At 38.7% G+C, this 576,716-nt stretch overlaps 8 protein-coding genes and 3 non-coding genes across 13 annotated transcripts; 7 read left to right on the top strand and 4 right to left on the bottom strand.

The window, feature by feature from the left end:
• Window positions 1–6,182: 6,182 nt before the first annotated feature.
• On the top strand, window positions 6,183–9,615 carry si:ch1073-126c3.2 (uncharacterized protein LOC555816 homolog). The gene is made up of 6 exons (XM_059566500.1): window positions 6,183–6,543; window positions 6,653–6,738; window positions 6,885–6,999; window positions 7,769–7,881; window positions 9,022–9,136; window positions 9,311–9,615. The coding sequence occupies exons 1-6, from the start codon at window positions 6,492–6,494 to the stop codon at window positions 9,484–9,486; spliced, it is 657 nt and encodes a 218-aa protein (XP_059422483.1). The 5' UTR covers window positions 6,183–6,491; the 3' UTR covers window positions 9,487–9,615.
• A 522-nt stretch (window positions 9,616–10,137) lies between these two features.
• Window positions 10,138–16,997, bottom strand: ccdc172 (coiled-coil domain containing 172). Of its 2 annotated transcripts, none has more exons than XM_059566498.1 (8): window positions 16,785–16,997; window positions 16,529–16,614; window positions 15,275–15,391; window positions 14,839–15,004; window positions 12,898–12,999; window positions 12,690–12,810; window positions 10,809–10,896; window positions 10,138–10,592 (listed from the first exon to the last, which is right to left on the bottom strand). In XM_059566498.1, exons 1-8 carry the CDS (start codon window positions 16,861–16,863, stop codon window positions 10,563–10,565), a joined length of 789 nt encoding a protein of 262 aa, XP_059422481.1. In that variant the 5' UTR covers window positions 16,864–16,997; the 3' UTR covers window positions 10,138–10,562. The 2 variants fall into 2 exon arrangements, with proteins under 2 accessions (XP_059422481.1, XP_059422482.1); XM_059566499.1 differs by having other exon boundaries at window positions 12,690–12,792.
• Window positions 16,998–19,360: 2,363 nt separating this feature from the next.
• On the top strand, window positions 19,361–91,433 carry gfra1a (gdnf family receptor alpha 1a). 2 transcript variants are annotated; one of them, XM_059566496.1, is made up of 10 exons: window positions 19,361–19,808; window positions 20,293–20,595; window positions 21,105–21,188; window positions 32,040–32,177; window positions 74,556–74,907; window positions 77,160–77,269; window positions 78,104–78,238; window positions 87,389–87,594; window positions 90,294–90,338; window positions 91,071–91,433. In XM_059566496.1, exons 1-10 carry the CDS (start codon window positions 19,769–19,771, stop codon window positions 91,212–91,214), a joined length of 1,557 nt encoding a protein of 518 aa, XP_059422479.1. In that variant the 5' UTR covers window positions 19,361–19,768; the 3' UTR covers window positions 91,215–91,433. The 2 variants fall into 2 exon arrangements, with proteins under 2 accessions (XP_059422479.1, XP_059422480.1); XM_059566497.1 differs by lacking the exon at window positions 32,040–32,177 and having other exon boundaries at window positions 19,365–19,808; window positions 91,071–91,432.
• A 3,890-nt stretch (window positions 91,434–95,323) lies between these two features.
• On the top strand, window positions 95,324–96,555 carry apcs (amyloid P component, serum). Its single transcript, XM_059565538.1, has 2 exons — window positions 95,324–95,441; window positions 95,821–96,555. The coding sequence occupies exons 1-2, from the start codon at window positions 95,384–95,386 to the stop codon at window positions 96,489–96,491; spliced, it is 729 nt and encodes a 242-aa protein (XP_059421521.1). The 5' UTR covers window positions 95,324–95,383; the 3' UTR covers window positions 96,492–96,555.
• A 17,886-nt stretch (window positions 96,556–114,441) lies between these two features.
• atrnl1a (attractin-like 1a) lies at window positions 114,442–490,107 on the bottom strand. The gene is made up of 30 exons (XM_059566501.1): window positions 489,360–490,107; window positions 459,458–459,541; window positions 459,131–459,244; window positions 457,929–458,057; window positions 457,617–457,825; window positions 454,906–455,080; window positions 452,849–452,936; window positions 445,088–445,343; window positions 437,962–438,145; window positions 428,814–428,968; window positions 405,559–405,643; window positions 405,083–405,294; window positions 402,673–402,791; window positions 402,466–402,582; window positions 399,118–399,250; window positions 394,631–394,818; window positions 391,507–391,720; window positions 387,040–387,228; window positions 380,892–381,110; window positions 380,649–380,786; window positions 347,325–347,418; window positions 339,670–339,722; window positions 328,435–328,529; window positions 327,369–327,447; window positions 326,475–326,632; window positions 299,303–299,364; window positions 278,449–278,527; window positions 190,307–190,414; window positions 145,976–146,084; window positions 114,442–115,382 (listed from the first exon to the last, which is right to left on the bottom strand). The coding sequence occupies exons 1-30, from the start codon at window positions 489,662–489,664 to the stop codon at window positions 115,258–115,260; spliced, it is 4,275 nt and encodes a 1,424-aa protein (XP_059422484.1). The 5' UTR covers window positions 489,665–490,107; the 3' UTR covers window positions 114,442–115,257.
• trnag-gcc (transfer RNA glycine (anticodon GCC)) lies at window positions 444,106–444,176 on the top strand. Its single transcript has one exon. It is a non-coding gene; the product is annotated as a tRNA-Gly (tRNA).
• trnag-gcc (transfer RNA glycine (anticodon GCC)) lies at window positions 451,692–451,762 on the bottom strand. The gene has a single exon. It is a non-coding gene; the product is annotated as a tRNA-Gly (tRNA).
• Window positions 452,006–452,076, top strand: trnag-gcc (transfer RNA glycine (anticodon GCC)). Its single transcript has one exon. It is a non-coding gene; the product is annotated as a tRNA-Gly (tRNA).
• Window positions 490,108–493,818: 3,711 nt separating the features above from the next.
• LOC132157243 (hyaluronan-binding protein 2-like) lies at window positions 493,819–509,118 on the top strand. The gene is made up of 14 exons (XM_059566495.1): window positions 493,819–493,969; window positions 494,524–494,665; window positions 494,759–494,845; window positions 495,327–495,434; window positions 495,520–495,636; window positions 497,156–497,266; window positions 500,197–500,368; window positions 500,654–500,748; window positions 502,023–502,103; window positions 502,504–502,795; window positions 503,085–503,227; window positions 508,392–508,526; window positions 508,609–508,754; window positions 508,854–509,118. Exons 1-14 carry the CDS (start codon window positions 493,910–493,912, stop codon window positions 509,016–509,018), a joined length of 1,854 nt encoding a protein of 617 aa, XP_059422478.1. The 5' UTR covers window positions 493,819–493,909; the 3' UTR covers window positions 509,019–509,118.
• A 978-nt stretch (window positions 509,119–510,096) lies between these two features.
• Window positions 510,097–512,862, bottom strand: LOC132157596 (E3 ubiquitin-protein ligase TRIM39). Its single transcript, XM_059566953.1, has 6 exons — window positions 512,611–512,862; window positions 512,426–512,520; window positions 511,480–511,704; window positions 511,230–511,249; window positions 510,405–510,547; window positions 510,097–510,194 (listed from the first exon to the last, which is right to left on the bottom strand). The coding sequence occupies exons 2-6, from the start codon at window positions 512,516–512,518 to the stop codon at window positions 510,097–510,099; spliced, it is 579 nt and encodes a 192-aa protein (XP_059422936.1). The 5' UTR covers window positions 512,519–512,520; window positions 512,611–512,862.
• A 28,568-nt stretch (window positions 512,863–541,430) lies between these two features.
• Window positions 541,431–556,124, top strand: fam204a (family with sequence similarity 204 member A). Its single transcript, XM_059566493.1, is given in 8 exon segments — window positions 541,431–541,771; window positions 541,774–541,844; window positions 542,067–542,148; window positions 542,485–542,518; window positions 543,440–543,542; window positions 545,706–545,795; window positions 555,426–555,535; window positions 555,982–556,124. Coding segments are annotated over 8 exon segments (705 nt in total). The 5' UTR covers window positions 541,431–541,608; the 3' UTR covers window positions 556,034–556,124.
• The last annotated feature ends 20,592 nt before the right edge of the window (window positions 556,125–576,716 follow it).

Raw genomic sequence — 576,716 nt, 5'->3', positions numbered from 1 at the left:
CTCCCTGAGGGGACACACCCTTTGTCCTGGGCATAGCTTAAGGCCCTTGCTTTGGTCATAATGACCGTACTTTAGTCCAGCTCCATCTGCGGCTGCCAAGTGCTACAAGCTGCTCCCCAGTCTTATGAGGGGGCGCACAACTTGCCACACTCTCTGTTTGAACCTCCTACCCCAGAGGAGCTGGATCGAGTCTGGACTATTTATTTATTTATTTCTTGACAGCCCCAACACTTGAGCACAGTGAGTGAGAAACATATTAAAGGTCTCCTCCTGGCACTCAGACTTATTTCTTTATTTATTTTAATCAGCCTGATACGCCTGCAGAACCTATGGTGTGCAGGGCAGTACTAGTCTGACCCACAGCATGAAATGTGTTCCATCCAAGTGCAGATGCTGCTGCAGTACGTGGCTTGGCTAGGAAACAATTGCTGTCCTTTCATATATATATATATATATATATATTTTATACATATATTTTTCATCATCATCATTTTCATCATCATTTATTTATATTTTTATTTAAATGATGTTGCTCCAATAGGGGAGAGATAGCAGCTAGCGTCTCTCTCACCTTTGAAATCATAATATACAAAATCTAATTTTAAGGCTTTAATCTGGTCACTGCACGAGTCACCACCTAGTAACTCCTCATGTTCCTATAATCGCGAGAGGAGCACTAGAAGAGAGCACTCTCAATGTCCATTTCAACAGAAGCTAGAGCTACAGCAGCTTCTGCCCAATCCGAAGAAGTGCTTGGGCACGCTTCGGAGGTGGGCGCGAGAACCGTCTGATCCTCCAGATCGGAGCGCGATCTTAATGAGTGGGAAGCAGCTCGTTCCTCGTGAGAGCAAAGAGCATAGCGCAGATAGGAAGTGAACCGCGGTGCTTACAACTGCCACTCTAGAACGCAAAAGCAGCCTTTTTTTTTTTAAACAATAAACATGCGATTTCTCTTCAGAGATCGGCCATGGAGAGCGAGGCACACATCTCATATGGAATCAGCAAGAATAGTTAGAACTTTCTTTCTCCCTTTTTTTCTTTTTATAACTCTCAAAATACTTTCTTTTAAACTAATACTTTCATCAGCGTGACACACACACACAATGCGGTCTCTGAAGACAAAGAAACCTGAGGATGTTTCCGTTTCACGTCTATTTATAACCTGCAGGTGCACGTTATCAGTGACGTCACCTGCCGAGGTTATGTAAGCCAATTCTTGGCGTGTTTGACACACGTGCTTCACAACCGGTCGAACAAAGAATGTTCTCATTAGCGCTATTGAGCGCAGCATCGAGAGTAGCTTTTGAAAGGGAACACGCAGTTAATAAAAAAAATATATATTATTTAACACATTTAAATAAATACTTCTGGGCCCATATTGATAAAGAATCTTAATGCAAAAAGTAGCTCCTAGTGACAAAATTCTAAGAAAATTCTTAGAAATGTGGGCGTTTACTCTTAAAATTAAAGAAAAAATCATAGTAAAGAAAAAAGTAATTCAGAAAGCATCTTAACCCTTAAAAGAGGTCTTAAGGTCAAAGTTGTTAGGAGCACAGACGAGGACTTTTAAGAGGCTTAAGAGTTTCTTTAGCAGAGGAGAAAATGGCAGAAAGACGAAGAGACAGAAGAAATGTGTTGCAGACAATGGATGACAGTGAGTTAATAAGACGAAAGTAATAAGAATAAATTAAAGTAATCACTGCATTACGATATTTGGCAACTGGGAAAATGCAACAATGCAATATTGATGATTTGGGTCTGGTACAACCTTCTGTAAGCAGAGTGATCACACAAACAATTACAGCACTTTCAGAACATCTTATTGTGTGGCAGTTCATTTAGTTTCCACTGGACATTCCCACCTTGCATGCTCAAAAAACTGCATTTATGAATATAGCAGGCTTATAGGTGCGCACAAGCAGGGGGAATGAACCGTTAATAGCTTGTGCTATACGCTCCCATGTCTGCTTCTTGTCTCTTGCTGTGACACCCGGCCCGAATTTTCCTTTAAGAATGGCCTTGTGTTCATCCAACTGGGCTAACAGTAAATACTTTTCCTCTGTCCAGTTTGGATTTCTTGCCCTTCTTGGTTTTGATTCCATGTTTGATACATTAAAACCAACATTCAAACCGCCACTTAAACAGGACAGCAATCTATTCTAAGCCAATCAAATACCTTATAGGAAATTAAAAGCATGGTAAATAAAAAAAAGTATTTATAAACACGTATAATGTATGTGTGTGTGTGTGTGTGTGTGTGTGTGTGTGTGTGTGTGTGTGTGTGTGTGTGTGTGTGTGTGTGTGAGAGAGAACGGTCAAATAGGAAAAATTACGTATGTAAATTCAAAGTGAGAATTAGAATAGACCCTACACTTAAAGGGATACTCCACCGTGTTTTCATATTAAACTATGTTTTTCCCTTACCTAAGACGAGTTGATACATACCTCTCTCGTCTCAGTGCGTGCACTCAATCGCTTTTGCCCGCGGTGACACTTTGGAAGCACTTAGCTGAGCCCATTCATTCAATATGGGCCAAGCAGAGAAGCTACCAAACACCTCCACGTTTTCCCTATTTAAATACAGTTACTCGCGTAGTGTAACTCGACCTAGGACGGTAACACAAAACAAAACGTTGCGCTTTTCTAAGCGTGTAAAATGGATAACTATATTGTGTGGCAGAATACCATGGCAAGTGCTTGTAAGCACTTCGTCTTGGCGCAGTAATATCTTCACTAGAGGGAGCGGGGGCCGGTGAGAGGATTTTTCACGAGTGAAGATATTACTGCGCCAAGACGAAGTGCTTACAAGCACTTGCCATGGTATTCTGCCATTGCCCAGCCCACAGCTCTACAGATGTCTGTTAGCGAGGCGCCCTGTGCCAGCGCCCACGAGGAGGCTACACTCCTAGTTAAGTGAACTCTCACCCTTAGGGGGCATGGCAGTTCTTGAGCCTGATAAGCCAGGACAATAGCATCCACTATACAGTGGCATAACCTCTGCTTGGAGACAGCCTTTCCCTTTTGCTGACCTCCGTAACAAACAAAGAGCTGGTCTGAGGTCCTAAGGCACTGAGTTCCATCTACGTAGGTGCGGAGTGCATGTACTGGACAGAGCAGTGCTTGGGCTGGGTCTGCCTCCTCCAGGGGCAGCGCTTGCAAGTTCACAACCTGATCTTTAAAAGGAGTGGTGGAAACTTTGGGCACGTACCCAGGCCGGGGTCTCAAGATAACGTGAGAGTTGGCTGGCCCGAATTCCAGGCACGCTTCGTCAACTGAAAATGCCAGCACGTCCCGACCCTCTTAACTGAGCCATCAGGAGCGCAGTTTTCAATGATAAAAACTTTAGCTCTACTGAGAGCAATGGTTCAAAGGGAGCCTACTGCAGTGCTGATAGAACCACTGTGAGGTCCCAAGAGGGAACTTGCTGAGGGGCGAGGCGGATTGAGCCCCCTGGCCCCTCTCAGGAACTTGATTATCAGATCATGCTTCCCAAGTGACTTACCATCAACATGGTCATGATGAGCCGAAATGGCGGCCACATAGACCTTCAGGGTGGAAGGAGACAGCCTTCATTCCAACCCTTCCTGAAGAAAGGAAAGCACTGACCCGATCAGGCATCCGAATGGGAGAACGTTGTACTGAAATGCCTGCCCCTCGAAAGCAAACAGAAGAAACGGTCTGTGACGAGGAAGAATGGTGACATGAAATACGTGTCCTTCAGGTCGATTGCTGCAAACCAATACAATGGACGAATGCATGCGAAAATGCACTCGTCTGATCACTTCCTGGTGCACTTCCGGAAAGAAAGGAACCAGCGGGGGGTGCTGGCGATTAGCACAAACAGCTTGCGATGCAAATTCCGCAGACGAAGGTACTCTTTGGGTGAGTAAATTATGTCAGTTTGGGTGAATTATCCCTTTAAGTGAATGGTATAAATATTGGCACAGTTGGTTACTGTCAAGGCAACCTGTTGAGCGATGGAGGTGCCAAGGGGCCAAAGTCTATGTTAGGATAAAGCTTTTAAGTCCAGAACCACTCTGACCAACAGCGAGCAAGTAAATATCCTAGAGATGCAGGGGTGCAAAACACAACAAGTTGAAAAACACAACAAAAGAGTTATGAAGCATACTGTAAAATGTAACTGATGATCTTACTAATAAAATTAAGTGAAATGAACTTGTTTTGAATAAGTTTGTGGACCTTACTAAGTTTAACCAAGTAATCTCAAAGTTTTAGTACTGAAAGCTACGTATTAAGCTAAATGGATTCAAGTAAGCTGTACTTTAAATAATGAGTATTTTTTACGTTTTCGAGTGGTCATGCGCAGTTCGATCTGCAACGTAATTCTGACAGGTGAAGCACATGGAAAGGTGAGTCAGCTCATGTTGATCATATTTTTTAATTGCTCTGTTATTATACATAAATCAACCATATTAATAATTAGATTAAATATGGAAGCGATGCACAGCTACAGTACATTGGATGTGATGTTATTTAATCCGATTGTCTTGGAATGTGCTAATCGAAATCAACAGTTTTGCATCACTGATCTTTGATGGCAAGTTTTTAATCAATGAAAATTTTTATGTTTTATTTCTTTTTATTGGGACTCATTCATGAAATATGAGTTTATATGAAATATATCGTTTGTAAAGCTGTTCTGACCTAAATTTTCAGATTCATGGAAGGGTTCTCAAAATACTTGCTTTACATCTCCTCCCTAAACTTTTTTTTAATTCATTAATGAGGGAGAATTTGCTGATATATGTAATGTTATTTTGAATGTGTTGTGCAGGCACTGTTATAATCTATATATTTTAATTTAAGATTACTTAAGATTAAATGTTCGAACTCCACACATTGATTTGTAAATAAAAAGATGTATTGTAAGAATATAGTAAGAATTTAGTATGTTAATATTGTTTCCTTATTTTGTGGAAACTTTATTGTTTCCTTTATTTGAATAATTAAAGTGAAATGAGTCATGCAATGGAAATATAAATATTGGATTTTTTATTTATTTATTTTGCGAAAAGAGAGCTCTCCTTTTGAAGCATTATGAAATTCTTGAGCACGTTAAATATGTGTTAAGCTTCAATGCTTATTTCTTAAACTAAACTGTTTTACTGTCATGTTACCTAATATATTAAATACTTTGATATTTCATTCTCTGTTTTAACTTCTTTTGTTCTTCAGAGCACTGTCATTGCATTTTTAAAATACATTTATTCAGACTAATTTGACATTTCACTCTGTTTTAACTTTTCTTTCCAGAGCACAGCAGTTCTTCATGGCCTTCCTCTCAGAGAAGAAACCTTTATTCTTCAACGTTGAGTCTCCGAAACCAAAGCTACAGTCACTAAAAATCTGCTGATGATGAAAGTCAAGGCTGTTTGAGATTTAAAAATTGTTGTCATTTTGCTCACCCTCATGTCATTACAAGCCCATAAGACTTTGGTTTGGTTTGACTTTTTGGTCAACACAAATAATCTTCAATGAGAGTTTTCTGCCCTTTTGTTGACAGTCCAGGTAACATAAACTTAAAATATATTTATAAAGGCCATTAAGGTGTATTTAAACAAATCATATCCACTCAATTAAAATCTGAAGAAATTTGGTTCCCTGGATTTTCAGTGAAGGAACAGAAGTCTCTAAGGTTTCCTTAAAAGTAGTCTTTGAAAGACAAAGTTTTTTTTTTTTGGTTAGGAATGACAAAAATTTTGGGTAAAATATCCCTTTAAGCTTGTGTTAGTAAAAACATTTTTAAATTATTTTAATTGAAGTTATACATTGTTGAACCTTGGTCAAAAAGATTTTTCTACTCTTAAAACAATGTAATAATGCGAAATCTTTGTTTTTTTTTTATTGTCACTATTACATTTTCTCATAAATTTATGTTGATGGTTAGTTTCATCTCAAAGATTGACAAACAGTCAGGATCCTTTATAGAGTTTATTTTATATAGGTTGTTGCTTTTTGTCTCTACTTGATGTTTTTAGTTTAGCTTGCTTGCTAATTTTAAGGCAATTGGTTTCTTAATATTTTCCAAGTAATGTGAACACTAATAAGAACTAATTATTTTAAGTGAACAGTACTGCAGTATACTTTATTAACACATTTTCTGTACAAAATGTTTTAAGTTATGCAAACCTAACATTAACACACTACTTTACTTAGGAATTTTAAGGCAATCAGTTTCCTCACATTTTCTAAGTCAAGTCAATTTATTATATAGTGGCAATTAGTCTGTCACTGAGCAGTGAAAACATTAAGCACATTGTCAATTTCTGATTGTCATGACAGAAAATAAAATTAAAGATATGAACTAAAAAAATTCTTTCAAAACATTAGAAGTTCTGCATTTTCACTGCAGGTGTGTTGAAATTTGGTCAACATTGAATGCACATTAACCTGTGATGCAATACATTTTCCCAAACAGAAAGATTTAGAAGTAAGCATGACACAGAGTCTTTTGCAACAGAATTAACAACATGAAATGTACAACAATGAGCAGAACACAGAAGATGCTTTACTTACTCTTTGGTAAGCATTGTTTAGATAACTTCACATCATACATTCTAAATATTAAATGATTTGATTATTATATCTCTATAAAGATTTTTAGTGGAGATGTCTTTGTGATTTTCTACAGCATTTCTATTGACAACAGCTCATGGAAATAATTCTTCCTGTTCTTCCTCTGAATTTACTTATGAGCAGATTGACCAACAGCTTCAGGTATAGAATTATCTACAGCTACAGTATAATGCAGACTCAAACTATCTATTTACATACAAAATGTACTTTTAATAAAATCATTGTTGACTATTGCAGGTACGTATAAAAATAAAATGAGATTTTTATATTAAACTCTCTTTTTTTAGGATTTGAAAAATTGCCTTGAAATGCTATCTATTACATGGACAACATACCAAAACGCAAACATTTTTAACCAACTACAAACACTGAGTGATATCATCCAGAGGCAACAAAATGAAGGTAATTCAATAACCCCCTGCGAAAAAGGTTCTAAACAACATACTATCAGATTATCCTACAACGTTTTACTCAATAGCATATATGTAATGTTACTTATTAATGTTTTACTCAATAGCATATAGGCTGTTTTTTTTCCAAAACTTCAATACAGTGCAATATCATCTCATACGACGTTTTCAGTTGCAAACATAGCATGGCACGCACTGGTATCAGATATGTACCATATGTGATTGCATTTAAATATAGGGCCCTATTTGAACGATCTAAACGCAAAGTGTAAAGCGCACGGCGCAGGTGCATTGCAATCCTTTAATTTTTTTATATTTGGCATGTTTGTGTGCTGCTGTGCATCCCTGTGTTTAATAAGCAGCGTGTACGCGCGTTGTGGACCCACCTATACTAACACGCTCTTTAAATAACAAAGACAAAACATTGCGCCAGACTTTAGACCAGGTTTGAGTTGGTCTATGGCGCAGTCTATTTTCAGCTCCTTAAAATAGCATTGCACCGGCAATGCGCCTGATGAACACACTTCTTTTTTAGACCAGCACGCCTATGGATGCAGAAATGGGCACAAATGCATTTGCTAATTAAACGACGTGGCGCTGGACGGGTAAATGCGAACGGTGCCGGACTGAAACTAGCAAACACACTTGTGCTGTGCCTTGTGTCACATTGCGCCGGGTGTATTATAGGGCCCATAGTTGAAAGACAGAAAGTTAAACGGATAAAATGTCTGTAAATTAATCAACAGATCCTCTCTTCACAGAGTTAAGAAGGTTACTGCCAGCAAACTGTTCATCTCCAGCTGTGCCAGAGGATGGAGGCCTGCTGTGTATATCTGTGAAGGACAAGGCCTACTGTAAACCTATGTGCAATGCGGTACTATATTGTACATTATTTTCATTGCAATAATATAACAATTAATCTTAGCTTTTTTTTTATAAAAAGACAACATAAAAATGAAAATTTGTATACTGAGATTTATACTTGCAATTTACATTAAATTATTTTTTTTTTTTTTAGTTTAAGCATTACTTGCATCAACTTTCCACTATAAAATATAAATTACATTTCTGAGTTTAGGGTTTCTGCGAGTATTAAAAAGGTCTTAAATCAAAGCAGAAATTCTTAAATTCATAAAGTTATGTTAAATTTTGCACTCACTGCAAAAAATAAAAATAAATAAAAATAAACAATATATATATATATATATATATATATATATATATATATATATATATATATATATATATATATATATATATATATATATATATATAAAATCCTTAAATCAAATTACATTTACTGGATATTGGAAATGAAGAAGTCTTATGAAACTGAACAAAAGTATTTATGCTTGAAATGAAAATAAATATCTGCCAATGGAGTCAACAAATAATATAATTTCCCTGTTAATTAATTTATTTTTTTCTGATTACAGTAATCACAAAGTAATCACACTAATCACAAAGTCCCTTTGATAAATGTTTCAGAAAACAATACTTTTCTTTTCTTATCTTCATACGTCATTTTGCATCTGTAGTAAATGTATCTTGATTTAAGAACCTGCAAACAGTATATACACGTTTGTAAAATGTTTGCAACTGTTTTTTTTTCTTCACTTTTAAAGGGAATTACATTTGTTCAGTAGTATTTGTAACTACTGAATAACATTTTATTTGAATTTTGTTTAATGCGGAAATTAGTGAAAACCCAAATGTAAAAATAAACCTATTCAAAACGTGCTACAAACGTGTTCACTAGAACACTTAATGCAAATGACATACCCAAGCAATGAAGCACAAAAGTGTGGCTACTGTCACAGGTTGCAAGAGTGCAAGTTGCCCCCTAACGGACTTCAAAAGACAGAACTCACTGATTCATCAGCACCTCCCAGTGGACAACCCAAAATGTCGACAACAATCTTAAATAGAATCCATGTCAGTCCTATAGGGTATACACCACTATCCTAAAAACAAAACATTTATTCTTCTGTATTTAATCTTTCCATGCAAACAGGGTTATGATTTCACTTTTTTAAGAAGATCAAGGCTGTTTGAGGAATGCAGTTCTGCCACACAATACAAGTGGACAACCCAGTTTATTGGTGGCAACAGGCTGGCTATATGTGACAGTAAGTTCTGAAAACATTACACATGCACGTTTGTTTACATTTGACTATATTATGGAGAAATCTCTCAGTTTTACTGGTACCATTCTCTAATGTAAATCCTGAATACTACAGTACTGCATCCTAAGGTGTTCTGAATGAGGTGTTCTTACATCTCCCATTAACTTCTCTCTGCAGAGTCCCGCACTGCAGTGTCAGGAGCCCCTTCTGCATACTTCCCTGTGGGCCAGGACTGTCAGAAAATAAAGAGTGATGAACAACTAACGAGGAACATCACAACTATCTTTACATCAGAGTTGGTTATGGCAGGCATTACACTATCAATAGAGTCTTCCGGCCTTCTCTGTGGCTAAAACAAGAATTAAGGAGATCTAAAAATTGTTCAGAACTGACATATTCTGTGCAAAGCTCTACTAAAGATTTTGGACTTGAGTCATGTAAGTGCAAATATGTTAATAAAATGAAAACTATGGAAAATGTCACACTTAAGGAATTACCCTACATGATGTAACAACTAATGATTCTTCAAAATGACAAGGCCCAGTACAGAAATTCCCTATAAATGACAAGGGTAAAGCATAATTTAATAGTTTATTTATTTAGGCCTCTTTGTTTGTATTTTTTATTCTAAGTATTAGCAGTTCTAAATGCTGTGGGTAGATTTTAAAAATCTAAGCAATTTTACAGTATACAATTAAATATGCTCAGACAATGTGAAAATAAAGCAGCCTATTATTAATAGGGCTTCAGACGATTTAATTTACGTGGCTGGAATAATCTTCCCATTGGGGTCTTAGGAGGAGACAAGAATCAGACAGATCATCTTAATAGCAGATGTTTACCAGTCCAATTTTAACAATCATAGCCTGAGGTCAACGAATCTGTCCCTGTTCATTTTAAACATGATTGCTAGATGTGCAACATTCCACCATGCTGAGAAATCATGAGTGATTTTCTTTAGACAGCCAAAATAGTCCATTTCCATTTGTGTCCAAAATGTTTAATGACATATTTAATAACCAAGAAGCAGCCTATTTTTGGAAATTAGATGAATGCAATTTAGTATATTTGCAAGCATAGATAAAAACTAATTCAAATGTTCTCTATGGGGATGAATTGTTGCAACAGAACCACTAGATGCCAGTATTATCAACATTTTAGATAAAACTGCAGTGTGACTGCATAACACAGAATCAATGTCTTGCGTGAGATGAAGACAGGCATCTAATAAGAAGAACATTTCTACTCTAGAAAGAGCATGTTTAATTAAACTTTTTTAATAGTACAAATAAGCAATATCTAATCTATAATTGTTACAATATTGTTTAAACTCTACATGAAGTATATGACCAACTGAATAAAACAATTTATAAGCCTACAAAACACAGAGGGTGTTTGAAGAACACACTGAAGTCTCACTGAAGCACTCTCAACAAAATATGCCCTTCTGCGATAACTTCTGCAAAGAAAAAAAAAGTTTTCTTCATTGTGTGTATGATACAAAACACATTCCTATTAGCATGTGCCTAAAAAGCTCAATAGCAGTCTATTTTTCAGACTAAACTGTTTAAAATACTTCTTCAGTGCCTTAGCTTTTGGTATAAGTAGATTGTAGTAGTAGTGTCAATGAGAAAGAAAATTTTTTATTTCATTGTGTTTGAAAAAACATAGTTACCAGTTGCAGGGAGTGAATCTCAGAGCTGAGGGTCTCTCGCAGAAGCTCAAGCTCTTCTTCTTTATATAACTCCAGCTCTTTCTTGAGTCTGAATGGCACACACAGGCACATGCAAGAGAACAGGTAATGGTTAACCAATCATGAGGCTCAAAGAAAACGATACAAGCTTAAAATGACAAATGCATTCATTGTATCTTTTCAAATAGTCAAAAAAAAATCTTGATCAAATCATTCAAATTTACACTTCATAAATTTAAGAGAACTAAAAGAAGAGAAAGATTTACTTAGTGAACGATGTGAAATAAAAAATATCTATCGTTTTTGTTCATTTCTTTGATTGTGTTGCGCAGAGAACTATTACTGTAATGTGTACTTTCTGAAAGTTATTTAATACAAATTTGTTAGAAATTAGTTTCTAAATGCTTATTTGCAAGGTAATATCAGACTTAATACTAGTTGTTTATAGAAAGATAGATGGATCGATATAAATGATTCATATATTCATTCATCAATTCCAATTCAGGGAAATGATTGCAGGAAATTTGCATATATTTTCAGCAGAGCCTGAGGGGTGTCTCTGCTAAAGCGAGCACAGTAAAATCCTTAGTATACTACAAGAAAAGCAGACACTGAATAAGCACATATTCACGGAGTACAGAATATAACCACAAAAATGACATGAATGATATAGAATCTTATTTTATCAGGTTACATCTGCAACTTTAAGAGAAAAACAAGCCTTAAGGACAAAATATATCCACACACCACAGCCTAGGAAATCCACAATTTTGTCTGTACAGTTAAGAAATGACTTAAATGACTAATGAAAACTGGATATATACTGTGCTGATGCTTAACTTTTCATATAAAGACATAATTAAATGAGCAACTTTAGATTTAAAAATTGCTTTGAAAAAAAGAAAGTCACAGCGTACTGTCATTAGAACAAGAATAAGCAAATCTCTTTAAAATCAGATGGTTCTTGTTCCAGCTTAATGGGTTTCCAGGATGTAACCAATTAAAGCAAATCAACATAAAATAATGTTTTGTTTGAGTGCACATTTTAAAAGTGATTTTAGCATTTACTGATAAAGTTTGGAACAATTATGCTTTTTACATTTGCATTAACACAAAACAACTACAACAACAAAATGTTTTTATTTATTTGGTGTGACCTCCAGATAAGGAATAAGCTCACTAAATACTACTGGAAATCAACTTGGAGGTCTGGTTGTTAAATTAAAACAAATCTTATTCAGAGTCATAATACATTTAAAACCAGAAGCATCTTCACATTAGCAAAATAAATCACTAAAACCTTGCCATGTAGTAAAGTTTGGGATGTGAAGTCTCTCTCATAACTTAGACACTGTTAATTTCAACTGCCCTATGCACGATGGGGGTTATGCGTTTACGTGTGATTCATGACTACATAGGAGAGGAATGAACACATCCTGAGCTTAGCAGCGCTGTCCCAAAAGCCTCATCCTCAGCACATCCTGGGAGCTTATACAGCCTGTCCTATTAATGAGGAAGATTTGTGCTACGCTCCACACACCACCCCCACGTATGATTTACGCAACCCAGTGGAGGAACTTTCTTCCTGAGACTGGCTAGCTATCGATCCCCTTTCAATCATCTCTTCTTAGTGGGGTGCTGATCTGAAGGAGTTGTGTTTAACAGCTCTGGACCGGACATAGTAAGCAACATATCAAAGACCTAATTAATAGAATGGACCTAATGCTGTATTATTTACACATGGTGAAGTGAAAGGAGGAGGAAGATGGAGAGATGGATGAAGGGAAATTCAGCAATCTTTACTCACACTCCTTATGGATCATGCTATCACACTAACATTACGATAGGTGAGAACTCTCTTGCCTAATACAGGTGCTGTCTGTCAAGGGTTTCTGACGGACCATGAGCCTCTCTGTCTTCAAACTCTCTGTCAGAGCTACTGCTTCCTTCAGATCTCTCTCTGTATCTGCAGATGAACAGAAAACTGAAGGGATGAGAGGTTTATTTTGACACTTTAATATTTCTCAACTTTATCAGAGGAAGTTCTTAAGTGAGCAGAGCCCTGTTTTACCTGTAAGCTGTGATTGTATTTCCTGGAGCTCAGCTTCTAGTGACCTTTTCTCTTCTTTCACGGAGCTTAGCAAAGTGTTCTTTTGCTTCAGCAAGTCCATCTCTGAGGAACAGCAAAGGTGACAACTTAAGTAACCTGCTGGCAGGTGGTTAAAGCTACAACAAACAGGTCTTTGAAGAACAAGCACCACTTCGATGATAACTTTGTGGATGCCTTCTGAATACAAAGCTTTTTCACCTTCTTTATACCTTCGTATATGTTTTTATCTAAAGCTGAGAAACAACTGTGCATTTTCTGCAAGCTGAATGACACATTTCAGTATGTCAACAAAGGCTAGGTAGTTTTTCAGTGCTTGTTAATCTTGGTTCAAATAGTTTCCAAATTTTGGGGGGTAAATGATTTACATAATGATAGCTTCCATAGCAGAGTCAGAAAATATAAAAAATATATATATATTTAGTCACATTTTACTTAAACATTGACTTTATTCAGCAGTGAGAATGAATTAAATTGATTGAAAGGGAAGTAAAATCAATATTACAAAGAATGTATATTTCAAGAGTATACTGTTGACTATACTTTAGAATTTTTTTATTAATCAGAGAATTGTGAGAGAAAAAATGCATAGCAATTTTCACAGAAATATTTAGCAGGAAAACTGATTCAACATTCCAACAACTTTCTTTCTTTAGCACCAATTCAGCATATTATAATGATTTCTAAAGGATCATGTGACACTGAAAACTGGAGTGATGGCTGCTGAAAATCTAGTTTTACATTTTAAAATATTATCAAAATAGAAAACAGCTCCTAAATTGTTTTTAAAAAATGCAGGATTACTGTTTTTTTTTTTTTAGTTGGATCTTTTGATCCAAAAAAAAGTATTGAATGCTGAGACCAGTGTTTGGAATAACGGCGTTTAAAATAACGGCGTTAGGTAACGACGTTATTTTTTCAGTAACGGGGTAATCTAACTAATTACTTTTCCCGTCGTTACAACGCCGTTAACGTTACTGAACGTTAAATGCGGTGCGTTACTATGCATTGATTTAATATGCAATCCGAACGCACCCCTGGCTCATACAGCGAGTGAGCAGGAGGGTTAATAACGAGATAAGCGATTATGATTGGCTAAGGCAGAGTCATGTGTTTCATGGTAGCCAATCAGAGCCAGTGTTTTTACACACACGCACCAGCGGCACCAAACACACAGTCACACACACGCAACAGCTACACAGAGATTCGCAGCAGCAGGAGAAATGGCGAGTCAGGAGCAATCCGATGAAAAGTTGGCATTTTCAAGGTGGAGATATAAGCACTACTTTAAATTCATTGTAGTCAAAGGCAAGAACGTGCATGTAATGTGTGACACGCATCTACAAAGCTAGTGGCCAAAAACACTTTTCTTACAAAGAGTGCAGGATAAAACTCTTGATGTCTGTTGACGTGCAATAAATCTCGAAAGTTATGTACGAACACCTGTCTGTTCTACTTATTTCAACTTACTTGTGAAAACTGCTAAAAAAAAAAAATACTTTGACATATAGCAATTTTTTTTTTTACAGTAACGCAAATAGTTACTTTCCCTGAGTTACTTTTATTATAGAGTAATTCAGTTACTAACTCAGTTACTTTTTGGAACAAGTAGTGAGTAACTATAACTAATTACTTTTTTAAAAGTAACGTTCCCAACACTGGCTGAGACTTAAAAATCCTGCCAACCATACATTTTTGAACAGTACTATTCATGATGGATAATTGCCTGATAATAAAACTTATGTGCGAGCCTGTATTATGTTTTTCAGCAGTGACGGTAAACCATTAATTCCCAGCAACTACTAGATTAAATTAGGTCAGATCTGCCTTATATACAGTTGCTTGTTTGTTAAGCACTGATGTGCAGTGCCTTAAATACTTTCAAAAAAAACAAAAAACATTCACCTTTGTGTAGAGTTTGAGCTTCAAGCTCGAAGCTCTGGATTTTAGATAGGGTTTGGGTGTGAAAAACTGCATTTCTGTTGCTGATTAGGTTGAATTCATTGTTGAAAGTTATCATGTCCTTCAAGAATTTCTCTCTTTCTTCACAGGATTCTCTTTTCAGTCTGTCCTGAATTTTTAAATAATGAAAAGGCTATTATGCAGATTACAAATAGTACAAAAGCATTATTTTAACACTTCAGCATGTGCATTGTAGTGGATGATGGATAATGCTATGTCTGTAAACTTTCTTTATCAGTCCTCATTAACTATTTTCATAATTATAGTAATATTGTTTCAGATTTAACATTGTTGTGTTTTAATGAAGTGTGTAATAAAGAGACAATGGTCTTTCCAAAAAAAGAAGGAATATAACTCCATTGTGGAAGGTTGAATGTACCAGGTTTTCTTTGAGATCTCTCTGCAGTCCAAGGAGTTCCTCTTTCTGCCTTTCCAGCTGATCTTGTCGCTTTGTCATCAATACAAACTGCAGTTTGGTTTCAGCCAGGAGCTGAGACTAGGATCACAAATTAATCATGAATTTGATCAGTGTCTTGTGTCAGAGATAGTCCCCAAATGAAGCATCCCACAAAATAAACTTTGCATTCACAGCAGTGGCGTTTTCTAACTAGCTGCACAAAGACACATGCGGGAGCACAGCTTGTTGCTCATCTGCCAGATCAGTGGCTTCAGTGCTGTTGGTTAAGGTAAGCTTAATGTAATTTTGTTTGTAGGTCATTCTGTAATTGGCATGGTACTGCGCTTTGAATTCAAGTCCCTGCTTCTCTTCTTTTACTAGCTCAGTCAAGTGTGAAAGACATCAAGGATCCTTCAGGTAATTATTCTCTACCTGGCTTCAAAGAATGCAAGCAAATTATGTCTCATAATTACACGGGAAGCATTGGTCTAACCAAACATATTACGCAGAAAATTAGACATGTCTTTTGTGACATTTACTATCTCAGGTGGATCATTGAGGTCTTTCAAGGAGTCTGTACTAAATGTTTTAAACTTGCCACAATGCAAAACTTATGAATTGTGAAAATCCTAAACATACATTGCAAATATTTACCTTCACTGCATCAACTGATTATCGGTTTATGTGAATAGGACACATCTGGAAGCTTTTGCTTTCAGAAACCTATAGTATGTCTCTGTATTGACCTAAGTATTCATGCAATGACCTCTTTAATCAAATGATTTAATCGCTCATTGACTTACTACGTCTGACATTGGAATCAAACTAACTGTATACCATATGTTTGCAAGGTTAATTGTATTTTTTAAGTGTTTTCAACAATAATACTAATGTAATCTGAAAGAAACGAGATTGATTTTGCAGTGCCGCTTTGAATTGATCCACTCCATTTTAATGTATCCTGTCCATTAGATGAAGTGTTTTAATCATGAAACAGAATTCCTTTTCACAGCGCCAAAGGATATTAATACTGCATATATCAGCTTTGTGCACAGATAAACTTTAAGATGAATTACAGTGCACATCCTTTGCTGTGTGGCAATATTTCTATCTGATGAAACGTTAGGCCTATATGCTACATTCACATAACACTTAAGAAAAATGAAAAGGGAAATTAATCTTTCCTAATCTGTCATTATGTGTTTTTTTTTTTAAACACTGGGTAACCGACCATACCTTCTCATCCAGTTCACGATGTGCTTCCTCCAGTGTTTCACGTGAGGAGTTTATTTTGTCCTGTACACTCTTGATGGCAGCTTTAACTGAATGAGGAACATAACGAACATTTTCAAAAGCTTAATTTTGTACAAACGTAAGAATTATTGAAATATGTAATGTGAAATAATTATATTTAAGGTTTTGTTTTGTTTTTCACGTTTAAAAACACTCGCGAGCTCATCTCAAATTGACCGTTAACTAATCTGTTGTTTACCTTCATGAAGCTGCTTGATATTTTCTGACACCTGCTGCTCTGTCAATAAAATTTGCTCAAATAGAGTGTCTAGACTCATTATTATTATTATTATTATTACAACAATAATAATTAGGGGGAAAACTGGAAAGGTTAGTTTGTATTTGCTGTTTCGCGGGGAAAGCGTTTCAAAATAAACGTAGTAGAGGAGTGGGCTTCTCTACTCACGCGATGCGCATGCGCAGTCTTGCCACCTGTTTACTGTGCGCAAACGCATGAGCGACAACAACGATTCTCTCCTTCATTATTCACTTTAATTCATGTTAACGCAAAGAAATCCATAGCAGATGGCAAAAGAAGAGGAATCCGTTCTTGGTACCTGGAGTCACTAGTGACTTTATTCTCATTATTACTTCAGACCAGACCAAATAAGTTGCTCTGGTGTTACCCTATTGAGAGCATGAAGAGTGGATACTGACACAATGGCATTAACTTCCGGGCAGTGGCGTCTGATAAATAGCCTTGCAGTAGCCTACCCCGCGATGATCCACTGGCAGAGCACATACATAGACACACCACCTGAAAGCCCATGAGATAGCTCAGTCATTTGGCCTCCTACTTTAAAGTGCAATAAAGGTCAGTCTCCCTATTGTTTAGCGTTTGTAAGCACAGTTAGCAATCAATAACTTTAATTTTGTGCCATTTGGTGCAGCAGTATTTGTCAAGTCATTCTTTACCTTCTCCAGTTTCCCAAACACTGCTGGAAAGAATGGTCTTGATTTGGTGCCATGCAGCACATTAAAGTGTTAGTTTATATGATGGTGACTATATCATTTTGACATTCATTTGCAAAATGATTTTCGTGTTTTTCAGACTTTTTCTTAAAACAATCAAATTCTTAAATCAATACAGTTATTATTTACACATCCAAGAAACCATCCAAAACCCACCACCCCAACTGTCCGGCCCACCTTAAATCTTAGAGCTGGAGCCAGGCCTGGTACAAATCGATTTAGTTATTACAATTCAGATAATTCCCATTGAGAGAGAGAGAGCAAGAGAGAGAGAGAGAGAGAGAGAGAGAGAGAGAGAGAAAGAGCGATGAGGTGAGGTTAATATTTCAAATGATCTTGAACCCTTCTTGTCACCAGTGGTCTGTAGAAACCCAGTTCTCCACTTACGGTTATTAGAATGAAATGAACTCAGGTTAATTGAGATATGCATAAACCAGACAAGAAGCATGACTCTTGATTGAACAGATGTCAATAGATTTGGTCAGAGTAATTGATCCTTAATTAACTATATGGACATAAGGATAAACGTTAAAGGTTTCGATTTTTTTCTCATGTAAAAGTTAATCTCATTGATAAGGAGAAATTGATTTATGTTTAACCATAGTTAACTATGAATCCATTAAACTGTAAAAAGCATTAATAGGAGAGAATAAGTAGAATGTAATCCACCAGCCTGTGTCCTCAACACAAGGAAATTCTGGTTCTCAGCTGGAAAGTGATGTACTAAAAAAATTTTTAAACTAATTATATTTCAATAATAATTAAAAAATATGAAATCTGTTAACACTTAGACTCTGTTTTAGTAGAAACACTGTCACTGTGAACAGGACTCAACATGTCGGATTTCTTAATTTGGAGAAAAATCAGGAACTACACTCACCTCTGATAACCCAAACAATTTTTCAATTCAGTGTTTAACCTTGTCAAACAAACTTTCAGTTTTTTTCCCAGAATCAATTGTTGGATGTAAAATATACGTCAAAATACAGAGACAGAGTAGTAGTGTTTTACCATTTCCACAGTGACAAATTAATTTTTTTATTTATTTTTAGCATTAACTATTACATTAGTTATTATTAATAACTATCACAGTTAACAAATAAATGTTTTATTTCAGTTAGTGTTTATTTTAAGTAGGCCTAATTGTTGCTGTTATATATATATATATATATAGCAAAAATCATAGCCTTAAAGTTGCTAAGGTTGAGAACCACTGGTCTAGTCATTTCACTAGTAAGATGCGCAAACGTACCGACAGATGGCGACCTCCACCAGCAATAAACTACTATGAAAGAGATCGCACCAAAACTTTATCTGACAATGAAAGGCATAACATAGTTACTATTCAAATATTGTCATTACATTTTTTTTTTTTTTTAAGTATTTTTAAATGTTTCATGGCAAAATAAGTAGCTTATTATAACGTTCTTAAATAAAACTGCATTATTTATTTGTAGGCTATTAGGCTATTTAGTTTAGCTATTTTTATTTAATGATAAAAATGTCTTAGCTTGTTTGATAAATTACTACTGCCAAGGGACGGTTTTCATGATGATGTCACCAATATGTGATCATCGTGCATGAAACAAAACTATATTTTGACTGATATCTATGTATTTGTAGTATTCGTAGTATTTTATCGAATAAGTATTTGGATATTTAGACTTTGATACGCGGAAAAATACGTGTAAATGATTTACCCTACGAGAATTAGAAAGCAAGCAACATGCATAACCCCCATATTTAGTTACACAATAACAGAGAGCAGTAAACACTATAAGTTTTGGAGTGGCAAAGCTGGACGTCTTTGTCTTGTTGTCGTGCTGCACGTAGAAGCGCTTCGCGTGTGGTTTTTGGTTTGGGTTACAGTGCAACTGAATGCCACATTGCTGTCGCGCGCTCAGTCTCACGAGCATATTTTGAGAGCTGGAGTTTTATTCTGCTGCCTCGCGACTCATTTTCTTTTTGTTACGTTGTCTATGAGTCTTAACCCAAGAAACCATTCCATATAGGCTAGTGACAATTTTTGACCAGGTTACGGAACGTTTTTTTCTTCTTCTTCTTCTTATATAGCCTACTCTGGATGGAGTCCTAGCCTACATTGTGACCAACGATGTTTCAATGGACCTGAATGAGAAAGGATTATTCTTTTGATCGTCAAAACAATAAATTGCGTGTTTGAAAGAACTTACCCACGGATAAAAAAACGCAATGATTTTCGCCGCGATTTACATGGTTTTGCCACTGTTGGGTGAGTTTGAATGCGTTTTTTCATAGGCTATTCAGTGATTAATTTGTAAATTATACAGCAATACACAGACGCGCATTATTGTATTTAAGATTAAAACTCAGATGTCATATTGTAGTCTTGATTCTGTCCAATATATAAATATATTCTAGTCTATGTGATGTTACAGTTGTCTCGTAACTAGGGCATATTTTAGCTTTCGAGGATCAGCTGTTTTACTTTCCTCTTAAGTCAGCTTAAATCTTCTCGTGTTAATATTTTAATCTTTAAAGCACCTTAAGTTTATTAAATCCTTATCATATTGAACAATATCAACTCTAGAAATGTTTCATGTAGCCTACAAAAAAGTAGGCTATTTTAACGAATAAAATATTTATTTATTTATTTATGTATTTTGTAACAGTCTCGAGTAGCCTATTTGTTGAGGCATTTCAATAAAACTCGATCCTTTCCGTGATATGCTTATTTCTACTGTCGTCCTCCATAGATGTGCTGTTATCTGCCGAGGAGTCTTACTTTACTAGCTCAAACCGGCTGGACTGTGTGAAGGCGAACGAGCTGTGTTTGAAGGAGCCGGGATGCAGCACAAAGTATCGAACTATGAGGCAGTGCTTGGCGGGGAGGGAGACCAACTTCAGTATGGTGACTGGAGTGGAGGCGAAGGATGAATGCCGGCTTGCGTTGGACGCTCTAAAGCAGAGCCCTTTGTATAACTGCCGCTGTAAAAGAGGCATGAAGAAAGAAAAGAACTGCCTGCGCATCTACTGGGGGATCTATCAGCATTTACAGGGTGCGCGGACTTGCCTTCTTCTATAGTGCACTGTAGACATGAATCTGTGACCATATTTAGCTTCAAATTGCAGTATAAAGTTATAATGATATTTTTTTCTTGCATTGTTTATTTTTAATGCTTAGCAACCAATAATACTAAGCTAAGGAAGTTGCTTTTCTGGGTTCTGTTATCAGATAGGGTCACTGTAAAGTCTTCAAATGCCTCTCTGAAGTGTGTCCATTAAAGTTTATGGAGTGTGAGGAGGTCATCTGATGCTTTATGTTAGAGTATATGCGTGTGTGTGTGCTGGAGGGGGGCTCAACTGACCAGTATAGCTAATCAACCAGAAACTGCCTCCGGAAATGTAAATCCGTCTCATGAATCAATGACCCAAATACCAACAACTAACAGAATTATAGTTTGACCCTCATATTTAATAATTACATTTATGATGCACATAAGATTTCATAATTGATGTAGAATTTAATTATTGGTATTTAGTCACATGTTATTTGTTAATATTACAGGGAATGATTTACTTGAGGATTCTCCATATGAGCCTGTGAACAGCCGGCTTTCTGATATATTTCGACTTGCTCCCATCTATTCAGGTAGGATGTGCTTTTTTATTTGCTTAATTTGTTTTAACAACAAGTGGATCAAATAAAGACTGTTGGTTTTATTGCTATGTAGAAAAAGTCTTTGATTTGGTGTAGTTTAACCAGTGGGAATGGTATTTTCTCCCATATCCTACTTGTTTTCCTCCCTCTTTTTCCTCTATATGCCCTTGTGGATGCATGCTATCTTCTGGTCTCTGATCCTCTGGATCTTGCATGGGGAGATATAGTTCTGAATGTTCATGGTCAGTGCTCAGTGAACCATTATAAATGCTGTCCACTTCAGCCAACTCTAGGGGAAATGCAATAGTTTGGTCTGGGGATGTAGCCGATGCGAGGTGTTGCTGATGTGACAGTAGCATTTGAATGTGTTTTATTTGGGGGAGGGGCTGCAATGAAGTTACTTTTTAAATTTGGCTCAGGATACTGAGGCAAAATGTTTGTAAGGGTTGCAGGGGTTGTGTGAATCTGGCCTGAGATGCTGGATGCTGGATGCTGGCTTGGATCATCCTCTAGGTGGCAATGTTGTTCCCTACTTCAGAATGGAGAGGGCCCTAATAAAAAAAAAAGAGCGCTGTCAAAGGTGTGCAAAACAGATGGTGACAGCAAAGGTTTAACAGCACCAGATGAAGTCGAATTGAAAGTTTTCATTTTCTGCAGCAACCTATTTTCTTGACATTAAACAGATAGGGTAAAGGAAGGAGAACAACACTTAATTTAATTACCAACTTGCATATAAATATTTTTAAATGCTTCTTGAAATGCATGATTTATGACTGATTTTTGAAAAAAAAAGTATAATCAAATGTTTTATATGAATAAAAATGTACTCATAAATATTTTATTGGTAAATTAATATTTTGGCAACATTCACTTATAGATAATGGTTACTGTGTGAAAGTGTGTCAGCGACTGACTCCCAGCTGTTACAGATTCATAGTAAAAAAAAAATAAATAAAACATTTAAACTTGAGAGGAAACTTAAACCATCCAAATGCAATGTCACTGGTAAGTCATGTCAATCAAAATAATGAAAGCTAAGAACCACAAAGCCTGGGTAGAGCTTCCCTTAGGGAACCGGAATAAGGTGGTAAACACCACAGTAATTAAAATAACATGTACCTTGCTACTTTTCCCTCCTGCTCTCTCTCTCTTTGTGGCTTCGCGTGCAGAAAGTTACAGAAGAGTATTCTAAATCTGAGGGTGCTCCTTATTCCCTGTTGGAAAGCTTTTTATGTTGATTGACGGCTGAGTTCCACAGCTAAGAACAGGCCAATCGGAGAATCAGTTCCCCACCTACGTGGGGATTTATGACACAGACACTGGGAGAAAGCAGACTACAGTCTTGATGTCTGTGAGTAGTAGGTCACAGAGTTATTATCACTTCCTTCTTAACAGTTAGAAGATTAAAGATTAACTCTTGTTTTAATTAAATTTACATGTTAATTTGTTTGGGCTGATTTAGTTAAATTATGTGTTTGTTTTAATGTGGTGGAGATATGGTAACAATAAGGGAGTCTAACTGTCTCAGCAATATAGTTATGCTTATGGTCATTTTGTGCACTTATAGAACTGCATCTTTAATTTATCTGGCCAGTAATTGAACTTAGAAGACCTTTGAATATAAATTTCAATACTTAATACCCTATATATTATATATTTTACATTGATACTGTAGTTTAGAAGGAGTGAATATTAATTTGTTAGCTAAGTGTTACATAATTCATTTGTCACATTAGATAATCTTTTTAAAAGCTATACATTTTAGAAATAGAACACGTCTGCACTTTTTACCATAATTGCATTTTAAACAGCCATTTGGGACCACAAAACCATCATCTGAAAGCTGAATAAAAAAACTTTCCATTGATGTATGGTTTATTAGGATTGGACAATATTTGGCCGGGATACAACTATTTCAAAATCTGGAATCTGAGGGTGCAAAAAAAATCTAAATACTGAGAAAAAAAGCCTTTGAAGTTGTCCAGATTAATTCTTAGCAATGCATATTACTAATCAAAAATTAAGTTTTGATATATTTACGGTAGGAAATTTACAAAATATCTTCATGGAACATGATCTTTAATTAAAATCCTAATGATTTTTGGCATAAAAGAAAAATCAATAATTTTGACCCATACAAAGTTTTTTGGCTATTGCTTAAAATATAGCCCAGCAACTAAAGACTGGTTTCATGGTCCAGGGTCACATTTGTTTTTGAAATCCCACACTTTAAAGAACTAAATTATATATTGTTCATGACATCGCTGACAATATATTTTAAAATAAATTAAAATATTTTTGCCAGATGCAAAATGTTATGTTAATGTTATGGCCTCCCTTTATAAAACACAGCTGTGCTCTATTGCGGTGTTGAGCACAGTTGTGTGTTGCCTGTGAGAAACATACTGAGTCCACATGAAAACTACCTCTCCCCCAGTCTGTTTACTGCTGAGTATCCTGCTGGGTTTTACCTGTATCGATGTCTGCTCTCCACTCGATTAAATGGCTTATTGAATGCTGCAGGGCTTCCTCTCTCTTAGTACTATTGCCCCTTATTTGCCTGAAGTGCCCTCATATGCCTCAATGCCAATAACACAAATCCAAAGACAGGGTGACGCAGGGGTCAAAGTTTCTAGTTTCTATAGTAGAGCAGCTACAGATGGATTGGGTTTGCAGGTGTGTCTCCCTCTGCTCATAAATGCAGATGTCTTGCTTCTAAATGGCCTGAAATATCAACAAATAGGTGAGGAGAGGGAAATGTAAACTGTTTAGATGGGGAGTTGACTGAGAACCCGTTCACATGGCCTGAATGAAGTTTTTGAGTGTTTTACCGGTTAGACTATTTAAACGGATAGTCCACCCGAAAATGAAAATTCTGTCATCATTTACTCAGTGTTGTTCCAAATCTGTATGTGGAACACAAAGAACATTTGTTGAAATAAAATCATACAGGTTTGGAACAAAAAGGTTGAGTAAATGATGACAGAATTTTCTTATGGGTGTACTTTTAAGAAGTCTGGAGGGGGCTTTCAAAAGGCAACGTATGCTGGTCTTTTCAATAGTGGTGGAAGGTTTTAGGTGTGATTATACAAAACCTTAGAAAAAGGATATCGTAACTGGGTGGGATTTCTCTCTATAATACAAAACTGCAAGGAAATAGAGGGAATTAGTAAGTAGAGATGGTATGCTTAAAGGAGTGAGGAAAGCACCACGTTTCACAGCAAGTTTATTCACACTTATTTGGCCCTCTCTTGTCTTCTGATCTGAGTTGACTTTGCATTACCTCCACATCATTAGGCTTTATGCAGGAGGAGAACCAAGATAAACTACAGTAAGCGCCTGAACACTCGGAGCACCCTTTACTCTCCTATGCTGAAACACTTTCTTTTTGTATCTCAGCAGTATCTGTTTATACCATGTTCTGTTGCACAATATCTGAACTTGATCTCGGCAGTAGTAGTGTAATCTTGTTGCGAGGGGAAATAAAAATGCACAAGTTTGAAAACAAAAGTCATTATTGTCATGGAGATGCACAGTGTAAAATTTGGAGTTTATATGATAAAGTCCTTGGCAATATCATCCAATTGTCATTCAGTGTTCAGTGACCCTGTGAAATAAATGGGGCCGGGGCGAGGGGGTTTGGCTATTACACACAAAGTGTGATAGCCAGTCTGCTGTGCTGTTTGAGTTGGCTGGGCTGAAATTGCCTAAATGATGGGGTAGCCATGAGAAAAAGAACAGTACATCAAACAATTTCAGAAAGCACGGCTATGAATAAGGATGAGACTTTGTATAAATTTGTTGTTTCGTGGCCTCTCTGGAGTGCTTTTTGTTGTAACAACCATTTGGCTGCCATTGTGGAGATATGAAAGACATCTAGCACTCAGAATGTGTATCACACATCTATCTATCTGTCTGTCTGTTTACCAAAATTTAGTATGTTTACTTTGCAATTTTGTGGTTAGCAAGATGGTTCTAGCAGTCCCTTTCCCTTTGGTGTCAACTTTAGGCAGTGTGAGTGGTATGACCTTCTAAACTTGCCGTACAACACTTCAGAAAATCCCTATACTGACATGATGCTGTGACGCTGTCAACACCTAGCTAGTGCCGGAGCAGCGTTCAGGTTAATCAGTTCCAGACTGAGAACACACTGTTTCACAGAGTATGCTGGTCACCATAAACTCACCGTGACAGCAGAACATGGACATAATTTATGTAAGATTATAGTACAAGTATTTTGTGGCGTGGGTTTTTAATTAGCAAGTATTTAATGTTGACAAAGAAATGGCACTTCTGCACACTTGTGCTGTTTCCACACACTGCCGACCCAGCATTGCTCTCTGTTGCACAGGTGTTTGATGCCTCTCTTTCTTGGGAGCACAGCACTTGGGAAGCTCTCCTTAAACAATTCACCTTTCGAAGTCAGCCTCCATTCCCCACTATAAAAGATCTGTGCACCGCGGTGCTGTTCTGGGAAAGTCTATCACGCAATTCAAAATCCTTTCATGTTGGCAACTGTACTCTTGACTGTGTTTAAGCAGGGACTGTTAGTGTGGATCATGCAGGCCAAGAAAGGATCAGGCTATCATTTCCCAGCTTCCTTCTCTCTATTTTCTGGGTTTTGTTCTGCTAAACTCTCTTCTATCCTTCTGGAGTGAGCTGCTGCTCAGGGAGACTTCAGATATGAAAGCTAATCAATAGCGAGCCATGTTAAAATAGAAACTTGAAGCTGTGAGTACAAGAAACCATCGATTTTTTTGTTTCTCTCTTTTTCCTGTCGCCTTAGCTCTTCCGTTTAGATGGATCTGAGGAGTATCTTTCTGTTGCTAATGCTCAGGTATACAGTTGCAGTACAGTATAGGAAATGTTAAAACTCAAGTGAACTGCAAAGCAGTTCCATACAAGCAGTCTGATAAAATCTCAAATGTAGGGAGGGCCCTATGATTTCCGCGATGCATAAAATGCGGACGAAATTGCAGAATCCAGTCATAACAATGGAATTTACAGTTTAATGTGGAATTTCACGTAATTTGTTGAATTTTTAAATAAACTAATGAAAAGTAGGTCATTGCACTTACATCAAATCGCGATATGAACTAATATCTGTAAATATTAAGCTGGAAAAGTCTATTTAAATATGAATCATGCATGTTATGCGTGTCTGTGTTAATGAATGGAACAGAATCGGGGCTTCGTTTATTACACACATGAAAGTGTGCGTGACGCTTGTGGCAGTGGCGTAGGCAGAAATTATATTTTGTGCGGGCCATTAAAAAAGTGAGTGGGCCTATAGTTTTTTCCTAGAAAAAATTTGACTTAAATAATAATAAAACCTTATAGAGTGGAAAAAAGAATAGACAAACTGCAAAAACAGTTGCACCTTTATATATTTGCAATATTCTGCAAAGGCAATAACAAAACACTGTTTAATCATCATGTTCAACCAACAGCGCTCAGTAAAGGCTGGACAAACCACCAGCATAAACAATAACTTGTCTATTTTATTCAAGTTAGTCAGCAGTGCAGACAGTTCACCTGAAAATATAAGCTAAAAGTTAAAGAAAATCAAATAATGAAAACTCTCAGCAGAGCATGGTTTGAAATAAATAACAACACACTCCCTAGAGAAAATCGCGTCCTTAATTACACTGTACTTCAACCAAGAAAACTGTCCATACCACTTTGATGAGAAGCTCCTTGATTGTCCATTCTTGAAAGTGCAGGGAAATACCTTCAGATTGGGCTGTGAAGGTGGTTCATCTATTGCAGTTAGATCGGCGGGTAACACACAACATCTCTTCCATGTTTTATTTTTAATAGTAAATCCCCTTTTTTTACCCCAAAATGTCAATAATTAAAAGATAAATTAAATGAATGTTTTATGCCTTCATTTGATAAACAGAAAAATGTAAATGCACAACAGAATTTCCGAGGGGAAAAGAAAACATTTCATAAGACTATTTTAAGAAATGTTTTTTTAAATTAAGTTGTTTTTTGCATTTAAATAATTAGACATGCTATAACACAGAATTCGGTAACAATAAAACATATGGTGAAGAAAAAATAAAATATTTCATAGGGCCATAAACATGTGATTTTTGTTAAACTTTTAATAAAGTGATGTGAAAATGTATACATTTTATGATTTTAATTAATTAGACATGCTTTTTGATTAATACGATTTAATTTAACATTAAAAAGGAGTTCAATTAAATCCAGAAAAAAAACAGAATTGGGGAAAAAATAAAACGGATTTCATAGGGCCCCACAAATGACATTAGTGAAATTTTTTGTTTTAAGATTTTGCTCTTAAGAACATACTCTTACATCTGTCATTTGTACTGAAACTTGTGTACTCATATTATTGTTTTTAATCTATTCTTTACAACCTTTTATTTATTTTTTTAATATTTTTATTTTTATTTAATTTTTTTGCAATTTATAAATGAATCTACATCAATTAGAAAATATTAATTTGTTTAGAAAGGTGTTAATAGCTTGGATTTTGTCTGTACTACATGGTAATATTAATATACAAAGCAATTTATAAACGTCATTTTTGTTAAATATTTTGTGACAATTTTTTACTGTTTTGGGTCACAAGGTGATGTCCAGTGTACGGTCTGGGTAACAAAAACCGTTGATCTTGATTAACAGTGTTCCCCTTTATGAGATAAGCTCACCTGTCAACACTGAGCTTGTTATTGGCTACATGCCATTGATGAAGTGTAGAGACGTGCAGCGAACATTTAGGGCTTTGATGGAGGACTGAGGAGCTCTTGAGGGAAATGTTAACAGACTGACTGTACAGCATGATGTCAACTAGATTTTATGTTGCATAGAGCTCATCACATAACCCCATCACATCCAGTCCACCATCTGTCTTTCTGCTTTCTGGAGGTCAAACATTCTCCTGACGGTGAGAGAGATGGTAAGAGAAAAGTTGAAAGCTACAGTATAAGAAAAGTGATTGATACCCATTGACCTTGACTTCTAACCTGCAGTGCCACACAGATGAAAAGAGAGATGAAAAAGGTGATAGTATCTACTTTATGATGCAGAATGCTGCTGTAACAACTCTGCCTATGCAATTCAGTATAGTATTTTTGGCAATTAAATGCTTTCTATGTTTATTTTAGACTTTCAAAAGTTGTAGGCCTACATCACCAATATCTGATACTGCATATGTCTGTGTTTTAGCAACTGTAATAGCTGTGGCAGCATATTCAGCTGTTCTACCAAAGACTCTGGCAGTGAAAAGGTTTTTGCAGATTTGCAGTTTGTTGAAGTTTTTAGTGTTATGGCAGCCCCTGTTCACTTTCATAATTTATTCATGCTGTTGTTTTGCTCTCCTCTGAGGAACAGCATAGGGAAATCAAACACTCTCACTGATAACAGCATGAAAATCTAATTTCACTTAATTGTAAAATTGTTTTTCTTCTAATGTTATTTTAAGTTAAATATGTTTGTGCATGTCTGTACGTGTGTGTCAGTGTTATTTTAGAATTGTTTCTATTCTATTATGATACTTATTAATATTATAATAAGTTTTATTTTATCTTGTAATAATTTTATGTACTTTTGTCATTTTTATTAGTTTTTTTCTCTTTAAATTATTTTTAATTCAGTTTTAGGTTTAGTAATTTTAGTACTTGAGTTGAAACTGTTTTTCCAGGTTTTTATAATACGTTAATAAATAAAACTATAATTATGATAATTATATTTGTATAAATATTGCACGTTAATTTCAATTAAAATATTTCAATTATTTTTATTTTTAACAGCTTTGATGCATATATATGGGTGCAATGCCATAAATGTCTACTGTCCTGCAATGACAAAATGCAGTAACTACACCAACACTAAAAATAATAATAATATAATAATAACTGATTAAATTTGGATAGGATGTTTCTATTAATTTGAGCATAGCTGAGCCAAACCTATCTGTTATAGGTTATAGATCAGACTCTAAGAGACCCAGTTTAATCATAATTCAGATATGACAACATATGAAGTTACTGTGTGTGTCTTAGCATGCCATTATGAATACAAAGAGCTGCTAAAAACAGAGAGTTCTACATGTTGTGGTGGTTATGTGTCTTGCTTTGTCATTTGAGTAACGTACCACAGTTACAAGGGCAGGCTGGAAGATATAAGGCTCAGAAGCCTGCAGGCTAATAGCGTAATCTAACACAAAGTGTTGACCGGGTGCTCTGGCGTGCCGCCCCATGCTGCCCAAAAATCATTTAGTCAGAGGTGACCAGATCTAAGGCCTGCTGTGGTCTCTATGATTGGATTGAGAAGTGTGGGAGTGATTCATCATTGTTAATAGACACTGCTGACAGCTGGAATCAGTAGGGGCAATGTCTGTGCCAGCTCCAGCCTGGGCCAGTCACCACAGATGCATGCAAAATTTACAAAATTACCACAGCAAAAAGTGCCAGTAAGGGAGCAGGTAGACGGGGCAACCACTTAATTACTCTGTTTTTAAACAGGTGGGAGGGATGCACACAGGAGACAGTAATAAATTGACTTTTAGGAAGTAGTAATCCTGTAAATCACTGCACAGTGATTTATAAACAGCTGCTATACAACTACACCAACACTTAAACTAAAAGCATACTAACTAATCTCCATTTTAGGATTCTATGTTAAAAAAATAATACTAATAAATTCATGAATGATACTACTAAATTAATGAATAATACTACTAATTAATTAATGAATAAAAAATTGTCCACTAATCAACTCAATTTAACTCAAACGGTTATCCTGTCAATGCAATTTTAAATAAACTGTATTAAATGTTTTTTGTTTTTTATTGTTTTTTTTATGCAAATTAGAAGCATTTCATTAGTGGTCTCTGACTTTTGGAACCCAGTGTTGTTAGCGTTGTCCAGACAGTTGAGAAATGGCTTTGTCTGGAAATCTCTTGAAAATTTTGTCTGTCGCTCAGAGTTTAAAGCCTTTCAATATAATGAGGAGACGGCTAGCACAATCTCACCAAGACCTCTGGTTCACAGAGGATTTGGCAAGCACTTGGTGGGAAAGGAAAAGAGAGGCTGGCAGGGCATGAAAGAATGAGAAAAGTTGCAAATGAATGAAAGTTGAAAGCTATGAGGGAAAAGAAACATTAATACATGATTTTTATCTCAGCATGCCTCTGACTCTTCTAATCAAGCCTTTGCTTCATGACCTACAATTGGACCAGACCAGACGCACCGCACTTCCTCTCAGTGCATCTCTCTGTTTTATTCTCTCTGTTCGTTTAATCACAGCTGCTCTTCACAAACATCCAGGACCTACAAAAAAATTATAATAAATAATTAAAGAAAAAACAGCTGCCCTGTTATCCAGCTGTTCCTGGCTGTGTCCCAGTCTTACAAACGATTTACCCCCCTCACTCAAATCCTCTGTTGTGCTCCCATTTCACTCCTATTTATGCAACAAATATAAATTGAAGTATAAAGGCCTCCAACGATCACAACAACATCATTAATTTACCATCAATTAGTCACAATATCTCATAGAATGCAGAGTAAATATATTCTCATTGTTGTTGAATTAAAATTCCTAGAAAATCATTTTGCTATTTTCATTTTTGCAGTTCTTAAGTAACTGATTGCTATGGGTCGTTATGGAATTAAGTATCTCAACAGCACTCAAAAGTATCTTGGCCTTTCTGTATTGCACTGCATCCAACAATCTGGACATACATTGTAAAATCCTTCAGTTGTTACCTTATGTGACACTTATCATGTTATACCTTATGTGACACTGAAGACTGGAGTAATGGCTGCTGAAAATTCAGCTTTGCCATCACAGGAATAAATTACATTTTAAAATATATATATTAAAATGTAATAATATTTCAAAATGTTACTGTTTTTACTGTATTTTGATCAAATAAAGGCATCCTTGGCAAGTCTTTTTTCAAAAAACATTGTGACTGAACATGTTGATTCAGTGATTTTAAATTTTAAACTTACTACAATTTGAGTTAAATTTTTATTTTGTATGTTTTATTATTTCATTTTATTTAATGCTGGCATTGCCATAAGTCAGCCAAATCACTGTTTGCACTATTTGACTTCTCTTACTCCTCTTCTATGGCCTCATGGGAAAGCAAAGTGTACTTTTTTTTTCACATACGTTTTCATAAACACTGCAGATTTGGACATACTATTTTTGACATCCTATTTATTATTTTATTAAGGAAGTACATACATTCAAATGCTGGGTTTAGACTTCCTGTGCTTGCTTTAGTTTTGTTTAGAACTATACTCCCATAATTCTCTTTTGTCTCACCTCTGCTTTATGTTGATTCCCCGTTTTAACCTTGCCATCCCCTTTTCTTTGCCTGTGAATGCATCTTCTTCCCGTTGTTGTACACAGTCTTTGGGTCCTTTGGTCTGACTAGCTTCCGTATTCTTTTTGTTAGGTGTTCCAGGTTGTCAAGTCCTTTTGTGCTTTTTCCAGCTTTGTGTTATATGGCTTTAATCTTGTTTTTGTGTCTTCGCCTCCCCAGTGTACTGCTCTTCGTCTTTGTGTTTAGCTGAACATTGTATGTTTCAGATGTGCTGTTAATTGCTCTGCAATGTGATTGATTGACATTAAATGCAAAAATTACTTTCATTACTATGACAGCAGAAACATTCCATTAACAAGAAAATATGTATCACAGCATCTGAAGATTCTTCCTTTGTTAAATCCATTTAAAAGAAAGAAAAGAAATTGATATAGCCCACCGTATGTTCTTCCTAAACTCAGTTGGCGTCCTTTAAAATAACTTTCACTTGACTAAGTGGAAGTTACTGAGTACAGTGAGTCTCTTTGCAGAAGGAGGGACTAATGGCAGTCCCTGGAGCAATCCTGTCACCGTGGCCCCAGGGAGAGGGTCCCAGGGCAGGTCAAGACCACTTGAACCTCAAGACCCCAGTAGAAACAGAAGGGCTCACCCAAACTGGGCTATTCTGGGTAAATACGTCACTTATACACATTGTCAACAACTGGAGTAAGTGGATGACTGTGCATGCTATTAACAAAATAAAGCATTCTCCATTGTGTTCCCTGATTTTGAGGTTTGTAATGTCTGGGATTTGCAGTTAGAAGGGGTTGTGTTCTTACTTTGCTGTAGGTGGCCGAGGGAATAGAAAAAGAAGGTGAACGGATTAAAAGAAATGTGATACAGTGAGTTCTGTTGAACTGAGACAAGAATTATGAATATAAACCAATACATATTTTCAAAGACACTGTTTAAATTTAGCAAGGTCTTGAAAATAAGATGAGCAGATTCTTGCTTTTTTATACTATGAAAACATTTAGTTCCTCTTCAGGAACTCAAGCTATGTTGAATGCTTCGGGGAACGCCTTAAGCTTGAGCACCTCGACAATGGAAGGGCGTGACGTCACGGGCAAGGTGACGTAAGTGACCAGAAAGCTATAAAAGCATGTGCCGTGCAGCTGGCATTAGCTTTGTTGTCTTTCAGCAGGCGCTCTGTAGGTGCATGTTATCAGTATGTCTTGTGAGTCTTATTTGGTGTCGTCTGTCCCCATAAGCTCCACAATGTCTAATAGCAAAGCAAAGACAAAACATTTGGGCGATAGCAGATCATGCTTCAGTCTGCTTGGGATCGATGCATGCCAAATCGGCTCTCGAGGGAGCGACCTTACTGTGGGCAAGACAACCACCTCCACACCGGAGCCTACCTTTTTTCCCGATCTGCATGATGAGATCACTAGATCGTGGAATCTGCCGTTTTCAGCCTGCCTCTTCATCCCTGCTTCAGACTATTATGGCAGAGTGGCAGGGGCTAGAAGAGCGTGGTTCCAGAGTGATGCTACGGGTGGAACAGATGCTTGCAAACTATCTGTCCCTCCAGAACTGCATCATCTCTGAAAGCTCCGGTGCTGCCCTCCAAGCCACTCAGAACAACTTCAGCTTTGGTGGGCAAAGGGTATGCGGCAGCAAGTCAGGCTGGTGCGTGTCTGCTCACAATGGCTGTGTTACAGGCGTACCAAGCTGACCTACTGAAAGAGCTTGATGAGGAAGAGGAGATCAAGTCCAATAACATCACTGAGCCAAGGTGGATAGTTGATCTCTCCCACCGTGCAACCAAAGAGAATGCTCGTGCCATCGGGCGGTCAATGGCAGCTATGGTGGAGAGGCACTTATGGCTGACCCTGTCTGACATAAAAGAAAGGGACAGGGTCTGCCTCATGGAGGCCCCACTGCAGCCTTCTTGCCTGTTCAGCGACACCATCAACTCTATCGTCGTCAGGTACCAGGAGACATGTAAGCAAGTGCCGGCATTCCATAAGTTCCTCCCTCATCGCACATCGACTTCTAAGCCAAAAGCAGATATTGTCACGTTCGAATTAAGGACAGGAAGCAGTTGCAAGTAAATGATGTTTATTAGAGAAGTATTGCCAGGCTGGGTTGATGGTGGGTGACGCAGGGACCTCGATGGCAGCACAGACTGGTGAGGGGGTGATAGAGTGCGCAGGTGGGTGATGGTGAGGGATCCGTATGATGACTGGTAATTCCAATAGCGACCGAACAGGAACAAGACACAAATGTAGCTGAGCAATTGGAACACAGACAAGAATCACGGAGGACCTCAAACAACAATCTGACAAACAAGAGACGAAAGACAGGGCATTAAGTAGGCTGGTGGAATGAGCTGCAGCTGCTGATCAGATGATCAGCGGTAACACCCACATGAAACAATCAACATGACATAACATGAGACGGGCAGGAAACGGTGCATTCATGAACTGCGACAGATATTAGGGCAGTCATTGAAGCTAAGAAGTCCTCGGCCAAGAAGTTCTGACGCGAGGAGGTCAGGACTTCAGAGGGCGGCCCCTACTGGGGTAAAGATTACTCTCCATGGGAGATTCCAGTCAGGAGAGATCTACTCTCACAGGCGCAGGGTACAATAATTCACCCCCGCCCAGAGTTGTGGAAACTGTGGGTGTTGCCCCTGAGGGGACACAGCTCATAGCATCCGGTCTCTCAGCCGAGGTTGTTGAGACCATCCTCCAGTCCAGAGGTCCCTCAACGAGGAAACTGTACACTATGAGGTGGAAACTCTTCACCTCATGGTGCAGAGACCACCAGCTTGACCCAGCTAACTGCCCAGTTGGTACATTTCTGGAGTTTCTCCAAGCTAGGCTCTCTACGGGGTTAACTCACTCCACCTTAAAGGTTTATGTGGCGGCCATTGCTGCTTACCTTGTCCCTTTCAATGATCAGTCAGTGGGTAGACACCCCCTAGTTACACGTTTCCTCCACGGTGCGCTGAGGCTGAGGCCTCCAGTACAGTCCTGTGTTCCCCACTGGGACTTGTGGTGTTAGAGGCTCTCTGTAAAGCCCCATTCGAGCCAATTCGAGGAGATATCAGACCGTTATCTGACTATAAAGACTTTTGATGGCTATTACTTCTCTAAAGAGAGTTGGAGATCATCAGGCCATCTCAGTGGCCCCTTCTCGTCTTGAGTTTGCACCCAGCATGGCCAAAGCATTTCTATACGCTCGAGTGGGTTATGTTCCAAAGGTTCCCTCTGTCACACCATAACCGATAGTGCTGCAGGCCTTCTGTCCTCCTCCCTTCCGGAAGCCCGACCAGAAGAAGCTTAACTTAATGTGTCCAGTTCGAGCGCTGGACACATACATCCACAGAGCTGCCCTATGAAGAGAGACGGACCAACTGCTTGTGTGCTATGGTCCTCCCAAAAGGGTGTCTTCCTGCAACTAAGCAGACCCTTAGCAGTTGGATAGTTGAGGCTATCAGCTTGGCCTATGAGTCCTCTGATCTCCCCTTGCTGATGGGAGTCAAGGCTCACTCCACATGGGGTATGGCGGTCTCCAAGGCCTTCTTAGTAGGTGTATCGATGAGGGACATCTACAGTGCTGCGGGGTGGTCCATGCCCTCCATTTTTGTGAGTTTCTATGACCTTGATATGCGAGCCACTCCGGGCTCTTCTGTTCTCTCGCCTTAGCTGTGCTCTTCAGATTCACACTAGACAGGATGTGGAAGTCTGGCGGCATGGACACCTCGTTCCCCATAGCATTTGATGCAGCTCGAGTTCCTGAAGCGGAACGTGTCAGGTTATGCATGTAACCATGGTTCCTTGAGGGAATGAGACGCTGCGTATCGAAGCAATACTCCCAGCATCCTTGCTAGCACTTGCTTCTCTCCTCAAAGCTGATGCCAGCTGCACAACACTCGCTTTTATAGTTTCCTGATCACTTACGTCACCCCACCCGTAATGTCATGCACTTCCATTGGATAGATTGCACACGATATTCAGAGTTGCACCCATTAAAGGCATTCCCTATAGCATTCAACGCAGCATCTCATTCCCTTGAGGAACCATGGTTTACATGCATAACCTGAGACATTTCACTGACTTCACATAATTTCTACATTTTCTTGAATACTACTACTGAATATCACTAATGCACCTATTTTTAACAGATTTCAGTTCCATTACTTATTTGCAACTGCAACCCAAACATATATTTTGCAATGAACACCATTATTGATCAATGAAAATAAACATATACCAAAAAAAGGCACAATGGAGTGTCCATGAACTCATTCAGCTAAACAGCTAGTGGTGCCTACACTCCATCTGTCTGGTCACAATGTTTTCATATTTGATGCTTATGCACTTTTGTAAGTCACTCTGGATAATAATGTCTGGTTATTGCTTAAATGTAAATATGAATTCAAATACAGTAGCTACTCATTCACATTAAATCGTGTTATTTTAGTTTATAAGTCCTCTGCAAGTCACAACAAGATCACTGATTTTCAATAGAAATTTAACAAAGGTTTAAACAAAATGTATAAAAAAAAACGTTATTGGTACTGTAAACGGTATGGTAAGAGATAGTCTTGATGTGGTTTGTTCAAATTCAAGACAAAATGTATGTGTATCTTCCCTGAAACAAATCAAGTATTGCACAAACATTGACAGAAACTACATGATTATTGTTCTCTGCATGCATTTTACTTTCAATGCAAGCAGCATGAATATGGTGATGGAGATATGAGTGGTTGCTCGAATATTCTCGATCTCCACTCACACCCTTTCCATCCATCAGCACAACTTGGCAGAAATAGCATAGAAAGCTAAATGGCATGTGTTGAATCATTTACATAAGCTAAACAATGACCACAAACAGCTCATCAATTACTTTTCTGACTAAGTTGACTATTAAAAATGAGTAGTGGTGCAAGTCCTGGGTAATTCATTCATTTGGCATTCTTTGGGTCACAATTTCGCAAGAACCAAATGCGTTCGATTCTTATGCCTGTTTGCCAGGAATACGAAGCCAACTGACAGAAAATGTTGCATAGTGATATATGAAAATTATACACAACTGTTTTCTTTGTTCTCAATAGTAAGAACAAAGCTAGACCTCTATGCCTTTGGGGGAAAAAGAGCTCTTTATCTCCCTTTCGGAGTAAACAAAACTGTAAAATATAAAATGGAATATAAAGTGGAGATTAAGAGGCTGGAGTTCTGGCTCTGAGTAAGACCCTAGCGTTCCTACAGGATGAATAATTTAAGCACCTGCAATATTGTGTGTGTTGCAGAGGGGGGCAATTTCCCTCTTGTCAGAGGCGTCGTGCCCATTCGAAGTGAGGGGGCACGTGCCCCCTCAGATTTCTGAGCCAAGTGGATTTTAAATGCAGCTTCCAAACGAAAAAAAAAAATTGCAGAATAATATTTTTTATATATTTGATACAATCACAGCGGTGTGATTAGATCGTTCAGTGCACAGCATCAGCTGCTAAATTCAAATCTGCGTTCGCTGGCTGGCGCTGAGCCAGAGACAGACGCGTTCGTACAACACTTCATGATACAACACTTCATGATAACCAATCAGAAACTATTCTGTTGCGCTTATGGATGCAATGGCCAATCAGAGACGTCCAGAAGAGTCATCACTGAAATGCAGTGTTTTGTTCACTTGCTCGCTGACTGAATTATTTAGCGAATTCTCTCATCAGAAACAACAAAAAGTGCAGATGTGCGTACGAATGTAAGTAAGATATTCGTTTCATAATGTAAAGTGCTTCAGTGATTTTAATGGGAGTTTTCGAGAGTGCCTGAACTCTGGCTAGACTGAATGAAAATGTTTTTTGATAATGTAAATGTTCTTTACTCTCTGTAAAATGAAAGTGTTAAAATAAGTATCTTACAATATTGTTATTAAAATTTACATTAAATGCAAATTCAGTCGTATTAAAAATATTTTATGACATGATATGGCACTTAAGTAAAAAGTCAGGTTTTTATGTGTAGTTAATAGATTACACTACATTTCCATATATTGATCAAATAGCAATCTATAAAGGTGCAAAACACGTTTACCTACACATATTTGAGAAACGAGATATTTCCTGATATATTAAGCATGTTTGGAATTGTTTTGAATAAAAAGGAAAAAAAAAATAATAAAAAAAATAAGCCTATATCAGTTATACTGTGCTTTCGTAGAATACCTTATACCCCCGACCCCCCCACCCCAAAAAATGTGCCCCCTCAAAATCATGAATGGATGACGCCCCTGCCTCTTGTACTACTGAACAAGTGGCGCTCATTCCCTTGGCCTCAGATGCTGTTTTCTGAGTGCCACAGAGGACTGATATGGATCCTCACTGTTGTCATTTTAACAAAACAGTGACAGATAAATGTTATCTGAAGAGGCTCTGACTGCCTTTCACCTGTTGACTCAAAACTAATGGAAGACTCAGAGGCCCTTATTTAAACTTCAAAAGCTAGAAGGGTGGGGTGTTATTGGCATACTGTGAACTTAAAAGGTTATAAAAAAATATTGAAATGTAAAGTCGTAAGTTTAATATTAAACCAACAGAACAGTGAAAAGAGAGCTTGAATATGGAAGCATTATTCAGATTACGTCGGGAATAGCAATTTTCTGTACAATGAATATGAATGAAAGATTTGAATTAGTATGCTGTATGTGGCAGGGAATGCCTCAGGGAAAAATGGAAGCATACAGGAATACACACATATATCAACTTCTCCTCTCACAGAAATAGGTCAGATATTCTAAACTTTTTATATTTAATATGTAACACGGTGGTCAACTAGTTCACAAGTCATTCAACAGCAATTAGAGAGGTCATCTATTGTTTTTGTTTTTATTATTGGATAGAAATGCATGATAATTGAGTGCCTGATGTGATGTGCTTCATTTGTTTGCACGATAAAGCCCTCTCAGAATCAGCGTGCCATTAAATCCTCTTCAAAGAACCACCAATGCAGCCATATACATCAAGAAATGTCACTGGCCATTGCATCATAAATCGTTTTGCATTTTTCCAGTGTCATGTTGAAAGTAGTAGGACAGTAACTTTTTAAATGTTTTAGTAACAAATATCAGTAACATTTTAATATACAGAAGGGACCGATTCTCACTATTAACTATTTGCTTATTAGCATGCCTATTACTAACATATTGGCTTTTTATTAGTGCTTATAAAGTACACATACTGCATGACCATGTTCTACATCCCTAATTCTACCCAGTACCCAAACTTAATAAATACCTTACAAACTAGTAATAAGCAGCAAATTAGGAGTTTATTAAGGAAGAAGTCATGGTTAATGGTTTGTTAATGCTGAGAATTGGACCTTAAAATAAAGTGTGACCAAAATATCATTATAGAAATGTGCTTTTCTAAGTTTCTTTATTCAGTTAATAAAATTGTCTGATTGCATAGTGGTTACAGAGGTAAAGTTAATAACATTCGGAAGATCGTGTGATGTCAGTTTGGTTCCATGACAATTGTAATTTTTTATTAATGAGTAAAACTTTTTTAATACTTTATTTATTGGAGTTTTATTTAAAAAAGAGAAATAATAACTATATATATATATATATATATATATATATAGTTAATATTTCTCTTTTTTCAATTTTTATTGTGAGAGTAAAGAACGAGGGCCCTTTTAGGACCAATTAGTCACTTAGTAGTTTGAGTAGTTTGTTTTAATCATCCAATATAACCTGCCCTTTCCCATCTGATTTTAAAGTATATTTCCTCATAAAGCTGTATGTATGATCGTCACTGTAGTTTTTTTATGTATGTATTTATTTATTTTATTTATTTTTTATTATTTTTTTTTTTCTTTTTATGTTTGCTACAGTGTGTATCACTATTTAAATTGTAGATAAATATATTAGCATTCAGAGCCTCCAGACAGGGGCCAAGTAAACACACAGACCAGGCGGGGTAATATTAATATTTTTATTGAGAACAGTGGAATAGAAATGAAATCCAGCTCATTTGCATAACAGACAGTGCTGTTGAGGCACTGGTGAATGTGCTCAGCTCTGCGTGAACATTCCAAGCTGTTTACGACATGATAGGGAAGGGATTGTTTAGCCATGTGGCCCCTCTCCTCCATGCTCGGCACCTTTCATGTGCTGTTGATTTAGTTCCTGGCCGTTTGTGATCGGTACTTAGAGGCGGGATGAAAGTAGGAAGCAGGTCAGCGAGCCCTCTGCGAAAGAACCCGGAGGATTTGAATGGGCCAGGCTCAGTCATGCATGCATCATCATAGCCACTCGACAGGTGACTCTGGATAAAATAAATAAATAAATATAAAAAGGCCGGAAAGAGCAGGCTATTCCCGGAGACCTTGAAATTATGTTCCAGTTTTAGAATATTAACAGGATCCAAGCTGGCATGGCAGCTGGCCTACAGGGGAATAGACGAGCAGTAATGAATGTATGGCGTGCACTTTGGAGAGCCGTCTCACTGCCTCCCATTCCAAAGTGCCAGTTTTTCAGGTAAGAAATTACCAGCTTACTATAATTTTTATAAGGGAGGTGTTTACAGAATTAGTTTTCAAATTTTGCTCTTATACTCTCATTCACAATTCCCAACTAATATGGACCACTGTAAATTTGAAAGGTTGTGCAAATCTAGAGACTGAGTGCGCTGTGGACACCATCTTTTGACAAAATTGCAAAAAAATTAATTTGTCATGATGCTCGAAGTGAAAGTTAATGATTTACTCAAAAGGATTTGTCGCAGCATACCAGCAAAATAATGTAACCTGCACTGACTGCATTTCAGTTATTCTTTTTAGTAAACAGATTTAAAACATTCAACTCACTGGGATGAATCAAATATCAAACCCCTAATTCTGGTTTTGTGGCAGACCTCTAGGAAAGCCTTTAGCAGTGAAGTGCTCATGACAATCTCTCCATTGTCCTAATGTGAAATAAATCATAATGTTTGACCATTTTTTTTGTTCTCTCAGCCTGCTAACTAGTCATTTGGCAATCTACTTCACTTTCAGCACAAGAAAATGTCTGCCAATTTGTAAAACACCATTTCCCCCTAGCAGTTTCCTTCAGTGGCGTTCTGTTGCCCTTAATGGCATCATTTCTCCAAACAGGCACTAAGCAATCCGTTTCACTATTTAAATATTGTTTTTTTGACAGGCACCTTTAAACAAAACAGAGCTGTATGAAGATACCGCTGTCTGTGGGTGGATACGGCACAGCACTAGTGAATGCCGTCTGTCTGAATGCTCTAAACTTTCATTTAGTCGCTACCTGCTGCCTACAATGCTGTCCAGGTTTTCACAGCTTGTACCTTTTACATTATTTACCAGGTCTGATTCACCGAAACCTGAGAAGTCAGGCGCATGAGAGAAGTAGCGAAAGAACAAGCAAAAGTGATAGAGTGTGTATAGAGGAAGTGGGTGGTAATAGGACCTGTCTGGGATACATTTATACATGTGTTTGTGTGTGTGTGTTTCTTCACTGTAAGCATGCTATATGCTTTCTATATGAAAGCCTGTGATGTGTTAATTTATATGAGAGAAGTATATCTGAGACTCAACAGAACATGTACAGTATCTGTTAGTGCAATATATGTATATCCTTTTCATTATTAACAAACCCGACACTCGTTGAATGAATGTTTAAATAAAACGATTCTGTCATCATTTACTCAGCCTCAAGTCATTCCAAATTTGTATGACTTTCTATTGTGGAACACAAAAGATGATTTTTTGAAGAACATTTCAACTGTATTTTTCCATTCAAAGTTGGACCAAAACCACACTGGACCCCACTATATTTCCTTATACAGTATGAATCATAATGTTTGTGTTAACTGTCCCTTTAATCATCTCTTGCTGTTCCCCAATTCACATACTTACTCTGTGTATGTTTTTTTTTATGTTTTTTTTAAGCATATATATCTATATCTATCTATCTATCTATCTATCTATCTATCTATCTATATATATATATATATATATATATATATATGATTGTATAAAATCTGATATTTAAATACAATTATAGCATTTAACATCTGATTTTTTTTTTTATTAATTTTAATTTAGTTTTAGTAATTTTGTTATTAAATTTTGTCATTTGTATTAATTTTATTTATTTTAGTTTTTAGTTTTAGTCATTTTCATTTTATTAACTAAATAAATAACTTTAGTTGTTAATAATCTAAATAACTTAATGCCTTTCATGTGTTTTTGCAGTTACTTAATGGTCAAATGTATCTGTGTTGCTATTGCACTATTTATATCGTTATAAAGACCCACATGATAGAGGTTCACATGCAGATTAAATATAACACAGATAACATTAAATAAGTATTTTTAAATCAGGTTGGATAACAATTATTAGTCCACACTTTGGAAATTTCCTGGAAACAGTTGACCATCTAGTGACAATTGAGGCTATTTACACTAAGGGCAAGCTGTAGATTACATTTGTATGTTAAAATAGCAGGATATTCTGCTAATTACTTATTGCAAATAGTGACAAATATCTGCTCCTCAGCATTTTAATATGTTATAAAACAGTATGCAATGATAATTTGAGGGTAAATTTTAATTTTAATTCAAATTATTAAATGGATAATAATTTAATAATATAACACCTACTGTACCTTAACCCTACCCTGATACTTTATTTACATCTTTTTGATTATTTCTTTCATTTTTATTAAAAATAAATACTTTTTTGATGTGATGTGATTTGAAATTTGAAAAGGGGAAAAAAAATAGTTAACCAAAACGCAGATTCGAACCCTCACTTCTCGCACCTATGCCTATTATTATTCATTTATTTTTATTCCAGTGAATAGGAGTTAAAAATCCCACCCGGGTGACACTACTCCAATGATAGACCATGCAAAATACCCTTTCCCACCGAAAAATAAATAAAAATAAATGATAAAAAAATAAAAAATAATAATAACTTTGAAATATTGCCAAGTAACATTGCAAAAACAATAAAAAATTGTAAGTGACATAAGTATACATCAAGTATACAACATTTTCAACATTGCATATGATCAGATATGTTTTTTGGGCGAGCACTTTGCGGATAGCTTACCTCGCACATGAAATCAGCCACATACCAGAAAAACACTGAGAGCACATTACAACATTCCTGACGAGTCACAGCAACAGAGCGGAGATGAGAAACCTGCGGAGAAATCGCTCACTTGGAAGCTCCTGTAACTGACGTAGATTTACAGAAAATTACAGTTTTCAAATAAATGATTTTACATACTTATTCCCAATACTTTATTAAGCTTTAAGTTACATCTCAAATAACAAGGTCTCAACTTGTTTATATTAATTAGCCCATGAGCTCATTCTCTCAGACAGCCTGGGTATGCAGCACATTCACAGTTTATAAGGACAGGAATGCCACTGTATTCTATACACAGTGGGTTGTCAGACTTGGTGCTCCAGTGGTATGTTTTGGGTCCTTAAGCTGTCTGTGCATCTGTCTGCCTGTTCTATAGCCTGTAACGTAAGAGTCTCTTCGTTTCAATCATTCATGTCCACACACACACAGTACTACAGTACTGGGTTTACGACTACAAGCCAAAAGGCCTCTGCCTAAGGCAATAATTGCCCACAGCGAGCCGTTTGAAGAAAATTGCTCTGCCTGTCATTTAGTCAGAAGAGCTGCACACCAGAGAGGCAAGCACACTGTCTATTCAAGACTGGTGCCCCACACCTCCATCCACCTCTTTAGACCACCCGAAAACTCGCTGTTGACCCATCAACAGGGCTGGAGTAGAAAGTGAAGGAAAGAACAAACTTGAAAGCCTGGTTTTACTTGGGTGTCTCCTTTAATTCTCCTTCCCTTCTAGTCACGGCAGTACAGACCAAATCCCCACAGTGTGATGAGGAGGGATTTACTGGGCTGCTTATGAGAAAGATGCAGACTCTGTGCTTGAGTTTCAGATTTACATACAAAGAATGGAGTGCACGGGAAACAGCAGGTCTGAAATAGTAGTGATGACTTAGAAATTCCCCAGCAGGTTAAGTGCAACAGAGGCACAGTTTAATATTCATAAAGGGAAATGCTAGCCTGGTGGCTTAATAACTCTGTTGTTATTACAGATTTTACCCCTCGCTTCTCTTTTATGAGAACATTTCTGTGGATGTTCTATTGTATTTTGCATTGTTATTTCTTTCAAAGTTTTTTGGAAACTGGATGTATGTGTAACAGGTTAGATGTCCTAGCTTATATTATATAAAAGTTTTATAATATTATTACCCAACTTCAAACTACTTCATTTGCATGCATCTAGCCAAACAAAAATTGGTTCTGTGGCACTTTAAATGATAGTGGCACAGAAGTTACACACTTCAAATGCCCAAATAGCTGCCTAAGGTCTAATGTGACTGCACTACAGGTTACAGATCACCCATTAGAAATTACAAAATTCATACTGTAACTAAATATTCAAAATGTTTGGGGTTATACGTTTTCTTAAAGTTTTTAAAATAAGTCTGTTATGCTCTCCAATTATGTATTTATTCATTAAAAAAATATATTTAAAAAGTAATATTGTGGAATATTATTACAATTGAAAATAATTGACATTTATTTTAATGTTTATTTTAATATATTTATATTTTAATGTATCGTTAATATATATTTATTCTTGTAATGGAAAATATGAATTTTCAGCTGTCATTGCTCTAGTTATCAGTGTCACATGACATAATATTATTATATTATTATTTGAAATCTAATTATTGTCAATGTTAAAAAGTTGTGCTGATTAATATTTATTTTGTGAAAACTGTGATACTCTTTTTCAGGGTTCTTTTTCAAGAATAGACAGTTCAAAAGAACAGCATTTATTTGAAATAGAAATGTTTTGTAACATTATAAATATCCTTAATGTTACATTTGATCAATGTAATGCATTCTTTCTCAACAAATGTGTCAGTCTCTAGCATACACACAATCTTTCTAACCCTAAATGTTTGACTTACTGTGTGTGTGTGTGTGTGTGTGTGTGTGTGTGTGTGTGTGTGTGTGTGTGTGTGTGTGTGTGTGTGTGCTTTTGTTTTTGTGACATATCAGGACACAACTCTGTATAATGACATGGGTATGACACAGGTATTACAAGGAGAGGGTGACTTATGAGGACATAACCCATCTCCCCATTTTTCAAAACGCTTATAAATCATACAGAATGAGTTTTTTTTTTTGAGAAAGTAAAAATGCACAAAGTTTCCTGTGAGGCTTAGGGTTAGGTGTAGGGTTGGTGTAGGGCCATAGAATATACAGTTTGTACAGCATAAAAACCATTACGCCTGTGTGTGTGTGTGTGTGTGCGCGTGTGTGCGTGCGCGAGTGTGTGTGAGCCACACTGGGCATCAAAAGTCCATAATTCTGCATCTGTTGCTTGTGTAAAGTTCTCATTAAAGCCATACCCGCTGGGAGATCAATCTTTGTCGCCTTATTGATCAGCATCTAGACGCGAGACAACTGAAAGGCAGTTAGGGATTTCTTTGACTTACAAACCTTAGGATGTGCAAAGTGTAAGTGACTGCATGTTTGTAAAAGAGACACAGAAAAACAAAACTGCAGGGCAGAATGCAAACTGATTGGATGAATCCCCTGAAAAGATTACACACCAGCGGACTGATTCAACCGGCTAAACACCCACAGTTCAAGTCATTCTCTCAACAACTCATCTCCTTCTAATTTCAAGCAACAAACCTCTCAGCAGACTGATGGTTATCAGTCCCTGCAGACTGAATGCTCACCTCAAAACTGATTTCTCTATTCACAATCTCCCAGCTGCTAATGGGCTCTCGATGTCCATCTCACCAGCTAACGCTGCGAGGCAGAGAGACCCAAATTACATTTTTTCACCAGTTAGCCGCTGTGTTCTCGCAATAGTCCTGAATTGTTCCACCAAATCAGCAGGTGGATTATGATGTTGCTGGTGTCTCGTAAAGTGAATACTGAAGTATGTTCAAGCACAGCAAAATAGAGCAATACTGTGAAATATTTTTGCATTTATTTATTACTTTTTATATATATTTCTGTGATGGCAAAGATTAATTTTCAGTGCTTTGTTTCAGTCTTCAGTGTCGCATGATCCTTCAGAAATCATTCTAGTATGCTGATTTGACAAGATTTCTTATCATGAGTATCGAAAACTCTTCTGCTGCTTAATATTTTTGTGGAAACCATGATACTTTTTGTCAGGATTTGCTGATGAATAGAAAGTTGAAAAGAACAGAACAAAAATAGAATAGATCTTTTGTAATATTATAAATTTCTTTACTGTCACTTTTGATCAGTTTAATTCGTCCTTGCTGAACAAAAGTTTAAATTTCTTTTGAAGAAAAATCATGTATATTACTGAACCTAAACTTTTGAGCGGTAATGTATATTAATGCTGTTGTATAATAATGTCAGTTTCATGAATAATTCTTTTCATTTATTCTGTCATACATGTATAAAGCCATCAACATAAAGCCATTTTCCAGCTCATTCTGACCACCCACTCAGGGTAAGATCTGATGTGGGTTGGAGGCTGGCTTATCAGTAATAGTTGATACTGCCACAACATATGCTAGGATACGCAACAAATCAGTTATTATTATATATTGGTATCAGCGGATGTTTAATATTAATTATTCATGATCCTTTCATCCATTTTTACATACAGATTATCTTTGCCTTCATTACACGCTCACTTAAAATTAATCCTTAAAAACACTACCGAAAGAACACTGCTAATCTGCAAACCTCAAAATGCATAATAATTTTTCATACTGTATATTATACTGCACTCTGGTATGTGGGCACACTGTCTGTTGCTGAGATTAAGATTAAATGCATTCTCAATCAAATGTGAGACATGAAACTGATTTGAATATTTGTATAAAGCATTTCATTATACTATTTTGTAGTCCCGGCACAGCATTTGTAATGGTAGAGTGAGTGTTGTGCACCTGCCTGAGAGTGTTTTTGTGAGTTAAGCCAACAGCAGATGGTGAATGGACACATGACCCGCCCTCCTTATTCAACCAGCACTGGTTCAGAGGGGAGAACAGGTGCATCGTCTGATACAGTCCCCCCTGAAACTTGAACTCGTACTTTCATTCCCCCTCTCATTCACATGGCCTGTCTGCTGCTATACTTCACAGCAGACTTTTCCAATTGGTCTCACCCGTGTGACCCCGCTGGTGCCACAAGAGACGGCATATGTGCTATTGTACTTATAAAACTCAATCTGAGACACTGCTTTCAAATGCATCAAATCTTACTTGTAACAAAATAATTTAGGCCCTGAATATTTTGACATAGTAATGTGCCAATTAGTAACCAAATCCTGAAGTAAATCCTGTTAATACTCACTTCTCTAATAGCACGCACACGTGCATACACACACACACACACACAAACATAAAAAAAGAGTAATTGCATATGTTGATATTGTGGAACTGTATGTTCCCAGACAAATACTGTAGAAATATTTTAGGCTTAATCGGTGAGTGAATTTTTATACACCCGCATTGATAGAGTTATGAGTTGATTTCCATATTATTCGCAAACATTATTTGATAAAATGCCTTCTGTAGATTGTCTTGATACAGTATGTCCAGGTTATGATATATGCACCCAGCTAAACTGACTTTAAACTATCATAAGTGTTCATGTGCATCTACAACAAGTTTTTGGGGGTTGTCCATGAAAGGGCACTCTGCTAATAACCTTGTGATATCTGCCTAGCAGAGGAAAGATTAATAACATGTCATTAACCAGAAACAGAAATCTTCATAGCCACATCAATCATTTAAAGATGTTATGTTTGTAGGTCACATTAAGGCTTTTTTTTTTTAGATATATGTTGCTGGATATATTTTTGCAGTTGCAACAGTATTTTGAATGACATTTTTGTAAATAAAGACAAGATAAAAAATATATACGTATATATTGATGATATTTTTTGATATTGATGATATATTTTTTTTCAATGCTTTTGTCTTCTCTTGCAAAAGTATTGCGTTCCACTAAGAAAGTATGTGTTCACTTGCAAGAACACTGAAATATAGATTTCTCAGAGGAACACAATAATTTAGCAAGACAGTAAGCAAATGTCTTCGGATCAAAGGTAAGGTTTCTCAGGGGAACGCAAAAGTTTTGCAAGAGAACACAAAAGCATTCAAACGTTTTTTTTTTTTTTTGGATTACCATCCCACTACTTTTAAATGGAAATATATCTATCTCCAATAAGAATATCTAAATATCCTTAAAAAAAGATACATTTCTACAAAATTGCATAAGATATTAAGACTTGTTTGCTACAAATATGTTGTGAATTAAGTTTGTTGGCAAATAATTTTTCCTTGTTTTGAGCATAAATTTACAACAAAATGTATGAGCTCAAAAGAGAAAAATGCTAATATACTGAGAACAATAAACTTAATTCAGAATATATAAGTCTTTAAATCTTAAACAGATTGTTTCCCAAGCAAATTAATCGTTTAAAGGATAATAAGACATTCTTGAAGCTAAGACAAAAATACTGATTAAAAATCTTCTCCATGCTTTATACACTGGCAGCAGAAGATAGGACATAGATTTTTTTCTCCCCCTATGAGCAGCAGTATTTCAGTTGTGGGGGACATGGAGAAGAAGTTGTGCTTGAGAGAAGTTATGTATGTTATTAAGGGGATGGCTGTGCCGAGCTTCTCCTGAGAGCTGAGGGATAAAGCTCTTTTCAGCACAAGACCTGATGGAGTTAATATCACGGCAGCTGGAGATCAGCCCTGCAGGCGGTAAGCACGTACATGCATTTCTGTCTGGTAATTATAGTTGGGTGGCAGGGAGGACGGCCGGCTGGGTCTGGTAGCTCTGTCGCTGGGAGATGAGGGACCCTAAGCCTCGGAGGCGTCCATCCTCAGGATGCCTAAGCTTTAGCTCGCCGTTCAGCATTCTGCCTCCAGCGTCCTGTGTTTATATGGAAACAGGTCAGCCTTGTGCTGGGGGGTGGGTATGGGGGGTTTGGGGCTTAGTGGAGCTGACAGTCGGAGACAACACAATTACACAAGCTCATACACACAGGCTTAGCCAAAAACACATTTACCGTCACGCAAGCACACCAACAAACAAGCCCGCACTCAAAATTTGATTAAAAACACCCTCTACAGTCACATGCACACAACGTACTGTGGTGGCAATGCTATAGTACTAATATACAGTGATCCCAAAACACACTAGTACTCCTAAAATGTCACTTAAAGGCATGCAAGAAAATGTACATTATCTATTTTGTAATTGTATATTTTAGATCTTTTTTAGATGTTATATTTAAATGTTACATATTAATACTTCTATCCTAAACTGTAAATATTGGAAAGGGTACCACCCCTGTAACAGTTTTTTTTTTTTGAGAGAGAGAGAGTGTATTTACCATGCCACATATATATTACCAACTTCATATAGTACAATATATAGAGTTTTGATGACATAACCAAAAATAAAAAATATATTTTTGGTTATTTCACTTCAGTTATTCCAATGTCTTCTAGCACCTCTCATCTTGATTTAAAAAAAAGAGACCTATTTAAGACCCTCCCTGTCTGTCTTTATCATACAACCATTGTTCCTGCAGCTGATCTCTGTCCCAAATGGCATGAGCGCAGACCAGCCGCCTCACTGCCTCACACAAATCCTCCGTCGTTAATGGTGGTTTATGGTTTTTACTGCTAATGCGGGGGAATTGAAAGAAGGGCCCCCGGAGTGCATGACTGGGCCTCTGGCGATAGCAAAAGAGCAAATGTACATTTTCATAGGTTATTAGGCATTGATTTTCTGTGGATTAAGAGGTCTCGTAACATTAAGCACTATGAATTTAAAATGCACGCAACAATGCAGTTATCAGCTTAACAGAAAGACTGAGAAGCATACGTACACACTCAAACATGCATATATTACCTTCTATCTTACTTATTCACTTTTCTCATATGTTTTCATTTAATCTCCTCTGTGCACATCTAGTCCTTTCCATTTTTACTGTCTCTTCCCTTGTTCTGTGGTGTTTACTTTTCATTTTCTCATTGTTTCTATATTTTCTCTTCTCGCCTTAACTGTGTGACTATTTCAGTCGTCTGTAGATGAACTTCTCCCCCAATTAGCCTATCTATTATCCCAGGCTCTGAGGGTAAACTGAAAACGCCAAAGGCATTTGTCTTTTGTTGTTGTTGTTGTTAATATTGGCAAGTGTGGCTGAATGCTTCATTGAAGGGCATCCTACAATGTGACTGACAGAATGAGACTAGATTGGCACGTCAAGGTCAATCGACTGTTGTTTTCGTCTGTTAAATCAAACAATCTGTATTGTTCTATATACAATTCACAGTGGCATCAACCAATTTTAATTTAGAAATTCGCTCTGGTGCTGTGAGCCAAGGCTTGTTTATACTTGTGGTACACAAGGGTATTTGGTAAATAATAAACAACTGTTCTGAATCATTCTTGTTGAATGACATGTATTGTAAAGCTTGAGCATCATATGAGGGCATTTTTTTGCCTAGAGAAACAGGCAATAGAACTACAGCATGCAGTGTCTACTATGAAGGCAGGAACAAACAACCACTGCTCACATGTGCACATAATACAAATGTAAGTGCTTTTATTGTTAACAGAATAGTTCACCCAAAATTTTAAATCCTGACATAATTTACTCACTTGTTGTTTCAAACCTGATATGAAACGACATGAAGTCAGTCAGTGACTATAGAACTGGATCAGTTAATGAATCATTCTTTTGGATCGGTTCTTTTGAATATTCCATTTTATTTTGTCCCAAAAATGGCCTGAACAATTTATACACAAACGTTGGAACACTCAGAATATACTGTATGACCCCTTTTTAGTTCAATGGAAAAAATAAAGCCGTACAGGTTTAAAAACATCATGATATATATATATATATATATATATATATATATATATATATATATATATATATATATATATATATATATATATATATATATATATATAAATGTTATGTAAATGACATAAGAAGTTGGAAAGATTGAACCTACAAGAAAATTTTGAAAACTCAACATTTCAGATTAATCCATTATTCTATATCCATGTGCTTATTTATTTGGTAGCCACGTAGCACATGTCAGTGTCCTGGTCACCTTGTCTGGGTTGGTTTTAATGACTGTCTGGCTGTACATTATCTTGTACTTGAACTCTGTATGAGTGTCGGCCCTTCAGTGACTGAACAGTATCAGTGCTGGTAAATAATGAAGTCTGTTTTCTTAGAAAAGCAGCAAGTTGAAACAACAGAGGATGAATACATGAAAGAAAATCTGACATCAGGTTGAAACAGCACTGCACTAACTCTTCATTAGTTTTGTAGGGCAATGAAAGCCTCCCATTCTCTGTGGATTTTGCGTGCTTAATTAATGTGTGCCTCCTTTTAATGTTTATGCACATGAAGTCATTGTGCACATCAGGAGCAGTTAAAAGCGAATTCATTTATTGTTGCTCTCTCTCTCTCTCTGTCTATCATATTTAACAAATAATAATGACAACGAGCGCTTTGCTTTAAACAGTGCCATTGTTACAGCTTTGGCTGGACTGAGGATGATAACGAAATACAGGTTCTGGGATATTTGCTATTTTAAATCATGAAACAGAATTATTCAGATATGCATTTTATTATGATAATTACATGGATTAACATGCAACAAAAAGATGTTTTAGACTGCATGGATTTATGTAGTGAGGAAAATACTGATTATTTAAATATATAATGAACAGTGGGGAAGTTAGTCTAGAGTTTTAAATACACTGTATTGTGTACTTTGAAAGATAATGAAGAATACTTTTTCTCATTCTCTCCACCGTTCACAAATCAGTTTAATAGCATGTGCGGGTTTTAGTGAGGAATCAAATGGGTGGATATTGGGATAGGGATTTGAATAATAATGTGTGTCTATTCATGTATTTACACAAAAAAACAGGACTGGACAGACAGCTGGACAGTTTCAAATGTGCAAACCAGAAGAGATTATAATTCATCGAAGATTATATGTAAATAAATGTATTTTAAAAAACTGCAATTTACCACTGCATGTAACTTATAGATTTCCTATAGGGACTCACTGTTGATTGTCTATGACCTCTTTCCAGAAGATGCAGTATTGATGCATTGTAGATTTCCCAGCAAAGGTTTTGCTCTTAGATATTTTAATAATGTGCAGGTTGACTCATGTAATGCATTTTCAAATATGGTTTTATGAGGGGGAAAAGGAGATTAGAGTTATAATGTATTATAATCACTTGCCTTGGAGATGTTTGGTGAATTTTCAAAATGAATAGAGTATTTCAGAATACCTTTTATTGCAAGTTACTATGGCAACAAAATGCTGCACATCCTCATAAATCCTTAGACATTATGCAACTCTCCCCCAAACCCTCATCCCTGTGTTTATGGGGTGAATCATTTTGGTCTGTGCACACGCGTATATGTGTTTGTGACTTAGAAGAGAGAAATCTCCTGCATTTACTCCAGCATAGATATGTAGTGGCACGACTCACTTTTCTAAGCCCCTGCTAACAGGACGTAAATGTTCTCACAGATGCATTAACAGCAGCGGCGGAGTTCCAGCTTGTTGTCATCCAAACTCATGAGTCAGCAAATCCGTAAACAAAGTTGAACATTTATTCCACAAAGCAAAAACAAAGTAATCCAAGCGTAATAAATCTTGAGCTGTAGCCTATTGTAGCTAATATAAATTAAGTTAGGTCACGGCTTCACTTCCAGATTTTTCAATCACAAGTAACTCACAGCAGTAGCCATCAGTGGATAATAGAGCTCTTAACGTTAAAAGTATAGTTTACCCAAAATGTCAATTCTGCCATTATTTACTCTCACAGGTTCCAAACCTTTCTTTTTATTTTGGGAAAATAATTAATTTTGATAATGTACTGATTTTCTTTTTTTGATTTTTTTATGCAGTTACATGCAAAAGCAATATAAAGTGTCATAAACATCAACCAGTGTGCTTTCACGTGGTAGTGTTTTGTGTTTTAGTCAATTATTCACTGAAAATCTGAATGAAAAAGACTTTATTTAGTATTTACAAACACTTAAAAAGGAACAGTCATGAAAGTTTAGTGATCATACCCTTTGAGAGTCTATACAGTAGTACACAAATCATATGGACCATGCTTTGTTTGTATTTTGGAGCCTGAAAAGTCCCAGTCCTTATCAGTTTTTATTGTGTGTCCAGGATATTCATCAAAAATCTATTTTTGTCTTCTGCAGTAGAAAGTCAGGCAGGTTTGGAACAACATGAGGGCGAGAAAATGACAGAATGATAATTTTTGGGTGAACCATTCCTTGGAATTGGAATTGGCACTTATAGAATGAAATGAACTGCTTTACGAACAAGGTGGGCATATGAACAATAAATCTTTACAATTAAAAAAAATTCATCCATTTAGTCACTTATATAGAAGAAATATCAACATAAATCCAATTGCAAAGAAATTTACAGACATATCATCCTCTGTTAATCAATGCTGTCAAAACAATAAAGACACTTTCCTGTTGTCAGGTTCTAAAAACGTCTGAATTCATAGTTTTGTCAGAGTAGTTGAGGTGTGACTAACACACTAATACTTTTTTAGGTCTGATTTTCTTTGTAGGTGTTCATGGTATTATGGGTTCTGACTACAAACTCTGCTTTGATGCTCTGCTATCTAGATGTGCTTATACATTTTGAGAAATCTCAATTGATATCGCATATCAAGTATTCTACATGAATACAAATAACACATTTAATCTAATTTACCCTTATGTTTAGTATCCACATGATCCATGTAATCATGCACTCTCTACTTGTTTGTTTCCCATTATTCTTTGTCCTTTCCAATTCCTTTTTTTAAGTTAAAGCTGATGTGTCTGAGCTCAGATGGAACACAAACTGATTAAGAGACATTTAATTCAGTTGAGTACAGTCTCTCTTGCTCTCGTTACCTCTCCTGTGCACCTCCTCTGTTCTTTTTACTCTGTCTCCCTGGACACACAGAAGAGTAATGGGAACACTCACTCCATTTGTTTCCATTTTTGCCTCATTAAAGCTCATAGCTTTCAGCTTATCCTGATTACTCAGAACAGATATCCCACAATGCCATGTGCAGGTCATGTGTGTCCAGTCCCTCTGTAGGGATCTCTCATAACATCAAATTTGCTCCACTGTGAGAGCAAATTAACTGAGGGTGAAGGCATTTTAAAAAGGCCGCTCTTTTTCTCTGAAATGTGTCATTTCATACATAGCATCTTGAACCTCAAAACTGATGATAAATCAATGTTTTAGGCAACAAATACCTGCTAAACATAATCAGTGATTAAATGTAAATAGATCTGTGAAAATATTATATTAAATAATTAATTGTCAGTAATTTGCAAATGTTGTTCACAAATTAACAAACTTGGTACCTTTTAAAGAAAATAAAGTGTAGGTTACTAGGGTTGACGGTTAATTTGCATGACTACTATTCAAAAGTTTGGGGCCAGTAAGATTTTTAAAATATTTCTAAAAGACGTCTCTTACACTCACCAAGACTGCATTATTTGATCAAAAACACAGTAAAAACAGATATATTGTGCAATATTAATTAATATTATAATATCTATCTATCTGGTAAATTTAACACTTTTTAAACTAATGAATATGTTTGACAATGTTGTCATCTAATCTACAACACTGTGGGGAAATCCATGACTGAAATAACTCCATCTTATCAGTGTAAGGAATGTACTACATTTAGATAACACTTCATTTCCTTGCATCTGGCTTCCCTTTCCATCATCTATAGGTCAGTAGTGTCACTGGATGATTGCTTCCTTGGGTTTTCTGACCAGTTAAAACTTGCAGGTTTGCTCTTCTTTCCAAACACATGTCAGGAGAAGTGTTGTGCTGAAAGACACATTTCTTCCCGGGCCTGTAAACGCTCCATCACCATACTCCACATTTCAAACACTTTAGTCATCTGCACAGCGTCAGCAGCCATTGCTCAGCACACTGCAACAGCTAACCAAAAAGCTTTCAACAAAAGCACCATCTGATGCATTGCAGGCACGCCATCTTCAAAACAACAGAGAGGGGAAAAAGACACTGCAAAAAAAAATAAAATAATAAAGTCTATAATAAATTACCCAAATTTTGTAATCGAACCCCAAATGTTGTATATAGTAATTCTTAATATATAATCCTAACATATTGAATTCCTTAGCATCTCGAAAGAGAAATCAGAAGGGGGCTGTTCGATTCAATATGTTTTTAAAATGTCACACAGGCACAGATTGGGCTCATGGGATGTAAACGGAAGCAGGTGGTCGCTGTTTTTTCTGCGGGGTATGTACATATTGTACTCACACACCTGCCTATAAGCACTAACAAGATAAAAAAAAAAGTTTTCTCCCCAGTCGTCTGTTTCATAATAGAACCTTTAAAAACAAATCCAGATTCATGTAAAACTAAATAGTTTTTAACAAGTAGAGAGGATTGATTAAGCCTTTAGATAAATTATGGGTTTTAAAATAACCACTGCAGAGCTGCAGCCTGCCAAATGGATCTTGCAAGTGCACCAGAAGATTTCAGGTGTTAATTCTCCTAATTAAGAGTACAAAGAAAAACTGAGATTTTCTTTGACACACAGTTTACATCAGGACTGAGAGACAGAAATGTGAAGAATGAAGGGAGAGTTTGTATGATCTTTGACCTCGAATAATGGCAGAGGGCATCATTCATGAGCAAATTTAAACTCAGTACATCACACTAATGCTTACCAGGGTTTATCCTTATCATCCCACACACCAGAATAGAGCCATTAATTACAGCCACAGGGACATAAAAATAATAATAATTATAGCCTGGCACTGCTTAGCACAGACCTGGCCATGGGTTCTAGACAAACACATGCAAACACACACAGAGCAACGCTAAAACACCTGTTGTGAAGGCAGCTCCATCATCAACCTGGCACTCACTTTTCTCCCAATAATTCACTGAGCATCAGACAGCTGTTATGAGTACTTTAAACAAGTCACACACTCTTAAATCATGTCACATGTTATTTATGTTTTATTTTTCTTTCCCTGAGGTCCACTTATGATGTTAGTCTAAGTTTCTTGTAGTCACAATTATTTTTTTTGTGACGATGCACTATATATACACTTACATGTAAAAAATTCCTGTAAGGACAAAGCTGAATTTTCATCAGCCATTACTCCAGTCTTCAGCCTTCGGAAATCATTCTAATATGCTGATTTGGTGCTCAAGAAACATTTCTGATTATTATTGAAAAACAGTTGTGCTGCCTTTTATTTTAGTGGAAATTGTGATAGTTTTTTTTTTTTTTGTCTCTCCAGAATTAATTGATAGAAAGTTTAAACTAGCATTTATCTGAAATACTTTTATACCAAAGTAAATATGTTTACTGTAAAAATGTAAACAAGTTTAATTAGTGCTGTCAAATCAATTAGTTGCAATTAATCACATCCAAAATAAAATGTGTATATAAATACAAACATACATTTAAGTATATACAGTAAGTATATCCTGTTAAATGTCACTCACATTTTTGAACATAGACTTGAAAGTACATGATCCAAACCTAACTTTTTATAATTCATGACTGAATACATTTTGTAACATGACTTTGATGTACAATTTTCATGGTAATGCAGTTTGATTTTAAAATGGGTTTCAAAGAATTATTTTTGAGATTTTAAGTTTTCAAGTTATATATAATTTCTGATGATTTCTAAAGTGTGATAGAGAAAAAGGTAACAAAGAAGACTTTTTTTTTGACAAAGGTCAGAACTCCTGTTATGATGTAGGTTTTTGAGGTGCACTCTTGCCATAAATTAATCTATTACTTTTCCTACATAATTTTTAACAAAAAAGATTGCTAAAATATCTATTTATGAGTCTTAGACCTTTCCAACGATATGTAGTTTGTCATGATTAGATTAGGATTTAATTGTTATATAGTGAAGTCAACGGAGGCTTCCCATACACGGGACGGGGTGACAGTTAACAGGATATAGTAGGTATATTGTAAGTATAAACATATTAATTATATATTTAGTATACATCACTAATATTAAAGTTTGAAGATATTGTTGAATATATACACACAGAAAAAAAAATTCCTTCTAGCACTCTGGCCCCCTTTTAAAATCCCAGATCCCCTTTTGACCCCGGTTTAAGCCTAAAGACAACCTCTGTGGCCCAATTGGGGAGGACAATTTGAATTGTGAAAGTTACTGCACATCCGATGAACGTGCTCAAGTTCTGATTTTCCAAGCCAAACTGTCATTATTAATAAACCATCCCCTGTTGTTGAAAAACTTGCTAATTAGTCAAATGAGCTGTTGTAGAACACAGCTGGAACAAAAACCCATAGGACGCCAAACCCCTGAGGAGATGATATGAGCGCTCATGTTCCAAGTCATCAATGGCGCTCTGGAATCAATTATTGCTGGAAGCTCTTGTGAATGGCTCATATGGCACTGCATTGGCCTTTTCAGTCAGTTGGAAAGGGAGTTGGATGACATGTTAAGTTGTGCCTAATAATTCTGTTCTCAATCCAGAGTGGAGTTATTACATGAAGCACAAAAATGGACTTGTTCTTTGATGAACACAAATCTTTGAATGTGTGCAGTGGTATGTTCATTTAGCGGCGCACTACCAGACTATTGATCGGCATATGAGTCAATTTCTTGCATTCTGGCTCAAAGCGATTGCTGAACTAGACGTTTCTTCCATCACGCAGTCCATTAGAGCAGGTCAGGGCTCAGCAGTAATGCACAATCACCAGCGCACAGTCACACTCGACACAGAAAAAGACTCAAGCCCCCAGAATTCCCTCTTTATAAAATTTCCCCTTTCAACTGCTAAGCACTATGCTGGTCTTTAAATATACATCACAGGGTTCAGGCACTTAACTCTAAGTACAAATCAAAGTCCTGGCACTTGTCTTGTAATGCTGCAGAGTCCAGACTGTGACTTTAATCTCCTGTCATCCAATTTCCTTTAGACTGAAGTTAGGCCTGTCAGAAAAGCTCATACCAAACTCATAACCCATATTAAAATGTCTGATCTCCTCCCTCTTCACTATCAAAGGCCAAATGACAGTTCTTTTTCCTGAGGGAAAATACTGGTTTCTTTTGATTATAATGGAGCCAAACTAAAAACTGGCTACCTTGCCGATATACAGTCTAAATTGATAGGAAAGAGTGACCTGATGAGCAGTAGCACACAGAATTTGCATTTGCAAATTTCCACAGAACTGAAATGACCTTTATTCCCAGAGTTCTACCATTGTGTGTGTGTGTGTGTGTGTGTGTGTGTGTGTGTGTGTGTCTGAGATATTTTGGTTTATTTTATTATGCTTAACAAGAGCGCGGCAATCTCAGCTTCATTTAACACATTTTATTTTGTTTACATTAATTTCAACCAAATATTCAGTAGAGAAAAAGCTTTAAAATGTCTCTATATTCTGTCTGGGCTGGCTGATAAGTGATGCAGTAGCCACCGGCTCTTCAACAGAACTTTGCAGGACATTGTGTTTATTTAGTTTTCTAACTCCTTAAGGCTCCATTTAGCTGGCTCTTGAAGTAGCAGGCAAATGCAAAGGGCACCCTGACTCAATCTGAGCTATGAGCAGTGATCCCTGGCATATGTTTTCAACTTTGAGAATGACTACTACTTTTCATCCATAACCAGAGCGCTGCAGTCAATCTTGTGCTGGATAGTTGGATCTCATAGTATTCTATTGCTGTTTTGATTCTGTATGCATGGTCTCTTATAAGAGATTTATGTGGCCAGAAAAAAAATCCCCTTCTTTATTTAGTATTAGTTATTATGCTGGATACACTACTGATCCAAAATTTGTTGTCAGTACTATTTTTCTCCCTTGCCAAAAAAAAAAAAAGAGGAAATGAATTCCGTTATTTAGCAAGGATGCATTCAATTGATCAAATGTGTCAGAAAATGTTTTAATGTTGACAGAGATTTCTATTTCAACTTTTGAACTTTCTATACATCAGAAAACCTTGAAAATAGTATGACTGTTTCTCCAAAAAATTCAAGAAGCACAACTAATTTCAAGCACCAGATCAGCAAATAAGTATGATTTCTAAAGCATTATGTGAAATTTAAAGACTAGAATAATGGCTGCTCAATATTCAGATATTTAAAAATTTTCATATTATTTCACAATTGTACTGTTTTTGCTGTATCTTTGATCAACTAAATGCAGCCTTGTGAGCATAAAATACTTTTGAATGGTAATGTATGCAAAGGAATATAAAACATTTTAAAACTATGGAAATTGATAACAATGAAAGGTCATATTTCATTGATGTGATGCCTTTCCAGTGAGATTCTTTGGACAGCAAATGTTACTAGCTAATACATGATCATTACGGATGGCAAGGTGTGCATGGAGGCTCAAAAAGCTAAATCATCTATTAAAATAAATTAATTAATTAAATTAAATTAAATAAATGTTTTTGCCCTTTGGGAACATTTGTACACTAATAAATATAAACATTTAAATCTATTAATTCCAAGTGGATTTCTGCCACAGCAATTCTGTGGCAAAAATACATTTATTATGTTTTAAATAGAATTGCTGAATAATTGAGAAGGTCATGGAAAAGTCATGCAAATGTATTGGTCATAAAGTGTTAGAACCTTGTTTGGTATTTTACAGCACTTAATATTGTAAAATTGTTCATTTCCTCATCTATTAATGCATGAGTATAGGAACTACTGTGATTCAGTTTTTCCTCAAGACTGTTAATTCTTTATTTATGACTTTCTGGGTTTCATCACTAACACTCACACTGAAAGATTTCAACATCACATCTTCCCCGGCTATCGATTCTCCCCTTCGTTTATTATGAATGTCTTGTGTTTCTTTTTTTTCCTGCTCTGTCTCTTCGCCATCTCTTCATCTCTCTCTATCATAGTCCGAGCCATATGAGTGATGGATGTAGTCATTCTCACTGTGCTGTGGTTTATAGTCCTGTAGATAACCCACCAGCATGTCCTGACTGACCTCCATAGTAATGGGTATTAATTAGAGGTCATAAAGCATACCGGGCCTGACCACAGTAAAGCATGCCGCCAGAGGCCCGACAAACCCAGTCAGGCGACTGTTTCAGAGTTACATCCTCTAACTTCTCATGCAGCCCCATTAATTATGTGCCATGCGTGCACAAGTGCACAGTAGTTATTTTGGAAAGTAATCACATACAATCCCTTGTGTCGCTATAAAAAACTTAAAAAACAAAAATGGGAAACAAGGTGAATGATTTGTGTGCACAGTCCAGTTCAAATGCAATTGCTAAAGTCTTGTTGCTTCTGCAAATTTCAATCTACAATCTACTACAATCACAATCGAAAATAATATCAGCTTATGCTTGGATAATACATGTGAAAGGTTATATGCACCCTAGACTTGCATTTCTATTATTTAATATGGCAAAAAACAGCTATGGTACTGGTGCATGGTAATGGTTTCGTGGCTTAAATCATGACCATCGCTAATCCAGCAAATAAAAGAGCATTTTCAACAAACCAGCCTTGCTGTGCTCTATGAAGCCCTCAGACAATGTGATTAAAATGTTGGCTTAATGTCGAGACAGCGTACACTGGTGTTTCCAAATAATTACAGGGGAAGTTATCTGGCAGTTATTGGGTCTGGAACCCCTGTGAAGTCATTAGGTAATCTCATTAGGTAATAATGAGCTCATTGGCTGGTTCCTATACCTCCCAACTAGTGTAAGCAAGCAGTTTGGGAATAATCAAAACCAGGATGTTTATGCGTATCTGCATTGCTTTCGGTTTCCTCCCCCCATCCATGTCTGTTATACTTTTGTGGTGTTGTTTTTTTAAGTAAGATACAAAATATTCAAACTTCTGCAGCTGTGACATTGAATGAAACACCAGCAGTTTTTAGCGTTCAAAGAAGCAACAAAATACAGGAGAGGGGAACATGTTGATGTGTTTGATGTGAAAAAATATCTTTGCAGCATTGCTGTTTCTTTGAGGGCAGAGAGACAGATTCTCCAGAGACCCTACATCTCCGCCAATTAGATATGAGAGCAGTGAAGCACTTCTTTCTTTCTTTCTTTCTTTCTTTCTTTCTTTCTTTTTCTTTCTTTCTTACTTTCTTTTCTACAGGGAAAATATGATTAGCCAAAATTCTGCAATGGCAAAGCTGAATTTTAGGCAGCATATATGTTCCTTCAAAAATCATTCTTACAGTATTGTATATGCTGTTTTGCTGCTCAAGAAACATGTGAAAAACAGTTATGCTACTTAAGATTTTTGTGGAGACCATGATTACCACGATTTCAGCACTTTGAGTGTAGAATGATGGCAAAAATAATCTAAATCATCAAATAGGAAAAAAATATTCAATAGCCAATATTATATGTGACCCTGGACCACAAAACCAGTCTTAAGTGTACATTTTTCGACATTGAGATTAATACATAATCTGAATCCTTCAGAAACAAACAAAATCCACTGCGTCTTCAGCGGCACAGATGACTGGAGTAAATGGCGACTGCTATGTTCATTATTACATCCAACAACAGAACACCTCAGGGTCTTAGGAGTCATTCTTGTCTACATCTGCTCCAACGCCGAAACAATGGAGGACTGATGCCAGCTCACTCTGGGCGGGTCTGAGGTAAGACACCAGTCCAGTCTGTGCTGAAACGCCACTGTCAATCAAACCATCGTGGGAGGGGCTTGTTTTTGTGACATCACACAGACAGGCATCTGATATCTGCTTGATTTGAGAAAGGGGAAATGATTTAACGAGAAAAAAAAAACTGGGTGGATTTATTTCATTATAGGGTGGTTGTGTACACACACTGTCATCACACATTTCAGTTCAAACAACTTGTAAGAGTGCATGTAGTGCCCGATGACCCCTTAAAAAAAAAAAAAAAGACCAAAAGCTGATGAAATATATCAAAAATATTGATATACCAAAATCTCATGAATATTTATACTATTATTGTGTATCATTCTCTATCAGTCTCTCTGTTGCTCTCTGTTTCTATTTGCCCATGTCCCTGCCAAGCACAATGGTTTTTGCTGTGCGATCCTCAACTTTACCTGCCAGAATTGGGAGAGCAGTAGTCATCCATCTTCAGGGCATACTTTGGCAGAGTGTATGTTAAATTAAAAACATCTAAGAGAACTGGGTCATATGCACTTTAAGTGTTGAAGACAGCGCTTAGAAAATTAGGATCATCAATCACTGCAATGCTCTGTGAATTCAGCATCACTACAGCCCAATTATAAAGGTTGATAGACTGGAGACAATGTTTGTTTTTCAGCGAAATGTACATTTTTAAACTGTAACCAGGAACTTTGTAGATTTAACGTCTGCTATGAAGTCACATTACATTAATCACTTAATCAGTTTGTGTATATGAGTGCAGTCCTTTAGCTGTCACTTACCTGTCGTTTTCTGGGACAGTTCAGCTGAAATACCATTTTTGTCTTTCTCGTTAAAATACATTCTAGCTATTATTGTTATGTTGTTCATAGTTGTTATATGCCACCATCTTTTGTGAGATATATATATCAATCAGATGTTTTCTGCTTTGAGAGTTCTTTATTTCGGGTGTCTGAAAATCCCTTTAGATGTATAAATCCCTGTCGTAACCTCTCAAACTGAATGAAAGCTGTAGTTTTCAGCGTTTAGAACAGACTGTTCATTTCCTCTGCATGCTTCCTCTGATTGGCAGCTGACATTGAGCGATGACAAGGATGGCAGAGAGAAATATCACTGAGATAATAATAGACCACGGACTCTTAAAGCTGTGGAGAGAACAAGCGAGATTATATTCTCTGATGACTTTTGCACCGCTGAACACAGAGAACCACCAACTACTAGTGCCTTATATAGTTATTTAAAGTGTTAGGGCACTGATTTATATATAGTATGTATAAATATCATCTCATATAAAAGAGGCATTCATCATTTTTGTGCAGTAACACAAGACAGTATCTTTTTTATAATGCTTAATTTTCAAACAAGATTTTGGCAAAGAAAGTAGGGATGCATAAAACTGCATATTTTTATAATCAACTAGTCAGTGGGTTGTCTGAAAAACTAGTTGACTAGACTGTCTTAGCCCTGCATAATTGGGCTGATTTAGGGTCCACCACACAAAGCACATTCATGCGTTAAAGTTCAGCTAGATACGCATACGAATGTAACCAAATGCTTGAGGTCTAGAGATTTTTAGTTTTACTGTGAACGATTCATCCATGCATTGCTTTTAAACCAAATATATATATATATATATATATATATATATATATATATATATATATATATATATATATATATATATATATATATATATACCAAAAAAAAAAACAGACTTCAATGGACTGAACCAAGTACCAAGTTTTTTCTTTTGGATTATCTGTTTCACTCAGATGTACATGACAATCTGGAAGATCTGTCTCTACTTCTGTTCATTGCAGCTATTTTTAACTTGACACAGCTTCTTGACACAAAATTCATGGTGTGAGATGCAATGCAATGGCCAAGTCTCTCACAATCTCAAAGCATGTTATGAAAACACTGACTCTAAAAAAAAACTTATAGACAAACTAGTCAAACTATTCAGTTGGTGGATCAGCCATCCTGACCAATCGCTAATAGAAAGCAGATTACTAAAGCAGAAAAGTTGTTTAAATTAAGGTTAATCTGATTTGCATTCATGCCACACTATCACTTAAGGGGTGTTTGCATGTGTGAGAGAGATGATGTGAGAAAGCATGTTAAAAAAATGCCATTTGTTACACCTCACAGCCATATTTTGCTTGCTCATTACAAAGCCCCTGGCTCTAGTCTCTGTATTTTTGTTACTGAATGTGAGCAGAGAGAAATATCACAGTATTTGTATGATTTAGAAGTGCGGCAGACGCAGATGACTGGCAGTTTAGATAGCCGCACTGATATTCCACTCCCACTGGGTTTCCGCATTAGCTCAGAGTGATCTCTCACTCTTTCGGTCCTTTATGAGCAGTTCAGTCAGTGGGCGCCTTTTGAACGTGACTGCTGTTAAAGTATTTTCCCTCCCACATCTTTCCCACTCTCTTAGAGGATTCACACATGAGTAGCACTGCTTGACAGATTTGGATGTGATGTCTCTTCACTTCAGCGTGACCTTTGACTCATATAGTCAGTCGGCAGTGTGATAAAGAATGCAGCGATGGCTGTGACGTATGTCATACTACTGGAGCTGTCTGATGCCTCACAAGTCTCAATAGTAGTTTTAGCTGTCATTTTAAGGGTGTTTGGTAAGCCATGCAGCTCTCTGAGCTCCAGAGCAGATGGCCTCTATCAGTGCTGCCAGTTTTGATGTAACATGTACGGCCCAATCAGAGCCAAGCACTGCTGCTTTAGCCTGATTGCACTGTGGAGGTTTAAACTGCACTTAAAGCCTCTGGCAATAGATGCTATTTTACGAAATTTTTACCACCCAGGGTCATTCTGTCTCACTTTGGAAAGTTAATCAATTCCAAATGAAATGGAAAATTATTCTAAGTCATGAAAGCAGCACGGCTGGACCTGAAATACTGTTTCACAAGCTGCCTAATCTAACTCAGTAATGTCTAAAACACTTAAAGTGCATATGAAAAATTTTGTTTTCAGCCATGTTCATCGAGACCTGCAGATTTTAAGTTTCTGCAAACAGCATCTCTTGCTTTGTTGTGCTGATATGGTCCTCAGTCTCTTTCTGTTGACACTGGTTAAGTTGAGGTCAATCAAATAGGCCAAAAATTTCAAATAAATTTCAAATAAATGTTAGTTGTTCAGAACTTTCTATTTATCAAATAATCCTCAAAATCCATCAGTTTCCGCAAAATATTATACAGTACATCTGTTTTCAGCATTGATAATATGAAATATTTCTTTAGCACCAAATCAGCATATTAGAAAGATTTCCGAAAATTCAGCTTCACTGGAATAAACTGCATTTTAAAATATATTAAAATAGAAAACAGTTCATTTTAAACTGCAACAATATTTCACAACGTGACTGTTTTCATTCAAAACAACAGACATTTGGACTTCACCAGTGTGGGTCACTGACCATACATTCTAAACATTTTCCTTCTTAAACAATGAATAAAAATCATTACTTTTTCTATATTCTTTCAATTTCTTATTTGTACATGGTTAAAGGTTATTTTTTTGAAAAATGATTCAGCAACATGCATTTGTTTGTATGCTCTATTTCATCACTTCCAATCATAGGAAATAGATCACAGCTATCCTATCTCTTGCACTCATGCAAATACAGCAGCAGGTTTAATGATTCTCAATAGTATAACTTTCCCTGAAACGGATGTCTCTCAGTGCACTGGTACTCTGGGGCTAGGACAGTATATCTCTGTGACAGGCTGGGAGGGAGGTGGGGTGTTGTGCATATTAATGCCTCACAGATCATGTTTGTGTACAGGGCCGGGATCGAGCAGGCAGAATCCTGCCGGGCCATGAATCCTCATCAGTCGAGGGTTCTGGCAGGATGGTGATGCTAATGCTGCAGGGAGTGTGTATGTGTGTGAGGGATGTTAACTTCTCAAACAAACTTCCATTTTGGTAAAAGTGGAGATACAGTATCTGACATGCCCAAAATAAAATGTCCATTGCTTCTAAGTCCCTCAGGCTAATCACATAGCCAAGGCATCAAATGCTAATTTATGCAAAATTACTCAAACTGTAACTAATAGAAAGTATCATATTTTCTGATCCAAAATCTCCTTGGAAAGACCAGCTTCCTTACCAAACTCTCCATTACCCCAGGGTTTAACCAGTCACTTCTGAAACCCAATGCATCCTTATGAAATCTCTTAGAGGAATGTCCTTCTCCGAGAGCATGCCACCTTGGTCGAAAGAGTGAGGAGAGATAGAGAGAGCTTCAGGGATAAATTACAGAGGTCTTGAGTTATAGTTTCATTTGCCATTATTACACCGGAGGATTGTTTGTGGAAAGAGAGAGTTTATTAAGTGCTACAAAGAGCTAAAGTACAAAAAAAAGACAGTCTTCTTTCCAACTATTTGGCTTCTCTGGTTCACTCAGTCAACAAGAAAAGATAGCTCTCTATGATTCCATCTGTACAAATGCCAAGTTCTGTCATGAAACTCTAGATGGTGCAGGCTGATGAGTTGTTAACACAAATTGATAATATTCACAGCGTTAAACTACTTGAAACAAGCTGATTGGTTTATTTTGCATATGCAGCCAATGAGCTTAATGCTTGAAATTTAAATTGCTAGATAGCATTCACTAGTGTTACACCCTTGGTGGGGAATAACACGTAAGGATGGGAGGCAACAGGGGTAACTCTTCAAAGTCAATTTTATTTTAAGTTCTCAGCTACAAAAACAAACGAAAATGGCAGAAACATGCCACGCAATAAAGCAGAGACGTGCCCCTATAAAGATGACTAATTAAAGTCCATTATCAAACACAATCCTTACCTTGTATTATCAAACACTACATCTGTGTGACCGCAGGGAAAAATAAACCTGGACACACAACAACAGTCCCAGTCGAAGAATTTGCTAATGTTTTCCATCCTTTTAGTCTCATTACAATCTTTTTTCTATAATTGTCTGTCTATTCATTTACTTTCTCTGCAGTCTAGTGACTGACAATCACCTGAAGTCTGATAGACAGTTATAGAGAGAGACAAACACACACACACATGCACTCAAGAGGACATTAGGTTCTGATCACGGTGTTGTTTTAATCAAATCCTCAACCTCTTTGCTAATTACTGCTGACATTACAGTTCCAGATAAGGTATGATAGGAGTGTGCTGGCCTCCCCTCCTTGTTTCACTGTACATTCCCCATTAACCCTCACGTGAGGCTTTTATTAGGATTTAATCAAGCCTCAGTTGTCTAATCCTGGAGAGGAATTATTTTAAAACCGCACAGATGAGAGACAGAATTAAAAGTTTGATTATGGTGCCTTTGCTCTCATTTTATTAAACTGGAACATCTATACTCTTTGCATTTCTAAAAACTGATACTAACAGTTAATAGTAATATTTTAGAGAACATTTTATTAGATATAACAGTAAGAATGTACTGCCACTTGGCGCTAACTTAACTGATTATTATTATTTTTTTCAAGGCACTAATGAGTTTCTCATAGATGTTTACGGCTGCATTCTATGAGTTTATTTATATTCATGACCACTTCCTTTAAAATAAAATTCAAGTCTTTATTTGCCCACAGTTGGATCACTGCCATACTGGCTCAAAGAAAGAACAGATGGATAACAAAGGTCCAAATAAAACATGAGAAGCAGATCTGTAAGCACACCCCAGGTTTGTTCCAATAGCATTCAAGATCATTATTTAGACTGATTCTCCTGCTAATTGAAAATTAGAGCTAAAGGGGATGGAAATAGGAGAAACTAATCAATTTGAGGCTGTGTCGGAGATGAGACACTGTAGGGGGGGGGGTTCCTGCTTTACCTTCTAGGCCAGATGGCCAATGTGTGTGGTGAAGGAGCTGCAGCATGTATGTGTGATGTTATTGTTTGTGAACGTGAAACATATTTCTGCATTATGGTTCAAAAGTACCTGCTAAATGAAATAAGAAAATGTGTCCTTTCTTACTCTATTAATTATTTTTTTTTATATTTATTATTATTATTTATTATTATTACACAAAGTAATTAACATTAACATTAAAATTATCAAAGGTAACAGACTTTATACATTGCTATGAACCATTTTAAATTTCAAATGTTGTTAATTTCAAATGTTGGACTTACTATTCATCAAAAAATCTTGAGAAAAAGTATCCCTGTTTCCAGCAAATCCAGCATAGAATGATTTCTAAAGGATTAGTGCTGTTTGATAGATTGATACAACGTTTTATCGCCACAGAGGTTTGACAATACAAGCATCTACCCAGCTGTCCCTGTATCAATATCATGTGCAACAGTAGACCACGCTTAATTTGAATACAAAAACATCATTTAACATGGAGTAGAAAAGTGCAAGCTTTCTAAAAATAACGAATAGAGCATAATATAAGGGCTATAACAAGGTTTAATCTGGCCTCAAATAAAAACAACCAGTGTTGTCTAATATAAGGAGACATAATCCCTGAAACAGAGCTTCCCAGTTGCGCAATACAGAAATATCTGCTAAGTTGTGTTACTTATCTTTGTCAACCTGGCAACCATGTGTGCACACGTTCTCTCCACTGTGGATAAACTTTAGGTTACTTGCATAACCCCAGTTCCCTGAGAACAGAGCGAGGTATCTTTCTATGGGGAACCCCCCCAGGTGTGATAGACTATGGACATCACGTCTGTCTGAAGAACGGAACAATCACAGCTTGTAACAAGGAGCCCACCCCTCCCTATATATACAGCTATTATCCCCAAAATGGCATTCTAAGCATGCTCTTCCCCTGTGTTATGCGAGTAGGAAAGCTTGCTTAGAACTAAGAGCTGAGAATCTCGCTCTGTTCTCAGAAAACTGGGATTTACTCAAGTTACCTAATGTCTTCTTTCAAGCAATCGCTCGGTATCTCACTATGGGCATGATATAGCCAATTTCTTCAGTGAGCACACTTTAAGAACTGAGTGAGCCAATGAAGGCACAGTGACATCAAGACGGTGAAATGCGGGGAAGTCCAACTTGCCGCCGCACAAATATCTCCCTTTGAACAAAGCCCATGAGGTAGAGATACTTCACGAAGAATGAGCTCTTAAGCGCTGTTCTGGTGCTCAGAGCTCTGTAGCGTCGACCAGACGGCAACAGTTCAAAGAGGGAGTGGGCTGGATGTGAGGGGTCTAGAATGATTTTGCTAGTCCTTTTGCTCACACTGGAGTACAGTTCTTGTAGAGTGGGGAGGGTTTTACCTATGATTCGTTCAGCAGTCCGGACCACCCTTTGTAGTCTACTGGTGTTATATTTGGTAGCTGAGCTGAACCAGACAGTTATTGAAGTGCAGTGGACGGATTCAATGAGGGCGGAGTAGAACTGTTTCAGAGGCACCTGTGGCAAGTTAAACTTCCTCAGCTGGCGAAGGAAGTACAACCTCTGCTGGGCCTTTTTCACAATGGAGTCAATGTAAGTGTCCCACTTTAGGTCCTGAGAGATAGTTGTGTCCAGGAACCTATAACCATAACCACAGACATTAGAGCCACAGGCCTGTAGTCATTTATTACTGTAATTTTGGATTTCTTTGGGATGGGGATGATGGTGGAGCATTTGAAGCATGAAGGGATTTCGCACAGCTACGTTGAAGATTTGTGTGAGGATGGGGGCCAGCTGGTCAGTGGAGGATCACCAGATGTATGCTAGGCAATGGTGTTCAAAATCTGCACTTCCTGAGCTTCTCGAGTGCGCCGGCTGTCTTCCGCCATCTGCATGTCCTGAAGCATTTGATCAGCGATGCTGCTTCGCCAACTACTATGTCCAACAAAACATCTAAATCCCGGCCCGAGATCATGAATCCACACACTGCCAGACACCGACATGGTCGAGTCAGATATTCCAGTACTTAGCTCACCTTAATAGGTTAGCTAGGGCACACTGCTAATAACAGTCGAAGCTAAGAAGCTCAGTAACGAGCAGAGAATCCACAACAGATTCTTTCTCTTTTGACTGTACTGTGTTCTGCAACATCAACCTTGATGCTACGTTTATGAACTGAAAGTAGCGCAGCCTAGATGCTGAAGGAAACTCTTCACAGGAAGAGAACGAGAATGCCGTTTTGGGGATCACAACTGTATTTATAGGGAGGTGTAACAGGTGCTTCCATAGTCTAACATGCCTGAGGGGCATTCCCCATAGTTAGATACTGAGCGGCTGTTTGAAAGAGAATGTACTTGCTTTCTGAAAACACTGGTTAGCTTGCAGTTTAGCGATCTTCACTTCAATGTTCTATTTTCAGAAAAGTGTAATTTATCAAGTGTTCATTTATGAGAGAATCAGAGAGGCTGTGTATGTATAAATTACCACTGTTTTTTGCTGGGTTTCTTTATTAACAGTGAAGCTGTGGCGTTAACTGCTTTAAAAACAAGGTTACCAGCTGCTTGTTGAGAAAGATAATGTAGCCCCACAGCGATTAAGCTATTTTATTGATAATATTGTGGGGCAGCCCTAAAAAGTTTGTCTGAGCGCTAAAAAGAATGTCTGTGTGCGCGCATTCAGTGTGATCTGTTTGAGAGTGACTTTCAGTGAAGAGTGAAATTCAGTGAAGCGCATTAGTTAAGAAATATTCTAATTTTTATTTCTATTTATTAAACGTAGAGAGTGTGTTGATTTGTGCAATGATAACCTACCAGCAATGTTAAGATGGTTTAAATATATTAGAATGAGTACATTACAATAGAAATTTATTAGAGTAAATACATTATTATTTATGGCCTTAAAAACAAGATGCAAACAATCAGAATATTTTACCTGGTGGGGAGTGCACAATGTAAATATGAAACATATGCAATTACCTATATTGTACTGCTTATGGAGTTATGGAGGCCTTCATAATGCAGAGGTCAAGTGACTGTTCTGTCTATAGTTAGCAATGGCCCTATAGTATGCAATGTTTTATAAACAGCTTTTTTACTAAATTCTTCTGAGGTGAAATTCAGTGCAGTCTTGGCATTCAATATTCAATTCAAAATTCAATAAGCTGGCAGAGTGCTTTATCCAAGCATGTTAACAGAAAGTTGAGTGGAACAAAAAATTGTGGAAGAAAAAGATGCACAACCAACCGAGAGAACTGCAGCCTTGTGAGGATTTTCAAGCAAACTGGATTCAAGAATTTTAGAGAACTTCACAAGGAATGGACTGAGACTGGGGTCAAGGCATCAAGAGCCACCACACACAGAAGTGTCAAGGAATTTGACTACAGTTGTCGTATTCCCCTTGTTAAGCCATTCCTGTACCACAGACAATGTCAGAGGCGTCTTACCTGGGCTAAGGAGAAAAAGAAATGGGTTGTTTCCATTGGTCCAAAGTCCTTTTTCAGATGATAGCAAGTTTTGTATTTCATTTGGAAACCAAGGTCCTGGAGTCTGGAGGAAGGGTGGAGAAGCTCATAGCCCAAGTTGCTTGAAGTGCAGTGTTAAGTTTCTACAGTCTGTGATGATTTGGGGTGCAATGTCATCTGCTAGTGTCGGTCCATTGTGTTTTTTGAAAACCAAAGTCACTGCACCCGTTTACCAAAAAATCTTGGAGCACTTCATGCTTCCTTCTGCTGTGCAGCTTTTTGAAGATGCTGATTTCATTTTCCAGCAGGATTTGGCACCTGCCCACACTAACAAAAGCAATAACAAAACAACAAAAAAATAGAGAATCTATGGGCTATTGTCAAGAGGAAGATGAGAAACAAGAGACCAAACAATGCAGATGAGCTGAAGGCCACTGTCAAAGAACCTCGGGTTCCATACCACCTCAGCACTGCCACAAACTGATCACCTCCATGCCACACTGAATTGAGGCAGTAATTAAAGCAAAAGGAGCCCCTACCAAATATTGACTACATTTACAGTAAATTAACATACTTTCCAGAAGGCCAACAATTCAATTTTTTATTATTATTGGTTTTATGAAGTATTCTAATTTGTTGAGATTTGAATTTGAATTGGTGGGATTTTGTTAAATGTGAGCCAAAATCATCACAATTAAAAGTAGCAAAGATTTTAATTACTTCAGTCTGTATGCACTGAATTTATTTAATACATGAGTTTCACAATTTGAGTTGAATTACTGAAATAAATGAACTTTTCCTCGACATTCTAATTAACTGAGAAGCACCTGGATTACAATTTCTACTGTATTGCTTAATTAAATAAATGCAGCCTTGTTGAGCATGAGAGACTTCTAAATGATATAAGATTAGTAATTAATTACATTTAATTAATTTACATCTAACTCTTTGTTTGTGCACTTTAATGTTTTCCAAAAAAATCATTTACAAAAACAAGTACTTTCAGCTTTATATTAGATTACTTATAGTTTATTCATTCCACATGCAGATAATGAAAAAGAAAAATGTTGAAAAAGACACAAGTCAAGGCAGATATTTTACTTGGTATACAATTTGATTTGAATCGTGTATCTTACATCAGTGGGAGTTGGACTATTGCTCCTACAATTTGATTTAAACCCTATATTATGTAATTTTTTTATGAAATTACCAGTCAACAAGTAAATCTGTTTTATTTACTCGCCATAGCAACTTTTTTACTTATTTTTATTTTCTTTTTTGGTGCTCAATAAATGTTATGTGGATTTTGACAGTGTTCATGTGTGATTTGGTCAGTCTCTTTAGTGTCACATATGGTACTAAGGGTTCATACGACAGGTGAAGGATCCAGGCAGCTGTATAGGATAGTTTCAACCTGAAGCCCTTTGGCCAAACAACAGAATAGGTATTTTATTCTTGTCAGCCTCAGGGCATCAGATCAGAGGGGCACATTCACACACACACAAACACACAGACTGTCTCTTTTTTTTGATGATGTCATCTGACAGTAGTGGAACTCAGCAGAGAGGGCTTTTTTTTTCTTGCTTTGAGTGCCTGTGTGAATGTCTGTGTGTGTGTGTGTGTGTGTGTGTGTGTGTGTGTGTGTGTGTGTGTGTGCATGTCTGATGCTCTGACTGAGAACATCACACTGCTTATGAATAGGCAAGATTGCATTCCACTTTTCTTCCACACACAGATAAGCACCCCTTCTAGAGAGAGAGAGACAGACAGAGAGAGAGACAGAGACTTTTCTGTGCTGAAGGGCTTGAATGGGCAGATGTTGACTGGGCTGATGGACTTTCAATGTGCGTACATGCTTCTGTATGTGTGTGTGTGTGTGTTCAATTACAGTCCAGACGGTTAACAGATGGAGTGGAGCAGTGTTATTTTACATTGTTCTATAGAAGGCCAAGGGGTCATAGTGCGTCTCTGGAAGAAACACTACTGTTCAAAAGTTTGGGGTCATTAAGATTTTTTTTTTGTTTGTTTGTTTAAAAAAAAATCACTTAAGCTCACTTGACCTCAAACTTTTGAATGGTAGTGTATCTTGCTACATCATCAGAAACAGCTTTTTACTTGGTAGAGATCACTAACTATGTTTCTATCACCCTGTTTTAGTGCGCATTTTGAAGCATTGCGTTAGAAACGAGTGGTGTAAACACCAAAAAAAAAAAACATTTAATAATTAGCCCATTTAAGGTGGTTTTTGTCTTGTGTGAAAAAGGGTTCATGTGAATAATTGGAGATGGTAACTCATTTTTTCCAATAAATTCCTCCATGCGCATCAAAAAAAAAAAAGTGACTTTGTGCGATGGTATGGCATAACCTGACCAGCAGATGGATCTTGTTGAAGAGCACCTGAAATGTTGCAGTGGTCATTCTGAAATGCCCGGGCAAAGTCTGTTGTCAAAGTATTTCTGTATTATTGCCCACAAGAACTGTTACAAGACAATGTTCCTGAACAGCAGGCATTTATGAAAGCATTTTACCACATTCATTGTGATTTGTCTGCTCATTCTGAGGCACAAATAATTTATTATATATGAAAACTATTATATTCGTTGACTTCTCCCACTTTTCTTTGTTATATTTAGTGCCCATTTATCAGGAAGTGATAATTTTGTTCTCTTTTACCTGGGTGGACATGGTGCTTATTCGCAAATGTTTTATGCAACATTCTAATTTTGCACAAAAGTTAAATATTCAACTTTAAATGGAAACCTGGCTATTGAGCTGTGATTTCAGTTTTTATACATATCATTGTGCAGCTTTATCAGTAATATACCACAATGAAAAGTTATATACCACAAAAAAAGCTGTTGAAGAGGAGGGATTAAAAAAGTTAAATGGATTTGTGATATAAACTTCAGAAGCATGCATGCATTTTGTTGAAAAAAAAAAAAAAAAAAAAAAATTATATATATATATATATATATATATATATATATAAAACAATGCTTTGAATGAGCACAAATACTATGAAATGTCTATTATGAATCCATGTCCACTTCGAACCTTCGATTATTTCTCATTTCTAATAGAGAGCACTGGGAGCAGCATAGAATATCAGTCATATGCGTATGCAGAATCTTCAAAATTGATTTAAGGTTTGGGTGCGGAATATTAAAATATTTACCATTAAATTGTATGTAAACCGAAATACAAATTTTTTTTTTTTTTTTGACATAATAGCGGTCATTTTGAGGGGATATATTCCTAAATTGACTATTCTGTGATTTCAACAAGAAGAATAAGACTGCTTTGAAACTTCCATGTAAAGTCAAGCATACACTGTGTGATTTTCGTCTGCTGCTGCTGTAGCTCAGCAAGTCTCCAGAAATGTTAGTTAATTGTGGAATGTGTTAGAAAGCCTGCAATTAGCCGCAGCTGACAGGCGAGAGCAGAGCCATGCCGCTTTGATGACTCCCCTGTTCGGCCAAGATGATGTTTGTTTAGGCTGCAGGGATCCAAAGGGATGAGCACTGTTCCATTAAACATAAAAAAAAACAACCCAAAACAAAAAACAGGTTCCTTATAAACAGCCTCTGTGTTTTGGAAGACCTGCAGAAACTTGATTAATTCACGTGTCTGTCAGTGCCGTAGGGTGTTCAAATAAAATAGTTTTCAGAGATGTGGATAATATCAGACTCTTTTTCTTTGTCTTTGTTTTTGTTACCATTCTTTTTAAATATATTTCTTAAATTAAAAAGTAAATTTTTTTTATCAGTTGATTTATTTTTTCTTTATATAACCATTTTAAAGCAATTTAGCTGGTTTAGCTGCATTTCAACCGCTCACCCTCTCTCCAAAAATGATTGACGGACAGACTGTATCTGTGTTATATTTATTATATTGTCTTTTATACCATGCATCTTTGTCTTTGCAGGTGAGCCAGCGCTAGCAAAAGAGAACAACTGCCTGAATGCAGCGAAGGCCTGCAACCTGAACGACACCTGTAAGAAATACCGTTCAGCTTACATAAGCCCCTGCACCAGCCGAGTCTCAACGGCTGAAGTCTGCAACAAACGCAAGTGCCACAAGGCCCTGCGGCAGTTCTTCGACAAGGTGCCGCCCAAGCACAGCTACGGTATGCTCTTCTGCTCCTGTCCTCTGGGGGATCAGCTGGCCTGTTCTGAGCGGAGACGCCAGACCATCGTACCAGCCTGTTCATATGAGGACAAGGAGAAGCCCAACTGCCTGGCACTGCAAGCGTCCTGCAAGACCAACTACATCTGCAGGTCCGAGCCACAAACAACTCATTTATGACAGGCAACTTATAATATTATTCTCATGAGCATGTTCTTAATATTGTTAATGTAATGAAGTTCAATTAATAAATCAAAAGCACTTTACAATATGTTTCTATTAGTTAACTACATTAGTAAGCATGAACTAACAATTAAAAAATACCTCTAAAGCATTCAGGTTACAATTTATTTTAAGGTGTCCTTATTGTAGCCTCTTTATCTTGTTACAATGTAATGATACACTTAAGTACTGAGTAATATTAATTAACTACATCTACTTAATATATGGTTAGGGTTAGGGTTACTTGCATGTAATTATGCATAACCTATTATTAATAATAAGTACATATAATGTGTAACAAAGATACGTTAAATAAAGTGTTACCAGCATTAATTAATCTTTTAATGATAACCAGCATTTACTAATACATTATTAAAATCTATTGTATCTATTAACATTATTTAATGGAACTGATCTGACTTGAACTAACAGTGAACATTTATATTTTTATTAACTAATGTTAACAAAGATTAATAAATGCTAAAACTAATGTATTGCTTATTGTTAGTTAGTGACTTAATTAATGTTAACTATTCAGAAACCTATTGCAAATAATAATAAATTAGTGAACTGACCCTAAATAAGAAGAATTGACTGTTTTACATATATATATTATTATTATTATTATTATTATATCTTCAATGTTCACTTAAATTGTTATAAGATAATAAACAATAAAATATATTTAAATATTCCAATCTATTCCAACATGTTATAGTGATAATTTTAATACTATGTGATTGAAATTATATATTTCCCTTAATAAAATAATGTAATTAAAAACTGCCATTTAAAAACAATTTAAAATATTATTAATATAATAATTTCTAATAATATAATATAATATAATATAATATAATATAATATAATATAATATAATATAATATAATATAATATAATATAATATAATATAATATAAACAGAACCATTTCACTAGCAGTATCAAACTTTATAGTTGTAAAGCGAGTAAATAAAGTATATACACAAAGTTAAGAATACCTAGCTATCCTTCTCTTTCGCCCTCTTACACACACACACACACACACACACACACACACACACACACACACACACACACTCACACACACATACAAACACTTACATGCAAATGCATCCACACTTCATGGCAACACTTATCTTGTGTGCATTAACACATGGCAGTGCAAAATGAGATATTTAGAGGTGCTAAGAAATGCCTCACTGAATCTGAGAGGCAACATCACAACATGCCATCTGTAATAACACATATTCACCAATAGGGACAGATATTGCCATGAGCAGCTAAACTGCATCTATTGGGAAATAAAGCATTTATTAAGGTAAGGCAGGAGAACACATCGCCAGGACGATTGTGGTGATTATTGAAGTATAGCAATAAAAAACTGCAGCCTTAAATCTGGTTTGTGCAGGAAGGAGGCAACCCCAGAGTCTGCTAAGTGGCTTGTTAAGGATTCATTAGCACAACGTGGATGTAGTTTTGCCAAGTAAACGTCTTTAGGCACACAGAGTGTGACAGCTAATGACCCTGCTCAATCAGAAGATTGACATTATCCGCATTCTGGGGGCACACTCAGACACTCATACAAATAAATGGAATAAATTTGCACTTGCGCTCCAGGTCTGTACAGTTAGCATGCTCCATTCCGGTCATTTTTTCCTCATTATTTGTCTTTCTTGCTGCATCCATCCTGCTCTTGTTCCTATGCTTTTTTTGAAGCCAGGTGTAGCCCCTAGCTGTAGGAAGGTGTTCGGTGAAGTTGTGCAGAGATCCCACACTAGTCTCACACCATGTTGTCTTAGGACACACGGCACAGCACATTGATTTACACATTCCTTCTCCATTCTTAACACTGCCACAGACTGCTACTGAGAGTCTTCCAACACTTTTAACAGCCAAGAACTGTGTGCAGTTTGCTTTTCAAATAGATTTGGAAACATATGTTTTCTTTCATTCATAATGAACTGTATTTAATTATAAAGTGGTGTCATTAGTACTCATTGTACTAGAATAGATGTCAGGAAGAGGTGAGAATTATGTAATATGAAGTGTGTGTGTGTGTGTGTGTGTGTGTGTGTGTGTGTGTGTGTGTGTGTGTGTGCGTGCGTGCGTGTGTGTGTTTGTGTGCGTGCGTGTGTGTGTGTTTGTGTGTGTGTGTGTGTGTGTGTGTGTGTGGTGTTTTAGGTCTCGTCTGGCTGATTTCTTCACTAACTGTCAACCGGAGCCCCGCTCTCTCTCTGGCTGTCTGAAGGAGAATTATGCTGACTGCTTGCTGTCATACTCTGGCCTCATTGGTGAGTTTGCCCTATAACATATATATATATATATATATATATATAAATATATATATATATATATATATATATATATATATGTATATATATATATATATATATATATATATATATATATATGTATGTGTGTGTGTGTGTGTGTGTGTGTTATTATTATTATTATTATTATTATTATTATTATTATTAATATGGTAAATTATAAATTATGGTGTTGGGGAATAGTTGCACTTTTAAAAATCAAGTTATCACATATACCTATAAACACAAAAATGTATTTTTGAATTATTAATATAGTACATTTTATATTAATTTAGAGTCAAGGTGAATACACAAACACACACATCAACCTGTTATATACTGATGATTCAGTGATACAATTTAGTGTCTCGTTAACTACCACTGGGTGACTTCTACTCTCCATACAATCCACTGAGATCTATATAGAGAAAGACTTCGTGAACACATGTTTGTTCTCTAGTTCTTTCTTTGCGTTTTGTTTGTGCTGGATGTCTTCCCAAAGTTGTGTGTGCAGCACACAGAAACAGCAGCTGGAATACAGCAGTGCAGCTATTAATCTGTGATTAGCTCCTGTTGTTGTTCTACCAGTGGGAGACTGTTTCTCTGTGGGCTAACACTGTCACATCCCTACTGTACAGCTTTTATGAGGCACAATGTACCAAAATTATTATTATTTTTATTATTACAAGGGTTTATGTTTTGGAATGTACTGTACACATTGCAGCTTTTAAAAACACACATATGTAATCAAATTCCAATAAAATATGAAATTGATACTTTAATTTTTAAAACGCAACATGTCCATTTGTTTTCCAGGCACGGTGATGACCCCAAATTATCTGCGCTCACCCAAGATCAGTGTGTCTCCATTCTGTGATTGCAGCAGCAGCGGCAACAGCAAAGAGGAATGCGACAGATTCACCGAGTTCTTCACTGACAACGGCTGCCTGCGTGAGTTTCTGCTTTGAAAAATCTGAAACAGACCCTCTGACTTACATGTGTAGTTAGTGTTAGAGCTGGGCCAAATATCATACATTTTTTATACATAAATAAATAAAATCCATATATATATATATATATATATATATATATATATATGCAGTGCCATTCATAATAATTGGAACAGTAAAGACAAAATGTATCTGTTTGCTGTGGAATCAAGACATTTATAAATATGATTAAAAGATGAATATGAGACAAAACTACAGAATGTCACTTTTTTATTATTAGCTGTTTCAGTACATACATGTTTTAATGTTTTACCAAATAAAAGCACTTTTAAAGTTCGTCCCACTATTTGATGTGAGCATAAGTATTGGAACATTTCAATTTAATGATTTAAAAGATTCAAAGCTATTATTTAGTTGCAGATCCCTTGCATGCACTCAGAGCAGTGAGTCTGTGACCCATAGACATCACCAGACTCTTGGTCTTATGCTTTGAAATGCTTTTCCCTGGCTTTAATGCAGCCAATACCAACTGTTGCTTGGGGAGTTTCTGCCTTTAGTCTCCTCTTCATCTCGTTAAATTAATGTTCAATCGGATTAAAATCTTTAGATTGACTTGGTCAATCTAAGACTTTACTTTTTTTTCTCTCTCTCTGATAAACTCCTTGAATTGGCAGGGTGTTTTGGGTCAGTGTCCTGATTTAATGTGAAGCAGTTTCTGATGTGTCTGGTGACATTTTCTTGAATATTGGTAGCCAAGATCATTTTGTACACTTCCAAATTCATTCTGCTACTGCCATCATACATTAAGTCATCATTAAAATTGAGAGGTCCTATTCTAGAGACAGCAATGCATGCCCATGCCATGACACCACCTCCACCAAGCTTTACAGAAGAGGTTGGATGCTTAGGATCATTTGCAGTTCCCTTTTTCTCCACACTTTTGCTTTCCAGTCACTTAGATAAAGGTTAATATTTGTTTAATCTATCCATAAAACTCTATTCCAAAACTCTCCTGGCTTTTGCAAACTCTAATCTTGCCTCTAGCATTTTTGTCTTTACTGTTCCAATACTTATAGAGGGCACTGTATATATATATATATATAGACGGTTTCATCAGGCGCACGCGCCTGGACCTAAGTAAACTTCCGGTCTGTGTTGTGTATCGGTCTGGCTGCAGTGCCTTCTACAAACGCAGTTAAAGTCAAGGTGATGAGTAGACTGAAGTTGGGGTCAGGTGGTTGTGCTGCGGGATGTGTTTCCCATACATTTATTTATTTTTGGAGACTCGCCACAATTTTAAAACTGATCGATTTTCAAAAAGGCTTCGCTGAATAAACATGAGTAACGTTACGTACTGCACGTTTAATAATAATAATTCCTTACATTTGTTTAAATATCAAAACGAGGCACAGGTGTTTTTATTTAGCTGTATTTCTGAAGGAAGACTTGCGTGTTATATGCCTGATAAAGCAGCGTATGAGCGTACCAGCTCTGCTCTGTTTACAACTGTTACTGGGGAAGCCTCTATTTCTCGCGCTTTATGTCTAACGTATTCTTTAAAACATCTCCTGCTGCCAAAGAATGAATTTGCATTTTCATTAAGTCCGCCTGATCCACGCGGCAAACATATGTTGTTTGTTATCAAAAATTATCTACTCTAGAGGGACTTGGCAGTTGTTATTGATTCTATTTGGATATATATATATATATAGTACAGACCAAAAGTTTGGACACACCTTCTCATTCAAAGAGTTGTTGGCCCTTTTGCCTTCTGTCTGCGGTCCAGCTCACCCCTAAACCATCTCGATTGGGTTCAGGTCCGGTGACTGTGGAGGCCAGGTCATCTGGCGCAGCACCCCATTATTCTCCTTCTTGGTCAAATAGCCCTTGATGCCTTCAGTGTGAATCTACAATTTTCATAGTCATGAAAATAAAGAAAACTCTTTGAATGAGAAGGTGTGTCCAAACTTTTGGTCTGTACTGTAAATATATATATATATATATATATATATATATATATATATATATATATATATATATATATATATATATATATATATATATATATATATATATACACCAAGAGATATGAAACCGTTATGAAATGTATCAGCCACTTGACAGTGGAGGGGCCGGCGAACTTGACATTGGAGCAGCCAGCATTTCTAGCTCATGGAACTGGAGACAACTGAAGGGATGTAGATTTTAGCACTGTTAGAAGTCCATTTTTGAGCTCAGGGAAATACGGGAGGATATGGGTAATAGGAACCATTGGTTAGGCATGTGGAGGGTCCCGGCGTGGGATGAGCTGGAGAGGCAAGGTGTGTTTCAGAGGAGGCTGAATGAGGATGATTCTGATTCTTAACTTCTATAAAGGAGAAAAAAAAATTAAATCAAGTCTATAAAAATAATAAAATAAATAGGTCACACAAAAAAATATGTAACAGGTTATATAATATGATTAACAGATTAACAAAAGGATAAAATTATTAGAAATGGCCTATACTTGTTGCAGCTTGTTAAGCCTTTTTCTTGGATTCTTTTACTCTTAATGCATTTACATACCCCTCCAAAGGCTGACCACCCTGGCACAGGCACCACAGCTGGTCCTCAGCCCAGTTTGCATTATTTGGTCTGGTCATCTGTCACGGTGATGCAGGAAGGTGGGGGAAAACAGGAGGTGCAGTTCAAACTCACTTCTTTAAATGAAGAATTTTAGAACACGGGCAGAATGGTAAGGGAAAACACAGCATAACATAAAGGTGACCAAACAAACAAAGACTGAACAGATTGGGGCTTAAATACATAGACAAATGAGGTTAATTAACGGGACACACTTTAACTAAATGGCTAATCAAAATGAGAGGGAGAAACTAGTTCACGGGAAGCACATGGGGAGAAAAACTCAACAAAACAGGAACACAAGTCTGACAGGGTGCCAACATATAGCGCTGTAGTGCTATGGCCGTCCCCAGTTCGAATCCTGGCTCATGGACCTTTCCTGATCCTGCCCTGCCCCCCTCCTATCATAATAAAGACAAAAAAGAGAAATGTTAAACAAAATTAACAAGTTAAAATTAAAATGTGTTAAAAATTTTAAAAGTTTAGTGCCCATATATATATATATATATATATATATAAATTACTTAAACATTTCAAAGCATATACAATTACACAAAGTGAGAACTTTGAAGTGATTTTGAATTAAACTTGAATCAAATCTAATGTCAATTTTCCAACTGAAATTTAAATGAGACAGTATTTAAACTTTGCTGACTTAATGGTTTCATACTTTAGTTATGCAAGTGCTGTAGTCTAATGACAGAGTCTTTGGGAAACTTGTGGTTATATGAAAAGAGTCAGTTTCATTTAATCCGCCTCTAGTAAATTATATAAAATTAGACGTAAAGATGTAAGCAATCTGTCAATCCCTCCTCATATCTTCTTTTAGCTTTTTTCTCTCTTCGTTTAAACTTTGTGCCTCCATCCGTGCCATTTCCTTCCTAACTGTCCATTTGTCTCATTCTCCCTGTGATCTGGTTTGCTCTGTCCAACTCCTCTGACTCGTTTGTCTGAGTTGTTTTCTAAGGCTTTTAGCTCTCCGTCTGTCAGCCCATTTTTACCTCTGCCTCTAAAAAGCCTCTTCCATCTTCCTATTATGTGCACTTCTTTCTCTTACACTGTATATCTTTTGCTCGCTACACTTCTTTGACTGCACCAAGTGTTTTGTTTTGTTCCCGTGCACTCATAGAATGGCGTGAAAACAGACTTAGTGGTAATAGCAAAAAGCAAGCTTTCAGGGAGGGCTTGTGAAAGTGCTGGAAATGCTACGAAAAATGTATAGTACTGAAAGAGATCAATGCAGGGGTCAGTTTAAAAAGCAGTGTCAGGTGAATGGCACTACTCAAACCTCAATACACAGAACTTGAACTAAGTTTCTTGTGGTGAAATAGTTCACAGAAGAAGAAAGTTTTGCCTCAGTCAGAGACAGTTTATAAGAGACATGTCACTTCTTCAATCCTCAATACATATATATAAGGAAAACCCGTAACAGCAAAGATGGCGGTTGTGTGCACATGTCCCGTCCCTCCCGCTGGAAAGCCAATCATCTGCTTTTAACAGTCAAGCCGGGAAACATTTAAGCCTATCGTCTGGTTCCACTGACATATGCGCACAGTTGAGGAACCCTTGCGCATGCGTAGTTAAGGTATAACCTGTGGGGAAAAAGGCGTTTTAAACCTTATTTTGGGGCAAAGTCATCAAATTTTTTTAACGATTTTTATCATATTTCACTGCTGTTTCTATACATGCTGTTTTTATGTCCCGGTGACCTGTGAAAGTGCAGTTCTGACTCTCTGCCCATTCATTTAGATAGGAGCTGGTCTTGTTATTCTTAAATAGCTGCCCGGAGGCATTGCCAAGATGGCGGCCGAGTGGCACGACTTCCCTGAAAGGACTTTGCCTCAGTCCACTGCTAAAAGTCAATAGGAATACATAATAATAATAAAAAAAATCTGATTATGATTCTTCTAACAGGAATTGTGTTTTGTAATGCAATAAAAAAAAAATAATAATAATAATAATAAAAAAAAACAGGATTGCTGTACTTGTTTGTAATGGCTGCATGTTTTTGCCAAAATGTTGTAATTATATATCAGTATGGAAATGATGTCAAAGAAGGAAAAAAAGATTGCCATTCAATATATATATATATATATATATATATATATATATATATATATATATATTTAATTAAATCACAGCTTTTGTGATTTGATAATCGCACTAAGCCATAACAAAAAACTAAAATCTAAATATTATCTGAAACTATTTGTGTTACTACTGAAGCTATATGCAGCCTTTAGCACAATAGTATTTGCTGCATTCAGACTCTGTGGCTGTTAATTTTCCACCCTGACTGAGAGTCTACATGGATTATTTGGACTTTTATGCAAAGCACAAATTGTTTCACTTCAACACCATTTAAAGTTGTGAAGTAGTGTTGAAAAGTAGTGAAGGCAAAAAGATGTTAAAAAATTATGATAAACGTAAGAGAATAGTGACCTGTCAAAATCTTTCTCTAAACCACTGCAGGAAAAACAGAAATAGTTTTCAGTGTTCAGATCTTCACCAGAATGGGCAGGATGGTTTCATTGTAGGAAGAGTATATCTGTGAACAGTTTGAGCTTAATTTATTTTGTTTCTTTTAGTGCCGAGGGCTTTGAGTGGATGTTGAAGGAGACTCTTCAGGAGGTTAAACTGGGTTAAACTGCTTCTTTATTGTTCTATCTTTCTTTCTCGTTCTCTCCTTCTCATTACCTCATTCTCTCGTGTCTCATTAGGGGATTTCAGTGTTAAGACATCCTGACAGTTCTGGGGGTTCGTTCCCAGCGCGTCAGTACCTGGGTGTTTAGGAGGCTATGACGAAGCGCTTTGGCCTCACACCCTACACTAGCCCCTAAGCGTTATGCATCTGTCTGCCCTTGGAACACAGTGTCCTCAACAAAGGCTGGCGTTTCAGCAGAACAGATAGCATTGAGTGAAACAGTGACATTGTTCAAACATTATTAAAAATATTTTTCACGTTTATATCATTGCTTCCGGAGTATGGTGGAATTACTCAAACTTCAAACTGGTGGATAGCACTGGCACAATAATAAGAGTGTTTCCTGGGCCTCATTTATCAATCTACGTAGAAACAAGTGCAGATCCATAAAAAACAAATCTACTTATGGCAGAGTTCACGTGTGATTCATAAAAACATTTGTAAGCCGCCAATCTCATTGGACGAAATCCTTCACATGCGCAAAAATGTTTGTTTGAGCGCTGAATGCTGATTTTACAGTGGACGTTTTAAAATAAAACTGTAACTTTTATGTTTGGTTGAATGCATTTTAGTTTTTATGATGAATGGCTGAAATGTCAGGCAACGGTAGAACTAATGTTGTTTGTGTGTGTGCGAGGTGCCTGTGCGATCAGATGGATTAAATCAAATAAACATATAAAGAAAAGAAATAAAATGCATTTAGAGTGTTACAAAAACGAGCGTGACCTATATGAATTTTTATCCTTTTGTTAATCTGTTAATTATATTATAGCCTATTATATATTTTATGTGATCCTAACTATTTTATTTTTTTATAGATGTAATTTCTGTTTTTCTCCTTTCACCGAAGCACTGCAGGTGCGACGACTGAATCATCAATCTTGTCATCAGTCTGACGACTGAATCATCAATCTTGTCATCAGTCTTGTTTACGCTGCCATTTGTGCATATAAAGCTAAAGCCCTGTATAAAAATGACATTTTTGATGCTCAGAAAAATACTAATTAACAAAATGCTGTAATTCTACAATTCTCCACCATATTTACTATGATGCGTGCAAGTTCAGGTGACTCAAAAACTTGCGTACACGATTGAGATTTGATCGTAGCCATTGCTCACGTCCAAGTTTTGTGATTAAACAACTGTATGCCCTATTTTCTGTTTTATGTTCGTTTAATAAATGAGGCCTACTGACTTTATTTAAAGGTCCTATGACATGAAAATTTCACTTTCTGAGGTTTTTTAACATTAATATGACTTCCCCTAGCATGTATGTGGTCCCCAAGTTTCTAAAAAATTTAATCGGTGCAAATCGAGATTTTACTATCTTTCTCTGCCTTTGAGAAAATGGAAGCTCAAACGGGCTGATCTGGAATCTCCTCTTTGTGACGTTGTAAAGAGAAATGTTACCTCCCCTTTCTCTGCTTTGCCCGCCCAAATATTAACATATAATTCAGTCGCAATATCAGCAAAGGCTTTACAAACAGACTTTTATGATATGGATTCGACAGCACTGGCACAAACAGTGAGTAACCCTGTTCATTAATGCCTGATCTGTGATCAGTGATTTCTGATGTGTAGTTAATCATTCAAGTTCACACAGACTTTCTTTCTAAATCGTTTAATACTGTTTATGCATCAGTGAATCAAGCCAGTGACTAAACGATCAACTTCACGTTGTTTCTCTTAGTAGCATGAAACAAATCTGTTATTTAAATTGTGATTTAACTACAGAGAGCGATCAAAGAACGCTCCCTTTTTTTTCGGAGCTCTCACACATCACGAGTATATCTACACTCTTGCCTAAACTGCCGTTACAATGAATGACGCTGTTATGCTGCACAACAAAGCTCTTACTGTATTCATGTGTTTGCTGTTAGTTGTGGTGAAAGCATTTTGTGAGAGAAAACGTGTTGCAATAATGACGAGATGACTGCATTCACGCGATAAACAGACTCAGTCTACTCAATGCTCATCACTGCAGCCTTTCATGTGATGGGAAAAGATCGAAAAAATAATTATATAATCAACAAATCCATATATATATATATATATATTTGAGAGGGGTCCACATGTAATACGCATTTCAAATGCAAAGATGTCAGCCAATCAAAACAGTTGTCGTTTACTCGGAGTCTCACAGCAGACACGCCCCTTCAAACAGAGCATTCAAGCCAGAGGGCTATTATCAGGATATAAAAATGCTTTTTATTTCTAAATTTTAAATGTAAAAATCATACTAACAATATAAGTACACCTAAGGAAACATTAAAAAGCATTTAAAGAAAAGGAAATAATCCATGTCATGGGACCTTTAAACATATAATGGGGTTAAAAAAAACTGGGAATTAAATCTAATTGAAAGCTGGAAATGAACTTTTATTTTAGAAAACAAATAAATATGATGAAACAAATAAATTATGCTGTAGATACATAAGTTTGGGGAGTATAGTTGTTATTTAAGTGAGTAAATAATCTTATGTTCACCAAGCCTGCATTTATGTGATAAAAACTTTAATATTTTGATGAGCTGAATTTTCAGCAGCCATCTCTCCAATCTTCATTGTCACTCAAACAAACTTTGTTACAATGAAAAGGTATTAATGTAAAAATTTAATTATAATAATAATAACAGCCCTTTTGACCCCTAACGTAAATGTTTTTTTATTCAGTTAGAAAAAAAAGGGTGCTACTAAATGTGCGCTGCTGAAAAACATCTTAATACAAATGCTTTTTACATCAGAAAAGCATGCATATTTTAAGCTGGTCTGCATTTCATCAGAAAAAAAAAATTACAAAAACAGCAAACAGTAGCCTTATATTGTAGTGCATTTTTTTTTCTTCTTTGAAACCTAAAACCTTGTGGATATGAAGGTCTCCAGACATCAGCTGGTGGATTCAGAGAACATGACTCATTGAGAGACATACACATGAGAGGAAACTACACGATTCATCTGCTGAAGAAAATGTGTCAGGGCTTATAGACTAAAACAACGATCAAAGCGCTCAGAGCCTGCGGGGCTTTTCCAGTATTTCCTAGAGAGATAGAAAGAAAACTAAAAATAGCTAACAACACATTTATCATGTTTGTTCAAATGATTTACATGTGAGTATGATAAAATTAGAGAAGCAGATTTAAGATAAAGTGCAGTGACAGACATAACTAAGCACTGTGAGACAGGATGGACGTTTCTGATACAGCAGAACAACTTCACAAAGTAAAACAACTACACATACTGTACCACACTTTCTTGGATTTTGTGTCTTCACAGACACAGACTGCAGTGTTTGTGCTAAAGAGTGTGCTGTCTGTATTTTTTCAGTGGAGATGCAAGAGAGAGCAAGAGCCTTTCAGAGGTCCATATAATGAGGCAGTAGGTCCTACTTCTTAGGAAAACTGGGGAGGCCCTGACTGAGAGTTTGGGCAAAAACTAGTCTTTTCCTAATTTTCATATGTGGAGAAGCAAATATGCACAATTTCCAGTATATTACACAAGCAGGCAAAGCAAACAGTACATTATCTATTAACTGTTTTGAAAGGTCAGGTTTAATATGTTAGTGATAACTGTGCTTGCAATCAGTCAAATACAGTACGTTACACACTGCTGGTCCTTCTGTTAATTCAATTATTATAAAACACATATCTTAAAGACTAATAAACAGTCATACATCTCTGGGTACTCTTATATTATGGTAAACATCTCTCAGACTATCAAGACAGGAGGCAAAACTAGTGTTGTATTGGCCCTCCAAATAATTCTTAAATATTTCATTGTATCTCTCTTTTAATATGAGGAAGAAACCATCTTTGCTTTTTTTATGTAGGTAATGCAATCCAGGCATTTGGAAATGGGACGGATGTGAGCGTTTGGCAGCCAATGCCCCCAGTGCAAACAACCACCACTATGACAACACCATCCCAGAGGAACAGAGATAGAGAGAGATCACCCAATGCCATAGAGCCAGGGACACACATCAACCATCTCAATCCGGCGGATAACTCCCTTTACCAGTTCTGTGGAAGCCTCCAGGTCAGTGGAACTATTGCAGACATAGATCTTCAAATTTAATGTATGCATTGTTGGGTTCCTTAGGGTTTTATGCAGGGTTTTAAAACAGACATTGTGTTCATCGTCTTCATATGTTAGACGTTAATAAATACCTCTGTTAATCTTGAAAATTATGTTTTAGGAAGGGAATGGTTAGGTTGCATATGCCTAATTTACATAAGAGTGCTATAATAAATAATAGGTGACTGCACTAAAAATTTCTCATGGGAAATGAAAATTTGATTTGAAGGTTTTGATCATCATCTGCCAAGTCACCTTTATATCTCTAGCGATTTATACAATATAGATGATTTCAAAGGAGCATCACAGTATAAAGCAAACTTCTTTAAATAGGAAATAAATTCAAATTCTGCTGCAAAGCAGTTAAAAAAAAGACAATAATGTCCTTATTCAGCTCAAGTTTGTTTAATATTTCAGTTTAGAACAGTTTATCAATTATGAAATGATATCAATTCAGCTCTACAGAAGACAATAGAGTGGCTATTTAACTCAGGTCAGATCAGTGTTGATTCTATATAGCTTTAAAACCAAATGCATCAACTATGAAAATAAGTCGATTCAGCTATAAAGCTGCTCTACAGGAGACAATGGTGTCATTTTCCAGCTCAGTTCAGTTCAAGTTTTGTTCTCATCCGATAATGTCAGCGCAGTCTATTTGGCAATATAACTGAATATTAAGTGTGTTTTAAACCACAACTTAGAAAGCCAAAGGCAAAAGTGGACCAAAATTCTATTAGAGAGAGAGAAAGAAAGAAAAAAACAGGCAGAGGGAAGTCAGGGAGGGTCAGTTCATCTCTGGCCTAAAATGAACTTTTGTGTGTAATTAGACTTTTGACTAAACAGCATTCCTGTAACTCATACAGTATAGCAAGGCGTTAGCTATGCCAAGGTCATGGATTCAAATCTCAAGAAATTTGTGCACTGATAACATGTATACCTTGAATGCAATCCTACTCACTTTGGATATAAGTGTCTGCCAAATGCATAAATGTATTAAGATACATCCCTTTAGACAACAGTTCAATCCAACAACAAGACCCACACAGCCAGGGTTAGAGTTGGTTATATACAGCATGTCTTTTAATTAGAAACAAGGCTAATAAATAATCACAGACATTAGGGCACGCACACGCGCATGCATCCAGACCCAAACACTTCAACAGAGAAAAGCGCAGCAGCAGGAGAAAGTGGGGTTAATGAGTTTACATGTTTTTGTATTAGCCTCACTGCTAAACGTAGTCCTCTGAGGGGGAGCAGCTGTCAGTGTGAAAATGAGGAGAAGAACAGAGACGGAGAGTGCAGACTCATGGGATATGTCTGCCAGTCTTTCTTCATCGGTTACAAATGATCACAGCACACCCAGCTGACCTCTAGGAAAACTAGCGAGACAACTCCTGCATATGAATGCCATGTTAATGTAGCCTCTGTTGCATATCAAACTGCTTTTGCCTCTTGTTTAGAACCGAGATGTTTACAGCCAGCCAAATGGTTTAATTCCCCCTTCAGTTATGTGATAGAAAGGGTTTTTGTATTTTTGGGTAAAATGACAGAGCCAGATATGCACTGACACCCTCAAACAAAGAGACATAACATGATACCTCATATAAAAGCATGTCAGATTGCAAGTATTGGGCATATTTTCTAAATTATTGAACACTCTGCTTTAGCAGTACGAGAGAGATCTCTGCATTCAGTGTGAACTCATATTCTAAATATATAATAAAAGTGAGAAACTCTCTGCTTAGTATGCTGTCAAGTGATTCAGTGAGATTAAGGGCCAATTTCATGAGTTTTGTGTTCCTTTTTATTCGCACTATTAAAGTGCCATATCTTGCATTTTGCTTCAATGTAATTAAAACAGCATTTGATGTGTACAGAGAACAATTATCCAACTCTTTTTTTTTTTTTTGGCCTGAACATCACATTTTCTAGACTTTTGTTGGTTTATTTTTTTAATTTAAAAAATGTTTCTCACGCTGGAGAAATTAATCATTAATATTAAACCTTAAATCCTCTTTTTGCCGGTCTGTTGACGCGGTTGTTTATAATGTTGTTTATAAAGGCATTGCTTTATCATGCTGGGCTCTGGCTTAGGTTCAAGGCGGCTAGTTTCAGGAGGATACCGAACCGCCAACACACAGGAATCCATTCATTATACTGTCACCAGGTCTCCTATATCACCACTGCTTCTCACTTTCTAAGACACACATACCTATACAACAAGTACACACACACAAGGAAGTGAAATCCATACTAAATTGTAAGCTTCTGGAGGGTTACATTTGAAATGCTAAAATCTGAGAAATATAATGTGCCCTCAAACTGAGAATCCTCAAGTAACCCACCTGCTATGATTAATATTGATATCAGCCTGTGCACACATTTAATTCTCTATTGTTTTATTGGCACTACCTAAAAAGAGAATCACAATAGATTTGAAACTTGTTAATATCATTATAACACACACTACTAATTAACTAACAATTAATGGATGTACAATCGAAGCTATAAACAGAAGTCTGGCTATTTTGTTATTGATTATCCAGTGTGGATCCTCCTGCAGGACTGTTGTAATATGTAGTCTAGTAATGGTTTTCTTGGTCCAAAATGTTATTAATTTATATTCAGTTACTTTAACTGAGTTTTTTCCCCCTTTCTAGGCACAGAAGCTAAATACAAACAACACAATAGATGTGTTATGTGTGGTAAGTATGCTTACATCTTTTCATGCCAGAATAAAAACTGATAGCACATCTCAAACTAAGCATATCTCTGATATATGTCAAGTGCTATTGAAAGGATTAATCATAATGAAAAAAAAGAGAGTCAAAGCAGTAATTATCTCATGTCACATTGGCCCCTTTTGGTTGAATTTTGACCTGGCACTAGAGGGCTCTTCCTGCCCGGTATGCACATGATCTTTTCGTTGGGCGATGGTAAAATGTGAACATTGCTTATCTTCTGCCTTTTAAAGTTCACTAAATGTCATTGTACATAATAAAAGCAACATTATATGCTAGAATGACATTTAGTGTTGCAGCGGCAGGCCCAAACTGCCCTAAAAATGAGGACCTCTTTTCAGAGAACAGTTTCATTGCTGAATCAAAGGGCTTTTCTAATCCCACAGACATCTGAACCCGTGTTGGGTATAACTCAGACAGAATGGCATTTTTATTTTTTAATGAACCAGGGTTTTTTTTATTTATTTTTTGCAAGGTGAAAGTCCAGGTTTTTTGCAATGCATTATGGTGTACTAAAAGCCTTGAAAAGCCAATCACAAACACATACAATTCCTTTTAGAAAAGTTCAAGTTAACATCATAATGAAAAATGTCAAAATCAAATAGCTGAACTCTGCCATGTTTGACCACCTTTAGGCTGGTAAGACTAAATGCTCATCCTCTTTTTTTTGCCTGTTCACTGTTGTGTTTCTCCAAGGACCCACAGATTGATGACCCCAGCTCCGCCAATGCCATCACCAGGAATTCGTCCACTTGGCAGGGAACTCAATCAGGCCTTAGCTCTCTGCTGCTCCTGCTGGCTTCCTCCTTGCACTGCATCTTCACCATAGCGATGTTGTAGCCACCTAAGAACATACAACAGGGACAGTCACAATTTGTAGAAAGTCGATAGCTGTTCCTGGTCAATCTGTTGTACTCGGTACTCTCTCTCTCTCTCTCTCTCTCTTAGTCCCTCCCTTCCTCTCTCTCTGTTCTTTTTTTTAAAAGGGGTCATATGATGCGATTTCAAGTTTTCCTTTCTCTTTGGAGTGTTACAAGCTCTTGGTGCATAAAGAAGATCTGTAAAGTTACAAAGACTAAAGTGTAAAATCCAAAGAGATATTCTTTATCAAAGTTAAGATTCAACCATGCCTACCTAAAACGACTTGTTCTAACACGCTCCCACGTCTACTTCAAGATTCAAGATTTTTTTTCGTCACATACACAGTTATATAGAGCATATATAACCAGCAGTGAAATGTCGTCAGGGTCAGGTCCACTCCATGGACAGTGCAGTTATTAAAGAATACAACACAGATGAAGAAATATACATAAATATAGCTATGAAAGAATGAAATAAAAGTAAACAATAAAAATATATGAATAAAATATTTTTAAAAAATGTACTTCACGATGTGGGAAGATTTGCATAACACCGCCCAAATGTTCACGCAAAGAAAGAAGGCGTAACTTTAATTCTCTCTGTTGCTGCCGCTGCCATGTTGTGGAGATGCTGTGTGTTTCATTGTGAAAGCTAAACTATTTTGTTTGGTCTTCCAAAAGAGGACACAACTAGAAATCAGAGGTTAAGTTGTATTTACAACACTGTTCCAGAACAGTTCAACCCAAATATTCAGATGTATGCTGCGTATTTTATGGAGGATGAGGACTGTTTCCCATGAGAGTAGCCTACAATGCTTCTGTGGCACAAAGGCTGTTTCTATAAAAGTGAGGCAGCCTGTAAGTACGTTTTTTATATTTAAATAATTTGCCAATTTGATTCAAATGCGAGTTTTGAGCAGTGTAGAGCAAAGCTTGTTGTTTGTTGTTTCTCCAATCACAAATGCAGACATAGTTTTATGTTTAGCAAGCAATACTCAATGCAACGCATAAAAAGACAGTACAAGTCATTATAATCAGTAATTATGTCCCCACTGGATGCAACAAATGCCTCGTTTGAAATGGGTTGTATTGGTTTTGACTGTTCTAGTGATGTCCGGATCACGAAGAGTCGTTCTATTTAACCGGATCTTCTAAGTGAACCGGTCAAACTAGTTCACCAAATCGAACTGAAACGTTTGAAACAGTTCGCATATCCAGTACGCACTAATCCTCAAATTACTTAAGTTATTCAGTTTATAAACCTGTATATAACTGAGTTACTCAGTTATTCCTAACAGTGCATTGACTGAACTGCTAAAAGAGAACTGACGATGGAATGTGCACAAGCAGAGCAGCTGGACTGAGACTCGTCCTGATGGGAGACGGCATCCCAGTATGTTAAGGAGCGTAACATATCCGTCACATGCTTAAGGCATTCGGCCAATCACAAAACGATGAGCTTTGTAAAAATCCATGCGTTTCAGAAAGGCGGTGCATAGAGGAGAAACAATAATGTACATTATATGGAAAATAATGTGTTTTTTGAACCATAAACCCCATCAACACATTGCATTACACCAAATACACAAAATAATGTTCTTTTTAGCAACGCCATATGACCCCTTTAAGAGCTTTTGTTGATGTTGTCGATGCAACAAAACAAAGTGGTCTTGGTGTACTAGAGTTTCTGTCTCTCTTCCCTCCTGATTTCGCATCAGAAGATGAAATGGGAAAGAAATGCAAGAGAACCCTGGAATCATTGCAGCATTCCCATGTGATGTTGTGCCGTTTATGTGTTTGAGGTCCAGAAATCATAAGGACTCCTGTCACAGCAGTAGAGATTTATCTTATCTGTGCACTTAACAATACAGTGTGCTCTATCCATTGCTCACTGGTACACAAAGTAAAACCAAGACACTATTAAAATGTAATTTTTAAGACGTGGTCACTGTTTATTTTTACGAATTGTCTTCTGCAATCTTTTTTTTTTTTTTTTTTTTTTTACATTACGGTGAAAATTAGATTCTCACTAATAGTGCTTCTCCGTAGTTTTTCGATAGCATTACTGGCCCATCTGTAGGTCAAACATATCAAAAGACATTTACAAAACATCTAGTCACAGAAAGTGAAAGGAGGGTTTAGAGGGGAGTTTACTGGATGACCAACAGGACAGTAGCTTTGTCTGAAAATACATGAAGGAGCCTATTTGATAACTTTGCTCTGGTTTGTTATGGTGTGTTTGCGTGTGGATGCATGTGTGAATGTGAAATGCTGTTTGTATGTGTTTGTTTGAAGGTTGAGGATGAGGTCATGGGTTGACTGGATGGATATGTCAATAGAACTGGGGTTTCAGAACTCCTCTGTCACAGTTTACGGGAGAAAACATGGACTGAGGCCAGGCAGCAGCATTGATTCTTGTGTAATCAAACAATGTGTCAAGGTTCTATGTTACAATTGCTTATATAAGTATCTGTAAATTGCATCACCACTCACAAGGCTAAATTTACCGGCATCCGTGTATCTATCAAGTGTATATTGCCTTTCTGATGTTGCTTTGACAGAGATTTTCATACTTTGGCCCCAACGAAACATGCAATCTACAGTAGTCATGTATGCATTATGTACTGTAGCCAGTTTTTTGTACTGTATGTCTATACAAAAGTTACTGAAAGAGTCAGTATTGTGATCCTGCATCACAATTACTTAAAACCAGTGAGAATTCTTATATACTTCAGAAGTCTTATATATGGCAGTATGAGGCATGTGCAGTTTAACCACCTCAGCGGTACACGTTAAAAGAGTCTATGACATGCTGCTTTGGATCATGTGGCATTTTTGAACAAAAAAATAATGTATTGTTGTATTCCATGTTATTTATAGGACATTTTAAGTGCTACATAAAAAAAAATAAAAAATAAATAATAAACACTCAAACATATATACTTCTACATGAACTATGTTTATAGAGCCTGCTATATTTGAATTGGGATTTGGTTGTACAATGTATTATCATACTGGGTAAGGATTTATCACTTTTCTTAATAACTATATACACAGTATATATTTTGTTTAGATATTACAGTACAAATTGAAGACTTGCATCTGTAATTATTGCTGTCCTGTCCTATATCCCAAATGAAGGAGATGTACAACAGCCATTTATTTACTATACCACTATGTTATTGTTTTATGGTAAGCCAAAAAGAAAGGGAATTTTATTTTTGTATCCTTTCGCATTATGAGTTTATTTATTGTAATATTGTCTTTTCTGCTGGTAAGCAGTATGGGAACTTTAAAAGTATGAACATTAAAAAACCAAGCATGAATGATGGAAATTTAATAAAGGCTATTGGATGCGGTTTGTTATGGATTCTAAGCAGGCATTTTGTGGTGGTCTGCTGTATTTGGGTTTGGTTGCGACATAAAGTTGCTGTGAAGATGGTAGCAGGACAGTAAGAATCTTACACTGTAAAAACTATATTTCACTACATCCACATCTTATTGCTCCAGAGAATCAATAAAAATAATAAAAATAAAACAAGTCTCTTCCACGATCTGTCACATTTATTCTTAGCTTGTGAAAATGTAAAAAGTATTCTATGAAAACGATTAAAATGTTGATGATTAAAATGTTGTGTTTGTTTTCACCTGGAGGATGAATAAGAGGAATTTAGCAATTTAACCTTAATAATAATTTTGTTTATAAAAGGAGATAGCAACAGGTCAGTGAGGGCTGCACAATAATTCTAAATAAAATGGCAATATGGACTGAGACACTATAATAACTTAAAAAGATGTAACTAAATATAACCAAAGTCCCACAGAAAGTGGCTTTAGTTGGTTCTCATAAAGATTGAACCCACGTGTGAACACTCATAAAACGCAGCTATTCCATTGAAAGCAAAATGTGGTCTCTTTGTTCTTTTTGCTTAAATGTCTCAGCAGCAGTTATACTTTTTCATATGAGAATAAAAGTTACAAATTTCAGTTTTTGGCCAAATCGTTCAGCCCTGCTCCTTATCTATGCATGTAACCAAACTGCTGAATCATCACTAACATGCAGTGTCCTCACTGCAGTGGTGCAGTATAAAAGAGCAAGAGCGAAGCGCTCAGGTGCCTCTCACATGCCTGACTCGACCCAACAGGACCATGAAGAGACTTGCTTCATACGTTATCTTTATTGTCTTTTGCGATTTGGTGTTGTCCCGTAAGTACTATGTGATACTAACAATATACAGTAGTCAGCATTTAAAGTGGATCAAAAACTTTCATCAAAGTTGTCCTTAAACCAAAATGCGTTCTTGTCCTAGGACAACTTTAATTAACTTTTTTGATCCACTTCAAATGCTGACTACTACAGTTTTTAAAATAGAGGTCACCTAATTAACGTTGGTTATAATAATGTTGAATTTAGTTCATTAATACCACTGGACAAAGCAAAAAAAAATAAATAAAAGAATTTAGACAGCCTTTGTCAGTTTATTTTGTTTGTATACTGCTGTCTATGTGGGTCAACCAGTGTCATTTCACATTATAGAGCTTTTAATGCCTTAAGTGCTGAAAACCTTTACTTGTATCAACAACAGAGCCGATAAAAGACAGAAAATGTTTGAGGGGGAAGGTCATCACATTCCCACAGCTGAACACCAACACCTGGGTGAAGCTCCACCCGAATGAATCCATGAACATGTCTGCAGCCACCGTGTGTTTGCGATTCTACACTGAACGAATGAGTCTCGACCCATGTCTATTTTCTCTGGCTACACCATCGTACCCTCAAGACTTTTCTTTACAGTGGTTAGGTTACAGCAAACAGTACGAGATGACTATTCATAGCTTCAAGGTTCAGTTGGATGGTTTGGTGTTTAACAACAATCAGTGGATCTCAATGTGTGCGACCTGGGATGCCAACAGCGGTCTTGCCCAGATGTTTGTGAATAAAGTAGCCAGCATTAAGAAGGCAGTGGGCCCTAAAGCATCTTTCAAAGGAAATCCTGTCATAACACTCGGACAGTGTCAGACCCAATATGATGGAGGGTTCAACCAACACAATGCTTTCACAGGTTTCATAGCAGATGTGCATATACATGGAAAAGTCCTGCCCATCCGTCAGATTAAGACCTACATGGAGGCAAAGACCAAATACAAACTTGGGGATTACATTAACTGGCACAATCTGATGTACACCATTGCTGGGTCTGCACAAGTGGAAGAAAAGCATCAAGTAACATTCTATAGCAATGAAGAGCAGCAATAGTGCTCTGTTGTACTGAACTATTGTTGTAATGTCATGAGAAATGAATAAACATCTTGACAACGAACTTTGTGCTGAGTTTTCAATATTGACCAAACAAGAGAAGCTTAACTGACATGAATTAGAGTCAGATTTGGGTTCAGTTTAATGATCAGACTTGACACAGTGGAATCAAGCTTGCATTATTTTTTTTACTATATAACTGATAGAGTAACAGCATTTACCACTAACATTGTAGAAATGACCTACAGTAGTTAAGTTTATCAACTAGCAACATCCTGAATGAGGTTGAATAGTTTGTACTGCCAAAAAAAAAAAAAAAAAATTGATGTCACTTGTGGACACCCTACAAATGCCTGGTTTGTTAACCGGCATTTTTACTTGCTCTGTACTATAAAACGTACTCGGTTACTAAACGTAACCTCGGTTCTCTCTAGAAGAACGAACGAGTACTGCGTCTTAGCTAAGATGCTACGGGAAAAGTCTCTTTTCACGAAATACTGAAGCAAAAAATTATCCTTAATTTTGTATTTTTGTAAAGCGCATTTGCAGCAGTACACAGCCATAGGCGAGACGGATCGTTCGCTCATTGGCTTGTTCTGCGGCAACTGCACAGCCTATCGAGCGCGGGCTGATGCAACATCAGACCAATAAGGGCGCTTCGCGCCCTTCTTGCCACTTCCCGCCGAAACGGGTGTGGCCCAACCTATAAAAGGAGCTCGAAAAGGCTGACTCACCTGATTTATTTCATCGCCGAAGCGAACCAGAGTGAATCGTGCGCACGGCAGAGAACGCAGTACTCGTTCGCTCTTCTAGAGAGAACCGAGGTTACGTTTAGTAACCGAGTACGTTCTCTTACGAGAGCTCTCTCGTACTGCGTCTTAGCTAAGACGCTACGGGAACCCAATGTAAAACGCCGTGCGCGCAGGGATCACACACCAATAAACCTGAAGCAACGCCCAGGATTTACAGTGCACAGTCACCTGAGGGACTCACAGAGAGTCCAGGACAGAAAAGGGAAAAAGCCCTCCGTCCCATATCTAGCAGCATCCGTAGATGCGGCAATATGACGTCACACAGCCGAGGCAAGGCCTGACCCATGTGGCAATGCGGGTCTTACGCAATACTGCCCATATAACAGTCGGCAGCGCATAGCGCTCGTGAACTCAGAATTCCCCTCAGGGCCCTGATTCGCCTATACCGACAGCAGCCTTGCTTGCAAGGCGGGAACCTCCAGGTTATAGAACCTGATAAGTGTAGACGGCGAGGCCCAACCTGCCGCCATACATATATCCTGCAAGGAGATCCCAGTAGACCACGCCCACGACGAGGCGATGCCTCTTGTGGAGTGTGCTCTGACGCCCAACGGGCACTGAAGGCCCCTGGAAGCGTAAGCTAACGCTATGGCGTCAACTATCCATCTGGATAGAGTCTGTCTCGAAACAGCCATTCCCTTGGAACGCCCACCGAACGAGACAAATAGCTGCTCCGTCTGCCGAAAGGCAGCAGAGCGAGACACATAAGCTCTTAAAACCCTGACAGGGCAAAGAAGACTCGAGTCTCCATCGTCCCCTGACACCGGCAGGGCAGACAGGGCAATAACCTGAGCCCGAAACGGTGTGTTGAGGGATTTCGGCACATAACCGTGCCTAGGTTTGAGTATGACTCTTGAGTTATTGGGCCCAAACTCCAAGCACGACTGGCTCACCGAGAGCGCATGCAAATCACCCACACGCTTCACAGAAGCGAGAGCCAACAAGAATACTGTCTTGAACGACAGATGCTGAAGGCTAATCGATTGGCTAGGCTTGAAAGGGGGACCTTTCAAGGCCTCCAAAACCGCCGCGAGGTCCCACATAGGGACTGACGGAGGTCTGGGAGGATTCAGCCTCCTAGCTCCTCTGAGGAACCGGATGACTAAATCATTCCTTCCTATTGACTGACCGGACGCCGTTTCAGAAAACGCCGCGATGGCAGCCACATAAACTTTGAGCGTGGATGGGGCTCTGCCCTTATCCAACAGCTCCTGAAGGAAGGAGAGGACCTCCGTCACCTCACAACTAAGGGGTGAATAACCTCGAGCTGTGCACCAGCTGGAGAACACCGACCACTTCGAGGCATACAGACGTCGTGTCGACGGAGCTCTAGCCTGAGTGATGGTATTTAGCACTCCCACTGCGAGATCAGCGGGTAACCATTGAGTGCCCATACATTGAGGGACCACAACTCCGGTTGAGGGTGCCAAATCGAGCCCCTGGCCTGCGAGAGGAGGTCTCTCCTCAACGGTACCGGCCACGGGGCGACATCTGCTAACTGCATCAAATCTGGGAACCATGGTTGGTTCTTCCAAAGAGGTGCTACAAGCAGTATTGAACATCTCGTTTCTCTCACCCGTTCTATCACCTGCGGAAGGAGGGAGACGGGAGGGAACGCATAAAGCGGGCAGCACGGCCATCTCCGTGACAGCGCGCTTTCGTTCTTGGAAAAGAACGCGGGGCAGTGAGCGTTTTCGTGGGACGCAAAGAGGTCCACCTCCGCCATGCCAAATCTCTCCCACAACAGCCGGACTGTTTGCGGGTGTAGAGACCATTCGCCCGTAGGAACATTGCCTCTGGACAGCCTGTCTGGACCCAGATTCTGCAGTCCAGGCACATGCACTGCTCTCAGCGAGCGCACGTTGCGCTGAGCCCAAATCAGGAGGCGTTCCGTCAGCCTGCACAGGTTTCGGGACCCGAGACCGACCTGGCGATTTATGTAGGACACCACGGACATGTTGTCCGAACGGACTATGACGTGGTGATCCTTGATATGGGGACAAAAGCGCGTCAGCGCGTTCTCCACTGCCAGCATTTCCAGGCAGTTGATATGATGGAGCTTTTCCCGTTCTGACCATAGGCCAAAGGACGGTCTGCCTTCGAGCAGCGCTTCCCATCCCGAAGTGGAGGCGTCCGTCGACACCATTTTCACACTCGGGGAAGTCCCCAGGCTTACACCTGATCGGTACCAGCCGTTCGCTGTCCAAGGTGCTAGAGCCGCAACACAGCTCTGATCGACCTTGAAATGCAGCCGGCCAGACGCCCACGCTCTGCGCGGCACCCGAGCCTTCAGCCAGAACTGCAGGGGGCGCATGCGGAGCAGGCCCAGCCGCAGAACCGGAGATGCTGAGGCCATGAAACCCAGCATCTTTTGACAGTGTTTGAGCGACACAGTCGCGCCACAGCGGAAAGAACTCGCTGCACGCTGAATGCCCATCGCGTGCTGTGGTGACAGCCGCGCCGTCATGGAACACGAGTTCAGAACTATACCCAGAAACAGGATCGTCTGACTGGGGTTCAGCGAACTCTTCACCCAATTGACACTGAGGCCGAGCTTCTCGAGGTGATCGAGTAAAACGGCTCTGTGGTCCATGAGCTCCGCTCATGATCGGGCCAGAACCAGCCAGTCGTCCAAATAATTCGGCACTCGTATGCCTCTGAGTCTAAGAGGAGCGAGCGCTTCATCCATGCACCTCGTAAACGTACGAGGAGCTACGGACAAGCCGAATGGCAGGACTGCAAACTGGTATGCCTGGCCCTCGAAGGCGAATCTCAAATATCGCCTGTGGTTTGACGCTATCTGTATTTGAAAATACGCGTCCTTCAGATCTATTGACATGAACCAGTCCCCTCTGCGAATCTGCGCGAGGAGCTTCCTGGTCGTGAGCATTTTGAAACTGCATTTCATCAATGCCTGTTCAGCTATCTTAGATCCAGTATGGGCCGGAGACCCCCGTCTCTCTTGGGCACCAGAAAGTATCTGCTGTACAGCCCCCCCTCGCTTTGAGACACAGGCTCTACAGCCCCTTTGCTCAACAGTTTTGATATTTCGGCCCGAAGTATGTGTGCTACTTCTGTTTTGACCGTAGTTTCGACGCACGCTGAAAAGCACGGTGGGCGTCGAGAAAACTGTAGCGAGTAGCCTCTCTTTATAATGCCTAGCACCCAATCCGAAACCCCTGGAAGCACTGACCATGCATCTGTATGAATGGCTAAGGGCTGGATGCGAAACGTGCTCTGTTGACTGGGCAACGGCGGCGCTCGAGTGTGCTGCGCATCTGAGGCGGGGAGCGCGCTGATCACAGCGGGCAGATCGCTCTTCCTCGACCCCGTTCCGGCGCTTAACCGACTGGAGGGAGGCTGAGCGGGTCCCGTGGGACTCGATATATCTGCGAGTAACCGTGGGCTGCATGTGTGCACTTTTACCACTTTCAACTCGCTGTCTGCCTGTGCAGAATGTACGTGCACGGGCCTCGTTTTTACAGAAGCCCCGCGCCGATCTGTGTCGATCTTATGTGCGCTAGCCCTGTGTGCAGGGCTGTGCTTACATGTGGAGATGGGCACTGGGCAGTGGGCATCGTCACTGCATTTATAGCACCATCGGCCGTGGCCGGACGAGCATGCACGGGTTTCGTTTTTACAGAAACCACATGACGCGTGTGACATAGTAATTGTGGGCACTGAGGGGTGGGCACGTTTACTATGCAGTGTGCGCGACCGACTTGAGTCGACATTATGGGCGCAGGCCCTGTGTGCAGGGCTGTGCTTACATGTGGAGATGGGCACTGAGGAGTGGGCATCGTCACTACATTTATAGCACCATCGGCCGTGGCCGGACGAACGTGCACGGGTTTCGTTTTTACAGAAACCACATGACGCGTGTCACATAGTGATTGTGGGCACTGAGGAGTGGGCACGTCTACTATGTAGTGCGCGTGATCGACTTGAGTCGCTTTTATAGGCGCGAGCCCTGTGTGAAGGGCTGTGCTTATATGCGGAGATGGGCACTGAGCAGTGGGCATCGTCACTACATTTATAGCACCATCGGCCGTGGCCGGGACACCAGAAATTACACCTTTTTCGGGAAATATCTGGGTAGCCGTGATAACGGTTTTCGTGTGCAGGCAAGCGGGCAACCGAAACAGTCACAATCTCTGGAAACTGAAACAGCGGCGCGCTTAGGTGAGAGCCCGGCCGCAGCGGAACTCGTACACCGGCGCTTCGATGAAGCAGCCATCGTGTGTAGTGCCGACGCAGCGTCATGCAGCATGCGTAGATGGCTTTCCCAGGATGGCTTCGGGGCTCCCGGCCTCACCGTAATCCTCTGCCGCGGTCCCCGCGGCGCGGGGCGACGGCCAGTAGAGCGAGAACAGGGGTCTCGAGCTGCGTTGCTGAAGCTGTTGTGATAACGGCTTTTGTGTGCAGGCAAGCGGGCAACTGTGCAGGCTTGCGCATTGCAGAAAACGCTGAGACAGTCACAATTCCTGGAACTGAAACAGCGGCGCGCTTGGGTGAGAGCTCGGCCACAGCGGAACTCGTACACCTGCGCTTCGATGAAGCAGCCATTGTTAGTAGTGCCGACGCAGCGTCACACAGGAGGCTTTAGATGGCAACACCGCTTTTGCCGCCGTCCAGCAGAGGGCGGATAAAAAGGTGCGTCGCTATCGCCTGTTCCACCGGCGGAAGTGAGTGGTAGTTCCTGTTTTTAGCATCATCAGTGTGGAGAATGCTAGTGAGACAGACGAACGAGTTCGTGCTGAATATGGAGCGTTCCAAGCCTTCGCCACCTCTTCGTGAAGCTCAGGAAGAAATGAGGCGGGCTTTGAGAAGTACGCTCATCCGAAAGGGAAATACCATCCAGCCGCGAACGAGAGGGGGGGGGCGCTGGTGCAAACCACTCGCGGCCGAGACTCATCACGGCCAACACGAGCATTCGCCCCGGCTCCTTCTCGATGTCAGCTCGTCTGCTGGGCTTCTGAGCAGAAGGCGCGAGATCCTCGGAGCTCGCCCAGCCCTCACTGCCCGAAGCTAGCAGAGAGCGCGTGTCCTCTTCCCCCGACGCGGCCCTGAGATCGACTTCCTCGGACGACGCGCCGGCAAACAGCGGGCGCTGCCCACCGGGAAGCGATGCAGGGGGGGCCGGTGAAGCAGGGCGAACCGGCGAGCTCGGTTGAGCTGAAGACGGTTCCGGAATCCGCTGGAAGCGATGCTTTTACGGCGCCTCAGCGCAGCGGAGAATGCAGGCTCAGAGAAAAAGGCCAGGCGAGTCCTCAGAGTCACCATGGCAACAGCTCGCAGTGGGGGCATCCGCCGTCAGCGAGTGAGCGCTGCATGATCTTCACCCAGGCAGGAGACCCAGATGACGTACCGGTCTCCCTCGCTGAGTGGGGCTCTGACGAGCCGCAGGAAGGCATCTTAAAAAAGACGCGAGCTCTTTTACGAGTGTGTGTCGCAGGGCGAACACACACACACACATAAAGAACAGCTTGGATATAACAGGATTGAAAGGATATAGGCGCCGGATAGCGCAGCAGGAACGGCAATGGAAGGCGGCGATGCCAGCAGCTTCAGAATGGCTCGTCCTGCTGATGTGCTTTCTCAGACGGCGCTTGCTTCCTCCGTGATCCAGCGATGCGTGAGCTTCGCTGAAGAGATGAAAAATCAGGTGAGTCAGCCTTTTCGAGCTCCTTCTATAGGTTGGGCCACACCCGTTTCGGCGGGAAGTGGCAAGAAGGGCGCGAAGCGCCCTTATTGGTCTGATGTTGCATCAGCCCGCGCTCGATAGGCTGTGCAGTTGCCGCAGAACAAGCCAATGAGCGAACGAGCCGTCTCGCCTATGGCTGTGTACTGCTGCAAATGCGCTTTACAAAAATACAAAATTAAGGATAATTTTTTGCTTCAGTATTTCGTGAAAAGAGACTTTTCCCGTAGCGTCTTAGCTAAGACGCAGTACGAGAGAGCTCTCGTAAGAGAACCTAAAACGACAAAACAAACAACTAACATTACAGGAGCAAACCTCTTGACAACGGGCCCATTCTTCGTACCTCGCTTAATACATCTGAGATGATTTAAAAGATGCCAGATCTTCTAATCGTAATAACTGATACTTCAAACGAATTAGCAGATTTGATTAAAATATCTGGATTAAGTTGTCTAAGATTAGTGCACATTTTCTTGTTCCCCGAAGTGATGTATCAATATTCGAAACCACGGCCAGAAATGCAGCGATTGGCTGGAGGCTAGACAGCAACGTAATGACATCATATAATTAAAAAAAGACACCTGACAAAAAACTTTTGAATTAATTAATTAAATTAATTTTAATTTAATTAAAATTACATTGGCGACAGCGAGGAGGGAACCGCACGTGTAACCGTGTGTACAATTAAAACTTTTATTGAAAACTGTTATTAGTATTAGTAGTCTTCATCTCATGTGAGTGTGCACCATTCAAAAACAAATTTATTATGTATACTTTTTAAATTAGCACTAAACTGAAAAAAGGCACGTGCACTTTTTTGTAGCAATCATACATTAACCATTGTGCTTTTAATTATCTTTAAATATACTTCAAAACACATTATGAAATATGTGAAATATGATGATGTAAAGCAAACCAGGTTACTGTTAAGAAGTGCATAAGCCATTTACACTTCACCTTACAATGTCCATAATTATGTATAACAATCAAATTACTAACACCAAACACAAAGTATGTTTTTGTATAGCAGCATATATAAATATTGTTGTATAATTAATTTTAGTTTGTGCAATATTTGTAACAAATTCAGCAGAAAGCACTGTCACCCTTTATTTACATGAATTTGCTATTTTTTTTTAATTTTTTTTTTTTGTAAACACAATGACAACATTTCCCACTATAATTGCACATTGTTTGTTTAATTAGCATTAATTATAAATTAATCCCTTCATTGAGATCCTTTCTCAAAGAAATTTCAGCTGAATTTTCTTTCTAATGATATAAAAAATGAACTCCTGAAATATTTATCTAATGAATGAACGTGACCCCTCACAGACGTGCACAAAACAGATAATATTTACAAAGACTTTATGTGTGCATAGCTTTAGGGGCTGTAATAAGTATGGAATAATACTATTACATTAGCATTCAGATAGCTGGTAGCATGGCTCAGATTGGCTCATGTTGTGTGGTGTCAGGGGCCAGGCCCAGGAGCTTCAGTGATGTGGGGCACTAACAAACAACGGCAGGGGAGAACAGCTATCTTTAACATGGCAGCCCCAAACATCACATCCATAACAGTCCAATAATGAACACCTACCTCATGCAAGTCTGAACAGTGTCTTGAGGCAAAGTTTGTGTCTCGAAATTCGAGGGACAATATGTATGCAGAAGATTGCTACTTTACTTTGATATGCAGTGTGTTGTTTGTTTAGAGTGGACTGATATGGTTTAGAGTGTATTTAAGTGCGCAGGTCTCAGCAATCTACCAAAAGAGTTTGGGAATATTTTGCTGAAGATCCTAAAAGACTAAAGTGAAACTTTTGATACACATTCACTTTAAATGGTCTGGAAAAGATGGAATCCATTCTAGAATTTGCGCCGGATTAAACCACTGATTTAGACATGCCCCTTTTTCCAACTACTCTGCTGTTTTGGCATGGCATGATATTTTACCTGTCGATCAAAAGCTCAACACCAGTTTTTTTTTTATTACCTTTTTGAAGTGCTCTGCTTCTTTCAGAGATTTGCCAATGTTTACATATTTTCTTTATCTCGTCAGTTTTGGCCTCTTCATTTCCCTCTGTCTTCCTATTTTATTTAGCACACATGAAAATCAATTTAAGTTCATACCGATGTTCCTTTAAGGCAAGTCATTTCTCTCAGACAGCTGTTGCAGTCATGCAAGTTCAGCACCTCATTGAAGGGGAAATCTTCAAACCCTCCAAAGCTGTTAACAAAACTTAAGATTAAAGTGTCCCTATTATGGGTAATGGAAGGTACCTATTTTGGTTTTGGGAGTCCCCAACAACTTATAATATGCAAATTTTCGCTCACCGATTCAAGCTGGTGACCTTGGAATAAGAGAGAAAACATTTTCACGCAGCGTTAAAGGGTTAGTTCACCGAAAAATGAAAATTATGTCATCAATATCTCACCCTCATGTCGTTCCAAACCCGTAAGACCTCTGTTCATCTTCCGAACACAGTTTAAGTTAACTTTTTTAATGTGGCTGACACTTCCTCTGAGTTCAAACAAACCAATATCCTGGAGTAATTGTTCCTTTTTTTGAGCAAACTGTCTTATAGCAAAGACTATAGAATACCCAAGACATGTCCCTTGTATAGTTTTGAATGGGGAAAAATGCAACACTCAATATAGCCACTCTATCGAACGAAGCCCCACCTTCTGAGCAAAAGAGCCAATCGCTAATCAGTAAAGTCAGCACTGCAGCTGCCATTGGAGGTCCCGGTTGCTATAGAAACAGTCAGCGCTTGACTTTTTTTCACGTTATTTCAGCAAAATAAACAACATTTATGATACAATTGTTATCAGATTTCATTGGTGATTTCAAATTAAAGGGACTTTGCTTATAGATAACCTTAAGACTAACATACTGATACTAACACTAATAACAAAAAACTTTAATTTAGATTTTATGGGGACTTTAAAACTTTGCTGGATGTTTTCATTCACTTAGAGCTTTGTTACACACAACGATAATTTTCAAAAATCCATAATATGGGCCACTTTAAATTACTTATTTGAAATCATTGAAATCTCACAACAATTGTCTCATAATGTTTCCTATGCTCAAACAGAGTTAAGCTTATTGTTCAGGCTAGAACAGCCAATGCACATATGTACCGGTAGTCTTAAGATCAAATCTCAGAACACTTACTGTTTCTATCCACTTGTTTTCAAATGACAAAATAAAGCAACAAAAAGGTGCTAATTGTATATACAATGTGATGTAATACTATAATCTTTACATTTATCTCCATACTGAATTTTTTTTTATAAATTAATTAATAGTGATATTAAAACACATTTTAGGCATAATATTAAGAAATGTGCATCATGCAAATAAAGATTTACTAGGGAAGGCTTTGATCCAGAAACAGCATTGCTTACATCATGACTTCACATGTGGATAACAATCTGAGCTTCAGCTGGAGTACTGCATGTTACACTTTCTCCCATTCATAAGTAATAGAGTGCAACGTCTTTTTGTGTCTTAAGTCTTTGATGAAACAGTCAATTCTGTAAGTAAAAATCTAAAAATTTTATCCATAAAGACATTGATTTTAATTTTTTTATCTGTCTTTTTGCACGATTTTCTAATATTTTTTACTTCAAATCAAAAACTGTAATGTTGTGTTTCTAAGGTTTGGTTCATGGCTTGTAACTCTTTCTTTAAGATTCCAATGTAAAAAATACTTCTGGTATCTAGGCAGCTAAAACTGGTAGGATGGTAAAGTACTCTATTACGCTTATGGCTTCTGGTTTCCTATATGTACCACTGTTTGTGGACGAGAACAATGATTGATGGACAGAAAGTGCCCCAAAAGCATTCTTATTGGTTAAACAAAGAATCTGATCCTGTTTCATGGCCACCGTTTATTTTACTGCTTACAGATAGCAGTAGGGCTGTCATGGAGATTGTGTGTTATATATCTCAGTATATATATCTCAATAGCACTGACTGCTATTTCAGTGATATATTTTATGACGTGTGATCATTTTTTTGCATACCATTCCATAAAGAAATCATTTACAGCACCTTTGCGTCCACCCCTGCAGCTGTGTGTCTTCTCTTTGCCTATAGTTTGAATGACAACACAAACATTATCCCCACCTGCCATGTTCAAATGAAAAAGCCATTCAAGGGAATAGGAATTTCTGCAACAGATTTTACTCACTGATACACATCTGGAAGTGAGTTGACTGCAAAGTATTTTTTTGTTTCTTGCTCAGAGCAGTTGTGGGCAGTATATACACACAGCCATAAAGACCAATTAACCGCATGGCAGAATGGTTATGGGAAAGTAGCTTGCTATTCCGACTTCAATTGCAATGAGGATGCATGATAATCATCCTGAGTAGCTTTGTCACTCTTTTACTCACTATGTATAATCATCTCAACACTAAAAAACCAAACGGATCATCATGACTCACATTAGCAACCTGATGACTCTGACTGATGTGACTTCATCCTGGACACAATAATCCATTTACCATAATGGCACATTGTCATTGCGGCCTTGCTGGTGAACAGAGAGCAGTGTCTTTATTAGCACTGATGTGGGCTGCTGTGAACAGACCGCACAACAGGAGAATCATTCTTCTCACTGTTTGGGTACAAGTGACCCTAAAACAACTGCAGGCTTTGTAGTCTGACTGCATGACGATTGATCATTCACCATCAGACGACAACAATTACCAGACATAAATGGAGCATAATGGTGTAAAGATTAAATCCGGCCTACACATCAATCTCTACATGAGAGGCGTCTTGACTACGGCTGTTCAAATAGGCAGAGGAGGGTTGATAATGAAAAGTTCATGATGCCATGATCATGTGAGATGAAGCCAAACATGACTCATGGTGGGAAATTTTACAAATTCAGTAACTTTATATTATTTTTGTGTATTTATTTTAAAATATTCAACATTTTGAATTCACCATCTCCTTGCCATATGCACATTTTAATAAAAAAAAAAAAATATATATATATATATATACAACCCGAATTCCGGAAAAGTTGGGACGTTTTTTAAAATTTTAATAAAATGAAAACTAAAAGACTTTCAAATCACATGAGCCAATATTGTATTCACAATAGAACATAGATAACATAGCAAATGTTTAAACTGAGAAAGTTTACAATTTTATGCACAAAATGAGCTCATTTCAATTTTGATTTCTGCTACAGGTCTCAAAATAGTTGGGACGGGGCATGTTTACCATGGTGTAGCATCTCCTTTTCTTTTCAAAACAGTTTGAAGACGTCTGGGCATTGAGGCTATGAGTTGCTGGAGTTTTGCTGTTGGAATTTGGTCCCATTCTTGCCTTATATAGATTTCCAGCTGCTGAAGAGTTCGTGGTCGTCTTTGACGTATTTTTCGTTTAATGATGCGCCAAATGTTCTCTATAGGTGAAAGATCTGGACTGCAGGCAGGCCAGGTTAGCACCCGGACTCTTCTACGACGAAGCCATGCTGTTGTTATAGCTGCAGTATGTGGTTTTGCATTGTCCTGCTGAAATAAACAAGGCCTTCCCTGAAATAGACGTTGTTTGGAGGGAAGCATATGTTGCTCTAAAACCTTTATATACCTTTCAGCATTCACAGAGCCTTCCAAAACATGCAAGCTGCCCATACCGTATGCACTTATGCACCCCCATACCATCAGAGATGCTGGCTTTTGAACTGAACGCTGATAACATGCTGGAAGGTCTCCCTCCTCTTTAGCCCGGAGGACACGGCGTCCGTGATTTCCAACAAGAATGTCAAATTTGGACTCGTCTGACCATAAAACACTATTCCACTTTGAAATAGTCCATTTTAAATGAGCCTTGGCCCACAGGACACGACGGCGCTTCTGGACCATGTTCACATATGGCTTCCTTTTTGCATGATAGAGCTTTAGTTGGCATCTGCTGATGGCACGGCGGATTGTGTTTACCGACAGTGGTTTCTGAAAGTATTCCTGGGCCCATTTAGTAATGTCATTGACACAATCATGCCGATGAGTGATGCAGTGTCGTCTGAGAGCCCGAAGACCACGGGCATCCAATAAAGGTCTCCGGCCTTGTCCCTTACGCACAGAGATTTCTCCAGTTTCTCTGAATCTTTTGATGATGTTATGCACTGTAGATGATGAGATTTGCAAAGCCTTTGCAATTTGACGTTGAGGAACATTGTTTTTAAAGTTTTCCACAATTTTTTTACGCAGTCTTTCACAGATTGGAGAGCCTCTGCCCATCTATACTTCTGAGAGACTCTGCTTCTCTAAGACAAAGCTTTTATAGCTAATCATGTTACAGACCTGATATCAATTAACTAGAAGTTCTCCCAGCTGAATCTTTTCAAAACTGCTTGCTTTTTTAGCCATTTGTTGCCCCCGTGCCAACTTTTTTGAGACCTGTAGCAGGCATTAAATTTTAAATGAGCTAATTAAGTGGATAAAAGTGTAAAATTTCTCAGTTTAAACATTTGCTACGTTATCTATGTTCTATTGTGAATAAAATATTGGCTCATGTGATTTGAAAGTCTTTTAGTTTTCATTTTATTAAAATTTAAAAAACGTCCCAACTTTTCCGGAATTCGGGTTGTATATATACAGGTATAACAAACATGATTAATGTAACGGTTTTAAGGTCTGCTCTTTTTTCCCCTAGTTAATCTTTACACTTTATGTTAGTCAATAGCAGCAATCTTAAAATGATAACCCCGTTGCTTTAATACTGTATATAACACAATTTATCAGTACTAAACATATCTTTGAATACATATCAGTAATATTCTCTCTAAGAACCACTGTGTACTTTAGTTTTATGACTCAAGGCTTAAACTATCAATCATGTTATGTTTCTAAACCTATAATTACATCCCAACAAATATTAATATGTACTCATTTTAAAATGGCAGAGTGTAGCCTATTAATGCACAGTGTTGGGAAGGTTACTTTGGAAATGTAATAGGTTACAGATTACAAGTTACCCTGTTTAAAATGTAATAGTAGTGTAACTTTTTCAATTACTTTATTAAAGTAATGTAACTAATTACTTTTGAGTACTTTTTGATTACTTTTGTAAATTTGTGAAAATTAAAGAATAATAAATAAAAGCATATACATCAACTTAAATACAGTTATCTAATAAGCATGTGACGTATTCTGTGTAATAAAATCCTAAACATTGGTGTTTTTTTTTAAACTGCTGTCTCTTTGTATATGATGATAGTTTTCTCAAAATAAGTAAAATGCACATGAAGTGACACAGAGCAGTTCTAGATATTATGTTTATGTGCTCATGTACTCCTATATTGAGACAGCAGAGGTTGAAAACACTGCGAGCTTCAGTAGGCCTATGTGTAGTAAATGAAACCATGTCTTTGCCATTAATTTACAGGAGGGGCGGACTGGGAAAAAAAATCAGACTGGAAAATTCAAACTCATACAAACAAATTCATGGACAAAAGTATTTTTTATCTATTTTAAATCTTTAATTTGGGGACATGCAAAATAATTAAAAGTTCTCTCCTGAACTGCACCTTCACTTCCATTTTTCTCTTCAGTTTCTTTATTTTGCCCTGTTATGCATCTCTCTCATGACTTTAATACTCAAGATTGAACAAAACTATACTTTACAATACAATACTCTACAATACTACAATATCTTTATAGAAAAATCCTATATATAATCCTTTTTTTTCCCCTTACAAAAATTAACCATGCTTTTATTAGCCTATATAAAAGAAAAAATAACCTTGAGTAATTTTTTTTTTTTTTTGCAAATGGATTTGTATTTATTTTTAAATAAATACATTTGTAAAATAATTTTACATTTTTGGTTATCACAGTTAAACAATAGTAACCATTTTCTCTGGATTTATAGTTAAATATTAAAATGTTAATTTTCGTAAGGGTTGTGTTGTTGTCTGTCGTAGCTCCCCCTAAACCTATAAAAAAAATATGATTTTTTTTCAGCTATATTACTACTGTAACATTACAACAGATAATACTTATGTCCCTTATATAGTATTTTGAGTGATGACTGATGAGCAACGTGCTGCTGCTTGATTAAATAAATAAAAAAACAAAGACAAAAAAGCATCTTTACAGATGAAACTGACCTGAAACCCTGAACAGTAGTTCTGCTTCTCTGCTCCAGCTGTACGCTTCCATAGTCTCTCTCTCTCTCTCTCTCTCTCTCTCTCTCTCTCTCTCTCTCTCTCTCTCTCTCTCTCTCTCTATCTCTCTCTCTCTCTCTCTCTTTCTCGCATTGATTACTCGGAGTCTGATCCAAACCGTTTGGCGGAGGCGCGGAGAGCGCGCGAGTCATGACTAACAATTCATGATTTATTAGAGATTTAATTATCAAATGGCGGATTCGCAAATGATCGCTTTAGTACATTCGACAGGCAATTATACAATAATGATATTAAATAGTGGGGCAAAATCGGTTCTCCCGGTGTCCAGTCCGCGCCTGATTTCCACAGACACGCAGAGTGTGGAAGTCATATATTGCATTTTTGGGGCTTAATATTCACAGACACTAGTCCATGTCATGTTTTGATTCAAGTGTACTGACATACTTTTGATTTAGTCATCCAAAATGTGGCATATTCCGTCCGCGTTAGGCATTTCGTTTTTATGACTGGATTCTACGAACCAGACTGTATTTCCGCATCCCGGAAATTATTAGGGCGGTATGTCTCAGAATAGTCAGTGCAATTTGGGAAAGAAATCAGTTAAATCTGTATGTGGATGCGTGTAAATATTCAAATGTAATCCCCTTTGTAATCGTTAAAAATTTCATAAGTAACTGTAATTTAATTACTAATTTTTTCGTAGTAACTGTAACTAATTACAGTTACAATAATTTTGTAATTAAATTACGTAACGCCGTTACATGTAACTAGTTACTCCCCAACACTGTTAATGCATAAACACATTTTCAACTGATGTGATGTTTAAAAACATAAGAAATGCGGTTGCAGTTGGTAACTTTTGGTGCTCGTGTCTGGTGGAAGAACATTGTAGCTGCAGCTCTCTCTGTTTCCATCTATGGCGAGTCACACAGGTACTGTGCTACTCTGCAGCATTGCTGACCCCAACCAGACTAAGATAGTTAGAATATAAACACTTAATATAGGAGTACCGTAGTGATTCAGGATAAGACAAAAACACAGTTTGGAAAATGGATTCATGATGTACTCGCTCATTATATATATTTTTTACATTTTCAACACAAAACAACACTGTGGCCCAGCCCTGCGCTGACAGGACCAGAAGAGCCGTGAGCGGTGGATTTTTGCAAAAGAAATATCAGAGTAGAAGTGCGCTGAGCCATAACAATCTTTTATTTTGAAAAAAGCCCGGATGCTCTGTTATTTTCATGTATTTTATATTCGTTTTTGTGGTGTATCTTATTTTTAAGGCACTATAGCGACCAGAATCAGTGAAAAAAAGTGAGTTAGGGGGCAGAGAGGATGTTATTCATGTTATAGTGTTGGCACAATGTTACGAGGACGCTGCTAATAAAGTTGCATACGAATACACAGTGGATTCATGTTTATTATTGTATATACAATATACCACAGTTTTTATGCCAGTCGTATCATTTTATTTTGTTGTATTTATCTGTCACACCTTAAAGCCTGCTCCGTGAAAATATTGTCTGACATTAAAACGGTCCTTGGTGCTAAAAAGATTGGGGACTGCTGATGTACATTACCATGCCAATCCATCAGAAAGTTGTCACGACAGAAATATAATTTTACAAACACATAACACACGTGCATTTCTATTTACTCTGTTTAATAATATGAGCAGTTTCATGGAAACTGATGACTTCTCTTTGGCCTATATATCAACATACCAAAGCACAGCAGAGGCCTGCCAATGAGGTCAAACGGGAGGGTTTCTTGGATGTTTAACTTGCTGGGTTTGATCCAGAGTGACAGATGATCCAATAACAGCTTTAACAAGTACAACATTTAAACAGCTGTCTACAATCGTACTGCAAACTTACTGAAAAAGTCATTTAAATTTGTCATGTATGAATCTCCATACCCGGTTCCGTTTAACACCTGTGACAACAGCACGTAATTACAAGCGTATGTGAATTTCTTTTTTATTTATGAAAAATCAATAAGTGCATTAAACCATTGCGTGCTTGTGTAGGTAATATTTGAACAGCTTTCCAAATCCATGTGGGTTTTTTGTAGTATTTTGTAATGACTTGGTGAGCCAAATAAATAGATGGTATGGACAGATTTAATAGATGATTAATCAGTAAAGTGAGCATGGAAGTAGCTACTCTTAAACACATATATATATATATATAATATTTATTTTTCTTTCAGGCCTTACTTTGTTCCTTGTTCTTGGAAAATACCATTCATCCCTCAGGATTTGTCCTGCAAGACCCATTCACTGCATCTCATGATCATGCGAGCGGTTTCAAAAATCTGCGAGCACAACAGATTTATCAAAATGTTTATTTCTGCATAAACATTAACAAACTGTCTTTGGCTGCTCTTCATTTATTTAAAGTTGATTTTGTATAATGTAAATTATTACATAATGCTGCAAAACCAGAAATCTCATCAACATTTATACAGTTTTCAAAGGTTATGACTCAACTACACAAATGAGAATAAATAAACAAAAACAAATGCCTTTGAGACATAAGAGACAACACAATGATATATTTTTTCTGCATTGCAGTATAACACTGTACCTGTATAGCCTGTGTAACAGTGCAAATGAACCAACAACCCAGTCAGTGATACATTTGTTAGATTAAAGTTGAAATTAAATGTCTTTTACATGTCTTGACTATCTGAAGCAAACAAACCAAAACATTATTATAATACACAATTAGATATACAAATACAGTCCGTTGTTGCTTGGCTTTATTAAAATTAAACAACACTGAGTTGGACATACTATATGTACTAATGGCAATTGAAGTCTGACGATTTTGTGAACAAATCAAAATACAAACCAATGATTTTGCCCACAGAACCCTAATATTTTAAGTCCATTTCAGCTGTGGTTAACTTGGCCAACTCTCTGCTGACAAACATCTGTTTATCACAGGCTGTTTCATTACAACCACTCTGTCTGATAAATGCAGCACTAGTTTATGACAGCTAAAGTTCCATAAGGTAAATCTGTAGCCAAATATATTTGATGATTCATATACTTTCTTTTATGTCAGGCACAAACAAACCCAAGCCATTTGTAGTAAGCCTGTAAAAAAAAAAAAAAAAAAAAAGATGAAGGAGACGATTTAAATATGTACTCTACCATTCAAAACTTTAAAAAGTTTGATATGCTCACCAAGGCTAAAAAAACTGAATTTTAGCCAGCATAATAATAATAATAATAATAATAATAATATATATATATATATATATATATATATATATATATATATATATATTTTATAAATTAAATAAAGATTACTGGAGTATATATTTACAGTCTTTCTACTTGGAAAAAAACAAAAATGTTTAATTCAGTATGTTCCTTGTTGCTCTTTGTAATTATGAGTGAAATTTAATCCTATACCAAAACCTTTTCAGTGTAGCATCTAGACAACCTCAAATCTAAAATATACGGAGAAAAAGCCCAAAACTCCAGTTTTAATGTAGTCAAGTGCATGAGTTTGTGTATGGCCACTAGGAGACACAAATGTCAGTTTTATAAGACCAATCCAATCTAATCTCTAAAATTAAACTTTCCACAGACCAAGACCATTACAAAACACCATACAGTATGTACCAAATACAGTCCTCAGCTTACGATAATTAGTCTATTAAAGAGTCATCAAAAGACATTTTACTAAATAACAAGACAAAAACCTGAAAGTAGAGGCAGGTTTATTCTGAATCAGATGATTAATTCTGGCCCGAAACTTGTTACTAATTTGTGTCCAAGGGAGTTTTATCTACACACTCCCTCCCTTTTAGAGAAACAGCTGTTGAAAACAGAAACCCAGTGGGTGCAATCAAAATGCAGATGTCCTCCACAGAGGTTCAAGCAATACTGAGGGAATACGAGCTCCACTATGGAGCGTGCAATTCAGGAGGAGCCACACACAGACTACTAATGTCTCGACCCTCCTTTGTCATTTACACTTCAAGAGCTCCCCGCTCATCAACACCATCTCCTTGTAGTGGTAAAGAACGAGAGAGAAGGAGAAAATCAGTGTGTCCAGTGAAGTCAGTGCGCTGGTTCAAACGCAGGTTCCCTGGTGCACCGTGTGCTGCTGTTTACGGCTCTTTAGACTCAAGCCCTTGTCTTTGAAGTCGCCGGCCCTCTGCTGCGATGTATCAGTAAGAGCACTGGCTATGGTAATGCCTGTGGGGAGAAGGAAGAGATGTGAGAATGGGAAGGAATTGAGTTTCAAAGAAGAGGACTCAGAAGTGCAGCAGGTGAGGCACACCATCCTGATAGGAACACACAGACACTTAACAAACAAACCTCAGTGTCTGTCAATATCACAGCAGTTCAAGCTCATTTTACAACCATCAGTGCAGATCACATTGATATTTGTTGTTTTTTGTGTGTTTTTTCTTTTTCTACAAATGTATATACACTTTTGACCACGGGGAATTTTAGAAAACATTCCAATCAGCATCACAGCTCGGATGAAAATCATATAAATTTATGCTAAAATAAATCTGAAAACTAGCAAAAATAAATGTTTTAAAGAAAAAAGAGCCAATGTTTATAAATTATAAGATTATCAGTATTGCAGCAGGGATGTTTTTCTGTCTGTACATGTAAGATCTAAGATAAAAAAGCCTCTGAAAGCTCATTGTTTACCTTTGCAATCTTGAAATGAGGGAACAACGTGGTGTATCTGATATACTTTGATCAAACTCATAATGCAACAGGCCACATTCATCATTCAATGTGTATTCAGGACAGAAGCTCTGAGAAAGAGCAGAGGCTCTTTGAGCTCTTGTGTAATTTGGACAGCATGTGTTGATGTTTTACACATCAGAGATTCCTATTGAATACTGGCTACCCTGATGAGTTTAAAGCTTAATTCTTGAATGTATTTACAAAAAGCACACATGAGAGCTAATAACTTTCAGATGTGATCTTTGGTAAGAAACAGAGTTGTGACTGAATAAAGCTTGCATTGAAAAAATAAGTAAAATAAAAGAATAAAACAACTAAATAAAAATGAATTAAAAATATATAATAAATAATATATATACAAGAATGAATGAAACAAACAAACAACATATAAATATACAACTTTGTATAGATGGACCTGATATTTTTGCACTATTCCACCAAAGCACAATTGTAGGTGTAATTTCTTTCAATTGCTTTTTCAAAATATCAAAGTTCAAATTCACCTTCTCGACCCAGTATTTGAATAAGATGGATTTATTTACAGCACACATTAGACATAACAATAGGACGAGATCATCTAAGGAACAAAATGTTTTCCGCCTAGGAGAGCTGTCCGTCTCAAGTGAATTAATTGCGAGGGTGAGTCAAATCAGGTGCACATAAGGAGAAGGCTAAAGTGCTTTTGGCTAATGGAAAATCAAACTCATTATTGTGATCTTTGGCAGGTGAACTGCTTGCATGATTAGCCCTGATGAATCCTGCACTTTTAGACAGGATGTGCGAATCCGAGAACTCCATTAAAGGTAATCAGAAAGACTTTGTTGACCTGAGGCATGCATCACTGTAAATGAACCCTTTACAGCTCCTCCATTATTGGAAACGGCCGTTGTCTTGTCCACGTGAAGCATAAATGCCTTCCCGCCACTGCTTGCGTTTGCTTTGAGCAATGTGCGTGAGACAAGTTCCAGAGATAATCGGAAGAATGTCTCTGCGGGAGCCGAATGAGCAGCTGTCTCTTCGCACCACCTGCCTCTCCACAAAGTGTCATTATGCCACACCAAGGTCACTCTTTCAAATGATGAGTGTTTTCCGCAAGCAATCAGCCACACTCCAGCCTCAGTGTGACACCAAGGTTACTCTGAGAGGGGATACACTCTCAACCTGACTTTCTATTTCCTTGAGTCATAATGACTTCACCCGTCATTCTCAAGCCATTGGCGGGATGTGAGATCTGGTGTGGTGGGGGGTCAACAACATAATTTAACTTCAATGTTACTTGTGTGATTAAGGTTAGGGTAATGAACTCCCTTGGTGTTTATTGTACAACACAGGCCTGACAGCATAGGTGACAACAGCTAACAGGGCTAGCATGCAAACATCAGTGCTGTAATGAATGCTAATGGAGTTTAGAAGTTTAGAAGTGAAGAAAAGATATAAAGTTTTTCTTTTTCTTTAGCTGAAATGACTGAGCTTTAAGTAGCATATTTTATAATTATATTTGCTGCTTAATTTTACTATAAATCTTGGATACAGCTGATATCACTTTCCACATTAGCAGACCTCAGATCTTACCTTTCAGTTGCTGACCAAAGAGTTTTTAAACCATCCTCTCGGAGGCCCACAGCAATTAAATGGATAGTTTACTCAAAAATGACAGTTATGTCATTATTTATTCACCCTCATGCCGTTTCATATTTTTTTCTGTAGCTATTTAGGTAGCTACTGCCATACGACAGATCATAATGATACTTATTAATAAAAGGGAGTTCCAGTCCTCAATTCTGATTGGTCAGCAGCTGTGTTTTATTCACGATACAGTACGGCTATGACCACTTCACCCAACAGGTCTGTGTAATCACTGCGCAACACCCTTAACATAAACAACATAAACAATCAATAATATACAGTGCCTTACAAAAGTATTCATACCCCCTTAATTTTTTCTCATATTTTGTTACATTGCAGCCTTATGTTAAACTGCTTTAAATTACTTTTTCCCCCACATCAATTTACAGTCCATACAGCACAAAAAAACCTTTGTGACTACTTTCGTCAGTTTCTGAGCTCTAAAGGCAGTTCTTTTGACCTCAGGGCTTGGTGTTTGCTTTGATATGCATTATCAGCTGTTAGACCTTTTATTAAGGCATGTGTGCCTTTCCAAGTCATACCCATTCAATTGAATTAGCCACAGGTTAACTTCACTCGAAGTGTAGTAACATCTATAAGCAGCAAACATATAATGGCCCATTACAATAGAGGGCTGAACGATTAATTGCATTGATAATATCGCAATATGAAAAAAATAATTTTTTCAACCGCAGAGGCTGCGATTAGACCGTCATGTGACAGTAAAGAGGTGTGTTCGAAGGTCGATCAGTGTATGATATCAAAGTACGGCGATAGAAACCATAAGGAGACGTCTGGTCTCTTATCGCTCTCGTGGTACTTGACACACACACCTATCGGTCTAAGCAGCACTACTTTAAGTCGAACACATCTAAGAAGTCTTCAGAGGAAGCATCGCTTCAGTTGCATGCTACAGTGTTGCCAAGTCCACCTTTAGCTTCCAAAAACATAATTTTTTGCCCCTGGAGTGTGAATCTTACCAGGGGAACCCCTCTAAAAAAAACTTGTATTTTACCCCCGGAATGCGATGTTGTCTGGTGGGATGATGGGCAGTGATCGAGGTAGTGACTAAAGGCAGTGTCTGAGTTGTTCTGACATCACATTTTTATCGAAGTCACGGCATGTGAAAACGCACAGCTACTTTATTCAGGCTGTATGCATTTGATGGTGGATTGACTGTCTTGAAACTTTTATATACTAGTTACATAGCCCCTAGACCTAGACTCTTTTTCAAGTTGTCATGAAAAAAAGCCAGGGAATTTAAATTTAAACCTCTATCCTGAGGGCAGTCTGTGTTGGGGGTGGGTGGGGTTTTTAATGATGGATGCAGCTCTTCTGTGGACTCTGGTAAATGGCGATGGTAAAGGGCCTGCAGAGAGGGCAGTGGAGTCCTGATGATCTTCTCAGCAGTCTTCATTACTCTCTACAGACGTTTGCTGTCCCTCAATGTAGTGCTGCCATACCACGCAGTGATGCAACTGGTCAAGATGCTCTCAACTACACAGCTGTAGAAGTTTTTAAGGGTCTTAGGTGACATGCCAAACTTCCTCAGCCTCCTCAGGAAGTACAGCCGCTGTTGTGCTTTCTTAACAAGCTGGGTGGAGTTGAGTGTCCAGGTGAGGTCCTCACTGATGTGGACCCCCAGGTATTTAAAGCTGCTTACCCTCTCCACTTCAAGCTCATTGATAAACAGTGGCTGGTGAGTTCTCTTTTTCCTCAAGTCCACTATCCTGTCCTTTGTCTTGTCTGTGTTGAAGGTAAGATTGTTATCCTAACACCATGTCACAAGACTGGCCACCTCTCCTGTAGGCTGCTTGATCCCCACCAGTGAGCAGTCCTATCACTGCGGTGTCATCAGCAAACTTTAATATGGTGTTGTCCTTGTGGAAGGCTACACAGTCATGTGTGAACATTGTGTAGAGGATGGGACTGAGAACACACCGTTTTTGGGTTCTAATGTTTGTTATGACAGTGTTTGAGGTCCTATTTCCAATCCTAACAGACTGGGGTCTGCCAGTCAGGAAGTCTAGGAGCTAGTCACAAAGTGTGGGGTGTAGTCCAAGTACTATCAGTTTTTGGGTGATTTTTTGAGGGATGACCATATTGAAGGCGGAGCTATAATCAATAAAGATCATCGGGATGATTTTCCTCAACTCTTTGTGTACCGCAGCTGACAGTAGGAGGGGGGGGGGGGGGGGTTTGAGTGGTCTGAGTGTGCGTGTGCCTCCTCTCTGTGTCGATGCTGGATGTCTCGAAGCAGGCATAGAATGTGTTTAGGTCATCCAGTAGGCTGTCTGAAGAGCTAATAGTAGTGCTCATGGTGGTCTTGTAGTTTGTGATGTGCTGCATGCCTTGCCACATTTGCCCAGCATCAGCATTAGAGTAGAAACTGTCCAGCTTCTCGCTGTACTATCTTTTAGCCGCTGTTATGGCTTTTCTCACTACGTACTTTGCAGCTTTGTACTCTGTCTCGTTGCCTGATGTAAATGCAAGAGATTGAGCACGCAGCATGTGACGTACCAGACTGTTTATCCAGGGCTTCTGATTGGGGAACTTCCTGACTTGTATAGTGGGTACAATGTTATCAACACAAGTGCTAATGTAACCAGTCACATACTCAGCATAATCCTGTATGGTGACAGAAGAGTCAGCAACGAAGTGAGCCATAAAAGTCACTAAGGATTAATGAGCTGCTGGATTCATGAATATTAATCAGGTTATGTGCGTTCGCTCAAACTGATTTGCTGAAATCAAAACAGGGACGATAATACAGTAGGTGGCCAACCAAAATGCCTATTACCGGTGCTGCAGGGCCATGGCGTTGCAAACTGACTGGAATTATATTTTGTTTTGTAAACGGAGATCGAGAATGATCGAGTCACTCGTTCGTTCATTATCTGGCTCGGCTCGGTGTTCATCTTAAGTTCTCTCTTCACAGCAGTTCAGTCAAGTGTACTGTTTGAGTACATGAATTACTCCAGGATATTGGTTTGTTTTATCTCAGAGGGAGTGTCAGCCACATTAAAAAAGTTAACAGCTTATGTCATTTGTGGATTAATGCTTACTGGAGACGCGAACAGTTTCAAACGATTAAGTTCGATTCGGTGAACTGGTTCAAGAAGATCCAGTTACATCGAGTGATTCGTTCGTGAACCAGATATTACTACACTGCAGTGAACGTGCTCGCAACAGATCCGGAAGAGAAGACAATGCTGAATAAATTCCTAGTTTTTGCTATTTTTGGACCAAAATGTATTTCCGATGCTTCAAAAAATTCTAACGGACCCTCTGGACATGGACAGTATACCGTACACACACTTTCAATGGAGGGACAGAGGGCTCTCGGACTAAATCTAAAATATCTTACACTGTGTTTCGAAGATGAATGGAGGTCTTACGGGTTTGGAACGACATAAGGGTGAGTCATAAATGACATAATTTTCCTTTTTGGCTGAACTTACCCTTTAAGCCCTATAGCTGGCGCTTGGTCGACAGCTTACCAGTATCCTCGGCCTGAGTACGACTGGAGCCTGTGTCTCTTTTCTCTCTCACCATTAAAATAGTTCACAGTTTTGTTTTTAATTAAAAAGTTACATTTCTTATTGTTGCCTTATTAATTAAGAAAAATGAGTCAATGAGTCGATCACGTTTGACCAATTTAGCCTTTTCAAATCATCACGACTTGCTTAAAATAAAATCTGCAGATATAGAACACTTAAAGTATATTACAATGTTAGTTTAAACATTTAATTAAAAGTGCACTGTTAGGCGTATATCAAAGCATTTGTGCTGAAAGTGGAAGTTGATGCACGCTTATTAGGCTAATACACGGAGGCGCCAGTGCGATCCCTTCATCCTGTTCTTCATAACAGTGGAAACAACTTGAAGTACGTTTGCTCATACATATAAGACTAATATTTCATTCGGAACTGTAAATGGTGTACCTTTATTTTTGTGTAAACTCACATGAACATCAAAAAAATGTGCTTCTGCTAAATAGAGAAAATAAATTGCACTTTCTGCCATGTCTGTCTGAACATGTCGAGCTCGGGCTGAAATGCAAAGCTCTAGATCAAAATTAGAATACTTTAATAAACACACAATAATTATCTGCTTGATGACACTCTTATTTTTATTATTGGGACATGAGATGAATGAAGAGCGCGTCTGTGTTGCATGCGCAAACATGCAATGGAAAAGGGAAGTTTGGTTTATCAAGTTAATCTATGGTCCAGTGGTAGAAGTGATTTTAGATATCCTGATTGTGTTTTTTTAATAATACATAAAATGATTAATACAGATGTGTGTATTCTGCAGTTTGCTGATTTTTATTTATTTATTTATTTATTTTTATTTTAGATACAGCGTGTCCATTGATTTGGCTACTGCAATTTTTGCAACAGCATACAGAGTATTACATACAATATTATATGGTTTTGTTTTTTCTCAGGAGACATGAGGCGCCTCTTAGAGCGAGACAAAGAAACTAGCTGAAAGAGACGTGAGTCTGCCAAAGAGATAACTTTTGATCTTAATGTGTTGCTTTGTACTATTTTCAGTTTTTATATTTTGTTAAATTCTACCAAAAGTATTTATTACCAATATATTGAACTATCTCTTTATGTTTTTTTAAAACCCAAACAGAGTACAGACATCAGAAAAGTGTCCGTCTATGAACGTGTTTTATAGGCTATTTTAGATTTGGTAAATACACGTTACAGACTTGACAAAAAAATACCTTTTTGGGAGACAACATATTTTGTAGACTTTCTGTGATTTACCATGCACAAACCAGAAGCAACAGTATCTGCAGAATGGAGAAAGGTTGACCATTTAAAAAAAAAATAGGCCTATCAATTTTCTTAAAATTTTAGTTTTTTTGTGTTTCAAAGGGAAAAAAAATCAATGTTAAGGATCTGACATCTCTCTGTTACAGACCATCCTGTAAGCAGAATTTTTGCAAATGCTTATAAAATGCTTTAAAAACCTCAACAGAGATGTCTAGAAGGAATATACAGTCATGGCCAAAGGTTTTGAGAATTCCATAAATATTAGTTTTCAAAAAGTTTGCTGCTAAACTGCTTTTAGATCTTTGTTTCAGTTGTTTCTGTGATGTACTGAAATATAATTACAAGCACTTCATACGTTTCAAAGGCTTTTATCGACAATTACATGACATTTATGCAAAGAGTCAGTATTTGCAGTGTTGGCCCTTCTTTTTCAGGACCTCTGCAATTCGACTGGGCATGCTCTCATTCAACTTCTGGGCCAAATCCTGACTGATAGCAACCCATTCTTTCATAATCACTTCTTGGAGTTTGTCAGAATTAGTGGGTTTTTGTTTGTCCACCCGCCTCTTGAGGATTGACCACAAGTTACAATGGGATTAAGATCTGGGGAGTGTCCAGGCCATGGACCCAAAATTTCAACATTCTGGTCCCCGAGCCACTTAGTTATCACTTTTGCCTTATGGCACGGTGCTCCATCATGCTGGAAAATGCATTGTTCTTCACCAAACTGTTGTTGGATTGTTGAAAGAAGTTGCTGTTGGAGGGTGTTTTGGTACCATTCTTTATTCATGGCTGTGTTTTTGGGCAGAATTGTGAGTGAGCCCACTCCCTTGGATGAGAAGCAACCCCACACATGAATGGTGTCAGGATGCTTTACTGTTGGCATGATACAGGACTGATGGTAGCGCTCACCTTTTCTTCTCCGGACAAGCCTTTTTTTGGAGAGAACTGGCTTCTTTGCTGCCCTTCTTGAAACCAGGCCATCTTCCAAAAGTCTTCGCCTCACTGTGCGTGCAGATGCGATCACACCTGCCTGCTGCCATTCCTGAGCAAGCTCTGCACTGGTGGCACTCCGATCCCGCAGCTGAGTCCTCTTTAGGAGACGATCCTGGCGCTTGCTGGACTTTCTTGGATGCCCTGAAGCCTTCTTTACAAGAATTGAACCTCTTTCCTTGAAGTTCTTGATGATCCTATAAATTGTTCATTTAGGTGCAATCTTAGTAGCCACAATATCCTTGCCTGTGAAGCCATTTTTATGCAATGCAATGATGGCTGCACGCGTTTCTTTGCAGGTCACCATGGTTATCAATGGAAGAACAATGATTTCAAGCATCACACTCCTTTTAACATGTCAAGTCTGCCATTCTAACCCAATCTCCAGCCTTGTGCTCGTCAACATTCTCAATCGTTAACAAGACGATTACTGAAATGATCTCAGCAGGTCCTTTAATGACAGCAATGAAATGCAGTGGAAAGTTTTTTTGGGATTAAGTTAATTTTCATGGCAAAGAAGCACTATGCAATTCATCGGATCACTCTTCATAACATTCTGGAGTATATGCAAATTGCTATTATAAAAACTTAAGCAGCAACTTTTCCAATATTCATGTAATTCTCAAAACTTTTGGCCACGACTGTACACACGCATTTAGTTTGCCACAAAGCACAGGCAGAAGTAACCTAATAATTGTGAAAAAGGAGATATTTTAATTATTTATTAATAAACTAATGTTTTCTTGTCGGTTGCAAGATGACATTCACGGTGCCAACTCTCTCCACATGAACGTGCCTTTAAAGAGAAATGCAACCTCCACAGATTACATAATCAGGGAGTATTTGCTTTCATTTTGAATTTGTTTGTTTAAAAGTAGAGATTTCAAGCTTTTGTAGATATATTTCTCATGTATGTGAGGCACCCCAATTTTTAAGTTATTTCATTATCAGGAAAAAATTTAAGTGATCTTGAAGACTCCCTGTCATGCATGCATATTAATAATTTTCCGGACAAACACTTGAATATGAATAGTAGTAGAGCACATTTCTTTTAGGTTACAGCATGGGATCCGCATTAAAATTAAATTTTCACAAGACTACAACTGAGACAGCTATTTGATGTTAATTTAACGGCCGATGTCGCTACAAATCGTTGATCATTAGTTGTTCTTGATCAAGATTAAACGAATGCATTACTCTCATATACTTGTTTTAATAAATCTCTTTTGCATTAAATCACAAATAATTATAAAATGTTATAGACTGTGAATAAAATTGCAGTTTCACATTTTGCATATGCATTACAAAGTTAATTACTGTTTACATGAAATTATACAAAATAAAACCTCTATATTTTAAGGAATAGTATACACTCCTGCATTTAAATGCGGCTGCATTTTTTTTTTTGAGTTATATATAAATGTATAAAATCAAGTAAAGGCGGCTTGCTTTAAAATAACTAAAGTTGTCAATTAATAAAGCTCTTTTTTACATTGTGTGCACTTTGTTGATTAGAACTTGCGTTTAAGAGAACCTGAGTTTAAACATGAGGACGTTTTATTAAACCGTCCATTCTTTTCAGTTAGGGTGATTTAACTAAATTGTAGTCAGGTTTAATTTATTTGTTTCTTTATTTTTATTCAGGCCTAAATAATGGGAGTGAAATTATACAGTGCCTCACGTTTTATTAAAATAAAGGAAATAATTCATAAAACACGCAACAATTTCTTAATCGGTGTACAGATATCTTTTTCCCAAGTAGTTCTCTTTCAAAATAAAGGACAGGTAACGAATAAAGTATGTGCGTGTCAAAAATGCATGCTGTTTTATTAAAGGAATTTTAAAATATAAATATTTTTTTTACTTTACAAATATATGCCTAATATGTGAGAATATTGACATTTTGCATATAGATCCATGTAAGTAGCCTAGCTCACTAAAATAGGCTACCACTTTTAATGCTCAGATGAAAAGTAAACCACCATTTCTTTAGGATAATATAACAATGTTAAAAGTTAAATGTTTCAAATCTAAAATATGGTGTAATACTGTGTAGCTTAGAGAAAATATAAGCACAGGCTCATTTAGCTTGACATTTATCCTGCTTGAATTCATTCTAAGAAATGGACATAACTTCTTAAGTAGGCCTACAAAATTTTCATCTGTGAATATTAAAAATTGTAATTACACTGTTTGATGGCAAATCTGAATTAGACATTACTTCACTCTTGAGTGTCACATGATCCTTCAGAAATCACTCTGATATGCTGCTTTGCTGCTCAAGGAATAATTATTATAATTATCAATGCTGACAACAGTTGTGCTGTAAAATATTTTTGTGGAAACTCTGATTCTTTGGTGAACAGAAAGTTCAAAAGAGCAGCATTTATTTAAATTTTTTTATGACATTATACATTTATTTTCATTCACGTTTAGTCAATTTAATTCTTCCTTTTAAAATGGTAGTTTATGTCTGTTTCTTTTATTTTTCATTCACTTGAGTAACCTGTGTACTTGCTAATAACATTCTCTAAGCTTTTTGAAAATTTACTGAAATCTTGTCATACAAATTCAGCATTTCAACTATGTGCTGGTCAGTGACAACCCTTATACCTAGAAACAGTTACACTTTTGAATGATAATATCTAAATCTGGCAATAATTATGGAACATGCTTTACAGAAGCCAAAACATCCTGTAATATTATTTTTGTAAATGATAAGCATTATGATTCCACAAAGAGGAATATTTTTTAAGTACCCTGAAAGGCATCTGCTTGAAAAGGTTATAAATAAGTCAGTCTGCCACAACAGATTGTAGTTGCAGATAAAGCAGGTCAGAATAAAATCAATTTGGCTTTGTTGCTCACTTATAAAACTATCAAAAGACTGCACTCTAATTCACTCCCTATGCGACTTCCCTACGGTGCTGACTGTGCTTTAAATGCACTAAATGGAAATTTTAAAAGGGTAAACAGGCAATATAGAGACACTGCAGGCTTTCTCATAAAAAAAAAAAAAACACGGAAAAAGCATACTGGGAGGATACTCTCTAAAACCATCAGCCAATGTCATGGTCATCAACCTATATTCTGATTGACAGGGTTAAAGGTCATTGCACACTGAGTCCGAAATTATTGTCTGAAATTTCCCACTTAAAAAATTAAATATGACCTCACGTTGTGTCAATCACATTTTCACACAGCCTCCAAAACTGTCATCCATTATAAAAAAAAACAATTGGATTAGGTTTAACATTTAGATTTTGACATAAATGCTAGCTGTAAAGATGAAATGTGAAGTGATTGTAATGAGTTTCCTTGTTTATTACTGCTACCTGTTCACTTTACAACCTCTTTTGACTGTCCCAGTCACTGGGGGTGTACCTCTTCATCTGAATAAACAGTTGAGAGGGATGAAAAGTGGGAATGTCTTTTGCAAGTACTGTGCTGTTATGTTGTCTTAGAGCTGTGGTTGTACTGACAGGAGAATCAATCTGTTATCTTACAAACAGATGTTCTGCATGTACCTGACTCTTAGTGTGAGACTTGCTACATTCACCTGTGTAAGTGTGGATGTGTGAGTGCTTGTAAGGGTTCAGTTTTATACAGTAATAGGGAAAAAGCAGTAACATGTAGGTTATACATGATAAGCATGTGATTGAACAAGATACTGTTACGGCCGGAGACCCAGGGAAACACAGGAGACAAGAGATCCAATCGCAGTATGGGTTTAAATGGGTAATCCAAATCAGAAATCAACAAGCAGGGATCAAAACCATAAATCCATCCAACAAATAAACAAACAGGGAAGGAACAGGATCGGGAACAGGAACTCGGAAGGCGAGAAAACTGGGTGACGTAAAGAAAGGACTCCATGAAAACAAATGGAAACAGACCGGATTATATAGGCAGGGTAATGACTATCAAGTGAAGACACCTGAGTGCAATTAACAGGAGTGCAATTACTGTGATGAAGGGACAAGGCTTTGTGGGAATTGTAGTGCCTGCGGTGAGGTGCCTATGGGGAAGTGAGACCACTAGTGGACACCCAGGGAAACAGAGACCAGACAGCGTGACATTACCCCCTCCTCCATGGAGCAGCTACCAGATGCTCCACCCGAACCCAAGAAGAGACCAAGGAACACAGAGACCAGGAGGGAGGTGGAGCGGCGGAGGACCAGGGGGAGGGATGGAGGGCCAGGTCCATAGAGGTAAACAGAGAGAAAAACAAAAACAAGGAGCCCAGGAGGGAGGTGGACCGGCGGAGGATCAGGGAGAGGGACGGAGGGCCAGGTCCATAGAGGGAAACAGAGAGAAAAACAAAAACAAGGAGCCCAGGAGGGAGGTGGACCGGCGGAGGATCAGGGGGAGGGACGGAGGGCCAGGTCCATAGAGGTAAACAGAGAGAAGAGGAGCAAAAAAACAAAAACAAAACAACAACAAAACACAAGTCCAGGAAGGACATCACGTTCAGTGTCCCAAGGCCGAACCGACAGGGCAGGAATCCAGAGAGAAGCAAGGTGGAATTGGAGCCATGCGGTCGAGACAGAAGCCCCCCATGGCAGCACAGAAGACCACCGCATCCGTGTGGTTGAGACAGAAGCCCACCAAGGCGGCGCAGAAGACCACCACATCCGTGTGGTCGAGACAGAAGCCCACCAGGGCAGCGCAGAAGACCACCACATCCATGCGGTCGAGACAGAAGCCCACCAGGGCGGCTCATAAAACCACCACATCCGTGCGGTCGAGACAGAAGCCCACCCGGGCAGCGCAGAAGACCACCACAGTGGGATCGATGACACAGGAGAGCAATTCTGGTTAGGCAAGTCTGAAACAGAGAACATGAACAAGTTAAGGGTGGCCTCCGTGGCCACGACAGGATCAGTCGAGCGCTCAGAGAGTTCGGCTGAGACGTGACGAGGCTCTGGAAGTTCCGTAGAAACGAGGAGAGGCTCTGGTAGTTCAGCCGAGACGAGGAGAGGCTCTGGTAGTTCAGCAGACGCGGAGAGGCTCTGGTAGTTCAGCAGAGACGCGGGGAGGCTCTGGTAGTTCCGCAGAGACGTGGAGAGACTCTGGTAATTCCGTGGTGTTTAGACTGGATTCAGGAAGATCAATGGTGACTTGACTCTGCTCATGAAGATCATTGGTGACTTGCATTTGTTGGCGCTGGGCTGGCTACCACCTTGTGCTGTGGCGATGGGCTGGTGACCATACTGTGCAGTGGTGCTGGGTTGGCGGTCCACCTGTTTGCAGACCCCGGTTCAGAATCGGCCATCCCACCGGGAGAGATAGGAGAGACTGGGGCATCCCAAGGAAGCCAATGCTGCAAGTAACACACGAATTCCCAGAAGCCAAATGCGTCCAACTGATCCAATTCTATGCGAGGTACCGGTTCATCCAGACCGGTGTTGAAAATGTCCTTAAGGGCCGCCTCATTATATCCCATACCCTCCGCCAAGGTCCAGAACACATTTGCCATGGCACCCACCTCATTGCCCTCTTGGCGGAGGGTGGTTAATTTTAAATATTTCGCCCTCCGCTCCAAAATACTGGCTGGGGAATGGGAATGAAGTCCCACACCACTGGATCTCGACATGATGGAGTCCTTCTGTTACGGCCGGAGACCCAGGGACACACAGGAGACAAGAGATCCAATCGCGGTATGGGTTTTAATGGGTAATCCAAATCAGAAATCAACAAGCAGGGATCAAAACCATAAATCCATCCAACAAATAAACAAACAGGGAAGGAACAGGAACAGAAACTCGGAAGACGAGGAACTCGGAAGGCGAGAAAACTGGGTGACGGAAAAAAGGACTCCATGAAAACAAATGGAAACAGACCGGATTATATAGGCAGGGTAATGACTATCAAGTGAAGACACCGGAGTGCAATTGACAGGAGTGCAATTACTGTGATGAAGGGACAAGGGTTTGTGGGAATTGTAGTGCCTGCGGTGAGGTGCCTATGGGGAAGTGAGACCACTAGTGGACACTCAGGGAAACAGAGACCAGAAAGCGTGACAGATATGAATGACATCAAATAATGCAACTAATACAGCATAATAATGTGCTTTCCACTAAATCAGCTGAATCAATTTTGATTGAACGATTCATTAGTCTATGTTATTTTAAAACAAAAATCATCTTTGAAATCTTAAATCAAAATATAACAGCTACCATTCTGAAACATTTATTTTTGTGCTGATGTAACATTTTTTTTATGGTTTTAAAAGAAGTGTCTTATGATTAACAAAGCTGCATTTATTTGATTAAAATACATTAGTGATATTTCTGAAATATTATTGAAATTTAAAATAACTGTTTTCCTTCTTAATATATTTTACAAATTTATTAATTTATTCCTGTGATGGCAAAGCTGAATTTTCAGCAGTTACTATGCTGATTTCCTGGGCAAGAAGCATTTCATGTTATCAATGCTAAAAACATTTGTGCTGCTTAATATTTTCCTAAATATATTTTCCAGGTTTTTTTTATTTTTATTTTTTTATTCTTTGATGAATAGGAAATTCCAAAGAATAGTGTTAATTTAAATAAAAATCATATGTAACATTATGTTTTAACTACCACTTATGATCAATTTAACATGCCCTTTGTTATTAACAGTATTATTTCTTTAAAACATCTTTTCTGACTCCAAATGTTTGAATGCTGTAGCTAATTTTAAGCAGTATTCCAAACAGTTATTTAAAGGATCACTTCACCCATTTGCATTTAGCTTTGTATTGTTAGAAACCCAGTCATATATTATAATGATCATGAATTTTTCCTTTGTTTTTCCCTGAGATGGGAGAAATAAGGATTTAATTGTTTTACTTCCTGCTTATTATGATGTAAAAATCGTCATTTTGCGTCATAATAAGCAGGAAGTCAAAATTCATTGAAAAGTGTAGAGACTACAGACACTAGCTTATTATTATTCCAGGGGGTGGGACCCACTCCCCCTACAGGCCTATTACAGATCAGTGGGTGGGACTAAACTTACAGAAACGAAAATGAAAATCCGCCATCTTGTTTGGAAGCTATGTAGCTAAGCTAACAAGCGTTTATGGAGTCAGATTTACGAGAATGGCTGGAGGAACAACTCATGATATGGAAGAAGAGGATTTTTAAAGTCTGTTGCTCGAAACAGATGTTCGTGGCTATCTATACGAGCCACAATATAGCGCAGAGGAGGAACAGGAGGCGGCGGCTGCAGCCGAGGCCGGAGACCTGCCTGTCGCGTCCGAGGAGCCCGGGCGTGCTCGAGCTGGTGCGGACTGGTGGTGCCTGTGCTCTCGTTGTGTGCCTACGGACACAGAACTCGAGTCCGTCTGCTGAAAGAATTTGAAAGATGCTAATTTCTCCTCGAAGAAATGTCTGAGGCAGACAAGGACACGGATGTTTGCGTTGTGAACCATCCTAGTTTCGCCCCGCATATGGACAGAGGCGTCCTGGAGACATATTTCAGAATTCCGAAGGTAAACTGGAAACGCCAGCCGAAGCCTGCAGGGACAAATGGACGTCTAACTGTAAAATAAGTGTTTCAATTTAATTTATTATTCATTTCGTGAAATGTATACAATTTCTTCAAGCATTATTATCACGAAATGATTCCCGATTAATAAGTTACGTAACGTCAACTGTAAACTGTTTGTGCAGTACCTTTTTTAATGCACAAAAAACTTACTGTGGCATTGTTTACTACTGTGGCACGTAAATACCATACATCGCTAACTGTGTCCTCAATGTCTTGTAGACAATATCGCCTAACAGCGGTGTTCTGGATTAGTGGGAGTGGCTTGTGGAGCTGTGCAAATGTGTTGCATTGTGGGAGTTGTGGTTTTCCATACAAATGAGCCCTAAAGTTACTTTCTGTAATAACTCGGTCAAAAAGGCACCAAATTCGAAAGTTTTAATAGATTTCGACTACATATATGACCCACTTTCAATGAAGATCAATGTTCCCACGGGTGAAATGCTCCTTTAAGTATTGTTTCTGCAAACTAACACTCTATCAGGCTCTATTCTGGTACAGTAAAATCGATTTCTGCAAGATAACATCAAGTTTCACTTTAAAAATATGTCTCATAACAGACATAAAATGGGTTGCGAATAGGCTTTCATTTTGACTGCAATCCATAACTTTGAATCGAGTTTGCATTAAAAGGTGAATTAAAGGCCCAAAACGAGATGTGAGAAGATGCTGACAGTGCAAAGGATGAAAAGACAGGAAGTGATATCACTCATGGCTCAAGAGGAATATGACCTCCACATGACCGTCTAGTTTATAAACCACACAAGTACACTGAGAAGTCTAAAGCTATTCTCTTTAATGCTTTTTGCAGACCTGCTGTCTGAAATATTGCCCTTGTTGAGGAAAAGACTGAGATGAATGAGAAAAAAAACAAAAGAAATCTTTTTATAGTCTCTTTTCTCTTTATAGCTTCTCAAACTTTACTAGAACGTCTACTTTTTTAGATTACTAAAAAGCCTGAATATTGCCATCTAAATAATTTTTAAGCAAGAGAAACAACCAAAAGTAGGTTCTCTAAACAACATACAGAGGAACAGAAACACCAAAGGACAAACTCAAGATGCCACACTACTGCTGGACTGTTCTGGGGAAATGAAAGAGTAAAGGCCCGTTCACACCAAGAATGATAACGTACTCGGTTACTAACGTAACCTCGGTTCCCTGAGATGAGGGAACGAGTACTGCGTAAGCTAGCTTACGCTATGGGAAAAGGTCCCCTTTTCTCGAGAATATGAAGCCAAAAATTATCCTTAATTTTTAAATAATGTAAAACGCAGTGCTGCAGCACAGCAGACCCAAGCGAAGCGGCTCGCGCGCTTATTGGCTGTGCTGCGGCAACTGCAGCAACCTATGGTGAGGCGGCGGAGAGTAACGAACCAATGGGGGCGCTTCGCGCCCATTGGACGTCAGAGCGCGCCAAAATAGGCGTGGCTGGAACTATATAAGCCACCGCTTCACCATAGGGATCAGGTTTTAAATCGACTGAAGCGATCACCCGGTCCGAGCACATAGCACGGCAGGTTACGCAGTACTCGTTCCCTCATCTCAGGGAACCGAGGTTACGTTAGTAACCGAGTACGTTCCCTTTCGAGAGTACTCTCGTACTGCGTAAGCTAGCTTACGCTATGGGAACACAATGTAAAACGCCGTGCGTGCTCGGGAACTTCGACCTGTCACAGCCCGAGGCGAGAGCTCGGGGCTTTATAGCAGGAGAAATCCCAGTCCCAACAGCCAACCTTAGTGAGCTTTATATAGGGAACGAAAAAAGGGGGACGTGATAAGGCTTAGCACGTCTATATAGAAAGTACCCTGGCCTGCAGGGCAGGGACTTGCAGATTATAGAATCTAATAAATGTGGACGGAGAGGCCCAGCCTGCCGCCGCACAGATATCATCCAGTGGTATCCCGCAGGACCACGCCCATGACGAGGCCATACCTCGGGTGGAATGGGCTCTGATGCCGAACGGGCAGTGAAGGCCCTTAGATTTGTAAGCCAGCGAGATAGTGTCTACTATCCATCGCGATAGGCTTTGCTTCGTGGTGGCGAGACCTCTGGTGCGCCCACCAAAGCATATGAAGAGCTGGTCCGACCTCCTGAATAAGGCGGAGCGCGCAATATAGGTTTTAAGAGCCCTGACGGGGCAGATGAAGCTCGCGTTGCTTTCGTCGCTTTGCGAGGAAAGGGCTGACAGCGAGATGACCTGCGCTCTGAACGGTGTTGAGAGCACCTTGGGGACATAGCCGTGTCTTGGTCTGAGAATGACTCTGGAGTCATTAGGCCCAAACTCGAGACAGTCAGCGCTTACAGATAGCGCATGTAAATCCCCCACTCGCTTGACTTAGGCCAGAGCCAGTAGAAAAGCGGTTTTGAACGAAAGAAGCTTCATATCGACAGACTGAAGCGGTTCAAAAGGGGGGCCCTTTAAGGCCTCTAGGACCGTAGACAGGTCCCAGGAAGGGATTGAAGGGGGTCGGGGAGGGTTCATCCGACGAGCTCCCTTAAGGAAACGAATGACCAGTTCGTTTTTTCCCAGTGATAGGCCGGCCACCGGAGCATGAGAAGCTGCAATGGCTGCCACATACACTTTGAGCGTAGACGGGGATCTGCCCGCATCTAAACGCTCCTGTAGGAAGGAGAGTATCTCCGTCACGTCACATAAGTGAGGGTCTAGGTTCCGTGTCCCGCACCAGGTGGAGAACACTGACCATTTCTGCGCGTATAGGCGCCTGGTTGAGGGCGCTCTGGCTTCCGTAATGGTCTTTAACACTCCCTCAGGGAGGTTCCCGGGTACCCGTTGAGGGGCCATACATGAAGGGCCCAAAGTTCGGGGTGGGGATGCCAGAGCGCGCCCTTCAGCTGCGTGAGGAGATCTTTCCGCAGCGGTATTGGCCATGGGGCTGTACTGGACAGCTGCATCAGCTCGGAGAACCAAGGTTGGGTCGTCCAGAGTGGGGCTACTAGCAGCATAGCACATCTGCTCTTCCTGACCCGATCGATGACCTGCGGTAGCATCGCGACCGGTGGGAAGGCATAAAGCGGGCGTCTGGGCCAATCGAGGGCCAGCGCGTCCCTGCTCTTTGAAAAATATATTGGGCAATGAGCGTTGTCTTCTGAGGCGAAGAGGTCGACCTCTGCCCTGCCGAAGATGCTCCACATCAACTGAACCGTCTGTGGGTGAAGAGACCACTCCCCAGGGGGAACATTCGCCCTGGAAAGCATGTCCGGGCCCCGGTTCAGGATGCCAGGTACATGCGCTGCCTTTAGCGAGCGCAGATTGTAATGTGCCCATGTCAGAAGACGCTCGGTCAGGGTGTGCAAGGTTTCTGACCTGACACCACCCTGGCGATTTATGTAGGCCACCACTGACATGCTGTCTGATCTGACCAGAACGTGGTGGCCCTTTAAAAATGGGAGAAAAGCTTTCAGGGATAGTTCGACCGCTATCATCTCCAGACAGTTTATGTGTAACAGTCGCTCCGGGCTCGACCAGAGGCCGGAGGCAGACCTGCCCTCGTACAGGGCGCCCCAACCGAGGTTGGATGCATCTGTCGAGACTACTTTCCATTTCGAGACAGCGCCCGTGCTTACGCCTAACTGATACCAGTTGGCTATTTTCCAAGGGGCCAGAGCTGTGATGCAGCCGTGGGTCACCCTGATGCGCGCGCGGCCGGAAATCCAGGCGCGCGCTGGAACACGGTCTCTCAGCCAGCGCTGTAGTGGGCGCATGCGCAGCAGGCCCAGTTTGAGAACCGCAGAGGCTGATGCCATCAGACCTAGCATTTCCTGAAATCGTTTGAGCGGGTAAAGAGACCCGGCTTTGAACGACACGGCTAAATGCTGAATAGTGAGAGCGCGCTGTGACGTCAGACGCGCTGTACATGTCACAGAGTCTATGTCTATCCCCAAAAAGGAAATCCTCTGGCTGGGAGACAGAGCGCTCTTGACAGTGTTGATCGTGAGACCCAGGCATTCTAAATGGCTGAGGATCCAGGATCTGTGTGTTGTCAGTAGTTCCTCGGAATGGGCTAAAACTAGCCAGTCGCCGAGGTAGTTCAATACTCGCACTCCCCGCATTCTCAGGGGTGCGAGAGCGGCATCCATGCACCGTGTAAACGTACGGGGCGCTACGGAGAGGCCGAATGGAAGAACCATGTACTGATAAGTCTGCCCCTCGAAGGCGAATCTCAAGAATGGCCTGTGATGGGGTGCTATTTGAATGTGAAAGTAAGCGTCTTTCAGATCCACTGAGAAAAACCAATCCCTCGGGCGAATTTGCGCGAGTATTTGTTTGGTAGTTAACATTTTGAACGATCGCGTCATAAGCGCTTTGTTCAAACGTCTGAGATCTAGGATGGGTCTGAGACCGCCATCCTTTTTTGGTACGAGGAAGTAGCGGCTGTAAAAGCCTGACTCGCGCTGCGCAGGGGGGACAGTTTCTATCACCCCTTTTGCAAGAAGGTTTATCAGTTCGGCGCGAAGGACGTGTGTCATTTCGCTTTTCACTTTCGTTTCGACCACGGCGCGAAAGCGCGGCGGTCTGCGAGCGAACTGGAGCGAGTAACCTCGTTTTATTATATTCAAAAACCCAATGTGATATGCCGGGGATGGCCTGCCATGCAGCGGCTCGTGCGGCTATGGGTTGAATGTGCTTCGGGCACTGGCCGCCTGTTATGAGGGGACCAGTAGCTCAAGTATGCTGTGCTTGTGACACTGTGGTGACAGCGCTTATTTGTAGGGTTGCGCACTGAGAAGTGGGCATGCGCGCTACATTTAGAGCACCTCCGGCGCGAGCAGGAAGGAGGGCATGAAAGGAGACCCGAGTGAGTCTTTGTGACACTTGGGGGAGTGTGTATACATGTAGGGGTGCGTACTGTGTAGTGGGCACACTGCCTACATAGAAAAAGCTCTTTTTGTGCTTTATTGAGGTCGCCGCGAAAACGGCGTTTGTGTGCAGGCGTGCGTGCATTGTAACAGGCTCGTTTACTGCAGTATAGACATCTCCAACCGCCTTTAGTGAGGGGATTGGTGGAAGCATGTGAGGTTTCTTGTGTGGTGGTCCGGCCGCAGCGGGACTTAACCACGGTCTTTTCAGCCCAAAGGTCAGGAGGGCTTCGGAGGCTCAGGGTTCAGCACAATCCTGGGCCGAGGTCCCCGTCTCTCTGGCGGTTTGCGGCTCGTAGAGCGAGAGCGCTGCTGGGTTTTGGTAGCTGGGCAAGACTGTAAGTCTGGCTGCGATGGCTTCGAGGTCTGAGGGGGCGGCGCATTTCTACGGCGTCCCGCAGCAGAGCTAGAGCGTTTCGGCAGGAAGTGTCTCATTGCCTGTGACGTTTTCTGAGCCTCAGTGAAGCGTTCAGCGAAACCCTTAACCGACTGGCCAAAGAGGCCGGAAGGTGAGATAGGAGAGTCGAGAAAGGCGGATTTGTCGGCGTCTTTCATCTCCGTGAGCGTGAGCCAGAGGTGTCGCTCTAAAACAGCGAGGCTTGCCATGCTTCGGCCAATCGCTTGTGCTGTGGTCTTTGTCGCACGCAGGGCTAGATCAGTAGCGCTGCGGAGATCTTTAAAGTCATAGGTATCTGGGGCAGACTCGTCCAGGTTACGGAGAAGTCTGGCCTGAAAAACCTGCAGCACAGCCATGGTGTGTAGAGCCGAAGCAGCTTGACCAGCGGAGGTGTAAGCTCGGCCAGCGAGAGCTGAGGTGGTGCGGCACGGCTTGGATGGATGCACAGGCTGGCAGAGGTGTGCAGCAATAGCCTCCTCGAGAGGGGGGAGGCTCTCGTAACCGTGGTCTCGGGCGCCGTCGACAGAGGAGAGCGCTGACGAGACAGAAGTCTTCAAGCGTGCGGAGAATGGGGCTTTCCACGACTTCGTGAGTTCATTGTGAACTTCCGGGAAGAAGGGGGCGTTTCTTTGCGGAGGGGCCGAAGGGCGCCCCTGCAGGAACCATTCATCCAGCCTGCTTTTAGCGGGCTCGTCTGGAGGAGACCAGTCGAGCTAAAGGTCGCTGACAGCCCTTGTAAGCACGCGAGTAAGCTCCGCGTCGATATCGGCGCGTTGTCCGGTGCAGCTGGGTGCTGTAGAGGGGGGGGGGTCCGCAATGGAGCCCGACCATTCCTCACTACTGGACGCGGCGAGAGAAAGGCTGTCGTGTCTGTCCTCTTCCGCCTCAGGCGCTCCGAAGGAGAAGGGGGCGCTGGTGAGCAGGGACTGGCGCTGCTCGTCCACGAAGAGGACAGGCGAAGGAGAGAGAGCGGGCGAGGCACGCGGGGAGTGTTCCGGCGTGAGCTCGCGTGTAGCAGTATGCTCAGGCATTCTTTGATCGCGGCGTTTCTTACGCGGCACTTGAGAGAGAAGAGGCGGAGCGGGTGGAGCATCGTGGCTGGTTTGAGCTAATCGAGCCCGCAGGGTCGATATAGCCATGTCGTCGCACTCAGGGCAGCCGCCCTTGAAGAGTGCGCTCTCAGCATGCTCGTGGCCCAGGCAGGAGACACAGATGATGTGGCGGTCCTCGCTGGGCAGAGGGCCTCGGCAGGAAGCGCAGGCCCGAGGCATTTGAAACAACGCCTCGAATTCTGGAGGAAAAAAGTGTGATGCAGCGGCAAACACACTAGCTTTGAAAAGGATATGGTCACGCCGGATGGCGCAGCAGGAAGCGAGTGCTGAAGGCGGCGTCGAGATGAAGCACGAGCCGGCGTCCTCAGATCTGCATTGCAGTGCTATCCCGCTGAGAGGCTTTTCGACGGCGTGTAGAGGCTTCTCCGGAGAAGACAGCGAAGTGCAGGTGAGATCGCTGAAGGAGATGAAATCTGATCCCTATGGTGAAGCGGTGGCTTATATAGTTCCAGCCACGCCTATTTTGGCGCGCTCTGACGTCCAATGGGCGCGAAGCGCCCCCATTGGTTCGTTACTCTCCGCCGCCTCACCATAGGTTGCTGCAGTTGCCGCAGCACAGCCAATAAGCGCGCGAGCCGCTTCGCTTGGGTCTGCTGTGCTGCAGCACTGCGTTTTACATTATTTAAAAATTAAGGATAATTTTTGGCTTCATATTCTCGAGAAAAGGGGACCTTTTCCCATAGCGTAAGCTAGCTTACGCAGTACGAGAGTACTCTCGAAAGGGAACTATAAAGATAACGATATTAGTGTCCACACCAGCGAACGATATTGTCTGTGTATTCTAAGTGGGCGTGCATCTGCTGCTTTTAATTCTCGAGCTCATTACAGCAGGATTGATTCTGATTGGTTGGCAATGTTTTATACTGATATTTAATATTGAGAACGATTTTTAGAACTATATCTTTATCGTTATCTTTATAGTTATCGTGCTTGGTGTGAACGGGCCTTAAGACAGAATCTTGAGGAACAAATGAATACATTTTGCCAATTCCTAACATGCATGTAATGTCGTCACACAGCAAAACAGAAGAACTATGCATAACAAGGCTTTAGTTAATCGTAAAGCACAATTTATTGATGTAAATAACTTAAAATATAAAAAGAAAGCCTGTTATTTACATTCATAGTATCAACTTTCAAGAGCAAATATATATGTACAGGTAGCTGGGTTTTTGTACATGGATTGTTCTTCAGAGAAATTGTTTGTGCTCCACATTTCAGATTTGATCTAGCATGATTCCTTATCTGTCCTCTCCTTGAGTGCTTTTCAGATGAAAGCAAAAGTATAAGCTAAGACAACCATTCACACAAAATGTCTTCTATATTGACATATCTCCTTACTTTACCCTTCACCACAACTTTTAAGAAATATCACACTTGAGAGGTATTGAATTGCCAGTAATCTGCATTATACACATCTATAATATATAATTGATGTTACATATCCAAACATTGATTTTATATTAAACCACTATTAAAGTATCTAGTGACCTACAACAGGATCCAGTGCATATAGGGCTGTCACGATAACAAATTTTGCTGGACGATAAATTGTTCAAGAAATTATCGTGATAAACGATAATATTGTCGTTCTAAGACCAGTTTCAACTGATATAATGATAATGGCATAATAACGCAAGTACACCTTTTCAAAGATCAATAAACTTTTACTTTATTTTATGGCAGATTCAGAGCAAGAAATACCAACATGTTGACTTTGTGTGGCTTAAAATTAGTTAATTTTGTATGTTATATTATGTTTATATGCAAATGAGGGATGCTCATATTGACTGTTTAACCTTTAACCGAAAGTAATCATTTTGACCGATGAAGGGGCCATTCACATATCACATATTTTGGGCGCTCAAGTTCGTTATTTCAAATGTGGTACACACGCGCAACGCGCTCTTTTTTTCAGGCACGTCTGCATATCATCGAGTTAAATACAACAGCTTTTCAGAATGACACAAGCGCACCAGGTCATGTGAAAAGAACCAACTCAATCAGCTTCCTTCGGGGTGAAACACTGCAGAGTTTTTAACTTTTCTTTGAAAATAAATCTTGTAGCAGAGTTACAGTAAGGGTTTTTCGGTGGTGGAAATCCATTGCTGAAATGTCCTTGTTGTAAAGGAGATCGCAGCTGATGGATGCTTAGCAACAACAGACGCCTCAGGAGCACAACTGCCCGAGCACTTTGGAAATAAGAAGAAAACAACGCACACAGGCGCGTGAGTTTGTGTGTGTGTGAACTCATTGGGCGTGTTGACACATGCAACCACACGCCTACAGACATATTTAGCTGATCAAGCCAAATGAAGCGAGTTAAAAGTAGGCCCATTTCGAGAGAAAGGGCAACGAATTTACTTGCAAAATATTCTACGCGGTAATAAAATAAAGCAAATGAAAGGCGCTTCTCCCAAAGCTGGCCACTCTAGCGAGATGTTATCTCTTTATTCCCGTGCCATCGGAGAGGGTGTTTTCTACCGCGGGCTGTCCACAGGCTGCGTTCCAGACTAACCCCACATAATGACATGTTACATTATTTAAATAAAAATTGAAAAAATTAATTATCACGGCCGAAAAAATGATCAAGCTCATTTTTTTAAATTGTGCAATTAATTTATTTATCGACTATCGCGAAATGCCTAAGTGCATAAGCAATCTCCTAACTTTTTGACAGCCCTTCTTTATGTTAAAGGTGAAGTACATCATTTCTGCACCAATAGCAGCATCAAATGGAATTGCTAGCTTATGCTTTTTCCTCCCTACCTACCGTCCAAGCTCAAACAGTGCTGTCATTTTATCTCTGATGTTTTTATTGCTATTTTCAATCTTCTCCGAGTAGTTCCTGAATGCAACGGTCTAGCTTGACCCATAAATTAGCACAGCCAGTTCAGGCACAGATGACGTGTGTGGTTACTTTTAGGCTATATGCAGACAGTCTGCACAGATGGGACTGTCTGAAATTTGGAGAACTTTTTCAATCATTGTTTTCATCAATATTTATTCTTTTTTTCTTTTTCTTTTTGGCATCGCTGGTGGTGCCTTAATGACACACTTCCTCTTAAAGAAAATAACACTTCAGTAGACCTTCAGGCAACCACAATTCTGCCTTAACACTGATAAAATATTGAACATAAACATTCTTTTGATTTAAGGCTTGTTTACACATTCTCCATTATCTATGAGTGGCATTACCACATGCTGCAGGCCGAATCGCTCTAAATTTTAGTGTAATTCAAGGTGAAATGTTGTTGCATATTTTATGATTCACCCTTGCTATAAGTGTCTGTAAAACACAAAGGCATCCTGCATCCCAACCAAACCATCTCCAAAAATCTGTCATATGCCTTCAGCGTCAGAGTATCAGGCCAAATATGCCTTTTCAGTCTTTATCAAGAGCAGCAACAGCGCAGGAGCCTACAGATTCACATGTGCCAGTGTTCATTAAATCCAAGAGCAGGTATTAGGCCCTCACAGACCACACAGTTAGCGTGCTGGAATAAGGCGGCTGGCTTAAGAGATAAAGGCGTACATTTACTGAATGTTTTGGAGTATTTGGATTTGATTTTCCTCGGGGATAACATTATCCCTGTCAGATATATTCCTCTGATCAGTCAGCAGTATTGGACTACCAACATGCATTTTCTCTTGTTTTCACCTCATCTTTAATCCTTTATTCCTTTCGTTCTCCTTTTTTCCCACCCCTCCCATTCTTTATCTTTCTGTCTTTCAATGAGGTGCAGTGGTGTCAGTGTCATATTGCAGTCAGAAGATTCTGCTGGCTTGCAGAGTGCCACAAGTGTTGCATCTCTGAACCGCTACTTCCTGCTGCAGTACAATTTACAGCAGCTCATTTTTCAGCTCATTCATCACAGTTACATGATGAACACAGCCACACCACAAAGACAAAGAAACTCAGTATGAGAACAGAAAAAAAATGACAATTAAATGAGAGAATGAAAAATAGAAAGGATGAGGAAAGGTATGCATGTTAGACAGGATGAGAACAATATGAGATGTAGACAGCCAGAGACCAAAGGGTCAGTTTTGGCTGGTTAGTCTAATTAGTCCCTACTGGCAGATGTCATAACTACACCATCTGGTTGCACAGAGCATCCTATAAGTAATGTAATAATAATAATAATAATTCTAAAATATTTTAGAGATTTTGAAGAATGTTGGTAACTGAACCCGCCCTCCACCTCATACTATGGAAGTCAATGGCTACCAGCAACTGTTTGGTTACCAACATTCTTCAAAGGATCTTGTTTTGTGTTCAACAGAAGAAAGAAATAGTAAATTATGACAGAATTTTACATTTCTGGGTGAACTTGTGACGATCAAGGACCCAGTGAAACGCAGGAGACGATAGATCCAATCGCAGTATGGGTTTATTTGGGTAATCCAAAGAGAAATCAAACAAGCAGGGGTCAAACTATAAATCCATCTGACAAAGAAACCAACAGGAAACGAAAAGGAACAGGAAAAGGAACTCGGAAGACGAGGAAACTGGGTAATGGAAGGAAAGGACTCCATCAAGACAAACAGGAAAAGACTGGTTAATATAGGGAGGATAATGACTAACAAGTGAAGACACCTGAGGGCAATTAACAGGAGTGCAGGGGGAGGGATGGAGGGCCAGGTAAAATGGGGAAACAGAGACCAAGACAAAGACAAGGAACCCAGGAGGGAGGTGGACCGGCGGAGGATCAGGGGGAGGGACGGAGGGCCTGGTCCATAGATGGAAACGGAGAAGAAGAGGAGGAAAAACAAAAAACAAAACAAAACACAAGTCCAGGAAGGACATAACGTTCAGTCCCCAGGGCCAAACCGACAGGGCAGGAATCCAGAGAGGAGCAAGGTGGAATTGGAGCCCTGCGGTCGAGACAGAAGCCCACCAGGGCGGCGCAGAAGACCACCGCATCTGTGCGGTCGAGACAGAAGCCCACCAGGGCGGCGCAGAAGACCACCACATCCATGCGGTCGAGAACAGAAGCCCACCCGGGCGGCGCAGAAGACCACCGCATCCGTGCGGTCGAGACAGAAGCCCACCAGGGCGGCGCAGAAGACCACCACATCCGTGCGGTCAAGACAGAAGCCCACCCGGGTGGCGCAGAAGACCACCACATCCATGCAGTCGAGACAGAAGCCCACCAAGGCGGCGCAGAAGACCACCACATCCGTGAGGTCGAGACAGAAGCCCACCAGGGAGGCGCAGAAGACCACCACATCCGTGCAGTCGAGACAGAAGCCCACCAGGGCGGCGCAGAAGACCACCACAGTGGGATCGATGACACAGGAGAGCAAGTCTGGTTAGGCAAGTCTGAAACAGAGAACATGAACAAGTTAAGGGTGGCCTCCGTGGCTATGACAGGATCAGTCGAGCGCTCAGAGAGTTCGGCTGAGACGTGACGAGGCTCTGGAAGTTCCTCACAGGCGAGGAGAGACTCTGGTAATTCAGCCGAGACGAGGAGAGGCTCTAGTAGTTCAGCAGAGACGTGGAGAGGCTCTGGTAGTTCAGCAGAGGCGTGGAGAGGCTCTGGTAGTTCAGCAGAGACGTGGAGAGGCTCTGGTAGTTCCACAGAGACGTGGAGAGACTCTGGTAATTCCGTGGTGTTTAGACTGGATTCAAGAAGATCAATGGTGACTTGCCTTTGTCCATGAATATCACCGGTGACTTGAATTGACTCCGGAGTGTCAACAGTAACTTGCCCTGACTCTGGAAGGTCAACGATGACTTGACTTGACTCTGGAAGGTCAACGGTGACTTGACTTGACTCTGGAAGGTCAACGGTGACTTGACTTGACTCTGGAAGGTCAACGGTGACTTGACTTGACTCTGGAGTGTTAACATTGACTAGCCCTGAGTCTTAAGGGTCACCGAGCACCTGACTCGACTCTGGAGGGTCAACGAGCACCTGACTCGACTCTGGAGGGTCAACGGGAACCTGACTCGACTCTGGAGGGTCAACGGGAACCTGACTCGACTCTGGAGGGTCAACGGGAACCTGACTCGACTCTGGAGGGTCAACGGGAACCTGACTCGACTCTGGAAGGTCAATGGGATCCTGACTCGACTCTGGAGGGTCAACTGTGGCTGTCATCCTGTGCAGAGGCGCTGGACAAGCAGCCATCTTGTGCCATGACTCGATTCCCTTTTGGCAGAGTGTGGTCAATTTGACATATCTTGCCCTTCGTTCCATCATACTGGCTGGGGAGCGGGTATGATGTCCCACACCGCTGGATCTCGACATGATGGAGTCCTTCTGTGACGATCGGGGACCCAGTGAAACGCAGGAGACGATAGATCCAATCGCAGTATGGGTTTATTTGGGTAATCCAAGGAAGACGAGGAAACTGGGTAATGGAAGGAAAGGACTCCATCAAGACAAACAGGAAAAGACTCGTTAATATAGGGAGGATAATGACTTACAAGTGAAGACACCTGAGTGCAATTAACAGGAGTGCAATTACTGTGATGAAGGGACAAGTCTTTGTAGGAATTGTAGTGCCTACGGTGAGGTGCCTATGGGGAAGTGAGACCACTAGTGGAGACTCAGGGAAACAGATACCAGACGGCGTGACAGAACTTTGAGTTAACCCTCTGGAGTCGATTCACACGTATACGCTTGATTAGGAATTTTCTCCTGATAACCCCGAAAAGAACTTAAATTACACTTTCAGTTTTGATCATACAGATAAGAGCAATACATCAATCAAATCTGTAAAGGGTCTACTTTTTTGTATACAGACATAATAACAACAAAACTTTGTGCATTTATAAAATAAAGATAACAAACAAGGTCTGCTGTCTGCAGCCTTGGTCTGTGCTGATCTTGATTCGGAGATCCTCAGAAAAAAGAATGAAGCGCTTAATCCAACAGAGATCATAAACATGAGTGAGTCTCTTTTTATTTATTGATATACTTGTATTAGGTTTCACATAACGTGTAAACATTTTACCAGGTAGACTTTTTCCAAACTATAATTCCTGACACAATGTATAATCAAGTGAAACATTATGAAGTTTCAATAACAATATACACTATACCATTCAAACGCTTGATGTAAATAATATAAATGCAACAAATAAATGTAAATGTAACAAATGTAACAAACAATGCTGTTCTTTCAATTTATCAAAAAAAAAAATAATAATAATAAAAACCCTGAAAAAATATTCTCAGCTCTTTTCCACATTAATAATAACAACAATAATAATAATAATAACAACAATACATGTTTTTTTGTTTTGTTTTGTAGAAAATCATTGTGTGACTGGAGCAATGATGCTAAAAATTCAGCTTTGAAAGTCAGCTTTGATTGTTCCTAATAAACTGTTTAACTGCACTTGCAAGTGAAAATTTAATTATTTTGTGGGATAATTAAATATATATTCTAAATAAACTACAAACATAAAATTATATAGATTATTTTATCCTCACATTCTTTCTTGTAACTCTTCCCTCTCAGCTGACAGCACACAGCTGACTGAAGGGCTCATTATGCTTCTCATTGTGTGGGCCTTTGTTTTCTCAGGTGTAAATCACAATGATATTCATGATAGTTGACGCCTACTCGTATATGACTTTTACAAAGAAAAGTGTCTTGGAAAAAATAAATAAATATATTGTTTTCTGTGAGTGAGTAAACAAGATGATTTTCACATAATTTAGAAAGAAGAATTCTAGGCTACAAGATCCAGTTCTCAAAAGTCCCTGGAACCAATGTTCTGTACTTGTTTTATGGCCTTATTCAAGTGATTTAACATTTTTAGTTTTTCACTAACCATGCATAAACATTGTTTTCTCAAAAACACAATCATGTACATACATGCTGCTAAAATATATATATATATTTCTTTACCTTGAACTGAATAAACACATTGCATTATACTAAATACACAAAATAATGTTCTTTTTAGCAACGTCATATGACCCCTTTAAAAAAAGAAAAGACTACTTATAATTAAAGTTTGATTACCTATCCTAATCAAACACACCTGCATGTAATTTTTAAGCAGACCTGAAGACTTTTAGCTGATTTTGGTGTGTTTAATTTGGGTAGCAATGCACAAAGTCAAAAGTAAGATGTAGGCATCTAAATATATTAACATCAATATAACATGTCAGTTTAACATATACTCATTTTTTAAACTTAACATTTAAAGATTGTCAATAATGTGTTCATATATTTTTCTTACATCAATTTTGTAAAGACCTCATGGAATATGAAAACGTGTTTAATAATAGCATGGACAATACAATACATTACTTTTTCACCATCTTAGGGCAATGTTTGAAGATATGTCCTACACCATGGAAAAGCTTGAACTAAGCCACATAAAAACGGCAAAAAACATATATCCTGTAGTCCATTCTCTCCCCTAAAATTCTGTAGTAAATTTCTTGCCTGCCACGTGGTAGGCCCGGGTTTGATTCCTGGCCAATGCAAATGCTATTTTCTTTCAACTGTGCTTCAGGGATTTTTGCTATAAATCTATGTATATGTATCTATGCAAGTGCACGTTAAGATGAAACTCAATCCACATTCCTCAGCCTTGGTTCGATTCCCAGCCAATGCATTTTTTTTGCAAAATGCAAATGCTATTTTCTTTCAACTGTGCTTCAGAGATTTTTTTATGCTAGTGAAAAATGAGTATGTTAAAAATAATTATAGGACCATATGTTAAAATTAAACGTGGAGCTAAAATGTTAAGTAAACATTGAATTGTGAGTTCTCACCACACTGGCCGGGGGGAGGCACTCCAGAAGATGCCCGTGGAAGACTCATCAGCAATGTTTGCACAGCAGCACAATTCCCAGAACATGGCTCCACTGCTACGGGACCAGCCTGAGAGAAAAGAAGAGTGATTAATTCACTGCAAGACACATATGGACTTTTCCTGCAACAACAGTACAGTGGCACAAGCTCCCAGAATTTATGATGTCCAACACAGGGCCATTCATAGCACATAAATAAATAAATTAATTTGGGAAATTGTTAAAAAGTTATTTATGTCATACTAGTGACATAAATAGTTTACTTCAGATTCATGTAAATCAAGTAAATTACCCACAAGTCAGAAATTACTCAGTACTAGTAAACCATGACTGAGTTAACTAATTGTATTGGTCTTCTGCCAGGCAGGGCTCTAACAACACTTTTACACCATAGAGATTAACTTGGCAGACTTTTATACTGTTAGGATCTTCATTTGTTTCCAGATGCCAACTTTTCAGTGACTCCACTATTTTGTATATACTCTGACCATATACAGGAAGTATATTATATTTGTTTGTTTTGAATGAAACAAACACCTTCATTCAGCAAGCTTGTGTCAATCAGAATATTAGAATATGCATATTGATTTATGAAGCATCACGTGACATTGAAGACTGCAGTAATGAATGCTGAAAATTCAGGTTTGTCATCACAGGAATGAATTATATTTTAAAATAAATGAAAATAGAAAAAAATATTTGAACTTGTAACAATATTTCACAGCATTACTGTTTTATAGTGTTTTTGATCAAATAAATACAGCCTTGTTGACCACAAAAGAACAGTAGTGTGTATAATAATATATAAAACTGAAGAGAGCATCTACTGCAAAACATGAGACTGAGCGTAACACAAGAAGCCTGTATTGAATTTTTTCCCTGCCTCCACTTAAGAAAATTCACACACGTTAAAGCATGCAGTTAAGACCATTTAAGCTTCAGTCTAGCTTTTCCAGCATTTTCTTCGAAAAGGCAAAGGTGCCTCATTCAAAGATGCACTGCAGGTTTCCCTTAACAGCTTTATGTTTAAACAAGTGATGAAGTATCTGTAAATGGGGGCCTTGCTTTTTTCACCATTTCACAATCTTTCTATATAGACACCTGAAAGAACAGGCCATGAACTGTACTTCACAAGAACAAAATTCCCTTGAATGCCTGAATGAAACTGCCATCAGTAATAGTCTGATGCAAAACTTGATGGTCAAATTGACCTGAAATTGCTGTAGCATCTCTAAAGTGCCATATTTTGCTCTCTATACTTACTCAAATGTTTTAAAACTCATATACCAAACCAAATAGTGTTTAGAATGCATGTGGAGAGGCAGTTGCCCTGGACTTGATGGCAAGAACTATTCATTTATTAAATTTGACTGCTTAATATTTATAACAAGACATCTTCACAGACATCATATGGAAATGAACTCAGAATGAGCATCTCAGCATCATTGTCTAAATTCATGAGACATAAGGATAATTGATTTATTATGTCAGGAGTCCAACAGATTGAGAAGTCCATCTTATTTCCCATCATCCCCAAGATGATGATCCTCTATGAGATGGTAGCTGTTTGATGGTCAATGAACAATAATGGTTGAATTGAAGCAGTACATCCGCACATCTGTCACCAAAAAAACTATTTTCTTTCACAAAATTCACTTCTGTCACAGAAAATAAATACCATGTTTTAGTGGAGTTGCTAATGCTCACATACAAACATTATAGTTCAATCTCATTCAGTTGTCACTCTGGATTATTTTAAATTTCGACATGGCCAGGGGTAGGCAAGTGCAGTCCTAGAGAGCCGCAGTCCTGCACAGTTCAGCTCCAACCTTGAAAAAAACCCTCACCTGCCTGTACCGTAGTAATCCTGAGTGGATTGATAAGCTTGTTCAGGTGTGTTTGATTAAGGTTGTAGCTGAACTCTGCAGGTCTGCCGCTCTCTAGGACCGAACTTGCCTACCCCTGGACATGGCCAAAGGGCCTAACTGATTTCATTTTAAGCCTGCAACAAAACCATGTCAGGATCCCATCATCTGTTAAGGTGACATAAATTCAATAGGTAAATAAGGCTTATGATTGATTGACTGTAAATGAGGGCAGTACAACCCCTAAACTACACAGAAAAGCACCATCAGGTGGTGAAAGTGGATTTATTCTTGCATTTTAAGGGTTGTTCATACTGCATAAACAAAATGGGCAGAGATTTAAAAATTAATGCATACAGTTAGCCCACTGCTGGGTGTTTGTTTATTATAGAAGCTGCATTACACACATTAAAAGAGTGTTTGAATGACAGGAACCTAAACAGGACATAATTCTTAAATTATGGGTTGCATATGTTAACACCAGCTTACACAATATTTGCTAATAAAGAGTTTAGTGTAAACATAAGTAGTACATGTGGGAAAAATATTTGCCACTGTCTCCCAAATCACATTAATTCTGTATGTTTTCCTATCTAAACCATTGCAGCTTTCTGCGTTTTATAGATTAGATTTATAGATTAGATTTTTAAACAGGGTCTAAAATTAGCTCTTGATCAATGCCAAACATAAGGAAATATTGGTTTTGTTAAGGACATCACATCTGCTAGCTTTAATTTTGTATGTGATCAGAGATTTATAAAACTTTTGCCACTTACAACATTTTTTTTTTTTATGTACTGATGACAATGTTGTCAAAATGATCCCCATCCACAAGTATGCGTAAAAACAAATTAAAATGATGTATTATGCATGCCAGTCCTGTAGAATGCTTGCTGCGAGAGTCTGTGTTTATGGTGATACCGGTGTTAAGCCACAACATGGTTATGTCATTTTCCCACTGCGGCACTGCCAGACATCGTTGTTTTGAATTTTTTATAGTAACAAAAATCATTTTGTTCAGTTAGAGGATGGACACTATTAAAAACTGAACGTGGCTGCTCAATGCAGCGTGCCGAACGAAAGTGGAATCGCAGATCAACAGCAGGAGTCAGATTTCATTTATCACGTGAGGAGAGTCAGGTGTGCTGACTGAAAAGAAGAGTATGGTGAAAGACAAGACAACAGAACATTTAGTTTAAAAACTAAATGCAAAAGCACCTGTTTGGCAATATTTGGGATTTTGAAAAGCCTTTTGACTTTTGCCATTTATCTAAGGTGATTTTGGAAGTTTTTTTTTTTTTTAGGGGTTCAAGCACGAAGTGCTGAAACCCTATTGTAATTGTACTGGTGGCGTTATAGCAACCAGAAGAGCGAAACTGGTCATAACACCGAGACTGTGTGTCGTAGGCTCAAGAGTCTTATATCAATGGAAAGCTGGACACCTGAAGATCATCCGATTTCATTTCCAGTATACAAATTTTTCCGCCATTTTGAATTTTGTTTAAAACCTACTTTTGCGAACTAGTCCGTGGTTTTTTGCCTGATCGGAACCAAACCAGTGCAGAAAGGTTCTATGGAGTCTGAACATCAATAATTATTGAAAAAAAGTTGATATTGCAATTCACGGTCGCTAGGGAGCGCAAAATTAACATTGTGGGAGGAGCCTATTTTACTAAAATGGCTATAACTCCAGAAATCAATGAAATATCTTCACCAAACTGGGTACACATGTATATGAGTTCAGTCTGGGGTCACAGTAAAAAACCGCGGCGATTGGCCACATGGTGGCGCTATAACATGAAAAAAAACCTAAAACAGGCTATAACCACCTGACCGTTAGTCCGATTGACTTGAAAATTGGTATGCAGTGTCTTGGTCCAAGGTGCCATGTGTATCTATGAGGACATTGGCGTATCTCAAAAAGCATGGCCGCCATCGGCCAATGAACTTTGAGCACCTATTAGACAAGGTTAACGGAGGCCAATCGGAACGAAACTCGATGGGCATGTTCGACTCATGGCCCTAGAGGTCTGTAAGAATTTTGAAAGAAATCGGCCACTAGTTGGCGCTAATGAGTTTTTTGGCTCAGTAATCACGTGGTGCTACACAGATTCACAAAATATGCATATCATTTGACTGATCTCCTCGTAATGCACAACTTTGCCTCAAGAACCATTGCTGTCAATCAAATCATAATTAATTATTCACAAATACAACCCGAATTCCGGAAAAGTTGGGACGTTTTTAAATTTTAATAAAATGAAAACTAAAGGAATTTCAAATCACATGAGCCAATATTTTATTCACAATAGAACATAGATAACGTAGCAAATGTTTAAACTGAGAAATTTTACACTTTTATCCACTTAATTAGCTCATTTAAAATTTAATGCCTGCTACAGGTCTCAAAAAAGTTGGCACGGGGGCAACAAATGGCTAAAAAAGCAAGCAGTTTTGAAAAGATTCAGCTCGGAGAACATCTAGTGATTAATTAAGTTAATTGATATCAGGTCTGTAACATGATTAACTATAAAAGCTTTGTCTTAGAGAAGCAAAGTCTCTCAGAAGTAAAGATGGGCAGAGGCTCTCCAATCTGTGAAAGACTGCGTAAAAAAATTGTGGAAAACTTTAAAAACAATGTTCCACAACGTCAAATTGCAAAGGCTTTGCAAATCTCATCATCTACAGTGCATAACATCATCAAAAGATTCAGAGAAACTGGAGAAATCTCTGTGCGTAAGGGACAAGGCCAGAGACCTTTATTGGATGCCCGTGGTCTTCGGGCTCTCAGACGACACTGCATCACTCATCGGCATGATTGTGTCAATGACATTACTAAATGGGCCCAGGAATACTTTCAGAAACCACTGTCGGTAAACACAATCCGCCGTGCCATCAGCAGATGCCAACTAAAGCTCTATCATGCAAAAAGGAAGCCATATGTGAACATGGTCCAGAAGCGCCGTCGTGTCCTGTGGGCCAAGGCTCATTTAAAATGGACTACTTCAAAGTGGAATAGTGTTTTTTGGTCAGACGAGTCCAAATTTGACATTCTTGTTGGAAATCACGGACGCCGTGTCCTCCGGGCTAAAGAGGAGGGAGACCTTCCAGCATGTTATCAGCGTTCAGTTCAAAAGCCAGCATCTCTGATGGTATGGGGGTGCATAAGTGCATACGGTATGGGCAGCTTGCATGTTTTGGAAGGCTCTGTGAATGCTGAAAGGTATATAAAGGTTTTAGAGCAACATATGCTTCCCTCCAAACAACGTCTATTTCAGGGAAGGCCTTGTTTATTTCAGCAGGACAATGCAAAACCACATACTGCAGCTATAACAACAGCATGGCTTCGTCGTAGAAGAGTCCGGGTGCTAACCTGGCCTGCCTGCAGTCCAGATCTTTCACCTATAGAGAACATTTGGCGCATCATTAAACAAAAAATACGTCAAAGACGACCACGAACTCTTCAGCAGCTGGAAATCTATATAAGGCAAGAATGGGACCAAATTCCAACAGCAAAACTCCAGCAACTCATAGCCTCAATGCCCAGACGTCTTCAAAATGTTTTGAAAAGAAAAGGAGATGCTACACCATGGTAAACATGCCCCGTCCCAACTATTTTGAGACCTGTAGCAGAAATCAAAATTGAAATGAGCTCATTTTGTGCATAAAATTGTAAACTTTCTCAGTTTAAACATTTGCTATGTTATCTATGTTCTATTGTGAATAAAATATTGGCTCATGTGATTTGAAAGTCTTTTAGTTTTCATTTTATTAAAATTTAAAAAACGTCCCAACTTTTCCGGAATTCGGGTTGTATGTTAAAAACCTACTTTTGCGAACTAGTCCTAGGTTTTTCGCCCAATCAGAACCGAACAACTGCAGTAATATTCTCTGGACTCTCTAGATCAATAATTATCAACAAAATGTTGAAATTTATCCTTTGGTTAGCTATAACTGGGTCATTTTTAAAAGGGGCGTGGCCAAATATACTCCAAAGCCTATAAAACCTAAACAAAAACTCAAAACTTTACGAAACTTGGTGAAAACATGAAGCAGATGACTCTTAACAAGCATGCAAAGATTCATGGAGATCGGATATAACAGCTATAACAGTAGAAAAGGTCTCTTTATGGTAAATGGCCTCAAATTGGTTGAAAATGCTCATATATTCACCCAAACACTAGATATTCATATCATATGATAGATCTCCTCATTCTGAACAACTTTGCCTCTTGGACTAATGCTGTCAATCAAATCATTCATTAAATATTCACAAATAAGTTTAAAACTTACTTTTGCGAACTAGTCCTAGGTTTTTTGCTTAATCTCGATCAAACGACTACAGAACCATTCTCTGGACTCTCTAGATCAATAATTATCAAAAAAATATTTAATTTTGTACTTTGGTTACCTATAACATGTTTATTTAGAAAAGGGGCGTGGCCAAAATACCCAAAAGCCTATAAAACCTAAACGAAAACTCAAAACTTTACGAAACTTGGTGAAAACATGTGTCAGATTACTCTGAACAAGCATGCAAAGTTTCATGGAGATCGGACCATAGGTGGCGCTATAACAGTAGAAAAGGTCTAAACAACTGGTAATTTTATAATATGTTCTTTACATAATGTACACAAAGGCCTATTAATACAAACAGAAAGCCCACAAATTATCACAACTGTGTAAAATAATGCATAATTTCATTCTAAACAAGCATGCAAAATTTAAGAGCGATTGAGCAAAAAATAACACTATAAGAGTTAAAAAGGTTCAACACAGTGATGTATAAAAAATTGCCATTTATAACCAATAGATGGCAGTGGAAGACCACTATTGGGCTCATTTAACAAACTTAAACAGTATTGTTCAAAGGTTTCATGGATTCATGCCATTTAAAACTGCTTGACGCGGAATTGCCGCTAATTTGAAAGTGAAAGTAAAATGCAAACAGTGCTTTTACAAGCCATTTAAAAGTGAAGGAAAGAGAGGAAAAGAGGGAAAACTCAAATTAACTAAACCCCACCAATGGTAATACCATGTTGTCACATGTCGATTAACCGGTGGGAAAATTTCTTCACCATCACAACCCTATCCAATAGTTGCCAAAATACTATGTGAACGTAATATACTTGTGCATGACATCACTGTTTTTACAAATTTGTGTTTTTGTACTTTGGACAGAGACTTAAGTGTCAAAAAAGTAAATGCTTCCTTTAATCCCTTACATTTTTCCAAGCCTCCATGTGGGATAAATATCAGGGATGCAAACTTATTAGAGGTAAAGAAAGTGACAAAGAAGATGATCTAGGGAAACATTTTTTTTGTAATAAAAATGATTAATTTCAATTAAATTCAAGTTTATTTGTATAGCACTTTTTATGATACAAATCATTGCAAAGCAACTTTAAGAAAATTTTCTACAATACTTAGTAGTAGCTTATCAGTGGTGACTGTCAGTTTATGTGCATATGACAGAAATTTTCAGAAAAATTTATACAAGACGTAATCAACCAGATGATGAACACAATTAACAGCAAAATGATGCAAAATACAGTTTCATGGACATTTAAGTATTCACTCACCCTAAGTAAATCACTCATCGTCAACACAAAGAGCAAAATGTTGATTTTGGACTGTCATTGCAAGTGAATGAATTTAAGACAAAAGGAAGTACACCTACTGTGAGACCTTTATGACTACTGGTGTAATGGGTCTGAAGCTCACGGCTGAGTGTGAGCTGTTGTATTGAACGCCTGTGACTGCACAGCCTCCACTGTGGCCTCAGGCCTTCTGACTATAGGGAGGTGCACAGTGACCGCAGAGGTCAAAGAGGAGTACAATGTTTACTTACATCTGGTCTAAGGTATTCAGTGACAGAGATGCTTCACTTCAGCAGTTGCCATCCAAAGCTTTTACTCTTTGATCTCTAATCAATGACTGCTGTGTGGATGGACATAGAAGTAGTGTACAATTACAAAAGTGTCGCAGCAGAGTATCTTCTCTTTTTCCTTTCCTTTTTTACTTCTATTTTTACTCTTTTATCACCATCATCCTCTTTGCTCTTTTTCCCTCTCAAAAACTCTTATAGTTTGACTAAGCACAAATTCTCTTGTCCCTTTCTCCTTTTCCTCTGACAGATATGGCTAATAGGTTTAAGTACTGAAGCGTACAGACTAATTATACGTTGTACTACCTATGTTTGTGTTAGGTTTCAGAGATGATGAATTCATTAACATGTGGAAATAGGTTCCATTTAATCTTCAAATAATCCTTCATACATCAGTTTCCAAATGAACCTGCCAAAGAGCAGCTTCTTGGAAACATATGTTGAAATACAATGGCCATTAACGTTGCACTCAGCAATATGTTCTTTATTTATGAAGAAAAAAAAAAAATCTCCTAATTATGACATACAGTAATGTCCTCTATGCAAATGGATGAAACTACGAAGAGTTGACTTTGACAGCTATCTAATGTATTGGACCACATACAAACATGCATTCTAGGAAACTAAAATATTAAATTATTAATATAACAATGAATTATACTGAACACTCCATATTTTCATACATTAAATTGCGATAGGACCATATCCTCCCCAAAATAATCTCAAACAGCGTAAACACAGAGGATTTATCAAAGGCTTTTGACAAGGATGATCCTTTTAAAGAAGTTGTACACTTGGATTTTCAGACATGAAAATGCTATAACGTGGTTTGTCAACTACATTTCATCTTAAACTCAGTGCAGTTAGAGGGTTGTACTTCATCTATTATGCGTTTTTGTAAAGGGAGTTCTTCAAGGGTCAGTTCTAGAACCCATTTTATTTTATTGCATTTAGTAATGTTAACAAATCAAACTTTTGATTTTAAAAATGTTTAAGTAAAAGTTTAAATTAATAATTAACCAATATTAATACATTCCACAGAAGTGCTGTTCATTTTTAGTTCATGTTAACTAATGTAGTTAACCCTCTGGAGTCGATTTACGCGTATACGCGTTATGAGGCTTTTTCTCCTGATAACCCCGAAAATAACTTAAATGACAAAAATTGACTTAAAATGAATTTAAGACAGTTTGAAAATAGAAAATGATTTTACATAAAATACAGTGCAATACATAAAATATAGTGTAATCAGTTCGGACATCGCATAGTGCTCATTCTATAAGTGCACAGCTAAACAATGAGCTATAGCTACATTTACTATAAAAGTTATTAATCTTTGTTAAAAAATACAAGTCTTATTTCGTGTTAGCTCATTAAATAACACAGTTGCAACTTTCAATTTTAACAATGTGTTATTAAATATTGGAATACCTAATATTAATGAATGTTCAGAAAAATTTTTTCATTGGCAGTTTATGTTAACTAATGAAGCCATAATGTAAAGTGTGAATGAACAATAAAAGATAAAAAAACTTTCAAACAATATCTAGGGCATTTGTAGTCCAGATTTAAAAAAAAAAAAATGAATGTTTGAAGATAAATAGCCTATTAAGTCTAAATATTTCAGTAGTTGGCTCTGTAATAAACACCACAGGGAAAACACAAATCTGAATGGTTATTTAAAATTATTTAAATATGGTTTAGAAATGTTGTGCATTTTAAGCAGCTGATGGGAATACTATTCTTAAAATCCATTCCAAATTTGGAATAATTTGTAATGTATATTTATTCACGGTATTTAGAAGTGCCCACGATAACAATATCACATAATTTGTAAACATTTTGCTAGTTAGACTTTTTCCAAACTATAATTCCTGACTAAATGTATAATCAAGTGAAACATTATGAAGTTTCAATAACAATATACACTTCCATTCAAAAGCTTGATGTAAATAATATAAATGTAACAAATAAATGTAACTGTAACAAATGTAACAAACAATGGTGTTCTTTCAATTTATCCCCCCCACCCAAAAAAACCTGAAAAAATATTCTCAGCTCTTTTCAACATTAATAATAATGATGATAATAATAACAATAAATGTTTTTTTTTTTTTTTGTAGAAAATCAGATTGTTATTAAAATGATTTCTGAAGGATTGTGTGATTGGAGTAATGATGCAAAAAATTCAGCTTTGATTGTTCCTAATAAACTGTTTATCTGCACTCGCAAGTGAATATTGAATTATGTTGTGGGATAACTAAATATATTCTAAATAAACTACAAACATAAAATTATATACATTTATCTTGTCCTCACATTCTTTCTTTTAACTCTTACCCTCTCAGTCACATAGCTGACTGAAGGGTTTATGCAGCTCATTATGCAGTCCTTTGTCTTCTCAGGTGTAAATCACAATGATATTCATGATAGTTGACGCCTACTCGCATATGACTTACCAACAAGAAGTGTCTTAGAAAATTTAAATCAATATATTGTTTTCTGTAAGTGAGTAAACATGATGATTTTCACATAATTTTGAAAGAAAAATTCTAGGCTACAAGTTACAGTTCTCAAAAGTCCTGGGAACCAATGTTCTTTATGCGTTTTATTGCCTTATTCAAGTGATTTAACATTTTTAGTTCCCTTTCAGTCGGTCACTCTCGACCGACGAATATGGGATATCGCTTCGATAGACCAATCTACTTCGAGTGTAAACTAAACGAGCCAATGCACATTGGCATGCAATTATTGCATCCAGCTGCCACTTATCACTGCGTGAGTATAAGAAGGCAGCAGGAGCAATGCATTCCAGCTTTTCGCTTCGGAGCCGAGCGTTAGTATCGCTCTGCTCAACTGTGTCTGCTGTGAACTACGAGTTCAGCACGCTCTCAGAAGCTTCGTGTGTTGGCGAGACGGCGCTTCAGTGGCGGTCGTTCCTGTGTCGAGTGGATTGCACACTTTAGGCTGCACTACCCCTGTCGTGTTGCAAGCGGCCAATTCCCCTGTGCGCCTCAGCACTAAAAGAGCATTTCCTAAAGAGCAAATTTCTCTAAAAGAGCTTCACGGATGCGTCTTTGTAAAGACGACGGATCGTCCTTATAAGGATGCCGTTTCACCTGTGCGTTTCTGGGTGCGGTCATTACCTGGCAACGGGTGATGGTCACGATCGCTGCCTCGCGTGTCTAGGCATCGAGCACGCTGAGGTCTGGGGCTCGTTCTGGCGGCCGACAGATGAGAACCACTTCCGGCAGTAGCGCGGGTGGTTTGAGGGTCACAGTGGTGGCAAACCCTGCAGGGAACCATTGGCTGATTGTCTGATACTAGCACAGTCTCGAGATCAGTTGTGCGAGCACAGGGATGTGGTGCTCCGTCACCTGAGCCTGTTGGGCCTTTAGATCAGCTGGGAAAAGAGCAAACTCTCGCCGTGGCAGAGGATCTCTTTTCTCGATATGGAGTTGGATTCGGTCGAACAGACAGCAAGCCTCACCGAGGAACGTGCGCGGTTGGTGCTAGCCTGCTTGGATACGTTCAAGAGCAGGACAGCGTTCCCACTGAAACTCTTTCAGAGGCTCCTGGGGCATATGGCGGCCGTGGTGGCACTTACACCGCTCGTCCTATTACATATGAGACTGCACTGGCTTTATGGCTGAGTCCCGAGGTGGGCGTGGAAGCGCGGCACTCACCGGGTCCAAGATACACCGGCCTGTCGCCAAACCCTCACTCTGTGGTCAGATCTTGCATTTCTCTTGGCAGGGGTGCCCCTAGAGCAGATCTCCAGGCATGCTGTGGTTTACACGGATGCCTCCACCACCGGCTGGGGGGCCACGTACAACGGGCATGCAGTTTCAGGGGTTTGGACGGGCCCGCAGCTGCAGTGGAACATCAATTGCCTAGAGTTGTTAGCAGCGCACCTTGCCTTGAACCGTCTTAAAGGTCTTTTAAGAGGCAAGCATGTGCTGGTCCGAATGGACAACACTGCGACTGTTGCGTACATCAACCGACAAGGTGGTCTGTGCTCTCGTCGCATGTCGCATCTCGCCTGCCACCTCCTCCTTTGGAGTCAGAAGGTTCTGAGGTCACTTCGTGCCATTCACATTCCAGGCCTGCTCAGTCATACAGCTGACGAACTGTCTCGAACAATGCTCCCAGGAGAATGGCGACTCCATCCCCTGATGGTCCAGCTGATTTGGAGGCGGTTCAGAGCCGCTCAGGTAGACCTGTTTGCTTCTCCAGAGACCTCTCACTGCCAGTTGTTCTACTCCCTGACCGAGGGAACTCTCGGCACGGACGTACTGGCACACAGCTGGCTGCGGGACCTACGCAAGTATGCGTTTCCCCCAGTGAGCCTTCTCGCACAGACACTGTGCAAAGTCCGGGAGGACGAGGAGTAAGTCTTGCTAGTAGCGCCGTATTGGCCCAAGCAGTTCTGGTTCCCAAAACTAGTGCTCCTTGTGACAGCCCCTCCTTGGCCAATTCCTCTGACAAAGGATCTACTGACTCAGAGATGGGGCACCATTTGGCATTGGTGTCCAGACCTTTGGAAACTCCATGTCTGGTCCCTGGACGGGACGCGGAGGTTCTAGGTGACCTACCCCAAGAGGTAGCGAACACCATCACTTTGGCAAGAGCACTGTCTACGAGACACGCTTACGCCTTGAAGTGGAATTAGTTCGTCGAGTGGTGTTTTTCTCGCCAAGAAGACCCCCGAAGATGTCTGATTGCTGTCGTGCTGTCCTTTCTGCAGCAAGGGCTGGAGCGAAGGCTGTCTTCCTCCACCCTCAAAGTCCAGGTTGCTGCTATTGCTGCGTACCATGACCCCGTGAATGGGAAGTCTTTGGGTAAGCATGACCTCATCGTCAGGTTCCTTAGAGGGGCCAGGAGGTTAATCCCATCCCGGTCCCCCTGTATACCATCTTGGGACCTGTCTCTAGTGCTTAAATCACTACAGCAGGGCCCATTCGAGCCTTTGCATTCAGTTGAGCTAAAGTTTCTTTCATTGAAAACTCTGCTCCTGCTTGCACTGGCCCCCATCAAGAGGGTAGGGGACCTGCATGCATTTTCGGTCGACGATTCGTGCCTAGAGTTCGGGCCGGCTGACTCCCAGGTAATCCTGAGGCCCCGGCCTGGCTACGTGCCCAAGGTTCCCACTACACCCTTCAAAGACCAAGTGGTGAACCTGTAAGTGCTGCCCCTGGAGGAGGCAGTCCCAGCCCTGGCTTTGCTTTGTCCCGTCCGAGCATTAAGGTGCTACGTAGACCAGACACAAAGCTTCAGGACCTCAGACCAGCTCTTTGTCTGTAACGGAGGCCGGCAGAAGGGGAGTGCCATCTCTAAGCGGAGGATGGCCCACTGGATTGTGGATGCCATAACCCTGGCTTATCAGGCTCAGGATGTGCCCTGCCCGTTCAGGTTGCGACCTCACTCAACTAGACCACTCAACCTGGGCGCTGGCTCGTGGCGCCTCGCTGACAGATATTTGTAGAGCTGCGGGCTGGGCTACCCCTAACACGTTCGCTAGGTTCTATAGCCTTAGTGTAGAGCCGGTATCCTCCTGTGTTCTCACCTCAAACGGGTAGTGGCACTGAGAGGCCCCGGTTAGTGTCGGCTTGCTTAAACTGCTCCGTGTCCGTACTGTAGACCCTGTTGAGATTCTCCATCACCCTAAGCAGCTGGACGCAGCGGAACGTCCGGTGCCAGGCCTTCATGATGTATCCGTGAGAACCATGGAATGGTGGGTTCCATATTGAGACCTAAGCAGTACTCGTATGTGTATAGTCCACGGTATAGCCTTATGAGCCCGTGTTTCCTCGGCAGACTTCTGCCTTCCCAAGAGGGTCTTTAATCACCTCAAATTTCTCTGTATACTCCTAAACGGTTGCTATATGTGTATTTGCCTCCGAGACCTCCTTCCGGAAGGATGGGGCTTCCGCAGCGTCCCGGTTCCAAGCAGACCGGGTACGCTTTCCCAGTGTTATCCAATCTCACCCAGTGAGGTAGTGCTTTTACAACGGTGAGTGGAGCTACTTGTTCTGAGCCCCGGCCTACACCTAATAGGGGTGCAGGCGGCTCGCACAGGGCACTGGAAGGGGCATCACCCATGGTGCTTTGATAGGGATCCCATATTCGTCGGTCACCGACGTGGCATCGAGAGTGACCGACTGAAAGTCACGTCCCGTCGCCATGGTTGCTGTACCGCCGCTGAGCTGCCGGGTCCCCGGCTCGGCTCCTCAGCGAAAAACTGGAATGCATTGCACCTGCTGCCTTCTTATATTCACGCAGTGATCAGCGGCAGCTGGATGCAATAATTGCATGCCAATGTGCATTGGCTCGTTTAGTTTACACTCGAAGTAGATTGGTCTATCGAAGCAATATCCCATATTCGTTGGTCACCGACTTGGCGTCTCTGTTCCCTCCTTCAGGGAACGAGGGTTACCATACGTAACCGACACGTTTTTCACTAACCACGCATAAAAAATTTTTTTTCTCAAAAACACAATCATGTACATACATGCTGCTGACATATTATTATAGCCCAGTTTGTGCTGATTACAGTGAGATTAGACTTTAGCCATTTAAATATTTATAAGAAACTGAAAAAGCACAAATGTCAGGGCATGACAAAACTTCTCAAGTCCCCAAAAATACCCTTAGACCTGAGAGGGTTAACCAATATTAACAAATGAAACCTCACTATTAATAGTTAACAATAATTATTTTTTAATACAACAACATGAATACATTTTCAACGTGAATTTGTCCACCAGGAAATGGAAGTAAGCATGAGAGAGAGTGTGCATCCAAGCAGGACTTGACTTCTCTTGGGTAAAGCATTAATCTCTTTAAAAGCCTTCATTATCTTAGATTTATACATCCCCCACTCACTGAAGCAGCCTGTTCATTCACCAGAGCTGGGCAGGATATTTGTACATTTAATTTTAATCATTGTTAATAGCTATTTTATTAAAATGACACCTTCAAGAAGAAGGGCATTAACAGTGAAGTGATGGACTCTTCATGATCGATTGATCCAGGGTGTGAAAGGAGAGATTGACTGTTCAGAATGAGTGGTGAGGTGATCCAAATTAATCAAGCTAAGTAATACAACATATAAATCAGGAAGGGGGCACTAGGCGCCCTCAGAGGAGAACTTCAGGTCTCGGGTAGTGGTTAAGATTCACTGAGATCCCATAGTGGCTGTTCCTTTGGGGAAATAACTACTAAAATAAATGAGTGGGTGTTCATATGTGACATTTATAGTATAGGACATTTCATGACCGATGGAAAGTAATTTTAATATTTGACATTTACACTCAAAAACAACTGATACAGGTGCATTTAAAATATATCAAAAATATCAAAACAAAGTCAACACTTATACTCTCAAAGGAATTTTCAATGGTATGCTCAATAAAGACTACCATTAAAATCTCCCTTTTAATCAACAATGTTCTGACTTTGTTTTGATATTGAAATATTTGACATTTAGAAAAACAAAAGGCTTGTTAAAAACTTGTATTTGTGTTAACATATTTCACCTGAGGCATTATGTGCCTTATGTGGTAGAGCTTTTCTTTTTAGCAAACTTTCTGCATTTCACTCTTCGTCTTCCCACTACAAAGTGCTTGAGCAGCCCTAAGGGGCTCTGACTGCTCTATGGGATTTTGAGGTAGGTGGTGTTCTGAATTCTGAATGTGCTGCCTCCAAACATTATGCACCCACATTGGTCTTATGTTACAGCCAGAACTTTATCAGTCCCTGAATGTGAAGCCCCTGCTCCACTCTCAAAAATGGGCTGTAAAACAGTGGGAACGTTAGTTGAGTGGCCATCAGGTCTGTGAATCATGGAGGGATAAAGTGAAAAGGCTTTGTCATAAATGAGAGGTACTAAACGCTGGTGAGGAGAATGGTAAGAGCGTGGTAAGAACTGTAAGATCATGGTGTTAGCAACACTGAGGTCATGGGTTCAAGTCCAAGGAATAATAATGCAAAGTATACACGAACTAAAGTTGTTTTGGAAATTCATGTCTGCCAAATGAATAAATATTAATTTGATGAAATATATTAATTTGATGAAATAAAGGAAATTGAATAGGGAAAGAGAGAGAGTGCTTATATAATTTTAAGATTATTGATACCAGATTCGGTTGGGACAACTGCATTGCTGAGTCAATATTTTGAAGAAAATCTAATATATAATAATCAAACACAATGAAGATAACTTGTTTCAGGAGTTGATTTCTTATCAGAATGCAATAGTAAACTGATTTTCATTTTGAAATCTTGGAAAATGTTTACAGTAAAATGTGTTTTTACTAGGGCTGGGCAAGTTAACATGTTATTATAGCGTTAGCACATTAATTAATTAATGCAGAGAAACATTTTATCTAGCATTAATGCAGTTTTATTATTAATATTTTGAAAGTCCATTGCTCACTGGCTCTCAATACACATACAGACAAACCATGGGTCACAGCAGGGATGGGATGTTGATCCGTACTGGTTTGGGATGGGTGCCATCATGCGTCTCAACCAATGAGAGCATTTGGGGTGGACCTAACACCGTCACCATCTATGGTCTACAGAGGCCACGAGCGGCGCGATGCAACAAAATACTATAGAACCCATTATAATCAGTGATGCTGTCTGTCTACACTGGATGCAGCTTGATGATACATGACAAATCCCTGACAGTAATCTACTGCCTCGTTCTATCTGTAACGTACAGACAAAATTCAAATGATTTGCAACGGTCACTTTGTTACATCCAGCTTGGACATGACATCCATCAAAAACAGGCGAACACTCTTAAGATCACAACAAATGATGGCATATATGAGCCTCCCTCAAGACACACCATCACAAGAAGAATACACGAGTTGTATGAAAAGGAGATTTACAATAAATATTTTAACTGCTACTATGTAATGGGAATACTGCTGTAAAATAAATACTTTATTTGTTTAAAGTGTTTGCAAACCAAATGTTATTGCACTTTTGTGTGTGCAATACACTACGTTCAAATTCATTAATGAATCTTGTGTATAACAATGCGATTGATTGCAGAAAATGATGCGATTAATCGCTATTCATTTTCTTTTTCAAATTAGCCGTTGCCCAGCACTAATAATTTTTAGTAAGAAGAAAACACAATGCTATAAAAATATTTTAGAAGCCAAACTTAAAAAATTACAATCATGTCATTTATAAGCTATTCTGCAGAATTATTAGATGCATCTACTGGCATTGATATAATCATATCTAAGTAATCATCAAAAACACAATGACTTCATTTTTGTGTGAAGCACTTTACTATAAATGTGTCTTCTAGAAAGAAAAGAAAATGTAAGGCCTATAGACTCCCTGTACAGGCCCATGTGATGTAGAGTTACTCAAATCATAACATTGATCCCAACATCCAGTTCTGTGAACATTATGCCCTAGAGCAAGGCACTTAACCCCTTGCTGTACTAGTGAGACTCTGTAATTACAGTACTGTAAGTTGTTCTGGATAGTAAACTCCTGTTAAATGACATGTAACTCCCTGCTAAATGACAAGCAATTAGACAAGCAGTAAGAAAAAGGCAATTTAAAGAGCAGCATTTGTAAGGGAGGCCTCAGACCATACTATATAGTTAGGACTTTTTACTCTGAAACTCTTAAAATAGTTAAACTTAAAATAGCCCAGGCTTTGATATTCCAAACTAATGACAGTGTCTTAGTACCAGATTTAGTGCACCAAACCAAAAATGAGGGGCTATTAGGCACCCAGTTTTAAAACTTTAACCACTTTTACCTAAATAGCTTAATTCAGTGCAGTTCAGCAGTAATTGATTTATGAATTATTGTGTTCTGCCTGTGTTTCATGAAAGAGCATTCCATTTGAAATTTCATATTTACAATGTGATTCAAATTTATAAATTCATATTTATTTCTTAAGTCCAGAATTCACTAAAAAACACATAAAAGCTTACTAAAATTGAAATATTACAAAATATTATAAAACCTAATATTAAACATATAAAACACAATATTGTTCAAAAGTTTGGAGTCAGAAAGTTTAATAAAAATACAGTTAAAACAACTATAATTATTGAATACAATGATGAAATATTATTACAATTAAAATAACTTTATATGTTTGATTTGGTGCTCAAGAAACATTTCAGTTGTTCTGCTTAATATTTTTTTTTAATTTTTATATTGAATATATAGAACATTCAAAAGAACAGAATTTATTTAGAATAGAAAACTTTTGTAATATTCTAAATATCTTTATAATGTCTTTTCATCAATTGAATGCAGCACTTATGAATAAAAGTATTAAAGCATTTTACTGACCCCAAACTTTTGAACTATATTGTCCAAATAATAGATTAAAAATACTTGGATGCAAACAGAGAAGGCTGTTGCTTCGGTAAACATTCACATTCAGTTTGCGTTTAATGGTGGGCTGAATCCTCTAAGTACCTGAAGGGTATGTAGCATCCCGCACACTTTATATTTCTTTATCAGTTCAGATAGAGTGGACTGATGCCCTTTCCAGATCAGACTCAGTGTTTTCTGGTTAAATGTTAAGAGTCTCTCTGCCCTTTAGAAAAGATCCTTACACACTCCTCATCAACATACTGAGCATATTTTCAGTAACAGGAGAACATGTTTGACAAATCTAGATGAATTACTGTTTACCAGCAAATGCTCAGGAGGTTTAGGCTTCTTTAGATTTCCATCAGCTCATTAGCTCATGAATAAAACCACCACAGCATATATAACCGGGACCCAGTCTCAACACTACTGCAGCATCTACTGCCTGATTGTGGAATGATATGTGAATAACAACCTTGCAATATTAATAAAATATGATTTTACATTTATGTTGATTGTAAGCTTAAACATAAAATAATAAATAAATAAATAATGGTAATACTTTCCAATAAGGTCTCATTCGCATTAACTAGCATGAACTAACAGTTACCATATTTTATAGCCTTTATTAACCTGTTAATGTTACTTAATAAAAATGTTTATGTTCATGTTAGTTGTCAGAGACAATTTTTTATTTTAAAAATATAGTAAATGTAGTAATGTAGTAAAAATATAGTTTTAATTTAAAATAAAGTAAATATTTAGATTAACAATAACTATAATTAACAAATGCTGTGGAAGTACCATTCACGTTAATTATTAACTAATGTAGATAACTAATGTTAACAACATTATCATAAGGTGTTAATACTATTGTTTACAGTGATGGTTTTCTTATTTGTAAATAAAACGAATTATTGGAGTGAATTTTACAATAAATTATTATTTCATTCTTTGTGCTTCAAAATTTCACGTTTAATTCAGTGTTACTGGCCATTTCTTTATAATTAATTAATTAGCAGTTCCGAGTGGAAATCGTTTCTACAACATTTTTTTTTCCCTTTATGGAATATGCGGGCCAATGATTATTATATAATGCTTTTTTTTTTTTTAGATGCAAGGATGATATCATAGAAGCAAGGATGAATAATCAAAAAGTGATTGAAGTTTTCATAATCAAAATAACCTGTGTATATTTTTAAGTATTACTCCGAACTAACTTTCGAAGTAACTTTAAAATTATCTTAAAATAACTTTAAAAGCAACACATTATTTAAAAGATCATTAGAACCCAGAGGTGGGGCTGACAACATATGTCAAAAATTCTCCTTGTAATTGTTGAAACATGCCTTCACTAAATGCACACTTTTAAATACTATATTTTTAAAATCCATCAGGCATGGGTTAAGTCTGGAACTGTAGACTAAAAGATGTCTGGGCAGCGTGTGAGAAAGTTGAACACAGTTTAGGTCTGTGTTATGTTTCAGTCTGCGCATCAGGAATGTTATAAAACTGAGCAGACACCACGCAAGCCCGTCGTGTTTGCCTTACGGCGCCAGGCACACTTACTCATACACCTGTCAGTACCATGGGAAACACATTAGCGTGAGTGCGTGTGTGCCTGTTTGCGCTGAGTTGGCCTGACAGAGAGCAAAAATGCTGGAAACAATTGGAGTTGAGAGGAAGACAAAAAGGCAAAGTGGCCATCTGCTGGTTGAGAAAGAGATGAAGAGAGTGTAAGAAAGAGATGCTAAGAGAGAAAGATGGGGAGAGACAGTGAACGTAAGAGAGAGAGGGGAGAGAAAAAGAGAGAGAGGGGAGAGAAAAGGAGATTAAATAACATAGAGCGATGCGGGGTGGCTGGCAGGTTATCCGAAGCTTGTCAGAAACACTCTCGACGGGTGTCTTTTATTTTCAGCCTGCGAGCTGCAGTCAGACTAGCTGTTGTGCTTTTAGTTGCCTTGTGGTTCTGCTTTTCTGCACTGACTGGTTAAGATTAGTGCTTTTCAACTGGTGGGTCACCATTTCAAAATGGGCCAAGCCTGTTATTCTCAAGGTGGAGACATCTACCTGTTCATCTCACCATTCATCTCAATAAGCTCTATAGATGGGCCTCTTTGGCTTAAGCCTTGAATGTTTTATTACCTTGACATCTCACTGTGTACTCCTGCAAATCAGATGTGTAGCATTGCACATAAAATCAAAAATGTGTTTAATTTATTACAGAAATGGCTTTTGACAACCATGAGAGAAACTAGAGGATCCTGTTTGTTGACTGTTTGGTCAAGATGCCATAAGAACTGAATATTTACCGAAATATGTTGCCAACTTTAAGAAACGACTTTAATCACTTCCAGATTTTGCAAAACTTTTTAATTAAGATACGATGTCATAATCTTGGGTAACTCTGGCAAATCCTGCAAGTATTTATTTGTTTGTTTATTTTCTTCATTTTCTTGAAGCAATTTATTGGTCTGTTAATTTATAGCAAATGTAAAAACACGTAGCGAGTCGATGACAAAGCTGTCGAACAATATACAGAAATAAACTACTGTTTACTTTTTAATATTAATATTAAATTTAATATTGATATTTAAATTTAATATTATTTCTTTTTTAATCACATTTGGAATGAAAATTAACAAATCCGACCTTTCAGCATGTTAGATAGTTAGTCATAAAATTACTATGATAAAATAATAATAAAAAAATACTGAAAAAATATCGCCAGCTAAACAAATGCACACACACACATTGACCATCCTAAAACAAAACCAGATCCACTGCATTTACCTTGCAACAGACAGAGCTGTTTGTTTTCACTGATCGGCCTCAATTTTCTGTTTCTCCGGTGAAGAGTTACTAGGAACTCTGTTAATTTAGTTTCAAAGGAAATATGGAGTTAGTAAACTTTGAATTCGATTTGTTTTATGGCCAAACATTAAAAATAACTGCAATCAAGTTTTGGCTCTAGTATACTGAGAAACAATGAAGAACCAGTTCACAAACTGAAAAGATTTTCCAAAAATAGTTTCACAATGAAAAAGAAACTGATTTGAGTTTAGACACTCAAAAAGGGTCACTTAAATTACAGAATAAGGAAAAAATGCAATACTACATTTTCAAAATCATCTAGTGATTGGGTTTCCTGACTCAGCTAATCAGTCTTAAAGGGATAGTTCACCCAAAAATCATCTTCTCATTCTACTCATATCATTGTGGAACACAAAAGAATGCTTCAACTACAGTATTTCTGTCTATAGACAGAACAGACTGGAACCCATTAACTTCCACTGTATGGAAAGGGAAAAAACTGTTCTTTTGTGTTCCATGTAAAAGAGAAAGTCATACAGGTTTGCAGTGATATGACTTTCTGGGCAAACCATCTCTTCACAGAATCCCTGGATAATGTATATACCGTATCTAACAGCATAAAACACTGCCTAAAAAAAAAAAAAAAAAAAAAAAAAAAAAACACCTTCACAACAAAAATCTATAGGAAAACAATTGCAGGATGACTATTCAACCATAGCCACTCATCACTATTATAAAACACTGCTGTCATGTTGTTTATAACCAAACTGTACGTGAATATAACCATATTCAGCACTCCAAACCAGAACTAACAGCAGTATTCTGCCGCTGTGTGAACGTTCCCAGAGACAGAACACAAAAGACAGAGTGTGACTGCGCTTGAATTACTGCTTGAAAAACATATATAACTGTAGGGAGTTTGCCTCTCCACTTCAGTCACATTCGGCCTCCAACATTCCTCCCAGCATGCTCCAGGCCTCCAGTAGTGCACAGCTCAAGGTCTTCGGGGAGCTCATTGTGTTGGTTATGTGGAGCTCCACAGACAGATTCATTAGCCAGTTCCTGGGGATAAAAAAGGACTGTCCTGCCACCGAGGCCCTTTGCCAAATTTCCATTTTAATTGCAGAGTGGGAAACAGAGAGACGGAAGGAGAGTAAGTGTACGATCCTATTACTGCTCTGGGGTAGAGAGGCCGGCCTACGATCTACACGAACAACAAATTAATCATCTCCCTAATGCTCTGCAAAAGCCATGACTTCTACCCTCCAAAGCAAAAGGAGGAGTGTGTCCTTCACTTCCTCTACCACTATTACGAGTGAAGATGAATGTATTTTCAGAGTCTCAGACATGGGCGGCTCACAAGTGCGGAAGAAAAACAAGCATGAAACATGACACGGCCCATCATTTCAGAAACTGTTTGCTCCAAATCCGTTATTGATTTTTTCGGTTCTCTGTGAGAATGAAGCTATTGATTAAAAACACAAAGGGAGAGAAGGAACACAGCTGTCATTAGGAAATAAGAGAAACTCTTAATGGAGAGGCAGAGGCAGTTTAAGGAAGTACTGAAAGAAATTAAATTCACCGACGCAGAAAGTTACGGGTGCGAAACCAACTGCCGTCTAAACCTGCTTCGACATATGAATGTCCTCTGCCAGTTATGAAAGATGATGCAAATTCAACCCAAGGCCATGGCGTCTGCCATGAAGGCATCTGTTGTTGATGAAAAACATAATTACTTGCAGTCCAGGCAAAAATAAAGCTTTGCAAAACAACATATTTGAGCACAGATTAAAGCTTGTCAAGGAGCCTTTATCACAGTTATGTGTAAAGTGCCTCTGTCTCTAGAAGATAGAGCAAACTGTCATGTCTTTACTCTTTATTTTCTCTCACCTTCTCTTCTCTTCTTATCTTATCTCCTTTCATTCACGGTAATCTATATCTGTTTTGTACTTCTGTGTTAGCGTAAGCAACATACAAATGAATAAATATTTGGGATGCATCAATATTATAAATGTTAATAAATGTTATCTAATGTTAAACCAATAAATGTCTATTTAATTTGTATACCATATCAAAACATTTATAATATGATTTTCTTTATTTATTTATAAATATTCTGAATGCAAAGTAAATCCCTTTGGATGAAAGAATCTGTCAAATCCATAGAAGTAAATGCACTGTAACAGCATTCCTGGAGAACTTGAACACCTTTAAATATTTTAAGAATATTCTTAAGAATCAAATATTTTTCATTCTTTTTTGGAGACCTTTTGATCTTTATAGATAAGAGGCTATCGGGATTTGCAAAGACATTCTTGATGAGCAGTAGCATTTTGGATGAACACATTTTTCCTGACAGACCCCTTCAGGGCTTTTGACCTAAGACTCTGAATCTCCTTGACAAACGAGGGTTTAACTCTTAAGCATTACTAATCTCTAGGGCAGACAGCAAGCCTTTTATTCCAACAGCAAAAAGGCAAAAGTGTCAATTCAGTTCAGTGAGATAAAAACGTGTGTGAAATGCATTAATAGTACATCAAATCAGAGATAAAGTATCTTATAATGACATTAATATAAATTCAGTTAATTAGTCTACACCTACTACCCAGGTAAGGGTCTTCATCGGGAGCTAGGTGAACAGTTATGACAATCAATCAATTAACAAAGATCAAATGAATAAATATCATTTTGGCTCCATAAATCAGAAAAAAAATGGCTTCAATTTAACATTATCTACATAAAACAATTAGTTAATAAACTGTTTGCATAGCTATCAATTTAACAATGAATAAAATTATGATTTAAAATGTACATTTGTGAATAAAATCAGTTGATTTTGATCAGGCAAAATAAAGTGAGTGCAGCATGTTTCTGTCAACAAAAGTTGTTTGAATACACTAACCAAATATTTCAAACACAATGTTCCAGTTGTTGTATTCAAAAATAGACATTTCTTATCAGTCATCAATCAATCAAACTTAATGACCCAAAAACATTTTAAGTACAGTTTCACCTGAATATCATTTACCTTTTTACCTTATCAGTGCTAAATAAACATACTTTACTGTATATCACATCCGTCAACAGTGTGTGTACACATAGTAATTACACCCACTGACCAATCAAGCCTATATGAGATAACTATGAGATTCACTCTTATCTTTTCTGGGCTGAGAGAGCTCAGGTAGAGTCAAAACACAGAGTGATATTAGACTGCTAATGGAATGACTGATGAAAGGTTTACAACCCTTGGACTACAACACTATTGAACCAGCCCCATCGGCTAATGGTTCTTTCCCAGACTCTCTTTAACTAATATTAGCTGAACAGCCAATAAAACTTTGACTGCAATGTACAGTACTGATAGAGAAAGCTTGCTTGTCAGTAACCAAAATCAAACAGAGGTCGGAATTCTTGCCTGCAGGAAAAATATAATTTAATTCCAATTCAGTTCATATCTGGCCATCAAATTTAATGTTAATTTAGTTTCACTGAAATCAAATAATAATTAATAATTTCATAAAATATTGTAATTATTATTTAAAATTTAGTTTGATAATAATTATTAGGGATGCACCCCAATACTGAGCTCCTGTACTCATACTCATACTCGTTAAAATGCCCCGATACCAGACACAGATACCACACAGCATGTGATAAGTGCCATATTCAGAAAGTGGGCTATTCCTTCATTATTTCTACATCAATTTACCTGTTGGCCTGCACCCAGGCTCGGGCATCCTCAACTCCCCATGTTCACACATGTTAATATTTATGTGGCGAGTGGGGCGGGGCCGAGGGACGTGGGAACAAGGAGTGAGGCCGGCAATGATTGGGCAAATCAGGGACACCTGCGACCCACCGCCGGTCTCGAGTCCCACGTAGGAGATGGAAGGATATAAAACTGGAGCGACGACAGTGAAGGACGAGAGAGGACCAGGCCTGGGCTTTTAGTTGTGTTTTGGTTTTATTTTGTGCGCATCAGTCGTCCGTGAGGGGCTGGTGCGCTGTTTTGTGTTTGAATTATTAAAGTTTCATTTTGATTGTCCGCCGGTTCCCGCATCCTTCTTCCGGATGAATTCTAAGGTTTAATCATTACAGTGGTGCCAAAGCCCAGGAGAAGGAGGGACGCGCTGCTGAAGATCCCTCGTCGCTGTGGTGAATCCGCGGTGCCACGGAGCTGGCGAGGAAGATGCCGCCATGGACGCTCGAGGCGGTGGACTGGAGCGAGTTGCCGGGGACGGGCGAGCTCGCTGCCGACCGCCTGCGATGTGGAGGGACGGCTGCCGTCTGTGAGGGAGCAGAGGAGTCGGCGCCGTTTGCCAGGGGGCCGGAGCCTGCTGCCTCCGTGAAGGTATCCGGAGGAGCAGGGAACGGGGGACTCCTGCCGGCTGCCCAAAACCGGAGGAGCCGTCGCCGTCCACCGGGCGGTGGAGGGATGTCGTGCCGTCCGCCGAGGGCCGTCCAGTGCCGCGGAGGAGATCGCCCAGCCGGTGGTGGGCCGAGCAGCAGTGCATCTGGGAACCGGAATTTTTATTTATTTTTTTTCTCTCTCCCCTCTCTCGTCTCTGTCGCTCCTCCTTCCATCTCCTTTTCTCTCGCCTCGTCTGTCCTACCCCCAGGTTCCCGTGAGCGGTCCCCCCCGGAGGGAGGGGGGAGGGGGGGGGGGAGTAGAGCGCAGTCTCGTGGGTGCCCCCCGGCCTGCGAGGGGCGATGGGGGTATGTGGCGAGTGGGGCGGGGCCGAGGGACGTGGGAACAAGGAGTGAGACCAGCAATGATTGGGCAAATCAGGGACACCTGCGACCCACCGCCGGTCTCGAGTCCCACGTAGGAGATGGAAGGATATAAAACTGGAGCGACGACAGTGAAGGACGAGAGAGGACCAGGCCTGGGCTTTTAGTTGTGTTTTGGTTTTGTGTTTATTTGAATTATTAAAGTTTCATTTTGATTGTCCGCCGGTTCCCGCCTCCTTCTTCCGGATGAATACTAAGGTTTAATCATTACAATTTACAAATATATTAAAAGAAACGGGACAAATTTAATCTTGACAAACTATACACAGTATATCATTATAAAGATCTAAGCCTCAAGCATCAACTACTGATCACTGTTTTTCAATGGAAAGCTTATAAAGACTGTATTTGATACATTTGTGTAAGCAGTACACATCAAAACATGAAGAATGAAAACGCAGTACATACCAGATTCAACATTATAACGAGTCATAAACACATCCACAGCTGTAAATCCCGGTTTATTTAGGAAGGTAAGGGTCCACTGAATGAAATCTCATGGAGCACCTTTAGTCAAACGAAGAAATAACATTGTAATATGGATGATAATTCCTTTGTTTACATTTCAGTTCTTCAGCAACAGTATTGTTTGTGTCCGTACTGGAATAACTCAAGTTCAGAAACTGCGTCTTGGTAGTAAAAAAACGGCATGGTTTTGCAGTGTTCAGTGTCACAAACAGAATGAGACAATCCACAAAAATAAAAAAATAAAGAAAAGTGGAAGATAGTTTATTTGAATTCTGGCGCTCTCTCGTGACGGCTCGTGACGCGCGCTCTGACGCACCTGTCAGCTGATGGAGGCGGAACTTAGCGATTGTATTTTTCTTTATTTGTTTTATTTTTCAACAGTTTTCATATATGTGTGAGTGTGTTTTATGTTGAATGTTCCTGTATCTGCATGAGTACCATCTGTTTGAGTGCAAACCAGCTTGCTATTACTGTGTAATCACGGCAATCACGGCTATAGATGAACGCCATCTATATGAATAGAGTGGTTTATTTACTTTATGGCACATTTGTATTATTACCATCTCTATAACTCGCCATCAGCACATCAGCATGTATTTTAATTGTAACCCATTGTAAATGCTGCATTTCTAGCAATCTCAGGATGTTTTGTAATTGGCATACAAAGTTAAATCAAGTATGTAAATTCAATACAAGTGAAACAGACATTTGTTATGCTTCAAAAACATAACTAAATCCATCAGAGAGATAGTAGGAACATTCGGAGTAGCCAAATTAATAGTATGGTATATTCTGAGAAAGGATGCACTCTGCATCATAAAAAGGCCTAAACATTCACAGAAGATAACAGTGGTGAAATGATCAGAGAATCCTCTCCATGTTAAAAAAAAACCTTTCACAAAATCCAGCCAAGTGAAGAACACTCTCCAGGAGGTAGGTGTGTCACTGTCAAAGTCTAAAATCAAGAGTAGACTTCACGAGAGCAAATATGGCTTGTTGCAATGTGCGAACAAGACCGGATTAGACTGCCAAAAAAAAAAAGCCAAACCACTTCTGCAAAAGTATTCTTTGGATGGCTGAAATTAAGATTAACTTGTACCGGAATGACAGGAAGTAAAAATCATGGAGATGGCTTGGAACAGTTCATTATCCAAAGCATACAACAACATCTGTGAAACATGGTGGAGCAGTGTGATTGCACGGGCATGCATGGCTTCCAATGGCACTGAGTTACTGGTGTTTATTGATGATGTGTCAGAAGACAGAAGCAGTTGGAAGAATTCTGAAATTTACAAGAATATACTCTCTTCCCAGATTCAGTCAAATAGTGCAAAGTTGATTGGTAGGCTCTTCATAGCACAAATGGACAATGACTCAAAACATACAGCAAAAGCAAACCAGGTGTTATTAAAGGTAAAAAGTATATTAATCTGCAATGGCCAAGTCAATCTTGAGAATTGTCAATTGAGCAAGCATTTCACTCACTGAAGACAAATCTAAAGGCAGAAAGAACCACAAACAAACAACAACGGAAGTCAGCTGCAGTAGGTCTAGCAAAGCATCACAAAGGAGAAAACCCAGTTTCTGGTGATGTACATTAGAGGCTGACATTTTTTCGGGATTTCTGTGGCTCACGGGAATCCCGCGTGATTGGGAACAAAATCACTATTAATCAATTGGGACGGGAAAAAAATGTCAGCCGAAGTGGGCGGGACCAGGAATACACTTGAATCCCCAACTTTATACACAAATATAGCCTACCTTTTATATAAATAAACTATAAACTAGGGGTGGGCGATATGAAGATTTTTGATCGTGGACAATAAAAATGTGCTTTTGAAGAAATGTAGTATCGTGCTGCAGCACTCATTCTATCAGCTGCAGTTCTGGCGCCTCCGTCATATACTGTACAACACCACATCATTCACAGCAGTGTTAACTCAGCGCTAGAGTTACTCTCTCATTCACATGTGCTTTTAAATGTTTCATTCACACGCTGCTTTGACCTGTTGTTTTTCTGAGCGCCGCATTCACCCGACAAGAGTATGTGAGAGGAACGGTGTGATTCTGACTGGAGCGAGGAGCAGATTTTTTAAAAGTCGGAGTGCCGTGGTTCTCACTCGCTCCAAGACCGCTTCATCACGAGTACAATTGGATCTCTCCAATCAGAAGGTTATAATGACGGCAATAACCGAGCAAGAAGTTACTGGCTAGTTCTCAAGGAGTTTGTCTGTTTTTACTGAATATTTTCGGGTTAAAGCATAATTTAAACCGATTCAGCACATTCATACGCAGTCGCTTTCCCAGTAATGCATTTAAAAAAGTAATCTTACAGTGTTACTTCATCTGTCTCTGATTTTGAATAAGCAGAAATCTGTAAGAAATGCATTAAAATTTTCACAGCAGAATGCAGCAATTATACCTTTTAATGCTGACAATGTTAATAGTTTGGCTTGTGGTAAGGATAAAAAAAGTTTGCACACAATAGCCTAAGCAACTTTGAAACTCTCCTGTTATTTTATTTTTATTTTAATATAGGCTTCGTTATGAACATAACAATGAAATACACTGAAATACTTTATTCACGGAGTGAAGGCGGAGCGGTGTTTCTGGTACCAGTGAGCACGGAGCGGAGAGATTATAAAATGCTCAGAGCAGAGGGAATTGCTGTCAAAATACTCCGTCATTTTTGGTCATACAGATAAAAGTAATCAATCTTTTGACTTTTATTTGTGTGCACTCCAAATAACAACGAAACGCAGTGCTTCTGTAAAATAATTAGGCTAAAGCAAACAAGATGCAGTTTCTGCCGTCTGGGTCATGTGAATTTGAGCGTGACCCAGGTTAGCATGGATGATTTACATGAAAGTTAATGTGTGTGCAATGTGTATATATATATATATATATATATATATATATATATATATATATATATATATATATATACACACACACACACATTTTAACATTTTTATTTTACTAAAGTTGGCATGCTGTAATCTGTAGCCTACTGTATTTTCTTTTTTTTAGATTCCAGCCAAAAAATATACAATCCGGGAGTGGGCGGGAATGGGATTCATTCTTCCGGGATTGAACAGGACGGGATTTTCCCCCCACTTTTTTTGTGGGATTGGGACGGGATGGGATTTTTTTTGGGGGAGAGGGACAGGACAGATTTGAAAATCCACTCCCGTGTCACCCTCTAATGTACATGAGTTCCAGACTTAAGGCAGTCACTGCCTGCAAAGGATTCTAAACAAAATATAAAAAATGTACATTTTATTTATGATATTTACTTGTCCAATTACATTTGAGCCCCTTAAAATGGGAGGAATGTGTATAAAAATGGTTGTAATTCCTAAGCTTTTTATGTAATATTGTTCAATACCTTAAATTAAAGCTTAAAGTCTGCACTTCATTTCATATTGATGTTTAATCATATTCTGCTGCCATACAGAGACAAAATTATTAAAATTGTGTCAGAGTCTACGTATATATGGACCTAACTGTATATGAATGACAAAAACACTTATCCCATCTTCCTTTCATAAAAAGCAGGTAGAGGATATCTGTATATATTTGATTATGTTCACAAACTTTCTGTCAACATCCTCTTATCCTTGTCATTAATGTGAAATAAAATCTTCTGTCACCTTGTACCGTACAAGCATATGTTGACTTGTTAACCTGCTGTTCTGGAGGGACAACAGACCGAGAGGCTATTTAGTTTCACCTGTCAATCTTTTGTAGCCCAAGAGAACATCTGGTTTAGATTTATCTGGCTTGTGCAGCTGAGCAATGTCTGTTTTACAGTAACATGCAGGATCAGCTGAACATGAGACGGGCAAAAAACAAATATCTCTCAGAGCAGCAAAACTGCTGAGTGGAAACAGGGAAGAGAATGCAGACAAAACAATGCTGATATGAATAATAGACTGTGATCTGTGTCTGCACTTTTATGAGCCTTGCCTTTTGACACCAATATTGGGTTTGATTAAGAAGAATCCAAATGGAGGTGAAATGTTCTCCAAAGGGCACATTGACCTGAAGGGACCATGAATGACTTGGGTCAAGGTTCAGGTTGAGGATCAGTTAAATAGGGTTTTGAGTTTTGGTTAAGTCTATTAAGATTGACATTTGTTAACCTAGAAATAAGGGTTAAGTGATGTAGTCAAGGATTAACTATAGGTCAAATGGCAAACCGAGTTGTTCAGCCTGTAATTTAGTTTAGAAGACTGACGCCAGATTTGATCAAGCAAATTAAATGTGTGTGTTTCGCTCTGGGTCATTCCAAGGAAAATACAAGTACGCTGTTAAATATGACAATGACCAATTCCCACTGAAATTACTACTTGTACTCAGTGTTGCTCTGAGTGTGGTTGTGCTCTGGGGCAGCTGTAGGATTTATGGACGGCTCATAAAAACCATTCATGGATCATCGATCTAGAAGATGTTTTGCACAGAGATGAGAGGTGACAGAAATCAGCACCCAGACAAAATGCACATTAGAAATGCAGAGCTTAGTTTTATTTGGAGCTTGCATAGGACTAGCTTTGATTGAAGTGTCCAAAAACTGTGAAATGTGAGATGGAAAAACCAAACAGATGAACCTCCCCTTGTCTGCTGATATCATAGATTTTACTACATGGCTGTTCCAAGGTGAAATGTGCCACTTCTGTGTGCCTATTAACTAACTGCCTATTGTCAAACCACTCAAACAAATAATGTTTTGAAAATGCAACATAGTCAAAGTGTTAAAGTGCCCATATTATGCCTTCCTGACTATTACCTTTCATCAAGTGTATCATGTAGCTGTATGTAAACAAACTATTTGCAAAGTTGTGAAGCTGACAGTGAACGATGGATAGTTATTGTCTGTCCAAAACAAAGGGTCAGCTCACAATCGCCTAAATGAGTAGTCAAAAATTTGAATCTTATTCCGTTATGGCTCTACGTCACGAAGTAACACATTTGCATAATGTCCGCCCACTTTTAAGGTCGCCAAATTGCCTGCCCACAAACACAGTAACATTTATGTGTGGTTAACATCATTTCGAGAAGACGCTGTATCCTACAATGTAAGAGTTTGTTTGATCACATCTTATAATTACCACAAACATGTCAACACTTGACACTCATCACTGAAAAATTTCCTGCTCCAGTCGCGCTTGTGAATCAGTCTCTTGTCTATCAGCCATTTCATCATCAGACTTCGGCTCGAGTTGGTAAGCTACAATCCATACCATCTTTTCTATGTATTGACAAGTCTACAGGGCAGTCATTCTGTCATGGCAATTGACGTTTCGTTTCTGACACGCACTGTATGCAGTAGACCAATCCAGAGCCATAGAGAGATCTCTCTACGGCTCTTGACCAACCACAGAGGACTGCTCCATCAGACCAATCATAGCATTGAAGGATACTGGAAATGAGGGGTTTAGAGAGACTGATTCTTTTAACTGCTTCGCACGAGTCATTTATAAATCATTTAGAAATGAGGTATTTTCTGAGAAAACTAACGTTTTTTGACCTTGCATGCATGTAAACCTGTTTTAGGAGACTCATAGAACAATATTAGCAACCTTTAAAAATGGCATAATAGGGGCACTTTAATGGCCCTGTTCCTGGCAGATGAAAAAATAGCAACTAAATGAAACCAAACAAAAAGATAAAGAAAAAAAATCAACAAGCCTTATCAAAACAAAAACAAACCAACAACAAAAATCAAAAACCCAAACCAAAAAAAACAAAAAAAAACAAACAAAAAATAATAATAATAATAAAAAAACCACACAAAATGAGAACAACACCAAAAAAAAAAAAAAAAACAATTTACAAGAAAATAAGCCCCACCATGTCCCTCCCACACACACAAGAAAAATAAATAATTTATTTTTTCATTCATTTACGAGAGTGACAACTGCATTCTACAACCGAATTGACACCCAAAAATTTGAATCAATAAGTGAGTTCTGTTCCATATACACAATAAAGCGATAAAATAGGGAATTCACTCCTTTATTTAAATGCTGTTGTCATTTCCTGATATTTTATGTGAGATTTCTCTGTATTCTGAATTAATTAAAGACTGAAGATCTGCCTACAGGGCGAAAGAGAGAAAGTGTGTAGAGAATGTCAGTGTCCTTTAATGTCATCCACCACTTTCTGCTGAAGAGCAAGACATGACAGACAGAAATAGAGAGGAGAATGGGGTAGATCTGTTTTTTTTTTTTGACTCATGAGAGTTGGCACTGAGACTGCTGTGTATTTGAACAGCTGAGATTGTTTTGATAAGAGCAGTCCAGAGACAGGCAGCTCACAGAACAGATGTTTGGGTCCCTGCTCAGTGGGCTACTGTTGTCATCTCCCTGATCGCTCCCACCACTCTCAGCTACCTAATATCAACAGCACATTTGGCCAGAGTACAGCGAATTACTGATGCCTAGCAGAGAGAAAGAGAGGTGTTAACTCAAGGAACAGACTAATATTAAAGCAGCTTCAGAAATAAGGTGTTTTTTTATTTTTTTATTTTTATGTATATAGGCATAAAACAGTAAAACTACCAATTTGAGAGCAATCATTAGCCATCTTTCCATCTGAAAACAGTAGAATACAAACAAAATCTAACAACACCTAAACTTAATAGAACATATTTTTTTTTTTGTTCTTGAATTGGTTTCATTGTCGTTAACCAGTGTTGGCATGGATGAATGCCCTGTTTGCTTTTGCTCTGTCTCTCCGTTTCTCTCTCTGCTACTCCTCAGGGCAAATCATCATCATCACCTGTAGCTCGTTTGTGAGAGGGTGCCTGAAGACCAAAAGGATATTAGGGCAGTTCAGACTTTTCTTGAGGACACACTTCTTCCCTGCTCCAGACTGAACCTTTTACTAGCTTTTCATGCAGAGATAATAGTTGTGTTTAGCAGTGGCTAATTTTGTTACTGCATGGACTGTTAATGGACATTGTTCTAGCTTGTGATTGAGCAAAAGGTATTGTGGCTCTTTTGCCTCAAGTGATTTTAAATACTAGTCTGTGTGTTAAGAGGGATGCTGTAGGGGGAGAGTGCCTTTTTCTTTTTCTACTGTATTTTGCCTCTGTTTTTGTATAGCAAGGGAGGTGAGGGAAGTTGACTGTATATTCCTTTTCTTTTTTTTCTTTAAGGTTAGTTAGAGCTTTTTCTTAAATTAGTTAGTGAACTAGTTTTTGTTATTTTAGGCCTTGCCCTCCCCTGAGCCTTTGCTCCCATTTATATTGTATTCTTTTCTGTCTTGTAAATAAAATTTTATATCTATCAACGGGTGTCATCTTCACTCTGGGACAGAGGATAGAAGTGTGTTCTTGCTTTTCGTTGCCTCATTACCTTTTTTTTCTTCTTTTTGTTACTTCCCCTTCTGACCCCTAAACACTGAGGGGAACGTAAAAATATACAGAATGCTCATGCGCAGAAAAGACAGTTTTCATTGTATGTGTCCTTGCTTTAGATGCTTTGAAGGAAACTGCAGGTGCACTTCAGGTCTGGCTTGCTTTTTTTTTTTTTTTTTTTTTCAGTGCTCATGGTCTGTATACTGACACCTATTGGCATGGACTTTATGAACTGCCTACATTTACGTTCTTCTATGGCTGCATCCTAATAGAGATGCAAACCTCATAAATGACTGGAGGATTTATTGATTTCAACAGTTTGTTGTTAACCTGTCAGGAACCAAGGCATCACTCTTGGCATGAAGCTCTTATAAGAACGGACATACATTACACACATAATATTGGGTAACAAAGTTAATTTGACTGTTGATTTGTTGGATAACATAGGCGATAAAAAAAAAATAAAAATAAAAAAAAATATATATATATAGTATTTAATGAATTATATTAAGAATCACCACTTCTTTTGTTTTTACCTGCCATCTTGCATTGTTTTTTGCAGTGTTTGCAGTGCTATTTTTATGTACTATTTATCTAGTTATCTATTTATAATGTTACAAAATATATATATTTTTTTTTTACTTTCTGAAATTCTAATCAAAGTGTCCACATAAAATGAAGCAAAATTGTTTTCAACAATGATAATAATAAGAAATTTTTCTTGAACAGCAAATCATAGTGTAAAAATCAAAAGACTGGAGTAATAGATGTTGAAAATTCAGCTGTGCCATCAAAGCAATAAATTACATTTAAAATATTAAAGTACAAACATTATTTTTATATATAAAATAAATAAATAAAAACAGCCTTTGTGGGCATAAAAGACTTCTTTTAAAAACATAAATCATACTAAATTCCAAATGGCACTGTGTGTCTAAAAAAGTTGCAGCCTGCACCTTTAATGTTTTAAAGCTTGTGAATGAGTACGTGCGTTTTTGCACGTGTGTTAATAATAGTTGCCGTTCCCCAGTCAGACAGCTCATAAGTGTCATAAATAGTCTTTATCTCCACATTACCCACTGAAGGTAAATACGGCACATTAAAACATTACATCTGAAATTGATTAATTTCTCCCAGCATTACAAAAACACTGGACTGCAATCGATCAGTCCTCACAAAAAATAGATATGCTTTTGGCGTAATGCAGGTGCTCTGGGCTGTAGCTTCATTAGTTTTATTACATTGTATGGATGTTATATGGATGCTGATGTGAAGATTTATGCTAATGTCTCACCTCTTGTTTATAATACAACAAGGTCATAGAGCCTGCTGCAATCAGATGTGGCACAATAGCATAGCAAATGGCAGCCAGTGATTAACTTGCTTGATATTTCATGCAAGTCGTTAGATCCTATTGTGGAACACTTCTATAAAATCCATAAATAATTTAACACTCTTGATTTAAATCTCAATCAACAAGTTATCAAAAACTGAGTGCTAAGGGGCTTATTTGTAAATACAATGTTCCTATTTAGAATAATCATGGTCTTAAATAATAAAATAACGGTATAAAATAATCTAAATAAAAATTATTTATATTTATACATTTTATTTAATTTATTAATTAAAAAAAATTATTAAAATAATATATTTATGTATTTTTTCCTATTTAATTTCATTAAAAAAAATCAGAGAACAGTTGCTCTGGTGCAGCAGATGTTGTTTGCACCTGAAGAGTTCTAGAGGTAACAGTAAGGAAAGCTCAGTCAATGAACGTTTCTCACACGCTTCAGTCTAGATAATGAGCACAGCAGGTCTAGCACACTCTTAGCACTCAGTATGTTATTCCAGCAATTAGCAGTTATCTAGTATGATTCAAATTATATTGCAGCTATTTAAAAAAGTCTGACATGCTTGGGCGTATTTTGAAAGCACATCCAGATTTGCTCATCCATGCATATGTTCCCAGAGCTCTTTTCCAACACACTCTTCTTACACAGCCACACCATGCAGATGTATGCAGCGCAAGATTAAGGAACCGTCCAATAAATAACAGACAGCCAAACATTTGCTTGACTTTTACAAGAGGTCAATGATTGCAGATGGCATTTAAAAGATTCTTGAAAAAGTGAAAACCACTCTAACAGGACCAATTTGAAGAGGAAATCTCACTATATCATCAAAATATTTTAAATCAATTCAACTGGCATGCTATCAGTTTCAATCATAGTCTGGTTAAATGAGGAAAAGTGACAAAGTAAAGCTGAAGTAATACCAGTCTGAACGTGTGTGATCTTTTCACCTTAACTTGTTATAACATGTACCAATGAAATTAAACACTTTGAAAAGAAAAGTATTGTAAAATAGTCAAATGCTGACTTTATCAATGAGGAAGATACTTGGGGCCCTATTTTAACAATCTAAATGCATTGTCTAAAGTGCACGGCGTAGGTGCACTCAACGCGTATCCGAATCCACTTTTGCTAGTTTAATGATGGGAAAATGGTCAGGGCAACCGGGTGCATGGTCTAAACGGGTTGTCCCTATCCTCCTTATGAGTAATGCGTGTTTATTGGGCGTAGCATGCAATAAACCAATCAGAGTCTCATCTCCCATTCCCTTTAAGAGCCAGTTGCACTTGTGCGATGAGGAATTTGCTATTTACACGGCGGAATTTGCAAGCGCAGAGACAGAAACTGAGATGCTTGTGCACGAGCAAATAGGTAGCCTAATCCTTATACATTAAATGACTATCCAAAATAACATGTAGGCATTTTTATATTTATGTATTCTATCCAGTAATATTCTTTTGCATTGTAATCCTTTTATTTTTTAATATTTGGCAAGCTTGTGTGCTGCTGTGCATCCCTGTGTGTATAATGAGCAAAGAGCTTTGTGGACCCGCATATACTAATGTACTCTTTAAATAACAAAGGAAAAACATTGCGCCAGACTTCAGACCAGGTTTGAGTCCATTTTCAGTTCCTCAAAATAGCAACGCAGCAGCAATGCACCTAAACACACCTTGTTTTTAGACCAGCACACACATGAGAGCACAATTGCTATTTAAACAACGCAGCACAGGACAGGAAAATGAGAACTGCATCAGGCTGAAACTAGCAAAAACCCAGCACTGTATTGAGCCGCATGTATGATAGGGCCCTTGGACTACAAACATTTCCACTCTAACTGCAACAGTCAGAGTGAGTGAACCACTCAGGGCCAGTGAAGGCGTCCATCCGCAGCCTGTGCTTACCAATCAGCTTAGGCATAAATGTGATGATGGCCCTGATCTTTGGCCTTGCTGCCTAATGAGCCAATGTTCACCCGTATATTATGCAATTACGCTGAATGGATTCTACACTGTTATACCAGATGTTGTTTAATCAACCTCTGAATGAGCTTCAGATTCATGGTTTCCATGGTTTTTCTTAAAATGTGCTGATCTTTAATGGGAAGGTTTTCACCTTGGGGGAATGTATTAGAGCCCTGCACTGGCCTCAAATTTAGGCCTGAGCCCGGCCCTGGCCCGAGATGCTCAGGCCCAAGCCCTGACCTGAGCCCGCCCCTTCTCCCAAAACAGCTTATGCTACTGTTTTAGCTATTGAAAATAGTTCATATTTAGTTTAGTTTTTTTTATTAAGTTAATTTGGAAAAGCGTTTGGAGTATTTTTTGTACGTTAAAATTAAATTTTAGTTTAAAATAGCTAATGACCAGTAAGCTAATTATATATGTTTGATCAATTTAACCTTTCTCAAATCATTACGACTTGCCTAAAATAATATCTATAGATATAATAAAACAGTTCAAGCATATAACAATGTTTAAATGTTAAACCTAGATAAATGTGCGCTATAGGCTATGCAATTGTTTGTGTGGAGAGTGGAAGCTATGAGCACTTTGCAGAACATGGAGGCGCCAGCGTGATCACTTGCATTTATCTGTAGTTCGCCGTAATTTTTGCTCATAAGGCAAGAGTAATTCATCATTCGTAACTGTAAAGGGTCTACTTTTATTTAGTTTTTTTTGTTTATTTTTTTACTTTTATTTTCAAAATGTTGTGCTTTTATAAAATAAAGAAAACAAAAATTTTTGCCATCTTGAATAGGAACGCTTCACAACAAAGAACCGAAACACAGCGAATACTTGTCTCACAGACATGATAAATATACCTATAGAAAGCTTTAGTAATTAACAAAATAAAACATATTAAAAACAAAAACTCTTTTATCATAATCAGATATCTTTTATCATAATTCAGAATCATAAACTCTTTCAAAATGCAGCTTTTCCCGAAGCATTGGGAACTTTTAATAACTCCCCACGCTCCAACTTCTCCCTGATGCTCTGCATGGTCAACTTTCACCTGTATGCTAATGCTTGTGTATATGGGTTGCATAGGCGATATATAATATTTAAAATAGCCTATAATCATTAGAACAGTATTTCATACAGTAGCCTATGTGTGCTATGCGCATATATGGGCACAATAAAAGGAGAGAAGCTAAATGAGCCCAAGCCCAACTCGAGCCAAATCTGTAAAAAAAAAAATATATATATATTGCCTGAGCCCGGCCCGAATGGGCTTGCAGACCTCTAGAATGTATATAGTCATTGTCATTAGGGCTGCAACTAATGATTATTGTGATTGTCACGAGCCCTCAGGAGGGAGCGCCAAAATTCAAATATACTATCTTTCATTCATTCTTTTTTCCGGTGGATCGTCTCATTCTGTTTGTGACACTGTACGCTGCAAAACCATGCCGTTTTTTTACTACCAAGTGATTTTGGTAATCACCAGTACTGTTAGTTTAGTGCAGCAGTGGCACAAACCATAATTTGTTAAAAACCTTACATAAATGTATTTTAATACATTTTTAAGCATTGTACATGGTGAATATAGTTTAAATCTCTGCATTAAAAATTAAAATAATAATAAAGATGATAGAGACAAATAAAATCACTCAGTTGTAAACAATAGGTAAGAGTAATGTTCTGCAGGAACACACATTCACTTTGACCACAGTCACATCTTATTGTCATCTCTTTTGCAGCGTCTGATATTTATATTCAATTACACACTGTTATCCCCTTACAGTTCCTTCTCTAATAAAATACTTGCAATGCACGTTGACCTTTAAACCTTAATTTAACTTTCAACACCAGATATTTCACCACAATAATTTATTTTTGTGCTGATTATTGTCTCTGTTTTCCATCTGTCTGACACGCAAGCACGAGAATTTTCATGTTGAAAAATACTTAACATTGCAGGGAATGAGAAGAGGGTAGCTTCTTCTGTTTCAAGATTTTTTATTACATCACTCAACGGTGTTTGCATTCATTAAAGCATTGATAAAGCACAACTCCCTCACACTCCCTAGTAGTTAGATATCCCTGTATAAGAACTTCACTGTGGGAACCAGGCACTTCTTACTGTACTCCTCCCCCAGCCATGCCACACCATTTTGGATGCTTTTAGATCCAAAATGACTGACTTGGTCTTATGAGATCAGAGTATGGATTATGTAAATATGGGCATTAGAAAAGGCTAAACAAGTTTATTGTGCTTTAGCTACTGTAGGTAGTTCCAGTTTTGGACAATAATCATACATTTAATTTCTGCATGTTGTTAACAGTTACTCTTTTCACAACTTTTGCCAGCCTTTTGTCACAATGTTCTGTGTTACTTTTGCTACATGTTCATACTTAAAACAGAAATGAGAAAACGTACTCGTTTACTAAACATAACCTCGGTTCTCTCTAGAAGAGCGAACGAGTACTGCGTCTTAGCTAAGACGCTACGGGAAAAGTCTCTTTTCACGAAATACTGAAGCTAAAAATTATCCTTAATTTTGTATTTTTGTAAAGCGCATTTGCAGCAGTACACAGCCATAGGCGAGACGGCTCGTTCGCTCATTGGCTTGTTCTGCGGCAACTGCACAGCCTATCGAGCGCGGGCTGATGCAACATCAGACAAATAAGGGCGCTTTGCGTGATGGTATCTAGCCTGAGTGATGGTATTCAGCACTCCCACTGCGAGATCAGCGGGTAACCGTTGAGCGCCCACACATGGAGGGACCACAACTCCGGTTGAGGGTGCCAAATCGAGCCCCTGGCCTGCGAGAGGAGGTCCCTCCTCAACGGTACTGGCCACGGGGCGACATCTGCTAACTTCATCAAATCTGGGAACCATGGTTGGTTCTTCCAAAGAGGTGCTACAAGCAGTATTGAACATCTCGTTTCTCTCACCCGTTCTATCACCTGCGGAAGGAGGGAGACGGGAGGGAAAGCATAAAGCGGGCAGCACGGCCATTCCCGTGACTTGGAAAAGAACGCGGGCAGTGAGCGTTTTCGTGGGACGCGAAGAGGTCCACCTCCGCCCTGCCAAATCTCTCCCACAACAGCCGGACTGTTTGCGGGTGTAGAGACCATTCGCCCGCAGGAACATTGCCTCTGGACAGCCTGTCTGGACCCAAATTCTGTAACCCAGGCACAAGCCCAAGCCAGGAGGCGTTCCGCTAGCCTGTACAGGTTTCAGGACCCGAGACCGCCCTGGCGATTTATGTAGGACACCACAGACATGTTGCTCGAATGGACTAAGACGTGGTGATCCTTGATTTGGGGACAAAAGCGCATCAGCGCGTTCTCCACTGCCAGCATTTCCAGACAGTTGATATGATGGAGCTTTTCCCGTTCTGACCATAGGCCAAAAGACGGTCTGCCCTCGAGCAGCGCTCCCCATCCCGAAGTGGAGGCGTCCGTCGACACCATCTTCACATTCGGGAAAGTCCCCAGGCTTACACCTGATCGGTACCAGCCGTTCGCTGTCCAAGGTGCCAGAGCTGTGACACAGCTCTGATTGACCTTGAGATGCAGACGGCCAGACGCCCACGCTCTGCGTGGCACCCGCGTCTTCAGCCAGAACTGCAGGGGGCGCATGCGGAGCAGGCCCAGCTGCAGAGCCGGAGATGCTGAGGCCATGAGGCCCAGCATCTTCTGACAGTGTTTGAGCGACACGGTCGCGCCGCAGTGGAAAGAACTCCCATCTGAGTGCCCATCACGCGCTGTGGTGACAGCCGCGCCGTCATGGAACACGAGTTCAGAACTATACCCAGAAACAGAATTGTCTGACTGGGGTTCAGCGAACTCTTCGCCCAATTGACACTGAGGCCGAGCTTCTCGAGGTGATCGAGTAAAACGGCCCTGTGGTCTACGAGCTCCGCTCGTGATCGGGCCAGAACCAGTCAGTCGTCCAAATAATCCAGCACTCGCATGCCTCTGAGTCTGAGAGGAGCGAGCGCTGCATCCATGCACCTCGTAAACGTACGAGGAGCCACAGAGGACTGTAAACTGGTATGCCTGGCCCTCGAAGGCGAATCTCAAATATCGCCTGTGGTTTGACGCTATCTGTATTTGAAAATATGCGTCCCTCAGATCTATTGACATGAACCAGTCCCCTCTGCGAATCTGCGCGAGGAGTTTCCTGGTCGTAAGCATTTTGAAACTGCGTTTCATCAATGCCTTGTTCAGCTGTCTTAGATCCGGTATGGGCCTGAGACCCCCGTCTCTCTTGGGCACCAGAAAGTATCTGCTGTACAGCCCCCCCTCGCTTTGAGCTTGAGACACAGGCTCTACAGCCCCTTTGCTCAAAAGTTTTTATATTTCGGCCCGAAGTACGTGTGCTACTTCTGTTTTGACCGTAGTTTCGACGCACGCTGAAAGCGCGGAGGGCGTCGAAAAAACTGTAGCGAGTAGCCTCTCTTTATAATGCCTAGCACCCAATCGAAACCCCTGGAAGCGCTGACCATGCATTTGCATGAATGGCTAAGGGCTGGATGCAAAGCGCGCTCTGTTGACCGGGCAACGGCGGCGCTCGGGTATGCTGCGCATTTGAGGCGGGGAGCGCGCTGATCACAGCGGGCAGATCGCTCCTCCTCGACCCCGTCCCGGCGCTAACCGACTGGGGGAAGGCTGAGCAGGTCCCGTGGGACTCGATATGTCTGCGAGTAACTGTGGGCTGCATATGTGCACATTTACCACTTTCAACTCGCTGTCTGCCTGTGCAGAGCGTACATGCACGGGCCTCGTTTTTACAGAAGCCACGCGCCGTATGTGACATAGTGTATGTGGGCACTGGGGAGTGGGCACGTTTACTATGCGGCGCGCTCGACCGATCTGTGTCGATCTTATGTGCGCGAGCCCTGTGTGCAGAGCTGTGCTTACATGTGGAGATGGGCACTGAGGAGTGGGCATCGTCACTGCATTTATAGCACCATCGGCCGTGGCCGGACGAGCGTGCACGGGTTTTGTTTTTACAGAAACCACATGACGCGTGTGACATAGTAATTGTGGGCACTGAGGGGTGGGCACGCTTACTATGCAGTGTGCGCGATCGACTTGAGTCGCTTTTATGGGCGCAGGCCCTGTGTGCAGGGCTGTGCTTACATGTGGAGATGGGCACTGAGGAGTGGGCATCGTCACTACATTTATAGCACCATCGGCCGTGGCCGGACGAACGTGCACGGGTTTCGTTTTTACAGAAACCACATGACGCGCGTGACATAGTGATTGTGGGCACTGAGGAGTGGGCACGTCTACTATGTAGTGCGCGTGATCGACTTGAGTCGCTTTTATGGGCGCGAGCCCTGTGTGAAGGGCTGTGCTTATATGTGGAGATGGGCACTGAGCAGTGGGCATCGTCACTACATTTATAGCACCATCGGCCGTGGCCGGGACACCAGAAATTACACCTTTTTCGAAATATCTGGGTAGCCGTGAGGCAAGCGGGCAACCGTACAGGCTTGCGCATTGCAAAAGATGCTGAAACAGTCACAATCTCTGGAACTGAAACAGCGGCGCGCTTAGGTGAGTGCCCGGCCACAGCGGAACTCGTACACCGGCGCTTCGATGAAGCAGCCATCGTCTGTAGTGGCGACGCAGCGTCATGCAGCATAGATGGCTTTCCTAGGATGGCTTCGGGGCTCCCGGCCTCACCGTAATCCTCTGCCGCGGTCCCCGCGGCGCGGGGCGACGGCCGGTAGAGCGAGAACGGGGGTCTCGAGCTGCGTTGCTGAAGCTGTTGTGATAACGGCTTTTGTGTGCAGGCAAGCGGGCAACTGTGCAGGCTTGCGCGTTACAGAAAACGCTGAGACAGTCACAAATCCTGGAACTGAAACAGCGGCGCGCTTGGGTGAGAGCTCGGCCACAGCGGAACTCGTACACCTGCGCTTCGATGAAGCAGCCATTGTGAGTAGTGCAGCCGCAGTGTCACACAGCAGGCTTTAGATGGCAACACCGCTTTTGCCGCCGTCCAACAGAGGGCGGACAAAGGTGCGTCGCTATCGCCTGTTCCACCGGCGGAAGTGACTGGTAGTTCCTGTTTTTAGCATCATCAGTGTGGAGAATGCTAGTGAGACAAGACGAACGAGTTCGCGCTGAATATGGAGCGTTCCAAGCCTTCGCCACCTCTTCGTGAAGCTCAGGAAGAAATGAGGCAGGCTTTGAGAAGTATGCTCATCCGAAAGGGAAATACCATCCAGTCGGGAACGAGAGGGGGGGCCAACACGAGCGGCCAACACGAGCATTCGCCCCGGCTCCTTCTCGATGTCAGCTCGTCTGCTGGGCTTCTGAGCAGAAGGCGCGAGATCCTCGGAGCTCGCCCAGCCCTCACTGCCCGAAGCTAGCAGAGAGCGCGTGTCCTCTTCCCCCGATGCGGCCCTGAGATCGACTTCCTCGGACGACGCGCCAGCAAACAGCGGGCGCTGCCCACTGGGAAGCGATGCAGGGGGGGCCGGTGAAGCAGGGCGAATCGGCGAGCTCGGTTGAGCTGAAGACGGTTCCGGAATCTGCAGGAAGCGATGCTTTTACGTCGCCTCAGCGCAGCGGAGAATGCAGGCTCAGAGAAAAAGGCCAGGCGAGTCACCATGGCAACAGCTCGCAGTGGGGGCATCCGCCGTCAGCGAGCGCTGCATGATCTTCACCCAGGCAGGAGACACAGATGACGTACCGGTCTCCCTCGCTGAGTGGGGCTCTGACGAGCCGCAGGAAGGCATCTTAAAAAAGACGCGAGCTCTTTTACGAGTGTGTGTCGCAGGGCGAACACACACACATAAGAACAGCTGGATATAACAGAATTGAAAGGATATAGGCGCCGGATAGCGCAGCAGGAACGGCAGTGGAAGGCGGCGATGCCAGCAGCTTCAGAATGGCTCGTCCTGCTGATATGCTTTCTCAGATGGCGCTTGCTTCCTCCGTGATCCAGCGATGCGTGAGCTTCGCTGAAGAGATGAAAAATCAGGTGAGTCAGCCCTTTCGAGCTCCTTTTATAGGTTGGGCCACACCTGTTTCGGCGGGAAGTGGCAAGAAGGGCGCGAAGCGCCCTTATTGTTCTGATGTTGCATCAGCCCGCGCTCGATAGGCTGTGCAGTTGCCGCAGAACAAGCAAATGAGCGAACGAGCCGTCTCGCCTATGGCTGTGTACTGCTGCAAATGCAATTTACAAAAATACAAAATTAAGGATAATTTTTTGCTTCAGTATTTCGTGAAAAGAGACTTTTCCCGTAGCGTCTTAGCTAAGACGCAGTACGAGAGAGCTCTCGTAAGAGAACATTAATTGCTGAATTTAAGCTTCAGAGGTGGTGTTCTTATTTATGCAAATTTTAATTGCTTCAATACAAATATAATAGTTAAATAACTATTGAATATCTACAAGCTTATGATTGAAGTTACCCACCTCCACCTGGCCCTGCAGAAGCTCCTCTTCTTCCTCTGGAGCATCAAGTGCCACTGTAACAGATGCAAACGGACGGCTGGCCATCTGTTGGCGCTCTCGCATAAGTTGCTATACAGAAAGTAAAGAAAAATAATAAGAAAAAAAATCATAAGTTACATAAATTTGTTTAATAGACATAATAAAGAGTATATTTCTTGTGCTGGATTAATGGAAGGAATATACAGGGGTTAAAGCAAAAAAATAAAAAATAAAACTGAGCATGCAATGACTCTTGCAACTTTAACATTTGAAAGGATACAATGGCAAAGTTATCGCTTTGCTTATTCAAATAGATTTTTTTTCATGAATATATGGTCGACCTGAAGAATGAAAGCTATTTTATACACTTGGAAAATTATGAGATATATCACCGCTTATCGATACTAGGGGTGTGACAATACACTTAGCTCACAAGATGAGACAAGATACAGATACTTGGTTCACTAGAATGAGACAATATTTTAATACTATTTTTAAGAAATTTTCAGTGTCATCTTTTAATCACAAAAAGGAAAACAATGCAGTTTTATTTTGAAATATTTTAACTAATCTAGGACTGTAACTAATGATAATTTTGCTAATCAAGTACTCTACTGATTATTTTGACAACTGAGTAATCTGATATTTTTAGCAACACAAACAGACCTAAGTGAAAAGCAGGCTTTAATATGAGTATCTATATATTAAACTACCGATAAGGCAATAATAATGGGCTCAAATAAAATATTTGAACAACACTGTTAAAAAAAAATATTTGTTTTATTGAACAACACTGTTAAAATACATAATGTAATATGCCTATACACAATATGAATAACCAACTTTAAGTACATTATAAATGATAACAAATACCTGCAGAGGGCACCAACGGCCTGGTGACATTTCACTTTACAGCAAGACTAAACAACGTTTAAATCAGTTTTTATACTTGCAAACTCAGAAACTTTTATTTTGAAATTGTGATGTACAATGAATGGCATATTTAGAAACAGGTTGATGTATTCTGTGTTGGCAAAGGTATATAAACGATTTCTGTAACAAATCTAGTGAGATAATGCTCTCTGTTTCCGCAGATGAACGTTAAGCAATTCAAATTCACACCATATGCAGAGTTTAGCCCCTTCTTCAAATAAAGTCTTTACTGGTAAATTACCCGTAAGTAACAGAGTATGTGAGTGGAGCGAGTGTAATTTTGCCTGGAACTAGGAGCAGATTTTTTGAAAGTCAGAGCATTGAGGTTTTTACTTGCTCTGAGAACGTTCCGCTACCACTCTGTCACAAGCACAAAATATGCCAACTCATGAATGAAACATAATTAGTTAGCTTGACAGATATGTGGGTCACATACAAAGGTTAAAATGGCAATGGACGAGTGCGGGAGGTTAAAGCAACTTACAACTGTAAGTTGTACAGTTTGTTCATTTCAGCTCAAAACTAATGTGCTGCTACATTGCTGCACACAGACAGAGCACACAAACTCACACATAATGTACAGATTGCATGCATACATTCAAGAATGAAGAAAAATTGAAAAGTTACAGCATATTCTTTCTGTTTCTTAAATAACTACCCTCAGCTTCGCCAAGTAGAGAGAGATGTTGCACAGACATGTAAGCTAAACAGGTTAAGCAATCATTTAATATGGACTTGGGCTAATTGTATTGTTCCAATAAAACATGTTAAAACTATTCTTCTAGTATTATGCATTTATTTTTCATTTAATATCATTACTTAGATTTTTTAAGCATAGTGAAACAATTTAGCTGCGGAGTGAAGGTGGAGCGGTGTTTCTGATCAGTGGAGCGAGGAGCGGGAAATTGTGAATCCGGAATGGAGTGATTATTGAATGCTTGGAGCACAGAGGGGAAACTGTTGCCACTCCACTCTGCTCACATACTCTGGTAAGATACCATTAAAGGGTTAGTTCACCCAGATAGCAAAATTATGTAATTAATAATTTACCCTCATGTTGTTTCAAACCCGTAAGACCTCCGTTTATCTTTGGAACACAGTTTAAGATATTTTAGATTTAGTCCGAGAGCTCTCAGTCCCTCCATTGAAGCTGTGAACGGTATACTGTCCATGTCCAGAAAGGTAAGAAAAACATCATCAAAGTAGTCCATGTGACATCAGATGGTCAGTTAGAATTTATGAATGTATTTTCGATGCTTCAAAAAATTCTAACTGACCCTCTGATGTCACATGGACTACTTTGATGATGTTTTTCTTACCTTTCTGGACATGGACAGTATACCGTTCACAGCTTCAATGGAGGGACTGAGAGCTCTCGGACTAAATCTAAAATATCTTAAACTGTGTTCCAACACTTACGGGTTTGGAACAACATAAGGGTAAGTTATTAATTACATAATTTTGCTATCTGGGTGAACTAACCCTTTAAGAGATCATGTGTGAACAGGACCTTTTTCATCTTATGGAGATGACGTGATTACTCTGAGCTGTTTACAAAGCTCCACTGCTTTTTAATTAGTTTTTCTACGTAAATATGCATTAGATGGATATCTTTGACCATTGCGCCTCGCAGCTTTTTTTCACACTCCTCCATTTATCAGGGCTGGGACTCTGTGAATGGATACTATTACGGGCATCTCATGTTTATAAGAGCAGAAACATTTTATTGGCTGGTAATGTTAGTTTGGTTGAGAGTGAAAGCTTTGCTCCTCTCATACCAATGGTAGGCGAACTCATGGGCTGAGTTCCAGTCCGTTTTTTATGCCCTTCACTCGCAGACTTCCCTCTGTCTCATTGTGGTCTATGGATCTACCTGAAGTGTGCATATGAAACAGACTCGCTCCCTCAGTCAAAATTGAGGAGTCGAGGGTCCGTCCATGACTGCGTTTGATGCACATCATTGATTATGTTGCATGAGTACCCACTATTCGCGGAACCCTTGCAATGGGCTGAACTGGAACATCCTAAATCCTTGATCACTTAGAATCAGCTATTCAGTTAGTTTATCGTTTACATTTTTTCCCCTTACGAATTTGTATATAGGTATGCCTGGGCTGTTCTAAAAATAAAAAATAAATAAAATAAATTATACTATACTATACTATAATATATATATATATATATATATATATATATATATATATATATTATAGACTTGTTTAGGGTGGGGATAAATGAATAACGATCTGCGATGACATCATAATTGTGTTGCATTGTGGTGTAAGGAGCAGCCTGAAGTGTACATATGAAAGCAGACTTGCTCACTTAAAGCCCTGAATATATGAAATATTTTTTGCCACATGGAGTTCAGATAGAAGAAGGAGTATATAAGGTCAAGTAGATGAGGAAGACATTTCCATTTATATTTGGTGTTTTAGTTCGTCTCTTTTGTCCATTTTCAATCACTTTCCTGGTGTCTTTGAGAGGAGGGTCTATGTATGGGCTTTTCTGATCTTTTGATCTAATATTGTGAAATAGGCTGGTGCAATTTACTTATGAACACAAGGAGACATTGGAAAATGATGTGGAGAGCAGCAGCTTTCATTTCTGCTATGATAGCCTAAGAACTGTGCCAAACATTGTGGGTCTGTGTTAGAATCAGGACTGGTAAGAGAACATTGTAAACTTTATTTTTTTTCGCCTTCAAACCAAATGTACGATTTCATCTAGCAAAGTTAAAATCCCATCTGTCTAGCATGCTTCAACAACATGTTACATAATGTTTAAAGGATTAGGTCAGTAGGCTGTTTGTTGTGGCTGTTTGTATGCATTTGACCAAATGAGGGCTCACACTATGAACCTTTATTTAGCACTGTCCACTTGTGAGTGGACTAACAAAACAACATCTAAATACCAGGTGTAAACACTGCCTAAGATAAACTTTTGATGATGACTTATTTACTGAGGTAAAAGTTAGAAGAGAAATGTGTCACAACAGATGTTTTCTCAGAATTTTTTAATTTGATTTGAGTCACTCGAATCTGCATCACTTACATCAGTGAGAGTCTGGATGTTCTTGTTCCAAACAGTGGTATGCATTATCACTTCTCAGGAGGAAAGACATGAGAGTATCAGGGAAAGTCAAGGTAAACGGTGGTGAGTTGATTCATAGGACAGTCACTGTGATGATTGTTAAAGCTGGCTTTGTCTGTGTGTGTGCCATGGTCAAGAGACAAAGAAACTCACAAGTAGAGAACAAATGGTTTATCTTCCCTGACTAGTCCTTCAGGAGGTGAGAAGGACATTCTGGTATTTCAATAAATTTGTGATATAACAAATAAATAAGATATTTTTAATTGTAAGAATAAATGCAAGGAACTAAATTTTAATCTAGAAATGTTTTGATATATACTAAGACATGCAGAGTCAGTTTGGTCACTGTCACAGAATAACCCCCCCCCCCCCCCCCAATAAAAGGGTTTTTATCATCCTTAAGAAAATTCTTCTGCGATATTAAATGGCTCACTGTATATTATCCAGCTAATTACACAGCTACTAAGCAAATACATAAATGGACACGAAATATTGTTTGGTTTGAAATGATTTCATTATGTGAGATGAAAGAGACTGTGGAATGATATGAACAAGTAAAGTAGTTTGTTCGTAATTGTACAAAAAAATATGCAGATTGCCAAAATTCACCAATCAAAATCAATTATAGGGAGCCAGGTAATATATTATGGTATTGTTCCAACACAACTGAGGGCACACAAACGGGTTTCCCATTCCTCAGAAACTCATTACACTTAAACAAAAGATAACACCTTTTTAACAACTGACAGTATAAATGCCTGCATATCAGCTGTTTTATCTTTTTGAAGAAAATACAAATATACAGAAGTAAAAAATACAGCATATTAGATTAAATACAATACACTTTTAGGAGTAATTAATGACAGCTGACCTTCATCATACTTTTACACGAATATCACAAACAATGTTTGGTAATGGTTGAAATTCACAGCCTCCAGGCTTGTTTACTTAATGTAGTTTCCTCTGGGTTTATCCTGATTAATGCTTTCTGGGGCTGATGTAAAACTCAAACCTTTAATCAAACAATTACCCAATAATACACACATGCAGTCTCACTGCATTCAAAGCAGCTAGTTAAAAAAAATACAACCCAATCATTTATACATTTTAATATGACACAAGTTTACACAAGTTTTTATGAGTCATTAAATCTTTCATTCAACTGATTCTTTCCAAAACCCTGATTCATTCAGCAATAAAACACTATTGCTGCCATGATTGTTATTTTGCTTTGGTTTTTTATTTTCAGTAAAATTAACCAATTCAGAAAACCACATTTTTACATAATGATTATTCATTGTGCTCTACTATTTTAATTTAAAGAATGCAAAAGTGCATAAAAGTCAAAGTCATTAAATTTGATTTGACTGCTTTTATGATTTGCTTATTAATTCAGTAAGTTAATCTTTATTTCAAAAATAAGATTAAACTTAAGTTCATTTTCTGATTCTGGGAAGAAAAACACTTGACACTGTAACATCTCTTTGTAGACTGCAATAAAATTATTTTATAATAATTTATTATGTGTGTAGCTAAGGCATCCGTTATACATTGCCTGTTGGCATGCAAGACGGAACAAAAGCATATACCTATGAATAAGCCCTTTCTGAATACAAATTGATAGAATGGGTACCACAGTGACCCTTTTCTAGCTTAGGTGACAATAGCACCCAGGCATAGGTCTATAGTGGGTCATTGTAAACATCCACGATGTCTTTCTTTTCTTCAGAATGGTGCACAATAACTCTGGCCGATAAGAGAGTGTAATTTCCGGCTCATTCCAGTACGGTTTTAACAGAAAACCCTGTTTACTTTCCAAGCACAGACAGAACATTAAGCTCTTTTGTCACCATAAAAGCAAGGTGTCTCATAAAAACAGGACACACTCTGTTTTTATTCAGTAAAATCTGAAGCACCAAGTTGCTTTGCTCCTAAAGTAGCATAATTGTGGTCTGTTTCCTCAGGCATTATTGTAAACTGGCAGAACACAGACTGAAAGCTCATCCAGAACATTTACTCCATATGATGGACTTATTGCATAATAGCTTCACAATATATAATTTCTATCTTATTGCCAACTGCTAAATGATTATGCTGGATTGCACAGCCTTGCACTTCAGGAAACTTACCAAAGTTCAAAAGTTTAAGGTTGGTAATTTTTTTAGAAGCCATTACGCCATTATTTTGTCATATGACCCTTCAGATTTCATTCTAAGGTGCTGATTTGGTGCTCAAGAAACTTTTCTAATTGTTTTTTTTTTTTTTTAATGGAGATACTTTTTAACCTCTTGTTGTTATTTTTATTTATTTTTTTGCTGATTCTTTGAGAAATAGAAAGTTCAGAATAACAGCATTAGTAACATGAAAATATGTTTCTCGTTGCTTTTGATAAATTACATGCATCCGTGCTGAGAAAAGTACTAAAAGTAAAGAAAATTTGTGAAAAAAATTAAAATAAAAGAAACAAAGTACTGACCCCAAACTTTTGAATGGTAGTATACTAATATACTTTTTTAAATATATAATTTTGTATAAGTTGTTTAAAGTGTTACCAGATTAACTGTACTAGTGTTGTCAAAAGACCCGGTACTTCGGTACCAAGTCGGTACTAAAAAAATTTAAATGTGACGGTACCAGGTTTCTTTAAGTACCGGTAGTACAGAGGTCCCGTTCAAACCCGGTTCAGCGCTGATTTCCGCGAAGCGGAAAACGAGGACGGAATCTCAAAATCCAGTCATGAAAATGAAACTTACATTTTAATATGGACAGTAATGGAATGTGTCAAAGTTAGCATAAATTAATCAAATCAAATCTCCATATGGACCAGTATCTGTAAATGTTAAGCCGCAAAAGTTGAAATATGAATCCGTGTTCTGCACATCTCTGTGTGAATTAATGAATGGCAGAGATGTGCGGGTTTGTTTACTACATAGACCGAAACGCATGACGCTTGCATTAATTTCAGCATCTGAGCTTCAGAGTTCTCAGAGTATCTCTTACCGTCCCTGTTTTGATTTCAGCAAATCATTTTGACCGAACGCAGACAACGTGATTAATATTCATGAACCCATCAGCTCATCAATTCATAGTGCATTGTATATATATTAGTATGATAGTAGAATTAGTAGTAGTATTATCTTTTAATAATAATTAATATGATCTATTACTATTTTTTTACAGAAACCCTCAATGACCAAAAATATCTTAAGCATCACCACCAGTCTTAAGTTCAGTTAAAATGACAAATATGCATTCATTAGGCCTAAAAGTAAATTTTTACATAAAGGCATTGTGCTAGAAATATTACTATTATTTAGTAAAATGTATGTGATACTGCTACTACTATATTTTTTTAAAGAAATAAATCACAATATTTCTTCCATGTTTTAATTTTAATAGCAAATCCCCTTTATTTACCAAAAATAAAATGTGTTTTAATTTCATAAATTAAAAGACAAATTAAATTTGGTTGAAACTTGTTTACTGTTTTTCATAATTATATAACTTGTAGAAAAACTTTAAACACAATTGTAAATAAGTATAAAGAATGGCATTGGTTTTATTTTTAGTGCTAAAAAGTTATTTTTTTTTAATTAGCATATTTTTGTGTTTTGCTTTGGTACCGAAATTGGTACCGAGAACCGTGGATTTTCACTGGTATCGGTACCGAATACTGAAATTTTGGTACCGTGACAAAACTAAACTGTACTGTGTAATTACCCAAGTCTGTGTAATAGCACTAGCATATAGCGTGACAAAAAGATAATTCATAACATACAGTGGCTTTAAGAACCGTTTTATATGCCATTCATTTTATATACAGAGTAATATATAATGGGTGAATGAATAGCTAAAAAAAAAAAAAAAAAATTAAACTAATTCTGGTCACTATAACTTAATACTTACTGTATGTTCCATACAAATCCTGTGAAAAGCCACAGCCATCAAAAAGAAACAATGTCAAGGATGGGCTTTAGGGAATCAACCATAAGAGACCCAAAGCAACACTTTTGTGTTGCACAAATAACATTGCAGAGCATCCAATTGTTGTAACAAAGTCACATCTCAGGATCAGCGACAACATTAGGACCAGACAAAAGACGGTTTGTAATCTAAGCATATCATCTCTAACTGAGCAGGTGAGTGCTTATTAGCACTGTGTGACACTGTCATCAAAAGTGAAGGAGAGATCAACATCAGTGTGGAGATCTATAGCCGTGTTTCCACTGTCGAGCTTAAACCGGGCGTGCTAGTGCGTGCCAGGGCCAGTCGCTTTTCCACTGTCACTTCCGGGGCTTGATCGTTCCTCATTGGGGCTTCCTTGGGGCCAATGGCCAGGGTTTTTTTGGCCCGACGAAAACCTTGGGCCAAAGCGGGCCAGCTGGGGCTAGAGGAGGGGTTCTGAACAAAGGCGGAGTTTGTTTGTTTAACAGCTTTAACACCACCAGTATTAAAGACTTTTTAAAATAAGTTGAGTTCAAACTCACTCTTAGTCAGCAGCGAGTGTTCGAAATAACTTGATCCGATGTGGATTATAATCACTAAACAAGGCAGAAATATTTTAAGACTATGCATTCTAAACATTAACGTTACCATAGTAAACATGGTAAATGCAACCACTTGGAGAAATCAGACGTCAGCTTCTTATTCTCTATCACATATTTTATCTGCCGTCTTGTCTGAGAGTTTAGCTCCATGTAGCATAGTCTATCATCAAAATATAATAGCCTAATGATTTTTGTTCGGGAGCTTTTATAAAAATAAGAAGGTCTGCGCTGCGGATCATTTCAGAACGCTAAAAGCTATAACACCAGCAATAAATACTTTTTTTTTTTAATAAGTTGAGCTCAAAACACACTTTAAGTCAGCAGGAGTCTTTGCAATAACTTGATCTGATGTGAATTATAATCACCATACAAGGCAGAAATATTTATAAATGATGCAAAAGACTGTGCACGCTAAACATTAACATTACCATAGTAAACATGGTAAATATGACTGCTTGAAGAAATCAGATATCAGCTTCTTATTCCCTATCACAATCGTGTAATTATTTAGTAACTTATATTATCTGTCATGTCATGTCCCATTGAGCAGATCAGTAAGATCATGATCTTAGTCAATCAAAGTGGAACATAAGCAAAGCCAAGACCCCTCTAGACACTCTGTTGGGATGGGTGGAAGAGATGAAGGTATAGCAAAGTACTATGAGTGCAAAGGATTCTTCGAGTTACCTTAAAGCTCATAAAAACTCCCTTTATGTGCAAGGTACATTGTGAATACAGTAGATCAATGGTTACATACGAGGAGTCTTCCATTTTAACAGGTCCAGCTGGGGACGTTATGTAACTCTGCTGAGCAGAGCAGAACATTAGTGATTGTCAGATCCATCTCTGCACTCATACAACCTCTTTACAAATGGGCCAAATACTTTTAGTCCAAGATTATGACCAAGTCTACAGTTGACAGAGAAAATTAAGCAAGGAAAAAAGGGAAACCAGATGGAAAAGGAACGATGGGGAGTGACAGACAAGAAGTAATTAAGGCGCTAAGAGCAATGGCATTCTCTCTTCTTCATTTCACTTACTCCCCTAGATACTGTGTGAAAAGGATGACAAGAGTAAATCACACTCTGTTGACATCTCACACTGTGGTGAGGAGGAGTGTGACAATTTAGGGGTCATCATCACATCCTCACTTCACATTAGCCCTCATCATCAGCTCTCTCTTACACCTCTCATCCACTGCTGTTCACACCTCAGTGTGTGTCAGGGATGAACAAAATACAGAATGTAAGAACTGGCTGCCATTCCACTGATTTTTGAGTGCTGGAATAAAATAGCCAAAAAAAAAAAAAAATTATATATATATATATATATATATATATATATATATATATAATTTTTTTATTTTATTTTATTCAAATAATTTCATTTGATAATATAAAATAAAATATGAAAGATGCAAAACTGTAATAATAATTAATATGGTAATATTAAATAAAAAACAAAATACAATTACTAAAACTAGAAAAACAACATTAAAATTGAAAAATAAGATATTTTGACATGATAATAAAAAAAAACTGCAAATATATAATTGTAAATATAATAATATTAAATAAAGTAGAAAAATAATATAATTCAGTAATATAATTATACAGTAATTTCAAGTAGTAATATACAAATGAAGCAAAATGTGTTAAAATAATAAACATGTAATATGATAATAAATATCATGAATTAAAAACAGAAATGTGATTAAAAAAACAGTTAATTAAAATGTATGAAAGTTTATTTATAAACATCTTATTTTAGACCGTATCTGTTCCTCAGCCTCATTTCACACATTCATATTGAGGTATATTATAAAACTACTCTTACAGTATAGTAACAGTGCCTTGTGAATGTATTCAAACCCCTTAATTGTTTTCACGTTTTGTTTTGTTGGTGCCTTATGTTAAACTGCTTTAAATTTGTTTGTTTTTTTCCCACAAAAATCTACACTCCATACACTGTAATTGTAAAGCAAAAAAGCAAAAAAAAAGTTTTTATCATCTTGGCAAATTTGTATATATATATATATATATATATATATATATATATATATATATATATATATTAGTGTTGTCATGGTACCAAAATTTCAGTATTCGGTACCAATACCAGTGAAAATCCACGGTTCTCGGTACCAATTTCGGTACCAAAGCAAAACACAAAAATATGCTAATTAAAAAAAATAACTTTTTAGCACTAAAAATAAAACCAATGCCATTCTTTATACTTATTTACAATTGTGTTTAAAGTTTTTCTACAAGTTATATAATTATGAAAATTTTATAGCAACACGAATATTTTACCAATATTTTAAGCAACAAACAAGAAAGAAGGGAAGTATGCATAAACAAGATGTTTATTTGGTATTTAATAGGCCAAACTGGCTTTTGGCTATTGAAAACAATAACTGCAACCATCTGAAATTAACAGCAGTAACTGCACAGTAAGTAGCCTACATTCAATACAAACATAGATGGTACAGACATCAGCATCTAGCTTTTGTTTTTGAATTTGGTTGAAACTACATAGAACTGGCCTTAAATTAAAAGATTAACTGTAACCACGTGAAATTAAAGGCAACAACTGCATAGTTCTACAATCCAAACAACACAATAAACATACATTCAATAAGATGTTTCTTAATCAGCATTCAGTATTTGTTTTAGTTTTTAAATTTGGTTTTAAATAAAAAAAAAACTGGTCTTTACGAGTGAGACTAAATAAAAGTATGGTATATAAATACATTAGTCCAAAATGTTAAAATTAAATAATGTTTGTGCGAATAAAACAAAGATGCAAAGTGTTTCATTCATCCAATAAAAAAAAAAGATTAGGGTAATGATCTATTTTTTTTTTACTTGAGCCAATGAAAAATAAATAATTTATTGTCTCAAGTAAAACTCTTAAGTAAAAAAAATATAGATGTGAATCATTACCCTAAATTTTTGTAATTGGATGAATGAAACAGTTTTTTTCAGTATGCTACAGCAGGTGATTTTTAAATCAAATTAAGTCTATGTAATTTTAAGGTAAAATAAAAATAATCATCCTAATGCAGAACTGACGTTTACTTCTGGTTTTTCAAACGTGTATGCAAGTTCTAATTTACTAGTAGTAGCAGTATCACATACATTTTACTAAATAATAGTAATATTTCTAGCACAATGCCTTTATGTAAAAAATTAACTTTTAGGCCTAATGAATGCATATTTGTCATTTTTACTGAACTTAAGACTGGTGGTGATGCTTAAGATATTTTTGGTCATTGAGGGTTTCTTTAAAAAAAAATAGTAATAGATCATATTAATTATTATTAAAAGATAATACTACTACTAATTCTACTATCATACTAATGTAAATACAATACACTATGAATTGATGAGCTGCTGGGTTCATGAATATTAATCACGTTGTCTGCGTTCGGTCAAACTGATTTGCTGAAATCAAAACAGGGACGGTAAGAGATCAGCGCCAGCCAATGAAATTGCCATTTGCGCATTAGCTCCGCCCACTACCGGAGAAACCGGTATGTCTTCTGCTTGTTCGAAAATGAATGTGAATAACTCTAAATGAACTCCATTATTTTGACAGGAGAAGACAACAAAGAATAGTTTACATATAGCGTGTCGATTCAGCGTGGTAAGACTCTCGCTCTCTCTCTTTGCATGTGTGAGAAACAGCGCTATCAGTAAAGCGACGGTGAGTCGTGCGCTTTCACACAGAGTTTACAGAGCGTCAAATACAGGTGCGCTGTGCGTCCATTGAGATGAACTGAAAAGTTCAGATCGCTTGATGGAGAGAGAACTCTGAAGCTCACATGCTGAAATTAATGCAAGCGTCATGAGCTTCAGTCTATGTATTAAAACAAACCCGCACGTCTCTGCCATTCATTAATTCACACAGAGACGCGCAGAACATGGATTCATATTTCAAACAACTTTTGCGGCTTAACATTTACAGATACTGGTCCATATGGCGATTTGATTTGATTAATTTATGCTAACTTTGACAAATTCCATGACTGTCCATATTAAAATGTAAGTTTCATTTTCATGACTGGATTTTGAGATTCCGTCCTCGTTTTCTGCTTCGCGGAAACCATAGCGCTGAACCGGGTTTGAACGGGACCTCTGTACTACCGGTACTTAAAGAAACCTGGTACTGTCACATTTACATTTTTTTAGTACCGACTTGGTACCGAAGTACCGGGTCTTTTGACAACACTAATATATATATATATATATATATATATATATATAAATTAGGGGTGTAACGGTAACATGTGTAACATGTAACGCAAATTCAATTGAATGGGAATGATTTGGAAAGGCAAACGTCTTAATAAAAGGTCTACCAGCTGATAATGCATATCAGAGCAAAAAACAAGCACTGAGGTCAAAAGAACAGCCTGTAGAGCTCAGATACAGGTTTGTGTCAAGCCACACATCTGTGGAAAAAAATCTGCTTTATTGAAGCATGTAGTCTCTGTTAGCCTTAAGGGAAGAAGTTTGAAACAACCAGGACTCTTCCTATAGGCCAAACTGAGCAACTGATGGAGAAGGGCTTTGGTTAGTGGGGTAACCAAGAACCTGATAGCCACTCTAGCTGAGCTCCATGATCATATGTGGAGATAGGAGAAATCTACAGAAGGACAAACATCACTCCAACATTCTGCTGATCCAGTCTTTATGGTGGTGTGGACAAACTCAATCCTCTCTTCAGTTAAGACACATAAAAAACTCTTGGAATTTACAAAAATGCACCTAAAGGACCCTCAGACTCTGAGAAACAAGATTATCTGGTCTGACGAACCTCAATTCTTAGCATCTTGTTTGAAAGAAACCAGCTCTGCTCATCACCTGCAGAATACCAGCCCAAAAGTAAAGTATGCTAGTAGCAGCATCATGCTGTGGGACTGTTTTTCAGCGGCAGGTACTGAAGGACTCATCAGAGTAGATGGAACGCTCGGTGCAGCAAAATATAGAGATAGCCTTGATGAAAACCCAGCAAGAGTGGCTTATAGACAACTCCGTGAATATCCTCGAGGGGCCCAGCCACTGCCTGAGATCGAACTCAATCAAATATTTCTGGAAAAACCTGAAAATGTGCATCTGCCCCCATCCAAACTGACAGAGCTTGAGAGGTGAAGGGATGAGGAGAAGAATGACAGATATTTGCCTAATGCTGATGAGCAAAGATTGTTGCATCAAACAAAAAAAGACTTGAGATTGTAAAAGTGTATCAGCTAAATATTTAGTCAAGGGTATGAATACTTATGCAATGTACTTATTTCAGTTTCTTTATTTTTTATAAATTTACGAAGTTGTGACAATTCTCAGGGCTCTAGACTGTGACTAATTTTGTTGCACGTGCGACCTAATTTGTCTATGGTGAAATTTAAAAAATCTGTTAGAGGGAAAAAAAAGTCTCCGCAACTCTGAAAGGTTCAACAACGGACACTAAATCCCTACATTTCAGCCCGATCCAGATGGGCCGGGCTTCGAGACAATTTTCATGTCATGGTTAAAGGTCCCATGACATGGATTATTTCCTTTTCTTTAAATCCTTTTAATGTTTCCTTAGGTGTACTTATATTGTTAGTATGATTTTGACATTTAAAATTTAGAAATAAAAAGCATTTTTTATATCCTGATATTAGCCCTCTGGCTTGAATGCTCTGTTTGAAGGGGCGTGTCTGCTGTGAGACTCCGAGTAAACGACAACTGTTGTGATTGGCTGACATCTTTGCATTTGAAATGCGTATTACATGTGGACCCCTCTCAAATATATATATATATATATATATATATACACATACATACATACTACAGCTGTCGAGATTAACGAATCGTGGATTTGTTGATTATATAATTATTTTTTCGATCTTTTCCCATCACATGAAAGACTGCAGTGATGAGCATTGAAGAGACAGAGTCTGTTTATCGCGTGAATGCAGTGATCTCGTCATTATTGCAACACGTTTTCTCTCACAAAATGCTTTCACCACAACTAACAGCAAACACATGAATACAGTAAGAGCTTTGTTGTGCAGCATAACAGCGTCATTCATTGTAACGGCAGTTTAGGCAAGAGTGTAGATATACTCGTGATGTGTGAGAGCTCCGAAAAAAAAGGGAGCGTTCTTTGATCGCTCTCTGTAGTTAAATCACAATTTAAATAACAGATTTGTTTCATGCTACTAAGAGAAACAACGTGAAGTTGATCGTTTAGTCACTGGCTTGATTCACTGATGCATAAACAGTATTAAACGATTTAGAAAGAAAGTCTGTGTGAACTTGAATGATTAACTACACATCAGAAATCACTGATCACAGATCAGGCATTAATGAACAGGGTTACTCACTGTTTGTGCCGGTGCTGTCGAATCCATATCATAAAAGTCTGTTTGTAAAGCCTTTGCTGACATTGCGACTGAATTATATGTTAATATTTGGGCGGGCAAAGCAGAGAAAGGGGAGGTAACATTTCTCTTTACAACGTCACAAAGAGGAGATTCCAGATCAGCCCGTTTGAGCTTCCATTTTCTCAAAGGCAGAGAAAGATAGTAAAATCTCGATTTGCACCGATTAAAATTTTTAGAAACTTGGGGACCACATACATGCTAGGGGAAGTCATATTAATGTTAAAAAAACCTCAGAAAGTGAAATTTTCATGTCATAGGACCTTTAAGATGCGGGCTGGGCTTCCCACCTGTTTTAGACTTCTCGTTATTTTTATATTTTAGACATCCATCAATTAGTGCTGAAAAAAAATGGCTGCGCTGGTGGAAACAACACAAGACCGTGCTATCGCAACTGTCAAGAGTGGCTCAACACTGTCCCACCTACAGCAGTAGGTGCATGCCGTCAGCACAGCTGAACAGTTCTGTGTTCAAATACACGCAATAGGCTTAAGTTTGTCGCAAAGCACCGGCAAAATTTTCATAAATGTGACAGGGGAAATAGTAAGGAGATATTTGAATTATTTACTAATAAACTAGTGTTTTCTGAGTCTGTGTTGCAAGGATGAAGTTGCCGATCCTGACTCGTCATCTCCTCATTAGATGACGCACCTTTAGAGAGAAGTGTATCTTTACGGATTATGATTATAATGAAAGAGTTTTTGTTTTCGATTTGTTTTATTTCGTTAAAAAGTCATTTAAAGCTTTCTATAGATATATTTATCATGTCTGTGAGGCATGTTTGCACTGAGTTTTGGTTAATTTTTGTACTCCTGTTAGGGATGGGCGATATATATCGCATGCGATTGTCACACACATTTCGTCAGTAAAGCCAGTTCCCTGATTAGTGGTAAATCACCATCACCTGCTTTCAAATAGAGCGCCATTTAATAGACAGAGCCGAAGATCACTGACAAGCTACGCAATATCATGTTCATTATCGCAGATGAATCGCCTTCGATAATGAACACGATATTGCGTAACTTGTCAGTGTTACTCTTGTTAAAGACGAGACGGCAGAAAGCGCACCATGTTTGTTTTCTTTATTTTATAAAAGCACAACATTTGTTGATATTGTGTGTGCACACAAATAAAAGTAGACCCTTTGCTGTTACAAATGATATATTACTCTTACCTTTATGAGCAAAAATGACAGTGTATCCACTGAAAAAAATCCAAGTGATCATGCTGTCATCTCCATGTCCTAAAGTGTCTCCGCACAATTTATTGGATATAGAGCACATTTATCTTGGTCTGGGTTATATGCTTGAACTGTTTTATATCTATAGATTTTATTTTAGGCAAATCGTGATGATTTGAGAAGGCTAAATTGATCAGACATAGGCTCCCGGTCTGCCACTGGCCGCTTGGTCATCACTAAAAAAAAAACTAAAAAACTTATATTTAACAAACAAAAAATGCTCCAAACGTTTTACTAAATTAACTTAATAAAAATAAAAAAAGTAACAAAATATAAATTAACTCTGATAAGAATCAGTGTAGAAGGGTCAAGTCTGGAAGATTTTGATGCTAGAGAGAGTGTTGTGGCCAGCTGGTTTAGCCAAGGCCAAAAATCAAGAAAGCCAAACTACAGTAGTTGGCTATCCGAGGGGCATGTGACTGCAATGGAGAATAGTCCATAAGACACTGAGCCATGAGATGTTCAGTCTGAAGCCATTAAAACACATAATTTAGATGTTTTAAGTTTAAATTTCAGCTCAATGAAACACTTTAAGCACCAACACGTTTTCAGTAAGTTACCTTTCTTGTAGAATTGTGCTTCAAATAAAGAACTTTATGTTGACCAGAATGTTAGTTAATCATTTAGGCTACAAGTTAATATTGCCTATATGGACAGCGATTTAAAAAAAAAGTGAACTTGTAAAACTGTGGTGTTAAATGCGATGCGGTCTAAACTTTATGCAAAATTAGTGCAAAAAGTTAATCTAGAGCCCTGATTCTCTTTTTGCTTTGTCAGTGTGGTATATGGAGTGTAGACTGATGTGGGGAAAAAAATATTGTAAGAAGTTTATCATAAGGCAGCAACATAATAAAATGTGAAAATATTGAAGGGGTATGAATACATTCGCAAGGCACTGTACACTGTATGAATTTCTTTGAAATTAATTCCATTTTAATTCCATCTATGTCTCAAACTTAACTTAAATCTAAATTGCAATCCTGTTTGTTAACTCAATTTAAACTGGGCAATTTAATTTTAAAGCTACTGGCATTTGAAAGTAATTCAAATCAAATCAGTTCTGAATAGCTCTCAGCCATGGTGTATGTATCCTTCCTTCCATTACTTGTCGTCCCTCCTTTATCACCTCCTCCCTCTAAACTTTAAACTTTAAAATTACTCCTCAAAAGACCAGCCTCTGATTTCACAAAGTGCTAAATCTTATCTCCGAGCCACTGGCACTTCTCTCTACAGTGTGTGTTGTGCACAAACTGGTACAATTTTAGTCTTAAGGGACTCACAAGCTCCCTGCGTGAGTGTAGGTGTGAAAGAGACGGAAAGAGAGAGCTATAGTCATAGTGTTAAATACATCTATAGTGCTCAGTTTATCACCTCACATTTCAAGGGACAACATATAAACACACACTTGAGTGACATTAGAGGGTTACTCCACCCCAAAATGAAAATTACATATCCCCATGTTGTTCCAAACCCGTAAAAGCTTGTCTCCGGAACACAATTTAAGATATTTTGGATGAAAACCGGGAGGCTTGTTACAGTCCCATTGACTGCCAAGTAAATTACACTGTCAAGGTCCAGAAAAGTATGAAAGAAATCGTCAGAATAGCCCATTTGCCATCAGTGGTTCAACTGTAACGATATTTTCTACATAGTATGGAAAGAAATACTAAACAAGTCGATGGGGACCATCAACTGTTTGATAACCAGCATTCTTAAAAATATCTTCTTTTATTTTCAACATAAAAATGACATGAAGGTGAGCAAATGACACAATTTTCATTTTTGGGTAAACTATACTTTTAAGGGCTTTTCTACAGGTGTATGTGCAATAACGCTTTACAAAAAAGATCTATACAAAGGTTATTTATATTTTACAAAATTATCTCTAAAATACAGTATCCTGGAAAAGTTACTGTATGTTTATTTTTTGCCATTTTCAACAGATATCTGGAAATAATTCTGAATTAACTTGAAATTATGCTGTTATAATATGAATTTAAAAATACAAACACGAAAGAAAAAGGAGTAATTCTAAAACATTCTTTAAGGTCTTATGTGTATGGATAACAAATAAATTCTCTGAGCTGTTGTCTTGTTTGTACATTCATTCTGTTTTGTAATCCCTTTGTACCAGTATGTTTTTCCTTATCTGGATGACTCAATATATGTCTGTTTGTGTTTAGCATTGAATAGACTTTTTCATAGCTTTTCCAGTAATTTGTGATGACTGGAAAAGGATAATAAAGAAGCATTTCTTTATGCCACGCACAGAGAATAATTTTGGGCTGAACAAAAACTAAACTAGCGCAACTAAAAACATTTATATTCACTATAGTAATCTCCATGACCTTTTACAATTCACCTTTTTCCCATGACTTTTGCATGACCTTTTAAGATTCCCATGACTTTTCCATTCCTGTAATTGGAATTTTCCATTCCAATTCCCTTTTGAAATTCTCTTATATTTCCAGGCTTTCAAGGAACTATAATGCTTTGTGTTGAAGCTTTGATGTTTACATCCTCTACTGGTCATACATCTGTTCACTAATCATATTTCAAGGTCATGGTTGACCAAATATGAACTTTAGCAGCAAAAGATTTCACATGTACTTTGATTTCAATTATACTATGCTTGTATGCGTATGAATGAAAGAGAATAAAGCACAAACTAGTGTGACCTCACCTTTAGCTCAACTTTTCAGTCACTGCAGTCACAGTCCACTGACAGCACGTCTTTATTCTATTAGTGTTTGTCGAGCAGTTGCCTCCTGACTTCCAAGGTTGAGTAAGTCACAGCTAACAGAGTAGTAGGACACAAGCACAGACATATCCACTTCTTGTGACAACAACTGTGACCCCAATACCCTTCATCTAACATCCGTCACAGAACTCTCTCAAAGAGAAGAGTCAGAGGATTTTTTTGCTGGAAATCTAAAACTCTGACTTTAAATAGAGTACCCTTTGATATGACTTCTGATTCTAAATTGTGAATTTAATTAGATTTTCCAATATACTCTTTTTAAAGGTGAAGGCAAACAGGCTTTGTTCTTTGCCTCAAGGGTCATCTTTTATTTCAACTTCAGTATGGTCAGAAACAAACTTATATGATAAAAAAAGTTTTTCTTAACTGTAATATCTCCAGTGTGATGTCAGATATCTTAATCAAGGTTGGTAGTTTCCCTCTGATTTCCCTGGACCAGCTAATCCTGTCTATCCCAACAAAACAAGGCAGGAAAGAAGGTGAAAGTGCCCACCAATTAAAAAGAGGCCTCCGGTGAGCCACATCAATGCGAGTCGTCCTCTAAAATATGATTCAGCAGATTTACAGCTTCATCTCGACATCCCCTTAACGAGGAGTCCATCCAATCAATCTTTGATCAATACCAATCTCCAGCAAGGGCCTTAGGGCAGAATCCACCAGCATCCCCATGGAGATTTGCTTCTGGATAATAAAGCATACAAACAGAGAGAGAGGATGGGAGAGTGCAGTCTTATGCCCTTCACATGAGAAGGTAATACGGATGGACATTATGGCATTATCAACCAGTGTAAAACATTCAGAATTTTGGACTGATGCTGGTGCTGAAATTACGCTTTGAGAAGGACGCCCAATCAAGTTTATGAGCGACCATCAGCTTTTCCACAAACCATGTCCACATTTAATTTAGAGGAAATTACAGTTCTAATTTAATTTACTTGAAATTACAGAATGTCTTTATATTGCTGAAGCAGGAAAGTGAATTTTGTTAAACAAGTTCACATGTGCACATGCTATGTTCCTGTGGCTCAGTGGTAGAGCATTGCATTAGCAGCGCAAAAGGTTGTGGGTTCAATTACCAGGGAACACACATACTGGTAAAAAATAAATGTATAGCCTGAATCTTACTAAGAATGTATAGCCTGAATCTTATGATGCTGCTGACGTGTTTTCTGGCGCGCCCAATAACAAAGATAGCACGTCAGCAGTGTTGTACGTCAACTGTCACAGCAGTCGCACTCACAACAGACCCGGAAGATAAGACAATGCTGAATAAAGTCGTTATTTTAATTTTTTTTGTACCAAAATGAATTTTCGATACTTCAACAGATTCTAACTGACCCTCTGATGTCACATGTACTACTATGATGATGTTTTTATTACCTTTTTGGACAAGGACAGTATACCGTACATACATTTTCAATGGAGGGCCATAAAGCTCTCAGACTAAATCTAAAATATCTTAAACTGTGTTCCGAAGATGAACGGAGGTCTTATGGGTTTGGAACGACATGAGGGTGAGTTATTAATGACATAATTTAAATTTTTGGGTGAACTAACCCTTTAACTGTAAGCGACGAGCATTCGCAAAAAAACAAAGGGAACAATTACATGTTAATTAAAAATGTTCAGAGGATTCATATTTCTTTCTTTTCCTGATGATTTTTTTATTATTACAATTTATACAGCTCATAGCTCACAGCTCAGACACATAATATTAAGATTCAAGGGTATGTAAACTTTTGAATGGGGTCATTTTTATAAATTCAGTTACTCTTCTTCTTGTGGAGCATATGTAAACAACTGTTATGTGAAATATCTTACTCAGGACAGAACTAAATAAAAATAACATGCAATTTTCATGATTTTGTTTCAATTATTAACATTTTGCACATTCTGCAAGGGGTATGTAAACTTGTGAACACAGCCATAATAAAAAAAAAAATTGTATACAATTATTGTTTATTCTACAGGCTTTTTAAAGGGATACTCCACTGTGTTTTCATATTAAACTATGTTTTTCCCTTAACTAAGACGAGTTGGTACATACCTCTCTCGTCTCAGTGCGTGCACTCAAACGCTTTGGCGCGCGGTGACACTTTGAAAGCACTTAGCTTAGCCCATTCATTCAATATGGGCCAAGCAGAGACGCTACCAAACACCTCCACGTTTTCTCTATTTAAATACAGTTACTCGCGTAGTGTAACTCGACCTAGGACGGTAACACAAAACAAAACGTTGCGCTTTTCTAAGCGTGTAAAATGGATAACTATATTGTGTGGCTGAATACCATGGCAAGTGCTTGTAAGCACTTCGTCTTGGCGCAGTAATATCTTCACTAGAGGGAGCGGGGGCCGGTGAGAGGATTTTTCACGAGTGAAGATATTACTGCGCCAAGACGAAGTGCTTACAAGCACTTGCCATGGTATTCCGCCACACAATATAGTTATCCATTTTACACGCTTAGAAAAGCGCAACGTTTTGTTTTGTGTTACCGTCCTAGGTCGAGTTACACTACGCGAGTAACTGTATTTAAATAGGGAAAACGTGGAGGTGTTTGGTAGCTTCTCTGCTTGGCCCATATTGAATAAATGGGCTCAGCTAAGTGCTTTCAAAGTGTCACCGCGCGCAAAAGCGATTGAGTGCACGCACTGTGACGAGAGAGGTATATATCAACTTGTCTTAGGTAAGGGAAAAACATAGTTTAATATGAAAACACGGTGGAGTATCCCTTTAATGCCTTCACCATTTTTACTGTTTTACTGAATCAATTATAAATGCACATTTATTTATTATCCAAAATAAACTATTCAGACTGATAATTCAAAGCATAATGTCTTATTTTGTAAATATTACACTAAAGTACAAACTGTCAAGTTATATCATATTCTAGTCTTCATCATATATTTGTCATTATTATTTTTAACCCAAATTGAATTAACAAATGTAGTTTTAGAAAACATTTTCAATATTTCTAATATTTCAAGCTGCTTGGAAAGAAGTACAGGTGAATTTGTAAAGTGAATATGTGTTCTCTACTTCACCAAATAACAAAGCCACTCTATGCCATCAAAACTTCTGGCACAGTAACACAACAAGCATTGTTTGGAAATGTTTTGTAGGTCAGTCTCATCCAAAGGCTAAGCTTTTATTTCACTCTTCCCTAGGCTAAGTGAGCAGGCCTATTTTAACCATCTTGTTAGAGGCCAGTCAGTACCAGTGGCATCCAAAACTGCTTCAGAAGCAAGACAGGCCAGCAACAAAGAATAAAAGTTGTAAGCACAACCCTAAGGCATAGATTCTTATTACAGAAAGCAGAAAAGGCATAAACAACCCAAACACTCCAAAACTTCTGTTGCATTGGTATGCAAAATATTGCACATTATAAAGTTAATGTTCCCCTTCAGGAACTCGAGCTGTGTCCGAAGACACTATGGGAACGCCCCCAGCGTGACCACGGTCTGAATCACGTGTGTAATCAGTCTAATGGAAGGGCAAGACGTCGTAGGCAGGTGATGTAGTGACCAGGGCTTAGCTTTCTATCATTCAGCGAAGCGCTCTGTGTTGTGTCAGTCAAAATCTCTGTTGTGAGTCTTATTTGGTGTTGTCTGTCTTATAAGTAAGTCATAAGCACAATGTCCATGGCCACAGATAAAACAAAGCATAAGGGCGAAAGTGAGCAGCGTTTCAGGCTGTGTGTTCCTCCCTGCCCTCGCTATATTACGAGTGAGGATACACACAGTCTGTGGCTTGTGACTTGTGGGTAAAGCATGCGGCATTGGCTCTTGAGGGGGCTCACTTCGCTCCCGGAAGGCTCTCTTTGAGGAGGGAGGGAATGGAGACGGACGAGCCCCTATCTCCTTCCTCATCTGCCAAATCCGCTGCCCGCTCTCTGGGATCGAAAGCCCGCACCGCACTGATGTGTCGAAATCGTGGGCAAGACCGTATTCTTCACAGGTCAGGCTGGTGCGTGTCTGCACACCATGGCAGTGTTACAGGTGTACCAAGCCGACCTGATTATCACTCTGGAGTCGATTAATGCGTATACGCATTATGAGTCATTTTTTCCTGATAACCCTGAAAAGAACTTAAATTACACTTTCAGTTTTGATCGTACAGATAAGAGCAATACATCAATCGAATCTGTAAAGGGTCTACTTTTTTTGCATAAAGAAATAATAACAACAAAACTTTGTGCATTTATAAAATAAAGATAACAAACAAGGTGTGCTGTCTGCAGCCTTTTTCTGCGCTGATCTTCATTTATACACGCGTCATTAAAATTAACTGTAACTCAGTGAATACTCAACGAAGAGACATGAGAGAGATATCTATAGAAAGCTTGACATGTTTACTTTTAAACTAAACAAGTGCTGATGAAAACAAATATTCTGTGATCAAGTAATCTATATGAAAACAACGCGATGTACATTTTTCACGTCTCCCTTCATTATCTTCTAATGTGACCACGCCCCCACATTGAATGCACTATTTAGATTCTAATGTTTCACTGAAGCGCGCGTCTTGAATACACTGTAGGATTATCCTTGAACAGTCCATTTCATTAAAAGAATCCAACAGGATCACCAAAAAAAACTTAAACCAGGGAACATCTTTCTGCAGCTATAAATTCCAGAGACTTTGTCTCCCAAAACCAATAAACTGAAATTTAACCCACTTGTGGTTTGATACAAACAACAACGGTCTTAAAATAGCTTCTAATAAACTGAATTGATCACCAGGTTTTTACCTCACATATATTTTAGGTATCATATATGTTTTATATAACCAGTGGAATTATTTCTTTGTGTTTAACTTCCATTACAGCCTATTCGTAGGGTTTTCTACCTCAGTTATAGGAACTAATCACCAGAAGTTGCCTCATACATGTGTATTTCCTGTATTATGCATGCTTTATATTACTCAAGTTCATTTTGTGTGTTAAACACTTATCACGGCTAAATCCTTATTGACTTCCACCTCAACTATGGGAAGTATATGTATTTTGGTACCTACTTGATGGGTAAATGATTTCTAGAATTTTGATATTAAGTAGATGTGTGTAGGATGCACCATATTTAAACTATTAAGTTTGCTTATTAAAGTGTTTAAACTAAACTCTCAGGAGTTTGGACACACGTGATCACGTGGACATTACACTAATTACATGCAAGAACCGGAGAACGGGGCGTAGGTCCCGCCCAAGACAATATCTGATTGGCTGTCGCACTAAGAAGGATGGGTCAGATGGACACGCTTATAACCAAATGACAGGCTTTTTGCTTTTTGCCCTGCTTGCAGTGACTTGGGCTCTTGCCTATGTTTTGTGCTGACCTTTCCATCGTCCAGCGTGTACTCTTCACACCACCAAGAGCTCACTCAAAACTCATTAACTCTTCCGTAAGATCCTTCGCTGAACTTCGTCAAAGAAAGAGTCACTCCAGACTTAGAGAAAACTCTGTTGCATAGCAACCCTCAATCCTGTCCCTCAGAACGTGTCATCGACCGACTGCCAGCCAATCAGCAGCAGAGATTCCCTCTCCAGCAACTTCGTTACAGAAGGGAATGCACCCGCCCACAAGGAGCATCCAAACGCAAGTACACAATATCTCCTAATTCTGGTTGAAACTGGTGCAAATCTTATTAAGAAAACAAACTAAGATTAAAATGCTAGTAGATTGATTCTCTCAGGTCGCGGTCAAGAAATAGTGTCTAACGCTAGACACTTGGGACTCCATTCACCCTCCGTTAATAACATCACTTTTCTCTGTCACTGTTTGAATGAATGTTTGTGTGTATTAGAGTAGTTCAATAAAGCCTTGTTTGATTTTACATACCAGTGTCTTGTGTTGTGTGCTTACAAGTTACTGCCTTAAACTGTAGATTCTGTTACCTTGCTCATAATCAGTTATCATAATTTTATGATGTTATTACCGTAGGCCACGGGATAATATTTTGTCCAGAATTGATAAAATACCCTAATCTCAATTTATCGGTGGACGAATAGTTGATAACCCCCTAGTTACACATTTCCTCTGCAGTGTGCTAAGGCTGAGGCCCCCAGTACAATTGTGTCCCCACATGGGACCTGGCTGTGGTGCTAGAAGCTCCTTGTAAGTCTTCTTTTGAACCCATAGAAGATATCTCTTGTAAGGGAAACAGGTCAATTTAGCTCAAAGGGAATCATTTAAGATTTTAAAGGGAACTTGAACAGAATCACTGTTTCATGGCTGATCACGGAGATTCCCTGTGATTCACTGAACGAGTCGTTTAACATCAAATCTGTGCTGGATATTAATATCCAAAGTATAGTTAAAACACTATCAATTAGCACAGTAACAAGATCGGCAGTTTAAGACATTAACTTGTAAGCACAAAACACAAGATACTTCTCTTTTCAATATGAATAAGGCTGTATTAGATAAATCTGAGACATATAAACTAATCTAATACATAAACGCACGCACTCACACATTCACACAAGTTGCAGGAAGATAGAAAGTTAGGGAAGGATGAGTTTAAGAGAATGAAAATGTGGAATCCCAAGTTTACAGCAATATGTGAAATTGCATAGACATGAACAGCAATCAATCACTTAATTAAACCCCGCATTGAGTTCCTCAATGAGGTTAAAATTATATTAGATACACCAGTACAAATGTCTGGAGGTACTACTTGCATCTCCTGTGTAAAGTTGTCGTTGAAAGGGGGGTTCCCGATGTCGCTGATTGGCTGGAAGTTCAGTAGTTGCTGAAGTGACGTCTTGGGAAGCCCGTGGTTGGGTGTTGGCTGAAGACACGGAGTTGTGTGGGCTGGTTGAAGTTGAACGGGCACTCGAGGTCAGACTCGGAGACACGGCGTTACAAAACTTAACTCAGAACACGAAACTCTCAAACGGAAAAGAAAAGAAGTAAAGTTTGATGAGACTAGGTGGTGTTTCTTCTCATCGTGGCTAAGTAGCAGCAGGCGTGCAGGTCGAAGCACGCTGGAACCGCGCTCAAAGAACAGTGAAGACTAAAAGCATGGCTAAAACAAAAGCTGAAAGCAGGCATGACTAGTAGCAGAAGCAAAGCTAACAACTTTTCTAACAGCAAAATTTAATGGTGTCCTAAGTATTTTAACTGGCCTGTTGGCCACACCTCAAATGTTGTCTTGACCAATCAGATATTGTCTTGGCTCGGGGGTATCATAAATCATATGTTATCTTATCAAGCACGTTGTCCGAATTTTCCCGCTCTTGCAGTGTCTAATTTTGGACATGATTCCTATAACAAGAATATGATACATTTGACAAATAACTGATGGTCATGACTGTTTCAAGCAAGCAGATTCAAACAAATACATACCAAACATGATTATGAATCCATAAGCTATCCCATAGTTATTAAAAGACATACACAATAAGTGATTATAAACATGATAGTCAAATGTGTGGGTTACATATAAATGAATATGGAGTGAAGCGATGGACTGATATTCATACGTTTTTTTGAGTTCATTTTGGTCCATATATGTGTAGAAAAGACAGTTTCTGTGCCATTATCTGACAAAGATTTCTGTGGAGACCAGAGGTTCAAAGGCCCCCCTTAGGAATTTCAGTCGGGTTCTGCTAGGTGGGGGAAAGTCAATCCAAGAATCTAGTTTATCCTATCGTGCTACAGGCCTTTTGTCCTTCTTCCTTCAGGGAGCCAGACCAGCACTGGACACATACATCCATAGAGCTGCCCAGTGGAGAAGCGTGGACCAACTGATTGTATGCTATGGTCCCCCTAAGAGGGGTCTTCCTGCTATGAAGCAGACCCTCAGTCAGTGGATAGTTGATGCCATTAATGTTGCCTGTGAGTCCTCAGATCTCCCCTCACCTATGGGGGATCAAGGCTCACTTTACCCAAGGTATGGCGGCCTCCAAGGCCCTCTTAGCAGGTGTGTCTATGCAGGACATCTGCAACGCAGCAGGATTGCCCACACCACTCAATTTCATCTTGTTATGCCTTGCCTTGTTATGCGAGCCACTCCTGGCTCTTCTGTTCTCTTTTCTTAGCTGTGCTCTTCCACACTAGACAGGGATTTGCAAGTCTGGCAGTGTGGGCATTCTCTTTCCCATAGTGTCTTTGAACGCAGCTAGAGTTGCTGAATGGAGGCGTCTCCAGGTTACGTATGCAACCATGGTTACCCAAAGGGAAGTGCTTGCTTCATTCCCATAGTGTCTTCGAACTTAGCATCTCCTTACCTTCGGGAAACCATGGTTACACGTTTTGTCTTAGCAGTCCAAAGTGAGGCCTGTAAGGTTGAAAGCAGGGGATGTCTCCACAGGCATCCGGAAACGAGGCCAGCGAGATTCTCACATCACAGCATGTCTTTACACTAGAGCTTAGCCTGAGTCTACAAGGAGAGGAGGAAATAATTTTCTATCTGAGAATAAATTTAAAAAAAAAAAAAAAAAAAAAAAACCTTCCAGAAAGTCCCAGAGTTCTGAGAAATAAATTTTAAAATCTGGAAGTCAGGACACTAAATGAAGTACAAAGGTGGGTATAAGCCAATGTAGGTCAGACCTGCTGTGAGACATTGTTCACTTTGAAGCAAACAAAGACACAGGAAAAAACAAAAATAACCCCCTAAGTGCTGAACTGATTTTTCTTTTTTTTACATATGTGCTAAACAAAGAAAGATTCAGATTTAAATATGAATGTGGACTGTGTTTCAAACTGCCACCTCATATGGATCCTGTAAAAGGCACCATAGTGAATTAAAAGGATCATTTTTTCATATAATGGAAGTAAATGGGATCTAATATTGTTTCTTTCCCAACATTCTTCAGAATATCTTTCGCAGAAGAAAGTAACTCACACAGGTTTGGATCCGCAAACATGTATTAAGCAACTGAACAGAGCATATGGCTGAATAACAGGTTTACTTGCCATTAGCAGGAACTGCTAACGAGTATAATTAGGCTGGTAAAGGCATATGCAAATGTAACATGAGCCGTATCTACAAGACTCGAGGCAATTACAACACACTGAAAGGCACATATGCTCACAATTCCCACTCTCACACACATACATATAAATGCATGCAGCTCACACTTTTTTACAACCCTTCTTGCTTTTAAACTATCCTTCCTTGCAGTGCAGTCTTTTAAAATAAAGGGAGAAAGAGATAAATCTAGAGTCAGTGCCGTTTCACTGCTTGTTGACTCTTGAGAGAGGCTTTCTCTTCAATAGCTCCTCGGCTGAGAGCAGAACTGGCCTGATTGCAGCAGATGTTGGCACTTGAGTGGCGGCAGGCTAGAGGTAATTAGTGCCCAGCGCTAGCTCTGTCTCTTTCTTTTTGCAGTGACCAGCATCATCAGATCATACAGTGCTGCACTGAATACTGCAGGAATAATAAGATCACCCCAACTGCTAATCAGCAGAATCAAAACACAATCTGTAGAACTTTTTTTTCTCTCTAACTTGTGGCTATAAAAAGCATCAAATACATCATAATACATAATAAAATGCCAAATAAATAATAAAATGCAATTACTTTTATCTAGTATTTGCATTTAACCTGTTAGCCAGCGCCAGAACGCGGGCGTCCTGAACGCCCCTAAACTCGCACGTGTCAATATTTAGGAATAGATTAAATGAAACTGGACAAATTTAATTTTGACAAACTCTGTATCATTATAAAGATTAAAGCCTCAAGCATCAACGACAGCTGTTTTTCAATGGAAAGCTAAAAACTGTATTTGCTACATTTGTGTAAGCAGTACACATAAAAACATGAACATTAGAAACGCATTACATACCAGATCCGTCGTTATAACGAGTCATAAACACATCCACAGCTGTAAATCCTGGTTTAGTTTGGAAGGTAAGGGTCCACTGAACGACATCTCATGGAGCACGTTTAGTCCAACGAAGCAATAATGTTGTAATATGGATCATAATTCCTTTGTTTACGTTTCAGTTTTTTAGCGACAGAACTGTTTGTGTCCGTTATGGAATAACCCACGACCAGAAACTGCATCTTGGTAGTAAAATAACAGCATGGTTTTGCAGCATACAGTGTCACAAACAGAATGAGATGATCCACCGGAAAAAAGAATGAATGAAAGATAGGCGAAAGATAGTATATTTGAATTTTGGCGCTCTCTCTCCTGGGGGCTCTTGACACGCTCTGACGCACCTGTCAGCTGATGGAGGCTGAACTTATAGCGATCGCCTTTTTCTTTGTTTGTTTTATTTTTCAACAGTTTTCATTTATATGAGCATGTGTTTTATGTTGAATGTAAATGTATCTGAATGATTACCATCTGTTTGAGTGCAAATCCACCCAAATCAGCTCGCTATTACTGTGTGATCAAGGCTATCAAAGTGAAGGCGTCTATATGAATAGAGAGAGTGGATTATTTACTTTATGGCGCATTTGTGTTATTACCATCTGAATAAGCGGCCATCAGCACATCAGCACTTATTTGCATCGTAATTCATTGTAAATGCTGCATTTCTAGCAATCTCAGGATTTTCTGTAATTGGCAAACAAAGTTAAATCTTTTTTTTTTTTTTTTTCTTATTATTCTTATTTTTCTTACTCAAATTATTCTTATTGTATTTTTCTAGTGCTCAAATAAATCACTTATATGATGTCTAAGTTTCTGTCTAGTGTTTTATAATTGAAAAAAACTATGCAGTGTATTTGGGGGGGGGAGGTGGAGGGTGTAGACATAGTCTCATAAAAATATTTGCAGGAGTTTCATTTTTCATGATATCTTATTCAGATTTGAAATAGAAACTCATGAGACACGTGACTTTCAACCCATTACTTTTCTAGATTGATCCAGGACTCATTTCATGTATTTATATATCAAATAAAAAAATATTTAAGTGTGGTAAAAAAAATTCAAGGCACTTCAGTGTCTATAACTTTGAATATTTTTGAGCATTATCAAATCTGGTTGATAAAAAGTAAAGCCCAAAGGGTCTTCTTTCCAAAGACACCAAAATTATGTTTGTAACACACCGAAGTAGGAAACTGTTACAATTATAAGTTAGGTAGAGCACTTTCAGCTGTGAGTCCCATAATGGGTGGTGCTAACAGGTTAATTATTTAGCAGACACTTAGGCTACAGGGTTCAATCATGGGTTTGATTCCCAGGAAACACATGACCTTACAATATATATGCTGAAATTACTGTAAATCACAGGGAAAAAAGAGGCCATCAAATCCATACAGTAAATGTATAATCACATTTCAGCACTCAACAATATTAGCCGTACCAGAGTTTCAGAGTTAAGCCGGTCATACACTGTGCGATTTCGGCAAGCTACCAACTCACACTGTACGAGTAGATCGCATGCGATGTAAAGCCAAAGCTCACGATTTTTTATGCGTTCACTGTGCGGTCCGATCGTCGAGTTGCGATTTGACTGCTCACACTATACTTGGTGAATCAACACGCAGGATCCCTCAGAACCCGGATATATGTGGATGTTTCAGAATAAACATGCTTTCCCGGGATAAACGCACTGCTTTGGTGATATGTGAAATTTTTTTTTTTTAAAAAGGCGTCGGCGTATCTGGATGCGCAGGTGGCTTGGAAGACGTGGCCAATATGGTTTATCCATTTTGCAGAGCGAACTGGAGGTAAGCAGGCATTTTCTTCCCTCTTTTATTTTTAGTTTTCTTTGCCATAACTTCACAAGTTTTCCCTCCATCACTTCAGTCCACACTGCACGCTGTGTCACCATGGTTTCGTTTATGGTTTCGCGCATGCGCAGTGAGGGAAACGCGGTAAATTGGTTTGTAGCCCTGATTCAATAGTGAGATACCTCACGAGAGGCGACCAAAATTTCTGACATGTCAGAAATTCATCCGACCAACCGATTGCCAGTCGGGAAAGGTTAATCGCCTCTCGTTTCCCCTTGTACACTGCACGAACACTGCACGACAAACGATGCATGAAAATGTTGAAAATCGCCCCGACCCGAAAAAGAGTCGCACGAGTCAGAATTTGGCTCAAAATCGGATGAAAATCGCACAGTGTATGCCCGGCCTTAGAGAACTAAATGGAGTAGTTCAGGAAACAAAAAGTTAATGCTGAGTATTGTGTAAATCAGTGGTTCCCAAACCTGTCCTGGAGGCCCCCCTGCCCTGTACATTTAGTATGTCTACCTAATCAGACACACAGAATTTAGTTCTTGCAGTATCTACTAACGAGCTGATGAGTGGAATCAGGTGTGTTAGATAAGGGAGACATACAAAAGGTGAGGGGCAGGGGGTCCTCCAGGGCTGGTTTGGAAGTACTGGTGTAAATAATTTAATTGAGTAAATGATTCAGTGAGTCATTTTTTTTTTGCTCAATGAATCAGTGTATTTAAATTGAGTAAATGATTCAATGAATCACTCACAAAGTCAGCCACTCATTACTAACTGAATTATTGTTGTGAATGAATCATTGAATGAATACAGACAATCCTTTTTGTTTCTCCTGAATGAACTAGGGTTTTTCAATGCATTGGGTCACTGACTTATACAGTTGCTTGTTCTGTTTGAACCGTTTGAGTGAATGATTTGAATGACTCACTCAAAGTCTGTCACTTCTTTCATTATTGAATCAATTAGTATTGTAAATCAACATTCTTTTTTGTCGTTTTGTCTCTCTCAGGACTTGTACGTGCCAATTGCTTGTCTTGGTCACTGCCTGGCTCTCTCAGCCGACTGTGATAAGAGTGGGTGGGAATAAACCACAGCCCAGACATCCAGGACAAAAGACAAAAGACTTGTGCCCAGACAACCTCGCTGCTCTGCCCTCGACTCTCATCTTCTCCTTGAACCAGCCGGCGAGACACGAAACACCGGTCTCCCAAAGTGATTACACACACAGACATCTCATCTTCACCATCAGTATGCAAGGCTGGAGCGCAGTCTGACAGAGATGCGATTTGCTCCAGTGATCGGGAATGCTCCGTTGTGAGGACATCGGTCCTGCTCAATCGGCTTAGAGAAGCCACTCCAGTCTGTTTTGTGAGCCCAGTTTGTCCATGTGGGGGGGACTATAAGCACCCTCTCTCAAACTTATCTTGCTCCCTGCTATGGTCCACCTGGCTGTATAGGATTGCGTCAGTTAGCGGTAACTTAATAAAGGAACAGAGAAAGGACTGTTGGGTGAAATGCATGGCCGGAAGGTGGAAAGGCTTCATTAGACAATGCTCCAAGCATCTGCCTGCCCGGGACGACACAAAGGTCTGGGTTGAGCAAGGGTTAATTAATGATCAAGATGACTAAGACTTTCCCATGTGTGATTACTAAGCTCTGGGGATGGGTTGGAGGGGAAATAAAAGAGAACGGCATGTTTCATGCTTTCCTTCACTCGTTTACTCACTCTGCTGCTGTTCCTGTCTTGTGACCGAAAATGGCTGAATTTTTGCTATGTTTTTTTTGGCATTTGCAGCAGTTTTTGTGTGTTGATTTGCAATATCTTTTTTTACTAATATAAATGTTTAATAAATTTTAATAATTTTAATAATAAATTATATATTTTTTAAAATAATAATCTCTATTAATTTTCAGTAATATTTATATTAGGGAATATATATTATATATATATTTTTGTATGTGGAGGAAGAGGAAGATCTTCCAGCTAGGGCTGGGTAAAAAATATCTTAATTTGTATAATAAAGTACCAATATTAAACTTTCACTGACGTGAAGTCAGGAAAAAAAAAAAAATAGCAGATTTAGCAGTCTGAATGTGACAGCAAGCAATAAAAAATAAATAAAACAATAGCCACCAGTTTAGTGCAATTTAAGAACTAACTTACTGAGTAAATAAAATGATTAATGGAACCTGATCCTCAAAAAGGATAGAAAATATACTCAAATGCATCAGAATTAAACAGAATCGAATTGGGAAATGATGTCTTAATAAAAGACCCAGAAGACTGAATATAATATATATTGGCAGTTTAGTAATTGAAAACTCTCCTGCCATATGGAATACCTGGTTTTCATTTTAAATTTAAAGCCTTACAAATAACTGAACAAAAGGAACAATGACTGACCTTTATTTCATCCATTTATGTCATCTTAATGTAAATGGAATTTATTGCATTATCATGACTATCTTAGACCATTTGCATTTAAAGCATGATTTACTCAACAGATTCTATATAGAATCAGCTAATTAAACTGAAAAACGAACAATGACAATTGAACCATGCACATACTCTCATTCTCTCCTGCATTCATGGGTGACAAACAGACATTCAGACTCACTGTATTTCAAAGCTACTGTTAAGACAGCCCTATTGACCTTGAAGAGCAAACTATTACGAACAGATCAATAAAGGTCTCCTTCAGAGCAAGTATGTGGATCCAACAAAAACAAATCCCACTGCACTATTGCCCTTCCTTTTAATAACTTGCCCAATAAAGCCTCTGCTGTAGATACAGTTCGCCTCTTTATTGAACAAATGTCTGACATGCCTTTGTCTATAAGTGCTAGTATTTCCCATGAGCCTGTTTTACTGGATGGTATCATCTACCTTCATATCACCCCCTCATCCATGGCAGTATCTCTGACCCAGTTTTTTTAATTCTATTTAAAAACACTTCTCTTTCCCCATAACATTTTGGAAACTGCCCATCCAGTGTATGTGTGTGTGGCAGATGGTTGTGCTAAGATAAGTCTTTTGGGACGATAAGTTCTTGCTGCTTGAGATCACAGCTGTTTGTTCTTCCAGCTCTTCATAAGAAACAGACAGACTCTCTCTCTCTTTCGCAGATGCTTTTTACATCGTTTTATCATTAGCAACAACGTGGGAACATGTATATAACTCACACTGACTTAACAGTGGATAATCATGTAATTAATTTGTAAAGAGCAGTGCTGGATTACATTTCTCACAAAGCAAGCATGGCGGTTTGAGCAGGTCTGTGTCAGCGAATTGATATGTCACGTTAACATGCATCAACGTAGACTCTCAGTGCATTAGAGCAAATAACAAATAACTGAATTTTTAAATGGCAAATTGTTTTAACAGAGTAAATTATCTATATATATAATATATAATATATATATATATATATATATATATATATATATATATATATATATATATATATATATTCATGACTGATAAAGAAAATGAAAAATCTCCAGTAAAACCAGGTCATGTTGCTCAAGATATCTATATATCTGAGTTACAGCCATTTTTCCAGGTGAGCATGAACTCATTTATACTGAAAACCTTGCCAACATTTTGCTGGCACACAGATGTGGAAGAAATTATCTTATTTTTGAAAAGTACAGAATGTTATTTGCACATGCAATTTTATGGAACAGCAAAGTTTACTTGTAAGAAGGCATAAGCAAGTACTACAAATAGTTTGCATTACTCAAAAATGTTTTTTTTTTTTCTTTCTTTTATTTTTTGCCAGCCAGTGCTTCCTGCCATTTTCACGAGCAAAGCAACAAAATAATCAAGAAATCTAGAAACACATTTTAATATTGACTGGAAATGGTTTTGTGTGGTTCTTTTTTTAATCAGTATTTTTGATTAAATAAATGCAACCTTTTTACCAACCTCTTACCTCTTACCACGCAAATTCTGTAATTTTACTGTACATTTTTGGGGGAGGGGGAATAAATACATTACACTGTATGACTATAAACACACTTTTGATTATGAAAAAATGGCTTACAAGGTAAATGTGTTTTATTGTTTTATAGCCTACTACAAAACAAGTTAAAGTCTGGAGGTTTTTTTAAGTTCAACAACAAAAAAGTTCTCAAGGTATAATAAAATAGATATACAAGATCAATGAACGTAACATTTTCTGTGGCAGTACAAGACTGGTTTGAAAGGGCAGGTGTCTGTCTTTTCCTTCAGCTATCTGGAGACTCTTCCACACTGACTCCAGGACATCCTTATTTTTGAGCCCTCCTTTACTTTTATTTCTCTACTGATGAGCTTTTGAACAGCCAGTTTTTGAACAGCTCCTGCCTCATTAAATCACATTTTGATCATTTCAGAGGTCAAAAACCAGCCTGAAATAGCCACCTAATTAGAAAGAAAGAGTCAGGGGGGTGGGCATGTGCTGCTTCTTGTGCTTTGAAATACTCTGCTTCTGCTCACAATGAGAGTCTTTCTCTTTGTTCAGTGAATAGCAACTGGCAACTTTCCGATTTTTTAAATGATCCTTTCTGCAGCTTACATTGTTACGCCAGTACGTGGCATCAAGTGACTGTGTTTAGAATGAGCCACTATTTTATTAAACCAATTTGGTCTAAAACACTGATTCATTAGAAAACTAAACACTAATGATTAGTCAACTGAATCGTCCATTCAAACATTCATTCAAACTCACTGATACATTCAGCAGCAAAAACTGGTAGCCTACGTCATCCTTTGGAATGCCACTTTCTCATGAACTAGGGCTGTATGATATTGGAAAAAACTCACACTGCAATTGTTTTTTTCTTTTTTCTGCTGTATATATTGGGATATGAATAAAAATCACTGGATGACTTGAATTGCTTTGAAAAAATAGAACGATTGGGGTGATTTTGTATAAATCAGCATAGAAAATAAACAAATTACAAGCATAGAAAAATATAATAGAACAAAAATAAAAATGAAATAAACAGTGCTTTATATTTTTCAGGTAAGTCTAACAGTATTCAGATACAGAAATTGAATAATCAATTACAAAATAACACTGCATAGTCTTCATGAATGAATTAAATCTAATAAATCTGTTTTAAAGCTACAAAAGTGTTAATGTACATCTGCGTGGCTCTCACCCTGTCTACACCAGATGCAAGCACCGGAATCTCATTATAATCAGTTATACTGTCTATACTGGATGCGGCGCAGCGCAACAAATAACAAACTATTAAACCCATTATAATCAGGGATGCTGTCTACACTGGATGCAGTGTGGCGCGACAAATCTCCAACATTAAACTGATGCTGCATTCTTAAGTTAAAATAATTTGCAATGGTCACTTTGTCGCGTCCAGTGGACAGACTTTAGGGGTGCAGGGCAGCGCAACATGACAGCTGTCGCATTCCAGTGTACACACATCACAACATCGATATTAAAATGATATATCGTGCAGTCCTATCGTCAATGCCTGTGCAACAGTTAGCGGAAGCTAGAGATTATGATTTATAAATATTAAAATATGAAATTTGTTCTTATTCAAACTCATCGATTTGCTTCAAGAGGCCTTTATTAACCCCCACCCCAGAGCCATGTGGAGTACTTTTTATGTTGGATGGATCCACTTTATTAGACTTCAATTGAACTACTGTCTCTCAACAGCCATTCACACTGCCATTACAAAGTTTGGAAGAGCCAGAACATTTTTTATATAACTCCGATTGTATATGTCTGAAAGAGGGAAAAAAATCTACAGCAAGGATGGCTTGAGTAATTCATGGGGTAATTTTCATTTTTGGGTGAACTATCCCTTAAATGAATCATTAATTCAACTAATTCTCTGAAAAACAACGATTCAATAAAAATAAAAATAAAAAACACTGATTCATTCAGGAGCAACATTTAGAACTGTTTTTATTGGCAGAGCTTTAAAAGACTAGAGAGTTACAGGAAACTCTGGAAAATGTTAGCTGCACTATAATAAGTTGTATAAACTATTGTATAAAAAGGTCTAGCTGTTTAAGTAAAAATCTGTAATATTTCCCTTACAGTGCATAACCAAAACATGGGACATGGCTCTCAGAGATTTAAAAAATAATCATTCGCTTCTGACCTGGCACACCTCTTGCCCCCAGAAACACTGTTTACTCTTGTACTACACTACAAAGTTCGACTACAGCTTGGCTGTGAAACCATGCTGTTTCAAACCATTGTAAATAACTGTGCACATATAGGAAAGAAAATGTCAATAATAATATTTGGCAACAGTGGCTTGTAATACAAAAGCCCAGAGAAATGCTAGTGAAGGGCAACATTTATGTCAAACAAGTAGCACTAGCCTTGGCTCTTCTAACTTTATACTGTTATGTGCTTTGACAAAAATCTCTAAGCTGTCCATTTGTGTGTAAATGTGTGTATATAAAAGGTTTGTTGCTATACCTTGCCTTAAAAAGCACAATTTTTTCATTCAGCACGCTACAAGAAAATACAGGAGAACAATAAAAGTATCCAAACAACAAGTCTCTAAAAGACAGCCTAGTTTCTAATAAAGAAATAGAAAAGCTAATTTATTTGCTTCATTAGTCCTTTCGTAATTAAAAAAAAAAAACACAGAAAGCAATGCATTTTATTGTTTTCTCAATAGTCACAGAGCTAATTTAACCAAGAGAATTCATATAACAGAGGAATGAGAAGCTATTCGATCAAGAAACGTTAAACAAATGCAAACATACTACTCAAGTTAATATTCTTTAATTCACCTATTCCCATTTGTGGGAGAGTTCTCACCCCTGTAGCAGGAAAACAGCATGTTTAACAACATGTTTATGAGGCAAGAAAGTCACTCTGCGTAACTGAGGGTCATTAAGACAAGCAATCCCTTGTCACTGAGGACTAGAGATTGTTGTGTGGCGTCTTGTCCAGACAGACTATTGGCAGAGATTGATTATTTTGTGTGTTGCCCTTATAGTGTTCTGGACTTGATTGTGAGGGTCCACTGGGGAAAAGGGACAGGAAGAATTCATGAGCGAACAAGTCACCACCACAGGACAGCTTTAATAAATGATCATTTGAAAAAATGCTAAGCAAAAAGGAAAAAATGTGAAGCAAACCTAAGTGGTTTACACAGCAGGATTAATTCATTAAGTGGATGACTTACAGAAGGGGTAAATATACATTTCTATTAGCAGAGAGAGCTGTTTGTAATTCAGTCACACTAATAGGAAAAAGAATGTAGCTTCCATTACAGACATGGACATAAACCAACCAGTCAAGCTGTGTCGATCCAAGCTGTGATTCAACATTTACTGCCCTTTATACTGATAGAATGATGCAAATGCAATGCTTGTTTCATGTATATAGCACTTAAGCATTGCATATTTATTTTGCTGCCCATATTAACATTTTAAAGCATTCGCACTGCCCACATAAGCAGCATAGCAAAAGTATGGTGAGCTTAATGGAAGGTATATGTGCACACACACACACACACACACACACACACACAAAATGTTAATTATTATCTGGATGTAAACATGTTTGTACAATAAGATTAGATCTCATTCTCATTTATTAAAATGATAATAACTGTTTTGTTGTTGTTTTTTATTTTTTAATGTAATACATTCCTGTAATGACAAAGCTGAATTCTCAATGCATTTTTGATAAATATATAAATATATATATATATATATATATATTTATCTTTATATATCCATCTATTTAAATATATATAATTTATTAAAAAATTTAAAATTAAAAAATCTTACTGACCCCAAACTTTGAATTAGTACAAGCTTTACATTAATGGAGCTTTATATTGAAATTCCCAGATAACATATTGGTTGTCTGGAGGGGACGGCGCTGGTAACTTGTAGCATGACCAGACGATGTAAACATCGCATGATCTGATGATGTCGCACACAACTGGTCTCTAAGCAACGAGCCCAACATGAAATAACTGGCTTTCACGGGGCCATTGAGGTGGAGAAGAGATATTTATGTTTATTATGGAATCTAAATGGATAAAGTGGACTATTGCTCAAAGTGGTAAAATTTGAACATTATGAAAAAGTGTGAGGGGGGAAAAGACAAGCTGCCTGGTGATCAGTTCTTGGGAAGAGACTTAACTACCCTAGGGAAGAATAAAGGACAATGGAGGACTGCAGTTTTAGAGAGAGGTGGGTTGTACTTGGTATGTTGGTTTTCTGGTTTGTGCTGTGTGTTGGTATGTGTAGGGTGAGTGTATGTGTGCGCGTGGTTTGTGTGTATGTGTGGAAAGAGTTTATTTTGTTGGGGCACTATATTATATTGCTAAAGATTTAAATGGAAAATAAAAAAAGCCTATAGGAATTTCTTCATTTAATTGTAATGGTTTAGCAAATATCTCTAAAAGGAATGAAATTTTAATTTGGTTAAATGATAAAAGCGACATTCAGATTGTTTGTATGCAGGAAACGCACTCTAATTCAGGAAATGAGTTAAAATGGAGATCTGAATGGGGAGGGGATATATACTTTAGTCACGGTCTAGCAAGCAATAGGGGTGTTATGATTTTGTTTAAAAATAATGTAGATTATACACTGCACTCCGTATTTACAGATAAGGAGGGTAAGATGGATTGTAATAGATATAATGATCAATAACTTGCATATTATTTTATTAAATATTTACGATCCTAATGAGGACAGTCCGTTATTTTTTGGTGAAATACATATCTAAACTCATTACAATCTAATCAGATTATAATAACTGGGGATTTTAATACAGTCTTAGATACAAATAAGGATCGTAGTGGTCTGCATAAATTTAATAATCATCCCCATGCACTTAGGGAAATTCAAGAAATGGCTGCATCATTAGATCTTGTTGATATCTGGCGTTTGCTAAATAAAGATACTATGAGGTATACATGGCTTAGAGGAAAAAAGGCCAGTAGAATTGATTATTTTCTTATTTCTTTCTCATTGGTTCCTAAAGTATTAAACTGTTGTATTGGTGACTGTTTGAGATCTGATCATAGTCTGGTTACATTGCTGATTGATTATCGGCAATGTTCCAGAGAACGGGGTAACTGGAAGTTCAATGTATCGTTTCTAAATGATGATTCATTCGTTGATATTACCAGGAGATTTATCAAATAATTTTTTGAAGATAATGAAAACTCCTCTAGTCCACATAATGTTTGGGAAGCCTTTAAATGTTCTTTTAGAGGACATGCGATTAAGATGGGATCAATTAAGAAAAAAAGAAACCTAAAACAGGAACAAGAACTTATTGATGAAATAAATGAGCTACAACAATTATTAGATAGAAGTTACGCTACTGAAACAGAAATATTAATTAAAAGAAAACAAGATAAATTGGAGAGTCTTTATCATGAACGGGTAAACAGAGTTATGGTTAGGTCACACGCTGCTTGGATGGAGAAGGGAGAGAAGTGTACGGCGCACTTTTTATGGTTAAATCAAAGAAATTCTGTTAAAGAGTTTATACAGAAATTATGTCTTAGTCACAAATCCACAAGAAATATTGCAGGAAGAATGTGAATATTTTAAAACTCTATATTCTAACGATGCAATATTGGAGTCCCTAAATGGTGTGACTGAGCAATATTTCCCTTTGAACAATGTCTCCGTTCTTTCTACTTCGCAGCAATTAAGCTGTGAAGGCAAAATAACAGAGCAGGAGTTATTGGAGGCAATTAATTCATTTTCATCTGGTAAATCTCCTGGTATCGATGGAAATCCTATCGAGATGTATAAGATTTTTTTTACAGAAATTAAAAAAACCCTTATTAGAATCTTTCAACTTTTCATTTCAACAAGGTATTTTATCTAATTCACAAAGAGAGGGAGTTATCTCAATACTCTTAAAACAAAATCCTGATGGGAAATATAAAGATCCAAAATGGTAAAAAAAATTGGCGTCCATTGACCCTGCTCTGTTGTGATACTTGTATTTTATCTAAATGTATTGCTTTAAGAATAAAAAAATATAATTGGAGATGTTATAAACAACAATCAAGCAGGTTTTTATTAAGGGGAGATTTATAGGAGATAACTTGAGACAAATACTGGACAATATACATTTTTATGAGAACCATCAGGAACCAGGATTATTGTTTATTGCTGATTTCGAAAAGGCATTTGATAAAGTTCAATGGAAGTTCATAAAACAATAATTTTGGGAAAAACTTAATACAGTGGTTTGAAACTCTTTATAATCATCCAGTTAGTCGAGTGATTAATAACGGTCATATATCAGACACATTTTTATTAACACAAGGAGTCCGTCAAGGGTGTCCTTTGTCACCGTATCTCTTTATTTTATGTATTGAAATTCTGGCTATTAAAATTAGGAACAATCCAGATATATCAGGTCTATTTCCAAACGGTAAAGAGATTAAGCTAACAATGTATGCTGATGATGCAATATTTTTTATAAAACCAACACAATCCACTTTGGAAGGACTAATAAGGGAATTAAATACTTTTTCAAAAATATCTGGTTTGAAACCTAATTTTGCGAAATGTAACATTCTGAGAATTGGGACATTAAAAGGCACAAATATTATTCTAAACAGTTCCGTTCCTGTTACATGGATTAATGGAGACGTTAATTTATTAGGGATTCATCTACCTGACAACTTTAAAGAAATTGTTAAATTCAATTATGAGAGAAGGATGGAAAAGGCAGATAGAATTTTACAACCTTGGAGGGGGAACTCTCTGACAATTCAAGGAAAAGTAACTCTGATTAATACATTAGTAATTCCACAATTTACCCACTTACTAATGCTTCTTCCTTCACCTAGTATGAAGTTCAAACAAAAAATGTTCAAATTTATATGGAACAATAAACAAGATAAAATTAAAAGGCAGTATTTATATAATTCTTATGATAACGGTGGAGTGAATTTGAAAAATCTTCGAATGATGGATTGTTCCTTGAAAGCCTCCTGAGTTGCTAAAATTTATCACAACAAACAATGGATCACAAGCCAGAGATTATATTCAGCCTTTTCCTTTTTCTCGAATAATATATTTCCTTTTTACCAATTAAAAGCAATACATATTGATAAAATATTTCAAAATAGTTTAAAAGAGTTATCACCATTCTTCAAGGATGCACTGAAAGCTTGGTTGAATTTCCAGTACCACCCTCCAGATACAATTCAAGACATTCAGACACAGTTGCTATGGATGAATTCAAACATTACGGTTGAAGACAAGCCATTGTTGTGGGAGGAATGTGTCAAAAATGGGTTAATTTTTGTCAATGACCTTTTAGATTTAACTGGAGATTTTATTTCTTATGAAAACTTGAGAAATGTTATTTCTCTCAATCAGTTACAATTTAACCAGCTGATTTCTGCAATTCCTAAAACTTGGAAAATAAAACTGCAAAATGAAAAGAAGAATAAATTAATGGTTTGTCTCCCACCAATAAGATGCCTTAAATGTTTGTCTAGTGTAAAGATAAATAAAATAATATATATTTGGAATTTAAATATTACAGGCACTGCACTTTTTCCCCACAGAACATGCCTGTTTTGGGAAGATGAATTTAATGATTACTTTAGAACAATTTATAGAACTACAATCGATTCATATTCCAGAATATTTCAACTTAAATCTTTTATATAATTATTGCAACAAAAAAATCTTGGTTTAAATGGCAGATACAAAAGGATCCCTGTTGCAGGTTCTGTGGGGATGAGGAGGAGGCCCTGATGCATTTGTTTTATTTTTGCCCACATGTGGCTAAGTTTTGGGTCAGTATACAGTTATGGTTAAGGTCTATGGATATTGTTTTGCAAATTACACCTCAGAACATTTTGTTATGTGTCTTTGAGGGAAAATGCATACACTTTTTGAATATGATTATTTTGATGGGTAAAATTTTTTTTAAAGCTAAAACTTTATCAAACTTATGTATAAAACACTTTAAGAATAGAGTGTTTTATCAGTATATGCTAGAAACAATTATTGCAACAAATAACATCAGAATAACTGAGCATGAAAATAAATGGAATGTCTGCTTATTTGAGTTAGAGATATAAATATTAGGTGTACGTTCTTAAAGGTGCACCATGTGTTATGGCATAAATGTTTTGCTAATTCTATTGTGTTTTTAGTTTATTGATTTTTTGATCAGTAGTATTGATTTATTTTATTTTTCATTTTCTTATGCTATTAACTTTGTTTGCTTTGTGCTTCGTTTTACTTTGCTTTCTTGTCATAACACTGTGTGGACGATTGTGGTTGTGGTATGAATGCATGGTGGGTGGGGGGTTTGAACCTTGTATTGTTATTTTGCTCTGTAATAAAAAAATAAAAATAAAAATAAAATAAAAAGTACCGCAAGAGCTTAAGAGAGCAGATGACTCTCCTTGTACTCTTGATTCGTTCAGGATGTACTTTGATGTCATACATCGGTCTGTGCAGCGCCACTTCAAAGCCAACGCATATGCCAATTGTTCAACGTGCCAAATGGTTCACCAAATTCGTTCAAAATGTGGATTAAGAAATGAAATGCCGCTGTGGGTTGCTCGGAGATGAACAGTTCTGATTTGTCTTTATATTTTGGTTGGCAAAATTGAGCAAAACAGACATCACTGTGTCTAAAATAACACAATATTAACTTCTTAATGAACTGTTGTATAAGATGAGCATCACATTTGCACATTTTATATTCTCTAGGCTCCAACACGCAGTAAATTGTTGCCTGCCTCATATTAGTCATCAATCAAATGTATGAAATGGCAGATGATCCACATAGGTCGAGGGCCGGGCAAGTGCGTTAATAATTTTAACACGTTATATTTCTCCATAATTAATCTAATTAACGCGTTAAATTACCAGCCCTAGTAAAAATTTAAAATAACAGTAAAAAAATGTAATTCACAGAGTGCACCTTTAATGAAATAGCAAACTACCGAAAGTTTGGGAGGCTTGTCAAACTACTTGGCAGTAGCTTCCTTTTGAAGCAATCAAACCTTTTAAATCATGGACAATTGCACTTTTGGCTGCAGAATGTTGCTCTGATTAACTACTCAATCGGTCTTGTAAGAAACTCTGTGGTGTGACTAATGAAAAGCAGCTTTGCATTTTAACTCGGTGAACTCTCAAAAGTGTGTGAGGATAATGTGTCCAATCTCTTGCCTTCCATACCCTGAAGAACTGGTTAATTTAACAGTGCGCTGTTATGACAAAATGGGGCCAATGAAACTGATTCATCGTGTCCATATCCAGTGTAGTTGGAAGCTGGGGATAGGACAGGTTTGAAATGTTTCCTTTTCAAATGTAAAAATGCAACATTTATCACATATGGCGAAATTAATTTATACTACCTGAAGGTGCAGATAAAAGTTAAACTGTCACATGCAGGAACAGAGAACTATCTCTGCATTATAACCTACCACAGGAAAATACAGAAGCACAAGACCTGAATCCCACCAGGTCTGAAAGGTGCAGCGCTAATTAGACACAAAGCAGGAAAAGGCGTAAACCAGAGATGTGTGAATATGAGAAGGGTCATCGAACATCCGGCTGGCGTCAGAAGATGATGGATGAAGTTAGTTTGTGGCCAATAACTGCATTCATTACCTTTCAATATTTACTGCATGCTTCTCCTAATCAATACATACAGTACACATGCACCACCGGCCTCTTTTTTTTCCTCTTTCCTTTTTCATCTACTCATCATTGCAAACACTCTCTGAACTCAGCTTTGACTTTTTGAATCAGATTTTTCTCAGTCCTTCCCAAACACTCTGCAGGTTACATCACTGAGGTCTGCATTGACAAAGAACTCAGGTCCTTATTAACTAGCTGGGGTCTGCCTAAAAAAAAAAAAAAAAAAAAAAAAATATATATATATATATATATATATATATAGTGTTAGTCTTTTTACATTCCATATTAGGTGATTTAGAGCCAAATCTGCAATGACAATGCATTAGAAAAATGTTGGATTAAGTTAATAGACTGTAGGTATAAATGTACAAAATGTTAGCAAGTTGTATGTGGGTTTATAATAATCTAAGTTTATAATTTATATACTGTATGTGTAAACATGCAAATAAATAATTTCAGTTATTCAGAATAATTCAGTTACTCACAGTATGTATATGTGTTTGATGGTCTGCATGTTCTCGAAGTAAATGCATTACATGTGCATGCTTCTTGCTATGTCTCAATAATTATGCTCTGACAAAGTTTATGAAGTTCAGATTACGATGATCATGTTTACACATAACATACAGCAATTGTTGCTGAATATTAAGGCTTTATGTGATGTGCCTATGTTTAAAATTGTTTTCAGTGTTAATTCTGATATGGCCACTATCATATGTAATTATGGCAACAATTATGGTTAATTCAATAACTCTGAAATACAGAGCTTATTCCTATGGATGGTTGTCAATTATTAAAGTGCCCCTATTATGGGTAATGAAAGGTTCATATTTTGGTTTTGGGAGTCCCTAACAACAGGTTGACGTATCCAAGGTCAAAAAACACTTTAATTGTCTTCTAATATGCATTTATTTTAACCTTACTTCCTCAGAGACTCCCAAACGATTCACTCAGCGATTCATTTTTCCAAACCCCTCCTTTGCGTGACGCTAATCTGCGGTGATTGGTCAGATTGGTCTCATTTTTATTTAATCTTGCCTGTAATGCCCAATAAAGCAGCGTTTGTGAGCGCAGTGCTGCTTCGTTTACAGTGTTACCGAAGAAACAGCTATCTATTTTTACTGCTTTTTTTAAGACCAACAAGTGAGCAGGCAATATGCAAATTTTTCATGTTGATGTCAACATGAAATGAAAGTGACATGACATACAGCCAAGTATGATGACCCATACTCAGAATTCGTGCTCTGCATTTAACCCATCCAAAGTGCACACACACAGCAGTGAACACACACACACACCCGGAGCAGTGGGCAGCCATTTATGCTGCGGCGCCCGGGGAGCAGTTGGGGGTTTGGTGCCTTGCTCAAGCGCACCTCAGTCGTGGTATTGCCAAACCCACTCAAACCCACAACCTTAGGGTCAGGAGTCAAACTCTCTAACCACTAAGCCACGACTTCCCCATAAATGACTTGGGATCTTTTGAGAGACAAAAACTTTACACACAGTGCACTTTCAGATTTTAAACTTTGCAGGATGTTTTCATTCACTTAGAGCTGTGGTGCATACTGCATTAAAGGTAATTTCCAAAAATTCATAATAGGGGCGCTCATAATCAAGTGTTATACAAGCTTAATTTACCAATTTGAAATCAAGTTCTGCATTTTTGTACAAAAATACTGCTGTTTTCTAGACACTACACTACATACCAAGGCCAGTGATCAATCAATTAAATAAGAAGGAATTCTCATTCAAATTTAAATATATATGTTGTCGTCCCATTGCAATTATGCATTTTCTATAATTCTATATTATTTAAAAACTCCAAGGTGATCAATTTTGTAGAGAAACTGCAAAAATGTTCTAATTGTATGTATAAATGTATAATTTTGAGAGTCTGAATTTGGATTGAGAAAGCTAATATAGTAAATGAAACATGACCTCCACTCTTAACTTAACAATGACTCATTCTCTTCCCCCCTTCAACATCATAGGTAATTGCATAAACCAAAACATTTTTCACTGTACCAAGGGTCAGATTACTGTCATAAAGAAGATGTGACATACTAAGCATATTGATTTCTCTAGTTTGTTTGTTTTTATATAGCTATAACAGCACATGCACACAAAAAAAGCAACAAAAAAGGCCTAAACACACTTGTATTTTCACCAACTGAAAAATTATTTTAAGTCAGTTTTTTCTATATTTTGCTGTAGTATGTCAGTAGGAAATATCAGTTTACATTTCCAAACACTAATTTTGCCATTAAATGTAATAATCCAGTGAGATTTTTTTTGCACAAGGAGTCTGACAACGTCCAATCTGTGCTCCACACACAGATCTGATCTCACCATCATCCAGTCTGTCTGGTATAACATGAAGAAACAAAAAAAACTGAGACAGACTAAATCCAGAATAACTGTGGCAATGTCTCCAGAATGCTTCAAGAGACCTACCTGCAAATAATAAAAATGCTCCTTTCTCATAATGGTTCTTTCCCTACATGTCCGCTCTCTCCCTCTCTCTCTCTCGTGCTAGCAGGTGAATGAAGAGAGAAGTGCTGCACAGGAGAGCGGAAGCGTCTCTGATCACGGGCTCAGTCATTAGCTCTACTAATTGTCTCTTCCTGGCATAGGGGAGGTTACCACGGCAGCCGTTTCCACAGCAGCTGTCACCACTTGGCGGGAGAATAAGTGGAAACATAGTGTGAGAGAGAGAAGCAGGGGTTCTTAACAACCCGATGATACAGCTCTCAAAGAGGGAAACAGAGGGATAAGACCAGGAGAAAGTGAATGAGTGAAAGACTAAAACGTTTAGTGCTTAGTCACTCCCTCTCTGTCTGCCTCCATCACTTTCAACAATATTATTATAGAGTGTGAGGCTACTTCAGAGGTAGAATTATCACACACCATGCAGTTAGCTTAGATAGGATTTATGGATAATGCATGTATGTGTACAACAATACATTGCTGTCTTACATCTTGATTGATTTATTGTCGTAGACAAAACATAAGACATTTATAATCAAGTAAATGGAAAATTATTGTAAATGTTTACAGAGTAGCAGCTCAACTTCACTTATACAGTATATACAACCCGAATTCCAGAAAAGTTGGGACGTTTTTTAAATTTTAATAAAATGAAAACTAAAAGACTTTCAAATCACATGAGCCAATATTTTATTCACAATAGAACATAGATAACATAGCAAATGTTTAAACTGAGAAAGTTTACAATTTTATGCACAAAATGAGCTCATTTCAATTTTGATTTCTGCTACAGGTCTCAAAATAGTTGGGACGGGGCATGTTTACCATGGTGTAGCATCTCCTTTTCTTTTCAAAACAGTTTGAAGACGTCTGGCATTGAGGCTATGAGTTGCTGGAGTTTTGCTGTTGGAATTTGGTCCCATTCTTGCCTTATATAGATTTCCAGCTGCTGAAGAGTTCGTGGTCGTCTTTGACGTATTTTTCGTTTAATGATGCGCCAAATGTTCTCTATAGGTGAAAGATCTGGACTGCAGGCAGGCCAGGTTAGCACCCGGACTCTTCTACGACGAAGCCATGCTGTTGTTATAGCTGCAGTATGTGGTTTTGCATTGTCCTGCTGAAATAAACAAGGCCTTCCCTGAAATAGACATTGTTTGGAGGGAAGCATATGTTGCTCTAAAACCTTTATATACCTTTCAGCATTCACAGAGCCTTCCAAAACATGCAAGCTGCCCATACCGTATGCACTTATGCACCCCCATACCATCAGAGATGCTGGCTTTTGAACTGAACGCTGATAACATGCTGGAAGGTCTCCCTTCTCTTTAGCCCGGAGGACACGGCGTCTGTGATTTCCAACAAGAATGTCAAATTTGGACTCGTCTGACCATAAAACACTATTCCACTTTGAAATAGTCCATTTTAAATGAGCCTTGGCCCACAGGACACGACGGCGCTTCTGGACCATGTTCACATATGGCTTCCTTTTTGCATGATAGAGCTTTAGTTGGCATCTGCTGATGGCACGGCGGATTGTGTTTACCGACAGTGGTTTCTGAAAGTATTCCTGGGCCCATTTAGTAATGTCATTGACACAATCATGCCGATGAGTGATGCAGTGTCGTCTGAGAGCCCGAAGACCACGGGCATCCAATAAAGGTCTCCGGCCTTGTCCCTTACGCACAGAGATTTCTCCAGTTTCTCTGAATCTTTTGATGATGTTATGCACTGTAGATGATGAGATTTGCAAAGCCTTTGCAATTTGACATTGAGGAACATTGTTTTAAAAGTTTTCCACAATTTTTTATGCAGTCTTTCACAGATTGGAGAGCCTCTGCCCATCTATACTTCTGAGAGACTCTGCTTCTCTAAGACAAAGCTTTTATAGCTAATCATGTTACAGACCTGATATCAATTAACTTAATTAATCACTAGATGTTCTCCCAGCTGAATCTTTTCAAAACTGCTTGCTTTTTTAGCCATTTGTTGCCCCCGTGCCAACTTTTTTGAGACCTGTAGCAGGCATTAAATTTGAAATGAGCTAATTAAGTGGATAAAAGTGTAAAATTTCTCAGTTTAAACATTTGCTACGTTATCTATGTTCTATTGTGAATAAAATATTGGCTCATGTGATTTGAAATTCCTTTAGTTTTCATTTTATTAAAATTTAAAAAACGTCCCAACTTTTCCGGAATTTGGGTTGTACACAGAACTGCTTTTCTGACTGATATGACACAATGTTAAACATTTATACATTCTCTAAAATGCATATTTTAGATAAACAATTCATTTAAAAGCCTCTTGTGTGTAAAAATAGTAAATAGCATCATGTCCTCCTTTTTTTAACATAATAAAAGTTATAGGAGCATTAAACAGTTAATAAAGAAACTTAATTTAAATGCTCATTAGATTAGTGTTAGCCACACTTATACTAACGATAAACTACTCTAATTACAGCATTCATTTCAATCTGACATTTATATAATTTTTTAAAAATTTTTTATAATATTCATAACAGAAGCAGTGTTTCCCACAGCCTTACACTCTATTTGTTGGCGGCATATATATGCATATTCCTTTTCTGCCAGCAGGAGGCACTTGTAGAGCTGCGCTCACAAATTCTGCTCAAGCATTACAGTCAAGATGTAATGAAAATTACATCCATAATTTTCTGAAGATGGTTTCCTTCAGAAATACAGTGATATAAAAACACCCGCACATGATTTAGACTGTGACACGTGCAATGCTCATGTTTAATCAACCAAGTCAAAGCCTTTTGGAAAATCTATTAGTGGTGGTCAGTCTGATATTGTGGCGGACCCCCACAAATAAATCAATGTATGGAAAACAATTAAACTTACCTGCTTGAACTTTGGGTGTCTGTCCTTAAAATGTTTTGTTAATTTTATGTGTTACCTCCTTTTGAGCTTGCCACGTCTCAGTACTTTTATGAAGAGAGCGCATCTATTCTCTAAGAACCGGGCTTACCGGGTACTCGGTACCACCGGTACTTTAAAAAAAAACTGGTACCGTAACATTTAAAAACAATTTTTTTTGAAAACGCTCTATATATATATATATATACCTCAGTTCAGGGGTCACAGCTTGATACAGTTTTAGTACAACAGGAACAAAAAAAATATTTTCATTTCTTTTGAACTGACAGCAGTACAAATGTGAAAAAATACTGCATTTAAAACAGCTAGTTCATATATAGTCAGTAGGGCTGTCAAAATTTCTCAAAAATGACGTTCGAATATTCCCTCTAAAAAATACACGAATATTTGAACTATTCGAACATCTGGTGGCACATGTTGTCAATGATGCGTATTACGTCAATAACAGGCTAAAATAATACAAAGAGACATAACTACTTGTATAGATAGTCTATTTAAGTTTAAACATATATGACAACGTATTACCTACACAAAAACAAGGAAATCAACTAACGGCCAAGACTGCAGACCTCACGCTCTCTCACCCTCACGTTCTCTGCGCATAATGGTTTAAATGAACAAACAAATTTTTGTGCAAGCAATTTAAGGTCGCGACTGTTGTCCCAAATATAGCAGGCTTCATTCAGTGATTGAAACAAATATTATTAATATTAATTGAAGTTTTACAGCATATAGAACTGACATTGAATGCTCCGAGCGAGCTGTGCTGTGGTAAACATGGAACTTTTCCTTGACATGAAACGATAAATAATCAAACCTCGGATCCATTGCTTGACAGAACTACCCGAAGCGTTCCCCATCCACGATACTGATCGGTCTCATGTCCTTACAAAAGAACGAAATTATTTTATCCGTTATGGCCTCTTGTCGTGTTGCAGACAAAGAGCTTGCGGCGGGCGATGCAAAGTAACGTTAAGTGTCAAGACGTGACTGTTTAGCTGGAGTTCCACAGATTATGCCATGCTCATTTGGGTGCACATTTTTGAGATCTGACCTCATGTTGCTAGTGGAATGGTATGCTAACTTTATCTTAAATAGCTTGCATACAACTTTGTCTCACGGATCAACAATTTTACCTCATTTTCTCTGTTGGGCTCTGCACTTGCTGGCATCTTCCATGAAGACGCATCAACTTTCAGCAGTGATGCTGTGCCAGACAGTGCGACTCCTGTGAGGCTGTGACCTGTCCCTGAACCCTCAGGCGCGCTAGCGCGCCCACTCGCAAAGCAGACAACCACACCTCTACTAACGCGGGCCTTTTTTTCCACATTTTTTTTTTTATTCGAATATTAATTTTCACCTTCGAAATTCGTTTTTTAAAAACTATTCGAATACATATTCGAATTTAGAATATTCGTTGACAGCCCTAATAGTCAGACACAACTGTCATGCCAAGCACTCTGTGACAAATGTGCTGCATCTGCACACGGAAGTTACCAATCTAAATGTTCTGCAAAATCAGTCAACAGTGAAAATCAATAGTAGATTTAATTTAAAGACCAACAGATTAATACTAAATATCGGACATAAACGAACACGTTAAATATAAAGTATTTAAAACCGGTAAGTTCATATGTGGAGTAAAGTTAAACTGAATGGATACATCAGTCATCCAGCACTCCAGACCGTGCGCCCCATGACGAACCCGATGCACCGCCACAGAAATAAGGATGAGATGCATTCTAACATAACTGTGACATTAAACTCAGTAAGGGCTCGTTTAAAATATTGCACATATATAGGCCATTCAGATTACTTGTTAAAGTGCAATCAAATACCTTATGTATCTGCAGACAATGTATGTCTGTTTGTGGTTGAAGACTCCTTCACCTGTTACAGTCTCTAATCCTCATTTGCGCATGTGTGAAATGCGGCGCTGAAGTGTAAGCGGGGCACTTTGATAGCAGATTATAATAGGCAGCCTAATAAAATAATTATTTAATACATTAATAGGAGAATTAGCCTAATATCGTCTTGACTATTGACAAAGACATCTGCTATCATCAATATCTCTGACTATCATCGATACACGATACTATTGTCTATCAGCACAACCCTAATTGTAACATATGCTGGCTGTCTAAGGAAAACACAATGCAGGAGTAGTCCAATTATAATCCACAAAGCAACAAGAAATCGAGGAGATGGGACAGCACAGCACGTAGGCCAAAATACAAATATTTGCAAACAGGGAACTAAGGAAATGACAGAGCTTATAAACACGGACTAATGGGATAATTGACAGAACAGAGGGGAACAATGAATTGATCAAGACACAGGGAAAACTATGTCATGGGGAGCAAAGCAAAACACAATAGAAACGTGACATATTCTTCCCAAAATGGGAAGAATAAATAAACAAAAACTATTACAATACTGAAATCATTAATAATAATAAAATATAATGATACAGGAAGAACTGACTATGTCACTGGTTGTTAGGGGAAAGGTGCTCAAATGAAAAGTCTCTTTAATAAATCCACATGGATGAAATGGAGAAAAAAACCTCTTTACATGAGGGAGACAGGACAAAGAAACTGAGGAAAAAATCAGGGCTATAAATACTAAACCAAACGATGGACTAATAAGATAATTAATGAACACCGGTGGAAACTAATGAACTAATCAAGCAACAAAAGAAAATTAGGTCAAACATAAATGTGACACACATAACAGTACCACCGTGGAGGGGTCAGGTTAGGGGACCATGGATGATCAGGTAGACTAGGAGGCTATGGCAGAGTAGGCAGTTCTGGAGGCCATGGAGGAACCAGCTCTTCAGGACGCCATGGTGGAGCCTTTGTGGCCTTGTCCGGGTCTCCCGGCTCTGCCACTATGGCCCCACAAAAAAATTTATTGGGGAAAACTAGGTCTTTCAATGGCCGGAGGGATTCTGGAGGGCGCTCAGGAGGAGCGAGCACTGGAGGGAGAGGGCTCTGGATGGAATGGAACTGGCTAACACTCCAAGTGGGCTCCGGACACGAAGGAGGGTTGGACAGGATCAGCGAAAATGAAGGAGCTTTCTAATGTTCTAGAGCAGCTTTTCTTCAGAGCGAAGCGACCGCTGTTTCGGGCTGAGGACTGGAACAGAGGGAGCAGGACTATTGGAGAGGTATGTGGAAGGTCTTGTTTCATGGTGAGCTGGATTGCCCACATGCCTCCGGATAGGGACTGAACGATTATAATAATTTACCTATAGCAATTTAAATCAAAAACGTAATAAAGTCTGCTACGTATAATATATTAATAATAATAATAATTATAATGTAGAATTGCTATAAACACAACAAAATCTATTATTATTAACAATAATAAATATATTGATATTTACATTTATTAGACACTGTTATCCAAAACAACTTACAGTGCATTCAGGCTATACATTTTGCTAATGCAATGCTCTACCACTGAGCAGCAGGAATTATTATTAGAATTCTAATTCTAATAATAATAAGGAAAAAATACTTAAAACGTTAAACATCACTCTCTTACTTGATCTGGACAAACTGTGCATCAATTGAAAGTTTAAAGACTCTAGCTTCGATATTTGACCAATGTTTTGATAAAACATTGTTGCAGTGACAGTTATTTAGTAATTTATGTCAGGAGTGCAAAATAATAAATCCGTATTATGCCACATTTTGAATAGAAATTCACCACTCAAAAGGATGTTATTACAAACACTCGATCGGGGTTCAAAGTGAGTTTTGAGTAAAAGTGTACTAATAATTTAATAAGTTGTCTGATGTAGCTTGATGCTAATGTTAGCTCTAATGCTACTAATAGCAGGTGCATTTCTTCTTCATAATGCATTTCTGTCACAATAATTCACGTAAGGACGTAAGAAAATGTTTTGTTGTATTTTTATAGTAAGACTTTCGATAAAAAAGGGGTAAATGCATACTGAGACTGAAGTTTGTTGCTTTGTAAACATTGAAATACCACAAAAAAAGGCTGATTAAGGTGGAATAAAAACAAAAGAATAATGATAAAAGAATAATGCGGATAATGTGTCATACCTGGCGGAGGTGTGAAAGACTCGTTTGGTGAGAACAATAGAACCATGAATCGGGGAGTTTTCAAAGTCAAAAACACAGACAAAGCATACAGGAGTGTTTAAATGTGAGATCTTACAGAGATGACAAGTGCCATAAATCAATCTGATTAGCCTTCTCTAAAAACACACATGACATGGCCTTAGAAAATATTTCATAAAATTCAGTTTTACAGATTAAATTATGAAATTTCTAATGAAGTTTTGAAAGACTGGTGGCTTTAGCTACACTGTATTTCTAAACTCATATCTTACATCAACAATTTTTTTATACATTTAAAATGTTTTTAATATTTTTATTTGTTTTTATGTTTGAGATTATATATCTCTATTATCATAACTGTCTGAGTGATTCTGATTCCTGAACAGTAAACTTTGAAGTGTCAGCTTTGTGAACAAATGTTGATTATGTATCTATTTAGAAAGAATCATGAGCAGAAACCTTTTTATTTTGGGTATGTAATTTCTGTCTCCATGCCAAAAAATGGTGGTGACTGGTAAGGGGTTAATAAATATTATTAACAATAATAAACAACAACAATAACATTTAAAAACTAATAACAACTGTTAAAATAACTATTATTTTGATTATTATTATTGTTATTATTATTATTAGGATGTCTGGGTTTAACCAGCCCACCAAAATATGCCCAATATTTTGAATATGAACTAAAGTAGGCTAGCAACAATGCGCATTTCAAACAAATTACATTTGTTTAAAAGTCTGTGTTAAACACACAATGAACTCAACAGCAATACAGAGTTTACAAAAGCAATGTTTACTGTCGAGCATTCAGCAAATGTTTACACATGAACGCTTTCCAAAAAGCAGATGACAGTAGGAGTACCCACTGGGGTAGAAATGTCACCATGCTGGGGTAAAAGAGCAAGATGGATCCTCTGATAACCTCAGTAAGACTTTGGTGCATTTCATCGCTGAAACACAGGGGAACAAAACAAACAAACGACAATTCACATGCTTGAACAAGCCGCGGTTAATCTGGTTAAGGCCTGCATTCATGTGCAATTAGTTTCAGCGCTCCATATCGCAAGGAAGCATTAATATCCACGCCTGTAGCCCTGCTCAATTTGAAGTCATTTAACAGTCAAATCTTTGGATTTGTAATTTGGCCCTCAAGCTGTTCCTGAAGGCAGAGTACATGTGCATGTGTCTGTGTGTGAGCGAGTGTGTGTGTTTGAGCATGCAAAATATACATCACTTTGTGAGTCATATCATTTGAGGCTCTGTCTACTTACAGAGCTTGTGTATTTGCATGTGTTACAATTTCCACGTTCGACTTCTTAATCAGTGACCATTCATTCTAAAATCAACATGAAGCTAAATAGATTTTTCACTTTCTTAAACCACATCCCTGGTTTTATTGTGAGCAAGTCATCAGTGCATGTTATTACAAAGAAAAATAAATTACAGATAGACAACTTTGGAACCTTTTATCAAAAAGTAATATCTTATTCTTCCACTAACATGACTTTCCTTACTCATTGAATATCTAGTTCGTGTCGCCTGTCAATGATGTCATAACCCCTGGATTTTGTTTTGCTTTGAAAAAACATGTAAACACCAATGATGCTTTAATATGTTGTGCATTTTAATAGACCAGTGATGACTGCACAGAGTAGCATTATATAATAGAACTTTCAAATGTTCAAATGTTCAATGGCTTTCAGCCTCACCATGCTTAATTCTACTACGTTAATAAATCATTAGTTCATCCATGAACATGATTTCTGCCCGTGCCCGGATTGCATCAGCTGTGGGGAAGAAGACATCAACTCACATGATTCCACACTCAGTCATGGCGTCATCAAACTACGCCTTTGCTTGTCAGTTTGTTTTGAATAGCGCCCTCTAGGGGTGCATTTAATTGATCCGAATGAGCTCGATCGGAATAAAATTTCTCGGTTTTTCCCGGGTTTCGCCAAATCGGACCATGCCACCATTTTCCTCACACCGGAATATAAACTTAACTTAAATTTAAAAAATGTAAAACTTAATTTTATTTAAAAAATAAAAAGACTTGTTCAAGATCCCCCGGTGCAGAGGGTGGTGATGCGATGGTCCGCCCACTCTGAAGCCATGCTACAGGCGGCCCTTGATGATGTAGACTGGGACATGTTTCGAGCAAGTTCATCTGACTTCAGCGAGTTCACGGATGTAGCAATAAGCTTTGTTAAGACGCTAGCTGAGCAAGCAACTGAATCAATAACTATAAGGACCTTCTCAAATCAGAAACCGTGGGTGGAAGTAAACAAACACACTGCTCCTTACAATGTCGACTTTTGTCGGGAAACATGAGTGAGTACAAAGCATTGTGCTATGCTCTCCGACGCGCAGTAAGAACCGCCAAACACCAATACAGGGAACGAATAGAGTCACATTTCCAGCTCAGTGACTCCCGACGCATGTGGCAGGGATTAAGGATCATCTGTGCCTTTGGAAATAAATCCTCTGCAGAGGTGATAGCAGATCTGTCGCTGGCTGACGAGCTAAACATTTTCTACGGCCGTTTTGAAAGCAATCTAAGCAGTGCGAGTCTGCAGATCAGATTGTCAGGAAGCAGCAGTCAGAGCAGCGATAATCATGTGATCACCGTGTCGGACGACGAGGTTCGGAAGGCTCTAAAGCGAGTGAATGTCAAGAAAGCAGCCGGACCTGATGGGATTTCTGGTCGTGTTCTGAGGTCCTGTGCTGATCAGCTCGCTGGTTTGTTTACATCCATTTTAAATAGTCCCTGCTACCTCTGTGGTTCCCATCTCCTTCAAAAAATCTGTCATCATCCCTGTGCCTAAGAACAATAAACCCTCTTTTCTGAATGACTACTGTCCGGTTGCCCTCATGTCAATAGTCATGAAGGTCTTTGAGGGAATGGTTAAAAACTACATCTGCTCCTCCATCCCGGATACTTTGGACCCTCTTCAGGTTGCTTATCGCCCCAACAGACCTACTGATGATGCCATCTCTCACATCCTGCACTCTTCCCTCACACACATTGACAGCAATATAAGGAACTATGTAAGGCTGCAATTTATCGACTATAGCTCAGCTTTCAATACTATAGTCCCCACAAAGCTAGCTTCTAAATTCATAGACCTCGGCCTGAATTCTTCACTCTGCAACTGGATTCTTGACTTCCTCACCGGCAGACCTCAAGTGGTGAAAGTAGGCCAGTACACCTCCAACTCCATCACCCTGAACGTAGGAGCCCCACAGGGCTGTGTCCTGAGTCCCCTGCTCTACTCTCTCTACACACATGACTGCGTGTCTTCCCACAGGACCACATCTATTATCAAATTTGCAGATGATACTGTGGTTCTGGGCCTAATTCACAACAATGAGACTGTAGACTTGGATCAGGTAGAGAAACTCACATCATGGTGCCAGGACAACTGTCTCTCTCTGAATGTGAGCAAAACTAAAGAGCTGATTGTTGAATTCAGGAAGAGACAGCAGCAGCCCTATACTCCTTTTATGATCAGCGGGACCCCTGTGGTGAGGGTGAGCAGCTTCAAGTACCTTGGTGTAAACATCTCAGAGGACCGGACTACACACATTCAAACACAGGTTAGCAAAGACTATACCATCTGCGACAGCTGAGGAAATTCAGGGTCTCACCAGCAACTGAAAATTTTCTGTTCAGGGGCCATAGAAAGTGTATTGACAGTGTGTTATGGGAACAGCTCCAGTCAAGACTGCAAAGCCCTGCAGAGAGTTGTGCGATTAGTTGAGCGCATCTCCGGGTCTGCTCTCCCCTCTCTGCAGGACATCTACCTCAAACGCTGCAAAAGCAGAGCTGTTAAAATCATCAAGGACTCCATCCACCCCAGTAACCATCTTTTCACTTTGCAGCCATCTGGTAAGCACTTCCGCAGCCTGATGGCAAAAACCGAGAGACTTAGGAGGAGTTTCTTCCCCCAGGCCATCAGGATCCTAAACTCAAAACCAGCCTCTTGACATCTACATGTCTCCACTTAATATTCACTTTATCAGTAAGATATTCATTCACTACTTATCATTGACACACTGAAAGTGTCAACCTGTACATTCCTGTGTATCTTAATATATAAAACTACAGTATAATGCACATATGCACATTGCCTCTTGTACATCCTGGGTATCTTAATATTTAAGACTACAGTGTACTTTCATGCACATTATTTTCCATTCTATATTTAATTCTACAGTATACATCTTTTTTTATATTTTATTCTTATATTTCTATTGTTTGCTTTCATTTCATTCTTTCATAGCTAAATTTATGTATATTTTAATTTGTGTTGTATTCTTTAATAATTGCACTGTCCATGGAGCGGACCTGACTCACATTACACTGCTGGTTATATATGCTCTATATAATTGTGACGAATAAAAATCTTGAATCGTGAACCCTGAAACTGAAAGGACTGCACATGTGTAATGATGCAGAAAATAGTTTAATGACATATGACACTCGGAACGAGTGGCTCTTCCTTTTGAATATAGTGTTGTCGGATCCTGTCAGTGTTAAAAAGACAACCACCCACCAGTACTTGTTTTGGATACTCATCAACATGCAACCCGTTTTGGGCATGGGGAGGGGCATTTATACTGTGTGATAATTATTAAATCTGCTGTTAAAAATAAATAAAGAAACCATGTAGGAGATTGGTATATTCTGAGTAAATATAGTATATATTGACCTATAAACGTGCACATCAACCCGATCACTTTATTTAGCATTCATGTAAACACTACATTCAGATTTATCAATCGGAATGAATTCAGTCCGATTGAACCAAAAAGTTGTGCATGTAAATGTAGCCACTGCAAGCTGATCAGCTAATGTGTACATTTGCAATATTTGTATTGTTTGCTAATAATAAATCTGATTCTGTGTCTCATTTCAGAAGATGCTGCTGTATCCTCCGAAGGTCGCATTTGTCGTCTGTGCATTTGAATTTATTATGCATACATTTTCTGTCACAGTTCTGCACCTCCGCACTAGTCGGCCACACTGTCTCAAACAAACGCTGTCTTACCAACCAGGTATCAAGAAACATGTGTAATCGCGAGAATAGTCTGAATGTCTAATTAAATTAAAATAGTCCAGTAGCAAGGATACATCAGTTAACCGACTTTAGCTAATTACTTCCCTATCAAGAAGAAAATTAGCCAACTCAGCATTCATTTTTAAGCCTTCGTCTATTTTAAGCTCCCTCCATCTCTAAAATGCATCTCCAATATTTATTCTGCTTTTAACATACCGTTGTTGATTAGACTTGTGCCGGTATTCGGTAATGCGATATATTGCGGTGATTAATATATTATTCCCATCAGCTGCTTAAAATGCACAACATCGCTGTATGCTGCTTGAAAGAGTGCATGCGCTCTGATGTAAACGAGCACATGGAGGAACACGTGAGAGACGCACTGAATGAAAGCACATTGACTCTCTATGCAGCCCTTACCCTGTAAACATAAAAATAATCCTAAATAACCATTCAGATTTGTGTTTTCTCTATGATGTTTATTACAGTGCCAACTAATGAAATATTTAGACTTAATAGGCTATTTATCCTCAAACATTCTTTTTTTTTTATCTGGACTACAAATGCCCTAGATATTGTTTGAAAGTGTTTTGATCTTTTATTGTTCATTCACACTTTACATTATGGCTTCATTAGTTAACATAAACTGCCAATGAAAAAATGATTCTGAACATTCATTAATCTTAGGTATTTTAACCCTCTGGAGTCTAAGGGTATTTTTGGGGCCTGGAGAAGTTTTGTCATGCCTTGACATTTGTGCTTTTTTCAGTTTCTTATAAATATCTAAATGGGTAAAGACTAATCTCACTGTAATCAGCACAAACTGGGCTGTAATAATATGTGAAATGCATGTATGTACATGATTGTGTTTTTGAGAAAAAAAATATTATGCGTGGTTAGTGAAAAACTAAAAATGTTAAAACGCTTGAATAAGGCAAAAAAACACATAAAGAACAATGGTTCCCGGGATTTTTGAGAACTGGAGCTTGTAGCCTAGAAATTTTCTTTCTAAATGATGTGAAAATCATCTTGTTTACTCACTCACAGAAAACAATATATTGATTTAAATTTTCTAAGACACTTTTTGTTTGTAAAAGTCATATGCGAGTAGGCGTCAACTACCATGAATATCATTGTGATTTACACCTGAGAAGACAAAGGGCCGCATAATGAGCTGTTTAATGAGCCTTTCAGTCATCTGTGCCACTGTGAGTGAGGAGTTACAAGAGAGAATGTGAGGACAAAATAAATCTATATAATTTTATGTTTGTAGTTTATTAAGAATATATTTAATTATCCCACAACATAATTTAATATCCACTTGGGGGAGCAGTTAAACAGTTTATTAGAAACAATCAAAGCTGACTTTCAAACAAATTGTTTGGCATGCTTACTCCAGTCACACAATCCTTCAGAAATCCTTTTAACAATCTTATTTTCTACAAAAAAAAAAAACGTTTGTTGTTATTATTATCATCATTACTATTAATGTTGAAAAGAGCTGAGAATATTTTTTTGGGTTTTTAGGGGGAATAAATGGAAAGAAAAGCATTGTTTTTACATTTGTTACAGTTATCTATTTGTTACATTTATATTATTTACATCAAGCTATTGAATTGTATAGTATTGTATATTGTTATTGAAACTTCATAATGTTTCACTTGATTATACATTTAGTCAGGAATTATAGTTTGGAAAAAGTCTAACTAGTAAAACGTTTACACGTTATGTGAAAACTAGTACAAGTATATAAATAAATAAAAAGAGACTTACTCATGTTTATGATCTCTGCTGAATAAAGTGCTTCATTCTTTTTTTTCTGAGGAAATCCATTTCTCAAATCCTCAACCACCATATCATCTTTTTGGGGTGAATTATGTGTTATTCCTCTCATCGCGAAGCAAACAGTAAAATAAAAAAAACTTGAACAGTCTGGCTGCTTTTTCTTCTGTTATGGGCGTATTCAAGCCGCGCGATTCAGTTTGAATCTGAATAGCGCGTTCAGCGCGGGGGTGTGGTCACATTAGATATAATGAAGGGAGACATGAAAAACAGACATCGCGTTGTTTTCATATGGATTACTTTATCACAGAATATCTGTTTTCGGCGGCACTTGTTTAGTTTAAAAATAGACATGTCAAGCTTTCTATAGATATCTCTCTCATGTATTTTCGTTGAGTATTCACGGAGTTACAGTTCATTTAAATGACGTGTTTGTAAAAGAAGATCAGCGCAGACAAAGGCTGCAGACAGCACACCTTGTTTGTTATCTTTATTTTATAAGTGCACAAAGTTTTGTTGTTATTATGTCTGTATCCAAAAAAAAGTAGATCCTTTAGAGATTCGATTGATGTATTGCTCTTATCTGTACGATTAAAACTGAAAGTGTAATTTAAGTTTTTTTCGGGGTTATCAGGAGAAAATGACTCAAAACGCGTATCCGCGTTAATCGACTTGATAGGGTTAATATTTAATAACACATTGTTAAAATTGAAAGTTGCAACTGTGTTATTTAATGAGCTAACATGAACTAAGACTTGTATTTTTTAACAAAGATTAATAACATCTATAGCAAATGTAGCTATTGCTCATTGTTTAGCTGTGCATTTATTGAATGAGCACTATACGATGTCCAAACTGATTACACTATATTTTATGTATTGCACTGTATTTTATGTAAAATCATTTTCTATTTTTAAACTGTCTTAAATTCATTTTAAGTAAATTTTTAAATCATTTTCATTTTCAAGTTCTTAAATTGCTTGTTTTATTTTTGTGATTATTTTTCTTCATGACTTTTTTTTTACTTTCTTTTTGAATTACCATTGTGTACGAAATGTGCTATATAAATAAACTTGCCTTGCCTTGAATGTTAATGCATTAACTAAGGTTATCTAATGAGGTCTTACTGTAAAGTGATATCTATTGGTTTTTATAGTTCTTTTGCACTTTAATGTGTAAAACATTTTACTTTTATATATTTTTCTGTATTGCTTTATTGTTTTAAATGTTTAGTTATTTTTGTTATAAGAAAAAAAGTTATTTAACCTGTTATACTGTATTATGACCACTTTTTTAAAACAAAATTTCAATACCGTGATAATACCGTATAAATTAAGCATGATCAATTAACCGCAACAGGAAAATTTGATACCGGCATATCCCTAGTTGATCAAAGTTTTTTAGATGGATGTCGAGGGATTTTAGGATGGGCAGAAGGTTCTATTTCCCACTCTGACCCCTTTTGTTTGTCAGCTTCTATGACTGACTGAGCGGGTTTCACAAAAAGAAATTAAAAACCAACACAGAAACAGAAACCGACATTCCAAGTGACCGAGTATGTGACACAAATATGTTAACTTAGGATGTTTCTTAAATATCTGCAAACATATTATGGGTTGGGAACAGAGTACTGTTTTTTTAAAAGAACAGGAACCGTGAGTAATTTCTAAGTTTCATGTCCAAAAACGGTTCTGCTGCGACACGTGACCAAGCGCTGTGAGCAGCCTTGTCTTGGGTGTTCTGATGATTCTGCATTTCCCGTAAAGGATGTCACAAACCAAAAAACAGAAACGCTGCCCTGCCTCTTTAATAACTGAGCACAGGGCTTGAAGTTAACTTTTTTGATTTCTAAATCCACCCGCCACAGTAACTTTTTACCAGACAAAATCTTTTTTTGCCTCTGTGACGAGTGGGGCGGGGCCGAGGGACATGGGAGCGAGGCCGGTGGAGTGATTGGAGATGAGCTACACCTGTTCGACCCGCCGGTCTCGAGGCCCACGGAGGAGATGGAAGGATATAAAACTGGAGCGACGACAGTGAAGGACGAGAAAGGACCAGGCCTGGGCTTTTAGTTGTGTTTTGGTTTTTATTTGCGCGCACCAGTCATCCGTGAGGGGCTGGTGCGCTGTTTTGTGTTTGTTTTGTAATTAAAGTTTGATTTTGATTGTCCGCCGGTTCCCACCTCCTTCTTCCCGAAGATTACGAAGCTTTTATCATTACAGCCTCATAAAGGTGAAAAATAGAAATCAAACAAACATTGTTCTTTAACTTGTAAGAATACACATTTAAGTGCTGTCAAGTTATTAACGAAATCATTATAAGTAATAATAACTCTTAGACTATAATTTTTTTAATCGTTTTAATTAATTTTTTTGCTGTGTCACACAGACATATTCATATGTCATAGTCATATATACTGAATGCTGCTAATCTGAGTCCACAAAAAAGCCCTCCTTTTCCTCCACCTCTGCTGCAGCTGCATCTTCCATGAGGTCTGGTCTTCTTGACCATATGCTGCTGGCATGCCACATCTCAACTGCTGTGCTAGGGTCAAAGTCTTTGATTGAGGGGGAGGACATTAATATTAATATTACTTGTAAAGTTACCGGGTACCGGACATTTTCTCACTGGTTCCCAACTCCCAACATACACACGCACACACATCTGTGTAACTGTCATTGTACCGTAACCAACGTCAGCTTTGTTTTATCTCATCTCATCCCATCTCATCAACAGTTTAATACTTCCTCGCACATCCAAACGTAGTCAGAGAAGGGCCTCATCTTCTTGCCGATCGCGTGAACGTTCCGAGTCAGGAGTCGCATCCTCTCAAACTGCGCTGCTTTCATGGACGTCAGTGCCTTGACCGCAGGGGTCTCACCCGGAAGCGCAGTCTTTGCTATTTTGAAACTTATCGTGTGTGGGTGGCTTTTTGTTAACTTGTGGTCCTTAATTGCTTCTAATTTTAAGTTTTTAGTCCCGATTACAAAAGGATTTGACTTCGCTTTCTCTGAGCCATACATACGGCAGTCACTGCAGTACATTTCGTCATCAGCCACTGACGAACCTGGCCATTGTCGCCAATTGTCCACTTTGAATTAAAACGGTGTCTTTTACTTTTCTTTGACTCTTCCTCATCTTTTTGTTGGTTGTTTGTTTCAGCTGGCCTCTTTACCCCAGTAATTTGCCGCCACATTTTGAGCTAAAATCCAATGAAATGGCGGACTTAAAAAAACAACAACAACAGACACATGTTGTTGTACGTGTGTGTGTGTGCATATATATATATATATATATATATATATATATATATATATATATATATATATATATATATATATATATATATATGTGAAAGTGACATTACATACAGCCAAGTATGGTGACCCGTACTCAGAATTCGTGTTCTGCACTTAACTCATCCAAAGCACACACACAGCAGCAGGGTATCTGCACTTTTTTGATCAACAAATTTAATGACTTTTAAGACCTTTTTAAGAACTTCAAGAATAAAAATAAAGACCATTATCCCGGCAAAATAAATAAATAAATAAAAATATTTATATTTATATATATATATATACACAGTACGGACCAAAAGTTTGGAAACATTACTATTTTTAATGTTTTTGAAAGAAGTATCTTCTGCTCTTCAAGCCTGCATTTATTTGATCAAAAATACAGAAAATAATGTAATATTTTGATATATTATTACAATTTAAAATAATTGTTTTTAAATTTATTATACTTTAAATTATAATTTACTTCTGTGATGCAAAGCTGACTTTTTAGGATCATTATCACATGATCCTTTAGAAATCATTCTAATATGATGATTCATTATCAAAGTTGGAAACAGTTCTGCTGCTTAATATTTTTTCAGAACATGTGATACTTTTTTAGGACACTTTGGTGAATAAAAAGAAAAAAAAAGAGAAGCTATGTTTTTAAAATATAAATATTTTGTAATAACAATATACGCTACTGGTCAGTAATTTGGGGTCAGTAATTTTTTTTTCTTTCTTTTTTTTTAAATAAAATAAATACTTTTATTCAGCAAGGATGTGTTAAATTGATAAAAAGTGATAGTAAAGAAAATATATTATTTTTTTCATTTTGAATAAATGCAGTTCTTTTTAACCTTTTATTGATCAAATATATTAGACAGCAGAAGTGTTTCCAACACTCATAATAAATCAGAATATTAGAATGATTTCTAAATGATCATGTGATAGACTGGATGTTACATGTGACACTGAAGGCTGGAGTAATGATGCTGAAAATTCAGCTTTGCAAAAGGAATAAATTATTTTTTTTACGTATATTCAAATAGAAAACTATTATTTTAAGTTGTAATAATATTTCACAATATTACTGTTTTTTCTGTATTTTTGATCAAATAAATGCAGGCTTGATGAGCAGAAGAAACTTCTTTCAAAAACATTAAAAATAGTAATGTTTCCAAACTTTTGGTCTGTACTGTATATATATATATATATATATATATATATATACATACACACGACACTCTAGGCCGTTCAGGTTAACAAAGCACATTTGTATGTGAACAACAGTGCAAATAGTCAGTGCATATTTAGCAACATAAAGTGCATATCAGAACTGCCTTCTCAATACTACAACAATACTGCTGTAAATAACATACAAACAGTGCGTAAACAAATCAAAATTGCAAATGACAGGTTAAATACGGAGTAAAAAAAGTGAATTAGTGTCCAAACAACAGCAAAGAACCCCAATATTCTTGCACAATTTTTACTGTTGATCCGTTAAGCATCTCAGTTCAGTACCTGACATGCAAATACAGTTGTTTGCTTTTCGTGGTCCTATTCATGCTTTCGTCAAACATGAGAACGAAGCTGCCTTGATTCACACTTGACAGACGTTGCCTTTTTGTGTACGGAAAAAGTCCAAATCGAGCAAGATAAGAGGTTTTGTCCTTGCCACAACTAAATGTTTTTGCACATTCCGAGTCAGGGAACATTGCCCTGAAGACGGTGCTCACCAGTAATGCGCGGGTTGATCCAAAATGAGCGGTATGAGCGGTTATTTTTTATGGTATTCGGGTCGGTCGGGTCGTTTGAAATGAAGATGCCAAATAAACCTTTGTGATTTATATAGTACTAGACACAATCTTAATTTTGATCAATGTTTTATCAATCAATTGCCCGTATTTTATAAATAAAAAGGAAATATATAGCAGACAATGTAATGAGGCGCTGGCACGATCACTTGCATTGCATGTCAATTGGAGGGTGCCGAAACTCAGCTTGTGCCTCACAGATTTGAGAAATATAGGCTATATATTGCAGAAAGCTTGAAATGTCTATTTTAAAATAAAAAATTTAAACCAAAATAAGTAGGCTACTCTCTGATTATGTAATCCATATGAAATATGCATTTCTCTCTGGCATTCATGGCGAGTAAGCATCGTCAACTTCATTTTTGCAGCGACACAGAAAACACTAGTTTATTACTAAACAATTAAATTTCTCGAACCAGCAGGCCATTCTGGGTTGAGTGAGCGACCCCACGGAATGAGTGAGCTGAGCGGAGTATTCAGAAATGCGCTCTCCGCTCACGAGCTCTGATCGGAACAAACCCGAACCTCTGCTGAACTTCAAACATCAAAATAGACATAGCCAGACTAGACTACTTTAGTACAAATTATAAGCTTATTGACGATTTTGTATAATTCTTAACAAAATTAGAATAGTTTTTTTTTTTTTTTTTTTGCCTAGTTCCTATGTCTATGGTCCAATGACGCTACAATGAGCATTTTTTACTGCTTTTAAAAAATGCGGGTCAGGAAGCGGGTCGGGTACAATATTTTCTTTTTCTTTTTTTGCGGTCCGAGTTGCGGGCGGGTCAGTTGAAAACGTAGGTCGTGTGCGGGTTATTAATACATTGACCCGCGCATCACTGGTGCTCACGTCTTTGTTGGAGTGATGTCGGCTAACCATGTGCAAAGCCCGCGGCATTTCGGCCTTCAGTGTAGTGGTTGGGGAGAATGGTACCGAAGGCATTACTTGAACTGGGACCCGAAGACACCAACGCGGGTGTAACGTTAGACTTTGAAGAAAATACCGATGCTGCAAACATCTTAATGGGGACAGTTGTTGCCTGACTGTCGGCATAGTGCTTGTGCTTCTCCCCTTTCATATCTGCGTTAAGGGCTTTGCAGCTCGTTGTTCCCAATTGTATGGTCTTTTTGCAAAGTCTGCACCGCACTTCGTATTCCGTCGTTTTTTGTAACCTGCTATATTTCTCATCATCGAGCCAGTTATCATTAAACCTGCACTTACCCCTCTTGGCTCGCGTCTGCCACTCTGAATTAAACACTTCTTCGTCTGTTTCTATGACAGGCCTACTGGGAAAACACTGCCCCCTAAATAGTGTATGATGCCTGTGCTATAGGCACACGCTACTTTACTGTCTTCAGACAGGGACGTGCGCTGGTGAAATTACGTTAGCATGGAAAATAATTTTTCCGATATCTTTCTTTCATTCCGCCCGCATGAAATTTAATACCGCCCAGATGAAATTTAATGCCACTCTTCAAAAATTAGCGCAATTTAATACATTTTAAGACCTTAAAAAACGTATATTTTTTTTAAGACATTTTAATACTTTTTAAGGATCCGCGGAGACCCTGAGCAGTGAACACACACACACACCCGGAGCAGCGGGCAGCCATTTACGTTGCAGCACCAGGGGAGCAGTTGGGGGTGCACACACATGAATGTCTATCAGCATGTGCAATTAATTCAAAGTGATTTCCCTCCTAAAATCAACATCTGGCATCTTGAGTGTTCCTTGCTACCTTTACCAGGCATTCCTAAGAGCACCTAAATGTAGGCTTATTTGTGACTTGCTGCAGATCCTTGAAAATCTTGGTACAACTAAACTATTTTAACCTAAAGCTGTACATTTGTGTTTGTATGACAGTGTGAAAGGTGGTAGGAGCATTTACAAACATTACAAAAAGTGAAGGAGATGCGGCTGCAAAGCTTTTGTCATACTCTGGAGAGGTTTCTGTGATGATACTGCAGCACTGTGAGAGCAGAGTTTTGACAGAAGCCAGTGTGAACTCAAGCGATCAAGCTGTAGTGACAAGCGTTATCTAACCGCAGATTTCTACTCCTGTTACGCGCTCTACTTCTCTACCTTTGCCCAGATGTATACCTGAGGCGATTAACATGCACACAACCATGGCACTACCTCAAAAGGCAATATTTTACTGGGAACAGGCACCTGATATATTACATACGGTGTGGAGGGAATGTGCGGAGGGAATAACTCAGGGTGTCTTATGCATAAACTCCTCTCTGATATCCACTCACCGCAGCATTCCTCTCAAATTCTCTGTGAGGGCAGGGCACAAGGGAGAGCCAAACCTTTCATACACATATAACAAAGCATAATCCAAGACCAGGGCCCCCGATCAAATCATCCTTTGTTTATGCATCAACACGACAAGGTGCTGTTGAAAAAGGGTTTTCTTCATCTGGCTGAATGCTTTTCAGAGCAGGACTGAAACCGAGGAAACAATACCCTCTAAGAGAGCAAATTCTCTGTAAGAACACTTTAATAATATAAACCACAAATTTAATTTCCTGAATCAGGCTAACATGAGCTCTGCCATTTCTTCTCCATGAGCCAGATCAAAGTTCTGATCGCTATCACTTACTGATAAGTCAAAAGTGGAGAAAATGGAAAGCATTTCTGGCTTCTCCCTAGTTGATGTTTTGCAAAGCAGTTAAATTTGGCTTCCCTGATATAGTACATGCATTCCAACAACTGATAATAATTAATAAAGAATACTCAAAGGTGACAGTATAGACATTTGTAATGTTACTTAAAATTCTAGTTCAAAGTACTTTTGAACTTTTTATGCATCAAAGAATCCTGAAAAAAATATCATGGTTTTCTAAAAAACAAACATGCTTTAAATAATAAGAATAAAAATAATAAGGTATTAAAGAGGTATTAAGATATTAAAGAAATCATTTTTCATTATCAAATAAGCATATTAGAATGATTTCTGAAGGATCATGTGACCCTAAATAAGTATAATAGCTGCTGAAAATTCAGCTTTGCATCACATAAGAAAATTACATTTATTAAATACACCAAAAAAGAAAACGGCTACTTTAAACTGTAATAACATTTTACAAAATTACTGTTCCTCTTTAGGGACTCGAGCTGCATCGAAACCTTTGAGAGATGACTCTGAATATCGTGTGCAATCTGTCCAATGGAAGGGCGTTACGTCATGGGCGGGGTGACATAACGACCAGGAAGCTATAAAAGCACATGCCGCGCAGTTGGCTTCAGCTTCGTGTCTTTGAGCAAGCACTCTGTGTGTGCATGATAAAAAGTCTGTCCTGTCAGTCCTATTTATTGTTGTTTGTCTATTAACTCCTTAAAGTAGCTCAATATGTCAAAGAGCAATGCGAAGACTAGACATTTGAAGGGTGATTCCAGATCGCTTTATAGATTGTCTATGCATAGTTTGCCTGGGATCGGAGCACGCTGAGTTGGCTCTCGAGGGGGCTGACTGTCCACATTGTGAACGATTGCCAATGCAGACGCTTCGATCCCGGAGGGCTCTCTTCGAGGAGGGAGCCTTCGGCAGCATTCGTATCGCGAGGCGCAGAATCAGAGTGTCGCCGCTTGTGCTCTCCCATGTCGGGACTGAGGGCCTCAGCGACGCTCTGAGTCGGGGACATCCAAGCCCAAGTCAGACCTTCGGGCAATCATCGAGGCCAGGAAGTCCTCGACAAAGAGATCCTGATGCCAGGGGCTCAGGAGTACAGAGGTCAGCCCCTACTGGGGTAGAGCGCGGTCCACCTCAGTATACGGTGCCCGTCTCAACTCAGTGCCCTTGGGAGGTTGGTCTGCCAACCAGTGGTGGACGAAGTACACAAATCAAGTACTTGAGTAAAAGTACAGATACATATAATAAAATATTACTCCAGTGTGTAAACTGTTACTCAAGTGTAAAAGTACTCCTTTTTCAATTTTACTCAATTGAAAGTACAAAAGTACTTGATTTTTTATGTACTTAAGTAAAAAAGTACTGAAAGATAGATGTTTGCAATTTTATATAGGCTACTTAATTTAATTTTATATTAGCACATATTTTTTGATAATCCTACTGCTCAAAATACCTGAGATTTTTTCCAAAATAACCACTATATGAAGTCAAGATATATTTTTGTTGTTGATATGGACTACGCTGATGAGAGTGATGTTAACTGTGAAGCTTACACTGTGATGTACTTGAGAGAAAACAGAGATGACCATCTGATTTTCACCAGTAAGAACAAAGTATTTTAAAGTTTGTTGTTTTACAGAACATCACAATCATATATGGCATTATAATAAGGCCTGAAGTTAGAAAGAACATTTTAAGGAAAATATAATTATATTTTCATAATGATTTTTTCCTACTCAAACCTTGTCTGTGGTTTAAAAACACCCCTGGCCAAACGGGGTGCATCTCTTCCCACTTTGATAATTACTGTAGTTACCATGTTCTGAACATCACATCCTTTCTTTTCTCCCCAGATGTAATCTATATATATAGGTGGTTGAATAAAAATACTTGGACATCATTTATAAAAATTACCTCAATTTAGCACCAGCAAGCTTGTTAGCTAGACAGTTAGCATCAGCTAACAATATTTACTTATTTTCAGTACGGTTATGAATAAACATTCATGTCTGTCTACTCGTCTAGTTAATCCATACAATATACATATGTATAACGTTACTGTTGATAAACAATATAAAAACAGACGTCACAAGACATGGATGGTAGCATTTTAATAAAACTGTTAACATTACGGCAGTGGGGAATTTGAACGTGCATGAGTTATTGTATTTAATCTGTGTTATTTTAATGTTTGTTTTTGTTTTTTTACCTAAAACACAGAGACGCTGATTGATGTGTCTGCATCGTCTGCACTCGAGCATTTCAGTGGGCTTAAATAGATCACTCTTTACAACGGATTTAGTTCCCAAACAACTGACAATTTTGACCTAAATATGATTTTCAGTTACAATAATTAATCCAAAATTTCGACATTAATAAATTACTTTTAGCAACATCAGACACACGCGCGCTCACAAGATCTCCCGGTTCTTACTTCTGGAGACTCGCACTAAATGGTTCATTTGAATCAGTGAGTGGTCGACTCCAGAACAGCTGCAATCCATAGACAGTAGGCTGCAATCAGATAATTCTAATTCATAAACGAATCGTTTGGTGCGATTTGCGATCCGATTTAAAAGTTTATTTTGAAAAGACTGTTCGTTCATGATAAATCAGACACCGCTTCTGCGTGTCGGAGCATGTGATATATTATAGGGAGTAACGATATGTTTTATGAAATGCAGTGAAGTTAAAAGTACGATTTTATGCTTTGGAATGTAGTGAAGTAAAAGTTACTCAAAATAAAACTACTCCAGTAAAGTACAGATACTTGAAAAATGTACTTAAGTACAGTAACGAAGTAAAGCTACTCCGTTACTGTCCACCACTGCTGCCAACCCTGCCAGAGTTTCAGGGCGCAGTGGTTTCCAGCGAGCAGTCCAGAGGTCAGTCTCGAGAGACTGATTCCCTTAGTAGATTATTTTGCAGCGTGGAAACTACTATCAAATGTATGTCAGTGGGTCCTGCGCACGGTAGTAAAAGGCTACTGCATTCAGTTCGGCTCTCCACCGCCGATATTCAACGGGGTTATCCCGACACTAGTCGGCCCCCAGCAGGCTCTGGTTATGGTTATTAAAAGAAGTGAATACCCTATTAAGGAAGGAGGCCATCGAGCTGGTCCCTCCTCAAGACAGGGAATCTGGGTTTTACAGCTGGTATTTCATAGTTCCAAAGAAGGATGGGGGATTGCGTTCGATGTTAGAGCTACGTCAGCTGGACCACTCAGTTATGTCACTGAAGTCCAAAAGCTCACCATCACGCATGTTGTAGCTTAAATCAGATCCGAGGACTGGTTTTTCACAATAGATCTCAAAGATGCATACTTCCATGTCTCTATCCTTCCACAACACAGGAAGTTTCCGAGGTTCGCTTTCGGGGGCAAAACTTACCAATATCGAGTAGTTCCCTTCGGCCTTGCACTCTCACCCCGCACATTTACGAAATGTATAGATGCGGCTCTGCTTCCTCTGCATATGCAGGGCATCTGCATTCTGAATTATATCGACGATTGGTTGATTCTAGCTCAATCAGAGCAGATGGCGGTTCGACATCGAGATGTCGTTCTCGCTCACATGAGGTAGCTGGGTTTGAGACTGAAGGCCAAGAAGAGTATACTTTCTCCAGTTCAGAGAAACACCTAAGCGTAGTGTGGGATTCATCCACGATGCAGGCATGTCTGTCTCCTGCTCGTATGGAGTCGATCCTCATGTCAGTCTAGAGAGTCAAAAAAGGCCAGTCACTCACTGTCAAACAGTTTCAGAGACTGTTAGGTCTGATGGCAGCTGCGCCCAATGTGATACCTTTTGGCCTGCTGTATCTGAGACCCCTACAGTGGTGGCTCAAGACCAAGGGTTTTTCCAGAAAGAGAATCCACTTCAAACTATCAAGATCACGCGGCGATGCCTTCGTGCCTTAGACATGCGGAAGAAACCTTGGTTCTTGAATCAGGGCCCGGTGCTGGTGACCCTCACCGGTTGGGATGCATCCCTCACCGGTTGGGGTGGGGTCATGAGTGGACACCTTGAACACGATCTATGGAGCGGTTGCCATCTGACATGGCATATCAATTGTTTAGAGATGCTAGCTGTGTAATGAGCATCGAACCATTTCCTCCCAGACCTGAGAGGTCACCATGTGTTGGTGCGCACAGACAACACATCGGTGGTCTCGTATCAATCACCAGGGGGGTCTGCGTTCGCGCCCCTTGTACAAGCTGGCACACCAGATCCTCCTGTGGTCCCAGGACAAACTCCTCTCGCTTAGAGCAGTGTATATTCATGGGAGATTGAATGTGGGAGCAGACATACTGTCGAGACAGCGGCCGAGGCCCGGGGAATGGAGGCTTCAACCCAAAATGGTGAAGCAGATATGGAGAGTGTTTGGCGAAGCCCAGGTGGACCTCTTTGTAAATCATGAGACATCGCAATGTCCCCTCTGGTTCTCTCTAGTTCATCCAGCTCCTCTGGAACTGGACGCTATGGTACAGACCTGGCAGAGGCTTCGTCTGTATGCCTTCCCCCTATTGCTCTGTTCCTGGGAGTTCTGGCGAGAGTATGCCGGGACAAAGTCTGTCTTCTATTAGTGGCCCCATTCTGGCCAGGCCAAGTATGGTTCGCAGATCTGATCTCTCTCCTCGACGGCTCTCCATGGGAGATTCCGATCAAGACAGATCTAATCTCTCAGGTGCAGGGCAAGATAATTCACCCTCGCCCGGAGTTGTGGAAACTGTGGGTGTGGCCCCTGAGGGGGCACAGCTCATAGCATCTGGTCTCTCATCCGAGGTTGTTGAGACCCTCCTCCAATCCAGTGCTCCCTCAACGAGGAAACTGTGTACGCCCTGAGGTGGAAGCTCTTCACCTCATGGTGCATAGACCGCCAGCTTGAACCAGCTAACTGCCCAGTTGGTACAGTTCTGGAGTTTCTCCAAGCTAGGCTCTCTGCGGGGTTAACTCACTCCACCTTAAAGGTTTATGCTGCTTACCATGTCCCTTTCAATGATAAGTCAGTGGGTAGACACCCCCTAGTTACACGTTTCTTCCGCGGTGCGCTGAGGCCTCCAGTACGGTCCCGTGTTCCCCGGGACTTGGTTGTGGTTTTAGAGGCTCTTTGTAAAGCTCCATTCGAGCCAATCCATGATATCTCATATAGACATCTGACTCTTAAGACTGCCCTGTTACTGGCTATCACCTCTCTCTAGAGAGTGAGAGAACTCCAGGCCCTCTCGGTGGCCCCTACCTACCTACCTAGACTTTGCCCATGGTATGGCCAAAGTATTTTTATACCCGCCAGCGGGTTACGTTCCTAAAGATCCCTTGGTCACACCACAACCCATAGTACTGCAGGCCTTCTGCCTTCCTCCCTTTCGAGAGCCAGACCACGAAAAGCTAAATTGTATGTGTCCAGTTTGAGCGCTGAATGCATATGTCCACAGAGCTGCCTTGTGGAGAAAATCAGACCAATTGCTTGTTTGCTATGGTCCTGCATCCAAGCAGACCCTCAGTTGTTGGATAGTCGAGGCTATCAACGTATCCTATGAGTCCTCTGGTCTTCCACCTCCTTTGGGAGTCGAGGCTCACTCTACTCGGGGTATGGTGGCCTCTAAGGCTTATCAGCAGGTGTGTTCCTCTTGGACATCTGCAATGCTGCGGGATGGTCTACGGCCTCTACGTTCGTCAGATCTTACGATCTAGATAGGCGAGCCACTCCTGGCTCTTCTGTTCTCTCGCCTTAGCTGTGCTCTTCGGATACACACTAGGCAGGGATTTGTAAGTCTGGCAGCGTTGGCATATAGTTCCCCAAAGCGTTCGATGCAGCTCGAGTTTCTGAAGAGAAAAGTCCCAAGGTTACGAATGTAACCCTAGTTCCTCGAAGGGAGGCATCGCCATACTTCCGGCACCCCTGCCAGTGTTTGTTTCCCTACTCGAAGCTGAAGCCAGCTGCGCGGCATGTGCTTTTATAGCGTCCTGGCCGTTACGACACCCCGCCCATGATGTCACGCCCTTCCATTGGACAGATTGCACACGATATTCAGAGTCGGTCTCGCCAAAGGCGTTCCCCAAAACGTTCTACACAGTGTCTTGTTCCTTCGAGGAACTAGGGTTACATTCATAACCTTGGGACGTTTTTTACTGTATTTTGTATCAAATAAATGCAGCCTTGATAAACATGAGACATATTTTAAAAACAATAAAAAAATCTTACCAAGTACAAACTTTTAAAAAGTAGTTTATATGTTACTTCCAGTAATTACTGCGGATGGTAAAACTTGTTTAAAAAGGTAAAAAAAAAGGCTTTGGTTTTAGTCTTTTTTGAAAAGTGTATCAATCTGCTCTGCTCTGACAGTGACTGCTATGCTTTGTATGAAGCAGATTATCAATTATAGATTGTTTCTAAACCACAAACCGTGCACTGTTATGCTTTTAAGTTGTAAAAATTATTCAGTTGGGGCAAATGCAACATTTAAATTTTTTATCGACAACTCCTTTGTTTCTTTGAAATCCGCCATACTTCATGCTGACTGAGAGCATGCTAAGTTTCATACTGCTCACTAAGCAAACGTGTAATTGAGCAAAAAGCCCCATTCCCCTCTTCTGTCTAAGTCTTCTCTCTGTCATCTGCAAATCTCCTATGCCAGGTTAAGGAGGCTGAGAAGAGAAAAAATAAGTTTGTATTTATGAAATAGGATGTGGCCATTTTTGCCTAAAAAGAATATGACAAAATCATAAGACAATGCATAAGAAGGTAAGAGTTTTCTTAAAAGGTATATTTATTATATAATATTATATTATTACATTAAGTGTCATAATGGTTAACTAAAAACAAACTATTATATATTGATTTTGTTAAATTATTAAAAAGTAAAAATATAAATATTAGATGAATCTTAAACCTATGCAAAAATTGCAAAAAGAGTAAATTGTTAAAGAGATGAATTCCATAAGAAATTAGATATTCCTGTTCCTGCTGATCCAAATTAATATTCCAAATTAATAAACAGATACTGTTTGGCCAGGTTTGACAGAGGTGGTTACAGATATCATTGGTTTATTTGATCACAAAAGCATCAGTCAGTCGCGAGTCTGAGTAATCAAACACTGTGAGATCTCATCTTTATTCCCCTACATACAATTATACACATCCAGAGACAGAGAGTGCCAACAGTAAAAATAAATCAGATAAAAGCCACATGAAATTCAACACAGGCACCCACACCTGTGCTTAAAAGATCTCTGACACCATTTTGAGACATTCTCTGGAGAGTCCTTGTCTTGTCCCTGGGAGCAAAAAGCAGAGGGTGAGACTGATTTTGCTTCTTTGATTGATGTTGGTGTTTAAGAAGCCTCTGAAAAGCAGACAAGACCTTCGGGCTAATCTAGCCATAGATGATAAAGACGCTCACCTGCTTAGAGCTGATAGCATGGCACTGCCGGCCAACACCATAAAGAGCAGCCACCTCTGTACGTAGCAATATTGAGACTTCAACATCCTCATTTCAGCTTCCAGATGACCATCTTTTACAACCTTAAATAACCTTGAGTCAAAGATTTTGCAAATGTGTACAGTGGCACTCAGAGCTTTTACAAGTTCCTACAGATGTTGAATAGAAATATTGCAGGGTCAATATTTGGGTTGGCTTATATGTCTTTTTATGATAGAAAGATTGCAGAGAGATTTGCATTTTTTATGAAACTTTCATCATGAAGCTGAACTTTAACTGAATAATAATGAAATTTGATGTCATGATGTTAGGCTATAAGTGAATTCATGCGATATGAAATGATATTTAAAATGTGTAACAGGCCAGATAAAGCCTGGCCTCAAAGATAAACACTGTCAAAGATCATCTCACTGTTTGCTATAATGAAGAAAAAAATAAAATAAAAAAAACTTAACATTTCCATTAAATAAAATTAATCATCATAAATTTATCACAACTGTCATGACACACATTTGTATTTAATTTGCTAGCACCATCTTGTGGCAGTTTGGTGTTATAACAAAGAAAATGATTATTGTAAACCATTTTCTTAGTGGTTGGTTTAGGTCATGTGACTCTTGGGTTAGAGGTTAACCAGGAAATAGCCGCTGTGTTCCAGTTCTCTTTCCATGCGGTGGGCCAACAAGTCATCTCTCTGTTTTCTTTATGTTTTTGTGCCTCGGAAAGGCTTTGCCTGTAAGTTTGTTATCTTTTTTCAGTGTTTGCATGAACGTGTATATAAATATTTGTAATTCATTAGTTTGAGTTTAAAAACAAACTATTTAACAGTGATGGCAATTTGTTTATAATTACACTAAGAAGAACTGATTGTAGCCTTTTAATATGTGCTCAGAGAATATTTGTAAACAGCGGAAATTCATTTGTGTTTATTTTGAGAATATTTTGTAACAAGACATTTGTAATCTTTGTATATTTCAGTTTTACAAAAAAGAGAAAGAAGAGGAAAGAACAAAACAGTAAAACTTTCAAACTTTCTGACTCCTGTTAGCTATCTGTCAATGTTGCGTAGATGGAACACGCATCTAGGACAGAATAGTAAAAAGGCAACTGCTCAGTAGGTACTGAAGTTCAAGGAAAGCAAGCTTCAACTCCATCATTCCTCGTTCATCATCACGCCCTGTACTCCTAGACAGTATTAGCAATTCATGATGGCGGAGAAATCTACGGAGGCTGAGAAATCTACGGAAGCTGAGAAAGCTATGGAGGCTGAGGAAGCTACAGAGCGAAGTCAAGCATTTGAAACAAGATCTATAGCTTCTGCTTCGACTAATAGATCTAGAAGCTCATCGGCTAGCGCAGCTGCTGCCAAGGCTCGCGCTAAACTGGAAGCTGCACGGGCCAGGACTGAATTCCTTAAAAAAGAATCAGAAATCTTGATTGAGAAAGCTCAACTGAAAGTTACAGAGGCATGCATGGAAGCGTCTCTGGCAGCTATAAAGCATGAAAGTGAGGTGGCAGCAGCCATTGCTGAGACAATGGTTTTGGAGGCAGCAGCAGATAGTGAACTTGGAGAAAGGATTTCTGATGTGAGAGCAGTTTCTGATCTCACTCGTGATTACGTCATGAATCAGTCTCAACTGAGGTTATTGTCTCCAGCTGGAGATGAGCCATGTCAACTACCTCTAAAGCCCATTGTGCATGTGTTGAGGCCTGAGACACCTCCAAGGCATCATTGCTTAGCATCTTGGGATGTCAGAGATTCCAACAATAAACCTGATACTGAGAGTATAACGCAGCATCCTCAGAAGTCAGTGCAAACAACTAGTCAAAAATACCAAATTCCACTGTTCACTTCTTCTCCATATAAGACAACACCACAACCATCTTTCAACAATGACACTAATGTGAGTGAGGTCGCCAGGTACTTAGCACGCCGAGAGCTTGTTAATTCAGGTCTCTTCAAGTTTGACGATCGTCTGGATAATTATTGGGCGTGGAAGTCCTCTTTCATCAACGCAATTGAAGGTTTGCACCTGTCAGCTGCTGAGCAGTTAGACCTTCTTTCTAAATGATTGGGAGAACAGTCTTCACAACATGTGCGAAGGATCAGAGCTGTGCACACAGGTAATCCAAACACAGGCTTGGGAAAAGCATGGGAGCGCTTGGAAGATTGCTATGGCTCTCCAGAGATTATTGAGAAATCCCTCTTTAACAGGATTGATAGCTTTCCAAAAATAAGCAACAAAGATGCGAAAAAGCTTAGAGAACTTGGAGATCTTCTACAGGAAGTGGAGTCTGCGAAACATGAAGGCTACCTACCCGGACTTATCTTGACACCGCACGTGGTGTTGCTTCCATTGTAGATAAGTTACCTTACAGTCTTCAGGAGAGGTGGTTGGCTCAAGGTTCTCAGTACAAATCAGCACATCAAGTCGCCTTTCCTCCATTCTCATTTTTCTGTGATTTCATCTGCAGAGAGGCTCGCACACGCAACGATCCAAGTTTTGCTCTGTCTTCAGGAATCCATAGTGTGTTGAAACCAGAGCAGCAATTCAAGAGACAAATGAAAAGCTCAGTCTATACTCACAAGACGGAAGTGTCAGCAGCGACTGTGAGTCAGACACGCAGCTCAAACTATGGGTTGGATGATGTGGATAAGATCTGCCCGATTCATAAGAAGCCCGACCCTCTCAATCGTTGCAGAGGTTTTAGGATCAAACCTCTGGATGAGCGCAAGACTTTTCTAAAGGAGAAAGGTGTTTGCTACAGGTGCTGTGCAACAACCACTCATCTGGCAAGGGACTTTAAGGCAGCTATTAAATGTAAGGAATGTGGCAGTGATGCTCATATCGCAGCGCTTCATCCAGGACCACCGCCTTCAAACTTATTTGATCATGGCGGGGAGGGAGAGATAGACACGCCTCAACCTGCTATAACTTCCAAGTGTACAGAAGTCTGTGGTTACGGTGAATGTTCACGGTCATGCTCTAAGATTTGCCTGGTTAAGGTTTACCCAGAAGGCTACCCAGAAGGCCACCCAGAAGGAGCAATCAAGCTTTATGTGATCCTGGATGACCAGAGCAATAGATCGCTCGCTAGAACCAAGTTCTTTGACTTGCTGCATGTCAAAGGAGAGAAGTCAACATATACTACGTACCTGTGCAGGTGTGACAGAGACTGTGGGAAGATGAGCTACTGGTTTCATTATAGAGTCTTTAGATGGAGTAATGAAGTTGAAATTGCCAACGTTGATCGAATGCAACAATATGCCAGACGACAGGGCCGAGATACCAACACCTGATGCAGCACGTTGGCACACTCACCTAAAGCCCATCGCTCATTGCATTCCTCCTTTGGATCCAGAAGCCCAAATTCTTCTCCTTTTGGGTCGTGGCATCCTTCAGGTTCATAAAGTACGGGAGCAATGTAATGGTCCTAATAACGCACCCTATGCGCAAAGACTAGACCTAGGATGGGTAGTAGTCGGAGACGTCTGTTTAGGATCTGTCCACTTAGTGCTTACCGTACACATGTACTTGATAATGGACGTCCTTCTCTACTTCCTCCATGTCCCAACAAACTCAGCGTTAGGGAGAAGTTTGACATCAAGCCTCTGCCTGAGATATCTCTGGCGCACGGCACCTTCATCTTTGATGACTATGCCATAGGAGATACCATCTTTGAGAGGACAAAGGAGGATAATAAAGTTGGATTGTCTATTGAAGACAGGCGTTTTTTTGGACATCATGGATAAAGAGATGTTCATGGACGAGAGCAATAGTTGGGTCGCACCACTCCCATTCAGAACACCTCGCCAACGACTCCCTAATAATAGAGAACAGGTATTTACACGCCTAACCCCCTTTTGCGCACATTGGAAAAGAAGCCTGAGATGAAGTCTCATTTTGTTACCTTCATGCAGAACATCTTTGATCATGACCCTGCCGAAGTAGCCCCTCCTCTTCGAGAAGGCCAGGAATGTTGGTATTTACCTACCTTTGGGGTGTACCACCCACAGAAGCCCGGTCAGATCAGAGTTGTCTTTGACTCCAGCGCGCAAAAACAGGGCATCTCCTTGAACGATGTTCTTCTCTCTGGTCCTGACTTAAATAATAGCCTCTTGGGAGTCTTACTACGTTTTAGAAGGGAGCTGGTAGCTGTAACTGCAGACATCAAACAGATGTTTCACAGCTTCATTGTGAAAGAGGAAGATAGAGACTTCCTTCGTTTTCTCTGGTTCAAGGATAATGACACCAGCAAAGGGATTATTGAATACCGCATGAGGGTGCACGTGTTCGGTAATAGTCCATCTCCTGCTGTAGCCATTTATGGTCTTCGACGAGCAGCGGCTTATGGTGAGGAGGAATATGGTTCAGACGCCAGACACTTTGTAGAGAGAAAATTCTACGTCGATGATGGACTTTTGTCAACACCCACAGCTGCGGGAACAATCGATCTGTTGACACGAACAAAGAAAATGCTGGCCACTTCAAATTTAAAACTGCACAAGTTTGCTTCTAATAGCAAGGAAGTAATGAATGCATTTCCGACCGAAGATCATGCGAAGGGACTCAAAGATCTCAACTTGGAAGTTGACCCTACTCCCATCCAACGTAGTCTCGGACTTAGCTGGGATGTGAAGGGGGACACATTCACCTTTCATGTAACCGACATTAAGAAGCCCTTTACTCGCAGAGGGATACTGACTACTGTCAACAGTCTCTTCGACCCACTTGGGTTTGTTGCCCCTGTCATCATTGAAGGGAAATTCCTGCTACGAGAACTCTCAGGTGAGACTTGTGACTGGGATTCTCCCCTCCCTGAAGACAAGGAAGAAGCATGGAATGCATGGAGGAGATCCCTACAAGATCTCAAACAGCTGGAGATTCCTAGAACATATGTTTATACTACTCTCTCTACAGCTCTGAGGAAGGAACTCCACATTTTCTCTGATGCTTCTGTCAAAGCGATTGCAGCAGTGGCATATCTTCGTGTCATCAATGGCGAAGGAGCATGCCACACTGGGTTCGTATTGGGGAAGGCCAAATTAGTTCCGCAAGCTGCTCATACCATTCCCAAGCTGGAACTAGGAGCTGCGGTTTTAGCTGCAGAGATAGCAGAGATAATCACAAACGAGCTGGACTTCACTTTAGATGCTGTGGAGTTTTACACGGATAGTAGAGTCGTCCTGGGGTACATCTATAACCAGACAAGACGGTTCTATGTATATGTAGCCAACAGAGTGCAGCGTATCCCCAGAGTGTCAAACCCAATGCAATGGCACTATGTGTCTACTAAGCATAACCCTGCAGCTCTGTTGGGCACCACCTCCTGGCTTACAGGACCTGCCTTCCTGTTGCAAATGGATCAGAATCTGTCTCTGGAGGAGAGAGAATTTGACCTCCTCGGGCCAGAGTTGGACACAGAAGTTTGTCCTCTTGCTACTACTGTATCCGATGATTTTCATCTTGAATGTCAACGATTCGAGCGATTCTCTTCTTGGAGGTCATTAGTCAGAGCCATAGCTTTTCTCATACATGTCGCCCAGACTTACAAATCGTCTGATGATAGAGAAAGAGCCTGCAGCTCATGGCACTACTGTGCTAAGCCTCGTACAGTGAAAGAGTTGTTACAAGCAGAGGAAGTTGTAATCAAGAGCGTTCAGAGGGAAGCTTACCAAGAAGAGCTCACCTGCATCGCCAAAGGAGATGACATCCCGAGGCACAGCGCTCTGAAAAACTGAACCCTTATTTAGATAGTAGAGGTCTTCTCAGGATAGGAGGTCGGCTTAAAAATGCAACTTTGGATCTCCAAGAGAAGTTTCCTTTGATTGTTCCAGGATGCAGTCATGCTGCTAAGCTACTTGTAAAGTATTACCATGATCGAGTCAAGCATCAGGGTCGTGTGTTTACTGAATCAGCTATCCGCAATGCAGGGTATTGGATTGTTGGTGTTAGGAAGCTTATCAACAGCATTGTACACAAGTGCATCGTATGCAACAAGCTTCGTGGGAAGGTAACTGAGCAGAAGATGGCGGACTTGCCCATCGATCGCCTGAGCACTGAATTTCCCTTCACGCACGTCGGTCTTGATGTTTCTGGACCTTGGACAGTTGTCGCAAGGCGCACGCGAGGAGGATAAGTTCAGAGCAAAAGATGGGCTGTTCTTTTCACTTGTATGAGTATTCATGCCATACATATTGAGCTGATTGACAGTATGGATTCATCCAACTTTATAAACGCCTTGAGAAGGTTTTTTGCTCTACGAGGTCCTGCCAAACAAATCCGATCTGATTGCGGGACCAATTTTGTAGGAGCCTGTAAAGAGCTGGAAATTGTGGTAAATGATCCTCAAGAGCCTAGTGTGAGGAAGTACCTGGGTGGAGAGGGTTGTTCATGGGTCTTCAATCCACCTCACGCATCCCACATGGGAGGAGCCTGGGAGCGGATGATAGGAGTCTCCAGGCGCATACTAGATTCCATGCTCCAACAGATCAGTCCTTCCCGCTTGACACATGAAGTGTTGTCTACCTTGATGGCAGAGGTTACAGGAATTGTCAATTCAAGACCCCTTGTTCCTATTTCAACAAACCCAGATTCACCTTTCTTGTTAACGCCAGCCATGCTTCTAACTCAAAAGGGTCATACACTCCTTCCACCTCCAGGTGACTTCAAGGAAACCAATCTCCATAGACAGCAATGGAGAAGAGTGCAACATCTTGCTAATACTTTCTGGAATAGATGGAGGCGTGAATACCTCATAACGCTTCAAAGCCGAAGCAAATGGCAAGAGGAACGACGACATCTAAGAGAGGGCGATGTTGTCCTTTTTAAGGATGCTCAAAGTAAGCGCAATGAATGGCCTATGGCTCTTGTGACCAAGATTTTTCCTAGCAGTGACAAAAGAGTCAGAACGGTTGAACTAAGAGTTGCAAGGAATGGGACAATCAAGACATTCCTCAGACCTATATTGAAAACAGTTCTGCTCATGCCGATGGAGGATTGATATTTGTGAGGTCTTATGTGAACATTCTCAGGTTATATGGTGGTATCTAAACAATACCAGGCGGGGAGTGTCATGACACACATTTGTTTTTTATTTGCTAGCACCATCTTGTGGCAGTTTGGTGTTATAACAAAGAATTTGATTATTGTAAACCATTTTCTTAGTGGTTGGTTTAGGTCATGTGACTCTTGGGTTAGAGGTTAACCAGGAAATAGCCGCTGTGTTCCAGTTCTCTTTCCATGCGGTGGGCCAACAAGTCATCTCTCTGTTTTCTTTGTTTTTGTGCCTCGGAAAGGCTTTGCCTGTAAGTTTGTTATCTTTTTTCAGTGTTTGCATGAATGTGTATATAAATATTTTTAATTTATAAGTTTGAGTTTAAAAATGAACTATTTAACAGTGATGGAAATTAGTTTATAATTACACTAAGAAGAACTGATTGTAGCCTTTTAATATGTGCTCAGAGAATATTTGTAAACAGCGGAAATTCATTTGTGTTTATTTTGAGAATATTTTGTAACAAGACATTTGTAATCTTTGTATATTTCAGTTTTACAAAAAAGAGAAAGAAGAGGAAAGAACAAAACCAGTAAAACTTTCAACTTTACTACTGCGTCTGCCCTTTTCTGACTCCTGTTAGCTATCTGTCAATGTTGCGTAGATGGAACAACGCATCTAGGACAGAATAACAACCTCTAATTATTTAATATTTAAAGTACTTAAAATACATAAGCAAACAAAACCCCTAAATATATGCCAATCACTGTCTGAAGTAAATGGGACTATCTTGTTCAAAATAATTAATTCCTGTAATAGGGAATTATACTTTATTACCATATTGTGCCAGAAAGATCAAATAAACACACCCACTTAAATTAGCATCAATTCATTGTACTCTATGCAAGCGGACAGGGGTTTGGCCGATTGGCGTGGAATAAGCCAATGTCAAATGATAAAATTAGTCAACATCTGGCTGACAGGGGATGCAGTGTGTTTACAACTGAACAGGCGACAAGAAGGCAGTTGGGAATTATTCATTTGATAGTGGTATAAGGGGGGCTGCCTTTGTAGCGCTCCAGATTAATCTAGAAAATACATGTTTAATATTACTAGGCTATGTATATTTAACTATCATATCTCTTGGTGTTCAGTATTTCCATGTTTGTCAATGCCATTGACAGCTTGTATTAACCAATGCATGAATTACAGAGTAAAAAATGAGGTTAGTTGTCAAAATATGACTAAATCCCTGTCTGCAGGGGCGAGACCCTATTAGGAGATTCATAGACATCTGTACAAGACATCTTGGGCATCATCATTAGAATTTCAAAGTGGTTTTGATTGTTTGATCTCATATCCAGAAAATATTGTTGGGAGAGTCATTATCATAAACCCAGTTCTAAATTTGTTTTCTATACTCTCGGTTATGATCCATAATTAACTATACTGGCAAGATTACGATATTTCTTCATTTTTGAATAAGGGATCCGCATGGAATTTATCCCACTGAAAATTTTATGGATTTTAAATAGCAAAAAACACAAAAAAGATTTTTCTAGGCTGAGTGGCTGTTTTTAGGATTCGCTAGACACAACATATTACACATATTACTTTCATTTGTGTGCCGACGGACTGAGACTGATCCCTCTGATTGCAACTGCAAAGAAATTATATTACATTTGGTGGAATGAAATAAAAATACCCCCCCCCCCCCCAGTGTTCCGCACTTTAGAAAGAATAAGGGATGAAATAATGAATTAGGCCCATTTGAGGATATTGACTGATTCCTTGAGTGCTCACAGCGTCGTCCGTCCGTAATCTATCTCAGAAATAATCATTCATGCTCTAAATACATCAGAAAGAGGGCATCATAAAAAATACACCATTCAGCTCCATTGATTTGCATTGTTAATTTCCCACTTGATGGCTTCAGAGAGACAGTGTGATGAAGGGGCTATTATGGTGGGTTTAAAGTATCCAACACAGCAAATCACAAGATAGCCGTTGTCAGCAATGAGGCTTGACAATGAGGCAACACAATTAAGCAGCAGTGAGGAACACTGAGTGATGCAGCTCTCTATAAAACTCCTGAGAGATCACAACTTGTCAGCCTCCACATAACCATAAAAGCACAGCAGAGATAAAGCCCTTGCTAGAGATCTTTATCAGATGCCACATTCAGCTAAAAGCAACTTGGCTGTTTATGGATGTGACTGGTGTGGTGTGGGATAGATCCTGCTGGATCTGACATCATCACTGCCTGACACCTGAGCTCTGTTGTGTCGGGCAGAATGTGAAAAATTACTGTGTGAAGAAGAAAGAGGTTCGGTGGAACTACAACAGCAACAGCAGGGCCTGGCCAATATGGGACAGACATCATTAATAATGTAGACACATCAGCTAACTAAGATCCTTGTGTATGTGTCTCAATATGGTGGTGTTTGCTAACTTGGGATGCAACAAGGGCTCGTATCACATGGAACAATACACAATGCATACATAAACACGTACAGCTTGTTAAAATACTTAAAGGGTTAGTTCACTGAAAAATGAAAGTTATGTCATTAATGACTCACCCTCATGTCGTTCCAAACCCATAAGACCTCCATTCATCTTCAGAACACAGTTTAAGATGTTTTAGATTTAGTCCGAGAGCTTTGTGTCCCTCCACTGAAAGTGTGTGTACGGTATACTGTCCATGTCCAGAAAGGTAATAAAAAAATCTTAAAAGTGGTCCATGTGACATCACAGGGTCAGTTAGAATATTTTGAAGCATCGAAAATACATTTTGGTCCAAAAATAGCCAAAACTATGACTTTATTGAGCATTGTCTTCTCTTCCGGGTCTGATGTGAGCGAGTTCAAAACACTGAAGTTTAGAGATATCTGGTTTGCGAACGAATCACTCGATGTAACCGGATCTTCTTGAACCAAATCGAACTGAATCATTTGAAATGGATCGCGTCTCCAATATGCATTAATCCACAAATGACTTAAGCTGTTAACTTTTTTTAATGTGGCTGACACTCCCTCTGAGTTAAAACAAACCAATATCCCAGAGTAATTCATTTACTCAAACAGTACACTGACTGAACTGCTGTGAAGAGAGAACTGAAGATGAACACCGAGCCGAGCCAGATAACGAACGAACGATTGACTCGTTCTCGAGTCAAGAACTGTTTCTGTCAGACGCATCCAATTCGAGAACCGAGGAACTGATGATAACTGCGCATCTGTGATTCAGCGTGAAGCAGAATGACACACAGAGCGTCTGAACCGAACTGATTCTTTTTATGATTGATTCTGAACTGATTCTGTGCTAATGTTATGAGAGCGGGTAAACCGAAGGCTTGAATGAAGGGCAACCAGCGCCACTGACGTCATTATGTACCGGTTTATTGAATCAAACTGTCCGGAAGAACCGGTTCGCGGAAAAGAACCGAACTTCCCATCACTACTGGTGATCCAAAATAAAAAACAGTTTATGAAACCTTTTTAAGATGTTATGTTTCCCTTTCAATTCATGAGCTGTAATTTTTATTTAATTGGCCACACCAACAAGAAGTTGAACTGGAATTTACTTAATTACAATTCAAAATGAATCAGGCATTCTGGGAAATAATGAGTTGATAAATTTGTTATATATAAAAATAGTCAAAACCTATATATTTCAATCGATTCTATTTTTTATTTTATGACTTTTTTAAGTCTGTAAAGCCTATAAAACCTTCAAATTTCATTTTTTTTTCTTTTACAAACTTGTCCAGGACAACATTCAAACTTATTGAAAAAAAAAACACTTATTGCAATTTTATGTCTGATGTCCATGTTTGGCTCCTGCATCATCACATCCCCGTTTTTATTCAGCACCATGTGCCATACTTGCTGCATTTTTAAAGTGCTGCCAAGTAAAAATGAGCACTTTTAAAAAGGTTTTCTCCCTCTCTCTCTCTAAAAAGAACATTTAAAACCCATGTTTTTTGTTCCATTCAGATGTGCTCCATCTAGCTGTCTAAAAGAAGGAATGTGCCCTGCATGAACGTCCTGCAATCCAGCTCAGCCCACTGAGTGCTGACCTGGACTGAAAGTCACCATGAACAGTTCTGACACAAATTGCTGTCTGAAGAATCGGTCTGCAAGGTATCACCAAAAAACACAGCATAAATCATCACAAAAGTAAAAATTAGGTCCTGCTGACATGCACGTATAGCGGTTACTTGAGTTCAGCTGGTGTAAAATCTTTTAAAGTTGAAGATGTTGCATTGTTTTCAAATATCACGGCTGTCACAGCCAATCACTATAGTGAAGTATATTAGACTCTGAATAGATTAATTATTTACTGTAGCTTTCCTATCAAATCACACTGTGCTTTTATTTCTCTGATCAAAATGGCTTTTGGGGCTTTGAAAGAAGTGCAAAGCTTGTCTTTTATTTGGCTTAAACTATTCCATTATCTAAATGCTTGTTCTACAAGTACATATATTTGATGAAAAGGAAAACAGCAACTGTGACAGCCATCGTTGAAAACAGCACACATTTAACTCCGATAAACCCACACTTATGGCTCTGGACATGCTTTCAATTACAGAGGCCTCGATTATTGTATTGATTATAAAATGCTCGATGACAACTCGTTTGCAAATTCCCATTTGCATTCATGTAGCCACTAAAATGACACAAAATAAGGAATAAAAAGATAGAGGTAAAGTGAGAGACTGGAGAGAAGGTGGCATCTGTTAGGGCTTTTAGATGGATATATCACACTAATCCATTCCTTTTACATGAGCCCCTGTCAGGGTTAATTGGTTTGTGAAGATGGGTAATGAAAGGAAATGGCAGTGTTTATTGTAGCGCCTCTCTCATTAAAAGAAGGCAGTTCAGCTGGCATGCGGATAACATTTGCACACCCATCAGACACTGGGAGGAACACGTTATAAAATGATCAGCTTTACCCGGTGTCCTCCGATCTGAGCACAGAAACGCCGTGTGACAGTGAGTTTCATAAACTATAATGAGGTTAAAGTCATAAGGTGGTTTACAAAGATCAACCATACCCAGGAGCATCATGGGAGGTCACAGGTGGTAAAAGCAATAAAATCCCAACTAACACAAACTTGTAAATGCAAATGCAAAACACACTATAGCAAAAGTCATTCATTGGTGGCACAAACTGAAAGTCCCACCCCAAACTCGTGCTACTGGTTAAGCCAAAGAATTAAACATCAGCTTCAAACATGAAATCATGGGCAACATATTAAGAAACCTGAGGCAATGGCCAATAAAACTATGGACACGTCAATGAACACAGAAAGTGCTATTGTGCAGATGTTACCTCTCTCCTGCGTGATGCCCAGCACGTCTGTTTGACTTTCCAAACCACAGCAGCAACCAGTAGCAGGGACAGGAAACAGCTGGAGACAAGACACAAGGAAAATCAATGGATCAATCAATCAAATAAGATTCATGAGTTAGTAATTAGAATTGTGGATAACATTCCTCTAACCTTTGAGGTTGGACTGAGGACAGCTGTAACATATTTGTATTTCAATCATACAATCAATGCCGTATGTAACTGACTGTTACGTCAATCATTTACGCAATACCAAACAAGCACATCTGCACCCCAACAGGTTTGATTTCCTTTCGCACATACACTGCTAAATGGCTATTTTAAGCCATCTAAAATATATTTAATGTTAGAGAAAGTTGGCCTTGAGTAGGACTGGCTGCAGTACAAGCACATATAAAAGCAAAAATCCCTCTTTTTGTTTTATCCGCAATTGACAGAATTCACTTGACAAAGGTGACAAATGCAAGGAGCTAAAATAAAGGGAAAAAGCATTTGGTGGTCATGCACAATCCATTTTATTGTTGTTTTTTTCCAACGTAAGTTCACGGCCTGCACCTGCTTCTGCAGTATATGATAAAGCACTGGTGAACAAGTGTCAGAATGTTTGTCTCCAATGTGGGAGGACTGAGTGCCACTACTTAGAGACAAACTGTCACCAAAAACAAAACAATTTTTTTTTTTTACTTTGCTTATCATTAAACTGTTGCTGGGACTTTTCTTTTTTTATCCCCATGGTTATGTTAAGATGCAGATAAGATTTTTTGTTGGCATTTTTGGCTTTATTATGACAGGGCAGGCCTCAGACAGGAAGTGAATTGGGAGAGAGAGAGGGGGACAGGATCGGGAAAAGTCCGTAAACCGGGACTTGAACGCGAGATGTCCAAAACATAATGGCACTATATGACAGTGTACTGCCCAAAAGGCTATTGACGTAGACAATAGTGCCAATTGGACTTTAACATTTGCTTTGGAATAATTGTAGAAAACAACCTCTGTAACCAACAAAGGTATTATTCTCACATTTTTTCTTCATAAAGATAATCTACACACATTAACTTTCAGGAATTTTGAAGCCTAAATACAATCGCCAAAAGTAAAAAGCTAAAGTTGTAAAGCTAAACTAAACTAAACAACTAAACAAAAATAAGATAAAATAAAATATGTATTTATATCAATATATTTTAGTGTAAAAATACTGGTGTATATTCTGTCATGTTTATTATGTAAATTATTATTTTATTAGTTTATTTTTACTAATTTAATGTCAGCTTCACTTTTCACCTTTCATTCATTTAGTATAGTGATTTAGATGCTGTAGAAAAGTTTAATTCATGTTTCACTAAAATAATGCTATCTATGGTTCCCTTTTTGTCTGTCACTTCAATTTATATTGTGATAACATTAGGGGTCTTACTTGGGAGCCCAAATCCTCTCTGATTAAGAGTTTAGCCAATTAGTCAATTAAATTTGGCTGGTGGATGATGCATGCTGAGCCACTCCCCATGCATACGTATATAAATAGGCGACAGATGCATTCACTCATCAGATTTTTGCTTCTGAGCCGAGTGAATGAAGGAAACTTGACATTTACCAGGCAAATTATCTGGTGTTCTGAAAGAAGAGGATGTTCTGGGTGGCATTACGACAGGTTCAGCTACGTCCCTGTTAACTCCGCGAATACCCTGGGTGTCTCTACACTGTAAAAAATGATCTGATCAAAAAGTTATGATAACTTATATATGTCATTAAATCAGACATAAACAAATGTGTTTTCAATCTTCCAATTTAGGTTCATAAGTTACTTCAATGAATCACAAATTCCAGGTGCTTGAATGAACTTGCCATTTTAAATTGAGTGGAAGACAGCTCTTTGCGCATGTGCGCGCCTCGAGACGAACAACACTGTTGAGTGTTAATAGTCACATCCGGGACATTTGCTCGTGTGCGCGCACCAGTGTCAAGTACCCATAGTCAGTGATGGTCTGGGGTGCCATGTCAGCTGCTGGTGTTGGTCCACTGTGTTTTATCAAGGGCAGGGTCAATGCAGCTAGTTATCAGGAGATGTGTGGTTTAAGCATGCTGTGGTTTAAGCAGCTAAATGTAAGCACTATAAACCTAATAAAATTCAAAATACATATTGACAAAATAAGAATTTGCACTGATTTGCTTTGACTTGCTTTTATACTGATTTGCTTTGACTATATGTTAAAAAAAATTAAGAATATGTTTAAATGTATTGAAAACACTGTAATTGTAATTTTATAATTGTAAACGCATTGATTTGTGGATTATTTTATATATATGTATGTATGTATGGTTATTTTTGTTTGTTTTTACTTGAACATTGAACACCTGAACACATTTTGACACATTCTTAGTACATTTTAACACCATGCTGGATTTACAAATAAACTCTTTCAGTGTTTTAATGTACTCTGTAAGTAATGTACATATTTCACACTTTTGACAGTGGTATTTTAACTCTAAAACGGAGGGAGTCATATATACATTTCAAGAGTGTTAAATTTGACTAAAATTGAGTTCAATGTACACTGGCGTTTTTGCTGTGCTGGGTGCCTCATTTTTCCATCAGACAAGATGAGTCGGCTTGGCGTGAACAAGTTTCTTTGGCAATGAATGTTTGGGGCTTACCCTCCTTGTGAAGGGTGTCAATGATTGTCTTCTGGACAACTGCCAGATCAGCAGTCAACCCCATGATTGTGCACAATCCTTCTTTTTATCTTAGCCTCATTATGTGACCTGCACCCAACTGAAGTTTGGTACCAAAAAAGTATTGATTGCAAGTTTGAGATGATTGAAGTGTTTATGTATAGCTTGTATTGGGTTAACATTGGTTTTAATAATAAAAAAAAAGTTTTGTACTCAAATTTGTCTGTTTTTATAATTAAGTTAAAACAAGACATTCTTTTAGATCATCTTAACTCGATACCCTAATTCAAAGACATTACTTAATTGAAATTACTAAGTTGAACCCACTAATGGGGATAAGTTAACAGAATGCTCTTTACTGAGTTCACTTTATTTTGAACTTGCATAGCTAAGTTGAAACAACAATAATTGTATAGTCATGTTGACTCACAGAAGGCAATTCACAGCTTAACAAGACTCAAAATAATGAGTTAAAACAATTCATTAATCCATTTTGTTTTTAATTGAAATTTTGAGGCAGCTGCTTAACTTATGATTTTAAGTAGAACCAGGTAGATCTTTTTTACAGTGTATTTTGAAATTGCAGTTTCTGATCACGGTTGGTTCGCATCTTTTTAAAGATGCCCCTCCAACCGTGGCCTCTTGGGTGTGGTCATTACCGGTCTTCTACTAATGGCCACAATCGCTGTCTTTAGTGTCTGGGCATCCAGCACGCTGAGGATGCGTTTGTGTATGGTTCAAGCGCTCACTGTGAGTGTATGTCCATGACAGCGCAGTGATCGCGCTGCAATCTCCACCAAGACAAGGCACACAAAGACATGCACAAGAGTGGCACCAATCCTCGTTGATGCAGTAGCTGCGCTCAGCGACCGACTACTCTCTCCAGGTGAGTGAATGGTGCGTTCCCTTGGGAAGGCAATGTTCGCACTTGTGGTATAAGAGAACCATCTATGACTCAACCTGGCAGAGATGAGAGATGCTGGCAAAGTTAGCTTTCTTGACCGCCCCATCTCGCAGGCTGGACTATTCGGCAACATTTTCGAGGACCCAGCAGTTCTTGGCAGTGCAGCAACACACTGAGGCCCCAGGCAGGAATGCAGTGCTCCTGTGTCACAGCTGGCCCCTAAGTCCCCTAAGGCCCCTAAGAAGATGAGAATAGAAGAATAAGCCAGAAAACGATGCTTTCTGGGCCATCCAGCATGACTTTCCTCTGCTGCAGGCATGTCGATTGTTCCTTTGGTGCCACTCGCACGGAGCTTGGGAGCATGGCTTGTGCTGCACAACCCGTCCTGCTGGCTCATTCTGACAGTCCGACTCGGCTACGCAGTTCAGTTTGCTAGGTGACCTCCCAGGTTTAATGGTGTCATCGAGACTTCAGTGGCAGTTTGAGTCACCCCTGTCCTGTACGAGGATATTGCTGTCCTATTGGTGAAGGATGCAATCAAGACTGTCCCTCCAGCTGAGATAGTGTCTGGGTTTTACAGCCCTAACTTCATCGTGGCAAGAAAGGTGGTGGCCTTTGACCAATTCTGGATCTGCGAGTTTTCAATCGGGCCCTTCTCAAGCACCCATTTAAGATGCTAACGCAGAAGCTCATCATCAGAGCATCATCACCCCTTCTCACACAAACTCTGGACAGTGTTTTCTCTACTTCCTGTTGGCCTTCTGTAGCAAATTGTAGCTCCGTGTAGCAGTTTTTATTTTATTTTTTCTCTAGAATCTTTATCTTACTATCACTCTCTGTTTTTTAAAGTGGTAAAATATAACTTAATTCACTTTTATTTTATATCCGTGAGTGCAGTACACCTGCAAAGCGTTAGCACTCGTTAGCTTGTCATTAGCGTTTTCATTCGAACCTATCGCTGTTTTCTTTTCTCCTCTCCCTCGCTCCAGTTTTTCAAAAGTTCATCAAACAACCGCAGTAAGAATATTTCATCAAGCACGGTGAGTAATGGCTTCTCCCGTCATTGTTACTTGCACCTCTTGCCACATGTACAGTTTATCTATCTCTGTCGCTGATGAGGGATTAACATGTGATAAATGCAGGGAAATAGTTAGGCTGACAGAGAAGATTTCAGAATTAGAGACACGCATCCAAACTTTAATTGAGGACAGTAAGAATGTTAGGGCTCTAGATACGGCTTTGGATGCGTCTAGCTCAGGGATTCCTGTACATTGTTCGGTTCCGGAAACAGAGCCCCAGCAGCAGGGCAACTGGGTGACGGTGAGGCAGCGTAGTCGTGGGTCAAAACACTGCTCTTCTGTTCCGATCAAAACATTAAACAGGTTCTCCCCACTCAGTGATGCACCCACTGAGAAACCTGATGAAAGTGCTCTAGTTATTGGTGATTCTATTGTACGGAACGTGAATATAGAGACACCAGCCACCATAGTCAAATGTTTACCGGGAGCCAGAGCGCCTGACATCTTGGCAAATTTAAAAGTGCTGGCTAATGCTAAACGTAAATACAGTAAGATTGTTATTCACGCCGGCGCTAATGATGTTCGACTTCGCCAGTCGGAGATCACTAAAAATAACATTAAAGAGGTGTGTGAACTTGCAAGCACGATGTCAGACACTGTAATATGCTCTGGTCCCCTCCCTGCTTACCGTGGTGATGAGATGCATAGCAGATTGTCATCACTCGATGGCTGGATGTCTAAGTGGTGCCCACAGAATAACATAGGTTTCATAGACAATTGGACGAGCTTTTGGGGCAGACCTGACCTGTTTAAAAGAGATGGTCTTCATCCCTCCTGGGGTGGCGCCACTCTTCTCTCTAGAAATATGGCAAATAGTCTTAGTGTTTATACTTGACTAACTGGGGCCCAGGTCAGGAAGCAGACAGACTGGCTAAACCGACCGTCTGCTAGCTGCCTCCCGTCACAGAGGTCAGTTAATTCTCAGCACATAGAGACTCTTTCACCTAGATATCACACTATAGAGACTGTGTCTGTTCCCTGAACTAGAAAATACAAAAAACGTCCAAACCAAGTTAAGATTAACAATTTAATTGAGGTTCAACAAATAAAAAACAGAAGCAATATGGATAAACAAATGATAAAGCTTGGCTTATTGAATATCAGATCCCTTTCTACGAAAACACTTTTTGTAAATAATATGATCACTGATCATAATATAGATGTACTCTGTTTGACAGAAACCTGGCTAAAACCTGATGATTACATTATTTTAAATGAGTCCACCCCCCAAGATTACTGTTATAAACATGAGCCACGTCTAAAAGGCAAAGGTGGAGGTGTTGCTTCAATTTATAACAACGTTTTCAGGATTTCTCAGAGGGCAGGCTACAAGTATAACTCGTTTGAAGTAATGGTACTTCATATAACATTATCCAAAGAAACAAATGTTAATGATAAATCCCGTTATGTTTGTACTGGCTACTGTATACAGGCCACCAGGGCACCATACAGACTTTATTAAAGAGTTTGGTGATTTTACATCCGAGTTAGTTCTGGCTGCAGATAAAGTTTTAATAGTTGGTGATTTTAATATCCATGTTGATAATGAAAACGATGCATTGGGATCAGCATTTATAGACATTCTGAACTCTATTGGTGTTAGACAACACGTTTCAGGACCTACTCATTGTCGAAATCATACTCTAGATTTAATACTGTCACATGGAATTGATGTTGATGGTGTTGAAATTATTCAGCCAAGTGATGATATCTCAGATCATTATTTAGTTCTTTGCAAAATTCATATAGCCAAAATTGTAAATTCTACTTCTTGTTACAAGTATGGAAGAACCATCACTTCTAACACAAAAGACTGCTTTTTAAGTTATCTTCCTGATGTATCCAAATTCCTTAGCATATCCAAAACCTCAGAACAACTTGATGATGTAACAGAAACTATGGACTCTCTCTTTTCTAGCACTTTAAATAAAGTTGCTCCTTTACGCTTAAGGAAGGTTAAGGAAAACAGTTTGACACCATGGTATAATGAGCATACTCGCACCCTAAAGAGAGCAGCCCGAAAAATGGAGCGCAGCTGGAGGAAAACAAAACTAGAGGTATTTCGTATTGCTTGGCGGGAAAGTAACATATCCTACAGAAAAGCATTAAAAACTGCTAGATCCGATTACTTTTCTTCTCTTTTAGAAGAAAACAAACATAACCCCAGGTATTTATTCAATACAGTGGCTAAATTAATGAAAAATAAAAAATAACGAAAATCCAAGATACTAGAAAAGGTGGTATCCACACAATTATATTCCTTCTTAGAGAAAAATGGTATATGTGAGGATTTCCAGTCAGGATTTAGACCGTATCATAGTACTGAGACTGCTCTCCTTAGAGTTACAAATGATCTGCTCTTATCATCTGATCGTGGGTGTATCTCTCTATTAGTTTTATTGGATCTTAGTGCTGCGTTTGACACAATTGACCACAACATTCTTTTGCATAGACTTGAACACTTTGTTGGCATCAGTGTGTAATGGATTAAACTTCCTAATCGTCGGGAAGAAGGAGGCGGGAACCAGCGGACAATCAAAATGAAACTTTAATTACAAAACAAACACAAAACAGCCAAACACAAAACCAAAACACAACTAAAAGCCCAGGCCTGGTCCTCTCTCGTCCTTCACTGTCGTCGCTCCAGTTTTATATCCTTCCATCTCCTCCGTGGGCCTCGAGACCGGTGGGTCGAACAGGTGTAGCTCATCTCCAATCACTCCACCGGCCTCGCTCCCATGTCCCTCGGCCCCGCCCCACTCGTCACATACCCCCATCGCCCCTCGCAGGCCGGGGGGTACTCCCGAGACTGCGCTCTACTCCCCCCCCCCCCCCCTCCCTCCGGGGGGGACCGCTCACGGGGACCTGCGGGAACCTGGGGGTAGGACAGGCGAGGCGAGAGAAAAGGAGATGGAAGGAGGAGCGACAGAGACGAGAGAAGGGAGAGAGGAGAAAAAAAAAAAAAAAATCCGGTTCCCAGACGCACCGCTGCTCGGCCCTCCACCAGCTGGCGATCTCCTCCACGGTGCCTGGCGGTGGCACTGGACGGCCCTCGGCGGACGGCACGACACTCCTCCGCCGCCCGGTGGACGGTGACGGCTCCTCCGGTTTTGGGCAGCCGGCAGGAGTCCCCCGTTCCCTGCTCCTCCCCGTTCCGGCGGATGGCAGCAGGCTCCGGCCACCTGGCGAACGGCGCAGACTCCTCCGCTCCCTCACGGACGGCAGCCGCCCCTCCCTATCGTGGGCGGCCGGTAGCGAGCTCGCCCGTCCCCGGCAACTCGCTCCAGCCCACCGCCTCGAGCGTCCATGGCGACACACTCCTCGCCTGCTCGTTGGCACCGCGGATTCACCACAGCGGCGAGGGATCTTCAGCAGCGCGTCCCTCCTTCTCCCGGGTTTCGGCACCACTGTAATGGATTAAACTTCCTAATCGTCGGGAAGAAGGAGGCGGGAACCGGCGGACAATCAAACAACATTTTAATAAAGCAAAATAAACACAAAACAGCGCACCAGCCCCTCACGGACGACTGGTGCGCGCAAATAAAAACCAAAACACAACTAAAAGCCCAGGCCTGGTCCTCTCTCGTCCTTCACTGTCGTCGCTCCTGTTTTATATCCTTCCATCTCCTCCGTGGGCCTCGAGACCGGTGGGTCGAACAGGTGTAGCTCATCTCCAATCACTCCACCGGCCTCGCTCCCATGTCCCTCGGCCCCGCCCCACTCGTCACACAGTGGAAGTGCATTAGCATGGTTTAAATCGTACTTATATGACCGCCATCAGTTCGTAGCAGTGAATGAAGATGTATCCTATCGATCACAAGTGCAGTATGGAGTACCTCAAGGCTCAGTACTAGGGCCGCTACTCTTCACGCTTTATATGTTACCCTTGGGAGATATCATCAGGAAACATGGTGTTAGCTTTCACTGTTATGCTGATGATACTCAGCTCTATATTTCTTCGCAGCCCGGTGAAACACACCAATTTGAAAAACTAATGGATTGCATAGTCGATATAAAAAACTGGATGACGAGTAATTTCTTACTGCTAAATTCTGAAAAAACAGAGGTGTTAATTATAGGACCTAAAAACTCTGCTTGTAATAAACTAGAACACTGTCTAAGACTTGATGGTTGCTCTGTCAATTCTTCGTCATCAGTTAGGAACCTAGGTGTGCTATTTGATCGCAATCTTTCCTTAGAAAGCCACGTTTCTAGCATTTGTAAAACTGCATTTTTCCATCTCAAAAATATATCTAAATTACGGCCTATGCTCTCAATGTCAAATGCAGAAATGTTAATCCATGCATTTATGACCTCAAGGTTAGATTATTGTAATGCTTTATTGGGTGGTTGTTCTGCACGCTTAGTAAACAAACTACAGCTAGTCCAAAATGCAGCAGCAAGAGTTCTTACTAGAACCAGGAAGTATGACCATATTAGCCCGGTCCTGTCAACACTGCACTGGCTCAAGCATCGCATAGATTTTAAAATATTGCTTATTACTTATAAAGCCCTGAATGGTTTAGCACCTCAGTATTTGAATGAGCTCCTTTTACATTATAATCCTCTACGTCCGCTACGTTCTCAAAACTCAGGCAATTTGATAATACCTAGAATATCAAAATCAACTGCAGGCGGCAGATCCTTTTCCTATTTGGCGCCCAAACTCTGGAATAACCTACCTAACATTGTTCGGGAGGCAGACACACTCTTGCAGTTTAAATCTAGATTAAAGACCCATCTCTTTAACCTGGCATACACATAACATACTAATATGCTTTTATTATCCAAATCCGTTAAAGGATTTTTAGGCTGCATTAATTAGGTAAACCGGAACCGGAAACACTTCCCATAACACCCTATGTACTTGCTACATCATTAGAAGAATGGCATCTACGCTAATATTTGTCTGTTTCTCTCTTGTTCTGAGGTCAACGTGGCCACCAGATCCAGTCTGTGTCCAGATCAGAGGGTCACTGCAGTCACCCGGATCCAGTACGTATCCAGACCAGATGCTGGATCAGCACCTAGAAAGGACCTCTACATCCCTGAAAGACAGTGGAGACCAGGACAACTAGAGCCCCAGATACAGATCCCCTGTAAAGACCTTGTCTCAGAGGAGCACCAGGACAAGACCACAGGAAACAGATGATTCTTCTGCACAATCTGACTTTGCTGCAGCCTGGAATTGAACTACTGGTTTCGTCTGGTCAGAGGAGAACTGGCCCCCCAACTGAGCCTGGTTTCTCCCAAGGTTTTTTTCTCCAGTCTGTCACCGATGGAGTTTCGGTTCCTTGCCGCTGTTGCTTCTGGCTTGCTTAGTTGGGGACACTTCATCTACAGCGATATCGTTGACTTGATTGCAAATAAATGCACAGACACTATTTAACTGAACAGAGATGACATAACTGAATCCAATGATGAACTGCCTTTAACTATCATTTTTGCATTATTGACACTGTTTTCCTAATAAATGTTGTTCAGTTGCTTTGACGCAATGTATTTTGTTTAAAGCGTTATATAAATAAAGGTGACATTGACATTGACAAACACTGTGAAAGGTCAGGCAGGATGAGGAACAGGTCTATCTGGTTGCACCTTACTGGCCCACCAGGACCCGGTTTCCGGAACTCATGCTCCTCGCGACAGCCCCTCCCTGGCGTATTCTCCTGAGGAAGGACCTCCTTTCTCAGGGGCACAGCAAGCTATGGCACCCACGCCCAGATCTTTGGAACCTCGACATGTCTAGACACCATTACTCAGGCTAGAGCTCCCTCTACGAGGCAAGCCTATGCACTGAACTGGAGTCTGTTCGTGAACTGTTTGAAGATGCATGTTTGGAGTAGTGGTGAGTGCTCACTCCACCTATAAGTGTCGCCTTCTCCTATGCGCAGACATCTGTAGACACCGAACACCTTCGCGAGATTCTACAGCCTCTGCATCAAGCTGGGTTCTTCCCATGTGTTGGGCAGACTCAGCGGAGCAATCTGAACCAGGCCCAGTATTGGTGTTAGCTTGCCCGGGTCTCTGGTTTGCCCCTGTACTGAGCTAGGTGTCTATATGGCTTAATTCCCTGCATGCGATCCCATATGTGTATGCTTCCACGGTAAGGTTTCCCTCTCAGTCCATATTAGTGTCTCCACATGATATCTCCCTACGGGTAGGATGTGGCCTCCGTAGTGACCTTCTCCGGAAAGCTTGCTTCCCAATCATTACTACCGGAATGCAAAAATTCAAAATCTAGAACAGAATCCAGCAGGATCAAAATGTAAGCAACAGTGTTTGCAGCAGCGCCGATGTAAGCAGTTCACTTAATGCACAGCACAGTCACACACGTGCCACAGTTACGTTTGGGATAATTTTATTTTAAATGCCATAATGTCAGTTGAAGACATTGCAATTGTGTTTTAAAAATACAACAACGAGCACCACAAAACCATTTAAAGAGGCTTGTTCAGCGGACTCCATGCGGGACAGGAAAGTCAACAAAGTAAAATGACCTCAAACGTATGGCGCACTTTCTTCATTTTATCAAATGATTATAATCACATCTATTAATTTTATAATTCTGCTACTAGAATTTTATTCAGACTACAATCCCATTAATTCAAGTGAGAAAGTGTTTTGTGTGATCGTGTGTGGGGCTTTTGCACATTCTGTCATGCCGGTGACTGTGTGCATCCAATAGACGCATTTTGCAGCATTATGGTTAACGATTTATTCGATAAATTGATCGTTAATTTAAACGATGATCGATCATGGAAATCATTGAAATTCAACATCCCTAATTGGGAAGGTTATTATTTTTGCGTAGGATCTGTCTGACACGCTGCAGTTTGTAAACACTTGCAACTCCATAGAGTTGTGATGGGGTTCAGGTTGTGGCGCTTTCCATGAACCACGAACGAGGGTTACGTATGAAACCCAGATGTTATCACTTCTCAAATTCTGATCCAAAATTTGTTTTCAAATCATCCAATCATTCAATTCAAATAATTTCTTTGCAACACATTTTCATCTACTAATTTTCATTCCAGGCCAAAAATAAGAATAAGACTACTAAGAATTTTGACTACTTTTTAAGCACATTTTTACTAAAAATCAAGCCAATTCATTCCCATGTAACATTTTGTCAACCTTGTATAAATGGGTAAAAGTAACCAATAGGCACAGAGTTTATATAAAAGCTCAGTATACTGAGATGAACATCAGAGCAACAGGGGGTATGTGGGGACATTGTCATCTACCCATCTTCCACATTCAAACAGAGACTTAATTCAGCCGGCATTATTACAAATACATACCATCAACTCCACAGACACATTGCCTAGAGGAGAATGTTCATTTTCAAACTAGACAATCTGAGGCATTGTGAGACTCTGCAAAAATATGGGGTGTATAATATATGAAGTGTTATACGATCACAAAATTTGAATTTGCAACATGGAAAGAGCTGCAATTGCACAGCTTGGGGGCATCTTGGGCTCTAACATTCTTCTTCTATTCTCTTTGTTTAAGCATCATATATTAAAGGGCCGAGCTCATTACATCTGAAGCTGTTCAAATGCTAAAATTAGCACTGGACTAATCCAAGTGTAGCTGAGGTAATGCAAGAGCCTGAAACTGCCTTTTCAACCATTTCATCTACCATATTTCAAAACCCAATCAGCACAAGTCATTAAATCTATTAATGATGAGGACGATTAATTCTTAACAAGCTGGATAATGGTTCTAATGGGCGGAGAATGAGGCTCAATAATGCTGGAGCGCTTTCACTGAGAAAGTTATAAAAGCACATTCTTTTAAGTGCTATGCTGTCATATTGAAATCTAGGCTGTGAGAGATAAACAGTTTGTTCAATGGGTTGCAGTATCTTACTGCATTGTGGCTATTCAGTGGATGTTTCACCTGGGAACAGAAGCGATTTGTACCTACAGATTTGTGCTGCCGTTGGTCAATTTGTACCGACAAACTGCATGAGATGCTGAAGGGGTAACACATTGATCAGACAAAATCGGACAAACTTGTTTTTGTTTCTTTGTGTTCTTTACCATTTGTTGGTGTCTGTCAGTACCATGTGAATTGGCCTTTAAAGTGACAACTCTGTACTTTATCTACCCCAAAGATATATAATTGTTGAAAAGATGTTGCTCTCTCTCCCGGAGGAAAAAACTGCAGGTATAGATCACTTGGATGGCAAAATTTTTAAAACTGTTGCTAATATCTTATGCAAGCCTATCAGTCACATTTTTAATAGATCTGTGATAAGTGGGGTGTTTCCGGAAGTTTGGAAGCAGTCTAAAATTATACCTTTAGTGAAAGATGATAGATTAGGTCTCACTGAATCAAATTGTAAACCAATTAACATTCTACCTATATTGAGCAAAATATTTAATAAGTTACTTTTTAATCAAATGATGCAGTACTTTATATCAAATAATTTGCTCTCCAATTCACAGCATGCTTATAAGCCAGGACACTCCACTAACACTGCATTGGTACAAATGGTAGACCAGTGGCTAACTTTTATGGATGACAAAAAGCTTGTGGGTGCTGTGCTGCTGGATTTCACAGTAGCTTTTGATGTTATTGACCATGACATTTTACTGTCTAAGCTTAAGTGCTATGGGTTTTCACATCAGTCTGTGTCCTTGATATGCAGTTATCTCTTTGGTAGAAGTTAGCGGGTATTTTTCAACGGGAGCTTTTCTGATTGTAAACAGTTGTCATGTGGTATTCCTCAGGGCAGCTGTTTGGGTCCATTGTTGTTTTCTGTGTTTGTTAATGATCTGTCACATGCTGTTTCAAGAGCAGATGTTGTACTTTATGCAGATGATGTTATAATGTTTTATGCATCACCTACAATAACTGACATAAGTTGTACCTTGCAGAATGAACTTAATGCCATTACAAATTGGGTGAAACTTAATAAATTAGCTCTCAATATATCTAAAACTAAATGTATAGTCTTTGGTACTAAACGTATGCTTGGCAAGCCTTGCAACTTAAATCTAATTATTGATAAATCTGTGGTAGAGCAGGTGAGTCAGACTAAACTCTTGGGTGTGAAGCTGGATAGTCAGCTCTCTTGGGCTGATCAGATTGACCACATTGTGTCTAAAATGGCCAAAGGCATTGCTTTTTCCCGGAGATGTTCAGTATATTGTCTACCATTAGTTATGAAAACAGTTGTCCAGTCTTTAGTTCTGTCACCTGGGGTACTGCCCAGTAATTTGGTCCAGTGCTGCACAGGGACATCTGAAAAAATTACAAATCGTTCAGAACAGAGCCGCAAGAGTAGCCCTTGGTTGCTCTTTTCGCTCCAGTGTGGATAAAATGCATACCTGTTTGGGCTGGCTAAAGGTGGAGGACAAACTTAATATAAGTCTTCTCTGTTATATGCACAATGCTCTATTTAAAAACAATCCAAAATCTTTTGTAGATAAATTGGTTTTTAGTGGGTATTGTCACGGACATGTTACGCATCAGGTGAGCTCAGGTGTGTTAGTGGTTCCATCTGCAAGGTCCAATTGGATGACAAGAAGAGTTTTAGTTAGATTGTCATCTGCTTGGAATAAATTGGATTTAAGAACAAGGCATATATCCAACATATGTAATTTTAAGAAGACTCTAAAACAGATTATTATTAATAGTATTACACCAGTTAATTTGTGACTGTTATAGGTACTGACATTTTCAAATGCTGTATGTGTGTGAATGTGTATATGTGGATAAATGTATACATGTGGTTATGTTATATGTAAGTTGTATTTATGTATGCTATATTTGTGTATTTTAACTGTACATACGTTTCAGCACTTTTATGGGCCCCAGGAAGACTAGCAACCACATTGTGGAAGCTAATGGGGATCCAAATAAATAAACAAATAAACTTTACAAATCTGCTTTATGCACCAAGAACTTGTAACAATCCAAAGAGAAAGGACAAATTTAAATCGCATTATATAACCCCTTTAAAATATATATATATATTTAATTTATCAATTTAGCTAATACTTACAAATAAGTAGAAAAAAAAGGTTTTAAAGGAAAAAGCAAACATTTAATTTAGTTGAACTTTCTTTGTGCTGTCAAATATACATCACAGTTTAATTATACATAAAATATTCTAATCACACGCATACACACACACACACACATGTATATGCATATATATAACAAATTAAATAATAACAATAATATTAATAAATAATAATAAAAAAGATTTTGTGTGCATTGTGTATGTGTAGTCACTTTTTGTAGCGTGTGATCTGTTTGTAGTATTGATTTTGTAGAAAGAAAGATTTTGTAGCAAAGAAAGCCTACAAGGATTACACAATCAATACAGACAACCAGACAACCTGAGCTGAGGATATAAGCATGCACACCATCACAGTCACTTCTTGTATCTATCTGTCATCCCGCCCCCCTGCTTATGTTTATGAGTAATAATAATTGATAATCTCGTATTCACTTGCTCTAGTAGGTACAAAGGACAAAAGCCCCATTATGCTCAAATCATGAGTGGGAGAGAATGAGCTTTAGTCAGTTACACAAGTCAAATAAATTGACTTGTGTTGCCATCCAGTAAAGCACAGGCGTTCAGGATGTTAATAACATCATCGTTGATAAGAGCGCACTCACTCAACACTTCAGCCTTGTGGACGACTTATGTCCAGATGGAACAAAGGAGAAGAAAAAAAGAAAAGTGGATGAATGTTTATCAACATAGAGAGAGTGTGTGTAATTGGGCTAAACCAAATTGCGGTGTCACCAATTAGCTGAAGGAGTGGGTGAACGGCTTAAGCGCTCTTTAATTGTTACTTTTTTTCTTGCTCATTTAGTGGAGCACCTAGAAACTAGAGACGGCAAAAAAGTCACTCTTCAAAGTAAACCTATTCAAAAGGACTTTTTGAAGCTAATGCGGGACTACACTGAAACACCTATCGGTTCAAAAGTACAGACTTTTCTCTAAGTGCACACCAGTTTTTGTACAACTAAAAGGAGTTCTTCCAAATATACATACAATATTATCATTTTATTCCCATTGTCCCATTTATTATTTTAATAGGCTTTATATTTTTTGAATACTTTTTCTACCTAATCTGCATAATGGTCTCTTTGTTTAGAAAGACATATTTGAATGGATGAAATACATTAAAAAACCTCAGAGTGATTAAAAAGCTCATCAACTTTATCAAAGCCAGATGAATCAGAACTAGATAAATATACATCTGTTTCCTTGAGGCTGGAAGCCCACAGTCTCTCATGAGGGTGTTTTGAAATTTTTGTTAGATTTTGAGAAACGCATTTCTAATTAAGATTACGTTAAGAGCTGGAGGTAATATGCTAATCAAATGCATGAATCAGATGGTGAAAAAAAGGAATGTTTCACTGGCTAACTTTAATTTATTAATTTTATTCTTTCACTAAGTTATACTGTAATGCTGCCTTCCAACAGTAATGGTGTATTTTTGTTGGCAAAAGGGGAAGTTAGCAACACACAGGTTCCCACCAGGTATAACAACCAATACAATATTCCCACTGGTTTTTGGATTATTGTGGGAAACAGTTTATCAAATGTATAATCCTCACAAATAAAAACTAACTTATGAATTTTGACGCCTAAATACAATTGCCAGAATTAAAAAGATAAAAGCTAAAGTTATAAAGGCAAGCAACAAACTACACCACAATTTGAGCAACAGTTTGAGTGTATGAACATAATCAGTTTGTAAAAGCGGTCTAGTGAGTCCTCCCACTCTGTGTAATGCTGCTGACAATGTATGTGACAATCTCTATAGTCCCATTTAGTCACTTGTTAGCAACTGCCTTTTTTAAAAACCCATAAAGACTGATGTGCCAACCACATTTCTTAAGTCAGGAATGTAACAAAAACGTAGTCAAAAAAACTTTTGACACTAAAAAAGAAATCCCTTTTCCTGGTTGTAGGACTCATTCTTGCAGCACTTAAAAAGTCATTTTAAGTCTGACATCTTACAAAACTTGTTTGAAACAACACAAACATGGCAGCACTCAAGGATAAACATTTACATTTAAGCAAATAAAATGCATCAGTCAGTCAAGATTTCATTACTATGCAATATCAAACGCTAATTAGATTTGTTTAGCAAATGTTTGTGGAGACTGATATGTTATACTATACACTATAAACGATATCTTAAAAACTTGCAGAACATCTTTGTTTGTCCTCTAAAATGAGATTAGTAGAAGACTCCTCTGTTGACAAAAAGAAACTGCTTGGCGAGCAATAAAATGCCTTTACAGATAAAGATAAGCGATATCAAGCAGGACTATTCCACATCCAACTTTGAATGGAACAAATCGTGAATGCAGAATGAAGTTGATTTGAAATATAATTGGCTCTAATCTATGTAAGTAGCTTACTAGGCCCACTTGTGTTCCGCTAGAGAAGTGTTTGTTTACCTCTTTAGTGTGTCTGGTACAAGGCGGTATATCCATCATCCTGACAGCCAATCAGGTTAGGGAGTTATACGGTTACTGTGACATCCAGACAGAAAATATTTAAAAGAAAAAAAAAACTGAAGGGAATACAAAGGCTTAAGGGGTTAATTCACCCAAAAATGCTTAATTATCATAATACCATAATATAATTCTTGACTGACTGATAAAGCTAAGAATATGGATATTTTTCTTACAAAAACACATTGATTTGCTACAGGAGGCCTTTGTTCACCCCCTCTGGAGCCGTGTGAGACTCTTCTTTTTTTTTTTTTAATAATGGATGCGCTTTTTATTAAACTTTTCTTGGACTGATGCAGTGCAACACCCGCTGAGTGGCATCAAACAGCTTAAAAGATCAAAGTCCATTTTTTAAATATATACACCCAGGATGACTTCAGGCTGAGTAATTTGTTTCCTAATTTAAATTTTTAGTTGAATTAACCCTTTAAGAAAAAACACAAACAATCTCAGAGGTATGTTATTGGGTAACCTCACTTACTTTTGCAGTATTATTTGAGGCTGACCAGTGTTTTAAAACTGTTCTCTAATGTATGAATATTCATTTAAAGGTATAGTTCACCCAAAAATTCTCCCATGATTTACTCACCCTCAAGCCATCCTAGGTGCATGACTTTCTTCTCTCAGACAAATACAATCAGAGTTACATAAAAAAAAATCCCGGCCCTTCCAAGCTTTATAATGGCAGTGAATGGGGGTCGAAATTTTGAAGTCCAATAAAATGCATCATAAAAGTACTCCATACAGCTCCAGGGGGTTAATAAAGGCCTTTTAAAGTGAATTGAAGCATTTGTGTTAGAAAAAATGACGTAAGCATAGTGTAAGCTCCAGTGACAATATGCTAGTCTTGTAAGAGCAAAGGAAGACCAGTCTCCTCTTGGCTTATATTGAAATCCTCCGACATGTTTCTTTACGTTTACTTGTTTTGAACTTCTCATTCATGACCAGTGTTTTGCTTTGCTCCCTCCTATGTGCTACTGTATTCGCCTACTTCCTACGTCATCTGCAGGAATGCCACTCTCTTGTGAACGTGAGTACGACATTAAGCAGAAGCTAGAGATTATGGTTTATTAAGTTTTAAATATGAATATTTTTACTACAATTTTTTTTTTATTAACTCCCCGGAGCCGTGCTGAGTGCTTTTTATGTTGGATGGATACACTTTATTAGACTTCAAAGTTTCAACAGCTATTCACCACCATTACTGGCACAATTCTGATTCTATTAATCTTAAGGAAGAAAGTCATATACACCAAGGATGGCTTGAGGGTGAGTAAATCATGGAGAAATTTTCATTTTTCTATGAACTATCCCTTTAAATAATTTTTCATATGTAATTTTTTCTCATTCATTCTTTTCTATTAAAAAGAACATACTAATTTATTTTCCTTAAACTACAAATTCATAAACAATCTGTCAGCCAAGTCACGGACACAAAGTGACAGAGCTCCAAATCAATACTCAATGCTCCTTAATGCTGTTTCACAAACAAACACCATTATTCATCCGTGTAATTAAAATAACTTAAGTGTGCCAACGCAGCACACTTAATTTACCTCAACACAATATTTTCAATAGTGCTTGATGTCTGTTTTGGCATTGTAAAACAGTCGGGCATTTGTCTGAACTTTGGCTTTGAAGGACTCTGCTTGAACTTCAAGTAAACTCTTGACAGAGATTTAGAACAGTGAATCCACAGCCAGAAGATATGAAAGGAAAGAGGAAAAGAGAGAAAGGGATGTAAAATGGGAGGGATACAAAGTATACACACCAATCTCCCTCAAATGCCATGATGAATTACATCAGAGTGTCCCTCGTCTGCAGAGGACTAAATGCACACCAAACAACAAACCCCTACAGCCTCTAGCTTCAACTTTGATATCGATCAACACATTCCCATGCCCACAATTGCAAAACAACAGCAACAAAAAAGCTTTTGCAATTCATACTGGATAATAAGTGCATCTTTATAGCACACATCAAATCACTGTTGCCATGACCTTTACCTTTGTGAATGTTGGGATGCGCACATCAATCACTCATATCCGTTTGAAATTACTGCAATAATTCAGATATGGATACATAAAAGATAGATGAGCAATGTCAAAATCACAGTGTTACGGTGCATTTTCCAGCACAATCTATTAATAAAAACTACATATCTGTGTATCAAATAAAGTCAAATGATGATTTGATGATACTCTTATAATAAAAAATGGCATGACTAAAGGGTGCTTTCACACCTGGCCTGTTGTTTCGGAACTTGACGCATTTCCCCCCTGAGCTCGGTTAATTTTTGCATGATTGAAAAGAACTCTAGAGTGGTTTGGTTGTAGTGAGAATGCAATCCGAACCAACAGACCAACGAACCAGGCTATATCCAATGTATAATAGGTAATTACGTAAGTTATAAGAAAAGCATTAACTTTGTTGTTTGGCTAATACTTCAAAATGAACCTGTTAATCTCTGTGGGTGAGCACGTCTTCGCTATTCAAAATCATATCACACTTTTTCATTTTATAATGCCGTATTATTGCTTTTCTTCCTAGTAGGTGCATTTTAAAAATGTTTTCCCAATGAATGCTGGACTCAAAATGATAAATTAATATAATGACAGCAACAACAAAAAACAATAATAAGCCCGCAAAGCTGTTGTCGTTCTATCCTGACAGATGACAGTCGTGACAGCTAAGTGAAATCCTGGAAAATGAACCCTGGAACTTTGACCAATGAGAGAACAGTTTACTTGCCTGTGACTTGTATTAAAATGTTTGGTCCATTTAAAATGTTGCCCTGTGAAAGCGACCCACACCAAGAATAAAAACCAACATTGTAATAATTTTAATCCCTGTTTCTGAACAAAGCAATTGACCTACAGGTGTGAAAGCACCCTTAATTTATAGCAACATTTAGTTTTGTTTGATAAACAAGTTGATAAGTAAAGTTTGGAATGACGTTACATGACATCTGTTTTGACCCGATAGTTAAAAACACCACAGAACACAATACAGAGGTGGCTGACAGTCTAACGCGAGATTCAATCTTTATACATAGCAGGCGGCATGTTATTATTTATACAGAGCAGGTGGCATGTAATTATTTTTCTGCACTTAGAGGCACTTTAAACACAACTGCGGTCTCTGAGCTCTGTAATTTGACTGTCCAGAACTATAACAAGTGTGACATTTCAGAACACATATGACTAGTGAAAACTGAAAATGAAACCATGCAATTGCAAACATCATAAGCTGTCACAGAAATTTGATGATTTCCATCACTGGCAAAAATGTGCATATGTTCTGGCTGCTGTTCAAGTATAACATTAAAAGAGTAGTGTAGGTACATGTGTCTTAAGTTTCTTTTTATAATCTTTAATAATTAAGTTTTTTTTCATATAATGCGTTTATTTGCAGGGACAGCGAGACTGGCAGTGTTTGGCTTCATCACAGCAAACACAATTATATCTATTGTGCTTATTCATCAGCCAGCCTTCATTAAAGGCTTTGGATGGTGAGGTTAATGCATCCTTGCATCCTCAGCAAACTTATTTCACTAAATTCCAAAAACTAGAATTCAGTACATATTATGAAGAAAGAAAGTACATTCTTAATTTATTCACAAATTTTATTCCACTTAATCACAGAGAAAGTTTTATTTAAATTAATGAAATGTGCATACCTGAAAAATGTGACAAAGAACTGCACCAGGTCCATGATGCTGCTATGTTGAGAGAAGGATATCTGTGAGAAAAGAAGAAAAGAAAAAAAAAATTATTATCAAGCAAAACTATTGTTGAAAGATACCCAAATATATTTATAATGGAGCATATTGCCATGTGAATCATAATTACATAGATTTCTGCATTAATGTTTCCTGAAACCATTTATTTTTCATATTAAAAATGCATCAGTTCACAGTGCAGTTTAAAAGTATTATTTCAATAAACATCTTAATCACCAATGGCTTCAAATTCGAAGGAAAAAAAGCAACACGCTGGGCTAGGTGACAAAAAATAAACTACTGCTGAACCATGTTTAAAAGCCTTCTGAAGAAACAGATGGCCGGTAATAAACTTGACATATAATTTAATCAAGTGTTTATGTTGTTCATCTAATCTAACTTGAATTTGTTGTGCACCTTACACTGCAAACTTTCTGTAGAATAATAAATGTTTCTAATCAAAATTATTTTTACTTGACATGCAAGTAGTTGTATTACATATACATGGCATATTAATTTTCTACATTTTGGCAAGGTTCCTTAGAAAACAAGCAACATGAATTTTCCCCAACTGCCGAATAGGGACTGTAATTATGTGCATTTATGGTGCTTTATTTGACTTTGTCAATGCAAAAAGTTATTTATGGATTTTATTTATTTATTTTGCCCCCATTACACATATCTCAAATATTCTAAAAGACTTTAAGGCTCAAAAACACAACTACTTTTGCAATGATAACAGCTTGCCACTATCTCCATTATGGAATATAATCGTACTCTGTTACTAAACGTAACCTCGGTTCTCTCTAGAAGAGCGAACGAGTACTGCGTCTTAGCTAAGACGCTACGGGAAAAGTCTCTTTTCACGAAATACTGAAGCAAAAAATTATCCTTTATTTTGTATTTTTGTAAAGCGCATTTGCAGCAGTACACAGCCATAGGCGAGACGGCTCGTTCGCTCATTGGCTTGTTCTGCGGCAACTGCACAGCCTATCGAGCGCGGGCTGATGCAACATCAGACCAATAAGAAACCCGCCGAAACGGGTGTGGCCCAACCTATAAAAGGAGTTCGAAAAGGCTGACTCACCTGATTTATTTCATCGCCGAAGCGAACCAGAGTGAATCGTGCGCACGGCAGAGAACGCAGTACTCGTTCGCTCTTCTAGAGAGAACCAAGATTACGTTTAGTAACCGAGTACGTTCTCTTACGAGAGCTCTCTCGTACTGCGTCTTAGCTAAGACGCTACGGGAACCCAATGTAGAACGCCGTGCGCGCAGGTATCACACACCAATAAACCTGAAGCAACGCCCAGGATTTACAGTGCACAGTCACCTGAGGGACTCACAGAGAGTCCAGGACAGAAAAGGGAAAAAAAGCCCTCCGTCCTATATCTAGCAGCATCCGTAGATGCGGCAATATGACATCACACAGCCGGGGCAAGGCCTGACCAATGTGGCAATGCGGGTCTTACGCAATACTGCCCATATAACAGTCGGCAGCGCATAGCGCTCGTGAACTCTGAATTCCCCTCAGGGCCCTGATTCGACTATACCGACAACAGCCTTTCTTGCAAGGCGGGGACCTCCAGGTTATAGAACCTGATAAATGTAGACGGCGAGGCCCAACCTGCCGCCATACATATATCCTGCAAGGAGATCCCAGTAGACCACGCCCACGACGAGGCGACGCCTCTTGTGGAGTGTGCTCTGACGCCCAACGGGGACTGAAGGCCCCTGGAAGCGTAAGCTAACGCTATGGCGTCAACTATCCATCTGGATAGAGTCTGTCTCGAAACAGCCATTCCCTTGGAACGTCCACCGAACGAGACAAACAGCTGCTCCGTCTGCCGAAAGGCAGCAGAGCGAGACACATAAGCTCTTAAAACCCTGACAGGGCAAAGAAGACTCGAGTCTCCATCCTCCCCTGACACCGGCAGGGCAGACAGGGCAATAACCTGAGCCCGAAACGGTGTGTTGAGGGATTTCGGCACATAACCGTGCCTAGGTTTGAGTATGACCCTTGAGTCATTGGGCCCAAACTCCAAGCACGACTGGCTCACCGAGAGCGCGTGCAAATCACCCACACGCTTCACAGAAGCGAGAGCCAACAAGAATACTGTCTTGAACGACAGATGCTGAAGGCTAACCGATTGGCTAGGCTCAAAAGGGGGACCCTTCAAGGCCTCCAAAACCGCCGCGAGGTCCCACATAGGGACTGATGGAGGTCTGGGAGGATTCAGCCTCCTAGCTCCTCTGAGGAACCGGATGACTAAATCGTTCCTTCCTATTGACTGACCGGACGCCGTTTCAGAAAACGCAGCGATGGCCGCCACATAAACTTTGAGCGTGGATGGGGCTCTGCCCTTATCCAACAGCTCCTGTAGGAAAAAGAGGACCTCCGTCACCTCACAACTAAGGGGTGAATAACCTCGAGCTGTGCACCAGCTGGAGAACACCGACCACTTCGAGGCATACAGATGTCGTGTCGACGGAGCTCTAGCCTGAGTGATGGTATTTAGCACTCCCACTGCGAGATCAGCGGGTAACCGTTGAGCGCCCACACATAGAGGGACCACAACTCCGGTTGAGGGTGCCAAATCGAGCCCCTGGCCTGCGAGAGGAGGTCCCTCCTCAACGGTACCGGCCACGGGGCGACATCTGCTAACTGCATCAAATCTGGGAACCATGGTTGGTTCTTCCAAAGAGGTGCTACAAGCAGTATTGAACATATCGTTTCTCTCACCCGTTCTATCACCTGCGGAAGGAGGGAGACGGGAGGGAACGCATAAAGCGGGCAGCACGGCCATCTCCGTGACAGCGCGCTTTCGTTCTTGGAAAAGAACGCGGGGCAGTGAGCGTTTTCGTGGGACGCAAAGAGGTATACCTCCGCCATGCCAAATCTCTCCCACAACAGCCGGACTGTTTGCGGGTGTAGAGACCATTCGCCCGTAGGAACATTGCCTCTGGACAGCCTGTCTGGACCCAGATTCTGCAGTCCAGGCACATGCACTGCTCTCAGCGAGCGCACGTTGCGCTGAGCCCAAACCAGGAGGCGTTCCGTCAGCCTGCACAGGTTTTGGGACCCGAGACCGCCCTGGCGATTTATGTAGGACACCACGGACATGTTGTCCGCACGGACTACGACGTGGTGATCCTTGATATGGGGACAAAAGCGCGTCAGCACGTTCTCCACTGCCAGCATTTCCAGGCAGTTGATATGATGGAGCTTTTTCACGCTCTGCGCGGCACCCGAGCCTTCAGCCAGAACTGCAGGGGGCGCATGCGGAGCAAGCCCAGCCGCAGAACCGGAGATGCTGAGGCCATGAGACCCAGCATCTTTTGACAGTGTTTGAGTGACACGGTCGCGCCGCAGCGGAAAGAACTCGCTGCGCGCTGAATGCCCATCGCGCGCTGTGGTGACAGCCGCGCCGTCATGGAACACGAGTTCAGAACTATACCCAGAAACAGGATCGTCTGACTGGGGTTCAACGAACTCTTCGCCCAATTGACACTGAGGCCGAGCTTCTCGAGGTGATCGAGTAAAACGAGCTCCGCTCGTGATCGGGCCAGAACCAGCCAGTCGTCCAAATAATTCAGCACTCGTATGCCTCTGAGTCTGAGAGGAGCGAGCGCTGCATCCATGCACCTCGTAAACGTACGAGGAGCCACGGAGGACTGTAAACTGGTATGCCTGGCCCTCGAAGGCGAATCTCAAATATTGCCTGTGGTTTGACGCTATCTGTATTTGAAAATACGCGTCCCTCAGATCTATTGACATGAACCAGTCCCCTCTGCGAATCTGCGCGAGGAGTTTCCTGGTCGTAAGCATTTTGAAACTGCGTTTCATCAATGCCTTGTTCAGCTGTCTTAGATCCAGTATGGGCCTGAGACCCCCGTCTCTCTTGGGCACCAGAAAGTATCTGCTGTACAGCCCCCCCCTCGCTTTGAGCTTGAGACACAGGCTCTACAGCCCCTTTGCTCAACAGTTTTGATATTTCGGCCCGAAGTATGTGTGCTACTTCTGTTTTGACCGTAGTTTCGACGCGCGCTGAAAAGCGCGGAGAGCGTCGAAAAAAACTGTAGCGAGTAGCCTCTCTTTATAATGCCTAGCACCCAATCCGAAACCCCTGGAAGCGCTGACCATGCATCTGCATGAATGGCTAAGGGCTGGATGCGAAGCGCGTTCTGTTGACCGGGCAACGGCGGCGCTCGGGTGTGCTGCGCATTTGAAGCGGGGAGCGCGCTGATCACAGCGGGCAGATCGCTCCTCCTCGACCCCGTCCCGGCGCTTAACCGACTGGGGGAAGGCTGAGCAGGTCCCATGGGACTCGATATGTCTGCGAGTGATTGTGGGCTGCATATGCCACTTTCAACTCGCTGTCTGCCTGTGCAGAGCGTACGTGCACGGGCCTCGTTTTTACAGAAGCCACGCGCCGTATGTGACATAGTGTATGTGGGCACTGTGGAGTGGGCACGTTTACTATGCGGCGCGCTCGACCGATCTGTGTCGATCTTATGTGCGCGAGCCCTGTGTGCAGGGCTGTGCTTACATGTGGAGATGGGCACTGAGGAGTGGGCATCGTCACTGCATTTATAGCACCATCGGTGCTGGACATGGACAGTATACCGTACACACAGCTTCAATGGAGGGACTGAGAGCTCTCGAACTAAATCTAAAATATCTTAAACTGTGTTCCAAAGATAAACGGAGGTCTTACGGGTTTGGAACAACATAAGGGTAAGTTATTAATTACATAATTTTGCTATCTGGGTGAACTAACCCTTTAAGTTCTAATAACTTATATTTTTATACTGAATAGTTTAAAACCATGCAAATTAAGTAAACAAGTAAAAATTGTAAAGTTACATAATCCAAACAGTTTTTAATTATAATAACATATTTCGTTATAAGACCTTGACACTGTCAGTGTCACAAGTTCATGTATATACAATGTGTATAAAAATAGATACATGTAAATGTAAGTCATGCCAAATGTTGCCTTCATTATTTAGGCTTTACAATTTTTTTTTTTTTTTTTTTACATGGTGCATGTACATCATGGGTCCCAAGGTTAAAACAAAAAAAATATATTTTTTCCTAATATTACATTACGTAACGTGCCAATACATAACTATATAGTGTTTAAAATCACTGGTGTTCGGAAGATTAACATTTCTCCCAGCCCTCCCTTACGTAAGCTGTACAATAATCACAGTGTGTTATATAAAATGCATTTGATTTCTCAGATGTTGCAGTCAACTCCACAAATAAGATCCTGTGTTCCTGTCCATTCGCTGATTGCTTCAACTACATGACCGAGTTATTTGCCTTTTCAATATCTGAGGCCACTCACATCGATTGCTTATGAGAATCCAATACATAATTCTCCCAGCTAAACCTATCTAAAACTTAATCCGCACTCCATCTTCATCTAAAAATCGACCATCTAATAAAAAAAAATGTCATTTTATGATTGATTTGTAAATGTCAGATGTTATCACAGTGATTTATTTTTCGAGAAGTGGCGTGCTTTAAAAGTTCAGGCGACAAAATGTGTTTACTTAGTTCAAATGAGTTTTGGACTTGCACTTTTCTTTTTCTTGGAGCATACACTATTATTGACTGCAAAAACAGAGGCAGATATATAGTGAGGCAATTATGCACACACATACAGACATTACATGTGGACCTTCTCTGTCAGGCTACGCAGCTGTGTTAATTTGTGCTGGGGAGCAAAGCCGGTGTTCATGAATGGTGACTAATACATCCATGAGACATTTCCGATCGGCGTAAATGTGCTTTTATTTCTGGATGGAAGAAACAGCACTTGGATAGATGGAGAGGAGTGGATGGGGAGGTGTGTGTGTGCAGGTGGAAGTGAGGGGGTTGGTCAATCCTTAAGTGATTTACTGGCATTTGCTTTTTGCAGTGAAAGTGCATGACAATCAAAAACTGAAAGAAAGAAAGTGTTGAGAAAAGCAGATTTTTCTTGCCAGAGGGACTGGCCATTAAGTGAGCCGAGCTGGTGGCTGGAGCTGGTACCTTACTGAAGTGCTCTTGACTCCTCCCCACTCCTAAATTCAACCTTTTACTGTAAACATCATGCTGGGTTGTGAGCGGTAACATGCGAATTAAGAAAATCACTATTAGTAAATGCGTTCCAGTCCTTAAGGCAAGACACCACAGGGTGAACTGCACATCGGATGAAACCAGGTTACAAATATTTAGTTTCATTTTGTTGACACACTATACTATATATTTTTCTTTGTAGTTTTATAAATTAACCAAATGATATATGAACAAACCCCTCTATAAAAACCATGAAAACTGTAGAAAGGAGTAAAATAAAGCTTGGTGTATGTAAGGACTACTGAAGGGAAGATCGTTTTTAAAATTATGTACTGTCATAACACATTATGTAAACCAAATAGCAAAAAAAAAAAAGTAAAAAATATATATATATTCCAGTACACGATGGGCGAGTGTGGGGGCAGGCAGATAGAGACTTGTGTGTGCGGGATGCGAGAGAATAAGGGTGTACTCACTAGGGCTGCACGATATATCGTTTCAGCATCAACATCGCAATGTGCGCATCCAAGATAATCACATCACAGGATGTGTGATGTTTATTATATTGACTGTTATATTTACACCGATAGTTTTATTTTCTCACACACAGACACTGTGTCACTGGCCATGACATCTGCAAGCAAAGCAAGTCTTATCAAAAACAAATATTCTGTGATAAAGTAATCCATATGAAAACAACGCGATGTCCAGTCTTTCATGCCTCCCTTCATTATATCTAATGCAACCACGCCCACATGCTGTGCGCACTATATATTATAATGGTCCACATGAAGCATGTGGTGTGTAAACACCCACACCACAGCAAACAAAGCAGCGAGACTGTACTTCAAGTTTTAAAAATTTTACTGTTCACTGCGCGCTGAGAGGAATAAGACAGAATTCACCTCACAAAAGACTCACTGTGAAGAATGAAGAAAAAAGTATGAAGCAGCTTGATCCAGCAGAGATCATAAACATGAGTAAGTCATGTTATTAATTAGTAAGTATTATTAATCTACTTTAGACTAGTTTATCCAAACTCTAATTCCTGACTAAATTTATAATCAAGTGAAACATTATGAACTTTCATTCACATCATCTAAATGTTTCACGATGCCAGGATGTTTTTATTTTTATTTTTTAAGTTCTATAACACAGACAGCAATATGATATAAAAGTAATATGAGTTATAATGTTGTCAGCCTAATGTCAGTAAGAATGATAAACAAAACTTTACTGATTGTATATTTACAAATATATTTAGTTTTTGGATTGTATAGGCCTACATACAAAGCATCCTTGTGTGTAAGAATGTAATCAAACTTCTGTTCATTAATATCTGCTCTGGTGTAAATATATTGAATGTGTTATACCCCATCATTGGTGTTTGTGATCATCTGAGGTGTAGGGATATGCCGGTATCAAATTTTCCTGTTGCGGTTAATTGATAATGCTTTTATCACGGTATAAGGTATTATCACGGTATTGACATTTTGTTTTAAAAAAAGTGGTCATAATACAGTATAACAGGTTAAATAACTTTTTTTCGAATAACAAAAATAACTAAACATTTAAAACAATAAAGCAATACAGAAAAATATCTAAAAGTTAAATGTTCCCTTTCAGTCGGTCACTCTCGACGCCACGTCGGTGACCGACGAATATGGGATATCGCTTCGATAGACCAATCTACTTCGAGTGTAAACTAAACGAGCCAATGCACATTGGCATGCAATTATTGCATCCAGCTGCCGCTGATCACTGCGTGAGTATAAGAGGGCAGCAGGTGCAATGCATACCAGCTTTTCGCTTCGGAGCCGAGCGTTAGTATCGCTCTGCTCAACTGTGTCTGCTGTGAACAACGAGTTCAGCACGCTCTCGGAAGCTTTGTGTGTTGGCGAGACGGCGCTTCAGCGGCGGTCGTTCCTGTGTCGAGTGGATTGCACACTTCAGGCTGCATTACCCCTGTCGTGTTGCAAACGGCCAATTCCCCTGTGCGCCTCAGCACTAAAAGACCATTTTCTAAAGAGCAAATTTCTCTAAAAGAGCTTCACGGTGCGTCTTTGTAAAGACGACGGATCGTCCTTATAAGGATGCCGTTTCACCCGTGCGTTTCTGGGTGCGGTCGTTACCTGGCAACGGTATGTGGTGCTCCGGCACCTGAGCCTGTTGGGCCTTCTGGTCAGCTCGGAAAAGAGCAAACTCCCGTGGATGATCTCTTTTCTCGATATGGAGTTGGATTCGGTCGAACAGACAGCACGCCTCACAGAGGAACGTGCGCGGTCGGTGCTAGCCTGCTTGAATACGTTCAAGAGCAGGACAGCGGTCCCACTGAAACTCTTTCAGAGGCTCCTGGGGCATATGGCGGCCGTGGCGGCACTTACACCGCTCGGCCTATTACATATGAGACCGCTCCAGCACTGGCTTTATGGCCGAGTCCCGAGGTGGGCGTGGAAGCGCGGCACTCACCGGGTCCAAGTTACACCGGCCTGTCACCAAACCCTGACTCCGTGGTCAGATCTTGCATTTCTCTGGGCAGGGGTGCCCCTAGAGCAGATCTCCAGGCATGCTGTGGTTTACACGGATGCCTCCACCACCGACTGGGGGGCCACGTACAACGGGCATGCAGTCTCAGGGGTTTGGACGGGCCCGCAGCTGCAGTGGCACATCAATTGCCTAGAGTTGTTAGCAGTACACCTTACCTTGAACCGTCTCAAAGGTCTCTTGTGAGGCAAGCATGTGCTGGTCCGAACGGACAACACTGCGACCGTTGCGTACATCAACCGACAAGGTGGTCTGCGCTTCTGTCGCATGTCGCAACTCGCTCGCCACCTCCTCCTTTGGAGTCAGAAGGTTCTGAGGTCACTTCGTGCCGTTCAAATTCCAGGCCTGCTCAGTCGTACAGCCGACGAGCTGTCTCGAGCAATGCTCCCGGGAGAATGGCGACTCCATCCCCTGACGGTCCAGCTGATTTGGAGATGGTTCGGAGCCGCTCAGGTAGACCTGTTTGCTTCTCCAGAGACCTCTCACTGCCAGTTGTTCTACTCCCTGACCGAGGGAACTCCCGGCACGGACGCACTGGCACACAGCTGGCCTCGGGACCTACGCAAGTAGGCGTTTCCCCCAGTGAGCCTTCTCGCACAGACACTGTGCAAAGTCAGGGAGGACAAGGAGCAAGTCTTGCTAGTAGCGCCATATTGGCCCATGTGGACCTGGATCCCCGAACTAGTGCTCCTTGCGACAGCCCCTCCTTGGCCAATTCCTCTGACGAAGGATCTACTGACTCAGAGATGGGGCACCATTTGGCATCCGCGTCCAGACCTTTGGAAACTCCATGTCTGGTCCCTGGACGGGACGCGGAGGTTCTAGGTGACCTACCCCAAGAGGTAGTGAACACTATCACTGCGGCGAGAGCACCGTCTACGAGACACGCTTAAGCCTTGAAGTGGAACCTGTTCGTTTAGTGGTGTTCTTCTCGCCGAGAAGACCCCCGAAGATGCCCGATTGCGGTCGTGCTATCCTTTCTGCAGCAAGGGTTGGAGCGAAGGCTGTCTCCCTCCACCCTCAAAGTTCAGGTTGCTGCTATTGCTGCGTACCATGACCCCGTGAATGGGAAGTCTCTGGGTAAGCATGACCTCATCGTCAGGTTCGTTAGAGGGGCCAGGAGGTTAAATCCTTCCCGCCCCCCCTGTATACCCTCTTGGGACCTGTCTCTAGTGCTTAAATCACTACAGCAGGGCCCATTCGAGCCTTTGCATTCAGTTGAGCTAAAGTTTCTTTCATTGAAAACTCTGCTCCTGCTTGCACTGGCCTCCATCAAGAGGGTAGGGGACCTGCATGCATTTTCGGTCGACGATTCGTGCCTACAGTTTGGGCCGGCTGACTCCCAGGTAATCCTGAGGCCCCGGCCTGGCTACGTGCCCAAGGTTCCCACTACACCCTTCAAAGACCAAGTGGTGAACCAGCAAGCGCTGCCCCTGGAGGAGGCAGACCCAGCCCTGGCTTTGCTTTGTCCCGTCCGAGCATTAAGGTGCTACGTAGACCGGACACAAAGCTTCAGGACCTCAGACCAGCTCTTTGTCTGTTACGGAGGCCGGCAGAAGGGGAGTGCCGTCTCTAAGCAGAGGATGGCCAACTGGATTGTGGATGCCATAACCCTGGCTTATCAGGCTCAGGATGTGCCCTGCCCGTTCAGGTTGCGAGCTCACTCAACTAGAAGTGTTGCATCCTCCTGAGCGCTGGCTCGTGGCGCCTCGCTGACAGATATTTGTAGAGCTGCGGGCTGGGCGACCCCTAACACGTTCGCTAGGTTCTATAGCCTTCGTGTAGAGCCGGTATCCTCCTGTGTTCTCACCTCAAACGGGTAGTGGCACTGAGAGGCCCCGGTTAGTGTCTGCTTGCTTAAACCGCTCCAGAGTGTCCGTATTGTAGACCCTGTTGAGATCCTCCATCACCCTAAGCAGCTGGACGCAGCGGAACGTCCGGCGCCAGACCTTCATGATGAATCTGTGAGAACCATGGAAGGGTGGGTTCCATATTGAGACCTAAGCAGTACTCTTATGTGTATAGTCCACGGTATAGCCTTAGAGCCTGTGTTTTCCCGGCAGACTTCTGCCTTCCCAAGAGGGTTTTAATCACCTCAAGTTTCTCCTTATACTCCTAAACGGATGCTATATGTGTATTTGCCTCCGAGACCTCCTTCGGGAAGGATGGGGCTTCCGCAGCGTCCCGGCTCCAAGCGGACCGGGTACGTTTTCCCAGTGTTATCCAATCTCACCCAGTGAGGTAGTGCTTTGACAACGGTGAGTGGAGCTACTTGTTCTGAGCCCCGGCCTACACCTAATAGGGGCGCAGGCGGCTCGCACAGGGCACTGGAAGGGGCAGCACCCATGGCGCTTTGATAGGGATCCCATATTCGTCGACTGTGGGGAACGTCTCGGTTACGTATGGTAACCCTCGTTCCCTGAAGGAGGGAACGGAGACGCCACGTCCCGTCGCCATGGTTGCTGTAGCGCCGCTGAGCTGCCGGGTCCCCGGCTCGGCTCCTCAGCGAAAAACTGGTATGCATTGCACCTGCTGCCCTCTTATACTCACGCAGTGATCAGCGGCAGCTGGATACAATAATTGCATGCCAATGTGCATTGGTTCGTTTAGTTTACACTCGAAGTAGATTGGTCTATCGAAGCGATATCCCATATTCGTCGGTCACCGACGTGGCGTCTCCTTTCCCTCCTTCAGGGAACGAGGGTTACCATACATAACCGAGACGTTTTACACATTAAAGTGCAAAAGAATTATAAAAACCAATAGGTATCACTTTACAGTAAGACCTCATTAGTTAACCTTAGTTAATGCATTAACATTCAAGGCAAGGCAAGTTTATTTATACAGCACATTTCGTACACAATGGTAATTCAAAGTGCTTTACATAAAAGAAAGTTTAAAAAAAAGTCATGAAGAAAAATAATCACAAAAATAAAACAAGCAATTTAAGAACTTGAAAATGAAAATTATTTAAAAATTGACTTAAAATGAATTTAAGCCGGTTTAAAAATAAAAAATAATTTCACATAAAATACAGTGCAATACATAAAATATAGTGTAATCAGTTCGGACATCGCATAGTGCTCATTCAATAAATGCACAGCTAAACATTGAGCAATAGCTACATTTACTATAGAAGTTATTAATGATTAATATGGTCATAAGAACTAAAGTCATAGTTCTTGTAAGCTCATTAAATAACACAGTTGCAACTTTAAATTTTAACAATGTGTTATTAAATATTGGAATACCTAAGATTAATGAATGTTCAGAATAATTTTTTCATTGGCAGTTTATGTTAACCAATGAAGCCATAATGTAAAGTGTGAATGAACAATAAAAGATCAAAACACTTTCAAACAATATATAGGGCATTTGTAGTCCAGATAATAAAAAAACTAAAAAAAAAAAAAAAAAAGGATTATTTGAAGATAAATAGCCTATTAAGTCTAAATATTTCAGTAGTTGGCTCTGTAATAAACACCATAGGGAAAAAACAAATTTGAATGGTTATTTAAGATGATTTAACCCTTGTGCGTTGTTGGGGACGTTTTCGTTAACTAGGGGGTAAAGTTGAGTCTTATTTTGGCCATAACTTTCTCTGTTTGAGCTAATGGAATGATTTTTGGTGACAAATCTTATTTTGACCCATATTTTGGGAAAATGCTTTGAAATTTTTCAAAAACTCAACGGTACACTGTGGGCAAATTCACTACCCTTTCGGGATGTTCATGGATGAAAACATTCACTTAATTAAACTGCTGTAAAAATGTATCAGATAAATATTTTTTTCAATTTTTTTTGCATAAATCTATTAATCAACCTCAGTCCTGATCAAAACTACCAAACTTTTTAATTACCAAGTTCATAAATGATGTCACTGATTTGGGAAAAAAAAACACAAAATTCAATATAAAAAGTGATTGTGGACTGGATTTTTTTTTTTACCTTTTATCACAGTCTTGGGCATGTCAAAGATTAGTAACAAGATTGGCTTTGATGCATTGTTAGTTTTTGTGCAACATTAGATTTAAATTTTTTCTCCCTAATTTGTTGTTGGTGGCTGTTTTTTCCCCATTGACTTCCATTATAACAACATTTTTTGATTGCAAAGCCATGACACCATATAATCATGCATTCTTGATTGTTTGTGGTTTTCACTTTTGGGAAGAGGTAAAAAAAAATATTTTTACAGTTGATCACTAGGTGGGACCATAAACCCTTTAAATAGGCCTGTGCAAAAAAAACTTGGTTTCTGGCTTGCATATGGAGTTATATGGAGTATAACAGCAAATTATAGTGTTTGTGTGTGTGAGATTCTTGATTGTTGGTGGTTTTCCCTGTTGGGAAGAGGTAACATTTGTTATTTTTTACAGTTGATCACTAGGTGGGACCATTAACCCTTTAGATAGGCCTGTGCAAAAAAAGGCTTAGTTTCTGGCTTGTATGGAGTTATATGGAGTATAATAGCAAATTATAGTTTGTGTGTGTGTGATAGAGAGAGAGAGAAAGAGAGGGTGTGAGAGAGACCTTTGTGCACTTACCTTGATGTACAGTATCTGAAAAAAATCAAAATATGCACCTCATGCTCTCAGAACTACATGGAGTAAACAATAAAAAAAGAAGTGTGTTTATGCACCTGCTTCCTTTTGATGGTGAAAAGTACAGATGGCCTATATGTGAAATGCTCCTCTTTTCTTGATGGTAAAGCCAGTTTAAAACCTTAAAATCCTGTTAAAAAATCTACTTCGCATCAAATTTATGAACATAATGTATTATGAACCAAAATGCAATACCAACTTCAAATAAGCTGCAGCTCGCTGGAGGGGTCACGCTACATAATCATTTCTAAAACTTTGGTACAAGTCAAGCCCTTTCTCATGTTGCTTGCTGCTCACCTTTAAATATCCAGCATGATGGCATGCAAGTGTTTAAATCCACGTACTTTGCTTTTGTTTAGTCTATTCGCTTGTTAAGTCTGACGTCACGTAGCAGCACTTCCGTGTCCAAACGCTCTATCAGTTACCACGAGAAAACAACAAAAGGTGCTAATATAAACTCACAATGTGATAGAATACTAGCGAAAAAGTTATAATATTAACCTTTTTGGTTAATATTGGTTATAATATTAACCAATCTGGCTACCAGATAGCCAAATTTATATTAAAATATATAAAAATTATTTGTGTTTGGGACGCTGTGAGCACGGAGACTGTAGTGTATATCGTAAGTTTGAAAGCGTTTAACTTAAATTAACAATATGAATAAACAGTGCTCATAAACGGCTGCTGAGGTCATATTCTCAAGTGGAGCGAGTTGGGGCCTGGACCCGGAAACAGCGCTTCTTACGTCATCACTTAACAACCGAATACTCTCTCACGCACACTCTCTCTCTATTTCTCACACACACACACACACACACACACACACACACACACACACACACACACACACACACACACACACACACTCAATATAATATGCTGTTATACTCCATATAGCTTCATATACAAGTCAGAAACTAAGCTTTTTTTGCACAGGCCTATCTAAATGGTTAATGGTCCCACCTAGTGATCAACTGTAAAAATAACAAATGTTCCCTCTTCCCAACAGGGAAAACCACCAACAATCAAGAATCTCACACACACACAAACAGTATAATTTGCTGTTATACTCCATATACAAGCCAGAAACTAAGCCTTTTTTTGCACAGGCCTATCTAAAGGGTTAATGGTCCCACCTAGTGATCAACTGTAATATTAACAAATTTTACCTATTCCCAAAAGGGAAAACCACAAACAATCAAGAATGCATGATTACATGGTGTCATGGCTTTGCAATCAAAAAATTTCATTATAATGGAAGTCAATGGGGCAAAAACAGCCACCAACAACAAATTAGGGAGAAAAAAATTAAATCTAATGTTGCACAAAAACTAAAAATGCATCAAAGCCAATGTTGCTACTAATCGTTGACATGCCCAAGACTGTTATAAAAAGTAAAAAAAAAAATCCAGCCACAATTACTTTTATATTGAAAATAAGTCATTTTGTGTGTTTTTTCCCCCAAATCAGTGACATCATTTATGAACTTGGCAATTAAAGAGTTAAAATCTTGGATTTTTTAAAAAACATTTGGTAGTTTTGATCAGGACTGAGGTTGATTAACAGATTTATGCAAAAAAAATTGAAAAAAAAAATGAATCTGATACATTTTTACAGCAGTTTAATTGAGTCGATGTTTTTATCCCGAACAACTCGAAAGGGTAGTGAATTTGAACAGTCCACAAGGGTTAAATATGGTTTAGAAAGTAACAACTGCTTGATTAACTGTGTTTACAGGGTAAGGGCTGCATTTAGTGCTATCTGCTGTCAGAGAGTGAATGTGCTTTCATTCAATGCGTCTCTTACATGTTCCTCCATGTGCTTGTTTACATCAGAGCGCATGCGCTCTTTCAAGCAGCATACAGCAATGTTGTGCATTTTAAGCAGCTGATGGGAATACTATTCTTAAAATGCATTCCAAATTCTGAATAATTTGTAATGTATATTTATTCACAGTATTTAGAAGTGCCCACGATAACAATATCGTCCATATTAATCACCGCAATATATCGCATTACTGAATACCGGTACAAGTCTACCGAGGTGTAAATGTATCAAGTAAGCTGTAAATACCACTGATAATAAATGTGCTATGTGGCAATTGTGTTCTTTTTTTCATATAAATGAATACTAGTATCAGTGACCATCAAAATAATGTTAATAATGTAGTTTATTTGTGTAAACAGCATGCTTACTTTTTTTTCAGATGTGAGGATAACAGTGCAAAAGAACCTGTTGCAAAGCGAGCCAATGCACATAAGCAGCCCACTCAGGAACCTGGAACACAGCTAAGACCAAACGAGGCACACACTCCAATGAGTCTATTGAATTTTTATTTTATTTTTATTTATGTCCTTTAGATTATAGCACATAAATAATATGTGCCCCTGACCACAAAACCTTAAGTCTTAAGTCTCTTAGGTATATTTTTATCAGTAGTCAAATAGACATTGTATGGGTCAAAATTATCAAAACTTAATTTTTGATCAGTAAAATGCATTGCTAAGAACTTCATTTGGACAACTTCAAAAGCGATTTTCTCAGTATTTCGATTTTTTTGCACCCTCAGATTTCCAGATTTTCAAATAGTTGTATCTCGGCCAAATGTTGTCCAATCTCAATAAACCATACATGAATGGAAAGCTTATTTATTCAGTTAATGTATAAATCTCAATTAGATTGGTTTTGTGGACCATGGTCACATATACACTTTGGAAATGTCAGGTATGTGATGTTTTACTTCTGCTCACCAATTCTGTATTTATTTGATCCAAAATACATAAAGTTGCATTTGTTAAAGCAGTAATATTGTGAAATATTTTTACTATTTAAAATAACTGCTATATATTCTATTTGAATATATATTTTAAAATGTAATTTATTCCTGTGATCAAAGCAAAATTGTCAGCATCATTACTCAAGTCTTACTCCAAGTGTAACAACATACACTATACCATTCAAAAGCTTGGAGTCAGTATATATAGAAATTAAAACTTTTATTTAGCACGCAAGTGATGATAAATACAATAATCATGTTACAAACAATGCTGTTCTTATGAATTTTCAATTCATAAAAAAACCCTGAAAAAAAATATTCTCAGCTCTTTTCAACATTAATAATAATAATTAATGTTTGTTTGTTTTTTTGTTTTTTTGAGTCGAATATCTGAATATTAGGATTTCTGAAGGATCGTTTGACTGGAGTAATGATGATAAAAATTCAGCTTTGAAAGTCAGCTTTGATTGTTCCTAATAAACTGTTTAACTGCACTCGTAAGTAAATCTCAAGTTATTTTGTGGGATAATTAAATACATTCTAAATAAACTACAAACATAAAAATATATACATTTATTTTGTCCTCACATTTTTTCTTATAACTCTTCCCTCTTCGCCACACACCTGACTCTAAAGCTCATTATGCAGCTCATTATGTGGGCCTTTGTCTTTTTAGGTGTAAATCACCCTTTCGAAACACAAAGTGTCTTAGAACATTGAAATCAATCTATTGTTTTTATTGTTTAAGATGATTTTCAAATAGCAAATATTCTAGGCTACAAGATCCAGTTTTGAAAGTCTTGTGAACAAATGTTCTGTATGTGTTTTATGACCTTATTTCAGTGACTTCAAAATTTTAGTTTTTGACTAACCACGCATAAATGTTGTTTTCTCAAAAACTATTTACATATTATTGTAGCCCAGTTTGTACTGAATACACGGTTTTCAGAGTTTAGCCAAGTATATGTTTATAAACAACTAAAAAAGCACAAAAGTCAGGGCATGTCAAAACTTCTCCAGGTCCCCAAAACACCCCTAAACCTCAGAGGGTTAAGGCTTAGGTGAAAGTAAAAGACTGTGAAAGAAAATGGATGTGTGGGAAAATTTTGTAGCTTTAGATTTAATTTATGCCGTGAAGACTTTGGCGTGTTATTTTACATATGATTATTACATTTCTGTACCTGAATACTGTTAGACTTACCTGACTGTTTTTACACATTTGTAACTTTTTTCAATTCATCTATGCTTGTAATTTGTTTATTTTCTATGTTGATTTACTCAACATAGTTGAGTACAAAATTACCCCAATCATATATTTTTTTCCATATACAGCTATTCAAGTCATCTGGTGCTTTTTTTTCATATTACAGAAAAATGTAATATTTGCTATGTGAGTTTTTTTCAATATCGTACAGCCGTAGTACTCCGAATAGGCAATATTAACTGTGCTCAAGCGGATTTGAACCCCAAAGCCCGGTTCATTTGACTAGTGTTATCGTTCTGTGCCGCACTTGGGCGCAGTTCATTTATTTATCCCTAGCTCGGTTGGAAGAGTTGGGCCAAGTTATATGCATATCAGTGAGTGTGAGCACTAACTGCACTGGAGCATGGAACAAATAATACCTGCAGCATAATTGAGTGGCGAGAGTGATAGATCTGTAAAGCAATAAATTGAGAGGGCAATGTGTTACCGCATCCCAAACGACTCAAAATAATAAACCACAAAGTTAACAAAATGATGCACTCCACTATGCTGAGTGAGAGCGCTTCTCTGTTGCCTTCACATGCTTCCTGAAACTTCCTGTTTCCCACTTATGAAGTCATGATTACGAGCAGGTTGCAGTGAAGTGGTCCATGAATGTTGATTCTTAGCCTAAATAATTTTATCAGGAGCGTTCATGTTAGTGCTGCTGCAGTCTTAGACCCACCCCAAATGTTCTCATTGGTTGAGACGTGTGATGACACCCATCCCAAGCCAGTACTGATCACCATCCCACCCCTCCTGTGACCCATGGTTTGTTTGTATGTGTATTTAGATCCAGTCATAAAACATTCTGTGCCACAAGTCCCAAGCAAGATAACCAACCAACTCTTCCACAGAACAGTTTTCAACATTAACACCACTAGAACAATTATTGACAAGAGATTGTCAAATTTGGCGAAATTAATTGAAATGCAACGCTGGACATCACATGTAAACCCATGAGAGTTATACACCATATCCTTAAGGCACTTTCCCCACCCAGCAGAACCAGACTGAAATTCCTAAGGGAGGGGGGGTTTGGGGGGGGGGCTTTGAACCTCTGGTCTACACAGAAATCTTTGTCAAGTGAATGACAAAGAAATGGTCTTTTGTACATATATTGGCCAAAATGAACTCCAAAATGACTTCTAAATGAATATCAGTCCATCGCTTCACTCCATATTCATTTATGTGTAACCCACACATTTGACTATCATGTTATAATCACTTATTGTGTATGTCTTTTAATAACTATGGGATAGCTTAAGGATACATATTCATGTCTAGTATCTATGTAATCGAATCTGCTTGCATGAAATAGTCCTGACAATCATTTATTTGTCAAATGTTGGTAATATGTTTTCTTGGTAAGAAAACATATGATTTATGATACCCCCGAGCCAAGACAATATCTGATTGGTCAAGACAACATTTGAGGTGTGGCCAACAGGCCAGTTTAAATACTCAGGACACCTTAAAATCTGGCTTTTAGCTTCTAGTTTTGCTCTGCTATTAGTCATGTAGCCTTTTAGTTGTTAGCTTTGCTTCTGCTACTAGTCATGCCTGCTTTTAGTTTAAGCTATGCTTCTGCTATCAGTCATGCCTGCTTTTAGCTTTGCTTCTTAGCTTTAGCTTTTAGCCATGCTGTTTGTCATCACTGTTCTTTGAGCGCGGTTCCAGTGTGCTTCAGCCTGCACGCCTGCTGCTACTTAGCCACGATGAGAAGAAACACTACCTAGTCTCGTCAAACTTTATTTCTTTTCTTTTGCCGTTTGAGAGTTTCGTGTTCTGAGTTGAGTTTTGTAGCGTCGAGTTCAACTTCAACCAGCTACACACGACTCTTGCATCTTCAGCCAACGCCCAACCAACCACGGGCTTCCCAAGACGTCACTTCAGCGACTACTGAACTCCCAGCCAATCAGCGACAACAAAGGGACTCCCTTTACACAGGAGACGCAAGTACTTACCTCCAGACTCTGATTTGTACTGGTGTATCTAATATAATTGTAACCTCATTGAGAAACTCCATGCGAGGGTTAATTAAGTGATTGATGGTTGTTCATGTCTATGCAATTTAACGTATTGCTGTAAACTTGGGATTCCACATTTCCATTCTCTTAAACTCATCTTTCCCTAACTTTCGATCTTCCTGCAACTTGTGTGAATGTGTGAGTGCGTGCGTTTGTTTGTTAGATTTGTTTATATGTCTTAGATTTATCTAATAAAAAGTAGCAGTAGAAGTATCTTGTGTTTTGTGCTTACAAGTTAATGTCTTAAACTGCCGATCTTGTTACTGTGCTAATTGATAGTGTTTTCACTATAATTTGGATATTAATATCCAGCGCAGATTTGATGTTAAACGGCTCGTTCAGTGAATCGCAGGGCGTCTCAGTGATCAGCCGTGAAACAGTGATTCTGTTCAAATTCCCTTTAAAATCTTAAATGATTCCCTTTGAGCTAAATTAACCTGTTTCCCTTACACCAGTGAGCAACAGACTTTCATAATAACAAAAAACGGCTTTATTGCGCAATAAAATAATTTGTTGGCGTTAATCAATTAATAAGTCAACACAATAATAACGCATTAACTGATTTTGATTAATATGAGTAAAAAAAAATTATTTACCAAGAAAGTGGTAAAAGGCAAAAAAAAAAAAACCTTTACAAATAGTGAGGTGTACCAAAATTACCAAAAGAAATTGTGGAAGTTTGTTGAACACTGTGCCAAACATCAGACTGCATTACGATAATTTCTCTTTTTACTAGAAAAAATTCTAAAATGCTTTCGGACCCACTTTATATTAAGTGGCCTTAACTACTATGTACTTACATTTTAATTAATAATTTAGTACAATGTACTTATTGTGTACATACATGTTTTTACATTGTACTTATATTAAAAAAAAACTACATGTAATTACATCTGTATTTAATTTCTGTAATTACATTTATAATTACACTGTTGACCCATACTTTACACCTTAACCCACCCTTAAACTTACCCATACCTCCAACCCTCTCCCTAACCTTACCCCTATCCCACCTCAATAGCATTAAAAGTGTTTTTCAATACAATATGAACACAATAAGTCCATTGTACTTATTTTTTATGTACATAAGTACTTATTTTTTTATGTACAAGTACATAGTAGTTAAGGCCACCTAATATAAAGTGGGGCCATGCTTTCTTGTACATCTAATTTACATTTTAGCTGCTGCACAGTGCAATGCAGAGGAACAGTTTGGCAGGAAAAACACAAGGCAGACCCACTTTCATGAAACTTTAAATTTATCAGAAAATGTTTGCTAATGCATTAGAATGCAGCTGCGCTTGCAAATGCCTTGTGCACGTTATAAGAAAGGAGCTAATAGAAAATTAAGCCATTTAGTTTATTGTTTTTTGTCATGTTGTTGACTTGATGGTGAATAATTTACATGACCAGTTCCAGACTATGGATGTCATTCAGAAGGTAATTTTTCTTTTGACTGTAGCTATAGAATTATCTCAAATTGCACAAACTCATGCACATAGCTACATAAAAGTTGATTCTTGACAGTATGTCAACAAATCATATGAAGGACTTCAAAAATAAAATTAAAATAATAAGAAATACAGACCAAATATACGGATTAATTTATGGATGATCTATAAAACATTGTACTGCCAAAGACCAATGGACCCCAATCCAAAAAATTGTTGAAAAATAAATAGAAAAGAAAAAAAAGACACATACACCTTGTTCTTCTACAGACATTTGTTTCAGACAGCTTCACATCTAATTTTATATATTGTAAGTTCTCATATAAAATATAACAGGGGACATTAGAAATATGTTCAAACTGTAGTTCAGAGAGCATCTGGAGCGATCTGATGGAAGAGCTCATAAGAATTGTACAAAGATCAGAGGCTAAGTGATTATTGAGTGCATGTGCTTTTTAAAGTTCAATACCACCTTTGAGGACCAAGAAAAGAATCAGCGTGAATCAGATGCTCTGTGAGGCCTGCACATAAAAGCACAGGCAACTGTTAAAGGCAAATACAACTATTCTCTGAGGAGAATATCAAAAGCTGGGATGAGGAGAGGATACTGCAAACCTCAGCACTGGTCAGTGAACATCATGTTGTTGCAACAACGCTCCTCTAACTTTCACAGGAATATTAAAAGAATTATAAAAGGTTTATGAGTATGATATCTGACTTCTTGAACTGGAAGTGTGGAACAAAGACATGGCAGAGCATGAGAGAGAGAGAGATCATAAAGATCTGCAGATGGTAAATTAACATATTCATGAAAGAACCTAATGACTGCAGTAAGATATTAGTTGAATAATAAACATACCTACAATATTCAAATTAGCTCAATATTTATAATCAGTCACATGCAGACATGTGGCTCACCTATTTCATTTGAGGTGGAACAAACTAATCGCATCCTTGTATGATGTGATGTTAAATCATACACACTCACAATATACATCTGGCCTCAAATTAAGCCACAATGTCAAGTTTTGGTGATCTAAGGCCCTGCTTCTGTGGTTTATATTGTAAGACACTACTGCTGAAGCAAAATGTTAAAAGTTTTAATAAATCTTTCTCTAAATCACTACAAAAAAGTGACGCAAAATTAGATAGATTAGCCAAAAACTAGGCTACAAAATAAAATCATTTAATTTTAGTTTTGCCTTGCATGGTAGGTTTAAAAAAAAGAACATGTATGAATAATAATAATGATAATAGTAATAATACAAATGATTATTATAATAACAAATAGCTAATATCATTATTTTAAATTAAATATATTATTATTATTATTATTAAATTGATGTACAAGTAAAATTAAGTTAATATGTAACAGGATTCACATTAGTGCAAGTTTTGCTCTTTTTCTTCCCATTCCTACTCCACAAAAGGAACTATGGAGCATTCACTACATAGGTAATATGAATGAGAGAGTGAGCGAGAACAGACACAGCATATGAAGTAATCTCTGCTGTCATGGCCTTCTCGTATTCAGGAGCACTGAGCACTTAGCTTTACCTATCCTCTTTCAACCCCATGAAAGCCAATCTGTTGTGATAAAGCTATCAACAGATATGGCACCACTGTGTTTCTGGCTAACCGTTTCAGTTTTCCCTTTATCCAAAGAGATTCGCTCAGATGTCTAAGATGGACAGAGGCTGAGGTAGACCGCAAACTGTCTGTCAGAAATGAGATTACCAAATGCTATTTAATGATATCCACTGGACTAGGGGAAAATAAGCCAAGTGTGTGTAGAGAAAACCAAATCACCCTCCATTCCTCGGCCCAGAATGGCTGCGACAAAATGGCCATATAACACGGAAAGCTATCCAGTAACATACAAGTCAGAATAAGTATTGTGGCTTACTGTTAAGAGTATTATAAACACTTTTTGATTTTAAATTAATTGAATAAACAATCTTTCTCTCTCGCTCTCTCTCCCTCTCTATATAAGCGATATAAAAAGGGGTGAGAAGAGCAGCCCATTGTGGATTTGGACTGAAAAATACCGGAGGGGTGAGGTGCGGGACCACAGTGACTAACTAAATGTATGTTTGTTCAAGTAGGATGGGCAAATACCCCCATCCTCTGCCCCCTAAGCAGCCCTCAGCTCTAAGCTGATGTCATCCTGAGACTGGGGCGATAACCCTGGGGAGCAGAGTGAAGGCAGGAAATGCTTTCATCACTGGGGTAGCCTTTCTCAAGCCGAGCAGCCTCCTTTGCACATGGCTATCCTGATTCTCCTACTGTTACTCATTAATGAGTCTGCAAGACTGGGCTTATTTGATCTGGATTAAACCTGATAACCAGGTAATGTTAAACCATGAGCATAGAATCATGATTAATAGGAAGAGATACAAATAATGGCAAGCATTAGGGCAGAAACACGTGTGCAAACACTGCTGGGAATATGCGATAATCTCAGTTTGTTTTTTGTTTTTTTGTAGATATTGCATTGCTGCATTGCTGCATTGTTTATTATTGTCTGTAATGATCAGGTTCAAAAATGTGTGAGGACATCACATGAAATGTGTGTGAATATTATAAAATACACAAGATTTTTACTTTTACCCTACTTTTTATAATTAAAACATTAAATGCAATAAAATAATAGTGTAATGTAATATAATATATTATGGTGTTTGTGTTAGTGTTTGGAATCTGTAAAATTGAAGGAATTCTCTCTTTTTTTTTTGGTAGCACTTTATTTTACAGTCCTGTTCCTCATGTACATACTATGTACTTATTATAGTAATTACAATAACTATGTAATAACTAGGTACTAACCCTGAACCTACCCCTAAACCTAACCCTACCCTATGTACTACCTTGTATTACCAGAGCTTTCTTAGATAAATACACTGTAAGTACACTATAAGTACATGTAAGTACACGTACTGTAAAATAAAGTGCAACCTTTTTTTTTAATCAAACGGTAAAACAGTAGCACTGTGTGAAACCGTATTCAAATTTCAATTAAAAAATTTGTTCTATTTGCATATATTTGTAAAAAAAAAAATTGCTTCTTTCTATCTTACAATTCTGACTTTGTTTCTTGCAATTGTGAGTTTCGATCACGCAATTCTGATAAAAATAAATTCAGAATTGCAAGTTTATATATAACAATTCTGCCATTGCGAGTTTATATTATGCAATTCTGAGAAAAAGAGAAAAAAAAATTGTGAGATAGAAATATGCAATAACCTTTTTTATTTTTTATTCAGTGACAGAAAAAGGCTTCCATAGAAAACAGTTGTGCTGCTTCATATTTTTGTGGAAACTGTGGTATTTTTCAGGATTCTTTAATAAATGTAAAAAATAAACAGTATTTACTTGTGAATGTATTTTCCATTGTAAATTTTATATATCCTTGCAGAATAAAACCATGAATTTCTTATTAATTTTACTTTTATATATATATATATATATATATATATTGAAAAAAAGAACTGAGACTAAGCATTTATGCCTCTGCTTATTTGATTCAACTGGTGTGATCAACTCTTTCAGACTGAGCATGGGGTGAAATCTGTCATAAATGGAGAATCTCTGTCAGTGTGACATGAAAGAGATAAAGAGAGTGGAAGAGGAGTGAGTGACTGAAGACAGTGACTGCAGGCAGCAGAAAAGCGAAGACTGAGGGTGATGAATGCAGCACACAACTCCAACTGTGATAGCAATCACTCGTATGTCAGCAGTTCTCTTCAGTAACAGGGCCGACAGAGACACATCTCTCACATTTGCTTCTGCCTGCATTTGTGTTTCTGAACATAGCCTGTGGACGGGTCACTACAGCCTTGACCTACACGATTAACCCACATGAAGTATGAGACTACATAAAATACTCTGTTGTATTAGACACTCCACGACCACGCGTAACCTTCACTGACAGGCTGGGCGCACTTGGACCACGAGACACAGAGAGAGTAATAGACAGCACATTCAGAGCATTAGGCATTGTGTCAATCTTTCAGTATCACTTTGTGTGAACAAAATGAGCTTTTCATAAGCAAATACTGAAAGACTCTGTGCTCTAGCTAAGAGCGGCAGATGTTTCATCTCTTTCTCTAGTCGATAAAAGAGTCATTTAAAAGGAAGATGCAACATCTCTCACTGCGAATGGCAGGAGGAAACATTATTTTCTCTTTATGCACCAAATAGACCAATAAATCGGAGGGATGGATGATTTTATTTTGAAAGCAGTTTGACTGGATGTCCATCAGATGTGATGAAGGTCAGCGCCGGAGAAGCTGTTCTTCTCAGGTTACTTAGATCAGTCTATAGATGATAGGCTCCTGATGAGAACAATTAAGGGCTCGTGTTACTATCTCATCTATATGTGGCTTAGGTAAAACTGCATTAATGGGAATGATTTACAGCCACAATCAATACACGGCTGATACTAACAGGCCACAGAGCAGTTGCACTCTCACACAGGGCACAGCAGGATCTGACTGAGGGTTGCTGGGAAGACTGATGACTTTGTTGGCTTACTCAGTGGGCCGATTAGATGCAGCACTACCTGTTCTGACCAAAGTAGAGTGGGAATGGAAAAGTAAGGTAAACTTTATGACACACATCAAATTTAAATGTTTGGGGTCAGTAAGAATTCCCAAAAAGATTTAAAATAGATGCTGTTCTTTTAAACTTTTTATTCAACATGAAATCCTCTTTAATACTGAAATCTAATGCGATAGAATATTTCAGAACTAGTAATATGTATATTTAACATGCACATTGCCATGACCTTACAATAATTCACCAGTGTCTTTTGCAGGCCTAAAATCCCCTGGCACATCAATTCATTGACACAACCCCCTTTTTTTCTTTTACACAGACAATAACAAACATGACCTCAAAGATAGGATATGAGGTTTTATGAGTTAAACTGGATTTCTCAGAATTATCTAAACTCAGAATGCAGTGGACATTAAAAAGCACAAGTATTTAAAAACTTCTTCAGTTCATAAATGGCAATATTACGAGAATGAAGATATTTTGGACAGTTTGTCAATTCTTTTCTAAAGCACTCCAAATGATCACAAAGCAGACTCATGGATCATTAAACATATTATTTTTGCATAACACACTTCATAATGGTTTATGCTTGATGCCCTATTTAGACACGAGGGCTTAGAGAGCCTGGCTTGAAATCAAAAACAAATTTCATGGGTGATATTTACAGTAACTTGTTATTGTGGTCCATTATGATGAAGGTATTAATGATCATGATGCTGCTTTGATCAAAGTCAGAAAATCTGAACAAAAATGTAATCATTTTACAACTTTATCACTTACCATATAATACATCAAGATAAAAAGCTCATTCTTCAACAGTTTGGCATGTAACAAGATCATATTAGCTTCAAGAAAAGGGTTGGAGCTAAAACATTTTTTATGTATTGCCTATAGACCCCTTAAAAGTTTGTAAACATTGCAATGTCTCTGGGTGGGCGTGGCTTAGCTGGAGGCAAAAAGAGGCGCGGACACAATGTTGACAAGCGTAAGCTTAGCACGTTTTAGGAGGGATTTATTAAACATGGATGCAGAAGAAGGTTCGGAACTGTCCGAATATGTACAGTCACTGACTCTGCGGGACCGTGACAGCTATTTTTGTAAATTAACTCTCGCGGATGGAAGCAGGCTACCCACCCAAAAGTAATTCATATGGCCGTATGGCCCGCCATACAGCCATATGAATTACTTTTGGGTGGTTTGGAGAATTTTGTCAAGGCTTATTTTCTAATTTAACCTATCGCTGGGCTAACTATGATTAGCAATGTGTATTATTTTAAGAGACCATTCAAAGGATGGCACACACATCTATCGCTGTATGTTTGTTTAACATTTAAACTAGCTAGTGCGCTGAAGGTTGGCGACTTTTCACCTATAAAACAGAAACTTGCTGATTTACTAAATAAAACCAACACGCCAGTTTATATGTATAGATTATTTTACCTGATATGAAGTCTGCACTGCAAACACGAGCATTATTTATGATCATCTCCGTCCAGTCTGTACGCCGTATTGCATTCAACCACAATTGTCTTCTTGATTTCTGTGAAGGAATGTCTGCCGGGATCCGGTAAAACTTTAGTTTTGAAACAAAAATGCTGTTCCTTCTATTCTGGCAGCCAAAAACACAACAAGAAGACATTTTAAAGTCAAAACCTCAAACTTTTAGCGCACCTGCTATGAGTTCTGCCTTATGTTTTGCCTCCAGCTAGAACGGTGACGTCACAGTGACGTAGACGATTAAGGGGTCTATTTCTCAGGTGTTTGTATTATTTTCTTCAACCCCTGTGTCTGATAAATAAGAAAAGGCTGTTTTGGACTGGACTAAATTAAATGAACACCTGGCAGCTGATCTTACCTGTATTTTGACTGGCCATGAAAAGTTGCTGACATAAACATGGAAAGTGATGTTGGGATTTGCAAGGAAGGAGAATGTCTCACAGGAGAAGCTGTCTCTGTACTCTTTGATGTTAGTCTTGGACACTATGGGGAATTCCTCCCCGGAGATCGTACCCGCTGCAGGGACACAAAACACAGCATCAGCAAAATGCACATCAGCCAACAACAACGTCTGCACACAAAACCCTCTGCAAGATTAAATATGGTATAACATTCTGATCAACCTTTCAACTATAAAACATCTGAATAATGCATCTGAATAAAGCCATTGTAAGTAGCTGTACTTGAATGCCAACAGGATCAATAGAGAAAGTATCATGAATAAAGGCCTAAAAACTTTAAGCTTCTTGCTGCTTCTCAAAACATTTGAACAGAATAAATGCTTAATAGTGAATACATGATCTATCACAATACAGTAAATCTCAAACCACAAATGAACATGAACATCAATCAGTCTATACTGATGATTCCCAGATGACCCATTCAGAGCCTGTTCCATTAAGTACGAGAGTAAGAAAATCTGATTTATTTTACTTATTAGCGATTCATCACTATTAAAATGGGACTCTTCCATTAACCACTCTTATGAGCTCAGTCTCAAAATACTGCAATAAATATGCTCTCACACTTGTCATATGACAATGACTCTTACACTCAAACACTATTCTTGTGACCATTGGGAGTGTGCTTTATCTCTGTCTATAGGGCAATACATAACACTTCTCTACATATCTGCTTGTCATAGAGGTCATCTTACACTTTGTTCAGTCATATCTATTCTACAAAGTAACTCTTTCTTTTGGGACTTCATTTTATTCTAATATACATGAAATCCAAAGCATGAGTACTTTACCTGTTGAGCCAATGGACCATGTTATGTTGAGGTTGAAATTGTTGGATGCATTAATTGACATATCAAGGTTCTTATTGGTCTGGAAAACAAACAACATGACAACAAAAAAAAGTATTTAAATAGCTGCGATAAAACATTTTTTACCGTATTACATTTATTACAGGTATTAACCATGTTGTGCTCCAATCATCTTTTCACCAAAAAATATTTGTTAATATTATCAAATAAGACTTAAAATTAAAAATTGATAATTGTTGTACTTTTGGGGGATTCTTTTTCCAAACTGTAACACCTGTGATGCTGGGAAACACTAAGTTCAAAATCAAATTGTGACGGGAGGAGCACAAGACAGACACAGTGGGCGTGGCGTCAGGCCTCGGAGAGGCTTTTATTAACAGAAAAATCAAATAAAACAGGGGATAAAAGTGGCCAAAGGGGAAGAGTGTCCAAAATAAACAGGGAATCTGGTGTCCTCGTCGTGCTGCGGGGTTCGTGTAGGTCGGCAGTGTTCATGGAGGAAGGGTCCAGGTAAGGGGCGGAGTCCGGCGGCCGCACGCGCTCCCCTCTTCGGTCCGGGGCGCGAGGGGCGGCGGCTTCCTCTAGCGGCCGCATCACTCTCGTTGGCCGCGGCGCTGGTAGGGGAAGGACGGCCCGGCATCCTGGCCCGACGGCCGTGTAAACGGGTGCGGTTCCCATCCGGATCGCGGGTTCGGCAGCTCATGTCTCTGGTGGCGCGGGAGTCCCTCAACGCACCCTTCCTGGACCCACGAGGACACCAGTGTGCATGCACGTAGAAGAGACCGGTCTACCGAGGAGAGGCGCGTTGGGCTTTTAAACAGCGGCGGTGATGAGGCTTCATTTCCTTCAGGTGTGCCCCATCACACGCCGCCAGCCCTGACTCGTCCAGCACCTCTCCTCTTACACACCCACTCCAGTCGGGAGCCTGGTGAAGGGCGGCGATTTAGGACGGGGTGCCGGTGACAATCAGGGAGGAGGCAGCTGACTCGTCACAAAATATAGACCATTCTAAACCATTTTGTTTATGAACACGATGTAATTCACTGACCTCTTCTGGAGTTGCCATGAAGTTAATGGCCGTGTAGTGCTGATCGTCCTCTTGAAGCAGGCTAAAAGTGAACTGGTAGTCTATCAGAAGGTTATCTAGTGAGGTAGAGGGAAAAAAAACAGAAATTGTATTTGGCATTTATATGTCAAATAGTTTCAGCATAAAAAAGCATGAGATTTGTTAACATTATGAAAGTGATTGCTTGGTAAAAGTTCATCATGTTCACGTCATGTTGAAATCACAACATCATGGCAAATCACAGCTAGTCTTCAAAGTTAATCAAACTCTCATTGGGAGAGAGCCGCAGTTGTGATATGAAGGACTTTTTGACAGTTCACATCTGCACGAGCAACTAAAGGTCACCTTGTCCAATTCAATTGTGAAGACGGCATATGATTAAATAGCAACAGACAGAGGAAGGCTGAGGATTGATTTGATTGTCCAGCGGGTCAAAATATCAATAATATCAACTCTGCCAAGGGAAGAAAACACTGAACTGTCATTGGCATTATTGCAGAAAAAGATGAAAAAGCTTTCACTGGATTCTAGTTATCATTTATGACATTTCTGAAATTGACAAGAACTTTTATAGATTAGGAAAACTCAACAATGAGTAATTTAGGGGTTTTGCATTAAAAAAAATAGTGGTGTTTTTGTGATTATAGTTAAATTTGCTAATCTAACTCATCATGATTTTGAGAACACATCATCAACCCTTCAAACTTTAGAGTTTAAATAAGCAACTGCAAACTATCTAAACAAATCAAACCATTTCTGACCCCACACTTACCCAAGAAAAACTTCCAGGCCTTGTTCACGAGATGTTAATCTCAACATATCTGTGCATAACGTAACAAATTCACACTAAACCATAGCAGATTGGGAGATGTTCACAGAAAGCGACCGAAACTAAAGGATATTAGCTTCAACAAATAGCCGTGTTCATTCTGCAACCACAGAGAGATGGAGAATTACTGCAGATCAGATCAAAGCGGCTGTCTTGAGCTTATCTCTTCCTCTGACCACTCAGTTCCCTTCACTGCCACACAAATAGAGAGATTATTGTGGGTTCTCACTCTCTTTCTATCCTTATTCTTGCCCCAGGTACACAGCAAAGCTATGTTTATCCCATTAGGGTCTTTATTAAACTTCAGAGAGTTTTTCCATCCCATGAAGGGAAAATAAGAGTGGAAAATCTAAAAGGGAGATCAACAGATGCATTGAGTGTGCATCTGTATTCGCTTGCATGACTACATGTGTATGTGTGCGTGAGTGAATGTGTGTCAAGCATTAATCAAGTACAATGCAAATATTAAACGAACATAAATAATACTATGAAATATTTCCACTGCTTCCAACATTTTTGCATTCATTCGGTGATAATAAGCCAAATAATTGCACAAATTTAGCCAGTAAATCTAATTTCCCCTTGAGAGAAATCACGGAGCACTAAATAATGTGGTTATTTTGTGGAAACTGTACAAAAACATGTGCTGCTTTTCTATTTCAGAGGATTGAAATTATTAACATATGAGGTTATTAACCTTTCTTGAACTCTGGAATATTTTCACCATCATCTGATAAGACAAAACATACATAAGAAGCCAAAAGAGGACGTTCTGATAACAACCGAAAACATCAATGTTGTTTTGTGACATTCTCTGGTTATGAAATACATTTATTTACAATACATAATTCAATAAAGCTATTACAGGAATCTCAAATAACAATCTCATTAAGCAAAAGTGTATTTTCCCCTAAACATCCTGCAGAACACATTTCATTTCCAGGTTCAGAGGACTGAAATGAAGCAATAACAGGAAGCCATCCCTGGCAAATGGGATCTAGGTATTTTATTTAATGACTTCTACCATAAACGTTATCATCCTCAATTTTGGAACACCTTGCTGGCAGTAATGAGAACAGCGGAGAGTTGGGGACATCTGGAGTCATCTTTTTTAGAAGTAGGAAAGAAAACGGCACACTGCCCTTAAATAATAAGTTGAAGCTAAATATACACATGGTCCTTGTGAATGCAGTGAGCTGAAATGAGTTTTATACACAGCAGACAACCAAGTATGCATTAAAAAAAAGCTTGAAAAAAAAGATTTAGCTAACCAAACCTGATAGTACTAGGTCAGATGTTCTGGTTTACATATTATTTAACACGTATGATGTAAGTGTTTTTGCTCATGCGCATCAAAACCCATAATCAATCATGAACACATGAACAATAAAACAATATCTCCATTATCTCTGACTACCTGCACTGACTTCATTTGAAAGCACTTATTATATTTTAAAGAGGCATAAATAGAAAGAATCAATTGACATTAGAGGTTCTGAATTGATTACATCATAGATGTATCTTCACATAAATTTTCTCTCCATATCATCAGCGTGACCAAAATACAATGAAGAAATGAAAATCCTAATTCACCCTCATGCACTGTAACATTGTCTTGATTGGAGAAAAAATCTACATCTAAGGCTTAAAGCCAATACAATTATCTTAAGAAAATAAGGTAGGCCCTTAGATGTCCAAATAAAAGTCCCTTTGTGCACAAGCACAAAACAGCCTGAATGAAAGTATTTAGCAGTCTAGGCAGAATGCCTGATTAGTTCTTGATGAGGGGCCTAAGGGTGTCCGGTAGTGTCTGTCTGGCTGGTGGGATGCTGAATGGGTATGTTTTTAAGACAGTAGTTCTGGCTTTTATTCAGGCTGAGGGGAGTTAGCCGTTGATCAGTGTATCAGGCATAAATAGAGCTGGGCAATATGGCCCAAAATAATTATCACAATAATTTTCTTCATATCAGTCGATATCGATGATTATCACTAGAGGTCGACCGATTTATAGGTTTTTGCCGATTACTCGGCACCGATAGTTGCTTGCTGGAACAATCGGTTATCGGCAAAATCCATGCCGATAGTTTTCTGCATGTCGTCCCTTGCTGGAGCAGCTGAGACGGCTCTGTTTTCATTATACAGTGCGAGAGCGGCCCCTAGTGGCTGAAATCACTGACAGCACATGCTGTTTGTTTAGACACATGACGCTGCATGCTGAACAGAGTGAGAAACTTCAGACAGAAAATCCTGCCGTGCCTCAGAGCGCCATTTACATAGTTTTCCATTAAATTACACTGTATTCGATTTGATTAGATAATCACTTGAGTGTTCAATAACAGAAGTAGGCAAAGTGTGAGTGTATACATTGTGCTGTTATAATTCTATGGCCCTGTGTTTTCCGCAATGCAGAAAACGCGGATGGCATCGTGGAATCCATTCATAAAAACGTAATTTACAATTTAGCGCGCGTGACGCTCGCGGTGATTTCAGCATCTGCCGTCTTACCAAATAAGGACAAAAACACATGAAGAACATCTCCAGAACTGCTCTGAGAATCACTTCATGAGAATCTGACCGTTTGATTTGAGCAAAAGCATCAAATCACATGCACAGAACATGGCAACCCGTCAAAATAAAAGTCTGATCTATTGTTCAGTAGAATGTACATAGTCTACTACTACTGAAATGAAATAAACATTATTTTTTTAGGAAAAATCATACAACATTTCTTCCATCTTTTAATTTTAATAGTAAATCCTCTTTGTTTGCCAAAAAATTTTTTTTGCTTAATTTTCAGTCATTAAAAGACAAATAAAATTAATGTTTCATGACTTTATTTGATAACAATAAAAATGTAAATACACACAGAATTTTTGAGGGGGAAAAATCATAATGCTTCTTTAAGAAAATTTTTTTTTAAGTTGTTTTATGCGTTTAAATAATTAGACATGCTAAAACTGAATTTGGTAAAAATAAAATAATATGGTGAGAACATTTTTTTTATAGGACCCTAATCGTGTAATTTTTATTAAATTGATTTGAAAATGTATAAGTTTCATGATTTTAATTATTAGACTTCCTTTATGATTAATAAACTTTAATTTAACTGATAGAAAGAAGTGGAGAAAAATGTAAATGGAAAACAAAGAATCCAGAAAAAATTAAATAACGGAATTTGTAAATAAATAAAATGGAATTTAGGAAAAACGTTAACTGATTTCATAGGGCCCTATTAGAGTGTGGTAATTTCAACATTTACTATTATTATTATTATTATTATTTTATTATTATTACTACTACTACTATTACTATAAGTATGAATAAGTACAGTTTTTTTTCTTTTTATTAAAAAAAAAACTATTTTAGTTTTTGTTCAGTATCCCTTTTAAAAACTATCGGTTAATTAATCGGTATTGGCCAGTGTGGTCCAACCTAGCTATCGGTATCAGCAAAATCCAATATCGGTCGACCTCTAATTATCACTATACATATTTCAGATCTTTATTTCTTTAAAGATAGATTTTTGCTTATAAGTGAAAGCTGTAGAAACCAAACCATTAACTGTAGTTTTAAACTACTCTTTATGGTCAGAACATGACAAACACTTCACGTTTTTGAATTCTATACTCTTTTCAAAGAGCTTTTACTTAACAAAATAAATATGTGTCCCTTGACCACAAAACCAGTCTTAAGTCTGTAGCAATAGCCAAAATAGCACTGTATGGTAAAAAAAAAATTATTTTTCTTTTATGCCAAAAATCATTATGATATTAAGTGAATATCATGTTCCATCAAGATATTTTGTAGATTTCCTATCAAAAATATATAAAAATTTAATTTTTAAATAGTAATACTCAGCGCTCAGAACTTCATTTGGACAACTTTAAAGGCAATTTTCACAGTATTTAGATTTTTTTGCACCCTCAGATTCCAAGAAAAGAAAAATACTCTAATGGTACTGTAAAATTACAGTGAGGAAGTAAAAAAAAAAATACTTTATTACAATCCAGCACTACTCTGTACTATTAGAATATGATATAACACGGTAAATATGACCTCTAATCAACATCCTCATGTATATGGCAATTGCAGTATGACCTAATGATACTGGAGGTCAAACTGTAATATACAGCTATACATTGCGTAGGACACATTCAATTACCATTATAAGTGAGGTGCATTTATCATCATTACTATTATCATATTTGATGGCCCTTGATTTTTCTCCTTGTGATAACAAACATTAAAGTGTTCAAGGCTGGTTGAATTAGCCTGTTACAAAGACGAAGCGTAAACATCAATCCCATTCAGTGGGTAAATGTCACTGACGTTCCCTTGGGGAGTTAAGACTTGTCTCGCTCCTACTAGCCTCTCTTCATGACTTTAATTGGTCAAATTAGCGATTGTGTCCGCCCCACATACTCAAAGCCAGACAACTGAATCACTGCAGTGCACACGTGTGATGAAATCCATAGTGACAGAGTGATGGGAACAGTGATAGTAAGACATAACAGCTGGATGCTGGAAGTGTGAGGTGCTGCTTGTGTTTCCTGGGACAAGTATGTGTGTTTATATGTCTGTGAGAGAGATTGCAGGCCAGCTGCAGTGTACACTTCAGCATTCAGTACACCATACAAGGAGCATGAAATAAAGAATAGCAGTTGCTTTAATCGGAACTCCAGTGTAATATAATCATAGATACCACAGAGGTTATTTTAACTAACCATGACTGACATCAGATGCCTTACAGTATGTGCTGTGAGTTTAACATGCATTTGGGAATGCAGCATGCACCAAGTTCACTTTATTTTCACATTTGCATATTTCTAACATTATTGTGGACAGAAGTTTACAGCATTTCACCAAAATTCTGCTAAACTAAAAGCTTAATGTTCAAAATGCTAAAAGCTTGAGGGTTTGTACATTTGAAAGTGAACCATGTAAGATAATTATTACAACTGGAATTAAATGAGTATTATTTCTCATAAAATATAATTTTTTACAGTACTATTTAACAGTATAGTATAACAGTAATAAATTGATGTTTTTATGCTAAGTTAAAACTCAATAATAGTAATAATAATAATTATTATTTTATTAAAATATAATTAAAATCTCAGGTGGTAATTCTTAATAATTATATATATATATAAATATTCTTCGTAATAATTGGCTGATAAATATATTTGTGAACCCATGTCTTATGGTTTGCAAATATATAATAATAAAAATATATATATTAACAATATTTTTTGTTTTTGGCAGGGCTGTACTGTACAATGTGACATATGTCGCACGTGCTATGAAAAAACTGGTCCGTGCGATAAATAAATTTAACGCTGTAGCACACGTGCGATACGGTTTTGCATGTTCATAACTAATCCTTCAATATAGTTCAGTCACAGGTGTGTATCTGCATTTTACAACAGAACATCCAATGGGAATCCATTTTCTAATGCGTGTTGCATTTCAGCTGGAAAGAGGGGGAGATGCTGGAAGGGATTTGTTGACCACAGGAGGATATTATGCAGTGCACTATCAATCATGAAGTGATATAACAGTATTGTGCTGCAGAGACTGGAGGGGAGGTCAATTATAAATAATGCATTGGTAATAAATCCTCCTATATACAGGGTACGGGAGTCTGATCTGCTCATAAAAGCTTGGCAAACCCGTCACACGTGCTTCTGACACACAGTCATCTTCTATGTGTGTTGATTAATCATAATATTAAGAACCTTTCCACAATAAGGCACCTTTTGCCTTTGTATTGCAGTAGATTGCAGTAAAAATGCATACCTGCCAACCTTAAAGAAATTTTATGAGTACTACAACCCCCCCCCGCGAGAACCTGACAGCCCACCGCCAATGTATGCTCCACCTGGAGAAACCTATGAGATACCTAACACTATAATACATATTATACACATAATATCCTTTCACCAATTAAGATATATTAGTTACTCCATTACATATACAAGTAGACCATAAATGTTATACAATTACTGCAATCACTCCGAACATTTTGTACAGGAGGCATAGCCCATGGAAACTTCTTCCACCTCAAAATCTTGTCAGAAATAAAAGTAAACTGAGGACATTCTTTCTAAATAAATAAACCAAAACATTAAATAAATGTGCAAAACCAGCAGTTATCAATATCAAAATCAGTTTGCTAAAAACAAACAACAATTTTTTTTTTTTTTTTTTTATAATTTTCCATGCATAGTGTTTAAACTTTTGCATTGTTTAAGTTGTTAAAGGTTGCAGATTTGGCTTTTTTAAGCAGTGCATCAGTACACTACTTGTAACAAATGCTGCCTTTGGAGGCAATCATGGCTTTTCTTGTCACCAGAGAACTAAACATCTCTGTGCTCATATTAATAGATTATTATTAATGTTGAAAAGAGCGGAGAATATATATATATTTTTTTCAGGTTTTTTCGGGGGAATAAATTGAAAGAACAGCATTGTTTGTTACATTTATATTATTTACATCAAGCTTTTGAATGGTATAGTAATGTATATTGTTATTGAAACTTCATAATGTTTCACTTGATTATACATTTAATCAGGAATTATAGTTTGGAAAAAGTCTAAATAGTAAAATGTTTACACGTTATGTGAAAACTAGTACAAGCATATAAATAAATAATAAGAGACTTACTGATCTCTGCTGAATAAAGTGCTTCATTCTTTTTTTCTGAGGAAATCCAATTCTCAAATACTCAACCAAATCACATTTTGGGGTGAATTATATCTTATTCCTCTCATCGCGAAGCAAACAGTAAAATAAAAATAAAAACTTTATTTAACATTAGAATCTGAATAGGGCGTTCAGGGCGGGGGCGTGGTCACAATAGAAGAAAAACGGACATTGTGTTGTTTTCATATGGATTACTTTATCACAGAATATGTGTTTTCGGCAGCAAGCGTAGAGAGTAGAAAGTAGACATGTCAAGCTTTCTATAGATATATCTCTCATGTCTCTTTGTTGAGTATTCACGGAGTTACAGTTCATTTTAATGACATGTTTGTAAATGAAGATCAGCGCAGACAAAGGCTGCAGACAGCACACCTTGTTTGTTATCTTTATTTTATTAGTGCACAAAGTTTTGTTGTTATTATGTCTGTATACAAATAAAAGTAGACCCTTTACAGATTCGATTTTGCTCTTATCTGTACGATTAAAACTGAAAGTTTAATTTAAGTTATTGTCGGAAGTAAATGACTCATAACGCGTATACGCGTTAACCGACTCAAGAGGGTTGAACAGAACAATTCAAAACGAAAAAGAAAACAGACTGCTCTCTGCTTATGTAACGTTAATCCGTATGAAATGTGCATTTCTCTGGCGCGTTCACTACTGCAAAGATCACGAGACAGCATCGTCAACTTTATCTTTGCAGTCGACACGACATTGATACAGAAAACACTTGTTTATTAACAATTATATTCATAAAATATTCATAATAATTAGGTGCGTTATTGGCAGCGCCACCCTTACATGTTAGCCTACAAGAACGCGTGAACTGAACTGAGCTCGTCACAGCTGGACTGCTTGTTATGATGTCAAGGTCACTTTTAATATTCATAAATTCAATTAGGCTAAACATAGCCTAACTGTTACCTATATTTTACGTGAATCAGCACCTGGCCTGTCTAAAACCTTCTAGATTTCAAGCCATTCCACCACTTTTCTAACTGCCAACTAAGCTTGTGGATAGGAGGGGCAGGTTGGCGGCGGGTTAACATGCACCGCTCTGATCTGTGGATCAGCGGCAGAATCAGCGTCATAGATTGCAGAAACTGAAATCGGCGAAATGCGAGACGCAACAAAATGCGTACCTAGAGAGCAGCGAATCGTACAAGCGTACTTATGGGTCAAAATGCGTGCAGAGTACGAAAAATGCATACATGTTGGCAGGTCTGCAAATGTCTGGTAAGCAACATAAACCTCAGATGTCCAAAAGCTAGCAATAAAAAAAAAAACAGTTTAGTTGCAAGAGTCATACAAATTGCTAAGAACAGAATGGATCACCTACTGATGATTCTGCGTCCATTAAAATAAATTGGCTGCCTGAATGTGCTCTGCTTATCTGAGACTCTGTAATCAAATGGAGCTTAGTTTTAAAAACATTCACTGGTGGCATTAGAGGGCTGTTTACGTAAGCCTGGTTTGGTTTGTCAGATCTGGTCTGGGATGGAATTGCTGGGACTTGTAGTGACAGGAGTAATGATTTACAACAGGCTTTTTTATTTTCTTTGAGTACTGAGTAGAGTTCAATTTCCTGCTGTCTTGAAGTTTGTTTGGATGAGCTCCCAGTCATTTTCAAGAGAGCCCATGTCTGCTGCTCCTGAAGATGATGCTTCTGTTCTGTGGCCGTGTAATTTCCTGTATATATTTCCTTTATTTTGTGGACAGATGAGGAAGTTATGACTGCTCATGGCATCTGGACTAGTACAAGAGCTGTTAGGCTGCCATCTAGTGATCTGAACATAAACTAAATCTATACTGTGTTTGAGACAGATTTTTTTGAGACTTTTCTATGATAGACAGAGAATGCTAAACAGGGAGAGCCAGAAATATAAAGCACAGCCAGCTTTGACATAAATATCATGGATTACTGCTAAAATTTTATTTGTAATCCTATAATAACCAATACGTTGTGGCACAGTGGGCAGTGCACATGCTCACAACATATAAGAGCAACAGTGCTCTAGAGACTTGGGATTTAATTCCTATTCCTAATTTAATAATAATAATAATAATAAATAAATAATGCAAAATATTGAGGGCTAAATGTACCATGTAAATGATGCACATTCTACATGCAATATTGCTACATGCAATAGTAGCACCTGTAAAAACAATCTATTAGTTACTTTCATTACAAAGTAATATAAAAGTAAAGTAAAATACAAAAATAAACAACATAATATATAATAAATTGTTTAACCTACAAAACACAATGAACAATTTTTCTCTCCTTTTTTTAGGGAGAACACCACTTTTTCTCTGAAGAAGCACAAAGTCAGTCCAGTCCTCCTAGCTTCAAATAAAAATTTTTTACTGTATTTTATAGCAGCTGACGTGTGGGGTGAATCAAATGTGACTGCTTGCCCACTGCACTTTCTGACCTTCAGACTCTATCTGAGGCACTTTAAGTCAAAATTAGTGATTATGGCTTGAGGACATGCTGGCCACTTCCACTTCTTTGAAAATGGAACAGAAGCCCCTACTTAAAATGGGATAACAGATTACATGAGTGAATGTCCAAAGATTCGATGTCCTATTTTTAAATATTGCCAACAATTAAACATAGTTTCTCCACATACTCCTATTAATGCAATGCAAGACAAATATCATTCTTACTACTGTGATACAATAATGAAAATCACCTTTTCTTGATGTTTAATCTACATTTTGGTAAAACATAAGATTTTCTGAGATTAATCCATGTTAACTCTGCCAAACAAAAACTTAATCAATAAATGTGCAGAATGAAGTGGTAAATGGAAGTCACACTCCAAAAACCACATGTCCTCACTCAAGGGCATATATGATTATTCTCCTCAAAGAGTTTATCCTAATCATTTTCAAGTCCAGGTGAAATCCACCACAAACAACTGTACTGAGATCCTAAACCTCTTTTAATCTCTCCAAATTAGCAACATGTGAACCACATATGTCAGCTGTGGGCGAAGCCAAGAGCACACGTGTTTCGCTTTAGGCTATGCTCTTGGCATTTAGTGACAAGGTCGACAAATAAGATTCCCTCATATACACAAAGATACAGCAGACAGAAGCCAAGATGAACACATATGGCGTTATACCGCTGAGGACAGATAAATGCTTGTGCGATGGAGTCCCGATGAGGCGTTAGAAAGAAACACTTCCATCTGCTGTGCTTCCAGAAGGTTCTGTATATTTTTATTTGTGAACACTGCATGAAGAGTTTGAAAGTGTTTGACACAGGTTATGAGTGTGAGTGTGAGTGTGTAGTGCTGGATGATATACTAAATACCCACAATATAAGTGTGATGTTCTTTGTTTGTTTGTTTTTTGGCAACATCAAATTAAGCAACATTGTGACTATTACAATTACTTTAATGTGCTGTTTATTTGGCCATTAAGTTTCCTAAGGGCTGTGTCATTAGATTAGTGTTGTTGTTGTTCTGCTGTTGTACGGTTCTTACATCAAACATTTTGAATCAACTTGATTAAAAGATCAAATCCAAATAATTTTGGAGAAAATCCATGAAAAGAGACAGAATACATTAACATAATAAAATGGTGAGATATAATAGTTAGCAATATCACCAGACCCGTGTGTGTGTGTGTGTTTGAGAGAGAGAGGCAGAGAGTACCAGTCAGAGTTACTTACAGTAACATGTTCCTCTAAGTGGGTTGCCAAGGTAGCGATTTTCAGAATCACATCTGCAGTAAATTAATAGGAAAAACAAAAACAAAAAAAACAATTAGTTTAAAAACATGATGCATGTACACAAAATAGATTTGGGAGCTGGTTTTGACCGATCAACAGAGAAAACAGTTCATCAAACAAATTTGAATTCAGTGAATATTTACTGTAGCTATTCAACAAAATAACAGCTATTATTTTTTTCAACTTTTCTTTTAAAATATGCTGTGCCCATAATAAAAAAAATATATAATAATAAAAAAAAATGAAATGTGACTGATTGACACATTACATGACCCAAAAGTGATAGTAAAGACGTAAAAAAAAAAAAAAGACTTCCATTTCAACAAATCCTGTTCTTTTGAAGTTTCTAATCATCAAAGGAAATGTACCGCATGTTTCTTTAACATCAAATCAGCATATTAGAATTATTTCTGAAGCATCATGTGAGAATGAAAGACTTCTTCTGCACAATCTGACTTTGCTGCAGCCTGGAATTGAACTAGTGATTTCGTCTGTTCAGAGGAGAACTGGCCCCCCAACTGAGCCTGCTTTCTCCCAAGGTTTTTTTCTCCATTCTGTCACCGATGGAGTTTCGGTTCCTTGCCGCTGTCGCCTCTGGCTTGCTTAGTTGGGGACACTTCATCTACAGCGATATCGTTGACTTGATTGCAAATAAATGCACAGACACTATTTAACTGAACAGAGATGACATAACTGAATCCAATGATGAACTGCCTTTAACTATCATTTTTGCATTATTGACACTGTTTTCCTAATGAATGTTGTTCAGTTGCTTTGATGCAATGTATTTTGTTTAAAGCGCTATATAAATAAAGGTGACTTTGACTTTGACTTGACTTGGAGTAATGGCTGCTTAAAAATTCAGCTTTGCCACCACAGGAATAAATAATATTTTAAAATGTATTAAAATAGAAAACTGCAAAAACAGTTTACACTATTACTGCCATGACTATATTTTTTATCAAACAAATACAGTCTTGGTGAGCAAAAGAGGCATTCAAAAACATTTTAAAAATGTTACCAACCAAACCTTTTAATAGTAGTGTGCATACCATATCAAATAACCAAAACCTGATACCAAACACTAAACTATTCTGCTGCTTGGTCTCAGAACCATGAGTGCGAGTGTTTCTTGTTTGTGGAACCATAAAGGGCTGTTTGGTTGTATTTTTTTATGGTGATCTCTCCCTATGCTGCAGGTAGTATATTCTTAGCTGGGCTTGAGATGATTATAGTGGACAGGCCGTCAGGTGCCCTGCTCCTCTGAGGCCTAAAGTGGAGGATGAGACCACACTTCTGATCAATTCAGACTGACAAACCAAACAAAACCCTTCATGCTGTGCCAAAAGCACAAAACTATCACCGACTCTCTCAGGATCAGAAAGATGAGCCAAAAAAAAAAAAAAAACCTGAGTGGAAAAAACAGCATAAAAACACCTTTTTTATGCATGTGAGAAACGTACATCAGTTTAAACAGTGGGTTAGAGTAATGCTTAAGCTTTCATAGTAGAAAATAAAAACTATCTGGATGTTCTTGTATCAAGGGCACAGGTGCTGATAATTTTTTTTGTGAATCACATTTATTTTTAATGACCATTTTTGATTTCCATATATTCAGTCAGGACTGTAAGAGATTGTGAGGACGACAGACGTGAAGACAGAGAGCATGCCAAAGAGAAGAACACAGTGGCATGTCTGGTTCAGTTTAAAGTAAACACTCATTACCGGCACGTAAACACTGAGTGTTTATTATTCACCTCATGCTACAGAAGCAGTGAGTTCATGTGTGTGGATTCGGAGCTCAATAAACACACAGATTGATGGACGGACCAGCAGGGCAAACACGCATGATTAATCGCCAAATTGCCCTTTGAAGTGGAGAAGTGGCCGAGGGGCTGAGAAAGAGCACTGCAATGAAATCATAGAAGAAAGAAACAAAAATGCACCAAAAACAATACATTACAATTTTAAATATTTTTTTAGATGTTTCCCATTTTCATATATTCTAAATTTATTTTTATTCCTGTGATGACAAAGCTGATTTTTTAGCAGCCATTACTTCAGTATCACATGATCATCCAGAAATCATTCTAATATACTAATTATGTGATAAAGAAACATTTATTATTATTACTGAATATTTTTGTGGATTTTTTTTTCAGGATTATTTCATGAATAAAACTTTAAAAAAAACAACACTTATTTGAAATAAGAATCTTCTGTATAAATGTCACTTTCTTACTGTCTACTGTCAATCAATCCAAACCTTCTCACTGAATATAAGTATTATTTTATAATAAAAAAAACAATTTGAACAATAGTTATGAATAGTTATGTGTAGTTATGAATTAATATCTATGGGTAGGTTAGTCATTTAGTCATCTACCAAGATAACGAAGGAAAAAAAACTTAACGAGACATTTTTAAAAGTAACCATTTATAGCTTTGGTTACACACACTGTACATACATCACACTGTAATAATATGTGACATAACTTATTTGATTGCCAAATTACAGTTATAGTTCAGAAAACTAACACCATAAAGCAATTTTGCAGGATTTCAAATCAGGCACCAGAAAAAGTACCAATTACAACATCTTTCAGCCAACAGAATTATTTTGTGTTCTGAGGGGAAAAGGATTCTGCGGGAGGGTAAAATCATGCATGACACCACCTCAGGACAAAAACTAGCATAAAAAGAGGGCATATAAAAGGCAGACCCTTCCAGGGCTCCGATAAAATTATATTATTCCAGAGGAACATTTTTAATGCTGAGTGTTCACAATGCACAGTGGGACAACCATTCACACTGTGCTCCGATTAACAAAACATTTCATTATTGTTCACATATTTCTAATTCTCTTCAACTTCTGCCTGCTTTTAAAACTCATATTTCTCCTCCTTGGCTTTAAACTGCACTGCCGTACAGTACCCTACTGTTAAGGCAGTTTTACTGTATTTTTATTCCATTCAAGGGATATTTCACCGAAAAATTAATATTCTGTCATCACTTACGGACCCTCATGTCACTCCAAACCACTATGATTCTCTTTCTTCTGGGGAATAGAAAAGAATATATTCTGGAAATCAAACATTTTGGGTTCCCATTGACTTCTGGGATACACTTTAGTCCATAAAACTGAAGTAAAAGGACCAAAAAACTACCTGACGCTTAAAAACAGCAGGTGTCCTGCACCAGCTACCCGAGCAACTGCCACTGAGATGAATGGGAATGCTAGCACATTGCTAAGCTTTTTCCAGTTATTTCTGACCTTCTTGCTGTTTAATGGCATCAGTCAGTCTGCAAACAGATTAAAGGAAGTGCACCCAGTGCTAGGGTTGAGAAGGTGAGGAAATTTTTCCACTGGTTAATCAACGTGTGACAACACTGATTATACCGGTTTTACCGTGGGGTGCGAAGGCGTTCCCTCTTTTCCTCGCTTTCCTTTTCTTTTAAATAGACTGTAAAAGCGGCATGCTCATTTAACGGTCACTTTCAAATAGAGGCAATTCAGCATAAAGCAATTGTTCATTTTTAGATAATTTGATTTTTACCCTTTTCCTTGCTTTACTCATTTTTAAATAGCTTAAAAGTGCTGTGCACATTTTACTTGACTTTCAAATTAGCTGAAATTCGTTGTCAGTTTCTTGAACGCAACAACAAAATACTAAGCCCATATTATAAAACATAGAACTTTTATTTAAAAAACGAATAGAAATAAACCATATATAATACTACATGACTAATATAAAACAAAACAAATAACTTACATAAAGTTTAAACAGGTATACAAAATAAGTAAACATGTATAATATATAACCAAATAAATAAAAAACATAGAAAGTTTATTAGCAAAATGAATATGAAAGCTTGGAGGCACGGCATACACTTTGTGGTGAAATAAAATAAATAAATAAATTTATAAAATATTTCAAATTTAAAAAAAGTAAAAATCAGCAAACACTGTGGAATCAATTAAATAGGAAACAAATGTTTAAATAAACTTAAAAAATCACCTTAGTTAAACGGCAAAAGTCAACAGGCATTTCAAAATGCAAAATATGTGCTTTTGCATTTAGTTTCGCAACTAAATCATTCACCATCGTCTTGTCAGTCAGCTCGACTCACTCTCCTAACTGGACAAATTAAATCAGTGATGCGACTGTCGTTCGCCACGCTACATTGAGCAGCCGCATTCAGTTTTTAATTGTAGTGTCTGTTCTTTTACTGAACTAAATTATTTTTATTACTATTAAAAAAAATTTAACGATGGTGGGGGTCGGTGCCATGGTGGTTAAGTGACATAACCGGTGTAGCGGCTTAACAACAGTATCACCATTAGCACAGTCTATCGTGGCAAGCCTAACCAGTGCAGCACAACATGAGGTCTAAAAAAAGTGTGAAAAAAAAACATAAGACAGGGACTGAGAGAACAAATAAGGGGATGGAAAATGAAAACAGCAGGTGTCAGACAGTGGGCATGCCCTCTAGTCATCTGTCTTGTCCTACTGCTCTCTTAGTTTGAAGGAAAGAAATAAGACAAGCAGGTGAGGGAGAGAGTGGTATGCTTACTGCCCTGTGTTGATCCTCCTAGCCACACGGTAACAGGCCCTCATCCTGACTAAATAAAAATAATGTGTGTGGCACCTGCTCACAGGAGACTGAATTAGCAAATAAATCCTCAGAGTGCCACATTTCACACTGAGACAGCTCTGTGTGTGCGTGTCTCTCAAAAGCACACGCAGTTGTTGCTCACAGGGTTTAAGCGTTCTCGCTTGAGTACTCCTCAGGAGGGCCTGTCTAATTAAATAGAGACTTTCTACATGGATCAAAAGCACATAAACACACATTCGAGACATTACAAAAAAAAGAGATATTAAGTTGAAATGAAACAAACATTAACAAGATGAATTTAGCTGTGGTGAATGGAAAAATATGTTGCTGCTGTGCTACTGTATAAACCCCAAAAATGGCATTTTATTAAACATAATGTTAACAATAATAACCAGATGAGTAAAGTTTGTAAACAATATTTGATGTGGCCTTGAGAAAACCTAGTCTCAAAGCTTAGATAGATATCTGATATTTTTGTGCTGCCAATGAAAATATTTACAAAGCAATAATAAAATGCAGGTGTTTTCCCTTTAAGTTTGTTTCTGAACAAATGTTTTTGAAAGAATCTGTTGAATGTTTGATTCAAATGACTCCCTCAAAAAAACATCACTTATCACCACCTACTAGTGCAAACATATAACCTACAGAAAGAGTGACTAAAAAATCTACACCACTGTCTCTATCACTGGGTTTTTATCCAAAGTTGTGAATTTTATCTTTAGAATTAGAATGTCACAAAACATTTGCGAAAAAGTAACGTTTTCATCCGAGTCAAAAAGAACAAAATCGTCAAACTGTTACTAAATATCACTAAGAAATGTAGGAGAAGCCAATGAATATAATAATTTTTGTATATAATACATTACTTGTGCCTCAGAGCGAGCAGATGAAACACCAAAATTTGGCATTTGCATCACGCATTTCTGATGCAATACTTCAAAATGTGTATTGACAGTATTTATTATTTTTAAGTATCTTGAAATGTTGCTTTAAAAGCATTGTTTGCACTCAGATAAAAAAAAACAATAGGACGATAGAGCCTTTAGAATACCATTGCGACCAGAACATATTAGAATGAATACATAACCTAGTTAATTACCAAATATTTTTTTATTATCCAACTAATAATTATTTCTTCTGTGTACAGTCTTGAATTAATACAATTTATGTTTATAATAACAACATACATATAAATGACTATATCTTCTACTGAAAAGATGGCACTTAATTTTTATTTTCTTTTTTTTTAATTTGTGTATTTTTTATTATGCAGGTTGTCCTTTATAGGAAAATATCAAGAGTTTACAAAAAAAAAATTGTATGGTGCATTTAACTTTCTAACCTAAAATTTCCTGTGTTGTATCACATGAATATGGAACACAGTAATGTTAGCAGCCCAATGCAACATCCATGTTAGGAGGATCCAGGCGAGAGGAAGTCTGTCTTTATGAACTGTTCCAACAGTACTACCTTAACGTCCTCTGAACGAGTACCACATCTTTGTCTCACCGGTCATGCTCAATAGACAGCTCAGCTCATTACAGGAAACAGGCTAAAACAGGCCATGGGCCACCTGCTAACTCCCTCTCTTTCTCCCTTCGGTCTGTCTTTTTTTTTGATCCATCTTTCTCACATTTTTTTTTCTCACACCCTCTCACTCTGACTTTCGCCCTTCCTTGCACTATCAAACACAAAGACACAAAGCAACAAAGAGAAGAACCTGGAAATAGACCTTGGTGTTCACTGTCACAAATTTTAGAAACTTACTTTCTCTCAATCTTTCTCTATAAAACACTAGTTGAATTTCTTGTCATGTAGGGTTGACTGCTTTCCAAATAGCAGTGAAAAAGTGACCCTATAGAGCCATATGAAAAAAGAAAGAAAAGATTGCCTTAATATATCCAGTTGTTTCTTCTAAAATGCAGTGCAATGAGAGCAAATAGACACTTGTCTTCTGCTTCAAATTTCAGAGAACACATTTCAGAAGATATCAACGTCACAAAGATGCCAAGATGCAAAGATTTCAATCGAGTCAGAGACAACATCTCATTCTACCAAGAATTACCAATGCTATTTTACAATAACATCCATAAAACCTTTCTATTGAACACTGAACACTTCTCCTTGATAAGGAGCAATAAACCAAAAGTCAAGCAACAGGAAATTATGAAAATCTTATTGTTTACTGAGAAAAATTATTTTGTTTCATGACAAATTACTGGAGCGAAATAACACTATTAACCGGGTACCAGCATTTAAAAAAATAATGTTTTCTAACTGGGGCCTATGAGTCATATCAGTGCACTGTAACAGAGTAAATACACCTACATGTACATCAGTTCCACTGCCATGTGATGTGTTGCATGAAACATCAACCCCGACCAGCACCAACAAACAAAGCAAATCCATCCATGCGGTTCAGGCATGCATTTGAAGTTTTATTGCTTGTGTGCCATCTAATTATTTACCCACGGGTCACATGAGTGATATTTTAAAAAAAGGATAGAGGGTGTGTGGAAAAGAAACTTTTGAAAACTATGCTTGAGTCCTAGGGAACTCATTACTGCTTAACAGATTATCAGTGCCAACGGCGGTGGTGCAGCCTGTTACAAATACATCCACACAGCACTCTGTCTTTACGGACCTCAGTTTATTTACACACGCAGGGCACAGTGTCAGCCCCAAAAGTGCTATTTAAGCCACAGAAAAGATCCCTTTGCCACTGAGAACAGGGGCTCGCTGACACAGCACAGTAGAGGTTGCCATTAAAATTAATGTCCTGAGATTAAAAAGACACTTTAGGTGGGAATTAATAACAGAGAACTTACCAGAGGGTTAAACGTGTGAATAAAATGTGCTATGATGTTAATGAGAGCATTATAATGTGAGAAAACTGGTTGAAGGTCTCCTGTCTATCACTCTCTGACTGACAGACCACTGGGAGGATTGCTGGTGATGTGAAATGCAGGCATACTCACAGCTGGCATTGGTCCCCTTTGACCCCTTTAGTGGTACAGTAGCATTTCCCTGAGCTGGAGTGGCACACGTTGGCGTGATTGTTACATCTGCAGACTGGAGAGAAGACAGAAGACATAGACAGAGAAAAAAGTGGAAGAGGAACATTTTTTAAAAGGATAGTTAAGCCAAAAATTAAACATCTGTAATTTAATTACTCACTCTCATGTCGTTTCAAACTCGTATTACTTTATTTCTTTTGTGGAACAGAATAGAAAAAACTGTATACTTTTTTTCCATGTAATTACAATGAAAGCGTCAATGAATAAAGAAACTTTCATGCTTCACAAAAGATCCAAATGTGCCTTAAAAGTAAAAGTAGTCCATCAAAGTCTTCAAAAATTAGCGTTTGAGGAACAGACCAAAATTCATTATTCACTGATTATCCTCTCTTTCATTGTGCTGTTATCAAAGACTATATGAAGAGTTTATTTGCAAAAAACTATAAATGGCACTTAAAAAAATTAAAAAATAAAACATTTAGCTGAGTGCCAAACATAAATGGTTGATTTGTGAATGAATTCTGCCCTTAAGTGGAAAACAACAGTCTATGAATAAACAGGGCTCAGTTTGCATTTAAACAGTAAAATTAATGTGACAATTTTAACAAACCTGAGTCTACATCTCTGGGGCTATTGTTCCAATTTTATCATTACAGATGCATTTCTCATTAAAGGTTATCAGACAGTAATATCAGAATGAAACCACATGCACAAACAGAGTTCATTAAGCAGATTAGCATCACAGAGGTGAGGCTCTTGAATAAGCAAGACTATTCCATTCTTCACAACCCATCGAAAACAAATATCTCCCGTGAGATCCAAAAACCAAATGGCCAAAATGAACCAGTTGGTGTGTGGTATAGTGGCTAAAGCACCCTGAGATGCTCCTGAGGGGATTAACCTTGCCATTTTGGATAAAAGTGTTTGCAAAATCACTACTAATTATTAAATTAATTATAATTTCTTGGAAGGTAATTGTTTGTTTGCAATTTCAACTCAACAGAGAGACAATTCTGCTCAACCTCTATTTGCTGCAGATATGACTGTCAGTGAACGCACTATTGAGATTATAATGTTCCACGTGAAGCTCGCGGCTTGTAAACGCTCATACAGAAAACAAAGCAGCAAGACCGTTTTTTTTTTTTTACTCTTTGCTTCGCGCTGAGAGGAATAATAATTCAGACATAATTCACCCCAGAAGACGTGCTGAGGATTTTCAGGATTTGAGTTTTGGATTTCCTCAGATAAAAGAATGAAGTGCTTTATCCAGAAGAGATCATAAAGATCATAGATCTTTTTTTTTATTTATATATTTGTATTAGGTTTCACATAACATGTACACATTTTACTAGTTAGACTTTTTCCAAACTATAATAATAACTAAATAAATGTATAATCAAGTGAAACATTATGAAGTTTTCATAAATATAAAAATACATGAAATCAGTCCAGGAGCCATCTAGAAAAGTAATGGGTTGAAAGTCACATGTCTCATGAGTTTCTATTTCAAATCTGAATAAGATATCATGAAAAATGAGACATAAAAATTATATTTTTATGAGACTATGTCTACACACCCCCCCCCACCCAAATATAAAAACATATTTACCAAATGTATTGAAGGCTTCTACAAACTATTTAGTCGTTAAACATACCACTGCATAGACTTTTCAATTATAAAACAATAGACAGAAACTTAGACGTGATTTATTTGAGCACTAGAAAAATACAATAAGAATAATTTGAGTAAGAATAATAAGAATAATAAGAAAAATAAAAAAAGACAACTTTGAATTACGATGCAAATAAGTGCTGATGTGCTGATTGCCACTTATACAAATGGTAATAACACAAATGTGCCATAAAGTAAATAATCCACTCTCTCTATTCATATAGACGCGTTCACTTTGATAGCCGTGATCATACAGTAATAGCGAGCTGATTTGCGCTGATTTGCACTCAAACAGATGGTACCCCACATATATAAAAACTGTTTAAAAATAAAGCAAACAAAGAAAAAGGCGATCGCTATAAGTTCCGCCTCCATCAGCTGACAGGTACGTCACGAGCCATCAGGAGAAAGCACCATAATTAAAATATACTATCTTTTGTATCAAATATACTAATCTTTCATTCATTCTTTTTTCTGGAGGATCATCTCATTCTGTTTGTGATACTGTACGCTGCAAAACCATGCCGTTTTTTTTACTACCAAGATGCAGTTCCGGACCGTGAGTTATTCCATAACGGACGCAAACAGTTCTGTCCCTGAAGAACTGAAACGTAAAAAAAAGGAATTATGATCCATATTACAACGTTATTCCTTCGTTGGACCAAACATGCTCCATGAGATGACATTCAGTGGACCCTTACCTTTCTAACTAAACCGGGATTTACAGCTGTGGATGTGTTTATGACTCGTTATTACGACGGATCTGGTATGTACAGTGTTTTCATTGCTTATGTTTTTATGTGTACTGCTTACTAGAGCTGAAACAACGAATCGATTTAATCGATTAAAATCGATTATTAAATTAGTTGTCAACTAATTTAGTCATCGATTCGTTGCTAAATAACTTTTATGTGCCGTAAGCGGCTCATTTCGTGCATATTTCAAATCTGCGGTGACCAAAGTGTGGCAGTAATGAGCCACCGGAGGTTTTACTCAGCCAGTAGAGCAGGAGAAGTAGCGAATAGCCAATAGCTGGCCTCGTTTTATGTCACGTGCTCCCCGAACAGCGTCTCTGCAGCATTCAAGCGTGATGTGGGAGCATAGACATCATATATGATGTTTATGTGTGGGAGTACTTTACTTTGAGCCTTTAAAAAAGAAGCGTAACCTGTAAACTCTGCACTACTGAACTGTTTAAGGGGACATTCACATATCGCGTCTTTTGCGCGCTCAAGTTATTTCCAACACCGCACCGCATCGAGTTAAAAACATTTCAACTTTTCAGAATGCTGCAAGCGCACCGCGGGTCATATGACAAGAACTAACCAATCAGCTTCATCCTTTCCCGTAACAACGTTAAAAGCTCAGTCAAGATGAAAGGAACAGCTGATCATAGCTGTATATGGATTTCCATTTTGAAATAAATTTAGTAGCAGAGCTACTGCAAGCGATTTTTTGAGCTGCAAATCCATTTATCCTTTGCTGAAATTTCCGCGTCTTCTAGGAGAGAGCACGTCATGGTTGCTTAGCAAAGGCAGAAGCCTCAGGGGCGCTTCTGCTCGTGCTCTATGGAAAGAAGGAGAAAGCGGTGCGCCTATCGTTTTCCACGCGTTTTAGGCGCGATTTGTGAACGGCCCCTAAGACTTTCATTTGTGCAGATTCTCCAGTAAAATGTTGTTTGCAAATGTTAAGTCGTAAAACATGATAACATTGCTTTTTAACAGTTAACATTTAAAGCTTTACAAACATGTTCCGTAATCAGTTTGTCGTTTACCAGTTCATAATTCAGTCGTGCAGCCTAATTATGACTGAATGAGCGAGGTAAATGTTTAAAGATATTTGAAATGCACTTTTTTTCTAAGTATTCACTGCTCTTTTTCACACAGCAGGTTTTTTGTGTGTGTCCAATTTTTTTTCTGGAAAACCTTCTGATGGATTTTACTTTAAATTCTGAGTTCCATTCAGGTTTCATGCCATTGGCACTTTTTTCGAAGGATTGTTTACAATTTCACAGCATAAGCTATAAAGCTGTTTCCCAGTAAATAATAAAATACAATGCACTGTAATTTTATTCTGTTTTATCCTTATTCTTCCTGAAAATATGTTCTGAAAGATTGCTTAAGCTTTGTTCGGGATGTTAAACTACTTTAGGAGCTCTATGGACTGCCATGGTGAAAACATTATTTTAAATCTCCTTGTGAAATTTGCTAGAGTATGGGTCAGTGTTCTGATTGCAGAAGAGTTCGACAAAGGATTACTAACACAATAAAACAACTCCAGGTATATTTTGATGAGGACATGACAGTGCAAAATGGTTAAAATCTCTTAAAAATCTATGCTGAAGGATAAAGACCATTTATTAATAATTTACTTGGGGAAAAAATGGAAAAAATAAAATATAAGTACATAAACCGATTAATCGAAAAAATAATCGACAGATTAATCGATTATCAAAATAATCGTTAGTTGCAGCCCTACTGCTTACACAAATGTAGCAAATACAGTCTTTATAAGCTTTCCATTGAAAAACAGCGATCTGTCGTCGATGCTTGAGGCTTAGATCTTTATAATGATACATAGTTTGTCAAGATTAAATTTGTCCCGTTTCATTTAATCTATTCATAAACACTGACACGTGCAAGTTGAGAGACTTTCGAGACGAGGGCGTCAGGGTGCAGGCTAAGAGGTTAAAGTTTCATTTTTTGAACAGTTGTTTGAAATGGATTGAATCATTATTTAAAATAATCTTGGAGATTTTTGAATTGCCTAGATCATAAATGCAGCCGGGTTGAAGCCTGCAGTGATGTTTTTCTTTTGTTATGGCAGCCGTCCCCTCTGCATATATATTTTTTAGAGAATGTTGCACTCCTGTTGCTGTTTGTTATTCTGCACTTCATGCCAATAAATAAGAAATATTGCTAACTTTTGCGTTTCCAGCGCTCTCTTTACGTTCGTCCGTTATTTGACGTTGAAAAAGGAAACGTCTTTTTTTTTTTTTAGACATGGAAAATCGATTTTACAATCGATTCAACGAACATTTCTTAAAAATCGAAAATGATTTTTTCCCAAAAGTGACAGCCCTACATTACACATCGTGTTTTGTAGCTGAAACCCTTTAACAATGCGTGCAAACAAACAAAAGTACAGATAAAAAAAAAAATTTAAAAAAAAAAGGTGAACAAAGAAAAAACGTAAAGCAGCCTGCAGCAATTAGGCTATTGTACAGAATGCTTACACTTAACTTTGAAACTTTTAAACTGTCAGCAAATCTTTTTTTGCTTTTTATCTACTGTTTTACATGTTTTTGTTAAGAAACACGGGCATGTAAACATGATCGGGGAAAGTCGGCTCCGTAGTCTGTTAACAATAAGGCCGGCCTCTGAGAAAACGCGCTCTGACGGCACAGATGTTGCCGGGACTCACAAATAACGGTGTGCTAAGAGACTAAGTTTTGTGAAGCGCTTCTTGTTCTCTTACGAGAGCTCTCTCGTACTGCGTCTTAGCTAAGACACTACGGGAAAAGTCTCTTTTCACGAAATACTGAAGCAAAAAATTATCCTTAATTTTGTATTTTTGTAAAGCGCATTTGCAGCAGTACACAGCCATAGGCGAGACGGCTCGTTCGCTCATTGGCTTGTTCTGCGGCAACTGCACAGCCTATCGAGCGCGGGCTGATGCAACATCAGACCAATAAGGGCGCTTCGCGCCCTTCTTGCCACTTCCCGCCGAAACGGGTGTGGCCCAACCTATAAAAGGAGCTCGAAAAGGCTGACTCACCTGATTTTTCATCTCTTCAGCGAAGCTCACGCATCGCTGGATCACGGAGGAAGCAAGCGCCGTCTGAGAAAGCACATCAGCAGGACGAGCCATTCTGAAGCTGCTGGCATCGCCGCCTTCCATTGCCGTTCCTGCTGCGCTATCCGGCGCCTATATCCTTTCAATCCTGTTATATACAAGCTGTTCTTTATGTGTGTGTGTGTGTTCGCCCTGCGACACACACTAGTAAAAGAGCTCGCGTCTTTTTTAAGATGCCTTCCTGCGGCTCGTCAGAGCCCCACTCAGCGAGGGAGACCGGTACGTCATCTGTGTCTCCTGCCTGGGTGAAGATCATGCAGCGCTCGCTCGCTGACGGCGGATGCCCCCACTGCGAGCTGTTGCCATGGTGACTCTGAGGACTCGCCTGGCCTTTTTCTCTGAGCCTGCATTCTCCGCTGCGCTGAGGCGCCGTAAAAGCATCGCTTCCAGCGGATTCCGGAACCGTCTTCAGCTCAACCGAGCTCGCCGGTTCGCCCTGCTTCACCGGCCCCCCCTGCATCGCTTCCCGGTGGGCAGCGCCCGCTGTTTGCCGGCGCGTCGTCCGAGGAAGTCGATCTCAGGGCCGCGTCGGGGGAAGAGGACACGCGCTCTCTGCTAGCTTCGGGCAGTGAGGGCTGGGCGAGCTCCGAGGATCTCGCGCCTTCTGCTCAGAAGCCCAGCAGACGAGCTGACATCGAGAAGGAGCCGGGGCGAATGATCGTGTTGGCCGCGATGAGTCTCGGCCGCGAGTGGTTTGCACCAGCGCCCCCCCCTCTCGTTCCCGGCTGGATGGTATTTCCCTTTCGGATGAGCGTACTTCTCAAAGCCCGCCTCGTTTCTTCCTGAGCTTCACGAAGAGGTGGCGAAGGCTTGGAACGCTCCATATTCAGCACGAACTCGTTCGTCTGTCTCACTAGCATTCTCCACACTGATGATGCTAAAAACAGGAACTACCACTCACTTCCGCCGGTGGAACAGGCGATAGCGACGCACCTTTGTCCGCCCTCTGCTGGACGGCGGCAAAAGCGGTGTTGCCATCTAAAGCCTCCTGTGTGACGCTGCGTCGGCGCTACTAACGATGGCTGCTTCATCGAAGCGCAGGTGTACGAGTTCCGCTGTGGCCGAGCTCTCACCCAAGCGCGCCGCTGTTTCAGTTCCAGGAATTGTGACTGTATCAGCGTTTTCTGCAATGCGCAAGCCTGCACAGTTGCCCGCTTGCCTGCACACAAAAGCCGTTATCACAACAGCTTCAGCAACGCAGCTCGAGACCCCCGTTCTCGCTCTACTGGCCGTCGCCCCGCGCCGCGGGGACCGCGGCAGAGGATTACGGTGAGGCCGGGAGCCCCGAAGCCATCCTGGGAAAGCCATCTACGCATGCTGCATGACGCTGCGTCGGCACTACACACGATGGCTGCTTCATCGAAGCGCCAGTGTACGAGTTCCGCTGCGGCCGGGCTCTCACCTAAGCGCGCCGCTGTTTCAGTTTCCAGAGATTGTGACTATTTCAGCGTTGTTTGCAATGCGCAAGCCTGTACGGTTGCCCGCTTGCCTGCACACGAAAACCGTTATCACGGCTACCCAGATATTTCCCGAAAAAGGTGTAATTTCTGGTGTCCCGGCCACGGCCGATGGTGCTATAAATGTAGTGACGATGCCCACTGCTCAGTGCCCATCTCCGCATATAAGCACAGCCCTTCACACAGGGCTCGCGCCTATAAAAGCGACTCAAGTCGATCACGCGCACTACATAGTAGACGTGCCCACTCCTCAGTGCCCACAATCACTATGTCACACGCGTCATGTGGTTTCTGTAAAAACGAAACCCGTGCACGTTCGTCCGGCCACGGCCGATGGTGCTATAAATGTAGTGACGATGCCCACTCCTCAGTGCCCATCTCCACATGTAAGCACAGCCCTGCACACAGGGCCTGCGCCCATAATGTCGACTCAAGTCGGTCGCGCACACTGCATAGTAAACGTGCCCACCCCTCAGTGCCCACAATTACTATGTCACACGCGTCATGTGATTTCTGTAAAAACGAAACCCGTGCATGCTCGGCCGGCCACGGCCGATGGTGCTATAAATGCAGTGACGATGCCCACTACCCAGTGCTCATCTCCACATATAAGCACAGCCCTGCACACAGGGCTAGCGCACATAAGATCGACACAGATCGGTCGAGCGCGCCGCATAGTAAACGTGCCCACTTCCCAGTGCCCACATACACTATGTCACATACGGCGCGGGGCTTCTGTAAAAACGAGGCCCGTACACGTACATTCTGCACAGGCAGACAGCGAGTTTAAAGTGGTAAAAGTGCACACATGCAGCCCACGGTTACTCGCAGATATATCGAGTCCCACGGGACCCGCTCAGCCTCCCTCCAGTCGGTTAAGCCCCGGAACGGGGTCGAGGAAGAGCGATCTGCCCGCTGTGATCAGCGCGCTCCCCGCCTCAGATGCGCAGCACACTCGAGCGCCGCCGTTGCCCAGTCAACAGAGCGCGTTTCGCATCCAGCCCTTAGCCATTCATGCAAATGCATGGTCAGTGCTTCCAGGGGTTTCGGATTGGGTGCTAGGCATTATAAAGAGAGGCTACACGCTACAGTTTTCTCGACGCCCACCGTGCTTTTCAGCGCGCGTCGAAACTACGGTCAAAACAGAAGTAGCACACATACTTCGGGCCGAAATATCAAAACTGTTGAGCAAAGGGGCTGTAGAGCCTGTGTCTCAAAGCGAGGGGGGGCTGTACAGCAGATACTTTCTGGTGCCCAAGAGAGACGGGGGTCTCCGGCCCATACTGGATCTAAGACAGCTGAACAGGCATTGATGAAACGCAGTTTCAAAATGCTCACGACCAGGAAGCTCCTCGCGCAGATTCGCAGAGGGGACTGGTTCATGTCAATAGATCTGAAGGACGCGTATTTTCAAATACAGATAGCGTCAAACCACAGGCGATATTTGAGATTCGCCTTCGAGGGCCAGGCATACCAGTTTGCAGTCCTGCCATTCGGCTTGTCCGTAGCTCCTCGTACGTTTACGAGGTGCATGGATGCAGCGCTCGCTCCTCTTAGACTCAGAGGCACACGAGTGCTGAATTATTTGGACGACTGGCTGGTTCTGGCCCGATCATGAGCGGAGCTCATGGACCACAGAGCTGTTTTACTCGATCACCTCGAGAAGCTCGGCCTCAGTGTCAATTGGGTGAAGAGTTCGCTGAACCCCAGTCAGACGATCCTGTTTCTGGGTATAGTTCTGAACTCGTGTTCCATGACGGCGCGGCTGTCACCACAGCGCGCGATGGGCATTCAGCGTGCAGCGAGTTCTTTCCGCTGTGGCGCGACTGTGTCGCTCAAACACTGTCAAAAGATGCTGGGTTTCATGGCCACAGCATCTCCGGTTCTGCGGCTGGGCCTGCTCCGCATGCGCCCCCTGCAGTTCTGGCTGAAGGCTCGGGTGCCGCGCAGAGCGTGGGCGTCTGGCCGGCTGCATTTCAAGGTCGATCAGAGCTGTGTTGCGGCTCTAGCACCTTGGACAGCGAACGGCTGGTACCGATCAGGTGTAAGCCTGGGGACTTCCCCGAGTGTGAAAATGGTGTCGACGGACGCCTCCACTTCGGGATGGGGAGCGCTGCTCGAAGGCAGACCGTCCTTTGGCCTATGGTCAGAATGGGAAAAGCTCCATCATATCAACTGCCTGGAAATGCTGGCAGTGGAGAACGCGCTGACGCGCTTTTGTCCCCATATCAAGGATCACCACGTCATAGTCCGTTCGGACAACATGTCCGTGGTGTCCTACATAAATCGCCAGGTCGGTCTCGGGTCCCGAAACCTGTGCAGGCTGACGGAACGCCTCCTGATTTGGGCTCAGCGCAACGTGTGCTCGCTGAGAGCAGTGCATGTGCCTGGACTGCAGAATCTGGGTCCAGACAGGCTGTCCAGAGGCAATGTTCCTACGGGCGAATGGTCTCTACACCCGCAAACAGTCCGGCTGTTGTGGCAGAGATTTGGCATGGCGGAGGTGGACCTCTTTGCGTCCCACGAAGACGCTCACTGCCCCGCGTTCTTTTCCAAGAACGAAAGCGCGCTGTCACGGAGATGGCCGTGCTGCCCGCCTTATGCGTTCCCTCCCGTCTCCCTCCTTCCGCAGGTGATAGAACGGGTGAGAGAAACGAGATGTTCAATACTGCTTGTAGCACCTCTTTGGAAGAACCAACCATGGTTCCCAGATTTGATGCAGTTAGCAGATGTCGCCCCGTGGCCGGTACCATTGAGGAGAGACCTCCTCTCGCAGGCCAGGGGCTCGATTTGGCACCCTCAACCGGAGTTGTGGTCCCTCTATGTATGGGCACTCAATGGTTACCCGCTGATCTCGCAGTGAGAGTGCTAAATACCATCACTCAGGCTAGAGCTCCGTCGACACGACGTCTGTATGCCTCGAAGTGGTCGGTGTTCTCCAGCTGGTGCACAGCTCGAGGTTATTCACCCCTTAGTTGTGAGGTGACGGAGGTCCTCTCCTTCCTTCAGGGGCTGTTGGATAAGGGCAGAGCCCCATCCACGCTCAAAGTTTATGTGGCTGCCATCGCGGCGTTTTCTGAAACGGCGTCCGGTCAGTCAATAGGAAGGAATGATTTAGTCATCCGGTTCCTCAGAGGAGCTAGGAGGCTGAATCCTCCCAGACCTCCGTCAGTCCCTATGTGGGACCTCGCGGCGGTTTTGGAGGCCTTGAAAGGTCCCCCTTTCAAGCCTATCCAATCGATTAGCCTTCAGCATCTGTCGTTCAAGACAGTATTCTTGTTGGCTCTCGCTTCTGTGAAGTGTGTGGGTGATTTGCACGCGCTCTCGGTGAGCCAGTCGTGCTTGGAGTTTGGGCCCAATGACTCAAGAGTCATACTCAAACCTAGGCACGGTTATGTGCCGAAATCCCTCAACACACCGTTTCGGGCTCAGGTTATTGCCCTGTCTGCCCTGCCGGTGTCAGGGGAGGATGGAGACTCAAGTCTTCTTTGCCCTGTCAGGGTTTTAAGAGCTTATGTGTCTCGCTCTGCTGCCTTTCGGCAGACGGAGCAGCTATTTGTCTCGTTCGGTGGGCGTTCCAAGGGAATGGCTGTTTCGAGACAGACTCTATCCAGATGGATAGTTGACGCCATAGCGTTAGCTTACGCTTCCAGGGGCCTTCAGTGCCCGTTGGGCGTCAGAGCACACTCCACAAGAGGCATCGCCTCGTCGTGGGCGTGGTCTACTGGGATCTCCTTGCAGGATATATGTATGGCGGCAGGTTGGGCCTCGCCGTCTACATTTATCAGGTTCTATAACCTGGAGGTTCCCGCCTTGCAAGCAAGGCTGCTGTCGGTATAGGCGAATCAGGGCCCTGAGGGGAATTCTGAGTTCACGAGTGCTATGCGCTGCCGACTGTTATATGGGCAGTATTGCGTAAGACCCGCATTGCCACATTGGTCAGGCCTTGCCTCGGCTGTGTGACGTCATATTGCCGCATCTACGGATGCTGCTAGATATGGGACGGAGGGCTTTTTCCCTTTTCTGTCCTGGACTCTCTGTGAGTCCCTCAGGTGACTGTGCACTGTAAATCCTGGGCGTTGCTTCAGGTTTATTGGTGTGTGATCCCTGCGCGCACGGCGTTTTACATTGGGTTCCCGTAGCGTCTTAGCTAAGACGCAGTACGAGAGAGCTCTCGTAAGAGAACGTACTCGGTTACTAAACGTAACCTCGGTTCTCTCTAGAAGAGCGAACGAGTACTGCGTTCTCTGCCGTTCGCACGATTCACTCTGGTTCGCTTCGGCGATGAAATAAATCAGGTGAGTCAGCCTTTTCGAGCTCCTTTTATAGGTTGGGCCACACCCGTTTCGGCGGGAAGTGGCAAGAAGGGCGCGAAGCGCCCTTATTGGTCTGATGTTGCATCAGCCCGCGCTCGATAGGCTGTGCAGTTGCCGCAGAACAAGCCAATGAGCGAACGAGCCGTCTCGCCTATGGCTGTGTACTGCTGCAAATACGCTTTACAAAAATACAAAATTAAGGATAATTTTTTGCTTCAGTATTTCGTGAAAAGAGACTTTTCCCGTAGCGTCTTAGCTAAGACGCAGTACTCGTTCGCTCTTCTAGAGAGAACCGAGGTTACGTTTAGTAACCGAGTACGTTTTCGTTTCACCACTGAATGGGATCCTCATCTGGTGGACTACATGGCTCCAGCAAGAACTGTTCCCACTCGTCTCGGACTCTCTGTAATCATCGCTGAAGAACTGGCTCAGCCTTTTCCGACGAGTGGGCATTGCATCCTCTTCATCGTTGGTGACAGCGGCTGCATCCGCACCACTCGCATCAAGGAAAATGTTCTGATAATGTTCAAAAAAGTTTTTTTTTCTTACTTCTTTCATGTTTTCATCGAGAAACCTGAGATGTTTGTGCCGAGGGTCTATGGCGGACACGAGAAGAGGAGTTTTCACTGCATTCTCCAAGTTAGCGGTGTTTATTCGTTGCTTGAGAGATGCCGCAACAATGTTCTTGAATTCGGTCACTTTCTGTGATTCACCACAGAATATTTGAAGTACTGTAGAAGACTGCAGTTCTTATTCATTCATTAATAATTTTTTGCTTGCATACATCTTCAAATATGCCGTGGAGAATCACAGAAAGTGACCGAATTAGGTTTTATTGTGGACTTTTTTTCTTTTTTTTATGGCAAGCAAAAATATAGTGAAATTCGAATATAATTTTTATCGAATAATTAGAGCAGAACAAATATTCGAATGTTATCGACTATCCGTGCACACCCCTAATTAGCAATCCGTTTGGAAAAAATACCTGAAACTAATCACTTGCTGTAACAATCAATGAGTTTACATCTCTTTTTTACATCGGTCTACATCGTACAGATTTGAGGGGTTTCTTCTCTCAGCTGGTGTTTTAAGATCTTTCTACAGGTGTTCTATGGGATTTAGTTCTGGATCCATTGCTGGCCACTTAAGAACTCTCCTGCACCTTGTCTTAAACCATTCTTAAGTGCTTTTTGAAGTATGCCTTGGGTCAGACCCATGACCTCTGACTGAGATCAGCTTTCTGACATTGGGCCCTACACTGTGCCCTAAAATATCATAATGCCATGCACACAGTCAAGACATCCAGTGTCTGCAGCAGCAAAAAAAACTAAAAACATCAGTGGACCTCCACCTTGTTTGACTGTAAAGACCCGATATACTTCAAACAAAGTTCTTTTTCATTCTTCGTTTGAGGGCAAAAAGATGTTCAAAGAGGCTATGCAATGGTATACTGTTTTCGAACATTCTGACACTGCCGCGCTGCTGGAGGCGGGGTTGTAAACGTGTCACGCCTCCCGCGTGTAACCCCTAAATACAACAACAATGGTGGCTCTGAGAGAATAATGATTTCGTAAACATCTGCCAGTAAAATTGATCTATTCAATGGCAAAGAAAAATAACCAGAATAAATGAGGTGGTATGTGCATCCACTTAATGAAAAAAAAAATGATGGCGAGTTTCCCTTTTTATTCAGCAAATGCGGAGCAGAGATGAGGAATTGCATTTTTCATGCTTCAGAATGTGTGCCGCACGGTTAGACGATCTCTTGAAAAGGGGATCCCCATATGTGAAACATGCAAAAGCGCCACTACGGAGATCCTGGCCTTGACACTACGAATACTAGCTTGGGGAGCCATGCAACAAAGTGTGGCTGAAACATTCAAGATTGGACCGTGCACAGCCCGCAAGATAATTGCAGAGATGTTTTTCTCCTGTAGGGCTGCAACAAACGATTATTTTGATAATCGATTAATTTAACGATTATTGGGTCAATTAATCAACTAATCATTGATATTCAGCTTTTGCAATTAGTTACAATATTGAGTTATACATATTCTAATAAATAAAGGTAATCACTTCAGCTTTTGAAAGTCGTACTATGTAATAAGTTATATAATTAATTTATACAAATAAATATATTTGGCACACAAAATGAGTGTCATGAGTCCGGACCCGGCGTTCCTCCCTCTCACCACCAGAGGGTGCCACTTCCCCATCTCCCGGACTCATTCAACGTAACACGACACACCTGGTTCACTCTGTACACCTGTTGCATCCACTCACTCACGTACTTACACACACAGCTGTTCCCCATTTGTTCTCTAGCATATATTCTCCACTCTCACACCACTCTGTCTGGCTGCATTAATTGTTATTTGTGAATCGTGTATGTGGATTGCCAGTCTTGTATCCCGAGGTGTATGTGTGTTATCCTATGGAGCTGGAACCATTCCTGCAATTGTTTTGTTTTTGCCCTGTTGGCCTTTTTTGTTCTCTTTTATTAAAAAGTTATATTTCCCTGCATTTGGACCCAGACCTTGTTTCTCTACCGCGCCGTGACAATGAGATGGCAGAGAAACTATCTTTTCAATCATTTAATAACCTTAAATATATTTTTGTGGGTCATATGGATAAGAAACAAAATAAAGGTTAAGTGATAAGACACTTTATTTTTGGATAATCTAATATTCACAACATAACTTCTCTTAAAATACTTCATAGGGTTATGAAAATTAAAACAGTCCTGAGCTGGATCAAGCTTTGATCTCTGCAAACCAAACTATACCTTTAATAAAAGGTGGGGGGTTTTTTCCCCCACTAACAAAAAACCTTCATCGTTAACTAGATCCACACTGGAGAGCTGCTTTATAACAGAAAATTAAGTTGTAATTCTAACTGAAAGCGAAACTGACTCTGGTTTTTCATGTTTAATAATACTGTAAAGCTGCTTGATTTAAGTAAATAACCGTGACGTTACTGGAGTACTGAACTACAGAGCTTGTGCAAACATTCACATATTTTTAATCAGATGCGTTTTAAACTGCTGCCTTCTCACCGCTGTCAGTTTTTGATGCGTTTATTTTGTTATTAGGAGAAAAATGCGCAGCAAATATTAATCATCCAAACGAAGATCAGCACCCTCAAGTGCAATGTTGTACTCTGAGCCTGCAAGTCAGCTTGAATTTGTTTGGAAGTTGATCAATGTTCTTTATCTGCTATTTGAACAATCCTTCACAGCAAACTTTCATCAGTTTTTCTCTTTTGTTCACATCCACGGAGAACTGCTACAGTGCCATGGGCAACTTCTTGTCAATGTTGCGCACAATGGACACAGAAACATTAAGATTTCTGAAAATAGATTTGTACCCTTAAGACTGTCAATGCGTTTCTAGAATTTTGCTTCTCAAATCCTCAGACAATTGTATGCTCTTCTTTTTCTTCTCCATGCTCAGTTTGACACACAGACACACAACACCGTGGATGAGTCAACTTTTCTCCACTTTAACTAGTTGCAAGCGTGATTTCTATATTGCCAACACATGTGAATAGCTAAAGGTGTGTTTAATTACAAATGAAAGGAACATCATACGCTTGAAATAAAAGACAAACAAACATAAACTTAAACAGGAGTTAGGTTCATAGAAATACCAAAGCATTTGTAATGGCAACAATATTCTGGGAGAAGTACTGCATTACCTGATAGAAATGCGATATTTATAATGTATACATGATTCAAAATAAGGGATTGTCTTACCTAATTTATTGTGGACAAGGTGAAAATCTTTAGTTTGATTGCTTAAATTAATATCACACCTGTCTGCAACTGCAGCAGTTGACTAAAGTGTCTGCTAAATAACTGCAATTTCTTCCTAACAGGTATCTGAGTGTTTTTACATCCAAAGATCCAGGTGTTTGTCAGAACATTCATCATGTTCACACAACAATGACTGCTACACTATTATGAGGTGAGTGTTTATGTTGATCTAGTCACATGTTTTTATGCTGTACACATTAATGAGCTGGTTTAATAACTGTGTAGAGTATGGCTGTATTTGTAACACTACACACCTAAGCCTTCTCCAGTACAACTGATGTCAGCAGATTCCACTTGCCTTAAACTCCCCCTCTGCCTAGAGTGTCATAATATACAATTCCATTAGACTATAAAATGACCTAACTGCCTTTCCAGAGCGACCCTGCATAAAAATGTTTTCCATTGACTTATTTAAATAGTATGGGATGTCTCTCCCAGTCAGAGATTTTATTTGTATGTAGATACAGCCGTTAAAAGGGCTGTCACATTTCTAAATAAAATAAATAAAGAGCAACAAAGAGAGAGAGGGAAGAAAAACTTTAAAGCTTGTTGGCTTTTTATCTGCAGGTCTGTTCTTTACACAACTCTCTGTTCAAATTCCCCAGCATGCACTGCAACCAATCTTTCATTCCAGCCAACAAGAGACAATTGACAAAGGAGAACATTAATTTCTTACCACTCAAAATATTTTATTGCTGTTGTCTGTTGTTATCACTATTATGAGTGCTCATATTGTGTTAAAGTGTTGTTTCACACAGTTTGTGCTATGGACATGAAATAATTAAAAAGAGGGACTAATAATTTTTTAAGCATTCATACATAAAATTTTTATCTGGCAATCATTAATACCATTTGATATGCACACAGACACATTATTATTATTATTATAATTATTATTATTATTAGCTAGTCAGATTAGATCACATAAGAATTTTTTGTAATTTAAGTTTCTGAAGGAAGTCACTTACATTATCTTACATGGTCAAAAATATAGCAATACTGTGAAATATTACAATTTAAAATAGCTGTTTTCTTTTTCAATATATTTCTAAAGTTAATTCATTCTTGTGATGGTAAAGTTAAATTATAAAATAAAAAACATGATACTTTTTTCAGTTCTGTTACAAACTAAATATAATTAGTTTTATATTGTATTATATTATATTATATTGTGTGATATGAGATGATATGATATATTATATATTAATCCAGGTAAGGATGAGGTCAACCCTTTTCCACAGAAAATTTACAGTTTACATTGTATAGAGTACAGTAAAGTTTGATGCAGGACAAAATATTAGCACACATTAATTTCAAACAGTGCATTAAAGAGTGCAGTAACATAAAAGGCTTCAAATCATGTCAGTATGTGCATACACATGATTTTCACAATGAACTCATATGTGTACATGCATGGTCCTACACATTATACGTACGTGTTCATTTGTGCATCAGTATGCGTGTCAATTTGACGGGACTGTGGAGACGGGCTGCAGCAGTGTCGGTGGCTGCACTGTGCATGCTGCAGAAAGATTTATAGCTAAATTATGATGTGTAAAATGTACTCACATTATAGCAGAGGAACAACACTGCCTGGAGCTGCTGTTTCAGCACTTACTCTGAAAGTGATGGACTACAAACACACTCACTCACACATGTAGGCACATGCGCACACGTACACGTACACTCTCTCATAAATATTTCTGCCAAAAGCCATTTAGGCCCTGGAAATGACAAAACACACACTCACAAATACGCTTACAATGAAAGTAGTCACCTAACCATGTCTAACAAAACTTTTTCATAACGCATACAAACATTAGCATATATCTGACTTGCTTCATTTAGATCCACAATAAAACTTAATGAAAGAAAGGAAATAAATATACAAATAAAAGGAGACAGAAGAGATAAACTGATATTTGTATGCAAACAGACCGTGGAGCATAAGTGACAAAACCAGAGTGAAGGCTTTCATAAATCCTAACAAACAGATGCGCGCACACAAACAAACACACACACAGATGACATTAAAGCTGATGGAAGTTAAACCAGTCTTGAAAGGAACATGGTTCAGATGCAATTCATTCAGAGTTTATGTCTGGCTGAAAGTCAAATCTGATAATGCAAAGAGGGTTTTACTGCTAAATTGACATGGTGCATTGTTTAAAAAGTGAAAACTGTTCAGTGTGTCAAACATCTTTATAGGTTTTTTTTTTTTTACGATGTAAATGCAAAGTGTAAAGCGCACGGCGCAGCTGCACTCAGGGTGTGTCCTGACTAGGGATGGGACGATAACCGGTTTTATTGATAACCGTGATAAAATGTGCTGAAGGTTAGTAATATCGTTTAAAAATGAATTATCATTAAAACCGTGTTTGATTATCGCGGTTTTAATAACTCACTATTAAATCATGTCCAGCCAGCAACAGTCTGACGCAAGCGCAGCGCACAATGTTTTTTTTGTTTTTTTTCGAGAAGGAATGGCGAAAGTCAGTGACTTTTCTATGCTTCTACACTTTTCATTGTAAGGAAGGAAATGCCACAGAATTTAATCTTTCTTTAAATTAAGTGCATAGAGTTGCTTGTTTTATTAGTTGTTTGTTGATTATTAAATATAAAACTTGCTGAAATGTTTTCAGTGTGAGCATCAACTATTTTTGAACACTTTCATCTCGTTTCAACAAAACCGTGATAATATTGATAATCGTGATAATTTTAGTCACTATAATCGTGATATTTAATTTTCATACCGTCCCATCCCTAGTCCTGACGACGGAAAAACTCTTGGCGCGCCCAGGCCCATGGTCTAAACGGGTGGTCCCTATTCTTTTAATGAGTAATGGGTGTTTTTTTTGGGCGTAAAGTGCAATAAACCAATCAGAGTCTCATCTTTCATTCCCGTTTAAGAGCCAATTGTGCTCGTGCCATGACGGATTTGCTATTTACACGGCGGAATTTGGCAAGTGCAAAAAAAGAACGCATCTCCGAGATGAAACGGAGCTGTTCGTGAGCAAGCAAATAGATTCTGATACATGTGAAGACTATCCATTATGACAAGTAGGCATATATATATATATATATATATATATATATATATATATATATATATATATATATATATATATATATATATCCTACAGAAAAAATTATATGCATTGCAATCCTTTAATTTTTAATATTTTGCATGTTGCTGTGCGGCCCTGTGTTTAATAAGCAGCATGTACGCTCTTTAAATAACAAAGAAAAAACATTGCGCCAGACTTTAGACCAGGTTTGAGTTTGTCTATGGCACAGTCTATTTTCAGCTCCTTAAAATAGTATTGCGCCAGCAATGTGCCTGAACACACCTCTTTGTTAGACCAGCACGACCATGGGCGCAAAAATGAGCGCAAATGCATTTGCTAATTAAACTTGCACACTTGCGCTGCACCTTTTGTTGCATTGCGCCGGCTGTATGATAGGGCCCTAAATGTAATATTCACATGTCTGACACAAACATATAAAGCACACATACATTTGTAATGGCAGAAGCCATAGTCATTCTAAGTAAACTGGATCCAGGTAAGTGCTTCTTCACTCACCTCTATAGGGCAAAAGGTTTTAATTAATGGAAGGTGAGCCTGGTGCTGTGGTCCCCATGACCTCCGTTGTCAGCTCACAGTGATGTGCTACTATCCAGAGCCAAATACAGCAGATGCTGCCAGCCGATTCGATAGAGACATCACATAGACTGAGCCACTGTACATATACATATACACAGATACATAATATACGTACATGTAACATCTAATAATAAAATAAAAGAATAAAATAAAATTAAAATAAACAAAATAAAATGAATTTGTTTTATAAATTATAGCAGCTTCAAATTATATTATTATTACATAGACAAACATAAAACACATAAAATATTTAAAATAAATATATAATAAATATAATATATAATAAGATAATAATAATAATTATTATTATTATTATTATTATTTATATACTTATGTAATATTTTGGGATAAACAAAACAATACGTTTGTTTAATTATATAAATGTTTTATAATTTATATATACACTTATCTTTTCACTGAGATCTATTTTTCTATTATTAATATTATAACAATGTTATAATTTATATTATTATTAATAATATTAATAGCACATTATTATTTTAACAACAATTATTATTACTGTTATTATAATTAATTAATTATAATTAACTCACTCATAAACATACTTCACTTGTTTCATTACTGGAAGAATCAGCATTTTTGAACAATTCTCTTGAATGAATAATTCATTCATTGACAAATACATTTTAACATCATTTGACATTCGCGCAATTGACATAAACGTTATTTGAAGCACATTTACTTTCAAAAGGGGATTTGCTCTATTTTGATCATTGCCATAGACATCAATGTTTATATCTGAACTATAAACTTTACCCCAGTATTTCTGTGATAATATGAATGACAATGTTTTTGAAGACGTTTCTTAACCAAACATGGTTACTGCTCTCGGTGTCAGCGGCAGTGCGAACACAGATTTGAATGATCCGGTGAGACTTTGTCAAAGGTTTAATATACTCACGGGAATCGTCGTCATTTAGAAATGAGATGGCGTGGGTGTCTGAATTGAGATCGCAATCTTTTAACGATTAATCCTGCAGCTCTAAAACCTAGGATGACTCAAGGGTGAGAAACACAAGCTAATTTTCCTTTTTGGGTGAACTAACCCTTTAATGTTAGTTTATGATTTCAATATTGTAATGCTTTATGCATTTTATTGTAGAAATGTTATGTTATATACACTAAGTAGACAGCCTAAAGGCCCTTTTTACCGTCGCGGGTGCCGCCGCCGCGGCGTCTGTAAAGTGCATTTGCAGCTTTTGACCGCTGAGTGGCGCTTTAACCACAAGTTATCAAACAAGCGCATCACAGCACATTTTCGCAAATAGACGTCAGTTTTGCCTCACTGATGTGTTACATTTGACGGCTTCAGTCACGGAAAGTGAATGAAAAAGACTATAGTTAAAATATTTAATATATTTAAAATGTAATATTAACAGATGAAAGTTTGGTATTTATGAAGTTATGTGCTTTTATTAGAACAAATTCAAGCAGGATAAATGTCAAGCCTGTGCCTGAAGCTGTGATTATATTTTCTCTAAGCTACATGGTATTAAACCATATTTTAGATTTGACACATTTGACACATTTGGGGAAGTCGTGGCCTAATGGTTAGAGAGTCGGACTCCCAATCGAAAGGTTGTGAGTTCGAGCCCCGGGCCGGCAGGAATTGTGGGTGGGGGGAGTGCATGTACAGTTCTCTCTCCACCTTCAATACCACGACTTAGGTGCCCTTGAGCAAGGCATTGAACCCCCAACTGCTCCCCGGGCGCCGCAGCATAAATGGCTGCCCACTGCTCCGGGTGTGTGCTCACAGTGTGTGTGTGTGTTCACTGCTCTGTGTGTGTGCATTTCGGATGGGTTAAATGCAGAGCACAAATTCTGAGTATGGGTCACCATACTTGGCTGAATGTCACTTCACACTAATTCACACTAAATTTAAAAGGTGTGCAGTATTATTTATATTATATGTATTATGTGTTATATTATTCAAAAGAAATTGTGGTTTACTTTGCATCTGAGCATTAAAAGTGGTAGCCTATTTTAGGGGGGTAGGCTACATGGATTAATATGCAATGTCAATATTTTCATATATTATGCCTATATTTTAATTTATATTTTAAAATTCCTTTAATAAAACAACATGCATTTTTGTTATTCGTTACCTGTCCTTTATTTTGACAGATAACTTCTTGGAAAAAAGACATTTGTCTGTAAACTGATTAAGAAATTGTTGCATGTTAAAACGTGAAGCGCTGTATAATTTCGTTCACATTAATTATGCCTAATTAGCCTAAAACAAGAAACGAATAAATTAAACCTGCACGATTTAGCTAAATCTTTGAAACCCTAAAGAATGGACGGATTAATAAACAGTCCTCATGATTAAACTCAAGTTCTCTCATTATAATCAACAAATTGCACACGATGTAAAAAAGAGCTTCATTAACTGACAGCATAAGTGATTGTAAAGGGAGCCTTCTTTACTTACTTTTAGTGCTGGGCGATAGCATATGGCCTAAAAAAAAATAATAATCCGATTTATGATTTAAATGATTTTAAAATCAATATTCAAATGACAAAGAAATTTTTCAAAACAAGTTTTAATATAGTTATAAACTTATAACTGAGACAAGATGATAAAAAACTGTAATGTTATTACCTTAATGCTGGAAAGAACTTTATTTTATTTTATAATTATTTTTTATTATATATTATTTTTATTATTTATTTTTTGTTAATACGAGCTCATCAGCTGTGCAAATTTTGTTTGTGAGGAAAATAACAGTACATTTTTGTCAGTTATTTTATCTAAACAGTTCGATTAATTTCTTCAAGATTTCAAAATCAAATAGCCTACTGATAATGTAGTAGCACTGTAAGATTACATTTGTTTGAATGCATTATTGCTAAAGCGATTGCGTGTGAATGTGCTTTATCTGTTTAAATCATGCTTTAACCCGAAAATAATCAGTAAAAGAAACAGACAAACTCATATAGCCTTTAACATCCCACTCGACGATTGCAGTCATTATAACCTGATCAAGCCATACATAAATATGTTTAACATGAATTCTTGCTGAATATGCAGTTATATTACGGGCTGTTGGCATGAATTGTACTCGTGATGGAGGCTCCAGTCAGAATCACACCGCTCCGCTCATCCTTTTACTTCGCCGGCGTGTCTCTGTCAGACTCGCGGGGGAGGGTTGAGCCACTCTGAACTACGGGAGCCTGAGTGGTGCATTGGTGGATGTTAAAAAGAAAACCGATTTTCAACCGATGTAAATTACAAATTCGAGTTAATTGATAAAATCGATTTATCACCCAGCCCTACTTGCTTTCATATTATTTAATGAAAAATGCAGGTGTGTAAAATATGTGCTAGATTTGCACTGCACGTGTGATGGTAGATGTGCAGCTTTTATTCTTATTTTATCTTCATTACAAATCTTGTTTGGTTTCATTTTGGATAATTGCATGTAAAAAATAATTTACGTTGTAAAGCAAAATGTGAATTAATATTCATATGCAAGTATTTGTGCAAAAATTATTAATGCGCATTAATGACAGGGCGCATTAATATTCAACATTCAACAATCTGTGAATGTTGCATTTCTCTGTCGGAGAGAGCCAGTACTGTGAATTTCATCTTGCAGCAGACAAGAAAACATTTGTTTATTAATAAATAATTAAAATATCTCATTTTTCACAATTTTTAGGCTACATCTGCATGTGCTTTGTGGCAAACTTAATGCATGTGCTTAAGGGCGGAATATATTAAGATTTGATTATGTAAATTTTATATAAACCTCTGATTAGTTGAATATAACAAATGAACAGCTAGAACTAGAAAAATCTTACGTGGGGACAGACCATTTTTTAGTCTATAACCAAAACAACTGTCCTATATAAACCGGTTCAGCAACTTTGAAAGCCTCATACACTGTCCATATGAAAGAGCAAGAGATTCACACCTTTATCTCGACCCCCACAAGCCATACATAACTACCCCCAAAAACCCAACCCCCTCCAGCTGAACAGAATTTGGTCTGTGTTTTGGCTCCGAGGAACGGTGTGTTACTCGGCTGAAACATGCCTGCACTCAGCAGCACTACTCTTTGTATTCATTATATTCTCGCAGCCCATATTATTATTTTCACAAGACCATAATGATAATAACAAAATCAATTAATAATTAATCATTATTTTACGAAAATCATTATTTGTTTTTGTGGATGTTTGCGGAAGGCTTTAAGACCAAGCGGAATCCTCTGTTCCCGCCTCACAGCGCGCGGGACTCCACTAACTGAATCAGCTTCACCATCTGCATTGAGCTAATGCTGTTAAATAGAGAGAGAGAGAGAGAACCAGTCTAGGGCTATTCTTAAACTTGGAGCTCATTATATTGAAGTACAAATCCAAACACCAGAAATGTTATGCATTTTATGAATAATGAAATGTTATGAAAAGTATGCATTTTATTTATTCACATCGCAGTGTGGTTGTTGGTATTTAGTTGGTATTTCGCAGTATGGTTGTTGGTATTTAGCAGTATTTATCCTATTTTTAAACTTGAATTTAAATACTATTAAACTAACTTTTAAATATCAAGGAGTTTATAAATTAAAAATGGTAAAATGTCACAGTGCATGTTAAATAGCCTAAATGAACTTGTGTTAATAATATAATTAGAACTAACAATATAATTCGATTTTTTTTACATGAAAAACTCCTGTATAAAATGGGACAGCAACCTTTATATCAAAAAATTTTAAATCGTCCACAGCTGAGCAATGCCAGAGGGGGATCTGCGCCAGAGCACGTGAAGTGAAAGTGATGAACGAAGTCATTTTCAGATGCAATGGAAAAAACAAAACAAAAATAGCCTAGTTTAGGCCCACGCAGGCTCTGCTCTGAAGTATATTATACTTATAATTACTGTATAACGGATTGATCGCCTTTTTTCATTTGCTGCATGTTTTCTTTATTTATTTATTTTTAAACACGCTAAAAAATAATTACGTTTGTGAGAAAAAAAATATATGAGTCGTGTATAGGTTTCATTTTAACGGATTAATCACCTATTTTCGTTTGCTGCATGTTTTTTTATATATATATAGTTAATGTATAAATTGCATTTTATTACATTTAGAAATAATAACGGCTGGCCTAATAATGTTATCATGTACAAACAGGATATATTTAGTTCCCTTCACTTTACAACAAATCCTTTAAATTTAACAAATATATCAGAACAAAACAAGAATTAAAAATATAGAATTCTAATGGATAAATATAATTGCAGTATATAATAATATAGGCTTAGCTATAAACAAACAAAATTATAATAATAATTTAAAGCTAAGCATAAGGTAAGGTTGGGCTTTCTCATTCTCTCACTCGGGAGAAATCCGTTTCCATATTCGTGATGTTGCCCATTTGAAGCTTAAGTATTATTCATGAGGTAAAATAGGCTTTGTTGTTCACGCGTGTTTCAGTATCGATGGAAAAAAATTAATAATTAACAATATGTGGAGTAAGTGGACCGCTGCTAACACTGAATGTCATGTGACATGTGCTAACATGTGAATATGTGCACAAGACACCAGCGCGATCAAACAGCAGAAACAGAAAATACTCAATTTTTGGTCACACATAAGGCATAATTCAAAAATGCAAAGTGTTAGTAGTTTGAAAAACTCAAGAATAAAAACAGAGTTAATAATAATTATTGCTAAATGCTGGACCGTTCCCATTTCGCTCTGCATGTGGAACCTGAAGATTTAAAAAAAAAAGAATGAACCGAAATGAAAATGAAATGAAAACATTTAGCTTTTTATCCGTATATATATATATATATATATATATATATATATATATATATATATATATATATATATATATATATATATATACATACATACATACATACATCATACATGGGCCTTATATTTATTTACTGTTTAATAACAATAGCATGCATATGATCCTTTGTGTAAAGGTCTTCTTTTCATTTTTGATGAGTAGACTGTAGCCTAAGACTATCTTACGTTTTAAAATTAACTCACTGAAAATGTTTGAATATTTTTTAAAGACGTTACAATGTTATATCATAATGTTATTGTTGTTTTACTTCTTCCTTTTATTTTATTTTACAATTACATTCATTTCGCAATCCGTCCCTTTGCGCCACCTGGCGGTAGTTTCGCGAATGATTTTAAGACGCGACTGAATTACAGTTACCGCCGCGGCACCACGGTACACGCGGTAGTAAAGCCCAATTAGGCTGTCTACATACTGTATATACACGTCTTTTTACTAGAATACATTTTTCTAATATTAATTATTATCATTAATATTATTTTTATAATCTTTATAATTAATTATTTTTTACTAATTAACTAACACATTATATTTGAATACAATATTATTATTATTATTAAATAATTTAGAAATTATGAAACCTTATTTAAAATACATTTTAATTTAATATTTTATAACTAATAATGAAACAAATATATACACGTAACATCCAATATAATGCACATGTTCCGATGAAGCATTTTTACAGGCATTTATAAGGAATGTCGAGTATAACCTTGTGTGAATACACCCCAAACCCAACAGAAGCTTGTACAACACAAACTGGATGTGGCAAAACATGATTAGATGCCACAGTTGTTTTGTTGGAGATGAGGAGCATGGAGGGGACAGGCGCTGCTGAAACCTCACTGTGTGCAAAAGCAAACTGCCATCTCAAACAGATCCTAAAGAGATTAGGAGGAGGCAAATGTTCGGAGTGGAGCTCTCCTCCATCTGCGCTTAGTGTTAGAGTTTCCCCCCTGTCTGCTTTATACGACTGCCACCATGTGCTCGCACTCACTGAGAGTGATGCTTGCATTGCTGATACATGGGAGTTAATGATGAACAAAAATTATACACTTTAGGACAGAAATATGCATACTATACATACACAGATATACTGGTCTTAATGTACCTATCCACAGATCCTATTAAATATGAATGAGTTCATGTGTAGCATCAAACAGCCACAAATGGCTTGGTGCATCAGTGCAGTACAAATGCTATGAGTGAAGTGAATCATCTTCATCTTCACAGGGTTTCTTGGAAATGATTGGCTGACTACTAGCATGTTTCTAATGAGGATTCATGCAGACATAAATAGGAGGTGGCAATAAAGGGAGAAAGAGACTATGAGGACGTAAAAGTGAGATAGTAAGTGCTTCACTAAATCCCTCTTTGGTTCTTTCCAAACAGCTCAAATTGGATTTTGGGATCAGGAGATACCACAAACTATCCAGGAATAAGAGCGGAGAAACAACTGCTTATTTACCTGTAGCACTGTTGTTTGAACATGCACCTCCCAAATGTTCATTATAATCTCATTATATACTGTCATACTAGTTCCACCAGCTTCACAATCATTAGAGAACCTTCATCAGACACTATAATGAGTGAGAGTGCTTTCAATTATCTTGTTACTAAGGCAACAAAGTTTAAAAAGCTAAAACAGATTTAAATGGATTTTAAAGCTAATATTACAGGTTCATGTTTATATAATCTACTGATGACTTTCATTGTATGACTAAAAAACACAGATGTTTCTCAAAATGTATTTGTTTCACAGAAGAAAGTCATACAGGTTTGGAACGACATGAGGATGAGTGAATGATTACAGAATTTTACATTTTCGGTAAACTATGCCAATAATTGTGAAAATTATGAAGTTTGCATGGAAATTAAAATGTTATTTCAAAACTTTCACGTTTTCATGCTCAAGGTCCAGTTTTGGCTGTCATGTTGGGTGACTGAACAGGGGTGTGTTTTAGACCTCAAGCAGAGAATGACTTATACAGGTCAAATAAAGAGAGGGAAAAAACAGTGTTGTGTGCATGTGTTTTTCCAGTCAGAGGCCAGGAATAGCAATGCTGTAGGGTCTCTATGACTCTGTCAGGTACACAAACAAACAAAAAAACAGTAAATGTCCACAAACAAGTACACAGATAAACACCACCGAGTATGGTATCCAAGTATGACTATTTACACAAAGTTTCTTTGTTCTGCTGAACACAAAGGAAGATATTTGGAAGAATGTTTGTAACCAAAGAGATCTCGGTCCCCATTGACTACCATAGTATATATTTTTTCCTACTATGGAAGTCAATGGGGACCGAGATCTGTTTGATTCTGTCATTTTTCCAAATATCTTCCTGTGTGTTCAACAGAACAAAGAAACTCATACAGGTTTGGAACAACTTGAGGGTGAGTAAACGATGATAGAATTTTCATTTTTGGGTGAACTATCCCTTTAAGGTATCTGACACTAAGTGTTGGCAATGGAAATGTGTACTTGTCACTAAAAATATATGATATATTTGTACTATATATATTTTGTACTCGGAACGTAGGTACATTTTCGTGTTTCCAAACGAACATATTAAGTGGCGGAAGTCTCCGCGTTTAAAAGTATTTTTAAAAAGTGTAAACAAATTGTAAAAAAAAAAAAAGTTTATATTAATAAACAACCTGCAGTTTAATGTTTGCATTTCTTTCCCTTACTGTACCAAAAATTAACCGAACCGTGACTTTAAAACCGAGGTACGTACCGAACCGTGATTTTTGCGTACCGTTACACCCCTAATATATATATATATATATATATATATATATATATATATATATATATATATATATATATATATATATATATATATATATATATATGTGTGTGTGTGTGTATTATATATTTAACTTAAATGTTGTTTGTTAATCTACCAGATTGATTTGTTCAATTGAATCAGCACATTAGAGTGGATTTTCACCTTGATGGTCAGCTCTCTGGCTTGTTATTTCTATTACATGTGAAACACATGCATTATCTATGCATTTTCTGCTTTGAAACTGTGTGTAGCATTATGATCCAAGCATTTTGATTGACTTTCCTACCTGCCTGTCATCATAAGTATTTAAATACCTCTGGGCACCCGGTTTGTACAGACAGGATACGTCATCAGCGCGTTCACGTAAGTTATGCAGACAGCAAGAATGGCAGGCAACCATTAACAACCTGACCTTCCTTCCTGGTATTGTAGTACATTTACATTTATTCATTTAGCTGACGCTTTTATCCAAAGTGACTTACAATTGCTATATATGTCAGAGTTCGCGCGCCTCTGGAGCAACTAGGGGTTAAGTGTCTTGCTCAGGGACACATTGGTGTCTCACAGTGGATTTGAACCCGGGTCTCTCACACCAAAGGCATGTGTCTTATCCACTGCGCCAACACCACCCCATCCGTAGTACGTTTACTAACTTTACTATAAAGTTTTCTCACCAGTGAATGACACATGATGTATTGTAGTAATGTTGTCTATGGTCATCTGGTCTATATGCGTATATGGGTTCAGGGGGCGTGGCTTTGGACAACAATTTGCAGTGAGGGTAGGATATTCGCTTTCAGTGCTATCAGGCTGAAGAAAGCATTTTTCAAGATGTCCTACTGCACCTTTAATATCATTAGATTAATTTTCTGATTCCAGACCAGATCACGTCTTCCAAAAAAAAAAAAAAAAAAACCTGCTAATCGTGATTTTTTTGTGTGTGTGTCTTTAAAATTTGATTTTTTATCTATAATTTTTTTTTATAGAATTAAATAGTTTTGAGTTAAAGTCATCCTGTGTTCCATTTGTGTATATATATATATATATATATATATACATACAGTACAGACCAAAAGTTTGGACACACCTTCTCATTCAAAGAGCTTTCTTTATTTTCATGACTATGAAAATTGTAGAGTCACACTGAAGGCATCAAGGGCTATTTGACCAAGAAGGAGAGTGATGGGGTGCTGCGCCAGATGACCTGGCCTCCACAGTCACCGGACCTGAACCCAATCGAGATGGTTTAGGGGTGAGCTGGACCGCAGACTGAAGGCAAAAGGGCCAACAAGTGCTAAGCATCTCTCGGGGAACTCCTTCAAGACTGTTGGAAGACCATTTCAGGTGACTACCTCTTGAAGCTCATCAAGAGAATGCCAAGAGTGTGCAAAGCAGTAATCAAAGCAAAAGGTGGCTACTTTGAAGAACCTAGAATATGACATATTTTCAGTTGTTTCACACTTTTTTGTTATGTATATAATTCTATATATAATTCCACATGTTAATTCATAGTTTTGATGCCTTCAGTGTGAATCTACAATTTTCATAGTCATGAAAATAAAGAAAACTCTTTGAATGAGAAGGTGTGTCCAAACTTTTGGTCTGTACTGTATATAAATATATATATATATATATATATAAGTATGTACATGCACACAAGATAGAACATTAGCAAATTTGAAAAGCATGAATTCCAAATTAAGTATTCAAACACATTAAAAAAACACTCAAAATGCCAGGACTCTGTCTGCCCTCTGTTGTCCTCTAACTAATCTGGCCATTTCAAAAGTACACATGTCCTCCATCTTCCACAGACTGTTTTCTCTCTATCATCAAGGGCAGCCCGGCCACGTGTCATATTTTACCCTGATTTTACTTTGATGGCCTGTCTCTTTTCTCCTTCAGACAACACACATGCACACACTTGGTGAAAGATATCAATTCAGCCTCCCCTGTTCTCCACACAGTGGGCTGCTCTTCATCTCTCCTCGTCTAATCTAACACAGATCAGTGGCTTAAACGTATTAGTGTACGATGTGAGGTAAATCTCCTCCATTCACTAACTCTGAAAAATGACACTGCTGGATTAGCGGCAGCCACAATCAGAGCATTAAACACACATGCACATTTACACCAAGACGCAGTCAATAAAGCACTCTTAATCACAGAGGTATTCAACAGGGAGGATAGCGTGTATCCTTGAGAGATGTGGAGGGCCACACATCTATCAAATCTCTGCTATGAGCGCTGGACCGCTCGTATAGGCAAGGAGGTGGGGCGGCAGTCAACTCCAGGAAATAAGAAAATGATTAAGAGTGATTTAAAGTCACAGAATGTGGAGAAAACGCACATCTGTCCGACAGAGAATGATGTTATTACACCACCTTCCATGTGCCTCTTCGCCTCTCTGCTGCCTTTCTCTAGCTCTCGCTGCAGTTTCATCTCTAAGAGTGATGAAGCTTGTATATAAACTCAGTGATTGGAACCCGGGAGAAAAGTGAAGAACTGACACGAGGAGCCAACATCAAATCAATACAATTTGCATCAGGTTGAATACTGCACTCGTAATGAAATATGGCCACACTAACCATTACAAAAAAAATTAGATGGGGGACACTGGGATATCCACTAGTACATCTGGATGCATGAAGACTGTTTATGAATTAACTACTGCATCGATTTCAGTTTAAAATAGTGTGTGGCCACATGTACACCTTAAAGGGGTCGTTTAACAAATAATGTAAGTTCTTGCGTCCTCTACTCATGTCTCATACCTTTTCCAAACCAATGATTTTTTCTTCCATTAAAATTATGTTAGGCCTATTTAGCAGGTTGTCCAGGCTGAAATTGGACATCCGCACTCATTATCTTGCCCTGCAGAGTCTCAAATTTCAACAGAATTCTCACTCTGCACAACCAACCTGCCATGGCAATATATTTAACAATCATTCAGTCCATAACTGATCTGAAATAATATGGAACGGCATTTAAAACAAAAAATGTAGTGGCAAGTTTTTGGTTAGTAGAGTCCATCCATGTATGCACACATTAATTAAAAGATTTAATAAGTATTATGCTTCCCTCTAGTCAGTCTGGTAGAGGCACACTTGCTGTCCTTTGTAGTAAAATCACAAACGTATATATGTTTATATAATATGTATATAAACACACACACTCACACATACCGTAATTCCTCAAATAAAAACCGGGGCCTTTATTTACCTGAACTGCAGAAGGTATCAGGCTTTTATTTGAAGCAGGCTTTTATTAGAGGCAGGCCTTTATTTCTAATTCCATCTGTTTGATAAATAATTGTTTTAAATAAACCATTTTAAATTAAAAGGGATAGCGTTCCAGTGAACAGAGATCATTTATTTTTTAAGAAATATTTAAAAAATATCACCATATACAACAATAGCCAGAAGGGCGACAAAGCAACTTAGGTCAGAATTACGGTAATAAAAAACACCATCATTGTGTCAGTTTGAACCCTGTAAATGTACAAAGTGTTTATTTCAAATACAGCTACTACAGTAATGCTGGTAGATCACAATAAGAGCATACGGTAGCTATGTAAAACAAATGTCTGCAGCACACCAGTATCTGATTAACGTTACAGACAGTATCTATAACTAGCATGAACATGACAAAAAAAAATATATATATATTTTTTTTTTTCCTCTGAGCTACACAAGTTACCGGTATGAATATGGAATTACATTTGGTTCAGTAATAATGAACGAAACTTTATAAAACTGAACGTAACTTTTTCAGAAACTATCAAAAATATGCCATTACAAAAGAACAAAAACACAATGAAAATGAAAAAAATGAAATCAGTCGCACAAATTTAACAAGCTCTTCAAATATGCTTCATTCTTTGTTAATGTTTTCGCTAATCATGGATTCTGAATTCATTGCCACAGATTTCGCTTATGCTTCGCAGTTTTTCGTTTGGTGTTTTGATACAAACTTTTTGTGTGTTTTGACACAAACTTTTCGTGGGGGGCTTAACAGTGACGAAAAACACCAAACAAAAAACTGCGAAGCATAAGCGAATTCTGTGGCAATGAATTCAGAATCCACTATTAGCGAGACCTAATCTTTGAAAAACATTAACAAAGAATGAAGCATATTTGAAGAGCTTGTTAAATTTGTGCGACTGAGTTCATTTTTTTCACTTTCATTGTGTTTTTCTTCTTTTGTAATGGCATATTTTTTGATTTTTGTTTCTGAAAAAGTTACGTTCAGTTTTATAAAGTTTTGTTCATTATTATTGAAACAAATGTAATTCCATATATGAAAACAACAACAACAAATCTGAAGTAACGCTATTCTGGATACCGTAACTTTGATTGAAGTCAAAAGACAAAAGTCCTGACAGCACAGTCAACTGCTGGTATCCAATAGCATTCAGCTGCACGCAAAATCTGAACAAAATTGCTTAAAAATAACATCGTTGCAGCTTAACTTGATAAATGAAACGGTGTAATTACCCATAACATAATATTTGGTGGTCAGTCCTCCTCCTCAAATCACCATCCTCACCATCATCAAGAACTACAAGTTCATTGTTAAACAGCTCCTCTTCATCTTCCTCCGCATACTTTAAAACTCTGTTTAATTTTAATTAGAATTTTCGTCTGGGTGCCATGCTCCTCAAGTTCATTTTCAATAAAGTTGTTTAAAAGTCCTTCACTGGCACTAAATGAGACCCGTGTTAAATCCAGTGTTACTACTACCCTCTATTGGCACCTGTACATTACGATGAAATTAAATGCACATTATATGAAAGGCACTTATGAGATTATCCACAAAATTTTCCCCCGGCCTTTATTTGTCCGTGTTGACCACGGCCCTGGCCACTATCAGAGGCCCGGCGTTTATTTGACTACCGGTTTTTATTTGAGGAATTACCGTATTCATATATGTAACAGGCACAGCGTATTTATCTTTAATGACTGACAACTCAAAGGGATAGTTCACCCCAAAATGAGAATTCTGTCATTAATAAGTCATTCCAAGCCTGTAAAACCATTCATCTTTGGAATACACATATGTTTTATGAAATCCAAGAGTTTTCTGATCCTGCATAGACAGGCCCAGAAAGGTAGTGAGGACATTATTAAAATCGTCCATGTACCATTAGTGGATCAAAATTAATTTTATGAAGCTACGAGAATACTTTTTGTTGCAAAGAAAACAAAAATAGCAATTTTATTCAACAATTTCTTATTTTCTGGGTCAGTCTTCGCTGCCATTCACAAGATTATCATGATGCATGTTGAATAAAGTTGTTCCTTTTGTTTTCTTTGCTCACAAAAAGTTTTCTCGTAGCTTCAAGTTATGGTTGAACCACTGATGTCACATGGACTATTTTAAGGATGTCCTTACTACTTCTGTGTCTTTCATTGTTGTCTATGCAGGGTCAGAAAGCTCTCGGATTTCAACAAAAATATATTTTTTGTGTGTTCTGTAGATGAAATAAGGTCTTACAGGTCTGGAACGACATGAGGGTGAGTATTTAATGGCACAATTTAAATTTTTGAGTGAACCATCCCTTTAAGTTTTGCTTTGTTCTCTTCATATTAAGCTGCGGTTTAAATATTTGGAATGTATGGCATGATCAAATGGACTACTTTTGTGTTACTTATGTTCTTTGTAGCTTGATAGCCATATTTATTATTTATTTTCATTCTATGGAAAACAACATCTGGATATTCTGCTAAATATATCTTGTTCCACAGAGACAAATTCATGCAAGCTTAAAAGAGACACTGATTTTCAAACGCAGATACATACAAGCACACAAACAGACAGACAAATACATGTACACATGCACATAAAAAGAAATATCTCACCTTGGCATTTCCCTCCATTTGTGGGGTCTCCATAGTAACCAGGTAGACAGATCTGGCACTGCGGCCCAGTTGTGAGATTCTTGCACTGCTCACACACACTGCCGTTAACACACGTACTGTGGCCGTTACATTGACATGCTGAAACATACAGTGAGAGGAGTGTGTGTTAATTTGATGAGACTTTTTTCCACAAACGACTGCTGATTAGTACATATATGTGTGAACGTGTGTTTTTATGTTTACCTGGGCAGGTTATGTAGGCCCAGTTATAGCCCTTTTCTCTTGAACAGACACTGGTGTCCAATACCCTCTCTCGGCTCTGTCTGCTCAGGCTTCTCATTGGTCCACGGTATGATCCCTCAATACACTGGCCCTGACCTGTGTCTGTAGGGTCTCCACACCAACCGCATTCAGGATGTTCCAGGCACTGACCACATGTACGATGACCTGAGCAGTTCTGAGCTAAAGAGAGAGAAAACTTAGATCAATTTTAGATAAATTAATTCCAGATAATTGAGTATTTGCCAACCCTTTTATCCTCATGTACCGTCACCATCACATCAGTAGCAATCAGTGTTGTTATTGCAAAAAGTACATTAAATTGCTTAATCTAAAATTAAATTGAAAACTATAAATATAAAAAGCTAATATTAAATGTACACTATTTTATTTTTATTATTATTATTATATTAAATGATGAAAAAAAAGTCCATCTTCCAAACCATGCCTTTATTTGATCAAAATACACTTACACTTACAAATGTATAATAATTTTGTATATTTTAGTGCAGTCGATATTTATTTGTATATTTAATAAATACTATAATAGTTAATAAATACTAAAATAACTTGGTAACCTTTTAACTAAGCAGTAAAATATCAAGTAACATTACTTTGTGTAAAGCCATCAGGCCATCAGAGAACATCTGCTGCAGGCAAGTAGAAACCTCTTGGTTATGTATATAAGATCAGATACATACATTAGATACCTGACGCACAATGATACTACAGTTCCGCTTCTCTGCTTACTCACAAACTCCAAGTCTGAGTAGAGGCAGCCCACACACATGGGCCTATTTACAAGGGTCTGTCTTCTTCAGTGCAAACAACCAGCTTTAATGCTTACCACTGAAGTGTGGATGAAATATGGCATTTAAAGTGATGTTTTTTTGTTGTTGTTTTATTTTATAGTCAAGCAATGAATTATTTGTTTGGCCAAATAGAACAGACCACCACAGGAGCGGTCTTATTGATCTCCAGCAGATACATGTAAAAAGTGCAGTGACAGTCACTGGAGCTGACAGAGAAAAAAAGAGAGACATAAAAAAAGAACAATAAAAGCCTAGAGACCAGCTTAATTTATCTAAATGAAATAATGAAAAAAAATAAGAGAATGCAAATGCATTTTCACGGTCTGTCAGTGAAACTTGCAAGACTGCCAGATCTATACATAAGAAATGTGGCAAAGTGTTAGCAGCTCCTAGAAGTTGCAGCAACTAGTTTATATTCAGAATTTTTCTATATCAGTTTTACTGCAAGCACTGAAATGTTCTGCAACTCCGTGTTAGTATCTGACCTTTTCATTTCAAAATTAATCGAGTTTTGTGCCATTACATTATGAATGTGTATTCATACAAAGTGTCTGACATTCAGAGTGCTAGACATTTGAGACACATGGGAGAGTCTCATATGATTTACATTTTCTCTGCCAGTAGGGGTTGTCTATAACAAAGTTTCCTAAACCCCTCAGTAATGACCTCCTTTCATTTTTAGACATTTGCGTGTGTGGGAACAGAAAATGTATGCAGCCAATAGGGACAGAAGCAGCGTCCATCAATGTACCCCTCAACCAGACCCCGTCTAATGGGTCCTCAGACAGCGTGAGGGTCAAAAAGTGTCTCAGGGTTAATGGCGAGGGCAGATTCTAGAAGATGTGGAGAGTGTCATTAAAAACCGGGCAGAAAGGCACCCTGAGAGAACGCTGCCACAGCCAGTGTGATACTCAGAAGCGAAAATAAGACTCTCTCAAGTGCCACAGTGTTTGACCTACCTAATAATATTCAAAAACGTGCTGTTTGGAGACACAGAGATTCTGTTTAGAAATTGTAAAGGCAAAGTTACTCCTACAAGGAGTCTTTCAGGCCATAATCACAACTGCAGGTTTAAAATATTGTTCATAAGAGTAAAATAAAACATAAAATAAACTAATATTTAATATTACTTATTAAATATTATATAAATATATAAATAGATATATAAATATAATTATAATAAGAACCAGAAAGAACACCAAACCACTGACATGGTGAATTGAAGCTGTTCTGATTGCTGCAGGAGGTATACAAACATCTTATCTAAATGAATAATGCATCACATAGAAAAAAGAAATGTGAAAAGTTTTCTGACATGATCTGTAGAAGTTCTGGGCATATTTGCATGTTCTTTTGCATTCTTGATCTAGATTTCCACAGCGCACAGATGTGTTAGGTGAACTCTCTACCCAGAAGCCCCTCACTCCTCCTGCATTATTCGAGCCCAGTACAATGATTCATTTTGCTATGCCATGTATTCTGCACAATTAAAGAGGTGTTTCATTATTACAAACACAATTCTCATCTCTTTCTCTCTCACTTTCTCTCGCTCCTTCCTTTCCCTTTTTGTGTTTTAGCAAAAGATCGAAGGATTATCTTTAGCCAAGGACACCTACACATTCACTGCATATGCAAATCTATATGACATTCTCAATGTTGTGCTTTTTTTCTTCTTTTTCTAAAAAGTACCACTTGCCTTCACTTAATAAGCACACTGATGGGTCTGTACACAGATTCAGTATGAAGCTTCACAAAAGGTCATTAAAAAATCCAAATTAAATCTAGAAATAAGCCCTTATTATAACATAGAGAGTTGCACTCTTTAAGTGGCACTCTTTAAGCTATTAGACTTTTAAAAAAGACTTTTTGTGAAATCTCCAGTAGCTATGAAAACTAATTCACCTATGTTTTTCATAACTATATGCGGGGACATTATTAATACCATAAATGATCAGACATCAATGTAACCATTGTTTCATTCCTTCAGATGAAGCCTTTAACACAAGTACTGAAATATGTATAAATTTAACTATAAATTATAATCTGTTCGAGGCATGTCTGGCCAAATGTCAACATGAAAACTGTCTACAGTTAGGACAACATCTGTTTCATGGAAATGTCCACCAGGGACATGGACACCTGTCACATAGATTGCAGTCAGTATTAACAAGCATAAAGCGGAAAAGAAAAGATTTTATTAGTGAGTTATTGATGGTCTGTGACTTTCTGAGAGAGGAAATACATACAGATACATAACTACATAGCTATCAAGGGAGGAACATCCCCCTCTAAATGTAAAATAATGGGTTTTGCATTGACTGCTGATGGCAAGTCTTTGGGTATGCGATCTTGAAATGGCCACGCAAAATAAAACTGAAGTTCTCGTCTTCTGTATTTATGTGTGTGTGTGTTTAAAAAAAAAAATAATAATATTTTTTTCCACAAAGATATACAGTATTAAATTGGTTGAAAGTGATAAAGACATTTGTAATTTTACAAGAAATTTTACAAGAAATCTGCGAAGAATCACAAAAAAATATTTAGCAGTATAACTATTTTCAAAAATGTTTCTTGAGCAGCAATTTAGCATATTACAATGATTTCTGAAGGATCATGTGACACTGAAGACTGGATTTAAACTGTAATCATATTTCACAATATTACAGTTTCACTGTATTTTATTCAAATAAATTCCATGGTGAGCATGAGACCGACCCTAAACATTTTTCAATAGTGTTCATAATTTAAAATACTTTTGCAAAACTTTTCTCATGTGGAAAATCTTATCCACAATGATTTCCAAAAAAAAAAAAAAAAGAATCGTAAGATAATTTTGAACAGAAAGGAAAGTTATGACAAATGTAGGCTCACCATACAGCTTTACTTTTTGCCTGAATAATCTTTTTTGTCTGTGTCTTTTTAGACTGAATAATAACAAAGACTTCAACACATTTCTGAAAACAAAAAAAACAAAAAAAGACTTACCATAACAGTACAGCACAATGGACACGGCCGGTGCATTGTACAGTACGATATTTCTATTATCTCAACTTCTGAATTCAAAAGGCTATACTTGCAGAGCATATTGAAGCAGTAAAGAAGTTCATTTCCATTTTGATTAGGTGCATATTATCATGCTGTCATACTGTTTCTTTATCTCTGTCTGGAGCTTTGTTTAAATATGAAAACTGTTCTTTCTCTAATTAAATTATCCTCCATCACAACAGCTACATCTTTGGGGCCTTTCAAACCAAAGAATCATGCAGCAAAATATTTGCTCTGCCCATGAACTGACTCCTTGGAGGAGGAAAAGATATCCTCTAGCAATTCACTTCCATCAGAGAGCTGACCTTAATGATGTTTATTGTCTGACAGATCGCCTCTATGAAATACAACCATCAACATCCAAGTTAACAATGCACTGGAGGCCTTTAGTCTCTGCAGTGCAGATAAAATCAATGACCAGCACATCCAGAGAGAAAGAACAGTAATATCTGTGTAACTCTATAATGGCGAATGGAAGGGGAGGTCGTGGTCTCAGGGTCTCGAGGCCATGAAAGTCTTTCAGCTTCCTGAGACACTACAGACAGGCAATTTCACCTGTCAGGTTTTTGAAGTAGTATTTTTTTCAGAAGAAATATGTTGGTTATTAAGCATTATGCCTCTCAGTTGGACTGCATATCTATTTTTCATTCTCGTCCCCATTGCAGCTGCTCATTTACACTGCATTACGATGCCAGCTCCAGTGCCTCTTAATGCAGAAAGAAAGAATGATTCTATGCGTCTACAAACTTGCTGATGACTATACAAGGTAGGTCCGCGTCAGCTACTCCTAAGGCTTTTCTGAGACGATTACCATTAGTCATTTCAGATACTTTGGCATGATTCTGTTGTTTTGGACCACACGATATCACTAGTGTATAGGGACATTTTTCTGCAAATCTACTTAGAAGTAACTAAAGGAGCTGTTGAATCATAAAGTGACTGAGCAGAGATCTGATCAACCTCGGCCTCAGACTCAAGATATCATGCCCATGGACTGCCCACTGTTTTCACACTGACGCAGGAAGCACATAAAAATGGCAAGGCTGAAATCAACTGTTCAAATTTAATTGGCTGACTTTACACATCTTCAGAAATATTATATATATAGTAGGGTTGCCACCTAATAGTCGACAAGAAGAGGCCTGGTCGGCCAAAATGTTATTAGTTGCTTAGTCACAGAATTTAATCTTTTTATTTGGCATGGCATGCGGCGCCAGTGCAATCACTTGAATTTTTTCCTTCTAACAGGGGAAGCAACTTCTCCTTTCAGTCATAAAGATAATCGGAATTGTAAAAGGTTCGCCTTTATTTGTGAACATTCACAATAAAAAAAAAAAATCTTTGTACTTTAGTAATATAAGCCTAAAGAAAAACAGGATGGCGCTTTCTGCCATCTGGTTTCCTTTTGCGGAGCACAAAAATGAACCAAATCTCTGCATACTAGGCTACTTGTTGCACAGTTTCACGTTCATTTTCACAATTTATTAAGTAAAAATATATTTCTCGTATAAGCCTATTTATTCGTTTTATATATAGGCCTATATATAGCCTAGCTTTATCATGTTTTTTTCCACTCTCACAAGCGCTGCAGGTGCGTGATGGGAAATGAAAATTTGCTAATTCCGCCGTGTAAATACCAAAACCGTCATATCACGAGAGCAACTGGCTCTTAAAGGGAATGGGAGATGAGACTTATTGGTTTATTGCACGTTATGCCCCAAAAAAACACCCATTATTCATTAAGAGAATAGGGACAACCCTGTTTAGACCATGTGCCCAGGCGCGCTGACTGATTTCCCATTGTTAAACGAGCAAAAGTGGATTTGGACACGCCCTGAGTGCACCTGCGCCGTGCTCTTTAGGCCATGCACTTAGATCGTTAAAATATGGCCCGAAATGTCTGAGACTAAGATCAGAAATACTTTTTTCTCTTTGTTTAGGGTCTCTGTCTCATGTGCAAGGTTGGACAGACGTCGATAATTTATAGGTTTTCTGGTGGAGGCCAGTCAGACTATGACAGGAATTTATAGTGAGTTTGATACCTGCCTGTGCAGCAGGGCTGAGTGTTCACAGCATCTGCTCTCTAAGAACTCAATCTCCCTTAGGTTTACAACAGAAGGGAAAATTAGAAGGCAGAAAATGAAAGAGTTAGAAGCTGTGCGTGTTCACCAGAATAGTGTGTACTCAACTCCAGCTTCTAGTCTGCCATGTATCTTAATGCACAAGAGTCCTTGATGGTTTGAACGTGAACTCACCTCCACAGTCTCCAGTTTGCCACTCCAGGCACTGGCCGTAGGGGAAGGAGATGACATACGCATTGGAATCCACACAACGCTTGGTACTGCCACACCACATGCACTCCATGGCCTGGCTAGTGCAGTTGGCACAGCTGGTTCGCAGGGCGCAGGGAATCTTACATGGACGCACGCTAAGGTTTGGGCTCACTGGGGGAGGAAAATGTAGTAGTAAGAATTTTAACACCTTGTGAATTTTGTAATTTAAATACTGAGCAAATATTTTCAAACTATATAAAAAAACCTGAAAAACAATTGCATTAAATTTCCTGATAAATATACAGCGAGGTCCAAAAGTCTGAGACTTTGTGTAAAACCTGAGGATCAAGAATGTTCCAAAGAGCATCTTTTGCTTCATTGGAACCAAGAACATGTATACAATCAGATGATCAATGTCATGAAATTTTCTTTGATTAGTAACTGAGAATCAGCAATGTTAAATATCTTTTATGATAACATTTCTTTCAAATTTGAATCAGATCAAGGTTTACCTAAAACTGCTTATTTCAAGGTTAAAATTATATCTTAAATCCTACATTTCAGTGTGGTCCCAGACTTTTGCACTGCTTTTTAAAACTCTGTAGCTATTATAATATATTCAGCATTTTTTTTTCAATATTTAAAGATGACAAAATGTCTATTCTTATTCTTATCTCTGCTTGTAACCTCCTGTAGAGTAAAAGAAACAACTGAAATGAGCACAATGAGAAGAATAACGTGAATAAGGCATGAAACACAGAATAGGGCAGGACCAGTTGACATTCATTCTTTATGCTCTTTGCGTGTCTGTAGGGGGGAGTGTTAAACTCTCGTTCAAGGCCTAATTTGTGCTTCCCCTGAGTCTCCATACCAGAGTGTTTCAAACAGGTCCAACATACATACTGCAGCCAAGGCAGCAGAAGATGAGAGTGTACACACAAAATTTCAATAAGAAGTCTATAAAAAAGCAGGAAACTATAGTCTTGTCATTTGTTTAATACATCATATATGGAAAAAAAAAAACATTATGGCTGATGCACACACCAAATACATTCACATATGTGTCATATATAAAGCCAAGAGCAGACTGAGACTGGATCTGCATACAACTGACCATATGCACGATTACTTCTTGGTTTTAGATAAGCCAGCTCAGTCATTTTCGGTCAACTGTACTGTGCCGTAAAGGGAGCGCCCTTTTGAGGAAAGTTTAGTTTGTCTAGGATGACCAAACGTCTATGTATACCGTTTCTAGGGCTGGGTATTGTTCAAAATCTTTATTGTGCCAATTTCGATACCTCAGTTTCGATACCGGTTCCTAATGATACTTAATTTGATTCCATATGTTTTAAAATACATTTCAAATACATTAAACACAAAACTTTTATTTTTCACCTTAATTAAAACAAATTCTGGTAACACTTCACACTCAGGATAACATTATTAATACAACTGGTTGTGCTTTTTGGATAGGGGTGCGCCATTCAGGGGCGGACTGGGACCAAAAAGTTGCCGTGGACTTTCTGGCCCACAGCAGCGACCACATCATAACGCAAACGCACCTTTTTTGATGTCATTTATTAATTTAATATTTAAGTAAACAGTTTGGGGATTTTAACCAATAGGGCAACTGATCCTCCGTAAAAAAAAAAAAAGAAAGAACAGCAGCTGTTCATTTAACGACTCCTAGTGAGCGATACATGCTCATCAAGACACAAACATTCTCCTAGAACTCACACTTTGCATTCAGTTAGCAGATCCATACGAATCATGCATGAAATAGAAGTTTATAAACTCAAACGATAGCTTTATGTGCTTTACAGATTAACTTGAAGTCTTTATTCATTCAAGATGTTCAATAATAGATCATCTCTAGCTCGGTAATACAAGTTCATGATCCGATTAGTGAACCCAGGGGCGAAAATCTCATCTAAATGTTGGGGGGGGGACAATAAACATAACATTTCTCACGAGCAAGTTTTGAAGGGGACACCAATAAAACAGGCAAAAATGTACTTAAGGATATGTGTAAAGAGAGGAAAACCTTACTACTATTGCTGCTTAGAGAAATTTGCTGTACCGGATAAATCTGTCTCTCTCTCTCTGTTTTTTAGATGACGTGAAAGGGGGCGTGTTTCAAGATACGCAATGGAGTAGACCAAACTAAACAGGGAGGGAGGGCAAAACACTCATTTAAACAAATGCTTCACTAAATTGGTGGTATTGCCGGCTTTGGTTGCAATACTCTTATCGCATATGTTGCACTTTGCTGACTCGGCATCCACTTTTATAAAGTGTAGCCACACTTTAGACCTCTTTGGCATTGTAAAATGGAAACGTTTTGAGAAAAAACAACTACACTTGTGTTGTGTGAGTGCGAGTATCTTCAGAAATCCTCCCCGTCACGTCACGTGGTGGTGGACAGCCAATCACGGCGAATTTAGGTCCTTACATGCACGTATGCTACAAGCTCACACAGACACAGCCGCTTGGCAAAAAAAACGGCCACTTGGCTTTTGGAACCGAAATTTGGCACCGAAAGATAATTAATTTTTCGATACTCATAGTATCGAAGTTTTTTGTTCGATACGATAAAGGCATCGAAGTTCGGTACCCCGCCCTTACCATTTCAGGAATAATAAATAAGAATTTTAAATTTACGCGAGAGAATCCATTAAATCATGCCGCGAGTCATTGCTATGATTGACAGTGGCAACGGAATGAGTCATCTGACGAGCCAATTCAGACTACCAAAATTACAGCAGCAACAAGTGTTGGATGAAACTTAACCCCTTAACTGTCACTCACATTTTTGAACATTGACTTTGTAGTGCACGATCCAAACTTACATTTTTATAATTCATGAATGAAAATATTTTGTACCATGATATTGATGTACCATTTACATGGTAATGCAATGTCTGATTTAATAATGGGTTTTAAAGGATGAATTTTGAGATTTTAAGTTTTCAGTCGATATATAACTTCTGATGATTTCTAAAATGTGATAGAGAAAAAAGCAACAAAGAAGTCTTTTTTTTTTTAAACAAAGGTCAAAACTCCAGTTATAATTTAGATTTTTAAGGGGGCGCTCTTGTCATAAATTAATCGATTACTTTTCCTACATCATTTTTAGCAAGCAACATTGGTAAAATATATATTTGGGAGTCTTAGACCTTTCCAACGATATATAGTTTGTCAAGATTAGATTAGATTTAATTGTAATATAGTGAAGTAAAGGTAGGCGTCCCACAGAGGGGACGGGTGACAGTTAGCAGGTTTTAAACAATGTAGTTTTTGAATTAAATCTTAACATTTAAAAATATTCAATGCATTATTTATTTGTTATAACTTATTTAATTTGTGTTTAGCTATAGGTATTTAAATAATTCAGCCTTGTAGGCTGTTGTCTGGCCTTATTTATTTCTTTAAATGACAAGTGACTTTGTGTATGGCTATACTTCAGCACAATAAACTACTAAATTTGTTATAATATTTATTTTACAATAAATAAAAAGATGTGAAAAAAACTAGGGAGTTGAAATGGCAGCTGCAGCCAATGAGTGATCCTAAGCTGAAATCTCGTGGTTATAACGGTAATTTCATTTTCATCTTAAAAAGTCTTTATTTTTCGCTAAGACATGTTTTTGGTTTATGAATTAGAAAGTAAGCCTTTAATAATGTACATTTTACTGCACAACGTTGAAAAATAATAAATGCTTTACATTTTTTATAAGATTTTAAAAATGTGTTCATGAAGGTAAGCGGTTGATTATCGAGAATACCATTACAATGTCATTTAAGAAATTAGCCTAACTGCCTAAACAGTTACAATAGTGTTTATTTGTCAGCATTGAAATGTACAGTTATGTGTCTGGGTACTTTCCTGGGATTACTACTCTGCATATAAAATGATATGTTCTTTAATAACATGCAATTGTATTTTATGTCTTTTATCGTTATTTACGGTGTTGCAATTGTTTTGTTTCTCAGTTTCTGATAAGAATGAGGCAGGAGAGGTTTCTGTGAGAGTCTCTACCTATGTATTGTGCATATAAAATTAGCTTCACCGGAAGATTACAAGCTGGCTTATCTTTATCCGGAAGTTCTAAACAGTGCTCCGTGCATATGGTCAAATCAAGGGAAAATCTCTAGAACTCTCTGGAATTGGTATTAAACGCAGTTTATGTAAATGGAGATGAGAATGCTAACTGAAAGCATTATCAAATTAAGACCAAATATATTTAATAAAAGAGAAGGGATGTGTAGAACTGTGTGAATGCCAGACTTTCCATTTCTTTAGAACTCTGTGGACCTTTCTGTGGGAGCGGATTCAGTTTGGGTTTGATGCGTAAGAACATCATCCACCACAGAACAGGTGCTGAATCACCTCCAGGTTCATGTTACAAAGGAAAGGTGAAAACAAAAACAATGAAAACTTTTTCTCACCAACTGGCTTCTCACAGATCAGCCCCTCGGTGTTTGCAGTACAGGGTTTGGCTTTGAGTCCGGCTACCTCAGCTCTTTCCAGGTACGCACAAAAGCCTGAGTCACTTGGCTCCCCTGGTAACCACTGCAGCGTGCTGGCAGTAAAGGGAGACATGTCCTCCCACCCCCAGTATGAAACATTTATCTTCCTTAGACCCACCCAGGGAGTTAGTTTCTGCAAGAGAGAAAATGGCTTTGTTCATGTCTTCTTTGCACACATACATGCACAATACATTACAGTTAAACATCTAGTAAAATTCTACATAGAATGTATACAAATGCAAAACAATGACTTATAGAGAATTCTTCTATGAATAGCAATTTTTTTTTCTGGACTGATTTTAAAATGTCTTACAGCTATTACTATTTGTTCACAAAATGTGCTGTAACCAAATGCAGGAATATGTTATTACGAATACAGAAATACACCTCTTAAGATTCCACTTAAAGGGACTCTAAGTAGGAATTACTCCCATCTAGTGGTGAAATTGTATTTTGCATTCAAACTAATTTTGCTCTCCAGGGCCTCGCTTTTTCAAATGCGCGTTGCATCTACGGTAGGCGATATGTACCAAAAAGCTTTGACAGGATGTCTTCTAATAGCACTTCGTTTTGGCGACCATGTTTTCTTCTCCTGTGGCGCGGCATATGTATGGTCCATAATAAGAAAGCAATCCAGACTTTTAAACTTGCCGGTGCAGTTTCAAGTGCCTCTCACTGCTCTGCACCTGCGTTTCAGGCTCTGACCGAAAACGCGTTGTGGAAACGCGTTGGCTTAGTACTTTTTGTCCCTCTCTGCTATTATAGTTTTGCAAGATGGCGGAACTACATGGAAGCCTCCGTCGACCTACCCGTCCCATGTATATAAAGATAATAAATTCTTCATTTACGAGGATTAGTTTAAACATTGGCATAGGTATTTGTACACCATTGAGGGCATATTTATGAATAAAAATATTGATTTTAGATAATAAAATACCTAAAAAGTTACTTATTGTCCCTTTAAATGTGATGCTAAAATGCGACTGTGTCACATATCTAACATAAAGCTTGTTTAATTACATTAAAATTGCTTTGAACACAGGCTCAATAAGCTGCTCTCGCCCTGTGTTCATAAATACTGATTATGAACATTAGTGTGAAGAGCAGAAAGGCATCTGAAGTTAAAACGACAAACAGACTGACATATTTGCAGAAGTGATAAATTCAGTGAAATAAAAAAAGAAGAGTTCATCTTCATAAACTGCTATTTGAACTCTATTTGAACTCGAATTTGCAACATTACAGACTTCCAGCTGGACATTCATTCAGTGCACCTTGACGTTTTGATGGCTAATAAGCCTGTCTTCTGAGCATTAGACGTGTTATGGTTCTATAAATACACTTTTCTTTCTGTCTGTCTTCTTTAAGGAAAGGCAAAAGGTCAACGCACAATTTAATTATCAATTCAAAGCAAAACAAACTGAATTTGACATACCCCAAACTCTCAGATTTTCCATTCAAATTAACAACCTCCCTGTATGAAAAGGTCTTGCATGCTTTGATTAAAAGGTTTAAAAGGTTTAAGATCTCCTGTGAGTTTGTGCAGCCACAGGGAGTGAGTGTGACTGTCAGTGTGAGTGACAGCAAAGAGAAAAAATAGTGGCAACTGAGAAACCGGTGAATGTGAATCTTTTTCACATCAAAGGTGGGTCCTTTAGAAAACTGTGTTAATCTTCAAAGGACAAAAGCTGCTTAAACACTGAGGCTCACACCGCAGTCAGCGAGGGAGCGGATTACGCAGAGAATCACTCCTTTCCTTTTGATTAACACATGACAAATATTAACACCACAGCATCGAGGGGACTCCACAGATTTTGTGCAGAATGGCTCTTTACTGAAGGCATGAGTAAGGTTTTTTGACATGTAAAGTTGAAGTTTAAGCTTTACTGACATTTAGAAACGAACCTACACGCGAAACAGCTGGCACTACATCTGGGCTTGACACACAGAAACTTATCAAGTAATTTGCAAATGCTAATGTTTACTTGGACAGAATTATCTGTCAGGACATTTGAGGGTGTTTAAATAATCACTTTAAATTGGGAGTAAGAGCAGAGTGTCAATGCAAATATACTTAAAATCAAAAACTAATTTAGTTAAACAAATCAGGTGCCCAGAAGAGCTTGTGTCAGTAAAAAAAAAAAAAAAAAAAACTCACCATCAACATTATTCCTTTACATTTTCAATCTGCAGTTGGTGTGAAAGGGCCTTTACAAATGTTAAAAATACTGGCATTTCAATAACAAGCCAATGATTAAAAAAAGTAGCAATATATGTCTTTCTACATGCTGTAATTCCTGTCTTGGCAAAGTATTAAGTGAATGTAAACAAGAATTATTACTGTAGCTCATCCTTTTTAAGTTTGACTTCAGTTTTGACTTCAGACTTCAGTTCAAAAGACTAAAATAACAGCGAATGGAAACACTGTCAAGCAATAAGCACGTGCCTCACAGCGCATATTCTGTGCAATGAAGCCAGAAGCATTTGTTTCTAGCGTACAAACGTTGCATTTACGGGAAAAAGCCAAGCTCCGATTTAAAAATAGAGAGTTCATTTTTAATACTCGCTTGACAAGCGCATATGCGAATGACATCATAGGCTATAATAGTTTATGGTCTAATAAATTAAAAAAGTTTTTTTTTTTAAATTACATTTATGAATTTAGCAGATGCTTTTATCCAAAGCGACAGTACATTCAGGCTATCAATTTTTACCTATCATGTGTTCCCGGGGAATCGAACCCCCAACCTTAAGCTTGACAGCCAAGTGAGCTGCAGGAACATTACTACATCAATGCAGAATCATCCACGTCCGCATCGATGCAACAATTAATTTCGACACCCCAGTGTCTAGTACCATTAAATTTCACTAGTATTGATAGGGCACTGATTAATGAATTTCTGACGTGGAGACAGAACTAACCTGTATGCAACGTACTGAAAAACAGGAAAGTGTTGACTGTGTTCTAGATCAATACCCAACCATTACCAAGACAAATCAATGTAAGCTAGCACACAAGCATCAGTGACTGAGCTTGACTCACCTTCTCCTCCAGCTGATACTTCTGCAGCTCATCCAGTATGAAGTCCACCTGTCTGGCGGAGGTCAGAGAGACGATGTTCCCATCCAGGTTCTTACAGTAGTGCTGGGCATTATCATAACTCTCTTTGCTTGCGTTCAGCCTCAGACATGCATCTCCAACCTGACTCCAGCCCTCTCCACACAAATGTGCTGTAAAAAAGCAGAGAAATCCAGGATTCACTGTCCAAACTAGGCCTCACTCACACAAGACCTCTGAACAATGCTAACAAATCATTCTGATCAGGATCTTGATAAAAGGAGCTTTCTATGTATTATACAGCTAAAAATAATTAAATAAACGCTGTTCTATTCATTGCAGTAAAAAGATATTATGGATTCTACAAGATATTGAGTTGTTTTCAACATTGATAATAATAGGAAATGTTTCTTGAGCAACAAATCTGCAAATAATTATTTCTGAAGGCTCATGTGACACTGAGGACTAGAGTAATGGATGATGACAATTCAGCTTTACAATCACAGGATTGAAAGAATTGTTAACTGCAGTTATTTTAAATTTGAATAATATTTCACAGAATTACTGTATTGTGATCAAATAAATGCAGCCTTCTTTCAAAACCATAAAAAAAAAATCTTGTCAACCCTCAACTTTCGAACAGTAAATGTAAATCAAATTACATCTTAAAATCCAGGACACACCATGCTACACTCTGGAGTTTGAACATATCACATTAAGCAGCACTGAATAATTAACCATGACAATGGTTAACCACAAACACCACCCCTCAAATTCCTGAAAAGAAAAACAAAAAGAAAAGCACATGGTCATAGCCAATTATGAAACCACACAGCTCTAAAAATAGCATAATAATAAGCCCTTTTCATTTCAGCGGTATACTTTATAAAATGTGGTTTATTATATTCTAAGATAAAGGCTGTTATGTGATAAAGAAAGAAAGAAATAACAGAAAGTAAAAGAACAATAAACCCTGGGTTTCTTGACAAGCTGCTCAGCCATGAATGGATAAATAGCTCAGCAAACTTGAATAATTACTGCACTTGGAACTGACCTTCTGGTGCAGGTCAGAACTCATATGTGATGTACTATCCAGCTGCAAAGGTCACATTTTTTTCATGCTTGGATATACACGTCTATACTATAGAGTGTATGTCCTTTGCAGATAAAATTTTCATTTGTGTGTGTATGTATGCCTCCAAACTGAGCTATCAATCAGAAATATGACAGCTGAGAAGTGAGTCTGTCTGGCTCATGTCCTTGAGAAGAGCATGATATCAGACAGAGAGAGACTACAGGAGAATGACCAGCTTAAACCCTGAATGTAGGGCTGTGCAAAAGATCGAATGAGATTTGCATGCACCTCTCATCAGTAAATACGCTCCTGTGATTAGTAGTATATATCCAGCATGTGTGTTCAGATCAGGGTTGCCAGGTTTTCACAAGAAAACCTGCCCAATTGATTCTCAAAACTAGCCCAATTGCATTTTCTAGGGGGGTTCCCTGATAAAAAACTGTCTTCAGGTTACTGGCGTCTCTTCAACCAGTGGACATGACCCTACCTTTAATGTACATGAATTATGGATATTTACTCTCTAATTAAAGTGAGTGACTTAGATACTTACTAAGTCACTAAGTGTTTACTTTCAGAAAAAGAAACTATACATTGAGTTCACACTGAAATCTTATAGTATTTACATTTTTATTCAAACCTAAAACAAAAAAAAATGTATGATTTTGACCATTTTTATATAACATAATACTGTGATACATACCAAATCTTGGTCAAGAAAGTGTAAAAAAATTAACCAGTGTGTGTGTGTGTGTGTGTGTGTGTGTGTGCATGCATCTTTAAAGACAGTCTGGAAAAAAACAGAAAATAGGTACAAAGTGTAGGTAGAAAATATTTCTTCCAAAAGGGAGACAAAAATGTTAATAATACATCAAACAACTGCATCACTTCCTGCTCTCAAACTAGATCAGATCAAATAAATCAGGCAGAGATGCCCTCAGAGTGTGGAAAGCTGTTTCCTTTGTTTTTGCATCTGAGGTGCACAAACTCACAAAATTGAAACTGCTTTAAAAAATTTCTGACATTTTTCTAGCTTTTCCAAAACTGTGCCCCCCAAAAAATAAGGTCAGGCCATCCTTAGAAATATTCTTGTTTGCCGTAATCCGACTGACCCTGTCAATTTAGGACCGACTCAATTTTTTTTTTTTTTTTTTGCTTTTTGGTTTTAGTTTGCTTTAAGACCAAATCATTTTTTATTACTTTTAAAACAACAAATAATATAAAATATAAAATAATATTAATGATATTTAAGTATTGTAAATATATAAATTGCCTAGGCCTACATACAAACGAAGGCTACGTTCTTTCTTAAAAAAAAAACAGTGACGTCATCTATGTTTACACGGATGTCACACTGTAGCCTGTGCGTTCGCTTCGTCTCTCATTCACTGTCAGAGTCAACGGTTCGCGCTTGGTAATGATGGCTGCGGCTGCAGTAAACTAAATGTTTGCGGTCACTGTTCAAAGTCATACGGGTTCAGGCACTATAATACATCTAAAAAATTCATTAAAACATTTGACACCGCTTTAACTTGGCACGAAGTTCTGGAAAAACTGTGCCAAGATATTTTCCCATCCCTTCTCCCATCTAGTCTAAAACCGTGACCGTGTCGACTGTCACTTTATGTTCAAAATCTATTGCACAAATCGATTGGACCAACCAACACAAGTTTCAAAAACGAAAATAGGAAATTGATTTTAACGACCTTCTCTCGGAGCACGTTCAGGTTATTTTTTTGGAGTGCTTCCAGGTTTTTTTTTTGGAACACGCGTCACATATACAGTCTATGGTCACACAGCAACTGCAGCTTCGGACACACACGCATAACAGCAAATAATACTTCTGCACAATGTTTCTCTTTTTACAAAAGGAATGTGAATTCTACTGGTATTCGGGTAGTCTCATGCATACAGATTCGGGCTAGAATCGTCTATGCGATTTTTTGTTGTTGTTGACATTTCTAATCATAAACACAGCCATGTTGAAGCCTGTAGTAAATATTTTGCATTGTTATGGCAGTCCACTCTGCTTATTGTTTTTCGAGAATGTTGCACTCCTGTTTGTCATTTTGCACATAACTTCACGCCAATAAATCATCAGAAATATTGGTCTTTACCAATATATTGAATCTTTACATTCGTCCTGCCTGTTGTCCGTGCCTGTTTACCTATATTTGGTGTTATTTGCCATATAAAATGTATTTAGACATGCAAAATCGATTTTGCAATCGATTCAATGAACACTTGTCTCTCAAATCAAACAGGATTTTTTTCACAAAAGTGACAACCCAAGAAAGCAAAGTAAACGGTCTCTCATTTGTAGGTTGCATTGACACCTAGGGGTGGATGCAAGTAAAACAGTACCTGATTATTTTCTTCTCACCTGAAATTCATGCAATAAACATGTTTTTGACAAAGATTTCAATTTGTTTGTGGTCTATATAGCCTGCATCAAAATGAGGTTTGCAATGATGCACCCGAAGGCACGGGTTGAAGACTGAGTCAGTGATGTCACAATATGCTAATTTGTTTAAATTCATAACTACGTAATCACCATCACCAAAATTTACTTTTTTTTTTTTTTTTTTTTTTTTTACATTAAAACTTGAAAACAGTTTTTTAGACCTACCTACCAACCCTTTTTAAAAAAAAAATACTGTTACTGCAAACCAAAATATTTTTAATGATGGCCTCAGCAAACCCGGTGTCAACAAACCTGAATGCACAAAATGATCACAGGTAGAGAGCACTTGTTGGCTGGTGGTCTGGTTATCTAAAACATGTGGACGATTCCCTGTGCTGTTTTCATAGCCTGGGTCCATCAAAGAGACAGCTGAGACACTTTTGACACTTTCACTAGAGTCCAAAAGTTTGGGGTCAGTAAGATTTTTTTGTTTGTTTATTTTATAAGATGTCTCTTATGCTCACCAAGGCATCAAAAATAAAGTTAAACTTAATATTTTAAAATATTATTACAATTTAAAAGAGCTGTTCTTAGTGTTAATAAAGTTAAAAGTGCCACACAATCCTTAAGAAATCATTGTAATATGCTGATTTATTGCTCAAGAAACATTTTTTAAATTTTTACAGCTGAAAACTGCCACTTAATATTTTTGTGGAAACAGTGATACTTTTTTTCCAAGATTCTTTGATAAAAAGAAAGTGCAAAAGCACAAAATTGATAGAAATAGTATAAATGTCTTCATTATCATTTTAATGTGTCCTTGCTGAATAAAAGTATTAAACTATTATTTTTTGTAAATCTTACTGACCTTACTGAATGATAACCTCGTCGACATTAGTTACACAGAAGAAATGTCTACTTTAATCACTGTTTATATAGATATGGAATTTCTCTGTCAGTCCGTCTATTCATCCAACCATCCATCCTTCAACTCACCAGGCAAAGCATGACACTCCTGCTGTTGTGGTTCCCACTGACAGTTGATGTTCAGTGAGCAACTCCTGCAGTTCACCAGTTTGCTGCAAACCTGCTCACTTCGAACACTGCATTTGGTGAAGTTCTTCACAGACTGAAAAACAAGAGGAAGGAAATAAGATAACTTCAAGTTACATATTTTAACCCTCTGGAGTCTAAGGGTATTTTTGGGGCCTGGAGAGGTTGTGTCATGCCCTGACATTTGTGCTTTTTTCAGTTTCTTATAAATACCTGAATGGGTAAAGTCTAATCTCACTGTAATCAGCACAAACAGGGCTATAATAATATGTAAAATGCATGTATGTACATGATTGTGTTTTTGAAAAAAAAAATATTATGCGTGGTTAGTGAAAAACTAAAAATGTTAAAACACTTGAATAAGGCAAAAAAAACACATAGAGAACATTGGTTCCCGGGACTTTCGAGAACTGGAGCTTGTAGCCTAGAATTTTTCTTTCTAAATTATGTGAAAATCATCTTTACTCACTCACAGAAAACAATATATTGATTTACATTTTCTAAGACACTTTTTGTTGGTAAAAGTCATATGCGAGTAGGCGTCAACTACCATGAATATCATTGTGATTTACACCTGAGAAGACAAAGGCCCGCATAATGAGCTGCATAATGAGCCATTCAGTCATCTGTGCCACTGAGAGGGAAGAGTTACAAGAAAGAATGAGAGAAAAAAATAAATCTATATAATTTTATGTTTGTAGTTTATTTAGAATATATTTAATTATCCCACAACATACTTTAATATCCACTTGGGGGAGCAGTTAAACAGTTTATAAGAAACAATCAAAGCTTACTTTCAAACAAATTGTTTTGCATCATTACTCCAGTCACACAATCCTTCAGAAATCCTTTTAACAATCTTATTTTCTACAAAAAAACATTTATTGTTGTTATTATTATCATTATTATTATTATTATTAATGTTGAAAAGAGCTGAGAATATTTTTTAGGTTTTTTAGGGGGAATAAATTGAAAGAACAGCATTGTTTTTACATTTGTTAGCCTACAGTTATTTATTTGTTACATTTATATTATTACCATCAAGCTATTGAATTGTATAGTATTGTATATTGTTATTGAAACTTCATAATGTTTCACTTGATTATATATTTAGTCAGGAATTATAGTTTGGAAAAAGTCTAACTAGTAAAACGTTTACACGTTATGTGAAAACTAGTACAAGTATATAAATAAATAAAAAGAGGCTTACTCATGTTTATGATCTCTGCTGAATAAAGTGCTTCATTCTTTTTTTTCTGAGGAAATCCATTTCTCAAATCCTCAACCACATGACATCTTTTTGGGGTGATTTATGTCTTATTCCTCTCATCGCGAAGCAAACAGTAAAATAAAAGAACTTGAAAAACAGTCTCGCTGCTTTTTCTTCTGTTATGGGCGTATTCAAGCTGCGCGCTTCAGTTTGAATCTGAATAGCGCGTTCAGCGCGGGGGCGTGGACACATTTAGGGATGGGACGATAACCGTTTTTATTGATAACCGTGATAAAATGTGCTGAAGGTTAGTAATATCGTTTAAAAATGAATTATCATTAAAACCGTGTTTGATTATCGCGGTTTTAATAACTCACTATTAAATCATGTCCAGCCAGCAACAGTCTGACGCAAGCGCAGCGCACAATGTTTTTTTTGTTTTTTTTCGAGAAGGAATGGCGAAAGTCAGTGACTTTTCTATGCTTTTCTATGCTTCTACACTTTTCATTGTAAGGAAGGAAATGCCACAGAATTTAATCTTTCTTTAAATTAAGTGCATAGAGTTGCTTGTTTTATTAGTTGTTTGTTGATTATTAAATATAAAACTTGCTGAAATGTTTTCAGTGTGAGCATCAACTATTTTTGAACACTTTCATCTCGTTTCAACAAAACCGTGATAATATTGATAATCGTGATAATTTTAGTCACTATAATCGTGATATTAAATTTTCATACTGTCCCATCCCTAGTCACATTAGATATATTGAAGGGAGACATGAAAAACAGACATCGCGTTGTTTTCATATGGATTACTTTAACACAGAATATCTGTTTTCGGCGGCACTTGTTTAGTTTAAAAGTAGACATGTCAAGCTTTCTATAGATATCTCTCTCATGTCTCTTCGTTGAGTATTCACGGAGTTACAGTTCATTTAAATGACGTGTTTGTAAATGAAAATCAGCGCAGACAAAGGCTGCAGACAGCACACCTTATTTGTTATCTTTATTTTATAAGTGCACAAAGTTTTGTTATTATGTCTGTATACAAATAAAAGTAGACCCTTTATAGATTCGATTGATGTATTGCTCTTATCTGTACGATTGAACTGAAAGTGTAATTTAAGTTCTTTTCGGGGTTATCAGGAGAAAATGACTCAAAACGCGTATCCGCGTTAATCGACTCCAGAGGGTTAATGCGACACTGCAAAGTAATTTTACAGTACAACATTGTGTTGCTTTTAAGCAAGAAATTCATGGAAATCCTCCAGAGCATTAGTATGAGGAGGAAACAAGAGAAATCAAGAGGTTACAGATGCTAATTCTCTAAGCCAATTAGGGCTGTCACTTTTTATTCGATATTCGAATATGCAATCGAACATGACGTGAAATATCCGTAATCGAACTATAAATAAAATATCCGTTTTTTAAAATGCCATGTGTAGCACATTTTTTACAGTCTATGATTAGACAGTTTGTTTTTTATTTTATTCTTTGCCATCTTATCCAGTAGAGGGCACTCTAGACGTATTGTAGCGTAGGCCCATGACCGAATCAAGCGAATAAGAGCTAGTAGCCAGTCAGGCATGTCTGTGCACTCCTTATGTGTGTTCTCCACCGCGGGGAACATTGTAAATAAAAAGAGAGCCGCACTTAATCCAGATCAAGTTGTTAGACTGGTGTTTCTTGCAAACAATATTAAGAAATAAATTAGGCTAGGCTATATGCCTTACTCCTGCCGCTGTTTAAGTTGTCACTTTATTGTTTGTGCCTGTTCTGAATCGTTTTTTTTTCATTTAGCCTAATGTTGTGGGATATGCATAGTGGCACTTCATATAAGTTGATATTCTAAGTTGATAACCTGCTGTTAAACGACTCACTGTTAAAACATTTGTGATTGAATCTCCATTATGCTACGGTGTGTTTTTTTTTTTTTTTTTTTTATGCGCAGGGGGGCGGGCACATAGATATTCGAATATATTCGAATACATTGCATGATATTCGATATCCGTTCGAATTAGATTTTTCTCAAAGGTGACAGCCCTAAACCAATCAATCATTTTATAAGCTCTGTTACTGCATACCTGGCCATTTTTGCGCACACCGGGTCTCCAAATAGAGAGCTGGTGCTCAGAAAGCATTGCAGGTGGAGGGTTGAGGTACAGGGGACCTCGAGGGTGGCGGGCAAGCTCAACTGTAAGCTGAATGCAGAAAAAACATGGCACAGCATATTTGAATTGTTCTAAATGCTTTTAAATCTTTTTGACAGCCGAGTCTCTGTTTGGACATACCACGGTGCAGTTGCTTGAAGAGGAGATGCATTTCTTGTCTTCACACCACTGGCAGTCATTGGTGTTGGCCGTACAGGAAGCACAGTCTGAAAACTGCTGACACTGCTTACCAGCTGAATCTATAGTCAAAAAAACAAGAATCATCACAGACAAGAAAAAAATTCTACTTATTAGCATAAAACACAATTGTAGGTTTGGTGGTAACAGGGCTCTGACTTGGAGCTCAGAGCTCTCAAGGTGAAACACTTCACAACTGAGGTGAATAATGAGTGTGTGCAATGACACATGGGTAAGGGCTAAAGTTGAACAGCGGAGGTGGACATGGACAGGGCACAGCCAAATTAAAACTGCAGAATCGAGGGGAAGAGCCAAGGACAGAAAAGAGACTTTTGTACTGACTGTGAATTTGTTTATTTCAGACCATGAATAAACACCATACACATAAGTACAGTTGTTCCTGTTCTTTTCTTTTTGGGAGGATGTTTTCTGTTTGTTGGTTTGTTTTCATCATTATTTCTGGGAAAGAGAGGTCACACAGGAACTGGCTTTTGTCTGGAACAGTTTCAAAGAATAAACAATGAGAAAATCCAGGACAAAAATGAACACGAAGGATGGGAGAAAAGAAATAGGAGTAACAAAGATTCTTCACACTCGTTTAACTGTTTACTCGACTCAACATTTATCTTTATGTGAATGTTTTAAAGTCTAATCACTGATCAAAAGTGACAGTTAAGACTTTTAAATTGTTACAAAGTTTTTGCAATAACAAGTGTTTCTTGAACATCAAATCAGCATATTAGATGATGCTAAAAATTCAGCTTTGACATCACAGGAATAAATTACATTTTAAATATATATTTAAACAGAAAACTCTTATAAATGCAGTGAGGATGGAGAGATACTTCTTTCAAAAACATAAAAAATTCCCAACAACATCAAACTTTTGGATTGTAGCATGTGCACGCACATTTGTATGTGTGTGTATAAACAATACATAAAAATATAAGGAACATAGTGCATAATAATGTACGTTATATAAAGAGAACAACTACCCAAACAGTGCCTGTGTACAATGCTTAACGGCCACGAGTACAGGTCTCTTAAATACACACAATACAGAATAATCCATCATGAACTTGTGTGTCATTCCATTACTTAATTAAAGTCCAATCCACCTCTGATAGCACTCCAAACTCCACGCGATAATTGCAGTAATCCTCTCAGGTCCAGTTTTGCCCACAGACAAAAACATCTGTATCCACAATCGCTGGAGTTTGGTTTCATCGCTATCATAATTGCATCGCTATGAGATTATTATGCGCTGACTGACCTTTTGTTCAGTCAATTATCAACAGGCATTTCCACAGTCAGACAGGATTTACCCAGTGGAAAACAGGCTGTACGCCATCAAGGTAAAACAGAATGTGCGCATGGCTCTGCATTTAAGCCTCCCAATGTATCAAGTGCAAATAGGATTATATGTGGTTTAACAATAATGTCCTGACAGAGGATTTATGGGAAGGAAAAATACTCTCCAGGTGTGCATTTGACATAGAGTGCTAAAGTTCTAACACAAAAGAATGAGATGAACCGTGAACTTCACCCCACTGGGATGGTGATGTGGGATAGTAAACCAGATGTGCAGATATTGCCACAAGCTGAAAGAATGTGTAAACATTTGTAACGGTCGCAGATTGTTCATAAATTCCACACTACTGTTCAAAAGATTGGCGCTGGTAAGATTTATGCTCACAGAGACTTTATTTACTTGAACAAAAATACATTTAAACATTTAAAGCAGTTATGTTTTAAAAATTCTATGACGATTTAAAACAACTGTTTTCTAATTTTAACATTTTAAAAATGTATTTCTGTAATGGCAAAGCTGAATTTTCGGCACCCATTATTCCAGTCTTCAGTTTCACATGATCCTCATATGCTAATTAGTATCTCAAGAAAATGTTCTTATTATTATCAGTGTTATGAATAGTTGTTCTGCTAAATATTTTTGTGGAAGACATACACAGTATTTTTTGATGAATAGAAAGACAGCATTTATTTAAAATATAAATATTTTGATCAATTCAATGCAGCCTTTGCTAGTAAAAAAATTAATTAATTAAACATTAATTGGTAGAGTATCTTCCAGCACCTTAGGTCAATATTTAATATCCATTTATTCATTTATTTTTGTTAAATAGCCTTGTAGTAAGCGCAATAATTTAGTCAACCACAAAATAAGCCATGTTCAGGGTAAAACAAGGTCCACTTTAACAGACTCCTTCGAATTAGTAATAAACTAAGTGTGAATGTATGATGAAACATGCCTCTAAACCTCCACAATTGACCATAAAAGTAATTCTGTGTAGCCAGCGTTTTAACATAAGCTTTTATGATGACAGGTTCTTACTGGTGCGTGCAGGGCAGAAGGAGGCAGGCAAAGTGTCATTAGCATGGCTGGAGTCCCAGGGTACACAGCGTTCTTCTATCCAGACACAGCGAACACCAGGATGAGAGCTCTGACAAAGATCCACCTCGAGGAAGGCCTCACAGTTGGCAGGCTTATACACCAGTACATCGTTCAGGATCACACCAGAGAAACCACCAAATACATACATTGAGCTGAGAGGAAGAGAAAACACAGACCTTTTCTGTTAGTAGCCTATTTTAAACTATTTGTCTTGCCAAAACATCATTCCAAAAGAAATGAGAGGATTTCCATGTGTGGATGAGAAGGCCAAACATTCAAGTGAAAAAAAAAAAAATTCTGACACAAGATGCGTTGTTAACTAAATAAACTTCAGTGGAATAAAATAACCAGGGTACAGGAAGAGTGTATATACTGATGGTATCTACAAATGGAAGGAGACCACATCAATAACTTACCCATTACTAACAACTGCTGTGTGTCCAAAACGATTGACGTCACGATGAAGATTGGGATTTGGAAGAACTGTCCACTCATCACATGCTGCAAAGCACACATAAACAAAGTGAATTTTTTTTTTTTTAAATAAATAAAGTTGAAAATAATTAAACATTCTATTTACCTTATAAGTAATTCGATATAGATATATCTAGTAAAATCTGATGTGAAGATGCAGGATACATGTCAGTACCATAACAGTTACCGGATAGAATTTGTTACGAAATACATTTATATTGGAAATTTGATTGGTCAGTAAGTATATATATACAGTACAGACCAAAAGTTTGGACACACCTTCTCATTCAAAGAGTTTTCTTTATTTTCATGACTATGAAAATTGTAGAGTCACACTGAAGGCATCAAGGGCTATTTGACCAAGAAGGAGAGTGATGGGGTGCTGCGGCAGATGACCTGGCCTCCACAGTCACCGGACCTGAACCCAATCGAGATGGTTTAGGGGTGAGCTAGACCGCAGACAGAAGACAAAAGGGCCAACAAGTGCTAAGCATCTCTCGGGGAACTCCTTCAAGACTGTTGGAAGACCATTTCAGGTGACTACCTCTTGAAGCTCATCAAGAGAATGCCAAGAGTGTGCAAAGCAGTAATCAAAGCAAAAGGTGGCTACTTTGAAGAACCTAGAATATGACATATTTTCAGTTGTTTCACACTTTTTTGTTATGTATATAATTCCATATATTAATTCATAGTTTTGATGCCTTCAGTGTGAATCTACAATTTTCACAATCACAGTCATGAAAATAAAGAAAACTCTTTGAATGAGAAGGTGTGTCCAAACTTTTGGTCTGTACTTTATATAAGTATATATATATAAGTATATATAAGTATATATAACATAAAATGTCAATTTTATACTATACATAATAATGCAAGAAGGCCTAAACACTTCCAAATGACTTTTTTTTTTTTTTACTAATATTTAGATCATAGAAATTAAGTATCAAAATATTAGATACCTTAAAAAACCTGAGTAACTAATCTAACAAAAAGTGCAAAGTAACAAGTAGAGAAAAATAAAAGTGCACAAAGAACTTGTATTGTGATTTTGCATCTACAGATTTTTCCCTGAACTTCTTTTCTCTGTAAATTAGGATGCACATTTTTGCTGAAAAACACAATCACTACTCAGCCGTCAGATGTCAGTATGCACAAAGTCACAAATCCCTAAACAAGACCATATCTGAGGATGAGGATATGTACAAGAAGCAGCAAAAGACACAGGTGCACATGCAATGTACAAAACGTGGTTATTTTTATGTAAATATAATGGGCGATATATTGTGTCACCAAAAATTATTGAGGTCATGTACATATATTGCACAATAAGTCTATATATTAATTATTGCGACAGGCCTAATTTAAATAACTTTTTTTTTTACTTTGTACTTTATCTACATTAACTAGAATATTAATATCAGTGCAGAAATATTTTACTCATCAGGAGTGAAAGCAGCAGGGTACTCCATATTCTATGTAAACTAAACCTTTTTACTGACAGAGACATCTGTCTGTTTGGAGATGTACGTGTCTGTCCAGGTTACTTGAGCTCTCTGGACTATGTTATTCCAAGGCTGCCAGATCGGACACGCTCTCGGCTCATTACACGCTCTTAAATTCAGTAATTAGCTGTGCTCGTGTTCAGTTAATCAACAAGGAGAGGAAACCAAAGACTCTTTACATTCTACAGGCTTTCCTGCTAGTAAATGCATTAACATGAATTTCCAACAGAAAATCGTTGGAAAAATCATTTATTTCAGTAATTTAACTCAAATTGTGAAACTCATGTGTAAAATAAATTCAATGCACACAGACTGAAGTAGTTTAAGTCTTTGGTTCTTTTAATTGTGATGATTTTGGCTCACATTTAACAAAAACCCACCAAATCACAATCTCAACAAATTAGAATACTTCATAAGACCAATAAAAAACATTTTTTTGTGAATTGTTGGCCTTCTGGAAAGTATGTTCATTTACTGTACATGTACTCAATACTTGGTAGGGGCTCATTTTACTTTAATTACTGCCTTGCTTTAATTCTCTATGGGGTTCAGGTCTGGTGAGTTTGCTGGCCAGTCAAGCACACCAACACTATATTCACTTAACCAACTTTTGGTGTTTTTGTTAGTGTGGGCAGGTGCCATATCCTGCTAGAAAATTTAATCAGCATCTTCAAAAAGTTGGTCAGCAGAAGGAAGCATGAAGTGCTCCAAAATTTCTTGGTAAACGGGTGCATTGACTTTAGTTTTCAAAAAACACAATGGACCAACACCAGCAGATGACATTGCACCCAAATCATCACAGACTGTGGAAACTTAACACTGGACTTCAAGCAACTTGGGCTATGAGCTTCTCCACCCTTCCTCCAGACTCCAGGATCTTGGTTTCCAAATGAAATACAAAACTTGCTCTCATCTGAAAAGAGAACTTTGGACCACTTGGCAACAGTCCAGTTCTTCTTCTCCTTAGCCCCGGTAAGACGCCTCTGACTTTGTCTGTGGTTCAGCAAATTCCTTGACACATCTGTGTGTGGTGGCTCTTGATGCCTTGACCCCAGCCTCAGTCCATTCCTTGTGAAGTTCACTCAAATTCTTGAATCAATTTTGCATGACAGTCCTCATAAGGCTGCAGTTCTATCGGTTGGTTGTGCATCTTTTTCTTCCACAATTTTTCCTTCCACTCAGCTTTCTGTTAACATTTTTGGATACAGCACTCAGCTTCTTTGGCAATGAATGTTTGTGGCTTACCCTCCTTGTGAAGGATGTCAATGATTGTGTAGCCTAGTGAACCAAACTGAGAGACCATTTTGAAGGCTCAGGAAACCTTTGCAGGTGTTTTGAGTTTATTAGCTGATTGGCATGTCACCGTATTCTAATTTGTTGAGATAGTGAATTGGTGGGTTTTTGTCAAAATCATCACAATTAAAAGAACCAAAGACTTAATTTTACTATTTGTGTGAACTATCCCTTTATGTCATGAATAACTTACCGTCATGTTGTTCCAAACCCGTAAGACCTCCGTTTATCTTTGGAACACAGTTTAAGATATTTTAGATTTAGTCCGAGAGCTCTCAGTCCCTCCATTGAAACTGTATGTACGTCTACTGTCCATGTCCAGAAAGGTATGAAAAACATCATCAAAGTAGACCATGTGACATCAGAGGGTCAGTTAGAATTTTTTGAAGCATCGAAAATACATTTTGGTCCAAAAATAGCAAAGACTATGACTTTATTCAGCATTGTCTTCTCTTCTGTGTCTGTTGTGAGAGAGAGTTCAAAACAAAGCAGTTTGTGATATCCAGTTCACAAACGAATCATTCAATGTAACTGGATCTTTTTGAACTGAATCGTTTTAAACGGTTCGCTGTTAACTGTTAAGCCGTTAACTTTTTTTAATGTGGCTGACACTCCCTCTGAGTTCAAACAAACCAATATCCCGGAGTAATTCATGTACTCAAACAGTACACTGACTGAACTGCTGTGAAGAGAGAACTGAAGATGAACACCGAGCCGAGCCAAATAACGAACAAAAGACTGACTCGATCTCGAGTCAAGACCCGTTGCATCAGTTTTCGGATCACCAGTACTTCTTTCGGACAGTTCTATTCAAAAAACCGGTTGAAGAAAACGGTTCACCAGTTCTTCGGTTTACCCACGCTCATAACACTAGCACAGAATCAGTTCAGAATCAATCACCAAAAGAATTAGTTCGGTTCAGACGCTCTGTGTGTCAGTCTGCTTCACGCTGAATCACACATGCGCAGTATCATCAGCTCCTCAGTTCTCGAATCGGACGCGTCTGACAGAAACGGTTCTTGACTCGAGAACGAGTCAGTCTGTTGTTCGTTATCTGGCTCGGCTCGGTGTTCATCTTCAGTTCTCTCTTCACAGCAGTTCAGTCAGTGTACTGTTTGAGTAAATGAATTACTCCGGGATATTGGTTTGTTTGAACTCAGAGGGAGTGTCAGCCACATTAAAAAAGTTAACAGCTTAAGTCATTTGTGGATTACATATTGGAGATGCGAACCGTTTAAAACGCTTCAGTTCGATTTGGTGAACTGGTTCAAAAAGATCCAGTTACATCGAATGATTCATTCACGAACCGGATATCACAAATTGCTTTGTTTTGAACTCTCTCTCACAACAGACACGGAAGAGAAGACAATGCTGAATAAAGTCGTAGTGTTTGCTATTTTTGGACCAAAATGTATTTTCGATGCTTCAAAAAATTCTAACTGACCCTCTGATGTCACATGGTCTACTTTGTTGATGTTTTTCTTACCTTTCTGGACATGGACAGTATACCATTCACACAGTTTCAATGGAGGGACTGAGAGCTCTCGGACTAAATCTAAAATATCTTAAACTGTGTTCCAAAGATAAACGGAGGTCTGAAGAGTTTGGAACAACATGAGGGTAAGTTATTAATGACATCTATCATCTTCCGCTTATCCGGGGCCGGGTCGTGGGGGCAACAGTCTAAGCAGAGACGCCCAGACTTCCCTCTCCCTAGCCACTTCCTCCAGCTCTTCCGGGGGAACCCCAAGACATAGTCCCTCCAGTGTGTCTTAGGTCTTCCACAGGGCCTCCTCCCGGTGGGACATGCCTGGAACACCTCCCTGGGAAGGCGTCCACCTCAGCTGGCTCCTCTCGATGTGGAGGAGCAACGGCTCTACTCTGAGCTCCTCCCGAGTGACCAAGCTTCTCACCCTTTCTCTAAGGGAGCGCCCAGCCACCCTACGGAGAAAGCTCATTTCGGCCGCCTGTATCGGGGATCTTGACCTTTCGGTCATGACCCACAGCTCACCATAGGTGAGAGGATTGTAGATTGACCGGTAAATCGAGAGCTTTGCCTTACAGCTCAGCTCCTTCTTCACCACGACAGACCAGTACAGCGACCGCATTACTGCAGAAGCTGCACCGATCCGTCTGTCAATCTCCCGTTCCATCCTTCCCTCACTCGTGAACAAGACCCCAAGATACCTGAACTCCTCCACTTGAGGAAGGAACTCTCCACCAACCTGAAGTGGGCAATCCACCCTTTTCCGACTGAGAAAATTATGTCATTAGTTATTAATGACATAATTTTGCTATTTGGGTGAACTATCCCTTTAAACAACTTCAGTCTGTGTGCATTTAATTTATTTAATAGAATAATAAAAGTTTCACAATTTGAGTTGAATTACTGAAATTTATTTAAAACTAATTTATTGAGATGCAACTGTATATACACACTGTTAACGCCCTTGTGCAAATGTTGTGTAGAATGTGATTCTTGTACAAGAAAACATCAATATACAGATCACAGGAAAGAGCGAGAAACAGAGAGAGAAACAACTGTCACATCTAACATCTCACAGCCTCCCTATAGCACCACTAATGACAGCATCAGAGATTAACACCGCACATTACATGCTCTCAAGCACAGCACTGCATCACAGAGACACACCAACAGAACAGCATACTGCAGTTCTGTCTAGTGATTGTGAACAAAGATGCTTTTACGGCTGCAAACAAGACAAATAAACAACTGAATATTGATCCCCTTGTCTTAGATATTCAGAGCTGCTGATGTCAAAAGAACATTATGAAGCACTCACTTTTCACCCCAATTTTACACTGTACACAAAAACTCCCGTCAAAAATAAAAAAGTTGTGCTGCTTATTTATTTTCCAGGATTAAAAAAAAAGGTCAAAAATAGATGTCATTTAATGCTGTAGAGTTTCAAAAGTCATCACACACTTTCTTAGTCAACACAGACTGCCACATCATTACTATGTAAATTTGGCATTTACCCCTCAGAGTTCGCAGGCAAACAGGGAGCAGAGAAAGTATGGCCAGGTTGCAAACTGCTCTCTTGAGTGCAGTACTGATTGAACTGCTGTTTAACTAAGATCACACCAGCATACACATAAAAATTCACCTAAAAAAACAGACCAAATGGCCATGCACAGAGGATTTAGCTAATCTCTGACCTCCTGTGACATGGTGGTTTTACAGCAGTCCAAGTTAATGGACACTGGACATGACATGAACAGACATGATTTGATAAAGAAATCATTGTCCTAGAATGTCAGGAAGACTTTGTTCATTATAACTGCGCTTTCTTTCTCATTGTTTGCCATATATGGATTAATCAGTAGTAATATGATGGGAACAATCTGGCATTTAACCGTATCATACACCTTGACATCAATGAAGTCTTATAAATTGCTGTGGAAGTAATCACTGTTAGAGTGCAAATTGATTTGAAATACCACTCTATTCCCATCAACTAATGTAGCTTTAAACTGGTAGTTCACCCCAAATATGAATATTCTGTCATTAATTAGTCACCCTCGTATCGTCCCAAACCCGTAAGACCTTTGTTTTATCTTCGAAACGCAAATTAAGATATTTCTAATGATATCCGAGAGCTTTCTGACCCTGCATAGACAGCAACTCAGCTACCACATTCAAAACCAAAAAGCTTCAAAAGACACGACCGTAGCTTCAAAATCAAGGTTAAACCACTGATTTTAACAATGTCTTACTACTTTTCTGGACCTTGAATGTGGTAGTTCTGTTTCTGTCTGTGGAGGATCAAAAATCTCTCTGATTTCATCAAAAATATCTTAATTTGTGTTGATCACAAAAGCAAAACTTACATTTCCGAACTTTCCCAGGGAATGTATGAACTGCAATGAACTGCAAGGCAGTCTGAATCCAAATAGCAGCATAGATGTACTGTACAGTCGTGGCCAAAAGTTTTGAGAATTACATAAATACTGGAGATTGGAAAAGTTGCTGCTTAAGTTTTTATAATAGCAATTTGCATATACTCCAGAATGTTATGAAGAGTGATCAGATGAATTGCATAGTCCTTCTTTGCCATGAAAATTAACTTAATCCCAAAAAAAACCTTTCCACTGCATTTCATTGCTGTCATTAAAGGACTTGCTGAGATCATTTCAGTAATCGTCTTGTTAACTCAGGTGAGAATGTTGACGAGCACAAGGCTGGAGATCATTATGTCAGGCTGATTGGGTTAGAATGGCAGACTTGACATGTTAAAAGGAGGGTGATGCTTGAAATCGTACTCGGTTACTAAACGTAACCTCGGTTCTCTCTAGAAGAGCGAACGAGTACTGCGTCTTAGCTAAGACGCTACGGGAAAAGTCTCTTTTCACGAAATACTGAAGCAAAAAATTATCCTTAATTTTGTATTTTTGTAAAGCGCATTTGCAGCAGTACACAGCCATAGGCGAGACGGCTCGTTCGCTCATTGGCTTGTTCTGCGGCAACTGCACAGCCTATCGAGCGCGGGCTGATGCAACATCAGACCAATAAGGGCGCATTGCGCCCTTCTTGCCACTTCCCGCCGAAACGGGTGTGGCCCAACCTATAAAAGGAGCTCGAAAAGGCTGACTCACCTGATTTATTTCATCGCCGAAGCGAACCAGAGTGAATCGTGTGCACGGCAGAGAACGCAGTACTCGTTCGCTCTTCTAGAGAGAACCGAGGTTACGTTTAGTAACAGAGTACGTTCTCTTACGAGAGCTCTCTCGTACTGCGTCTTAGCTAAGACGCTACGGGAACCCAATGTAAAACGCCGTGCGCGCAGGGATCACACACCAATAAACCTGAAGCAACGCCCAGGATTTACAGTGCACAGTCACCTGAGGGACTCACAGAGAGTCCAGGACAGAAAAGGGAAAAAGCCCTCCGTCCTATATCTAGCAGCATCCGTAGATGCGGCAATATGACATCACACAGCCGAGGCAAGGCCTGACCAATGTGGCAATGCGGGTCTTACGCAATACTGCCCATATAACAGTCGGCAGCGCATAGCGCTCGTGAACTCTGAATTCCCCTCAGGGCCCTGATTCGACTATACCGACAACAGCCTTGCTTGCAAGGCGGGGACCTCCAGGTTATAGAACCTGATAAATGTAGACGGCGAGGCCCAACCTGCCGCCATACATATATCCTGCAAGGAGATCCCAGTAGACCACGCCCACGACGAGGCGACGCCTCTTGTGGAGTGTGCTCTGACGCCCAACAGGCACTGAAGGCCCCTGGAAGTGTAAGCTAACGCTATGGCGTCAACTATCCATCTGGATAGAGTCTGTCTCGAAACAGCCATTCCCCTGGAACGTCCACCGAACGAGACAAACAGCTGCTCCGTCTGCCGAAAGGCAGCAGAGCGAGACACATAAGCTCTTAAAACCCTGACAGGGCAAAGAAGACTCGAGTCTCCATCCTCCCCTGACACCGGCAGGGCAGACAGGGCAATAACCTGAGCCCGAAACGGTGTGTTGAGGGATTTCGGCACATAACCGTGCCTAGGTTTGAGTATGACCCTTGAGTCATTGGGCCCAAACTCCAAGCACGACTGGCTCACCGAGAGCGCGTGCAAATCATCCACACGCTTCACAGAAGCGAGAGCCAACAAGAATACTGTCTTGAACGACAGATGCTGAAGGCTAACCAATTGGATAGGCTCAAAAGGGGGACCCTTCAAGGCCTCCAAAACCGCCGCAAGGTCCCACATAGGGACTGACGGAGGTCTGGGAGGATTCAGCCTCCTAGCTCCTCTGAGGAACCGGATGACTAAATCGTTCCTTCCTATTGACTGACCGGGCGCCGTTTCAGAAAACGCCGTGATGGCCGCCACTTAAACTTTGAGCGTGGATGGGGCTCTGCCCTTGTCCAACAGCTCCTGTAGGAAGGGGAGGACCTCCGTCACCTCACAACTAAGGGATGAATAACCTCGAGCTGTGCACCAGCTGGAGAACACCGACCACTTCGAGGCATACAGACGTCGTGTCGACGGAGCTCTAGCCTGAGTGATGGTATTTAGCACTCCCACTGTGAGATCAGCGGGTAACCGTTGAGCGCCCACACATGGAGGGACCACAACTCCGGTTGAGGGTGCCAAATCGAGCCCCTGGCCTGCGAGAGGAGGTCCCTCCTCAACGGTACCGGCCAGGGAGCGACATCTGCTAACTGCATCAAATCTGGGAACCATGGTTGGTTCTTCCAAAGAGGTGCTACAAGCAGTATTGAACATCTCGTTTCTCTCACCCGTTCTATCACCTGCGGAAGGAGGGAGACGGGAGGGAATGCATAAAGCCGGCAGCACGGCCATCTCCGTGACAGCGCGCTTTCGTTCTTGGAAAAGAACGCGGGGCAGTGAGCGTTTTCGTGGGACGCAAAGAGATCCACCTCCGCCATGCCAAATCTCTCCCACAACAGCCGGACTGTTTGCGGGTGTAGAGACCATTCGCCCGTAGGAACATTGCCTCTGGACAGCCTGTCTGGACCCAGATTCTGCAGTCCAGGCACATGCACTGCTCTCAGCGAGCGCACGTTGCGCTGAGCCCAAACCAGGAGGCGTTCCGTCAGCCTGCACAGGTTTCGGGACCCGAGACCGCCCTGGCGATTTATGTAGGACACCACGGACATGTTGTCCGCACGGACTACGACGTGGTGATCCTTGATATGGGGACAAAAGCGCGTCAGCGTGTTCACCACTGCCAGCATTTCCAGGCAGTTGATATGATGGAGCTTTTCCCGTTCTGACCATAGGCCAAAGGACGGTCTGCCTTCGAGCAGCGCTCCCCATCCCGAAGTGGAGGCGTCCGTCGACACCATTTTCACACTCGGGGAAGTCCCCAGGCTTACACCTGATCGGTACCAGCCGTTCGCTGTCCAAGGTGCTAGAGCTGCAACACAGCTCTGATCGACCTTGAAATGCAGCCGGCCAGACGCCCACGCTCTGCGCGGCACCCGAGCCTTCAGCCAGAACTGCAGGGGGCGCATGCGGAGCAGGCCCAGCCGCAGAACCGGAGATGCTGAGGCCATGAGACCCAGCATCTTTTGACAGTGTTTGAGCGACACGGTCGCGCCGCAGCGGAAAGAACTCGCTGCGCGCTGAATGCCCATCGCGCGCTGTGGTGACAGCCGCGCCGTCATGGAACGCGAGTTCAGAACTATACCCCGAAACAGGATCGTCTGACTGGGGTTCAGCGAACTCTTCGCCCAATTGACACTGAGGCCGAGCTTCTCGAGGTGATCGAGTAAAACGGCCCTGTGGTCCACGAGCTCCGCTCGTGATCGGGCCAGAACCAGCCAGTCGTCCAAATAATTCAGCACTCGTATGCCTCTGAGTCTGAGAGGAGCGAGCGCTGCATCCATGCACCTCGTAAACGTACGAGGAGCCACGGAGGACTGTAAACTGGTATGCCTGGCCCTCGAAGGCGAATCTCAAATATCGCCTGTAGTTTGACGATATCTGTATTTGAAAATTCGCGTCCCTCAGATCTATTGACATGAACCAGTCCCCTCTGCGAATCTGCGCGAGGAGTTTCCTGGTCGTAAGCATTTTGAAACTGCGTTTCATCAATGCCTTGTTCAGCTGTCTTAGATCCAGTATGGGCCTGAGACCCCCGTCTCTCTTGGGCACCAGAAAGTATCTGCTGTACAGCCCCCCTCCTCGCTTTGAGCTTGAAACACAGGCTCTACAGCCCCTTTGCTCAACAGTTTTGATATTTCGGCCCGATGTGTGCTACTTCTGTTTTGACCGTAGTTTCGACGCGCGCTGAAAAGCGAGAAGCCTCTATTTATAATGCCTAGCACCCAATCCGAAACCCCTGGAAGCGATGACCATGCATCTGCATGAATGGCTAAGGGCTGGATGCGAAGCGCGCTCTGTTGACCGGGCAACGGCGGCGCTCGGGTGTGCTGCGCATTTGAGGCAGGGAGCGCGCTGATCACAGTGGGCAGATCACTCCTCCTCGACCCCGTCCCGGCGCTTAACCGACTGGGGGAAGGCTGAGCAGGTCCCGTGGGACTCGATATGTCTGCGAGTACCTGTGGGCTGCATATGTGCACATTTACCAATTTCAACTCACTGTCTTCCTGTGCAGAGCGTACTTGCACGGGCCTCGTTTTTACAGAAGCCACGCGCCGTATGTGACATAGTGTATGTGGGCACTGGGGAGTGGGCACGTTTACTATGCGGCGCGCTCGACCGATCTGTGTCGATCTTATGTGCGCGAGCCTTGTGTGCAGGGCTGTGCTTACATGTGGAGATGGGCACTGAGGAGTGGGCATCGTCATTGCATTTATAGCACCATCGGCCGTGGCCGGACGAGCGTGCACGGGTTTTTTTTTTTTTTTTTTACAGAAACCACATGACGCGTGTGACATAGTAATTGTGGGCACTGAGGGGTGGGCACGCTTACTATGCAGTGTGCTCGATCGACTTGAGTCGCTTTTATGGGCGCAGGCCCTGTGTGCAGGGCTGTGCTTACATGTGGAGATGGGCACTGAGCAGTGGGCATCGTCACTACATTTATAGCACCATCGGCCGTGGCCGGGACACCAGAAATTACACCTTTTTCGGGAAATATCTGGGTAGCCGTGATAACGGTTTTTGTGTGCAGGCAAGCGGGCAACCGTACAGGCTTGCGCATTGCAAAAAACGCTCAAACAGTCACAATCTCTGGAACTGAAACAGCGGCGCGCTTAGGTCAGAGCCCGGCCACAGCGGAACTCGTACACCGACGCTTCGATGAAGCAGCCATCGTGTGTAGTGCCGACGCAGCGTCATGTAGCATGCATAGATGGCTTTCCTAGGATGGCTTCGGGGCTCCTGGCCTCACCGTAATCCTCTGCCGCGGTCCCCGTGGCAACGGCCGGTAGAGCGAGAACGGGGGTCTCGAGCTGCGTTGCTGAAGCTGTTGTGATAACGGCTTTTGTGTGCAGGCAAGCGGGCAACTGTGCAGGCTTGCGCATTGCAGAAAATGCTGAGACAGTCAGAATTCCTGGAACTGAAACAGCGGCGCGCTTGGGTGAGAGCTCGGCCACAGCGGAACTCGTACACCTGCGCTTCGATGAAGCAGCCATCGTTAGTAGTGCCGACGCAGCGTCACACAGCAGGCTTTAGATGGCAACACCGCTTTTGCCGCCGTCCAGCAGAGGGCGGACAAAGGTGCGTCGCTATCGCCTGTTCCACCGGCGGAAGTGAGTGGTAGTTCCTGTTTTTAGCATCATCAGTGTGGAGAATGCTAGTGAGACAGACGAACGAGTTCGCGCTGAATATGGAGCGTTCCAAGCCTTCGCCACCTCTTCGTGAAGCTCAGGAAGAAATGAGGCGGGCTTTGAGAAGTAAGCTCATCCGAATGGGAAATACCATCCAGCCGGGAACGAGAGGGGGGGCGCTGGTGCAAACCACTCGCGGCGGAGACTCATCGCGGCCAACACGAGCATTCGCCCCGGCTCCTTTTCGATGTCAGCTCGTCTGCTGGGCTTCTGAGCAGAAGGCGCGAGATCCTCGGAGCTCGCCCAGCCCTCACTGCCCGAAGCTAGCAGAGAGCGCGTGTCCTCTTCCCCCGACGTGGCCCTTAGATCGACTTCCTCGGACGACGCGCCGGCAAACAGCGGGCGCTGCCCACCGGGAAGCGATGCAGGGGGGGCCGGTGAAGCAGGGCGAACCGGCGAGCTCGGTTGAGCTGAAGACGGTTCCGGAATCCGCTGGAAGCGATGCTTTTACGGCACCTCAGCGCAACGGAGAATGCAGGCTCAGAGAAAAAGGCCAGGCCAGTCCTCAGAGTCACCATGGCAACAGCTCGCAGTGGGGGCATCCGCCGTCAACGAGCGCGAGCGCTGCATGATTTTCACCCAGGCAGGAGACACAGATGACGTACCGGTCTCCCTCGCTGAGTGGGGCTCTGACGAGCCGCAGGAAGGCATCTTAAAAAAGAGAGTTCTTTTACGAGTGTGTGTCGCTTGGCGAAAACACACACACATAAAGAACACCTTGGATATAACAGAATTGAAAGGATATAGGCGCCGGATAGCGCAGCAGGAACGGCAGTGGAAGGCGGCGATGCCAGCAGCTTCAGAATGGCTCGTCCTGCTGATGTGCTTTCTCAGATGGCGCTTGCTTCCTCCGTGATCCAGCGATGCGTGAGCTTCGCTGAAGAGATGAAAAATCAGGTGAGTCAGCCTTTTCGAGCTCCTTTTATAGGTTGGGCCACACCCGTTTCGGCGGGAAGTGGCAAGAAGGGCGCGAAGCGCCCTTATTGGTCTGATGTTGCATCAGCCCGCGCTCGATAGGCTGTGCAGTTGCCGCAGAACAAGCCAATGAGCGAACGAGCCGTCTCACCTATGGCTGTGTACTGCTGAAAATGCGCTTTACAAAAATACAAAATTAAGGATAATTTTTTGCTTCAGTATTTCGTGAAAAGAGACTTTTCCCGTAGCGTCTTAGCTAAGACGCAGTACGAGAGAGCTCTCGTAAGAGAACATTGTTCTTCCATTGTTAACCATGGTGATCTGCAAAAAAACGCGTGCAGCCATCATTGCATTGCATAAAAATGGCTTCACAGTAGTGTTGGGCGATATGGTCATTTTTCAAATCGTCATATCGTCAGCCCGTGAGATCGACGATACACGATCTTATCGTGCATGGGTGGAGCAAGAGAGAGACTCTTTGTTCTTGTGTTTTAAACCGTGCAGGTGCGTGAGAGAGCCTATGGAATCACCAATTATTTAAAAAATATACTTTAAAACATACTGATAAACTAATGTTAAATATAAAAATACTGTATTTAAAACAGCTACGTTCATATATATAGTCGGAAACAACTGTCATATCGTGCGTCCTGTGACAATTTGCCGCATCTGTGTGCGGAAGTTATCAGTCTAAATGTTCTGCATAATCAGTCAACGGTGAAAATCAATATTAGATTTAATTTAAAGTCCAACAGTTTAACACTAATATTGGGCATAAACAAACAAGTTAAATATAAAGTATTTAAAACAGGTAAGTTCATATATTTGGAGTAAAGTTGAATTGAACTGATGCATCAGTCATCGCTCCGGACCGCGCGCCTCATGACGAGCTCGACGGACCGCAACAGAAACAAGAATGAGATGCATTCTGACATAACTGTGGCATTAAACTCAGTGAGGGCTCGTTTAAAATAGTGCACATATATAGGCCGTTCAGATTACTTGTTAAAGTGCAATGAAACACCTTATATCTGCAGACGATGTACGTCTGTTTGTGGATGGTGACTTAGTAACGGCCAAAACTCTGTATTTTGCATGCATCACATTATAGTGCGGTGTGCATGAAAATAATAACAAGGCTGCAGAGCAAGTCATCACCACATAGTGAGTGTTATAAGTGACAAGTCTAATAGAAGGTCTATGTGAGAACCACTATGGATGATAAGTTCGCTCTGCCGCCTTGTTAATATTTTGTCTTTACTTTATTTGTAACGCCAAGAAAGAGTTAATCTGTCATGTATGAGAAGAGCGTGTTGTCGTGTAGCAGCCATTAAATGTGTGGGACACCAACTCCTCGTTTTCTATCTCTTTCATTTCATGGATTTAACGAGTTATCAGAGTCAAGGCGGACAGTTTCAGTGACTACAGGCTCTAATTCTCCTGCGCTCGCACACGCTGTGTGTGTGTGTGTGAAATGCGATGCTGAAATGAAATAGCTGGGCAGTTTTATTTTAATAAGCAGCCTAATAAAAATAATAGTTATTATTATTATAATCTAATACATTAATAGGAAAATTAGCCTAATATCGTCTTGATTATCAACAGAGAAATCTGCTTATGTCGATATCTCTGACTATCGTTGATACACGATACTATCTTCTATCGGCACAACCCTACTTCACAGGCAAGGATATTGGGGCTACTAAGATTTCACCTAAATCAACGATTTATAGGATCATCAAGATCATTAAAGGAAAGAGGTTCAAATCTTGTAAAGAAGGCTTCAGGGCATCCAAGAAAGTCCAGCAAGCGCCAGGATCGTCTCTTAAAGAGGATTCAGCTGCGGGATCGGAGTGCCACCAGTGCAGAGCTTGCTCAGGAATGGCAGCAGGCAGGTGTGAGCGCATCTGCACGCACAGTGAGGCGAAGACTTTTGGAAGATGGCCTGGTGTCAAGAAGGGCAGCAAAGAAGCCACTTCTCTCCAAAAAAAACATCAGGGACAGATTGATCTTCTGCAGAAAGTATAGTGAATGGACTGCTGAGGACTGGGGCAAAGTCATATTCTTCGATGAAGCCCCTTTCCGATTGTTTGGGGCATCTGGAAAAAGGCTTGTCCGGAGAAGAAAAGGTGAGCGCTACCATCAGTCCTGTGTCATGCCAACAGTAAAGCATCCTGACACCATTCATGTGTGGGGTTGCTTCTCATCCAAGGGAGTGGGCTCACTCACAATTCTGCCCAAAAACACAGCCATGAATAAAGAATGGTACCAAAACACCCTCCAACAGCAACTTCTTCCAACAATCCAACAACAGTTTGGTGAAGAACAATGCATTTTCCAGCACGATGGAGCACCGTGCCATAAGGCAAAAGTGATAACTAAGTGGCTCGGTGACCAGAATGTTGAAATTTTGGGTTCATGGCCTGGAAACTTGAAACGTATGAAGTGCTTGTAATTATATTTCAGTACATCACAGAAACAACTGAAACAAAGATCTAAAAGCAGTTTAGCAGCAAACTTTTTGAAAACTAATATTTATGTAATTCTCAAAACGTTTGGCCACGACTGTATACTTCACTGCCTGAATGTCCAATTCCATGACAGATGAGCTAAGAAATAAAGATGGCTTTTGAAAGTTTTGGATGGTGGTCAGTTTAAGGGTAAATGTATGTTTTGGCCAACTTTTTCAATTTTTGATGTCATTTCTAGCAAAAAGAAATTGTTGCAGATCACTAAATTATTATACTGCTTCAGAGGTTTGTCCGAAATCAGTTTAGGGAGGTACTACCTTAGATGCATAAATGCTTTCTGGCACAGCCACTGCCTTCGTCCATCATAGTTTGGTCAAACAATGTACCCTACTCCACAGTCTTCTGGCTGGAAAAATTCATTACTTCAATAAATCTGGTCCAAATTTCTACAGATCTAAAGGTGACACTCATATTCTCTCAAATGGTAAAAACGCTCCAGATAGTCATCGTTGGCTCTGACTAGATTTCATTTCCTCACAGGATATTGGCTCAGCTCCCATTGCTAATGTACAGGAGACAAAGGAACAGAGGGAAGAAACACTGGATGACAGGAATAGATAGAGCAGAGGTAGAGAACAGTAGATGCAGTAGGAAGGAAATCAAACCAGTTTTAATTGCAAGCTTAATAAAATATGTTTTTGTGCCGAAGCAATCTGCTACCTAGTCTGCTGGTTGTATTAAAACAAAAAGTCTTTGCAGAAAAAACACAGCTTCACAACCCCTCTCAGCCAGAGCGCTACAATTTTAATTAGGGTTCATTTTCCCTGAATCTAATTAGAAGTACGAGAGTGGGGGAAGACATGGCAAGAGGGTACGCAAATGAAAACAGCTTTCTGTGTCATCCTGAATTCAGTCCCTCATTGCGAGAAAAACTGCATAAAAAGAGCTAATAATGCCCCTTCTCTCTCCTCAAAAGTTGAGTCAGAGTAAAAAGAAAAAGAAAGAAAGAAATCAATGGAGAGATTGAGTGTGCTCTTGAGCAAAAAGAGGTGAGGGTTGAGGACAGGACAGGGAACTTGCCACAGGTGGGAATTAAATAACATTAAAAAGCTCATAAATGCAAACTAAAGAAGAGAAAATTAAAGCCCAACTCGCATATCTGGAAAGAACATACTGCATACTTTATAGTGTGTGCTGTATGCGCTCTAGTTAGACAGTATGCCACAACTTGGTACAGACCATCATATCATATACTGTTTTTGTTTACAGGTCATGCATGTGAAAAATAAAAAGTCAATGTGGGACATAGTACAAATCTTGTACTATGTCCCACATGCTATGATTTGGCAAGCATTAAAGGGTTACTCCACCCCAAATTGAAAATCTTGTTATTAATCTTTTACCCCCATGTCGTTACAAACCTGTAAAAGCTTTGTTCGTCTTCGGAACACAATTTAAGATATTTTGGATGAAAACCGGGAGGCTTGCGACTGTCCAATTGACTGCCAAGTAAATAACACTGTCAGCCAAGGTCCAGAAAAGTATGAAAGAAATCGTCAGAATAGTCCATCTGCCATCAGTGGTTCAACCGTAACGTTGTGAAGTCACAAGAATACCTTTTGTAGGTGAAGAAAACAAAATTAATGACTTTATTCAACAATTTGTCATAGGGATGCACTGAAATGAAAATTCTTGGCCAAAACCGAAAACCGAAAAAGAGAAAACCAAGGCCGAAAACCGAAACACCGAAAGAAATTATGCCAATTATTAGTAACATTGCATTTATTGCTATGACCGTGTACTAACTTTACTAAAATGAAGACATTGCAATTGCATAAATTAATATTAAAGTTTCAAAGATAATTACAATTACATTAATTATAAATAACATAAAAATACATAATTACAAATTATGCAAATATCAATTAAGCACATTGTAACAATGCACAGTATAAAATAAAATTCAAACTAAAAATTTATCCCACTCATGTGAATATTAAATAATAATGTACAGGCCTACTGGCCTGCAGAAAGGTTTTAAAATGAACTGTTCTCTCATAAAAACAAAGTGCATTTAGGTGAAGTGCATTTGAAAATGTTCTCTGTAGGACTAGAAAGTATATTACTTCTCCAGTATAGGCAAGAGGGTTATCACTTCTGGGGATGGGGACTTCAGACAGATAACCATCTAGCTGTTGAGCATTTGAGCTTGTCATCTACCTGACATTTGAGAAATATTTGAGAGAGTGTATTTAAATATGGCCAGTGCATAAATAAACATTTTTATCAAATTAAAGCAGAAATCTAGCAGAAATATGGCTACAATCTGATATTATGTATGTATATATATATGTGTGTGTTTGTGTGTGTATATATAGAAGCTAGGCGCTTCTCCGTCTCCACGTGGGTTCTCCGCATCCAGCACGGCCTACATCATTTCTCGTGCACGCTGCCTTATTTCTGCATCGAATTAATGGTCTTTATAACGTCGATCAAGCACATTTGCGATGAAGTGCAGAGGATCCGAAAAGATCTCAGATGAGACGTGTGCTAACAGACTCTATAAGACTGTACTTTTCTTTGTTTTCACTTCGTGGTCCATCTCAATCTCTTTGTTAGAAGACGCTTTAGTGCTTCGAATGAAGGAATAAGAATAGAGAGAATGTTCTCTATTAAGACCCACTGGTGTGAAGTGAATGTCGCGGGGAGCTCGTCTGCGCTATGCAGGTGCACGTGCAGGTCGCGGTTTCTGTTTGTGTCATCACAACATTTCGGCCGTGTTGTTTCGGTGATAAAAGTCTTTTGGCCGAAAACCGAAAATGCACTTTTGGGCCATTTTTTGGCCGAATATTCGGTGCATCCCTAATTTGTCATTTCGCTAAATAACATTACGGTTGAATCACTGATGGCAGATGGACTATTTTGACAATGTCTTTCATACTTCTCTGGAACACCACTAACTTATCACTAACTTATCTTTCCAGTGCTGATGCCCCTTGTCGTGGTCTTTGATCTTGAAATTAGCTGATGATTAATAAAATGCTGCTCATAACTGGTGCTTTCGTTTACATGAACTTTGTTAAATTTGCATATAGCATGGGTATTGAAGATCGCATGTAAATGTTTCCAGTGATATATCTTAAATTTGAAGATGACAAAAGTGCTTCTATAGAGCCTTAGGGACAGAAAACTTTGAATTTGATTTCATGGGTTGGCATCATATGCACTATTTTATTACAGTTTTATTCTTTTGGTTTTGACAACACACTTAAAAAGTATTAAAATTGTAAAGTTCTTATTTAAAGTTTGTCTGTTACAGGCTTTACACTGATGTGAAAAAAAATTGGTTTCTTTGTGTGTATATATATATATATATATATATATATATATATATATACATATTATACATTTCCTGTTTCCTGTGTGTGTGTGTGTGTGTGTGTGTGTGAGAACAAGTATACTTCTGAAGAAAACTGTTGATTTCTGTGTTTATATTGTGTTCTTAAATCTTTATACTAAACTTAATTAATTAACTGAAAAAACTATTCTACATTTGGGATGGCCTGAGGGTGTAGCAGATTTACATTTTTGGGTAAATTATTATTCCTTCACTAAAACACATAAGTAAGCTACAACACAAATGTGATGATGAAATGCTTTGCTTGTAAAGTTAAGTAACTCGTTTCCGCAGGTTTTCTAAGTAATTTCAAGCTTAAATAAAGAATTTAGAAAAGTACCAGCTGCAATAAAAAGCAGGTTTGCAAAGTAGTGCAATTCTAAAAGAGCACAATCACTGCACTCAATGCAAACATAATCAGTCCAATTAACAGTCATTTAAATGCAAACAGCATTTTAAAAGGTAAAAAGTCAAGAAAAGAGTTTGTTTATCACTTCAGTGTGTTTCATACACTGCAACAGGTTGAAAGGGCTGCCCTATGTATCCTCAAAGGGAAGAACAGAAGACCAACAGTTATGAGCAATTCCAGGAGCATTTCCAGAAAGGCTGCTGGTGATTAGAAAATTACCTAATTTGCTACTTTAATGAATTAAGTGAGTGGAGCAGATTTTAAGCCAGTGCTTTAGTGGCAGTGATAGATATGTGGACAGACCAGTATGTGTAAAGCCAGTCAAGTCTGTCCAAGCGAACTTGTGCACTCAGATTCAAGTCAAAAATGACCACTACCTAAGACCAGAACAGAACCAGCAAGGTCTGATGAGTACACAAGCCGTTTCTACTAACTGAGCTGCAAAATTCTGTGAAAACATACAGCAGTAGAGCAGCGCCAGGTGGAAGTGATAGTTTCTAGTCTACTTTTACTGTGGGAGGAATTTACTAAGAACGAGCACAATCCCTTACTTCCTCGCATCCTTTCGCCCTCCCCTGGCTCCACAACCTCCTTGTCTAAGGTACTGTAAAAGATATTCATAAAATAACAGACACCATCTGGCCTGCTGGCATTCGCTGCTCTTTATGAAGATTTAATGATGGCTAAATATTACTGTCAGCACTGAAAGGAACACTTTAAATCATCAACTGATATTCCTCGTAAAAGTACCAATGAAAAACCCACATTAGCCAAAGTGGCCAAAGGCCATAGTAAACCTATAGTGTGTGGATCATGCTCCACTGGGACAACGTAAGCCAGAGAGAATATCAAACAATAAAAGTCATAAAATTCATCGTTGGCTTGCAGGAGAAAAGTTGTGTATGTTAATTGGTGTTTAATATTTTAAGGTAAGTGCAATGTAAAACATGATGTGCACACTTTATTCTCCAAATCAGCCCATTATAAATGATTTTTTAAAGTGTTGTCAGCATTTACAGTGCCTGACTCTGCAGAAGAAAGTTTTGTGAACTTGAAGTCTACAAGCAAAAATCATTTAATTAATTTTTAAAGCTCTGTGGCACAGAACCACCCTGTGAGTGAAGAAATGTATGTGAACCACCTGATACCTTCAGACAGATGCCTATGGCCAGACATTATACTACAGAGGTCAAAGGTTTCAGAAGCAATCCATCAGAGGTCTTGCCTTGAGAAAGGTCATACTGAGGATATCTGTAAATCTACATTAGTCCCTCAGCTGTGTGTGCTTACAGATTTACAAATGATCTGCATAACTGCAGCAACACACTCTGTTTCAAAACCTTGCAAGCCGCCTTGCTGTACTGTATGCAGCCTACATAAACAGCTGCCTTCTAAGGCCAAAAGTATACTTCATTTTTATGCATTAGAAAAGTATGTGTAAATGATTTCAACAGTTTGGCTTTAACGTGTTGGTAACATTAGGTACGTTTACATGGACACTTTTTGCTTCCATCGGAATTAACTAATTCTGATTGACGACTCCAAACATGGTGTTTACATGAACGCTAAATAAAGTGATTGGGTTGATATGCGTGTACTGTCACAAGCTTCTGATTGGATTTACTCTTTTGACATGCATAAACTGCATGAATATAAAGAGTTTCCCGCTGCTGTCATACTGTTTTAAAAATCACACTTGATATTTATATATATTTATCTACTCCAGGTCCTAATTAGGCGACAACCAGCACATGAACTGTTGTGCTGTGCTGCTTACTTTATAAAGCACTAAAAGTGCCCCTTCCCACAACCAAAACGAGTCATCTGTGGATAATAGTCTTAAACAAGGACTGGTGGGACGCTGTGCTGCTCCACATGAAAGGGGAGTTTTATAATGAATTTATAAATGCTGTATAAAAACATCCCTTTATAATTATATTTCAAAAAATTATCAATGTATTATGTATTAAAATAAATAAAAATTAAATAGGCTCTGTCCCAACTGGCACACTTGTTGTGTAATGGTTCTCAGTTCCAGTCCTCGCGACCCCCTGCTCAATACGTTGCTTGCACACTTTGCAACACTTTTAAAGAGTGGCGCTAAAAGCATGTGAAGTTTTATCTGAAACATATTCACGAGTTCACAGTTACATATAATTAGCTGGAGTATGTTAATGCATATTTGATGTGCTGTCCGGGGAAGGACTCGAATGGCCCGATCCTATAATACCTAGTTATAAATGTTGGCCTTGTTGTACTTCACTAGTGCTCCTTTCAGCTAGAAGCCACCGTGAATTATATGGTAACTTTTTGATTTTTGTAAAAATGTAGAGGTAAATTTTTCCAGTTAGCCTGGATTGGCATTTAGGTTTCAAAAGGAGTGTGCTGCATTTGGGACATAACTGACATTTTGTTTGCTTTCCCATCTTTTTTTTCTTACAGGCTCAATGCATTCTGAAATTGTCGTTAGAATTTGACCAATGAAGGAATCTTAGAGGACTGCTAAATTATACCATTCAAACTGGCTTCATGTCTTTAGCATATAATACCTTAAAATCATGTCTACATAGGCAGTTCACAAAGTTTTGGAACAGAGCCACAGAAACTCACTTCCAAAAAGTGAAAAGTGAGAGCACTGATAAGGTGGTATGTGGACTATTTAAAGGTTGTGCACTGGGAGGTCTTCCATGAGGGTACCACCAAAGATCTGATTAAAGACATCGCACATGCTGTCACTGCATTCTGTGTGTCTCGCTTGCATATGTCAGCAATATTCTGGGAAATTTCATTATGACTCAACTGTGCATTCCAGTAGATCTCCACTGGCTTATCAGCTTTCTGTAATGAACTGTCAGTAATATCACACTGCAGCAGCTTGAACAAAACAATTTACAGTAACTGTACCACTGAGTGTGCATGCATTCTGTTTCTCATAACATGTCACTGGATCCCAGGGTTTTTCCTGCATAGAGAATTATTAGGCAGCCGCCTCTGCCAAATTTTGTGCCGGCTCTGGTTGTCAACAAAATTCAGACAGGCAGTCACTTGCAAACGTCACCCATATGAAAAAATTATTGCTCAGTGGTTGCTTTTCCTAAGCTCAGTAGACTTAGATGAGATTATCATATATCTCTCATTTAAAATCCCTAAGGAGAAATTGAAGTAGACACAAATGAGACATGAGAAATATGAGGGAAAAAAAGTTAAAACAGAGAATGTGTTGGAAGAAACAAAGAATATCTCTTTATTGTCTTGTTGCAATCTCTATCAAGACTCCATTATAGGAATATTTTATTGCTCAGTGGCTGCACTTTCTGCACAGGAGCAGGAAAGTACCTTTAGCTGCGATTCGAACCCATGCTGTCTGAGGTGCAGCTGTGCCTTTATGTCAATATGCTGCCCACAAAGCTATGGCTCTGACAGTGGTTACTCTATGCTCAGGATACTGAGGGGTGATTCTCTTATATGTCTCATTGAGATATCATCTTTGTCTTTGATGGCTTCAATTTTATTTTAGACGAAACATTAAACTTTTACTAATATTGTAAACACGAAAACTATCATTTAAATAGCATTAAACATTTCAGAATATAAAGGGTTACTAACTTTAAATGTTTACATTTATATTAAACATCCACACTAGTAAGGACTTACAAGTGCAAGACATTTAGCATAAAAGCAATACCTTTTTTTTAACAAAAATACCTTTTTTTTGCTTTTAGTATTAAAATATCATCTTGTACAGCCCATTTTTGCACGTATGTAAATATAGGTTATATTTCCTCTGTTAAATCATTGTGCAATAAAACACTGTCTACAGAAAACAACTTCAAATATGACACTTTACACTTTATCCACACTTTACCTTTAAGGAAGTACTAGTGTAATCAGAGAAAGGAGGTCACAGGTGGTTCATACCGATGTCATAGGACAGGAAGTCAGAGGAGAAGCATTTGGCCCCATTACTGAGTGAGGTGTCATTATGAGTGTTTCCCCCGAACACCAGCAGAACTCCACTGATCAGCACAGCGGAGTGGAGGTATCTTGCCAGACCGCTTTCCTTCAGAATAAACCTGGGGAGAAGCAAACACACATCTCATTAGCTATTGTAATGCAGTGTGTGGGTGAGTGTTTAGCTTATGGCATGGAACAGTTGGTCTGAAGGTCACTCTCCACAGGCTAGGTCAGATACGCAGAAGGACGCCATCAGTAATATTGCACCACAGAGACATCTACCCACACAAAGAAACGTACTCGGTTACTAACGTAACCTCGGTTCTCTCTAGAAGAGGGAACGAGTACTGCGTCTTAGCTAAGACGCTACGGGAAAAGTCTCTTTTCACGAAATACTGAAGCAAAAAATTATCCTTAATTTTGAATTTTTGTAAAGCGCATTTGCAGCAGTACACAGCCATAGGCGAGACAGCTCGCTCGCTCATTGGCTGCTCTGCAGCAAGTGCACAGCCTATCGAGCGCAGGCTGATGCAATATCAGACCAATTAGGACGCTTCGCGCCCATCACGCCACTTCCCGCCGAAACGGGTGTGGCCCAACCCTATAAAAGGAGCTCGAAAAGGCTGACTCACCTGATTTATTTCATCGCCGAAGCGAACCAGAGTTAATCGTACGCACGGCAGAGAACGCAGTACTCGTTCCCTCTTCTAGAGAGAACCGAGGTTACGTTAGTAACCGAGTACGTTCTCTTACGAGAGTTCTATCGTACTGCGTCTTAGCTAAGACGCTACGGGAACCCCATGTAAAACGCCGTGCGCGCAGGGATCACACACCAATAAACCTGAAGCAACGCCCAGGATATACAGTGCACAGTCACCCGAGGGACTCACAGAGAGTCCAGGACAGGAAAGGGGGGGAGCCCTCCGTCCCATATCTAGCAGCACCCGTAGATGCGGCAATATAACATCACACAGTCGAGGCAAGGCCTGACCAATGTGGCAATGCGGGTCTTACGCAATACTGCCCATATAACAGTCAGCAGCGCATAATGCTCACGAACTCAGAATTCCCATCAGGGCCCTGATTCGGCTATACCGACAGCAGCCTTGCTTGCAAGGCGGGAACCTCCAGGTTATAGAACCTGATAAATGCAGACGGTGAGGCCCAACCTGCCGCCATACATATATCCTGCAAGGAGATCTCAGTAGACCACGCCCACGACGAGGCGACACCCCTTGTGGAGTGTGCTCTGACGCCCAGTGGGCACTGAAGGCCCCTGGAAGCGTAAGCTAACGCTATGGCGTCAACTATCCATCTGGATAAAGTCTGTCTCGAAACAGCCATTCCCTTGGAACGTACACTGAACGAGACAAACAGCTGCTCAGTCTGTCGAAAGACAGCGGAGCGAGACACATAAGATCTTAAAACCCTAACAGGGCAAAGAAGACTCGAGTCTCCATCCTCTCCTGACACCGACAGGGCAGACAGAGCAATAACCTGAGCCCGAAACGGTGTGTTGAGGGACTTCGGCACATAACCGTGCCTAGGTTTGAGTATGACCCTTGAGTCATTAGGCCCAAACTCCAAGCACGACAGGCTCACCGAGAGCGCGTGCAGGTCACCCACACGCTTCACTGAAGCGAGAGCCAACAAGAATACTGTCTTGAACGACAGATGCTGGAGGCTAATCGATTGGATAGGCTCAGAAGGGGGACCCTTCACGGCCTCCAAAACCGCCGCGAGGTCCCATATAGGGACTGACGGAGGTCTGGGAGGATTCAGCCTCCTAGCTCCTCTAAGGAAGCGGATGACCAAATCGTTCCTTCCTATTGACTGACCGAGCACTGTTCAGAAAACGCTGCGATGGCCGCCACATAAACTCCGAGCGTGGATGGGGCCCTGCCCTTATCCAACAGCTCCTGTAGGAAGGAGAGAACCTCCTCACAACTAAGGGGTGAACATCCCCGAGCCGTGCACCAGCTGGAGAACACAGACCACTTCGAGGCATACAGCCGTTGTGTCGACGGAGCTCTATCCTGAGTGATGGTATTTAGCACTCCCACTGAGAGATCAGCGGGTAACCGTTGAGCGGCCACACATAGAGGGACCACAACTCCGGTTGAGGGTGCCAAATCAAGCCCTCCTCAACGGCACTGGCCACGGGGCGATGTCTGCTAACTGCATCAAATCTGGGAACCATGGTTGGTTCTTCCAAAAAGGTGCTACAAGCAGTATTGAACATCTCGTTTCTCTCACCCGTTCTATCACCTGCGGAAGGAGGGAGACGGGAGGGAAAGCATAAAGCGGGCAGCACGGCCATCTCCGTGACAGCGCGCTTTCGTCCTTGGAAAAGAACGCGGGGCAGTGAGCGTTTTCGTGGGACGCGAAGAGGTCCACCTCCGCCCTGCCAAATCTCTCCCACAACAGCCGGACTGTTTGCGGGTGTAGAGAATATTTGCCCGTGGGAATGTTGCTTCTGGACAGCCTGTCTGGACCCAGATTCTGTAGCCCAGGCATATGAACTGCCCTCAGCGAGCGCAAGTTGCGCTGAGCACGAACCAGGAGGCGTTCTGCTAACCTGTACAGGTTTCGGGACCCGAGACCGCCCTGGCGATTTCTGTAGGACACCACAGACATGTCGTCCGAACGGACTAAGACGTGTTGTCCCTTGATTCGGGGACAAAAGCGCGTCAGCGCGTTCTCCACTGCCAGCATTTCCAGACAGTTGATATGTTGGAGCCTTTCCCGTTCTGACCACAGGCCAAAGGACGGTCTGCCCTCGAGCAGCGCTCCCCATCCCGAAGTGGAGGCGTCCGTCGACACCATCTTCACTTTCGAGGAAGTCCCCAGGCTTACACCTGATTGGTACCAGTCGTTTGTTGTCCAGGGTTTCAGGGCTGTAACACAGCCCTGATTGACCTTGAGACGCAGTCGACCAGGTACCCGCGCTTTCAGCCAGAACTGCAGGGGGCGCATGCGGAGCAAGCCCAACTGCAGAACCGGAGATGCTGAGGCCATGAGGCCCAGCATCCTCTGACATTCTCTGAGCGAAACGGTCGCGCCGCAGCGGAGAGAACTCGCCACGCCCTGAATGCCCAACGCGCGCTGTGGTGACAGCCGCGCCGTCATGGAACGTGAGTCCAGAACTAAACCCAAAACAGTATCGTCTGACTGGGGTTCAGCGACTCTTCGTCCAGTTGACACTGAGACCGAGTTTCTCGAGGTGATCGAGTAAAACGGCCCTGTGCTCCACGAGCTCCGCTCGTGATTGAGCCAGAATCAGCCAGTCGTCCAAATAGTTCAGCACTCGCATGCCTCTGAGTCTGAGAGGAGCGAGCGCTGCGTCCATGCACCTCGTAAACGTACGAGGAGCTACGGACAAGCCGAATGGCAGGACTGCAAACTGGTATGCCTGGCCCTCGAAGGCGAATCTCAAATATCGCCTGTGAATTGACGCCATCTGTATTTGAAAAAATGCGTCCTTCAGATCTATTGACATGAACCAGTCTACTCTGCGAATATGCGCGAGGAGCTTCCTGGTCGTAAGCATTCTGAAACTGCGTTTCACCAATGCCTTGTTCAGCTGTCTTAGATCCAGTATGGGCCTGAGACCCCCGTCTCTCTTGGGCACTAGAAAGTATCTGCTGTACAGCCCCCCCTCGCTTTGAGCTTGAGACACAGGCTCTACAGCCCCTCTGCTCAACAGTTTTGATATTTTGGCCCGAAGTATGCATGCTACTTCTGTTTTGACCGTGGTTTCGACGCGCGCTAAAAAGCGCGGAGGGCGTCGAAAAAACTGTAGCGAGTAGCCTCTCCTTATAATGCCTAGCACCCAATCAGAAACCCCTGGAAGCGCTGAACATGCATCTGCATGAATGGCTAAGGGCTGGATGCAAAGCGCGCTCTGTTGACTGAGCAACGGCGGCGCTTCGGTGTGCTGTAACATGGGCGTTACGCCTGTGGCATTTGAGGCAGGGAGCGCGCTGATCACAGCGGGCAGATCGCTCCTCCTCGACCCCGTCCCGGCGCTTAACCGATTGAGGGAGGGCTGAGCGGGTCCCGTGGGACTCGTGATGTCTGCGAGTAACTGTGGGCTGCAAGTGTGCACATTTACTGCTTTCGACTCGCTGTCTGCCTGGGCAGAGCGTACGTGCACGGGTTTCGTTTTTACAGAAACCACGCGCCGTGTGTGACAGTGTTTGTGGGCACTGAGGAGTGGGCACGTTTACTATGCAGTGCACGCGATCGACTTGAGTCGCTTTCATGGGCGCGAGCCCTGTGTGAAGGGCTGTGCTTATATGTGGAGATGGGCACTGAGCAGTGGGCATCGTCACTACATTTATAGCACCATCGGCCGTGGCACCAGAAATTACCCCTTTTTCGGGAAATATCTGGGGGGGGGGGGTTTGTTTTTTTTAGGCACAAGCGGGCCACCGTAGAGGCTTGCGCATTGCAAAAGATGCTGAAACAGTCACAATCCCTAGAACTGAAACAGTGGCGCGTTTAGGTGAGAGTTCGACCGTGGCGACTCGTACACCGGCGCTTTCCTAGGATGGCTTCGGGGCTCCCGGCTTCACCGTAATCCTCTGCCGCGGTCCCCGCGGCGCGGGACGACGGCCGGTAGAGCGAGAACGGGGGTCTCGAGCTGCGTTGCTGAAGCTGTTGTGATAACAGCTTTTGTGTGCAGGCAAGCGGGCAACTGTGAAGGCTTGCGCGTTGCAGAAAACGCTGAGACAGTCACAGTTCCTGGAACTGAAACAGCGGCGCGCTTGGGTGAGAGCTCGGCCACAGCGGAACTCGTACACCGGCGCTTCGATGAAGCAGCCATCGTGTGCAGTGCAGACGCAGCCTGCTCAGCAGCAGAAGATTCGCGCGAGCAGAGGTGACGTCATGCAGCAGGCTTTAGATGGCAACACCGCTTTCGTCCGCCGTCCAGCAGAGGGCGGAACACAAAGGTGCCTCGCTATCGCCTGTTCCACCGGCGGAAGTGACTGGTAGTTCCTGTTTTTAGCATCATCCAATGTGGAGAATGCTAGTGAGACAGACGAGCGAGTTCGCGCTGAATATGGAGCGTTCCAAGCCTTTGCCACCTCTTCGTGAAGCTCAGGAAGACATGAGGCGGGCTTTGAGAAGTACGCTCATCCGAGAGGAAACTACCATCCAGCCGGGAACGAGAGGGGGGGCGCTGGTGCAGACCACTCGAGGCCGAGACTCGTCGCGGCCAGCGTGAGCACTCGCCTCGCCTCCTTCTCGATGTCAGCTCGTTTGCTGGTCTTCTGAGCAGAAGGTGCGAGATCCTCGGAGCTCGCCCAGCCCTCACTGCCCGAAGCTAGCAGAGTGCGGCGCCTCAGCGCAGCGGAGAATGCAGACTCAGAGAAAAGGCCAAGTGAGTCCTCAGAGTCACCATGGCAACAGCTCGCAGTGAGGGCATCCGCCGTCAGCGAGCGCTGCATGATCTTCACCCAGGCAGGAGACACAGATGACGTACCGGTCTCCCTCGCTGAGTGGGGCTCTGACGAGCCGCAGGAAGGCATCTTAAAAAAGACGCAAGCTCTTTTACGTGTGTGTGTCGCAGGGCGAACACACACACACGCATAAAGAACAGCTGGATATAACAGAATTGAAAGGATATGTGCGCCGGACCGCGCAGCAGGAAGGGCAGTAAGAGTCATTTGTTTATGAATCAGACTGCACGGGGTTGAATTTGTATGTTTTTGAAACTTTTGTTTTTGAAATCAGTTGTTCACTTGTGAATCAGACCACACAGGCCTTGCTGTTTGGTTTTTTGATCCACTAAAAAGAACAAGGTCCTAAACGCCATTCATTAATAAAATAATTTTCTTTTTAGTTTCCAAAAATATACAATATACAATCTTCTCTAAAGTTCTAACTTCAAAAAGGTGCAATGGGTTCTTAAAGTCATTCACCACTTTCCATCTCATGTATCATACCTGCTTCAACCTCATTGTGTTTGTATGTGTGAGAATAAGCACTTTGTGTCACTCTGCATCCACTCAGCACTCCTCTCTACACCCTGTCAAACACCCCAAGCCCTGTTAGCAAAGCGTTGTTTGATGCATTGTGCAGCTCCTTTCACTTACTTTGCCAATCAAAAGCCAGAGTGAGGAACGCACAGTCAGACACAGTGTGTGTACAAGTGAAAGATCCTTGCGTTTAAGGGTAAGATAGCTTTTAGAGACAGGTTTCACTGTTAGGCCAAGCAAACAGACAGTAAATGTAAAGGCGAAGGGGGAAAAAAAACTGGGTCTCTTTTTTTAATGTCTTCCATCTGCAAGCACAGAAGACAGTGACGTTCTAGGAGAAATGGATACAAAAGCTTTCTTTGTGCAGCGAACAACTTTTAAGAGAAACGTCTTTAAATATGAAAAGGAACGAATGCAAAAAGAAACCTCAAATTAACTTCTACCACTACTTTGTGCTTTGTCTAAGCTTCAACAAGTGTTCCATAGAATTCATAAAGTCATCGGTGGTACCACTGGGTTCAACTGTAGGCCAAACACTACATTAATAATAACAAATGTCATAACATTTCCAAGTTAGTTTTGGAGTTAAAAGGGAAAGGGTGTAGTATCTGCACCATTGGCAGCACCAAATGTGGCTACTATCCATTTGTTTGACTGACTAGATATGACCAGATTTGAAAAAATTGCTGGAAACTGGGGGAAAAATGTAAGGTTACTAATTTACAGTGCCCTCTTTACTCATAGCATGTAATTACATGTTACTTGTTACATGTCATTATTACTCTGTACATTTTTGTTTATTCCAACCACCTATATTTGATGTACAAATAATTTTACAATTTAAAGAAATATCCTGTCTTGCTTGAAAAATACATATATTTACAAAATATATATTCCTTGTTTTTAAAACTGATCTCCTTGATAATGAAAATAAAAAGAAAGTAAAGGTAAAAGATGAATGTTAACATTTCTATCATCCATTTAACACCTTTCCAAAATATTACTTAAATATATAATTACACTGTAACAAGGACAGCTTAAAGAGATGTAACCAAAAACAGTAATTCCATTTGGTGCACAAATTACACACTTCCTTGCTCTCAAACCAGCCTAAACTGTTTCTTAGCTAATCTTACTTGAATTAAACTTGAATGAGTTGAAGTTGATTGAGTTTTATATTATTTATTTTAGCTGGATGGCAAGTTGAAAAATACCCAAACCAGCCAACATACTAGTCTGACCAGGCCGGCAGACCAGTTACAGTTAGGGTAAGTGATTTCGGACAGGCTAGCAATAGCAAGCTTTGAAAGCATAAGATCCCACTCTCCCTACAAATCACTCTCCCTACAGATCACTCTCCCTACAAATCACTCTCCAAAGCCACGCCTCCTACAAAACACATGAGTGCGCACAAAAAGACCAGAGGCTAACCATCAACACAAGAGGCTGCGCTGGTGAAGGCTTCAATGCAATGCTGTCAGATTACTTCATGTCTATTTAACCGGTGATAGAACATTAAAATACAAAGCGCATAGTATTACAATAATAACGCCTTCCATTCTCACTTGGTCTGCAATGGCATACTGAAACGCACTGATGATGTATCATGTGTGCGTGAACAGAGTGCACAGAGGTATGCAAATACAGACACTAACTGGCAGGTAGGACAGTCTTTCATAGCCCTCGTACTGAGGCATGATTGGAAGAAAATGTTATGGTAGTATGCTTTCCACATACTATATAAATACATATAAATACATTTAGATCACTTAAGATCACTTAAGATCTGTGCAGTTCTTTGTCATAAATACAGTTTACAAAAGGTCATGAGGGAGCAATCGGTTTCTCATCTACTGTAAAGTTTTCGCTCTGTTCACCGCTCATCACAGCACAGCTGTTTCCTCCAGCGAAAATCTAGCCCTTAACACATATGAACGCATACTTTAATTACACTTATTTAAATATACTTCATTTAATTAAACATACTTTATACATACACTACGGTGCAAAAGTCTTAGTCTTAGGCAGTCTGTTGTCAGACTGAAAATTTCACTAATTATTATTAAAATTAATGGCAAAATGAATGTTTGGAAATGTAAACTGATATTTCCTACTAACATACTAAAGCAAAAGATTTAAAATAACTGGCTTAAAACCCTTTTTTGGGGGTGAAAATACTAATGTGCCTAAGACTGTACTTTACAAAGACATTGTTGCTACTTTATAAAGAATGACCATACAGTCATTCACAGAACTGATTAAAGACAGTGACAGACAGCACTCATTTATCTAAATATCAAATTGACTGACAGAGATACAGTAGAAACATTATGTGTGGTTTTGTACTAAATAATGACCCAGAACATGAAATACATTCAACCAGCATAACAAAAAAAAAATTTTGAACTAAATCCTGCCTTTAAAATCAGCACTCCAGCGATTTAAAGGCATAGTTTATTCAAAATTGAAAATCTCTCATAATTTACTTACCCTCATTTTATTCCTGACCTGTATGATTTATCAAACCTGTATAACTATTTCTTCTGTGGAACATAAAGGAAGACATTTTGTAAAATGTCACTGTGTTTTTGTCCATACAACAGAAGCCAATGGTAGCCAAAACTGTTTGGTTACCAACATTCATCAAAATGTTTTATTTTGTATTAGCAGAAGAAAGAATGTCAATGATGACAAAAAATTTTGTTCATTCATCCATTCATTCCTTAATTTTTTGATAAACTATCCTATTTTTTGCTGTTTTCCAGCAGGATTATTAAAAAAAAAGATAAAACACCTGTTTGACATGTTGGAATGGTTCCTCTTGGACTAAACCTCCAAAGAACAAAGCCTGGCAACAGTAACCTGGCATCATTAATAGTGTCACTACTAGCTTATTTGTAAATGTTGTCATACTTCACACATGTTGGAAAGTTTTGTTTAGCACACTCATTGGCTTAGTAAAGATGTGATTCCTGCATACATATGTGCTTAGGTCTGATTTACATGTGGATGAAAGTATCTGTTCTTTTTTTGAGGGGGCAGAGTTCAAAATAATTAGTCAGCCATGTAACAATACACAGGCACACACACTTTTCATAGTATAACATGTACACCGTGTGGATACTCACCAGGTGTGTGTGTGGACCTGATAGCGGTACAAATGATCCACTAGGCCGTATTTGTTGGCAGGGAGGGCTTTGTATCCTCCATGGACATATATGGAATGTGAAGAGCTGTCATAAACGCTGCTGTGGCCATTTCCTCCTTGCACCAGTGCCCCATTCGTCTCTGCCACTGACCAGGAGTTAGTGCCTGACAAAGAGTTAAGACTTTACTTTCAAAAACTCATATGTACAATATATGCTAACAGTATAACGCAACATGAGAAAGCAATCTTTCTTTTGAGAAAGAAACAGACAGAAAGAAAAATATCCATCTTTAAATAATACTGTTATTAGCATAAAAGTCAGTGTAAAAGCTTTCAAAAACATACAGCGGTAATTACAAAGTACATAGTGACAGATGGTAATACCATATATCACAGCACTCAATGATTTGCATATTTATGAACCATGGCATATACAAGGACCTTTAAGAAACATAATAATAATAATAATAATAATAATAATAATAGTAATAATACTACCATTCTCCAGGCACAGAAAAAAAGTTTTACTATAGAAACTGTGTCTTGTTATTATCTTCGTTACCCTATGTATTTAAGTCTGTGCGTTCTGTCTTTGTCGGGTCTATAATGTTATATATGTGTGTCTTCAACCATTCCTAGTGTGGATTTCCCCTTGTACTACTTTGCATTCAGTCTTTTTTACTTCAGCAATTTTAACGGCGTTTGACGATGCTGCACCGAAGTAACTGTTCTTGATCAGGGGGCAAATTACCATCACCCCACTGACCTCCCAGACACCACTGGACTGAACTGGAGAGAGGCGATCCAGAGCACAACCAGACCCAGAGCCCAGCCCTTCAGCACCCCGTTACATGGAGTGCAATTTGGTGTGTGTGGACGGCGCACACCAGTCCTGAGAGCCCCGAGTCTCAGAAATGCCCACCTACCCTCCCGCTCCTGCCTCCTCCTCTGCTGTCGTTTGGCAGCCCCACTGCTCACCCTCAACCCACCATCTATTCAGTGCGAGAACCGCAGTTCTGCCAGTCTCCATCATCCGGGTGGCAATTGCCTCCACCCTCTGAATCCCAGACTCCGCCTTGGCCCCTGTCAACCCAGCGGCTCCGCCAGGCTCCCTCGTCCCTCCAGCTCTACCTTGGTCTGTCGTAGACCATCCGTCGCCTGGAAAATCCCCTCCTCTGGCTGTTCTGTTCCTCCTCAGTCCTCTGTCGCTCCAGCTTCACCACGACCTTCTGAATCCCCACCTCCATCTCGGTCGCCTGAGCCATCTGCTTCGGCTTGGCCCTCCAGATTCTCCCCGATGCTCTGGCTCATCGGCTCTCCATCTCTGCCTTGGGCACCTCCCCATGATCCGCTGCTGTCGGTCGGTCCCCTGGAGTCGTCAGCCCTTCCTCCACCATTGCTCCTCCCTCTGTCGGCTACACCGTGGGTCGCCTTCATGGCTGTGGCCTGGGTCCAGTCTGGCTCCGCCTGCTCCAAGTCCCTCATGGCTCCTCCTGGCTCCTCCTGTCTCCTACCTGGCTCCTCACTCCATTGTCTCCACCCGGGACTGTTTGCCATCCTCCTCCTGGTTGTCCTTCCTCCACCCGAGCCTCCTCCTAAATTCCCACCATTTCTCCTTCTGGGAGAGGGCGAGGTGTAAGGATCATGGACCTGTTTTCTTGTGTTTTCCTAACCCATGTGCTCCTAACCCAGTTTCTCCAGTGCAAGATTGTGTTCATGTCATGTTCAGATGTGTTATTACCCTCGTTACCCAATGTATTTAAGTACCAGTTAGTATGTTCTGTCTTTTTTGGGTTTATAATTTTATGTACAGTGGTGTGAAAAAGTTTTGGCCCCCTGCCTGATTTCTTATTTTTTTGCATGTTTGTCACACTTTAATGTTTCGGATCATCAAACAAATGTAAATATTACTAAAAGATAACACAAATAAAGACAACATGCAGTTTTTAAATTAAGGTTTTTATTATTAAGGGAAAACAAAATCCAAAACTACATGGCCCTGTGTGAAAAAGTGTTTGCCCCCTAAACCTAATAACTGATTGGGCCACCTTTAGCAGCAACAACTGCAATCAAGCGTTTGCGATAACTTGCAATGAGTCTGTTACAGCACTGTGGAGGAATTTTTGTCCACTCATCTATGCAGAATTGTTGCAATTCAGCCACATTGGAGGGTTTTCGAGCATGAACCGCCTTTTTAAGATCATGCCACAGCATCTCAATAGGATTCAGGTCAGGACTTGGCTAGGCCATTCCAAAATCTTCATTTTGTTTTTCTTCAGCCATTCAGAGGTGGACTTGCTGGTGTGTTTTGGATCATTGTCCTGCTGCAGAACCCAAGTTCGCAGATGGCCGGACATTCTCCTACAGGATTTTTTGGTAAACAGCAGAATTCATGGTTCCATTTATCACAGCAAGTCTTGTAGGTCCTGAAGCAGCAAAACAGCCCCAAACCATCATACTACCACCACCATATTTTACTGTTGGTATGATGTTCTTTTTCTGAAATGTGGTGTTACTTTTACACCAGACGTAATAATAAACTTTATTTTCTATAGCGCCTTTAAAAGTTACATCTCAGAGCGCTTTACCAAGGCATACAGTAAAAATACACTGAGATTAACAATCAAAGAAACATATCACATATATGCTAACCCGGAAAAATAAGTTTCAAGAGAAGATTTAAAAATACTAAGGGATTCGGTCTGTCTAATTTCAGTAGGGAGAGAATTTCCAGAGTGTAGGTGCCACAGAAGAGAAGGCCTGGTCACCCATAGAGCGTAAACGATTTATAGGAATAGTTAAAAAGACAGAATCCGATAACCGAAGATTACGCCTTGGGGTGTAGACAGTTAAAAGTTCAGTCAGATATTCTGGAGCTAAACCATGGGGCCTTGTAAGGAAGTATAAGAATTTTAAAATCAATGCGAAACCTGACAGGAAGCCAGTGTAAGGACTCGAAGACTGGAGAGATGTACTCACTTGTCAGGATTCTGTCAGCTGCATTTTGAACATACTGCAATTTGTTTAGAGTAGATTTCGATTACTGCATTACAGTAGTGAATTCGAGAAAAGACAAACATATTGATCAGTTTTTCAGCCACGGAAAAAGATAACATGGAACACAGTCTTGCCATATTTCTAAGGTGAAAAAATTCTACTTTAACCGTGTACTGAACATGAGGATCAAAAGATAAGTTTGAATCAAATACCACCCCGAGATTTTTTAATTTTGCTTGAAACTCCATAATAGACCCATCCATCGTTAAGTTTAGAATACTAGATTTACATATTTGATGGGGTGAACCAATCAGCATAACTTTAGTCTTGTCACTGTTGAGACAAAGAAAATTGAGACATCCACATTTTTACCTCCAATATGCAATGTTGAAAGGCAACAGCCGAATTATCACCAGGTTTTGAGTGAATGTAAATCGGAGTGTCATCTGCGTAAAAATGAAACTTAAGACCAAGGGGATCTTAGAAATAGCCCAAGGGGAAAAAAATGTACATACTAAAAAGTAAGGGACTCAAAACTGAACCCTGTGGAATACCAAACTGCTCTGAGCCAATATTGGACCTGCAACCACCCAGGGACACAAACTGCCTATGATCTGACTGATCGGAGTATTTTCCCAAAAGTCTTGGGGATCATCAAGATGTTTTCTGGCAAACCAGAGATGAGCCTTTATGTTCTTTTTGCTCAGCAGCAGTCTTCGTCTTGGAACTCTGCCATGCAGACCATTTTTGCCCAGTCTCTTTCCTATGGTGGAGTCATGAACACTGACCTTAACTGAGGCAAGTGAGGCCTGCAGTTCTATGGATGTTGTTGTGGGGTCTTTTGTGACCTCTTGGATGAGTCGTCGCTGTGCTCTTGGGGTAATTTTGGTCAGCCAGCCTCTCCTGGGAAGGTTCTCCACTGTTCCATGTTTTTGCCATTTGTGAATAATGGCTCTCACTGTGGTTCACTGGAGTCCCAAAACTTTACAGGTGGCTTTATAACCTTTTCCAGACTGATAGATCTCAATTACTTTCTTTCTCGTTTGCTTCTGAATTTCTCTGGATCTCGGCATGATGTCTAGCTTTTCAGGACCTCTTGGTCTACTTCATTTTGTCAGGCAGGTCCTATTTAAGAGATTTCTTTATTGTGAACAGGTGTGGCAGTAATCAGGCCTGGGTGTGGCTACATAAATTGAACACAGGTGTGATAAACCACAGTTTTAACAGGGGGGCAAACACTTCTTCACACAGTCACATGTAGTTTTGGATTTTGTGTTCCCTAAATAATAAAAACCTTCATTTAAAAACAAGTTACTAGGAGTGCTACTTGGGTACTGATGAATGTATTCCTATGGTGCTCTTCAGCTAGGAGATCCAAAATGTTTCCCAAATAAACAGTGGTTCTGAGGCACTCACAAGGAATTTAAGTTTAAAAGCCTTTATTTAAACTTGGCTATCCATTAAAAACATGCCAACATGTTTTGGCCTCTGCGCCCTTCTTCATGGCAAATTCTAAATGGCAGTCTGTAGACTGCATGCTTTATATTTGCATGTGGTCACATGACCTAGAAGCACAGGTGCTCATCTGCACAGGTATCACCTGACAGAGCAATTACAACAAGTTACTTTACATAAGTCAATATTTTTCAACTCAATTTCCTGCATCAAGATAGTTTAAAATAACAATATAAATAGATACATATAGCAAAAGGTTGCTTTGTATAAGACAAGTTACAGAAAAAAGTTACATTGTGAAAAATACATAATTTAATTTCATGCTCTAATAAATATGTGCAGTCTCAGATGTTGAATAATTTTACAATTTCTATGTTTTACCACTTTCCACATCAAGATACAATTTGAAATATCAAAATAGATATATACATATAGCAAAACATTGACATGTGCATATAGTCAGTTAAAAAAAGGGAAAAATCCAATTTCAAGTTTAGACCAGGGTATTTATTAGCTTTTAAATTATAAATCCAAAAGGATTCTCTTTGTAAAAGTTTTTTGAGTCTATCTCCCCCTCTTGGTGATATTTTAACATGTTCTATCCCAAAGATTTTTAGAGTATCGCTACTTCCGTGGTTCACCTTTGTGATGTAGAGCCATAGGCTATTGGTGGTTACTTGTTCTTATAGCATATTTGTGCTCTGCTAATCTTTCTTTAAGCTTACGCTTGGTTCTTCCAATATAAAAACAGCCACAAGGACATTCTAGTCTATAGACAACAAATGAGGTATTACAATTAATAAATGAGTATATACTGCATTCATGATTTGATGTCACATCTGTAAAAGTATTAGTCTTGACCATATTGTTACAATGATTACAGTTTCAACACATATAATTACCTCTAAGTTTTATAATGTACAGGAGGCATATAGCTTTTCACAAGACTATCTTTTAAAATAGGAGCTCGTTTAAAAGTGATAGTAGGTACCTCCGGCAGTGCATCTCTCAAGACGCTATCACTTTTTATTATGTCCCAATTCTTCATTATTATTTGCTTTATCTTTTTGGCTTGACTTCTGTATTGTGTAACAAAATAAACTTGGTTTGGCTCTTATTGTTGCCTCTGTTTCAGAACCAACAGCTGTTCTCTACTAATTTCATTAACTCTACTGTATCTAAGGTCTTGTGTTTATATCCTCTTTTCTTAAACCTTTGAGTCATGTCTTGAGCATTTTTATCAAAAACGTCTTCAGAGTCACATATGCATTTAATCCTTTGAAACGGGCCAAAAGGGATATTCTCCATTAACCTAGGTGGGTGGTAGCTTTCTGCCCTCAGTATTCAGATCAGTGGGATTTCTAAACACACACATGTGCAATTCACCTTTATCATCTTTTGATATCTCCATCTCCAATATTTAAAGTTGTTTGATGATCTGAAACATTAAAAGTGTGAAAACATCCAAAAAAAATAAGAAATCAGGAAGGGGGCCAACACTTTTTCACACCACTGTATGTGTGTCTTCAGCCGTTCCTAGAGTAGATAGCCCCTTGTTCTAGTTTGCATTAAAGCCTGTTATATTGATTCATGTCTAAAGAAAAAAAAGAGAGAAAATACTGCAGCAGCGGCCAGTGGAGACCAGGTGTCAGCAAACTTATGAGTATTGCAAGCATTGGTGGTTCAGTGGTAGAATTCTCGCCTGCCACGCGGGAGGCCCGGGTTCGATTCCCGGCCAATGCAAATAATACATTTTAACTTGCTACTTTCAAATTAAATAAATAAAAAATACATTCTTACATTACAACTAACTTTAAACAAAAGTTAACATTGTGACGTAACTACATCTAACATGCGGACATTTAGCATTCTAGTCTGATTTCAAGACTGTAGTTAGCTGCTCGCTGGTAGAACATCTGTGATGAATTACACATGACTAAGTGTTACAGAGACAGAGGGTCCCAGAGTTAAGAAGTCTCTGCCTTTCATTGCTTTCCTGATTTGTTACATCACTGTATTTATACCTATATCTAAAGTTTAAGAAAACTTCTCTTCAAATATTGCATCATGCTACTTTCACCAAGTTCTTTATGTCATAAATTTTAACAGATGTGTAGCGGAGTGCAATTGCCATCATTTTCACCAGCTCTAATAAGCTCATGTATTCATTTAGAGAGTATGACCAGAGACAGAGTAAGAGGGGGAAAGCGAAAGCATAAGAAAGAGAGATTTAAGTGGAGTCTCAACAGAGCTCAGACACATTAATCATTGTTCAATCCCAGACAGTGCATTTCAGGTACGTACCACCACTTCTTAATGACCTAAAGCACAAGTGTGCGTTTGAGTGGGTGTGTGTTTGTGTCAAGTCAAGTAGAAAATACCACTGAAATAAAAAGAAAGTGGAAAACCTTCACTTTAATGAGACTGGCCATGTCAACTCACCATGTCATCACTAAAGCTCTGCACTAATTAAATGTTATAAAACACTGCCATCTGCTGGAAGCCAGAGGAATTGTCTGCATTTTTAAATGACTGAATGATTTTCCGACTGACATCAATGCAGCAGCCTCTGTCATGAAACTACAGGCTCAGTTCATGGGAAGGATATTTTTCTCAATAATGCAATTCTGATTCAATTTCAAGGCATTACTTACGAATGTTGCACTCCTGGACAAGGCTGATATAGCTGTAAATGGGTGAATAGCCAAAAAGCACCACCATGATGGGTTCTCCATTCCTGTTGTCCACTATGTGAGCAGTATGTCCCTCCACAGCGAAGGGTTGGACCTGCAGCCCAGGGCTGGGTGTTCTAAGGGACCAAGAACGGCTGCGTGTATCAAACAGCCACAGTTCATCTGTTACATTCCCGGAGCCTGCCTCCAGCTTCCCACCAAACATGTAGATATCATCCTGTAAAGGATAGAGCAGAGACATTAAGATGATAGGATGAGTTCTTGTGACATTTATTCATTTAGCTGACGCTTTTAATCCAAAGCTTGTGCAAGCATGAGGTATTGCATCACCTCAGGCTGTGCAAAAATTGGAGTCCAATTTACCCGCTTTGCAGTAGCACATATTCTCCTGTGTAAACAGCCAATCAATACACTGCACCTGGAAAGGACTCCATGGAAAACAAACTCAAGCCTTGTGACACCGCTGCATCTCTTTAACTAACAAAAACAAGACTTTAACTTGAGCGTATAACTACGGAAAACTAGTCACTTTACTATCGCAACGTGGTGTTCACAGATTTATAGTTAAGAAAGGTTATAAGCTGATCCCAGTTCAAAAAGTCCAATCGCCTGAACCTCAATTAAGCTATAGGTGTCCTGTAATAATTACATGAAAAATCATGTAATTCATCACAGTAACAAATTACATTTAAAGATATATTCAAATATTACATTTTTGTTTTTAACAACTATGTCTACATTTAATTGCTCAGAAATACAGAAAAATATATTCTAAAATATTACAATTTAAAATAATGGTTGTCTATTTTTTATATACTTCAAACTATTATTCATTTCTGTGATGCAAAGCTGAATATTCAGCATCATTATATTCCAGTCTTCAGTGTGACATGATAATTTAGAAATCATCCTAATATGCTGATTTATTATCAATGTTGGATTCAGAAAAAAATTAGCAGCACAACTGTTTCCAACATTGATACCAAATAAGCATATTAGAATGATTATGACACTGAGAAGTAATGGGTGATGAAAATTCAGCTTTGCATCACAGGAATAGACTGTTTTAAATTACATTAAAAAAGTCAACCTTTATTTTAAATTGCAATGATACTGATCACAATCTTTTGAACGGCAGTGTATACATGCATAACATACAGTATGTATAAATGCAGCCCTGTGTTTTGTACTTTGTTGATATTCGAAGGCAACGTTTGGCCTAAAGACTATTGAAATGGAAAAGAAGTTTTAGAGGAATTCTAGATTCTAGAATTCTAGAGGAATTCTATTAGAGAATTTTTTTTAGCTCAGATAAAAGTGCACACCCGCTTCATGATTCATGAAACAGTAAGCAAAAGGCCATCTCATATTCTGCTGACTGAACTCATATGCATGTACACACACACACACACAAGCAAGCACAACCTCTAATCCTCTGCAAGTGCACATTCAGTAGCCTTCAACTGCATTCCTATCATCAAAGTGCATTCGACAAATAAAGACATCTGCCAGATGACAGCTTAGTGAAACACAGACGTGTATTTTGGACAAAACAATGATTTTAATTTGTCCATTTGCCAGGGACCTTTTGCCACAATGAAAACAACCAATTTATTTATTTAAAACATAATGTGCACTGCGCATGCAAGAGAAAGATGTAGCCTATATATGCACAATAAAGTGGCCACTAGACTGCTGTAAAGGTATATCCACTGCTGTATTATACTAACTTCAAAGCAGCCCAGTAAAAACCAGTTTACACTGTGGACTGAGAGAAAGTTCCTGCTTATTTCCTTCAGACTCAGTGAGCGTATCTTAGAAACCATTAGCAGTATAAACATTCTATTGAATCCGCAGACATTATCACAGGCTCTGGCGGTGAAAATGAACACCCTGCGGTGGAAAATTTGTCGGAATGTGATTCACAGTTGTGTATGGAATAACTTCACCCCATTTCTTAAATTAAACATACATCTCAGTTGTGCATGACAGCATGCATCTCAGCCAAAATTAAATCCAGTTGTAGTTCATTATCTGAACAAAATGAAGCTCATCCAAACAAAAAACCTTAGCTAGAGGGATGGCAGTGGCTTTCTATTTGCTTTTTAGTTTTTTTGTACATACTAGGGATGCAACGATACCATTTTTTCAGAACCGATCCGATACTGAAATTTCTGAGTATCTGCTGATACCGATCCAATTTGCTGATACAGATTTTTTTTTTTTTCAATCAATGTAGAATTTCTATACTTCTCTGTAGGCATGTCAATCATTTCCAAATCAAACGGTCATTTCCATGATCAATTGACGTTTAAATTAACAATCAATTAATAGATTAATCATTAACCTTAATGCTGCAAAATCTGTCTATTGCAGCCAACTATGGCAGGATGTGCAAAAGTCACCCACACACACAACGCTTTCTCACTTGAATTAAAGGGATTTTAGTCTGAATAAAATGCTAGTAGCAGGATTATTAAATTAATAGATGCGATTATGATCATTTGATAAAATGAAGAGAGCACGACGTACGTTTGAGGTCATTTTACTTTGTTGACTGTTTTCTATCCCACACGGAGACCACTGAACACATTTCTTTAAATGGTTTTGTGGTGCTCGTTGAAACCGTATTGTCATTGTCGGTCACAGCGCCTATTAATTGCAGTTTTGAATCCAGCAATTATTTATTTACAAATTATAAGCTCAGTTTACGAAAAGTGTGGTATAAAAGCTTTGTTTATTAGAGGAATAATAGGTTAACTAGAAAATGTTAGATCGTGATCTTGCCTCTGGTGCAGTTTGAGCCTATAGCCTTCATTTATGTGGCTTTGTTCTGGTTTGCCGGTTGGTAACGAATTTCCACAAATTTCAATAACATATAGGCACTGTTTCTTTTCCTAAATCTTCACAGTCTAACCCTCTTATTTCACAGGTTTATTTTATTATCTTTCACTTTTAATAATTGTTTTCGCATCTCTTACTGTGGTAAACATGCGGGAAGGGACATTAAAGATTTAACGAATTAAGAATTTGTTCGATTTATTAATTTGTTTCCTTATTTCAATTAAATCATGGGTTATTTAGGGAACAACATTAATGAAACATTTGCCAAAAATTAATAAGTCGTAGGAACAAATGAACAAGTTGTATGATAGCCTTTGTGTCCTGTGTCCCACAGTCCTGCAAAGCGCACGATATGAAACAATTATCTGGGGAAATGACTTTTCTATTTCTTTCCATGTTGAAGAACTTTTGTGTTGTTTCTATTTTGATGTAGTTTTAAAGTTTAAATCACATTAGAAGCTTAATTTGTACATTGTGAATGATTGATGATGCTTATTCTGTCAGCGTCACTTCACAGCCGCTCGCACATCTTGAGTGAACCGCATGCACCCCATCAGTTAACTGACCATCGACCGCTTTAATCAATTGCATCTTTTTTCGACAATTAATTGATCATCGATTAATCGTTGACATTCCTACTTCTCTGTGTTGACCTGATCATCCCTCTTTTGTGTTAATCACAATCTACTACATTCAAGTTCATTTTTATGAAAAATAACAAATGAAAAAATATATAAACATAATCTATGACAAAAATACTATTATAAACTAGGTTAGTGGATAATTCAGCAGCAAAAGATGAAAGTGACGTGACATTCAGCCAAGTATGGTGACCCATACTCAGAATTCGTGCTCTGCATTTAACCCTTCCAAAGTGCACACACACAGCAGTGAACACACACACCCGGAGCAGTGGGCAGCCATTTATGCTGCGGCGCCCAGGGAGCAGTTGGGGATTCAATGCCTTGCTCAAGGGCACCTAAGTTTTGAAGGTGGAGAGAGCACTGTACATGCACTCCCCCCACCTACAATTCCTGCCGGCCCGAGACTCGAACTCACAACCCTTCGATTGGGAGTCCGACTCTCTAACCATTAGGCCACGACTTCCCTAAATTCAAAGATACTCTAAATTCTAGAAAAATCACGGGTGGATAATAATATTATAAAATCTAGTGAAATATTTTATTTACAAATAAAAGTGAACAAATCTAAAATCTGGTAAAATGTTACACATTGCTCTTTGTTTTGTTGTCAAATTAATTCATGAAAAAACAAGTATATACATTTATACAGAAATCTAAAAGACATTTATTTTAAATGTATAGCACAGTAATAAAAGCAGCAAATGATGGATAGGACAGAACAATCTTTGATTGCACACAAAAGTATAATAATACTAAAGGCGCCAATACATCCTGTGCGCAGAATGATGAGCTTGAGTTGTCACAGTAAGGAGGCTGCGCAGCCCTCCATGTCCACAGAGAAAAGTTAGTAGCTACAACACACATGCGGCTCGGCTCGAGTTCATCCTCAGTTCTCTCTTCACAGCAGTTCAGTCAGTGTACACTGAGTAAGTGAATTACTCCAGGATATTGGGGCCATCCTTAAAAATATTCTTGTTTGCCGACCCTGTCAATTTAGGACCAACTTTTGCTTTTAGTCCGACCGACTTGACGATTGTAAATTTGCATTAGGATCGACCAATTTTTTTTTACTCTTCAAACAACTAATACAAAACCAATAAAATAATATAAATTATATTTTAGTAAGTATTGTAAATATATAAATTGCCTAGACCTACATACAAACGAAGTCTAATTTCTTTCTTTTGCCCATTGGTTAACGGATGTCACACTATGGCCTGTGCATTTGCTTCGTCTCTCATTCACTGTTCGCGCTTGGTAATGATGGCTTCTGCTGCAGTAAACAAAATGTTTGCGGTCACTGTTCAAAGTCATACGGGTTCGGGCAACATAATACATCTAAAAAAATTCATTAAAACATTCGACACTGCTTTAACTTGGCATGAAGTTCTGGAAAAACTGTGCCCAGATCTTTTCCCATCCCTTCTCCCGTCTACTCTAAAACTTCGAAAATCTATTGCATGAATCGATTGGACCAACCAACACAAGTCTCGAAAATTAAAACAGGAAATTGATTTTAACGACCTTCTCTCGGAGCACGTCCAGGTTTTTTTTTTTTTTTTTTTGGGAGCACGTCCAGGTTTTTCTTTTTGGAATGCTTCACATATACAGTCTATGGTCACACAGCAACTGCAGCTTCGGACACACACGCATAACAGCAAATAATACTTCTGCACAATGTTTCTCTTTTTACAACAGAAATGTGAATTCTGCCAGTATTCAGACAGTCTCATGCGTACAGATACAGATTCGGGCTAGAATCGTCTATGCGATTTTTTTTGTTGTTGTTGACATTTCTAATCATTAACACAGCCATGTTGAAGCCTGTAGTAAATATTTTCCATTGTTATGGCAGTCCACTCTGCTTATTGTTTTTCGAGAATGTTGCACTCCTGTTTGTCATTGTGCACGTAACTTCATGCCAATAAATCATCAGAAATATTGGTCTTTACCAATATATTGAATCTTTACATTTGTCCTGCCTGTTGTTCATGGATTTACCTATATTTGGTGTTATTTGCTGTATAAAACATATTTAGACATGCAAAATCGATTTTAGAATCGAGTTAATGAACACTTGTCTCTCAAATCAAACAGGATTTTTTTCACAAAAGTGACAACCCAAGAAAACAAAGTAAACGGTCTTTTAAACTATGTAACAGCTTCAGAACACTTTAAATATGTCCACGAAAACATATAATGTCTTTGTGCCTTTCGTGGGGCTCAACAATAGCACAGAATAGTATATGCACAATATCGGATTTGGATCAGTCTCAACTGACCAATACCCGATCTGCAGAAAATGCCAGTATCGGAGCCGATACCGATCCCTAGTATCGGATCGTTGCATCCCTAGTACATACTGCAGCAATAATACCTATTGTATTCTATCTTATCTATAGTCTGTGGAAAATCATTCAAGTACCGTATTTTCCGCACTATAAGGTGCACTTAAAAGCCTTTAATTTTCTCAAAAAAAATGATCAAGGCGCTCTGTCAAAATGTTGACATTCCCTTTAGCACAGCTCCATCTAGTGGATGCATAATGCAAACCCAGTCAAACTATTGACTGCAGTATCTTCTATTCTATGCGCCTTATAATCCGGTGCGCCCTATATATGAAAACAGTTCTAAAATAGGCCATTCATTGAAGGTGCGCCTTATAATCCGGAGCTCCTTATTGTGCAGAAAATACGGTAATATTTTCATTGTACTTCATACATGTGCATTTGACAATAAAAAACAATGATTTGACTTTGATTTAATATCTCAGTTCACACAACCAGGCTTCATTTACACTACATTTATGTATTTTTTTGTCCAAAGAAAAAATGAAAAAGTATGTGAACCCTCTCATTCGACATGTATTTTTGTAATAAACTGTCACAGTAACAGCCTTTTTTTTTAAGTTCTGTTTTTAGAATGAACACCATGGGTACTTTTTTCAGCTGTTTCTGCCATTATTCCTTTACTTTCTTCATACTACATGTTAAACACAAAGGCTTAGCCAAGTACTTTTTTTTAATGTTCCAATAATGTGGTCACTTTTTTCTGGACTGACAAAAGAAAAGAAGTGCTGCATTGGCCGGGAATCGAACCCGGGCCTCCCGCGTGGCAGGCGAGAATTCTACCACTGAACCACCAATGCTTACATAAAGAGCAGTGGGAGTTCCCGTCGCCATTTGGAACGCACTACACATTCCACAGTGTGCACTCTTATCTTTTGTTTGTCCAGCTCTTCCCTTTTCTGATTTACACTTCTGGTTTCTGTACTCTTTATGCTGGCGTTTCTCTACTCTTTATGCTGGCGCTTCTGCATCGTAATGGTTGTAGACGCCATGTGTGCCTTAGCTCCAAATGATGATATGAGCACAAAATTCCTTCCGTGTGAGCATTGGTGGTTCAGTGGTAGAATTCTCGCCTGCCACGCGGGAGGCCCGGGTTCGATTCCCGGCCAATGCAGCGCATCTTTTCTTTTGTCACTCCAGACAACACAAAACTTATCACTTAACTGTTACAAATTAATACTTAGCTAACTTTAACTATTTTATGACAGCCTGTTCATTTAACAAGTAAAATAAACAAAGACTAGTAAGTGCAGTCAGATGTTGAAAAAGGAAGTAATATTTTTAACAACTAAAAACTAAATTGAACACATACAATGCATTTTACGAAGTACTAATGTTTAATACACACAAACAATACTGCTTATCAGTAAATAATGAACAGTGCAACAGTTATGCTAACCGCTACATTGCAAAGCTAATATCTATAATGCTAAATCACTAGTGTAACAATCTCTAATATGAAATCACTCCGAAGCTTACCCTGGGATACTATTAAGTGCTGACCTCTCCTACAGAAGAAAGCATGACACCCAGGAAAAAGAGAGTAGCACATGAGAAATCAAGAGACTATATATCATTTAACACCCTCTTTTAAATAGCACTAAAGCATAAACTGTCATGGATTTATAATGCAATGGTTACTACATCACCTGATAAAAAATACTCTACATTAACAGTAGAGGGCCCTGTTGCTACAAAATAATGAAAGTACATGCAACTTGTAAGAGGTAGCTTAATACTATCAGACCATGGCATGCAACATTGCGTATAACAATGACTGAGGTCACATCTTCTCAAATGTAAATCACAGGCTCTGATTTGTAATGGCAAACAGTCAAATCACTCACTGAGGCATTATTATGCAAAGTGATAAGCAGTGTGTTTACCTTGTAAAGAGCCAGAGAGTGTCCATAGCGCTGCAGAGGGCCACCGTTGATTGGTATTACATCCCATGTGCTACTTTCTATATTATAGCTGCAAAACAGAGGAACATAAAGGAAGAAAGTGCAACTTGCATTCATTGCAAGTTGATAAACATGGGGATAGTAATGTATACAGTACAGAGATTTTTTTATATTTAAAGAGGTTGATCAGTATGTTGTAAAAAAAAATACTGTAAAAATATTACAATACATATTAAATATTATAACAAACTTTTATTTTATATTTTAATATATTTTTAAATGTAATTTATTTCTGTGCTAACAAGGCTGAATCTTCATCAACAATTAGTCCAGTCTTCAGTGTCACATGATCCTTCAAAAATCATTCTAATTTGCTGATTTGGTACATTTATAATCATCAGTTGCAAAAACAGTTCTGCAACTTAATAATCTAGTAAAAACTGTGATACATATTTTGAGAATTATTTTTTATAGGAATACAACATCAAACCCTGAATGTCAAAGATTGCTTTTAAAGATCATATAATTAAACAGAAGTGAGCATGAACAATTCTTATAGACAAAAGTGATGTGATGCATGCAGATTAGTGATGCACCGAAATGAAAATTCTTGGCCGAAACCGAAAACCGAAAAAGAGAAAACCAAGGCCGAAAACCGAAACCGAAACACCGAAAGAAATTATGCCAATTATTCCATTGCATTTATTGCTATGACCATGTACTAACTTTACGAAAATTAAGACATTGCAATTGCATAAATTAATATTAAAGTTTCAAAGATAATTACAATTACATAAATTATAAAAAACATAAAAATACATAATTACAAATTATGCAATATTTATTAAGCACATTGCAACAATGCACAGTATAAAATAAAATTCAAACTAAAAATGTATCCCACTCATGTGAATATTAAATAATAATGTACAGGCCTACTGGCCTGCAGAAAGGTTTTAAAATGAACTGTTCTCTCATAAAAACAAAGTGCATTTAGGTCAAGTGCATTTGAAATTGTTCTCTGTAGGACTAGAAAGTGCATTACTTCTCCAGTAGGCAAGACTGTTATCACTTCTGGGGATGGGGACTTCAGACAGATAACCATCTAGCTGTTGAGCAGTTGAGCTTGTCATCTGCCTGACATTTGAGAAATATTTGAGAGAGTGTATTTAAATAGGGGCAGGGCATAAATAATTTGTTTTATCAAATTAAAGCAGAAATCTAGCAGAAAATCTAGCAGAAATATGGCTACAATCTGATATTATGTATGTATATGTATATATATATGTGTGTGTGTGTGTATATATATATATATATATATATATATATATATAGGCTACTGTAAATAAAATGTCACATATATAGTAGCCTAAGAACTAGAACAATAGCCAATGTATTATTATTTGAGGCACTTTCTTGCAGAATTTCACTGAAAATATCAGACAACGAGGGTGAATGCCAAGAGACGAGTCTTTTTTTCCGCGCTCTGATCTGTCTCCTGCGCTTGGCGCTTCTCCGTCTCCACGCGGGTTCTCCGCATCCAGCGCGGCCTGTATCATTTCTCGTGCGCGCTGCCTTATTTCCGCATCCAAGTAATGATCTTTATAACGCGGATCAAGCACATTCGCGATGAAGTGCAGAGGATCCGAAAAGATCTCAGTGAGACGTGTGCTAACAGACTCTATAAGACTGTACCTTTCTTTGTTCTCACTTCGTGGTCCGTCTCAATCTCTTTGTTAGGAGACGCTTTAGTGCTGCGAATAAAGGAATAAGAAGAGAGAGAATGTTCTCACTGGTGTGAAGTGAATGTCGCGGGGAGCTCGTGGTCTGCGCTATGCAGGTGCACGTTCAGGTCGCGGTTTCTGTTTGCGTCATCATCACAACATTTCGGCCGTGTTGTTTCGGTGATAAAAGTCTTTCGGCCAAAAACCGAAAATGCTCTTTTGGGCCATTTTCGGCCGAAAATCTTCGTTGGCCGAATATTCGGTGCATCCCTAATGCAGATATATATTATTATGTCACCAGGCGGCAGAACTTACTTTATAACCATCTGAAAGGAGCTGTAGTTAAAGGTGAACCCTCCAATCAACCACATAAGCTTCTCATGAACCACTGCTTTATGGGAAGCCCGACCTAGTGACTGACCATCAGGTTTCACGTTAGGCAGAAACCAGTACGACTCAGCCGAAGGAACTTTTAAAGAGCAATCTGGACCTGAGATGAGAAAGAAGTCATAAGAAACTAGATGGGCAAATTAAACTACAGAGAAGCGTGTGTGTCTAGTTTACAGTTTTTTTCAACTGCTTACACACAAAATCTTTACTTGTCACACAATTTCTGAAACCTGACACTTAAACACCAGAACCAAATCTGCAAAATCACACTAATTCTCAGCCTTTTCATAAAACACTTTTTGCAAAACACAACACACAATTCTCTATGTAACACATAACAATCTAACAGGAATTAATATTATGGCAAAGGTGTTTTTAAGGTAAATTTGCTTTTAAGATGCGTTTTAATGCAGTGCTTCATTTTGCAAGAGATGTGAGGCATTTTGCATTCTGTGTGCAATTCTAGGATTTGTGTGTAAAGTAAAAAAAAAGAGAGGCAAAGTTTTGAAAACACTGAGAAATATGGACCAGAACTGTCAACTTGATATGTATTTTCAATAACATGGTTAACAAGTCAAATAGCTCACCCAAATATACCCTTTCTTTCCTTGAATTACAAATGCTCCAATAAATCAAACCCCTGAAACCTAATCACAAGTGCATGTGTTAAAAATTGCTGAATAAATGATAAAAAAATAATAATAAAATTGTTTGTTGTTGTTACATAGACGATGATTTACTGCAAATAGCCTGCTACACTTCTGAATGACTGGTTTAAAAATGATCCAGCACTGCCATCTAGCGGTTAGTAGAAGCCCCTCTCTAAACGAAGAACGATGTTGCAAGTTCAGATCAAGCCAGAGAGGGTAGCTTTTCCCAACAGTTAGCAACTGCGTATCATCTTAGCATCTGAATAATAAACCTCCAGAAATAAGTCAAGTACTTTAAAATTCCCTGCAGTCACTCATTGTATCTCTTAAAACTAATCTTTGTTCATCAAAATTACGTTTAAACGCTTTCCCCGTGTTAATAACTTTTTATGCCATGATTTAACAACAAGCTTAACTTACCTCACTGAGCATAAACGAGCCATGAATATGTTAACGAACGATAGTTCCCGCCATAACTCAATCACCCCAGCTCGAACTTTCTCCACTTTTCCACTCATTTAACTTAAGTACTAACGTTGAACACTACACAATGGCAAGTGGCAATACTAGTAAATCAGTGAGTGACTTTAAATGTATTCTGAATGGATTAATGTTATAGCCAAGAAAGAAAACGCTCCCCTTAGCTAACTTATATATGAATAAAAATGAATAAAAATTCTGAAACTCTAAGCTTTCCCATTAATCTCTTATTTACGTCATCCTACTTACATCTTATTTGCACCTTGTTTGTTTTATCGAGAGAGGATTCGCGACCGTGCAGAAATCAGCCTTGGACAAGTCTCAGGTGTTTTCAGCACTGACTGAGGGGATTCTGACCTCACTTACCTGGACATCTCTGATTGGCCGTTGCGCTCATAAAATAAACAGGTATGACGGTGATTGGCTACTATATTCAACGCTGCAAAAATCACGTTGAAAAGCCTCGCCCAGCAAATTGATGGGATTTGTTATATTAAGGATGGGTAACGATCGACGTTTTCAAGATGCCTTTTTGAAATTCTCTTTGGTACGCCGCAATTTTAAGGAGAAAATCCTCCCCAGTGGTGCTGCCTGATGAATTTGCAAATGGTTTTCTTTAAGCATAATAAAACACCTGACAGACATTGTAAACAACGTAAAAAACTTGATTTTCTTTAAGTATCGAAACATTATTTCCAGTAACCAAATACAATTAAAACTGTAGACAAATAAAATCTTTATTTTCGATTATGTATAATTACTAATATTCATCTATATATTTTTATTACTTTCACCAGATGTTGAACGTGAATCATAAAATGAACCAACAAATCATTAATAACCAGCAGGTGGCAATATTGACATAAAACATAAGACTCATTGCGTTTCTGTTACTGGTGTGTTTATTCAGGTGGACTTAAAGAATATTTCACGTGTTTGCAGTCACATAGAGTGCAAATGTAGCACCCTTAAAAAGAAAAAGAAAAAAAAGGTCTGTAATATTTTCTGTTTATGTTTTTGAAAGAAGTAAGTTAAATAATAAAATATTACAATTACCTGGACTTTTTTTTCTTTTCTTTTCTTCTTTTTTTTTTTTTTTTACTTTATAATGTAATTTATTTCTGTGATGGCAAAGCTGAATTGTCATCATCATTACTCCAGTCTTAGCGTCACATGATTATTCAGAAAATAATATGCTCATTTGGTGCTCAATAAACATTTATTATGAAAACAGTACTGCTGCTTGATATTTTTGTTAAAAAAGTGATACATTTGTAGGATTCATTGATGAATATAAAGAACAACTTTTATTTGAAATATAATTAATTAAAATATTTAAAATGGATTTAATGTCACTTGTGATCAATTTAATGCATACATGCTGAATAAAAGTATTCAATTTCAATTCAACTGTAAATGAACAGTACTGTATGAGAAAATTAACATTATCAAAAAAATGGAGCCATAAATAAATAAAAGACACCTGAACAATTACTTGCTCCTCACCTTGCCAGCTTTCATTGCAGACACAGAGCTTTTCTCCAGTGAGGTCACAGTATCCGCGGTCAGGACTGCCACAGTCATCCCAACAGTAGGGAATATCACAGGCCTCACCTTTCCAGTATCGTTCACACTCGCAGTAAACACTGCTGGATATGGAGTTACCCGTTGTACACCTTCCATGACCTGAACAGTTATTAGGACAGGAGTTGATCCTGAAAAACACAGCAGGGGGAGAGGGATCAATAATATATATATATATATATATATATATATATATATATATTTAAAGCATTGTGACTGTATAACCATACTCACGAATAAAAGATGTTGAATCCTGTAAGATTGTAGGCAGCATCACTGAAGAAGTGTAACAATGCGTATCCAGATGTGGTCACCACCTCAGGAATGGTTTCATTTCCTTTAGTCTCTGGGACAACCAGGCCACTGGACATGACAAGAGCAAGACACACAAGCATGACACACAACACACAAATGAGACAGGAAAGACTTCCTTCCTTTGTGTTCACATATTCCACACAGCATGAGGACAGCTGTTGCTAAGCAAACAGCATCAGGAACAGGATAAATCTCCACTGCTTTCTCTTGACTGTGCAATATTCTACTAATAAGGAAGAGGATAAGCTCTCATTCAGTGATTCAACACAACAAAGTGGACAACCACAGAGATGCAATGGACCAGACACTGCACACCAACACAAACACACACACTAAAGTACGCAGCAGGTCATCTGAAAACAAGGTCTATCCCATTAAAAAGGCATAAGAGATTACATCTGAGAGGAAGAAGAAAAGAAAAAGAGACAGGGAAAGGATGAACAAAACAGAGTGAAGCAAACAGACTGCTTTCATTTTTAATGTGGTACTTAACTTAGGTAGTTAGAAAGCATAGAGAGTCTGACTTTATTGCATCATCCGCAGTGCTTTATAGACGTGGCTGGTAACTAAAGAGTTCTTTTGGGGCGATTTGCACATTCCATTTTTTTGTGATCACTGGTGTGTTTTTTTTTTTTTTTTTTTGCAGAATCAGGTGTAATTTCGTTTGTCACCAGCAATTCCAAAAAAATCAGCAGTAAATTTTGGAGATATGCACATTTCTCCTGCTATTTAGATTCCCTGCCATTTATTACTCTACACATTCCAGTCATTTTAATTAAAGCATTCATCATTCATTTCCTTAATGATTGCAGATGTGGCTAAATGATGATCTGCTGGAAATAAACAACATTTAGTGGGCGAACAGAGGTTAACACCCTCGCTGTGCTTTCAATTAAAAAATTATTGTATTGCTAAGGGAAAAAAAGACAAAAGTTCACACAAATGAAAGATTAGCAAACATTTTTTAAGTAAGCTTCATGGGTGACGTAGTCTGATTTGATTATGAGATTCTATGCACTGTCTTAGGCCAATAAAATGCATTTATGTTTGACATGAATTGACGTTTGTATCCACTGTGTCAGTTTCTGTGTATTAATGACTTTGATTCCAGTATCATTTACCTAAACACAGCAACCAAAGGTGCGTAAATCGAGTCTCCATCAAAGACATACATGTGATCCCAACTGCACTCTGTGGCAAAATGGTTGAACCTCAACCTGAGCACAGCATTTGGGCTAAAATAAAAAGCAGAAAATATGTTATTTTATTAAAATAATGAATAATAAGGCAAATGTATTTGAACCAAAACATTTGTCACATAAATGTGTGTCACATAAATATATGAAAATCTAGCTCCAATCTTTTTTATTTCTTTAAACAAAAAAATTTGGTAATAAATAAATATAAATAACAAAGACTGGAGATTAGTTTGACATAGTGGTACTCACTATCCTTCAATCAGCCAAGTGCATTTAGTCTTGTACTTGTAGTTAACTGGTCCATCAGTGAGCCATCCTGATGACTCTGTCAACCTGACAAAGAAAAATACATAGATCACTTGACATATCAAAAGGGCCTTGAAGACACCAATGTAAGAGGAAATATGGCACAGTATATATGTGAATTCAGTTGTGCACATGTGCAAATATATTTTTATTCTCTAAGATAAACACCTACATAATAAAAATGTAATAAAACTATAGAAGAATAACATAACAATTGTAAAGACTTCAAAATATGCAATTATAGAATATTCAAAAATCAAACTATAAAATCAAATTGTAATACAAACATTTGCAGAGAAAAAAAAGCTGACTGAATGCTTAAAAATGTTTTGGAAACTCCTGTTTCCAAAGAGAAAAAGAAAATTTAAGTCTTCATAATTTAAGGTCCAATGGAAAACAGAAAAACATTTTAGTTGATTAATCAAAGTCAGTAAATTCAGTATCATATGCGCATGCTGCCTCAGGCATTTCACACAAATACAGCCCAAAACGTATTTTAGCATCATTGTCTTTAAATGTAAAGATAAGTTTTCAGCAAAAAAAACAAGTACAGCACCTGTCCAAAAGTCATAGAGACATGTCACACAGTGGCTCAGTAAAAATAAACAAATAAATAAATAGCTTGTCTATACTAGTAAAACTGATTGGAGTGGACAGAAAGTCTTTGAGGGAGAAAGTGAAGGCAACATCTACATTAGCAAATGATTTTTTCTTATACACAATGTCAATATCCATAAAAACACCTAAACTTAGATTTTGGTGCAATTAATGGGTACATTTTCCCAGCACAATAATACATGAATAAAAATTCAAGCATTGATGAAGTGTGTGATATTAGGACTTCAGAAAACATTGGCAATAACTATTACTGACATTTGACATCTTGACTACACAGATGCCCAGTAAAATCCTCTACAATGTCACCATCATGAAACGCCATCCACGTGCACCAACAAACTGGCCATGTGACACTGGCACAACCACCTGCTCCTGATTCATCCTCTTTCCTCTCATTTTCCATCCCTCCTCCTCCAGCACAGAAATGAGAGTCATAATCCCAACGGATTGAAGCAAAATATACTCATTTGTCTGACAGTGGAGGAGGGCCAAGACCAGAATGTTAAGAGCCAGTCACAGCAACTGCACATCAATAAAAAGATCAGCTTATCCACCAAAAACCATGTTTATCACACAAACAGCACAAGAGGTGAAGATCACCAGCAGCACCAACCACAGAGTCAGAGCATAACGTAATGAACAACTGGCACAACAAATCACTCGATCCTAAATGCAGTGGCCACAGTGTTTTCTTCAGTAATGACCACAAAGTTCAATACAAACATTATGACTTCTGTTTTGAGAATTCTATAGTAGTGAATCACCCATAACCCTTGTTTTGCAATACAGCGGCTTCTTCATAACTGCCACCCATGAAACTCTGAAACTTTAGCGGGGGAAATCTTTTAGGAAAATATGACATTTTTTTTATTTACTTGTTTTTAAATTTGACATTTTATGAAACAAGCTACACTCTCAACCTCAATATAGACAAAAAACATCACTGTCCATTCAAAAATAAAGATGTGTTGTAATACATAGCCTGAGTCTATTTAACCGCAGTTTGATTACTGTTTATATACTATAAAAATGAAAAATATGATTCATTTTAATGTATTTTATTACTTAGGTTTCACAAATGTAAATAACAAATTTTCACTGTGCATAATATCTATGCAAAAAAGCCCGTCATCATGTCAATCACACACTGTGCTTGTGTTTGTACTGGGCCTGACAGTAGCAGGAGCTCAAATGGAGGACAGAAAGTGATTTTAGGTCCGAGCTGAGGCAGAATACTAGAGATCCTCAGGCTAGCACAACAGGCATGGCACTATCAACAACAGACACTTGCCTACATAAGTGAAAAAAGGCCATTTCCTGGTTGCTTTTGGAAAACAGCAACTTATGTTGAAGGTATCTTAGTCTATTGTCTATTGTCTATTATTGTCTATTATGGCTTTACAATAAAAAATAAATAGATGAAAAATAGAGTTCACCATCAACATCAGAAAAAAAAGGTTTCTGATTTCTCAAGGCTATGCATAGCATTGATATAGGGATGACAGTTTAAAATAATATGGCACAGTTGATGATTACCTTGATTAACAGGTAAAAAGGCAATAAAAGAACTGAAATGCATTAAACAGAAATATTTACAGTCCAAAAGGCTGCTACAACCTCTGATACAGTGCTTTCTAAAAACATTTAATTGATCACTTACTGTGAACCATTCATCCATGAATATTTATCTTTGGTAACACTTTTCCTTGTTACAAGTTACTTGTACTTACTATAATAATAACAATAAAATATGCATAATTACATGCAAGTAACCCATTTATTTACAAACAAGCAAAAAACAGTAAACTTGTTATTGCACTACTGTCTGTTCATCCAGAATACTGAATAATCCATTTGCACCCTGAAATATTTTCTATGCACTTTACTGTCCATTGCACTAGTGTAAATGATGTTCATATGTTCCTCGTTTCTGCTTATAGTGTACATACACTTTTACATAATCCATCTGTATAGTATGTTCATAGTACACCTATCTGTATATCATGCTGATAGTATTTAAAATCTGTAAATGATGTCCATAGTACTGCCTGTATATTTATTGTATATTTGTTACATAGTGTAGACACTGTATATCCTGTATTTACTGCTTATTGCACTTCTGGTTAGATGCTAACTGCATTTCGTTGCCCTGTACCTTACATGTGCAATGACAATAAAGTTGAATCTAATCTAATCTAATCTAAGCCAAACCCTAATTTTAACTCTAACCATATAGTGAGTACAAGTAGTTAATTAATATTACTCAGTACTTAAATGTATGATTACACTGTAACAAGGAAACCTGAATTTTTTTTTTATATTATTATTCTATTTGATATTGTATTTTTTTTTATTAAAATTTTGTTAGTTTAAACCCTGCCTATTTCTCACAATCGGCTGCCATAACCTATGGATAGGTTTAAAGTTTTTTACAAATTGGTATAGAAACAATTTTTGTTTTCAAATTTTTCAGAAATTGCTATAATTTTTACAATTAAAGGGATACTCCATCCCAAAATGAAAATGTTGTCATTAATCACTTACCCCCATTTCGTTCCAAACCCGTTAAAGCTTTGTTCATCTTTGGAACACAATTTAAGACATTTTGGATGAAAACAGGGAGATTTGAGACTGTCCATTAGACTGCCAAATAAATAACAGTGTCAAGGTCCAGGAAAGTATAAAAGCGTTGTCAGAATAGTCCATCTGCCATCAGTGATTCAACCGTAACTTTATGAAGCAACAAGAACACCTTTTGTACACGAAGAAAACGACTATTCAACAATTCCTCTCCTCTGTCTCTCCAAATCATCGTAGCGCCATTTTGACAAATCTGAGCTATACACAGGTGACGTACGCTCTTCTGTATCAGTCGCGCCACTGTGTGTATTTATGTATTTATTGTATTTATTATATATAAGTGTATTTATGCTTTGGTTTGAAAGACAACAGCGCATCAACATTTTCATCTGGCGCTGGAGTAACCCTTAAATAGCAATGAAAGAATAACACATTGAAACAAAACATGAAATTAGGAGATGAAATAACATACTCCAAGGATCTTACAACGTTGAAAAAAGTTTTTATTTTTTACAGTTTATGTCACAATATAGAAGAAATGACATCATGTTACATTGCAGATTTAAATAAAGAAGGATAGACACATAAAACCAAAAAGGGTTTTTCTTCCTGAAGCATTGTGTTTTATTAATCTCCTCTCCTCCACTCAGTCATGTCATAAAATGTAACCTGCTTTCACTGCTGTCTGGGACAGGACGGAATACCTGGATTTTCCTGAAATATTTCCTATCGTCCAAGGTGACTTAGAGCACATGAATTACAAAGACTCGAGGCACTCAGAAACCGATGTATACTGGCTCATATAACATATTAAAACTTACTACGGCATTTTACCCCAAGCAAATGTAACGAGACAATAGATACCCTACAGCTGAACACACAACATCCTTCTAAACTGCAACCACATACACAGATGAATACCTCAAGAATAACTTGTGACTCTCACCTCAACACCTGAATTCTCTGGAGAGGACAAAGGCCACTTTCAAACAGAAATCATTATTAAACAACGAGGCCTTTAAACCATACAGTAGAAATATGTAGCAACCCAAATAGACACTCTGACAACAAAATGGACGATATCAAACTTCAGTATCTCTGGGATAGTTTGAAATCTCCTTGGAGTCTCCTCACAATAGCTGAAATAGCTTTAATAACCATAACATTAATGTCTGTAAATGTCTTGAACTGCACAAGAATGAGCCAAGTAAGCCACAAACCCATGCTTATCAGAAAACAGTGCTTTATATGTCATTCTTTTTCTCCCAGTTAACCCAGGCACAAATATTTGCCAACTATTTAAAAATGGTTTTTGTGTGCCCCAAACACAAACCACATCTGGCAAAAACAGCTATGTAAAAAAGTCAACTGTGATGTGTTTGTTGGGAGTTTGGAATGAACATTGAAAGAAACAGACTGTAGAGTAAGAATGTAGACAGTAAGAATGTGAATCTACCTAGGGCTGTGACGATAACCGCATTACCGCGGTAATTAGATGCCGACCGCGGTGTTGAGGTCATCACCAGTACTTTTTTTTTTTTTTTTTTGCATAGTTTTGCAAAGTTATATAAATGCTTATATCAAGAGCATGCTCACAGAAAACAACAGAGAACAAAACAGCATTGGATGAAGTAGATTAGAGCCCTGCACGGGTCTCAAATATAGGCCCTAGCCAGTCTTTTTTCACCCTTCTCCCAAAACAGCTTATATACTACTGTTGTATGTAATGGAAAAGTGATTGTATATCGTTTTGTTTTTTTTATAAAGTTAATTTAGAAAAACATTTGGAGCATTTTTTTGTTGTTAAATGTAAGTTTTTGTTTTTTAAAGTAATGACCAAGTGGCCAGCGGCAGACAAGGAGTTAATCAAAGCCTATGTTCTGATCAATTTAGCTTTCTCAAATTATCACGACTTGCCTAAAATAGAATCTATAGATATAAAACAGTTCAAGCATATCCTAAATGTTAGTTTAAACGTTTAACCTAGATAAATGTGCACTGTTAGACGCATATCCAATCGTTTGTGCGGAGAGTGGAAGCTGCAGGACATGGCGCCAGGGCTATCACTTAAAAAAAATTTTCCAACAGTGGAAACAACTTAAAATAGGCAGTCATTTTTGCTCATAAAGGTAAGAGTAATACATCATTCCAAGCTGTAATGGTCTACTTTTGTTTGAGTACACTCACAATATCAACAAAACTTCTGCCGTCTCTCTGGCTTGAACAGGGAATTGCCTCACAGGCATGTTAAAATATATAGAAAGCTTTAAACTACTACTTTAAAACAAAATAATTCAAATCGAAAAAAAAAAACTATTTCATTGTGTAAGCTGTGCATTTCTCTCTATAGCAGCAGTTCTCAATTCCAGTCCTCGTGCCCCACTACTCTGCATATTTTGCACGTCTATCTTAGTTAACACACCTGATTCAGATAATCAACTCGTTAGAAGTGAACTCCGTACATGAACTGTGTTCCCATTGATCACTGCTCCCTACGTCTGAAGCACTAAGAGAAACATACAAAATGTGCAGAGCAGTGGGGCGCGAGGACTGGAATTGAGAACCGCTGCTTTAAAGGCACATCCAATGAGGAGCTGGCGAGTCAATTTTTTTTATAAAATATAAAAATAAGAAAAGCCCTAAAACAGGCCAGATTAAAATTTTGTTTAATTTTGTAATTCTGTAAAATTAAAAAAATAAAACACAAATTATATGGCATATGTAAAACTTTGTCCTATAATTGTATAGGTGCTTATATATTATGATTTTCAAGTTGCTCTGTTCTGAATACCTTAAAATGTAAAGGATTTGCTGCAATGCAATTTTGTCTGATATGTGAATATATTTATTAGCCTATATTTATTAGCCTATATATTTATTAGGACCAAAATACTGTAATACTAATGAAATATTAGTGCAGGGTTACACCTAACAACGAGACCCTTGAGATATGCATACAAACAAATACATATAGATAAATGCTCAAGCTATGCAACAAATGTGTATGCATTATTGATTAAGACAAAAGGCCTAGTGAATGTCCATCAGCAGGGGATGATCTCATCTTCAAGACAATGCAGAGTCCAAATTTGAGCTATAAAAGCACTACTGTTACACCACAACAGCACTGCCATTCTAAATGGAGGCTATGTCACTCTTACAAGAGGTGACGGGACTATTCTTAGAATGTGTTTATTGTAGGATGGGAACTGTTGAATTAAATGAGCACTTGGAGACACAACATTTTCATTTTTGTGGTTAACAAGTGTCTGATATGCCCTGTACCACATCGTAAATGTTTTTATTAGTGACACTCTCGCCAGCTCTAGCAACAGTAAATCCTTTGAAGCATTTATGTTAAGAGAGACAAAGATGTTTTCTAAAAATATCACTCATTCCTTTCTTTACAAATCCTTCCAGTTTTTCTGCGGGTGGGGTTTTTCTGAAATATGGTTTGGGTTGTTCTACTCTGGTAATAGTATAAATTAAACAGTCACTAAATATCTTATTTGTCTAATTTTATTGGTCAGATTCACAACACAACATTTTATGTTGCCCACACACCTCATGATTTTAGCCCTGGTCACTGACAGGTTATCAAGATCGTCAACCAGTGTTGGTCATAGACTTTGTTGGGTTACTCTTTCTTCTTTTTTCTTCTTTTTTTATTTACTAAAGTTATCCAGTGAAGAGAATGATTTACTCATTTTCTTTTGTTGTTAAATTAACATTCAATTACAGAGAGCAACAGGTTTTTTAGACGGTGTTTAGTGTCCCACACCAGCAACAGTAGCATGCCCATCAACAGTTCTGCGTTTAAATGCACACAATTCACTTTTCACTTAAGCTTGTCACAAAGCACCGGCAAAAGTAATTACCATAAATGTAACAGGGAGAAATAGTAAGGAGATATTTGAATTATTTACTAATAAACTAGTGTTTTCTGAGTCGGTGTCGCAAGGATGAAGTTGCCAATCCTGACTCGCCATCTCCTCATTGGATGTGCCTTTAGAGAGCAGTGTATCTTTACAGATTATGATTATATTGAAAGAGTTTGTTTTCAATTAGTTTTATTTCTTTTAGTTGTAATTTAAAGCTTTCTATAGCTATATTTATCATGTCTGTGAGGTATGTTTTCGCTGAGTTTCAGTTCATTTTTGTACTTCTGTTAAAGACGAGATGGCAGAAAGCGCATGATGTTTGGTTTCTTTATTTAATAAAAGCACAACGTTTTGTTGATATTGTGAGTGCACACAAATAAAAGTAGACCTTTTGCAGTTACGAATGATTACTGGATGATTATCTTTACGAGCAAGTGATCGCGCATTCACTTACATATCCTGCAAAGCGTCTCCGCACAAACTGTTGGTCAAGTCATGATGATTTGAGAAGGCTAAATTGATCAAACATACAGTAGGCTCACTATCTGCAAATGGCCGATTGGTCGTTACTTTAAAAAAAAAAAAAGAAAATTATGTTTAATGGACAAAAAATGCTCCAAACATTTTTCTAAATTAACTTAATAATTAAAGACACGGGCCGGGCTAGGGCCTGAGCATCTCTGGGCCTAAATCTGAGGCCAGTGCAGAGGTCTAGTTTGAGGACCCTATACAAAATGTACATACTTTGCATATAAGGAGGAATATTTGAAAATCGGTTCTCATTCATGTCAATCTTTTCCGGCAAATCAGTTCTCATTCATGTGAGTGATGATTGCTATTAGGGATGTTGCGGTGACGGATTTTTTCCCCCGGTTAATCGACATGTAAAAAAACCAGTAATCCCGGTGTCACCGGGGTTGTGTGTCGGGGATTTCGGGTGGCCGAAAATGCGGCCGTGCAGACGTGCACACGTCTCAATTTACTTTCACTTTAATTAGCAGCAATTCAGTAGAATTTGTTTGAATTAATTATGGGTTAATTTATTTTATTCTTAATAGAAATACACAAAACAATAAGACACTCTCTTGTATTACACACATCTTTATTGCAAAATGAATAATAACTTAACACACCATGCAAAAACTAAACAAAAGCACTTATGAAACACCTTTAAAGTGCATTTATTAACAAAACGAACCACTGCACACATCGTGCAAGTATCAAACAAGAAATTATATAAAGAAATTCACTATTCGTTAAATAAATGCCTGCCTTTTTCAGCAAAAAAAAAAAACACCGCACAACCATCGAATATGAAACGAACGAACATCAAAAACTTCATAAGGTAGCCTACCCGAATAATCACTGGACACTTAAGTGCAAAAAAAACTAATATAAAAATTAAACTCACGTTAAGCTGTTTAAAAAAAAGAGGTAGGCCTATTAACTGCATACACCGTACAAAAAAATTATAAATAGGCTAAATGAGAAACAATAAACGAAAAACCTTCATTTTAAATTGCAACAGTTCGCTTTGAAACCAGATCTTCCGCCATCCTTTGCCAGTTAGCTCGCCTCACTCTCCACAAATGATAAATGAAATCGGACACCTGCTGCTTTACTGCGGCGCTCGTTCCACTTACGCTAAATTACGAAGGCACGTAGTCACTAACTGAATTAAGTGCTTTATATGACGGCAAATCAATGCCAATATTATCCGAGCGCACAGGCTAAGACTTCAACACGATGGGGACGGTGCCGGTGGTCAAGTGCTATGACCGGTAGGTGGGTTAAACACCGTGTATCACCGGTAACACCGACTATCGCAACAAGCCTAATTGCTATGTGTGAACTATCAAAGGCAAGACCTTAAAGATGCACTGCAGATGCCCAAGAGATATTTACGTTATGTCTGCCATACACTACATAACTTTTAAAGTCTTTGAATCAATGTTCTTTTCATACTACCCAACTGTCTGTCATCGCCAATGGCAATTCCAGCACAGGACTTGGATTGCAGAAAGTGAATCTGAAAATGTGAAATGCAACCAACCCTTTCTACAATATTAAATAAATCCTGCATATAGATGAAATATATCCACTTTGTGTGTTTTGCACATACAACAGAGGCACTGTACAGACCTTACAATGAAAGAACTGGTCATTTTTCTTAAATAACCTTGACCTGCTGGCACTGTCCTTCATTAAAAATGAAAAATCACTCATGCTTAGAGACAATGGGGGCAGCAAGGGCAGAGATTGATATTTGTAGGTCTCTGACGTATAGTCACGGCTCGTCGATTTCCCACCATCCACTCATTCATCTACTGAGTCGGGGATGAAAACCCCACTGGCTTTTACATTACAACCACAATAAGGTCAAGAGAAAGTTAATAGAACTTCACAAAGGCCAAGCCTTAAATGGTCCTTCAATGCTCGTCTACAATGCCTCAGAGCTTGATGTGAAAGATCAGAGCATGAGGGTCTCATGACTGAACACACATTTAAATATAGATCAAAGCGTGAAAAAGTGCATCTTTCAGAAACCCAGACAGAGTTGTTTTAGGGGCTCTTTTAATACTGCAGTGTATTTGACAGCAACTTGCTTGCTAAAGGATTCATATCAGGGAAGAGCTATTGCACATTGCAGACTGAATGAATTACATTCTTTTCCCCAATAAAGAGCTATGCTTTTTGATGGTCAGGTTTGACAGTTCAACCTCATGACCTAAAAAAAAAAAAAAAAAAAAAAAAAAAAAAAAATTTGGAACTGGCATTTGAGTTTGGAGAAGAAACACACCCAACCCATACTTCCTGAGAAAACTTGTGAAATTATATTTATATTCTCTGCCTGATCTTCCATTTGTGCTACTCATTCATCAACTCATTACTGGTATGAATCAACCATTGTACATTTTATAAATAACATTTTATAGTTGGCAACTGCTTCCTCTATGGCAAGGGTGAGGAACGATGATCCTGCACTGTAAAAATTTAATGTGATTTTAACAGTAAAAAAGTATAAAAATGCTAAAGTAAAAACCTGTTAACTGGTTAACAGTAAGTTTCCATACTATGTTCGGTGAATAAATGTAATTACATTTAATGTAATTTTAGGGTAAAATGCTTTTAAAAATACGTTTTTTGTAAGTGAAAAAGAAATTGACACTCCCAGTATTCCCTGCATGACGCTTCATAATTGATGTTGTTGTTTTTTTGGTTTTTTTTTGTTTTTTTTAATAATGTTTCTTCTTTTCAGTTGTGTATATTAGTGTTTAATCTTACATCTAATGTTGGTAAATTATTTTTTATTGCATTATTTCAGTATCATGTGTGTCACAATGATGGTGTTTATTGTTTATGTGAATGAGACTGTGTGCAGTATGCACCTTGTATATATATAAGTATTGCCCTCCTCAGCTCGTAATAAAAATGTTCGTGATGAGCTTTGGTTCATCGTGTGACTCTCATCACCACCAGTTTTTGGTGGTTATCAGTGCATTACAATGGTTCAAAACAGATATAAGTACTTCAATATGTTGGTTTATTCACATTACATCAGTTAATGACATTTTTTATTTTATTGTGAATTTAAGTTAAGTCTGTAAAACCTAAAATTTTGCTACTATATGTTTTACAGTAAAGTTTTGGCAACCACAACTACTGGTATTTTACCGTAAATGTCACAGATTTTTTTTTTACAATGTGGAGGACCACTATCCTGCAGAGTTTAGTTCCAACCCTGAAAACAAAACCTACCTGTATCCTGAAGACCTTGATTAACTTGTTCAGGTGTGTTTGATTAAGGTTGGAGCTAAACTCTGGAAACTCTGGAAAAACTCTACTGGAAAATATGGCAATTTGCTAGCTTACAGGAAGAGTTCACCCAAAAATTTAAATTCTCTCTAAAAAATTTAATAATCTTTACTGTCCTTCATGTCATTCCAAACTTGCATGACTTTCTTTATTCTGTGGAGATATTTTGACAAATTCAAACTGTTTTGGTTACCACTGGGTTCAACACTGTATGAACAAAAACTCTACAGAATATTACGAAAAACCATAAGTCATCTGGGTCCTGCGAATTCCAACATGCTGCTCTTTTTCTATTTAGTTTTTTATGTACTATAAAGTACCGAAGTATTCATATTCAGATGAAGCCAGTGTGAACTAATTATGACAAAATTCTTTTATTTTGGGGTGCCTTTAAGATGTTAACATGGCAAGAGAAGCTCTGCACTGATGCTGTGAACAAAGCCATAAGATGAACAGTTTAAGCACATACTGTCTGCTATCATACAGTTTGATTCACAAGTTCTGAATAAGCTGTCACAATTACTTCATTATGTTTCACTGTAAGTCGAAAATGGAAAGACTCTGAAACTAAAGAGCTTATCCCCGCCTAAGAATAGATGAAGAAATACTTTTGGAGACCAATTCCTACTTAACTAGTTGCTTATTAGCATGTATAATGTACTAACTTATTGGCTGATTATTAGCACTCATAATAATAGTTAACAGTTAGTAAATAATGAGAATCAGTCTCTAGTTTGAACCTATGTATAAAATAAAGATGTACAACATTTACTTTCTTTTCCCCCCAGAAGTACCATGGTTGATCTAAAGTAGTCAATACTGTCTTAGACAAAGCACAGCCTTGCTGTCATTTGAGAACCACTGGTTTAAGAGTCATTTCCAGCAATAATACATAATAGAAAAATAATTTCAATGCTGATGTGTGAATAGTAGCAATACAGTTAAAAGACAGACAGGCATTGTTTGTGTGAATAGTAAATGTGGTACATGTGGTTTACTAGGAAAATCAATCCAGCAATTTTACAACACTTTTGCCCCAGTAACTGGGGTTCCATTATTTGATCTTCTGCTGGGAAAAGCAGTTCCCGTCAAGCCAAAATATACTGCTGTAATAGTGAAACAACCACTCCCTGAGGTTTGGGAAAACAAGACAGCAGTGAATTGTAATGTTATCTGTATTAAGGGTCATTAAACACATACAAATACGATCCACAAAGGGTCTCAGTGGATGTGCCAGCACTTACAAACACAGATTACACAAAGCAGAGCACCTGCTACATGATGCCTTGAACCAGCACAGCATGTTCAGTTTATATCAAAGTTCTGCTGACAGCAGAGCCGTCTCAGCCCGAATCAACGCCTGAATATCAGTGCCTCCTCAGCACTAGGGATGGGTATCGTTAAGGTTTTAACGGTATTACTACTCTTACCGATACTGCTTAACGGTCCGGTACTTTAACGGTATTCTTATCGGTACTTTGTGTTGTGTTACTTTGTGTTGTGTTAGGCAGTCGAAAACTTTGCATTTCTCTGTCTGCACATAATGCACTTTTGAAAGATGCTTTGACAGATTGCTTGTGTTTCCGCCCCTACACGCAAAAATTTTGTTGCACTTATGACAACCAGTGTTGTCTGCATCAACTCTAGTGAAGTATAATCACACTTTGGAAAGTTGTACTGTCTCCACAATCGTCACTCTTTGAATTAAGCGGGAGTTTTCGTACTGTAAGGGTCCGTTCACACATCGCGTCTAAAAATGCGTGGAAAACGCTAGGCATGCCGCTTTCTGATTTTTTTCACCAAAGCCTTCGGGCACTTGCGCTCCTGAGGAGTCTGCCGTTGCTAAGCAACCATGACCTGCTCTCTCCATGAAGACACGGAAATTTCAGCAATGGATAAATGGATTTGTGAACTTGAGCGCGCAAAAGACGCGATATGTGAATGGCCCCTTATGTGTGTGTGCGCGCCGCGCTCGTTCTTGTTGTGTGTGTGTGAGTGTGTGTGACTGACAGACAGCCTCCGTGGCGCGCATGAGAGATCTCGCAGATCTCACAGACAAACGTCTTAATATGATCGCACATTAGAAATGTTTGGTGAGATAAAATGTACACGATAACATTATTAAGCAAAAATACATAGTTAATTTTTTTCCCTCCAGTACCGAAAGCAGAATCGATAGCGTCAGATCTTACTGATACTACTGTCTTTCATAATTTAGCCCCGGAGCCATTTTAATACCGGGTTTTGGTATTAAATTAAATTAAATTATATTAAATTAGCACTATACACTAATCCAAATTTATCCCATCAAACCACTTTAGAGAGTCAGAATGGATTTCCCTTCAACAGGGCAGGATAAAACTAAAACATTCCCACAGGTTATACACTCACATTACTCATTCTGCTGTCCCAGCAGGATTAGCCTAGTTTTTGTAGTAGTTTTTGTAAGAAGTTTGAGTAGCAGATATTATTGAGACATTTGTGATTTCATGTACTGATTCAGATGGGATGTGGCCGTTGAAGGTCAAGTGTTTTAGTTCTATGTATCATCAAGGCTTGTATACTTTTTAACAGTTTGCTGTCAGTGAGGTTTATTTTTAAAGAATCACTTATGCTCACCTAGGTTATATTTATTTATTCAAAAATACAGTGAATGTCATGTCGTTATTGTGCTTTGTGTTTTAGCCATATTTGTGTGGGTACGTTATTGAAGTATTTTAATTGATCAGCGCTGCGCTTTTGAGATAAGTTTTCTTTGCACTGTTCATTCATGGCTCCGCCCATTAAACCGCACCGAAGACATGTCAGCACAGCACAGCACGAGCTCTACAGGTCCTTCTCAAAAAATTTGCATATTGTGATAAAGTTCATTATTTTCCATAATGTAATGATAAAAATTAAACTTTCATATATTTTAGATTCATTGCACACCAACTGAAATATTTCAGGTCTTTTATTGTTTTAATACTGATGATTTTGGCATACAGCTCATGAAAACCCAAAATGCCTGTCTCAAAAAATTAGCATATCATGAAAAGGTTCTCTAAACAAGCTATTAACCTAATCATCTGAATCAACTAATTAACTCTAAACACCTGCAAAAGATTCCTGAGGCTTTTAAAAACTCCCAGCCTGGTTCATTACTCAAAACCGCAATCATGGGTAAGACTGCTGACCAGAAGGCCATCATTGACACCCTCAAGTGAGAGGGTAAGACACAGAAAGAAATTTCTGAATGAATAGGCTGTTCCCCGAGTGCTGTATCAAGGCACCTCAGTGGGAAGTCTGTGGGAAGGAAAAAGTGTGGCAAAAAAACGCTGCACAACGAGAAGAGGTGACTGGACCCTGAGGAAGATTGTGAAGAAGGACCGATTCCAGACCTTGGGGGACCTGCGGAAGCAATGGACTGAGTCTGGAGTAGAAAAATCCAGAGCCACCGTGCACAGGCGTGTGCAGGAAATGGGCTACAGGTGCCGCATTCCCCAGGTCAAGCCACTTTTGAACCAGAAACAGCGGCAGAAGCGCCTGACCTGGGCTACAGAGAAGCAGCACTGGACTTTTGGACAAATTTTGCATGTCATTCGGAAATCAAGGTGCCAGAGTCTGGAGGAAGACTGGGGAGAGAGGAAATGCCAAAATACCTGAAGTCCAGTGTCAAGTACCCACAGTCAGTGATGGTCTGGGGTGCCATGTCAGCTGCTGGTGTTGGTCCACTTTTATCAAGGGCAGGGTCAATGCATCTAGTTATCAGGAGATTTTGGAGCACTTCATGCTTCCATCTGCTGAAAAGCTTTATTTAATTTCGTTTTTCAGCACGACCTGGCACCTGCTCACAGTGCCAAAACCACTGGTAAATGGTTTACTGACCATGGTATTACTGTGCTCAATTGGCCTGCCAACTCTCCTGACTTGAACCCCATAGAGAATCTGTGGGATATTGTGAAGAGAAAGTAGAGAGACGCAAGACCCAACACTCTGGATGAGCTTAAAGCCGCTATCGAAGCATCCTGGGCCTCCATAACACCTCAGCAGTGCCACAGGCTGATTGCCTGCATGCCACGCCGCATTGAAGCAGTCATTTCTGCAAAAGGATTCCCGACCAAGTATTGAGTGCATGACTGAACATAATTATTTGAAGGTTGACTTTTTTGTATTAAAAACACTTTTCTTTTATTGGTTGGATGAAATATGCTAATTTTTTGAGACAGGCATTTTGGGTTTTCATGAGCTGTATGCCAAAATCATCAGTATTAAAACAATAAAAGACCTGAAATATTTCAGTTGGTGTGCAATGAATCTAAAATATATGAAAGTTTAATTTTTATTATGGAAAATAATGAACTTTATCACAATATGCTAATTTTTTGAGAAGGACCTGTATAATAATGCTCTGTTTCGGCCCACTTTCAGTGCATTTGGCTTCCTTTATGTACGGATCTCTCTATCTCAGTTATGCTGCATCTACCGGCTATTTATTGCTGTAGATTATGAAATATGCAGACTCCCTCTTCTGGAGACAGGACGGGAATATGCAGCTCATCTACATTTAAAGTAGGGATGGGATGGTATGAAAATTTAATATCACGATTATAGTGACTAAAATTATCACGATTATCAATATTATCACGGTTTTGTTGAAACGAGATGAAAGTGTTCAAAAATAGTTGATGCTCACACTGAAAACATTTCAAGTTTTATATTTAATAATCAACAAACAACTAATAAAACAAGCAACTCTATGCAAATAATTTAAAGAAAGATTAAATTCTGTGGCATTTCCTTCCTTACAATGAAAAGTGTAGAAGCATAGAAAAGTCACTGACTTTCGCCATTCCTTCTCGAAAAAAAACAAAAAAACATTGTGCGCTGCGCTTGCGTCAGACTGTTGCTGGCTGGACATGATTTATTGGCGAGTTATTAAAACCGCGATAATCAAACACGGTTTTAATGATAATTCATTTTTAAACGATATTACTAACCTTCAGCACATTTTATCACGATTATCGATAAAACCGGTTATCGTCCCATCCCTAATTTAAAGCGATGCACTCCAAAACAGCTCGTTTTTTTAGACACACCCCAAAACTGAGTATTTGGGGCTGAAACTTCACAGACACATTCTAGGGACACACACAATACCAATATTACCTCTTGAAAAAGGGGCATAATAGTTGCCCTTTAATAAATATTATTGAAGTATATAAATAATATAAGAAAAAATTATATGAGAAGAAGGAACAAAACTAAACTATATGTAAAACCAAAATGAGACCAACTTACTCATTCAGCATAGAAGGCTAAGCAGCAATAATGTCATCAAATTAATTTTAAAACAATATTTATTCTATAAAGTATAGCAGCCTATGTAAAGTATAGACTTCATAGTAGGTCTGAGAGCACTAGTGTTCCACTGAATCTTAGTCCAACAAACAGAGATAAACAGGCTGTTAAAATCATCCAAACATACCCATCTTATAAATAAAAACCAGACTGGAGCAAAAGTGTTTTGACGCCGACACAGAGAGACTGTAAAAGTGGTAATTAATGGGTGAGGTCTGCAGCGGTTTAGACGGAGACTATGTCTAAGTGTAAATGAACATTTACTATGTTTTCCTGTGAAGTCCTTTGTGGTGAACAGACATTAAGTATATATTAAGAGCTAAAACAGAGCTTGATGTTATAAAATGTGCAGAACATCAGCAATCCCAAAGGTGATGTCAGAATTTTTCAACTGCCTGAATTGTGGTTATTTATAGATTTGTGAACATACAGTATATTGCTCTGCCATTTATGTCATCTTCAGACAAAAGTCAGGAGTAACTCAATCCACAAGATCACACAACAGACAATGTGGCATTAAAAAAAAAAAAACAGATCACGGCTGTGTATTGGATCACAAACCCAGATCACAGCGATTAGTGCTGAAGTCTGCCGTTCGATCTCCCTAAAGAGAGGATCTGCCACTGTGATTGTACTGTGTGGGATTACAGGATTAAAACTGCTTTATGAAGCAGCATGTGAGATTGTTCTGTGATCAATGTGGCTTAATATAAATAATAAAAGAGGCCACAGAGAACTCAATAATTAATTAAATAAAGTTCAACCAAATAATTTAAAATGTGTCATCATTTACTCACTTTCATGTTTTCAAAGGCAATACAAATACAAAAGCAGCTGTTATGGAGAATGTTACTGATTGATAGCCTTAATCGCGTTTCACTTTCACAGCATATTTTCCCATATAAAGTAAATATTAATTAAGGCTGTACATCTTTGGTGTACCACAGAAAATAATACAGGTATGCAGATTTGGAATGGCATAAGCTACCATGAACTAAAAGAGAGAACAGCATATTTTATTTACTGTTAATTTATAAATAATATACTTTTTTATTGATCTATTATTGAAGATTGGAGTACATTTTACAAGAAAATACTATTTGAATCTCTATTTTAGTTTTCACTTAGAATTTTTAGTTTTGTTAAAATTCAATGTTGAATTTTACCTGCCATTTATTTGCAAATATTTGAAAAAATTAGCAATTTCTTAGTAAACTATAGAAATAAACATTAGCTTACATAAACTAACAATGAAAAATATATCTTGTTGTTTGTCCTTTCTCCGATCACAAATGCAAACATGCTTTATGTTTACGCTGTGCCATATGCAATGTAACATGAAAATAGACAGTATGTGTCATTATAATCAGTAATTATGTCCCCACTGGATGCAACAAATTCCTCGTTTGTAATGGGTTTTATTGTTTTTGTCTCATTGCACCGGCATCACAGTATGTCACGGGGCATAACATTTCCGTCATGCGCTTGAGGTATTCAGCCAATCACAACATACTGGATAGCTGGCCAATCAGACTACACCTCGCTTATCAGTATAATGAGCTTTTGTAAAAATCAATACGTTTCAAAAAGACAGGGCACAGAGGAGCAACAATAATGTACAGTATGTGGAAAATAATGTGTTTTTTTTAACCTTAAATTGCATAAACACATTATATTACAGCAAATAAACAAATTATTAATTTATAATATTATTTTTAGCAACCTCATATGACCACTTTAATTTTCTCTGGATAATAAAGACCTGGAGTATACATCTGAGATGACACACACAGGAAGCACAGGGCATTGACAAACCCACCAAAATAATTTCCTACAATCCAGAATGCTTGACAACACTCCCTTGCCTGGGGATTAGTGTTTACTCTCATGTTTTTCTTATTTGAATGTACTAGAGAGACACTAAACACTGGCCGCCTCCCAAACTGTATGACTGCCATGGAGGATGAGGGGCTGCGTCCCTATAGACAACAGATCTGGCCTCTCAGCCCTGCTCATCTGGGCCTGCTGTGAGGAATCGGACACAGCTTGTGTACACTAGAGCTCTATGTGCACTGATGCTTCTCTGAAGTCAGCCAAGAGCAGACCCAGAGTTCAACTCAAATAATCAAAGCACGCTGTGGCGTCCAGAGCACCACACCCTAAACAGAGCCTTCAGAATCATGCCTGCGAGGTGATATCATAGAGCCGAGGACAATCCCACAGGGATCCTGACTGGCTGACTGACATGCTCTCTGTATCAAATTGCGGTCATTTCCAACACTTACAAGAGGAAAGAGGGAAGGGAAGAACACATACTGGCTGCATACAGATGCAGTTGGAGTATGAAGCAGAAAAACAGTGAGAAAAGACAAAACACAAGGCCAAAGGGTGGAGACAACAAAGATGAAGGATGAATAGGGATGAAAATTATACATAACACAATTTTTTTTTTCTTTGATGAATATAAAGTTCTGAAGAACAGCCTTTATTCGAAATAGAAATCTTTTAACATTAATCAATTTGTAACATTAATATGTCTTTACTGTCACTTTTAATCAATTGAATGCATCTCTTTGCTTAATAAAAGTATACATTTCAGTGAACACTACCATGTAGACAGATAAGGATCGCAAAGTCTTTAGGACATAGTCTTTAGGAAGTTACCAAAATAAAGAAATGCTACAGTACATTGATTGTATAAAACAATCAAATGTATAAAAACACTGCATATTCTTTTCTGTGTAAATTAAATAGGCTACTAATTTCTTATTAAAGTTAAAAAAAAGTGATTTAGTCAGTGAGTGTCACGTTCGGTGTTACAGAGAACACACAGGAGAGAGAACCAATTGCGGGTATGTATTTATTAAAGGGGCAATCCAAAGAATAAACAGTCCAGGCAGGGGTCGATATCCAACAAATCCAAACATAAACAAAACACGAAGACAAGGCAAGGCAAGGCAAGATGACGGACATGAATAAACATCAACATTAAACAAGGACTCCGTGACTAAGACTCAGACAGACCAGGTATAAATACACAAAAGGATGATGGGGAAACAGGAGACAGGTGGGGAACAATCAATTACCTAAACAAGGAGGAAGGTGACCAAATAAGGAGACAGGAAGTGATAAGGTGACAGACACCGTGAGAAAGGAGGACATCTAGTGGAAACCCAGGGACACAACCCAGACACTGTGACAGAACCCCCCCTCTACGGAGCGGCTCCCAGACGCTCCACGACAGACACAAAACAGATCAGGAGGGAGGCGGACAGGTGGAGGCTCAGGGGGAGGGATGGAGGGCCAGAAAAGAAAGACATTGGAAACAGGCACCAGAAAGTAACCACAAAACAGGAAGACCAGGAGGGAGGAGGACTGGAGGAGGTTCAGGGGGAGGGATGGAGGGCCAGACTACAGAGAGGAACAGGGACAGGAGTAAATACAAAAACAACAAACAAAAAACAACATGAAGCCCCCCAGGGCGGGGCAGAAGACCACCACGTCCTTGTGGTCGAGGCCAGAGTCCTCCAGGGCGGGGCAGAAGACCACCACAACCGTGTAGTCAGGGCAAGCGCCCCCCAGGGCGGAGCAGAAGACCACCATGTCCGTGTGGTCAGAGCAGAAGCCCCCCAGGGTGGAGCAGAAGACCACCACGTCCTCGTGGTCAGAGCGGACGCCCCCCAGGGCGGAATGGAAGACCACCACGTCCGTGTGGTCAGAACGGAAGCCCCCCAGGGCGGAGCAGAAGACCACCACGTCCGTGTGGTCAGAACGGAAGCCCCCCAGGGCGGAGCAGAGGACCACCATGTCCTCGTGGTCAGAGCGGAAGCCCCCCAGGGCGGAGCGGAGGACCACCACGTCCTCGTGGTCAGAGCGGAAGCCCCCCAGGGTGGAGCGGAGGACCACCACGTCCTCGTGGTCGATGCCAGAGTCCCCCAGGGCGGAGCGGATGACCACCACCCCCCTGTGGTCGATGCCGGAGTCCAACAGGCCCGAGCAGCAGCCCACCCAGTGACTTGACTTGACTCTGAACGTCCAACGGTGACCCGCCCTGACTCTGGAAGGTCATCAGTGACTGGCCCTGACTCTGGAGAGTCCACTGGGACCTGACTCGACTCTGGACGGTCAACAGGAACTAGCCCTGACTCTAGACCGGTCTTGGGCACCGAATCGGGAACGGCATCGGGCACCGCCTCGGCCTCCGGAACGGCATCGGCCTCGGGCACCGCCTCGGCCTCCGGAACAGCCTCGGCCTCGGGCACCGCCTCGGCCTCCGGAACAGCCTCGGCCTCGGGCACCGCCTCGGCCTCCGGAACAGCCTCGGCCTCGGGCACCGCCTCGGCCTCCGGAACAGCCTCGGCCTCGGGCACCGCCTCGGCCTCCGGAACAGCCTCGGGCACCGCCTCGGCCTCGGGCACCGCCTCGGCCTCCGGAACAGCATCGGGCACCGCCTCGGCCTCTGGAACAGCATCGGGCACCGCCTCGGCCTCCGGAACAGCATCGGGCACCGCCTCGGCTTCGGGCACCGCCTCGGCCTCCGGAACAGTATCGGGCACCGCCTCGGCATCGGGCACCGCCTCGGCATCGGGCACCGCCTCGGCATCGGGCACCGCCTCAGCATCGGGCACCGCCTTGGCCTCCGGAACAGCATCGGGCACCGCCTCGGCATCGGGCACCGCCTCGGCATCGGGCACCGCCTCGGCCTCCGGAACAGCATCGGGCACCGCCTCGGCTTCCGGAACAGCATCGGGCACCGCCTCGGCATCGGGCACTGCCTCGGCCTCCGGAACAGCATCGGGCACCGCCTCGGCATCGGGCACCGCCTCGGCCTCCGGGACAGCATCGGGCACCGCCTCGGCCTCCGGGACAGCATCGGGCACCGCCTCGGCTTCGGGCACCGCCTCAGCCTCCGGAACAGCATCGGGCACCGCCTCGGTCTCCGGAACAGCATCGGGCACCGCCTCAGCATCGGGCACCGCCTCGGCATCGGGCACCGCCTCGGCCTCCGGAACAGCATCGGGCCCCGCCTCGGCCTCCGGAACAGCATCGGGCACCGCCTCGGTCTCCGGAACAGCATCGGGCACCGCCTCGGGAACGTCCTCTGGGCCTTGAGGAACGGTAGACGCCTGTCTCCTCCTCCTCCGTCCTTTATGTTGGCGAGCCGGTGACACCTTATCTGGAGACTCAGGCGTTGAGTCGGCCATCTTGTGCTGTGGCCCCAAGCTGGCGGCCACCTTGTGCTGTGGCGCTGGGCTGGCGGCCATCTTGTGCTGTGGCGCTGGGCTGGCGGCCATCTTGTGCTGTGGCTCTGGGCTGGCGGCCATCTTGTGCTGTGGCCCTGGATTGGCGGCCATCTTGAGCAGTGGTGCTGGGCTGGGGACCGCCCCACCGGAAGAGACCGGAGTGGCTGGGGCATTCCACAGAAGCCGATGCTGCACATAGTACACAAACTCCCAGTAGTCCAGTGTCTCTAAATGTACCATCTCCTCCTGAGACACTGGATCATCCAGCCCGCCGTTGAAGTAGTCCTTCAAGGCCGCATCGTTGTATCCCATACCCTCGGCCAGGGACCAGAACACTTGTGCCAGGGCACCCACCTCATTGCCCTCTTGGCGGAGAGCGATCAGCCGGAGATACTTAGCTCTCCGCTCCGCCATCTTGGCTGGGGAACGGGAAAAAAACATACCGCTGGATCTCAGTGCGACGGAGTCCTTCTGTCACGTTCGGTGTTACAGAGAACACACAGGAGAGAGAACCAATTGCGGGTATGTATTTATTAAAGGGGCAATCCAAAGAATAAACAGTCCAGGCAGGGGTCGATATCCAACAAATCCAAACATAAACAAAACACGAAGACAAGGCAAGGCAAGGCAAGGCAAGATGACGGACATGAATAAACATCAACATTAAACAAGGACTCCGTGACTAAGACTCAGACAGACCAGGTATAAATACACAAAAGGATGATGGGGAAACAGGAGACAGGTGGGGAACAATCAATTACCTAAACAAGGAGGAAGGTGACCAAATAAGGAGACAGGAAGTGATAAGGTGACAGACACCGTGAGAAAGGAGGACATCTAGTGGAAACCCAGGGACACAACCCAGACACTGTGACAGTGAGAGGTTTTCTCTCTTTTGTTGTTTGATTAACATGAATTAACAGAGACAAGATTAACAGAGAGCAGGAATATTAGACTGTCACTTTAAGAGCTGGCTGGATCCAATATAATGTTACACATCTGTTCTTTTTGTCAGCTGTTTGCTTTCACTTAAGACCTAATTTACTGTGTTTAGGAAAATTACAAAGAAGGGCATTTTGACACATACAAGCAAAAGATAAAGATGCAAACATGTAGGCCAAGTAGAAAATGTATCTGTATCTAAGTTGATTATTAGACTGCTCTTGAGAGACAACTGGTTTGGATTTTGAGAGACTGAGACGCACAATGCGGTTGTTTGATTTGTGAGTGCGCTGTGCTTATTTCATTCATTCGTATCATATTGTAGCCTAAGGTTTAAATCATTGACTTTTCAATATATACAAATAATAGAACATGTATGATGTTTTATTATTATCTTGCAAAGCTATGATTTCTGAGAGATGCACGGAGAGGCAACAGCAATGCAGTGTTTGATTTGTGCTAATTTCATTCATAAAGTTTACATTGATTCACTTCATTCAATATTGCGTGACTTTAGAGGTCTGTGTATAATATTACGCTGATCCCCTGGCTCAACTGTTATCTAGCAAACACCAGACTGTGCCAGCTTAAGCCGAATATTCAGGCAGAATTATTCCTTGTCCTTGTGTATTCGTGCCATTCTGAATAAAGTATTCTGCTTCGAGCACACCCCTAATTATTACATTGCATATTTAAATTTTACATGCAACATAGATAAAGTCATAGAAATTAACAAATACATGCAATATTGTAATCCTAAAACCCCCGTCGTACTTGCAAACTCTTTGCATGCTTTATGGTTAATGCATGCTCGAGTAGTCGATTGTTTCTGACAGCGCAGACTAGTGGTTGAAGTAATCGATCACACGACTACTCGACTAGACTATGCAAGCCCTATTGTCCACTAGGGCTGCACGATGTGTCGTTTAAGCATCGATATTGCGATGTACAGATGTTGCTTTATCTTATATTGCCAACAAACCCTTGTGAATAGAAAACTGTATTCCGTATAGTTCCCAGCCATCTGGGTGAATGACAGAAATTGGAATGTTAGCAAGAGAGAACTATTAAAACTGAGAAAAAGAGCAAGATCCACAGGAACAAAAGGGGGGTAGCAAGTGAAAAACTGGATAAAGGATAATTACATACAGAGTTCACATGCAGGTTTGTGCTGAACTTCATGTGAACCATCTCTCTCTACCCTGTTAAAATGTCACCCCTGTAGTGAAGGAGAAAGAGCGAGGCTGAGGAGTGAAGATGAGAGCGATAGAAAGAGGATAGGGAGGATGGGAGGAATAGAGCAGAGGATGTGATCCAGCATAGACGATCAAAACAAGCCCAGCAGGAGCACTGGAAGACACACCAGAGACTCAGTAAAGCAAACACCGTACAGGTCAAAGGCCTTCAGAAGTGACCTCATTCTGCACTTAATACCTTCTAATCCTTCATCCCATTACAGTCAGATATTATTTAACCAAGAGAATAGAATATAAGTACCTTTCTGGCAGTGCTGTACCATATTACTCTAAGGCGATCTGATGCAAGAAAAGTAGCCATGTGGTTTTCGAACAAGAAAGAGAATGACTCAGTTTACAAAAAGGCACCTCATTGTTGTTTGTCTGGTTTCAGGTGCACTACTGAAAATTTTTGGTTGCTTTTTTAAATCAAGGGAAAAGCTTAAAATGACTTTCTGTGGTAATCAACAACATGCCACAGATGCTGTAGCTAAACAGAACATTCATTTTATTGACTGAAATCAACCCTTGTTTAAATCAGCACTGACATCAATTTTTACTGTCTGGCCCAATTAAGTGGTGAAAATGTGGTAATTCCTTGACAAATTGAGGTTACCAGTTTAAATGATTATTGATTGCTGGACTGTTGAAACAGCATGTCTCTGGGACAGAAATCCTGTTTTCTCATAGTGCAGTTGGGACGAGTGAGACGGGGCCGAGAACCGTGGGAATGGAGCGAGGCCGCTGGAGTTAATGAGAATGAGCGACACCTGTGCCACTCTCCGTTCTCGAGTCCCACGGAGGAGCTCCGGAAGGATAAAGGGAGGAGTATGACAGTGAAGGACAAGAGAGGACCAGGCCTGGGTTTTATTTTGTGTTTTGGTTTTGTTTGTGCATGGCAGTCGCCCACGAGGGGCTGTCGCACTGTTTTGTGTTTATTTAGCTATTAAAGTTTTATTTAAATGTTTGCTGGTTCCGACTTACAGACTTTGTTACATTGGTGCCTAAACCCGGGAGGAAGGAGAGACACGCTGCCGAAGATCCCTCACCGCTGTGGTGAATCCACGGTGCCATCGAGCATGGCAGAGCAGTCTGCCGCCTTGGACGCTTGAGGTGGTGGGCTGGAGTGAGTTGCCAGGGGGACGGATGAGCTCGCTGTCGGCCGTTAGTCATGTGGATTGATGGCTGCCATCCATGAGGGAGCAGAGGAGTCGTTGCTGTTCGCCTGGAGGCCGGATCCTGCTGCCGTCCGCCATGATTAGGGAGGAGCAGGGAACGGGGAACTCCTGCCAGCTGCCCAAATCTGGAGGAGCCGTCACCGTCCACCGGCCGGTGGAGTTAATGAGAATGAGCGACACCTGCGCCACTCACTGGTCTCGAGTCCCACGGAGGATCTCCGGAAGTATAAAGGGAGGAGTATGACAGTGAAGGACAAGAGAGGACCATGTCTGGGTTTTATTTTTTGTTTTGGTTTTGTTTGTGCATGACAGTTGTCCGCGATGGGCTGTCATGCTGTCGTGCTGTCATGGGCTGTCATGCCTCCTTCTTCCCGACTTACAAACTTTGTTACAGCAGTATAACACACACATAAACCTAACAGAATCTTACACACAAAGAAAATTATCTCACACATGATAGAACCTTATGACAGGGTTGAGAAGTACTGTAATAACTAGAGATCACCAGCTAATCATTTTATAGATATATACTGCATTTATGACATTTAAGCAGTTTTATCTAATCGGATATCAGTTTTGTAATATTGGATTCAACAATAAATGGCAGCATTTTGTAGGCACTTGAACAATTGTGTGCATGCCATATGCTGCAGACACACTATTCACTATACAAGACTAAAAATAGCCTTTTCAGCAGGTGTTTCATAACCTATATTCTATATCGCAGCAAAAACAATAATTATTCTGATAACAACTAGACTCTGACAATTTACAATAATTATTTGAGTTGACAGACAACTTTTCCATTTGATAATATTAAACAGGTAATTTATTTTTCTGTTTATTCACTGTTCATTTCAAATATTGCAATCATGCATCCTGTTTGCTACCTCAATTTGAACTCAGGAATTAAACTGATTTTCACAACTCAATTCTGAATGCACAACCAAATGGCACTTTTTATATATAATGTGGTTATAAACACACAATTCCACAAACCTGATTCTAGATACACTCAAATGCACGAGAGTACAAGGGTGCACTACCTGATTAAAAACAGAGCAGAAGTTCCAGACAGACACCACAAGCACCTGCTAAAATAAAAAAAACTGCTTATTTGACATAGTGAGACAAAGTGAGCGAACGATATCAAAGTATCAGCAGTGACTGACATATAGAGGTACAAAGACAGACAGCAAAAAGACACAGGTCTTCAGTCAGTCTGCAATCAAAACACAAAATTCAAGCCAATGTGTAATATGCTACACATTTCATATTTAATTCAATGTGATATTTTCTGTTACTTGATCGATATAGGTTTTTCAATGGCTACTGCAAAGGCAAACCGCTATGCATTTCCAGGCTTTTTTTTCAGATGGATTAGTTTATCCTGTGATGGACAGATGGTCATATAAACAACACACTCTGAGAGATCAGCAGAAGGACACTGTCACTAAAGGACAGTTTCACATGAAAGGTCTGTGAGTAGGGTTGGGAATCATTCGAAATTTTCCAGTTCCGGTTCTGTTTCCGATATTTAAAAAATAGTGGTAAGGAAAACTGCACAGTACTCAACTACTAAATGCTCAATACTGTTTATTATTTACTGTCAACTTAATTTAAAGGTTGGCAATGTCAAAATTCAACATATATTACAGTATACAAATTTTCCTGTTGCGATTCCGGGTCCATTTAAATGAACTATTATTATAGTTTTTTTTTTTTTTTTTTTTTACTATTTTACCTTCATTGAATGTAGTGTTGCTGATAGGTAGTCAGTAATGTTGAGTAATGCTAGTCCATCAATCACCATATGCTTCGAAGTTGATGTTTTTTATACTATCAGTAGCATTTTGCTTTTCAAGCAGGAATAAGCTGGTCGGCCAAACAGTCCCTTGAGGGCTGAGACACTTGTTAATTTCCCTAAATTAATTAAATATAAACTGTTATACTTATAACCATGTATACACACTCTCCATAAAGCCCCTATTTTACAAATAATAATGCAGTCAGGTGATGGTGTGATACAATGAGTGGTTTCCACATTTTTAAACATTTAAAATGCATGGAAATAAATATTTACTATCACTTTGTTTATCTCTCTTGAAACGACCTGTACACTAAATAATCTAACCCTCATACTTACATAAAAATAGCAGTCTATTTATTTAGTGGTCCAAGTTGAAGTCAGTATGTATATTAATAACAATATGGGACAAATATAATGTAATTTACTGGTCGCACCAGAACCGTTTTCATAACCGAAACCTAGAAATTGCTCACGGTTCCTGTTCTTTTAAAAAAACAGAACCGGTTCTCGGTTCCCAACCCTATCTGTGAGTGACATTACAGTGGTCTGACTAGTGTCTTCATCCACTCGCAAAATGGCATGTATACTACATTCATAAACCCTCAAAAATATTTTACACACAGGGTTGTGAATTACAATAATGACTTGTGGAAAGAGACACAACATAACAGCAAACGACGACTCCTCATGTATACTTGAAAAAAATCATAAGAACAATAATCATTGGGAATTTAGGCTATTGTTCTGCTCACAATGATACTGACACAAATTTACCTTCATAATTACAATATTAGTAGTCTAAATGAGAGGAAATGCATTTGGTTTGCAAAATTATACCATCCCCTATTACCCCTAAAGGTCCAAGGACTAATTTCACATATTTTATTTTAAAATAAGGCCTAAAGTAAGGCATTGCATGATGTCCCCTGGCATACTGTGCCCACAGTAAAGACAAGAGAATCTTTTTGAAATATCTGTATGAAGATATTTTTGACTCCCTCGGGATAACCAAGTATGTTGATGAAAGGAATAAAATTTAAATGGAGAGCAGCTTGTTCATTTTTCCTTCTAAACCAGAGAGACATACAAAACATGTCTCTAAATCCATTATTGTCAAGCATGAAGCTGTAACCATGCACAATTATATGCACTGGCATGGTGAAGTAGTTACATTTTGGACTTTTCTAACAGGATGTATTTGAGGAATTTGGAAAAACTTTGAATACTGGAGACAAATCCTTTTATAAAGCTTGAAAGCATCCCCACTCTTTGTAGCTAACTAAAAAGAGAGAGAGAGAGAGAGAGAGAGAGAAAGACAAAAAAAAGGATACAATTATTTTTAGTGTACAATGCTTCAGGATTTTTCTTTTTGTGTTCCACAGTGAAATAAAAATTAATATGGCTTTGGAATGACATGAAAGAACATAAATGACAGAAATTTATTTATTTTTGATGAACTTTTCCTTAAATCTCTTACTGAAAAGAACTTCTCTGACAAGATTACATGACATTTTAAAATGAAACAGACATCTGTGGAGATTGTCAAAAGGGAAATACAAGGTCAGATTCTTCAGTTAAGTTCTTTTATAAGCTCCTCACCTTCCCAGAAGGCACTCTGAGTGACACTTCCTCTAATGTTCCAGGGACTATTTTTAGATATACAGCATTCAAGTAACCAAATTTTGATGAAAGTGCAGCTGAAAACTACACATAGGAGATACAGGCTCCATCTGCACCTTCTTTCACACTTCATATGAACCCAGAAGTTATGATTGGAGAAGATAACATGCCACTTACTTAGGCATGAATGAATATAATCAGCATGGCTGATTCTTCAGAGAGAGAGCACAAGGCCAGTTCAAACACTCTAAACACACCACATCATTATCCCTTACTAGAGCTCAATGTATTTGAACTCAAGGAGGAAACCGTTTTTTAAACACCAATGTAATTATACCTCTGAAATCAACTACTTAACCACTAAATGTGCATTTACGTATTCTAAACCTTTAGTTACAGCCGCTGAGAATAAGTCTCAGAGGTGCTCATTCATAGTTCAGGAGAATTGATTCAGTTCTCAATTATATTTCATTTTAACATCAACTTTTTTTCAGATCTTTTTTCTAAAATTCCATGGGAGAAATAGCATAAACACAAATGGGACAACTGTGGACAAATTGTAAGAGTATAGCGCCATAAAGTGAATGTGTGGAATACTGGACAGACAATCCCGTGCTGAGAAAAAGTTATTTATTCCAGATATTGCCTGTTTGAAAAAATCTGAGTAGTTTATAACATTACTGAGATCTCTTTTGAAAACTGGAGATATGAGATCACACTGGTTGGTTTGGCAGAAGTCTTAATTGGCTCTCCATATGATCTCCTTGATGTTTTAGAGAAACAAATGAGATATTAAAGACACCTTTTCATTAATATGGGTCCGTCAAAAGAGTTTTCCCACACAAATTTCTGAATGCATACCAGAAGAAAACTTCAAGGTAAGACCTGATGAGAATCATGAAAGAAATATCTCAAAATACATACAATCATCTATTGTATTTGATGGTTTGCTAGATACAAATGTGTCATTTTTGTTAGTTATGACATGCTGAAAAGATCTGATTTATCCAAAAAAGATCTTTTATCCAAAGCTGACTTACAAATGATGAAAATGGAAGCAATCAAAAACAACAAAAGACTAATGATAGTGCTGTAAGTGCTAATGTAAGTGCTATAGCAAGTCTCAGTTAGCTTAAACACAGTAAACATAGCAAGGGCTTTTAAATAATATAATAAATAAAAATAAAACAGATAGAATAAAAAAAGAATAGAGCAAGCTAGTGTTAAGAGTTTTTTTATGTTGTCTTCTGACTTAACTCTAAACCAACTTTTGTAACCTTTAAAGAATCAGTATTTGACTATAGTGGCATAATGTAATAAGCATGTAATAAGCAATATTTGTAATGCATGTGTACCTAATTAAAATTTGTTTTACAAGATACCCTACTGAAGATGCACGAAGTAGCAGACTAGAAAAGAAACCTAAAACCCATTATTTCGGGCTTTTAAGCACTTGATAACAGTAAAGCAAACATTTTAACCAAGAAGAATTGCTCTTCCAACGCCACACTCATGCAATCCGCCTTAAGGTGTTGCTAACGCCATATATAACCTGTTACACGGAGAGGAAAGCGTTACTTACTTGAATCTCCCTTGGCAGTGTTGACATTGATCCCCAGCCCATCCCCGTTCACAGACGCAAGTTCCATTGATACATCTTCCAAAGATGCAGTTTTTATCACAGGTTTTCGAATAGGACCCTTCAGTGCACACTAACAGGTAAAACACCATAAACATGAACAGGTACGTCCTGAGCTCCTGAGTCCCACACAGGGGAAAACACCTCGTGGAGAAGCGTGGCGACATTCTTCTTCTGCCAAACTCAATCCTCCTGTTCTCCTCTGATCTAAGCACTGCGATGAGGTGACAGTCTTCATTAGACTTCATTAGCTTTCAAACGGTGAATTCTCCACTCCTCGTAGTTTTGTTACAATCTGTAGTTTGTTGTCATTGTCACAATTCGGAGATTTATTATTTCCAATATGTAACGTTAACGTAACTTTCCCCAGTCAGTTTTCGAGGTAAAGCATCTACTTTAGCGCGTTATTCCAAAAAAAAATTAAAAAGCCTTGTCGCCTAAAACCGTGTCATTCCAGAAATAGCGACGTTTGAGATAACGTTACAGATGTGCAGTTATGTTAAACTGTGGCTCCACAGTCGCAAAAATAACAGCATCATTGGCAGCTAAAACAATAAGCCGTGCTGCTGTTGCCGTTTCGCCTTTGTTTATCTCAGAGATGCACTCGGAGAAGAATGACAGCGCAACTCTCATCCAAAACAATGTGCAGTTCCCCGCTGCTGCTCCTGCTGAGCTCAGAGCCAACAACGAATCTCACTACGGAAAAGGTTTAGCTTATGAATATTAAGTAGATTACGCTGACGTTGCTTGGTAAACTTGCTCTAGCGTCCATTCGGTCACGTGAGTCAATTAATATTCAAGAGCAGATCCTTTATCATAGTAGGATAGGAAACTAGTCGTCTTACACTTAAAGCGACAGTGCACCATTATTTTGTGCAGAACATGGGGGGGTGGGCAATGAAGCTTTAAGAGAACATGCAGATTTGGGCTTGTTTTATTAAGGTCAAGGTCAACTTAAAGGGATATTTTACTCACACAGAAAATTTGTCTATACATTCTACAGAATACAAAAAGATTTTGTCAATATTTTCTCATGATCTTAGCATAAACATTGTTTCTCTCTCTCTCTCTCTCTCTCTCTCTCTCTCTCATAGTAGTAAATATATTACTACTATGACTACTGCCAGTAAACCATTAGTCTAACTGGAATGTTATGTCTCAAACAAACATCAACAACTCCTGAGAAACATGAGTCATATTTCTGGATCAGCCTCCGGAATATTTATTTTAGATTGTGTAACTAGATGTAACTGTTTATCTGCAAAATGATCCATTGTTCACTTATCTGAGTTAAATACATTAACACAGGTCTAGACACATAAGTGATAATGCTTTTTGAGGATGATAATGTTCTTTGAATCATTTGCAGTGGACAACATAGGACAACAGAAAATGACTCTATATGCCAGGTATAGACTAATAAAGATGTATTATCATCTGAGTAAAACGTCAACATTCTCAGAAGGTCATACTCTCCTCGGCACACTCACAGTGGGAGAGAAATAAAATTATCTCACTCAGGATAACTGCTCTTTCTCTCTCAGGAAAATTAGATTGGCCCTGTTGATAAAAACCAAGGGAAACAGAGAGATGTGGCATCCTTTGTGTTAATAAGGGAAAAAACTTTGATATTAACCATATTTGTACCATTTTATGTAACCTGACTGTCCCACTGGAAAGGGACATAACTGAGGTTGATTTCAGGGCATGGGAAGCAAAACCAGACTTTATGGGCTGCTACAACAAGCACTGCTGTTTGAAGATTTGCCAGATGAAAATTAAGCTAATTTCTTGTCAACATGCTGAAGAATGACAGCAAACACAAGCCACACTGCTCCTGTACACGGCAATGAAATAGCTATAAAAAGAAACTGAAATGGCTTGTCAGTCTCACAAGTATTAAATGTGCTTAATTTAAAACACAAGCCCCATGAGACAGTTTTGGATTATTTTGCCATGTTTTACATTTTCCCTCTTGGATAACTTTAAATAGGTCATAGTGAACACATCAGCCAAGGCACTTGCAATGGAAGTGGTTGTGGAACACTGACTAGGAGGATAAACATGTAATAGCACATTCTGTAAACGATTTATAGCAGAAACAGATTATGCAATAGAGCCTACCATCTGTCCTGACAGCATACACACTATCTCTTCTCTGTCATGTGAGCTAGTGAGGGGCAGAATCCTCCGTCTGCATGTGTGAAGGGGGCTCAAACATCTGACCTGCTCTTTATTCAAGAATGTTCCTAAAAATCTTCCTACTTTATCACTTACATTCAGTTTCTCTCTGTTCATGAAATCACTAGAGAATCATCCTCTCCAGCTTTACGGATTTACTTTATCTTTTTCTATTTTGTTATTAAACCTACATTTAGAAAGCAGTAACCCAGATAAACACACATACATCACCATCACTGTCAATAGATCTATTGCACAATAACAGAAAGTATTATCCAGAGAGAGGGGGTTAGGTTGCACTGTTTTATCATAGTCTTTATCATGTTGCTGATGCAGAAATTATGTGCAGCTGGAGATGAAAACATCACTTAAGAAGTGTCAGTGTGTGTGTTTATGTGTCTAGTGTTACAATGCATTACATAGGCTGTCTATGAAGTATTTCACCAGGAGATAATAAAGACGTGTAGGAGCTACATCATTTTTTTTTAATTACATGTTAAGTACCCTATAAATATATGTTATGGAGTGATGTGTGCATTCTAATGACTGTCATAAAAAATGAATTTAAAATTTTAACTGTAATGTTGCATCCTCTTCGTAAGTTATGATTACAGTTCCTTGAATCTCCCTTGGCAGTGTTGACATTGATCCCCAGCCCATCCCCGTTCACAGCTAATAAGCTGTAGTTCAGTGGTGACTGTTTTTATGGTGTTTTCATATGAATCGATGTTATATTAAAAGATCTTCTAGCGCCCTCATGTGGTGAGATACTGAAGGTGCCTCGTGTGGTGAGATACATTTGGGAATATGGCAGTATATTTGGCAGATAAGAATGTATTTGATACATTGATGGTTTGTTTAATTCAGATTGTCCAGATGTAAAATAAAGCAATGAGTAGTTTTGTGTTACTCTTAAAGGGATAGCTCACCCAAAAATTAAAGATTCTGTTATTAATTACTCACCCTCGTGTCATTCCAAACACCTAAGGAGAGAGAGCAAGCACAAATCATTAGCCCTTAAGACCTTCGTTTGTCTTCAGAACACAAATTAAAATGTTTTTAATGAAATCCAAGAGCTTTCTTACCCTGCATGGACAGCAAAGCAACTACCATGTTCAAGGCCCAGAAATTACAGTGTTAAAATAGTCCACGTGGCATCGGTGGTTTAACCGTAATGTTATGAAGCCACAATAATAGTTTCTGTGTGCAAAGAAAACAAAAATAAGGACTACTTTTTTAACAGTGTCCTTATACCTTTCTGGGCCTTGAACATGTCAGTTGCATTGCTGTCTATGTGGGGTCAGAAAACTCTCAGATTTCATCAAAAATATCTTCATTTGTGTTCCAAAGATGAATGAAGGTCTTACGGGTTTGAAAAGACATGCGGGTGACTAATTAGTGACAGAATTTAGTTTTTTTCTGCTCACTATTGTAATAAATAAATAAATAAATAAAGAACCAGTACTGATCACGTGTGTCAGATTCCATATCTCCTGTTGTGTTTTCCTCCCCTACATGCTCTATTTTAATGTTTATGCACATATTTGTTTTTTCCTGTTCTTGTCAGTTTTTAATTATATTGGTTTCAGCTGGGATTCATTAGTTACTGTGATTTTAAAGTGTGTTCTGCCCTTCATTTCCCATCTGCTGTTAAAAGTCATTTCATGTTCTGTTTCCCGTGTTCCTGTTTTACCAGCTTTGTGTTTATTAAATACTTTGGATTTGCATTACTCCTCACTCCTTTGTTCGTTTGCTCCCAATGTGAATCATGACAATGTGTTATTTAACATATTTATATTCAACTTTTTGCCTTTTACCTTTAAAATCCTCTTCGGAAAGCATGACCTCTCACAATCCACATTTCGGACAAAGTCTGCAATGAAACAAACAGTATCCAACTTTGTCAATATGATCTGTGACCTGCCAGCATATCCAATAATCCAGAAACGTTCTCTGCAGGACTTTTTGTGGATATGATTACTGATAATTTAATTATTTAGCATCTCTTAATAATGCAACAGTCACATTTTAATGTATTTTGAAAGTATGGAAGGTATGAATCATGTAATGACCAAAGAAACTGTATCAGACTGTACTCGCTTGCACCTAGATAAACTAAAGATAAGACTTTTGAAATCCATGAATGAGTGGTTTGAATTTTGTTCATTACTCAGACCCACAGAAACCTGTATCCCTGTTAACCATTCACACACACTTGTATAGACATAAACACCCACACACTCAAAGGACACTGACCTTATATGCGAAGTAAGATCTGAAGTGCGTCACTGCTTCAGAGACCAACGGCCAGCATGAATCTCAAACTGTGTCTGCTGCTCCTCTTTCTCTGTGCTGTCATTGTTCCTGCAAAGGTGTGTATGAACAGTTATATACTGATAAACCCCATGTTATTCTTAAAATACATTGTTGTACATAACAGATTTTTAATCTGGATGGAATTAAAGTGATTCTATATGTGACCCTGGACCAATCTTAAGTCACACGGGTATATTTGTAGCAATAACAAGACATTGTACTGGTCAAGATGATACATTTTTCTGTCAAAAATCATTACGTTATTAAATAGAGATTATGTTCCATGAAGATATTTTGTAAATGTCCTGCCATAAATACATGAAAACGTAATTATTGATTTAGTAACATGCATTGCTAATGACTTTATTTAGACAACATTAAAGGCGATTTTCTCAATATTTCGATATTTTTGCACCCTCGGATTCCAGATATTCAAATAGTTGTATCTCGGCCAGATATCGTCCTATCATAACAATACCAATCTCAACATCAAATTACAGTATGAAATATGTTTTCATACGGTCTAATGTGTGAATATCAGCTTTTAATCACATTTAGCTGGTCTTAATAAAATAGTGCGTTTCCTGAGCAGTTTCTTATCTCTCAACAGTTTAATAAAGAAAAACATGATAAACATGATAAGCATGAGGAACGTGGGAAACATGGGCAACATGAGAAACCCGGACCACAAGATAAACTTGAGAGACCTGGTGGTAAATATCGTGGAAAGAGAGGCAAAGAAAGGCTGGCAAGTAAGTGGTCACCTTTTGGAGTTGAAATATAATACGTATCCATATCTATATGTCTTTAAATCCAAATGTCCAATTTACAACTTATGATATCAGTCCTGAAGGCTGAGTTTGAAAGCTCACATGACTCTGATGATGACGACGATGCAAACGATTGGCTGTTTGAGCTTCAAGGTGTAAGAGGTATGATTCATTAAACAGATTTCTTCCTCATATTGTGCATACTACCGTATACATCTGGGGTTAGCATGTTTTTTATTTTGATTTTAATTTTTTTTAGAGGAAATGGATACTTTTATTCAGCAAGGACACATTAAATTAATTAAAAGTAACATTAAAGACATTTCTAATGTTACAAAAGATCTTTGATTTCAAATAAATGCTGTTCTATTCATCAGAGGATCCTGAAGAAGAGAATAGCATGGTTTCCACAAAAATATTAAGCAACATTTGATGTTTTCAGCATTGAAAAGAATAATAATCTGAAGAATTTTTTCTTTAGCACCAAATCAGAATATTATAATTATTTCTGAAGGATCCAGTGATACAGAAGACTGGAGTAATAGCTACTGAAAATTCAACGTTGCCATAAATGGAATAAATTACGTTTTAAAATATCTTGCAAAAATAATGCAAATAAACATTTCCCCTTTTGGTTATTCAGGAAAATGCAGTCCAAATCCATGCCTGAATGGAGGGCAGTGTGAAGAAAAGAGAGATCAATTCATATGCAAATGCCCAAAGCAATTTGTAGGTAGAAGATGCCAGAGAGGTATGAGTTAACTTCACACCACCTGCTCATATACAGTAGACCACTAAAGTTTTGAGTTTTGAGAAACATTTGATGTTTGTTTTAGGGAAAAGGGTTTGCAAGAGTGGAGCATGTGGGACAGGACTGTGTCTTCTGACCCAGTCTCCTCCCTACTATAAGTGCAAGTGTATTCCACCATTTGCACCACCAAACTGCAAAATACGTAAGACACACAGCACTGCACTCAAGCTGCACCAAAACACTGTTTCTTGATTTTCTGATATGGTTCTAGAATGCTCAGGCCAAAGAGTAAAACTGGTCTACAACTAGGGATGTCCAGATCCGATCACGTGATCGGAAATCGGGCCCGATCGCGTGGTTTCAGACTCGATCGGAATCGGACGTTACCTCCCGATCAGGACTCGGATATATATATATATATATATATATATATATATATATATATATATATATATATATATATGGCACAGAGTTAGACCCTTTTGACTCCACACAGAAACAGCGACGCGTGCGGCATGACATCACTTTGTTTTCAAGAGCTGGTGTGAATAAATATAGATTCAAACTCAAAGAGACATGATAGTTTGCACATGACCTGATATTTCATTCGGACCCAGGATACAGCGAGATGAACATCACAGAGCGCTAAACTCTCATGCAGTGTGTGTTTCATTCATACTCGAAGCCGGATCGCGCTCTCGCGCTGATATCAGGATATTCCTAATATGGACAAAAGCGTCCAGCTATGCTGTGGTGCGCACAGGAAAACAGAAACTTATGCAAACACGAAGACATTAATATACGATCACGACAATAAATTGTTCTTCAAGTCATCTCCAGCAGGTGATAAATAAAGTATGAACAATGCAGTGCTGATTGACATAGTATTTATTACAGTATAGAAACTATTCTGCATTATTATGTGATAAACAGTGTTTGTAGTATATAAACAAATCATTATTATTTGTTATTGTCCAGCATTTATAGATTTCTAAGCCAATTAAAAGCTAGAAATTAGAAAAAAAATAAAGTTGCCTATACTACCAGTCAGAAGTTTTTGAACAGTAAGCTTGTTAAGGTTTTTAAGTCCCTTCTATTCACCAAGCCTGCATTTATTTGATCCAAAGTACAACAAAACAGTAAGATTTTGAAATATATTTACTAGCCTATTTAAAATAGCTGTTTTCTATTTGAATATATTTCAAAATGTAATTTATTGAAGATCCTGGATCTGTTTTTTCGCTCTTCTTTATTCTTTTTTTATGTATTATAGAAGTATCGGATCGGGACTCGGTATCGGCAGATACTCAAAATCAAATTACTCGGATTCGGACTCGAGGACAAAAAAACCTGATCGGGACATCCCTATCTACAACTAAATCAGATTTCTATGCACTGAAGATATGTGGGTTGTACATGAAAAAGTAATTAAAAGCTAATTAAAGCACACGATGCAGGAGTAGTCCAAAAAACAGTTCTTTATTGATACAACCAAGAGAAATCGGTAGCACGACTGTTTGACACATCTAATAGCAGATGAAGGACCAGTGGACGACACAGGACTTAAATGTTGCAGACAAACGAGATAATAAATCAGACACAGGTGGAAGCAAATAAACTAATCAGGGAGCACAGGAAAACTAGGTCATGGGGAGCAAAGCAAAACATAAGAGAAATGTCACAGTAAATGCTCTGTTAATGATTTTTGCCTTTTTGTTTAGCTACTCCATGTAATCCAAACCCTTGTCAGAATAACGCCAGATGTGTTGTAGACGATGGGGATTTTGAGTGCATCTGTCCTGATGGTTACAGTGGACAATACTGTAAAGTAGGTGAGTGTGTGATTACAGAGACACTGCTTTCCTTTCCTCAGATTAATTTCTGTGTACAAAAGATTCTGAATTTAAAACATATTTTAGTGAATTTTTTTATATATTCTTTGGCACTTACTGTACATACTGTAAATAACAACTATAAAATGTCAAATTTTGTCTGTTACCGAAAAAAAAACTTTTTGTTTTTATTACTTTGGTTTTTCATAGTTATTGATACTTTTTCTTTTTTTTCAGTTCACTTTACAGACAAAGAAAAATATTTAAGAAACAAATTTTAGCTGTTTTTACAACTGTGTTTAATTACAAATGAAAAGTGTAAATTATGACCTTTATTATATCCTTATAACAAAAAATACTGTACAAAATGTCAAACACTGTAATTGTTTAGTCATGTGAATCAATAAATCAAGAATCATATATTTGAACCCCTTTCTGACCCAGTAGATGTATTAAATAACATGAACTAACATTGCTAAACCTGCATTTGACTTTTTAGTTCTTACTCACATGCTGCACTTTTTCCACAGCAACAAATAACATAACAATTAATATCTTTTTTTTTGTGTGATTAAATTTAAATTTACACAATTATTGTTGTCATATATTTAAATTGTTTTTTTTTCTTCTCATGACTGCCATGTGGTTTTCTTATAAAGGTAAATCAGTAGCAAAACTCGAGAGGTTGAAGATCTGATTGTGAGAACGTGTCATATTAATATTTGTATTTGTAAGTTAAAATTTACACTCACAGCTCTGATGTGAAAAGCTGAATCTTTCAATTTGCACACACAGACAATGATCAAAACACCCGTGTTTTGAATTGGAAGTTGTAGATTAATAGTCACAAATGTGTAGAATGACATTCACACAAATAAAATGACATACACACATGTTTACGACATATTTACTTTTGCACTTTACTTCAGTTTCGCTGCACAACGTCAAGTCGGCACATACAACCTCTCAAATCTGGAAGTACAAGTTCAAATCCTAGTGCTCTGACTTTTGCTACTCTTTTTGCGGTATTCTGTTGCAAAACTCACTTGTGCACTTGTATATGCAGATGTGAGAGAGCAGAGCTGGGGGCGGGGCTTTGGTGCGAATGAAGACATTTTATTGGTCGATGCCCGACCAATGAACAACGCCAATTGTTTTCACTGAATATCCTTAGCTTTGACAGGATTTTAAGACAATGCATTCATTTTGCCATTCGGGTATTATCTAGTAGACAAATAATGCAACATATTTTATATGCATATCCCACTGCATATCACTGTACCAGAGTTGCAATATAATGCTTTTTTTATTATTTTTATGTTTTGTAAAAATAATTTTAACTTCTTCATTGGGTTAAATTCCTAATTTGCTTGTCAGTAATGAACCTTTTTAAATGCAACATTATTATTATTTTTTTTTAAATAAAAATCGAGTGTTTAATAATGTCTAAATGTATATTAAACAGCAAAACCTAAAAATAAGCACTTATGACCAGAAATACTGTTTTGAGCAACTAGTAGAGCTAAATACATGTATTTATTAAACATCAACAAGGCCATCTAGTGTTTAAGCAATGGAATTGCATATGAATATTATCTTTCTGTCCACCAAATGCCTCCAATTTAAAGCGTGCCTCTTTGCACTGGAATTTAAACCTAGATACTACAGTTATTGTAATATAAATAATAACCATATTAGAAAATGTTATATTTCAAATGGTCATTCATGGACCATAATTATTGCACATATTATTTAGTACCATGATCTCTTCAAATTAACTAAACAGGACTGAGTTAACATGTAGTACAGTTTTTTTATTGGTTAAAAGTTACACTTACTTGTTTAGTCACATTTAACTGCCAAGGAGGAGTATGAGAATATAATGCTGTTCCATTTTCCAGTTTAAAATGCTATTGTAAGGCATAGTCATTAGTCAACGTAGTTATCCATGCATAATCAATGCACTCTAAGTGTTACAAATTACTGGAAATCACTGCAAATATAATGAAACTGCTGTCTGTCCCAATTAATACATTTCAAGCATATTGACAAAACGTTTAGTTTAGTACTATTGATAGCTCCATGAACCACGTGACCGCGTGGCGGTGAGATCAAAGCATGCTCTGGTACAGCGAGTTTACTCTGCAATATGCAGTGGGATATACATATAAAATATGTTGCATTATTTGTCTACTAGATAATACCTGAATGGCAAAATGAATGCATTGTCTTAAAATCCTGTCAAAGCTAAGGATATTCAGTGAAAACAATTGGCGTTGTTCATTGGTCGGGCATGGACCAATAAAATGTCTTCATTCGCACCAAAGCCCCGCCCCCAGCTCTGCTCTCTCACATCTGCATATACAAGTGCACAAGTGAGTTTTGCAACAGAATACCGCAAAAAGAGTAGCAAAAGTCAGAGCACTAGGATTTGAACTTGTACTTCCAGATTTGAGAGGTTGTATGTGCCGACTTGACGTTGTGCAGCGAAACTGAAGTAAAGTGCAAAAGTAAATATGTCGTAAACATGTGTGTATGTCATTTTATTTGTGTGAATGTCATTCTAAACATTTGTATCTATTAATCTACAACTTCCAATTCAAAACACGGGTGTTTTGATCACTGTCTGTGTGTGCAAATTGAAAGATTCAGCTTTTCACATCACAGCTGTGAGTGTAAATTTTAACTTACAAATACAAATATTAATATGACAAGTTCTCACAATCAGATCTTCAACCTCTCGAGTTTAGCTACTGATTTACCTCCATATTTCCTTTCCATACCAGCTAATGTTTGAATCTGAACTTTTATTTGACACATTGTCGTGAGGGTCTCAAAGTTTCTTTTATGTGATATTTTTTGTTTTATGGTTTTCTCACAACATGGCAATATGAACCAACAATCACACTGTGCTGTGACTGTATCCTCAGGCCCTGATGACTGCTATGAGGGGGATGGACAGTCATACAGAGGGAAGGTGTCTGAGACAGAAGATGGGGATGAGTGTCTCGACTGGAACTCTGAGTTCATTCTGGATAAAGGAGTTTTTCCTTCAGTGACATTTGCATCTAGTGAAGGCTTGGGACCGCATAACTTCTGCAGGTTACAAACATGTGTGGACTAAAAGCCTAGGACTCACTTTAATTATTGAGAATTAGTACTTTCATTGTATGTGAAAACATTTAGCATTTTTTTTAATCCAAAAAAACTTTATTTAACATGTATATATTTTAATGCCAGATTTTCAATCTGGTCTTTAACTTTTGGACTGCACTGAATATACACACACTGAATATGCACAAAAACACATTTACGAAGCTGGGCTTGATCTGCAGTGGACTTGTAATCATGGTAACCCTCAACTCAACTGCAAATCCTTCATTACAGAAACCCTGATGGAGATAAGAAGCCATGGTGCTTTATAAAGAAGGACAAGAAACTTCGATGGGATCATTGTAATGTCAGAAAATGTCCCATGCCTGGTAAGACTGATGATAAAGACACAGTGTGGTTTCTAATCTAAATACACTGAACAAAATTATAAACACAACACTTTTGTTTTGCCCCCATTTTTCATGAGCTGAACTCAAAGAGCTAATACTTTTTTTTATGTACACAGAAAATCTGTGTTCGTGAGCCAAGATAATTAATTCATCCAGCTCACAGGTGTGGCATATCAAGATGCTGATTAAACAGCATGATTATTGCACAGATGTGCCTTAGGCTGGCCACAATAAAAGGCCACTCTAAAATGTACAGTTTTATCACACAGCACAATGCCACAGATGTCGCAAGTTTTGAGGGAGCATGCAACTGTCATGCTGACTTCAGGGATGTTCACCAGAGCTGTTGCCTGTGAATTGAATGTCCATTTCTCTACCATAAGATGTCTCCAAAGGAGTTTCAGAGAATTTGGCAGTACATCCAACCGGCCTCACAACCGCAGTCGACGTGTAACCACACCAGCCCAGGACCTCCACATCCAGCATCTTCACCTCCAAGATCATCTGAGACCAGCCACCCAGACAGCTGCTGCAACAATCGCCAATATCCAGCAACTTAACACAGACATTGAAGAGGAGTGGACCAACATTCCACAGGCCACAATCAACAACCTGATCAACTCTATGCGAATTAGATGTGTTGCACTGTGTGAGGCAAATGGTGGTCACACCAGATACTGACAGGTTTTCGGACCCCCCCAATACAGTAAAATTTCACATTTTAGAGTGGCCTTTTATTGTTGCCAGCCTAAGGCACACCTGTGCAATAATAATGCTGTCTAATCAACATCTTGATATGCCACACCTGTGAGGTGGATGGATTATCTTGGCAAAGGAGAAGTGCTCACTAACACAGATTTAGACAAGTTGTGAACAATATTTGAGAGAAATAGGCCTTTTGTGTACATAGAAAAAGTCTTAGATCTTTGAGTTCAGCTCATAAATAAATGTTGGCAAAAACAAAAGTGTTGCGTTTATAATTTTGTTCAGTGTACTTTTACATAATGAACTCTAACTCAACAACTCAAACAGAGCAGCTTTTTGCGCTTTAGATTACATGGCCTTTAGAGTCATTTGAATTATTAAATCAAGAATCATATCTTTGAACCTTCTCTGACCAGATACATCAGTAGATGTATTAAATTGCATGATCTAACATGATCTGTAGATATATCAGTAGATGTATTAAATTACATGATCTAACATTGCTAAACCGGCATCGAATTCAACTACCATAAAAATGGTGTCCACAGTTCGACCCACCACAGCTGAATTCATAGGCAGTATTCCACCAAAAGTAACTCCTCTCCAACCAACCGTACCAGCTAAGACAGGTAAGACTTCCTCATCATTACCCAGATGCCATGTCTGGTAAAACTGATGACAGTGCAGTAGTATGGTTTAAAATTCCGTTATGTTCCATTGAAAGCTTAAACCAAAAGCTGTAACTTTAACAACAGCAATTTTAATTATATTAATTTTTACTTTTTGTTCTACTGTTTGTATGACTCTGATTGTCTTTGTAAGGTAGGCTGTGACAAGTGACTATTTTTTTGAGTGAATCATTGAATCATTTATTCAACCGATGCGTTCAAATAAGGTGCAGATACTTCAGAGACATTTTGGTGAAATCAAAAGTCATGTAGTGTATTCCAGTCTTAATTGTCAATATTATGTCTAAAATCTATACAAATCCTCATACTTTGTACTGTTTCCACAAATGTCACCTACCAGATGACAGCATAACCCCAGAGAGCACCAGTTCAGCCCAAATAGCCCCTGCTACTGTCCCACCAGTCACATTACCAAAGAACTATACTTTAACAAAGAATTTTCTAACCTGTGGTAAACCTGAGCCGAAAAAACAACTTAACCGGATTTACGGAGGTCTTAAAGCTATTCCTGGAGCCCATCCATGGCAAGTATCAGTCCAGGTTAAGCCTAAAGGAACCATCCAAGACTACAGACACATCTGTGGAGGCACCCTTATCAAGCCTTGTTGGGTGCTGACTGCTGCCCACTGTATGTAAGTATGGCCTTTAGTAGGCTACAGTATTAAAGTACATAATCCACCCAATGAACACAGAACAATTAAAAAACTCAATCATGAACACTGTTAACCGCTTCAGTTTATATCTCCCTGAATTTAAGAGCTTTTAATATTAAATCTGACTTCTTATCTGCATTATTTCAATATTCTTCAATGATTCTTTGTGGTTAATAAATTGGAAAATTGTCTCCTAACAATATATTTAGTTTCACATTAAAATGAAAATGAACTATAATGGTTTTATTATCTTTTGTTGTGTGTACAGTGATAAAAAGCATGATTACAGAGTTATATTGGGAGGACTAAATTTGATACAAAAGGAGCAAACAGATCAGACTGTGCTGGTTGAGGACACTATCATGCATGAGAAGTATAAGGAAACGCCTGATGTTGTCTACAATGATATTGGTGAGTATGTAGACATTAATTTGCACAAACAGGATTTTTAATAATGATCAGTGTTATAGATATTACATTTTATTTTCATTTAGATTTTTTTGTGCTTTCTGTTCTTCAACTCAGGCTTTTTTTTTCTTTGCTGTGGCCAAAGTTTTCTCCATCCGCTTTGCACTATTTTGAGTGTCCGCCATTTTTTGTTGAAATTATGTAGCACTCATTCAATCCAATATGCACTGCAATAAGTATTGTACAACTGGTATAAGCTACCCATAATCAGTTGTTGGTGTCTCATGCAAAGAAAACAATTGAACTAAAAGTTCTGCTATAGGATTCTTTATTTAGGCAAAATTTCCGGAAACACACAAGACAGGAGAAACCCCAGCATTAAATCAGAAAAAGATCAAAAAGGACAGACAAGGACAGGGGAATGAGAATTGAATAATAACAGTCTGATAGGAATAAGAATTTCAGAAGAAAAGACCCCCAAAATGTTAATTTGTTCATTATTTTTTTATATTCCATGCAATTAATCTGGCTATTTAGTAAAACAAATCATGAGAAGGTCAACAAACTACTTAAAATCATCTCAGGTTACTAATGTAACCACGGTTCCCTGAGAGGGAACGAGACCCTGCGTCCTCTGAGGGGACACTATGGGGAACACCTCGTCGTGACCCGTGTCTGAAGCATACTTTGAAAAACGCCATCCTGTTGGCCGGCGACAGCCTCTGACGTCACTACCAGCGCGACGAAAAATACGCGCCAGTAGGACCCGTCACTTATCTTCTTCGTGAAGCTTGCGTCCGAAGCATGGCAGGGAGCTAGAGGACGCAGTGTCTCGTTCCCTCTCAGGGAACCATGGTTACATTCGTAACCTGAGACGTTCCCTGTCAAGGGAACTTCGAACTGCGTCCTCTGAGGGGACACTATGGGGAACAGTATACCCATGCCGCCATGCTGAGGGGAGTGCAGACCAGAATCATGGCAACACTAAGTACCAACTCTACCATTTCACCGGGAGTCACCCCAGGGACGGTTCGACGGCTGTCTATGACATTATCCCTTATGGCCAAAGGCCTAAGTTACATACCCAACTTACCTGTAGGGCCCTGGCCCGGGGTAGAGCTGAAGGCTTGGAATCACAAAAGATTCCTTTAAAAGGATACGGCTAAGAACCTAGCACTTTCTTCTACCAAGTCTTGCCTGTCACACAGGGGCTACTGCTAGCTTTCGCAAAAACTTGCCGAAAGAGCTGTCCCAACAGTATTCTAGTAGTGGCGCCCTGTTCTAGATAGGTATCAGAGGATACCTGGGTGGAGTGGTGCCCAAGATGAACGGGGCTTTAACCGACTCAAGAAAGGGCACGAAGCAGCCACGCGAAGCCCTTACCATATAGGATTTTAGAAAGAACGCAGAGTACTAGCGTGCGAACTTACCACAGTGTGGATTTCAGAAAGTGTTCAAAGACTTCACGTGCACACTTACCATAACATGGATTTACAAATACTGTTCTAAGGAGGGGCTCTCGTGGCACTCTGATAGACCAGCTCGTAGATGGAATGGCCCGGGAGCAGAACAATTGGAGGAAGGAATGTACAGACGAAGGCTCGGCCACATCTGTACCATGGCGTCCAGCCCCAATGAAGTTGGCTGAGTCAGAGGAAGCCAGAGGGGATAGTGCGATGCTCTCTCGAGCTGCAAAACCGATCCACCCAAATCTGGCCAACCTCTCCTAACTCTGCTTCAACACCTTGGTGCGAAGGCGCCATTCCCCGAGCCTCAGCCCCTGCCTCAGCAGGATGTCTGCTCTCACAGTGCGTCTCAAAACAGTATGTAGTACTGGAGCGCTCTGATGAAAAAACTGAGCATTCAGTCTCCTATGAGAGGAGGACTCCGAGTTCCGAGCAGCATGCTCATAGGCGACCCTTTTTCTTTAGAAAAAAAAGGGGGCGCTGCTAAACTACCACGAGAATTGCCCACACCGCCCCTCATGTTGAGGGAAGCAATGCTCGAGGTGTATAACAAATACACACTGGTTGAATGAAGCCCAAGGAACCCAGGGCTAATCATCTTAAAAAAGGGAACGAAGTGGAGTGCATAACCCCTACCGTACAGGATTTCAGAAAGTCTGCAGAGTCTTGCGTGCACACTTACCACTTACGTGGATTTCAGACAGTGCGCAAAGTGTTCACGTGCACACTGACCACCATGTGGTTTTGAGAAAGTACACAGGCTTAGCGTGTGTACTGAAAGGTTACCTGACAACCACAGTATGTGGGAGCTCACCTTCAGAGAGGCCTGTGAAGCCTACTGCACAATATGTGGGAAGTCGTGGCCTAATGGTTAGAGAGTCGGACTCCCAATCAAAAGGTTGTGAGTTTGAGTCCCGGGCCGGCAGGAATTGTGGGTGGTGGGAGTGCATGTACAGTTCTCTCTCCACCTTCAATACCACGACTTAGGTGCCCTTGAGCAAGGCATCGAACCCCCAACTGCTCCCCGGGCGCCGCAGCATAAATGGCTGCCCACTGCTCCGGGTGTGTGCTCACAGTGTGTGTGTGTGTTCACTGCTCTGTGTGTGTGCATTTCGGATGGGTTAAATGCAGAGCACAAATTCTGAGTATGGGTCACCATACTTGGCTGAATGTCACTTCACTTCACTTCACTTCACCTACAGAGAGGCCTAGAGAGGCCTACTACCTGTTACCAGATAACCACCTTAAGTGAAAACTGAAAGTTATTGGAACTCAACTCCAGGGAGGCCTGGTGAGGCCTACTACCTGACAACCACAAACCATGGGAGCTCGCTTTTTAGTGGAAACGCACAGTATGTTGGAGCTAAACCTCCAGGGAGGCCTGGTGAGGCCTACTACCTGACAACCACAGTATGTGGGAGCTCGCCTTCAGAGAGGCCCCACAGTACGTTCACACAGCCCCTCATGTTGAGGGAAGCGATGCTTGAGGTGTATAACAAATACACACTGGTTGAATGAAGCCCATGGAACCCAGGGCTAATCATCTTAAGAAAGGGAACAAAGTGGAGCGCGTAACCCCTACCATACAGGATTTCAGAAAGTGCGCAAAATCTTGCGTGCACACTTACCACTTACATGGATTTCAGAAAGTGCGCAGAGTCTTGCATGCAAACTTACCACTTACGTGGATTTCAGACAGTGCGCAAAGTGTTCACGTGCACACTGACCACCATGTGGTTTTGAGAAAGTACACAGGCTTAGCGTGTGTACAGAAAGGTTCCTAAGCATCGCAGAGGTGCTGGATCGCACGGGAGAGGCGAGCTCCAACCCTCAAGTGAGGGGAGCATCACCTAAAGGCAGTACATACAGAAGAATTCCGTAACTACCACCTCCCCGGATGCGTCAAGCGGCCAGGCGGCCCCTCAGGGTGACCTGGCCGGACATCCATGAAATTCCCTGCAGTTCTGTGCCAGTTCTGACGATCAGCCAGGCTCCTCAGGAGGGGGTGTGGGATGGACAACCGCAGAGCGCTTGCCTCCCACACGCGGGTCCCACTCCGCGGTGGGTGTCGCGCCCCGGGGGGGCGGAACCCACACGGCGTGGCCGCCTGCTGAAAGCCTTTGATCTTGGCCACCTAATACCATAGCACTGTAAAGGAAACTCACAGAGTTTGTTAGTAGACATATAACCACCAGCAACATAACACCCATAAGCAGATAAAGAAAGGGTTACGTACTCACCCACCCTCCTGTACTGGAGTCCCGCTTACGGGGTGCCCCCTTCTTGTCCGGACCTACAGTAAGGTGGTTACTTTGAACATAGAACCAACCAAAACATCATAGGTCCAGGATAGGAGACTGTTATAGGAGAAACTTTCCACCTAACCTCGATCAGGTGGAGAGATGGTGGCTACAGGGGAATTAGGCAGGGGAGGATAAAAACAGAAGTTAAAACAGAGGTTAAAAACATCCAGAGCTACTAGGTATCGCTCAAATCCGGACCAGGACGCTGCCTCGTCTGAATCACATCCCTCAGACCCTGCTTACCTCTCCGTGACCCGCGATTCCTCTTGCCCCTGCCCTTAGGCGGGGGAGGAGTGCGAGCCGCGACACTAGCCTTCTGCGCCCGTCTCCGATCCTCAGATCCAGATGGGCCAGGACCCCTTTGTTGTTTGGGCTCAGACCTGGACCTTAGTGGAATGAAGGATTTAAAGGCAGCTGAGCGCGCCCTTGCTTCCCTGAACTTTTCGACCACCATCTCGACGGAGGTACCGAAAAGCTCAGAAGGCGAGACCGGAGCATCGAGAAGAAGCCCCCTTTCTTCCCTCCCGATGTCTGCCAGGTTCACCCACAGATGTCTCTCCGTTACCACCATGGCCGCCATAGACCTACCCATGGCGGAGGTGGCCTGCTTGGTAGCCCGGAGAGAGAGGTCTGTGGTGCAAGTCTTCCATGGCAAGTCTAATTTTGCCGTGGCGCGATCCATAACCTCTAACAGCTCCCCATACGCAGGGCAGGAGGATTGAGAAGGCTCAGCCTCAGCTTCTTCGCCACTCTCAGACATCTCCTGCTCTTCCTGGGTAAAACCCAGCAGAGCACTAACTTCGGTGTCAGAATGGGTTAATGACAACGCATCTTCCTCCTGAAGTTCACTCTCGTTTGCCGCCAGAGAGTGTGAAAGGAAAAGTCCCTCTCTACACTCCTCATCGAGATCCACCTGTGATCCCCACGAGCTCATTCTCGTCCGTGCCTCGGCAACGGCGGGTCCTGAGCTGCGGGATCCAGATGGCTGTCCCTCTTTCCTCGAAAAGAGAGACAAACGAGAGCGGAGCTTTTTCACAGAAATAACGCTGACACGGATGCACACACTGTTTAAACGCCTTGCTAGTGGATGCCATGATAACAATAATAGATCGCTCTTACCGTTTTGGTCGTTTCTTAGATGCATGCTTCAAACAAAACAGTCAATGAAGACGAAGAAGAAAGTGACCGGTCCTACGGGCGCGTATTTAAAGTCATGCTGGTAGTAACGTCAGAGGCCAACACGTTGGCGTTTTTCAAAGTATGCTTCAGACACGGGTCACAACGAGGTGTTCCCCATAGTGTCCCCTCAGAGGACGCAGTTCGAAGTTCCCTTGACAGGGAACTATAGTTTTATTTTCTTGTATTTTCTTTTTTTTTTTATTCTTTCTTGTGGTGCAGCTCTTTTAAAACTGAGAGCTACTAATGGAGAATGTGCTAAGGAAACTCAGTTTGTGAAGGCCGCCTGCTTGCCCAAAGAACCGTTTGCAGATGGAACAGAATGCAGAATTTCTGGATGGGGAGCCACAGAGACGTGTATGTTTCCATATGTCTATTTCTGAATTTGTATTGAACTATGAAATGACTGAATCTGTTCTCTTTTCCTTCCTGTCTGTAGCGGTGTATGGCTCTGTGCATTTGCTTGATGCACAGGTTTTGCTGATTTCTCAGGAGGCTTGTTCCAGCAAAAACGTATATCCATCTTTACTGGATGATGGCATGTTTTGCGCTGGTTATCTCAAGGGAGGAATAGATTCCTGTCAGGTCGGTCATCATTTTAACTGTATAATGTTGTTTACCATAATTAAAAGGAAATGGCACTGCTGTAACAATGAAATTACCATTCAACTCTCTTTGTGGCAGGGTGACTCTGGTGGGCCTTTAACCTGTGAGAGAAATCAAACACACTATATCTACGGTATAGTGAGCTGGGGAGACAATTGTGGGGAGGAGAACAAGCCTGGCGTCTATACCAGAGTCCTTAAATATTTGGATTGGATCAATAAAAAAATTAGTGTCCCACAGTAGCATATATATGAAATATTAACAAGTGTTTTCTGTTGTGTACTCTGATCTACCAGCAAAGTTTGAGATAATTCTTCTGATGAATTAAAAAAATCTTGTGTCATCATGTTATTTTATTTTTTTATTTTTTTTTTATTTTTTTTCTTCAATGTGTGACATTGGGATGAATGTCATTTTATTTGAATTTTAAAATACACACATATCTTCCAGTTACAGTAGTTAGCTTGACAGTAAAAAAGGTTCAAAAGTTTGTAGTCAGTAGTTTTTTTTTTTTTTTTTAAGAAATTATTATACATTATATATTATACATTTATTATTCTGCAAGGATGAATTAAATTGATTGAAAATTACAGTAACAGCCTTATGTTACAAAAATATATATATTTCAAATAAATGCTGTCCTTTAGAACTTTTGAAATAAATGCTGTTCTTTTGAACTTTTATAATACTTTTCAAATAAATATATCTCAGTTTCCACACAATATTAAGCAGCACAAATGTTTTCAACTTTGATAATAACAAATGTTTCTTGAGGAAAATCATAATGATTTCTGAAGGATCATGTGATACTGAAGACTGGATTAATGATGCTGGAATTCAAATTTGCCATTATAGGATTACAATTTCATTTTGAAAACATATTAAAATAGAAAACGGTTATTTTAAATTGTAATAATATTTCACAATATTGCAGTTATTTGCTGTATTTTTGTCAAATAAATACAGCCTTGGTGAGCATAAGAGTGTTCTAAAACATTTTTTTTTACTAACCCTATACTCAGTGTACACTGTACATGTGGCATGCATATGTATTTGCATATCTTTTACCATACCATTTTGAAGTGCTGATTCTTTAAACTGATTATGAATGAAATCACATTTGTTAAAGGTTTGCAGTGCAGTTGAATCAACTGTTACTCTACAAAAAAATCATAACGTTTCATTTTTAGCTCTGGAAAATACAAACTGACAAATCTAATCGACAAAAAGGCAGAGTGAAATCAAACAACCCTGTGCTAGGAAGGCTTTCCTTATCTTCTAAATTCTACAACATGCATTTAAGGATGAGGTATAAAGATGATTAGGATCGCCAGATCCTAATAGGCTTCGAGTTTATAATCAGAGAAATAATCAGCTTAGGGTGGGCAGTGGAAGGGTCCAAGACCACTTCTGAGGAATCTGCAAAATGAAGATAGGTTAAAAAATACGCTAACTGTTCACAAAGAATGCATTTCTCCATTTCACTGTGCTACTTTCCCATTGTCTTTCTCCGTAAGCATTATAAACAGACATATTTGATGTTTGATGTGTCTCATGTGTAACATTCATTTGCTGCAAATTGTTCATGCAAATGATCATCAATTTTATGTGCTGTTGACAGTTACTCACAGCTCTTCAGCAGCCTCTTAGCGTTGGGGATCTGTGAGCGGATAAACAGTAGTAAATTGTTGGTGAAGCCCAGTAGCTGATCTGATTTAGCCTCATCAAGATTTATGAGACCTGGGTCTGTCGCTGTTAGCAATTCCAGCATCCTGACAACAGAAAGTAGATAAGCACCACAGATAACACCTGTCCTAAAAGGTTGAGGGTTATATTGAGTTTAAGGTTAGTAACTAGAATTACTGTTTGTTTGGCTACACTAAATAATTCAAACTGTACCATTCATAAAATATTCATCCCATTAAAAAGGTCAAATTCTCCTCAGTATGCATTTATTTAATCAAAAATACCATAAAAACTAATAATAATTGTATAATAAACTTTTGTAACATTATAGATGTCTTACTGCCACTTATGTAATTTTATGAATCCTCACTGAATTAAGAGTAAGGTCTAAAATTCAGATTCATACAGGAATACTGCATTGCAGATGTCTTGAGACTTTTCTAAACTAGAATATTAAAATATTAGAATATTGGAATCTACTAATTTCTGAGTGGTATCAGAATATGTTTGTGCATGTAAACTCAATGAGCCCATCCAGCTATAGAATGGATGATATAATTTAAGAATGTTTGTTTAAGTAAGCTAAACTGTGTTCATAACAGCAGATTAAATAAACCTAAACATGAACTGGACGCTGGCAAACATGATCTCTACAACCGAAATGCCTTTGCAGATGAGTCATTCAGATTTCATTGTGCCAGTGAAGGCTAGAATGCCTGACATAGTGACAAAACAATCTCTCTTAAGTGGGGTTATAAATATACATACCTGTCCTCATACATTGTGACCTATGAGAGAGAGAGAGAGAGTGAGAGAGAGAGGCAGAAATATATAGTGAAAATGCATTATGTTGCAGGGATGGTAGGTTTCACCATGTATTGTTGGTCATTTGAATTATTGGTCTATTCATGATGTTTTTATATAATGACACCCCATAATTCATGGTAGATTAAGGTAAAACAAAAAGATGACAATCGACCTGTCTATTGTCCAGTTGTTCTCCTGATAAAAAGCTCACCCTGTCACAAAGCTGTTTTTCACTGTCCATCATCCCTTCATTCAGCTGAACCTCAATGTCTCGCAGGAGGACCCAGTTTGCCTCAATGAGGCTGTCCAGCGCTCGGACCGCAGCCGTCTCCTCCATCTCCAGCAGGGACAGAGTGATCCTACAGTCCTCCTCCAGAACTCTCCGCATCTCTTCATACTTCTTCACTATACTTTCTCTCATTGCAGAGGACTTTGACTGAAGAAGATGGGGAAATGGTTAGACTCAATTGGCCAATCCAGTAAAAAAAAAAACCTTTTATATATATATATATATATACACTAACAATATACAGATTTTGTTGTTTAATATTTTTGTAAAAGCCATGGTACATTTCTTTCCAGGATTCTTTAATAAAAGAACAGCATTTATTTAAAACAGAATTTGTAACATTACAAAAAATGTAAAAAATCATAAAGTGACTAAATATATATTTAGTCACTTTTGATCAATATAATGCATACTTGCTGGTTAAAATAACTAATTTCCTTCTTTTTTCTTTGTTTCCTTTCTTTCTTAAATAACATACAATACAATACAATACAAATAAAACTACTTACTGACCCCAAACTACAATAGTGTAAATACGGGGCTTAAAATAGCCCTATACTGTACTTACTGTATATAATTGTCTTAAATAAAACAAACCTGTAAATAATATACTTTTAAAAAGAAGTTGTTGTTTTTTTTTACTCAGAAATTGCAAGTAAATCTGACAAATAATCATACAGAAACGACAATGAACACACCAAATTAAACATTGAAAATAAGGGTGTAGAAAGACTGAAATACTATTTTCTATTATCTAAAATTTACAGAGTAAGAGATCAAGATACATAAGATCAAGATAATATTGGAATGTGTTTTGTGATATATTTAAAAAAGAACTGCTTGATTTTATTTTACACACTAGACTCACTTTGATTCCGTTTTGCTTGCCATTCAGTTTCTTCAGTCTGCATCGGATCGCTTCCCTTTGCCTCATGAGATGATCTTGGTTATTTTTCTGCATTTCTTGTTGAGTAAACAGAGAAAAAAAATGCATGAGAATTAAGGCAAACTTTGACAATTTTAGGATTAAAAATAAAAGTGAACAAAACGTACCTGACACTGAGTTTTCATGTCACTTTGCTGGACTGAGTTGTTAGACTGAGAGACAGTTCTTATGTTACTTTCACAAACCCTTAGGGGGTCATTTGCAACTCTGTAGATGTTCCAGCAAGCCAGATTTTAAGGAGCTCATGCTTCACTAATAGTGAAAGCAGATCACATGGGTGGGTCACAGTGGCACGATCCTGCCAGAGATAAATGGCATTCACCTTGACTTGTCGCTGTGACGCATCTGTCACTGCAGTGCTGCTCGCCACCTGTGACAGGACACTCACATACCCCTTCCTCTCCAGGCCATTTTTAGAGGTGGTATTTAAAGAAGTGGATAGTGAGATTGAGAAATTGTCCCATGTGGATTCATAACAACCAGGCTCTGTAATACAGCCTGTGCATACTTTCTACAATGTGGCTATTAATGTTACTCACAGTAAAACAAAGTACAAGTAGATTCTGGGAAGTGCAGGAATGAAAAGGTCAGTTACAGCCTTCTTGCAGTAGCACACAGTGAGAAGAAGAGAACAGAATGTGTGAACAGACGAATAAAAAAGAAAAATTGAATACAAATAGTAAAAAATAATCTTCATCTTTAAGCTCCTGCTCACAGATGAATCCACCAGATGGCAGCAGAGCTTGCAGATGGCTGGACATCTTGGGAGAATCAGACGATTAGTTTACAAGATTTCTGACAGAAAATGACTTATGACAGATGATGATATTGCTAAAGTTGATGTTGATAAAGATGAAGATGATAATGCCATACTGACACAATCCATAATATGTAAAACCATCCCTGCAACAGTAACAATTTGTATTGTTCAATATTTTGCATACCTTAATTTAAACATTAGTATTTTGCACAAATACAGTAAAAGATACGTAAATAAATTTATAGTTTGTAAAATAGCTTGCATTCATTTTTCAATTGTATCATAAGTTTGTAAATTAATATTTCATACAAATACATTTAGAAAAATAAAATAAATAAATATATATATAAGGAAAATCTTCCTAATTTTCTAGTTTGCTTTCCTCTCTAGTAGTGCCATTAGTTTGTACAATAGTATATTGGGAGGGAAAGTAAATAAATAAAATGTTTTTGCAATTAGTATACATTTAGATGAAATGTAGAAAAAATAATAAACAAACAATAAAATAAAAGAAAAGAAAAGTTGTGCATTAGGTTGCATTATTTCATTAATAGTTGAATTAGTTTATACAAAGGTATTTTGCACAAATACATCTTTAAAAATATATTAAATACAATTCAAAATAAAATATGAGATACTGTTTGAAAATGTTAGTAAATAAACTTAATAAATAAATAAAATAAAATAAAATCCTTTTGGATATATATTGCTCTTTTGCATGATTTTTGAAACTCATTTTATATTAATGCAGATTTTATCCACTGCTCAGTTTTACATTGGTCTAAAGTGTGTGTGGACAGGCATTTAACAACAACCTTGTAGTACGTCTGGCAGTCTAAAAACACATATTACATAAAACATACAAGCACAAATAAAGTATGATCTGACTTGTTTTCCTTTGTCCTTGGCTTGCTCCTTGTGTAACAATAAAGCACAGCCAGCTTTACGTGTGCTCTAATAAATGCAGGCCTGAGCACATTACCGGACTCAGAGGTGGACTGGGAAGACCACTGTGATCCACAATCCACCTTTCATCAGAATTTCCTGTGGAAATAAAGTCCCTTAATTTCTCAAATCTCCACCATTACACAGCAAAACCTTGACCCCACCGTTACCTCCCCTCTGGTCCTTCTTTAAACCACTGTCTATTAGGCAGCTTGAATTAAATCCCTGCTGTTGGACTTTAATAAGAGAATATTTGCTCCTGTATTTTAACCTTGTTATCCAATATCCTGTTCCATATTCCTCTGAGATATGCTACGGGCTGCTTTAATACAGAAAGGGTGGTTGACTAGCAGCCCACAAGAAGAAAGCAGGTTTTGAAAAACGTATAATTTGTTTTATATTCATTAAATTAGGCAAAAATAAAAACAAATCCATATAAACGAATAAAGAATTGTGATTTTTGCATAGTCATACCATTCAAACGATCATCCTGTGATGTATTAATCACAAATCATGTTGAAAAGTATGAACTATTCAAAATTATTAACAATTCGAGCATTTAAAAAGTCCGCCTTGGTGACCAGACATGAAATGTTATATGTTTGTTTATCTGTAAACTGTACCTGTGAACATCAACACAAGTGTGTGTGTTGCACTTGACACCTGTTTATGTTTGGCAGAGGACAGTTCATTAAATATGTACAGAGTGTGTAGTTGAACTGGGTGAGGTTAATTGCTTTGTAAACCTCTTAGGATTTAATAAAGTAAAGGGCCTTACCACCTGCAATCACATATTTTAAAAGTGTCACATTAACATTTGAAACCTGGCTGAAACAAATTGCTACCACGTTTTAGGACAATATACTGCACAGAATATGTATATATATATATATATATATATATATATATATATATATATATATATATATATATGCAAAATGGGGAACAGTAGCCTACAACACTTCACGATTCAACGCTTTCGTTGAAAACTCGACGGTAGCTCAGCAAAACATAAGTATACTTTATGCTAGATTTCACTTTACTTAACAAATACAACACAAAACATTTAAAAGACTTTTTTTATATAGTGTTAGGTGACCTTTTTAGCTGTGATACAGAAACTCAACCTAAACATTACTGAGCGCAAAAAGTAAACCCTCTTAAAGTCATTTATTAATTCTTAAGTGTGTTCATTTGTGTCTTTTTAGACTTGAAATCCAACATACATTAATAGTTGAGATTTATTGTGGTCAACGCCGTCATTTTTGAGCACAGCAGTAGCCAAGAGCTGGCATCATATGAGAAACACAGTGCTAATCGTGGATAGGAAACTCTTTCCGTGTTAAATGATTTACGTTTTATTATCCAACAGCCCTTCTTGTTTAGTTAGGCAGAAACATAAATAACAGAACAAAGGAGGGCCATACAGGCCTGAATGAAAACAGCGCCAGCCGGGCACTGTATGCATCAGCACTCATCTTACAGCCTCTCGCTTATATTACCGTCTCACTTACTGTACTTCCCCCCGAGCCGGGAAAAGCTATCCGCTGTATCTGCATCTCTAATGGCTGGAGTTTTCAAGCAGAAGGAACCGGCAGACAAGCAGCAATCGCTTAGCTAAATGCGGAGAGCAATCTTGAAACAGAAAACTGGAGCAGGACTAGGGGGTTGCTGGATGGGCTGAAATGTTATTTGGATGATACCCGTGCATTAAAGCAAGGGGAAGCTGTGTTGAGTTTCTCATTGAGAGGCAGCAGCAGGGCTCATTGCGATAAGGAAATAAGGCTAATGTTACCTGATCTGGTATAATGTGAACCAATTACTACTCCATTGCACTTCATTACAGAACAGTAATAGGGCCAGGGTGAGCCACACTATATGAGCAGCCGGGGGAAAATTGAGTGGTCATTGATAATATGATAAAAAGTGACAGAGAGAGAGGGCTCTCAAACAAATTATTGAAATTTACAGTGAGTGGGAGAAACAGAATAACCTCATTTAGGCAGCCGTGGGCCAGCACTTGTCCAAAGTAGCACACTCGACACAAAGGACTGCTTATGGAGAGAAATCTAAAACGATCAAAGAATAGTTTTAGGCCCTGAACTCAACAGACCTGCTCAGGACTTCGAAATTATTCAGGCGGCCTTACTTCCTAAATTTCTAATACAGAAGGGCAATGTGGTGTTCTGTGCGAAACTTTGTTTATAATTAAGCGTTTCAGCTGTTATTCTATCTATCTAGGTTGCCCAAATTTTTTAGGTGACAATTAGGACGATTTAATGTTCATAAAATTCACAATTAATTTCAGTTTAGAATCTGCTGATGTCATTACAACCATCAAGAAGAGGAGGGGGAGAGCTGTGCTCTTGTGCCTCCATTGGTAAAAAAAAAGTGTTCACTTTCAGCACTGAGGAGTGTTGAGAAAAGAAACCTCGCAAGAGAGACTAGCCTCCCTTCATATCAACCAATCATCATAGAGATGTAAATTATGTGCTATTAGTTTGAACGTTTCCTGCATCTGCTGCGCTGATAATATAATATGCCAAGTACTTATGAGTAGCGAATTGAATTGAATTGAATATTTGATTGCGACAGATTTAGCGAGCTGTCATTCAAACAGCATATATACAAATTAAAAGTAAAGGGAGCTAGAACGCACCTAAGCTGGATATAGGCTACAGCAGTCAGCTTAATTAAATAGCACAACAGACAGCACTCTTTTAACATAGACTTTTAAGAAGGGATGGATGTTTGCTTCAAGTGATAAGACAGTTAAGTTATATTATCTTGCTATATGTGTAGTTTTCTTTACGTTTTCTCACTAAAAGCCACCATAAAGCCATTTTAAACTGGTTAAGCAAATAATAATATTAATAATCGGCAGGGATCCCCAGACTAATACAATTAGTGTGCCTCATCTATTTTAAAACCCACGAGCCGCCACTGCCATCTAGTACTGTAAAGTTTTCGCTCCTCATCATCACAACACAGCTGTTTCCTCCAGTGAAAATGTAGTCCTTAAAGGGTTAATCCACACCAAAATTAAAATTTTGTCATTAAACACTTACCTCTATGTAGTTCCAAACCTGTAAAAGCTTTGTTCGTCTTTGGAACACAATTTAAGATATTTTGGATGAATACCGCGAGGCCTGTGACTGTTCCATTGACTGCCAAGTAGTTACATTGTCAAGGTCCAGAAAAGTATGAAAGACATTGTAAGAATAGTCCATCTGCCATCATTATGAAGTGACGAGAATACTTTTTGTAAGCGAAGAAAACAAAAATAATGACTTTATTCAACAATTTCTTTGTCAGCAGTCTCCTCTGTGTCTCTCCATATCACTGTATGCTGTGTATGCTGTTCTGTATCAGCCGAACCACAAGGATGCGCTGTTTTCTTTCAAATCAAAGCTAAATATATGTAGAAAACAGCACATCCTTTAAGAGCATACAGCATACAAAATGTTGTCATTATTGGGGTGTAGAATCCCTTTAACACATATGAAGGCATGGGATACTTTATAAACGATCATGTTGCTATTTTCAATCGACAATTTTACTTTCAGTATAAAACATATTAAACTGCATGTGGCATTAAATACCATACAGTTATGTGCAGAAATTATTTAAAAATACAGTGACAGAGAAAGAGGTATGTATAGCATAAAGAAAGAAGTTTTCACTAGAAATGCAAACCGTACAATTTTGTGTTTGTACAGTAAACAGGTGTGTGTGTGTTGTGTGTGTGTGTGTGTGTGTGTGTGTGTGTGTGTGTGTGTGTGTGTGTGTGTGTGTGTGTGTGTGAGTGATCAGGAAGACTTGTACTTGGGTTGTTAGTTACTCAAATGTTATACCCATCTTAGGCAGTAAACCTTGTCTGTGAAACTCGGGGGAAGTTTAGTATACCACCCTACCCTATTAGTCAGAATCGCCCATTTACAAGCACAAAATGTACATTTTATATGTTTTTATTAATGCTAATATGTACAGTTTTGTATTTGTAAGGTCTAGGGCGAGCTTCCACCTGACAGTCAAAGTGGCATTACGTCACAAAAGTGCGGACTCAGAGGAAGACTGCAAGGGTTTAGGGTGCCATTTGGGACATGGCCTCAGTCAGAGTGGGCTTTGCTGTTTACGGTCACTGGATTAGCTTCTCGAGATGGAGATGAAGATCGCTGAATAAATGCTTGGATTTGGGTCTACTCCTCGCAGTCATATGGATTCAGAAGATTTTGATTACAGCGCACAAATAAAATTGTTTAATTTCTTAATTATGTTGCTTTTTTGGTGTATTTTATACTGTAGTTCTATTGTCAGCATGTCAAGAGAAAAGGCCTTTTGTGTCCCATGGTAAACAAAGTAAAAATTACATGACAAGTAAAGGTTAAACAATTGCAGAAATGTTATTTATTTTAAGGGTTTTAAGGGAAGTCTTGTTTAACATTACCGTATGTAGGTGTATTATTGGAAACGAGCTGGCAGCGGAAATCACACAGAACAGAATGTTATAATTTCATATTAAGTAAACAAATAAATAATTTAATAATACAATTGAAAACAAGGTCATAGCTATGACAACAACAATAATAATAAAACAATAATAATAATAAAATGACACCCACAATTTCAATATTCATAAGGATTAAATTTTAGCTGTCATCAATATGTCAGTTTAAATGCTGAAAATGTGAAAGTTTAGCTACGTCAGTATTGTATGTTTAGTGCTTGTAAAAATGTTAGTAAATTTACATTTTTAGAACCACATTTTGCACAAAACACATGCAAATTAGCATAAGATCACTTTGCTTATATCTACAGATTTTTTTATTCGAATTTTTACTCACGCATCCCTTAAAAAAAAAAAAATCAAACCAATTACTGTCTAAACACATTTTCAATCTTTCACGGTAATCAGATTGTGTTTACCTGAACGGGGACCATTTTAAAGTATTATTAAAAACTTAAATGGAGTTTAGGCCCAGAAAAAAAAGCTCATATGAAATGGTGTGCAAACAGTGTTGAAAGATTTCAATCATTATTTGGACAGGCGTGAGACTGGTGAAAGGAAAATTAGCATTGAGACTGTCTTCTGTTGATAAGAGTCTATGTCGACAGGAATACCAAGAGGTGTGAGTGACACTCTGCCTTTTGCTTTACAAACACACTCAAGTGCTCGGTAAATGTAAGTGGAGCACATGATAGAGGATTCTCACACTATCCCACTGTTTCAAAAATGAGATGCTGTATGATAAACATTTTATAAAATATAATATTATATATAAAATAAAAGGCTTTGTTTCTTCACTTTTCAGTTTTACATTTTTCATTTTTTTTTTGTCTTTAGTCCAAATCAATAAAAAGGAAAAAGTAGGGCTATTAATTTATCCAAAATTCTTTGTCTCACCATAAACATGTATAACAAGTTAACTCTGCTAGTAATATTAATAATACACTAAAGTTGTGAAAAGATTACTGCAGTGCACATAATTTAAGAAGCATTAAAGGTCCAGCTGAATTAATCACCTGGATCTAAATAGGCAATATATTGAATACACGGTTCATTGATCAAAACAGTTGTGAAACAACTTATCGGAAGCACAATCTTAAACCACTGTTTAAAGATCATTTTGCTTTCATCACTGTCTGTGTTCTGCAGAAAAACCTCAAACATGATAAGCGTTTAATTTGGAATAGCAGCTTTGGCTCTACAGTAATCGCAAAGTGGATACTAATCAGTCCTATTTATCTTTAGAAAAGTGTGTGTGGGTCTGGCTCAAGGTAATTGTTTCATCCTGAATAGAAAGTTGGTATGGCAGTCTCATATTCATACCTAAATGCCCCTTTCAGGCCAGACTGAATCCCAGAAATGAACACTGTTAGCACTGCCAATCTTTCTCGGCAGAAATATGCAGCGGTAATTTATGTCCGTGATGGTATGTGGAGTAAGAATATTAGCTGTGAAAGCTGAGATTGCAACCTTTTAAAACCTTGTTTAAAATGCTTAAATAACAGTGAGATTATAGGGTGGTGGTGGCTCAGCCCTTAAAGATCTACATTGCTCTAATAATCCAAAGGTCACAGCAAGGTCGTAGTTTTGGTTTGAACATTGGGTGTTTAAAGTGTGAACTGTTTTAGTAGAGTCCTGGGTCATGCTCATTCATAAGGTTTATTTATTTTATTTATTTGTTTGCTTATACATTTTTTGTGAAACGATCTTTTGTGCTATCATCCATGCAAAGTTAGTTTAATAAAGTAAAATCTTAGTTAACAAATACATGGGATATATATATATATGTAATGTATTTTATAGCCTATTACTTAGGCACTGACAGAATGTTCTAATTCAACATACCATGGGAAGACAATCTAACATAACTTTTTCTTTTATTGTTTATGTCTTACTCCTTAACAGTTCATCAGGCTCTTAATGATTTAATCTATGCCAACGCTATCTCTCGACCAATTCGTAAGTTTTTTACGAGGTGGCAAATTTGTACAAATTCGTATGACCTCACTCTTACGATTTTGTATGATTTGTCTAGACCCCAGGGATGGGTAGGTTTAGGGCCGGGGTTAGGTGTAGGTCATTCGTACAAGTTCATACGAATTGTGCAACTCGTAAAATACATATGACTTAGCACAAATCGTATGAATTTGTACAAATGAGGTCGTACAAATTCATTTGAATTAGCCACCTCGTAAAATATGTACGAATTGCCGTGAGATCAGGCTGTCTATGCCATCTTTTGGAATATCTGAAGGCCATGTACCATAGTTCTTAATTGTAGCATTTGTTATAATAAGACTAGCCTATTAATCATGCAGGCCAATAACAATGACTTTTTTTTTATTAATCAGTAGCATTTGTTTTGAAAAAACAACTACCTGCACATTTAGAACCAATATCTGCAACATGCCACAGTTGTAATAAAAATCTATTCCCTTAACAGATTATCTAATATAAAGTTAGACTAAGTTTTACTCAATAAATCAGCCTACAGTGAAACGTGATAAATTCTAGCAAAGGTGGTCATGGGTAATTTAAATATATTTTAATATAGAATATATTAGTGCTGGTTCAAGACTGTTTTCTCCTCCTTTCATCAGTCTTTTTAGTTTATTTACATTTTTCTTTTTTGAATTTTTGAAATGACAGTTGAAATTATGTTAAATGCTAAATGGTTGAAAAAGGTTAGCAAAAACACTTCTAAATCAACATTGATATTTTTTTTACAAGATCTGTAAACTGAATCAATTTAATGTCAACTTATTAACAGCATACAAAATAAATTTCTGCTTTTTAAATTATTATTAAAATTATTATTATTTTGCAATATTTTGATCATGAAACCTATTCTAAAATCTAAAGGTGTATCATGTTAAAATATAATCATCTTTAACAACAATAAAACTAGATACATTTACAGGTATATTAAAAAAACCTTTCATGTTACACACATAAAAATAAATTTGCTTACAATTTCAGCTAATAGGTCAAATTTCCAGAAGAAATCCATTGCCATTTAATTAGTAATTTACAATAATACTAAAGGCTCTTTATTAAAGGCTTTTCAAAGAGTTCAGAAGCAATTCCATGGTTGTATTGTGCGCACTGTTGACAAAATATTGCAAATGTCTAGAAGCAATTTTATTATTTCAGAATTTGCATGTATTTATTTGCGTATTATTGCATTATGTTGGCTTTATATTGGAACAAGAGCTTAACAAAAGAAATGAAAAATTCCTGAGGTCATTTGCATGTTTTATATGACTATACCAGCACATTTACTAAGTGTTACAGCTTTTTAATATATATCTAGTTTCATGTCCAGAATTTCAATTGCACATTGAATTAGCCCTACTTTAGCTTCATGAAACTTACCACTATTAAAACAGAGTTTAAAAGACCAATATTTCAGGCCTAGTTGTATCTTTACAGAATAAACAAAGTGATGAACAGAGAATTATACACAAACACACTTACAAATGAAAGTGTTCTCACAGCCTTTTGTCACATGCATAAATGTTACATTTACACCAGAAGATCAAATTTCCTTAAAGAGTTTTTGACATCTATCAAATTCAGGCCTGTTACATATTGTCATTAAATCACTTACATCATAAGTGAGCCTAGAAGTTATGCAATTTATACCTTTAGTGTTATACATAGAATAAATGAGCATTGTTGATAATGACACGGCAGATTTGTTGAAAATAATAGACTCATGTGGGGTTCTAGATCTCTCCCCATGTTCTCGGGCCTCACTTGAAGTCCTGTGTGCAGTACAACTGCTCAACATCCCTAACAAACACAGTCTTTGTATGGAGACTAACATGACACCCAATGTGGAGGAGGTAAGCTTCCTAAAGTTAAACGCATCACTTAGCTCATTTTAAAAGGCTTTGAACAGACAGACATTAACCTGAAATATACGCGGGCCTCTTCCTCCAGCTTAATCCAGTATTTAATTAGAGCGGGTCAAGAGCTGGGGTCGCGTGCCTGGCTGATCGCTGCTTAAAACTTGTCCGCTGCACAAAGAGAGTACTGATAGAAAGCAACCACGGGAATGACTGCAGATCTCCGTCTAACCCTATCACAGGTTATTCTTACAGAAAGTGAACACTGAGAGCAGAACACACAGAGAGATACGCTGCTCTAATGTTGTAAACAGCGTTAGATGAGTGGATAGATTAAGGAAATTACAAAAAAGAATTAGGCCTGTTAAACAAATCGACATGGTGTATGTAGCACCTTTAAATGACCAATTACTTTGTATAACTTGAATTGATATTTTGATTGTGCATCCAAGTTGAGGAAGTGAGAATCAGTTGTAATGACTGCATATTAGTCTATTAATTATTTCTAGATATGAACAATATTGTCCATTTTGTGCAAATGAGAATACAAATGATCATGTTAATCTGCACATTATGCTACTTTTGAAATGAAATTCAGTGACACTGACAATTTGTGCTTCTGTCACACAGCCACTAGAGGACAGAAGTTGATTGCAAATTTTCACATATTTTCTGTACTTGAGAATATTCCTCGAATAGTCTGCTTATCACCAAGTCAAGGGACAGGATTAGATTAACAGTGAAATAAGTTTATATGCAATAGCAAATCCTAATTGAAATAATTTCATAATTCTTATTTAGACAAATGGTTGAAATTATTTTTAAATAAATCAGACATGAATTTTCCAGGTTGCCGAGTTCTATCAGCTCTCTCGGTAATAAGTTCTGCCAGAATAAACACATTTAATTGATAATTAGTCCAGTGACAATACAACTGTAATTTTATGTGTTATTTTTATTTTGTGATGATTGATTGTGATAATGTGAGCAGTATTTTATATTGGCCGGTAAGTACTTTCCTGTGGTTTACATAACAGAGGTATCACAAACTCTACATTTAATGGAATATCACAATTCTGTAAAAAATAAATTGAGATATAAAAAACATTCTTTGCCTCAATAATTATTCCTTTAGGGTAACAGAAAATGCTACTGAGGTAGGTTTCACATTATTCTAAGCCAAAAAAAAAAAAGTAATAATTACAAAACACTTGCACTGCAAATGCAAAAATATCTTGTAGCTGTAAAATGTAATGCTTGAACATCATAAGAATAGAAGATTTGTCATAATTTAGACATTCATGTTGAGATTATACACATATTTTTTTTCCTAGGCAGTGTTGCATTTATTTAATCTATATTCATGTTGAAAAAAAAAAATCTTGAATTAGTATCTCACTAATCAGCTGCAAAATCATGCAAAATAGGAAATGATTTCACTGATGAGACTATTGTGATGAGTTTCTCTTTCTGTCAATAGTTTGCGAACATTGTCTTTGATTCATTTTGCAGGGGTTGAAAAAAAAACACATCATTCCAAACAGGCAAATTCACCTGGATAGACTGATTCACTTCGACTTGACACCATTCCCAAACTGGTCATCCTGAGCGGAAGCAGATCTCAAAAGTTTGGTCTCCGAGCATGTCTGAGAGGGACGGGAGTGCGCCGCAGAGACAGGGCAGGTCTGTTCCACTCCCAGCTCTTAACAAGCATAGTAATACATCAGTCAAAAGCAATAATTTTACAATTAATGAAATTCCAATTTGCCTTCAGAGCATTTTGCGTTGACATTTTCCACATTGCAACAGCTCTTTGATAAAGTTTTTAAAATGCAAAAATGCATGGCAGAGGCTAAAGACCAGCCTGGGTGTCAATGTGCCTGCCAGAGGACTATGGTACTTAATTTTTATCACCACTCGCCCAGGGCAAAGAAAGCCTGAATGTTAACGTTGGCACCATTTTCATTATCACCATATGATTATGGATTTTACTGTGTTTAGCTGATAATACAACCAGGAGCTCACCTTAAAAGAATTTGCTGGGAGCCTCCATTTCCACTCAAATGAAATTTTCATTCGACAAACAAGTACAATTAAGCTGCTCCTCTTGTTCAGTGTCAGTCTGTTTTCTGATTGAACTTAGACCAATTTGCCGACGCTAAATGAGTTTGAATAATTTACATTCTGAATGTCTCGGGGACATTAGCTTTTGGAGTGCTACGTGGCAGTATGCTTTTTGAAGTTGCTGATGATTAGATGTCATCCTCCCTCTACCTGCACATTTTGCAGCCTACTTCAAAGTTAAGGAGTGAAAAACCTATGTACCTTGAAGTACAATGACAAGTTAAAAGTGATTTTTTTTGCTCTCTCTCTCTCTTTTTTGGGCCAATTCTGTTAGGCGGAGAGAAAATTACTTTAATATGTGTGTAATGCACTTCGTTAGCTTTAATGCACTTTGGCCTTCTCCGAGGGGGCCCTTTTCTTATTACAAACATTGAATATTTGGTTCAATAAGAGGATTTGTTTCTGTCAAATTCATATAACTAATGAAACACAATCATTTAATTGAACTAAAACATTTACTAATTGGGATTTAAGAAATTAAACAGCATGCAGGTGCGTCATTTTCAGAAAATTCACAAAGGGATTGTTTTACAGATATGATACATTCCACGAAACCGCTGCTTCTCCTTGAGTGCTAATTTCACACGTGCTGTGAATGAAGCTGGATAAACAATCTGAGTCTTATTTATTACATACATTAAAATGATTCGCCTTCTGACGTTGTTTATGTTGTCTACGTTCCGACACACGGACACTTTCATACGCACGTTTAGCTGTGTTATTGGTATGGCTTCCTAATTATGCGCATTAACTTATCATTAGCTCAAGAATCCTTAATATTAGCCTCGGCGTGTAGAAAACAAAACAGCTAAGAGCCAAGATAGCATTCACGCGTTCCCTCGGTTCCCCCCGGATCGGGCAGAGGTCTCTCCGACTCAATGACATCCAGTTGTTGTGTAAGTCTGCCAAGTCAGTTTATGGTTTCCCGTCCACCAGATCCAGTTTCCCTGTACAAATGTGCCTATTGTGCAGGCCTCTTGGCAGAGCAGACATACTTACTTTAATATTTGCGGGGCAGGATAACCTGCTGATACTGAGGAGGTCAGCTTGCCTCTCTATTTGCCTCCCTCTCTAGATTATAACTAGTTTCCATGACTGCGGGCAAACTGAGCCTGGCTTTATCACCGTCTCTGACCAAATCAGTCTGCGCTTACTGTCATTCCTGAACAATGAGCGTACACAGAGTTTGGGTCGAATCCTGCATGTTTAAATAAGTGGTTTTGAGAGACGAGTTGCACTAGATGACGGCTTCACTCAGTACTGCTACTTTCGAAAAATCAGTTTGATTGGAAGTCGTAATTAGACAAAAGTGTGCAGCATTGTTGTTTGTGTCGTATAACCCTCTTCTGTTTGACATCTGTTTAGGATTCAATCCTGTAGGCAAATTCTCCAGACGACCCGAGCCTCGCTGAGCCATGAAAGGCTGTTTTTAGGCCCACACAATAATGTAAATATATTAGAGGAGAAATTGTGCTGCAGATTACCTTCTATCAATGGGAACTAAGCCTCAGCTCAGAACAGGGAGATGAGGAACTGTTGAAAAGCAGGTCACTATGGGTAGAGGAATAATGCAACATTATTTGTTTCCTCTCTCTCTCTCTTTTTTCTCACTCTCTCTACTGGATTTGGAATTGACCTCAAATTTGAGTAGCAGCTTTTTTGGAGTAATCCATTCATACTTGAGAATCTGAACACCAACGCAGAGTGAGCGCAAAAGAGAGAGGGAAGAGGAAAAAAGAAAGGATCGTAAATACAGGAGGGGGTGGGATAGATGAAAGGCGCACAGATTTTTACAATGTGATTAGGAAGTAATGGGCTTGAAATAATGCTCCCGCAGCTTATGGGAACAGTGCAGAAAAATGGGGAATTTCCATTAAGGCTTTTCCCTTATTGAAGGTCAATGGTTCGACTTGGATTTCTGATATCAAAATCATTACGGGATGAGCCGCGCTTGCCTTCCACTGAAATGGATGAGGGCCTGATTTGGTGCCCACCACCTTTGTCAACAATGAGTCCTCTGTCCTCTTCTGCGATAACTTACTACGCATGCACACACACTGACTCCAGGAGTCTTCCAAAGGCCCAGGTGGAACTGCTTCACCCCGTAATGGCTCTGTGGAATGCGGAGTAGTGACCCCTATTGGTTTCCCTTCCATGTGAGAGGCATGCACACGTTAAAGCCTCCTTGCCATGCCGTTGATGCAGGGAGAGCAATCAGTAGGGCATTACTCCCAGCTTGCCTTAATGAGCGCCGAGTACAGAGGGTTTAGGTTTACACAAGGTTATTAAAGAAACTTAACAAGGATGCACTGAGACAAATCAAGCCCCATGTACTAATACAGTCCTCTACTGTCCCGAGAAGGAGACTTAAGCTAGATCGCACAGAAACGTTGTTGTCCATGTGTAAATCAGCTCTACTGATGATGATGAGATGCATTAGAATGAATGTAGCTAGAATGAAACCCTTCATGACAACAAGAGTTATTCTTAAAGTTTGTTTAGGTCGCAAACTACAGTCAGTATCTAAAAATGTGACGTATATAAGTACTATTACAAAAAAAAAAATAATTAAGAAAAAAATCTGGAAATGTATTTTAGTTTTAAATACATGGTATATTCTAAAACACTGAAAACTTTACAACTTGCCTGCATTAAACATGACAATTGAAGAGAAGATGGTAATAAAATCTAAAAATTCTAGATTTTAATAATCTCGCCAAAAGTGGTCCAAAATTTAAGTTGGGTTGCAGGTCTGTTTTGATCACAGGGAAATTAAAATGCTAAATGTGCATAATTAAAAGGGATATGTGCATAGTGGGAGGTAAAAATGCTTCAAATGTTTTGTTTTCCAACGGTATTTTGATCAAATTGTTACTTTATAGAAGAAGCTAGTCAAATTAGGCAGGTTGCATGGTATGTCCTCATCCTTTTAAAAACAAAACTATACAAATTGAAAGAAAATACAATGCTACATTAAACACAGGTTCACTCATAGCAAGGTTTGTGTCTACACCAATATATTACTAGCTGAACTACTGGCTGCCAAGAGCATGAAACCAATAAAATACAGTTTTGTATCATATATCATTTTGGCAATGTGATGGATAATCACTTGATGTCCAATGTAAAATCTGGTTCCTGAAGCAAAACCATTTGAAAACCATTGCATTATGCCATTGTTTATTCACTTTTATGTGATTCCACCACTCCTTTCCAAAATACTTGAATGCTGGTAAAAAAAAAAATCATTATTGCAGTTTTCTTACAGGCTTACAGGTGTTGCTTTCATATACTCTGAAACTGCAAGGAATAAAGTTCAATTCAGTTATAAAGCTGAGCGGTGTGCGTTTCATGTTCAAACCCCTTAAGTAGCTTGAGACCAATACAAAGAGCTGTAGGCCTCTCATTCAACGGTCCGGGTTCTTGGCTGTAATTGAAGAAAAGAAGAAATCCTGAAAGAGAAAAATGGTGCCATGAGAAAAAAAAGGTGCTCGCGTGGAGTGACGGAAAACAAACAACAGCTCTAAGCAGGCCATTATTTATTCAGTCACCAGAGAAATCAAAACCAGTAACTGCTGTTACGATTGTTTGCTTTGCTTTCCTCCACTTCTGTCAAAGCATTGTGCCTTGATGATGCTTTGCATATGTTCTATGTGATCTTCACCATTATGAAAAATGCGGGACTCATGGGGTAGCGTGATTCAAGTAATGAACAATGAGAAGCTGTTTCCATGTTGATCGTGAATCAGCATCTCTGGAGTTTTAAAATCACTATGGCATTTCCTTTAATCTGGATATATGCCACACATGCTAATTAAGCTAATTTCCAGTGGGTAAATTATTGGGAACATTAGAGTATGTATGGCACAATATAAAATAATACCATCCCTTAGCATACTGTTTTCAATTAAGCTGTTTTATGTAGGTTACATCATTATACCTACAAACTAAATCATAGCCATGCTAGAGAACAGTTTAATAAACAGGACCATAATAAAGTACCATTTTGCCAAGCAATATACTGTAGTAGTGGTGTTTCCTTTCTGAATGTATCAGTGTTTTGAACAAATTGGTTAAGTTAATAATGCAATGACTGACAGTCCCTGCATCCAGATATGCCTTTTATATGCTTATTTCCATACTGTATAGAGTATATCCGAATTCCTAGTCTTCATAATAAAGATGGACAATTTAACATCCCATGTCACATGGCAATTACAATATGGCATATGTGTCAGGATGGGTGGTGGAGGGATGAACTCAAATGCAGACAGTAGTCACAGCAACAGTTTATTATACAAAAAAAAACAGGAAAACAAAACCCACGAGGGGGCAAAACAAGGGCTAGACAGACGAAGGAAGACAAAACTAGACTAACACTGCACTTAACTAGACTATGACTAAAACACGATCAAACAATTACTTAGACAAGACCACAACTGGTAGCAACAGTAGACAATCTTAAACAACGTGACAATATTTAAACAATGAACCGACAAAGGGACAGAGAAACACACGAGGTTATAAAGGGAGGCTACTAATGAACACAACAGGTGGAACAGGTAAATCAATGAAGACAAAACTAGGGTAACAAGGGGGGCGGGGCAAGGGAACGAGACAACGCAAGCACATGGCCCAAACAAATGGCCATGTGCTTGCACATAAAACATGGGCCTGTCATGATCCTGCCACAAGACTAGAGAAAAATCAGAGACAAGAAGGCAGAATCATGACAGAACCCCTCCCCTAAGGAGCGGCTTCCAGACGCTCCCTAAGGGAACACTAAACACGTGACATGACAGACTGAGACCAGGACACAAACCAACAAAACATGACAAATAGCAATAAAGGCAGACACGAAAACACGACAACAGGGTTGGGATTAAACAACAAAAATAACAAACACGGGAGGGGGGGTGGGGGTACAACAAAGTTCATAGGGGGCAGTCCAGGGTGAACAGGTGGACTGGGGGTCTTGGGTGGACAGGACGATGGCTGATGGTGAGGGGTCCGGGCAGACTTCGATGGGGACACATGAGGAACAGTCTGGGGTGATGTGGTGACAGGGGTGACCGGGGAAACGCACAGGGGTACAGAGGGCGAAGAAACAGGAAGCCCGACCGGGGAAACAGCAGGGGACACAACAGGACACATGACTGGGGGTGTAGCAGGCGGCCGAGGAGCGGAGAGAGGAATGGAGCTCACAGAATCTGACTCAGAACCCACGCTCCACATCTCCGCCTTGGAAACAGCGTTGTCAGTAGCGTTGTCTGTAGCAGTCTCTGGAACAGCGCTCACGGCAGCTGACTGGGGTTCGGCGCTCACGGCAGCTGACTGAGGTTCGGCGCTCACGGCAGCTGACTGAGGTTCGGCGCTCACGGCAGCCGACTGAGGTTCGGCGCTCACGGCAGCCGACTGGGGTTCGGCGCTCACGGCAGCCGACTGGGGAATGACGCTCACGACAGCCGACTGGGGTACGGCGCTCACGATAGCGGGCTCTGGGACAGCGCTTGCAGTAGCGGGCTCTGGGACAGCGCTTGCAGTAGCGGGCTCTGGGACAGCGCTTTGGACAGCGCTTGCAGTAGCGGGCTCTGGGACCGGCAGAGATGAAGGGCGAGAGGCTCCCTTTCTCCTCCTCTTAGGTCGCGGTGTGGTAGTCATAGCCGGACTTGTGACCGGTTGGAGAAGCTCAGCGGGATCTGTGACATGCGTTGGATGGGCAGTCTCAGACAGCGCTGACTCAGCCGAGGATGACTCCGACGAAGAATCCCACGAAGTCCGTCTCCCTCGTTTACCATGAAGATTAACAGGCGTGGGAGGTGCCTCAGGACTCGAGGAGGGATGTGCCTGATCCCCCAGTGTTGCAACGGCCAGGAGACGACCCTCTGGGATCACTGGCAGCTTGGCCGAAGGTGGGGACCTCGAGGGGGAGACCTGCGGCTCCTCCTGGGAGATACTCTCCCATAGTTGGGCATAGTTCCGCAGGATCCACTCACCCTCGGACGAGTAAGGGAGGGTGACCCTCTTCTTGTCAGTAGGGGATGACAGCCAGCACTGCTTGCGGAACTCTAGTTGTCGCTGGAGTTCGGAGGACCCCCTGTCTGCTGAGTTCCTTCTTGTTCGGTTCATTCTGTCAGGATGGGTGGTGGAGGGATGAACTCAAATGCAGACAGTAGTCACAGCAACACAGTTTATTATACAAAAAACAGGAAAACAAAACCCACGAGGGGGCAAAACAAGGGCTAGACAGACGAAGGAAGACAAAACTAGACTAACACTGCACTTAACTAGACTATGACTAAAACACGATCAAACAATTACTTAGACAAGACTTGACAAAATCACAACTGGTAGCAACAGTAGACAATCTTAAACAACGTGACAATATTTAAACAATGAACCGACAAAGGGACAGAGAAACACACGAGGTTATAAAGGGAGGCTACTAATGAACACAACAGGTGGAACAGGTAAATCAATGAAGACAAAACTAGGGTAACAAGGGGGGCAGGGCAAGGGAACGAGACAACGCAAGCACATGGCCCAAACAAATGGCCATGTGCTTGCACATAAAACATGGGCCTGTCATGATCCTGCCACAAGACTAGAGAAAAATCAGAGACAAGAAGGCAGAATCATGACAATATGTAATAGCCTGCATCCAGATTTCATTAATACAATTCAGACAGCATGTGATTTTGGATCCACCTGGTCAGAACTTTGTTTCCTTTCTGAATGTGTATTTTGAACAAATCAGTTGAATGAATTATTCAGAGATTCATGCATAAAAACAACCTACTGGCATCAATTATTAACCTGCAGTAAGAGTCGCTGAAAAATCGTCACCACTAATTCAATGGAATGTGTAAACAGAGTCATACAATGTAAATTTTCAACCGTAGAATGCCACTCGGCCAATCAAATTCAAGACCCGGAACAAACTCTTGTACAATAACATATATGAGAACAAAGGCATTGAATCATCACTCCCATGCACAAAACAAACTAGTGAATATGTCTTTGATAAATTGGAGTATGTCATAGAATCGGAATGAACACAAATAGCTCAGTGTTGGATATTTGTAAGATATTGTTCTAGTACTCTTTAGGGAATACAAGGAAATGATTAGGATTGTTTTATAAGAAAATGCCTACACTTGGTGAGACACCTCTCCACCACCTAGTGAGATGGGTTTTATATCTCATTTCTGATAAAGCTCCGACTTTGAATCCCATTGAAATTAATAGTTTAGCATGGAGAAGCACACACATTTTGAATGAGTGCAAAATGTGTTTTTGGCTATACGATCAGCACGTTCACAATACAATTTGTGGTGGATCTCCAAACATGTTTTTAAAATAGCTGATAAATCTACTTTCCACACACATCCAAATTTGGCCTGAGAGTCTTCACAGCAGTCACAACTAGGTATTACAAGTGTCACTGTTGAAAATAGGCTGGTGGAGTTTTAAGTGCACTTATTTGCAACTACAGAGCAGCCACACGATATGACACTGGATCCACTTAAAGACCACTTAAGAAGTACAAAAATCTTCCTTAATCAGTAATGTTTGCCATCAGAACCACAAAGCCCTGCAGTTTTCAAAGTTTAAAATCTAATTAAAGCCACTCAGATTCTACATGCATTGTGTTCCCCCTTGACAGAGATCTCTGGAAGATCAAGAGTGCCTAAATCTCTCCCAAACCACTCAACAAACAAAAGCTGAGAAATAAATCCTAAATCTGATTTTGGTATCTGCTGTAGGCAGCCCATGTATCCCCAACACAGACAGAGACTCATTGTGCTGGGTGTGTGCATGTCTCTCTCTTTCTCTCTCTCTGCAGAGAACTAGAATCTGTGTGAATCTAAGAAACCAAGAATCCATTTGGACTGCCCTCATCTCTGATACTGCCGTTAGCAGGTTAAAACAAAAGAATGGTTGGATTTTTATGCTGCCGGTATTTCTACTTTATATCCATACTGGACAGTATTGACATTAGATAATGCTCTTTTTCCATCTGCAGGATGCTAAAGGGCAATAATGCAGCCCAAGCATAGGATTATCCAACATTTTTGCTAATACCAAACAGAATGGGCAATATATGGCAATTGCATTGTGATATATTATTTCATGTGACTAAGGAGCCAAAAAAACTGGCATTCATATATTATGCCCCTCATATATAGCCAAAAAAGAAAGGATATTGATAAAGAAAAGACTTCCAGTACTTTTGAAAGCCAGTTAAACAGATGATATCTCTGTTTATAAACAAAATTGTGATTGTATACACGGCCATAAAGAGCCTCCTTTTATTGAACACACACTATAAAATAGTCTCTCCTGTATTGTGCACATAAGAGAAATAGAGAGAGATGGGCAGAACGAGAGAGAGAGCAAGAGGAGGGGGAGGAAAGGGGAAGCGTTGGAGGCAGAGGGACTCAAACAAACGGTGGAGAGTGGCAAGTTTGCAGTGCCCATACCAACAAGGCCATATCTCATTAACACACCGCTGAAATAAAAGGGGGCTTTTCTGGCTCACAGCTATAAAAAAAATTATCATAGTGATGATGTTCCTCAGCCGTCAACAGAGCTGCGATAACGTTGTTTGATGATGACTTTCCCATGAATGTTAAGCAGCTGCCGCAGTGGAGGAAAGCAGCTTATCAGAGCCTAATGCCCATCTCTAATTCCTGCCCTTCTTGAACTAGCCATTTTCTAACAGCGTTAACTGTCAAATTTACATCCCGTCTTAATGCCACTAAAGAGTACGAAGGATGAAGAGTAAATGACAGCAGTGTAATGAGCAAGGCATCCCTCTTTCCTTCCTTCCCTCTCTCTTTCTCTCCATCAGTCTCTCTCTAGCTTTAGGCACAAGATTTTCTAGAATTTGAGAGTCCTTTTTTCTCTCCACCTGAGTTAAGAGCACAAAATGATGCCCTTATGCTGCAATAAAAGAAATAATTGTGTTATGAGCAGAAATGAATGATAAATTATGGATTTTATTACAACATAGGAAAGTTCCATAATAGGAATTAAAAATCACTGTAAGTGATTTCAGGTTTTGATACTTAATTCATTTAACAATTTAGTTGGGTAATTTTCCAGTTACATGCACATTCATAGCACTGAAAGCAGAACTATATTTTATATATTTTATGTAATTTGAAAACAGAGTCTACTGTTTATGTACATAAGAATTCTAATATTGCATTTTTGAAAGACTATATACAGTCTATATACATCTTTTAAATTATCTTCTGAAATTGTTTGCAGGGCTTCGTGGCCTTCTCTGTGACGGATACATGCAATTCTGCCTTAGAATTTCGTCAAAACGAGGTACCTTGGAAGATAGCATATTTAAGATACATTTTGACATTTCACATTGGATATATGTATATGAGGACTTAAATTGTAATTTCCACAAGCTCATTGGGTTTTAGAACAGAACAAATAGAACTCATAAAACTGAGAAAGAGCCTATTTAAAACTAAAAAGAGTTGATATTATCATACTGGTAAGGAGATACTGGTGCTATTTAAGAGGGTAAATACTTTACTAATTGCATAATTTACAGTGTACTCTTCTTATTATTCCATCCGTAAGTATTTTAGAGGTGTGTTCAGGCTTCTCATGGTCAGGCACAGTGTGAACCCAACACTAAGCTAATGCAAATGAGACTCGTTGAAAGTTTTCCAAGGTCTGCATATAATTTAAGATGGCATTTAAGCTTCTTACCCTCGATTTTATCTCTTAAATTAATTCATCAGGTAATATTTCCTATTATTTAAAGACATTATTTTATGTCAAAGAAACTAATGGTATGATTACAGAGCCATGCACACAAATTAGCAGTGGAACGTGAACGTTTTCTCTTAGAAAATGATAGTTAGAGCAGCCGGAAATGAATGCAAAGAGAGAGAAAAAAATCCTTTAAAAGGTATTGAAAGTGAAATTTGACAATATATCTGGACCAGAAGGCCAATTCAATTTGTGATTCTTTTTCATCTTTAATGATATATATCCTCTTCTGTTCAGATTTTGATTCTCCACTGATGAAGAAAGAGGCTATGATTAACTATTCAAGTTTGGAGGCAAAATTGTCCTGGGGAAAAAAAAGCAGAGAATGAGAGTTACCTAGCTATCTCCCGCTTCATAATCAGGCATGTAAGTGAAGTTATGAATATAAGGTGTGTTTCATCTGGGCAGCCCCTTCACGGGTGGGATGGACGATTCGGTCTGATTAAATCTGCGCTCATCTGATTGGAGCGTGTAAGAGATTCTAACTGGGGTACATTTCACACTAATCTATAAGCCAGTGAAGCTGTCCAAAAGGCAAGGAAGTGTGATTAAAATAAAGAAACAGACAACAGATAAATGTGTTGGAAGTCCTGCAATGAAAAAGGAAATAAATTATTCAATTTAAATGTACGATTTTATCTGGGAATGGTCTGGTTGTGCAACTTTGTGCTTAAACTAATTACAGATGAATGGCGACAAACTCTGAAAACCATGACTTTTTGGCAAAGCATGCATTTGAAATGCATTGCATTCATAAAATGTACTGCAATGATTTACTTTACTGTACTTTTTTAATAGTTATATTTAGTTATAAACGTTATATTTTAACTGTGGAGTTAAAGATGTTTGACATTTTTGCATGAGCAGTTATTACAAAACTTTTTGCACATATCAAAGAATAATAGAAAATAAAAACAGACACATTTTTTTGTGATTGTGATTCCTTGATTAGAACTTTCTTCCTCAGAGTCAAAACTCACATTGAGTGCAGCCACGCTGAACCTGCCTCAAATGAAGGAAGTAAAGTCCTAGTACATAAAGTTACTTGTTATAGGATGAAACAAAACTGTATGTGTATAACAATTCTCTGTGTAATTCCATTTTGGATCACCTGTTTTTACTATATAGCTAACTGAATATAATGAAATATAATGTTTACAAATTTGACTTTTTCCTTCCACCAGCCATCCATACTTAAACCTCTTGCAGAGCCTTTAAGTATTATATTGCCAATCAAATTAGTTTGTTTTAGCACTAACCATCTAATCCCAGTAACACTGCCACCCTCTTCAAACTCCTTATATGAATTAAAATGTCACGCAAGCGAATCATTACAGCTTAATGGTTCAAATACAGCTCACTATTACTGCCATAATAAGTAGTTTGAGGTGACAGGTGAAACTAGAAAATAAAATAAATGAAAATGGCATGATGGAATTATCCAGTGCGGATATGTACCATTAAAATGTATGACGCACCAGGAGAAGTCTGCTGCTCCACAATTACACATTAGGAGCACTGTCATATTTAGTGCAAAATTGAATCAATATATAACCACTCAGCATTCTCCAAGATTTAGGCTATAGAATGACCATAAAGAACCACTAGGCCTAGTTACCTGATTTATAGTAGAGATACAAGGTTCTTTTCCACAAAAAATTAATGGTGTGATTAGTAATAGCGATTGCTAGCCAGTTGATATTGCCAATGAGGTATATAGCGACTTAAATTCAATACCTTGCTACACTATTGCTGCTTTTAGTTCCACTCATCCGACAAACAACAGGAAGTTGTTACTGACTTTACTGCAGAATTGTGACATATTTACTGCTGAAATGTAATATTGAATAGTATAGAAGCAGCAAGCTAACGGTTGGACGAGAAGTGGTTAAGGATACTCTGATGTCATCAGAGAAAAATCCACAGCAGAAGCCAATTTTCAGATTTTAATTAAAGATTACCAAGACAAACATTTATTTATTAATTTTTTTTTTGATTAACTTGCAGGGATTAACTTATCACGTCAAGACTAGCAATGTATGCTAAAGTAAATAGTGTCAATTTTGATTTTGTGCAGACTTTAACTTCCAACGGAGAGTAGTACGAAAGTTGCATGGAGTTTTGATGTAATTGTCAGGTCCATTGTGCATTTCGGGTGCATTGAAATATTTTAACTTCTGCAGTTATAGTTATGAAGCCGCCCGACCTGATGTGATGTATTTTAATCAAAACTATAAGCATTGGATGAGCATCAGGCTTACCAATGTTTTTCAGCTGAATTCTTATTATTTATAAATACTATTTCTCTTAAAAAGGTGATTATGTATAATTATGTCTGATATATAAACTAAAGAAAATTCCATAAAATTTACGGTAAAAAAACGACAGCTGTGGAATTTTACCATAAACTACCGTAGCAACATTTTAGGTTTAAAATTTACAGTAAATTACCGTTACGTCATTAACTGATATAATGTTAATATACCAGTACTTATTGAAGTACTGAAATGTGTTTTGTACCTTTGTAATACACTGATAACCATCAAATGCTGGTGGTCATGGGAAAGCCACACAATGAACCAAAGCCCATTGCAAGCAGTTTTTAAATAATAACCTATATAGAAGGTGCACAGTGTCATTCACACAAACACTAAACACCATCATGGTAACACACATGAAACTGAAATAATGCAATAAACATTCATTTAACAACATTAGGTGTTAACACACAACCCTTATATACAAAACTTATTAGAAAAAAACTGAGAAGAAACATAATTATTTCAACAAAAAACATAACATTTGAAATGTAACACAGGGAATTCTGGGAATGTCAATTTACAATTATTCACTGTAAATTATAATGTCTTCTTCAGTTAGAAAAACGGTATACTGTAATGTAATGTCCAATACATTTTTCCACTGTAAATAGTTGGGGAATTAACCATTTAACAGTTTTTTACTATTGAATTTTTACGGTCTTTTATCGTTAAATTCACATATATATAATTGTAAGATTTGTGTTTTTTACATTACTTCTATCTAACAGTAGCTAAGCCTTGAAATTAAAAACAAAACCACTTTCTGCTTTTGCTCTCTTGGTAGAATTTGAAAGAGAAAATGTGTTAAAATCATCATTAAAGGCGTCATTCCGGACGATGGACACAATGTGACATTCTGTCTGTGTAAATATGGTTTAATAAATGAATTAACTCCATAAATAATGGCTGTAATGACATTTTAGGGGACAATAAGTCTGAGCATTGTCAGGAAATAGTTGATGTATGAGTTTCATGCCTCAGCAGTTCCTCAAAATGAATCGGCACAGGAAGATAGCTAGGGCCTTGCAACTAGCCCATTTCCCAGAATTATCTACTTGTTGTCAATTTGCACAGTGGAATTACACATGCAAATTGCACTGCCTGCACAAACACCACTTGGAGATGATAAAAACAAATTAACAAAGGCTATAGAAGAAGGATTTATTTCACTGGCTCACCCAGGTCAAGCAATACATGTATTTGACGATTGTGTGTACCCAATTTTGGTGTAATTATATCTGCAAATTATTCTTTGTAATCTTTTTTTTTTTTTTTCTTCAACCTTCTTCTTAAACTCATAATTAGCTTCCCTGGCTTCTCTTTCAAAAACAATTCAGCTGGCTGCCCTGTCAGGCTAACAGTGAATAATCTCCTCTGGGTGTCATCCTTCGTTTCCTCCTCCCTTATGCTGCTGCGTTGGCCGTTGTTTTTAATGGTTTATACACTGTACACATGGAGGCTAAAGGTCAAGGGTCATTAAATACGAGAACACACCATTGGGCCAAATGCACAGGAAAACAGGCATATAGCCAGTCCAACAGTCAAGCTATACATAATCGCCTCTTAACATGGTTTCTCATATTCGGAGCTAAATGAGGAATCCCTGGACCTCCGTGTTGGCTAGTATTAGATATCTCATTTACTTTGTACACACTTAGCTAATCTGCTCTAATGAATTCAGCCACCCCAAGCCAGATCCAGATGACTTTAAATTATTACTCTTTCCTCAGACATGCGCTTGCTCATTTGCGGTTCAACTTGGCTGGCTTGGAAAAAAAATAAAAATAAAAAAACAGCCTGTCACAGTAAGATACTAATAATTAAGGCTTTGAGATGATTAGTTTATCTCGCCACACTTACCACCTCTTTAACCAAAACTAATAAGGGTTTCCAAGTTTTAAACAACACACTCTAAATAAATAATAAATTACAGAAATAATGATCTGGAGCCCAAATCGAACAAAAGTGCCAGTGTATAGTGAAAAAAAAAAGTCTTCATAAACAACAAAATAAACAAATTTACGAAATTACGAATGATCGTAATCATTTTGATAGTAGTAACTCAGTGATATATTACACCACCAAATTACCTTTAAAAGTTCTAGTTGCTTTTGACATTAAGTTGTCACATATATAATTAAATTGGTATTAACTGTGGGGCAGCTGTGCAGAGTGACGTTTAATATATCTTGCTGACTTAAGCCCTATCATGTCATATGTCCTTAAAGTTCTTGATATTGGATGAAATTGATGTTTTAGGGACATAGTAACCAACATATACTTAACCCTATAAAGCCGACCGTATCATATCAGATACGTGAATGTCTTGGGTCTCAAAATGTTTAAAACATTGATGAACACAGACAAAAAGTGTTTGGTGTAACAGACAATCTACATGTCTTCTGACATCTGAATAATAGTTTATAGACAGTTTCAACGGCAACAACATAAACAAACATTACTGCGCATGCGCGCTTTTATGGCCCTAACTTAACTCCCGGTAGACTTCCAAATAGAATCAATAACAACAGCCAAGTCCCTCTAGAGTAGATTTTTTTTTTTTTGATAACAAACAAAATATGTCTGCTGCGTTAATCAGGTGGACTTAATGGAAATGGAAATTAATAATTTCCGAGCAGGAGATGCATAAAGAGCAAGAAATAGAGGTTTCCCCAGTAACAGCTGTAAACAAAGCAAAGCTACGCTCACAAACGCTGCGTTATCAGGCATATAACATGCAAGTCTTCCTTCAGAAATAGTGATATAAAAACACCCGTGCCACGTTTTGATATTTAAACATATAAATGTAAGGAATTATTATTATTAAACGTGCAGTATGTAACGTTACTCATGTTTATTTAACGAAGCCTTTTTGAAAATCGATCAGTTTTAAAATCGTGGCGAGTCTCCAAAAATAAATGTATGGGAAACACATCCCACAGAACAACCACCTGAGCCCAACTTCAGTCTACTCATCACCTTCACCTTGACTTTAACTGCGTTTGTAGAAGGCACCGCAGCCAGTATGAGAAATATATATTATATAGGCTATACTTTTTGTTTTACAAATGGCAAAGTAAAACACAATTGCTCATGTTTTCCCGAGTGATAAGAATGCTCTTATATGAGCAATGTCTCTCAATTTATTCAGACAGCTTAGGGCATCACCACATTATCATTCAAATGATTAGCATGCTAATCTTGTTTAGCCTGTGGCATTGGCAGACGAAAAACACTGATGCTTAAATTGCTTATTTATATCAAATAACATCAGTTTTCTGTTTTGTTGCTAAATAGGGGTGGGCTTTGTGCCTAATTGCAAAACCACCTATTTACTTAAATGATTTATTTAGTGTGCACAGATTCTGAGGCAACAAGCTCATTTGTATTGTCGTAATGTCAGAAATTTTCATCAATATAATTTCTGCTTGTTATGCCTCCAGCGGGGGTGGCACTAGTTTTGAATGTGCACAGCGATTTTTCTCTCTCGCTCTTTCTCATTTGCTCTCCCGCTCTCTCTCATTTGTCCCTTCCACACTCTCTCTATCTTTCTCTACATGTGTGTTCTGTAACCTGTAGTGAGTGAGCAATGCTCCCCGTTTCTGCTCACTGCCCCTTTAGTTGAGTGAATGTTAACCTTGACTTTCTTTAATTATTTTTGACCTTCTTAAAAATCAAAAATCAATAATATGTTGATTATATTTAAATACTTAGTGTGATGCAATAATTTTTCCCCAAAATTATATTGGATATTAAGTAATCTTAAGTTGATTCAGTCTAGTAAAGCTTTGTCTTGAAATATTACTAAAAATATCTACGCAATTCTTATGTTTACTTTCTAAAGATTTCAAAGCAAAAAGACACATACCATGACCTAAGGGTAAACATTTCAAGAATTATACTAATTAGCCTTTTAATTCAGTATAGACGGTTTCATCGGGCACACGCGCCTGGCCCTAAGTTAACTTCTGGTCTGAATAACTGAACTCATAACTGAACTGGCAACTATGTTTGAATAAGTTTACTCATTAAAATGTCCTGCTACTGCATAAAAATATTTTATTTGTTGTTATTTTTGGTTGAATACCTTACCGAGGCCAGTAGATGGCATATTTATTTATTTTTCACAAATTAAAAAAGTGTGTGGCATACGTTTTTTTTTTTGGTTGTTAAGCTGTAACCAATTTATCACCAGAAGCAACAAGCCTTCCAAAGTTTTAGAGGAATAAATGTTTAACATAGACCAGTACTTGATATAATGTATAATAATTTGGCAAAAAAACATGGTTAAAAAGCACACTTATCCACCGAATATTTGTCTTTTTAGATAAGGTTTAAGCTATAATATTAAGAATAATAATAATAATAATCATCATCATCATCATCATCATCATCATCATCATAATAATAATAATTCAGTTTATTTATTATTATTGTTATTATTATTACAGAGCTGGACAAATTGACGATATAACAAATATTACACAGAACGGCAGCCTCCACTATTTTGTAAGGGGGAGGATCGCGTTTCATAATGAGGTCAAATTGGCCAATCAGCATTTTTGTTACAGCTGTTGCTCCTCCGCCGATCCAATAATGAAGCTCTATATTCAAAATGCGGAAATACAGAAGGCAACGGTAAGGGTCATGCAGTTGTTGGTGTACTTGTCTGATATATTATGATATTGTTAAATCACCAGTCGCATTTAATAATATATTTGCTTTAAACGTTTTGTTGCTGATAATAATGCGGACGTCTGCAAGAGTCGTGTTTTTGGCGAGTTGTCAGATTTAATATGTACAGTGGAAATCTGCCGCCGGGTCTCAGTGAGGCTGACCTGAGCTCTGAGGATGAGGAGGATGATGAAGCAGCAGCAGCAGCAGAAAACACTCCAGGCAAGGAGCTCTCACGTCAGTCAGACACAGAGCCACGTTCAGTTTGTGTACAGGTGGAATGTAAACAAAAACTGGTCTGCACAATGATGCATTTGGAAATGATTGTCTTCTTGGAGTTTTCTTGGTTAAGTGGCAAGTATGTGGATCTGTTGTAGTTATGCATGTAAATTATGCAGTATGTGTGCAGTGCAGGTCATGCAGTGATCGAATTATTTATTATTTATCTAATTGCTCGGTAGACCGTTACAATCATTACAGTATAAACAAAGCAAGTTGCATTTGGTTCATTCAGAATTTATTTTAATGTCATTATGCAAGTATCATTGTTTAAAAGCGTTGTTTTTTTATATTGTTGCAGAAGTTCAAAGAGCTCCAGCGAGCAAAGTTGTATCAGAGAATGAAGGAACCGCAAACAAAGTGGAAAAGGCGCCAGAAGAAAGGTCATTATAATAAGTTTTCTTCCCATTACCTACTAGTTCTGTTCTTCTATGTTATTTCTACTGTTGTCAACCATATCCTATTTATTCCTTTCAATGTAAACATAACAACTCTTTATACAGCTGTGATGATTTGAGTTTGAAAGGATTTTATCATGCAATCTCATTGCCTAGGCACCACAACATGGGTGTCTAGTAGGATTACTGCAGTAGAACTGATCCCTTGCTTGCAGAGATGAATAACACAATTTAAAAATCTTTCTAATATGTGTAATGCTTGCCCATGACTGTTTTTATTTTCAATATATTAACATATTGTGGTTTTAACATCTCAAACAGGTGGGGCACAGAATTGTGACACTGAGCAGAAAAGGTATGGTTGACAATTATGGTTTGCTCCAAGACAGTTAATGATGATTTCCATAATAGACCATTGCATCAAAACATCACTACATTTCTCAGCAGGTCACGAGAAAGACTGTGAGAGACGTTGTGTTAACAACAAGCTTAAATACACGTTCTTAACACATGTGAATATGTACTGAATACTTCATATTAATAACATGGCATGAAACTCTTCTCACATTGTAGCCTGAATTGTTATATGATGATTTTAAATTCAGATATACTTATATAATAAAATATTTATATAATATATTTGTTCATTGACTGATGTAAGAAATATTGCACTTTCGCATATCTAAAGTAAATCCAATGTGATCTTTAATGCATAATTGACAGAGTTAGCTGAAAATCATGTAGCGTATAATGGGCACAGACTCTTTAATCTTTAATTAATTTTAATTTACTTTAGACTTTGATTCTCTTCAAATGGAGATTATAAAACATGTTTGGGATTTTGATGTTATACATCTCCAAGCAACAAGGCGCATGTTTCTGCATGAGTTTGTTGTGTTTGCAACCACTTAAAAAGTCTGGTGGTGTGTGATCCATAGTTGTTTCGTGTATGAAGTTCAGTTTTTTTTTTCCGAACCCTTTATGAAATCGGCAGCTGTGTGATGCTTAAGTTTTTAAACTATCATTCCAGCCTTGAGGCAAAAGGAGGGGAAACAAATATAAAATTCTTCATATTTAAAACCTCTTTCCTATTTCACTGAACGCCCATAAATTCCCAAGTACTGACTGGCTCCATAATCCACCATTTATAGCAAAAAAGGATGTGTGCAGAAATAATTGAATCTCACAAAGTATACATGCCTAGTCCTGTAGTGAATAATAATAATATTAATAATAAACAGAATGACTTGTCATCCTGTGTTGTGTCTTTGCTCAGGGAGCCTGAAGAGAAACGAGAGGAGCACTGGAAGGAGCTCACACAGTATTTTAGCATCAATGATAGACTCAAGCCGCCTCCTTGTAGCAGACCTCCTCACATGGTAACAATGATTTCCTCCGCCATCTTCCTCTACCACTCTGTGGGTGTCCTAATTCTATCCCACTGCCTCTCTGTTCTGTGCCTACTGTATGTGTAACTCGTAATTGTTTCCTCTATCAAATGTGAAAGACAGAGTGAGGAGGTGTCTTTTCTTCTGCATGACACTGAGCATAACAGAATAGATCATATTATATTTAATTATGAGATTACCTTAATCTTGACATGAGGATGTAGCTGCACTGTCTGTTCTGGTTGGTGTTTAATATTTCTTATGAGGTGGATTTCTCCGTTGAAAGCCACAGCACAATGGAGTCGAGAGCTTTCTGTAATGCTGTAATTCAGTGAAAGGGAGGGAACGTTTGCAAATCAAATACACTGGACAGCTTCTGTAACAAATATGACATTAAGATTTTTCCCACTCAGATGCTGAAGGGGCATGTTGTAAACAGCATTAACAATATAGTAAATATTTGTCCTCTGTGCATGGACCTGTTTTTTTTTGTATTACCCACTCATGAACCCTGCACATAGAAATTGTGATTCAGTATCAGCCTCCAGGAATTTCACATTTTGTAAAAAATGTCTGCAGTAGCATTGTTTTTTTGTTTCATAACACTTCCGTATTGGATATATTACAGACATAAACTTTGTAAATAAGTGATTGCTCTTTTAGAGAAACTTTTGACTATTTGAAATCTTGAAAATGAAAATAAAAATAAATAGAGAGCCCTTTAACCTTTTTATTTTATTTTATTATTATTAGGGAAAAGTGACCCTTGTAGAGGTATCAGCCTTGTGTCTTTGCATTAAATGCCTTTAGTGAGTATACAGTATGCTTGTATTGTGCTGACACATAAGCAGCCTCGCTTTACTTCTTATGTCTGCATAAAAACTAATTTGTAAACGGACAATGATTCAACAAAATTCACATTATCAACACTGAGCTATAGCTGTTGGCAGCAATAGATGTTTGTTCATGATGTGTGCACAGGTTTGTTTAGATATAGCACAGCTCTGTTTCATTTAAAGCAGTAAGTCAGTATGTGAATTCAGATTGTTTCTTGTGAGATGAGAGCAGAATATGTGAGAGAATGAAGAATGATTCAAGAAAGCTGACTTTGTACACTGGCTCATAATTTAATTTCGTCATGCAGGAATTTCCCGATTAAATTTTCTATAAATAAGTCTCTTTAAGTGCAAAGCTTTGTAAACAGAACTAATTCATTTGTAACTTCACGCCAATTTTGCACTAATGCATATTATCATTCTGCAGCTTTAACTCAAAACAGTTTTTTCCGTTATTTTAATTTGTAAATTGTCATGTAAGCAGAATGTTGGCAAATGTAATTTGTTTTAAGTAGGAAAACGCTGCTAATTCAATTGTCCATATCGTTTAATGTTGAGCTCAAATAATTTTGCATTAGCAAGTTAAAATATTGGGTTATTGAGTTCAAATATTGTTTTTATTATATATATATATCCAGTTGTCCCATTAAATTAGACAGCTGCCCCATTTTCCCTCACTTTAAAAAGCTATATCTATTTTGGATTAAACATTATTAAAGGGCTGAGCATATGCTGTGAAAATATATTTTAATAGAGTTGTGAGAGAGGCTGATTGGAACAGTCCCTCTGAAATGTTTACCTAAGCAGAATTAATATTATATGGCCATTTCTGAAATCATAGTATGGAATAATCATCAGCTCAGGAATAAATTACATCAGGAGGTTAATTATTTTTCGTGTATGTACAGTATGTTTGGGTTTTTACAGCTTTTATTTATTTATAAGAGCAACAGACATTTGAAATTTGTCAAATATGAGAATGTTATGTCTTTGTTTTGGGATTTCTCTCATGAAGAACCATAATAGCAGACAGAGAGCTCTGCTTCACCAGTCCTGCTGCTTTGATGGAAATATCTCATTAAAGACCAACATTTATGTTTGGTAACCTCCTGTGGCTAGACAGATTTTTTGCCTAATATTTAATCAACCGACGTTTTTCATTTATGAGAGGAAATCTACATATTTGTTGTAATGGCAATCATATTAAAAAGAATGCCTGGGGGAGTTTTTAAGTTACTCTTTGATTTTATTTTTTTTCTCATCCTTCTCTTTCTATTTGAAAATCACTTCATTTTATTTCCCTCCTTCTCATCTTCAGTCAGGCCTGGAAAAGAGCATAGAGAGTGCCATCGCTGAAGGGGACTATGGGAAGGCGGAAGAACTGAGTGACAGACTTGCTACTCGAGAGGTATGTTGCCCAGATAAGCCATCTCGGGGGGCGCTTCAGCTGTGACAAATTGAGCTAATGGGTCTGCGGCCAATTTTGCCTGCAAAGACAGAGAGGCTACAAACACACACACACACACACACACACACACACATAACTCGACTTGGCAGAAAGTCTTGCAACCCTTTTACACTAAAGTTAATGGAAAGCCCTCCCCCAGTTTGAAGTACGGCAGTGCCTATAGAACTTTCGGTTCTGCCTTTTAATGAAGGCTACAATGCTTTCAACCCTAGCGCTAAAACATTTTCAAGGTGCCAGTTTTACACCTTTGAAGTGAGCTCATACCTAAATACAGTGCCTGCAGTTTTAAAAAGACACATTTTAGGATTGTACGTAGGATCAAGCGCTTCGAAGCTAATTTGGCAGAAAATGTAACATTCGCACAGCTGTAATTGCAGTTAAAAAGACATTCAACTTTTCTGAAGTTGGGGCAATCATAGCGGGCAATAATTTTTAAGCCTCGCAACTTTGATTCAATGGAATCTGAAATGCATTCCACTAAATTCCAGCCGAAGCTTTGATTTCAGCATTACTGCATGGAATTGATGTTCACTGTCAACCTTAAACAGTTTAGTACAGAAAAGGTTTGGGAATGTGCTTCCAGTTCACTAGGCATTTGGTGAATACTAAGAAAACACAATTCTTTTGCGAATATCATATATATTTCTTATGTCCGGCATCCACTTGTTGGGATTTTTATAGCAGGTATCAGTCTGCATACAAACAATGAACAAGCTTTATTTTATCATGCCACTGCATTATGATATACTGCATAAAACACTAATTAATCTTCTGTTATTAACTATATATTTAGGTTAACTAAATGGTTTGCAGGACTCATTCTGTAAATCCTTTTTGTGAGAATAATTTTCTTTTACGGTTTATTGCCGTACTACAGCTGAAGCAATTGCTTTTTTTTTTTTAAATGTGTTTTCAGTTTCTACAATAATTAATTTTCTGTTAAGATTAATGTTATAGTTTTATTGTGGATAAAATAGTCTCAGGTCATGCTTCAATAAAGCTCTACCATCCATCTAATGGGGAGGAGCAGTGGTAATTGTGTTCACCTCAAATATTAGTTTCCTACGTAATCAATTACAGCTGTCTCTCTTGGTGTAAATTCCAAAATGACACCATTTACTCCGCACTAATGAAATCATATTGTGATGCTGTTGATAGTTGATCTGAATCAGTTCAAAGCAAGGTGATAATCATGCTCCTAACAAGCGTAGCGCAATGGGAACAAGCATTAAATAGCTCAGTAATGCCAACAACAGGCCCTTGGTTTAGGCAATTTTCTTTTGAGGGTCTTTACGCAGTAATCCATACAGATGCCACTTACGCTTATCTCTGGAGTATCTTTGTGGTTTTATCTTTTTCTTTCCCAGGTAGACAGAGACATAATAACAGTTTCTTTGGAAACCATTGTCGGAGACATTTCATCAGGACGTGGGCTTCATTGTGATGCCAGACGTCTATATCAGCCCTTGCCTTTGTTGTTTTTTTGTTTTTTTTGTTAAGAATTGCAGATTTAAGCATCCCTTTACAGAGAGTTTATCTGCACTTCAAAAGCAGGTAAAGAATTTCAGAGATCCATCATGCTGTCTAAATGCTTGCAAATGACAGCGCTGAAATGTTTAAGGTCTCTTATCAAATAACACTGCTATAGTAATTATAGCAGGCTGCGTTATTAGTTTGGCATTACTTACAGGTAAAAACACAAATACAAACTGCATGGCTTTCGTCTTTGATTGACTTACCAGGACCATGCTGTCACAGAAAGCTTCTTACAGCATCAGTGGATTTGAGCAGACTTAGCCGTCTCGAATCTCTCGCTCAGCCAGACAGCTGAAGTCTGCCTCTGACAGAACACTGGCAGTCGCTGCGCAGTAATGCCACTGTTAGCTGCTTTATTTGTTCTCTTCTAAAGACTGTAATTTACAGTTTTCACCAGGTAATGTGCATTTGTCATCTGCTGGACATCTCCCTAATGCTCTATATATTGATTCAGCTTCTCTCAGGGTGATGTGGGTATGAAAGTTTTTCTGCGAACATGCCAAGATGATACTTGCTTGTTCTTTTTATCCAAAGTTTCTGGGTAACATCATTCTACGTTGTGCAATGATAGAACAGGATGCACATATGGAAGATCATTTTTGAAATTTGAAGGGTTTCAGATTTAGGTGCATGAGTTGCAGTATTTGTTTTTGTAGCCATACATTATGGCTGTATGTTTGTGTGTCACTGTAGCTACCTGTACACTATTATTTAAAAGATTTTTTGAGTGTTTTTAAAAGAAGTTACTCATGCTTGCCAAGACTGCATTTACTTGCTCAAAATTCAAATATTGAAAAAAAATTAATTTCACTTTTAAATCATTCAATGGGTCTTTCTTGAATAAAAGTAATACTATCTTCAAAAAAAAAAAAAAGTAATTATATTAAATAAATACCAGCCCCAACTTTTTTGAACAGTGGTGTGTACCTGTCTTTTACCACTTTTATTTCGAGGAGAATAGTGAAAGGACCGGAAGTGATTAAAAGAGAAAGGTCGGAGTTGTATCTGAAAATGCGGCAAGCCAGATTTGAATTATAATCACCCATATGAACATCAGAGATCAGTGTGCTAGCCATTAGGCTGCAGCTCTTTTTTGTGCTTTTTTTTTGGATTGAATTGATGTAATCACAACACATCCTTCTATTATGCAACATTTCCTTTGACGGAAAGACAAACTCTAGATAAACAGAGAAATATGTTGACCTGTTTCAAGAGTCCTTGGGGGGCAATTTGGATATTAGTGAATCATTTTATGCCCTAATTTGTAATCCGGCTAGTATTTGTTATCACAGCGCTCCGTGCGGCCACAGAGCTCTCTGCCCAGGATAAATGTTGCTGCATACATATCCTTTTTGAAATAATGCAATAAACAACTTAACATACAATAATCCCAAATGTGGCAAGCCTCAATTTCAAGGTTCTAATAATATTTGTGTCTACTGATATATGAAATATTATATGTTCTGTAATGTGTTAAGATGCTAATACAGCGTTAAATTAAAGTGTTAAGATGTCAGTGAGACAGTGATATACTAAAGGTCTTGTGATATTTTTGAACCCCTCGAATTTGTCCTCGACAATGATATTTATAAATTATGCCTGGGCTAAAAGTATTTTATTGGTCATAACCCATTTATCTTTGGGGATAAATCTTTTTCCCTTTTCTCTCAACCGAAAAGTTTTTATGCTTTATATTAAAAACACTCCTGTTTGGAAAAATGCAGATGAAATATTAGTTACTACCTTGTGTAGCTTTTTTTAATCATATGATAATATTTTGCCCATTTCCTTTAATCTGCAAATAAAAGCAAATTTGTTAAAACCTTCTTTCAAGTTATCCTAAAAAGGGTGTGCTATGTGGGCTTTCATCTTTGTCTGGGTGTTTAAACACAAACGTGGATAGTAAAGGTTCCTTTGAGATTTTCCTTTCTTAAAAGAGTATTCAAATATTCTGTAGAAGGTTTAAGTCTTTTTGTTTTGGATTCACAAAGTGTTTTATACATTTGCCTAAAAGGTAAAAGCTTTTTAATTGATCAGAATTAAATACAGAATTATCAAATTCTTCCCTGCATATCCTCTAACAATAAAAAGATACAGGTAACGGTTCAAAATGCTTCAGCAAACTGACCTTTAAAACTAGGAACATTTAAGCTTCATAAAAATATGAAGTTTACTATTGTCTAGGTGTGTGTGTGTGTTTTAGATGTATATTTGTTCAGATATCTGTATTCTGTTACTTAACATTTTTGAGTATTTGTTAAATGTATCAGCTTTACATTAAATGCACTTTTAGCTTTAGGGACAACAGAAAGTCTAATACAGAAGAAAGAGTGCAATAACTGTAAATCAGATGTTTAAGTTAATGATAAATGGTAATATAATTTGATTATTTATAATAAATATATATGGACTTTTAGATTCATGTTTTTTTCTGATGTTTTGATTTTGAACCGTTTTTGCTTGTAGGGAATGCATTTAATTCTCTAACTTATATTTAAGGGCTTTCATTAAGCCTTCTAAGCACATTTAATAACAAGAGCTGCTCTCTAGTCTCAGTGGTAAAGACGAACTAAAGCAAGACTAAACAAAGGCCTGTCACACTTTATTATTTCCTACAGTTTTTCTTTGCCCTGATCACAAATATTAGCTCCGCATTACCACTTCAAAACATAGACTTTCTAGTCTGCAGCGGTGGGGGGTACTGTGTCCATTTCAAGTTCTCCAGGAGTCAGACCATATGAAAATGATTAAAAGAGGAAGACACAGTCTGAAAAGGAGTTGTTGGAGAGGCGAAAAAGATAAAGTGAGCGGGAGTTCATGAACACGGGCGCATATATGCCTTTCAGCATGTGACTAAGATGCTCACTTTTTTTGCGCAACCACCCAAACTATGCATTAGAACTGGCTTTAGTATACCCATTAAATATGTTGCATTGCCATTTTCTTTTATCAGCCTTCATCTCTGACCAATCAGCTGGGGTTTGTTCTAATATGCTTTTGAAGTACAGCATGTCTCAGTAACTACGAACATACAGATCCCTAATGACAAGGTTCACTGAAAGTTTGCCTTTGTTTGTTCTTTACAGGAGTGTCATATTGTTTGAAGTACCATTACTGCAGTTAAGTTAAACTCATCCAATCCAATTAAAATGCACTACTTTGACAGCTTTTGTACAGGCTTGCTAAGGCTCATTGCATTAAACATAATGCATGTCTGTATTTTATTTTTTTCAGCCAATTATTAATCATCTTAACCTCTTTGTTCTAATTTTGAAAGCCTATGATTAGGTATTTTTAGCCCTTTCCTCCGTCTATAACACACAATCTGTACCGAAACACCAGACCGGCTTTTCCTCCTGTGCGGGCCCCTCTGGCAACAAGAAAACTGCTAAGCAAAAACTCTCCTCTTTGTTCCATTTTCTTTCAGCATTAGCCATTTATCACAGAATGAACTTTTATTATATCTGTAGATGACTCACATTAAATTTTTGCCATTAATTTTGAAATGGGTTTTGAAATGGGTCCTAAGCTTTTATCAAATGCTGGGGAATCTCATTTGGATTATTGTATTTCATTAATTACTTGATAGACAAAGCATACTTTTTCAATGTAGATTTTTTGTGCTGTTTAATTAATTAGCATGTTTTCTCTTTTAATTAAAGCCATTTTTTTCAGAATTAAAGCCCACAGCAAAACACATATATAATTTGTTTGTAATTAGCCCTTAATTGGTGGTAGTGGAAGCTTAGCACCCTCGTTTCCTTTTTTTTTTTTCTCCTGATTGCCATTTTATTTCCAGTCAGTCATTAATTAAACTGTTTTTCTAATTAGCTTATAAAACTGTTGATGGCACATTATTGTAAGAGTGAGTTCAAAGCTTGCTAATAAGCCTTGCCTGCTCAGAAAAGGGAAGATAATGAAATGCGCACAAAGCCAGCGAACTTTCAGACTTTTTTTCCACTCCCTTGTTCCCTGAAGATGACAGTCTTATGTATCTGGAATCAGATTATTGGGGCTGAAACATAGAGAAGCGCATTATACCAAGAGCTTTTCCAACTAGATCCCCCTCAGAGAGGCTGCTTCCTCTGTATGTCTTGTAATGCTGTTTGTCAAGTTGGTGGCAAGATTACAGGAACTCCTTGTCTTATTTCCCCCACCACCCCCTTGAGACTGATAAGCTATGTTAACTGGATCTTTCACTGTATACAAGGATATCAAATGTAGGACTCTCAATATGTCACTTTTGTTGAGAGGATTTGGTCTCCTCCGCTTTAGTGTAGATGACACAGGGTATTGTCACGGGAGCGTGGCCGGTTTTATTCAGGCACTGCAGTGGTTTTCTTGAGATTTCCCTTGCCATTGTTTTTATGCAAGCCATGATTATTACTGTTTATCTGCTTAAACTGACCCAATTTGGCATGGTAGAACAAAATTACAATAATGTAATTGATTTATTGGTAATATTAGGCCAAACAATGTGAGAATATGTAATTAACTCTCAGTAATGTAAAAAGTGTTCACAATGCACCAAAATTGACATAATTCTGTAATATTCTCATGCAAGTGGAACTTTTATTTGTGTATTTATTTGGTAAATTGGTGCTACAGTACATAGCTAGAGAAAACCGAGAAAAGGTCCTTTTCAGCACCCGCAATGCAAAGGGTTCGATCAGATTATCTATTATTGCAGTGATGCAAAAATGTAAAAGTAGCTTTCACAACTTTCTTGGAGCTGTCAGAACTGCACCAGATGATGCATTTTACCTCATCCGGCAGACTTTTGCCGACAAATAAACAGGTGTATCTTGGTTAGGGTTGCAAAGGGGTGGAAAATGTCTGGTAAATTTCCAACTTTTCAAAATGTATGGAATATTTTCCACCTTTTTGCAACCCTAATCTTAGTACAGGTAAAACAGAGAAATAATACACATTGTTCATTTACTAGTGCTACCGACAGTGTAACAATACAGAGATGGTTGAAAATCCGTTTTAACCTTACTTTTAATTAGTCAATCAGTCATATCAATATCTTATGAATTTTCTAGAGGGAAATATAAATAATAGCTAGTACCATTTAGTAAGTACAAACCACACAACTGGATACTTATTCCAGTCTTATGTAAGGTGTATTTTGTTTCATTTATTTTACAGAGTGAATGTGATGTTTAACAACTATTGTATAAGACAGTATACATCTGTAGGAGTTTTAATTGTTTACAACCAGTGCTTTTTCAGTAAGTGGGTGTGAATGAGACAGCCAGGGTTAATAATGCAAGCTCAGAATTGATTTAAAACCTATTTTAAACATCTGCAAGGAGCTCTCTTTTTTCAGGTTAAAGCTTTGTCTGCTCTTGAGTTTGCGAGATGTTATAGTCATATAGATATTTGTGGAAGGCTCAAAAATTAAATGGCTATAAGGATTGAACAGTGCATTGAAATCAGGCAACAGACTAGCATTGTACATTTATATATTACATGTTTTTTCTTTACAGTGTCTGCTGTGGCAGTTGATGATGTACTATACATTACCAAGTTGGTTCTGCATCACTGTTGACTTAACCCACCTAGTGGCCCCACATTGCAGTTACAGGACTGAGCAGAATGAATTCATCCTTCACAAACCTTTCAAAGGTCACGTCATTAATGGCGCTAAATAAACCCAGCAATGAATAAGGCTTTGCTGAGGACTGGTGTAAATGGCACACAGTACCTTTAAAGAGGAGAGTAGAGAGGTGAAGGACAATGGAAATGGACTGAATGTAATTCTTATGGAAATATGGGAAGGTTTAGTGGACTACCTAGAACAAAGAGCACAAGCGCTTTTTGTTGTGTATGTTAACCCCCCCCCCCCCCCCCCCCACACACACACACACACACACACAGCCCACTTTTTTTTCTTTTCTGGATTGTGATTTTCATTCCTTTTTTTCTGCCCTGCATTTTTCCTCTGTGCCTGCATTTGATGTGAAAGGATTAGGCACTAAGTCACAAGAGAGGGAAAAGGAGGGGGGATAAGGATGAAAAAGGAGGGAAAATCATGAAAAGTGGATCAAAAAAGTAAATGAAAAATAATGTCATATTACGGAAAATATGAGAGGCTAATTTGTGCCGACTTTTTGCTAATTTTGTTCTTGCCACAGAAAGAAGTGCTGTCACCTGCTCTGCGCTACACTGATGACAGTGCCAGTGATCCATGAAATAAGCTGCCGCCGGCTTTGTTCTGATAAGAATGAACAAATCTGCACAATGTACTGCGCTCCCAATCTCATTTTCATACTTGCATGCAGGCTAAAAGAAATAAGCTGTTTGCAAGGCTTGATTAATCAGACATTTGAGAGCTTTTTTTTTTCTTTTTTGTCTCTTTGATCTGCTCTGTCTCCTAGGTAACTTGCTTGACATTAATGTTGAGCCCCGGTAAAGACAATCAGGGATTGTAGACCGGACCGATTAAAATAAAAAAAAATTAAAGACCTTTAATTCTTTGAATATAGTAATGTGTGGAAATCGGGGAGTCCCGGCTGGAGTGAGGGGGGGGGGGGGGCTTATTTTGGTGGTTGGGCAAATTTTGGTTAAAGCTGGAGTGCATGTGGGTAATCCTTGTCGAAAACGCAAATAAATCTCAAGATTTAAACCTCACGACAGCAAAAAACAAACAACCAAAAAAACCTAGTTTTGTTGTCTCAAAATACTTCTTTTTGTCCTTGACATATTTATATATACAGCTTATTTGTGATCTGTGCACGCTTTTTTGCTCGCGATCGCTTTAGCACCGATTCCGCTTAAACGCGCCTCTCCAAAAACACCCTGGTGTGAATTATCTGCGAGTGGATCTGCGCTAAACATGGGCATGATCACCCATTGTAACTTCCCTCTCTGCGCTGTCTTGCTAGAAAACATGATTTATGACTCTTAAAACCTGGAAAAAAAATGGCATGGATTTAAAAAAACTGTCATAGTGTGTTAGCTTCAGGTTATGCAGACGCCTTTACAAATCTTCCAAGTGCCTGTATAGATGAATGCCTCGAGGGCCCAGCCAGAACCCCGCTCTCTCAGCCTGCTAAAGGCCTTATCTTAAATCCAAGCAAAGTACCATTAATCTTTTTGAAAGACCTTTATGGCTTTTAATGTATCCCAAATTAGAACATTTTACACCCTTGGTTCCTGAAATATGGCGATAAAAAGCCTTTAGAGTTTAATTTCTCCTTCCTGCTCGCTCTGACCTGCCTAATCCCAGCATGCATTAGGAGATATTTTAGTTTCAGTCTTTCTAATAAAGTTTATCCCACTTAATTATAATTGAAACAATTTTTTTTCCACTCTCTTGCTCTCTCTGGGTTTTTTCGAGCCTACAAATGGTGGCACATTTCCTCATTATGAACTGAGTTTTTTTTGGTGTTCCCCTCTGATTGTGTTATTTAACTGTTCTAAAGAATTACCCTCATATCCCCTCCCAAAAAAAAAAGAGGCAAGAGAAAAGCAGTGGGTAAAAAAAAAAAGGGTTTGCAATTTGTCCAAGTGTTTATCAAAGTTTCCTGCGGTCCAATAATAAACCCATCCCAGGAGTGATGGAAGAGGCCCGGACTCTCCTTTTGTTTCCTGAGCCCTCTGTGTCATTCTGGCTATTGGAATGAATCTAGACACACCACACACATTTCCCCTCACTGATACCGCTGACATGCGCCTTTCGCCCTCCTTCATTCATTTTGCCGGCCTAAGTGCGTGCACTGCAATTTTCAGAATTAAAGGTCGTCTTTAGATGAACAGATTAAGTATATGAGATAATAACATTAATTATGCACATCCATGCTGAGTGGTGGAACAGAGGGTTGGCTGTCCTACTTCTATCTATGAACTGCAAATTCCTTTTTGATTTATGAAACTCAAGCATGTGTGTGTCCGTGCTGCCATCCTCGCAGTGATGGAGATATGCCTTCTTCGAGCACCACCTTGACGCACATGCAGCACTAGTGAGGTTTGCCAGGCAGACTGATTTTCTCCAGCTAATGGAGCTTGTCTCTGTCTTCTTCTCAATAGCTGGCCGTGAAAATCGCACAAGCCGCCGATTGCCGTGACTTTACCCGCACCAAACAGGAAGCGGAGGCTTCCCAGGCAGCCCGAAAAAGGAGGAAGCAAATCGCTTGGGGGTTTGTTGTCTGCTTTGTTTTTTTTTTTTGTGTTTTTTTTTTCTGTTCATCACTGGTGCTGACACCCTGCAGTTTCATTAAGTCACTCTGCATTTCACACTTTAGATGTCCCCTCTTCCCTGGACATGCTGCTGTGTGTTAACTCATATGTATTCACTTGAGCTTCCTAATGAGTATGCAGATGCTGCTTATCTTTTTGGTCAGTCCCTTTAGAGGGTCTCTGAATGCGTTGTGAGCTTATATCTACGATTATACTTTTCAGATTCAGTTTGTGCATTGACTGCAATTATATGCAACCATGTTTACCCAATGAATCTGTATTTCTGCTTTGATTTGGGTTTCTTTATATTGCTTTTATAAATTTTTTTCTTCTAAAAAATACTGATTATTTTGACTCTGATTTCACTGCATTTTTTATATATGTATTTTTATTTTTGTCATTTTAGGTTTGAAGCAAAGAAAAGATGGGAAACCAAAAGCAATATGGGATTCATGTGACATTCGCCGCAGTTAAAACATTTATATAAAGATGAGTAATGATTTAGCATTTTGATAATTGTTTAAAGATGTAATCTTTTTATAATAGTGTTATTGCATTCAAGTTTCCTTTTTGTTATTTCTGTTATTTGTTATTTCTTTCTGAATCAGTTCTTTGGTCATTCATTCAGATTTGTGGGTCATTTTTTGTGTAGCTAAATAAATTCCATAAGCACACCATTATTGTTAGATTGGTCGTTTTTGTATGTATTTTCATTTCTTTCCTCATAATTAAATCTGGCACGTACAGCCACGCACGCCATTTATTTACTGCCGTAAGTGGGTTAATCAGGAGCCACTTTTTTTTCTTCCACGGAGGTATGGTGCGAGGGAAGAGAAAGGAGAGATTAGGGCCTAATGCAATGTACAGGATAATATGCAATAGGATTTGCCCGGGCAAAATGAAATTTGTCGGCTGTAAGGAGGTTTGAGCAGTCATAAACGAGGAGTTTAGTCGGGTTCGAGTGTAAGATGACTGTGTGTGAGGGAGAAAGAGAACGAGATGGAGAACGGTGTGTATGACACCGGACTCATCCCATGATGCCTCTTTGAGAGGATTCCTGTGGGCAGTGCACATTTTTATATATTAAGCCTTTCTGTTAGATAAAATCTTGTTGACTGCACTTTCCAAATATGAAATGTATTTCTTTCTGGATAGAATGTATAGATATTATTCTGTTAGTTGACCAAAAAAAAAAAATCTAAATCTGCCATCATTTTTGTTCCAAACCGGTATGATTTTCTTTCATCAGAGGAACTCAAAAGAAGAAGCTTTGAAAAATGTACATGCTGCTCAAAATACAAATTTATCAGTGAAACATAATAGATCTAATCCATATTCCTATTTTGCAAGACTTCTGAGGATATGCGATGAGTTATTAACTAGCTAAAATCTCTCCTTTTGCTTTCACTGTGTTGAAAATAACATTCATGATGAGGGTAAGTAAATAATGACAATATTTTTAGGTGAATTATTTTGAATTAATTTGTATGATTTTTTTTTTTAGCAGGATGATTCTTTATGCCAATCACCTTCCATTTTAAACATCCCTCCCACCTCCACGGCTCGGTCTCGTGAGGTCATTAGTGGGAATGTGGAAACTCGCTCTCTTGATTTATACTCTGTTGGCCTGAGGCGGAGACATCTGTAATTTTAGGGCTTTGACATACCCACCCTGATGAAAGCCAACTGACAACTGTAGCACAAACTTGTCAGTGCTGCCTTAAGGCAAGGGGTGTGGTTTCAGCCCTGCCAGTTACCACGGAGACATCTAGCTGAAAGTAAAGCACCGCTCTGTTGTAAACGCCTGCTTTAATATATCACTCACATTGTGGATGTTCGATCAGTAGTGTATGAGGTCTTATACTGTGTCAACACCGGATGTAAGGATCTAAAAGACAATAGAACCCATTATAATCATGATTCTGTGTGTGTATATTCCAATGTAGTGTTAGTCTTCAGTATATGAACATTTCATTTCATTTACATCTGTTATTTATTAATTTATTTAAAATTGGAATTCTGTAATCAGTTGTTCTGCAAAGCATTATAGTATTTTTATGAAACTTTCCTTTGATTTATGCAGCTTTCAATAACTCGTGCTTCCACATATCACAAACATCTCCGAATGTGTTTAGAACCTGTCCAAGGCCGTACCGCATCTCATCAGACTACCATTAGTCATCTTGGTCTTTTGTCTTTAAGGAGGGCACATGTCATCACCTGTGAGGTGCTAATTACACTCATCTTGCAGAAGTCTTCACAGTAAATGTCTCATCTGCTGAAAGATGACATCTTTTCACCATTCCAGGCCTTACGTCACTGGCCTGAAATTCAAACACATTTACAACCAAAGGCTTGTGCAAAATATTTTTATTGTTGCACCGCGCAACAGTCTGAAGAATGTTTCCAACGGTGTTGTAAGCTTTGCCAGAGACATTTATAATTAGAAGTTTAGAAAACCCACTGTCAGACAGTTTTTGCCTTGACGTGGTAAGTGATGTTTAAAATGAATGCAAATAAAAATTATACTTTTATAATAAATGGCCATTATGTAGCTTCCTACAGAATTTGTGAACTTTTAGTTTCAGCAGGGTAGCTCATATCTATATGTATATACTACTTTTTAAATGTTATTTGCAATTGTAATAATATTTCTCAATATTACTGCTTTTACTGCAGCATTGGAGACCTTTCAAAAACTTTTGAATTGTATGCAAGTATGAAAGTTTTCATTCACTGACATGACCAACATGTTCAGTAAGTGAGTCAGATGTTGATTCAGTAACTGCTAGATGGATATGCCAGACTAATTTCAAAATTCTAACTTTTTTTTTTTTTTTAGATATTCATTAAAAGATATTAAATTAGCCTCAGAAATAATTTGTTTTGGTAATCACTCTACACTGATTGTGCTATTTGTTTTTGATAAAATAAAAAATAAAAATAGTGCAGTTTGTGAGTTCATTTTCGAGACTCAAAGTCTTAGTTGCATGACAGTTAATACAGAATGTGAACTTTTATTCAAATATCAGAGTAAAATTAACATTGTTTTTAGTATTTTTTTCTTAAAACTGTGCATCTAGCTTTTTCTTTATTTTTCTTAAATTTTAACCCTTTTTTTCCTGCAATGGTTTAGTATTCTCATGGTACAGTACCTGGCATCCTTATGGTCATTAAAAACCAATGCCGAAATTATTGAAACATGGGACGTGAAATTATTTGTTCCAGTAAAAATCGAGCAATGATTTGTGTGAGCAGAACCTGCACCAATCTCCTCAGCCTTTTGAAAATAACCTGTACATCATTTACAGTAATCCCATGTCCTCCAGGAGTCCGGAAGGAACATGCATCTGCTGAGAAGCTAGTCTCGAGCAGCATACATAAACCATTTCACCATGAGGCAATGTTCAAGAGACCGGCTTTCAGAGAACATGACCGTCCTTCCGCTTGGAGGGGTTGCTTGACGGCTCGGTTCCCAATCAAAAGCATCTCAGTCTATTAATCTCTTTGAACATGGCACAAAGCCTTGAGCTGTGTGTTTGTAGCATTTAAAGCAGGACAATCCGCTTTTCGACATCTTCGAGTAGCTTTGCAGCTTGTGCAGCGTTTCTTTACTGCAGGCCAGGCTTGCACCTTGACCCGTGTTGATTTGTTGTGAAGCGCTGAGGAAAACTCTTGATGCACATGTTGAAACACTTAAGGGGGGAAAATGGTTATTGTTGGGAAAAGAATAACATAAAAAAAAATCGATGACACCAATCCTGTTAGATGCTTGAACGTGGCTACGGTGCGTTGAAATCCAGGTTTTTGCCGTGAAGGAGACATTCGGACATGGTAATCCCTCTTCACTAGAAACCTGCCTCACTTGAGGAAAAGAACATGTAAACAGAAATACAACAAATGCAACCTTGAGGACAAAATCACAGCCGAGATTCCCTAGATAAGCGGTTTAGCATGTCGAGCAGTGTGATTAACACCAATCCATTCGGGAGAAGAATACAACTTCGCTTCGAACCAATTAAACGTTTTGTCGTGTTCGTGTGCGACCACTGTTAGCGTTCCTTTCACTGGAAGACAGGAAAAGAGGAGCTGTCTGTGAGGATGTTGATATTTTCCTCCGCTGATTTAATGACCTGCTTAATTCCGCGGCCCTCGCAGATGTTTTGCAGTTTTAATTAGAGTAATCATCACTCTTGAGAGAGGCCAGGAGGTCACTCAGCGGGCCTTGTTTGTCAAGATGCTCAGAATAATAACACAAAAGACGTGTCATTTATACTGTCGCTGCGTTCATTAAATAATTATATGTGTCAAGACAAAAGATTCTTAATCAGTCAGGAGAAGAAAAAATAGGTTCATTACAGAGTCAAATGAACCTCCATGCTCGAGAAAATGAAAAACAGTCCAGTTTATGTTACTGTAGGGCCAGTATTACAAAAGCATTAGATGGATATTTTCTAAAATTGTCTGCACATTTTAGATGATGAGGGCAGAAATATTCAGAAACATAGTACAGATAAAGAGTCCAGTGTCTGTGTTCTATGTCATAGAATTGGATGGATATATTTATAGAGTTTTTGCATAAATACCTACATATATATTTTTATGTCTCTTCGGTGACCTTTACTGAAACTTGTTCTGTTTAAGTCATTTGTTTAATATAAAATAAACTGCAAAGTCAGTTGCATTTGTTAAATATTGATAAATTCCCTGACATTGTATTATATTTTAATGTTTTTGTAAGCCATCTAGATTACTTTATCACTGGTAACGAGGACAAGTAGACTATACATTGGTCTGCTTAAAAAAAAAAAAAAAAAAAAAAGTACAAATTCAATTTCTGTATAATTAAAACTAAGCTGTGCTTTGGCTGAATATTGATATGCCAACATGTGAAACCGAAAATTGTTTTTTACTTTGAAAGCACTTTAACTGCACTTATTATTATCTAAAAATAACTCTTGACACAAACTGGAAATTAACTTCCAATTAAAATTATGGTATCTTTAAATGAAATAAATGTTCCCTAGAACAAATATGCTGAATGCGCAGACATAATGCTCTCTCGTCATTAAAAAATAATGACATATTGCGGGTTATCAGAATGAATTATTAATGAATCTTCATGAATATCACACAGCTCTTTTTAGTGAAATTAGTCAATGCACACAAATGCAATATAATCTGTGAAAGTACTGCTTTTCAATATCGTTTGATTGGCCCTATAATTTAATTACGAAATAAGACAAAGGTTTCATTTTAAGTTTGGGAAATTTAACTTCAAACTTTTTTACGTTCACTTTAACCACAAAAACGTATTGTGACCCTGTGGGGATGGCCATAGAGTCGCTCCGTGGTCAAACCGCTGCAGTTCCTGTCTGTGTAATGATTCACACTCAGGGCTCTGACACTACTGACCAAACTAGAGAAATGCCCCTGACTTCCAAATGGACACTAAGCGCTCGCAAAAGCCTTCAGGGGATCTGCCCAAATCATCTTAAGTGACGTAATTACCATTAGCTTGTTTTTTCTTTGTAGCCAGGGACGGTGCTGCGGAAGCCTGATGAAACCTTTAGCCTTTTTCATTGGAGATTCAGTGTCTGCTTGTAGACAAAAGGTATTCCTTTCCCAAGCTAATAATTACAAAAGTTAGCTTGATTAGCAATAACCCATTAACTGGCCACGTTGTCCTAGCAACTTGAAACATGTTTTGGCAGGGCCGTATACTGAAATAGCCTTTGATGATGAAAAAGATGCCATCAAACAGGTTTAAAGCAAGTTGGGAGAAACAAAGAAAAGGGAAAAAAAAAAATACTTGGCAAAACAAATTCGGGCAGGCCGGTGTATCAGCAAGTTCTAACGAATTTCTGAGAATTACACTTGGCAGCAAGCGAAACAATTTAACGTGCATGTATTATAATCAACTGGGTCATTAAATTTGCTGGAGTGGCTGTGGTGGGGTTGTGTAGCCGCGCTCCTCCGAGTTATGGCAGCATCAGTATTTTCATGTCGAGGGCTGAGCTTACTTTCAGCATAGACCTGACAAGTGCTGAACCAATTTGTCTCCGAACCCTTAGGAACTTTGCACAACTCTCTAAAGTAATTCCCTCACTTCTGGCTGCCTAAAAGCTTGTCCCAGCACAAACAATAGCAATGCTTTGTAAAAGCCATTCTAAAACCTCTGCCAAGCATAATTTATCATTTGAATGACAATAGGCCACTTAACACAGCTTAAATTATTTCTTTGCACTATCAGCTACTTGACTGGATATGTGTTGTAACTGCACACTATCATTAACTGCAGAGTTTATGAGGTAGTCCCTTATCAAAGGCTCTGCACCACAAGTTTGGGTAGGAACTATGCTGAACTTTCTGTTTTCTCTCTGAGGTAGAAACTGAATAAGACAAATCATATATTTTATGGTGTGAAAGAGCTGGTCCTGAGGGAATGGGTCGTAATTTAGTTGTTTTGAATAGTTGCAATCATTTATGGAACTCGGATTGCTTAGTTCACATGTCACAGTCATTATTTTTAATTAAAAGTCTTGCAGATGTACTGTAGGTGTATCTGTGAATATTCAACTTGCTACAATAGAAAGGTTGGTGATTTCTAAAAGGATAGTTCAGTTGAAAATGAACATTCTATCTTTTAATCACCCTCATGTCGAACCGGGTTCGTTTTTATAATTTTTTTGTCTTTTGACAAAAGTATTTTTCATTCAACTTCATTAATTTTAGTCAGTTTCACTGAAATCCCCCATCCCATCCTGTCTGTGGTTCTCCCTGACTTCTATCCACTTTCATGATGCTGATTTTTATATTTGTTGTCCATTTCATTAAATCGTACCTTTTTTTTTTATATAAGTTTTGTTTTTTATTTTGAAAGAAAATATGATTTGAAGACATACTTACAGTTGAGGTCAAAGTTTACGTACACCTTGTATCTGCAAAATGTTAATTATTTTACCAAAATAAGAGGGATTATAACAAAATGCATGTAATTTTTTTAGTACTGACCTGAATAAGATATTTCACGTAAAATACATGCTGTAGTCCACAATAGAAAAGAAGTTGAATTTTAAAAATAACCCTATTCAAAAGATTACATACGCTTGATTCTTAATGTCAATGAACCACAGCTGTTTTTTTTTCTTTTGTGATAGTTGTTCATGAGTCCCTTGTTTGTCCTGAACAGTTGAACTGTCTGCTGTTCTTCAGAAAAATCCTTAAGGTCCCACAAATTCTTTGCTTTTCCAGCATTTTTGTGTATTTGAACCCTTTCCAACAATGACTGTATGATTTAGAGATCCAACTTTTCGCACAGAGGAAAACTAAGGGGCTATGCAACTATAACAACTATGCAACTATTATAGAAGGTTCAAACACTCAGTGATGCTCCAGATAGGAGAAACAGTGCATTAAGAGCAGGGGGTGAATACTTTATAAATGTAAAGATCAGGGCTAAATGTAATTTATTTTGTCTTCTGGGAAAGATGTAGACATAAAACATGGTTTTTATGTTTCACAAATATATTAGGCAGTTTTCAGAATTGGTGCTCAAGACATTTATTATGATCAAATCAGCATATTAGAATGATTTCTAAATGATCATGTGAGTAATAGCTGCTGAAAATGCAGGCTTACCATCAAAGGAATCCTTTAAAAAGATAGATGTATTTATTAATTGGCTATATTAAATTAGAAAACAGCTTTTTAATGGCAACAATATGTCATATGCATAATGCAGCTTTGGTGAGCATAAGAGACTTATCGGTCACACTTTATTTTAAGGTCAGATTCTTGTTATTAGCAAACCATTTACTATGACTTTTGCTTTAATATACTCCTAATTTGCTGCTTATTAATAGTTAGTAAGGTAATTGTTAGGTTTACGTATTGGGTAGGATTAGGGATGTAGAACATGGTGATGCAGAACATGTGCTTTATAAGTATTAATAAACAGGCAATATATTAATAATTTGCAGGATATCTTGCCAAACCTAAACTTTTGAGTGCAGTATATTTCAGATAAATACAGTATATGTATAGGATTATTGTATTTACAGGTGCAGCCAATTTATTTCCCCAAAATCTGACCATTTAAAAATATTACAGTCTGCGTAGCTAAAATCAACAGGCACAAATTAAAGGTTTTGGCATGGTGTCCTTAAACCAACTAAATATTTCCATCTTAGGACTTATTAAAAGTCCAATGACAGATGCGCGGGCACAGAAACGGGCCTATTTCATTAGCTTTGAATAACTGATATAATGCATGCCTGCATTAATCCTTTTTGTCTGAGAGGGAAAAGTGGACTAAATAAAGTTCTCGGTTCTCTAAACTAAGCTTGTTCACAAACAAACTAGAAGGCTGAATGCTAAATATCTGACGTCATGAGGCTTAACAGTATTAGGCCTCTGTTGTGTATGCAGGAACCAGTACCGGCGCTCTGCTCCGCCATTCTTTTGGAAAGCCCAGATTTAATTAGTGAATAAATCCCCTGAAAAATTCATGAATTTGCCTTGCCCCCTTGTTGCAAGTGACTTGGGCAGTGGTGTGAGGCTTGCAGGTCATCCCAATAAAGCAGCGTCACGCATGCGAACGCTCGCACACGCACGCACGCACATTCAAAGTAAGAAAAAGAAAAGAAACAACTGTTTATGTAAATAGGGGCTGTGTGTTTACTTGATGGAAGAATGGCGGGGCCCTGGTCTCCCCGTTCAGCTTAGCGAGTCCCAGCCAAAGGGGACCTCTCACCAGCAACTCCAGCCTTATTAAACTGATTACCAACTCCAACTAATTAATCAGAAAACGAGGAGGGAGCAGTGTGTGTCGCTCCCAGACTCCCCCCTTTCTCTCTGTCTCCTGGTCCAAACCCCCCTCCTCCACTTTTCTCAGCTCCCCTTTTCTGTCGTCTCTTTCCTCTGCTGTGATTGAAGTAGGGGAACGGTTATTTTTCATGCATCATCAGAACTGGTGGGATGGGAGGACGAGTAGTAATTACCTTACACAAACAAGGCCGAGATTGCCTGTGAAGCCACCTCTTTATTTTAGCTGGTGAGGAAAGAAGCGGGTAGAAGGGGGGAGGAAGGGAAAGGGCTGCATAATGACTTCAAAACAGAAGTACAAGTGTGCCTCTTCAAGAGGATGTCGATTCTCTTATTTGAAAATACATTTCCTTAAAGGGATAGTTCACCCAAAAGTGAAAATTGTCATCATTTATTCACCCTCGACTTGTTCTGATCCCTTTTCTTACTTCTGTTGAACACAAAAGAAGTTATTCTGAAGTATGTTGGTAACCAAACTGTTGACAGTAGCCATTGACTTCCATAGTATATTTTTCCATACTATACTAATAAGTCAATGACTACTAGTGTCAACCACTGTATTACCAACATACTTCAAAATAACTGCTCTTGTGTTCAACAGCTGAATGAAATTCATACAGGTTTGTAACAAGTGCAGGATGAATAAATGATCACAGAATTTTCATATATATATAGGCGCCGTGTAGGATTTAAATCAAACTTCGCTTATCAATACATACATAAAACACGTGCATATACATCTATAAATTACTCACATATACATGCATACTACTGGATGTTCAAAAATACATATATAAAACACACGTGAACACTAATATGAAATCGATACCAATACATATAATGTTAACAATGTATGCTATACAATGTATGCTTGATCCGTGCATATACACCTATTAAACACTCGCACATACATATAAACTCGCTGTATACAAACACACCTACACATACTCGCACATACATATAAACTCGATGCGCGCATACACATCCATAAAACACTCACGCATACATAAAAAATAACATTTAATGCATTATTTGTGTACATATATATGCAAGTGATTTTATATGTGGATGTGCGTGAAATTTGAGTGTAAACGGAAGGCGTTTATATATATATATATAGTGCTGTGCGATGATGAAATTTTTTCACTGCTAATGCAATGCTCTACCACTTGAGCCACATGAACACATTATAACAGGGACCTTCCAAATAGAGACCTCCACTATCACGGGACCCAGCACTTGATGGGCGAGTGAGGGTGCGGGCTGTGGGTGGGAAGAGACTCGTGTGCAGGATGCATGAGAATAAGGGTGTACTCTAACTAGGCAACCATGCCGCGCTCGGGCTACAGTTTGTTTAGCTGACCCTGGCTCAGTTGGAAGAGGAGGGTTTAGTTCGGCTCGGGTGCACTACACATGTATGTGCGTTAACCGTGCTGGAGCACAGAACTTCTGATACGTGCAGCATGATTGCGTGGACATTTCTGAGTGGCAAAAGTGATAGATCTGTAAAGCAATATATACTGTGAGAGAGACGTGTGTTACCGCGTCCCAAATGACTCAAAATAATAAACCACAAAGTTAACAAAACGATGCACTCCATTGTGCTGAGCGAGAGCGCTTCCTGTTTCCCACTTATGAAGTCGTTATTATGAGCACGTTGCATTGGTTTCTGTTAAAAATAACAGTGAACAGTGGTTTGTGACTGTTGATGCTTAGCTTAAATAATTTTATCAAAAGCATTCATGTGAGTGCTGCTGCAGTCAGTCTTAGGCCAACCCCAAATTGGTTGAGACGCATGATGACACCTATCCCAAGCCAGTACTGATCAAAATCCCACCCCTCCTGTGACCCATGGTTTGTCTGTATGTGTAATCAGAGCCAGTGAGCATGGACTTTCATAATAATAAATTTGCGGTAATGCGCGATAACATAATTGTCGCCTTTAAACAATTAATGAGTAAATGCGATAATGACATGTTAACTTGCCCAGCCCTAATATATATATTATATATTGGGATGTTATTATATACCTTATTATAGTGTAATGGGACCATAGTGTGTGTTACCATAAAAATCTAATAAAAGTAGATCACATTAAAAAAAAAAAAAGATTTTATTCTCTCTCGTGAATGCAGAGCGGAGACTGACACGGACGAGAATAAATTGTTGAATTATGTCATTATTTTTCTTTTCTTTGTGCACAAAAAGTATTCTAGTAACTTCATAACATTATGGTTGAACCACTGAAGATGTCATTGACTATTTTAAAGATGTCCTTACTACCTTTCTGGGCCTTGAACGTGTCAGTTCAGTGCTGTCTATGCAGGGTCAGAAAGAAATGCCCTCGAAATTCATCAAAAATATCTTAATTTGTGTTCTGAAAATGAATCGAAGTTGAATCTTACAAGTTTGAAACAACATGAGAGTGATTAAATAAAGACAGAATTTTTATTTTTGAGTGAACGATCGCTTTAATTATCTTCATGATGCAAATTCTTCTAAATTTCTCCTTGTGTGTTTCACAGTAGAAAGGTTTAACTGACATGAATGTGAGAAAATAAATAATGGCACTAATTTCATTTTAAGGTGACTCTAATACTGGTATATTATATTTGCATCCTGGCATCATTTGTTTCTTTTTGTAAAGTGCGACTATTATGAAAAACACACAAACCCTACATGCTCTTCCAATATTCCCTAAGTTCCAAACCCTCCAAACAGAGTGAGATGCCATTGTCAGAGTGTTTTTCCAACACGTTTCTCTGGAGACCAGACTAACACAGTCTTTTCTTCAAGCAGCCAATCTCTTAAAATGCCATGTGTAACTTGGTGCCCTACTGTTCCTAATTAAAGCATGATTAAAGAGCAAAATGAAGGATTCCACAAAAGATGTATTCTCTCTCCCTCTCTCTCTTTCTCTGTCTCCGTCTCTCTCTCTTCAAGGAGTTCAGATTAATCCCCATTGGATGTAGTCAAACCATTTATGCATTCCTCTTCTTCTGTTTATCAAATAAACCCAAGTAATTAGAGACTTTAGATAAGTAGGCTAAATGGATGCCCACTATCCTGATAGGAACTCTAGTGGGTTTGGTTAATATCTGCTGTTATCCTTGTTGGAGAACAATGCTTTTGTGTCTGGCATCTGTTATTATGCTCACTGGGGCTTATTTTGACCTTAACAGACGGGATAGTCTGATTACACAAACCACTTTTCTAAATGTTACACTCTGACAGCACACTTTCATTTGGAGGGAATGGAAGAATATACATTACCGGTCAAAATTTGAAATAAGTCTCTTAAGTTCATTAAGGCTGCATTTATTTGATACAGTAAAAATACAATAAAATATTATTACAATTTATTTTTATATTTTAATGTATTTTAAAAGGTAATTTATTCCTGTGATGGCAAAGCTAAATTTTTAAGCATCATTACTCTAGTCTTTGATCTTCGGAAATCCAAAATATTTCTGTTTTACTGTATTAAATGCAGTCTTGGTGAGCAAGACTCCAATCAAAAACTTTAAAAAAGAAATATAAAGAGGTATAAAGAAAGAGCTTTTTACTGGGCAAATGGATGACAGCTGCTTTTTCAGACAGCTTGAACATGTTGAGAAGAAAAGGTGTGTTCTTACCAGATGAAGCTGGTGTCTCTGTGAAGATCACAAACCCAGACGTTTTTGTTCAAGTCTTCATTGTGGTTTGATTTTCCAGCTTCAATCTGAATACCATTACGCCTGAGAATGTGGAAAACCCCTTAAAAACATCTAGGGGTTAGAGTACCTGAGTTGGGCCTGTTGGCATCCCTTATGCTTAACAAAAAGAGGATTAGTTGTCAGCACTTTAGTCAGCCATAGAAAGTGAAACCAAATGGAGCCAGATCTTTCCTTGCTATAATAGCATCTATATCATTCTCCCATATTACTTACAGTTCACTAGACACGCACTTTTGTGTTACTGAGCATTTTGAAAGGAAGAAATCAATATTAGCAAATCCTTCAAATCCTGTTTGAAAATATAAATGATTTGAGTCACTTTTAGATGTTTAAAAGAGGATCAAATGTGTTTAATTGATTGCCCAGCGAGCTTGTTTCGTCATAGGAAAGGAGGACGCTAAATCAGATCATCGCATTGTCTTTGTTTATGTAAGTACTCAGAATCGACAGCTCACTGTTGTTGGATTTGGCTTATCCTCCGTTGTAATCGTTTTCATTTACAGTAAGAAAAGGCTGGCTATGATCTTGCATATCCCTTAAGAGATACCTGAAATAAAATGCTTGGATAAAGATGACAAACACATCTAAGTTTAAGATTCCTCATTTGGCATGAATTAAAAGCACTCATTAGCATATATCCTATCTGTCCAGTCGTCCAAAACCAAGTAAATAATTTCTTGATGAAAACCTTAAAGTTAATGGCATCCTTGTGTTGAATAAACAGAATTAAGTAGGTCAAAATATGATTATGCACTGTTAAAGTGTGTTAAGCTCTCTTCTATTTCAACAGCTCTTTGTATAAATTATGCTAATTATAATAGCTATTCTCAGCTGATTGGCCTCCAAATCATTTAAAAACGATCAGTGCTCTGAATTAAATTATTCATTCAAATTTAGCGAGGATCTTTAGGGTGTACTTCGTATATTTTGAACATTAAAGCAGCCTTATTCCAGTTTTTCTATATGATTGGTATTTAATAGTGTTCTCTGAACAATTCTCTCGCTGTCTGATGTCGTTACTCAAACCGTGTAAGAGTCTTTGCTAATTAGATCAAGAATTTCAGTAATTGGCTCTCAGAAGTTTTTGCCGGTTTCCTCTGACCGTGGTAGCTATTTCAAATGGTCATTTTAATTCTCTCTTTCCCTCCCTCCTTCCTCTTTTCCCATGTTTTGCATTATAAAACAGCGGTGGGAAGAATGACAAACACAGTTAATCTCTTGCTAGGTAGGATTCAGCTCCAGCAGAGTAAACACTCACAATTCAGCAATTGTCCATTATGTCTAAATGCGAACGATAACAAGCCTCATTAAGTTAACTGCTGGAGTAAGTGGGGTAACACGTATCAAAATTAATAATTGGCCTCCAATGTAAATGCAACTGGCATTTTCCAAATTCTGGATGAAGCTCACACAGGTTTTTTTTTTTCCTTCCCAATCCTAGGTATAGGTTTAGTCATGGATGGCTCTTTTAATTTGTTTACCACCTTCTCTCCTTTTCCCCAGAAAACTGATCAAGAAGCCATTTAATTGCTGGAAGAAAAGGAATCACTTCCACCCTTTTCTTGTTTTGTTGCCAAGTCTGCTGCCAGGAACATGAAATATCTCACCACTTGTTTGTTGTAAGTCCTTGTAAGGAGAAAATCAGGTCGAATATAATGAAGGGCCCCCCAGAATTCTCTCCTGATGACACTTATTTTGATTAGCTCTCAGAAAATCTCGTCTCTCGGAAACTCGCTCACAAGTCTAATCCATTCCGGGTTAAAGCTGGAATGGCCCAATTTAATGAGTAACATTTAAAGACTTCAAAACACTTATGAGCTGTAGCACTGAACTTAGAACAGAATCAACATCAAATCAATCAATCCTATAAGACGTTTTTGACCTGCTGAACTCTCGCCTCGCTTTTCCTGTACTCATTAATCTGGGTGACTTGCATCATGTTGTGAAAGTGCGGATGTCGCTGTGCTAAGTTCAGGTGAAAGGTGCCTTTCTGGAAACACACCTGAGTGTGTGTGACAGGCAGGAGCTCCGGGGAGACAGACGGAGAGAGCGACAGGCTCAGGCATGCCCCTCATCATCTGGCAGGAGACGCAGACACTGTGCTTTTTAAAAATGGATGGTAATTTAATTAACTCTTTCCTCCCCACAGGCTGCTCTGCACAGATGGATCTAAGTGAGGGTGAGGGCAGAGGACTTACTGTTGTTGTGTGCTGTTGTTGCCAAGGGTTGGACAGTGTGAAAGTAGCAGTGCCGATTATGACTAGTCAGTCCCGAGTGATATCGAGAGACACAAACCTCCTGGGGGAGATCGGAAAAGATGTTCACATAGCTTTAGCAGTCAGTGCATCTCTGTCAAAGTACTGTGGAGGAAAAACAAAAACAGCTGTCGTGGTAGTTTAATGCATGGCTGCTCAAAAAATAGTTTTCTGCAAAGCAAAAGAGAAAAATGTTGAATGTCATTCATCTTAGTTGGTGTTTTTCCCTATGGATAAAATGTATATTTTTAAAAAGGGTCATTCATATGAAATAACTGGCAAATCCAAGTTTTTTTTATACTTTAATTAGAGCAATAATACTTGGTGAAACTATATACTCAATGTTAAAGTAACTGGAAAACTGGAAATTAACATTTTGTCATCATTTATTCATTATTCTACAAATCTACAATCCCATTAGAAACCTGCACTGAAAAAAAAAAATCTAGTAAATTTCACAAATAATTACAAAGAAACTAAAATCGACAGTTTGAATAGAAAGACTGAAATAGTATTTATATAAAAAACATATATAGATTTAGTCTAATAGTTTTTGCTTTATTTGCTTCAAAGTATCATTTTTACATTGAATACGACTTTGTTTGTTCATTCAATAAGTCAAAGGTAATCATTGTATTAAATGTCTTAAAAAGATTATGTAAAATACTAAATATGGTACACACTATACCATTCAAAAGATGATAGACATTTATAATGTTACAAAAGATTTCTATTTCAGATAAATGCTTTTCTTCTAAAATTTCTATTCATCAAAGAAACATATATATTATATATTGCATGTTAAAAATATGTAAGTGTGTTCTTTCCCACAGAAGAAAGAAAGTCATACAGCTTTGGAATGGCATGGAACCTGAGTCTACATTTCATATTAAGTTCATAATTTTTTGTAATATTTGTAATATTTTGGTAATCCACTGAAATCCAGTCCAAACCCCATATACAGTAGTGCTGTAACTTTATGACAGTGATGTTTGTATTGAATCATCTACATTTAGGCTTTTGACCATTGGTTGCACAGGTTCATGGGTCTCAGTCGGTGGTTATTCCCAGTCGAGCGGAGATAATTGGTCCAGTCCCGCTCAACACAAGTCCAGACTTGAGAGGCATGAATGTGCATACATGACTGCCTCATTGGCTTTGTGGGTGGGCAGAAGGTGGTTAGGCCTTCTGGGGGATCTCATGTCATGTGATTGGAGTTTTTCTAAAGTGAGGAGAAAGTGTATCCCAGAGATGAACTCCACAGGCGCAGGGTCACCTCTCTGACAGCCAATGGGATGAGGGCTCCTCATGATGCTATATCTGTTTTGACCATACTGTCAGTTTCAGTGTGGCCCTGGAGACTGAGGTCTGTTGTGAGAAGGTATAAAGTATTCTCTGTGGAGCCGTACTCAGTCTGTGGCTTCATAATTGCATTTGAGTGAGCCAGTTAGGTGTGGATCTGTCTGTCTGTCTGTCTGTCTGTCTGTCTGTCTGCCTGCCTGCCTGGCAGTTTTTTTTACCATCCATCTGTTTTTAAATCTATTTAACATATATCCATGAGTTAATTTTTATTTCATCCATTCATCCATCTTTATATTTTTTCATTTTCATATCTTTCCATCCATCTGTGCATTTTTATTTTTTATCTGTTTGTTATTTTGTCATCACAATTCTGTTTTTAATCCATCCATCAAGTTTTATGTAGTTTTATCCATCTGTCCATTTTATATATCTTTGTCCATCCATGCATTTTATCAATTCTTCAGTTCTTCTGTTTTTGTCTTTCCATCCATCCATCCATCTATCCATCCATGTTATCTTTTTATACAACTAGTCATTTATATATATTTTATCCATCAATTTTTGTTTTCATCCATCCATCCATTTTATATCTTTTTATCCATCCATCCATTTATATATATTTAACCATCCTTCAATTTTTATAGATTTTTTTCCATCTTCCTTTGTAACATCTTTTTATTCAAGCATCCTTTTTCATTTTTTTTATCTATCCATCCATCTATTGTTATCTTTTTATTCAACCAATCATTTATATATATTTTTTTATCCATCCATTTTTGTTTTTAATCCATCCATCCATTTATATATTTTTGAACCATCTTTCAATGAATACATTTTTATATATTTTCATCCATCTGTCAGTCTTTTGTAACATCTTTTTATTCAACCATCCATTTTTTATTTTTTTTGATCCATCCATCCATCTATCCATCCTTCATTTTTTTTAAATATTCTCATATCCATCCATCAATTTTTTTTATCCTGCCATCCACTTTTTATATTTTTCCGTCCTTCCGAATTATTTTTGTTTTCAGTTTTTCATCCATCCATCAATTTCAATATTATCCATCGGTTCATCCACAAATCTATTTTTGTTTCCATGCTTATTTTTATTCACCCATGCATCCATCTATCTATTCACAAATCCTTCCATCCATCAGATAGATGTTCTACCTTTCTATTTGTGTTTCAGTGAGAAAAGTTGATTCTTTCATTGACTTGTTAAGAGTCAGACCTGTTTGGAGCAAAGCTTCTGCACCTGTATAATTACACCAGAGCTAGTCGAGACGCTGTGTTTTCTTTTTTAAACCATGCACTAAAACAGCATTTTGACTGACATAATTGATGTGGGAATTTCCTGATTATTGCTCTCTCTCTCTCTCCCTTTCCATGTATATCCCTTTCTCTTTCTCTGTTTTTCTAATGACATATTTAACAATTTGTCATAAACACCACAATCATACCCTCTACCATGGGAATTTCTATTAAAGGGGGTTGAGGGGAGAATCAGCGAATAAATAAAAGACATTCTCGGGGGAAATCAAGGAAACATGCAGATACATGTTGAAACTCTAGAGAGGCTTCTCATTGAGACTTGAGAGGGATCTGCCAAATGCTGATGTGATGGAACCGCAGATGCCACACAACAAGAGGAGGGAAAAAAAACAGGGGCCCGAGACCCACAAGAAATAATGAAGCAATTAGAGCGACAATTATGAGCACCTGTGATGCTGATTGGCACACTCACACTCCATCTGTGTTTTCCTGATGCTAAAGATGCCTTAATGTTGCTAAGTTAACCTCTAACAAGGCCAGTAATGATTAGGAGTGCCCAAACTTACCGTCTCTCACACACACACACGTCCTCATCTGTGCACCATACACACACAGGAGGTTTGCATTAGGAAGAAGAGTTCATCCCATAGAGCAGGATTGCGTCATGTATTATTGAAGCTATCGCTTGTATAAACACAACTCCAATAAATTGGGGTCTCCATTTTTCCGATTCATTAAGGTTAATGCAGTTTTAATTAGTACTTGATTTGAAGCCTATTAGATGTAATTTATAAGTCCTCTCTCGGACCTGCAAACGTTGCTGCATAGGATTACTAAGATAAAAGGGCCGAACTGAATTAGTCACTGTCTGGTACCGGCATGGGCTCTGAGATTCCTCTCTATCGGTTCTAACTGCCTGTTTATTTGCACAAGTGCTTTCAATCACATTAGGGCCGACTAATGAATGGTGGCTTTCTCTTCGGGGATTGCATCACCAGGCTTGTCAACTCTTTCTGTCAGATTAAAACCATCCATAATCAAGTCTGAAGGAAAAGGGTGTTCCTACACTGACGTTTCTCCACGATTTCCTGAAACAACTCTCTCTCCCTCAAAGCTCTCTCATGGGCGAGTCTCTTTTTAATAGCTGGTTTTATAAAGGATCAATTATTCAAGAGAAGAGAGAGAGGATATGGCCTTGGAATTAATGGAGCCGCTGAGCTTTTCAATTGAACTAGTGATTTATGTGTGGCCTTTTCCCTCAGTGAGAGAGAGATAAGACGTTAACATCATCATCATATAACCTGACTTAAAAATCATACTTCTTTGTGTAGCTCGTCGTATGTTGTGATCAGCTCAAAGATTGCCATTGTGAGGGAAACTTTATGATTCTTTTTAACATAAATTGATCCTTGTTTCAAATCAGGTGTATACCTATTTTCAAATAAAGTTCAATTTATGTTAATCATTTTTTACACACACACAAAATATATTATCTATTAATACAGTCAATTACATTAATTCCAGTTTACTGTGTAAAATGTAAATATATATAGTATATGAAAATCTGAATGTATATTATATGAAGATTTCAGATGCAAAAACATCTAAGTCCCATCTGTGATTTATTTTAAATGAACATTTTTATCATGTTCCTATGAAAATAACCTTGTACATTTTTGAGAACAATTTAATAACATTTAATAACTGACTAATCAATGCAATTAAAGTGAAATTACTGAACCTAAACACATGAGCCTGCATGATAAAAATACCTGTTTAAAAGAAAAAAAAATCTCAGACAGACTTAGAGGTTTTACAGACTTACACACACAGACAAGTGTGTTTTTGGGTTTTAGGTTTTTGCATTTATATTCGGTAATAATAAATATTCAGGATTTATATATGCTGTATATATTCAGAATTATAATATATGTTCAGACTTATTTAAATCTATATAATCAGAAATATAACAGTATATTCAGATTTATATAACTACATATTCAAAATTATAAATAAAAAATACAATTTACATTTCTATTTTCAAAATAATAACTTTATATTTAAGCTTTATAAATGCCTATATAAAAAGTAGTTATTTTATTATTATCATTTTTTTTCTTCAAATGTATTTACTTGATGACATAACCAAACACACAGTGACCTGAGAAACAGTACTGGACTGCATGCAAGCATCTGTATCTCTCTGTATCTGTTCTCCATTGCAGTTAATGTCTGTGTTAACATGAGTGACAGTGATTACCTGTAGCTCATCTGTTTCCTTTTTCACGTATGAACACCACAGTACAATAAAATAGGCACCAATGCAACCCTACCTCCTTGTTTTGTTTTGATATACTTATTCTGGGAGACACACACTGAAATGGTAGAAGAGGGTAAAATTTAGCAGAACAGGACAGATACTGTAACATGGTTCCCCTTTGTTGACAGCCAAAGTCACAACAGATGAGGAAATCTCCCCTTTCAACATGACGTGCTTACTGTATGGAAGAGAGTCGTTAACATGGTCAATTTGAAGGCCATGTCACACACAGATGTTGGGAAAGACAAGAAAGGGCTATGACGGGAGAGCAGCGAGGAACAGGTGGAGCACTTCTGGTGCACAGGTTCTCCAGGAGAGAGATATTCTCTTTCACTAGCATGTGTGTGTGAATTGCCGCTAGATGTGAATTAAATGGTCCCATCTGTAACCTTATAAGACACAGCTTTGCTCGCAAGACCTGAGATCGATTTTGTGCACTTATTCTTTGAGAGGGAAAACGCAAAAGAAGCTCGCCGGGGATCCGTTTTCAGACGGATAATGGCATTGTGAAACAAGGGGGCAATATAGGGCAGCGCTTTCACACATTCTTACATCTTTCTATCTACATAACATGAACCATATTTACGTACGATCAGAATCACAGCCGCACACACAGCAGCTTCCACTTCATTCAATCTACCTCAAGCTATTACATATATACACTGTGTGCTGTTGCTTTATTATACAAAAAGCTGCAGACATTCTACATTTTCTCATACTTCTTTTTTTGTATTGTCGAGCTTTTTTTCATTCTGTCATATTGACTTGTATGTGTGATAATAGCTTTTGACTCACAGTTGACTGATCTTTGGCTCTATTCCTCATGCATGCTTGCATAAGGACATACAGTAGGTGTTGTGGAGAGGAGAGAGAGCTTTGCTGAATTTCAGTCGACTTAGTTTATCAGTCTAACCAGCTCCAGCCACTAGATGGGGTATGATAACCATGAAGAGATTCCCTGCAAGCTCTCAATGGCTCCCAACTGGTTTTGTATGAGGACCCACGGTTTACATTGGACATCATGTGGCAAAGATTTTATGTGTAAACGTGAAAAACATTGTAATGTAATGTTTTTTTTTTATATGTCAGACTGAAATTGATTGTTTAGTAAATCCATAAGCAACAGCAGTAGGACTAACAAATGAAACAAACACTTGACTACATATTTTATTAACATCTAGTGAAAGGTGAATTTGCAGCTAAATATTCTTCATTGTTTTCTCGTTAAAATGAAATAAATAAATAAAAACACACAAGCCTAAATTCTTTGCTAGTTATTTTATTTGTATTTTTTTATTTATATATTTATTAATTAGTAGCATTTTTGTACCAGTAGACTTTCTTTTTTTATTATGTATTATTTAGTTTTTTCCCCTATGCCTGTAACTGTATATCTTTCTTACCCATAAAGAAAGAACGAAAGATGTCTTGTTGGTGATTTATGGTT

Source organism: Carassius carassius, chromosome 14 (genome assembly GCF_963082965.1).
Source record: "Carassius carassius chromosome 14, fCarCar2.1, whole genome shotgun sequence".
In the NCBI taxonomy this organism is placed as follows: Eukaryota; Metazoa; Chordata; class Actinopteri; order Cypriniformes; family Cyprinidae; genus Carassius; species Carassius carassius.
This window is presented reverse-complemented; position numbering and strand designations above follow the sequence as displayed.

Excerpts from the sequence above, each read along its gene's own strand:
- apcs (XM_059565538.1), top strand. The coding sequence starts at position 95,384 with ATGAAGAGACTTGCTTCATACGTTATCTTTATTGTCTTTTGCGATTTG. Across the intron at positions 95,442-95,820 it reads TTGCGATTTGGTGTTGTCCC|AGCCGATAAAAGACAGAAAA; the intron begins GTAAGTACTATG and ends TATCAACAACAG.
- si:ch1073-126c3.2 (XM_059566500.1), top strand. The coding sequence starts at position 6,492 with ATGAAATGTACAACAATGAGCAGAACACAGAAGATGCTTTACTTACTC. Across the intron at positions 6,544-6,652 it reads GATGCTTTACTTACTCTTTG|CATTTCTATTGACAACAGCT; the intron begins GTAAGCATTGTT and ends GATTTTCTACAG. Across the intron at positions 6,739-6,884 it reads AGATTGACCAACAGCTTCAG|GATTTGAAAAATTGCCTTGA; the intron begins GTATAGAATTAT and ends CTCTTTTTTTAG.
- atrnl1a (XM_059566501.1), bottom strand. The coding sequence starts at position 489,664 with ATGAAGTCTAATGAAGACTGTCACCTCATCGCAGTGCTTAGATCAGAG. Across the intron at positions 402,583-402,672 it reads CTTCAAGCAACTGCACCGTG|CTTACAGTTGAGCTTGCCCG; the intron begins GTATGTCCAAAC and ends TTCTGCATTCAG. Across the intron at positions 115,383-145,975 it reads GCCTCCCCCCGGCCAGTGTG|GCATTACCATAGCCAGTGCT; the intron begins GTGAGAACTCAC and ends TTCTCCCCACAG.
- LOC132157243 (XM_059566495.1), top strand. The coding sequence starts at position 493,910 with ATGAATCTCAAACTGTGTCTGCTGCTCCTCTTTCTCTGTGCTGTCATT. Across the intron at positions 493,970-494,523 it reads CTGTCATTGTTCCTGCAAAG|TTTAATAAAGAAAAACATGA; the intron begins GTGTGTATGAAC and ends ATCTCTCAACAG. Across the intron at positions 508,527-508,608 it reads ATGGGGAGCCACAGAGACGT|CGGTGTATGGCTCTGTGCAT; the intron begins GTATGTTTCCAT and ends TCCTGTCTGTAG.
- gfra1a (XM_059566496.1), top strand. The coding sequence starts at position 19,769 with ATGATTTTCGCCGCGATTTACATGGTTTTGCCACTGTTGG. Across the intron at positions 20,596-21,104 it reads GATCTATCAGCATTTACAGG|GGAATGATTTACTTGAGGAT; the intron begins GTGCGCGGACTT and ends TTAATATTACAG. Across the intron at positions 21,189-32,039 it reads ACTTGCTCCCATCTATTCAG|AAGGAGGGACTAATGGCAGT; the intron begins GTAGGATGTGCT and ends GTCTCTTTGCAG.
- LOC132157596 (XM_059566953.1), bottom strand. The coding sequence starts at position 512,518 with ATGCAGAAAAATAACCAAGATCATCTCATGAGGCAAAGGGAAGCGATC. Across the intron at positions 511,705-512,425 it reads GCAAGCAAAACGGAATCAAA|TCAAAGTCCTCTGCAATGAG; the intron begins GTGAGTCTAGTG and ends CATCTTCTTCAG. Across the intron at positions 510,195-510,404 it reads TAAGAGGCTGCTGAAGAGCT|ATTCCTCAGAAGTGGTCTTG; the intron begins GTGAGTAACTGT and ends TTCATTTTGCAG.
- ccdc172 (XM_059566498.1), bottom strand. The coding sequence starts at position 16,863 with ATGAGTCTAGACACTCTATTTGAGCAAATTTTATTGACAGAGCAGCAG. Across the intron at positions 15,392-16,528 it reads ATCGTGAACTGGATGAGAAG|TCTCAGCTCCTGGCTGAAAC; the intron begins GTATGGTCGGTT and ends TTGTGATCCTAG. Across the intron at positions 12,811-12,897 it reads AATACAATCACAGCTTACAG|TTTTCTGTTCATCTGCAGAT; the intron begins GTAAAACAGGGC and ends TCATCCCTTCAG.